General features: G+C 55.1%; 4 protein-coding genes and 1 non-coding gene across 11 annotated transcripts in view; 4 read left to right on the top strand and 1 right to left on the bottom strand.

Annotated features, from left to right (window-relative positions):
* XPO6 (exportin 6) overlaps positions 1-29,821 on the top strand; it is a 115,839-nt gene extending 86,018 nt beyond the window's left edge. For 3 of the 4 annotated variants that reach the window (XM_066383117.1, XM_066383118.1, XM_066383115.1), the window contains 12 exons: positions 3,515-3,674; positions 6,356-6,448; positions 11,339-11,483; positions 12,956-13,102; positions 14,250-14,439; positions 19,712-19,867; positions 21,067-21,181; positions 21,350-21,521; positions 23,179-23,340; positions 25,974-26,072; positions 26,244-26,474; positions 29,181-29,821. In XM_066383117.1, coding sequence (XP_066239214.1) covers positions 3,515-3,674; positions 6,356-6,448; positions 11,339-11,483; positions 12,956-13,102; positions 14,250-14,439; positions 19,712-19,867; positions 21,067-21,181; positions 21,350-21,521; positions 23,179-23,340; positions 25,974-26,072; positions 26,244-26,474; positions 29,181-29,282 — 1,772 coding nt within the window. In that variant the 3' untranslated portion in view covers positions 29,283-29,821. The remainder of the gene's footprint in view (positions 1-3,514; positions 3,675-6,355; positions 6,449-11,338; positions 11,484-12,955; positions 13,103-14,249; positions 14,440-19,711; positions 19,868-21,066; positions 21,182-21,349; positions 21,522-23,178; positions 23,341-25,973; positions 26,073-26,243; positions 26,475-29,180) is intronic. The other variant, XM_066383116.1, reaches the window with a different exon arrangement.
* A 28,864-nt stretch (positions 29,822-58,685) lies between these two features.
* Positions 58,686-277,920, top strand: GSG1L (GSG1 like). Of its 2 annotated transcripts, XM_066383178.1 has the most exons (7): positions 58,688-59,224; positions 132,116-132,163; positions 187,659-187,811; positions 231,899-232,010; positions 246,136-246,303; positions 263,947-264,017; positions 277,343-277,920. In XM_066383178.1, the coding sequence occupies exons 1-7, from the start codon at positions 58,885-58,887 to the stop codon at positions 277,438-277,440; spliced, it is 990 nt and encodes a 329-aa protein (XP_066239275.1). In that variant the 5' UTR covers positions 58,688-58,884; the 3' UTR covers positions 277,441-277,920. The 2 variants fall into 2 exon arrangements, with proteins under 2 accessions (XP_066239276.1, XP_066239275.1); XM_066383179.1 differs by lacking the exon at positions 246,136-246,303 and having other exon boundaries at positions 58,686-59,224.
* Positions 188,489-188,564, top strand: TRNAS-AGA (transfer RNA serine (anticodon AGA)). The gene has a single exon. It is a non-coding gene; the product is annotated as a tRNA-Ser (tRNA).
* A 9,024-nt stretch (positions 277,921-286,944) lies between the features above and the next one.
* KATNIP (katanin interacting protein) lies at positions 286,945-485,076 on the bottom strand. 3 transcript variants are annotated; one of them, XM_066383111.1, is made up of 29 exons: positions 485,029-485,076; positions 461,745-461,800; positions 422,352-422,428; positions 416,294-416,469; positions 415,029-415,126; positions 403,722-403,853; positions 399,938-400,066; positions 377,443-377,710; positions 371,239-371,370; positions 356,044-356,252; positions 354,972-355,034; positions 353,010-353,116; positions 351,436-351,538; positions 347,437-347,652; positions 334,436-334,573; positions 325,128-325,995; positions 315,484-316,209; positions 314,504-314,709; positions 311,773-311,851; positions 303,818-303,995; positions 299,753-299,918; positions 297,401-297,558; positions 295,805-295,869; positions 294,295-294,405; positions 293,289-293,428; positions 290,640-290,741; positions 289,927-290,081; positions 289,367-289,455; positions 286,945-288,875 (listed from the first exon to the last, which is right to left on the bottom strand). In XM_066383111.1, exons 1-29 carry the CDS (start codon positions 485,033-485,035, stop codon positions 288,820-288,822), a joined length of 5,010 nt encoding a protein of 1,669 aa, XP_066239208.1. In that variant the 5' UTR covers positions 485,036-485,076; the 3' UTR covers positions 286,945-288,819. The 3 variants fall into 3 exon arrangements, with proteins under 3 accessions (XP_066239208.1, XP_066239209.1, XP_066239210.1); XM_066383112.1 differs by having other exon boundaries at positions 289,367-289,452; XM_066383113.1 differs by having other exon boundaries at positions 356,050-356,252.
* Positions 485,077-485,189: 113 nt separating this feature from the next.
* On the top strand, positions 485,190-561,657 carry GTF3C1 (general transcription factor IIIC subunit 1). Its single transcript, XM_066383110.1, has 37 exons — positions 485,190-485,536; positions 489,269-489,478; positions 494,456-494,632; positions 495,501-495,644; positions 497,890-497,986; positions 504,530-504,653; positions 519,357-519,518; positions 521,036-521,151; positions 522,100-522,415; positions 522,949-523,163; positions 526,031-526,167; positions 527,208-527,361; positions 529,793-529,896; positions 530,610-530,794; positions 532,263-532,541; positions 532,793-532,938; positions 534,685-534,782; positions 535,236-535,332; positions 535,446-535,623; positions 539,112-539,250; positions 539,590-539,725; positions 540,410-540,488; positions 540,607-540,795; positions 542,337-542,494; positions 543,331-543,473; positions 545,464-545,545; positions 547,847-547,959; positions 550,090-550,152; positions 551,209-551,302; positions 552,048-552,220; positions 554,062-554,349; positions 554,911-555,170; positions 555,539-555,819; positions 556,771-557,320; positions 557,969-558,020; positions 558,963-559,155; positions 560,088-561,657. Exons 1-37 carry the CDS (start codon positions 485,316-485,318, stop codon positions 560,298-560,300), a joined length of 6,366 nt encoding a protein of 2,121 aa, XP_066239207.1. The 5' UTR covers positions 485,190-485,315; the 3' UTR covers positions 560,301-561,657.
* The last annotated feature ends 3,352 nt before the right edge of the window (positions 561,658-565,009 follow it).

The raw sequence follows: 565,009 nt of genomic DNA, 5'->3' as shown, positions 1-565,009 counted from the left end.
GGGCAGGGAGCTGGATGAGTGGCACTTAACTGCCTGTGTGTGTGTGTCTGCCTTGCAGACAGAACAGGAAACAATCAGCTGGTTTTGATCAGTATGCACCTTAGATGGCACATATGTTGAATTATGTAGAATTGCAATTTTGTTAGGTCAGAAATGGTCAGGTATCAGCTATTTCATATGGTTCACATTAATGGTTTAATAAAACACACACGGCAGTGTTACGAGCTGTTATTCTTTGTAGGTACTACTCTTAGTTCGACCAGTTAGGGCAGGTGTAGAGGGAATTGACCAGGATGGCAAGGATTCTCAGAGGAGGGTGACATGGATAATGGAAAGGATCCCCAGGGGTGTATTTCCCCCAAGATGAGATTTGCGAGAATGTTACCCCTGTCTTCACATCTCTGCAAGATTATTGTGGTGTCATGAGGTTAGGCTTGTTTTCTCTTCTGTCCTCAGGAGTGGGACTAGGGGTTATAGGGAGGAATTAATTGGGCTACAGATTTCTCCTCTGTTATTATCGAGCTGTTCAGAGATGGGAAGCTCCCACAAGAGGCGTTGGGTTCCTTGGCGACCAGTTGAGGTGTCCAGGCGGAGGCTGGAGGGCAGGCAGGGCGGGGCAGTGCTGGGGGGAGTCTGTGTGGGTGCAGGGAAGGAGGAGGCCTGGGTAGGGTCACTTCTATGCTACCTTAGGACTTTGTTACGATTGTACTCAAATGGCATCTGGACTTAGGGTGGTGTTTTGATTTGATTTTTAAGAGATAAAGAGGATGTTTCCTTTTATGCTTAAAATATTTAAGAACCTAGTTCTTAGGTATACCTAAGGGTACCTAGTTCTAGGTACACTATTAAGTACAAGTAAGCTGGAACACAGGGTAGAGCTTGGTGGAAGATGAAAGTGAGTGTGTACATACGGAGAGTGAGGGGCTGTAATTCAAAACCCGTCCACCCGGCTCTTTGAACATTGAGCTGGCCTGTCTCTTTTTGGGCCTGTTTCACTAACTACCACGTCCCGTTCCCCGGGTGTAGTTTTCAGAAGGCGTGTTTCCCACCGAGCCCTATGGCTCGTCTGGCCTGCTGCGGGGGATGGTCCCCCTCTTGCTCTGACTGTGGGAGCTGGCTTGCTCTTCTGGTCAACCCTCCCTGTGGCCTCGCAGGGCCGCCTGTGGGCTGACAGGCCTGTTTTCTGCTCCAAGGCTGTGATCTCTGTGTGGAGTGTAGGAGAGGTGGACAGCGAGTGAGAGCTAGTCAGAGCTGGCCTTGGTCACTGCTCTCTCCTTGTAAGGTCTTTCCTTGAGCTGTCCCTTCCTTTTGTTGTTCTGCTCCTTGGGATGTGACCCACTGTAACAGTGCCCTGGCCAAAGCGTCCCCTTCCCCAGGCTCTGTCCTCCCTTAGGGGCCGTCAGAGGCTCTGTTCCCAGCCTCATCACTGAAAAGTCAGTGTAGGATGTGAGGTATCAACTTGCTGCTTCACCTGCTGCTTTTCCCTGGGTGTCCAGCCTTGCCGGTGTCCTGTGCACGGCTGTCACTTACCCACAGTCACCTTTGAGTACTGAAGTGTCGCCCAGTGCATTGAGGAGGGAGCTCCTGAGACTCCTCTCCTGCTCTGTCTAGTTTGCCCTCTGTTCTGTTGTGTTGAACTCATTTATACATGTATGGTCACTTGTGCTGGATCAGGCATGTGTGACACTGATGTGGCCTCTGACCACAAAGGACTTGACAGTGAGCAGTGTGAATCATTGGTTGATCTCCGTCTGTGCACAGGGTACCCTGGAGGGACGCATGTTCTCGGTGTAGAGGGGAGGGGAGGCCTCCCAGTAGAGAGACCGGGTGTGTGGGTCTGGAGGGTGTGCGGGGGCATGCAGGCAGGGCTACGGCAGGCAGAGGACGGGCAGAGGACGGAGCGACAGTCCAGGCAGCGACACTGGGGCTGCGGGGGACGAGCAGTGGGTCCTGATGATAGAGGGAAGGGTAGGAGACGGCAGGGTTGCGGGAGACCTGGGGTCGGTGTTGGGTCCTCCTGTAGCTGGAGGGAGCCCCAGCAGGGTGTGCACCTTGCCTCAGGAACTGTGTGCTTTGATCGGCCTCCTGGGAAGTGTTTGTGGAGTGCCGTGGGCAGGGCTGGTGACAGTCACGGTAGAGGCTCTTGCCGCCTAACACTGAAAACCTGCAGTGGCAGCAGAGCGAGCAGGTTGAAAGTGTCCAGGGAGCTGTGTGAATGCAGGTGCCCCGATGGCTCCTCTGTCACTTGTCCTGGTGCAGGAGGAGGACTCTGTGAGACTTAGACCCCTCTCCTCGGCTTGCCAGTTCTTATTGTCTTCTGAGGACCTTTGTGGGTAGACGGGCCCAAGGGCAAGGACGTTGCTGAATTGAGGATGTTTTTGTCTTGCTTTTTTTTTTTAAAAATGGGAGGAGGGGAGATAATCTCCCACATGCATCCTGAGCCTGATCCACCTGACAACGCCCTTCAGGGGACGACACCCGGCCACCCGGGTCATCCTCAGCACTCAGGGTCATGCTCAAACCAGTTGAGCCACTGGCTGCGAGAGGGGAGGAGAGAGAGAGAAGGGGGAGAGGGAGGGGAAGAGAAGCAGATGGTCGCTTCTTGTGTGTGCCCTGACTGGGGATTGAACCTAGACATCTGCATGCTCGGCTGATGCTCTGTCCACTGAGCTGACTGGCCAGGGCCTAGTCCTTCATCTTTGCATCCTCCTTGCTTAGCTTGAAGAAATCATGTTGAAAGTAAGAGTTTTGGCCTTAGAAAATTACTAGCTTTTTGTTTTTTATAATTATTACAAATATTAAATAATGGTTTATCGTTTGCAGGGTTGTTTTTTTTATGCATTCTAAAACTTAGCCCTTATAATAGTCAATTAGTTAGTAGTATCTTTTTCCATTTTAAAAGATGAGGAGATGGAGACTTAGAAGGCACTGAGGCGTGGAGCCAGCCAGCGGCAGGGAGTCTGTGTCATCTGAATCCTAGGCCTGTGCTCTGTGTTTCATGTTGCATTGCTACAGCCATTCTGGGGTGCACTGCTGAGTGTGTCCTGTTCTTTGCCTCTCATCCTGTGGAGATGTCATTCCATGACAGGGTCATGGGTAGAAGCCAAATGGGTTTGAAGTTGCTTGGACTGAGCTTAGGATCCCCCTCTGCCCTGGAAGTATGACCCACCCTGGGCAACGTACTGGACCTCCGTGGGGTGTTCTCTTGTATGTAAAATTGGAGGCATCAGTCCCTTGCAGGGTCAAGAGGAATGAGAGAGGTGCTCGGTCAGAGTCAGCACCCCCCAGGCTGTTTGTCTCTCCCTGTGGCTGGGAGAGCACGTGGGGATGGTTGTAGGTGGAGACTGGGCCCAGTTTCCCTGCTCAGGGCCGGCAAGCAGCCTGGGGGTTGCTGTGTTTCAGGGATTGGTTTTGCCAAATGTAGATTGTCTGGATGAGCTGTTGTGAGCTGTTGTCTGCAGTGATAACGAAAGCATATTCTTACTGCAAAACCTGTGTGGGTGTTCTGTTGCAGGACACAGGTTGAACATCACAGCCGAGAACGACTGCCGGCGCCTGCACTGCTCCCTGCGGGACTTGAGCTCCCTGCTGCAGGCGGTGGGCCGCCTGGCCGAGTACTTCACTGGGGATGTGTTCGCCGCGCGGTTCAGCGACGCCCTCACGGTCGTGGAGAGGTAGGCTGGTCGCATCGTGGAGCCCTTCCCTCTTCGGAGCTCGCTCGTACATTCCTGTGCGAGGGGCAGCATGTTGCCAGTGGGCTTCTGCTCTGTCCCTGGTGTGCCCAGGTCTGCCCGCACTGCAGGTGCGAGGGGCAGCATGTTGCCAGTGGGCTTCTGCTCTGTCCCTGGTGTGCCCAGGTCTGCCCGCACTGCAGGGTGAAGGTGGGGTGATTCCCTGATGTCTCTGCACTTGAGGTCCCTCCTCTGTAAACTGGAATGGGCAGCGTCTGGGGTGATGGGGAGAACTGGGTGAGGCGAGGGGAGGCGAGGCACTCAGCCAGGGCCTGGCATGGAGCGGGCAGGAAATACGCTCTGTTGTTTATTGAAGATGGAGTGGATAAAGACACAGGATTAGCCTCAGAAGAAACCAGGTGAGGTCAGTCTTCATGTCTTTCCTCGCAGGATAAAGAGACAATAGGAAAGCCCTATTAATTAATTTCTGTCTGAAATCCATATTTAAAAAATTTATGTATATGTCATATTTCATAGTAAGTTGATTGATCATAGATTATGAATTGTTTTATAGGTTCTTACATATATATTTTTCTGCACTGATTAAGTTTGTAGGCTCAGTACTAAAGATACTTAGTTATTTTTGTCTTCAATTTGGAATAAGGTGTGAGAGAAGACTTTTTGTTATGGCTACACGATTTTAGTAGCCAGAGTGATTAGCAGTGTTTCAAATTATAGGTTACATTAAACAAACCTAATAATAACACTGCTCCACATAGAACTACTAAGACACACAGTTGGTTAGAGCATCTTCCGGATATGCCAAGGTTGTGGATTGGGTGGATCCTGGTCAGAGCACATACTAGAAGCACCAGCCATAAATAAATGGAACAACAAATTCCCACTCCTTCCTTCCCACTTCCTCTCTTTCTAAAATCAATCAATAAAAAGTAAAATACTATATGATCCCATTTACACGAAGTATTTAGAGTTGTAAAGTTTGTAGGGGCAGAAGAAAGAGTGATTGGTGTTTGCCAGGGGTGGGGGCAGAGGGTGTGGAGGGCTATTATTTAATGGGTGGGGTTTTTAGTTTGAGAAGGTGAGGGAAGTTCTGGGGAGGGACAGTGGTGGTGGCTGCCCTGTGTACAGAGTGTAGATGCCCGCAGGCCAGTGACTGCACACTGCACTGTGTGGGCGGAAAGAAGGGAGAACGGTGTGAAAAGCGACACACCAGCCCACACAGTGGGCTCTGCTTACCTAGAGTAAGTGTTTTGATTTCTAGTGATCGCCACCTCCACCTCCCTTCCTAGAACTTCAGATTGGGAGCCTGTGGCTCTTATGCCCTCACTTTTTTGACTGACTGGAAGTGCCCCTTTCTGTCTACTGCCCAGGCCTGAATAATTTGTGGCTCAAGCTTCTGGCTTCTTTAGGAAGTCCTCTTAGTTTTCCTTCACTCCAGAGAGGAGCATTTTTCAGAGTATGGTCCACATGTATCAGAGCCCTCGGCTGCTTTTTGGAGATGCCTGTTTCTAGAGCCTCCTCACAACTGCACAGTAGAGTGTGTGGCAGGACCAGGGGGTTTGCGTTTTAACAAGTTCCCCAGTTGACTCTTATGCCCAGGGGAGTTTGAGAAGCTCTGCACTACCAGGTTGAGGGAGAAAAGCACGTGCTGTCTCTGGCATCCATCTCAGTTTTCATATGGAGAAGACACAGAGGGAACTTGACCAGGTCTCCAGTGTTTTCCCTTTGACTCACAGAGGAATGTCTGTCTCCAATGAAAGAGGTTTTTTATTTCCCAGTGGAGCTGGTTATTGCTGTATTTAATGCTTGTTTGTGTACAGTGAGCCCTTGGACAGCAGTGGGTTCAGCAGTTTGCCCCGAAGTAATTCTTGGAATTAAAAATACCTCAATTTAATTCTAGAAACTCTTGCCTCCTCTCATTCTAATATTTTATCATGAATATTTTCAAATCTTCAGAGTTGAAAAATTATACAGGTAACACCTGTATCTCCATCATTTAAATTTAACAGTGCTGTATTTTCTTTATCATATATCTATCCACCTGAAACATTTTTTTGTAAAATACATGTAACAAAAATTCCCATTTTAATCATTTTTAATGTTTATAGTATATCATGTCATAGTTTAGTCTGTGGTGGACAGTTATATTATTTTCTCTCTCTTTTTTTCTTTTTTGTTTTCCTTATTGTTTAGGTGAGAGGAGGGAAGATAGGCAGACTCTCACATGCACCCTGACTGGGCTGATGCTCAAATACCAAGCTATTTTTAGTGCCTGAGGCCAAGGCTTGGACCAACCAAGCTATCCTCAGCGCTCGGGGCCACTCTTGAACAAATTGAGCCACTGGCTGTGGGAAGAGAAGAGGGAGAGAAGAGGGCGAGGGAGGGAAGAGAAGTAGATGGTCACTTCCCCTGTGTGCCCTGACTAGGGATCGAACCTGGGACATCCATATGCTGGGCTGACACTCTGTCCACTGAGCAGCCAGCCTGCCAGGGTCTATTTATGTTATTTTCAAAAGCTTTTGATACTGTCTTGATGCACATCTCATTATATCTTTGGGATAAGATTGAAGGTATGGTCTCTATGCTTGGGACCCTTGTCCGTACCTTGTCTGTCTTATTTCAGTCCCTAAGCTGAATGTTTTTCTTAACTGCTTTGCCAACAGGTTGGTCAAAGTCACTCTGTATGGATCTCAGATAAAACTGTACAACATTGAAACTGCTGTGCCATCAGTATTGAAACCTGATCTCATTGATGTGTAAGTATAGAGTTAGGTGTGTATTCGTAGGAAAGACCTTGTGCTGTAGCCCCAAGTCATTTTATAGATAAAGAGGAGCAGTAGTGGCTGCCATGAAGATGAGTAAAACCCCGCTCTCCAAACCCGGAACGAGAGACTGACTGTTTGATTGTAGACATGGGGGCGGGTGGGTGGAGTGGGTAGGATTCCTCATGCAGGTGAGAGCTGGGAGCAGAGGGTATGGAGTAGACGTCTCAGGAGGAAAGAACAGCCGAATCGAGACAGTGTTGCGGAGTCGCCCAGGCAGGGAGGGAGTGAGCAGTTTGTGTGGTAGAAGATGAGGCTGACAGGCACGTTGGGACTCAAGTGGAGACACCTTGAAAGCCGTGAGTTTTATTCTGTTGAACAATGACTGGAACAGTAGTGACAGAGGCACTATCTGGGCACACACTCCTTCAGAGAGTCTGATGGTAGAGGGTGGCTTAAGGCGCAGGGATTTGTTCAACAAGAACTTCAGGTGATTCTGAAGCAGAACATTCAGGGATGATACTTTGAGAAGCTTTATAGTCCGTGGGAAGCCATTGGGAAAGTGACATATAGAAGGGATAATTCTCACCTTTCTCATCTCATGGCACACATAAATTAATTACTGAAATTACTAAAATTTAGCCAGTCTGATAAAAATATAGGTATAATTTTTATTCATTCACACCAGACCACTATTGTGCTGGCTCTTGTCATTTTTAATTTTAATTTTTCTTTTCTTGTGTGTGCGTGAGAGACAGACAGGAAGGGAGAGAGATGAGAAACATCAACTCGTAGTTGCGGCACTTTAGTTGTTTATTGATTGCTTTCCTTTCATTTTTAAGTTTGACAGTGGGGAAAAGAGCTCAGTGCCCTTGACTAAAAATAGGTGTTGCATATTTAAAAAATTTTTGTGGCACATCGGTTGAAAATCACTGGGATGGAGGAGTGGAGACTAGAGACTGGGCCATGTCTCAAATCACACTGCCCGGAAGGCTTGCTCCAGATGAGAGCAGGGGCTGGCAAACAGTGGCCAGTGTGACGTCCGGCCCGCTGCCAGCTTCTGTAAAGAATGTTTTACTGGAACACAGCCATGCCCATTTATTTACATATTGTCTGTGGCTGCTTTACACTACAGTGGCTGAGTTGAATAGTTGTGACAAGGGTGCACAGCCTGCAAAGCCTAAAATATTTATGCTGGTTTTTACAGTCCTGGCTGGGTAGCTCAGTTGACTAGAGCGTTGTTCTCATATGCCACGGTTGTGGGTTCGACCCCTAGTTAGGACACAAAATAATCAGTGAATGTATAAATAAGTGGAAAAACAACACAGTGTTTTTCTCTTTCTCTCAAATCAATCAATAAACAAAATTTTTTTTTAAAAAGGAGAAAGTTTACTGACCCCTGTTTTAGAACAGTGATTTTCAACCTTTTTTGAGCCGCGGCACATTTTTTACATTTACAAAATCCTGGGGCACACCACCTACCAAAATGACACAAAATGACACTCTAACACAGTACATATTATACATATAGTTAGTAATATAGTTCCTAAATATATTTATACTCAGTGTGAAACCTGGGCCTGTTTCGATGAACACAAAAGGGATCTCCTGGCAGGAAAGGTAGAAAGACACACACGAAGCTCTTCCTCAACAGTTCTCAGTCTCTCTCTGTTTTTAGTTTTTAACGCAGTCAAGCTTGAGAAGCTCAGCTCACATAGATATGTGGTTGAAAACGGGAGCAATGTCAAAATAGCTTTGTTGGCCAGAATGGGGAACTCCTTGGCAACAGATAACCAAAAACTGTCCAAAGGAAGATCAGCAAACTTTAGCTTTAAAGTTAGATAACATTGTGATGCATTGTGATGCATTGTATATCACCCTCTGCGGGGCCTCTTTTAAAAAGAAAAAGGTCAAATATCTATATACACCATCAGGATAGACATAACCAGCTGAGGCTGAGGCTTCATCTAGTGGTGGCAACATTTACCTCCAGTCCTGTCCAGGATTAGAAATCGGGACCATGGGGAGGAGTAGCAGCTTCAACTACTCGCTGCAGCCACACAATGACAAGTGCGCGGTAACCCGAGCGGGACCTTCCTGGGTGTGGATGAGAGGCAGCCTACTATTGGTTCATCGCTAGTGGTCAGGATGAATCCTAGAAGGTGTAGCTGGAGGGATTGTGAGGGGAATGTTTATGTTCAGATGGAGGCAGCTGGCGGCGGGCCGAATAAATAGCCTCTCCTGCCGTAGTTTGGGGACCCATGTTTAATTTTCCACAGCACACTTGACCATGTCTCAAGGCACACTGGTTGCAAAACACTGTTCTAGAACATTCTTGAGTTGCAAATTAGATACATGATATAAAGAGAATCTTTTCTACTATGGTTGTTTACATTTTTAAAATATTGCTTTCCTTTTTGAAAGTTTAAAGAAAGCTGTGAAGCTTCTCCTGAGAATGCTGATTCGCTCATAAACAAAAGCTTGCACAGTTTCAGGAGTTTGGAGAGCCCTCCCTTCAGCCTTAAAGAGCACTAGAAATTTGATGGATTGAAATTCTTAGATTCTAAAGGCAGACTTAGATGTTCTTTCTCCTTAGTACTTACAACTAAAATACAGGAATCAGTGGGTTCTAAATATAAAATGCAAAATAACTGCCTGGTCACTATGCATTTTAAACTCCAAATACCTGTCTTTCTTAACTTTAAGGTATTTAGTACCTTTTGTTACCTAACTTTTTATTTTGAAAAAGTTCACACCTATAGTAAAGGGGAAAATACATAAAAATTTGAATCTGTCAGTTGTTTTTGTACTGTAGTGATAGATTGAGGCTAAGCATTCTTAGCAAGATTGCTACAGAGATGATGTGTGTCCTTCCTCTTGCATCAGGTGTGGAGGCAGCCGAGATGATTTGCCCTATAACTGTTGATGCTAATTGTGATTTTTTAAATTAAGTGAGAGGCGGGGAGGCAGAGAGACAGACTCCCACATGCACCCCGACTGGTATCCACCTGGCAAGCCCCCTACCTGGCCATGCTCTGCTCATCTGGGGCCATTTCTCCATTGCTTGGCAACTGAGCTGTTTTAGCTTCTGAGACAGAGGCCTTGGAGCCATCCTCAGTGCCCAGGGCCAACTCGCTCAAACGGAACCATAGCTGTGGAAGGAGGAGAGAGAGAAGGGGGAGGGATGGAGAAGCAGATGGTCGCTTCTCCTGTGTGCCCTAACTGGGAATCGAACCCAGGACTTCCACACATCAGGCTGATGCTCTACTGCTGAGCCAACCGGCCAGGGCCCTAAGTTTGATTTTAAAGTGGTGCCTGCCTATATCCTAGTGACTTCCTGTAGCAGTGCTACCCTTGGTACCCAGGCTCTTGGTTTCTTTTTTTTTTTTTTTTTCATTTTTCTGAAGCTGGAAACAGGGAGAGACAGTCAGACAGACTCCCGCATGCGCCCGACCGGGATCCACCTGGCACGCCCACCAGGGGCGACGCTCTGCCCACCAGGGGACGATGCTCTGCCCATCCTGGGCGTCGCCATGTTGCGACCAGAGCCACTCTAGCGCCTGGGGCAGAGGCCACAGAGCCATCCCCAGCGCCCGGGCCATCTTTGCTCCAATGGAGCCTCGGCTGCGGGAGGGGAAGAGAGAGACAGAGAGGGAAAGCGCGGCGGAGGGGTGGAGAAGCAAATGGGCGCTTCTTCTGTGTGCCCTGGCCGGGAATCGAACCCGGGTCCTCCGCACGCTAGGCCGACGCTCTACCGCTGAGCCAACCGGCCAGGGCCGCTCTTGGTTTCTAAAGTACATTCTCCACTAAAAGGGACCAGAGCTCCTTGGAGAAATGTTCCAAGTTTGGGGCAGGGTTATCCTGGAAAGTCCTAATTGAGTCAGTAATGAGGGATGTGCTCAGTGAATGTTAGGAACATATGAAAAGGACACAGGGACTAGCTTGAAAGGAATTTTCCTAGCCAGACTTGGTGATTTGATCGTAAAGAAAGAATACGGATGCTAATGGATTATAACATTGAATATAAGAATCCCTGCGTTCATAGTGATTTAAGTAATGAAGGGGCAGGGAAAGGTCTTTTTTTTTTTTTTTTTTTTTTTTTTTACAGAAGAATGACAGCTAATGAACAGCAGAGGAATTAGATAAAATTAGAAAAATCACCAATTTGCCAGTCACCAGTGTAATAATTTAAGCAGGGACCTACAATGGGTGACAGAACCATGGGGGTTTATTGGGGAGCAGTGTACTTACATAGTATCAAAGTATCACAGATTACTTGTTATAGGACAAGGAGAAATTACATTTAGGTTTATTAGGTGTGGAGTTTATATGCTCTAAGACAGCTGCCTCACTTTAAGACTTACCTTTGATGAATTTCTGACTGGTAGAAACCAAATAGTCTTTGCCACCTTTAAAATTGTCTCCTATCCAGGTATAGTGTATGGTATGATGGAACTTAAACTGGAGAGTCTTAACATCAAAGCTTGTTTAGAAAGCTATTATACCTGGTAGTTGTCTGTGCCCTGGTGTACAGCTATGGATGTTATGTTTTTATGGTTTCAAAGTCAACATGTTATCACTTAAGTTCTTTAGTTCTGTTTTTTTATGTATCGCTCTCTCAGTGATGCTTATGTGTGTCACAGAAAGACTGACTAAGAGCCGACGGGCATCCACTAGTGCCTGTGTATTCTGGGCGGTGGCGGCAATAGATGATGGGTTTCAGTGTTTAGGTCTGATACGAGCAAGTAAGTGATTTCCATGCTGTGGGATGGATCCTGAAACAGTAAATGCAGTGGATGGAATTTTTACCTCCCGTGGAAACACACTTATGCTAATGTACTTTGACCGTAACCTTTAAAACCGTATCTTGTCTCCTTTTTGCAGACATGCGCAGTCCCTGGCTGCCCTGCAGGCTTACTCCCACTGGTTGGCACAGTATTGCAGTGAGGCTCACCGCCAGAGCACGCAGCAGTTTGTCACGCTCATCTCCACCACCATGGACGCTGTCACACCTCTGATCAGCACTAAGGTCTGGAAACAGCGCAGGCTTGACCTTTCATCCAACTCTGTGTCTGTCCTGTGTCCGTATACTCACTTAATTCTTAAGTCAGAGGACTCCATAGCATTAGCCCCATAATCCTTACCTCCGGAATATAGCTACGTACATTTCATCTCTCCTTTTTAGGTGTTATCTACAGAAATGCAAGTACAGCTTTATATTTTTATTTCTCTGAGTCCCACACGAATACATGCTTATTATGAAAGTCAAATATGGTTCACATTTATAGACTGAAAAGTTATGGTTCTCTTTAATCCCTTCCTCCAAAACATTTTCCTTTCCACAGTAAGCACTGTCAACAGTTGGGTATGTGTTCTCCGGACAGGTTTCTTGTTTTACGTACAGAACTACAAGTTTATAGATAGCTGGAGATACCGCTTCTGCTTAACAACAGGCTCTGGAGACCTGTCCATGTGTAGAGCCGCATCTGTAGCTTTCAAACTGCCCAGTGTTATTCTGTAGTGGAGCTGTATTTTCATTTTCTTACTGAGGAGAATTAGATTGTTGTAGGATGCATTGCTGGAGGTGGAATCACTGGGTTGAAGGTTGTATCCATGTAAACTTTGATAGGTTCTATTAGATTGTTCTCCAAGAAGCCCAGCTTGTATCATTAGAGCATATAAATGCTTTTTTAAAAGTGGTTTTAATCATACATAGCATTCTCTGCCACTATTACCAAGGTAATGTATTATTTTCTATAAATTTCTGTTGTGTTTGTAATTTGTGTTTCATGATTTACTTAGCCATTCATTGCTGGGCTTATAGTACTGCCATTTGAAAAAAGTCATTACAAATACTTTTGAAAAGCATGTATTTACAAATGTAACTTGATCTTTTTAGGTAATTTCCTTGAAATAAGTGGGATTATAGAGTTAAAGGTTAGGGATATTTTTTGTGTTTGTAGGAAATTATAGTAGTATTTTTTTCCTAAATAATTCTGTATGCTTCTGACCCCTCCCTGTGCTGATTTCACCAGCCTTACCAGCAGTGGGTCCTGTCTGTGAAAAGCTTTCTGTTTTACTATTGAAAAGGATGTAATGGTACCTGAATCAAGTTTTTGGTGGGCATGTTGAGGTGAGCGAGATAGGAGAGTCTGGCGTGATGGATGGAGTGCAGAGGTGGGGCCGAGAGCGAGAGATGTAGGAGCTGATAGGGTCCAGCACAGATTCCTGAGTTGAAAAGTGACTGAGTTCAGAGATGCTGGTGATGATGAACAGGAGGAACTAGAGGTGGACCCTGGCCAGAGGACAGGAGGTGTGGACATGGCAGAGAGGGGGATGCCTTTTGATGGGCGTCACCATGGGAAACCTCCTTTAGGATTGAGCCTCCATGGTGCAGTTTGGCAGCCAAGAACCACACTTGGCTTATGGTTGCCTCATCAAAGTTCTTCTAAGAAAAGCCTCACAGGGGATGTAGAGAGCTGACATGTCCTCTTCCCTCAGGTCCAAGACAAGCTGCTGCTCTCTGCGTGCCACCTCCTGGTCTCACTGGCCACCACCGTGAGGCCCGTCTTTCTGATCAGCATCCCCTCAGTGCAGAAGGTATTCAACAGAATCACCGATGCCTCTGCCCAGCGACTTGTTGACAAGGTGAGGCCCCGGTTAACCCCTGTGCTCCAGTGTGTCTCAGCCTCAGGGAAGCTGAGGAAGAATAGTCTGGCTGTTCTTTCTGCATGCAGAGTGTGTGGGCCATGCTGAAGATGGCTCCCTCTCTCCTTCTCTCCTTCCCTCCCTCTCTCCCTCCCTCCCGCCCGCCCTCCCTCCCTCCCTCCCTCCCTTCTTCCCTCTCTCCCTTCTACCCTTCCTCCCTCCCTTCTTCCTCCTTCCTTCTCTCCCTCCCTCTGTCCCTTTTTTTTTTTTGAGAGGAGGAGGAAGGGGGTGAGACAGAGAAGTATCAACTCATTGTTCCACTATAGTTGTGCACGCATTGATTGCTTCTCACATGTGCCCTGACTGGGGCTTGAACTGGCAACCTCAGGGTCGAGCCAGTGACCTCGGCTCTCATAGGTGGCCTTCTTACACATGTGGCACTATCGCAGCCTTAGTTCTTCCTAATACACACAGAGAGCTGCCTCTTTTGTGCTGCCTCTTTTTTAAACTGAATTTATTTATTGTGATGAAGCTTGTGCTGCTTTGAGAGCTGGTGACTTGAGAGTCTTTGCATTTTTTTGGTAAAACAGTCTTTTTATTGTTGTTATTTGCTTGTTTTCTTAGAGTTAAGACACTTCAGATAAAGTGTATTCTCTTAAAGTCCTCCAGGAAGCTCATGTTAGAAGTTTAGAAATAAAACAGGGCCCTAGTCAGAGCAGTTACTTAAGGGCACCCCGATGTGTATTGATTGATGCATTGCTTCTGACCGGGGCCACGGGCACGTGGATTAGAGGAGTTCTCTTACCCGCGCTGCCTGAGCATCCTAGGAGGGTGGGAGGGGCCAGGGCAGAGCCGGGAGATCAGTGTCTGCAGTGTCTGAGCTCGCCCTCCAGCGCTTCTGGCCCGACCAGCGGGGGAGTGGTGGTGCCGGCAGTCCTCAGAGGCTGCCTAGGGGGTGCTAGACCCAGGCGTGGTGTTACTGCTGCAGTGGCTTCTTCCTCGCTGCCTTGCCTTCGAGTTGGACCAGAGCCCCAGGTCCAGGTTCTGAGACTGGAGCCCGGAGGCCTGAGCTCAGTGTGGGCGGTGGGTGCTCTGTTGTTGCTGCTCCTGAACTTCTCATGATGGATGCCTTTGGGGTCTCCTCCAGGCTCAGGTGTTGGTGTGCCGCGCCCTCTCTAACATCCTGCTCCTTCCGTGGCCAAACCTCCCCGAGACTGAGCAGCAGTGGCCCATGCGCTCCATCAACCACGCCAGCCTCATCTCCGCACTCTCCCGGGACTACCGCAACCTGAAACCCAGCGCTGTGCCCCCGCAGAGGAAGATGCCGCAGGATGATAGTAAGTGGCCCCGAGGTAGGGCACCCCGGAAGATAGGCAGGGCGGGCACGAGTCTTCTTTCATGGCAGGTGAGACACGCACCTGAGGCTCGTGAGGCGAACTGATCTGTCCATAGGCACGCAGCTGCTAATGGAAGAATCCGACGGGGTGGTGGGGATAGACCCGTTTACCTATGGAATTCAGTGAACACATCAGTTGGACCTGCTTCCTGAATGCCGGATGCCCCTGCTTTTATTTAAAGTGTAAAAAATAAGAAAAAACATTTATTGAAGTCACTATTGATGGTGTCTTCTGTGGATAAAAAAATCCTACGGTGATTATCAATCCATTTCAGATACTTGTGTAATCAAGCAAGCTGTGCACCTGTACACACTAGGGAAAAGAATTAAAGAATTATCTTTTGAAACCATATTTTTTTTTGTATTTTTCTGAAGTTGGAAATGGGGAGGCAGTCAGACAGACTCCCCCATGTGCCCGACCGGGATCCACCCGGCACCCCCACCAGGGGGCGATGCTCTGCCCATCTGGGGCATTGCTCTCTCATGACCAGAGCCATTCTAGTGCCTGAGGCAGAGGCCACAGAGCCATCCTCAGTGCTCAGGCTAACTTTGCTCCAATGGAGCCTTGGCTGCAGGAGGGGAAGAGAGAGACAGAGAGGAAGGAGAGGGGGAGGGGTGGAGAAGCAGATGGGTGCTTCTCCTGTGTGCCCTGGCCGGGAATCGCCGGGACTCCTGCACGCCAGGCCGACTCTCTACCACTGAGCCAACCAGCCAGGGCTGAAACCGTTTTTAACCTTTCTCCAAATAACAAATATTTCGGAGGCTTTCAAAGAGCTTGATATTTCACAATTGGCATGTTAAATTGATTGTTTATATTAAAGAAGAAGAAAAAATGAAGAGAAAATAGTTCAACTAGAAGGTATCAGGTTTGTTTAAAAATCCTCCCTGAAATAATTATATATGTATTTTTTAAAATACAACTTCTTTTTACATATTAATAAGAAAACAAAGGGACATTATTGACTGACATCATTTATAGAATGTTAACAAAAATGCTTTATGAAATGTTAGAAAAGGTAATAAATATTCAAGATTTAGAAAAACATTGCTTTTATATATAATTGGAACATTAACTTACGCTTATTGTACAGAAATATTGCAATGGTATAAAGAAGGGAAACAAATCTCACCAGTTTTGGTATTTTACAAAGTAAAATACCAAAGTAACCATTTTAATTATCTTGTCTTTTTCTATTTTTAAATACATTGAATTAGTTCTGTAGTCGAATGAGAATGGCTGACTCTCTGAGGGCACACTTGCCCTAGTGACCTGTCTGTCATCAGACCTGGCTCTGCCAGCGCCAGCTGTCAGCATCTGGTGTCTGATCCTGAGTGCTGTACATTCAGTACTTAGTAATTTATTTACTTCTCATATCAGCCTTATGAGTTAGGTCCTGTGAATTATCCTGATTTTATCCGTGAAGAAACTAAGGTATTGGAAAATTAAGTAATTTGCCCAGGGGTTACACACAGCTATTACAGAACCATGTTTTAGAAAGTTGAATGGTTTTCTCTTCTCATTTTGTCTTACATGTCCTGTATCAGTCAGCATTGGCTAGGTTATGCTCTATGTCACAGATCATACCCAAAGCTTAGTGGCTTAATGCAGGAAAAATTGATCTCTTATTAATACCACATGTCCAGCTCTGGTCAGGGTTTGGGGAGAATCTGCTCATTCTAGTCACTCACAGACCTGGCCTGTGAGGACCCGTTTTGATTTGTGCTCACACTGGGATAGGCTCTCATCTGGAAGTAACACTTAGCGACATTCCCACTCCTGCTTCGTTGTCCAGAGTGTATGGTTATACAGCCAGGGTTGAACCTCAGGGCGTGGCGGGTGTGACTCCACCACGGGCCGGACCTGTTAGCTGAACCGCATGAATGCTTTCCACAGTGGACATCATTAAAAACGTAGGTAATGTTTGTTGAGTGTTACTGTGTGCCAGGCACTGGACTGAGGACTTGATACATTATTTCATTTAGTCTTCTTCCCTATAGTTCTGTGAGGTGTGTCTTACTTGCCTTGTTCTCCAAGAGATCAGCTGAAGGGCTGGAAAGTTTTTCTTAGCCCAACTTCATCTTTGAAAATTTTTCACACCATCAGAATAGTTGAAGGAATAAGAAAATGAACATCTGTGTATCTTTCACCAGGACTCACCAATTGTTAATATTTTGCCACATTTGTGTCCTCCCCCACTCACACATGCTTTTTAGTGAAAGAAGAAAGATTTATGTGATCTGAAGAGAAACCAGAGTATATCACACATGCTTTTTAACTGAGGCATTTAAAGTAAGTTTCAGACATTGGCACTTTATTCTTGAATATTTAAACTTTACCTTTGAGAACAAGATATTCTCTTATATCACCAAAACATCATTAACACAACCAAGCTGTGTAATATTTTTATGATAATGTCATTTAACATATAGACCATGTCCAGATTTCCCCTGGTTGTTATCAAAATGTCCTGTTTTGCTTTCAGAAATCCAGGATCTGATCAAGGGCCATGTGTTATATTTGGTTGCTACATCTCTTCAGTCTCTTAGTACAGAAAAGCATCCTGGTTTTTCCTTTTCACTGCCTTGGTATTTTTGAAGAGTCCAGGCCTGGTTTTTTTGGTAGAATTTCCTGTAATCTTGTTCTGATTGCTTCTAGCAGGTTTTGGCAGGAACAGCACATATGTAGTGATAGGTATTTCCTATTGCATTGCTCCAGGTGGGGTCTGCCAGTCTTTATTGCAAAGGTGCCCCCTGCTTGACAGGTGTACGTTGCTTGGAGTCAAAGAGAAAGAGTTGGGGGCAGAAGTCAGACGTAGGACTGAATGGCTCCAGATCCTTGCTCTTTACCACATTGTCCCTATCTTTTTGAAAGCATTTTTAATTGCTTTATAATATCCTAGCCTATGGAAGTACCACAATTTATATACCTATTCTATTATTATATATTTAATGGTGCTTTTAGTTTTTCACTTGTACATTTTTGTGAATAAATCTTGGGTCTTGTTTCAATTTCTCTACACATACTACATACATATATAGACAATACAGATAGACATGGACAAATTTTTAAGAATATTAGCCATGAGTCAGGCATAAAACTCAAAGGAATAGTTGGCCCCAACTTGTGTTTCTGGCAGATGGACTAAGTTAAGACTACCTGCTCAGGTGGGTAAAGTTTTATATTAAAGATTTTTTTTTAAGTGAAAGGAGGGGAGATAGTGAGACAGACTCCCGCATGTGCCCCGACTGGGATTCATCTGGCAACCCCTGTCTGGGGTTGATGCTCGAATCAATCGAGCTTTGTTTAGCACCTGAGGCTGATGTGCTCAGTCCATCTGAGCTAATATCAGTGCTTGGGGCCAAACACTCGAACCAGTTAGCCACTGGCTGCAGGAGAGGAAGGGGGAGAGACAGGAAGAGGGAGGGGGAGAGAAGCAGGTGGTTGCTTCTCTTGTGTGCCCTAACCAGAAATTGAACCCAGGATGTTCATATGCCGTGCTGATGCTCTGTTCACTGAGCCAACCAGCTAGGGCCTACATTAAAGATTAAAAAGAAATTGCAGGCCTTGGCCGGTTCACTCAGTGGTAGAGCGTCGGCCTGGCACGCAGGAGTCCTGGGTTCAATTCCCGGCCAGGGCACACAGGAGAAGCGCCCATCTGCTTCTCCACTCCTCCCCCTCTCCTTCCTCTCTGTGTCTCTCTTCCCCTCCTGCAGCCAAGGCTCCATTGAAGCAAAGTTTGCCCGGGCACTGAGGATGGCTCTGTGACCTCTGCCTCAGGCGCTAGAATGGCTCTGATTGCGGCAGAGCAACGCCCCAGATGGGCAGAGCATCGCCCCCTGGTGGGCATGCCGGGTGGATCACGGTCGGGCGCATGCGGGAGTCTGTCTGACTGCCTCCCCGTTTCCAGCTTCAGAAAAATACCAAAAAAAAAAAAAAGAAAGAAAGAAATTGCATGCTGTGAGGATCCTTCTTAGAGCTGTTTTGGAGTTATTTTGTCCTGTAGAAGCTTCTGCTTACCAACCAATGGATGAATTCCATTGTCTCTGAGAGGTTTAGAATTCTCTCAAGGGTGCCCCTTAAGGTGGGCTAACTTAAAGGTTCCCCAGAGTGGCCATTGTAATTCCAAACAGAAAGAACACTCACCAGAAAGGCAATGCTTGATAAAAACAGAAAGGATAAGACCTTTAAATAGGTCCCAAATAAAATCAGAGGAGCTCAGCGGAAGGGAGGGAGTTTGGCATCTGACGGACTTAACCACAGGGAACAAGACAACTCACGCTCATGGAAGTGGAGAGCCTGGGTGGCCCGAGTGGGCGCCTCACACACTTCCAGGCTCGGTTAGTTCCTCAGAGGTTTGTCTCCTTTGATCCCACTTCTGACATCCTGTAATGTCACCTTGAAAATAAAATTGCCAGTATTTACCAGCAAAATGGATTTATCTGGGAATAACAGAAATGCAGTCTGGGATAAGCAAGATGTCGCGAGCTACAGGCAAGTTCGAAGAGACAGAGGGCAGGGCAGCTTCATTGTGGGCAGAACAAGAGTTTGAGGTTGTGGCCATTTCTCCTTCGCTGAAAATGACAGTGCATTGTTTCTGGGCAGGGAGGGATCTTTCTGTTTTTTCTTAAAAGCAGGAACTGAAAGAAATTCTTATATGAAAAATATGAAAAATGACCTCCCTTGTCAAAATAATCCTTACCTTCTTTCTGCTGGTTATGCAGGCTGCGGCTAGCGGTCCATGGGAGTTCCCCTTCAGGGCTTCCCGACACCGTTTTGAAGTGAGGCTCTCTGTGTGAGACCGGGGGCTAGAGTCATATTTGGAGTTGGAGAGTGTTTGATCTGTGTGTGTCCTTGCCTGTGGTAATTATCTGTGACACTTATTTTCTTACCAGTTTGTTCACCATTTTAAAGTCTTAAGTCTAAGGCACCCAATCTGAGGGTGCATTTGAACTCTGTGGACTTGTTACTGTGGATAGAAGCAGAATGGAGGGGGGAAAACTGAGCAGGCAGCTGGAGTTCTGGCAGTAAGAAGGGAAAAGAAAGAAAGGAAGAAAAGGAGACAGAGAGAATGAACTCAGGGAGAGACTGTTCCTTGAGCGAGATTCCTGTTACTGTCCTCTGGACATCTGCAGATTTCTTCTTCCCTATGTTCCCTCTTCCTCCTCTTGATCCTCAGACAAGTCATAACATGCAACTTAATCTTCATTTGCAGCCAAAGTGATTATCCACCAGACACTTAGTGTCTTAGAAGATATCGTGGAGAACATCTCCGGGGAGTCCACCAAGTCCCGGCAGATCTGCTACCATTCACTGCAGGAGTCCGTTCAGGTCTCCCTGGCCCTCTTCCCAGCTTTTATTCATCAGTCAGGTAGGAGCTGGCCCCCGGCCTCCCTGATGGGGGTGCCACCAAGGGCCAGAGTGGCTGCGCGGCTTTTAGAGCACGCGGGATCCGCAGTGCAGGCCTGGACACTGAGGGCCGAGGGCAGCGCGTTATGTGGGGAGTCCAGGGCCCAGGCCCCGTGGAACCTCGCTGTGGGCTCACGCCTGTGTCAGGTGGCACCGAGTTACTTGCCTCTTTTTCAGTTTGGAGGCTCTGCCTTCTCTCAGTGTGGGACATAAATGGCTGAGTACTGGGCACTGTGAACGGCAGAACTTTCTGCCATAGTGCTGTTGATTTATAGATGGCAAGGTGGGTGTTAAGATGGTGCCCCTCACCCTGCTCTGTCACTGTCACTGTCACCGGTAGAGGCTCTCTTTAGTTCTGTGGATGAATGTGAGAGCATTTACAGTAGGAGTCTTGTCAGTCTTACAGGAAAACTATTGGGGTTTTTTTTCCTCCATTGATTTGAGATGGGGGTAAGGAGGGAGAGAGAGAGAAGCATCAGTTGTTTCGCTTATCTGTTTCATTTAGTTGTGCACTCATTGATTGTTTCTCATAAGTGCCCTGACCCGGGGTCGGACCCCATGACCTCTAGCATGCTGGGTCACAGCTCTGTCCACTGAGCCGCCTGGCCAGGGCCTTGAGGGCTTTTTAGCAAAAATTCACTGATTGCATTTTGTAAGCAGGGTTCATATAAGGTGATTGTTTAGATCTGGAAGTGGAATCACATTAAAAATAACCAATATTTTCTGAAATGAATGCATTTAGTGGACTAGGGCCACGCAGCACCTTCATTATGTACTTTGAGGCACTTAACCCCTGACAGTTCCAGCTTCAGGGGTGATTGGTCAGAGAGAGAAATCGCTAAAGCACTTAAGTGTTGACTCAACTGAGTAATAGTTCCATCAGTGTGTGTGCAAAAATTCATCTGCGTGACACCTCTGCCCGTGGCCAGGCTGTGTTGGGAGGGAGGCCCGGTTCACCATAGCGGAGCAGTGTTGTCACCATGTCCTCATCATGTCCCACTCTCCGTCCCTGGGTCTGATGGTGTTGGGGACCTTCCTGCAGCAGCACGCCTTCGGGAGAGATGGCAGTGCAGGCTGCAGGAGGAAGGCCATCAAGTCCAGGGTTTCTACAGCTCCCGGTGCGTGCCGCTGATCGTCTGTCTGCTTTGTCCTTTTGTCCAGATGTGACTGATGAGATGCTGAGCTTTTTCCTCACTTTGTTTCGAGGCCTTAGAGTCCAGATGGGTGTGCCTTTCACCGAGCAGATCATACAGACTTTCCTCAACATGTTTACCAGGTAACCCGCACCTGCTGTCCACGGTTTTCAAACTTCGAGTGAGAAGTGGTAGCACCTGGCTCCGGGGTGTGGCAGTGTGTGCTCCTGCTCTTCACTTGTCACAGTGGCTGTTCCTGCTGGTCCCCGAGCAGCGTGCCGTGGCTACTGTGTGGTTTCTCTTGTCCGCAGAGAGCAGCTAGCCGAGAGTATCCTGCATGAGGGCAGCACTGGCTGCCGGGTGGTCGAGAAGTTCCTGAAGATCCTGCAGGTGGTGGTGCAGGAGCCCGGCCAGGTGTTCAAGCCCTTCCTCCCCAGCATCCTCTCCCTGTGCATGGAGCAGGTGTACCCCATCATTGCCGAGGTACGAGAGGCGGGCCGGGCCCTGCCTTCTGCCCACTGGGCAGGGAGTGAAATATCAAGGAAGAAACATTGTTTTAAAGCTGATTTGTTAGCTCTTTTACTTTCTTTGTAAAGTAGTATTTTCCAAGAAAGAATAGAATGCCTTCAGCTTGGTACAGTAGTATTCTTGTATCGGGGTTGGAGTTAATTAGAACTAGTCTAGTGTAATCAGGGTTGGCTGCTAAGGTCAGCCTCCCATGGTGAATGTGTAGTTTTCCCAGTAGACGTAACAAATGTGCTCCCTTTCCTGTCGAGAACACTCACGATCTCAAGAGTGGAGGCAAGTTCTCAGAGTGTGTCAAAGCTGACCTTGTTCTAGGAAAGGCGGCAGACGCCAGCACGACAAGCCCAGAACAAGTATAGGTTTAACCACGTGTCTGTAATAGTTACGGAGATAAGAGCTGACCGTTTTAACCGCCCAAGTCAGGGTTGAAAGGAGTCCGGCTGCTTTGCATCATTAATACACATGGGCCTGGGAGGATTCCCGCCATGGACGCTTGTGCATTCTGGTCTCAGTTTCATCTCAGTCAGCCTGAATTAAATATAGGTGGGCCTGTGACTTCGAATTCTACAGAGACATCTGGAGTAACACGACCTGTTATGCATTCTAGTGACTTGGAGATTTTTGGTCAAATTGGAAAACATTGCTGAGCCCGCGTTCCTTGCCCCTCTCCATTCCAGAATCCCAGCTGCGGGGGAAGAGGAGGCAGGCCCAGAGGGCATGAGCCCGCACCCCACCTCCACGGAGGGCCTGCCCCCCCGAGGGCCCCTCTTTCCGTGGCCCCTCGTGCCCCTTCACAGCCCCCTTTCTGCAGAGGACAGGTCTGCTCCAAAGGCTGCTTACTGTCTGTCTGCAGCGTCCGGAGTTGCGTAAGATCGGCAGGTTAGCTGGGCAGCTTGTTTATCTCAGGAAAGAAACAGCACGCTCACAACAGTAGGACAGATCAAATCAGCTGCTCTTTGAAGAGAAAATGCATGTTCCTAATTGTTCTTCCATTTAGAAGGCTGCGTCTGGCTTGAAAAGCTGAGCGCGTCTGTCAGGAGAAAGGCCTCTTGGCTCTAACCCAGGCATTCTGTCTGAGGTGTGGCCCGGTGTGTGCCGAAGAACCCTTTGGGGGTTTTTTTTGTTTGTTTTTTTGTGACAGAGACAGAGAGAGGGACAGATAGAGACAGACAGACAGGAAAGGAGAGAGATGAGAAGCATTAATTTTTTGTTGCGGCTCCTTAGTCTCCTTAGTTATTTGTTGATTGCTTTCTCATATGTGCCTTGACCGGGAAGAGGGGTGGTGGGCGGCAGCAGAGCAAGTGACCCCTTGCTCAGGCCAGCGACCGTGGGGTTGTCTATGACCCCATGCTCAAGCCAGTGACCTCGGGGTTTTGAACCTGGGTCCTCTGTGTCCCAGTCTGACGCTCTATCCACTGTGCCACTGTTTGGTCAGGCAAGAAGAACCCCTGTGAACTGCCGGCCCCAGGGTTGATAGGACAGGAGTGTGGATGGGCAGCTGATGCTCTGCTTGCCATTGCCAGGCATCCAGGCCCCTTCGCTGCTCTGGCCAGGCAGTGGGCGGCTCCCCGGGCTGCAGGAAGGGAGCTGTGAGAGTCTGTGTGTCTCTCCACAGCGCCCCTCCCCGGACGTGAAGGCTGAGCTGTTCGAGCTCCTTTTCCGGATTCTGCATCACAACTGGAGGTACTTCTTCAAGTCCACTGTCCTGGCCAGTGTCCAGAGGGGGGTCGCCGAGGAGCAGATGGAGAACGAGCCTCAGTTCAGCGCCGTCATGCAGGTAAGGGGGCAGCGTGGCTGAGGCTGCCCTGGGCCCCATCGGGAATACACAGGCCTCACTCGGGACACTGCCTGGGTCCTCCAGCCGTCTGCCCCGTCCGTGGTCTGCTGCTCTGTACTCAGTGCCACTTCCCTGATGGGGCCACTGCAGCAGGTGCTGTCGGTGCAGCCCTGGGGTGGTCTGAAGCTCCGCTCTGCCTCTTAGTACCTGTGAAGTTAGTTAACTTCTGGGAACCTCAGTCTCCATCTGTAAGTGGGGACAGTACTGCCTGTGTTCTGGGTTCGTTGTGCGGTCGAATGAGGCACACAGAGTTGCTGGTGCGCATGCAGGCCGGGCTGTCAGCCCCCTGCGCCTGCCGCAGTGAGCAGTGGTCTCGGTGCGAGGGGGCTGCCGCACCACCCTCACCGGGCTTGGGACTGGAAGCTCACCACGGAGAAGTCTCGGGAGGGAGGCCCCAGCGGTGCATGTTGTAGCCATGACGTGGCCAGTCCAGTATTGGGAGGAGCCCTGCCCGACACTCAGCGCTCCCTCTCAGGTCCGGTGTGGCCATCTGGGGGCCGAGCACAGCGCGCCGTGGGAGCTGGGCGCCCTCGCTGGGCTGGCCGGCTGGAGGGTGGCTGCGTTCAGGCGCTTTCTTGTTCTGCACTCATGGTATAGTTTTGTGTTCTCAGTCTGGGTCGAAGTAGGAGGTTTTCTTTGTGTTTTCTCAGGGCACGCTTTTCCTCCTGGGGAAGCAGAGGGGTTGGCCCTCCTCACCCTCAGGCTCCCCCCTCCCCCTCCCCCGCCCAGCACCCCTGAGTGCTGGTGCCTCTGGGGAAGCAGCTCCCTCCCCGGGTCCCTCAGTCACTTCGCTGACCCGTGTGGTCTGGGCTTTGGATACTGGTGTCCCCTCTGCCTGCCTCTTAGCCTCTGTCCTTGCTGTTAAGACTCTTCGGTAGACGGTACTGGTAAAAGCCACTTTGAAAAACTATCTCATAGTTTGGTGCGTCTTAAGAAGTTGAACATATGTTTACTGTGTTATCTAGCAATTCCACTTCGAGGTGTTTTGCTTAAGATAAATGAAAGCATATATTCACACTGCGTGCACATAGATGTTTATAGTTGCTTTTTCCAAAATTGCCAAAAGCTGGAAACATTTCAAATGTCTGTCAGCGGGTCAATGTATGAACGTGGTACCTGCATCTAAGGGCCTGCTACCCAGCAACAAAAGGGGACGTGTTTTTACACAAATGGCAACACAGGTGACTCCTACAGTAGGGGAGGCACAGAGCCAGCTGCAGAAGACTGTACTGTGGTTCTCTGCCGTGACCGTGGTGGGGAAGGCGTGCCTCGAGAGGCAGGAGCCCAGCGGAGGTTGCTGGGGCCTGGCGGACTGACTGCAAGGGGCCCGCGGGGAGTGTCTGAGGAGCGGGAGGAGTTCTGGGTCTCTCTCCTCTGTGATGGACAACGGGGTGTGTTGGCCAGGATTACATAATGGTGAGCCTCCAAAGGGTGAACTTCACTCTGTGTCAGACTTCAAGAAACCAGACTTTAAAAAATGAGTGAATGAGGCCCTGGCCGGTTGGCTCAGTGGTAGAGCGTCGGCCTGGCGTGCAGAAGTCCCGGGTTTGATTCCCGGCCAGGGCACACAGGAGAAGCGCCCATCTGCTTCTCCACCCCTCCCCCTCTCCTTCCTCTCTGTCTCTCTCTTCCCCTCCCGCAGCCGAGGCTTCATTGGAGCAAAGATGGCCCGGGCACTGGGGATGGCTCCTTGGCCTCTGCCTCAGGTGCTAGAGTGGCTCTGGTCACGACAGAGCGACGCCCTGGAGGGGCAGAGCATCGCCCCCTGGTGGGCGTGCCGGGTGGATCCTGGTCGGGCGCATGTGGGAGTCTGTCTGACTGTCTCTCCCCGTTTCCAGCTTCAGAAAAATACAAAAAAAAAAAAAAAATGAGTGAATGAAACCACTGGGCATCATGGAGACCCCGTCACTGTAGCAGGGGTCACAGAGCCTTTTCCTACCTCCGGAGCCCAGGGACAGTGTCACAAGGCGGTCACCGGCTTGTTCTAGGGAGGGGCCCTTGCACACCATTAGCAGCCCCACTCTTCTCAGCTGCTGCTGGAGCATGTTTCTGGTATTTTTGGGGGGTGAGAGGTTCTTTTTGCTCTTGAACTAGTTAGTAACCTTTACAACCCAGAAATTGCAAAGCAGTTTAAAAAGTTGCTATTGCTTAACCCCAAGGCAGAGGCGGTTGGCTGCGCAGGAGCCTCTGAGGATCTGTGGTCACAGGACCTGGACTCGGTGCGGGCGGCTTCTGCGGGCACTGCCTGGCTGAGAGGAGGCTGGGGCAGGTGACTTCATCGTTAGCATCTGCCTTCAGAGGGGTCTTAGGAAGAAGTCTAGAGGGTTACTATGGAAGGTCTAGGATGAGGCCAGCAGAAGTCAGGCTCACGGGGGGTCTCAGGAGCTGAGACTACGTGGGAACCTTCCTCAGATCTGACAGGCCGGGAGAGCTGGGATCGGAGAGCCCCTCGCCCTGCCGTCTGCACGAGGAGCCGCTTGGGGAATGCTGGTTCTCCTGGAGGGGCTGCGGCGGGGGTGTGGTCTGAGGTGTTGAGTGCTGCTTACAAGTGGTGGTCTCGTCTCCCTGGACAGGCTTTTGGACAGTCATTTCTCCAGCCTGACATCCACCTGTTCAAACAAAATCTCTTCTACTTGGAGACACTCAACACCAAGCAGAAACTGTACCACAAGGTAAGTGTCCGTCTCTCAGAAAGGTCCCTTCATCAGAGGCGTCAGGCCCTGCCCGAGTCCCACCCTTCTCAGGTCAATAGCAGATGCATAATGCGAAGTAGACTGGGACCTGAGGCCCCGGGGACCCTGGTCAGCCTCCTGGCCAGCGCTCACTGGGCACTCTGTCTGCAGAAGATCTTCCGGAGCACCATGCTGTTCCAGTTCGTTAACGTGCTGCTGCAGGTCCTCGTGCACAAGTCCCACGACCTTCTGCAGGAGGAGATCGGCATCGCCATTTACAACATGGCCTCTGTGGACTTTGATGGCTTCTTTGCCGCCTTCCTCCCCGAGTTCCTGACCAGCTGTGATGGCGTGGATGCCAACCAGAAGAATGTGCTGGGGCGGAACTTCAAGATGGATCGGGTGAGGAGAGAGGCCAGGCTGAGGGAGGGCAGGTGTGGGCTGTGACCCCGGGTGCCTGCTGGGGGCGGGGGGCAGGCTACCCTCACTTTGTGCCCCGTGCGCTTCCTGGGTGAGTCTGGCTGTGCCTGGGCTGAGGGAGGGCACGTGCTCTCCCCGTTTCAGCTGGCGCAGCGCTGTGTTCTCCGTCCCAGCAGCCACGGGCCCTGTTGGGCCTGGCAGTCCACTGCTTTGTGTCGGCCTCTGGGCTCGTGCTGCGCCCTGTCAGGCACGCTCTGAGCCCTGCTCTTTCCTCCCGGGCTGTGAGCTGCTGCAGCCCGGTGCAGACTCACAGATGGGCTGAGAAGACTGGTGTCTGGAGCTGCTTCTCTGGGCCCCAGGCTTAAGGAAGAGACCTGGCTCTGCAGGGCCTGACCGGCTGCCAGTCCTGAAGGCGCCCTCACGGTGTTCCCCCGTCTGCTGCGTGCCAGGGCAGGGTCTGGCGGGAGAGGGCGTGCTGATGGCCTGGGCACACATGAGGTGTCACTGCTGTGTCCTGGCCCCTGGTGCCCAGGCTTTCCTGCCCTGGGCCGCCTCCTTCCTGTGTGGGCTGCTCAGGCCCTGCCGCTTGCTGGACCGCTGTCCCGGAGCCTTCACTGCCGCCCCTCCTCACGTGGTCAGGGGACCTCTTCCGCACGCCCTCTCAGTGCCCCCTGGGTCCCGTGCCCGCCCCCGCCCACGTTCACTTGGTCTTCGACTGGCGCTGCTCTGGCTGGTGCAGACCGGCCTTCTCTCCTGGCTGTGCTGTCAGGAGTCGTCCTTGGACTCAGCTCCTGGTTTTTTTATTTTATTTCTATTTTAATTTGTGTTGACGTGGTCTCAGGTGCCCCACTCAGTATAACACTCTCTACCCCCCACGTCATGCCCCTTCCCCAGCTCCTATTTTCCTTTGTCTTGGAATCTTTCTTACCCCAGCATTGAGCTTGTTTGCTCTTGAGTTTAAAGTTTATGTCAGCCGCTTTTTTCCTTTTCTAGAGGCCAAATCCTAACCCATAATAATCACTGTTTACTGATACCATTACCAGCCAACTTTGCGATTTAAAGCAGTGGTTTCCAAACTTAGTCATGCATCAGAGCTCCTGGGTACTTTATTAAAAATACAGAAATGCCTGACCAGGCGGTGGCGCAGTGGATAGAGCGTCGGACTGGGATGCGGAAGACCCAGGTTCGAGACCTCGAGGTCGCCAGCTTGAGCGCGGGCTCATCTGGTTTGAGCAAAAGCTCACCAGCTTGAGCCCAAGGTCGCTGGCTCGAGCAAGGGGTTACTCAGTCTGCTGAAGGCCCGTGGTCAAGGCACATATGAGAAAGCAATCAATGAACAACTAAGGTGTTGCAACATGCAACGAGAAACTAATGATTGATGCTTCTCATCTCTCCGTTCCTGTCTTTCTCTTTCTATCCCTCTCTCTGATTCTCTCTCTGTCTCTGTAAAAACAAACAAAAAAAAACCCCCCAAAAAACAAAACAAATGTATTCATGTGTTTCACCAGGAAATTCAGATTTGACATTTGGGAGCCACTGGTTTAAGACACTGTTTGATGGGTGAAGTAAATGAATCGGCGCCTTCATTCATTCATTCACTGTTTGAAGGCGCTGCCTCAGGCCCTGGGTCGGGTGTTGGGCATCAGTCTCTGCCTTCAAAACATCTTGTTGGAAAGACTGGCAGCAGTGCCCACTGTGGACCACACGGGGCTTCCTGATGTGGAGATCCTGTGGGCCCATTTCCCAGGTGAACACAGGCTCAGAAAGACCAGCAGTCAGTTGGCAGTTATAGAACTTGGGAATGCCAGAGCCAGGAAGTGGGTGTCAGCCTGTCGCTCTGGTCATAGCCTGCGTGCTCTGTCCACAAGCAGGGTGAGCTGGGGCGCTGAGATCCTGCGCAGGCGCGGAGCTGCGGCCTGGGGCTGGAAGTCGGTGTCGGAGGGCCCCGTGGGCAGAGGAGGGCTTTGCGCAGTCAGAGAGTGGGGTGAGCCAGGTAAAGGGTTGGAGTGGAGGAGAGCTGAAAGTGCCGTGCACTGTTTCTGAGCCTTGCCCTGCCACTCGGGTTTCATCAGGGGACACTTAGCTGGCATCAGCCAGGCAGAGAGCTGACCCACTGTGACAGGGAACCGCTGCTGTTACTCTGTGGGTTGGCGCATAGCCTGGCATTCAGTGATTCCTATCTAAGGGTGAGCACGCGGACCTCAGGCATCGTAGTGCTGGCTGCAGTGTTTGGGTTTCAACTGCTAGGGGCCCAGCCGGTGGCGGTCAGCAGGGGAGGTGGTAGGGTGTCGGGGCTCCTGCCAGTGTCACTCTGGAGTGGCAGGGCCTGCCTGGGGGGCCCGTAGGAGGACTTTGTCCACGTGCGCAGCTGGCCGTGCTGAAGGGGAGCCGTGCCCTAGCAGCCATACTGCTGCCCCCTTCCCTTCTGTCTCGTCCCTACGGCAGGTTCCCTAGTCCCTCTGTGCTCACCGCCTTCGTCTGCGGGCGTGCGGTGGGGCAGGACCGGGAGTGCGCCTGCCCCTCTTCCCCCACAGTGCCCGTGTTCACCCGTGCTTCGGGCAGGAGGGGAAGGGCGAGTTGTGTGAAGCGTTCTCAGAGCTGGGAGCTCGCTCTGGGACGGGAGCGCTGGGGGGCGGGGGTGACGGGTGCTGGGTGCAGCCAGGCTGCAGCTGTGCCCCTGCCTTCCAGGACCTGCCCTCGTTCACCCAGAACGTGCACAGGCTGGTCAACGACCTGCGATACTACAGACTCTGCAACGACAGCCTGCCCCCAGGCACCGTGAAGCTCTAGGCGCGGCCTGCGCACGGCCCGAGGGACACGGGCTCTGCGGCTGCCCCTGCACCAGCTCCTCTGCCACGCTGTCTCCGGGAGGGGGCTCGGGGAGCCTCAGGGCCCTCACAGCCGGAGGGCGCCCCTGCCCTCCTCCACACTCCTCCCCTGCTGCCCCGGCGGAGCTGGCCTCGGTGCAGTGCCGGGCGTCGGGCCGCAGATGAATACGGGGCCAAGTACCAGGGAGGCGCCGGGAAATCCTGTGCGGAGCTCCGTGCAGATTGTGCGTGGATCAGTCATGACACAGAACTGCCAAGGACAGCTTGTGACAGTGCCACCTTCTCACCATTCCACCCCCCACCCTCTCGGGCCGAGGAGAGACATGCTGTCGGAACTGTCCCAGCACTTCTGTCAACCCCCTCACCCCACTTGCCTTGAAGTCTCTGCTCTGTTAGAGATTGGCGGACTCATGGGTTTTTTGTTCTTATTTTCTCATCATTCCATTGTGATACTAAGAAGCTTAATGAAAAAATAAAATGCTTATGTTGTTGTTATATAAACACTTGTTAGGGGGGTTCTTCACAGTCAGAGCCCCTCAGGGCCACATCCAGGTGTGGTGCGAGACAGGACCGGCCTGGGGGGGCGGGCAGGGAGGGGGCGGGGCGGGCACCAGGAGGGGGCGGGGCAGGCAGGGAGGGGGCGGGGCGGGCACCGGGAGGGCGAGCTGCGCAGGCCCCCTGGGGAGAGAGGAGGACCAGCTTGCCAGAGCCTGGCTGCACCCCACCCTCTTCTAGAGAACATCGTTCTTCAGCCGTGTGAAGACATGGGGTCCCCATTTCTCATTAAAAGGGGGTCCTTGGTGTCACAGTTAACCTAGAGGGGGTGGGGTGGAGTCCAAGGGGGGCCCCTGCTCCTCACGTGTGGCTCCGGGCACTCCACCTCCCAGAGGAAGGGGCCTCCCCAAGGTGCCCAGCCAGGCGCCGGCCCCCAGTGGGCTGAAGGGAAGTGCTCTCTCAGTGGGCTGAAGGGAAGTGCTCTCCCCAGCCAGGCTCCGGCCCCCAGTGGGCTGAAGGGAAGTGCTCTCCCCAGCCAGGCGCCGGCCCCCAGTGGGCTGAAGGGAAGTGCTCTCCCCAGCCAGGCCCCCAGTGGGCTGAAGGGAAGTGCTCTCTCCAGCCAGGCACCGGCCCCCAGTGGGCTGAGAGGAAGTGCTCTCCCCAGCCAGGCACCCAGTGGGCTGAAGGGAAGTGCTCTCTCAGTGGGCTGAAGGGAAGTGCTCTCCCCAGCCAGGCACCGGCCCCCAGTGGGCTGAAAGGAAGTGCTCTCCCCAGCCAGGCGCCGGCCCTCAGTGGGCTGAAAGGAAGTGCTCTCCCCAGCCAGGCACCGGCCCTCAGTGGGCTGAAGGGAAGTGCTCTCCCCAGCCAGGCACCGGCCCTCTGGGCTGAAGGGAAGTGCTCTCCCCAGCCAGGCACCGGCCCCCAGTGGGCTGAAAGGAAGTGCTCTCCCCAGCCAGGCACCGGCCCCCAGTGGGCTGAAGGGAAGTGCTCTCTTGACGAGTTGTCTGAAAATAGTGCGAGGGCGGGGGAGGGTGGGGAGTGGGCAGGGCTCAGGGCTTACTGGTGTGTCCGCCATTTGTGAGTGGAAATAGCACTTGTCCTCCGAATTTCTGGGCTGACCGGGCCGTAGCTCCTCCTGATTTAGTGTCAGTGAGTGGATAGCCGGGACTCAGGCAGGTTCTAACGTGGACCAGCACGCCTGGCTGGCAGGAAGTTAGTAAGGGGGTGTTTCCGGAAGGGGAAACGCTGCCCCTGGCTTGGTGGTGGGACTGGGGAGGAAGGGAGCTGGGGGCTGATGGCTTCTATTCTGAGGTCTGTATAAGAATCACTTTGGGGGTGGTGGGCTGTGGGTGGGGCCCTGGGCTGGGTCTGAGGGGGAGAGAGCGGTGCAGCCCCCCTGTGTCAATCACAGCCCCCTTGTGTCAGTCACAGCCTTCAGCTGCGCAAGCCCCACTTCCGAGTTCAGAGAGGAGTGATGGAAGCTCCAGCCGCTCTTCTGCAGGCGGAATTAACATGCAGTTCTTCTGGGGCTATAAATACCGCCTCACCTGTCTGTCGAAGATCGGGCGTGCTGAGGAAGATCGGGCGTGCTGAGGAAGATCGGGCGTGCTGAGGAAGATCGGGCGTGCTGAGGAAGATCGGGCGTGCTGAGGTGCCTGACGTTTAGAAAGGGCTTTTTGAATGGCTCGAGTTGGAGGGGGTGAGGGATAGGTTTTGTTGCCTGTGGGCCCCACCCTTGGACAGAACACAAGGCAGGACCTGGGATGGGAGAGGAAAGGCGTGGGCATCCTGAGCTGGGATGGAGGATTTTTTTTGAGAGGAGGGGAGATAGAGATACAGACGCCCGCATGCGCCTTGGTTGGGATGCATCTGGCAACCCCCACCTGGGGCCGATGCTTGAATCAACTGAACTATCCTCAGCACTTGAGGCCAAGACTCACACCAACTGAACTATCCTCAGCACCGGGTCGATGCTTGAACCACTGGCTGCAAGAGGGGGACAGGGAAGGGGAGAAGCAGATGCTCGCTACTCCTGTGTGCCCTGACCAGGGATTGAAGCCAGGACCTCTGCATGCCAGGCTGACGCTTTGTCCACTGAGCCAACCGGCCAGGGTCAGATGGAGGATTTTTCTGAAGCTGGAAACGGGGAGAGACAGTCAGACAGACTCCCGCATGCGCCCGACCGGGATCCACCCGGCACGCCCACCAGGGGCGACGCTCTGCCCACCAGGGGGCGATGCTCTGCCCCTCCTGGGCGACCAGAGCCACTCTAGCGCCTGGGGCAGAGGCCAAGGAGCCATCCCCAGCGCCCGGGCCATCTTTGCTCCAATGGAGCCTTGGCTGCGGGAGGGGAAGAGAGAGACAGAGAGGAAGGAGGGGGGGGTGGAGAAGCAGATGCTCGCTACTCCTGTGTGCCCTGACCAGGGATTGAAGCCAGGACCTCTGCATGCCAGGCTGACGCTTTGTCCACTGAGCCAACCGGCCAGGGCCAGATGGAGGATTTTTGATCCAAGACTTTTGCGTATGGCCCTGTGAGCTTCCAGTCCTTGGAGGCGTGCGAGCAGAGGCTGGGTGACCTGCAGAAGGGGTCTCCTCCTCGGGGAGGGAGGTCAGACCGGTCTCTGGTCTGCTGCGTCTTGTCTGTTGTCTCCCACGTAGGGTCTGGCACAGAGCGTCCCTGAAGGAGCTTGGGTGGAGTGGGTGCGTTCTCCGGCCCTTGATGGATCAGAAGTTGTCTTTGCGTTCCTAGTGAGGGGTAGGGACAGGCTCCTGGCCGGGGGGTTTCCACGAGGTGGGCTGCGTTCCCTGTGGCCTGTGAGCGCGAGGAGGTCGGCCTGCCTCCACTCCGGGGTCCACGCCCTGCTCCTCCACTCCGGGGTCCACGCCCTGCTCCTCCTCTCCGGGGTCCACGCCCTGCTCCTCCACTCCGGGGTCCACGCCCTGCTCCTCCACTCCGGGGTCCACGCCCTGCTCCTCCACTCCGGGGTCCACGCCCTGCCTCCACTCCGGGGTCCACGCCCTGCCTCCACTCCGGGGTCCACGCCCTGCTCCTCCACTCCGGGGTCCACGCCCTGCTCCTCCTCTCCGGGGTCCACGCCCTGCTCCTCCACTCCGGGGTCCACGCCCTGCTCCTCCACTCCGGGGTCCACGCCCTGCTCCTCCACTCCGGGGTCCACGCCCTGCTCCTCCACTCCGGGGTCCACGCCCTGCTTTTCCACTCCGGGGTCCACGCCCTGCTCCTCCACTCCGGGGTCCACGCCCTGCTTTTCCACTCCGGGGTCCACGCCCTGCTCCTCCACTCCGGGGTCCACGCCCTGCTTCTCCTCTGGTTTGTCAGTTCCCGCTGTGAAAGGAAAGGAGCTGATGAAACTTCTTCGCAGTTTCCAGCATTTTCCTCCACTGCCTACCATTGGCCTGTGTGGTTGAGGGTTGACTTTCCTGTTAACCGTTAGTTTTTTCTCCTGACTATAAAATATGGAATATGTGGAAAATGCAGAAAACTGAAAAGTCACCTAATCCTACTGCCTCTGGGAATATTTTGGGTAAATTTTCTTTCCACCTTTCCCTATATATGTGCTAATATGTATGATTTTGCCTTTTCTTCTTTTTTAAATAAAATTGAACTCTTGTTTTGTAGCCTCCTTTTTATTCACTTAACATGTTGTGGCTATTTCCTCATGTTACTAAATACTCTCTAAAGCCTGGTCTTTCATGGCAGGCTGTGTCCCATCGTGGGATGCACCAGGTTTTGTTAACTTGTCTTTATGACTTTTGCTGCTGCAGTGGACGTCCTTGTGCATAAACCTTGCTATTCTTCTGATGATTTCCATAGGTTCGGTTCCTAGCCGTGAAATTGTGGGCTCAGGGTTTTTTGAGTCTTGTGGTATACATAATGCCGGGGCCTGGTTTCAGATCTGAGGGAGGATTTAAGTGACAGACTTAAGAGTTGTAGAAGGTCTGAGCTGCAAGGCTCTGTGGAGACAGTTGATAAAATCAGCCCCTGGCTTTGTGGATCTTGGGGGCTTTGAGGCCCAGAGACCCTGGCGGGTTTTAGTGGTGACACGTAACCAGGCCTCCTTGCCCAGTTCTGAGCAACGTTATTGCCCCAGAGCGTGATGCCTCTGCAGGGCTGTGGGACCAGAGGGAGGAAGGGGCCGATGCTCGGGCTGACTCCTCGGGCCTTGGCAGGAACCACGGTTGGCGGTGGTTCACTGACTTAACGAACGTTATGTATCGGATAGATACCAGGGGAAGGACTTGGAGACGAATAAGACGCAGCCCGCGCCTGCAGGAGTTCACAGACCAGTGGGCGGGACAGACGGGCAGACAGGCTGTTGCCGCAGGGTGTGCTCAGGAACGTGGTGGCGGTCCGGAGTCCAGGAAATGGGGGAGGGTTGTAGGTGGGACTAGGGGAGGGGGGCAGGGGGGAGGACCGGGGCAGGTGCATTGCAGGCACGACCCTCTGAGACGGGGTGTGGGGGGGGAGGTGAAGACTCGGCTGACAGGGTCTTCAGGCTGGCAAGCAGGCCGGAGCCGCTGGGAGGCATCGGAAGGTTGCCGTGGAGCGTGGCTGCGGAAATGGATAGAGCAGGGGTCGGGAACCTATGGCTCGCAAGCCAGATGCGGCTCTTTTGATGGCTGCATCTGGCTCGCAGACAAATCTTTAATAAAAAATAATAACGTAAAAAAATAGAAAACATTCTCATGTATTACAATCCATTCATTTCCTGCTGCTCATGTTCATGGTTGCGGGTGGCTGGAGCCAATCACAGCTGTCCTCCGGGGGAACACCCAAATTTTTATTGGATAATGTGTAAGGTACACGGGTTGTTGTATGGCTCTCACGGAATTACATTTTAAAATATGTGGCGTTCATGGCTCTCTCAGCCAAAAAGATTCCCGACCCCTGGGGTAGAGGGACTAGATATTTTTGTCAACCGAGATGTGTTGAGTAAAAGGGAACATTATCAGCAGTAGTTCTGGGACAACAGGGATGCGCTGGGACCTCGGTCTCCGGGGCCTGGGAGAGAACAAACCTCGATGAAGCGTGTCATGTCACCCAAGGGGGAGAAGACCGCGTCCGGCCAGCGTGTCCCGTTCCCTTCGGACACAGCAGCCGGTCTCACCAGGAGGCGGTGGCTCTCAGCTGGTCCCTGGATGAACAAACAGATCATGAGCGACATTTTTTTCTGTGCGGCGAGCATTTTGGTGAGTGTGGTTTGACCCTTTTGGGTCCTCTCTGGGCAGGTGGGGAAGGCTAAGGTCTTCCTTGAGCCTCTCGGACTAAGGAGGTCCCTCCTCCAGCTCCTCTGCCTCAGCTCTCCCCCACTCCCCTGGACAGCGAAGTGCTTCCTGTGTCCCCTCTTGTTGTGGTGGCCTGTGGTGTCTCTGCCAAAATGAAACTTTAAAGGCAGGGAATTGGTCTGTGTCCCCAGGGCTCAGTGTAGGGCTTAACCCTGGGCAGGTCCCCAAAGATGGTGGGTGAGGACATGAGGACATTCCAGGTGGCTCTTCCTCCCAGGAGGAAGCCTGGAGCCACTCTGCCGTCCCTTCCGACTGATTTTTGACAACGAAGCCACGTCCTCTGTCTGCTCAGGCCCAGCCTCACAGGGCTCCCCAGGGGAAGCCCCCGAGTGGACGGCTCTTCCGCGAAGGATTTCTTAGCTCAGGGACTCCATTCTCCACTTCTCTCCGTCTGCATCATGGGGACACCTTTACAAAGCCTGTTAACTGGCTCGGGCCCTTGGAGGTGGCAGGGTGCATCGCCACCAGGGCTAAGCAGCCTCCGGGTCTAGGCGTGGTTCCGGGGAGAAGAGGGACTTGGGTAGAAGCTCTTGGGGTCGGGTCAGCCCCGGGGGTGGGGCTGGTAGAAAATGAATTATTTAGGTCAAACATCCAGAAGCTTCACAAGCCTGACGGGTGGACATTTGGTCAACAGGTACGTTTAAAAAAAAAAAAAAAAAGCTTTTTCTCGCTTCCTTATTATAGAAATAACATGTTCCTTGCAGATAAGACAAAAAGAAGAAAATAGAAATCCGGACTCATTGAAGAGGGTCTTAGTGGGCGGCCTTCCAGACCCTTTCATGCAGCCCACACCTCTCCGTGGGAATAGGTCGTGCTGCCTGTGTGGCGGCGTTCTGCCCGAGGCCTCTGTGACACACGTGCACACACACCACATGCACGCACACACCACATGCATGCACACACCACACGCGCACACGTGCACACACCACATGCATGCACACACCACACGCGTGCACGTGCACACACACCACATGCATGCACACACCACACGCGCACACATGCACACACACCACATGCACGCACACACCACATGCGCACACGCGCACACACCTTTCGATGGGTCACACGGCCCCTAGGGACCTCAGCTGACGATGGCTGTCCAGGCGAAGCTGAGAGGGCGGGTGAGGTAGAAGCAGGGAGCAGCGGGGACCTGGTCCCTCAGGCACATGTCGGGGTCTGGAGTTAGCCTGGGGGGCTGAGACTGGAGATGTGCATAGAGATGTGGCTCCTCCCCGAAAAGCCAGCTCCGTCAGTTACAGTTACCGTGGTCACTCTTGGAGCCCCCAGGAAGGCGTAACCCCCACTTTGCAGAAGCAGAGCCTGCTCACGCCCGCCTTTCCCCTGGGCCATGCAGGAGCGGACCCCGGAGCTCCTGAGGCTCCCGGGACCTTGCTGCCAGGCTCCGAGGGGCGCTGGAGTGGAAGGGAGTCAGACTCCGGAGAATATTTGCAGCATCTCCGTCTTCCCCTTGCCCCAGCCTGCCGAGGAAGGGCCCGGGGCTCTGCGGGAACACTGGGGGCTTTAGTACGTTATCGGTCTGTACGACGGTATTTTATAAAAGGGTTCCGCCCGCAGGCTGCAGGAGGAGACAGGCGTCACCGTGGCCCAGAGGCGGCCTGAGTTTGCCTGCCTCATGGCCGCTCACCTGCGTAGGATCCCTCTGCCTGCAGAGCAACTGCTCACAGATGAGGAGACTGAGGGTCAGAGAGTTGACCTGCCCAAGGCCGCACAGTGAGTCCCTGGCAAAGCCGGGGTCCAATTTTGGGTCTGCATGACTGCAGAGCCCACAGAATGTCCCTGCTGTGCCAGTGCTCACGGGCTGGCCTCCTCTTAGCCACTGGGGACCCTTGGCGTGCTGAGGGGCCTGGGCAGTCCCTTCTCTGCCCCTGCCATTCCTAAGCTCATATTCTGACAATCAAAAAGACAGGATATTTGTCACTGTTCCCCTTGAACCTGAAGGACAGTGAGGCCCAGGGGGGTTATGTGGCTTGCCCAAGGCCACAGAGCTGGAAAATGGCAGGGCGGGACTTCCAACCAGGTCCACAGGGTTCGCAGTTCCGCTGTGTTCCCTGCCGGAGCTGCTGGGGCCTCTGCGCTTTCTGCTTCTCAGCAGGCCTGCGTGGACACGCGTGGAGGCGGAGGACCTGGGGGAGGCTCAGCCGGAGCTGGCTGTCGGCAGCAGGGCGCTGAGAGCTTGAAGTCTGGGTCCCTGCGGGCCCCAGGTTTGCCGTGTCTGCCGGGTCCCATCCCTTTCTCTTTCCGGCCCCGCCCTCTCGGGGCGTGGCAGGGACTGAGCCAGGGCCTGTGAGGACCAGGCCCGCTCCCTGGCACGCAGAAGGGGTGAGCGTCGGACTGGGATGCAGAGGACCCGGGTTCGAGACCCCAAGGTCACCAGCTTGAACGTGGGCTCATCTGGTTTGAGCAAAAAGCTCACCAGCTTGGACCCAAAGTCGCTGGCTCGAGCAAGGATTTACTCGGTCTGCTGAAGGCCCGCGGTCAAGGCACATATGAGAAAGCAATCAATGAACAACTAAGGTCTCGCAAGGAAAAACTGATGATTGATGCTTCTCATCTCTCTCTCTCTCTCTCTCTCTGACTCTCTCTGTCCCTGTTTAAAAAAAAAAAAATTCTCATATGTGTCTTAACCAGGCAAGTTCGGGGTTTCTTTTTTTTTTTTTTTTTTTTCATTTTTCTGAAGCTGGAAACAGGGAGAGACAGTCAGACAGACTCCCGCGTGCGCCCGACAGGGATCCACCCGGCACACCCACCAGGGGCAACGCTCTGCCCACCAGGGGGTGATGCTCTGCCCACCAGGGGGCGATGCTCTGCCCATCCTGGGCGTCACCATGTTGCGACCAGAGCCACTCTAGCGCCTGGGGCAGAGGCCACAGAGCCATCCCCAGCGCCCGGGCCATCTTTGCTCCAATGGAGCCTTGGCTGCGGGAGGGGAAGAGAGAGACAGAGAGGGAAAGCGCGGCGGAGGGGTGGAGAAGCAAATGGGCGCTTCTCCTGTGTGCCCTGGCCGGGAATCGAACCCGGGTCCTCCGCACGCTAGGCCGATGCTCTACCGCTGAGCCAACCGGCCAGGGCAAGTTCGGGGTTTCGAACCGGTGACCTCAGCATTCCAGGTGGATGCTCCATCCGCTGTGCCACCGCAGGTCAGGCCAAAATGGTTTTATTTCTTAAAAAAAAAAATAAGGACACAGCATGGCTATAGACTTGGAATTCCGACTGCCTGGGGTCACATCCTGGCTCCTCGCCTCCTGCTGTGTGACCATGGTCAAGATTCTGACCCTCTCTGCCTCAGTTTCCTCACCATTAAAATGGAGGGAATATTCTAGTGTGACAAGGATGGTATTAGAGCTGTCAGAGATGGAAAGTTCCTGATTCTAAAGCACTGGACCCACAGCCGGCATGTAGGAAGCACTGTGTGGGTTAGCCGGTCTCATCATCACCATTCTTATCACTCACGTCCTAGCCCACAACGGCACGCCGTCCCTCAGTGCCAGATGGGTCCGAGTCCACGGCTCCCGGTCCCGTTCTGTTGCAACAATGGTCTCGTTTCCAAAGCAGGCTGGGGCCGCTTATTGTCAAACCTCAGTCTTTGATTCAGCTCAACCCTCTCCTGCGCCCCCTGCAGTGAGGTGGGGGGGGGCGTGCTGTGTCAGGCCCCTCCCCACTTTATCGTCCCTCTCCTGCCTACGGGCTCCTTCGGGTCGAAGGCATGGAGGTCCCTGCAGATTGGGGGTCTCGCACAGGCTCCGTCGGGATCCCTGTGGCGCCGAGCTGGCCCCACCGAGGCTCAGCCCTCAGTACCTTCTCCGGGCCAGGAGCCGGTACTGTCTCTCGGTGCTGCGGTCCCTGCAGTGGTCCTGTGGCCTCCTTCCTCCTCTCACCTCCACGGGGGACCAAGGGGGTCCTTACCCACCCTTCTGAGGGACGTAGAGAAGAGATTTCCCCGAGGTCTCTCTGGGTGCGTCACCTCCTTCCTATTGAGATCACCTGTGGGCCTGGGTCCCTGCAGTGGGGCCTCCCACCTTCAGTCCCCGGGGCCAGAAATGCCACCAGTCACCAGTGTCCTGGTTCTCAGGTGTATCCCAGCTCCAGGGGCCGAGCCCCATGTGGCACAGCAGTGTCCGCCCTGACCCCTCACCCGTCCCTGTGCTGGCCGTGGCTGGTGGCTTGTAGCTCCGCCCACTCACAAGGAGGAATTTGTTCCTACCCCTGACTTCGGGTTTGGTCATGTGACTTGCTATGGGGAGTAGGGAAGGTAAAAGTGACGATGGTGCCCATCGTTAACTATCATGGCCTAACTGATACACCTCTCCCCCATCTTCGACCTAATGATGGGGAGACAGACAGAAACAAAAACGCCCTCCTCACTTCCCGGGCCCTGAGAGAGCTCTCTGCCCAAGCTCCTCCCTCGCAGGGGCCTGGCGTGGGCCCCACGCACCAGCAAACAAGAGGCCAGTCCCCCTTCCTTGGAGGCCGGCCCAGTCTGTCCATACAATTCTCACAGAAGCACCCCTCTCTCTAGGTTGTGGGGTACTTCTCTGTCAAGTAGCTGATCTGCCAAGCAGGGACAAGACAGGAAAAAGATCCCACCGGGTGGCCTGTTACCTGAATATTGTCTTAATTTGTCTCCACTGCATCGGTGAGAGGCCCACTGAGGGCTCCCACTTCACAGATGCAGAGACTGAGGGTCACAACGCGATGATTCCAGGGTCCCAACACGGATGTGTCTGACATCAGCCACCACGTCCTGTCATGTGCCGGAGAAAGGCGTCTCCGCTGGGCGGGTGGACGGGCAGCCTCTCAGGCCAGCTCCCGGAGTCTGGGCTGAGAGGGGCCTGGGCTTCTGGAAGAAGCCCTTCAGGGCTCCTCTCCCACTTGCTTCCCAGGAGAGCAGCTGCTATATTTGCATCAGGTTCATGTGCCGGAGCGATGGAGATTCACCAAATGCTTGTCAAAGAAAGATGGGAAGGAGGGAGGGAAGGAAGGGAGGGATGAGAGGCATTCATCGCAGGCTTCGCTCCGGCACATGAACGCTGCAGTGAGTGACACAGTCCTGGTCCCGCCCTTGCTAAGCTGGCGTTCTAGCAGAGGACACAGAACAGACAGACAGTACAGGAACAACCGAAGGGCCACGCATGGCCATTTTGGACTGAGCCAACTGGAGACCGTGTTGGTGATGGGACACACGCCATCACAGGACTGGGCACCTTTGGATAGTCGGGGGGTCTCTGAGGAGGTGACCTGGAGCTGAGACTGGGTGAGACAATAGGAGAGCACTTCAAGCAGGAGGAATAGCAGTGCAAAGGCCCTGAGGCAGGACTCGACTGGGTGTGTTAGAGAATAGAAGGCAGACCACTGGGGATAGATTTCAGAGGAAGAGGGGAGAGTAGTATGAGATGTTGTTTGCTTACTTAAATATGTACGTGTGTCCCTGGCTGGTTGGCTCAGTGGTAGAGTATCGGCCTGGCGTGCAGAAGTCCCGGGTTCGATTCCTGGCCAGGGCACACAGGAGAAGCACCCATCTGCTTCTCCACCCCTCCCCCTCTCCTTCCTCTCTGTCTCTCTTTTCCCCTCCCGCAGCCGAGGCTCCAATGGAGCAAAGATGGCCCGGGCGCTGGGGATGGCTCCTTGGCCTCTGCCCCAGGCACTAGAGTGGCTCTGGTCGCAACAGAGCGACGCCCCGGAGGGACAGAGCATCGCCCCCTGGTGGGTGTGCTGGGTGGATCCCGGTCGGGCGCATGCGGGAGTCTGTCTGACTGTCTCTCCCCGTTTCCAGCTTCAGAAAAATACAAAAAATAAAAATAAAAATGTACGTGTGTTATTTTGATAGGAATTTTAAATACTAACTGAAAACGAACAGTGATACAAACCAGTACTTCCCCACTTCCAGCACCGCCCGGGTCAGGGCTGATGTCTGGCCCCAGCCCTTTGCTGCGCTTGCTGAGGCCTGTGTGTCACCGCCCCAGACTTAGGCAGCCTCAGAGCTCTCTCGTCTCAGCTGCTCTGGCTCCACGCAGGGAACAGAAAGAGCGGTGGCTCAGGGTGTCCGCCGGCACCGGCCGGCTGGGCCCAGGTGGCACGAGATGTGCCGATGACCCGCCGGAGCTTGAGTGTGCGGACTCTTCTCTGTGATAACGGACCTCCTTGAAAGTTGAAGCAAGACAAGCGAGAAACTCCTGCTGCTGTCCGGGCGAAGCCTAATTCTGTGACACCCCTCGTCCTCCCCTTTCTTTCTGTTTGAAGAAAGCCCCTGAGAAAGTGCTTTAGGTTTTAGGGGCTCAGAAATAGCTGGGCTGCAGCCCTCTGCCTCCTGGCTGAGTGACTTTGTAGGTCACCTCAGCTTACCTACCAGAGTAATGGGGGGAAGGAGGTTGATCACACCAACTCCGAGTTCGGGCTGCGTGGCACAGCAGAGAACCACAGCGGAACGAGTCCTTATTTTGTGACACGGGACCTGGAACGGAGACGCCCCTTAGCTGACGCTACTCGGGTTATAATCCTTCTCGACTCCTCATCTTGCTCACGCTTCCGCAGCCACGTGTGACCCCGGCTGCTCCTTACACGTGCTGCCGCTCCTCCCCTGTGGCCTCTGCATGCGTGTGTCCTGCCTGCGTCTGCATGGCTCGCTGCCCGCGTCCCCTGGTCCCTGCTCAGGGGTCCGTGAACAGCCTCCTCGCCCCTCTCCGTTCTCCTCACCCCACTCTGGTTTTCTTCGTAGCTCTTATCAACACCAAACCTGTTCTGTTTCTTTTTTAAATTTTTTGAGTGGTGTGGGTGAGTGGGCTGTCCTTAGTTCCCCTTCAGAAGAAGGGGACCCACCTGTGGTGGGTTGAACCGTGCCTCCCCATGCCAGCCCCCATCCTGGAGAGAAAAATCCACGTCCCACAGCCCAGAACCGGTGACCAGCACCTTCTGTGGGAAAAGAACCTTTGTAGATATAATTAAATGAAGGATCTTGAGATGAGGCTGCTCTGGATTATCTGGTGGGCCCCAAATCCAAGGACGGGTGAGACACGCAGAGGGGAAGGCGGGAGGCGGAGATCGGAGGGCTGCAGCCACAGCGGACGCCGAGGGCCACCAGCAGCTGGCGCGGCAGAAGGGGACTCCCCCCCCCCCCCCGGAGCCTTGGGAGGGTGCGTGGCCCTGCGACACTCTGACCTCAGACTCCTGCCTCCAGAGCCGTGAGAGAACAAACACATTTCTGTTTTCTGGAGCCAAGCTGTCCGGTTTGGGGCCGGTTGGTACCGCAGCCCTAGGAAGTTCAGATTCCTCCGTGTCACCGATACCCCGGTCGAGGCCTGGGTGGTGGCAGCTTGGGCAGCAGGGTGTCTCTGGAGGGGGCGGATGGCAAACGCGGGGGGCTCTGCAGCTGTGGGTCTCAGACCACCCAGCCCTGCCCCGGAGGGTGACGGCCCACACTGACCATTCCTAAACGAATGGGCGTGGCTGTGTCCCAATAAGTCTTTACTTATGGGCCTTGAAAACGGAATTTTATATCATTTCCATGTGTCACAAAGTATGACTCTTATTTTGATTTTTTTTTTCTTTCTCCCAACCACTACAAAATGTTCTTAGCTTGCGGTTGAGCACAAGCCAGAAGTGGGCCGGGTCGGACCGTGGGCTGCAGTTCGAGGACACTCCAGTCGAGGAGCCCAGAGACCGCCACGAGCCATTTGCAAACTTAACTCCCTGAGAATTAAAATACACGTGGATTCTGGGGCCCTAAGACTGCGTGAGGCAGGTGCCCCGCACCAGGGTCTGCGGCCACAGCGAGCAGCGAGGATAGAGGGCCGTGAGGTCACCCAGGTCCCTGCTGGGGGTGGGGGGGCTGTCCCCAGGCCCGCAGTGGTGGCTGAAGTGATGGAGGGGGCCGGAGGGGCTGCGACCGCTCACAGGAATGGAAGGCCAAGCAGCAGGTTTAGTGAGGGGGGTAACGGTCCCGGGGCCAAGACCTGGGGTGGAGCTCTGAAGACCAGGCGGCCAAAATGCTAACTCGGGCTTGGCAAACTCCAGTGCCTGCAGGATTAGGCCAGGAATATCAATGGGCAAAGTAGGCCTAATGTGACAATAGGGAGTGGTGCAGCCTGTGGCAAAGTGGGGAGACCATCTCCCGTCTACAGCAATCACTCAGCGTCAGCCAGTTCTGCATCCTGGGGAGGGTGCAGGCCCAGTGATGGCAGATACTGAGATCGCTCCTGAGGAAGAAGCTGGAGAATCCACTTGTTGATATGAAAGCTTCTGATTGAAAAGCCTTGGCTCACATTTAAAAAAAAAATCATGCTCAGCATACTCCACACCTTAAGTGGCTATTGCTATACCCGGCCTATGGTTCGGAGGGGCTAAGGTGCTTGGCCAATGGCACCCAGCTATAAAACGGCCAATCGGGATGTGGGGGACCTCAGCTATTCCGAGGGGGGGGCCCTGTGTGGCCCTGTTCACTGGGTGGAGGGGGAGGGGCTGGGCCCTTGTCACCTTTGGTCAGAGGAGCAAGAAGGTGGAGATCAAGTTCCTAGGGAACAATCCCCCTCCCCCGCCTCAGTGACCTGTCACCTTTGGTCAGAGGGGCAGGAAGGTGGAGGTCAAGTTCCTGGGGACAACCCCCCTCACCCCGCCCCAGTGACCTGTCCCTTCTTGGTTGACGGACAAGTGCTAGGCACACCCCCCGGTGTCTGCTGGAGCAGCGGTCACTCGCGTTGGTGAACCTCGGGTGGATGCTGGCGGGGGCGGCCGCGCCTGCGTTCTCGGGCCGGGAAGGCGCTGGGCGTGCACTTCTCAGACCAGACAGCCCCTCCTGCAGAGCCGTCCTGTTCCCCCTCTCGTCTCACAGTTCCGTCAGAACGGGCGACCGCACGAGGGAAGAAAGGTTTATTCTTGATGATCCTGTCCAGAAGTTCCTTGTTTTCTTGGCGTTGATAAACTATATCCCTTAATAAAAGTTTCATGACTCAATTTAGTGAGGGAGACGTGTAATCGAGCCCCTGCCGCCCGGATCTCAAAGGTTATCTCCGGGTGTTGGTCTCAAGAGCATTCCCGTGTTTGACACGGGGCTGTCTTTAGGGACAGTACCTGCCCCTGAAATCGCCAGGGCTCCTGTGGGCAGCAGGAAGCAGCTGCTCTCCGGGAAGGTCTCTGTCCCTGCCTTCCTCTGCCCTCTCGCGGTGCTCCGTGGTCAGCGTGGCTGTCCAGGATCTGTTCTCCTGGGTCTCACCCCGGGCCGAGGGTCTGCAGACCTGCCACTCCTTTGCAATGTGCTCTTCCCACCAAGAGGTGAGGTCCACTCCCCCCTCCTGAGATCTGGAAGTGACTCCATGTGAGCCCAGGACTCCTGGACCTGCTGTCTGTCCAGCTGACGGAAGGGGAGGCTCACGAGGAGGAGGACTGGGGCACCGCCCCCACTGCCCGGTGTGCCAGTGAGGTCAGCAGGGACCCTCTGCCCCGGGAAGGCCATCAGAAGGCTGCAGCCCATGAATGATGCCAGGAGAGAGGAGCAGAGCCGTCCACATCCCAGCCTCAGACTCACGAGATGTTGTCACTGTTGCCTTAAGCCATGGAGTTTTGCAAGTTCGTTATGCAGCAAGAGGTAACTGGTGGAGCCACCTCTCTGTCAGTCCCAGCCATGACATTTGGGTGGGGACTGACCCAAACACAGCTCCAGGGGTGGGTTCTGATTGGCTACAGCCAATCGAAGCATCCATTCTTCCTGTCCACAGTGCACCATTCACTGGGGCTTCCTAGAAAGAGAAATTTTCCCACTGTCTGAGACAGAGCTGGTGTGGTGTTAGAATGTGAGGTCAGGGTTCAGGGCAGCCACTTGCCGCCTGGGGAGGGCCTGGAGCTCTTGGGGGGTTTCCCTGTGCCACCCGATGGTGGAGGGCGGCGCCGATGCTGCAGAGGGCAAACCAGAGGCTGAAAAGGACCTGCATCCTTGACATCTCTGAGCTGCTGGGTCAAGCCACGCCTAAAGCAGAATCCTTTGGACTTTAAAAGGAATTTTAAAGATGTTATTTATTCATTTTGGAGCAAAGAGAGAGGAAGAAAGGAGGAAGAAGAGTAGGAAGCATCAACTCCCGTATGTTCCTTGACCAGGCAAGCCCAGGGTTTTGAACCGGTGACCTCAGCGTTCCTGGCCGACACTTTATCCCCTGCGCCACCACAGGTCAGGCTGGACTTTTCAATTATACAGGATAATGGGTGCCCTTTGAATGGGTAAAGCCAGCCCTAAGTGACATACTTCCCTTGGAAGTGTATCAGAGTACAGCTAGGGGATGTATTTATAGATTAAAAAAAAAAAAAAAAAGAGTCGAGGCCCGTGTAGACAGAGAAGTACCTTAAGGGACGCACATCAGAGTGTCCTTTCTATGTGAAACCAGAAGTGCCCTACTTGCAGAGGGACAGGTTATCATTTAAGGAAACTGTGGGACATCCATACAGTGAAACTCTCCGCAGCCATCATGGTGACACAGAGGCCACCAGATCGGAATTGACATCTGATGTGTTTCTGCCACTTACGTTATGCTAGGTAACTTTCTGAGCCCCAGTCTTCCTCTGTGAAACTGGTACAATCATAGTGCCTACCCGCAGAATTTTTACGGAAACCAGAGAAATATGTGAAGAACTCAATACAATGCTTGGAATATTCCTAAATATTTAGTTAATAGTTATATCATTATTCACATCTAATGACACTGAACAGTGATCATGATATGATTTTAAGTGTAAAAAGCTGGATATAAAACTGAGTGTGCAGCGTAATTAAAATTTTATAACGTACATAAAATTTTGCATGAAAACGCTAGATTATCCATCAAAACGAATACAAATAATTGTGAAATGATAGGTAACTTAAAAATCCTTTATCCTTTTTTGTAGTCTCTAAATTTTCTATAATATATTATCTTTATAATCAGAAGAAAAAGCTATTACGAAGGAAGGAAGGGAGGGGGGAAGAAAGAAGGAAGGAAGAAAGGGGAAGGGAAGGGAGGAAGGGAGGGAAGGAAGGAAGGAAGAAAGGAAGGAAGAGAGGGAGAGAGGAAGGAAGGAAGAAAGGAAGGAAGGAAGGAAGGAAGGAAGGAAGGAAGGAAGGAAGGAAGGAAGGGGAAGGGAAGGGAAGGAAAAGAAGGAAGGAGGGAGGGAAGGAGGGAGAGAAGGAAGGAAGGAAGGAAGGAAGGAAGGAAGGAAGGAAAGAAGAAAGGAAGGAAAGGAAGGAAGGAGGGAAGGAAGGAAGGGAGGGAAGGAGGGAAGGGAGGGAGGGAGGGAGGGAGGGAGGGAGGGAGGGAAGCTCTCAATGGTAAAACGGTTCCAGGAAGTAGGGAAGTAGGTTTCCATGACCTGGTGTTGGACTGTTGACCAGGTGGTAGGCAGCCTCTAATAGGCCCCCCCAAACCCCCCTGTTGTTCTGAATAACTCAAAGGAGTCCTCTCCCACCTTGAGTAGTACTGACTGTATAACCAGGGAATATCATGGAAATGGCTGTGCGTGGCGTCCAAGGTTAGACCATAAAAGACACTGCAGCTTCCACCTCGCTTCCCCTAAGAACGCTCACCGGAGGAAGTCAGCGGCCACGCCGGGAGGACACTCTCGCAGAGACGTCCACCTGGCAGGGGTCTGATGCTTTCCGCTGTCTAGGAAGGGGGTCCTTCAACCCCAGCTCAGCGTTCAGAGACTGTATGTACCCCTGGATGACACCCTGACGGCAACCTCATGAGAGACCCTGAGCTGCAACCCCAAATCCCTGACTCAGAGAAACGTGAGATCGTGAGAGTATCTTGCTGTCTCTGTGCGGCTCTGTTTGGGATAACTTGTTACACAACGGACGGCTAGGACCCCGGGAGAGAGGGGCCCATGTTTACCAAACACCAGCATCCTTCCAGGAACCCAAGACATCGTTCACGTCACCATCTCAGCAGGAACCTTTCCCAGACTCTCCTATCTAGCACTCACCTATGCGTGCTACGCACGCCACACAGCATATAGCACTTGCCGGGCATGGCTTGAAGCATTTCATATATTGCTCATTTAATTCCAACAGTAACTCTATGAAGCAGAAACGACTATTAACCCTCATTTTACAGATGAGTAAACAGACACAGGGGGATTGAATGGCCAACTGGAGAGAGAAGCATGGTTTGGGCTCTGATGGTTCGGCTCCGGGTCTACACTCTTGCTGTCACAGGCTTCCTGAGATGATCCGAGGCCCAGCAGTTAGAGCGGCCATGTGCCCCCCCCCCCCCCCCAATAGTTCCCCTTCTCTCTTCCCTCTTCCCCGCCGCAAAGAAACGCTTTTATAAAGACATTATTTAGGCCCTGGCCGGTTGGCTCAGTGGTAGAGCATCGGCCTGGCGTGTGGGAGTCTCAGGTTTGATTCCCGGCCAGGGCACACAGGAGAAGCGCCCATTTGCTTCTCCACCCCTCCCCCTCTCCTTCCTCTCTGTCTCTCTCTTCCCCTCCCGCAGCCAAGGCTCCACTGGAGCAAAGATGGCCCGGGCGCTGACGATGGCTCTGTGGCCTCTGCCCCAGGCGCTAGAGTGGCTCTAGTCGCAACAGAGCGACACCCTGGAGGGGCAGAGCATCGCCCCCTGGTGGGCGTGCCGGGTGGATCCCGGTCGGGCGCATGCAGGAGTCTGTCTGACTGTGTTTCCAGCTTCAGAAAAATACAAAAAAAAAAAAAAAGACATTATTTAACATCTCCGGGATGTAGACTGGCCATTTCTGCCCGATATTCTTTTTCAGTTCTGTCGATATCTATACTTTGTTTTCAAAGCAGCTTCGTGGGTTCCAATGGGGGGGGGGGTGCCTCCAGCCCCCCCACCCCCCACCCCCGGTCTCCTCCTCTGGCAGCTGGGCCTTGCTGGACCGCATGCCCGACCTCTCTAGTACTTCCCACTGGGCTCCTTTCTCTTCAGGGACGTGCCACGCGCCGTCCAGCGGGCAGAGGACTCGGAGCTGGAAATAGGAGAGAAATAACCAGAACTAGCCAGCGTCTGCTGTATCAGTTTGTTTTTCCAAGAATGCTACCTAACGCACGCCTCCCCAAGTCGGGGCCTTGAAGCAGCGCCCACTCATTTGCAGGGGCCCGCGGATTGGCTGGCGGACGGATCTAGGCTGGACTTGGTGAGGGAGCCCTGTGCGTCTTCGTGGGGAGCCGGCTGGGGACTGTCAGTCAAGGTCCGCCTTCTGGGGCCCGCTGCCGAACTCAGGTGTGTTCCCATGGCATTGACGGAAGTGCAGGCAGGAACACCGAGGCCTCCCGAGGCCGAGGGTGGGAACTGACCCGTCAACATTTCTACCTTGTGCTATTGGCCAAGCGCCACGGGGCCAAAGTCAAGGGGCAGGGAAGTCGCCCCTCCCCCCAAGTGGAAGGGTGCTGTAACGTCACGGCGAAGGGCACAGAGACAGGGAGGAATAAAAAGAACAGAGGCCACGGATGGCAAATGCCTCCGACCCTCATCTCAGTGATGGTCTCCTCCACTTTCTCTTCCCCACCCAGCCTGGGCAGCGCCTGACCCGGAGGGAGCACCTCAGGCAGAAAGGCCATAGGAGCTTCCAAACCCCACGGTGCTTCTCCAAGGCCACTGAGCGGTGGCTCTGCCTTCTCCCAGGGCTGGGCTCCGCCCACCCCACCTCCACGACGCCAGGTGGACAGGAGGGCCCTGCCCCCGCGTGGCCACTTCACAGGGAGATGCAGTGAACTAGTCGTCCTGGCGTCCCTGAGCTGAAGACTTCCTACGAGCCTTCGGCCTGCAGCCCCAATCCACCCCCTGTGTGCCCATCCTTGGTTCACTGTGCACACCCCAGCCACGCCTTTTCCCACTCAGCAGCCCTTGAGGATGATGGCCAGGCGGTAGGTTTTCTCTCCATAATGTCTGGAGCCCAGGGAGTGGGTGGGGCCCACACTGGGGAGGCAGAAATTGAAGGCACTTCGCTCTTCCTGTTTCTGTTTCTCCATGGTTCGCTGACTCTACCTGTTTAAATTAAATTGTTTATTTGTTTGTTTGTTTTGACAAAAACTCCCAACACAGAATAGGGTTGACCACAGACCCCTCCAGAGATGACGGCTGGCAGGCCAAGGTCCCTGAGCCACTGGAATTGCAGCCACACACCTGGGGGTGAGCCCTAGCTCTGCCACTGACCTTGGGCAGGGCATCTCTCTTTCAGCCTCAGTTTTCTCACCTATGAAATGGGGCTATAAGGGCACCTGTCTCATAGGGCTGTTGCAACAAGTAAACAGGGTCATGTGCGCAAAGCTCTGGTCATTGTATGGCACTTAGTAGATGTTCTTTCTCTTTGCTTTCCTCGGGAGACTAAACCAGTAAAAAGAGTGCCAGGTACCTGACCAGGTGGTGGCACAGTGGGTGGAGCGTCGGACTGGGATGCAGAGGACCCAGGTTCGAGACCCCAAGGTTGCCAGCTTGAGCGCGGGCTCATCTGGTTTGAGCAAAGCTCACCAGCTTGGACCCAAGGTCGCTGGCTCAAGCAAGGGGTTACTTGTACTGCTGAAGGCCCACGGTCAAGGCACATATGAGAAAGCAATCAATGAACAACTAAGGTGTTGCAACAAAAACTAATGATTGATGCTTCTCATCTCTCTCCATTCCTGTCTGTCTGTCTGTCTGCCCCTATCTATCCCTCTCTCTGACTCTCTCTGTGAAAAAAAAAAAAAGAGTGCCAGGTAGAGGTGTGCATGCGTGTGTTTGAACATCTACACTGGTTAACAGTGTCTTCATTACAGACCGGAGGAAGACAAGGCAGTGCTCAGCACGGGCGAGATTCACGCTTTGCCACCAACTCTGTGCCCCTCCCCTTCCATCAGTGTGGGACAGGGTACTGGTTGTGCCTGTGCCAAAGCCTTCTAGAAGCTTACAGTGTCTCCCGGGTGGTGGAGAAAGCTCTGGTTTCCAAGTTTGAGGGTCTCCATGTTTTCACTCTGAGAAGACCCCACTGCCCCACCAACAGTCTCCTCTTTGATAGTGTCACCTGTCACAGCCACTTCTGTGCCTCAGTTTCCCCACATGTCAAAAAGGATTAGAATTGTACCTGCTTCATAGAATTATCTGTAGATGTAGTGAGTTAATACATGTGAGCCTGTTTGCATAGTGCCTGATGCAGAACCAATATTTTCTATTATTACATTTATCCTTTATATTATTATTATTAAAAACATGACCAGGCTTACCCAGAGGTGGCGCAGTGGATAGAGCCTCGACCTGGGGTACTGAGGTCTCAGGTTTGAAACCCTGAGGTCTCTGGCTTGAGTGCGGGCTGACCAGCTTGAGTGTTAGGTCACTGGCTTGAACGTGGGCTCATAGATATGACCCATAGTCACTGGCTTGAGCCCAAAGGTCGTTGGCTTGAAATCCAAGGTTGCTGGCTTAAGCAAAGGGTCACTGGCTCAGTTTGAGCTCCCTGGTCAAGGCACATATGAGAAGCAATCAATGAACAACTACAGTGATGCAACTACAAGTTGATGCTTCTCATCTCTCTCCCTTCCTGTCTCTGTCTCTTTTGCTCTCTCACTTGAAAAAAAAGAAAAAAGAAACAAGACCAAGACCTTGACACAGAAGACTCTTAAATGTTATTTTGTTTGTTAGATGGGAGTGACCCTGAGTGTGGCTTAAAACAGCTGCTGTGCTTGAAGATGTCTCATGTTTTTCTTTTGTGAAAAAGGTACGTGCCACATTCGATGACCTCTTCTGGGGTAGCATGTGATTGTTAGCCATTTGTTCCCCCAAAACAAAGAACCCAATCTGTTCCTTTAGAAGGAAAGTGATTTTAAAAATAATGTGTGAGGATGTCGCTGCTTTTGGAGAAAGACTCACGTGTTGGAGAGAGCACTGTGTAAGCAGAGGTTTGGAAATGTTTCCATTATGAGAAGCTTTTAGCGCCAGAAAGCAATGGGAGTGTGTTTCCCCTCAACGCTTCAAGTCTGTGTACACTTTAAGAATTTGACAACAGAAAATTCCAGCTAGTCTCCATATCTTCCAAAAGAAAACTTATAAGGGGTTTTGAATCTGTTTGTTAAAAATATACACACGCCAGTCCCCTGATTTGTTTGCAAGACTGACTGACGGACATCAGGGAGGAGGCCGTGGACAGCTGACCCCTGAACAATGCGAGGGTTGGGGTGCCGAACCCCTGTGTGGCCACACATCCACGCGTAACCTCCGACCCCCTCAAACTTCAGTGGCAGCCCCTGAAGATGGGTTCCAAGACTCCCGTGGACCCTCAAGCCCCCTATATAACGAAATGTGGATCAATGCCTACGGTGGGCCCTGCCTGTCCGCGGACTCCCAACTCCCAAACAGTACGGGTCCATGTTGAAAAAGAATTCACGTATAAGTGGCCTGCACAGTTCAAACTCATGTTGTTTAAGGACTGACTAACCGTATTAACCAAATTTCACCCAAAACAGTCCCCTCTTTTGTGAATAGCACTAAAGTATCGCTATTTAGAAAGCACAGCCCGCGAGGCACTTCTTCCGTTTGGATTTATACATCTTTACCTAAATCCAAATTTCAGCCTTGTTTTCAGCTCCAACAGCCGCTCAGATCACGCCTGGAAGTGAGCGGACAGAGACGCAGGCTCCTCAGTGGACCCAGCACAGCGTGGTAACCCGTGCTTTTCAAACTAAAAAAAAAAGCTCGTGCCCTGGCATTGCTCGCGGTAAGAAGTATATATTTTATTAAGAATGCTTAAATGCAAGCTAAAAGGCCCTGTTATCCTGTCAGTAAATAAAATAAAAACATTTAAAAATAGTATTTATTGAATTTTTATGTGCTCCTTTAAAAATTTCTAGTTGTTATATACGCTTTATGTTTAGAATATATTTGTTCATCATTATGTAATTGATAAATATTTATAACTAGCTGGAGACCTGTGCTCTTAATCCCTTTAATGAGTCCCCCGCTGCCCTTCCTTCTTCCCCCTAGTCCCTTAGATTTCTCACCAGGCGTTTTTTAGCTTCTCTGGGTGGGAGGGTGAAGAGGGAGAGTGAGGAGGGGGCTTTCTCCCTGGTCCCGGGGAGAAAAGGCTGCTGCCCCACTCTCAGCCCCTAGGGGGCAGCATAGGGAAGCAAACAACAGCTTGAAACACCGACCAAGAAGAGCTGATGGAGGAGAGGCCGTAAAGCGCCTGGTTTCTCCCCGACCGACCTTTCCCATCTTCCCTCCTTAGGACTGAAGTAAACGGATCCAGCTTCAGACCCTGGGGACTGAGATCAACCCCGCTGAGTGTTGGGAACCAGGAGGGGAGTCAGTGATCGGCAGGCTCGTTCTGAGCTGCGGGCTTCCCACTTGATTCGTCGGAAGATGACAGCGAGCCCGGGCCGAGGACCCTGCCCCCTGCCCGCTGACTCCGCGAGCCTCGGTTTCCCCCACTGACCGAGTTAGAGTTCCAGAGGGTTCCGTCACATCCCTTTGGCCAAAGGGCCTGGCGTGCAGTCGGGTGGTGTCCAGGGAGGACCGACAGACCGACTTGCTCCATCCCACTGTGGTCCTCCCTGCCCTGTCACCCAGGGGACGTCCCAGCTGACGATGGGGACCCGTGTGAGGCCCGCGGGCCACGTGGAGCTCTCCTGTCCCCTGCCCTGGATGTCCCTCGCTGGTGCCCGTGTTGCTGTGCTTCCTGAGGACACTTCCGAGTGGGTGGATGGAGTGTCTGCCTGCCTGGGCCTTGTTCTCTGTGAACGCCGGGTGTATGTGGGGCCGTCCCATCACTCAGAGCAGGCTCCAGCGCGTGTGCCTCCTAACACAGCTCTGAGGCCCTTCCCCGCCCGGCCCCACCCCACCGCCGGCCCGCTGGCCCCTGGGGTGACCTTCCAGAAACAGCCTGGGACAGGACGGTCGTGCTCCTGTCCAAGGTCATCACTGGATCCCCATCGCTCAGGGAGGAAGGCCAGCGCTTCCGGGCCGGCATTCAGGGCCGCGGACCGGAGCTCTCCCCAAGCCCCCTGCACGCCGAGCCGCTTGCTCTCCACTTCCAGCAGGTGTGGTATTGACCTTCACGTCCACGACACCTCCCGGAGCAGCACCGGCTCCCCCATCGGCCCCCCATCGGCAGAACGGCGGCAGCTAACCCCTGCAGGACGGAGGGTGACCGGACGGCAGACACACCATGCGCAGAACTCCTGTGGTGAGAATGCTCGGCACAGGTGACGTCCCCCATCCACAGATGAGGAAACCGAGGCTGAGAGAGAGGTTCGGCCCAGAGGGGGCAGAGCCAGGATAGGAATTGAGACCGTCCACTCCCACCCTGGGACATCGCCCAGCTCTTGGCAGCTCAAACGCCCCTCCCTCCTCAGCGAGGTCCCCATCACTCCCTGGCATTCCTGTTTTCCTCCCTCCGCTGCCACCCCCCGCACTGACCTCCTAACCCATTAGCGATTGGGGGTGTCCTTTCCAGTATCATCTCCTCTAGAATGCAAGCCCCCTGAAGCCATGGTCTTGTTTGGTCGTGTCTAACTCAGTGCCTGAGTCAGAGCCGAGCGCCGGTCCAGTGAAAAATTGTCTTGAATCGTTGGAGGAGCGAAGACAGTTTCAGAAAACACGGAGGCAACGAAGCCGGTTCCTCTCTCCTCTGGAGAGCCCACCCCTGTGGATCGCTTTGGCTGCCCGAGCTCCAGGGTCCCTTGCTCCACAGGGGAAAACGGGCCCCGAGAGCCAGCAGCCCCGAAACGCCAGCCCCTGGAGGCTGGCTTCCGCCCAAACCCTGCAGTGGCATCCTAACCAAGGGAGGAGAGTGGGCATTAGGAGCTCATGTTTAAAGAAGTTTGCCAATAATTGGAAACTGGCTAATCCCTTGCTCTATCAGGGAGGGCCGAAGATGAGAATGCTTCCCCAAGCTCTGTGTTAAAGGTTTAGGGAACAGCAAGTGACTGAGGAGGCCTAGAAGCTAGCACGTGCTTCTGTAGCAGCGACTCCAAGTCAGAAGTGAAATGCATTTGAGTCACGTCCCTTCCAAGCGTCGTCATATTTCCTGAAAACTCTGAGTTTCATTATTAAAAGCAACACTTCTTCCGGTGGATTTTGTTGACTATAACAAGTGAGCAGGTACTGTGGGCGTGGCCCCAGAAACCCTCACCGGCCCCTCCCACCTTGGCCCCACCTCCTAAGTGTAACCATCATCCTGAATTTAACACAATTTAGCCCAGTGTTTTGGGCCTTGATTCCAGATTCTCAGATTCGAATGCCCCCAGGGGCCTGCCAGAATCTTTAACGATGGGAGGGCCCAGTGGGACTGTGGCCCCTACTGCCCCCAGTGCGGGAACATCTGCCAATGATTGCCACGCCAAACCACAGGCCCGTGTTGGCAGGTAATTTGATCTTGCAAGAGAAGCTAGAAGTCTACATTTTTATGTGAAATCTCATGATTATTGAACGTTGGCAGCTCATAAAAATTTAAAACATGGTGGAGACTGACTTCATCCAGGCCAAACGAAAATTGCTTATGGGCCAAACATGGCCTGCAGGCTGCCATGGGGTGGCCTGGGGGGGCCCCCAGGCGTGTCAGGGAGACAGGTGCGAACACAGGCATCACAGTTCAGAGGAGGGGTGGGCAGGAGGGTGTTTCTGCAGTGGAGTGTGTTGACATAGCACGTTGAGGGACCCAGGAGGTGGGCAGAACGTGGAATTCCCGGCAGAGGGAGGACAGCAGGCGGGAGCCTGGAGGTCCTGTCTGAACACGGCTGTCAGGAGTCACTTGCTGTGGTGGTGGCAGTGGGAGGGGCGGGCAAAGGGATGACGATGTGACCCAGCATTTAGACGTGGGCCGGGGCGGGCGATGGGAGGGCTCGGAGGAGGGTAAGCAGAGGCATGTTGGGTTGATCCCTCTGGCCCCAAGTGCCAAGAAGGACAGCGGGGCAGGGGACAGGCTGGCCAACAGCAAGACACAGGAGGCTTTGGCCTCTGACACTGGCTAAAGAGGAGACCAGTGTATGGGCTCACATTTCTGGCCTCCCAAACAAAGCCAACTCCACCAACCCCCAGCAAAGTCTCCTCTCTACCCAGCCTGTGGCAGGCCCCTCTGAGCCCTTGTCTCAACCGGGCCCGGCCCTGGGCCATGTCCCTGGTCTACCTGGTCCAGTTTTACCAAGAATCCTACTGGGTCAGTTTAGTGAGAATCCCTTACCCTTGAAACCCAATCAGATTCCTCGCCTCCCATTTTCAATGCCTGAGCTCCCCAGGCCGCTGTCGGCAAGAGTTCTGTCAAATCCGTTTAGCCAGAAGCCCCCTTACCCGTGATGTTCCCTCCTGGTCGTTTTCCAGCCACTGACACCACGACTTCTTGGCTGTACATCCCTTGTCCCCGTACTCAGAGTTGATCCCCACGGCAGAATTCCATGCAGAGGTACTTTGAATAAAGTCTACTTCCTGTCTTTAACAAGTCTCATGAATAATTTTTTTTAACACCTGTCTACACCCAAGATATTTCTAACTCTATGGCTCTTGTGTGTGTGTGTGTCTGTGTGTGTGTGTGTGTGTGTGTGTGTGTGACAGAGACAGAGAGAGGATCAGACTGGAAGGGAGAGAGATGAGAAGCATCAGTTCTTTGTTGTGGCTCCTTAGTTTCTCAGTGATTGCTTTCTCATATGTGCCTTGACTAGGAGGCTACAGCAGACTGAGTGACTCCTTGCTCAAACCAGTGACCTTGGGTCCAAGCTGGTGAGCCTTGCTCAAACCAGATGAGCCCACACTCAAACTGGCGACCTCGGGATCTCGAACCTGGGTCCTCAGTGTCCCACTCCCACGCGCTATACACTGCGCCACTGCCTGGTCAGGCTCTACGGCTCTTTGAGGATAAAAATACCCTATCTAATGCACTTGGATTCATTAGTCTGGATACATGAAGTGGCTCCCTCCAGCGGCATAACCTCCACCCTCGTCCTTGTCTTGGGCTTGAGGACAAGGCCCAGCACAAAATGTCAGAACTTGTGATCTCCCTACATCCCCAGAGCTGTTCCTCCAAGGCCTTCTGGCTTAGCGAGTGGCAGCTCTGACCTTGGATGAGCTCCTCAAGGTCATCTTTTACACCCCAGGTTTGATCCTTGAACAAATCTTGCTGGATCTGCCTTTAAAATCGACCCATTGTCCTACCTCTGGTCTGAGCCACTTGCATTATTCGCCCAATTCACTCACTAGCCCTCAGCTTGTCTCTATGTCTCCACCCTTCTACACCGAGTAGCTGAAGTGGTCCTGTTACACCCTGTCAGCCCATGTCTCCCTCTGCTCAGAACCTCTCAGGCTTCCACCCTGCCCACAGCAAATACCAGAATCCTTGGGAATGGTCACGATCTGCCCCCTCCCCATCACCTCTCTAATCTCATGCTTTGCGTGTTCTGCTACTCTCTCCCTGCCCGCTGCCTCCCCTACCTCAGAGCTTTCGCTCCCTTCCTTGAAGCTCCTTTCCTGGGAGATCCCTATGGCTTGCTCCCACCCTCCCTCAAGTCTTTGCTCCAATGTCACCTTCTCCGTGAGGTCTCCCTGAAACCCAATTTAAAATCACAACCTGATACCTTCATGTCTATCCACCCCCCTGCTTTATTCCGCCCCCTGGCTCGTTACACCTGCATACTCTACAACATTCTTATTAATGGTGTTTGTGTTCTCTTTTCTCCCCAGTGCCAAGCACCCAGTGGGTGGGCAAGCAGTAGAAAAGTATATTCGATGAAAATTTCAACCCCACTTTCTGTCTTCCTCTGGGTATTTTTTGGAAGGGTGTAGCCCTGGGACCTATTTTACTTGGGCTCTCCTGGCTTTGGACACATAGGACAGGGCTCCCAGATCGCGGGCTGTGCCCATGTGCTCGCCAACCACTGCCGCAAGCCCACGTCCGAGGGGCTGGTTTTCCAATGTGTACAGATGCTCCTTTGATAAATATTGCACACTTGTTTAAAAGCGTGAACTGAGTTCCTTGCAGTCGTTTGGCCATAATCCATACCATTAGCGCCACTGCTACTGCATGGAGCTCTTCCTTCTCAAAATAGCTGGGAAGGCCCTGCCTAGGGCCAGAAAAGGGATCCGGTAAACATATCTGGAGACCCCTGGTCACCTTTCATACTGTCCCCTGCCAGGCACATGGCCCACAATTACTCTTACCTACCCCTAGGCAGCGTAGCTGCAGCTGACAGGGGACGCAGGCTCCCTACCCAAGTAAGGCAATTCACAATCCCTTTTCCTTGAGTTCTACAATACAAGCCTGCCACTCTACACGCTGCGGCTTCTTGGAGCAGTTCTCAGCTGGGGCAGAATTCGAATGAGCTCTTGCTATCAACATGCAATTAACCGTTGCACACCCTGGGCATCCTGACACCAGGTGCTGTGAAATGTGAAGACAGTTCAGGGAACACGGTCTATCAGAGCAGAGGTGCTAATGTTAATGGGGGCGCGCACAGTTGGGCAATCTCAGTGTAGGTGAGCACTGAAAAGGCTTGTGCACGTTCGGTCAACTGCTCTTGGTGTGTGTATATTTATAAATAACGTTTATTGAGCGCCTACTATGTGCTAAATGCTTTTTTTTTTTTATAGGCATGATCTCATTTCAACAGCACGAGCTTCCTTTTTATAGATTTGACAGTCAAGGCTCAAGAAAGTTAAATGACTTTTTCAAAGCCTCCAGCTGGTCAAGTCCCAGATTTGCCTGATCCCAAAGTCAGTATTTTTGACCATTTTGTGCCCACTTCAAACTTGAAGATTCTGGGTTGGACACCTCTGTGGGACATCCCGTCTGGTAACTACCACTTTGTCTCTGGCATGAGACCTCTTTGGGTCACGTTGCTCAGGATTTCAGGCGTGGGGGGGGAAGCCCCATTCATCAGACCCAGCTCTTGGTATCCCCTGTAGGGCACATTTGCCACCCTTCCTGCTGTTCTGCACTATGATCGGACTGGGTTACCACAGCTTCGTCTTGTCAGAGGAGCCTTGGCCCTGGTTCACAAGCTCAAGCCCCGGGGGCAGCCCCCAGGGGAAGCCCCAAGCCCTTAGACTCGATGCCATTACATTCCCTGTGGGACGCGCCTCCTGACCGGTTTTGCAGCTGTGGGTTCAGGAGGAGGCATCCCTTCCACAGGCTGTGGGAAGGCCAGCAAGCTCGGACCCTTGGGTCTGCTTCCTGGAGGGGGTCCTGCTAGTCCTTATCGCTGGTGGGGGCCCCCAGCATGCTCTGCCATCGTCTTCCGCGGGCAGGGCCTTTCTGGGTCTTGTGTAGGGTGACCCTTCTCGGTTGGTTTTGTTGCCCCACGTCCCCCGTGGGCGGCAGCCTCTTTCTTCCAGAGCGCTTTGCCCGGTCTTCTCCTTGCTTTTCAGACCCTCCGCTGCGGTGAGGGTCGTTTTCGGGGGTGTCCGTTCTTGCCGGGTCCCCCGCCCGCGGCCGGCGTGGGGCGCTCCCTCTCTCCGTGAGGGAGGGCGCTGGAACAGTGTCGCCAGCAGCCTGCAGGTGTCTCCCCACGGAGTGGCGCGCGTCCCTGCGCCGTGGCCGCTGCCAGGCACCAGCGACTCCTAGCTGAGGTGCACTCGCGCTCCGGGCTCCGGGCGCGCCGGAGCCGCTCCGCTGCTGCCGCCGCCGCCGCCGCCCGACCCCCGCGTTCCCCGCGCCGCGCCCCCCCCACCGGGAGGGCCATGGGCCCGCGCCGTGTCCGCCGCTGCCGATCGCAGGCGCCCGAGCCCCGGGGCGCGGCTGGCAGCGGCCGCTGACGCGGGGCGCCGGCTGCCAACTTCGCGCGCGGAGCTCCCCGGCGGCGCGGTCCTGGCGGCGCGGGCGGCATGAAGACGAGCCGCCGCGGCCGAGCGCTCGTGGCCGTGGCCCTGAACCTGCTGGCGCTGCTCTTCGCCACCACCGCCTTCCTCACCACGCACTGGTGCCAGGGCACGCAGCGGGTGCCCAAGCCCGGCTGCGGCCAGGGCGGGCGCGCCAACTGCCCCAACTCGGGCGCCAACGCCACCGCCGCCGCCAACGGCACCGCCGCCCCCGCCGCCGCGGCCGCGGGGAACGGCCCCCCTGGCGGCGCGCTCTACAGCTGGGAGACGGGCGACGACCGCTTCCTCTTCAGGAATTTCCACACCGGCATCTGGTACTCGTGCGAGGAGGAGCTCGGCGGGCTCGGTGAGTGAGCGGCGGCGCCCGCGGGCTCGGCTCCCGGCCCCCGGCCCCCGGCCCCCGGCCCTCGGCCCCCGGCTCCCGGCGCCCGGGCTGCGCGGCCCCGCGGGCTCGAGTCCCCAGCCGCGCTCCCTGCTCCGGGCCGGCCAGGGACCCCGCACCGCCGCTGCCGGCGCTCCGCAGGCTCGGCCCCTCGTTCCGCGGCGGGGACGAGCGTCGGGCCGACCCAGGGGGTAGAATGTTAGGTGTTTGGGACGCTCCTCCGTCTCAGGCTTTGGGGCCGGGCCCCTGAGGCTTCCGAGCCCCGGGCGGCTTGGGGGACGTGGCCGCGCCCTGGAGAGGCGCGTCTCCCGGGCACCCACGCCAGCGGCGGGTCGCAGGGGCGCGCGGTCGTCTCCGCGCCAGAACTCCGCTCCGTGCCCGCCCCGCCCCCTCTTCCTCTCGCGGGGCGCCGGGTGCCTCCCCCGCACCCCGTCCCGCCCGGGAGGAGGGGGTTCAGGGGCCGCCGCGGGTCCGCAGAGCCGGGAGCCCGAGGAGTCACTCTTCTGCCCCCACTTCCAGCCTCCACTTCCAGCCCCCAGACGGGACTGGGAAAGCACCGGAGTGCGGAGAGGGAGTCCGCTGGGCTCCCGGCTGGGGGCCCTTCGCGTCCTGGCCCCCGCCCGGGAGAGGAGGCGGCGGGGAGGGAAAGGAGGCGGGTGAGAAAGCGGGACAGCTGGGTGGGAGCGGGTCCGACCAGGATTGGGGCGTGTATGACTTTTTACTCGGCGGATCGAACTGCTCCACTGGTCTCACACCCCCTCCTGTGCCGCCGAAGTGCAGCCGGGGCCAGAGTGAGTGCCCCCGGCAGGCAGCGAGCCTCCCGGGTGAGTTGCTGCCTTACAGCCCGCTTGTCAGATTCCGGGGGCTGGTCCACACCACCCCTTACCTTCCAGTCCCCGGTGTGGGGACGCTCTTGAGTGAATTAACCTCTTTCCCCAAGGTTAAAACTGCTCCTTGCATGCTGGTGTGTGTGTGTGTGTGTGTGCTCAAATGTAAATGGATCGGGGCCATGACCAATAGTTTGTCCTGCAGAAGCCGTTGGTTTAAAGGTCAGAGGGACGAAAGCGTAGCTGAGGCCCAGTACGCTGCTTCCCTGCCTGGAATGCCCTTCCCCACAGCTTCCCGGGCTGGGTCCTCCTCGGCTCCCGCAGGACAGGGGCAGGGTCTCCTGGAGAGAAGACCTCTGTGGATCTCCCTTCTGGGACAGGGACTCCCCATCTTTGTACTTTATTACCACCTTTATCTCCCTCATCACTCTTGGCACAACTTGAAATTGTGTGGGGCCCGCCTTCGGTCCTAGCGTCTTGTGACCTGTCCCCACAGGATGTCCCCTGGGTAGTTAGTGTCCAGTGCAGAGTAGGTCTTCACACCTATTTGCCGGATGAAGTTGGATGAGGTCACAGAATAACGAACGGGCGCTGCCTGCTCTGTCTGGCCACTGGTGGCACCCCGATGCTCCGCGCTGGCTGTTCGCCAGAGACACTGGGTGTTTGAATGGGGTCCTGCCCCTAACCAATTTCACCCATCACTCTCACTTCTGATGTGCACTCACATCTTGAATTTTTACTCTGGGATGTAATAAAAAAATAACTTCAAAAGGCATCTTAGCTAAAAATTCCCTGTTTTCCACTCGGCCCAGCCCTAACCTCTCCCTCAGGGGCCTCTAACACCTCGTCCTGGCCTGCGGACACCTGTGTAGCGGTTCCCACACAGCCTTCTCCGAGCTCAAGGTGATGTCTCCGAGGTTGGGGAGGCCTGCCCCCGGACACATCACCTGCACCTGCCTCCAGCTTTCTCCTTTGTGGAGAAATGCAGAGCCTTGCTCCTTCCTTTATAACAGTGTGTGTCTCCGGCAGCAGAGTTGCCCTGTCCCTGCCTCCGTGGGGTGTCCTGGCCTCGCAGGCCAGCGGAGCCTCTTGCTTGCTTGGGGTCTTTCCTGGCCTTTCCCTGGTGGTCACAGTCCGAACTCCTGCCGGCCTTTCCTTGCTGCTTGTCCACATAGCGCATCCCCAGCTCCATGGAGGATATTTAAGCCCCAGCATTTAAAAAAAATTACTAATGGGGGGAAACATTTAAAAACAATGTTAGCTTATATTTATGGAGCCCTTCATGTGCCCCAGGCATGGTGAGAACTACTCACCTGCCAGACCTTATGCCTGAACAGTCCCCTCGAGAGGCAGGCCCGTCTGCGGGCCGCGTTTCAGAGAGGAGTGTGAGGCTCAGAGAGGCTTCTGTCCGGGCCTCACAGCTGGCTGGGGGCAGACAGGAGTCCGGGGAAGTGGTGAGGGAAGAGAAGACGCAGTTGGGGCTGGAGAAGAGAAGGGGTGGGGGTAGCTTCAGTCTAAGACCCGACTGACTCCCGCTGCTCTGTTGGTAGAGACCTGGAGGGTGAGTTTGTTGGGTAAACAAAACAAACCTAGTTTTTCTCTTTTCTCCTGATCACTGTTAGCTAGAGAGCACCCCTCCCAGAAAATCACAATTTTCCTCCCTAAGAGCTTGGAAAATAGTTATCAGCCTGTCAGTGCTGGTGAGAAATGCGGACGGTCGGAGCCAGCTTGGACGGTTTCCCGGGCTGATCCCACAGTGCCCAAATCCGGCCCCTTCTGCCACTGTGGTCCTGAAAGGGTGTCAGGAAGTACCTGGCCCCAAACTTTTGTTGCTATGACAACCTTTCTTCTGGGTTCTGTGACCATTTTTTAATTTATTGTTTACTTGAAGAGGAAAATATGCCCCAACCCCCCCCCCCAATCCTACCCTCCCCTCCCTCCACCCCTGAGAGCATTGAGGGTCAACTTCCTCCCCTCCCGTGCGCACGTGAAACAAGGAGTGTTACCTTCACTGGAGTGAAAATCCTGACCATGAGATCCCAGCCTCTCCATGAGAAGCAGCTGCTAAGTGTTCCTTCCTCTCCACCGCCTGTTTGGTGATTTTTCTCCGTGCTCAGAGAAGAACCCTCCGCACTCCGGGTAGCCACAGGGAAATGGAATAAGCCCTCTTTCCCACACTCAACATCCACAGCATTCACAAAGAAAACTGCAGCTCGTCCTGAACCGACACAACCTCACCAGCCCGGCACAAAGGAACCTTTTCTCCTTCCTCAAAGGGAGCATCAGCCTCCTTCCACAGACAGAACGAGGAGTGTGGCCTCCACGCGGCTTCACCTCCGGCCTCCACGCGAACGGCCAGGCTTGCTCTCCGGCGTGGGTGCTCGGGAGGGAGGGTGGGTACAGACGCAGGCAGCCCGGGGGGGGGGGGCGCAGCAGAGGAAAGGCCTGGGGAGAAAGTGCTGGTGGGATGGCTGGGTGGTGGGTGGCGTGCTAGCTGGGGGCACAGGCGAGGCTGGACTTGACCCTGAGGAAAGGGTGGCTGGGGAAGGGATGGGGGCCGGGGTCAGGGATGGCAGGGGGGAGGTGGGATTGGGGCAGCCGGAGAGGGGAGCAGTCAGGGATGCAGCGGCAGGCTGCTGGGGGTTCTGAGCGACCAGACCCACTCTCTTTGCTGAAGTGGGGGCAGCCATGGCCGTTCTCTCCGGGGAAGGGTGGGATGTGCTCCAGTGTGCGGCCTCCGTTTCAGCAGTGTGGTTTGGGCAAGAGCCTCAGTGTGTTTCCTTGTCGGAAGGGGGTCGGAGCACTTCCCCCTGTTCCAGGGTGAGGGTCAGGGAAGTAGCCCAGGGGAGTGCCAAGAGTGTGCCTGGCCACTCCACGCTGCCCCTGCCTGGGCCACCTCTCCTGTGCCGCCCCTGCCTGGGCCACCTCTCCTGTGCCGCCCTGTCTGTGTCACCTCTCCTGTGGCGCCCCTGCTGGGCCACCTCTCCTGTGCCGCCCCTGCCTGGCCACTCCACGCTGCCCCTGACCGGGCCACCTCTCCTGTGCTGCCCCTGTCTGTGTCACCTCTCCTGTGCCGCCCCTGCCCGGGCCACCTCTCCTGTGCCGCCCCTGTCTGTGTCACCTCTCCTGTGCCGCCCCTGTCTGTGTCACCTCTCCTGTGCCGCCCCTGCCTGTGCCACCTCTCCTGTGCCGCCCCTGTCTGTGCCACTTCTCCTGTGCCGCCCCTGTCTGTGTCACCTCTCCTGTGCCGCCCCTGCTGGGCCACCTCTCCTGTGCCGCCCCTGCTGGGCCACCTCTCCTGTGCCGCCCCTGTCTGTGTCACCTCTCCTGTGCCGCCCCTGTTTGTGTCACCTCTCCTGTGCCGCCCCTATCTGTGTCACCTCTCCTGTGCTGCCCCTGCTGGGCCACCTCTCCTGTGCTGCCCCTGCCCGGGCCACCTCTCCTGTGCCGCCCCTGTCTGTGTCACCTCTCCTGTGCCGCCCCTGTCTGTGTCACCTCTCCTGTGCCGCCCCTGTCTGGGTCACCTCTCCTGTGCCGCCCCTGTCTGTGTCACCTCTCCTGTGCCGCCCCTGTCTGTGTCACCTCTCCTGTGCTGCCCCTGCTGGGCCACCTCTCCTGTGCACTCTGAGCAGCCAGGCTTCCCAGCTTTGACCACTGCTCCCCTCAGTCTCCTCCCCACCCAGCAGCAGAGACATCACCAGGTCCCGTTCCTCCTTTGTGCAGACAATAACCTCCAACGCCTTCTTTTCCTTAGAGTCAAAGCCGTGGCCTCCCCTTTGTGAAGGCGGCTCTCAGCCCCTCCCTTGGTACACAGCTCTTTGCTCTCCTCCTGTGGCCCCAACCCCCACCCTGTGGCCATCAACTTGTGCCACATGGGTCCCCAACACCACGTAGGCCCCCAACACCGGCATACTCGACCTCAGGGCCTTTGCACTGGCTCTTCCCTCTGCCTGGAATGCTTTTCCCCCACATGGCCACAAGATTATTTCTAGAAACTTCTCTAAGTCAGTGCTGAGCTCTCTCCAAAATCAAAACGATCTCTTCACACATCCTTGCTTGATTTGTGCTCTGCACTTGCCAGCGTGGACTTTTCCTTCACGTCCGTGTCTGTTTTTTGTCATCCATCAGCTCCGTGAAGGTGGAGTGGAGTCTGTGTGCACCGTTCCTGCTGGCTCCCTGTGCTCCTGCTGATGGACAGTGGGTGCTCAGTCAGTGTTTGTGGGAGGAATGTTGCTGTTGGGATGACAGTTTGTATCCAGTTCTTTCCCTGGCTCTAAGTGTCTTCTTAGGACACCGTGAGTCAGGGGGCTCTCTGAGGACTCCCCCTGCCCGCTGAGAGTCGGGCAGGGCCGTCCCACTCAGGAGGAGACGCCCCCAGCGCCTCCCACACTTCTCTTCCTTTCCTTCTTTCCTTTTCAAAAAACCACGGCTTTTCTGCCCACTCCCTTGAATTATACTGCTACATTTTCATAAATATGGGGGGACACGCGATGCCCCCACCCGGTGGCTTCTAGTGCTGTGGAGTGTTGGTGTGCATTCAGATGGGCTTCAGTGGGCTTTGTGTCAGGGGCCTCTGATGGGTGAAGACTCTGACTTTGAAAGGCGTGGCTCTGGATGGGAGGAGGCTCTGACTGCGACATGGGACTTTCCACTGAGCTCCAGGGTTGATCTGGCTGATCTGTCAGGCCAGGCGGGTGTCCCCTTCCTCCCTCACCGCTCCGTGCGTCCCCCCCCCCCCCCGAAGCTACGCGCTCGGTCAGTGGAAGAGGACGACCTTCCCCGACAGAGAGGACTGTTCTTCGGTCAAGGGTGTACGAGTAGCTGTGCTCCCCTGTGAGACCCCCCAGACAAGCGCCGAAGGTCCATTTGTAGTAAGTAGGGGATCAAGCTTCCTAGACCCAGACACATCCAACTGAGGCGCTGCATGTGGCAGTCTGCTTTTTTTTTTTAACAAAAGAGGCGTGGTGGCTCTAAGCCTTCCACAAGTGTTTCCTCCTTCCACCCCCATAACAGTTCTATGAGGGAGGTGTGGTTATGCCCATTTTCCAGATGAGGAAACCGAGGCACAGATCGGTGAAGGGACTCGCCCAAGGTCACACGGCTACAAGTGGCAGAGCTGGGATGCTCACCAGGCAGAAGGCCCCAGGGCTCTAGGGCCTGCTGTGCTGAGCTGCGCCCCACCTTCCCACCCCAATGCATTCAGGCTCCCCTGCTCCTCCAGCAGCCCTTGGGAAGAGCACTGTCCCAGGAGTCATGGGCCCCAGGTTCGAGTCCAGGCTCCAGTGTCCACATGCTGAGTGACTCCTTCTCTTCCTGGTCTTCTCTTTCCACCCGTGTAGGATGAGGGCTTGGTGGCCTTTTTGTTTGAAGGCAGCAGAACACCCCACGACCACAGGCATCGCAGGGATCAGACAGTCCAGGCGCCAGACCCCATGCGCTCACCTGCTGTGTGGTGTCTGGTAAGGGCTTGCCCTCTCTGGGCCTCAGTCGGTTGACTTGGCTGGGATGATAATATCTGCCTCAGGAGAGCATCACTGGGGCTAAAGCGGATAACGCCGTCACCCACTGGTGCACAGCAGGGCTGGATACATGGTCGCCGAGATCTGACCCTGTGTCATCGTCTGCAGACCAGTGGCCGCTGGTCAGATCTGAACTATCAATTTTATTTGGCCCTGTAGTGTTTACAGTGTCTTTGAAAAAGTTGCCAACATTGAATTTTTAAAAAAAGTTTATTGATTTTAGAAAGAAAGAGAGAGAAACATTGACTGGTTGTTCTACATTATTATTATTATTATTATTTTTGTGACAGACAGAGAGAGGGACAGATAGCGACAGGCAGGAAGGGAGAGAGATGAGAAGCATCACTTCTTTGTTGCGGCTCCTTACTCTTTTTAGTTGTTCACTGCTTTCTTTCTCATATGTGCCTTGGTGGGGGGGCTACAGCAGAGCGAGAGACCCCTTGCTCAAGCTAGCGACCTTGAGCTCAAGCCAGTGACCTTGGGCTTCAAGCCAGTGACCTTTGGGCTCAAGTCAGAGACCTTGGGCTCAAGCTAGAGACCATGGGTCATGTCTATGATCCCTTGTTCAAGCCAGTGACCCTGCACTCAAGCTGGTGAGCCTTGCTCAAGCCAGATCAGCCCGCATTCAAGCCGGTAACCTTGGGGTTTTGAACCTGGGTCCTCCGTGTCCCAGTCCGACGCTCTATCCACTGCGCCACCTCCTGGTCAGGCTTGTCCCACGTTATTTATGCATTCTTTGGTTGGTTCTTGTATGTGCCCCGACCAGGGAATTGAACCTACAACCTTGGTATATGAGGACGACATCCTAACCCACTGAGCGCCTAAGTTGCCAACATTTGAAAATTGACACACTGCACAGAAACATTTGGATTTATGGTTTTTCTCAAAAACGTGGCCGGTCTGTCAGCAATGGGCCCGGCTCTCTGTGGGAGCGGCGGCTGCCCCTGCCGCTGTCCGCAGTCTGTCCTCGCTCATCCCACCTCCTCGCTTTGACGTGACCTTCCACCTTCCAGGCGCTGAGGCTCCAAGCCTTGGAGTCAGATCACTGTGCTCCTCTGCTCAGGACGCCCCTGCGTGTCCCATCTCACTCAACCACAGCCAGCTGTCTTCCGGTGCCTGGAGGGGGGGTCCGCCTTCATTGCCTCTCTGACCTCCTCTCCGCGCCCCTCCCCCTCCAGTCGCTCTGCCCGAATCACGCCAGCCTCCTTGCTGATCCTTGAACAGGCCAACACCTTCTTCCCGCCCCCGCCTCAGTGCCTTTGCAAGAGCTGTTTTTACCGTGCAGGACCTTTTTCTCAGATACGTGCCTGTGAGGCTGCCTCCCTTCGCAGGCAGGTGTCCTCTCGTCAGTGAGGCCTTCCCAGGCTGCACTGTCGGAATCAGTGGGCTCTCCACCCCCCCCAGCACTCCCCCCTCTCACCTATTCCCCCCATCACTGTAATTGTTGTCTTACCCACTACCTATCACACTCATTTAGCCTCTTTATTATCGCTCTCCTCCGCTCGGATGCTGGCTCCACGGGGCAGCAGTTGGTCCATTTCACATAACGCCACATCCCAGAACCCAGATGAGCAGGCACTTAGCAAGGGTTCAGTGACCGTGTGTAGAATGCATTCGGGATTCCAAGAACGTCTCAGGCCTTCCGGGTGCGGTGGGGCCGGGACCTGCGCTGCGCCTGCTGTCCCGCGGACTTGCCGCCTCCGCCGCCCCCCCCCCCCTCCCCGCTCTCCTGTGCCGCCCGTGGGAAGAGCGTGCAGGGGGACGCCGTGAGGGGCCGGAGGGGTGCAGGGTGATCATCCCCCGTTCAAATTCCGAGGTACCGGACTCAGAACCATCTTGTGGGGAGCCGTGACCTCTGTGCTGTCTGCAGGACTGTGGTGCTGGTTGAACTCTCTTTTTGGTCTCCCAGGTGACAGAAGCAGACTTGAGCCCAAATAAGAAGAAAAGGGGGGTTATTGGAGGAGAGCTGTGCCCACCAAATCCTGGCAAAGGCGGAGCCACTTGTCTCGGAGTCAAGGGCCAGGGCCACACGGGTCCCTGGAGGCCAGGTCTAGAGCCACCAACTAAAATCCTACAGATGCCAGACAGGAAGCCTGAGAGAGCGCCACAAAGGGAGAGTGGGCGGGGACTACTGTCTCAGCCTGGGGGCCCGTGTATGGGGCCGAGTTCATTTTGTGGAAACTCCAGGTTTTTATATGAAATCTCTTGATAGTTAAAATTTGGCTGGTACAGCCATTATAGAAGACAGTATGGTGGTATCTCAAAAAGTTAAGAATAGAATTAGCATATGACCCAGTAATCCCTTTCCTGGGTATCTACCCCCCAAAACTCAAAAACATTGGTATGTAAAGACACCCTCCCCCATGTTCATCACAGCATTAATCACAGTGGCCAAGACATGGAAACAACCAAAGTGTCCCTCGATAGAGGACTGGATAAAGATGGGGTACATATATACAGTGGAATACTACTCAGCCATAAGAAATGATGACATATTGCCATTTACGACAACATGGACGGACCTTGAGAACGTTATACTAAGTGAAATTAATAAATCAAGAAAAGCTAAGAACTATATACGATTTCACCATAGGTGGGATATAAAACTGAGACTCTCATGGACGTAGATAAACGGAAGTGGTTACCGGAGGCGTGGGCAAAGGGAGGAACAAATATGTGGTGATGGAAAGTGAGTTGACTTTGGGTGATGGGCACACAATGCAATCAACAGTCCAGATGCCATGGAGATGTTCACTGTAAACCTATGTACTCTTATTGATCAATGTCCCCCTGATAAATGTAATTTCTAAAAAAGAAATCTGGCAACTAATTCAATGAAAAGTAAGAAGCCTGCTCTGCAGGCCAGAAGCAGTCACTGATGGGCACGAGCTGACCCTGGGCTGCCAGCTTGCAGCTTCCAGGTCAGAGCCTTGCTGGTAACAGGACTCGATTCCCAGCCCCCGTTTCTAGGTCTGTTGACTTGAGGGCTTGAGAGAGAATCTGATGGACGGTGGGGCGCCGCTGGCCATGGCGCCGATCTGCTCTGTTCCGGGAGTGGGGCTGTAGGATTATGTAACCCAGCCCTGTGGAGTGAGGGAGAGAGCTTCATTGAGCCAAAGGAATGGAATGGGACGTGGGCGGCAGACATCCAGGCAGGCCCTGTTAGCCAGAGCACTGGGACTCGTGCAGGCAAGGGAAGCTCACTTGCAGTGGGCTTAAAGAAGAAAGGGAACTGATGGCCTTTCGTATAACAAGTCTGATGAGAGCAGCCTGGTGGTGCGGCCGCTGGATCCGGCCGTGTTGTTGGGAGTTTGCATCCTTCCAGCACGTGGCTCCGCCTTCCTCCGGATTAGCTCGCGTGCTCAGTGTGCTCTCCCTGTGCTTGTCCCTGAGAGCTTTGTGTCCTTCCAGCAACTTCAGTAGAAAAGCAAGATCCTCTTCCCCAAGGTTCCAACAAAACCTCCAGGACCGTTTCTTATTGGTCCATTTTGGATTATGTCCCCGCCTTGAACCACTCAGTGTAGCCAATGGGGATGAATTGTGTTGATTGGCCAGACCTTGGTCCCATACCTGCGCCTGGGGCTGGAGAGGAGGGCCGCTCTGCCTACACCCACCGTGTGTCCCGAGAGTGGGAGAGGGCATGTCAGTTAGTGCTTGCCACTGCGGGCTGTGTAACAGCTCAAACCCTCAGTGGCATGCAGCTGCATATATGTCCCCAGCTCAAGAGTCTGGTCACCCGTAGAGGTTGCTCTGGGCCAGGCCACTCACATGTGTGATGTTTGCTGGCTGCTGGCTGCAGAGATGGAGACCACCGGGCCTTGTGCCTCTTATCCGTGCGACAGAAGTGGGGGCATGTTGTCATGTAGTGTCAGGGGTGTGTGACAGCCAGAGCAAGCCCCCCTGTTCAGGCCCTTTTCAAGCCTCTGCCTCCATCCCGTTGGCCAAAGCCCTGTCCGTGGGGGAGGTCCCTGCAGAGTCAAAACTGCCGAGGGCTTGGGTACGGGAAGGGAGAAGTGTTGGGCCCTTGTAGCAAACTCGGTGTCACAGGTGGTTCCTCATAGTCCGGGGCTGGTCCCAGGGAAAGGGACGGTGGATGCTGGCCAGGCAAGAGCAAGGATGCCCCCTATTTGCACAAGGACACATCTCGGGCCTGAAGGAGTTTGTGGCTGCATCCTCCAATTCCCTTTAGCCAAGACGCTGTGGCTGTGCTGGAGTTCGGAGGTTTTTAATTGTCTGGGGACCTGGGGCTCTGGGATGAGACCACGGGCCTCCTGCCCAGAGAAGCCCCCCGCCCCCCAATCACACAGTTGGGCCTACAATTTTCTGAGCCTCAGCTCTGAGGCCACACCAGGGTGAGACTCTCTGATCCATCTGGTGTCGTCTCAACTTTTCTACACCCCAGAATCATCTAGAGAACAGGGTCAAATACTGATTCCTGGGGCCTCGCCCTGGGACCTTGTGCTTGATGGGTACGGGTTTCCAATCAGCTCCCCAGGGGTTCCCAGAGCACAGCCAGGCTTGGCCACCAGCGGTCTGATTCAGCCCTGCCCCTCTGCACCTGTGGAGTGGAGCTCCGGGCGGAGCCCGCCCAGCGCGCCCAGACTGCCAGGCACAGCGGTCTCCCTCTGGCCTCCGCCTCTGCCTCCTGGGACCCGTCTCGCTCACCCCGCTCTGCCTTGTGGGCCTCCCTGCGGGCCAGCCGGCCAGCCACACCAAACTCATTCCCACCTCCTGGCGTTTGTACCCCTGCTGTTCCCTTGCCAAGAATTCCCTTCCTCTGTGCGTGAACTGAACTGGCCGGCTAGGCCTCTGCTCGGCCGTCTTGGGCCCTGCACACCCCAGCCCTCGCTGCTCCCGGGGTTTCTTCTCTTCACTGAGCTTTCTGCTCACCGAAATGACCTTGTTCATTTGTTCCGTGTGTGTTTACGGCTTGTGTGTCACCCTAGAGCGGGCCCCTCAGAGCAGATCAGAGACTGTGGACTCCTCACCTCAGTGCTCAGGGCCCGCACACGGGGCTCAGGAAGGGCCGAGTCCCTTTTGGGTCAGAGGAGAGCTGATTCCCAGGCTCTCACCGTCTTGGGCCGTCTGGTCTTCCACGGAATGTGCACACGACCTTGGGAATGCTCAAAAGAAAATGTGCCATTGGGGGCTGCCAGGGAGGCCAGGTTGTGTGTGTGGGGGTGGGGATGGGGGTAAGGGGGGTGGGGGGGTGAGGGGCAGGGTCAGACAGGACAGTGGAGCAGTCCCTCTGGCCCGCAGGAAGCGCCCCGGTCCCCAGGCCTGTCTGGAGGGGCAGCCCAGGGCTCCTGCCTCCCCAGGTCCAGGGCAGACGTGCACTGTGCATGGAGCCTGGCGGGCACCCAAGGGTCCTGAGCGAGATGGAGACGGTGGTCTAGAACAGAGCAAGTGGGAGGAGGGAATGTGCTTCTGTTTCCTCACCCGGAAAGTGGGAGTGACAGGCACCAGCTTTTGGAAGCGCGCCTTCCTGTGATCCCTGGTTGCTTTCCGTCACCTGAATTGGGAGGCTGGCACCTCTGTCCAGAAACTGTCCATTGGCTGCAAACATGAGTACGGCGGCGGAACCGCGCGCCGTCATTGCGTTCCAGCTGGGCGGTGACGTCCACGCGGTGAGAGGCGGCCCGGCCCTGCGCTGCCCGAGCCGAGCTGCTTCCGTGTCACCTTTGGAGGGAACTGGTGGGGACTGGAGGAGGGTGTTCGTGCTCCGGCTCCTGGCAGAGAGTGGCTGGGGGGCCTGGCCTGTTTGCCACCTCCCAGGGCGTGGGTCAGAGATGGCCGCTCGGCTGGGGAAAGGAGAAGACACAGAGACACGGTGGGGGGGGGTGAGAGACATGACAGAGGGGTACATCCAGAACCTGAGAGGGACCCAGAGAAAGGCTGAGGTCAGAGAGCGAAACCAGAAAGGGGGGAGGGACAGAGAAGGGGAGACACTTACAGAGTGGGGTGGGGAGACGTGGAGACAGACAGAGTGAGGGAGGGGCGGGTGGAGAGGGGCAGAGGTGGAGACACGCAGGGAGAAAGGCACACAGAGGGAGAGGCAGAGAGAGAGAAACGCACACACGTGCACACATGTGCACACATGCACATGTATGTATATCCATCCACACACACCGTGCACACACATGCACATGCGCACACGTATGTATACCCATCACACACCGTGTGCACACATGCACACATGCACATGCATGTATACCCATCACACACACCGTGCGCACACATGCACACACACATGTATGTATATCCATCCACACACACCGTGCACACACATGCACACGTATACTCACTCGTATGCTCACACACACGAGTATACTCATGTGCACACACGCATGCACTCACTCACAGAGAGCAGAGGCGAGTGCCGGTGCCGGAAATAGCCCAGGGGAGGCGGCAGGGAGCACAGATGGCGTCGCTGCTCTTTTCTGGGAGAGGCTGAGTCCTCCAGGGGGAGTGGCTCTGCCCCCAGGCCACTCCGGGGCCTCAGCCCCTGGGGGACAGCACGTGGGGACGGCAGGGTCCCTAGCCTCTCCCTCCCTGCCCCTCTCTCCATCCCCGTGGGTGGCAGTGGGGTGGGTTTGGTGTTAGGGGCTTCATCTCATCCCAGCTCACTGTCCCCTCTCCACACTGTCCCCAATTATTAATCATCCACAACCTAAGTGAGCTCAGTATGTGGGAGGCAGCTTCTCGAAAAGCCAGCTGGATCTGGGCCTCTGTAGCCGCGGGGACACACGTGTGGAGCCTCCACTCCCCTTCGTCCATGTCTGTTGTCCCCTGTACCTCCGGGCCTCTCTGCACCCCGCTTTCTCTAGTGAGGGGCCAGTCTGGAAGAGGGGCCGGCTCCTGCCTGCCCCCCCACCTTGCTCCGGCCACCTTGTCCCGTGCCGCCTCCTCTGCCTGAACCCCATCTCCTGTGAGAGACCTGCTGGGTGGTCCTGGAGAAGCACCCGGGGAAGGAGACCCTGTTGGTGGGGCGGACACAAGTGTTGGTCTCTGCACTGAGTTGATGCCTCCTCCACTTGGAGGTCTAATGACATCTCGGGATGAGCAAGTCCCAAACCACTCAGCTCCTCTTCCGCCCGAATAGCAGGGACAGGCTGGGTCTCGCTGGATAGCCGCAAGTCTGGAGGCTCCAACAACCGTGCTGTCGTCCTCAAGGACCCGGATAGAAGAGGCTCCTTCTCCGGGCTTCCACCGCGGCTGAGGCAGGACGGGGGATGAGTTTCTGCCTCGAAGTGATACACGCCATTTGGCTGCATTTCCCACCTGGGCTGGAGACCTGCATCCCTACTGTGAGCCCTCAAAGCAGAGAGCGGGGAAGACTGGTGGCAGCACAGAGGGCTGCCACACCCTCACCCGGCCCTTCCCAACCCCATGGCAACAGAGGACAAAGGACAGCCGCAGGGATCTTTCCAATTTCTCAGCAAAGACCTTGACGTCATCTCTCTCTCTCTCTCTCTCTCTCTCTCTCTCTCTCTCTTTCTCTCTCTCTCTCTCACACACACACACACACACACACACACACACATACACACACACACACGCACCATTTAACCCACAATCCACGAGTAAATTCTATTGGCTCCTTTAAAAGACATATCCAGAGACCAACCATTTCTCACCCTCTCCTCGGGCACCCTGGTCCGAGCCAGCACCGTCTCTTGCTTGGACAACTCCAGCACTGGTCTTCCTCCTAGCTGCTGCTCCCCCAACACAGTCTGCTGAGGGATCCTACTATGCATTGGATGGTTTCCATCTCAAAAATGGCTATAAGATCCAACATCACTTGTCCCTCTGCCTCACCTCTCACTACACTCTTACTTGCTTCCTCTGCTCCAGCCCCACTGTCCCCTGGGCTTTTGCACCCCCCCCATGCATGCTCCTGCCTCAGGGCCTTTGCACTTGCAGTTTTCTTGACCTGAACACTCTTTCCCCAGATTTCCACTCTTATGAATTTTCATGAACACCTACTATGTGCCAGGTTTTAGGTGCAGGGATTCTGGTAGGAAACAAGGAAGATGAAGTTTTAATCTCACGGAGGTACATTCTAGAGCCTGAAGACAAACAGCAAGAGGTTGTTTATTCTTTTGTGCATTTAACTTAGATATCCTGAGGCCATTGTGGGTTCAGTGGTAGACAAAACAGAGGCCTTACCTCCAGGCACGGGCAGTCCAGAGGGGATGGACAACGTGAGCAGGTTTACTGCTCACCACGGCTCACAGGGCCCTCGATTCAGGCCAGAATGACGGGCTCAGGGCCAGGGAAGCAGTTGAACACCCTGAGGGCTGGAGGCTAACAGGCCCCTTCTGCTTCCTGATTGCATCAGCCAGTTACAGCTCTGCGACTTTTTTTTTTTTTTGTATTTTTCTAAAGCTGAAAACGGGGAGGCAGTCAGACAGACTCCCGCATGCGCCTGACCAGGATCCACCCGGCACGCCCACCAGGGGGCGATGTTCTGCCCATCTGGGGTGGCGCTCTGTTGCAACCAGAGCCATTCTTGCGCTTGAGGCAGAGGCCATAAAGCCATCCTCAGCGCCTAGGCCAACTTTGCTCCAATGGAGCCTTGGCTGCGGGAGGGGAAGAGAGAGACAGAGAGGAAGGAGAGGGGGAGGGGTGGAGAAGCAGATGGGCGCTTCTCCTATGTGTCCTGGCCAGGAATCGAACCTGGGACTCCTGCACGCCAGGCCAACACTCTACCACTGAGCCAACCAGCCAGGGCCTCTGTGACTTTTTAAGCCTACTTTTTCATTTTCTCTTGAATGGTGATGGAGTGGAATTTTTTGAGATGATCATTTTTTTTCTTGTATGAATCCTCACCTGCTGGGTAGTTCTTCTGGACTTTCACATGTTTTCCAGGACAGTGTCTTCCATCTTGAAAGCTTTAACCTCCTTTGTCATAAGGAATTATTTGGAAGGGCGTTCTGCAAGCTCTCTTGTTTTCGTTGGTGTCATCATTAATTTAACACACTTATCGAGCACTTACTCTGCCAGGCACTTAGGAATACTTGGTGAACTTGATGGATAAGGTCCCTGTTCACCAAAAGCTCATGTTCCCATGCAGAGAGAAAAGAATAAATATGTTAAGGAGTAGTAGGTGAATCAATAATTTCATACAGACATACGTGCTGAGAAACAGGGTCATGAGGGAGCGATTGCGGGTGGAGTTTGACGGGATGCCAGGGAGACTTCTCTGAAGGGGTGACGGATGAACCAAGGCCCAAGTGATCACGAGGAGGAAGCACACGGCATTCTGGCAGAATAAGTTCTTTCTTGGTGATTGGTCACTTCATTTTCTACTTTGTGAGTCCATTTTTAGTAAGTTATATTTTCTTGGAGTTTTGATCTTATTTGCATAAAATTTAACATAGAATTATTTTTTTTTACTATTAAGAGAAAAGTGTCTCTTTGATTTATTTTCTTTTTGTACTTTAATCCTGTTTGTACTGTTTCTGTCTGTGTCTTGGTTTCTCTTGCTTAAGTTGGCTGAGGGTGAGGTGAACCCCTAGTGAAAATTGCTTTTCGGACCCTCTGGAAATTGCAGACTGGCTTGAAATCTTTCCATGGGTTTTGTCCTGAGATGCTACATCTTCAAGCTAGAGAATCTGGTGATTTGTTCTACTAGTTCCTGTTTTTCAGTCCAGATCTTGGCAACTTGTCTCTTTTATTGCTTCCCTCCTTTAAGGAATCAGTACTCTTGTATTAGTTTTGTTTAAGTTTTCTAATATATCCTTGTTGTATTTTGGCTTAGATTTTTGAGGTTTGTTTTGCTAGTGTGTTCAGATATTTGAGTTGAAAACTTTGTTTTCATTGTTAAAAAGGAAGAATGCATTTACTGCTATAAATTTGCCTCTGATTGCCACTTTGGCCATATCTTGTAACTTTTAAAACACAGCGCTCTCTTTGAAATGATTTTCTAAACATTTTGAAGTTTTAACTTTGTGTTTAACAGTTCTGAAATTTCACTTTTGTTTCTTCTTTGATCCAAGAAAAATTAAGTAGAGCATTAAGAAATTTCTCAGTGTTTTGTCTTATTTGCTTAAACTTCTGTCATTAATTTCTAGATTTATTGAATGATAGAGAAGGTGGCCTATGAAATTTCTGCTTCATAATTTTTTTTGGTAAACGTTTTATTTGAAAAAGCAGGTATATTCCCTGTGTGTAAGGTAAAGCAGCTTTATAGGGAGTATTTTTCAAAGACTATCTTGTTATTTATTTCTCTTTGCTTCTTTGATCTGCCAGAAGCTGAATAAGGTAGGTCAAAGTCTTTCCCTTCAATAGAATTCTTCCCATTTTTTACTGTGTTTTTGATCATTTTGTTTTCTATAAAACAACATTTTGTGTTATTTATCACAAAAATATTCATGAAAGTTTTATTTTCATTGTGGGATTGTGGGTTTCATTTTTGTCAATATAAAATGACTATTTCCCTCCAGTGAATACTTTTGGTTTTGAATTCTATTTTTTCATACTTTAAATATTTCTATGCCTGCTTTCTCTTGTCAGTGTTCCCTTGATGTAGCTTTCTAGCCTTTTAACTTTTCCATGACTTTTCTGTTAGGTGCATATCTGGTAAAAACAGAATAGTTGAATTCTGTCTTTTGATACAACCTGAGGGTCTTAACCAAATAAAATTTATTTCTATAATAAATACCTTTAATCTCATGTCTCTATTTTTGTTGAGTGCTTTCAAGTCTTTTTTTTTTTTTCTTTAAACACGTGCTTTGCTTTTCTCTTTGACTCTATGGATTAGATTTTGTTTCTTTTTTTTTCTTTACTGATGATTTAAAAAGTAGACATACTGTTGTTAATTCTGTTTCTAATGTTTGGGCTTCTATTTCTCTAATAAAGTTTGAAGGTCAATACCACAAACAATGCATCTTTCCCAGTAGGATGGGGAGTTCAGTTGCTCTTGAACTCTGTTTTTCACTCATATTTGTAACAATAATTGCCACTGAATCTTTTGCTTAACTGGTTTCAGTGCTAATTGCAAGTCCCTTTACTTCACTGTCCCCTTGATTTTCTTTATATTTCATTTGGCCCTGGATGCTAGATACAACGGTGTGTGTGCTGGTTACCAGCTGTGTGCCAGATCCCCGGCGAGATGCGGGGGGTGCAGTCGTAAAGAGGACGACGAGGTTGGTTTCTGCCCTCATGGGGCTTCCAGTTGTGTGTATGTGTGTGCATGTGTGTTCGTGTGTACTGGTGTGAATAATACACAAGGGAATAAATCATTCTCCTCTGAAGAGGGACATCTAAGTGAGACTTGCTGAGTGGGAGGAAGCAATCCCCGGGCGGTCAGAGGAGAGGCGCGTGCAAAGCCTTTGCACAGGGACAGAGCGTGGTGAGTGGGAAGAAAGGAGAGAAGGCAGATGTGGCGGGAATGCGGTGAGCTCCCTGGAGTGGCGTGAGCTGAGGTGGGAGAGGGAGCGGAGACGAGAGCAGGGCCTGGCAGGTGTGAAGGGCTGGACTGTATCCTCCAGGCCCACCATCTACGTCTCAGCTCTCATTCATCCGAGATTAGCTCTTCATTCTCTGGGCCTGTCGTTTTCTCTCTCATAATCTTAATGCTTTTCTCTCGTCACATTCTTTTGGTATTTGTCTTACATGGTGTTCTCTGAGCTCCCTGGATCTGTGGTTTGGCGTATGACATTAGTTTGGGAAATTCCGAGTCATTATTGCTTCCAATATTTCTTCTGTTCTTTTCTGTCTTCTCCTCTGGTCTTCCTATTACATGCATGCGACACCATTTGTCGCTGTCCTACAGACCTTGGGTTGTCTGTTCTGCTTTTTTTTTTTTTTCTTTCGTTTGGTCTTTTTTTTTTTCTCTTTGCTTTTCTGTTTTGGAGGTTTCTATTGAGTTCTCCTCAAGCTCAGGAAGTCTTTGCTCAGCCATGTCCAGTCTGCTAACGAGCCCTTCAAAGGCATTCTTCATGTCTGTTACAGTGCATTTGATCCTAGCATTTCTTTCTGGTTCCTTCCATAGATTTTTCTATTTCTCTGCTTACATTGTCCCTCTGTCCTTGCATGATGTCTCTTTTATCCATTAGCACTCTTAGCATATTAATCATAGTCTAAAAAAATTTTTTTCTTCAATTCCTGGTCTGATCATTCCAACATCCCTGCCGTTTCTGAGTCTGGCTTTGATTCTTGCTCGGTTTTTTTCAGACTGTGTGTTTTGCCTTTTAGTAAGCCTGGATTTTTTTTTTTTTTTCTTGATAGCCAGACATGATGTACTGGGTAAAGGGAGCTGCTGTAAATAGGCCTTTAGTAATGTGGTGGTGAGGTCAGGTGGGGGGAGGGCAAGCGTTCTGGAGCCCGATGAGTAGGTCTCAGTCTTTTTCTGAGCCTGCGCCTCTGGGCTGTGAACCTCACACTTCCTTCTCAGTTCCCTCAGAGGGGGCTGGAGGTGGGCATTTCCCTTCCCCGGGGGAAGAAAAAAAAACCTCTCTCTGCTTCTTGAGCGGGTGCCTCGTTATGTCCCCAGCACACATCAAACGTCTCCTCTTCGGCGGTGATCCACGCTTCTTGAGCTTAGTGTCTTAGCACTCTGCACCGTGGGTTCAGTTTTCTGTGGAACTGGGTCTGCTCTTGGGATTTGAGCCAGCCTTTCCTGGCCTTCCTCTCCATCCTCAGCCCCCACGTCCCTTCCTGGCAGCTCTCCTCGGCGAAATCTGGTATCTTTTCCTCCAACCTGCCAGGTCTTGGTTAGTTATAGAGTTTACGTTTTCTTAGGGACACAAACACATGCTTTTGTGAATTATCTTGTGCTTAAAAAAAAAGAGGCGTGCTTCTCTTTTTCACCTTAAGTAGATCATTCCTCTTTGTGGGTTGAACTGTCCCCAGTGCCCTATCTGTTACTATTTACTCCATCTTTGGGTCTGGAAGTGTCTTCCTAGTCCTAGTGCTTACTCATAAATAGGACGAGTGGATTCTCCTTGATCCTTCTCTGTTTCACCTGCGGCTGTTAGAGTCTTCCTCACACATCCTAAGTGGCACGGAGGGTTGCCAGTCATATCACTAAGTTGAGTGCTGGTTTTTCAGGACTTATCTACATTTTGTGACTCTGCATTAAATAGTGGATGCAGGACCTCTCTCTTGCCTCCTCCTGGTGGTGTGAGTATGGAAAAGAAGAGTTATCTCCATGAGATTGGAGACACTCTATATATTTTTTCTTAACATAAATGATTGATGTAAAACTAAAATTGCCAAGATGCACCATTGCTACATTTCCCCCCCCTCATTTTTGCCCTGTTTCACCTCAACTTAAGATACAATGCACCGCCTGACCAGTGGTGGCGCAGTGGATAGTGTTGACCTGTGATGCTGAGGTCCCAGGTTCGAAACCCCCAGGCCGTTGGCTTGAACGTGGGATCATCAACATGTCTCATGATCATTGGTTTGAGCCCAAGGTCACTGGCTTGAGCAAAGGGTCACTTGGCTTGGCTGGAGCCCCCCTGGTCAAGGCATGTATGAGAAAGCAATCAATGAACAATTAAAGTGCTGCATTTATGAATTGCTGCTTCTCATCTCTCTCCCCTCCTATCTGTCTATGTCTCTCCTGCTAAAAAAACAAAAACAAAAACAAAAAACCAGAAAGATGCAATGCGCTGTTGTTGTCCGTCCCCTTAGGCTCTCAGCCATGTGCCCCACCGAGGATCGCAGATGCCGAGTGGATGGCAAAGAGGGTGAGAGGGCGGAAAGGGTGGACAGTCCTGGTCTTTACAGGAAGTGGCTCATGTGCTGCTGTGGGTGTGGCTCCCTCTACCACACCGAGTGACGTCACTAACCTAGGGTGGTGGAACCTCTTCGGATTTCTTGGCTGCTAAGATGAGTTGATCGGTGGAAATTCCTTCTTGGTCTGGCAGAGTTCATCGACAATAAGCCTCGCTTCTAGTCCCCTTGTACCATCTCACTGCTTTGTGTGCCTTGACATTTTAATTAAAAGATGGATACAGGGGCCGATCACACATCCCTGGCCTGCCTCTAGTCTTAACCCTGAAACCCTGAAGCCCTTGGAGAGTGTGTGTTTTCATAAAGAAGAGCGGATGTGTGGAATTAGAGTAAGGAGACATCTGTTGGAATTGTGGCCCATTTATTCATTCATGTACTCATTGATCTATTGATTGCACGATCATTTATTAAGTTTGGATATGCTAATATGATATCAGGTGCTTTATTCCGAGAGGTACTGGAGATAAAAGATAGCACTGGGTTTTGTCCTGTGAGGAATTCTTTCAGTGCCTTGTGTGATCTTGAGTGAACCACTCAACCTAACGGGGCCTCATTTTACCCACAAATAAAACGGGAATAAAAATGCAAACCTCTGAAGGTTGCTATCAGATGGAGAGGAGGCAGCTAGCGGGCAATGTTTCTCCATAGCACTCGGCACAGCGGTGCGTGTGCACATGTGGTATTTCAAGTCCAAACAAATATGGTTCTTGGAATGCAGGGGACAGGGCTGGGCTGGGGAACTGGATGGGAAGAGCGATTCGGTTAGATCTTACTGGCTCCAAGAAACACCTGGGACCACCGATCAGGAGCTGCCTGCAGGTCTTCCATCTGCCTGCATGTCCCCAGGGCTGGAGCTCAGCAAAGAGGAGGCTCTCATGGTCTGGGGGCTGTGAGATAGCCTTCCTCTCCTGGGTTCCGCCCAGCTGCAAGGCGCTCTTCTTGAGGCTGCTGGCAAGGCATCTGTCCTTGAAATTTTATTCGTTCATTTATTAGAAAATGTTGTGAGTGCTTACTGTATGCCAAGCACCTTTCTTTCTCTTATATTTTTTTCTAATGTGGCTATAGTGGGGGGGGGGGAGGGGAAGGCAAGGTCTCTACTCTTAGGAACTTTTAATTCTTTTTTGGGGGAAGTGGCATGGCAACAAATAGACAAGATGGTTCAGAAAGTGAGAATGACAAGGGAGGAAAGGGGAACCCCACGTGACTGAGGAGCTCTGCTAGTTGGGGTGGGAAGGGGAGGGAGGCCTCCCCGGGGAGGCGATGGTGTTTTGAGACTTGAGTGACAACGGGGAGCCTCCCAGCCGGAGCAGGATGCTGAATGCAGTGGGTGTAGTGGGCGTGGCTGGGGTCAGCTTAGGAGGTCATTGTGGAGGTCCTCGAAAGGTGGTAGGTGGAACTGTGGGGTGGGGTAGGTTTGGGAATGGTTTTTGCAAGAAGGACTTGATGAGCAAAGGAAGGAGAGGAATTAGAGAGGACCCCAGGCTTCTGGCCTGAAAATCTGGCGCGTGGTACCCTTTGCCGAGTCGGAGAAAAACAAGGGGGAACAGATGTATCAGGAAAATCAGGAATTTTGTTTGGGGGCACAGAAAGGTATAGATGATGCTGGTGTTGACTTACGATCTTCTGAGAACCAACAACAGAAGTTCAACTTGGTGTGTGAATGTATGTGTGAGAGTAGAGTGTCCCGCCAAGGGTTTCTCAACCTTGGCATCGCTGACATCGTGGACTGGCTCAGTCTTTATTTGGAGGGCTGTCCTGTGAGTTGTAGGGTGCTTAGAAGCCTCCATGATCTCTACAACCAAATGCAAAACGTCTTCAGGCATTGCCAGATGCCGCCAGGGAGGAGCGCGGCAAAACCGCTCCTGGCGAAGAACCAACATGCAGTCCTTCCAGAACATGGACTGTCATCGCAGGAGGGAACGGAAACTGCACAGGACAGGTGCCAACATCACCTCCCCCTCAGCCATCCATGGTCAACACCCTTGGTCGGTCACATGACTTTTCCCCACAAATCTTCGATCCTGCCTCAGAATCCTTCTTGCCAGCTGCCTGGTAGCCGTTATCAATGATGGCGATTGGCACTAAGATGAGCTCCACTTATTCTCCCTCTTCTAGGATGAAAAAAAAAAAAAAAAATTCAAAGGACCCAGAATGCTTTCTGTGGCCCACACAGTGATTTACAGTGAAATCCTGGACAGCAGCCTGCACCCGTCTGGGCCTCAGTGTCCCTGCAGGTTAGAAGAAAGCAGCCCTAACTCATTCCTATGGATCCGACTGAGCCTTAAGTAGGAGGATCAATGAGATCATCTTGCTAACTCAATGTGAGTCTTTGGAGGCGGGCAGAATATTACTGAAATGCGCAACAGGCTCACTGTCTCACGGGGCTGTGAAGGTGAACCGGTAAATAATTGGAAAACACTTAGTTGTTACAAAGCGCCAGGTGCGATGATGGGAAGAGTGGAAGAAGAAGGCTCTCGGCGCCGGCGGGCAGGTTGCGGGGCCTGGCATCGGTGGTCTCAGGCGAATGCCCGGGGAGGACAGAGTGGGGACGCTCCAGGCTGCGGATCTGTGTATGATGTTTTGTTCGGTTCAGTGTAACCATGGAGACAGACTCTCCCCCCCTCCCCCTTCTTTCTGTGAAGCCGATCCCACACTCCTCCACGTATGTATACACTGCACACACATGTCCTCTCCTCTCACCACCTCGATTCCTGGCTCCGGCAGAGGAGGACAGCTCCCGGAACCTGGGTGCCGGGGCTGTGGTTGAAGTGCCGTGTCTGCCGCAATCCTGTTGTGTGTGATTGTGGCTAAGTCGCTCCGGCTCTGGGAGCTACCCGCTCCTAATCTGCAAAATGAAGAGGAAGTGCTTTCTCCCCTGCAGGGTTATGGGGGTTCAGACTCCGTCCCCAGTGGAGAACGGCTCTGTGAACTCTCAAGAACTCCAAAATGTGGCCTCACTTGCTATTCCATTAAAGTGGATCTCAGGAACCCAGAATTACGGTAATTGAAATCCTTGTATAATATTAAAACATAACAAAAACAAAACCTTTGGTTCATGATGTTCTCTCACTGAAACTCTATGCGTGGCCTCGCTGTAGTTTATGTGTGTATTTAGTAAGAGCCCCGGAGAACTAGACCACCCAGGAACTAGACCGTGACTCCAGCAGCCCGCCGCCCGGAGCAGGGCTCAGTGCCAGGCTGGGCAGCCTGCCTGGGCATGTGTCTCAGCTCTCGTCTAACTGGATGTGTAATCACAAGTTATTTCACTTTGCTGTGCCTCAGCTCCTGGTCTGTAAAGTGGGATAATAATAGTACCTCCTGCAGAGTTGGTAGGAAGAATAAATGGAGTATTGTTTGTAGGGCTTTTTTAGGACCATGTAGAGAACTTCATCAAGGCTGATGCTCGATACCATTTTGGGAGAGCTTGTTGCAAAGCTGTGGGCAGGATGGGGAGTGATGGACCTGGTGCAAGTGCAGGGTGGTCTGTGGGTTTAGGCCAGCATCCCACAGGCCCACAGGGGTCCCCAAACTTTTTACACAGGGGCCCAGTTCACTGTCCTTCAGACTGTTGGAGGGCCGCCCCATACAGTGCTCCTCTCACTGACCACCAATGAAAGAGGTGCCCCTTCCGGAAGTGCGGAAGTGCGGCGGGGGCCGGATAAATGGCCTCAGGGGGCCGCATGTGGGCCATGGGCTGTAGTTTGGGGACGCCTGCTTCAGGGTCTAGAGGAGGAGTAGAGGAACTGTCCTTGGTGTTGACTAGGACCATTTAATCATGACCTTCAGGAGGGATGGGAGGCGTTCTGGCTGCTGGGAGAGGGCTTGGGATCCCGGGAAATGGGGAGCGTGATGAGGTGGCTGTATTTCATCAGGGGAAATATTAGATGTAAAAATGTACCACGTGGCACCAAAGTCCAAAGAGCAAACAAACAAGATCTAATGGGTGAATCCGGCAACATGTGAGAGACTCAGCAGGTCAACCGTGATTTTGATACGTGGCCTGGAACATAATAAAGATATCTGTGAGGTTTTATATTATTATTGTTGCCTCTGCTGCTATTTTTATCACTTGTTTTTTTCGTGCCCACAGTGGAAAACAGTCTTCCCCAAACCAGAATGTGTCCTTGGTTCTATCAGTTGAAACATTATAGGTAGCATGAGGGAGGTGACGGTCCCTCTCTTCTCTGCCATGGTACAGGCATACCGGAAGCATTTGGGTTCAGTTCTGGGCGACCTCAATGGAGAGGAACGTGAGTGGACTGGCGTGGGTCTCCTGAAGAGGAAACGAGGAGGGCAGCTTATCCGCAGGAAATGGAGGCTGTGTCTTATTCATCCATCAGTTGCTTATGGTTCTAGGAATGAAGGAAGTTACAAAGAGAGAATCTTCCCTGGTGGGGTGCACCCTCTTCTAGGGATATGAACCAGGCACGTGACTCTCACACATGGTGGGGAATGTAGTTGACAACGTGGGGGATCCAGATGTGTGGAAAGGCATTTTGAGATGTGTAAGGGCTCCTGTGGGGAAACAGGGTTCTGACTTGCCCTGTGAGACCCGGCTCACCCTCAGAGGGCGACAGGTCCGGAGAGACCTCATAGAAGGGAGCTCAGTTCTAACCAGCCTGGGCTGCCCAGCTGCAGCCTTCGGGGGTCCCCCAGACGCCGACTGTGACACGAGGACCTGAGGATGGGACTGTGGGCAGTTTATCTGGGAGGGCATTCCGCCAAGTACTGGGAAAGGAGGGGGCTCCAGACAGGGTAAAAGAGTGGCTGATGCCATGTGTGCCCTTGAGCAGGTCACCTGTGTCTGGGACACGTCCCCTGAGACATGAGGGAGGTGGGCTTTGGGCCGAGGGTGTGGCCAGCTTCCGCCCTGTCCTGGGTGCTGGCTGGGCATGTGCCAGGGCTGGGAGAGTGCGTGGGAGTGGCGTGGGTCGGGCACACGGCGGTGAGTTTCCTGAACAGGTAGTTAGGTAAGAAGGGCCCGGGCTACTGCTGGCGGGAGCTGGGCAGGGTCTGTCCTGGACGCTGTGGCATCCTGAGAGCGTTTGAACATGCTACCTGCTTGCGAGATGCTGGAAGCTTAGACCTTCCTATCCTGCAGGGGACGGGGGAGTTTGGAGGTAGGCGGACATGGAGGAAGAAGAACTTCTCTTAAGTGTTTTTTTTTCCTCCCTAAAACCACCCACTCCAGCCTCACTCTCAGGCTAATTCCAAACCCGGGAGCCCACTCAGGTGCTTAGCTGTTGGCCCAACGTGCTTAGCTTGCTGACCCCAATGAATCCTTTTCCTGAGGGAGGCAAGGAGGGAGGCCCGGTGGCAGTGAGGTGGCCTGAGACCCGGGAGAACAGTCTCTCCTCCAGCTCCCGCCCACTTCGTGCGAGCTGGGGCTGCAGCCAGGCCACGCCCCCTGGGCGGGGCGAGCTCCGCTTCCCACCTGCAGGCTGCAGGCTGCAGCGGGAAGCTCTAATTCTGGGGCTGACATTTTTCAGTCTCTGGACAAGCAACTTATCATTTGAGTTGCCATTAAACGAACAGCAAGAACGCCGTGTGGGGGTCGGGGCTATTCTCACGGTGTGGCCGAGTGCTGCCCAGTGTCCTGTGAATTAGATGAGGCCGCGTTCAAGGCCCCTTGTGGGGGAGCACCCATGTGCGGTGAAACCACCGGGGAGTGTGAGCTGGCGTGCAGATGACAAATAATTACTGTCACCGGGACGGGACGTGCTGGTGAAAAGCTAGCGACTGAGGTTCCCAGGGGAGAAGGAGCTTCACCTATTTTATTGTAATTTAAAAGCCACCATAAAAAAATCCATTTAATATACATATTCTTGAAAAAGATAAAGCCGTAATTAGGGGAGAGACTTTCTCTACGTGCTGGGCACTTTCCCATTTTACTGGGGAAACTGGCAGTCTGGGAAATTTGTACTCTGCCTAGAATAGGGGTTCTCCACGGTGGCGGGGGGGTGGGCTGTTCTGTCCCCAGGGGACACTTGGCTATGTCTGGAAACAAGAGATATTTTTGTTTGTACTGACAGGGGTTGGTCTGTTACTGGCATCCAGGGGGAAGGGGCCAGAGATGCCACACAGCATCTCAGTGCCCAGAACAGCCCCAAGGCGAAGAATGCTCCAGCATAATTGGTAGATGGTGGCAGTGCGACAGAAGCTGAGAAGGCCTGGCCTGGTCTCACCCCGTCAAGACCTCCAGGAGTCCTGACCCTGGCCTCTCAGCTGCCTTTGTGGCCGGACCCCAGATCCTGCGAGGGCACGCTCTCAGCCCATCTCTGAACGTGAAGATGGGCCCGTGCTGAGACCCAGGTGTCCTCAATGTCGTTTGTGAGCGCGGATGCCCTTATAAGTGATGGGCCTTCTCTCGTTAACAGTTTTCTACTTTCTGCTGCACTATCCTCTCTTTTAATATACTTTTTTATAGTCTCTGCTTTTCCATTAATTATTGTCATAAACATTTCTCTACATTTTTTTACAGTCTTCATTACGATCACTACTGAGGACTTTATACTACTCCATCCTCCTCACACAGCACTGTTTCCTGAGTCATGCCTGTGTTTTTTTTGGTTCCTTATCGTTTAATACCACAATGATTATTTTTTGAATAGAACATTTCTGTTTGTGGCATCATTTCCTCAGCACAATTTCTCAAGAGTATTTCTTTCACTCTCTTTCTCCCCTCCTCCCTCTCTTCTCTCTCCCCCTCTCCCTCTTTTTCTTTCTCTTTATGTCTCCCATCCATCTTTCCCTTCCTTTGCTATTTTATTTGATTTCACTTTAACATTTTGGAATTATAATATATGCACATGATTTAAAATTCAAAGGCATAAAACAATGCACAGTAAAATGTCTCCCTGTTCCAGCCACCCACTTCCTCTCCCAGGGGCAACCACTGGTAGCAATTTTCAACTATCATGCACATCCATTTTTCTATACATGATGTCACACTGTGCCCGGGGGTGTCCATGGGAGCAGATCTCGTTTAGATGGGGGGAACGTGGATAAGGCCTCTCTGAGGAGATGACAGTTGAGTGGAAACCTGAAGGATGGTAAGAGTAGAACAGGAAGAAGAAACAGCATATGCAAAGGCCCTGGGGTAGGAATTGATTGGTAGATTTGAGGAACTCTAAGGAGGCCAGTAGGGTTGTTGGAGAGAGGGGGGGAGGTGTCAAATTGTTTGGGAGGGACTTAGTCATGCAGAGTCTTTTGGCTGTGGTATAGAACTTGGACTTTATTTTTTACTTACTTATTTTTAGTTTTTATTTTTTTAAGTGAGAGGAGGGAAGATAGAGAGACTCCTGCATGCGAGCCAGCTGGGATCTACCTGGCAACCCCCATCTGGGGCCGATGCTTGGACCAACTGAGCTATCCTCAGTGCCCAGGGCCACGGCTCAAACCAGTTGAACCACTGGCTGCAAGAGGGGAAGAAAAAGAGAAGGGGAGAGAGAGTGAGGGGAAGAGAAGCAGGTAGGTACTTCTCATAAGTGTCCTCACCAGAGAACAAACCCAGGACATCCGTACACCTGGTCAACACTATCCACTGAGCCAGCTGGCCAGGTCCCAGAACTTGGACTTTGTTCTAAATACCCTGGGATGCCTTTGTCCACTTTTAAGCAGGGAGGTGATATGATATGATTTGCATCGAACAAAACAGCATTCAGACTGATGAGTGGAGAATATTGGGTAGAGGCAGAAACAGGAGGGTTAAGAGGTGATGGCGGTGAGAGATGCTTGCGGCTTGGCCTTGGGGGAAATGGAGAGAACCGGATGAGCTCAGGATATAATTTGAAGGTAGAGCTAACGGGATCTGTTGGCAGGATGGAGATGGAGTCAGGGAAAGAGTCACTGGGAAAGAGACAACAGCTGGGTTTTTGTCCTGAACAAGTGACTCTATCCATGACGGAATTGGGGAAGATTGCCGGGGAAATGGGTTTTTGTTTATATAGTGGGAGAGGAGGGATCTTGAATTCAGACTTGTCTGGGATAAGTTTGTTGTGTCCGTGGGACAGCCCAGAGGCAATGTCAAGTAGATAGAGTGGGGGAGAGGGGAGGGCGACAGGAGGGGGCCGGGGGAGTGGGTGCTAGGGGGAGGGGGATGCCAAAGACACCCAAGGATTGGAGTGTGTCCAGGGCAGAGGCATGGAGTTAGACGCCACCAGCTCGCACCCGGGGGAGCACCCAATGTAGGAGTCGCTGTGAGGACCCATTGGCTTCACCCTGACTACACCAACTCTGTGCGTTACCATTTATTGTTGTTATTTACTTTGTAATTTTGTAATTTTCCAAAGCAAACATGGCCTGCAGTGAATTTGAAGACACTGTGTGGCTGCTTGTATTTGTATTCTAGGACTTTCCTTACTTGTTTTAGTTGCTTTACCTAATCTGGGGTGGGAATCAAAGTCTTGACAGAGACCCAAATTAAGAAGAAAAGCCTTTCTGGTTTTCCGGTCACATTCATGCATCTCCGGCCGGCCGTTTCCAGCCCGAGAGTCAGGGCTGCTCACTGGAGAGGAACCTTCCGCCTTCACCGAGCTGTCTCTCCCCTCCCTGCGCCTCCTGCACAGCCGGGAGACGCGGCTCCCCCCATCTCGCTGTAATGAATTTGAGTTGCTTTTTCATTATAAGTCCCAATTTTCTCTATTTTCTGATTATTTTTCTTTCCAGTGGGGTTATCATTCCTGCCAAAGCTCAGGAAGCCCCAGGACACTCTCCCCCCGCCCCCCTTGGATGTCAAGCTATGGACTTGGGAAAACGCACGTTCTGCTCGGAGCGGCTGCTCTTTGGAAACTGGCACGGAGTCCGCCTTCTGTCGGAAATGGCGCTCTGCACAGCCAGAGAGTGAATCTTGTTGTTTGTGTTAACATTTACATAAGGCGGCGCTGGCTAATTCATCGGGCAGCTATTTATGGAGCGCCAACGGCGTGTGCGTGCGGAGGTCAGAGCAGAGCTTCTCTCTCAGGCCCCATCAGCTCGCCCCAAAGAACCTGGGACCTAAACGTAGGCAGGAAATTAAGGTCAAGCCTCTCGTAAATGGACAAATGGACATGTCTATAACCTAGAGGGGCCCCCAGCTCTTGGACACCCGCCTTTGGCAAAGTGAACGGATGAACTCAAGTGATGTTCATAGTCTCAGCCTGGCAATGGTTCAGGTATCATAAAGGGCCCAGCTGATACCCATCGCGTCCCATCCAGTCCAGTCCGGTCCTGTTCTGTCCCACTCCTTCTCCACGTCCTGAGTTCCTGGTAAGGGCATTGGGTTACAAATACAGATAAAGCAACTTGCTTGGCAGCAAGGGACAGGAGCCAACTCAAACTGGCTTCAGCAAAAAGATAAACTTTTATCGGCCCCCGTGAGTGTAGAGGTGGCCTGGCCTTAGGCTTCGCGAGGTCCCGGTGCTCGGCGCTAGAATGACAGTAGGACAGCGGCAGTATTCTGTGTGTGTTTCTCTCTCCACCTCCCATTGTCATGCGACCTGTGTCTGGCTGCATTTTTTCCCTCCGTCCCAGAGTTCAGCTTCTTCTGTTGGTTTTGCTCCACAGAAGTCCTCATCATGCGGAAGCTGGTGTGTTCGTCCTCCCAGTTTAACACCAGTAAGCCTCGTGTGTGTGTGGGGGGGGTTCATTTACCAGGTCTGGGTCACCTCCATCCCTAAGTCTGCCACTGCGATGCTGGTGGCTCCAGCAGGCCAGGCCTGGATCATTCGTTCACCCAGGAGCTGGAGCTGGGGCTAGGGTCAGGCTCAACAGACCCTCACGGACTGAGGGTGGCGGTTCCCAGAGGAGAGTCAGAGGGCTGCTACCAGAGAGGGGGCCAGGGTGCTGGGCGGGCGGAACCAGGCCGAACTCCTCGCTCCGCCTTCCGTCAAAGAGCTTCGCCCTGCCCCTGTGTGCTGCCCGGCCGTTTCCCTCTGAGATGCCCCTACCTGGTCCTCCTGGGAAACTTTCTCTCCCTCTTTCTCTCAGGTGTGTAAGGCTATTTCCTCAGTGACCCGACCTGGTGTGCCTGCCACTCTCTGCTCTCTGTCTCCACAGCTCACAGCGAAGTGTGAAGTCACCTCTGTGTGCTCACTTTGTCCTAATTACCTGTTTGCCAGTGAACGCGCAGCATGCACGAGGGCGGGCGGACCCCGGGGCTGTGGGCTGCGCGCTCGGCAAGCCCCTTGGAGGCCTGCGGCGCCCTCCCGCCTGTCCCCCCAACCCTCCCTGGCGGCCCGAGGTAGCTAGCAAGGCCTCCCTGACCCCTCTTGGCGCTGGTTGACCGCCCCACCCCGGCGTTCCCATTAGTGAGGTGACAGGGAGGGGCTGCAGATCACCCTGCGTGAGCTTACACCTGTCTACGGAGGAATCACTGCCTGGCCCCATCTCCGAAGCCCCGAGTGACGGAGGGGGAGGCAGAAGAACTCCAAGACCAGCCCATCACGAGCAGGCTGCCTGGGGAGGGGGCCCTGCCAGGGGACTGAACATTCTGGTGACAGCTTTCGCCGCAACATTCTCATGTCCACCATGTGTGAAAATCCCTCTGCGCTCACCCCGGCCCTGGCTGCTGCGCTGCGCCGAGGGGCTCCGGGTGCCTCTGGGATCTGTCCCCTTGCCCGGCCTGCACCGATCAGTCCCTTCCTTGCACGGGTCTGGGAGCATGGCTGGTGTTGGGGGTCGGGGAGATGTTTTAAAAGTGCATTTTTATTTGAACTTTTCCCCCACAACCCACATTCTCTGCCAAAGTTTTCCTTAGGACAACACCACCAATCACACACACGCATACATGTGTGCGAACACGCGCGCACACACACGCACACACAGATACACGGTCCTGTGGGGTGAGAGTTGTGGGTAGTTGGGATCAGGTACCAGAGTAAGATTCTGACCCAGACAGGAATGGCATCTTCAATTGCATTTGGGGTCATTACCCATCCATCCTCCATCCAGTCATTATTATATTTCCACCACCCATCAATCCATCTCTCCCTCATCCATCATCTGTCCATTGATTTCTCTATCTTTCATCCACCCACTATACATCCATCATGCATCAATCCTTCATCTGTCACCCATCTACCCATCACCACCCATCCGTTCCATCTATCCACCCACCCACAATCCATCTATCCATCATCCATCCATCCATCCACCCATCCATCCATCCATCTATCCACCCATGTGCCCATCCATCCAGTATCCATTTATCCACTTATCCATCATCCATAATCCATCCATACAACAAATATTTGTCAAAGCCTGCGCTGCTCCAGGCTCTCCAGGTGGATAGAAGGTCCCCGCCCTGGAAGAGCAAGATACAGTGAGAGAGATACAAACCCGAAAATCCAGAGAGGGACAGGTGGTCCCATCTCACCCTCGGGGTGCCGTGCACTTTGCGCTGATGAGTCCCGCTTACATATAGGATACACTTCTACTCAAACGATGTAAGTGGCAGCTGTGCACGTCTGTTCTGCTCTTCACGTGCACAGTCTCATTTGCTTCTTAGGACCGTTCTCTGGGGGTAGGTCTTGTTATTTCTATGTCTCATATGAGGAAACCGAGGCCCCGAGAGGGCAGGGAACTGCCCAAGGCCCCTCACCTTGGGCACAGAAGAGAAGCAACTTAGATAGAGGCATTGGGTTCCTGATCACACTTGCCGTGAGGCAAGGCGCTTTCTGCAGCTCCGCTCACCGCGGATTGAGAACCTGTCCTCAGCCGATTCAGGCTGTGTGACATCTGGCGGGGTCACAGAGAGCTGCTGGTTCCCTAGCGCCCTGCCATCCACCACCCTCGGAAACTTACCTGGGCAGGAATGAGAGCGTGGCTGTCAGTCACCTCTGCAGGCTCTGAGAGCTCCCTGAAGCCCAGACCTGCCTTTTCTAACCACTGCCTTTCTGGCTACAGGGAGCCAGAGCATCTCTGGAGAGAGGGAACTCCTGCATCTGCCTGGAGCATGTAGCATAGAAGTTGACCATATGGCCTATTAAATCCCCTCTAGAAATTATGGTTTCGCTTAGCCTGAGGCTGGCTCTCTCCTTGTACAAGTGCTAGAGAGGAATTAAAGACAGACATATCTGCACCGAGCTGAGACTCCCCCCTCAGTGTTATAGAAGCACAGGGGAAGCATTAAAAAGGGAATCATTTTTCTTTCTCTGAGCATTAAAAGCTTGGGCTCTGAAGCAGACCTGCCCAGGATCTGAATTCTTGGGCATGCAGTGAGTGCCAACTCTTATTAATATTACTCTTATCGTGAGCACGGGCAGAGTTGAAAAGCTGCAAACAGAACAAGGGGCTGGTAAAGGCTTTACAGATCCTGGAATCATACTGGCCCATTCCAGTTCTGGCTTTGTCACCTGTTACCTTTGCCACTTGGTAAGTGACTTACACCCTGTGAGCCTCAATGTACTCACCTTCAGGATTAGGAAGAAAATTATAAAAAAGTTAACACGAGGAAGTGTTTGTGACACGCCTGGCACTCTTGCCGGCAGTCCACATGTAATAACCCATTTGGCCTTCACCACCTGTGAGGTACGGACTGCCATCATCCCCATCGCACAGACGAGGAAACTGAGACAGCCAGAGCGAGTACCTTCCCCACAGCGACACAGCGCGCAGTTGGTGACGGTGGGATTCGAGCCCAGGCCATCGGGCTCCCGAGTACCTCGTGGCTAGTTTGGAAAGATCAGTGAGATGACATCTGTACATCAGCAGAATGCTTGGCACTTAGTAGGACAAAAATAAATAGAGGTGATAAATGCTGCTGATGGCATTAGCTGTGACTATCTACCACTTCTAATGATGGAAATCTCACTAGGTTAAGCAAAACAAAGAAAATTGTACTTACTCTTATAAATGACAACGTCTAGGAGGCATCAAGTTTAACTGAAAAGAAGGGCCCAAAAAATGTCACAAAAGGCTTTCCTATCTTACATAGACTCTCTCTATCTTAATTGTATCCATCTGTTAGTCACTAGCCACATAGGGCTATAGATTGGAATGTAAATGAATGAAAATAAAATTTAAATTAAATGCACAATAAAATGTAGATTTCAGTTTCTCATTTGCTTCAACCACATTTTACAAGTTAATGGGCAACACAGAACATTTTCATCATTGCTACTGTACAGACTGTGCTGCTGTCTATGGAGATACGTGTGCTGCTGGTAAGCCCTGCACTCACACCCTGCCTGCCGGGCAACCTGACAGAGAAGAGCTTGTGTTTCCTGATAGTTCTGGCTGAAAAGTCTCAGAGCAGGCCCTCATTGGCTTGTTTCTATCACATGTCTATGCCTGAACCAATCACCATGGCCTGGGGGAGGGTGTGTGTGAATGGGGTACTCTGATTGGCTGGTCTAAATCATGTGCCTACCCAGCGGTAGGGATGGTTAGGCCTGCTCAGAGCACATGGAATATGTTTCTGGAATAGAGGCGAGAACAAGCCGAAGAGTGAAAAATAACATATGTGATAGATGGCACTCTTGGTTCACAGTTACTCATTTCCTCCCACCGTTGCCATGTGTCCCAGGAGACTATGTACTTCCCTACCCCCCTCGGGCATGTGACTTGGTCTGACCTTTGGAGTGTGAGCAGATGTGACATGCCACACCCAGCACCGCGAGCCTCTGCCTTCCTCTGGCTTCTGCCCGCTGTCGTGAGAACGCAGTGCCCCAGGGGGTGGATGTTTCTGGTGGCTCCCAGAGGGCCACGTGGAGCCCTGCGCAGCCAAGACCAGCTGAGCCCAGAGGAGGTGCAGCAAGAACAGAAAGTAAATGTTGAGTATTAAAAGCCGCTGAGATTTTAGGACTCGGTGCCAGTGCAGCCAGAGCCGCCTCCTACTGCCCTGATCCTCTTCCCCTGGTCCCGTCCCACTATCTGCCCTTCTCCATTTGGGCTCTGGCGGGGCCACACAGTGGTAGGTGGTGGGTCCGTGGCAAAACTGAACTCCAGGGAAGAGCAAACACCGGCCAGAGTCGCCGGGGCTCCTGTCCTGATTTCCCCGGCGACGTGCCAGACGGCGCGATCTTGTCGGACCCAGTCCCTGGGCTCGAGGTGGCCCAGCTGTGGGACAGAGAGGTCAGTGAGCAGGCGGCGAATGCGCAGCAGGACCAGTGCCCCGGCCGTCCGTCCTGGGCCCAGGATGACTGGGAGCCTGGCTTGGCTGAGCGTCAGGCTGGCCTTAGACCCAGAGCGCCGTGACTGTCTGATTTGTTTCTTTAAAAAAATGACCCTGGAAGAGAAGTGTGGCCCCACAGCGCAGGTCATCCGGCAGGACTGAAGGGCTGTAGAGATGCTTGTCTTGGTAGCAAGCTCGCATTCTTCCCCGAGCTCATTATCCTCCCCCTGTGCCTGCCATGGCATTTCTCTGCCTTGGCTGTGGGTCACATTTTACTCCTGTTGCGGTCCCTGGGGCCATCGGAATGACAGGCACTTCATGTCCAACTGTCAGCCCTCTCCTGTCCTAACCCACTGCTGCTGTCTGACTTCAGACCTTGCTGGTCCTAATTATAAAAGGACAGATGAGGGTAGGGGTTCCCACTCTTCCGTAGGGTCCTAGGCAAAGGCCTGGCTCTCTCCCTCATTCATTCATTAATTTATCAGACACACAGGAGGCCAATTATGTTCAGTTGCCGGGAGAGGGTTGGGGGGGTGGTTACAGAGATGATACCTGGGCTGGGGGTGGCGTGCGGGAACGGGGAAAACCAGGGAAGTTTTCTGGAGAAGGTGGCACTGAGAGGATGGGTGAGGCTGGCAGAAAAAGGGGGCATTTAAGGCAGAAGGAACAGCACGGGCTGTGCGTCAGGACGGCCCGCGTGGGGAGGGTCCAGCTGTCTCCCTGCCTGGCGCCCGAGCGCCCTGGCCGTTGCCTCCTCTCCTGCTGCTGTGGCTCGCTGGGCCCCGGGTACAAGGCAGCCCCTCGGCAGGCACAGAGCCGGGATGCTCCGGCTTTATTTTCTCTTACCAGAACCCCAGGCTTCCCCCACGCAGGCTCAGCCCTGCGAGGTTTGCTTTCAGGACTCCTGTGTGGGGCTTTCTCTTGGTTCTGGAGAGGAGCTCCTATCAGGGTCACAGCCAGAATGGCCCGAACCCCCCGAGTGGGACATCAGGCTGCCACGGCCGTCTGCGCCCATGTATCGAGCTCCTGCCCCGTGCCTGGCCCTTCCGGGGTCGCTGCAGCACAGGGGGTTCTGAGGACGGACTGGACTGCAGCCCCCTCGCAACGTCAGGTCCTTGTTTGTGTCCCTCCCGAGCAGCTGCGCCTGGCAGCCCCGGGCCCTGTCTGGTCGGTGTCTCATGTGGTCCTCATCGCAGCGCTCTGAGGTCGTAGGATCTGTTTCCACGCCTATTTCACAGTCAAGGAAACCGAGTCTTCGAGAGCCTCAGGAACGTGAGGTCACCCAGCCAGCAAGCGTGGGAGGGACTTCACAGCCAGGCTTCTGCTACTGCACGTCCTGCCCTGACTTTGCCACACGTCCCCATCCCCATGCCACCAGCCGCTCAGACCTCTCTTCTGATGGGCTCTTAGCTAATTTTCCAATAATTCTCCCCTGCGGTTGTGGGGCCTGTTATCATTCATTATTGCATTTTGTAGCTTCGTAGATCGTTTCATTTTTCACTCCCCGTGGTTCGTTGCTTGGGAGCAGCTGAGAACCTAGCTTGCCCTTGCTCTAAATGTATCGTGTCAGATGCAAGTGTATCTAATTTACATCGGAGTCGGTGCAGCAGCTCCTGGATTCTATTTGGATCTCATTTCCTCCCTGATGATTTCCCTGCAGCTGGTGGTCTACCTGAAGCCGTGGGCCAGGCTCAGCAGGCATCTCAGCTGCCTTCAGCCCCTCTGGGAAGGGGGTGTACCTATGGCTATCTCAACAGCGCTTGTTCTTGAAAGAGCAAACCCCCAATGTCTTGGCAAGGGCTGAGGGTTGGAGGCAAAATATCTGATTTCAAGTCGTCTTCTGTGCCATGTGGTCTCAGGCAGATTGCTTAAGATCTGTGAGCCTCTGTTTCTTTATCTGTGACAAGTAATGGGACAGTAATGAGGCCAAAAAAAAAAAAAAAGAGAAGGGACACTTTGACGGTATCACAAGTGAGTAAGGACGAGGGAACACCGGGATCTTTACGTGATGCTGGGGGTATTACCACAATGGACAACATCTGGCCTTGTTTTGTTGAACACTCTAAATGTTCATACCCTTTGCCACAGCAATTCCAGCCGCTGGGGGTGCACCTAGAGAAACGCACATGTGCGCGAAGGGTCTCCTTGCACTCTTGTCCACATTACAAACAACAAGTGCATCCAGGAGGGTCAGCGGAATAAATCGTGGGACATGCCCTCTGCAGACCACACACCGCAGCTGTTACAAAGAACGAAATATGTCTACAGGTGACAAGCGGATGGACTTATTGGCGAGTGAACAAAACCGTGTTTGGAAAGATAGAACAATAAACTGGCTATAACATAACACGATGTTTTCTTAAACAAAGCCTTTTGCAATTGTGAATGATAATTCACAGAAAGGCGCACAAAACGCCAATGGCCCACCTGACGATGAATCACAAAGTGGGCCTTGTGTAACCACCTCTGAAGTGAAAACAGAGCATTGTCACCGCCCCGGGAGCAACCCTCATGCCTCTGCAATGACCGCCACCTTTACCCTGAGTGGCACCCACTTTGCCACCTAAGCCTACAACCTGAAACACTGTGGTATGTAATTCTGCCCGTGTTTGGTATTTACACAAAAGGTATCATACAATGTATTTTGTTGAGACTGGCCTTTTGCTTAACGTTACTTTGTGAGACTTCATCCTATCATTGCTCTCCCCAGGACTTTTTTAAGGACATAAACATGAATGTAAATGACTAGAAAAAAAGATCTGAGGCCCTGGCCAGTTGGCTCAGTGGTAGAGTGTTGGCCTGGCGTGCGGGGGGACCCGGGTTCGATTCTCGGCCAGGGCACATAGGAGAAGCGCCCATTTGCTTCTCCACCCTCCCTCCTTCCTCTCTGTCTCTCTCTTCCCCTCCCGCAGCCAAGGCTCCATTGGAGCAAAGATGGCCCGGGCGCTGGGGATGGCTCCTTGGCCTCTGCCCCAGGCGCTAGAGTGGCTCTGGTCACGGCAGAGTGACTCCCCGGAGGGGCAGAGCATCGCCTCCTGGTGGGCAGAACGTCCGCCCCTGGTGGGCGTGCCGGGTGGATCCCGGTCGGGCGCATGCGGGAGTCTGTCTGACCGTCTCTCCCCGTTTCCAGCTTCAGAAAAATACAAAAATACAAAAAAAAAAAAAAAAAAGATCTGAAAAGGTACCCACCCTGCTGCAGTTTCGGAAAAGGACCTGGGTGGCATAGCAGTGGGAGTGTCCTAAGGAGATTTAGGGACCTTCTCTAGTATTTGATTTTTTTTTAAAGGAGAAATAAATTGATGCATTCCTTGGGTACCTGTATTTTATTAGAAGGAATTAAAGGGAGGAGATGGTACTGTTTGCCGGAGTTGTTGGGAGGGTGACGTGGGCTCATGCAGGTACAACCAGGAGCTGGAGGTGGCATCGGTGAGGGGGACGGGTGCAGGTGAGCAAACAGGCACGTGGGCCAGCGGCCAGAGGGGCCGTCCAGTGTAGTTTTTAGATGCGTGGACTCCAGAGCAGACCACCTGGGTTCAACTCCTGGCTCCGCTACTTGTTAGTGGGATGGCATTGGGCAAAGGATTAAGGTGACCAATCGTCCTCCTTTAGGGGGGACAGTCCTTCTTTTGTAAGTTCCGTCCTCCCTTGAAAAGTGTCCTCCTACACGTCCTCCTTTTTGATATTGGAAGACTAATCTGTAAATATCCGTATTCCATCGATGCTGAGTCGATCCATTACGTGCCATATGACGTATTTGTATCTAAATGAGTACTTTTTTCTTACAGTTATTATTAAAGATTAATAGGCATGTAAGCATAATAACAATATAAAATATTACAAATGTTTTTATTATGCATTTATCACATTACAGTGTATTATTGTTGCAGTGAATAAATGCTTCTTATATTTACGATATTGTCTTCTTCAATTTATTTTTGTCCCCCTTTTCATTGTAAAAAAAGTTGGTCACTTTAAAAGTATTTCACGTCTGTCTCTCTCCCTGAGTTTTGCCACCGGTGGCAAAAGTACCCTTGGCTGCTTCTCAGATTTGGGGTGGCTGACCAGCCTCGTACTGACAAATGACCTCCAAAGTTAATGGCTCGAAGCAATAGTCATTGTTGATCGTTCTTCTGGTTTCTGTGGGTTGAGAGTTTGGGAGCAGTTTGGTGGGCAGTTCTGGGCTGGGGTCTCCCCTGAGACTGCAGTAGAGGTGAGGCAGGGCTGCGGCATCTTCCCTGGGGCTGGTGTGTCAGCCTCCTAGGCAACGGGCTCACACGGCTGCCGAGTCAGGGCTGGCCGGTGGGTTCCTCTCCACACGCGCCTCGCCTCACCACGGGGCTGCTTGGGTGTCCTCTCAACATGGCGGCTGGCTCCCCCCCCCCCCCCCAGAGCAAGTGGTTCAAAGGCAGAGGCAGAAGTTGCAGGGCCTGTTGTGACCTGGCCTTGGAAGTCACACACACTGTCACGTCCACGGTCTTCTCTCGGTCCCACAGTTCATCCCGGATTCATGGGGCAGGGGGGCCTGCCCAAAGGCACGGGGAGCAGGAGGTGAGTTTCTCCAGGAGTCCCACGGGGGGGGCTGGCTACCACGTCCCCGTCGGAGTCGGGCTCGCAGTCCCTCCCCCTCAGGGCTTCCGTGGGAGTGAGTGAGTCAGTCTGTGTAAAACACTTGGAACAATGGCTGGCACACGGGGAGCTTCAGACGGGCACCAGTCATTATTATTTCAGAAATGCTGCCACCTGCGTCACCTTCCCGTGTTTCTCTGGGTCTCATTTCACTTCCTAATTTCGTCATTGGAAGTCAGTTCTCTGGGTTCCTGGAGCGGTACACCTGTCACAGCGGTCACGCACAGCGGGCGTTGGAGTGATCGCCGGAGCCGCCTTCGAGCCGCTGCACAGAGACGGCGCCCCCGTGTGCCCGTTTTGCATGTCGGCCTCGCCGCGTGGACCGGGTCGCCAGCGCCCGGCAAGGCGGAGGCGGCAGGACTGATTTTCATCTCTTTAGGGATGGGCACCGAGTTTTGACTTCAATCGCTCAGCACATCAATGGCCCACAGTGATGAAAGCTCTGATGTGAGAGGAGACTTGTTACTGTCACCATCGACCAGGGGACCAGATGTTCTCCAGTGTGTCAGTTTAGGATCCAAAACTCAAGGGCCTACGAGGCTGGCCAGGCACCCCAAATTTGAGAAGCAGCCAAGGGTAAGAACCACGTGAACGTGAACGATGACCCTTGTTCTCGGTGTTAGAGAGACAATGCGGAGCGGTGGGGAGTGTGGCAAACAGGACAGCGGATGCCCCGTCTCACTGTCTGGAAGACTGGGGGCCAGCGCTACTGGATTTCCGGGCCTCCTCTCAGGGCCTTGCTTCCATGGCCGCTGCCGCGAGGAACCTTTGGGCCTCCACGCTTGTTTTCCAGTGGATTTGTGACCAGTGTGTAAAGCAGCTAGGGGCTCCCACGGCCAGCTCCTTTCTTCACTATAGGCCCCCCAGCACGGGGGTCCCATTACACGTCAGAGTTCACGCTGGCCAGCTCATGACAGCAGGGAGGATTTGCTGACCTCTTTCATCTGATTAGCATTCATGGGTTGACAAAAGTGAGGCTTCGTCTGGTCAGGAGGCCCCGTCCAGGTCGTGAGCCAGGGGTTGGGGATCAAGGGGGGTTCAGAGCGCCCCTCAAGCATCTCCGGAGGAAACAGACACTACTCAACAGTTTGCTTTAGGGCTGTGTCGCGTGGACTCCGGTGTCCACGTGAGGTGGGACCTCAGTGACCTGACAGATCTCGGGACATTTGTAGTGGGACAGATGGGCTGTACTTGACTTGCCGAGAGGTGAGGGTTGGTTGGGATAGGCATTGTGGTTGTCTTGCCCAGGGGGCATTCGCTCTCTCTCCTTGTCCATCTGACAAGGAGGCCGACCAGGGCAGATGGTCGACAAGGGCAGAGAGCCTCCCTTCCCAGCAGTGGTTCAATGACCCGGTTCTGGCCAGTGAGAGATAAGTGGGATTCTGCTGGGGACGTTCTGGGAAATATTTTCCCTGTGATGAAAAGATGTGGGCGTGTGAGTGAAGTCTTATTATCCTGGATGCTTTCTTACTTCCTGCATTTGGAAGTGGATGGTTAGAGATGTCTGGAGCTGCAGCAGCCATGCTGTGCCCCTAGGAGAATTTCGGAGAACTGCCTCACTGAGACACTTAATTAACCTTTAGCCTTCTTGTTAGGAGAGATCATTGAATGCCTTTATTATTTAAGCCTCTGCTAGATGAGCTTTTTGTTTCAGCCAATAACTGCATAGTTCCTAATGCTATAAGGAGTATTTGAGCATGTTGTCTTATCCTGTTATCTGAGGGTGTGGAGAACTGGGTGACCCTTAAGTATCCATAGGGGCTTGAATTTGCTCTATTCTACCCTGTAGGCCTTTTTTTTTTTTTTTTTTTTTTTTTTTAGCTCTAAATCTAAAACATTAAGTTGTGAAATATGCCATCTCTGGGATATGGGGCAAACCAGAAGCCTTGAAAGGAGGCGAGAGGGCTTGTCTGGGCTCTAATTACCAACTTGGACAGGTCCCCTCACCTCTCTGAGCTTCACTGTCCCCGTCTATGAAAACGGGGGTGGTACTATAGGGTAGTTATGGGGGGAGAGGTGTATCAGTCGTAGCACAATGCCGGCAGGCAGTAAGAGCCTGGTAAGTGTCAGCGCCCCTCCTGGTAGAAGTTCTCCCGTGCAGGGTGGGGGGTGGGGTTTCCGGGTGTCACTGCTATCAGCTGTAAGCGCGCCCCTGGTGGAACCTCGTGATCTGTACAATTGCGCAGTGACAAGAACAGGACCCATGAAAAGACCAGCGTTGGGGTCGATGGCTCAAAATCTAGGGACGTTTGCAAGTAGAGTCCCAACAAGATCAATAATGAGTCTACCAAACCCTTGAGCACACGCAGACTTTCAGGGGCATTTATGCCCGGCCACGCAGGGAACTGCCCGGTTCACCCTTAAACACGGAGGTTCCGGTTGCCTCTGGAGGTGAAGGTCCCGGAGGGCACTGGCTTTTAATTGGGACCACTGTCATCAACACGAACACTGTGATCGAAAGTGTAGCCTTCATCACCGACCCATTATTTCAGGGGAGGTAGGAAAGCTTCTTCCTGTCAATTTGCCGTGTCCCCAAGATGCCTAGTCTGTGACAGCATTGGCGTCCTTAACACCAGTAACCCAGCTACCGCTGTAATAAGGGAAGGCATTCGTACAGACTTCTGGCTTTTTTTTCTTAAATTCTTCAAGTCCTGCTAAGGTTATTTCTTTAATTGTGCTTGTTCCTGATTCCAGCTCAGGATCCCTGACTTCCTGTGGTTCGATTTCGCATTTTTCGACTTTACTACGGTGCAGAAGGCAAAGGCACAATAGACTACACAAGCTACTCAACACCTTATTATAAAATAGCCTTTGTGTTGGTTGTTTTTTTTTTTTGCCCGACCGGATACTAATGTGAGTGTTCCTCAGGCAGGATAGTAAGAAGCTAGGGAAATTCCTGGACAAGTGGGATCAAGGAAACTGAGACAAAATAATTAAATGAAGCCAAACAATTTGAACAATGTATAGCCGGCTAGTGAACCAGAAGGTTTCATCTTCCCCAACTAAGGACACTTAGAAGCAAATGGTTCACACATTCCAGACCGTCCCGGGGCAGACGGTCCATGGTCCCATTAATAACATTCTTTACGGCCCTGGCCAGTTGGCTCAGCGGTAGAGCGTCGGCCTGGCGTGCAGGAGTCCCGGGTTCGATTCCCGGCCAGGGCACACAGGAGAGGCGTCCATTTGCTTCTCCACCCCTCCCCCTCTCCTTCCACTCTGTCTCTCTCTTCCCCTCCCCCAGAGAGGCTCCATTGGAGCAAAGATGGCCGGGCACTGGGGATGGCTCTGTGGCCTCTGCCTCAGGCGCTAGAATGGCTCTGGATGCAACAAGTGACTCCCCAGAGGGGCAGAACATCGCCCCCTGGTGGGCATGCTGGGTGGATCCTGGTTGGGCGCATGCGGGAGTCTGTCTGACTGCCTCCCCGCTTCCAGCTTCGTAAAAATGAAAAAAACAAACAAACAAAAAAACAAAAACAAACAAACAAACAAAATAACATTCTTTACTAAATAAAACTAACCAGAAAATAACCCTGGCACACCTATGCACACATTTTCATAAATCAACATATCGAAGGACACATCTGCAGAGCTAATGAATATTCTGATAAGACCCCCCCCCCAGGGTCCTCCCCTAGGATTCCTGGCAGCTGAAGGAAGATAAAACGCCTCAAGACAAAGAACCCCGGGGCCAGGCTCCCTCCAGAGCACGGCTATACTCTTCTCTTTTATTCTCAGGGTTCCCAGGAGACTCGCAACCAGGGCAGCGGTAGAAAGCAGCCGCCTGTCCTGGGCTAACCCCCCGAATCTGTCTCCAAGGCCTCCTTTTCCTCTTAACTTCCCAGAGAGCCAGGCGGCCCCATCTAGACACTCTCTTGTTGCGTCTTCTATCCTAAGCCCTCCCTTGTTGCACTGTCCCCAGCTGTAATAAACCTATTCTCAAAACCACCTGGACCAAGTGGTGTGAACCCTTTCCTACGTGCAGGCAGGAACCCACACGGTACCGGCTGGCCCAAGGCAGACCCAGTCCGGGCCCACTCCTCATTGGGTGACACTCTGAGCATGTGTCTGGTAGGCTGGGCCAAGCTGTGATGTTCGGTAGGGTAGGTGTATGCGATGCATTTTTATTTATTCATTATAGAGAGGGGAGAGAGAGAGAGAGAGAGAGAGAGAGAGACAGAGAGAGAAGGGGGAGGAGCAAGAAGCATCAACTCCCATATGTGCCTTGACCAGGCAAGCCCAGGGTTTCGAACCGGCGACCTCAGCGTTTCCAGGTTGACGCTCTATCCACTGCGCCACCACAGGTCAGGCTGAGATGCATTTTTAACTTATCGGGGTTTCCATTCACGACGGGTTTATCAGGACGTAACCGTGTTGTGGGTTGAGGAGCGCGTCTGTATTTAAAAATGCTGGCAGGTGAGAAATCATACCTGGGCACGATTTTCCTGTTACCTCGCCATCTTTCCCCTACTTCCCAGTCATAGATGAGGTAACCCTGTGTCACAGGAACCTTGTTATGGTGCCTTCTGAGCTCTGGTGTTCTAGAACCAGGAGCTGCTGACTACAGCCTGGGGCCAAATCCAGCGCACTGCCCATGTTTTAAAAAAATTATAAACGAAAATGATAATTTTTAACTGTGGTAAAAACATACAATTGACCCCCTCAGCCATTTTTTTTTTTTTTGTATTTTTCTGAAGCTGGAAACGGGGAGAGACAGTCAGACAGACTCCCGCATGCGCCCGACCAGGATCCACCCGGCACGCCCACCAGGGGCGATGCTCTGCCCACCAGGGGGTGATGCTCTGCCCCTCCTGGGCGTCGCTCTGCCACGACCAGAGCCACTCTAGCGCCTGGGGCAGAGGCCAAGGAGCCATCCTCAGAGCCCAGGCCATCTTTGCTTCAATGGAGCCTTGGCTGCGGGAGGGGAAGAGAGAGACAGAGAGGAAGGAGGGGGGGAGGGGTGGAGAAGCAAATGGGCGCTTCTCCTGTGTGCCCTGGCCGGGAATCGAACCCGGGTCCCCTGCACGCCAGGCCGACGCTCTACCGCTGAGCCAACCGGCCAGGGCTCAACCATTTTTAAGTGTACAGTGGAGCAGGCACAGTTCAGTCCAGCGCCTGTTTCTATGAAGTTCATTGGCACACAGCCACGCCTATTTGTTTACATCTTGTCATATTACCTACGGCTGCTGTATTTGGCTACAATGTCAGAGTTGGGTAATTGTGACAAGGGACCATATGGTCCTCAAAGCCCAAACTGTTTACTGGCTCTTGACAGGAGTTTTCTGACCCCTGTTCTAGAAGTATGAAAATGATCACTTTCCTGTGTCCTGTGTCCACTGTCCCCAGAGCCCAGTGTCAGTCATGACAAACCTCGGCCACCGTACCCAGCAGGCTCTGCAATGCCACGGGTAACGTTAGCCATTGCCAGGTGGGCTGCCTCAGTTTCTCCTTTGTAACCAAGGACAGACCAAATCAGAGGGGTCACCACTGAAGCAGCCAGGCTCTATCTGGCCACCTTTCTGCAGGTGAGCTTTGCTTTCCTGAGTCACCACCCATCCCCGGAGCCACAGGAGACAAGGGACCCACCCCTGGTTGGACAGGATGTCACGGAGGCCTTCCTCGGTCAGCCGTGCCCCGGCCTCTGAGGTCACATGTCCTGCTTCTTGGCCAGGCAGAAAGGGCAGACTCCAGGCCTCTGAGATTTTTATCTCTGGAAAAGCGCTGAGCTCAGACCTAACTGGAAAGTGATTCTTCCCCCTCCCCTCTCCCCCTCTGTAAGTCTGTTCTGTCCCAGCAGCACCCGAGTCCTGAACACTGAGGACCAGCAGTTACCCCGGGACCTCCTCCCAAAGCTGGGCGGGGCGGGTAGGTACCGAGAGCCGCTCCTTTCCTGAGAGGACGGGACAAGCACCTGGCTACTTTGCTTTAGAAATACGGGAGAGCCTGACCAGGCAGTGGCACAGAGGATAGAGCGTCGGACTGGGATGCCGAGGACCCAGGTTCAAGACCCCGAGCTCGTCAGCTTGAGCGCGGGCTCATCTGGTTTGAGCAAAAGCTCACCGGCTTGAACCCAAGGTCCCTGGCTCTAGCAAGGGGTTACTCGGTCTGCTGAAGGCCCGAGGTCAAGGCACATATGAGAGGGCAATTAATGAACAACTAAGGTGTCGCAATGCGCAACAAAAAGCTAATGATTGATGCTTCTCATCTCTCCGTTCCTGTCTGTCTGTTCTTGTCTATCCCTCTCTCTGACTCTCTCTCTGTCTCTGTTAAAAAAACAAAAAGAGATTAGAAATACGGGAGAGTTTTACTATACTATAATAGGCATTTGTTGTGAGAAGATAAAATAGCTCAGTAGGACAAAGTGGAATTCAAGAACATCCCTCCCCTTCCTCTGGGCTGATTTGAATCAGTACTTATCGTTTTTTCTGTCTGCATCCTCCCGTGAAGCTGGTGGCCGTGTGGGTGTGTGAGTCTGCATTTGCTTTCTTCTCCTGGCCCGGGGACTCGCGCGCCCCGTGTCTCATTCGAGTCTCGGTCTGCCTCATCCTCTCTAATGGCTGCTTTGTGATCGCCCAATAGATACACCACTGTTTATTCAGAGTATAGACTTCTTAAAAGCCTAGCCATCTTCCTCCAGGAAGTCTTTCTTGATTCCTGCAGTACAAAATGGCCACTCTCTGCTCCAAACTCTTAGATCCTTGTCCCTTTCTCAGGTCCTGTGTGAGTCAAGGTAAAGCTATACTGCTGTGACTAAGAGACCCTGTAATACAGAGCCCTAGAGAGTAGAAGTTATTTCTCTCTCAGGTCATAGTTCTGGTTGGTAGGGCAGCTCTGTCTCTGTCAGTTATTTTAGGACCTCAGTTCCTTCCAGGTCATTGCTCGGCCATCCCCTCGGGAACTGTGTTGTCTGCATGGTGGGACTGGGCCCCCCAGGGGCTGGGAGAGAGTGTGGGGGAGGCCTGCTTGATGTCTTTCGTCCTGACCTGGGGTGTCCTCTCACAAGTCACTGGCAGGAGCTTTGCGTGGCCGGGCCTGCTGCCCACAAGGCCTGGGCCGCTTCTGGACCATGGAAGAAGGGAAATAGGTTTTAGTGGACAGCAGCTAGTCTTTGCCACAAACCTGAATGCTTTAATCTCCCGTTTGGGGTGTACAGGGTCATCTTTCCTGGCGTTGGGAGTGGACAGGTTGAGCGAGCAGGATCCAGGGGCGGTCCATTTTTTCATCTTCCTTCAGCCCCGGGCAGCACCTGCAGTGTGTGTGGTCAGTGCTCGGCAAATGGCCGGCCAGTGTGTGGTAATGTAGTTAGGCACTGGATCGGAGTTGTTGGACTCTGAGCAGAATGGTCATTCGTTTGGAAGTTGTCTGTCGACGTTACGTGCCACACATTGATCTGGGCCCCAGAGACCCAATGACACAACAGTTCTGCCCTCAAACATTACTATCATTATTCCTTCAGATTCTGGGAAAAGACATATTCTTCCTGCCTCAGGGCCTTTGCATATGCTGCTCCTTCTTCCTGAAAAACCCCTTCCTGCTGCTCTCCTCCTCACGTATCTAGCCTGCCCCTACTTTGTCTCTTCATCAATGTCACCTCCTCAAGGAAGCTTTGTCTGACTGCCCCCCCCTTCCTAGACTAGGTTGGATCTCCCCATTATTCACGGATTGAACTTCTTCTTTGTCAGTTTCATCACAACTGCCTTGAAATAGTTGGTAAGCTTCACGATGACAAGTGCACTCCTGTATGCTCTGTGCCTCGCAGAACCTGGCCCAACAGACGTTCTGTCTGCGCTTGTTAAATGTGAACTCAGTATTATTGCCAGTTCACAGATGAGGAAATTGAGGTTCAGAGAGGTTGAGTAACTGGCCTGAGGTCACACAGCCAGCGAGTTTGGGCACTGAGATTTTCAGTCCGTCTGCCCCCAGAGCCCTTGTTGCCTCACAGCTTGATGCAGTCAGAACATCACATGATATGTGCTATCATAGGGTATTAATAGGGTATGTTTAAGGGGTGGTGGGAGGGCAGAGGAGGGCGGGACTGACTCAGCCTGGGGGGGGGAAGGATGGCTGTCTGGAGGAGGCAGTGACCTTGGAGACTTAGAAACCGTGGGTAGTTTGGGTAGCTATAGTGACTGCGTGGGAGTGTGGAGCCACCCAGGGGCTGGTTGCGAGGGCCCTGCTCTGGGGTGTCAGAGAGTTTAGACTTAACGGAAGCTGATGGAGACTCTCAGGGGCTCGTAAGCAGGGGAGTGACATGATCCAGCAGGTTCCTTAGACCGTTGCCTGAGGTCAGGGCTGCAGACTGGCCCTCGCTGGCTGGCAGGGGGGGGGGGCTGGGCTCCCTCAGCAGCCTGCAGTGGAGCTTGTGGTCAATTGTGTTAACATGTCAAGTCAGACCGCTGAGCCAAACACCCCGAAATAACAGTGGTTTAAATGCGGTGGGAACTGTTTTTTCTTCTCTCACACGAAAGGCTGAGCCAGTCAGGCATCTCAGCTCCGTGTTGGTGACCTAGGATTCTTTTAGATGGTTGCTCTGTGTCCCCCAAGACGCTGCCCTGGTCCACTTGGTCTAAGGTAGACCACGGCCACGGCCACACTCCAGCTGCCAGAGGAGGAAGGGGTGGATGCCGGAGCCAGATAGGAGCACCTGTCACTTCCGACGGGATAGAGCGGGAGGTTTTCCGTGAGAGTCAGGGTCAGGTTCCCGGACAGCAGGAGGGGTCTGGTGGGTCTGGGTCGCACGCGGCCGCAGCCGACCTGAGTTGCGTAGCAGCCGCCTTTTCAGAGGGGCCTGGGCTCCCCCCACAGCCGTTCTCATGGTCCCCCCCCCACCCCATCTCCTTTTGTCTCCCCGAGGCCACGGGCACTGTCACCGCACACCAGCCCCTGCTCTCATCCGCGCCACCCACCCGGCCCCTGCGATCACAGCAGCACAGCAGCACAGCGCTTGCCTTGGGCGGGAGGTCCTGCTTGCCTTGGGCGGGAGGTCCTGCTTGCCTTGGGCGGGAGGTCCTGCTTGCCTTGGGCGGGAGGTCCTGCCGGCCGGCCGGACGCTGAGCCAGGCAGCCCGTTTGGTTTGGGCGGGGCGGCGGGCGGCTAGCTCTGCAGACTCGCCCGGAGCCTGTGCTGAGAAACCCTTCCTTCCTCCGGCCTGGTCAGTGCGGCTGCAGCCGATCCCTCCGCCCTCGGAATCCTTGATTCTCCGGGGAAACCTATTGGAAACCCAGGGAGGGGGTGGGAGGGGGTGGGTGTTGTTGCTTTTTCTAAATGGCCCTTTTGGCCTGTGTGCAGAGCTGCCTTTCATTGTCCTGGGAGCCGCTGTCACCAGAGGCCACCACAGGGGCGAGCGTGGCCGGACTGGCAGGGCCCCCTCAGCCCTGGCCTCAGAGGCTCCGCATCTGTCGTGTCCTCCCGGCAGGGGCCGCGTGCTGGGGGAACTGGGCGCCATTGGAACTGGGGTGCGGTTCAGACTTGCTGTCGGAGGCGGCTCTGGGCACCGAGGCCGCAGGTGGGTTTTGCAGTCAAAGCCCCCGGGGCAGTGCCAGCTTCCCTTCTCCCTTGTCCTGCTGGGCACACCCGGCCGAGGAGGACTGAGTTCTCGCACAGGAATATTTGCTGCCATCCTTGTCCCTTATTCTTGGCCGATGCTCTGTCAGGGGGAGGGTGTGGATGGCGCTGCTCTCAGGGGCAAATGCTAATGAGTGCCCTGCAGCTGGAGGAAGCCACTTTCTCCCAGTGGGTGTGGGGCAGCGCCTCACGTTCAAGTTCAAACGGCCCCTCACGGGCGTGGGAAAGGCTCTTCTGGACAGCTGGTCTCATTTGTTCTTCCTGACCCCAGCTCTCTGCTGATCCTTTGAGATCCAATGTACCTTGAGAACTAGGTACATTGACACGATTCCCCACAGAGTGTGTGGTCGCTGGGGGGTCCGTACCACTTTCTTTTCTTTTCTTTTTCTTTCGGTGAGAGGAGGGGCGATAGTGAGGCAGACCCCCACATGCACCCCGACCTGGAGCCACTGGCAACCCCGTCTAGGGCTGATGCTTGAATCAACTGAACTATTTTTAGCACCTGAGGCTGACACGCTCCAACGGAGCCATCCTCAGTGCCCGGAGCCATGCTTGAACAAACTGAGCCACTGGCTATGGGAGAGGAAGAGAAAGAAAAGGGAGAGACGGGAGAGGAGAGAAGCAGATGGTCAGTTCTCTTGTGTGCCCTGACTGGGAATGGAACCCGGGATGTCCGTACACCGGGCTGATGCTCTATTCACTGAGCCACTGGCCAGGGCCCCCTCCATACCACTTTCAAGTTCCCCAGAGGCCCCTGTGCATTTGGGGTTGGGGTTTCTCCCAGCAGACTCTGTCCTGAATGGGGTTAGCTCCAAGATGAGATGTTGCCCCTTCTTTGGTTTCCATAGTGACAGAGCCCTCTGAGAGTGTTGGGTATTTAGCTGGCTCTACTGAAGACCTCTGGGAGGTGACATCGCACAGTGTGGAGCTTCTGGCACCTGGCTGGCCCTCCTGCTTCCATCTGGGTTTCCCAAGGACTGCCTGCGGCCTCTCCCTGGTCATTCAGAACCCCTGCCCTCTGCCCCGAGGCCTTTCCCGTGGGAGCCAGCACACTACCCGGTGTGCACACAGGCGACGGGGACTCAAGCGCTTGTCAAACATTTTTCTCAACAAAGTCATGTCTGTCCCCCAGGGGAATGTGGGCGCCAGCGGCGAGGGCGAGACAGTGTCTTCACCGGGTCATGCTGCTCCGGGCTGCGGAGCGGGCGGCTGACGCAAATCACCACACTCACCTTACGGGGGAAACCGAGACTCAGGTGCCATGCCCGGCTCAGGGCCGCCCAGCTGGGTGAGGTGTGCCCTGGGGTCCAGGCCTAGGCCAAACCCAGTGCCTTTTCTGCGGGCCGTCTGCCTTTTCACCGCCTCTTTGCTGAGCGTGGTGTTCAGTTTGCTTCTACTGTGAGCCCGGCTGGTCCGACCAGAGACTCTGGGAAATAGGAAAGCCTTTGTATACGCAATCAACAAATATATGTATATGATGAACTAACTCGTGCTCTGTGTGGGGGGCCCTGGGGCGGGGGACCGGTGGGGACTGTAACAGAGAGAGACCCCCTGCCCTGATGGGGCTGAGCACGTGCTCACGCACACACACGCACACACACACACACACACTCACACACACATCTGTCCCACAGTCTGGGGCAGTGCGGGAGGCTCAGGGGGCAGGGGTGCAGGGTGGGGGGCTCAGGGGGCGGGGGTGTAGGGTGGGGGGCTCTCTCCTAGTGTGGTGGGAAGACCTCTGGGGGAAGAAAGCCAGCAGGAGCGAAGGTCTGAGCCCAGACGGTGCTTGGGGACACGGGGCGCAGTGTGGGATCTGGAGTACCCGAGGGCAGGGGTGGGCGGGACACACCAGAGGGGCCCGCGTACTTGGCTGGGCTGCACACTGGAACCACTTGGGTGGTTGAAAGTGCTGATCCCTGGGCCCACCTCCTGGGCATGCAAGTTGAGAACCACTGGTTTAGGGCCCTGCAAGCCGCCGTGAGGATGTGGGTTTTACTCTAAGTGTGACAAGAAGTCTTTGGAGGGCAGACAGATGTGACACAATCCAGTTGACCTTGCCGGATCTCCCCGGTGGCGGGTTGGAACAGATGGAAAGGCAGGGAGGCCACGAGGAGCCTGCTGCAGGGGTCCAGGCAGGGACAGCGAAGGCTGGTGGTGAAATCAGTCTTGGCCAGGATCCTCAAATGACCCCAAGTTTGGAGGCTTAAAACAACATATATTTCTTCTCTTACAGTTCTGGAGGTCAGAGCCTAAATTTCAGTTGTCTTCCCCGGGCACTGATGTCATCCTGGTCTCCGATGGGAGGTCTGGGTCAAGCAGGTCACCCACTCCTATTTGGTGTTTTCAGAAATGTATTCGTTTCTTACTGCTGCTGTCACAAATCACCACAAATTTAGCGGCTGGATGACACTGGTTTATTATCTGCGGCTCCGAGGTCAGAAGTGCCCGGTCCGTCTCACGCGCCTTGAGCCCCGTCCGGCTGGCGGGCTGCGTGCCTCTCCGGAAGGGCCATGGCAGGGCCTCCTCTGCCGGTTCTCACCGTTGGCAGGACTCAGATCCTCGGAGGGGGGGTGGTGAGGGTGAGGTCCCCATTCTCTTGCTGGCTGTTAACTGATGGCGGTCCTCAGCTTCCCGAGGTCACCATGCTCCTTGGCGTGTGACTCCCTTCTTCCTTCTTCAAAGCCTGCGGCAGTGCATCTCTCTGACCCTCCCTTCTGCGGTTGCGTCTCTCTGTGACCACAGCTGGGAGAGGTTCTCATGATTACTTCGGATCTACTTGGAAAATCCCAGATAATCTCCGCATCTCAAGAACTGCAGCCTTATCACATCTGCAAAGTCCCTTTTCTTGTGGAAAGTAACGTGTTTACAGCTTCTGAGGATTAAGGGGTCGGACCTCTGTGGGTGCCATGTTTCTGCCTGTCACACCAGCCAGTGGTAATAGAGATTGTAATGTGACTCACACTTATTAAGCATTTACCACATGCCAGACTTTATGTTGAGTAACTCACCAAATTCTCAGAATGGCCTTCTGAGAAAGGTTCTGGTTTTGTTCGTTTGTTTGTTTGTATTTTTCTGAAGTGAGAAGCGGGGAGGCAGTCAGACAGACTCCTGCATGTGCCTGATGGGGATTCGCCTGGCGTGCCCACCAGGGGGCGATGCTGTGCCCATCTGGGGCGTTGCTTCGTTGCAACTGGAGCCATTCTAGCGCCTGAGGTGGAGGCCATGGGGCCGTCCTCAGCTCCAGGGCCAACTTTGCTCCAATGGAGCCTTGGCAGCAGGAGGGGAAGAGAGAGACAGAGAGGAAGGAGAGGGGGAAGAGTGGAGAAGCAAGCAGATGAGTGCTTTTCCTGTGTGCCCTGGCCGGGAATCGAACCCGGGACTTCCACACACTGGGCCGACACTGTACCGCTGAGCCAACTGGCCAGGGTTGGAAGGTTCTGTTGTTAGGTCTGCTTTATAGATGAGGAAACCGAGGCACAGAGAGGATAAGTAATGCTGTGGGTTAAATTGCATTCTCCACAGTTCATATGCTGAAGTCCTGACCCCCAGCACCTCAGAATGGAACCTTGATTGGGGATCAGGCCTGACAGAGGACACGCAGTTCAAATGGGGTCATTAAATGGATCCTAAGATTGGTGTCCTTACGAAACGGGGAATTTGGAGCTACATGTGCGTCCTGGGAGACGCATGCGACCGTGAAGACGGCCACCTACGAGCCAAGGAGAGAGCCTGGGAACAGGCTCCTCCCTCACGGCCCTGGCTTCAGCCCTGCCAGCACCTTGATCTTGGACTTCTAGCCTCCAGAACTGTGTGACAAGACATCTCTGTGTTTCAGCCACCTGCGTGCACTTGCAAACCAATACACGTAACTGTCGTCACTGTGGTGCCTGGATTCCAACCCAGACAGTTGTCCTTCTTGGGCCCTGACCGTTTCCCCCAGTGCTTCTGCCTCCGTGTCTCCCCTGTTCGGTTTCTTTGTCTCTGTCTTACGTCATCTTGATCTCTTCCTCTTTTCCTGTCCTTCTCTCCCTCACTCACTGTCCCCCCTCTCCCCGTCTCTCTCCGCCTCCCTCCCTCCCTCCCTCCTTGCCTCCCCCTGGCCCTGCACCCTGAGAGGGGACGTTGCCCCTGCCTCCACCTCCCAGCACCCTCTGTGACTGCACCACTGATGGTGAGGCCCAGACATGCCCAAGGCCCCGCATGCTGGCGCTGGGTCCGCTTGGGGCCTCGGCACAGCAGTGCTGAGCTGGCAGCTGAGCACGGAGGGGGTTGGGTACAGAGGCCTCCCTGTCTGAGAGCGGAGGTCCCCGAGATGCCAGAGGAGTCAGGCTGAGCCCCCACTCCCAGTGTGTCTCCCCCTTAACAGCTGTGGGCTCTCCTTTCCCCTCTCAGACCCTGCTGTGCACACAGGAGCCTCCAGCGAAGTGGCTGGCAGCCCGGGTGCCCCACCGGGCCTGGCTGACGCTGACACCAGCCATGGGCATCAGCAGCTGTTCTGCAACCACCGTGGCCTTGGCCGCACGGACTCTATTTGTCTGCTCCTGGTCCTGGCTTCAGGGTCTCCAGAGCAGCCCTCCTGCTTGCCAGCCCCCCGCCCCAATCTTTAGGATCTGACTTATTTCCTCTGTTGTCCATGATTCTGGGGTCCCCTGCTGCTCTGAGTGGGAAGCTCCCCACTTCCTAAGCTCCAGGGAGCTCTGGTGGCCTGGCAGCCCGTGGTCTCCTGCAGAGTTGGGGTTGGGGACTGAGGTGGAGACAGGCGTGGAGGAAGTTAAGGAAGGCTCCTGAGAGGCACGTCTGGAGAATGGTGAGCAGTGGGCATTTTGGGGGTGTCTGCCCAGCCAAGCCCTCCTCAGGGGGGAGCTTCCTGCCTACAGCTGTGGCCACTGTCTGCAGCCATGTTTTCCTGGGCGGTTTTGCCCTTCCCCGGACGTGGTGACTGGACGCTGGGGCTGGACGTCTGAGCTGAGGTGGGCCGACCAGCTTCTCTCTCCTAGGAGTTTGGAGGACTCTGAAGGACAGACAGGTCAGGCCCTGTGGGGCTGGATTCAGGGCAGGCCGGAGTACTTGAGTTAGGCCCCCATTCAGAGGAGCAGAGGGGGACCAGGAAGGGAGACCTTGGAGCCTGAGGCAGCGGGAGAGAGGCTGCCCGGCTCTGATGGTCCCCTTCTCCCTGCAGTCCCTGCCAATGGGCTCAGCGAGACACTCTTGTATGTTTCCACATGAACAAGCTTCTGTGCGTAAGCTTGTGAGTGGGTTCTGTCTTTGCAACCGCACACCCTCCAGGGACTTCCCAGAGGGCCCAGCATAGCTCCTCGTACCCACCCCGGCCTGAGGCTGCACAACCCCTGCCACTCCTCCAGCTTCCTGACCTGCTGTCTGCCCAGGACCCACTCAGCGCCAGCCCTCCAGCCTCTTCCTGCTTCTCCAGCACTCCAAACACATTCCTGCCCCAGGGCCTTTGCACTTGAGTGCATGTCACCATCTCTGGTTTATTTATTTGTTCACTTGTTTACAGTCTCTCTCCTCTGCTGAAACTTCATGTCATGTTCACCACTGACTGCTGAGTGCTTTGAACAGTGCATGACACATAGTAGGTGCTTAATAAAAATTTGCTGATAGAATGCAAAAAATAGTGAAAGTGCCCGAGTTAGATCACCTAGTGGCCCCATCTCATTCTCCCCACACAAGACCCTCTTCTCGCCTACCAGCTGCGCTGACCTGGTAGACAACAGTTCCAAAGATTCCCAAGTGGTGGGTGCAAACCAGGCTGGCTGCATGGAGGCAGTGAGTGCATTGGGAGGGGAGTGCTCGTCCTCTGGGCCTGACTTTGGACCCCGTCTGATCTGATGTGTACTCTGTCCACTGGGCCAGTGCCTAACCTTTCTCTTGTGGGTCTTGGGGATGATGCCCCCAGGAGGGGCTCCTATTTCTCTATAGTCCTTCAAGCAGGGACCATGGTTTAGATTCTTCAATATGGGAGCTTTTGGCCTCATATTAGAAAATAAACCCCTTCTCGGGTAAGCTGTCCAAGGGGACCATTTCACGTGCACGTGAGCTGTTTTCGTCTGTCTCTTTCTGCTTTTTTTTTTTTCTTTCTTAAATTCCTTGTGTTTATTAGCTATGCCATTACACACTATCCCTCGACATATTTCACGCTGTAAAGAGACAGGCTCTGCCGTGAAGCCGCACCGCGGCTGACAACCCCGGGCGCCTCGCAGGCACACGCGCACCCCGATCCCACAGGCACGCTCACTGTTGTCAAGTCTGCAGACGTCACGGGCTGGTTGGGAGCAGCCGTGGGGACGGAAGATCCAGCCTGGTGCTGGCTGTGGCCACCCGCTCCCTTCTGGAAAAGGAGCGTAGGCACCGAATTGCCGACGCAGACGTGGAAGAGGCAGCACAAGCAATGAGTCCGGGCTCCTTGTTGCCTCCCTGCCGCCAAGCAGAAGAGGCTGCCCAGCAACCCGTCTGGTGGATGGGAGCTCAGCAAACTTTCTTTTCCTTTCTTGCCCGCTGATAGAGGCGCCAGTGAGTGCCAACCCCCCCCAGAGAGGGGCAAGCGAGGGGCCCAAACGATGCAATAACCAGCCCCGAATACTTGAGAATTAATTGACCTGTAATTGCAGTGTCTCAGCCTAGAGATGCTGCCGTTGGAGGCTCTGGGGGGAGCACCCAGGATCTGGGGCTGATGCCGGCCCAGGCAGCTCGGGGTGTGGGGGGGTAGGGGTAAGTTTTTATTATGACTTTACACGACAAGGGCAGAGGGGCTGACCCCGAGGGGGTGGGTTGCAGGGAGGAGGCGAGGAGACACATCCAGGAAGGAGCAATATTTTCTTTCCGACAGTAAGCAACCGCCAAATAACCCCAGAAATGGGCATCTCGGAGAGCCGCTCGTCCTGAGAGTTATTGTTTTTTTTTTTTTTTTCAAGCTTCATCTGATGCTTGCTCAAAAAAAAAAAAAAAATAGGTTTTGTTTTCCCTCTTGCAGCAGTCTGGAGGGGAAAATCAAGCACATAGCATGTGCCTCGTGTCATCATTTAGATGCTCATGAATAAACTGACACAGGCAGGGCGAGCAGACGGATGCTGGAGCGCGACCAGCCAACTCCCAGTGATCTCTGTGTAGCTCATCCACTGGAGTGTGTCCCAAGGAAATGCCCCGTTCCCGGGGGGGTCCTTTCTGCCACTCAGCAATGTCCCAAGCCTTTGTCCTCTGTGATCGTCCAACTTTTGAACACACGGATGTGCAAACGTGAGCAAGCAGTGGTGTGGTTGGTGCGGGCAGACAGATGCCTGATTGAGTTTGCCTCCTACGCGCACCAGCTGCCAGATCTCGGGCGATGTCTCTGTTCTTCTGGGCCTCTGGTTCCTCAACTGCAAGAGGAAGGAGGTAACCACTGTGGCGGTGACTTCTAGGCTTATCGTTCTCCATGAGCTCCCCGCCCTTCCCGGCCTCGGGGCCAGGCCCGCTGCAAAGTGGTGTGAGTGGACGTGATGCATGTCTCTTCTGGGCTGAGAAGAGTACAGCACGTTCTCTCTGTATTTTCTCACCTGGAGCCTGGGTCCCCGAGTCACCACATGGATGGGAGTCATGCAGGAGAAATAAGCCTTTAAGATTTTGAAGTGCTTGTAACAGGAACTAGTATTAACTACCCCCCCCCAAGAATACTGTAGTCCCCCTTCGAGAGTTCTTGTGTAAAACTAAATAAGGGAGGGAGAGCTTTATAAAGAGCTGAGCAGAATGCTTGGCGTGGAGAAAATGCTCAATGACTGTTAGGTGTGCTTATTAATGTAGTCACTCAGCAAAGATTTGTTGAGCTCCTATCCTGTGCCAGGCATGTGAGTTAAAACAACAGTAACCACAGACACATAAAATCTAGTTTTTGGATTTCAGAAATTATAGTATACTCCACAGGAAAGTGGAAGAGATTGAGAATTTCATTCCTTCCGTGTTTGCTAATCCTGCTGAGTGCCAGGCGCCATGCTGAGCGGTTGCGGACGTGTGGTTGAATAAGTCATTTTCACTCTTAAGTTGCTTGCGGGCTGCAAGAGATGCACATATAGGCGAGTAGTTCACATGCTCAGTGACAGCTCTCATGGGTCACTAATTCTGCTTGAGGAAATCAGGAGGGGCTTCACAGAGGAGGGAGCTTTTGAGGTCAGCTTTGACCAGGGGTCCCCAAACTATTGCCGGCGGGCTGCATGCGGCCCCCTGAGGCCATTTATCCGCCCCCATTGCACTTCCGGAAGGGGCACCTCTTTCACTGGTGGTCAGTGAGAGGAGCACAGGATGCATCCGCAAAGCGCGGCGTTGCTCACGTACAGTACTACTTCCGGTGACGCGGGACGCACGCGTCACGCATGGCTCCGGAAGCACGTCATATCCCTTGTTATGGCTAGCAGTGACAAATATGGAACCTGACATTGACCATCTCATTAGCCAAAAGCAGGCCCATAGTTCCCATTGAAATACTGGTCAGTTTGTTGATTTAAATTTACTTGTTCTTTATTTTAAATATTGTATTTGTTTCGGTTTTGTTTTTTTACTTTAAGATATGTGCAGTGTGCATAGGGATTTGTTCATAGTTTTTTTTTATAGTCCGGCCCTCCAACGGTCTGAGGGACAGTGAACTGACCCCCTGTGTAAAAAGTTTGGGGACCCCTGGCTTTGACGGTCTGAGTTGAAATTGAGCCGGTGAGAAAGAGCCGTCCAGGCAGAGGGACAGGGACATCATCATAAGGTCTTGTGTGTGATGAGATGTGACGAGGGCTTCGGTGGACTCCGGTGGCCGGAGTCCGGAGTTTCTACGGTAGGCAGAACGACGCACCCTCCCTGGTAGGTCCACGTCATCATCCCTGTCACCCCGAGAGCGGGCTACTTGAAATGATGAGAGGGGGGACTTTGTTTCAGAGGTGATTCCGCGAAGGCTTTTGAGTTGGGGGATCATGTGGTTTTCCCGATGGGCACGGCCTAATCACACGAGTCCGTAAAAGGGGAGATTCTTTGCCAGTGTTCGGGGTGGGGGTGGGGCGGCTGTGTCAGAGGAAGAAGGGAGATTCCGCACGGTGGCCATTGCACAAGAAGGAAGGGACGCAAGTCCAGGAGTGAGCGTGGGCGGCCACAGGAGGCTAGAAAGGGCGAGGGGACAGAATTGACCCTGGAGCCTCCGCAGAGGAACGCGGCCCTGCCTGCACCTTGATTTTAGCCCGGTGGACACATGTTGGAATTCTGACCTGCAGAGTTTATAAGAAAAGATTTTTTTTTTTTTTTGTATTTTTCCGAAGCTGGAAACGGGGAGGCAGTCAGACAAGACTCCCGCATGTGCCCGACCGGGATCCACCCGGCACACCCACCAGGAGGCAATGCTCTGCCCCTCTGGGGCGTCACTCTGTGGCAACCAGAGCCTCTCTAGCGCCTGGGGCAGAGGCCAAGGAGCCATCCCCAGCGCCTGGGCCATCTTTTGCTCCAATGGAGCCTCGGCTGTGGGAGGGGAAGAGAGAGACAGAGAGGAAGGAAAAGGGGAGGGGTGGAGAAGCAGATGGGCGCTTCTCCTGTGTGCCCTGGCCGGGAATTGAACCCGGGACTCCTGCACGCCTGTCCGACGTTCTACCACTGAGCCAACCAGCCAGGGCCAAGAAAAGATTTTTGTATTGTCTCAGCCATTGACCTTGTGCCAGGTTGTTACAGTAGCAGCTGAGTGCTGTGTCTGATGGAGAACGTCAAGAGGCCACACGGGGTGGGGGTGGGGGGGCAGTGGAGTTGTTAGACTTATTCCCTAAGAGCATGGGTCTCAAGCTTCAGCGGGACACCCACTTTTTCACGTAACATTGATATTCTGCATTCTGCATGAATATTAATTCGTGTTAATATTCTGTGTTAATATTTTGAGAGATCCGCTTTGTTTGTTTCAATGGCTATGAGTTTTCCATAAACTGAATGTATATTTCCTACTGCATTAATGGACAGTTAGGTTATTTTTAGTGCTCTGCTATGAAAATAACGCCGCAGTGAGTGACCTTGACCTTGTGTTACTTTGCGCACGTGTGTGTCGATAAGACGCAGTCCGAGAAGTTAAACTGTTGGGTCACAGAGAATAGACATCGTTAGGAGTCTGCTTGTGAAATAAATGTCTGAAGGCAGAAGGATTCTGCGAGAACTGAAATTAAGTAGAACTTCCTGAACGGAATTCAGATCTGAGCTCTAGAAACACCCCTGTGTCTGACGGTGCGGGGAAGCAGGAAGGCTGGGGGGCGGGGGGGGAGGGGGCTGAGGCAGTGGACCTCCAGAGCGATGAGTGTGTGGGCGCGCGTGCATGTGAGGGTCTGTGACTGTGTGTGTGTGGTGGGGGGAGGGGTAGAGAGGTGTTTGGGAGTGGCATGGTATGGTGAGTGTAAGTTGATTTTTTTTTCTTTTATTTTAATTTTCTTTTACTTTATCAGCTTGGTAAATTCCTGAGGCATAGAGGCTCTTGCTCTGTGGCCTTGGGTCACGGAGCCATGTTGAGGCTGGGCTCCCTGAAGAAACGAGAAGCCCGTGTCCCCATGTCAGGCTTGAGTTCTAATCTCCCTTCTCTTCCGCACGGCCTTTCTGATTCGGAGTAGATCCTTACCCGTGCGGTTTCAGGGGAGGGGAATGTGTCATTGCAGACCTTAAACACACTATTTCCAGTGCTCGCTGCCCTGACAGCGCTGAGCACACGAGTGTGCAGCCTCCCTGTGACCTGTGCCTCCCCCTTTTGACGTCCCCATGATTTTTACAAAGTCAGCTGTTGCAACCACAACATCTCCAATATTTGAGTAGTTATTTATTTGTCTATATATATATATATATATATATATGTATATATTTTACATTTTGAGTATTTAGATGCTACAAAGGACTTGGTGCTTTTACTATGAATTCTCCATTCTTGAGTTTATTTCTACTCTTCTCCGGGTGAGCGGGATTAGTTTTTTCGGGAATGGCTCTGGGAGACGCTGTTTCCCCTGGTGCCTCCGTGTCTGCGAACGTCCGTCTTTCTGCCGCGTCCCGAGCAGGAGACACAGCTCGCCGGCCACGGCATCTTCCTGCAGTAACGCCCCCCCACCCCCCCAACCCAAGGACAAGCCGGGCTGTGCTTCTTCCGTCCTTCCTCCCGAGGCTGGGTGGGGTGCCAGCCTGGCTCGGGCAGCCTGGTGGCCCCTGGAGGACGGGGACACGGTAGGAGGGAGGATCAGAGATCACCATCATTTAGAGGGAGAGACTTCGGCTGCCAATTTCAGGGCAGCTGAACAGCGGCTCTCCCTCTCCGCTCCTGCGTTTGGGATATTTGTTACTCTAAAAATATCTGCGTCTGCCGTGTGCGGCCACACGGGCTGTGCACTGCACGACTCCGGGGAATGTCATTCGTATAAACCACGGCGGTGTGCAGGGTGGCGGCCACGTAACCTCGGCCGGGAGCGGCCCTGGGTCACTGGGTTCTCTCATCCCAGTGCGCCCCGGCCCGCGGCCATTCTCATATCACCTCTATGAGTTCGTTCTCGGCCACATATCCCTATTCTAAGACGTTTTTTTTTTTTCCCCTCTATATTGGCTCATATTTTCCTTACATAAATGAATTTAAAGGGAAGCTTTCTATTACAACTGGAAATGGAAGAAATATATATATATAGAGAGAGATGCGTACACGTGTGCCTTTGTGTGTATGTCTGTGCATAAAACAAAACAATGTCATCCAATGCTAGCTGGATACTTTTGCCATCTCTCTCTCTCTCTCTCTCTCTCTCTCTTTTAAAAATAGAAGATTAGCAAGTGTTAACAGGCTATCACAAAACTGAAATTTCTCCTGGGACTAAGCTGGCGGGTTGGGAAGGGAGACTCCTTCCACTCGTGACGTGGTTCGATGTACCTCACCGCCACAGCCCTGTCATGAACCGCTTGTCGGACGCAGGAGGAAACACTGGCCCCGTCTGATACCCTCCGGCTGCATGAGTCTTCACAACACCTCCGCACGCTAGTCCAAGCCTTTCTCACCCTCTTTCACTACTGGGAAGTTTAATGCCACCTCAGAGAGGCCTTTGCTATGGCTGGACCCTCCTTTGGTTGGAGCAGACAGGGTCGTGCTCCTGAGACCCACTGGGCTTACTTCTGTGCCTTGGAGTCAAACAGAATGAGTCAGATCCTTCCTATAGTCCCCCCCCCACCCAAACAGGACTAAAGGTGGGGGCTCTGGAGTTAGAGCGCCCTGGGTGGAGTCCTAGATCCACCACTTACTATCTCTGTGCTTTTGGGTAAAGTACTCACCCTCACTGGGACTCAGTTTCTTCATCTGGTGGGAACGACACAGTGCCTCTTTCATACGGCTGTGATGAGGATTAGACAGGTTAGAGCATAAGGAGATTTAGAACAGTGCCTGGCACATAGTAAGTGCTCAGTAAACATTAGCTATTATTATTTTTGATAGCCAGGGACTGTGAGGTCCTTGTTCTTCCACACCTTCTGGATAAGAAGGCAGAGGACTCAAGTTCCAGCTTCAGCTCAGTATCTGACTCATGACAGGAACTTAAGCAACTCATGAGCCCTACCCAGGCCTTGGTTTTCACCTCTGGCGACTGAGGATGGCGGGCTCAGTGGTCCCTAATCCTCCCTCCTGTTGCTAGTTGATAACCCTGTGCTGAAGGGGAAGAGAAGGGAAGCCAGGACACAGGTGCTGTGGCCACAATCTCCCTGTGTCAGCCACACTGTGCCGGAGAAAAACAGCCCATAGCTCTCTCCCCGGTTTCTCCTTCAGAACACGCTTCTGGGGAGTGAGCTAGGATAGCACATTAAAGGACCTGTGCTAGTGTACAAGAAGGTCAGACAGGAGGCTGAGGTGTTGGGAAAACCAGGTTTGCCTGGCCTTAACAACCCAACATATGGGTGACATGGAAAAGTTCACAATAGCCTTTATCAAGCTCCCTTGAAAGGCAATGATGACAATAATTGTGAACACTTAACTGAGCCCTTGTCATCCACCAGCTGTCTCCATGTTTGACTACATTTGATCGGCAACTATGTATAAGGTAACACCACTGCTGTAATAATAAATACTGAGGTATCAGTTGATCAACACAGTAACCATTTATTTCTCTCTCATGTAACACTTCAATACAGGTGACTCTGGGGGTGACAGTACTCCTCTACACAGTACCTGGGGACCAGACAACTTCCATATTGCGCCTCCACCATTCCTAGCACCTTGGAGTCCTCTGCATCTGGATGGCCCATCCACTGTGTGAAAACCCTTTCTAGGAAGTGGCACACATCACTCACATTTTATTTATTTTTTTGTTAAAATGTTTTCATTGGTGGTGGGGGAAGAGAGAGAGAGACGCATCAACCCATTGTTTCACCTTGTTTCATTTAGTTGTGCACTCATTGGCTGCTTCTCATATGTGTCCTGACTGGGGATGGACCCAACAACCGTGGGGTACCAGGATGACGCTCTATCCACTGTGCCACCAGGCCAAGGACCATCGCTCATTTTAGAGGCAAAGAGTCACATGACCCCACCAGGATGCAAAGGATGCTGGGAAATATTGTGCCTGTCTGGGCGGGCACTTCCAACCCATAACTCCACACTACCAGAAGGAATAGCGCACTCTTTGGTGGATAGCTAGCTGTTTCTGTCACGTCTGATGGGATGGAGATGACAATTATCCCCACTTTACAGAGGAGGAAACTTGAACCTAAAGAGTCCGGTCTGCAAGTCGTCAGAGAGCCTGGAAGTGGCGAAGCGGAGATCTGAACTCAAGATTTTGTGAGTTCAAAGCCCTTCTATTTAATAACCACTACGGTGTTAATTTTAATAGGCATTTCGAATCTTCCGGCTGTAAAGTTCTGCAGAACAAATTCTTCCCTTTGGCTTACCCGCCACGCCCCAAATGCCCGAGCACGGTCGGTCTGGAGGCCCCAGTGACCTGCCGTCGTGATGCCAGGCAGGATCCCGGTCTCTGCTGTTTCATCCACTCGGACAAACGATTATCCCCAGAAAGTGAACCCACGTTTTGGAAACCTGCCAGAAATCGAGGCATGGTACCATCTGTAAGAGATAAATAAATCAAAATATCATCAGCAGATAAGTGTGTGCCATCTGCTGCCCTGTCAGATGAACTGGCAGAGGTCCCCCGGAGAATTCCAAGGAGGCACTTGCCAGGGCCCTGCCACAGCCGGAAGAGCGAGAGGAGGAGCCTCACGCGAGATCGGCCGGCGTTCTTCTTTGCTCCCTGCTCCCGGGGCTCAGCTCCTTGAGTCCAGCCGGTGGAGGCTCGCCCTTGTCCAACAGTTAAAATCCTTTCTCATCGGCCACGTTTGCTGGGGGTCGGGACCGAGTTCTCCTCTGCCCTGCCGGCATGTTGGAAGCACCCACTACAGAGAAAACTCGCCGCGCGCCTACCGAGAAGTTGAACTCTGTGGAATCCGGGTCTCAGGACCAGAGTCACATTCGGAACCAGCCCTGTGGGTCCTGCTGGCTGGGCATCTCGAAGTGCAGCCGCTCTCTGATGGCTGATTTTTGCTGCGACGTGTGGAGCCTTCTTCGGAGGGCACTTGAGACTTGCTTTAGTAAGCGTGGATAGTTCTAGAACCTGCTTTTCTCTGCCAAGAGGCAGTACAGAGCAGTGGTCAGAATGCTGTCTCAACTTGAATCCTGTCTCCACCACCAGCGGCGTGTCTCAGACCAGTTACTCAGGCTCCCCGTGCCTCCGTTTCTTCATCTGTGCAATGGGGGTGGTCGTTTGTAAAGCGCCTTGGGGCTGGCACAGGGTACGTGTGACCGGCCTGTTAGCAGATACTGTTCGCTGGCCGGCTTCGTGAGACCAGCGCTTCTACCGTCCTCTGTTGCCCCTCTGTTCCCCGGCCCCTCACTGTGGGTCTCCCAATGTCCTCCCGTCACCCCGAACTCCGTGGCAACCTCAACAACACCGTCTGGTGTGTGCGTGTGTGTGCGTGTGTGCGCGCGTGTGTGTGAGGGGTGGAATTAAGTCATGCTGCTCAGACCCGGGATCTGGGGACCCAGCCAAGGCTGCTGTGCCCCCCCCAGTGCCCCTCCATCTTGCTGCCTGTCTTCCTGCTGCCATCCAGGCCTGGGCTCCTGCCGGTTATGCCAAGGTCAACATGGCTGACCCTCAGCGGGCCGCACGCCTTCTGCCAGGCTCGGGCGTCTGCTTCTGGCCACCTCCCTGCGCCTGCCCGTGGTCCTGCCACGTCCCCTCCACCTGCTCGGCCCGCGGTGGCCCGAGCGCAGCCTCCTGTCTCTGGCCTGGGAAGGCGTCCAGGCTCTCTCTTTGGGAGGAGTGCAATGTGTCTCCACCCAGGAGCCAGAGAACGGGTCAAAAATAGCTTATTTCTGGAGCCAAGCACGGGGCAGCCGTTGTCACACACTTTCTTCTGTTTCGTCCTTTTTTTTTTTTTCTTTCTTTTGCGAGCCTGGAAAGCCGGGTACTCGGTGACTTCAGTTGAGTTAGGGAGGAAAAGGCTCAGGGAGGTGACACTCCTCCCTGGGGTCGTGTGGCTAGGAGGAGGCAGCAGAGGGGTTTGGACTCAGGTCTCGTGGCTCCGGAGCCCAGACAGCCCCGTGGGCCCTCCGCCTGCCGAGGAGGGGGTCCGAGAGTCCTGGTGAACGACCGTGGACGTGCGGGGGTCAGCGCACCAAGCCGGACCCCTGCAGTGTCGCCTGAGTTAAGTCCTCACTGAAGAAGACATCTTGTTTGCTGCCGTCACCTCACTGAGCCCTCGGGCAGCTCCATGAGGCTAGAAGGATCATTCTCTACTGGCCAGAACCTCAACCAAACAAAAACCACTGTTTCCACACAGCCCCACAGCCGGCAGCGGCAGACTGGGGACTTGAACTCAGGTCCGCGAGTGGCCACATCCCAGGCTGTTCCCCCAGGAGCGTGCCCGGCCCAACCCCCGCTGGCCCGGCGGCACCTGCCTCCCCTCGCTGTCCGCACACCCAGGCCTCTCCCTCCGGCAGCCGGACCTGGAGAAGGGAGCGCGAATGCGATTCCTGGAATCAGGCGTGAGCAGTGAGCCGGAGCGGAGGCAGCTGTGACCCGGCCGCTTGTATCCCGGGTGGATTCCTGGAAGCCTCGTCTCTGCGAAGGCCCGTGCCAGGTGCTCTTCGTGGGGGCGAGATCCGTGTGCCTGCAGACAAGCTCAAGCTGGTGCCTGGAGAGGGATCTCTGAGCCACGCACCCCCGCCTGGGCTCAGCCAGCGGGCGCAGACAGTGAGCGGGCCAGGGGTCCGCAGTGAGGGCAGGGCAGGGCCTCCTGGGTTGTGTCTTTTATTTCTCAGCTGCAGAAAGCCAACAACACCCCAGGGCCACAGGGTCTAGGAATAAATGACCTCGCGTTTGTCTTTTCTGAGCAGGAAGCAAACCTTTCAGAAAGATATTTAGATACAACTTTTGGGATTGGTTTCAAAATAACCCCATGGTGGTGAGGGCAGGAGTGTAGACGAGACAAGGCTAGCCATGGGGTGACAGTGATGGAGCCTGGGACTGATCTCTCTGCTTTTGCAAAAAATGGAAATTTTCCGCAATAAAATATGTTCAAAAGATATTTCGGAGATGCTTTATTTGCCCGATTCCAAGCAAGCTGGTCTGGCTGTAAGTGCCCTGGGGCTCTCGCCCACTTCTGGACGGGTCAGTGCATTGAATGACGGGAAGAGCTTTGGAAAAACACAGACCCGTCCTGGCCCAGGAGTTCAGTTGTTAGAGCCTCATCCTGAGGCACCAAGGTTGTGGGTTTGGTCCCCGGTCAGGGCACATCCAAGAACCAACCAGTGAATATATAAATAAGTGGAGCGACAAATTGATCTCTCTTTCTCTCTCTTTCTATGATTAAAAAAAAAGGCAAACCAATAAATAAAACAAGAAAAGAAAAGAAAAATACAGACTTGGGTCCAGTCCTGATTTTACCTCTGGGCTGTGACCTTGAGTGGGTCACTTTGCCCGTGTGAGCCTCAGTTTCCTCATCTTTACAATGGGGATGGATACTGACCTTACGTAATGTGATGTGTGCCAAGTTCTCAGCACGGTGCCCGGCCTGGACCCTCCGTGGGTCACTGGACCCTAAGTCTCAGGCAACGTGACCCGCTCCAACTTCACCCGCTGGTGGAGAAACCTGTCATTTAAACCCCAGGAGGGCCAAGCCAGAGGCTGCAGGATGTGCCCAAGGTAGAAGGTGACAATATAATGAGATATACTGCAAAAAAAATTCACTGCAAATTCAGAGCAGGGACGCATTTTTTTTTTGGCACAGGGCAGGCGGCTGGTGAACAGAGCAGGCTTCGCGGTGGGGAGTGGGGTGGGCATTTGAGCAGAGTCTTGAAGGCTGAGATGGTTCAGACGCGGAGAAACAGGGGAGAAGACGTGAGGCTTAGAGGGGGGCAAGGCGGGGAAGTCTGTGTGAACCAGCCAGCGCAGAGCAACAGAGAAGGGGGCCCGGGGGTGGAGGGCGGCAGTCAGATGTCGTGTGTGTGTGTGTGTGTGTGTGTGTGTGGGGGGGGGGTGATGGCCAGCCCTCCCAGGTCTCTGCCGCATGGCGGGTGTGAGGCGGGCGATGGCTGCCCATGGCTGCCCTCGGGGCCACCTCTGCTTCCCTGGGTAGTGAAGATGCCCACTTTCTGTTCATCTCTTCCTCTAGATGGGCCGCGAGCCACTCCAGTGCCCACTTCCCCTTCTCGCCTTCGCCTGCCGGTGTGGGGGCCATACCTTCAGGAATCTGCACAGTCCCTACTGTGGTGTAATTCTCGATAAAGGCAATTTATGGAATGCTCTTCGTAAATAAATAAATGCTCTTCACAATTGTGTCCAGAACACCTGCTACTGTCCCTGGCTTTGAGGACACAGCAGGGCGTGAGACATACGTGGTCACAGAGCTTCTGTCTGTTGGTGAAAACATGGGGCCTCCAAGTGGCAGGGACACCGCCTGCCAGCTACTTAGAAGAGCCAGGGAACGCCCTCCTGTGGGGCTAGGGTTCCGAGCAGCTGGCACAGACACTCGAGTGACAGGACGGAGCTCCACAAGAGTGGGGACTTGTCTGTTGGTTGACTGCTGCACCCCAGAGCCTAGAACAGTGCCTGGCATGTAGCAGGTGCTCTATAAACGATGGTTGAATACAATTGCATTAATGCTAAACTGTGAAAGAGACCAGAAAGCCAGGTGGGGGGTGAGAGTGATGGGTGAGGAGGCGTACATGAGGGCGGCCTTGGGTAGGGTGGTGTGCAGGGCAGCGCCCCCTTCACCTCCGCTCCGCTGCACCATGGGAGACTGCTCTGCACAGACGGAACGGCCCGGACTCCTGGGCCCTCTGGTTTCTCCTTGGATCTGGCCAGTGGGAGGCACCGGCAGGACGTCAGAGGGCAGAAGGAGAGACAGGAGGGGGTAGTTCTCCCCTTCTCTCCCTCATTCTCTCTCTGTTGAGGTTTTGATGGCAACTGCACTTCTCTAAAAGTGTGGTCCCAAAACAGCAGCATCAGCAGCCCTGGGAACCTGCTTTTGTTTTGTTTTGTTTTGTTTTTAAAGTGAGAGGAGGGGAGATAGGCAGACTCCCGCATGCACCCCGACCGGGATCCAACCGGCAACCCCTGTCTTGGGCTGATGCTCGAATCAGCTGAGCTATATTTAGCACCTGAGGCTGACGCTTGGACCATGGAGCCATCCTTAACGTCCAGGGCCGACGCTCGAACCAATTGAGGCACTGGCTATGAGAGGGGAAGAGGAAGAGGAGGGGGAGAAGGGAGGGAGAGGGAAGCAGGTGGTTGCTTCTTCTGTGTGCCCTGAGTCGAACCCGGGACGTCCACACACCAGGCCAACGCTCTATGCACTGAGCCAACCAGCCAGGGCCAGGAACCTGTGAAAATGCAGATTCTCAGACTCCACCCTGGAAGTTTTGGTTCTGACTCTTGCTTCAGTGGACAAAGCTTCTTCAGGGCACCACCTCTCTCCCAGGCTCCTTGCCCCACCGCGTCCCTCCGGGTGGGGGAGGTGCGGCTCCTGTGTGGTTGGTCCCCCCCACCCCTCTGGGAGCAGTCTCTGCACTCGGTGGTCTTCAGTGAGGCCCTCCCAGGCGCCATTGGCTTTTTTTTCTGGGAGCCCGACGGGTGCAGATGGCCTACGTGTCAATCCGTATTCTATTAGACAGGGCACACCCTCCGCAGGCCACCCTGTCCCCAGAGGTGTGCCTCAGTCCTGGCTGGCCGCTGCGAGCTCCTGAGTTGGTCACTGCTGTGTCGGGGCTGGGTTCCACGTCCCATCTGCTGGCCACCAGCCTCAGAGCAAGGTCCACGGTGAGGACCCCGGTGCAGATGTTTCCCTTTGAAGCTCTGGTGGATGTATTGATAAATACAGCCTTTCGCTCCTGTAGGCACGGAGTGTCCCGTGACTTTATGTCGCTGGTCCCATGGGACTGACTTTCCGTTCTCCAGGGTGAGAAATCCACCACGTGCTTGAGGTTGCCTCCCAGTCCCCAGATCACGTGAGGTTTTCAGAACATGGGGCGAGCCCTCCGGTCCTCTCCTGCCCTCCTCTCCCCCTGGCTGATGTTTCCTAGCCTCGTGGGGGCTCTGGGACCCTCCCTGGCCTGCAGGACTTCTGCAGAGCCTGTGACCTCTGACCACAGCGTCCAGCTCTCCCAGGCCGTTTTCCTGAGAGTCACCGACATCTCAGGGGGCCAGGGAGGTCCTGCTGCTCACAGATCCTCAGAACACTTCTCCCCGGGGTCAGCTGACTCCATCCTCCTCCAGAACACTGACGTGGGGCCCTGCGTTGCCCTCCCGTGGGCCCCTGGGAACACAGCAGACCTTACGGAACCCTCCTTCCTGGGAAGCAGAGGCTAACCCTCATTCACCTTCTTGATCTTCGTAGCTCCCTGTGAGTCCGAGGGCGTCGGATGACGTGGGTTTGGAGCAGACAATGGAAGGTGCAGGGGCCACCCCCGGGCAAGGCCTGCAGGGGAGCCCAGTCATCCCCGGGGTTGCCACTTGGAGGTCTGAGCTCCCGTCCTCTGAGCTACTCTAGCTGCACCGCCTGGTGGTCGACACCAACCCCTACTGATCCACCCTGTGATAAGCACCATAGAAACACTAGCACTGGTGATTTTCACTTTTTATAGGTAGGGAAACTGAGGCACCACAAGGTTAACGTCGATGTCGCACATGTAGTAAGTGATGGAGTCAGGCTGAGCCACGGACAGGTGTGGTCCTGGCCCCATGATAGTGGTCTGGGCATCAGTCTCGTTCCGCCTCCATCAGTCTGCCGAGGACCGGGTCCTGGGTCCCCTCTGACCCATGTGTAGATGGTGATGACAAGGGCCACCGTCTCCTTCTCCAGGTGTCGTGTTTAAGCTCTTGCCCGCGTTGAGTCTTTACAGCTCCCCTGCAGGTGCTGTGCCCATTTCACAGTGAAGGAAATCAAGGCATAGAGGCTGGGGACTCGTGTGGCAGGAAGTGACAGAGCTAGGATTTGAACCCAGTTCCAGAGCTCAGGCCCGTGGTCATCTGCTCTCCTGTTCCACAGGCCACACTGTGGCTGAAAGGAGAGTCCAGGGCACTGGCGGGAGCTCTCACTAAAATGTCTTCCTGTTGTTTTTCTAATGCTGGAAACAGAGTTATTTACAAGTCAGATTGGAGTGTGACTCTCACCCTGGCTGCGTGTTGGAATCACCTGGGGAGATGAAAAAACCCACTGATGTGTGGCCTGACACTGACCAATTACACCGGGGTCTGTGTGGGCGGGGCCTGAGCTTCCCAGAGCTGAGGACCACTTAGTGACCTTTAGGATTCTTCCCAGCTTTCAAGTTCGTGGTTTGTGGAAGGCAACCAGCTTCATGCTGTAAGTCTTCAGTTTTATATCCAAATGAAACCCCTTAGTTAAACACAGAAATTTGATAATAATTGACAAAAATGTTAATGTTTTAAGGGCCACTTTTGAAAACAATAAGCCAAAATAGTATAGTTTGATATCTTTATTATTATTATTATTTTTAAATTTATTTATCGATTTTAGAGAGAGAGGAAGGGCGAGAGAGAGAGAGAGAGAGAGAGAGAGAGGGAGGGAGAGAGAGGGAGAGAAACATCAATCTGTTCCTCTATGTGCCCTGACCAGGGATCGAACCCACGACCTTTGTGTATCAGGATGACCCTTTAACCAACTGAGCTATCTCCCCAGGGCCAGTTTGATATCTTTTTCTCAAATGGGTCGCTGACCTTTATCATGGAGAGTGAGGGTTTGAAGACAAAAACCCCTTCTGTGTTTGGATTTCAGTTATTAGAGCTAACCGTTGAACTCTCGGGTCTTCCGTATGTCGTCACTAGGGTTTTCCCTTAAGCCTAAACGTTGTCCTGTCTAGGCCGTGTGGGCCAAGCTTAACCGTCTCTGCTCGAGCATCTCCAGTGCAGTTTCCCACGTAGCAGAAATAGACGCGAGAGAGCCGGTTAATTTGATGTGGGTGAGTCTCCCTTATCTGCAGGGAGCAGGTTTCCCTGATACACAGCAGCACTGCATTGTGGGGCCGGCCGGCAGCTGCGGGACATCCTGTCCTAGGCGATGGGAGCAGCTAGCTGGAAAAGCCTCAGGGCGTGGGCTGGGGAGTCTATGGACCAGAACGCTTGGAGGCTCAGTTTGCTTGTCTCTACAACGGGGATTCTCAGAGCCACATCGCAGGTTATGGGGATTAAAGAGAAGGCAAGCACATTTTGCAATAAAACCGCTCAACGAGCTAGGAAAAGAAAGGAATCTTCTCAGCCTGATAAAGAGTATCTGTGAAAAGCCTATGGTTAACGTCGTATTTAATGGGAAAAGAATGAATGCTTTTTCCCCTACGATCAGGACCAAAAAGAAGGACATCTGCTCTTGACACCTCTATTCAACATGATACTGCAGGTTTTAACCAGAACACTTAGGCAAGAAAAGGAAATAAAAGACATTGAGATTGGAAAAGAAGAAAAACTCTCCCTCTTTGTAGATGACATGCTGGGAGAAAATATAGTAAATCCTAAGACTTCCACTAAAAAACTGTTAGAATGAATAAACGAGTTCACGAGGATTGCAGGGTACACGGTCAATATGCAAAAATGAATCACATTTGTGTACACTAGCAATGAACCATCAGAAAATTAAATTAAGAAAAACAATTCCATTTATAATAGCATCAAAAAGAATAAAATACTCAGGGCAAAAAAAAAATCTAACAAAATAAGTGCAAAAGTTATATTCCACAAACTACAAAGCATTATTGAAAGAAATTAAAGAAGATCTACATAAATGAAAAGACATCCCATGTTCATGGATTAGAAGACTTAATGTTGTTAGGATGGCAATACTCCCAAAATTGACCTACAGATTTAGTGCAATCCCTACCAGAATTACAACTTTTTTTTTTTTTTTACAAAAATTAACAAGTTGATTCTAAAAATTCATATTTAGAATGCAAGGGACCCAGAATAGCCAAAATTGTTTAAAAAATGAAAAGCAAAGTTGGAGGACTCACACTCCCTAATTTCAAAACTTACTATAAAGTTACGATAATCAAAACTGTGTGGTACCTATATAAGAATAGACATATAGATCAATGGGATAGAATTGACAGTATAAAAAAAAAACCACCCTCACATGTACAGTCAATTAATTTTTGACAAGTGTACCAAGATGGCTCAATGGGGAAAGAACATCCTTTCAACAAATGGGACAAATGGATGTCAATATGCAAAAGAATGAAGCTGGGCTCCTTTCATGCACTGTACACACATATAAACTTCAGGTGGATAATAGACGGAAAGGGAAGAGTTAAAATGATAAAACTCTAAGAATAAGATTAAGTCTTTATGGTTTGGGGTTAAGCAAAGCTTTCTTAGATATGACAGAAGAAAAGCACAAGCAACAACAACAACAAAAAAAATAGATACTTTTTTTTTAGGTGAGAGGAAGGAAGAGAGTGAGGCAGATTCCTGCACGTGCCTCGACTGGGATCCACCTGGCAACTCCATCTAGGGCCGATGCTCGGGTACTGAGCTATTTTTTAGCAACTGAGGCTGATGCGCTTGGATCTCGGCACCCAGGGCCACCCTTGAACCAATCAAGCCACTGGCTGTGGGGGGAGAAGAGAGAAAGAAAGGGGAGAAGGAGTGGGGGGGGGGAGGAGAAGCAGATGGTTGCCTCTCCTGTGTGCCCTGACCAGGAATCAAACCTGGGATGTCCACTGAGCCACTGGCCAGGGCCAGATACATTTTTTTAAAATTAAAGAAATCTAAATTCATTAAAATTTAAAACTCTGACACTTCAAAGAATACCATAAAAAAAAAAAGTGGAAAGACTGTTCACAGAATGGGAGAAAAATATATGCATATAAGATTTTATGATAAGGTACTTGTATGCAAAATATATAAAGAATGCTGAAACTCATAGAAGGGTTCTGGACAGAGAAATGGGGTCATCTCAGGTGATCACAGGCTCCTTCTGATCCCCTTGTGGATAAGAGCAGAAACGGAGCAGTGCAGACGCTTCCACAGCGACCCAGGAGGGAGCTGACGGTGGCTGGGCCAGCGGAGGTGACGAGAGAGGGTCGGGTTCTAGACGCCCTGTGAAGCTGGAGCCACGGCTCCCAGGTGGAGGGGTGAGAGAGAGGGAGAGACTGAGGCTGTGGCCGGGGCACCTGCGAGGTGCAGCTGCCATTTTCTGAGCTGGGGATGCACTGAGGACGTGAGGCCTGTCCTTGTGGGGTTACAGCATGTGGGCCCTCCATCCAAGAATCCCACACAGAGCAAGAATGACAGGTGATGGGTGCCCTACAGGAGCAGGCCCGGGTGCTGTGAGAGCTTATACTGGGGGGGTGGGGGGGGTTAGTGTTCTCTGGCTGGGGGAACAGCATGGCTGAAGCCCTCGCGGTAGGAGGGAACTGGGGACACGGGAGCTGAGAGGAAGGAGGGAGGGGGTGTGGATGAGAGGCCACCGGAGGCCAGTCCTGGGTCCACGCGGACAGTATGGGCTTTATCTTTTGGGAGAAGATCAGAGGGTTTGGGGCAGGAGTGGGCATACCTGCGTGTGTCTGTGTGTGTTTGATGAGATCAGAGCTGCGTGTTTTGAAAACATCCCTCTGGCTTCAGTGTGGAGACCGGATTGGACGGAGGTCAGAGTGGATGGAGGCCAGGGGAGCGCAGCGAGGGGCTGGGGCCCTCATGGGGGGGGGGCGGGGGGGCGGGGAAAAGGACCAGGGGCTTTGAGGGGGTGGGGGTGGGGGTGACCGCGCTGGATCGGGTTGGGAGGTGAGAGAGGAGGCGGCATCACGGGGGGGGGGGGGGGGGGGGGCTGCCCGCGTCCTGCGGGGACGTTCTCTTTCCAGGAACAGGGTTAGGGACACTCGGGGTTGGGGGGTGCGCAGCCATAGGGCTCCCGGGCGGGAGGGACGAAAGCCTACGGTGTGCATTTTTCTTACGTTCTGAAAACCCTTCTTCTCTTTTCCAAGGTGAAAAATGCCGCAGTTTCATTGACCTGGCCCCGGCTTCGGAGAAAGGTAAGCGTGGCCCTGCTCGGGGCGCGGGTCTCCGCTCTCGGGGGACACTCGTCCGGGTGGCAGCCGCAGCCCGCAGCCCAGTGCGAGCGTCTCCCTCCGCAGACCTGGCCGTGGCGCCGGGGAGCCGGGACCCGCTGCGGAGCTGGAGTTTCTCAAACAGAGGGTGGTGGGGGGGGGGGGCGTGCTGATCATCGCTCTTCCTGACTTCCAGGGCACACTGGGACGAGGTAGGAGGTCGGGTGTGTGAGGGAGCTGGGGTCAGGCAAGACCTCGGGTTGGAGGGGGGCGGGGGGACTCAATGTCCCGTCTCTGTCATCGGCAGGTGGGGGGAGTTCCAGGCCGCCTGGGCGCTGCGGTGCAGAGAGGTCTCGCTGGTACACAGGGCCGGATGGCAGAGACTCGGAGCCCACGGCTGAGTGTGGAGGGTGCAGCAGGGAGGGTTAGATTTAGCTGCCAGTTAGAGTAGGGATCCGAAACACCAGGCTTCCGTGGAGGAGTTTACTTATCTCTCTTATAAAAGTTTGAAAGTTGGCAGTCAGGGAGGCTCAGCTCCACGGATCCAGGGCCCAGCCCCCCTGACCCTCTCCATCATCCCTGCGGCCTTTGTCTGCATGACCTTAGACAGTGGAGAGAGCTCCCCAGCCGGCACCTCCGCATTCTAGGTCGCAGGGTGGACCCAGGGCAAAGGAGACAGGCCGAACTTGCAGGTCTACTTGGAGGTTCCCAGAACCTGCTCATATCTCCTTGGCTAGAACTTGATCACGTGGCCACACTTAGCTGCAAGGGAGGCTGGAAAATGAGGTCTTTATCATGGGCAACTCTGTGTTCAGCTAAAGTTCAGGGGTTTTGTGATTATGGATACTGGATGATTCACTGCCACAGGACCATGGGGTGTGGCTGCCACCCCTCTGCCACCCGGGAGAACATCTGTCAGGACAGAGCAAGCATGCCGGTGTCTTCACACAACTTGGAGATGAGAGTAGGGCTCCGGTCCTGGGAGCTGGGGGACGGGGGGGGGACACTGAAGCGGAAGTCCAGTCATATAAACTGTCTCAACATGGGGGGCCTTGGCGTGCTTGGCCTCGAGGGGGATTCTTAAGTCCAGGACGTGTGGCCACTGCACCGCTGATGGTAGGACTGAACTCGTGGTCTCCCTGTGGTGTCAGGAGGTTCAGGGACCTGGAGGGCTGCATCTGACCCCTCCTAGTGGGTCACGGAGGCTGGTGACACTCCGGTCTCGCAGACACCGACTCCTTGGGGAGCTCCAGCCAGGTGGTATGTGGTGAGGCTGAGGGACACATGACAGGGAACCCACGGGGCCCTCAGGCTGCCCCGCTAAGCAGGCTTTGGGCAGTGGGGACCCTCCTCCGTGTCCTTGGGTTCCAATGGCTGGGTCTTCTTTCGTTGCTTCATGCAGCTGTCCCTGAAGACTCGGGCCCTGGCTTCCAAACCCAGGTCTCTGGGAAATGCTACGAATATGACTACTAATAAGTAGCTAGTACTTATCCAGTTAGGTGCCAGTCACTTTATCTAAACAATTGTTTTGAAAGAACAATCTTTATTATTATTATTATTATTATTATTGATTTGGAGGGAAACACGGATAGGCTGTCCCGCTTATTTACGGATTCATGCGCTGGTTCTTGTATGCCGGGACGGTTCTGCAATATCAGGACGACACTAACCGGCTGAGCTACCCGGCCAGGGCTGTGCCAGGTGCTTTACACCTTTTAACCGAGAAAGCAGCCCACAGCCTATGAAGAAGGGGCTGACGTTCCCACCCCACTTGACAGGTGAGGAAACTGAGGCTTAGAGACATTAAGCAATGTGAGTCTCACAGCTCGTACCCTCTGTTGTGCTGCGTCTTAGAAGCCGGGGCCCGGGGGCAGCCCTCGAGGGTGCTCACCCCACAGTCCCCGAGGCCTGGGGTTCCGGGGCCAACTCTGCTCCCAGTCTGGCGTCTAGGAAGCAGGGCCTGTGTGCCCACATACATGTGTGTGTCTCGTCGAGGGTGTGTATACGTTCATGAGCGGGTGCTCCTGTGAGGATATGTGTGCATGTCTCGTGTGCACACGTTCATGCTGGGAGGAGAGCATGTGTGTGCATGGAGGCGTGTACACCTGTGCACGTGTGCATCTGTGAGTGTGTGTGTTTGGGTACCCATGTGAGCATGCTGGTAGATGAGTGTGTCCAAATGTGAGCATGTACGATGTGTGTGCGCATGTGTGAGTGTGTGTGGATGTGTGTCCATGGGTATGTGTCCATGTACAGTGACAGATGGGTTGCTGTGCCCCCTTCTGAAAACAGCAAACATTTATTCCTGCTTCTTTTATGAGGACTAAGCAACCAGAGAGGTTGTGTCTTCACGTTTTACTGGCCTTGTGATTTGACTTTCAGGGCTTGGCGGTCACACCGAGGACTTTCTGGCCGGGTTTATAGAAACATTTACAAGGAGGTTGAGTGGGTTGGCTTTGCCGCCAAGTCGCAGAACGCTTTTCACGTACTCGCTGCCTCTCGAGCACTTTAGCCGTCCCTGGGGGCCAGGGGAGGGGTTGCTCATGGCAACCCTGGAGGCCTCCCCCCGACAGCCCAGCCTGGCCCTCCCAGGGGCACCTGCGGGAGGGGGGCCCACACTGCGTCCTCACTGCTGTCCATTTCACAGGTGAGGAACCCGAGTGGCAGAGATGAGTGACTAGTTCAGGGCCACGTGGGGAGTCTGGGGCCAGTGTTTGAGCCCAGGTGGACTTTCCCTCAAAGAATAGTCTTCTCGCAGATTCTCACTCCTTCTCCATGACTCCTCTCTTGGTCTGCAACGTGTGATAATAATCGTGACACAAACACTCGCTGACTCCATGCAGTGCTTACCATGTGCCAGGTACCGTTCTGAGGTTTCTGCACACCTTGGATCATTTCATCCCTATGTTACAGTCGAGGACACTGCGGCCGAGGGCATATGCTACCGCAGCTGGGCTGGACCACAGGCCCCAGGGATGGTCGGCAGCTGGTTGTGCTGGAACTGGCTCAGCGAGGCTTTTGGGCGTATGTGTGTTGGAGACTCACTAATGACCTATGTGGTTTCCTCTGCCTGAACTGCTTGTCAGGGTTGCCCCTGGTCATTGTCACCCAAAGTGACCTATTTATTTCTCCAAAAGTGACCAAAATATTTGGGTGAGGTAACATGCCTTCATCCCCTCGCCAGACCTCAGTTGAGCGCCTTCCGTGTGCCAGCCACTAATGCCGTCCTGAGGGCCCGCTGTGTGGTGGCCACTAATGCCGTCCTGAGCGCTTGCTGTGTGCCAGCCACTTCAGCCACCCTGAGCGCCCTCCGTGTGCCAGCCACTAATGCCGTCCTGAGCGCCCTCTGTGTGCCAGCCACTAATGCCGTCCTGAGCGCCCTCCGTGTGCCAGCCACTAATGCCGTCCTGAGCGCCCTCCGTGTGCCAGCCACTTCAGCCACCCTGAGCGCCCTCCGTGTGCCAGCCACTAATGCCGTCCTGAGCGCCCTCCGTGTGCCAGCCACTTCAGCCACCCTGAGCGCCCTCCGTGTGCCAGCCACTAATGCCGTCCTGAGCGCCCGCTGTGTGGCGGGCTCTGGGCTGGGACCGGGGAGCATGGTGGATGAGGTGAAAGGCCCACCCGATAGGAGCGGAGATGGCTGAGGACACAGGGTCCGGTGTGGCTGAAGGGCTCCTGCCACAGATAAAGATGCCCCCTTCGCTGGACAGGGCTCACCTCAGACGCCTCCTCAGAGTCCAGGAAGATGTTCGGGTCTCCTCCCCTTATTATATTAACCGGATTCCCCAACAAAGGTTTGTCCTAAGTCACATGTCCAGGTGTGAAGTTCCCAGTTCCTAAGCCCTAGGTGGGAGCTCACCCTCACAGGGAGATGGGCTCTCACTGTGAGTGAATGAGGAATGGATGGATGGATGGATGGATGGATGGATGAATACAGACTTGCTGTCAGGACTGCCCCATAACCTCCTTACTGCAGTCACGCAATGCCCATGAACACATGGCAGAGGCCGTACAGCGCTGAGAGTGAACCGTGCACAACCGCCCCCAGCAGCACGGACGGGGAGCAACAGAAGCCAGAGTCAAAAGAACGCATACCGCGTGACCCTGCTGGTATGACCCAGCAAAAGAGGCAAGACCAGTTTCCACTCCCAGAAGTCAGGACAGTGCTTGCCCTGGACGAGCGGGGGAGGGGTGACTGAGGGGGGCGTGCGGAGGGCGCTGGCAGCTGGTGACAATCCGTTCCTTAATCTGGGTGCTAGTTCCACGGCTGGGCTCAGCAAGCCCACCAGGCTGCACGCTGGCCATCCGCGCACTTTCCTGTGCATCTGGGAGGTATCAATAGAAAGTAAAACAAGCCTGCCCTGTGGTGGCGCAGGGGATCAAGTGTCGACCTGCAGCACTGAGGTCGCCGGTTCGAAACCCTGGCTTGCCCGGTCAAGGCACATATGGGAGTTGATGCTTCCTGCTCCTCCCCCTTCTCTCTCTCAAGCTCTCTCTCTTCTCTTTAAATGAATAAATAAAATCTAGAAAAAGAAAGAAGTAAAACAACAACGGTGATTACCAGAGGGAAAGGCGTGTGTGTGGGGGGGCAGAGGAGGGTCAAGGAGGATAAATGGTGACGGAAGGAGACTCGGTGGGGTGGTGAACACATGGTACATTATACAGATGAGATATCATAGAAATGTACACACGAACCTATAGAATTTTATTAACAAATGTCACCCCAACAAATTCAATTTAAAAAAAGTAAAATAAAACTTTCCCATACTGGATTCTTAATTATCTTTCTAAAATGAAAATCCAGCTACATCCGACCCGGGCTTCAAACCCATTCATGGCCCCCAAACTGACACAGGACATTTATTTTCACGTGGCGGCCGTGGCCCTCGGTGGTCTAGGCAGGGCTTGTCTGCCTTTTTCTCTCCACCGCCTGCAATCCGTGACATGGACCTTGTACGCCAGCCCTGCCTCCCTGCTTGGACACGTTTCCTCTACACGCTCCATCATCTCTCATGCCCCTGTGCCTTTGCACGTGCTGTTTCCTCTGCCTTGCAAACGTCTGTGTAGCCTTCAAAACCCGACTTGGACGCGACCTCTTCTGAACCCGGAGGTACCCACTGTGACTGGTCCTAGTCACACCCAGCACGCTGCATTGAGGTCATCCCCTCCAGCAGACCGGGTCCTCCCTGCAGACAGGCACCAGATCTTGTCCTTCCTGTGGTTCCCGTCTCTCCCAGATGTGATTGGTATGCAGCAAGCATTTAGTAAAAGCTTTGTCAAATGAATGAATGAAGGAGGAACAGGGGCCGTGTTATAGACAATGCGTAGCCGCCTGGGTTCAAAACCCTGATCGGATTCTGACCCTGAAGCCACGGTCTCCTACGACCTGCCTGGGCTGAGCTGGGATTTTGGCCGTCCCTGCTTCCTGCCCGTTTCCCAGCGAGCTGGGATTTCTGGCGGCCGCCAGCTGGCCGTTTTTGCAGAACAATCTCCAAAGCTGGTAGGTTTCATTTGTTTGCTATTTCGGAGCTGTGTAACGAGGTGGTAGCTCTGTGGCCACAAGCCCGAGTGTCGCCTTAGTCATTTCTCACTTCAGTTCCTATAATAGTCTCCTGTTGGTATTCCTCAACCTCTCCGTTCCCCGTCTGAGATCTATTTACAGTTCCGCTGCTCACTTAATTTATTTAGTGCATTTTATTGATTTATGTCATAGAACTGAGATGTGCATGGATCAGAGCGTTCCTAGCAGGGAAGGGAGACGGCACCCGGCTTCCACAGCTACCCGAACTCGGCCGTGGGGCCGGGCACGGGTCAGCTGCTGGCTGTGGCCCGAGCACGCGGCTGGCCAGTGCAGCCTTGTGCTTGCGTGTTAATCCTGGGTGACCTTTTCACCCCCGGCTGTCTGGGGAACTGTCTTCCCAACTTTCACAAGCCAACCCGAAGGTCCTGCCCCTCAAAGTCCTCCATCGTCACTTGCTCCCGCTCTGAGCTCCCGAGTCAGGGAGTACAGACCTGTGGTCCAGGGCCCGACAGAACAGGAGCTCTGATTCTTTCATCCCAATGAGACAGGCACTCCGGGGCACAAAGAGGCAGGAGACTGGCCAGTGGTTCACAGGTCATCTTGCCCTCCCCCCTGCCGTTCCCAGACGACCTCGAGGCAATTCTTGCAGCCCTCTGGCTGAGGGCTGGAATCGTCCATCGTCCGAATGGCCCTGTTCTGTCCGTGGAGGCAGCCGGGCTCTGGGACCCTCCCACACAAGGAGATCGCTTCCTGGCCGTTCTCGATAGACTCCTAACGCAGGCTGCCTCGCCCGGCGCCATGGAGCCCTGGAGGCAGGGCTGGACAGCACCTTGCTCTCAGGAGTGGGCCGCAGCGACCTCTGGCCACCGTGCCTCAGGCCAGTGGTCAGCATCCCCGTGCTGGGCTCTGTGCCAGGAGCTAGGACGTGAGGAGGGTCACCTACAGCTTCCGCTCTTGAGAAGCCTCCTGACAAGGGGACAGACAGGGAGGCAGAGAATCACCTCTGTGAACCAGGGGCCCAGCGGGGTGGACGGAGGGTGGAAGGAATGATGGCAGTCTGACGAGGCTGTGAGGAGGGCTGCCGTGGGGGGCAGGGCCCGCAGGAGTGGCATTCCTTCTCGGGCATGAGGGGCTCCAGGGGAGGTCGTTCCTGGAGGAGGAAGGGCACGTGCACAAGAGCGACACCCGGGGTCCTCAGGACCGGGCACCTGCCAGACATGCAATAGACATTTGCTGAATGACTGAAGAGAGGAAGGTAGAGCCCAGAGAGGTTAATAGCCTTGCTCCGAGTCACACAGCAAGTTTAGGTTAGAGCAGTAGTAGTCAACCTGGTCCCTACCACCCACTAGTGGGCGTTCCAGCTTTCATGGTGGGTGGTAGCGGAGCAACCAAAGTATAAATAAAAAGATAGATTTAACTACAGTAAGTTGTTTTATAAAGATTTATTCTGCCAAACTTAGTGAAAATCTGACATAAAGTACTTGGGGTAATTATTATTATATGCTTTAACTTGCTGTAACTCTGCTTTATAAATTTTATAAAGTAAAGTTATTTCCCTACTTTATAAATCACCATGACTGTGGAACCGGTGGGCGGTTAGAAAATGTTACTACTAACAGAGATACGAAAGTGGGTGGTAGGGATAAAAAGGTTGACTTACCCCTCAACTACCCCTGGGTTAGTCAGGCTCCAGGCTCCTGAGGTCTTTTAAGCAGCACCCACCCAGCCTGCCAAACCCACCGCCCCTTCTCACACACCCCCAGCCTCACACACAGCCCTCCCACCCCCTCGTTCCGAAGTGCTGGTCCCGCCACTTCTGTTCGGAATTCCTGGATTCCTCTAATTACGCGCTCTCGTTAAAGGTGATTAAGCCCCTGTGCCTGGTGGAGGGCCGCTCCTGGAGACCACAGCGTCTAATAATTGCTTTAGATGCTCTAATTCCAATTACGCGAGATTATCTTTCCCAGTAATTGGGTGTCTGGGTGGTCCCATCTGCGCATTCTCAGGGAGCGTCATCTCTACCCCAGACCGTGACCAGCCTTCGTGTGTCGTAACTGGAGACAGTTTCTGTGGTGAGAAGGCTGACAAATGTAAGAAGTGGTGATTTCCATTCTAAACGACTCAGCGGTCTCCTCGTATGTACTTCAGGGTGAGAAATGAGCTCAGACACTTGAAATCCAGTCCTTTGTCCGTCAGCAGTGTTGGGGGCGTAGGGCTCGCTGAGCTGTACTGGGTCTGAGGAATTGGCAGGAATTCCTTTTCCATGGGATGGTTCCCCCTGGATGTCTCCCTAGATTGGGATTTGCAACAAGACCCTTCCGTCTGGTCTAGGCCCAGCACTCACTGAACGCCCTCATGTTAGACACATGGTGATTCTTTAGTTAGACATCCGGCTACAGACCGGAGTCGCCCCGCACAGTGCTGCAGGTTACGGGCTCACGATTCAAGCCACGATCTGTGTTCACGGCACGGGGCTGGGCCGTGCGCATCCCGTACTGTGGTGTGTGGGGGCCGGGGAGACACAGCAGGGTCAAAGGGGACGCCGTCCATCACACGGCCCCCACCCGCACCTCATGCTGAGCCACACTGCCTGTGACGACCTGGGAGTTTGTCACCTGGTTTGTCATGTTTCCTTGTTTGGATCGACATAATTTTATTGGTATAAATTATAAACAGCAGAAAGCACTGGTTTTAAATGTACAGTTCAATGAGCTTCCAGAAATGCATATGTCCCTGTAACTCATACCTCTGTCAAGATGTAGAACCAGGGCCAGCTCCGTGGGCATTGACCTTATAGTCACACTGGGTGCCATGCATAGGATGGCCCTGCCTTTTAATGCTCTTTGTCACTATCTTGAAATTCTTAACATTTTTTTTTTTTTAAACAAGGGGCCCTGGATTTTGTGTGCTGTGTTCTCGATTTGGGCTGTGTGTTGCACACACACACATACACCACCCCCGTATTACTATTCACCTACTATTTCTCCTTACATTGACTCACTTAGTGTAATTATTTTAGCCTCATCCTGAGCAACAATATCTCTGTCAACTCTTGGCTCTAGCATGCCAGGTTATTTTTTCCGAAATGCTTGAAAGCGAATCAAACTAATATTTAACTTATTTTTGTTTTGCCAACATGCCAGACCCAGCTGGTCCCCCAGGTCACTGACGTTTGTGCTGTTGTCGGTGGGGAGACTGAGACCCAGAGAGGTTATGTCATCTTTCCCGAGACCCGCGTGTTGTGAGCGGCAGAGCTGGGCGGAACCTGGCAGGTGGGCCGCAGAGTCCTGATGCGTCCCCCGTCCACTTCCTGCCTCGAAAGTGAGCCGTGCCTAGTGAAGGGGGGGGAGAGGGGCTGGCCCTGCGGGGCTGGGAGGCGGAGAGGGCCACCGTACACGCCCGGCAGCACGTGTGAGTCCCCAAGGCCCTGGAGCCGCAGGCACCTTCCTCTGCTTCCTCCTTGTTCTGCTTCACGCACAGACTGTCAGGTTGGAAGGGCTCACAGAACTGGTCTCCTCTGCGCCATTTCGCGGCTAACAAAACTGAGGCCCCAAGAACACACTCTTTGTGGCCGCCATAGACCGAGCATAGCGAGGGTACTTACCGCATACCAGTCCCTAAGAAACGGGGCTCCCACTCTGGGGCAGCCTCCCCCAGTCCAACCCTGGTGATACAAGAAGCACTCATCGGGCACCTGCTGTATACCAGTCCCTTTCTGGCTGGTACACTAATTATCTCTCTTAGCCTCTCAACAGCCCACGAATTCGGTATTAGACACCGCTCACAACAATTAGGGGATGTTTTATAGCTTCATCTTCATTTGGAAAGAGCCCCTAATTTTTGTGAACAGGATGTGATCAGGTCAGGAAGCTGAGCCTCTGGCAGGAAGGAGACTCCCTCCAGGTCCAGCGGCGGCAGAACTGGGATCTCAGTGCAGCTCTGGAGCACGTTCCTGCACAGCATGGCTCCGCCCGACAGCCGCAGGCCCCCCAGTCGTGCTACTCACCCCTCCAAGGCTCGTTTTCATCATCTGTGAAAGGGGATAATAGCATCCGCTTCGTGGATTCTTCTGAATCCAATGAGATGGTCCGTGCGAGGGCTGGCCTGGGGTTGGCTCAGTCCGCGCCAGCCTGAAGTATGGTGTTGCATTTCCCATCTCCTTGTGTTGGCCAGCTGGCTAGAAAGTTACCTTGGAAAGTCACTCAATTGCGTTTATTTCTGCTCAACTAATATCCAACGAACCTTTGCTGAATAACACAGAGAATTCCATTCACTGCCAGACACCTCCACACCCCTTATTTCACTTAATCCTCTGAGTGAGGGTTCTGTTATCTCTGGTTTACACCCAAGGCAATAGACTCAGAGGAGTCCAGCTACTTGCCGGAGGTCACACAGCAAAGTCCTGTCCTATTTCCATTATACCTCACAGGTCTCGCCACCATGCCTGGTGCCTTCTGGCCCCTCTTCCACTTCTCGGGTGCGGGAAATTCTTTGGTCGGCTTTGCTGTGTGCTCTGATGAGCCAGGCAGCTCCAGAGGCTGACGGCCATCAGGCTGCAGGGACCGGGGGATGCAGCAGCTGAGGCTCCCCGCGGCTCCTCCTGCTCCGCGTACCCTCTGCTGGCGCCTGCAGCCTCTCCATTTGCAGCCATCTGCCAGGCTCCCTGGAGGCTCTGCGAAGTCTGGGGCATAACACAGAACCCCCAAACGCCACCAGCAGCCTGCATGAGGGGCAGAGAGGCTCAAACTTCTGACTGAGACTGAGACCCTACCCATGCCTGGAAGCCACCAGGAACTACAGACTTCAGAGGCTCTTTCTTTTTTTTTCTTCCTTTCTTTTTATTTATCTTTTTTATTAAGTCAGATGTAGAGAGGCAGAGAGGCAGAGAGACAGACTCCTGCACGCGCCCCAACAAGGATCCATTTGGCAAGCCCCTGCCAGGTAATACTCTGCTGGCTGGGCTGTAGCTCCGTTGTTCAGCAACTGAGCTATTTCAGTGCCTGAGTCAAGGCCATGAGGTCATCATCAGCACCCAGGGCCAACTTGCTCAATCCATTTGAACCATGGCTGCAGGAGGGGAAGAGAGAGAGAGAGAGAGAGAGAGAAGGGAGAAGGGGAGGGTTGAAAAAGTAGGTGGTTGCTTCTCCTGTATACCCTGACTGGGAATTGAACTTGAGATTTCCGCACACTGGGCCAATGCTCTACTGCTGAGCCAATCAGCCGGGGCCTGGAGGCCCTTTCAAAAACATGTGCCTAGAGGGCTGAAGCCCCCACCCCAGTCTGCTGTCCAGGAATGGGCTCCTGTGGGCCTGTGCTGGTTCCGGAGCCGGCCAAACTCCCGCAAGGCTTGGCTGTGCTTAGACTTTTGCCTGAACTTTCACGTTCAGAAGTTTAAAAAGCCCCGTGGCTCTTGGCGAGGATGTCCTGGCTCCTGCTTATTGTCAGGATCTCTGGCCTCTTGGGCTTCCGGTTTTCAGCCTGTATTTTGCCAAAAGTCCCGATGTGGAGGGGGGTGGGGGTGGTGCTCCCGGAGACGGGCCAAGGACACATCTCTCTCCAAAGCTGCGGCGTCTCTGCTTGGTCTCATCACTATCTGCTTCCCTGGTGAGTCGCTGGTGGCGAGGGCAGAGGCCACTGATTTTATTCATTAATTGTAATTTAAAAAAATGTTTTTGGTAACAGCTTGATAAAGATCTATATAATTCACTTGACATACAATTTGCCCACTTAAAGTGTACAGTTCAGGGTTGTTTTTTTTTTAGAAGAGAAACCCTCCTTTCCTTAGGGATCACCCCTCAAGCCTCCAGACCCCGCTGAGCCTCCAGACCTACGCAACCAGCAACCTTCTTTCTGTCTCTGCAGCATTTATCTGTACTTAATGTCTTTTTATTGCCAAATAATATTTCATCGTGTGGATATACCACATTTTGTTCATCTACACTTTACTTGACCTTTTAAAAAAAATTGGAGCCCTGGCCGGTTGGCTCAGTGGTAGAGCGTCGGCCTGGTGTGCAGAAGTCCCGGGTTCGATTCCCGGCCAGGGCACACAGGAGAGGCGCCCATCTGCTTTTCCACCCCTCCCCCTCTCCTTCCTCTCTGTCTCTCTCTTCCCCTCCCGCAGCCAAGGCTCCATTGGAGCAAAGTTGGCCCGGGCACTGGGGATGGCTCCTTGGCCTCTGCCCCAGGCACTAGAGTGGCTCTGGTCGTGACAGAGCGACGCCCGGATGGGCAGAGCATCGCCCCCTGGTGGGCGTGCCAGGTGGATCCCGGTCGGGCACATGCGGGAGTCTGTCTGACTGCCTCCCCGTTTCCAGCTTCAGAAAAATACAAAAAATAAATAAAAATTGGAAAATATACTACAGTTCAGAAAAGTAGATAAATATAAATATATTGCATAACAAATGATTATAAACCCAAAACTTTACCACCGTTGAGGTCAAGAAAGACGTCGCCGGCCCCCCATGTACCCCTTCCTGGGCACTACCAGCTCCTGCTCCCCGAGGAGAGTAGCCCCTGACTTGCTCACACGTCCAGCAGGGACCAGTGAAGCAAGCATGCCTCTCTTTCTGTAAATAAAGTTTAATTGGACCGCAGCCCCACCCCTGGTCTCAGGTGTGTCCCTGGCGGCTTTCACGTTGCAATGGCAGAGTTGAGCGGCTGTGACCGACAGCATCTAGCTCACAAAACGTAAGAGATTTCCTGCTTGGCTCTTTACGGGAAAGGCTGGCCAACCCTGCTTCGTAGTTGACCACCAGGGATGCGACCCTAAACACGATGCGTTTGCTAGTCTCTGAACTTGCTACGTAAATGTGATCATACAGTATCCTTTTTTTTTTTTCTCCTGTCTTCATTTGGGCTGCGGGAACAGGATGGGAGGGACTTACAAACGACGGAAATGTATTCCTCACTGTCCTGGAAACTGGAAGTCCGACAGCAAGGTACTAGCAGATTTGGTGTCTGGTTTCTGGACTGACTTGTCTTCTCACTGCTGTGTCCTGACCGGGCAGGAGGCAGGAGGGAGCTTCCTGGGGTGCTTGTCATAAAGCCACTAATCCCATTCATGAAGGCGCCACCTCCATGGTCTAATCACCTCTCAAACCTCTCACAACCAGTGCCGTCACATGGGAGGTAGAACTGGGGGGGGGGGGCATGTGCACGTGCAGTCTGTGCCTGTCATCTAGCCGTCCTTCGCTCATTTCCATAGCCGGCCGTTCGCCCGGAACCCCCAGCAAACATTTACTCACCTGCCCTGCTTGTGCCGGTGCCGGGGGGACTCGTTGCGTTACCCCTCGGGAATTTGGGTGATTCTCTCTGTTTAAAGATTTCCTAGTCTGTTCCTGTTTCCCCTGCAGGGCAGTGTGCGTGTGCGTGCATGCGTGCATACATGTGTGTGTGTGTGTGTTGGGAGAGCGTGCAGGGCCCACTTCAGCGATCTGCCCCAGCACCTGAGCTTTCTCCGTTCCTTGTCTCACTAACACTAGCTGCTGCAACAAAGCCCCCAAATCTCAGTGGCTTTCCATGATCAAAGTTGATTGGCAGCCCTCACGAAGTCCGGGGCAGGTGGTCCTGCGGCAGCCGCCCTTCCACGTGCTCAGCTGGAGACCCAGGCTCCTTTCCTTGCGGGGCTCCTGAGTCTTCCCTGTCCTGCCAGCGGCTGGGGCAAGAGGGAGAGTGGAGGGTGATGTGGGAGGTCCCTGGGGGGCCAGTTCTCTTCATTTCCACCCACATTCCTTTGGCCAGAGCTCAGTCACACGGATGCTCGGGGAACTGTAGCCTAACTGTGTGCCACCAGGAGAAGGACACGGGCTTTGGTGTCACCTGGAAGTCTCCGTCACATGCTCTGACTTCCCTTCTTCTGTCCCCCAGGGCAGGGGAGCTCTATTCGGTATGGATGTGGGGGAGAAGAGGGAGGAGAGGGGAGGTAGCCCAGACTTTCTTCTAAATACAGTATTTACAGTAAAAACGGTGGCTTTTGAACGTCTGCAACTCAGACGCCTGGTCTCTGAGGCCAGAGAGCCTTTCCTGGTCCCCTCTGCCCCGCCCTCCTCTGCAGCAACACCTGCCGGCGGGGAGGGGCGAGGGGTTCAGGAGCTGAACGAATGTCTGAAAATATTATCCCGCTGCAGTTAACTCAAGCATCTGGCTGCTGTCTGTTGCCCGTTAGCTCGCGGATATTAGTTTCTTGCTGTTTTAGAAATTGGAACACCATTATCAGCCCTCAGGTGCGCGGTCCCTCACTGTTCCCAGGATTCCCCACCGCGCACCCGCCGAGGGCGGCCCGTCTCACGCGCATGCGCGCGCGGTCCCGGTGCTCAGGGCTGTCTGTCCGCGCCCGAGGCTGGAACCTCGCCTCCCTTTGGACTTCAGTTCCCCCTTGCTAGTGCTCACTCTGTCCGGTTCACTTTAAATTATCCTTATTTTTGCCAGAGAAATGGGAAACAAGGCAGAATTGGGGGAGTTCTGCTGTCATGCTTGTGACAGCGTACCTTCGGGCATGAGCAGCCCTTTCACTCATCCTTGCCTTGTCATTCTTGCTCTGAGCAGAACCGAAGAGCCCTTTTCTGTTCCCGCCCGCAGTTTTTCCCAGCTCAGCCCCTGGTGGAGGGCATATATGCCCGTCCCAGTCTCCGTCCCGACAGGATGCTGCCGGCTTCTGCCGCTGACACCCGGCCTCACCGACAGCCCGCATGCCTTCCGCGTCTCCTTCTCCACTCGGCGGTCTGCTCTCTTCCCTGCTAGACTCCAGCCGGTGCGTCGAGACACCCGTGCCTTGTTGGTGACCTTTGGAAAGCACAGAATTTTGGGCTCTTGGAACTCAACTGGTCATCCTATGTGACCCTCTGCCCTTTTGCAAGACCATCTCTCTTTTGACAGGGGTCTGCACAAGGGCAATCATTCCAGGCTGAGTTCTTCTAGTGAACTAGGCAGACCGGTCAGTGACTCGGAGAGCGCTTCCTAAATCCTTGGTGCCTCGTTGGGCTGGGGACCGGTGCGGGTGTCTAGAGAAGAAAGATTGGCTGCAAGGGCCGGAAGCCCACTCAGAGTAGCTGACTACAACGGGAGCTGTGAGAGGATGACCTCACAGGGCCCAGGTGAGAATCGGGGCAGCAGAAGCTAGAGTACCAGGAGGGGACTGACCATGGAGTGCCGGGGGGGTCTCACCACTGTCCTCAGCACTTCTGCTTCTCTCTCTGCTTGTGGTGATCCCTACCCGACGTCCAGAGCCCGAGGCGGTCTGCCCACTTTCCAACAGTTAACTGCGTCTCTAAATCCTATTTTCAAAAGCCCGAGGAGAGAGAACTTGATTAGTCCAGCTTGGAGCTGGGAACAACTCGGCACCGATGAGCTGAGTCAGGGGCAGGATCACACAGCATAGCCCCAGGACTCTGGTCAGTTTCATTGAGAGGAGGGTGTGGTGAGGGACATAGGGATGGATAGGGCTGCTGTAGGTTGAGGGATGGGCAGTGAGCAATCATTTGGTTTTGGTAGAAAGAGGATTACTCTGAGCCAGAGGAAGCCAAGATCTGGGTTCAAATCCTGGCTCTGATGTGAGAGCCTGGTGACCTGGCCTGCTTTGAGCCTCAGTTCCCTTATTTGCAAAATGGGGAAGATCATCTCCCACTAAGCCTTCTGTGACTGTTACCACCTCCTTTTCTTCCCTTGCCTGGGCTGTGATTGGGGCAGGTATGGGAAATCCTTAGTGTCCTGGGCGGGCTGGGTGAAGGTCTGCCGGGGTGCTGCGGGGGTGGGCTTGATTCCCTGGGCCCTGGGACCGAGGGGTCTTAGATGACGGGGCAGTTGCTGTGTGGCTCCCAGAGCAGGTCTTCGCCATGCTCGGGGTGGGGATCAGGTGACCAGGCAGGGCTCACTGAGTGGTAGCATATCGATGCATCCTGCAGACTGAGTGGCCAAGGCAGGGAAAGGCATTATTATTAAGTGGAAGGGTCAGCTTCCAGTTTCACCTCTCTGTCCGTCTTCTCAGAGCAGCCTTCCCCTGCTGTCCTGTCCGAGATGGACCCTCCTCTCATTGCCACGCTTCCCCACTTCTCCAAACCTCTGCACTGATCTCGGGTGCATTTACTTCTTTGCTGGCTTATCCCGGGAGTTTCTTCACAAGAGCACTGCCTGGCCTGCCTCCTTCGGGGTGCAGTGTGGTGCTCGGCACCCTGCAGGTGCTCAGCAAACCTCTGCACTGATCTCGGGTGCATTTACTTCTTTGCTGGCTTATCCCGGGAGTTTCTTCACAAGAGCACTGCCTGGCTGCCTCCTTCGGGGCGCAGTGTGGTGCTCGGCACCCGGCCGGTGCTCAGCCAGCCTCTGCGCTCCGTCATGGGTCGGGTCTCGCTGTGAGCCCACCTCGCGGGATTCTCCCAGCAGCCCCAGGAGATCAGGGCTGTTCTGCACCCATCACTCACACGGGAAAACTGAGGCCCAGAGAGGCCGACCGCATTGCTCATTCTCGCACAGCTACGAAGTGATGGCATCAGGATTCAGCCCAGGTGGCCGGGCTCAGGAACCGGGCCTGGGGTGGATGGAGCCCGCGCCCTTTGCTCTGGGTGCCCTCCACACCTGCTCCTCCTCCGCGCCCTCGTTTCCAGTGGAAATGAAATTCATAGCTCACCTTTTAATGTACAGTTAAACGAGGGGGAGAGGATAGCATGAGAAGACCTTGGACCTGTTTCTGAACCCCTGAGACCAGTCAGGTCAAGGTGCCAAAGACCCCCCTCCAGACACTTGAATTCTGACAATAGAGTGTGACACTTCCATCCACAAGGAAGTTCTGGGGGTCAAAGGGTCGGAGGAGTCCTCAGAGTTTGAGCTAGTTATTGGTTCAGCAAGCGTTCCTTGAGCACCCGCTGTGCGCCTCCCGGGGGCGCTGGGGTGATGTCGGCCCTGCCACGTGGACTTGCCTTCAGTGCGGAGCGGACAGTGAGGTGACATGATACCGCCGCTCGGCTCCTGCGTCCTCCATGCTGGTCTCCAGCTGATTCATTGGTTTTTTATCCCCCCGCTCCCTCCTCTCACTCTGGCAACTCTCCATTCAGCTTAATATGTTGCTGCATGTTCTCACGAATGCGCCTCCTTGTGCCTCCTTCCGTTTGTATAGACACTACGTGCACCAGTCTGTCTGCCACAAGACTGCACCGCGCCCCGCCCCCCTTCGCAGTTTCACTTTCTGCGGCTTTAGTTCCCTGTGCTCAGTTATCATCTAAAACACTGGTTCTCAACCTTCCTGATGCCGTGACCCCGCAATACAGTTCCTCATGTTGCGGTGACCCCAAACCAAAAAATAATTTTGGTGGCTACTTCATAACTGTAATTTTGCTACAGTTATGATTCGGAATGTAAATACCTGATATGCATTATGTATTTTCTGATGGTTTTAGGCGACCCCGCTGGGGTCGCGACCCACAGGTTGAGAACCGCTGATCTAAAACTATGAAATGGAGAATTCCAGAAATAAGCAATTTGTAAGTTTTATTTTTATTTTTTTATTTTTATATTTTATTTATTCATTTTTTTTTGGGGGGGGGGACGGGGGAGGAGCAGGAAGCATCAACTCTCATATGTGCCTTGACCAGGCAAGCCCAGGGTTTGAAACCAGCGACCTCAGCAATCCAGGTTGATGCTTTTATCCATTGCGCCACCACAGGTCAGACAATTCATAAGTCTTAAATGCACGGCTGTCCTGCATGGCGTGATGGAATCCCGCGCGGTCCCGCTCCGTTTGGCCGGGGATGTGAATCACCCTTTGTCCAGCATATCCACACTGTAGACGCTCCCCGCCCTAGTCGCTATCCTGGTAATCAGGTCAAGCGTTGAGGAGCCTCGGAACTTGGGTTCAAGTCACCCTCATTACAGGTAGTAATGGCCCCGAAGCGCAGGGGCGGCGATGCTGGCAGTTCAGACACGCCACAGAAAAGCTGTGAACTCTTTCCTTTAAGTGGGAAGGCGGGCATGTGTAGGGAAAATCATAGAATCTATACGGTCTGGTGCTGTCTGTGGGTCCAGGTACCCACTGGGAGTTTTGCATATTCCCTGCAGATAAGGGGGAGACTACTGTATAACGAATCACCCCAAAACGCAATGGCTGATAAAAGCATTTTTGTTGTTGTTGTTCGTGGGTCGTGGGTTGGGTGGGGTGATGCCTGTGGGCTGCCCGGGCTTGGTTCCGGGCTGCGGGTTGGGTTCAGGTCTGCCCTGTGCTTGTCCCTTCACTCTGCGGCCAGCATCTACCCAGAGAACACGCTCATGGCAACGGCAGAATGCAGGGGGCTGGGTGGTAGAAATCTGGGGTGCCTCCTAAGCCTTGGCTGGGCAGTGGTGCGCAGCCACTTCTGTCCGTATTTTGGTGGTCGAAGTAAGTCACATAGCCAAGCCCAGTGTTAGCAGGGTGGGGAAGTGTATCCTGCCCCCAGAGAAGGGTGTGAATGTTTGCTGAACAGTAATCTGGTCGACCGCAGTGTGTTACTGCTCTCTCTCTCTCTCTCTCTCTCCCTCTCTGTTTCTTAAGTTTTGTTACGTGTTCCACTTCCCATCACCACAAATGACGCCGCAGGGAACATCCTCGGGCCTGTCCTCCTAAGGACCCGCGCAAGAACGTCCTTGGTGCCTGCCCAGGAGCAGAACTGTGGGGTCAGGACTTACATACTTAATGAGCAAAATGAGCATCAGCACCCCCACATCAGGATTGGGCATTATCCTGCTTTCTAATGTTGGCCCGTCTAATCAGCAGAAAGCACAAGGTGATGTCTCGTTGCCTTGATTTGCATTTCTCTGATTAGCACTGCGTCTGAGTGCCTCTTCATACGCTTCTCCGGGCTGGGTTTCCGCTCCTGGAAACTGCCTCTTCCGTCCTTCCCACTGTGTGTTTTCCGCCAGGAGGAAGGCGGGGAGCGGGCCGGGGCCAGGCTGGGGCAGCAGCGTGCGGACCGTCTTGTGAGGATATGTGCATCTGAGGTCAGAGTAGGGCGTCCACACGGCTGAGTCCTCAGTGGGCCCAGGCAGGAGAGGGCAGCCAGGGAGCTGCCCAGGCTCCCTGATGTCTTGGCATTTATAATGTAACCTCCATTAGCAGCTCTGAGATGGGACACTTGGCCCTTGATCAGTACCACAAAGAACCTGAATGAAGAAGCGGATGTCAAATTATTTACTCTATTATGAGTGACCTCGGAGATGGGTCTTCTGTCTTAGGTTGCTCTGGACTCAAGGAAGGAGCATTTCCGAGCCATGTTAGCTGAGGACCTACTATGCACTGGGGGCCTCCTGCATGTTGAATTTTCAAGGATAACAATAGCGCGTCAGGGCTGATAACAGGATCCACCTCAAGGGGTGTTTGTGGGGGCTGAATCTAACCTATGCATTCAGTCAACACACATTGATTGAGCACCTACTATGTGCCGGGCATATGTTAGGCCCTAGGATATGGCAGTGAATAAAAGAAAAGCGCTCCTACCTTCTTGGAGCTCCCATTCCAATGAGGGGGAGAGGGTCTCAGACAAGAAATGAATATGTAATGGAGGACTTAGACCAGGGATCCCCAAACTACGGCCCGTGGGCCACATGCGGCCCCTTGAGGCCATTTACCTGGCCCCCCGCTGCACTTCCGGAAGGGGCACCTCTTTCATTGGTGGTCAGTGAGAGGAGCATAGTTCCCATTGAAATACTGGTCAGTTTGTTGATTTAAATTTACTTGTTCTTTATTTTAAATATTGTATTTGTTCTCTTTTTGTTTTTTTACTTTAAAATAAGATATGTGCAGTGTGCATAGGAATTTGTTCATATTTTTTTTTATAGTCTGGCCCTCCAATGGTCTGAGGGACAGTGAACTGGCCCCCTGTCTAAAAAGTTTGGGGACCCCTGACTTAGACGGTGTGAAGCGCTAAGGGAGCACTCAGAGCAGGGAGGTTGCAATGTCAGTAGGCAGTAGAGGAAGGCTTCCCTGGGAGGATATCTTTTGAGCAAAGACCCAACGAAGGGGAGGGGCCAGCCATGGTGGGCCCAGCGAGGCATCACAGGAGAAGCAATCAGAGCAGCCCCTGACCCCTCCAGGCACTCTGCAACACCACTGGCATTTCCCCATGAGCAAGTGGAGGCTCAGAGGGGTCGTGGGACCTGCTCACCGCCGCAGGAGCAGGCTGGGACCGATGTTTAAGGCCACCCTCACTGTCAGAGCCATGCGAGGCTGAGCCCTGGCTAAGAGGTGGGGCTGGGGCACAAAGCCAGGTCCCCGACTCTGCGCACAGCGTGAGGCGCCCAGCAGGGGTGGCACACACAGGGTGGCCCCGACGCGCTGGCGTGGCTGTGCTTCCTTGTACGGGCTGTTTTCTGGGGAGTAACCTGGGCTGTACGACACAGGAAGGAAAGGGGGTGTGGTGGTGAGGGGGCAGAGAGCTGGGACCCTGCCCCGCCATTCTTCACCCTCTCACTCCGGGGCGTGTGGGATGGAATCGGGCCCGGAGCCTCACCTCGTCGGGCTCACCAGGGAGCAGACATCCCAAGAACAGTCCAGGCTGTTTAAAACCACACAGCTGACGGGCAGCAAGGAAAGAGGGAACTTGGGGGTTCCAGTAACTGAAAATCCACAAGCTTCAGGTACGGCTGGATCCAGGCTCCAGCTCCATCAGTGGAGTCTGTCTCTGGCTGTTGGCTCTTCATTTCCTCTGTGATGGCTTCATTCCCAGGCCTGCTCTTTCCAAGAGGTGGCAGGATGACTGCTGGAGGGTCCCTCTGGCAATCCCACAGGGAAGAGAGCTTTTCTTCCTCAGCAGTCGTCACAGAAAGTCACCGGGCCAATTCCCCCTGGGATGACTTGGGCTCCCATTCCCTTCCTAAATGAATCACTGTCATTAAGGAGATGCAAAGCTCTGATTGGTCAGACCTGTGTCATGTGACCATCCCTGGGGCTCAGAGTGAGACTCCCAGACCACCGGACTGAGGGTGGACGAGGGGTGGCTCCCTAAGGGAAACCAGGCAGGGTTATGGGGTGGGGGAAGGAGGGAGTGGGTGAGTCCACCCTGCGTACTATGACTTCACCATTCGTCACCTCCAAGGGGCCAGTGCAGCGGTCTCACGACAGCCCCTGGGGGGGGGGGATGAAAAGAAAGACAAGTACCCAGCCCCCACCGCATTCGGATGCAGTAGGCCTGAGAGGACCCCTAGCGCCATCCGTTTTTAAAGAGCCCCCTCGGACAGTCCAGGCTGGGAAGCACTGCTCTCCTGGACCCCATCCATTAACGCACTCCGAGTGTCACCATTCTGGGACCAGGAAAGGTTTTTCTGTCCCCTGGTTCATTGGGAGAGAAAGCTAAGAGGGCCAGAAACCCTAAGCAGACGCTCAACCCGTCAGCCAGCCCCCGGCTTGTATCAGACGGAGCTCCTGGCCGGCCGATGTCCGCCTCTCCTGGGAGGGAGGTGAGGGCCGGGACGGCCGCTGGAGGACCCCGGAGACGGCCCTTCCCCGCGCCTCCCGCCGCCAGCCCCGGGGGGGCTCAGTCTTAGTACTGGGCTCGGGGGCCAAGGGCCAGGGAAGGACCACATCGGACCCTCAGCGGAAATCCTCCGCAGTGGCAGCGGGCTCACAGACGCCACCTGTTACTACATCGTGAGGAGACGGGCAGAGTTGGGCGGGGACGGGGGTGGAGAGGAAGTTCTGGGGTCAGATAGCTGAGGGCTGGAGCCCGCACTCCGGGGCTTGCTCCTCTCTGCGACCCCATCCTGGCCCGAGTGTCTGCATCTGCCTGATGGGGCTATTCGCGATTCCCGCCTGGCAGGGGTTCTGTGGGACTGAAACGGGGCTTGCTCCTCTCTGTGACTCCATCCTGGCCCGAGTTCTGCATCTGCCCGATGGGGCTATTCGCGATTCCCGCCTGGCAGGGGTTCCGTGGGACTGAAACGAGAGAGTGCGCCGGAGTCCGCGGGCCGGGCACGGGCGGGCTGTGCTGGCCACTCTCGTCCCCGGAGGAGGTGTCTGCTGAGGGCCGGCTTTCTCAGGGGCACGGGCGGGCTGTGCTGGCCACTCTCGTCCTCTGAGGAGGTGTCTGCTGAGGGCCGGCTTTCTCAGGGGCACGGGCGGGCTGCGCTGGCCACTCTCGTCCTCTGAGGAGGTGTCCACTGAGGGCCGGCTTTCTCAGGGGCACGGGCGGGCTGCGCTGGCCACTCTCGTCCTCTGAGGAGGTGTCCGCTGAGGGCCGGCTTTCTCAGGGGCACGGGCGGGCTGCGCTGGCCACTCTCGTCCTCTGAGCAGGTGTCCACTGAGGGCCGGCTTTCTCAGGAGCACGGGCGGGCTGTGCTGGCCACTCTCGTCCTCTGAGGAGGTGTCCACTGAGGGCCGGCTTTCTCAGGAGCACGGGCGGGCTGTGCTGGCCACTCTCGTCCTCTGAGGAGGTGTCTGCTGAGGGCCGGCTTTCTCAGGGGCACGGGCGGGCTGTGCTGGCCACTCTCGTCCTCTGAGGAGGTGTCTGCTGAGGGCCGGCTTTCTCAGGGGCACGGGCGGGCTGCGCTGGCCACTCTCGTCCTCTGAGGAGGTGTCCACTGAGGGCCGGCTTTCTCAGGGGCACGGGCGGGCTGCGCTGGCCACTCTCGTCCTCTGAGGAGGTGTCTGCTGAGGGCCGGCTTTCTCAGGGGCACGGGCGGGCTGTGCTGGCCACTCTCGTCCTCTGAGGTGTCTGCTGAGGGCCGGCTTTCTCGGGGGCACGGGCGGGCTGTGCTGGCCACTCTCGTCCTCTGAGGTGTCTGCTGAGGGCCGGCTTTCTCAGGGGCACGGGCGGGCTGTGCTGGCCACTCTCGTCCTCTGAGGTGTCCACTGAGGGCCGGCTTTCTCAGGGGCCCGGGCGGGCTGCGCTGGCCACTCTCATCCGCTGAGCAGGTGTCCACTGAGGGCCGGCTTTCTCAGGGGCCCGGGCGGGCTGCGCTGGCCACTCTCATCCACTGAGCAGGTGTCCACTGAGGGCCGCCTTTCTCAGGGGCACGGGCGGGCTGTGCTGGCCACTCTCATCCGCTGAGCAGGTGTCCACTGAGGGCCGGCTTTCTCAGGGGCCCGGGCGGGCTGCGCTGACCACTCTCATCCGCTGAGCAGGTGTCCACTGAGGGCCGCCTTTCTCAGGGGCACGGGCGGGCTGTGCTGGCCACTCTTGTCCGCTGAGCAGGTGTCCACTGAGGGCCGGCTTTCTCAGGGGCACGGGCGGGCTGTGCTGGCCACTCTCGTCCGCTGAGCAGGTGTCCACTGAGGGCCGGCTTTCTCAGGAGCGGTGAGGTCCCGGAGGACGATGTCTTCAAGGAGTCCAGCGGGCGAGACAAACATCTGTGGAAGACTGACTCTCCGCTGTGGCTGCACCGGGGAGAGTTTCAGAAATGTGGGTGCCCTTCTCCCACCCCACTCAAGACCTGGGTTGGGGTCTGGGCATCAGTGTTTTTTAAACCCTCCCTCAGTGATCCCAGGGTGTGGCCAGAGGTGAGAATCATGGGTCTAACGAAAGGGTGGTTTCTGTGTACAGCAAAGGACATTTGCCTAGACTGGGGAGTCACAGAGGGTGTCCTGAAGGAGGTGACAGTTGAACTGAGAACTGAGGGATAGGAGTGAGCTAACTAAGGTAGGCACTTGGGGGAAAAGTGTGGAAGAGAATTTCAGGCAGGGAACAGCATGTGTAAAGGGCCTGTGCTATGAAGGGGGGGGCATTGGGAAGGAGGTTTAAGGTATGTGGAGACAGGGGAGGGATTAGAACCACACGGGGCCTGGAAGTCCATGGTGAATGGTTTTTCTTCCATCTAGACAGCTAAGGAAGTCATCGAAAGATTGTGGTAGGAGGTGACAGGTCAGATTTGCCTTTTCAAAAGATCTCTCTGAGTGTGGAGGGGCAGATTGAAGGGCGATCCGCGTGGGCCAGGGACACACTGCAGCCCTCTGGGCGGACAGGGACAGAGAGGGAGGTCCAGTGCAGAGGTCAAGGGCCGGGGACACACTGCAGTCCTCTGGGCGGACAGGGACAGAGAGGGAGGCCCAGTGCAGAGGTCAAGGGCCAGGGACACACTGCAGTCCTCTGGGCGGACAGGGACAGAGAGGGAGGCCCAGTGCAGAGGTCAAGGGCCAGGGACACACTGCAGTCCTCTGGGCGGACAGGGACAGAGAGGGAGGCCCAGTGCAGAGGTCAAGTGGGCCAGGGACACACTGCAGTCCTCTGGGCGGACAGGGACAGAGAGGGAGGCCCAGTGCAGAGGTCAAGGGCCAGGGACACACTGCAGTCCTCTGGGCGGACAGGGACAGAGGGGGAGGCCCAGTGCGGAGGTCAAGGGGGCCAGGGACACACTGCAGCCCTCTGGGCGGACAGGGACAGAGAGGGAGGCCCAGTGCAGAGGTCGAGGGCTTGGGATTGGCATCAGTCTCTGAACATGCCCTTCACCCTTCTAAGCCTTGGTGTCCTCATCTGAATTCAAAGCGAGGGTCGCAGTGACAGCACCTCACAGTGTCGCGGTGGTGCTGAGATGGGCGGCCCTCGCAGGCACCTCACTGATGACAGCCTGTGCTGCTTCTCCTCGGGTGACTCCTCCTTACTCCTCAGTCCTCGAACCCAGACGGCACGTCTTCCAGCTCATTGCTTCCCCCCTGGGATGCCTTGTCAAAGCATCTTGTCACCCGCGCTGTCCTTGTCTGCGCCTCCGGCTAGACTGGCCATGAGCTCTGTGAGGCAGGGGGGCTGGAACTGCTTCGCTTGTGGCCCTGTGCCTAGCCCAGTGCCTGGAACAAAGCAGGTATTTAATAAAAGTTTGCGGGTAAATGAATGAATACACGAAGGAACAAATAAACAGATGACTCTGCCCACGTGTCACGGAGCCAGGACCGAGCCCAGACAGGCTTGTGATCAGGCGGTTCTGGATGCTTCAGCGACGGTGTCCTCCACGGCAATCTAATGGCCAGTGCCTTTCCTGGGAGAAGATGGGACAAGAATGACGGATGAGGCCTCCTCACTGCTTTTCTTTGTCCCGTATTCACGAAGCCTGTTGAATTGAAATCCAGTTCGAGGCCCCACTTCCATTAATGTACAGACACCTTCATGGAGCATGCTTCCTAAACTTGAACAACGCTCACCGTTCCATTCAGCTCATCTCCCCCTTCTCCGCTGCTGGTGGCACAAATGTGTTTTTGTTTGGGCCGCCTGGGCTGCTTTTAGCTGTCACCATCCGAGGTGCTGGCACCTTGCCTGGAAACCCAGGGCCGTCTGCACACTGCAGGCGGGGCCATATTCTTGGTGGATTCTTTGTCTTTGTTTCTCTGCTGGCTTGGGTAATGATGTCATCATTTATTTCGTCACCCACTGCTCCTGGGTCCCTGTCCTACTATGAATGCACAGCTGGCCTTGGAGTCCACCCTCCTGCGTGAGCAGGCTCTCTCACCTCCTTCTCCTGAGCACTGCCACAGGGTGAGCCTGTGACACCACCCTTGGACGATGGTGGCCTGTTCCTGACTGGCATCTGTTCACTCACCTTGCCTCTGCTGTCTCTTCTGGAGCCACACCCAGGTTTTATTTTTCAAAGCTTAACTTTTTTTAAAAAAAAATCAAATGAGAGATAGGGAGGCAGAGAGACAGACTCCCGCATGCGCCTCAACTGGAATTCACCAGCAAGCCCCTTGTAGGGTGTTGGTCTGCCCATCTGGGGCGTTGTTTCATTGCTTGGCAACTGAGCTATTTTTAGTACCTGAGATGGAAGCCACAGAGCCATCCACAGCACCCGGGGTCATCTTGCTTGAATCAATTGAGCCATGGCTGCAGGAGAAGGGGAGAGAGAGAGAGAGAGAGAGAGAGAGAGAGAGAGAGAAGGGGGAGGGGTGGAGAAGCAGATGGTCACTTCTCCTGTGTGCCCTGACCAGGGATCAAACCCAGGATGTCCATATGCCAGGCCTACATGCTACCATTGAGCCAACTGGCCAGGGCCAAAGCTTGATTCTTTTGTGTCTCTTTTCTTCACTGAAAGGTTCAGTGGCTTCCCATGATCCCAACTTCTGAGTCCAGCCTTCTTCAGTCAGCATTTAAACACTTCCCCCACTCTGGCCTCAATCTGGCTTTACATTCCACCCCTCCTCACTCTCAGCACCCAGCACCCCGGTTTCCCAGAAGCACTGTGTTCCTAGAAAATGCTCCACCATTAGCTACCCCTCTGACTCTGCTCACGCTGGAACTTCAGGCTGACATGCCGGCTCCTCTCACTGTTGATTGGCGTTTACACATCCTTCAAAGTCCAGCTCAGATGCCACCCCTTTAGAATTTCAATCCCGCCCCGAGCAGGTGGCTCAGGGGACAGAGTGGCGTCCCGGTGTGCCGAGGTTGTGGGATCTACCTTTGGTCTGAACATGTATGAGAAGCAATCAATGAATGCACAACTGAGTGGAACAATTAAATGGAACAATGAGTTGATGCTTCTCTCTCTCTCCTTTCCCCCTTCCCCCTTCCCTTCCTCTTGCTCTCTCTCAAATCAATGGGAAAAAAAAAATTAATCCCTTTACTCAGACTTCCTTGTTCCTCTAAGTTAGATGTAAGTAAATATCCAAATAAGGAGCAAAACAGATACTGTTAGCTGTCTCCCTATATCTGTCCACCTTAATCTCCTCCTTCTGAAATGAATTTGTTCTTATTCAGTTACCCACCTGTGTCCACTCTTGGGGAATGTGACCTTCTATCCCAGCCTAGGAATGAATCCTGATTGGTTTTAATCAACAAGGTTATCCCAGAGCCTTGGCGGTGATTGGCTTAGAAGTAGGCGTGTGACCCAGTTCTGCTGGGAGACCGTGGGAAGCTTTTCTTACTCTTAAGAAGAGATACAAGAGTCAGCCTGTCTTCCACTTCAGCCTGGATTACTGCAGTCAGATGACTACGAGGGCCACAATCACGACACTCCGTCATCCATCACTCTCAGGATGGCAGAGCACAAGTGTGGGAAGGACTTTGAGATAACGTTGTTGAGCTGCTAACTTAATCAAGCCCAAGGATGCTTTGTCTCCAAGGTCCCTGTTATGTGTGATAAGAAAATTCTTTATTGTTTGTGTTGAACTGGGACCTCTTGTTCCTTGCAGCAACTAGCAGATGCGATCGCCGGGTCCATTCAGGGTTGTTTACTCCCTGGAATATTATACAACCATCAAAAAGGAACTCTAAGGCTGTGTAGCCACACCAAGTAACATTTACGCAAAACACTGAAGACGCAAAGTTGTAGGTCCTACATGATGTGAAAATGTATGCAAATGAAAACAAAACATCAGAAGAGAGTAATTTTTAAGATGACAGCTGTGTTAGGGTAGTAAATTTGCTAATTTTACCAAACGTCTGGCAACTCTTAGTAATGTGTTTATATACACACATACACGTGCAGACATATACTTTTACTAAATATAATTTATACAATATAATATACAGAGTACTGTAGTGATATACAATATTTACTATGTAGTTCAATAAGTATATATAGTATTTACTAAATATAACATATATAGCGATACATTATGTATATCTGTATGTACATTTATGTATATCTATATATACATTTATGTATATTTGTATATATGCAATTTTACTCATACTGATTTAAGTACTTTATAAATATTACATTTATACATTTTAAATATTAAGCACTTTATGCATATTAAGTTGAATCCTCACAAACCCCCTGAGGAAGGTGCTATTATTTTTCCCACTTGCAGAGACTGAGTCTCAGAGAGGTTAAGTATCTTGCACAAGGTCACAGAGCCAGTACATGGGGGATCCAGTATTTGAACACAGGCAGCTGGGCTCCAGAGATTGTGTTCCTCGTCACCATGGTATGTGCCCTCTGAGTGTTCCTAAGAAATGGCTCCTATAATACTATTTGCAGTTGGTCCATGTGATTTTCTGTGGCACATTATGTCCCATGGATAGCTGGTGGAGCCTCCCCCTTTGCAAAAGGGCATGGCATTGACAGAGTGTGTCAGGGATTTGGAGCGAGAAGGTCCTCATCCTGTGCACGTGTGTGTGTGGGGGTGCGTGGGTGGGGTGTGTGTCTGGAACCCCTTGAGTTAGAGGGACAGAGGCGTCTGCTCAGCAACAGTTGCTCAGATGGCTGTGGGGTGCTGAGTGCCACACCGGGGCTGGCCCCTGGCCAGAGACAACAGAGAAAAGCCTGGGGCTCCCATTCAGCCCATCTCCCAACACCAGGCTTTACCCAGCCAGTATAATACCGGTTTGATTTGTCAAATCTGTATATTCATGATTAAGTGATGACATGTTGAAGCAACTGTGGAGGATGAGGGGGTTCATGAGCATCAGCATGGGATGCCTCTAACTGTCCGTGCTTGGGGAGAAGGCTGGTGTGCAGCGTGGAGTACCGTCCACCATTGGACTCGGACTCAGTGGCGAGCGGTGCTGGGAGCTGTCCAGCGGGCAGTGCTGAAAGCTGGGGTCAGAGACAGCAACGTGCCCAGTGAACAAAGGGGAAGGAGCCGGGGAGGGAGTCACAGGGCCTTGGGAAGCCAGGTCAGCATCTGATCAGAGAACTCCGTCTTCCTCCGGAGGGGATTGGTAATGTCAGTTAGGGCCAATCTATTGTAATTAAACCTAGAAACTTGTTGGGTTGAGTGATAAGTATATAAGATGTATTTAGTCATAGGTATATGAAGGAAAAAGTTTAATTAGAAGGCCATATGTGTGGGGAATATTGTTCAGTTAAGCTTCGTTGAGAGAAATATACTGTATGTAGTGGGTCAGTGGAATTAGACAAATATCTTGCACAGCAAGGTCCTTGGAGACACCGGCGTGATATAGAGGTGGCGATTGCAGTTTTGACGTTCCCGTGCCCACAAGAGGGATGAAGGGACTGGGGTAGTGCAGAGGAGAGAGGAATGCATCATCTTCTGGGCGGGAGGGATGGCGGCTGGATAAAGGAGATGTGTGTGGGCGTGGTTACAACAAGGGCAAATAAATGCTGAGGAATTTGCTTATCACTTCTGTTCATTAGGACAGTTGATTAGAGGACAGGTGGACTAGGGGGAGGCAGGAGACACTCTTTCCTGGTGGTCTTTGGGGGTTGGTTTGAGTTATTAGACTTTGGGACAGCCTGATGCTGTCTCTCACTCCCGTCACACGTGGCGGGTGTCAGGTGAGGTCAGGGCGGGTACTCATCTGAGGAGGGGGCTACGGTCTAAGAGGCATCATCAAAACAGGAACTTGGAAAAGACACCGAGACAAAGATGTTGTTATAACCAGAGCCCTCAAGCTACTTCTCTGAGTGGGCGGGAAGCCCGGTTATCTGAACAGGGGCACCACTGAAAAGGCTTTGGACAGACGGGTAGGAGACGTGGAGGGAAGAGGGAGGAGAGGGAAGTACAGGCAGGGAGACTGCGCCTGGGATTCGGGTAGCTGGGGTCTCCGGAGGCTGTGTGGCGGGCGGGATATGAGGGCTGAAAAAGCCATTGGGGGGAGAGGTAGAGAGGCTATGCCAGATGAAAGGCTGGACTTTAAAGAGTGGGAAGAATGACATTCAAACTCTTTCACAGCCTGCCGGCAGCAACTGTAAGAACAGAGCCCGGCCTTGGTGCTGTAGCAAGTCTCAGGAGGGAAGGCTAAGGTCGCGGAGAGAGGTGGGGGCAGTGTGGGAGGGACATCTGGGCAGGGGTGGGGGAGGTCGTGCTCAAGATAGCAACCGCTTCCCGGTGGGAACTGATATGAACTGATATGAAAGTATTTCAACATAGGGGCGGGAAAAGTCGGTCTACAGTTGTGGTTTCTTCTTGCATTATTATTTATTAAGTGTTTTATTTTCCGTACCAACAGCCGTAAACCGACTTGTGCCCAGCCCCGTATTTGAATAGCCAGAATGGCCGTGTCCAGACACATCAGCTGACCGTCAGGCCTGAGCTCAGAGTGAGGGAGTGACAACTGGATTTATGCTTTGGGACGTGGCTGTGGTCACAGCAGATGTTTTCTCGCCGGGTAGATTGATGGGTAATAGAATTTCAGAATGGGTAGAGACCTGAGTGGATTTCTTTCCATTTGACAGAACGTAAAGGCTTCCAGTCTTTCTCAGCCTGGGCATGGCCAGAAATCACTGCTTCCATCTGACCCCCATTCCCTGTGACTGAATGTGTCCCCGGCTCCCCGTGTTGTCTGCTCCTGGCCACCGCCTCCCCCCCCCCCCACCACCCCACCCGGCTCCCCGTGTTGTCTGCTCCTGGCCACCGCCTCCCCCCCCCACCACCACCCCACCCGGCTCCCCGTGTTGTCTGCTCCTGGCCACCGCCTCCCCCACCACCACCCCACCCGGCTCCCTGCGTCCCTGGCTGCTTGTCTCTGCTCGGCCCTGTCTGGACATTCCTGCTGTGCCATGCTCTCTTCTCCCCTCACGAGCAGGAGAACTGGCAGTCTTCTGGGATTTAATTACAGGTTCCCTGAGGGCCTTTCAGCCTATCACAGGGCTCCTGCCGGCTGCCGCCGGGGAGGGTGACAGGAGCACGTGGCGATGAACAGCGGCTCCCCGGCATGGCGGCTGTACCCAGTGGCCAGCCCACGCTCCCTGGCGCGGCTCTGCGCCTCCCTGAGCAAAACACGTCTCGTTCCCATTTTGCAAGATCAGATAGCAAACAGGGGGGAGTGGGGGGTGGGAAACACTTGCAGCAGAAGAAATGATAAAAGGGAGAGGGTTGTGCAGCCCGGGCGGAGGACGGGAAGCAGAGCAGTTCTCCCGGAGGCGGTGCCAGCTCCTGAAGGCGCCTGGAAGCGCTTGGCATCCGTGAAATAATGACTTAGTAATTCTGCTCGCTTTAATTAAGTCAACCCGGTGTGCTGAGCGCTCAGGTCCAGGTGGGAATCTTCTTGGCTTTCGGCAGCCGTTCTAGAGTCCAAGTCCGTAGACGGGGGGTCAGCAAATACAGCAGACATGCCGCCGTTCCCACTCCTCTGCCCACAGCAGACATTGCTAATCGATCATGACGCCACGGAGCCTGAAGGTCACAGGAGCCTGGCTCTGAGTGCTGCCTATTCAGGGCGTGAGGGTAGCTGAAAATCTGACAAATAGAGATGTTTGTGTGTGTGTGTCCTTTTCAAGGCAACGGTCATGTGGGGCCTCAAGTAGGCCTCAAAGGGGGACATTTGATCGCATCATAAGAAGTGACTCCTGGGCCCTGGCCGGTTGGCTCAGCGGTAGAGCGTCGGCCTAGCGTGCGGAGGACCCGGGTTCGATTCCCGGCCAGGGCACAAAGGAGAAGCGCCCATTTGCTTCTCCACCCCTCCGCCGCGCCTTCCTCTCTGTCTCTCTCTTCCCCTCCCGCAGCCAAGGCTCCATTGGAGCAAAGATGGCCCGGGCGCTGGGCATGGCTCTGTGGCCTCTGCCTCAGGCGCTAGAGTGGCTCTGGTCGCAACATGGCGACGCCCAGGATGGGCAGAGCATCGCCCCCTGGTGGGCAGAGTGTCGCCCCATGGTGGGCGTGCCGGGTGGATCCCGGTCGGGCGCATGCGGGAGTCTGTTGGACTGTCTCTCTCTGTTTCCAGCTTCAGAGAAATGCAAAAAAAAAAAAAAAAAAAAAAAAAAAAAAAAAAGTGACTCCTCCCCCCTGCCCCCAGTCAAGATTCCTTTGTATTTCCCCATTTCAGCCCTCTCTGGACATGCCATTTGTCATGGGGCAGGACAGACCCTCCTCGGGAGAGACGGGCCTCTCCGTCAGAGTCGGCCGCATGGTCAGCAGGAGGCTGGCTGTGCTCCGCACAGGTCGGCACAGGATCCAGGCCTGGCTCGTCCGAGTTTCCCATCTTGCCGGCTGCATGATGTGTCCTGGGTTCTATAGGCTCGCGAGCCTCAGGCCTGGAGGCTCTGCTGCACTTTCTGGGAGAGTGGAGCTCTCTCTTCCGCTGGGCCGGCCCTGCGACTAAGCTGGCGGGGTGTCAGCAGCCTGGCGTTGCTGGCGGATGTCGTTGGTGCCCCTCGGGGAGATCCTGCAGAAACGGTGATGGGAGTTGAGCCCGGCATGTTGTTTTGAGGACCAGAAGGGCAGATTGGCTGGGGTGTGGAGGAGGAGGGGAGGCTGGTAGGAGAGAGGAGGGCCGGGGACAGATTACAGAAAGCCCAGAGGGCCCCGTAGGGAATGGAGAGTATATTCAAACCGCCGTGGGAAGCCGTCACCGCTTTGGACATCCGTTCCCACACCCTTGAACCTGCTCTGCTCCTGACTCAGCCCTCCCTGAGTCATCTGGGATGCTACCAGGTTTAATTAAGAGTTGGAAGCTCTGCTCATCCTTCGTTCCGTGCGATGGGCCAGTTGTGCTTTGCTCCGGGCCAGTTTCTGCTGTGGCTCCTGACGGGATTGGACTAGTTCAAGAATATCGAGAAGATTTCATCTTTCATCCCTTCTCCGATCGCTTGGTAGCGCCTGTCTGGACACGGGGGCGTGGAGAAGGATTACGAGCATCGCCCAGGCTCTGTGGGAGAGTGCCGTGATCGATTAGCAATGTCTGCCGTGGGTAAAGAAAAGGGAGTTGTGAAGCATTCGTCTCATGGCCGCGAGCTCCCCGAGGTGTCTCCTATAGTATTTTATGGGACTTGAAGTCAGATGTATCAGCAGCTTGGAGCACCAGACCGAGAATAAAAATGTCCAGCAAGTTAGGGAACGTACACACTGGGCTTCTCACTTTACAGAGCGTTTTCCTGGCCATTTTCTCATTCGAGTCTCACCATCTGCTCCCTTGGCCTCCCCCCACCCCCCCAGCATCCTTTTTTCTGGTAACTATGTCCAGGTTTTTTTTTTGGGGGGGGAGAAGAGGGGCAGGGATCACCAATTCCTTTCTAAGCTTATTACCATGTGCTTTGGGGCTGAGGGCAGAACATGAGGCCCAGGCCTCTGCCATCATAGTCCCCCGGCCACGGCGATGGGTCAAGAGATGGACCTATGACCGCACAGAGATTGAGACGGAGTGAAATGTTTGCTGCAGCCCTCGCAAAGGGGATCGTGCCCACGGACTTAGAGGAGGGAGGATAGAGGCCTCCGTGTGCTGGGCTGTTCTCTGTGGCCCCAGGAGCTGATTTTGCATGCCATCTCAACTTGATGTTCAGTGACGTCACACTGATAGCTCCAAATCAGCCACCATGGAAGTATTTTCCAGAAATCAGGGATCTTTCTCCTGTGACAGCCAGCTTGTCAGCGCTCCATCGGCTGGGGGGCTGCCGGCAGCCTTCTCGTGGAGCCTGAGACACACACACACACACACACACACACACACACACACACACCCAGCTGCAAGGCGGAAGGTGGAAATCTAAGCTGGAGGCCCAGGTCCTGGCCCCAGCTGCTCCTGCAGCTAGACCGGCTGTTCCACTTTTCAGCTAATAAAAATTAGTCTTCTGTTTCAGCCTATTTGGGTTGCCTTTTTTAATCCCTTAAAACCAAAAGATGGCTGATATAAATTTTATGTTCAACGTGCAGCAAACAGATGGTGTAAAACTCATCTCTTCAAAACTTGGTGAACACCGCCTTGGGAGAAGTGTTTAAATTCTCACCTGGCCTCCCAAGCGTTCTTACAATCTGTCTTGACTCTCTCTCTCCGGCCTCAGAGTAAGGCATCCTGTGCTCTAGGTTAATTGGACTTTTAAATTGCTCTCAAACGTTGCGTCCTTCCCCACCTCTGTGCCTTTGCTCATCCTGTTCCCTCTATTGGGAACCCCTCTCTTTCTCCACATCTACCTGTCTGTCGTTCTCTGAGGTCTGGCGCTCCGTCTCCAACTCCCCAGTGTTCGGTTGCCCACCCGTGTCGGCCCCTCTGTGTACTTTCCAGGCTGTAGAGTTGATGCCAAGCTCACTGCCTCTTCTGGATTTGAGCCCCTGGAGGTCAGGCTCATCTTCAAATCCTTCACAGTACTCTACTTGTTGCACTACCTTACACAAAACAGGCTACCAGAAAATACTTGTTACGCCAATAAATGCACTGTCAACCCACCAGCCAGAATGACCTGCAAATGAAAACAAATGAGTCTATACCTCTACTTAAGGGCTCTGAGCTTCCAGCCACACTGGCCTTTTTGTTGCAAGAACAAAACACAAAGCAAGATTATTTTCACCACAGGGCCTTTGCACTTGCATGGATTTCTCTTCAGCTCTTCCCTGGCTGACTCCTTTCCTTCTCTCAGAATTTAGCTCAAGTGTGACCTCCTCATAGATACCTTCTCTGAGCACTTTTAACTAATGTAGCTCCTTAGACACTATTTTTTGCATTAATCAATTTTTTTAAGTGAAAGGAAGGGAGATAGTGAGACAGGCTGCCAAATGTGCCTTGACCGAGATTCATGCAGCAACCCCCAGTCTTGGGCCAATGTTCAAATCAATAGAGCTATGTTTAGTACCTATGGTTGATGTGCTTGGACCAGTGAGCTATCCTCAGCACCTGGGGCCGATGCTGGAACCAATCGAGCCACTGGCTGTGGGAGGGAAAGAAGGAGAGAAGGGAGAGGGAGAGGACGAGAAGCAGATGGTCACTTCTCTTGTGTGCCCTGACTGGGAATTGAACACAGGACATCCCTATACTGGTCCAACGCTCTATCCACTGAGCCAATCAGCCAGGGCCTTAACAATTTTTATTAATAATTATGAATGCTTAGGTAGCACTTATAATGTGCTGGTCTAAGCATATATAGAAATATATTAATTTTTGTGGTAGTCATATCACAATATATATACGATATTTATATATATGTCTATCAAATCATCAGGTCGTACACCTTAAACTCACACAATGTTACATGTCAATTATAGCTCAATAAAGCTGGGGGAAACAAAATATATTGACTTATTTCATCTTTAACAACAATCCCATGAGCAAAGTGATATTATTGTCCTCATTTCACCAACGAAGAATGAATGTCTTAGCTGCGTCCCCAAGGTGGGGTTCTGGTGACCATGACTTTTGGGTGATGCTCTCAGGAGAAGGAGAGTGAAGGCAGCCAGATGGGGCAGGGACGGTCCCAGCAAGGACGTTTCCCTGAGAGACTGGCTTTGGGCTGACGCTGGGGCGGGGGTGGCGCTGGAGAGGGACACCCGGGCAGAGCTGGTCCCACCCTCAGCCGGAGGGGCGGGGCCTTTTCTCCGCAGGCTGCCTGGGGGTGAGAGGCATGGACATCACCTTTCAGGTGGAGGTGGCTCCAATTTGGCCAAGGGCTGTTTTCATTTTCTGCAGACTTGGCTGTGTAAACCAGGGGGTGCTGGTCTCACCGCAAGGGGGACCTGGGCGGGCCACCAGCAGCCATCGCTCCAAAGAGGTTAAATGGCTTGCCCAGGAGCCCACGTCGGAAGGGTCGGAGTCAGGATCTGAACCCACACCCCCCGGCTCCCCTCTGCTCTGCCGTCTCTCTCTGGAAGCATCTCACTTGCTGCTTGGCTTGTTTATTGTCGCTCTCTGCAAGGGAGCAGACTCATTGTTCCATCCACAGCAGTGTCCCCAAAACCTCGCAGTGTCCGGCAACGGTGCCCAGTCAGCGTTTCCGGAGTGGAGGAGGACGGCGTGGGCTCAGGCTGCCGGAAGCCAGGCTGACTCCCCGCGGTGGTTTGTCTGCTCCCGGCCCTGCCCTGAGCTCCCCGTCTTTACGGATGGTCCCACAAGGCCTTCCGCTGGTCACGGATTTCTTTGCTTTTCATATTTCCTTTATATCTGAAACAGAAGTCTGGCAAACTCCCCCTAGATCACCAGCCTTCCTTGGCAGGGTGCCACGTGTTTGGACCCCACCCTGCCCCTCTTTTTCAACTTTTTGTCTGTGAAACCAATTTCGAATGCGTGTATGTGTGCACACACACGCGCATGTACACACACACCTGCACGCACACAAACACGCCCTCTGGGAAGAGGTGCTTCTCCAGCCCACTACCATTGCCCCCAGCACTCAGCTTGGGTCTGCCTCAGCCCCGATCAATACCCGCGCGGTAGCGGTTTAATTATGTCTGCAATCAGGAGTCATTTGCTCCTTTGTTGGTTGCAGGTAGCTTCTCATCAGAGCCCATTTGAGTCCCGGCCCTCCAGTGATCCTGTGTAAACGATATGGGAACAGCAATCACAAGGCTGCGAAGCTGGGCGGGAGGAGTGCCGCCCGCCTGTCACTTTGCTGGGGCCCCTCCAGACACTTGATACATTTCCTTCGGTGTGGGAGCAGCCAGGGACCGCCTTCAAAGTATTTAACAGCTGGTAGGATGCAGGACTGACCTATCAGCCTGGTTGAATCCACCCCTCCTCCACCCACCCACCCCCATTTATATATTATGCCTTTAAATAGAGCTCTAACATAGAGGATACAACCTACAGCCGGGCACATTTGTGCTAGAGTCTTTAAGAGCATCATTGGCTTTAATCCTCGTAATTCACCTCTGCAAGGTATTGTTCCCATTTTGCAGATAAGGAAACAAGGCTTGGGAAGACAACCATTTTTTCATTCTTTATGATCATCACACTTAAGTGCTACAGAATATTGCTCCCAGTGATGAACCAAGTTCATACACTGCCAGGCCCGTTTCCAGCCAGCCGTTTTGTTGGTATAAAGAATGCAGCCGCTGCCCTGGCCGGTTGGCTCAGGGGTAGAGCGTCGGCCTAGTATGCGGAGGACCCGGGTTCGATTCCTGGCCAGGGCACACAGGAGAAGTGCCCATTTGCTTCTCCACCCCTCCGCCGCCGCACCTTCCTCTCTGTCTCTCCCCCTCCCGCAGCCAAGGCTCCATTGGAGCAAAGATGGCCCGGGCGCTGGGGATGGCTCCTTGGCCTCTGCCCCAGGTGCTAGAGTGGCTCTGGTCGCAACATGGCGACGCCCAGGATGGGCAGAGCATCGGCCCCTGGTGGGCAGAGTGTCGCCCCCTGGTGGGCGTGCCGGGTGGATCCCGGTCGGGCGCATGCGGGAGTCTGTCTGACTGTCTCTCCCTGTTTCCAGCTTCAGAAAAATGAAAAAAAAAAAAAAAAAGAATGCAGCCGCAACAGTCTCTGTAGCATTACAGTTCCTTGAAGAGTGCATTGTGGATGACTATATAATGTACCGCTCACAAAATTTAGGGGATATTGCAAAATGAATCTGAAGCAATAAAATAGCCCCTGATTTTTGTGAGCAGAATTAGGGGATATATCAAAATGAATGTGAAGCAATAAGCTATTCCCTAATTTTTGTTTCATGTTGTCAACAAAAACGTGTGTACAAGGGTACTAATCGTATCGGTACTTATAATAGCAAAAAGTGTAATTAAGCCACACTCAAAATAAATGCTCCTGAGATGATATTAAATGAGAGCAGCAGGGATAAAATTGCATAATCAGTGTGCTCCTGGTTATGGGGGGGACACTTAAGACATGCATTAAAAAAAAGGGGAAAAAAACCCCCCAATTTTACCAATGGTTATTGCTGGCTGGTGGCCTTATATAAAAATTGTTATTTTATTATTATGATTATGATGATGATGATGATGATGATGATGATTATGGGTGTTTCTATGAGGGTATTTTTGGATAAGATTGACATTTTATTTTTTACTTTTTAAAAAGATTTTATTTACTGATTTTACGGGAGGGGGGAATGAGAAGTAGTTGCTTCACTCTGACTGTTCATTGATTGCTTGTCATGTGTGTCTTGACCGGGCAAGCCCAGGGTTTCAAACAGGCGGCCTCAGTGTTCCAGGTCAATGCTCTATCCCAGGGGTCGGGAACCTATGGCTCGCAAGCCAGATGTGGCTCTTTTGATGGCTGCATCTGGCTCGCAGACAAATCTTTAATAAAAAAAAATAATAATAATGTAAAAAATATAAAACATTCTCATGTATTACAAACCATTCATTTCCTACCGCTCATGTTCATGGTTGCGGGTGGCTGGAGCCAATCACAGCTGTCCTCTGGAACACCCAAATTTTTATTGGATAATGCGTAAAGTACACGGGTCATTGTATGGCTCTCACGGAATTACATTTTAAAATATGTGGTGTTCTTGGCTCTCTCAGCCAAAAAGGTTCCCGACCCCTGCTCTATCCACTGCATCACCACAGGCCAGGCGAAATTGTTATTATTATTTTTTTTATGTTTCTGTATTTTCTAAATTCTTCACAATAAGCATGTAATAATTTTAAATTTAAAAAAATTTAAAAAATTAACATGGTTGCATTCAATCTGTGAGTTTGGCTCATTGCTCTAGCCTAGAGTTTGGCAAACTTTTTATAGAAAGCGCCAGATAGCAAATATCTGGATAGTAAATATTGGCTCTGTGGGCCATATGGTCCCTGTTACAATGACTTTGCTCTGCCATTGTAGTATGAAAGCAGTCATACTACAGACAATACATAAACAAATGGATGTACGGGGCAGTGTTCCAATAAAACTTTATTTAAAAAAACCAAGAGGTGGGCCAGAGTCGGCCCATGAGCCAGAGTGTGCCAACCCCTTCTCTAGTCTACCAAAATGATTGTTTTTCTTTAAAACTTTTTTTCGACTAGAGGAGGTTCTGAGGCAGTCAGGCTGAGACCAGAACAGGGTATGAGCCGCAAGCTAAAGTGGTTCTGGGATGCCGCCTCCACCCCCTGGATCCCGTCCTCCACAAGAGCCCTCCAGCCTCAGGGCCTAGACAGCTCCACAGCACCAGGAAGCCTGTGCAAATCCTGGCTCTCACATTTACTAGCTGGGTGACCTCCAGTGGGACAGTGAACATTTGTGCCTTAGTTTCCTTGAGTGTAAAATGAGAGTGGTCACAGCACATGCCTCCTGGAGGTTTTTATGAAGATTGAATCAGTTGAAATAGGTCAGTCGATTAGAAAAGCATCAATAATAGAGTACATTTTTCTAATATTAGCCACTATTCTTATTATGACTATTTCTGCTGAAGAGGACCATTCACTTGTTTCAGGTATAGTAACATTTCTCTTTGACCCAAATATGGGCCAGACAGTATATGGAAGGGCGTGTATCACTCAGTTGCCCTGTGATCATGGGCAAGTCTTAGCAATAAAACGGGACTGTTGACGCCCTCTTTAGAGAATGGACACAGCCAGCTCACTCCCAGCTGGGGGCGTGCAGGGTCACGATAGGTGTTAAGGTCAGTGCCTTTACCTTCCCTGTCGTTCCACCTGAGTTGCCCCTCGGGGCCAGGCCGCGGGCGGGCAGTGGTGAGGAGGGTGTGGGGCCTGACCTCTAGGGCCCAAGGTCGCCTGAGGGAGGCAGACAGTCGCACTGTGGTGGGTAAGCGCCAGAGTGACAAGGGTGACAGCTGGATGTCCCTGCACTTACTGCTTGCCGGACCAGTGCTCAGCCCCTCCCACCCCGGGGTCATCTGTGAGCCGGTGCTGTTGGCATTGCACTCACTTTCAGGTGAGGGAACCGAGGTTCAGGAAGGAGAAATGATGGGCCCAAAGCTCACTGAGCTCGTGAACGATGGCACCAGGACTGGACCCGCGCTGTCCGGCTCCAGCCTGCGGTGGCGTGGCGGGGTGGAGCAGGGCCACAGAGAATGAGCCCTCGCCCAATGCGGTGGAGCTGGAGGAGGCCGTGACCGAAGGCCGGCACTGGACGGGATGCTTGAGTGGACAGAGTACTGACAGGCGGGTGTGTAGGAGCTGGCCGGCAGACGGAGAGGGGACAGGGAGTGCCACCGGGCAGATGGGGGGGCCCTTGCAAAGGCTCGAGGGCTTTGGGGGGGCTGGAAGATGCATCAGTTATCTGTTTTTTTTTTTGTTTTTTTTTTTTTTTTTTCATTTTTCTGAAGCTGGAAACAGGGAGAGACAGTCAGACAGACTCCCGCATGCGCCCGACCGGGATCCACCCGGCACGCCCACCATGGGGCGGCGCTCTGCCCACCAGGGGGCGATGCTCTGCCCATCCTGGGCGTCGCCATATTGCGACCAGAGCCACTCTAGCGCCTGGGGCAGAGGCCGAGGAGCCATCCCCAGCGCCCGGGCCATCTTTGCTCCAATGGAGCCTTGGCTGCGGGAGGGGAAGAGAGAGACAGAGAGGAAAGCGCGGCGGAGGGGTGGAGAAGCAAATGGGCGCTTCTCCTGTGTGCCCTGGCCGGGAATCGAACCCGGGTCCTCCGCACGCTAGGCCGACGCTCTACCGCTGAGCCAACCGGCCAGGGCGCATCAGTTATCTGTTGCCACAGTAACACTGCGTCCGAAGCACAGCCCTCGGAGGTGTGCAGGGGCTGGTGTGGACAGCTCAAGCTCCCGGGGAGGGTGGCGGGGTGTCCTGCTGATCCTGGCTGGCTTCCTCCCGGCTCTGGGTGGAGTCTGAGTGTCGCCGACCCAGGCTCGCCTCAGTTGGAATGATCAGGACTCGGCCCTGCTCTGTGGGTCCCCACGTTCTTCAGCAGGCTTGCCTGGGCATGACCCTCTGGCAGTACCAGAGGTGCAACTGAGAGGGCACCCCAGTTGTGCAGTGTGCTGTGTCCTAGCCACTCACACCCCACTGGCCACAGCAAGGCACGTGGCTGAGCCCCAAGTCGGAGCAGGGGGCGACTGCAGCGGGCACAGACACAAAGAGGGGTGCAAATTTGGGGCCACGCCTACAATCTACTGCAGAAAGAGTTTAGGGGTACTGAAGGACAGGGGTGGGCAAGCAGCAGCTGAGGTAGCAGAGGTCGCAGGGGACGGGTTTGGGAACAATGAGCTGGAGGGCCACCGGGCAGTGAGGAGACACTGAAGGGACACTGGCCAGACCGAGGCTGCTGCAGCGGGGTGGAGGGATTGATCGTGCCACATTTGTCCTGTAAAAACCGAGGCGTCGGGCTGAGGCACTCGGGCTGTTACACAGATGTCACAGATGGCCCCAGGATATAATTGGCCTTGGCCTCTGCAGAAAGGTTAATTGCTCCGATCACACAGTCTGAAGTGTCTAGGACTGACAGAACAGCTCCCCAGTGAGGGACCCAGAGCTGCTGTCCCCCCTGGTCACTCAGCTGGGGCAGTGGAGGGCGGTGGTGGTGGGGGGACAGAGAGGCCAGAGTCCCTGCCAGCGCCGTGGGGAGCCCATCGTCCAGGAGGGACACAAACCAATACGCAAACATTATGGGGGCTGTGACAGACAGCCTCACAGGACAGTAGAGGCCAAAGGCTGTTTTGGCTGCAAGAGACAGAAAACGCGTTTCCACGGGCTCAAGGCAGAGGAGACTGTAGGCTCAGGTAGTGTGGGGTGGGTCTTGGTCGCGGGGGCGGGGTCCACCGGGCTCTCTGGGGCAGCCCCTCTCTCAGCTTGGTGTTCCTGCGCTGGCTTTGTGCTCAGCGGGGCTGTGGAGTGGCAGATATGTCCCTGACAGCTGTGTAGGCTTTCATTATCTCCAGGTTAGCCACCCCCAGTGGGGTCCACAGACTTCACAGAGTCCCAGGGCTGGCTCTGAGTGACCCTGCTGGAGCCACGTTTCCATCCCTCACCCAAGCACTGTGGCCTGGGCCCCAGTGCAGCTGGAATGGGTGTGTGTGTGTGTGTGTGTGTGTGTGTGTGCGCGCGCGCGCGCCCCACTACACCATGCCGCAGCACAGAGCTGAGAGTGGGCGGCTGCTGTGCGCCCTGGAAGGAAAAGAAGGTTCCATTCCCAAAAAGAATGCCAGGCTGGGCCAGGGCACAGGAGTGGGAGTGGCAGTGGAGACAGGGTGCTCGTACTTACCGGGCTCCGGGGAGTCATGTTGGAGAGGAAGGACCCTTAGGAAGTTTTGAGTCCAACTGCCCATTTCACAGATGAGGAGACTGAGCCGAGAATATGATCATTTCAAAATCGGAAAGCGTCTAGGAAGACAATTAAGCAAGATATCAAAGTGGGGAGGTTCTGGGAAGAGAAAGGTTGGGTGAGCGGACAGATTGGAACCTTTCTGGATCCTCTCTGAGAAGTTGGCATTTCAGCTGAGGTCTGAATGGAGAAAAAGAGCCAGTCATAGGCGGGTAAGAGGAGAGAACATTCCAGAAGGAACAGTTAGGTGCAAAGGGCCCGAGGCTGAAGATAACTTGGTCTCTTAGGGACCCAGGCTGGTGGACACGCCAATATCTCAACATGTACCCCCCCCCCCCCAGACTCCCCATAGCAGGGGTGAGAGCTGGAGAGGTCACACACCATTTTTTCTCGGCATGTACTTGATGCAGAGAAAGTGATGCACTGGCCCTGGCCGGATGGCTCAGTGGATAGAGCGTCGGCCCAGCCTGCGGTTGTCCTGGGTTTGATCCTCAGTCAGGGCACACAGGAGAAGCAACCATCTATCTGTTCCTCTTCCCTTCTCACAGCCAGTGGCTCAACTGGTTTGAATGTGGCCCGGGGCGCTGAGGACAGCTCCATTGATTTGAGGGAGAATCGAGCATCGGCCCCAGGCGAGGCTTGCCGGGTGGATCCCGGTGGGGGCTGAGGGGGGGGGGGGGGCAGGCAGGGCAGGCGTCTGTCTCTCGTCTGTCTCTCTATCTGCCCTCCTCTCCAAAGGTTCCTGTGGGGAATCCACATTCCCTTCACTATCTTCTACCAGAGACTCTGATTTAAAAACAAACAAACAAAACACCTTTGCCTGATACCCCAGCTAGAAGTGCTATCTCATGGATGTTTTAATTTAAATTTTATGACTAGTGAGTTGGAATCTGTTCTTCCGTATGACTTTACCTACATTCATTTCTTGTTTTGTGAGTTATCTGGAAACCTAACCTTTTGGGCCTCCTTAAAAACATTTTTTTTTTTTTTTTAAAACCTCACACATGAGGCATTTGGAAGCTATGATCTCAAAGGCCCCACCCAGCTTGCATATTCTCTTGGATCCTCTGATCTTTAAAAATACCAAAGGAAATGCCATTTATATTGGCAAAGGCTTTGTGGGTGCCTCCCAGATGAGAGGGATAAACCCCCTGAAGCTGGTGAGTCTTGATATTTTTAGAACCTTCTGCTAGAGTGATAAAACCAGGATCCTTGTGGCCGAGGAACGGTGTGTGTATGTGTGTGTGTGTGGGGGGGGGCGGTTGGTGGAAAGTAAAAAAGATGCTGTCTGTCCAGGGTCCCAAAATAGAGATTCAAGTGCAGGAGAGACGCAGGCAGGGCCAGGCATTCCCTGGCCCCACCCCCGGGAGGAAGGTCCTACTCAGAGGAAGTCCAACCTTTGTGCTAGAATAAAGCCCTGCACACACTCTTACAGATAAGCCCTAAATGGTTGCTCCCCACAAACAGTTCCCCCTTCTCCTGTGCCTGCCTTAAAGATGCCGATGTGAACGTGCATTTGCCCCCTGGTGCGGTCTAGCCCGGTGCAGTGCGAGGAAGAGTTAAAGAAATGTCTGCTGTTGAGAATCTGGAGCCCAGGGCGGCGCCGGAAGCTGTGGGTCTCCCTGTCCAGGTCTTGTTCCGTCTCCAGGGTGGATTTTTATCATCTGAAGAACGAAGCGGCGTGGACACAGGGGTGAGTGTCTGTGAAGGGCGGAACACTGGTGTCCTGCGGTCCCTCCGCAGCTTAGCCGTGTCGAACTGACTCACGTGGGGTTTGAGAACATGCGAGTCCGCTGCTGCTGATGTTTCAAAATGCGAAGCCTTCACATAAACATCAGGGTCCCTGGCTTCTTTTGAAAAGTGTGAAGATCTGGCAATTCTGCTGACATGCTCCCGGCAGTTGGTTGGAACCGAGCTGCCGTGGGTCTCCTTACCCGGGATCTGGGCACACCAGGTGGCTGCCGTTGTCACCTCGTCCTTGTCTGCCTGGGCCGGCCCAGGAGTATGCATTTAAACAAGCACTTACAAGTGGGCGAACCACAGTTTCAGACAGGTACTCTTAACATGGAAATTCCTAAGAGGTCAGTGGCAAAATATCACACCTTTACGCTCGCTCGCTGCTAGCCGCTAATCGGCTGTTAATATGTATTTCCCTCCATGATGCACTGAGCCCTAGCCTCACCTGGGACTTTGTCGCCGGTGGGAATCACAGGGTTTTCATGTCATGTTATAGAGTTTGCAGAAATCTCGAAATAGCACTTCCTTCCTCCCTACTTTCCAAGTTGTGGGAGCTCTTAGACTTGCACCGGATCTTATCATTTCGTGCTTTAGTAAAGAAGCACAGAGGTCAGTGTTATAATCTGATTTTTAAAAATGTCTGGATGACTCCATTTCAGTATGCTTGGTCTTCTTTGCGATCTGCTGTGTGTTTATGTTGCCCACTTAAACCATTATTCAGAGAAAGCACTCAGGCGCCATCAGCCGCCCAGAGGGGCGCAGAACCCCAGCGCAGGCGCGGAGAGCAGGCGGGGCCCAGGCTGAGCCAGTGCCACTCTCGAGACCCCTTGCCCGACGCTGAGGGGTCTCAGGCACCTCCCTGTCCTCCACTGAGCCTGGGAGCCTTCCCCTGTGAGGTGGAGCCTGCAGGCATCACCAGCTGGGCCACCCAGGAAGCACCGAGGCCCTGACACCATCACGGCTAGCCGTGCGGCGGGTGCTGGCCCGGCCCGGCTTTGAAACCCGGTGTGCCGCTTAGTAGCTGGGATCTTGGGCTGCGTACTTACCCTCTTTGTGCCTCAGTTTCCTCTCCTCTACACCTTAGAGATAGGGATAGCCCCCGAGTCATAGGGTTGCCGCGGAGGTGGAAGGCGTTTCCGTTTGTTTGCAAGGGCCCAGCACGGTGCGTGGCACCGCGTGGGGGTGTGGTCATCACTGCTGAGTGTGTGTCTCAGCCCTCAGGACACCCCTGGGGCTCCTGGGGGCTGCTCCCCTGTGAAGCCCCCCCCCCCTCCAGTGGCTGACAGAGAGTCTGGCTTTGGGATACTGGTTTGGTGCAATGACTGCTATTTTTCGGGTTCAAGGGAGGAGGGACAGTTTCTTTAGAGGTCAGGATCGAGGAAAGCAGGTCACAATGCCATCGGGACCTCGGGGGACCCTGGACTCAGCAAGGGGACCAGGGAGGCAAAGGACGGTGGGCAAGTGCATACCTGGTGGCGGGGTCCTAGGCAAATACTGAGTCCGTGCCACCCAGCTGGAGGGCGTCGCCGCAGCGCGCACCCAGCCTGGCTCGTCCCTCCGCTAAGCGGAGACGGCGCGCGTGGGTGTTGAGGCCCATCCTGAGCTCAGCCCGGGCGACACCTCTTCACATAACTCAGTTCCAGCAACCACCCCCTGAAGCGGATGAGGAAACCAAGGCTCGGAGAGGTGCAGTGACTTGCCGAAGGCCCCACAGCCAGCACGGCTGGGGCCTGCCTGCAGGTGCTCTGCCTGCCTGCCTGGGCCGTGCCTCACGGCTGGGCCCTGCCTGCAGGTGCTCTGCCTGCCTGCCTGGGCCGTGCCTCACGGCTGGACCCTGCCTGCAGGTGCTCTGCCTGCCTGCCTGGGCCGTGCCTCAGCTGCTGTGCGCACCACCGCCTCGCAGCAGCCCGGTGTGCCCGGCTACCCGGCTCCCTTCTACGGTCACCCGTGTGGTTTGGGGGGGGGGGACTGCCCCTCCTGCCTGGCGGCTGGAGGAGGAACGGGGGAGGTGTCTGGGAGGCCCTTCCCATGCAGTGCCTTTCCTGGCGTCCCGTGGGGCCCGTCCCCGAGCCACGAGCCACGAGCCACGAGCCACGTTCATCTCTGTCTCCCGACTGCATGCGCGCGACTTTCCCCCTCACTTCTCTCTTCCTGTGGGCGGGCGGCTGTGGGGAAGGACCCCCTGTGCTCTGGGGTGGGTCCCTGGGCGGTGGCCCTCAGCCCAGGAAGCTGCAGGGAAGGTGGGAGGGAAGGTGGGGACTGTGGGAGGGGGCTCCACACCTGCCGCCTGCAGGTGGCCGCTGCCACTCAGCCCTTTGTCTTCACGCAGGAATTGCAGCCAGATTTGCAAAAGAACTCTTAGATTTTCCTGTTTTTAAATGTAGGCATCTGATGCAAATTTTTTTTTTTTAAAAAACCCACCTATACCAAGAGGGAAAGAGAGAAACTGGAGAGGGAGGCAGAGGGGCACACGGAAGAGGCGGGGACAGAGAAAGAAAGCAAACAAAACAAAGACCAGGAAATAGAACAAGAAAATCTCACAGCTGGGTTTTGCCACTTCTGAACTAGGCTGCCCTGTTTCCTCTGCTGCCCAGCAGCCCTGTTTTGGAGATGGGGGAGGGGGAGGCCCAGAGAGCGGGGAGGACTTCCCCGAGATGCCTGACGGAGGGTGGGAGGGGCCTGGGCTGAGCTGGGGAGGTCTGTGTTCTTCCCACCGCCCCCCCCCCCAGCCTCCTCCCAGGCCCCAGCCTGTGGAGCCAGAACTCATTTTCGAGGCCGGCTCTGGATCCTAAAGAGAAAGATCACTGTAGCGTGATGCGAAAGGCCAAGGTCACGATGACACATCTCCGAAGCTCGGTGACTGTCCCGGATTCCACGGAGACGTCTCTAAAGGGCATGCCTGCCAGAGCCGGTTCTAAATTGACAGGGACCGGAGCCTCGCGGAGCTCTGGGGGCAATAAGCCATTGTCAGAGCCGTTCCGATGATAAACTAGTCTGTCCCCTTGTGAGGACGAAGAAGGACTTGTTTTTCTGGGCCCAGTATGCCAACCGGCTACACCAGGGGACCTACAAGTATCCAGGACTAGATTGAGGTGGGGGTGAGGGATTGCCACCATGATCTCGTTTAACTTGCCCAGAAAATGTGTGAGATTGGCGGTGTTGACTTCACTTTACAGCCATTTTAAGAGTCTGAGGGTCCAAGAGATTAGAGAAGGGCCCAAAGTGAAATTCAGACCTGCTTGACTCCAAGTGCAAGCTCTCCCCAGTTCCGGGAGGCCTCCCCTTTGGAAGCGTCCGTCTGTCTAGGGGCCACGGCGGGAGCTGGGCTGGTGGGGGGAGGCTTCTTGGAGGGGGTGATGTTGAATGAAGAGAGGTGTATTTGTTTCTCATTGCTGCTGCGACAAATTAGCACAAATTTAAGGAGTTAAAAAAAACCCACATGCATTGATCATCTTATAGTTCCAGGGATCAGAATCCTGACATGAGACTTATGGAGCTAAAATCAAAGTGTCAGCAGGAGTGCCTTCCCTTCCAGAGGCTCCGGAGGAGTACCTGCGTCCTTGGCTTTTGTGGCCACGAGAGGCCACCTGCATTCCTCGGCTCGCAGCCCCATGTCACTCCAACCTCCGCTTCTGTTGTCACATCTCCTAGTCCTGACTCTGACCCTCTGGCCTCCCTCTTACAGGGACCCTTGTGGTCACATTGAGCCCATCAAATAATAATCCAGGATCGTGTTCCTGTCTCAAGACCACACCTGCAAGGTCCCTTCTGCCATGTAAGAGGCCTTTGGACATGGACATTCGGGAAGTTAGGACTTGGGTACCATTGCAGGCCATTATTTGGGTGCCCTAGAAGGGGACAACACTCCCAGGCCTGGGGCCCTGCTGGAGGCAGCAGAGGGCTTGGAATGTTCCACAAGCAGCAGGTGCGGGCGGACAAGGCTACTTGGAACCCACCTGTCAAGGGCACTGGAAGCCGCACAAAGGCGTTTGAACTATTGATACATCCTCTAGAGCACTGCCCCCAACACTGTGCATCCGAATCGACTGGGGACCTGGTTAAAATGCAGATCTTGAGCCAGCTGGTTCGGGCGGGGCCGAGATTCTGCATTTCCCACAGGCTCCCGGGGGGGCCGCTGCTGCCGCTGGTCTGTGGGCCCCGCTGTCAGGAGCTGGGCTCTAGAAAGATGGTGACATAGGAAACAGTCCCACCAGGCCCTGTGTTTCCAGAGCATCACACCGATTGGCATTTGAATGGCCTTTCAGTCACAATATTTTCGCATGTCCCACGAGTGTGGTCGCTGAGGGTCTCCACATGACCTCTGATCAAAGGAAGGTGCCAGGGACCTTGGGCTCCTCGCGGGCCCTCTCAGGCCTTCGTGGAAAGGAGGCCGGGCTGGGAAGGCCGAGACGACTTGGGAATAGATCTCCCATCCCTGCTCTTGGCTCAGTTAAATCCATCTGGCACAGTTTTAGAGCTCAACAACGCCTTTCCTGTTAATCTAACTCTTTGAATACCGGCGCCCTCATGCGTGGGGTGACAGGGTGTTTGCTGGCACCCCTGCTCCTGAACAGCTGGGTAACTGGGAGTTCGCTGCATATTTCACTCCGACATGCAGATGTCAGGAGCACCCTGCAGGGTCTTAAAATGTTGCGACGCTACACAGTGTCAGAGACAGATAGGACTCTAGACATCATCCTAGGAGAACTGTAAAGCAGACGCTCTGAGAGCCAGGCAGGAGCCGTGCAGGGGTGACGGAGCCAGGCGGGAGCCGTGCGGGGGTGACGGGGCCAGGCGGGAGCCGTGCGGGGGTGACGGGGCCAGGCGGGAGCCGTGCGGGGTGACGGGGCCAGGCGGGAGCCGTGCGGGGTGACGGGGCCAGGCGGGAGCCGTGCGGGGGTGACGGGGCCAGGCGGGAGGCGTGCGGGGTGACGGACACCGGGTGGGTCTCTGCTCACTCAGAGCGCACGCCCTGCTTGAGGGGACAACCCCAGCTCAGCCCCACACTCGTCATGATGTGTGTGGAACTGGGTCCAGCTATTTTTGCAAACAAAGCCAGAAATCTGTATTTTTATGTGAAGTCTCCTATTTTTAAATGTTGATCATGAATTTAGATATATTTTTTAAAAAATTGCTGTGTGGGCCAAACAAGACATCTTTGAGGGCTGGCTTCGGCCTCTTGGCAGCTTGTTAGAGAATCCATTTGTTTTACCGGGAGGGAAACTGAGGCACGGGGGGGCCTTCCCGGGGTCCCGCAGCGACAGAGCTGGACCTCAGGGCTGCTGGCGTGCAGTGCGGCTCCTGTTTGAGGCCGACCTTGTCCCACTGTGAGCCTCAGTCCCCGTGCCTCTGATGGAGGCACCCCAGCCCCCCGTCATTCTACACCAAGCGGCCTGCGAGGTGGAGGACCCGCCCCCTGCCCTGATCGCTCCCCACCTGCTGTGTGACACCGCGGGTCCCAGCTCCTCTCTGGGCTCAACGTCTCAGCTGAAGATGGAGGGCTGGGGGCTCAGTGACCCTCAGAGCCCCTCCCGCCTGTTCTCCGAGGCCTCTGACCATCTCCTCCCAGCCCCCCTGGATCCCTGCCTCTGAGCTTCCAGTGTTGACATTTCACAAACAGCACCTGTCACGGAGCCCCTTCCAGCCTCAGAGGTCTTCAGGGGGCGTGCAATTTGCCATGACTTATTGATTTGACCTGTTAAACCGATGTGTTTGGTGGTGGTGGTGGGGGGGAATGTTATCTCTTGAAATGCCATTGGGTGTTGAGATTTCCTATGATTTTTGTGACAGTCCCCTCCACTCCCAGTAAGGGTTTTATTTGTCCGGTGGCTGGGACGTCTGTTTCAGACCGGCCACTCCTCCGCCACATCCCACGGGAATGACGACGACAGTGAAAGGACCGGCTAACGCTTCTGTCGCATCGGCTGTGTGCCAGGCTCTGTCCTTAGCACTTGACTCCTCAGTGAACCCAGTTCCTCCTCACCACAGGCCACGAAGTGGTTAATACAGCCCCAGCTCACAGCGAGGGAACAGGTGCAGCGGGAACGTATGTACCGCTTGCCCAGGCTCCCGGCTCGTGACTGGCAGAGCGGGCATCAACCTGGGTGGCCCGGTGCAGGTCTGTCCTCCTCACTCCTGCGCCCCCACGGCCTCTTCTCATTATTATCGTTGCTAATAATGATACTTATTAGAAAGTGATGCTCATATATACACTTAGCTTTCTGGAATATTTTCCAAGTGTCAGGCTTGGATGATTTAGAGATACCGTCTCATGGAATGCTCATGACAAGTCTATGATGCTCATTTTTCAAATGAGGAGACCGAGACAGAGAGGGTCAGGCCCTCAGCCAAGGTCACACAGCCCAGGCGTGCCCATCGTCCTTGGTGTTGCCGCCGGCCAAGGAGCCGGCTCTGGGAGCCGCCGTGACAGGGGAGGGCTCGGGCGAGAGGGAGACGGTTTCTTGCGAGCCCATCAATTCCATCAATAGAGGGTCAGAGTTGGTGTCACAAAGCTGTTTTTTAAAAAGGCAAAAAGTGCAGCTAACAGGATTAGCTGTCACCCCACAGACCCCACACCTGATGAGAAATCATTTCATTTCTTCTGCTGTTGGAGGTCACCCATCCTCAGCTGCACATCCAGCTGTTGGTGGCAAGTTCCAGAGACTCGAGACAATCATCTTCGTGATTAGCGAGCCTTTCTGGTGTCACCAAGGCCAGGCCTCCCTGCCCCCCGGGAGCCCCCACCCCCACCCCCGGAGGCTGCCAGCCTCGCCCTCCCGACTCCCTTTGGTCGCCTGGCGCGGCCGGGAGAGTGAGCTCCAGGATGCTCGTCGCCGGGCGCCGCGCAGTGCTCACCGTCCCGCTCCACCCGCTCTCTGTCTGCCGGGCACCGACCCCTGCCATGTGCGTGCGCGTCAGCATCACCCAGGGTGGGGGTGGGGGTGGGAGTGGGGGTGGGGGGGGCGTTAAGCCACAGGGCGGCCCCCTCTCAGAGCTGCTGAGTCAGTAAGTCTGGGTGAGGCCCAGGAATTTGCCTCCCAAGTTCCCAAGTGCTGCTGCTGCTGCTGCTGCTGCGGCCGGTTGCTGGTCAGGCAGCCACGCTGAGACCCGTGGCTTCCATCCCTACTCTAATGAGGTCCTCGGCCACAAACACGACGTGTCAGGGAGGGTCTCTGCGGGGAACAGAACCCCCCAGACGGCTCATCTGAAGGCATTACATATAACGAATGTGTCGGAAGGGCTGAGAGACGGAGGATCCCAAAGGCTGGCGACAAGGGAGCTGTTTGCAGCCTCCTCGGGCAGGAAGGAGAAAAGGGCGGGAACGGTGTTCCCGAGCCCGTAAGAGCTGCCGCTGTGACCGTGAACCTCGGAGCTGTTGTCATGGGCAAGAGGATGAAGCCACCGCCCAAGAAGGGGCTCAAGACAGCGAGGGGGCAATGGTGGGGGAGGGGGGAGGGGGGAGGGGAGAGGGGGGCGGGTGGCAGAGGACGGGAATCACCAGCACAGAAAGTAACTGTCAGAATGTTCCTCAAGTCTTCGGGGAAACTGCTGGAGATTCTGAGCCCTCTCATTGTTTGAAACAATTAACAAGTGTTGGAAAGTTGTTAAGGACACATTACCACCAAATAGAGACTCTTGATTGAGGTATTAATAATTTAAAATTAATGGAAAAGTGAATAGCTTCTTTTGCTCTTGGATTCAGGCAATTTAAGTTGTGGTTTAACTCACTTATCACCGTGGAGGTAGCACCTCCCTCCCCGCGTGGCCACCTGGGGTCACTTACTCGCCAGCTCCCGTGGGCACCGGTTGAAGGCTGCTGCTGGGGCCGCTGGGCGGGGAGGCGCCACCCCCCACCCCCCTGCTGCGAAGGTGGGGGTGGGGCCCAGAGGCCAGGGCAAGCCTTGGCAGAGGGTGCGGGTGGGTGGCCATGTGCAGGAATGCCGTGGGCAGGGAGGGTGGGACTCCCGTGATGCCACTACCTTCTCACAGCCACCCCCTGGATTAGTGATGGTCCTGGATCCCACCTGCCACTCTTTCTGCTCTTGCTCTGCATGCTTTTCAAAGGCATCTTAGCCACTCCCAGACCTCCAACTGCCCTCGATCGGGCAATCACAGCAGGTGTTTCGTGAGCACCTTGTCCTGCGGATGCCCCCACATCTCTGTCCGAGCCTTAGCCGCCTCCCTCCCGGGATCCTGCAGCTGATGCGGCCTCTGCGTGTCCAGCAGGGCCCCCTCCCCTTTGGGCCTCACCATCTCCTCATGCTCGGTGAAGCACCTGACCGTCCACGCGGTTGCCCAAGCTAGAAACACGGCACCTCACTGCACTCCTCCCTGCCCTTCGCCACCACATTCACGGGTCAGCAGCCCACTGAGCCCGCCCTTCCGGGGCTTGTCAAGTTCCCAGCTTGTCCTCGCTCATGCCTTTGCCACGACCCGACCCGACCCACCACCGTCATCCTTCGCGTGGAGTGCAGCGGAAGCCTCTAGCGGGGTCCCGGACCCGCACACCCCTCCAGAAAGGGGCCCAGCACAGGTGTCCCTTGCTGAGACCTTCAGGACGGCACCTGTCTGTTAGCACGGGACCAGCCCACCTCCCTGCTCCGGCTTCCAGTGTCCCCGAGACCTGCCTGCTCTTCCCTGTGGCCCCCTTCCCCACCACACCGGGTGGCCAGCTGGGCTCGGGGTTACTGAGAACCGAAGCCCCCTACCCCCTTCCCCACTCAGTGGCCATCCTCTTGCAGGGCTCCTGGCTCAGGAGTTGTCTGGGATGCCGGAGAACATACGATGAGAGCCGTGGCTGGGGAGCCCCACGCCCCACACCCAGACGGGCCCCTGAGAAGTGGCCACTCCATCCTGCCAGCTCACCTCTCTACCCGTGATGGTTCCTAGAGTCAGAGAGGCCTGGGTTTGAATCCAGCCTGTACCACGATCCAGCTGTGTAGACCGGTTGCTTAATCCCTCTGACCCTAAGTTTGCTCATCTGTGAAATGGGTGCTGCCTCGCTCCCTTGCAGGGCTGTTAGGGGGGCTGGGGAGAGAATGCCCGTGAGCGGTAGTGTCTGAGGTCTGACTCCCAGGAAGTAGACCCTGAGGCGAGGAATCGGGCAGGTCTTGAATTGAGGAGATCCCCCCAGGGAGAGTAGGAAGCTCCTGGGAAAGGGAGGAAGGCAAGTAAGGGGTCAGTATCAGGCCAGGACCCTGGGAGACAGTGCTACTCTTGACCCTGGGGGTGGGTGGGGTCTCTAGTGTGGGTCACATCCCAGGGTTGTCACAGCCAGAGCCCTGGGGCGGGGCCACTTGGCCTGCTGCTGGTGGACTACAGCATAGAGGGAAGTGTCAGTTTGCAGGCACTTTCTGAACGAAGATGGCAAAACAGACTCCAGTTGCCCAAGGACAGTCTTCCAGGGAGGGAAACACGAAAAAGACACGCAAGCGGACCGGGCGGAGCAGCCGTCTGGTCGGTCGGATAGATCGGGGCATGGTGACCGCTTAGTTAGTAATGCTGGCTCTTTTTGCGACTATGACCGCTGCTATTAGCATAACAACAGCCACTCTTACTGTTATTAATGTTCTTGGCTTGGGTGGGCGAAGCTTTCGGACAGAGAAGCTCTGAGCCCAGTGAACAGACAAGGAAGTGAATCTGGCGGGAATGAGAAACATCACCCCAGCCAGGCAGGCGTCTGAGAACCCGGTGCCTGCTTCTCCGGGGCTCGCTTACTTCCTGAGCACCCCGAGCCCCACGACCACCATGTCCTACCCCGTCTGCAAGAGCAGAGCCGGGCTGTGCTGTGAGGGAGGGGTGGAGGCCTGTGCCCAGGGCCTGCCTGGGCACAGGCGGGCGCCTCCCGAGGGTGCGGGGTGGCGCGGGAGAGGCCGCCGGGAGGGAGGCTGGCCCGGCGCGCCCTACGTGCTGCCTGGTGGGCCCTGGGCCAGCGAAGGGCCCGGGAGGCTGCAAGTGTGTGCCCTGCCAGGGGGTGCTTTAGTAACATGCAGGCTGCCAAGTGCACATTATTCTCTTACGGAAATCCGGAGGATTGCCCGGGAGATGTGATATTTTTGTAGCAAAAAAAAAAAAAAGAAAAGAAAAGAAAAGAAAAAATTCTCCAAAGCTTTACATGCCTTATTGTGCTCGGGGTGATAGTTGCTGTCTGGGAACCCGTATTCTTCCTCGGCTAGCAGATAAGGACTGTGGTATCGCTGTGTGCTTGCTTCATTCATGAAAGAGTCTGTGTGGAATGCCCCTAGGCCGTCCAGGCGGAAGGAACTGCTTGTGCAAAGGCAGAGAGGGAGGAGGGAACACCTTTGACAGTTTGGGAAAACAGAAAAGCTAAAAGATCGGGACTCTTGGTTGTAAGAGGTAAGAAATTCTACCTCTAACCGGCTTCGACAAAGACAAGGTATTTATTGATTGGTTCATGTGATGGAAAGAACAAATGACTGGCAGCTTCAGGCATGGCTGGCTCTAGAGGCTCAAACTATATTATAGGACACACTCTCCCTCCATCTCTTGGCTCTGCCTTTTCTGCCATGCAGTGACCCGGTCAGTTCTATTCTTATATCTCCCAGCCTCAAAACCAGTGGAAAGAAAGGGGTTTTCCTTCCCAGTTGTTCCAGCAGAAGTCCTGTGGCCGACTTTTGTTGAACGCACTTGGGTCAGGCGTCACATCTCTGGCTGGGCAAGCCTGATCCATGGTTCTTTCTCTGTAGTATGGACCTGGCTCAAATCATACGGTTAAAGTGGCTTGAAAGGTAAGCCACAGGGACTCATTCCACCTTCTGCTTTCTGCCCTTTTCCTCTGAAATCGTATCTGCTCCCGCAATGTTGGCTCTTCCGCTTGACTCTGTCTGTAGCCTTGACCTCTCTCTCGAGAGCCCCTGGGCTCTATTTCCAGTCCCCACTCCGTCCCTCCCGCACACCTGTTGTAGCACACAGGAACGAGCTCTCACTGTGGGCTAAGCAGGCGCTCTCCACCTTGCTGTGCAATCGAGTCTCACTGCACCACGATACTCTGAGGGGGTATTATTATCCTCACTTTACAGAGAGGTTCATGCCTGAACGAATGAGGAGAGACCAGGCAGCACATGGAGCTCTGACTGGTTAGATATGAGTCATGGCGCCCCAACATGGAGCCAGGATGTGGGGTCAGCTGCATAGACCGAGAGAAAGAAGAGACTCTTCAAATAAAAAACATGTGGAAGAAAGAAGGGAATAACATGGGATGGGAGAGACAGAAAATGCCCCCTAAACCAGGGGTCCCCAAACTTTTTACACAGGGGGCCAGTTCACTGTCCCTCAGACCGTTGGAGGGCCGGACTATAAAAAAAACTATGAACAAATCCCTATGCACACTGCACATATCTTATTTTAAAGTAAAAAAACAAAACAGAAACAAATACAATATTTAAAATAAAGAACAAGTAAATTTAAATCAACAAACTGATCAGTATTTTAATGGGAACTATGCTCCTCTCACTGACCACCAATGAAAGAGGTGCCCCTTCCAGAAGTGCGGCAGGGGCTGGATAAATGACCTCAGGGGGCTGCATGTGGCCCGCGGGCCGTAGTTTGGGGACCCCTGCCCTAAACTAAGTAGCAAATGATAGTAACCCAATTTGGACCAAGTAAGAGGGAAACAGAGCTGTGCTATCTTAGGGAATATGAAATCATATTTGAACAGCCACCACTGGAAGGACGGGGTGCAGCTGGCCTCCGGGAACTGCTGGAACCAGGCACCCACCCTGTCAGAGTGCTTGGCCTCGCATCTGAGCCTCTTTCCCTGTCTACTCCCATCTTTCCAAGCATTTATTCTCAGGGAAGGGCTTTGATTGGCTAATTCTAGGTCATGTGATCATATCAGATCGATCAGCTATGTCCAGGAGAGTGGGACCACAGCAGACCATGGCAGCTCCCGGGAGAGCAACGAGGTTGAAGCTGTGGGAGTGGCCGTGTTGCTTTATAGAAAGAAGTGGAGCAGGATTCCGGGCAGATAAAAATATAGGTGCCCCTTGAGGGTAAGCACGATGTGGGTATGAGTTGGGGTGCTTATAGCTGCAGGTAACAGGACATCACACGGACCATCTTACCCCAGACACAGTCCTCAGGGCTGGTGATCACTGGTCCAGTGAGGTCCCCTTTCTATCGGTCTGCTCGGTAGTGACAGTGTCAGTTTCATCCTAAGGCTGGTGCCCTCCTCACCACAGGTGGCTCCCGGTGGCAGTCACCTAACAGATGAGAAGAGGAAGAGAAGCTCTTGCGTAGTTACAGGGTACAAGTCCTCCCCTCCCATCTCACTGGGCTCACATACTGGTCACACGCCAGCCTGGACAAGTAACCATCACCCCACAGCGCCACGGCCCATTGACGTAGGCTTGGATTCCTGAGCTGGCCCCCTGAGGGGGGATGCGTGGCCAAGGGGGTCTTACCCTAATCAGGTCCCAGCCTGCAGCTGAGGTCTGTTCTAAGACCCCTTGGTTCCCCGACCAAAGGGCGTGGGTGGGCTGCACCTGGGAGCACCTACCCCGAGCGTCCCCTCCCCTCACCGCCTCCGCTCCTGTCGTGCAGGGGTCCTGTGGCTGTCGGTGGTCTCCGAGGTGCTCTACATCCTCCTGCTGGTGGTCGGCTTCAGCCTCATGTGTCTCGAGCTCTTCCACTCCAGCAATGTCATCGACGGGCTCAAGCTCAATGCCTTTGCGGCCGTCTTCACGGTGCTCTCAGGTAAGGCAGGGGCCCCGGGCGGGAGCAAGACACGCCACCAATAACCCTGCAGTGGCCAAGGGGGCACTGGAGCCGCCCTTGGGCTGAGGCCTGGCTGTTCCATCCGGATGACCCTGGGCCAATCACTGCTCTTCTCTGAGCCTCAGTGTTACACTTGATAAAATGGGACACTTACTTACTCGGCACGTGCTTATCGAGGACCTGTCAGGTACCAGGCAGTGTGCTAAGGATGAATACTGGGTTGTAGTAATGAGCAGAAGCAGACAGTTTCGTGGAGCTTAACCTGCGTTGGCAGAGAGAGGTGGGTTCGCTGGCGATTTGTTGAGGAGACGGCCGTCCCAGGGCTTGGTGACAGACGGGAATCTGTGGCACGAGGGACAGGGAGGTGGCCGTGAGAATGGGCGGGCGGTGGTGACTTTCACAAGGGTATAAAAGGGGAGCCTGTTTGGGGGGCTTTTAGTGCTTTGGCCTTTGAGACATCCACCTGGAGATGCCCGGCAGGAAGCTGGATACGCAAACTCATCCAGAAGCTCGGGGGCGAGTGTGAGGTGGGCAGAGATTGTGGGGTGCCACAGAGCCACGGACTCTGAGGGTGTGAGGGAGAACGGGGTGGCCAGTGGCATCGTATCAGTCAGGGAGGAGGAGGTAGAGGGTTCCGGGGAAAAGCCGCTGGATTCGCCCTGGCCGGTTGGCTCAGCGGTAGAGCGTCGGCCTAGAGTGCGGAGGACCCGGGTTCGATTCCCGGCCAGGGCACAAAGGAGAAGCGCCCATTTGCTTCTCCACCCCTCCACCGCGCTTTCCTCTCTGTCTCTCTCTTCCCCTCCCGCAGCCGAGGCTCCATTGGAGCAAGGATGGCCCGGGCACTGGGGATGGCTCTGTGGCCTCTGCCTCAGGCGCTAGAGTGGCTCTGGTCGCAACATGGCGACGCCCAGGATGGGTAGAGCGTCGCCCCCTGGTGGGTGTGCCGGGTGGATCCCGGTCGGGCGCATGCGGGAGTCTGTCTGACTGTCTCTCCCTGTTTCCAGCTTCAGAAAAATGAAAATAAATAAATAAATAAATAAATAAAAAGCCGCTGGATTCGGCAGCCAGGTGCCAAGGGGCTCTAACAGATCCGGGTCACGTGGGGTGACGCGGGACCGGACCGTGCCGGAGAGGAATAGGGGACTATAAATGCAGCCTCACGCGGCCTGACAGATAGAGCGGTGGCTTGGCCGTGTACGACAGCTGTTCCTAAAAAGCCCGATGGAAATTGAATTTCTATAAATCTAATCCTGTTCTTCATGCGCTGGAAGAATTCTCTATTTAATGAAACCGAAACGCTGAGCCCTTGGTAAGGGAGATAATCGCCCCCTAATTGAGGTGACGATACAACAGAGGGGACCCTCAAAGCAAAGAGAGCTGAATTCAAGAAATTACAGCACGTTCCATAGATCAAAACATGCGTGACCTGTCATTCCCAGGGTGTGGGAAATCTAACCATAATAGTAAAGGGGAAAAAGAGAGAGAAAGAGAGAAAAGAAGAGAAAGATACAGTGACCCTCCGAAACAGTGGCGAGTTTGGCTCCCGTTCACCTCACTCCCAGCTGTTCCGGACAGAAGAACTGTTTCTTCTTCTTTTTTTTCCCATCTTTTATTTTTTTTACTCAACTGACATTCACTGAAGGCCTGCCGGACAGCAGGCACCACAGCAGGATTGGGGGCGTCAACGGGAAGGCAGACGGCTGAGTCCTTGCCCTCCTGACGTGTGCAGTCTGGTAGAGAGAGAGACTCGTCGGATGACCATCACAGAGTGAGCTGACCTCCGTGTGCCGGCGTGCAGAGTCCTGCTGGAGCGGCCCCCGTGTTTGCCCCGGGGGTGGGAACGGGTGGGGCAGGGCCCGGGAAAGGCACCGCGGGAGCTGAGACTTGGAAACCATGTGTTTGCCTGATGGACAACTTGGGGAGGCCGTTCCAGGTGGAGGGAAGAGCGTGGGCGAAGGCCTAGGGCGGCGGCGGTCTATCCTGGAACGCTCAAGTAGCCCAGAGCGCCCGGAAGGCAGAGAGTGGGGAGAGTGGGAGAGCCGGGATGGGAGACTGGAGAGCTGGGGTGGGGGTGGGGGGCTCCATGCTCTGCAGTGGTCTTGTCGGGGGCTTCGCCTCTCCTGTTCTTCCCCTCCACTAAACACCAAGAGCCGCCTTCATTACGCCAAGCATCCAGCGCCCCTCACCGCCCCACCCCCACCCAACCAGCTCACTCATCACAAAACTGAAGCCGGTGGTCGCCAGAGGCAGCCATCTTCAGTTCCTCCAGCATGCCTCTCCTGGGGTGGGGCTGGGGCCTCTTTCCCCTACCCTCAAAGGGCTCATCAAAGTTCTCCCCTGGTTACAACTACTGAAATTGAAGCAGTAAGCAAAAACTCCCAATAAACTCAAGTCCTGGGCCAGATGGCTTCACAGGTGAGCCATCATTCATTCCATTATCATTGCCAAACATCCAAAGGAGAACTAACACCCATCCATCTCAAGCTATTCCAAAAAATTCAAGAGGAGGGAAGACTCTCAAGCTTATTTTACAAGGCATGCCTTATCCTAATTCCAAAACGAGAAAAAGGCACTATAGGCCCTGGCCAGTTGTCTCAGTGGTAGAGTGTCAGCCCAGCATGTGGGTGTCCTGCGTTTGATTCCCGGTCAAGGTACACAGAAGCAACCATCTACTTCTCCATCCATCCCCCTCCCTCCCTCTCTCTTCCTCTCCCAAAGCCATGGCTCAGTTGGTTTGAGTGCTTTGGCCCTGGGAGCTGAGAATGGCTCTGTGGAGCCTCTGCCTCAGGTCCTAAAAATAGCTTGGTTTTGAGCATGGCTCCAGATCAGCAGAGCATCGGCCCCAGACAAGGGTCACTGGGTGGATCCCAGTCAGGGAATATGCAGGAGTCTGTCTCTCTATCTCCTTTCCTCTCACTTAGAAAAGAAGAAGAAGAAAAAAAAAAGAGACACTACAAAGAAAGAAAATTAAAGGCCAATATCCCTGATGAGCATAGATACTAAAATCTTTAACAAATAATTAGCAAGCCAGATCCAGAAATACATTGAAAAGATCATACAGCCTGACCAGGTGGTGGCGCAGTGAATAGAGCATCAGACTGGGATGTGGAGGATCCAGGTTCGAGACCCCAAGGTCACCAGCTTGAGTGCGGGCTCATCTGGTTTGAGCAAAGCTCACCTGCTTGGACCCAAGGTCACTGGCTTGAGCAAGGGGTTACTCGGTCTGCTGTAGCCCCATGGTCAAGGCACATATGAGAAAGCAATCAATGAACAACTAAGGTGTCTCAACAAAAAACTGATGATTGATGCTTCTCATCTCTCTCCATTCCTGTCTGTCTGTCCCTATCTATCCCTCTAACTCTCTCTCTCTGTTTCAGTAAAAAATAAAAAAAAACCCAAAAAACAAACAAATAAAAAGATCATACACTGTGATCAAATGGGACTTATTCCAGGGGATGCAAAATTGCTACAATATCCACAAATCAATAAACACGATACACCACATAAACAATAAAGGGTAAGATCAATAATCAAATCAGTAGATGCAGAAAAAACATTTAATAAAATCCAGCATCCATTTATGATAAAAACTCTCAGCAAAGTGGGAATGAAGGGAACGTACCTCAACATAATAAAGGCTATCTGTGACAAACCCACAACCAACATTATATTCAATGCATTAAAACTAAAAGCATTTCCCTTCAGATTGGAAACAACACAGGGATGTCTGCTATCAGCACCCATATTCAACATAGTACTGGAGTCTCAGCCACAGCAATCAGACAAGAAGAAGAACTAAAAGGCATCCGAATTGGAAAGGAAGATGTAAACTGTCATTATTTACAGAAGACGTGATACTGTATATAGAGAACCCTAACGATTCTACCAAAAACCTACTAGAACTGATAAATGAATTCATGAAAGTAGCAGGAGACAAATTAAATATCCAGAAATTAGTTGCATTTTATACACCAATACTGAACTCTCAGAAAGGGAAACAGAGAAAACAATCTTATTTACAATTGCGTAAAGAAAACCTAGGAATAAATTTAATCAAGAAAAATTTTAAGACACTGAAGAAGATACAAATAAGTGGAAGCATATACAGTATTCATGGATAAAAAGAATTAACATCATTAAAATGTCTATACTACCCCCAAAAAATCTATGGATTTCAATGCAATTTCTAACAAGATAGTTACGGCATATTTCACAGAACTAAAAAAATATTTCAAAAATTTATATGGAAACACAGAAGATCCCAAGTAGCCACAATCTTAAGAAAGAAGAACAAAGTTGGAAGAATTATTCTACCTGATATCAAACTATAATACAAGGCCATAGTAATCACTGGCATAAAAATGAACATATACACAGCTGATCAGGTGGTGGCGCAGTGGATGGAGCATCGGACTGGGATGCAAAGAACCCGGATTCGAAACCCTGAAGTCGCTGGCTTGAGCGCAGGCTCATCTGGTTTGAGCAAGGGGTCACTCGGTCTGCTGTAGCCCCCGGGTCAAGGCACATATGGGAAAGGAATCAATGAACAACTAAGGAGCCACAACAAAGAATTGATGCTTCACATCTCTTTCCCTTCTGTCTGTCTTTCCCTATCTGTGTCTCTCTCTCTGTCTCTGTCACAAAAAAAGAAAAAGAAAAAGAAAGACGAACATAGCCTGACCAGGCAGTGGTACAGTGGATAGAGCGTTGGACTAGGATGCGGAAGGACCCAGGTTCGAGACCCTGAGGTCGCCAGCTTGAGCGTGGGCTCATCTGGCTTGAGCAAAAAGCTCACCAGCTTGGACCCAAGGTCACTGGCTCGAGCAAGGGGTTACTTGGTCTGCTGAAGGCCCACGGTTAAGGCACACATGAGAAAGCAATAAATGAACAACTAAGGTGTCACAATGAAAAACTGATGATTGATGCTTCTCATCTCTCTCCGTTCCTGTCTGTCTGTCCCTGTCTATCCCTCTCTCTGACTCTCTCTCTGTCCCCGTAAAAAAAAAAAAAAAGAAAGAAAGAAAGAAAGACGAACATATACATCAATGGAACATAACAGAGAGCCCAGAAATAAACCCATGCCTTTGTGGTCAATTGATATTTGACAAAGGAGGCAAAAACATACAATGGGGTAAAGACAGTTTATTCAATAAATGGTGTTGGGAAAATTACACAGATATGTGCAAAAAAAAAAAAAAATGAAACTAGACCACCTTGGTACACCATACACAAGAATAAACTCAAAATGGTTTAAAGACTTAAATGTTAGACTTGAAACCATAAAAACATCATAGAAGGGCCCTGGCCAGATAGCTTGGTTGGCTGGAACATCGTTACAAAGTGCAGAGATTGTTGGTTCAACCCCTGGTCAGGGCACATACAGGAACAGACTGATGTTCCTCTCTCTCTCTTTCTGCCTTCTTCTCTCTCTAAAACATTAATAAATAAAAAATTAAAAAAACCATAGAAGGAAAAAACCCCCAAAAATTCTAGAAAAAACACAGGCAATAAAATCTTGGACATTTCTCATAGCAATATTATTTCTGATATAACTTTTAAGGCAAGGGAAACAAAGGAATAAAACAAATATAACTATATCAAACTAAAAAGATTTTTTTACAGCAAAGAAAACCAACAAAACAAAAGGGCAAACTACTGACAGAAGAAGATACTCACCAATAATACATCTGATAAATGGTTTATATCCAAAATTTATAAAGAACTCGTATAACTCAAACGCCAAAAATACACACAATCCAATTTTAAAATGGGCAAGGGACCTGAATAGACACTTCTCCGAAGAGGACACACAAATGGCCGATAGTCATATGAAAAGATGCTCAGCATCACTAATCATCAGAGGAATGCAAATTAAAACCATAATGAGACATCACCTCACACCTGTCAGAATGGCGCTCATCAATAAATCAACAAACAACAGGTGTTGGCCAGGATGTGGAGAAAAGGGAATCCTCCTGCACTGTTGGTGGGAATGCAGATTGGTGCAGCCACTGTGGAAAGCGGTGTGGAGTTTCCTCAAAAAATTAAAAATGGAACTTGCCTTATGACCCACCAATTCTTCTTCTGGGAATATATCCAAAGAAACCCGAATCACTAATTAGAAAGACTACATACATCCCTATCTATGTTCATTGCAGTGTTATTGACAGCAGCCAAGATTTGGAAGCAGCCCAAGTGCCCATCAGTAGCTGAGTGGATAAAAAAAGTAGGATCCCACAATGGAATACTACTCTGCCATAGGAAAGAAGGAGAGCTTACGTTTTGCGGCAGCGTGGATGGACCGGGAGGGTGTTATGCTAAGTGAAATAAGCCAGTCAGAGAAAGACAAGTACTATATGATTTCACTCCTATGTATAACGAACAAAATAAAGTAACATAACAGAAATAGACTCATAGATACAGAGAGCAGACTGACATCGGTCAGCAGGGAGGGTTGGGGAACTGGATCAAAAAAAAAAAGTGAAGGGATTAAGCAAAGAAAATAAAAAGAACCAAAAAGTTTTCATCTCTCCAAAAGCAAAAAAAAACAAAAAACAAAAAACAAAACAAAAAAAACCTCCCAGTTTTCTTCTATCGGGAAGTCCCACTGCTAAAGAAAATAAGAGTGTCTCTGTAATTTCAGGCGGATATAGGATGCAGGGCTCGGGAGGTTAATTGGCTTGCGCGAGGTTACGCAGCTGGTCAATTGTGGAGCTGGGATTAGACCCGAGTCCTGCCGCCTTCAGAGCCTGTGCTCTTTTCAGAGGCTGGAGCTGCAGGAGTGACCAGGCAGGAGGGAGAAGACTTTCAAGTCCTCAGAAAACAGTAACGGGGAAGTATGTAGCAGCCGGATGATGAAACAAGACCGAAGTAGCAGGTGGTGGAGAGAAATAACTTTGTACTCACGCCTGGGAGAAGATAAGCCGGGGAGAAACACGGAACCCAGACAGAGCCCAGCCGAGCCGCGACCTTCCTGACACGGAGGAAGCGGGAAGCTGGCCCTCTGGGAGCCCCCTGAGAACAGGGCAGGGCTGGGAGGAGGTGGGGTGGGCTTCTGGTTTGTCCCTACCGCAGGGGAAGGAGTGGGCGAGTGGGGCTGGGGAGAGCCTTTTGTTTGAGTCCTTGTGGGGACTAGCTTTTCAGTTCAAGGTCAATGCCTTTTAGGGTAGGGGAGAAAACACAGGAGGGGGCAGGCCCTACTCGAATCAGTTAGTAAAACTAGTTATTAGAATAACCCCAGCCTGACCAGGCGGTGGCGCAGTGGATAGAGCATCGGAATGGGATGCGGAGGATCCGGGTTCTAGACCCGAGGTTGCCAACTTGTATGCAGGCTCATCTGGTTAGAGCAAAAACTCACCACCTTGGACCCAAGGTCGCTGGCTCGTGCAAGAGGCTACTCAGTCTGCTGTAGCCCCACGGTCAAGGCACATATGAGAAAGCAATCAATGAACAACTAAAGTGTCTCAATGCGCAACGAAAAACTAATGATTGATGCTTCTCATCTCTCCGTTCCTGTCTGTCTGTCCTGTCTATCCCTCTCACTGACTTTCTCTCTGTCTCTGTAAATAAATAAATAAATCATCTTAATAAATAAATAAATAAATAAATAAATAAATAAATAAATAAATAAAATAGAATGACCCCACTGGTTACGTTTAATCATAACAGCCAACAATGACTTGATGTACGCCGTGCGCTGGCACAGGGCTAAGCCCGCCACGCGTGTTAATACCCTGGTGAGGGACAGACTGGCGTAGCCATTCTGCAGCTGGGGAAACCGACTCCTTCAGTCACATTAGCTAGTGACTTGTTGACCCCCCCCAGAGCCTGCCACAAGGAGGGCTTTGGACAGGGATCAGCACGGGTCTTCAGGCTGTCATAAGCATTATTCTTCTTCCTAGCTGTCCTTGAACAAACTGAGGGCAGGTCATGGCCCCGGGGACCAGTCCCTTCCCAGTGAGCCTAGGGCCCAGAGGTTCGGACTTCTCAGCCACCGAGGCGGGGGTGGCAGGTCTGTCTCCCTACCACCTGTCCCTGGTGGAAAGGTGGCTGGACAGAGTGGGCTGTCCCCAGGGGCCCGTGGTGGCGCTGCAGCTGTTGGGCTACAGGTCTAGAGCCCAGAGCTCACAGTATTTCTAGGAACCCACAGAATACTTACATTTTGACTGCTTTTAAAATTAGAAGGAAAAATGAACATAATAATAATAATGAGGACATAAGAATGAGTCTAGGCCCTGGCCGGTTGGCTCAGCGGTAGAGCGTCAGCCTGGCGTGCGGGGGACCCGGGTTTGATTCCCGGCCAGGGCACATAGGAGAAGCGTCCATTTGCTTCTCCACCCCACCCCTCCTTCCTCTCTGTCTCTCTCCTCCCCTCCCACAGCCAAGGCTCCATTGGAGCAAAGATGGCCCGGGCGCTGGGGATGGCTCCTTGGCCTCTGCCCCAGGCGCTAGAGTGGCTCTGGTCGCGGCAGAGTGACGCCTCGGAGGGGCAGAGCATCGCCCCCTGGTGGGCAGAGCATCGCCCCTGGTGGGCGTGCCGGGTGGATCCCGGTCGGGCGCATGCGGGAGTCTGTCTGACTGTCTCTCCTCGTTTCCAGCTTCAGAAAAATACAAAAAAAAAAAAAAAAAAGAATGAGTCTAGACTGGATTATATGTATTTGCATTTATACCACTGCAGTCACAAAATATAATTGTTACTGTTTCCTTTGTGAAAGATCATAGCAAAAGGGCCAGGGGACTGTGAACGTCATCATGTGGCCATTCACGGAGCCACGGCTTTCTCTGAGGACCGAGCAAGACAAATTCCAGCCCAGCGCCACCCTAGCTCGTCCTGTGACTTCCGCAGAGAGGCACGGTCCCTTCCCCTGCAGACCATGGTCTTATATATCCCAGGAGGATGGTGAGGGCAGGCTGGAAGAGGTCTGTTTTTCCCAGTTACTCCAAAAAAATGAGGCTGATCTACTTGGGAAGAAAAGAAAGTCATTTGGAGAATTCCGTGGGCATTTCCGGGAATTCATCAGACCTGTGGAGGAGTCAGCAAGAGTCTCATTGTGTTAAGTAGCAAGAAAAGGAAATTTTGCGATAAGACCAAAAATGACCAGATAGCTCTTTGGAATCCCGGAAGCTAGAACCTTGTCTTTTATGTGATCTGGGCTGATTTGGCTACATAATAAAACCTATTTAACTGCACAGCGCACCACTATTAATCTTGAAATTCATTTCTTAACTTTCAACCATGTTTTACATATTACTTGGTTATATATGTCATTTGAACATTTCTGTTATAATTTCCCTTTTAAAAATGCAGAACATTCTAAACTTAAGAGGTAGTTGAATATAGTGGGATGGAAATGGGAATGTTTCGCTGCTTTCGTGACCGAGACAGGGCTGGGGGATGTTTCCAGTGGGAATTGACGTCAGACTGGTAGATACCTTTCTCTGAAGGAGTTCTAACCTTCTGACATTACAGCGACTTCAGAGAATTTTGATTGAGAAGCTTTAGGGTCTTACCCATTAGAAACACGCTTCATAAAAAGTTGTGGGAGTCGTTTGCGGAGTGAAGTGTGAGTTGAAGGGCAAACCCGCGAGGCGGACGCCACCGGCATGTTTTTTTTTTTTGTATTTTTCTGAAGCTGGAATCGGGGAGAGACAGTCAGACAGACTCCCGCATGCGCCCGACTGGGATCCGCCTGGCACGCCCACCAGGGGGCGACGCTCTGCCCACCAGGGGGCGATGCTCTGCCCCTCCGGGGCGTCACTCTGCTGTGACCAGAGCCACTCTAGCGCCTGGGGCAGAGGCCAAGGAGCCATCCCCAGCGCCCGGGCCATCTTTGCTCCAGTGGAGCCTCGGCTGCGGGAGGGGAAGAGAGAGACAGAGAGGAAGGAGAGGGGGAAGGGTGGAGAAGCAGATGGGCGCTTCTCCTGTGTGCCCTGGCCAGGAATCGAACCTGGGACTTCTGCACGCCAGGCCGACGCTCTACCACTGAGCCAAATGGCCAGGGCCCACCAGCGTGTTTTGGACAGAGGTCTGGGGGCCTCTGGGCGTGGTGCCCGCACGTGTCCGGCAGATAAAGCGCTCCCCCTGGCCAGTCTCCAGCCCCAGCAGCCGTGATGCCCGTGAGTTTCCAGAGGGCATGCTTGCGGGGCCGGAGGCGTCCGCCCCATCGCCTGGTCTGAGGCTGCCTCCGGTGGGTGCGTGTGAGCGAAGTGCCGTCCGCTGTGCCTTTGCACTGGCTGCCAAGAGGCTGGCATCTGTTTTGTGTTCAGTTGTGGCAGCTTCCCCCAATCACAGTTCACTGTGGTCTGAAATCCTGCCCCGCCCCCCTTCCTGTCCACCTTCGCTTAACTGCTCGCCTTTTTTTTTGTGGCATTTAGTCTTGCTGTGGTGATTTGTAACTTTCCCTGTAAACTGCCGCCATAATATTACAGGATGAGTTTCCTGAGACCCTAATTCCACTAGCCACCTGAAAGGACCCCTGCCCAGAGCCCCCTCTGCTCAGTTCCCTTGCTCTGGCCAGACTGGTTCTCTTGCCCATCTCTTAGTGAGCAAATAACTTTCATGTATTTTCGTGTCTAAAAGTGCAGAAGGTCTAAGTCAGAGAACTAGTATTTCCATATTATTAAAGATTCTTTTGATTACATGGGACAAGAACCCAATCAAATCAGCTGAAGGGAAAAGGGGTGATGGTGATAACAATCTATTGGTCCATATAGTTGAAAAGTACAGGGTTATCGGCTTCAGGCATGGCTGCATCCAGGCGATCAGGAATCTGTCCGAACCTCCAAACTCGGCCTTCTTCCGTGTCAGCCCCGTTCCATGTGGAGAGAGGGTGGGCACACGCAGCCTCCCTTCAGGCTTACACGAGATTCCAGAGGTAGAAAGAGCTCCTACAGAGCCCCAACCAGGACTGGGATCGTGCCAGCGAGGTTCATAGGCTCGTTTCTGAACCGGTCGCCATTCCGCAGGATAAAAGGCTCTGATTAGCCAAGCCTGGGTCTCTAGGCACAGCAGTGGCGTGGGCTTAGCCATGGGCCAAGCAGGATTGTTGTGCAATGGTGGGCAGGTGGTTGCCCAAAGGAACTGGCTGACGATGGGTCCCGGTGGCTTGTCACCTTAGGATGTTTTCTGGAGGTCACCCCGGAAGTGGCAGAAGTCTTCACTTGGGCTCCTCCAAAGCAAACCCTAAGACGCAGATTTTGTGGGTGCAAATAGTTTATTTGGGGAGGGATCCCAGGAAGAATGGGGGGAGGGCGGGGGAGGGAGACAGGATGGAGGAAAGCCAGTAAAGGGAGTGCTGATGAGCAGGTGACCACTGAGGGCCCCTGGGGTCCCATCCTGCTGGGGACCCTCTGTGAGGCTGTGCAGAACACCCTCAGAACTGTCCACCCAAGGGGACCAAGGGGACTGGCCACCTGCTCCTGTCCACCACTAGTTTAAGGTCTTGAGAGAGTAACCCCCAGAATTTCTGGCCTTCTCTACCTAAGAAAGCAAGTGTTTGAGAAAGGAAGCCACCACATGCGCAGGAAAGGCCACAGGTGCGCAGCTCTGGCACCACGGGCCAAGGGCGTCCAGGTGGGATTGACAGCGTCCGCCACAGAAAGTCAAACCGAGGCTAAGACGGGTGTTCTGACGCCGACTGGTGCACAGCAGGGCAGTTCCGGTGCTGCCCGCTCAGAGCTCTCAGCAGATGCACGGTCTCAGCGAGAGAGCCCCACGGCCCGTGCCAGCTGTAAGTTCAGGGGGTCTCCGGGCCATCCTCACTCCCGGCCAGCGGGCTACAAAGCCAGGCTTCCCACAACCTACGAAGCTTGGCTCCTTCGCTGGAAGCAGTCACAGATCTCAGGAAGGTGCTGTCTGTAGGGCTGCAGTACTGCCATAGAGGATACACGTGGAGGCCAGCCAAAGGAAGAGCCCCCCCGAGGGGCTGGGAGGGTCTCAGGAGCAGAGTCTCCATGTCCCCCCACGCCCTTCCCGTGGAATCAGGGAGCAAGCATCACGCTCTCGCTACAGCAACGCATTCAACGACCAGGCAGCTCATTTGAGCCTGGGGTCCAGAGTGTTTATGGGGGGCTCATTATGTAATTGTGATTGATTGAATCATTGACTCTGTTTGAACTCCAGCCCCCTCCTCCTCCCATCCTGGAGGCCAGGCTGGCTCAAAGCCCTAACCCCCTAATTACATGGTAGCTCTTTCTGCTGCCCAGCCCCCATCCTGAGTCATCTCATGTATCAGCAGAAACGCAGGTGTGATCTGAGGGGCTCAACAACAAAGACACTCCTATTGCTCATGAAATTCCACGGATTTTCGAGTCTCCCTCCTAGGAAGCAGGGGGAAGGTGGGCGAAATTCTCGATTATACCAACTAGGGGTCCGGACGGGCAGACAGGGGCTCGCCTGCCTGTAGCTTGTGTTTCGTTCGGCAGACTGGAGCCCAACATGTGAGGGAGGGAGGAGCCTGAACGTCCTCTCTGGTTTGGGACAAATGCCCGAAGCACTTGCAAGAAGGCTGGGTCTGCCTGGCCCTGGGTGGGAGTCCTGGCAGGCTACGCCCCCCCCCAGGTTTGCCCCTCTCTCTGGCTGCCTGTCCCACCCACCCCCGCTGCCCTGTACAGCTAACCTGGCCAGCGCCCTTCTCATCCCTGAGCCCGGGTGTGTGTGCGAGGAGCACGCGGCCCCTTCATTTCGGGAGAGGAGCTTAATTTTAATGTCGTGCTTTTATTCTTCTGACCCAGCGGCAGACTTACCTTCAGCATCTCGGGGCCTTTGCCTGGGGCTGTGCCACAGCTGTCGCCCGTTATGTCAGAGGAAGGGGTGGGGGTGGGGTGGCTAGTCTTTTCATCATCTTTATCATACGAGTCACAGTCCCTGACCTGCAACCCTTGGGGTTAGAGGTGCTCCAGAATCCAGGACTTCTCAGATTTGGGGGGGGTAACGTAATACATAGACCAGGGGTCCCCAAACTACGGCCCGCGGGCCGCATGCGGCCCCCTGAGGCCATTTATCCGGCCCCCGCTGCACTTCCGGAAGGGGCACCTCTTTCATTGGTGGTCAGTGAGAGGAGCATAGTTCCCATTGAAATACTGGTCAGTTTGTTGATTTAAATTTACTTGTTCTTTATTTTAAATATTGTATTTGTTCCCGTTTTGTTTTTTTACTTTAAAATAAAATATGTGCAGTGTGCATAGGGATTTGTTCATAGTTTTTTTTATAGACCGGCCCTCCAACAGTCTGAGGGACAGTGAACTGGCCCCCTGTGTAAAAAGTTTGGGGACCCCTGACATAGACCATCCATTACATAACACCCCAGCAGGTGCTGGGATGGCACACTGTCAGCAAGCACGTCCATATTTCTTGCAGTAGAATTCATGAATATTCATGCAGGGGAGATACATATAAAATAGGCAGTTGCCTTATCACCTTACACCCAGCCAGGTCAGGCTTTATTGCTAAACGAGTGCAGACCAAGTCAGGTTTGGTGGCCAAAGTGAGTTATGAAGCAGCTTCCAGATTCCAGAACTTTTGGGGACTTGAAATGGCAGACAAGAAATTAGGGGCTCAGTATCTCCCGTTCATTGAACAACTACTATGCTCTAGGCACCATTCTAAACACATCACCTCTGTCCAACCCTGTGATGGCAGGTGCTTGCTATATTATCCCCATTTCACAGTTGAGAAAACCGAGGCATGGAGCTGGTAAGTGGCAGTCCCGGCTTCAAACCCCATGTGATTGATTATGAAGGGACCGTGTGCGTTGCTGCTGAGCCCTGTCCTCACGGTCCCCAGAGCACTTCGCTGATAGGGCCAGCACCTGTGGTCTTATCACTCCAAATCAGAGGGCTCACGTCCAGTGCCCACAGGGACCATGTAGGTGACATAGAAGAGTAAAGCCAGCCAGATGTCACAGCGAATGTGAGGACGGTGGCAAACAGGGAATGCATCCTTGCAATGGGGAACTATGCACGGCTTTCGAAGAGAGCACAGTGGGACCACATTCTGTCTCCCACTCCTCAGTGGATGGACGTGTGTTGTTTCCACATTTTGGCTAGTACGAGCAATGCTGCTATGAGCATCCCAGCGTTCATGTACAGCATTTGTTTGGGCATGTGTTTCCTTAGGCGAGGAATTGTTGGGTCACGTGGTCACCCTACGTTTAACTTTTTTTTTTTTTTTTATAGTGACTTTTTCTCTTCTTTTTTTTTAAGACTTTATTTATTCATTTTAGAGAGGAGAGAAGGAGAGAGAGAGAGAGAGAGAGAGAGAGAGAGAGAGGAGGGGAGGAGCAGGAAGCATCAACTCCCATATGTGCCTTGACCAGGTAATCCCAGGGTTTTGAACCGGCGACCTCAGCATTCCAGGTCGACGCTTTATCCACTGTGCCACCACAGGTCAGGCTACATTTAACTTTTTATTCAAAATGTGTGTGTGTGTTTTTTTTTTAATTCAGTGAAAAGAGGGGAGGTCGAGAGACAGACGCCCTGACTGGGATCCACATAGCAAGCCCACTCGGGGGCGATGCTCTGCCCATCTGGGATGTTGCTCCATTGCTCAGCAACTGAGCTCTTCTTAGTGCCTGAGGCAGAGATGCCACGGTGCCATCCTCAGCACCTGGGACCAACTCGCTCCAATCGAGCCATGGCTGCAGGAAGGGAAGAGAGAGAGAGAGAGAGAGAGAGAGAGAGAAACAAGAGGGAGAGGGGTGGAGAAGCAGATGCGTGCTTCTCCTGTGTGCCCTGAATGGGAATTGAACCCGGGATGTCCACACACTGGGCCAACGCTCTACCACTGAGCCAACCAACCAGGGCCTCAAAATGTTTTAAACCACTATACCAGCCAACAAAACATCACTGCAGACCCTCAGCTCCCTTCCTGCCCCAGCCTAAATAAATAAACAAATCCACCCTCTCTGTTCTGAGAGCTTGAAGGCAGCCCTGTTTCTCTGTCCACTCCCTGGGGCCTCCGACCGGCTCCTTGCGGCTTTCGAAAGTGAAAACCAGAGGGTTTTGCTTCCCCCTTCCGTGCAGAACCTCTGGGACAAGGACGTCCAGAACCTTTTACCTACTGATCAAAGGGCAAGTACAGGGAGAAAAACATGAATTAACATCTTAAAATATCATTCAGTCACCCCAGCAGCCTATTGATCAATTTGCATACTCACGGATCGGCCTGGTGGGAGAAGAAAAAAAAGCTAATTTTTCTATTTTACCTTTCTAAGTTCTTCTGGCCAGACTAATAATCAAATTAACACGAGACAGACTAACGGGAGGAAGTGACCACACGGATTATGCGCGGGCACCTGGAGGTTCCGTGAGAGCGGCCAGTTGAGGCTCATATGCCATCTTGCTGGGAGGAGAGGGGGCTAAGGGGGCCGCTTGGGACTTCAAAGGGCAGGAAGGCCACTCCCATGGAGATGGAAAGCAAATATTTGGTAAATACATGTTTGCTGGGCCCTCTCTAACAGTGGCACAGAGACTTGGATCAAAGGGTCCTGCTTCCTCCCTGCCCATCACAACTAGTCCCCAGGACACCAGAGGCATCCTGGCTTTCTCCTTCTGGTAGACATTGCGTGTGGGCATGGCTGGTCCTGTCACCTGCCGGGGCCACCTTGACTTCTTCCGCAGAACTGTCTCCCTTCTCGGGGGCCGGCCAAAGGGTACGAGGGTGGAGCGGTAGTCCTTCCGCCGCCCGGTGGCCTGCAGGGACGCGCTGGACTTGTTCCACCTCCTCTGGTCACCGAGATCCCAGCGGCCATCACAGCGGAGGGGAATGACTTCAAGGCGTTTGCCGGTCTGCGCGTGGCCGCGCCGATGCCCGACTCTTTGGCATCCGGGCAAAAGGAACCAAGGAAGCTGCAGAACAGGATGCTGAAAAGAAAAAATCAAGACTGTTGGCAGCTGGTGATATACAATAGTTCTCTCTGGTGATAGCGCCCTTCCTGGAACGGGTCTTCAAGTAAATTCTTTTAGGCAGTTGGGGGAAGGTCAAAGGCTTTTCCTGAGTCTTTCATTTCTTAAAATCAACCAACTTAAAAAAATATCTTTTTAAAAATCGTATTTTGAGGTGTCAGTCTCTGCTTCCCCTCAACTTAGAGTCGATAGCCATCAAGTGTGCGTCACGTGTGATCAAGTACTAACCCCTTTCGACATTTAAAAATACATGGAAATCTTTTCTCACTTAGCCTAATTTGACCATTTTATGGATTTTTTTTTCTAATGGTCTCTTTTTGTCATTTCTGGTTGGTATTTATCAAATGTTACGTTTGTAGAATAAAAGTCCCAACTCTTTGCCATGACGACAGGACATGGCCTTCGCCTGGCTCTCTGACTTCATCGCCTACGACTCAGCCTGTCCTTGCTGGTACCAGCTCTCTCTCGGAGCCTGATCCCACCCAGGCCCAGACCCAGGCCCCGGCAGGCCCGGGCACCGTCTGTGTGACTGCCTCCCCACCTCCCCTCCTGGCTCGGGCCTCATTCATCCCGGTCACTGCTCCCATGCCGTCCCCTCAGAGGGCTTCTCTTCCCCGGCCACCTTCCTCTCCCTCCTGCTATATGCACAGTGCCAGACGTGTGGGGGGCATGCGGCACACACGGGGGGCGGGGGGGGGCGGGGCAGAGGCCGGTTTGCAAGTGGTTCCTATGGAAAATAATTATAGTGAATAAACAGTTATACAGGAACACACTGTTTCATGCACTCGCAGCTGTGAACCGACTCTCGCCCCTCCCTGTATTTGCTAAGTGGGCGGAGGCACTTACACACTGATCTGTTGAGTTGTCTGCCGCCCCTGCTCTCCCGGCACGAGGACCAGCCCTGGCGCAGCGTTTCGGGCCAGATCACCCTTTGTTGTGGGAAGAGAGGCTGGCCTGGGCTCTGTGGGATGTTTACCCTCAGCCTCTACCCGCCTGTAGCATCCCTGTCTCAAGTCCTGACGACCCGAGCTGTCTCCAGGCACGGCCACATGTCCCTTGGGAGACAAAAGCATTCCTGACTGAGAGCCACGCCCTAGAAAGTTGGCTCCACAAGGGCGGGGACCTGCTCTGGCCGCACAGTTGCATCACCGGCCTGGCACAGGCCTGGCACAGGCCCGGCCCTCGGTGGATGCTTGTCAAACGCAGGAGTGCCTTGCAGGGGGACGCATGGGGTGGACACCAACGCGTGGGCTGTTTGGTGTTTGAGCTTGCAAGTGGCCGTAGTAGAAGAAGCGTGGAATTTGGAACCGGACAGACAGGATCAGACCCCAACTGGGCCACATTTAAACTGTGGCCTGGCGAGTAACTTACATTCTCGGTGTCCCCTGTGTTCCCTGGAAGAGCAGCACGAAGATGGGTTTGAGCAATGACACAAAATCGGCCACGTGAGGAGCCCGTGGAGCAAGCAGACGTGCAGTTCTCGCTTGTTAGTCAGGGTCGGGCTCTGGGGAAACAGGAGCAGTGTGCTGGGAGCGGGTGCAGGGCTCTGCACTTAAAGGTAAGTGACTGGCCTCCCGGTCTGTGCAAGGCAGTCCCAGCATTCTTATCGACACCGCCCCTTTCAGTCTCAGCAGCGTGCTGGGTCAGATGGCAAGCTCTCTGTTCGTGGCACTTTGCACATGAGCTATTCCATGAATCCAGCCTTTGTTTTTCCTTAAGAGTCTCTGTCTTCCCCCTCATCTTGCTTACGGTAGGAATCGGGGGCCCCAGCACCCGCCCCTCTGCCGCCGGTTCTCAGATGGCCCTTTCCCCCGGGTGTGGCGCACACTTCATCCCCCTCAGCTTCTCTTCACTTGCTGGAGACAAGAGCATGTTTTTAAAAAATACCTTGTGGGCTTTGCATTGGTGATTTCACCTGGGCTCTGTTGTTCTTGTGGTTGTCTGGGTGGGTGCAGGGAGGGTAGGCCAGGCTGGGGTCGGGCATCGGGAGTGGGGGGGCAGTTGCTCATTTCACCTTGGGGCTGACAAAGACTTGGCATCAAATTAAGCCTAAAAGGATGGGTGAGAGGTGAAACAGCCCCACCACGGAGGGAGCAGGGTGACAAATGCAGAGGTTGGGAACATGCAATGTGCCTTCTTCACTCACTTCTCCCTCCTTCCCTCCCCCCTTCCTCCCTCCCTCCTCCCTCCCTCCCACCCTCCCTCCCTCCCTCCCTCCCCCCTCCCTCCCTCCCTCCCTCCCCCTCCCTCCCTCCCTCCCTCCCTCCCTCCCCCCCTCCCTCCCTCCCTCCCCACCTCCCTCCCTCCCTCCCTCCCTCCCTTCTCCCCCCCCTCCCTCCTTCTCTGGTCCTTGTGGGTCTGTTCATCTGCTTCCTCCATGGGAGCACAGCAATAGCAACGACCCCAACACTTACGGAGCCCACAGCCATGTAGTTGACTCATAATTGGAGCCAGCCCCGTGATTCACCCCCTCCCCGACTCCTAGACCCTCGGGGGTCCCACTGTGGGATGAAATCTGGAATACTGCCCTGTGTGTGTGTTCTTGACAAATGACCACGGTAGAGTTCTGAGCACAGCAACACCCACCATGGGTTCATTCACTCGGCAACCCATTTATTGAGCTCTCGCGAACAGGACGTCGTTTTCGCGCAGGAGTCAGCAGTCTTTCTCTGTTAAAGGGCCAGAGAGTAACTATTTTAGGCTTTACTGGTGGCCCTGAGGTCTCTGTCACAATGACTCAGCTCTTCTGTTGACAGCAACCATAGACACCGTGAAAATGATGGGCACGGTCATGTTCCAATCAAACTTTAGGTGTGGTGGCTTCTCAAAAAATTAAAAATGAAACTACCATGTAATCCAGCAATTCTACTTCTGCGTATCTACCTGAAAGAAATAAAATCACCATCTTGAAGAGATAGCTACACCCGCATGTTCATTGCAGAATGGTTTACAACAGCAAAACAGGGAGACAGCATGAGCATCCGACAGATGAATGGGTGCAGAAAATATGGCCTAGGCATCCAATGGAATACGATTCAGCCATAAAATAGAAGATTTTGCCATTTGCAACTATATGAATGAATCTGGAAGGTCCATTATACTAAATGAAAAGGCAAGTACTTTATGATCTCAGTTATATGTGGAATCTAAAAATCCCAACCGAAGTTCTAGATACAGAGGACAGAGTGCGGGTAGCCAGAGGTGAGGTGGATGGGGGGTTGGGTGTGATGGTTGCAGCGGTCAACAGACACAAACTTCCTGTTATAGAATAAATAAGTCCCGGGGATGTCATGTACAGTACAGTGATCATAGTTACTAATTCTGCATTGCATATTTCAAAGTTGCTATGAGGGTAGATCTTAAAGGTTCTCATCTTGAGAAAAAAAAAATGTAACTATGAGGCAGTGGATGTTAACTAGACTTATAATAGTGATTACTTTGCAGCAGATACAAATCACCTAAAACTAAATCAACATTATATGTTAATAATAGCTCAATGAAACTGGGTGGGGGAGGGGCTTTTCTGACAAAAAAAAAAAAAACCCAGGCTACTGGTCACATTTGGCCATGGACCATGGTTTGTCAACTCCTGTTCTAGATCTGGGAGACAAAAATGGTGATCAGAACATACAATATTCCTGTTCTCGCAAAGTGTATGATCTAGTGGGAGGAGATGGACAGATAATTGAATAAACAAAGATATATGATGAGCTAATGTTAGTGGTGATAAATGCTTTGACAAAAAAAAATAAAGTAAGGGGCTAATAGAAGGAGAGACGATTTCAGAGAAGGTGGTCAGGGAAGACTTCTCGGCAGAATGACATTTCAGTAGAGACTTGGAGGAAGTAAGGGAGACATGGGAGTATCTGGGGAAGAGCTTTCTAGAGAGAGGGAACCGTAAGTGCAAAGGCCCTGGGGTAGGAGTGTGTCTGTGTTTCCTGAGGATGGCAGCCATGTGCCTCTGGTGGGATGAGTAAGATGAAAAGTGGTAGAAGTTCAAGAGGGACCAGGAGGAGGGAGTTGTGCAGGTTCTGTTGGCCGTGATGAGGACGCTGGCTTTGACCCCAGGGGGTGGAGAGCCACCAGAGGACTCTGGTCAGAAAAGCATGATCTGACCTAGTCTTAAGGGATCACGGTGGCTGCCACTTTGAGAAGGGCGGAATCTAGGAGGCCAGTGAGGAGGCTGCTACAACAGTCCAGTGAGTGATGTGGACGGCTTAGAACAGGGCAGCAGCGGTGGAGGTGTGAGAGATAATTGTTATTTCTGGATATGTTTGAAACGCAGAACTACCAGGTGTGCTGGTGGATCAGATGTAGGAGAGATGGAGAGGGAGAGAGACCGAGGGAGAGAGGAGGCTCAGTCGATTCTTGGTTTTGTGGCCTGAGCCGGTGGCAGGGATGGAGTCCCCTTACTCACGTGGGCACCCTGGGTGGGTGGAGTGTGTTAGGAGATCAGGAGGTCAGATCTGAAGCGTGCTAACTTGAGGGGCTTGTTAGAGGCTGCAGGTCAGTAAGCTGCAGCCCCATCTCCAGAGAGCTCAGAGTCTAATTGGAGAAACGATCTAGGATGCAGCTGAGAGCCCAGACGATACGTTGAAGGCTGCCACCGAGCCTGGGCGGCACCGCAAGCTCTGGCAGCCCCCGGCCAGGTCGACGGGGCCTTCACACAGGCGACACGTTGACTGTTCTCTGAACAAAGATCTGGTTTTTAAAAACAAAAATGGAAGAGGCCCTGGCCGGTTGGCTCAGCAGTAGAGCGTTGGCCTGGCGTGCGGGGAACCCAGGTTCGATTCCGGCCAGGGCACATAGGAGAAGAGCCCATTTGCTTCTCCACCCCTCCCCTCCTTCCTCTCTGTCTCTCTCTTCCCCTCCCGCAGCCGAGGCTCCATTGGAGCAAAAATGGCCCGGGCGCTGGGGATGGCTCTGTGGCCTCTGCCCCAGGCGCTAGAGTGGCTCTGGTCGTGGCAGAGCGACGCCCCGGAGGGGCAGAGCATCGCCCCCTGGTGGGCGTGCCGGGTGGATCCCGGTCAGGCGCATGTGGGAGTCTGTCTGACTGTCTCTCCTCGTTTCCAGCTTCAGAAAAATACAAAAAAAAAATAATAATAAAATAAAATTAAAAATGGAAGAAAGGCATTTCAGGCTGAAGGAACAGCGGGTGCAAAGGCAGGGAGGCAGACGGGGTCTGGAGAGTGCGAGTGACGTGAGCCGTGGGCGTGAGGGTTTTGGGAGAGCCGTGGCTGGAGAGGTGCTCGTGCTGGGCAGGTCGGACTTCCCCTGGAGGCAGTAGGGAGCCAGTGATGGTGCTCGACTGGAGCAGGAGATGCTCAGAGAGCGTTTTTGGAAGGTCCTGCTCTGCCCCTCTCCCAGTCGGGCAGCCTCCTCCCTCGGACTCTCGGGTGGAAGGCCAAGACGTGCTGCCAGGATACTTTTTCAACCTCTTTTTAATTATGGCTTCATTTTTTTTGAACTTTTTTTTTCCTTCTAATTGCCCATAACCTCGTGAGATTATATATGACTCCGTGGACATATTCTGTATCTGCATATCCACATTATATACAGCTGTCTTTTCTACCTCAAGGGTTGGGATTTTATCTGTTTATGTTTTCGCATGCGCTGGGTGGGTAACGAGTTGGCCTTTCAGGTTGAGCATTTTCTCGCAGAGCCTGCCCTGAGGTGAGGTGAGGTGAGGTGAGCCGAGCCATGGCCTGGGAACTGGGCGGCTGGAATCTGCCCTCCTCACCAGCTGACTTGCTTAGTTGCTCTGTGCAGATGAACTGCCGTCACGGAGCAGCGCACACACGCACCGTGCCGGGGCCGCGCCCGGGCCGCAGATCTGAGCGCACGGGCTTGTGGGTGCTTGTGTAACCGCTGAAATCCAAATCAGCTCTGTGGGTTTTCCCAAGGTCATTTTCTTGGCCTCTGACATTATTACCCTAGGACCACATGCCTGCACTCTGTGAGTGTCAGTCAGCATCGGGGAAGGGTGCGTAAGACTTCCTCGTACGTTCTTTGCCACCTCCAGTGAGCCTGTAGTTCTTTCAGGAAAGGTTTTTTTTTTTTCAATTCTAGTTAGAGTTAGAGGGTCCTTTTTATGTCCCCTCCACCTCATGGCCTGCACTCACCTGTAGCCTTGTTCTCGCCTGGCCGTGGCACGTCCCGGGAGGTCAGCAGCAGACTGGGGCAGTCCCGGGCAGGAGCCCCGTCAGAGCGGCAGTCCGCCCCCTCCCTGCCTTTGCCGGGTGTTCACAGTGCCACGTCCCTTCGTCCGCCCCGCCCCCACCTCCCCTGGTCTCCCAGGCCCAGCTCGGAGCTCAGTCCTCTGCTGGGCCTTTCCTCAAGCCCAGGTGAAGCTGACCTCTTCTCTCCCGTGGGTCCCTTTCGGGGGCGGGCAGGGAAGTGTCCTCGGTGGCCTGGAAAGACATGTGAGTGAGTGAGTGAGTTTAGAACCGTCAGAGAGGCCGCGGACACTGACAGACAGACAGGGGACGTGGGCGCTGTGGCCTGGGAGGCGAGGCTTCAACCTGCCCCCTGCTGGGGGTCGCCCAAGGGACGTGTGGACCCCTGTTGCCAGAGTTTCTGATTTTCACAAGAGAAGCCAAGACTCGCATATTTCACTGGAAATCCTTCAGCTTTTCAAATATTGTCTCCCCCCCCCCCCCATCATCATTTTGTTAAGCTCTGGCCGACATCTCAACCTCTGTCTGCAGGTTGGGTTCAGCCCAGGGGCTGCCACTCCCGGCCACGGCCACGTGAACTCGAGCTCACGGTTTGTAAGCACTGTCTCTGGCTCACAGTTTGTGGGCCTCGGGGGACTGGCCAGGCAGCACACCCCAGTGGTATCCCCAGTGGCCGGTCCAGTGCTTTGCATAGAGAAGATGTTTAGTAAATGTTAACTGAATGAATGAGTTGGAGTGTTAGAAGTCAGGGGCCTGCAGAGGGGTCTGAAGATTCTAGAAGGGAAGCGGGACCTGGCGGCTGGGGGCAGCTAGGGCCCCCTAGGGAGGCGGAGCTGGTGGGTGGCTGTGTCCGGTCCTCAGGCAGCGTCCCTGCGGCTGCTGATTGGAATTCTGCCAGGTCCTTCGCATGCTCTCCGAAGCTAGGATTGGGGGATGTGCAGGCCATTGGGCCGCTCATACAAATAAGCCTGGCCCCAGGCACAAGGCCAGGCAGAATCTGGACGTTGGGAGAGTAGGAGGAGGCAAGAATTTTAATAAGTTTTTATAAAAATTGGAAGTAAAACCCATGGTCCTGTAACTGCTTGATTCTAATGGGTTGAACCGACTCATTGGAGTGGGTATAGCAAGGGATGCCAGAGACTCAGGGCTCTGGTCTCCGGGGAGACGGGAGGAGGCCCAGGCACTTTCCGATGGAAGGCTGACCTCTGAGGGGCGTGGCCAGGAAGTGTCAGGGCCGGAGGGCCTGGCTGCAGGCAGAAACCAAGTGGTCTGGCAGCTGGAGACAGGGCCTCAGGGGGAGCACGTGGCCCTCCTCCAGCTGGAGACAGGGCCTCAGGGGGAGCACGTGGCCCTCCCCTCTTCCAGGTGGCCAGGACTCCAGCCGGCTGGGGGCTGTGCAGGCACAGGGTCCAGCCCAGGGGAGGGCTTTGGTAGGGAGCTGGCAGGGACACTGGGGCCGCAGGTCTATTGTAGGGGAGCAGGCTGCAGTCTGGAGTCTTCTCTTCCACACAGTGGGCAAGGCCTCTGAGAGCGACTGCTGTTCTCCGCTCACTGGAAGGGAGAAGACCGCGGGACCCCGGGGCGGCTCCTGGCCTGGGGCCCCCCGATCCGCACTGCCTGTGACTGATGTGGGTGACAGCCAGGCTCACCCTCTCTCTGCTCCCAGCTGTTCCTACCTTGTCACCGGTGTGCAGGTGCTCGCCTGCTTAGGGACGTATTGGGTCTGTCTTGTGGTCTCTGTGTCCCTCGTTGGTCTCTGTAAGTGCTTGTTGACAAGGAATGTCCCAGCAACCCGCCTCAGAGCGACTCAGGAAGTGTCCGGGTGACGGGGGGTGCTTGGGGGAGACATTGAATTTTCTTGGCTCCTCTGACAGTAAGCTGTCTGCTTGCCCCTGGGCCGGGTGGGCACTAATGGGGGGTGGAGTAGGGCGGGGCATGAACTGCCCTCATCAGTCTGAGCTCTTTCTTGAGGTGGAGGCTGGCGACTCCCTGACAAACGCCCCCTTGTAGATGAAGGAAAGGGAAGGTGAGAAGCCACCCGGGTGGGGGAGGGAGGCAGACCAGACGGCCTAGGCTGTGTGCCTACGGGCAAGTCCTTATCTTCCCCCAAATAGGATCATCCTCATCCCTACCACACAGGGTTGCAAGCATTTAAGAAATGAGCATGAATAGAGTGCTTAGCCCGGTGCTTGGTATGCGGGATGATGACCGTAGCAGAATTGGTCCTACAAGTATCAGGGCAGCTCGGGGAATTTTTCTCGGCAGCAGTGATTTGGTATTACGGGGCACAGACCTGACCAGACCGAGAGGGAAGGATGTGCATGTGTGTGAGACAGAGAATTGTGGACATACTTCAAGACAGAGTCAGAGAGGAAGCGAGAGAGGCAGGGAGAGACATACAGAGAGAAGCAGAGGTCAGGAATAGAGAGACAGAGAGAGAGAGACTAGGAAAGTGCATTTTGCACTTACTGCCTGTGGTTAGAGCACTAGCAGAGACAGAGCTGGAGCTGGAGCTGGAGCTGGAGCTGGTGCCATCAGCTAGTTAACCCATTAGCCCCCGCGGTGAACTTTTCCAGTGTTTCAGTCCTCTGAGGCCACGAGTATCCTTGTCCACAAGTGCAAACATGTCTGAGAGTAAATTTCTGGGGGTGCAATTGCTGGGTCAAAAAGAAGGTGCATTTTTCATTTTCAGTTTTGAGAGCTATTGCCGGATTCCCCTCCAAGGAGCTGCCCCCCCCCCCTGGCCCCCTCTGCGGGACCCCCATGCTCTTAACTTCCAGTCCCTGCCTGGGTCTGCAGTCCATCCTGGTGTTGCACACTAAGGGGTCGTGCTGTCTCTCAGCTCCTGTCTTTCCCCGGCCGGGCCCCCCCCCCCTCCAGGCAGCTGGTCTGCTGCCAGATGGCCGGGGAGTCTAAGAGCCCCTGGGGGACGCTTCCCTGTGAGGGCAGTTCTCCCTGCTTGGAAGACTTTTCTCACAAACCGTCTCTTCCCTGCGCTTTTCCCAGGACTTAGGAATTCCCTGGTGGCTATTTTGAGACAATGAGTTGCGTTACCGCTTGCCCACCATTTGTCCCTGGGAAGATGGCCGGCTGGCACAGTCTGCTAAGGGACAGAGCACAGAGGACACGTGGCCTGGAAGGAGAGGCTGCTGCCCCGGTAAAGCTGAACCGCATGCTGCCCACTGGGCATTGCGGGGCCTGGACAGGCCGGGACTCTGAGGCCCACCGGGTGGAGACCCCGTGAGAGTCACACACACTTTCCAAACACTGTGTCTCTGTGCATCATCTGACCATCTATAATATGACTTATAAGTGGGGAAGTGTCACTCCCCTCTCCTTAAGAGCTTCCGGCGGCTTCCTGCTATGTTCCGAATAAAACCCCATGCCCTGCCCCGGCTGGTGCTCTCCCCCCCCCCCCGCCCTGCACCTCAGCCTGCGCCCCTTGGCCCCTCAGCCCCCAGGTCCAGCCACACTGACCCTTCTCCCTGCCTCAGGGCCTTGAAAACTGCTGTTCCCTCTGCCTAGGACTCTTCTTAGACCTTTTCATGACAAACTGGCCCCTCCTGTCTTCTGGGTTTCAGCTGGAAGTCCCAGGGCCGTCCCTGATGATCTCACGGGAAGTGACTTCCCCCAGTCACTCTGTCTCCTCACTCCGTTTCTTCCTTGGAATTACATGTCGATTGTCTGTGTCCTCCACATGACTGTCAGCTCCATGAGGGTAGGGACTCTGTCTGACTCTCCACTGTGTCCCCAAGACAGGAGAAAACCTGGCACACAATAGGAGTTCCAGGCATACTGGTTGCGTAAGTGGATGTGGCTAGGTATTTACTTTCCCTACTCTTCAGATGAGGAGACAGGAGCTCAGAGAGAGTAAGTGACTTGTTCATGGACACACAGCTGGGCGGTTGCAAAATTGATATTCAGACCTTATACCTGACTCCTGCCCAGCGGGCTCTGACTGGCTGGCTGGCCGTACAGATCCTGCTGGCTCTACCGAGAAGGTGGACAGGGGTCCACATCCCACCGTGAGGGTATGTCATTCCAGGATATGTCAGCATCTGAGGACGTCGGACCCGGCAGGCGGAGCACGGTGACAGGGGTCTTAGAGTCAGAGGGGGTCCCCACGGGGATAGCGGCCAGCACAGCCCCACACTTGTAGAACAGTGACTGTGCTCTAGGCGCTGTTCTGTGTAAGGTTCGTTTTCATAACTAGATGGGGTGCCGAGGCGCACAGAGCACCTCACAGAGTTGCCCAGGCCTGTGAGCGTCAGAGGCCAGATGTGGACGCAGAGCACCTCACAGAACTGCCCAGGCCTGTGAGCGTCAGAGGCCAGATGTGGACGCAGAGCACCTCACAGAGTTGCCCAGGCCTGTGAGCGTCAGAGGCCAGATGTGGACGCAGAGCACCTCACAGAGTTGCCCAGGCCTGTGAGCGTCAGAGGCCAGATGTGGACGCAGAGCACCTCACAGAGTTGCCCAGGCCTGTGAGCGTCAGAGGCCAGATGTGGACGCAGAGCACCTCACAGAGTTGCCCAGGCCTGTGAGCGTCAGAGGCCAGATGTGGACGCAGAGCACCTCACAGAGTTGCCCAGGCCTGTGAGCGTCAGAGGCCAGATGTGGACGCAGAGCACCTCACAGAGTTGCCCAGGCCTGTGAGCGTCAGAGGCCAGATGTGGACGCAGAGCACCTCACAGAACTGCCCAGGCCTGTGAGCGTCAGAGGCCAGATGTGGACGCAGAGCACCTCACAGAGTTGCCCAGGCCTGTGAGCGTCAGAGGCCAGATGTGGACGCAGAGCACCTCACAGAGTTGCCCAGGCCTGTGAGCGTCAGAGGCCAGATGTGGACGCAGAGCACCTCACAGAGTTGCCCAGGCCTGTGAGCGTCAGAGGCCAGATGTGGACGCAGAGCACCTCACAGAACTGCCCAGGCCTGTGAGCGTCAGAGGCCAGATGTGGACGCAGAGCACCTCACAGAACTGCCCAGGCCTGTGAGCGTCAGAGGCCAGATGTGGACTCAGAGCACCTCACAGAGTTGCCCAGGCCTGTGAGCGTTAGAGGCCAGATGTGGACGCAGAGCACCTCACAGAGTTGCCCAGGCCTGTGAGCGTCAGAGGCCAGATGTGGACGCAGAGCACCTCACAGAACTGCCCAGGCCTGTGAGCGTTAGAGGCCAGATGTGGACGCAGGCGGCAGGACTCCTGAGTTCCCACTTTTCCGCTGTCTCCCGCGCTGGCGTCCGTCCGAGAGGTCTGCTGGTTGGGGAGGAGGCCCCGCCAGCACACCGGGCCGGGAGGGACAGTCTAGTCCGGGATGGAGAGGTGGGTGAGGGGCCCTTGGGGACTGTCAGCAGCTGGGAGGGGAACTTGGCAGTTTGGTCAGGCGAAGCCTCTGTCGGCTTGCAGGATGGGGCGGGGTGTAGAGGGCACTAGGGGGTGGGCCTAGGAAGGGGGTCTCACGCTGACTGCACCCAGGAAGGCCCGGGAAGGGAGCAGGGCTGCCAAGCCCGTGGCCTTGGACCTGTGGCTCCGTGGTGGAGCCCTGCTGGGGCAGGCAAGGCCGACTGGGAGCTCTCCACCGGCAGTCCGCCCCCTGGGGCCTACCTAGGGTCACCCCTCCCTCCCTAGACTCTGCTCCTCCACGTCCCTCACACAGGATTTCAGGTGTCAACTTAGATGTCACCTTCCCAGAAGGACCCGCCCCAACTGCCTTGACCAAACTAACTACCCAATCGCTCTTTTCCTCAACCCCATCATTTCCTTCTTAGCGTTTACTGAACTTGGAACTCTAAATTCGTGCGTTTATCTTCTATCTTTCATCATGAGAATGGCGGTTCTGTGAGAGCAGGGAGTTTGTCTCATGGGCTCCTTTATTCTCTGAACCACGAAGGGAGCCCGGCATATAGTAAGAGCTTATTAAATGTTTGTTGAATGAATGAGTGAGTGAATGGAAGAGGCCGTGATGGAATAGTAAGACAGGTGGACTTGGAGTTGGGCAGACCCGGACTTACAGACACTCCTTTTTTCCATGCTGTGTTCCCTTGGGTGGGTTGCTTTCCGTCTCTGAGCTTCCCTTGCTCGTGTGTAACCAAACCTAGCCTCCCTGGGAGAAGGCAGTGATCACGTGAGACGTGGGACAGTCAGTGCTTCACAGACTGTGAGGCGCCCAGGGAGAGGGAGAGGTTGCTCTCTGGAGGTTTTGCGGCAGGGCGTCCGCCCTCTGGGCCGCTCCTCTGTTTCCTGGCTGTGCAGGCAGCTTTTTGGGCAGTGAAACTAATCGAACAGTATCACAGAATTGCTTCAGGGAGGTGCGGGAGCTCAGAGCACTTAAAACCTAAATGGCCAGAAGAGTAGGATTAGCATTTCAGCTAATGCGAGGGGAGGGGTGGAAGGGGAGCTCGGGGAGGAATGTTCTCCGGGCTGCTTAAGAAGGGCCCGGCTCTGTGCTGGGGCAGAAGCCAGCTGGCCCGGGCGAGCGGGGGCTTGGGCTTCAGCCCCCCCCCCCCCCAGCCCACCAGCTTTCTCAGGGAACCAGTGGGAGGTGAGAGGGAGGCCCACTGTTTGAGACCTGAACACAGCGAATACTCCTGCCCAGAACTCGGGCACACTGAACTCGATATTCCCGGGAGAATGAGAGAGCGCGAGTGTGCAAGCCAGGGGGAGAAAACTGGCCAGGGAGTGTCAGAGGCAGAGGCAGAGAGAGAAGGAAGTGAAGAGAAGGTGAGATACAGAAACAGAGGCAGAAAGAGAGAATAAAGCCCCAGAGAGGGGTCTGGCAGTGACCCCTGCGAGCACCTGTCAGAAGGACAGCGTGATGACGGCGTTGTCCACAAACGGCCCCGCCCCACCCGTTGCCGACGGCCAGCCCCCTGCCTCCCAGAATGCACTTCTGCCGGCACCCCTCGGGGGCGCTGTGCGCTCCGCTCCCGAACGCGCAGGAAGTTGAATGTCACAATAAGCAGAGTCACACGGATTATTTTTTAGTTCCCCGGTGCAGATAAAAGTTATGTTTATGCTTTACTATTAAGTGTGCAGTAGCATTATGTTCAAAAACAATGTACATACCTTAATTTTAAAACGCTTTATTAAAAAGAACTTTATTGATGAAAAAAAAAATGCTAACCACCATCTGAACCTGTTGGAAAAACGGTGCCAAAATGCTTGAAACCTTCGATTTATAAAAACTAAACGAAACAAACAAACAAGCCCCCCCCCCCCCCCCCGTAGTATCTGGGAAGCATACTAAGGCAAAGCATAATAAAGCAAGGTATACTGTGGTGTTTAAAGATCCTTCTCTTTCCTGCCATGTGGGCCCCAAAAGTTTAGGGGAGTCCTTCCTCTGATGCCCAACCCAGGGGAGGCAACACATGGCCAGGCAGGAAAAAGTGGGCTTGAACTTCAGCAGGACATGGTGCTCTCTCTCTCCAAGAGGGTGCTCTGTGAGGGATCCCCGAACATGTCACACACGTCACAGGGCACTTTTAGAGGCTAACCCCGTGTGCCCTGGGAAATGCCATAGCCTTCAGTGCCCTTGGGCACCTCACACCCTGCCCTTCCCTGAGTCAGCATTTCTGATACTTCGGTCACCTGCGTTCTTCCTCCAGGATTGTGGCCACCTCTGCGCGCTGTTATTTATTCAGCATTTTCCTCTAAATCACTCACTTGCTTTTTGAAACTTAAATGTATTCAGAGCGAAAGCGTCAGATCACTCTCGGAAATGAAAAGCCAGTCCCGCTTGCGATACACAGAAGGGAGCCGTAGAAACAAAAACATTACCACTGTCAAGCGTTCAGGGGCATCTAAACGTGGTCTCAATGGGGGACGGTTCAGCCCTCTCCGCTCCCCACCCCACCCCAGGGCCCCCTGGCACCGTCTGGAGACACTTGGTTGTCATGACTTGGGGAGGGGAGGTGAATGTTTTTGGCATCCAATGAGTGGAGAACAGGGATGCTAAACACCTTACAGTGCACGGGCGGTCCCCCAGCAAGGGTTGTCTGGCCCCCGACGTCAAGAGAGCCAAGGTGTTATTCCTGATCTAAAAGAAGCCCGAGCCCAGAGGGGTGTGCCCCGTACGGGGGCAGCTCTGACCTGGTCAACGACTCCTCGTCCTCCCTGTTCAGCTGATACAGCCCTCCCCAGGGACTGATCCTGAGGGACTGACCCAGGTAGGTCCCCGTGGCCCCTGCACCTCCTATCTCTCAGCTCTCTGACCCTTGCGGGCCTTTTCTGCTTGTTCTGTCCCCCCACGGGAGCACAGGGTTCCAGCAGGCAGGGCCGCGTGGGCCCGTCTGTCTGTTTCTCCAGCCCTGAGCTCAGTGCCGGGCTTGCAGCACATGCTCAGAGGTCCCACGTCGAATGAACGAGGGAAAGCTGGGCAAAGGAGCGAGGTGGATGCTGCGCTGGATTCATCCGCCAGGGGCTGCCGGGCACCGGACCTCCCTCAGCACGCTCTTCTCACCTGCGAAGTGGGCGCACTAACGGGACTGCTGTGCGCCTCAAGTAGACAGCAGGTGTCACTGTCCCTGGCCGAGCATGGGAGGGGAGTCCCGGAGAGACCGGGCAATAATGATAGGGTTCCCTCCGTCTCGAGCCAGTGTGTTGAATGGGGCAGGCGGAGAGCTGAGCGGGCAATTAAGCCTTGTCCTAGCTATTCGCACTGGGGTCCCCTCCACCCTGCCGGTGCTCCTGGACCCTGCTGGGGGTGGGGCTAGCTGGGAGCTGCAGAGAAGGTGTCACAGGGTGGATGGGACCTGGGCATGCCCAGGGTCGGGGACGTTCCCCACAGAGGAAGACCGAGTCCAAGGCTAGGACAGAATGTCGAGACACCAGGCTATGCTGTGTGCATTTCCAGGGTGGAGATATGGGAGGAGGCGGGGAGAGAGGGGCGGGGCGGGGGCTTGGGGGGCGCAAACATGCCAGGGCGCTCCCCCCTCTGTCTTCTTGGGTCTCTGTGTGAGGTTACCAGCTCGCTTTATTTATTCCCATCCCAGCACAGGCCAGGGGGCTCTCTCCTCTTTTTTTCTCACCATCCTCCCCTAAGTGAGAGGGCCCGCCCTCCACCCTGGGGCTGTGAGCACCCAAGGCTATCAGAGGGGGATGGGGGTGTCAGTCCTGTGAAGAGTCCTATGGGAGTTCAGGACCGGCACCCAGGTGGACATCACTCTTTCCGAACAGAGGACATACTGGCTGTGTCTATGAGCAGGTGGTCCAGCTCCCAGGAGGTCCACTTTCTACCCAGACTGGACAAGGAAACTTGGAGGGGTTGACTTTTCTCCCCAGTGCTCCTGGGGACAGAGAAGAAGGAGGCCGCCCTGCTCCTGTCGCCGGAGCTGGATTCATTCTTTCCTGGGACCCCCCAACCCCCGCCCCATCCTCTCCTCCCCTTCCCTGACACTGGGCAGATAGCTTCACCTGGTTTCCGGGTTGAGAGGGAGGGAGATCAGCTCTGCTTGATCACTTGTCCTTCCAGACCCTTTTCATCGAACACCTGCATGCAGGCTTTGAAATCCCCAGGGACTGTGACTCCGGTTTCTCAGTCTTCTGTGTCAGCTGTGCCCTGAGGCCATGAAGGTTTATATCTAGTTACCCGAAGGAAGGAGGGTCACAAGGTAACAGGAAATGCTGGGGAGGGGAGCATACTTATTAATATCAAAACTTATTCTACTGTCGATTTCCCTGCGCTGCCCCAAGGGTCCCCAGGAACTGGGTCCTGGCCTCCTGATGCATTCAACTCCCTCTGGGGGGTGGGGGGTGGGGAGAGGACCCGAGTCCATTCATTGACTGGGGGCTGGATGGAGGTGACTGGGGTAGACAAGGCTGGGAGTGGGGGGGCGAGGGGGTAGTTAACCTATTACCTGAAATGAGAAGGTCTCCTGTTAAATCCCACCTCCAGTTTGGGCTACTTCCCCTTAAAAGGCAAATACAGAAACGGGCAGAATCCAAACAAGAGTGAGGCTAATGACTCAAGTGGTCTAAAATGAGAGCTTTGGAGAAAGGGGAGTAATTGGGAAGATCTGGTTGCCAAGAAGATGAGGTTGAGGGGCGACTGGGTAATTGCCGAGCTCCCGGAAGGTTCCTTTGGAGAAGATGCCAACTGCTCAGCCCCTGGTCCTCAGAGGGCAGAGAAAGAAATTAGCTTAAATTGGAGCTGGAAAGATTTAGGTTATGTGTAAGGAGGGACTTTTTAAACCCTGAAATATGCTACCCGGAGAGGCTGCGATCTCGGGAGAGTGTCTAAAAATAGCCTGTTCTTTAAAAATAGATCTGGGCAGCGTTAGAGCCGGCAGCAGCTCAGCTTCCTGGGGACGGTTTTCAGGGCGGGCGCACCTGGCCACGCGGGGCCCTCCCTAGGCCGGAGGGCTCGAGGGACAGTCAGCGTGTGGTCTCTGCTGGCACAGACGTCTGGGGATTTTAGATATGCACAGATAAAAGGATTTATTTTTCCGCCTGCCCCAGCTGGTTGACATGCCAGCCTTTGGGATCTCAAGAGTTTTTTTTTTTTCTGGGGGAGGAGATTTCAGGGCCAAAATTAATTGGGTCAGTCCCACCAGTTCCCCCCAGTCCCTCCTTACTCCTGAGTCAGTGCTTTCCCGTGCCGACGGGTTTGCAGGGAACCCATCCTGCCCAGCCCGCTCGTCTCAGCACCCTTGGCCTGGCCAGGTCCTCGGCCCCACTCCCACCGCGTCCTTCTCCACGGAGCAGCCAGCCAGGTCTCCAGCCCTCCCACGTACAATTATGCAGTTCCTGCCCAGTGCCCTGAGGATAAAGTGCAAACTCCCTGAGACGGCTTCAGAACTCCCTGCGCAGTGTCTTGTTTACCCCTCCAGCTGCCTCGCTCACCACCTACGCGGCCCACTAATGGCCCATTACAGCCCCACCGCCTGCAGCCTCCGCGGGAGCTGGCTCCGCGGCCAGGGCCGCCTTCCTGCTCCCTCTGACCCTTCAGCTCCCGGCTCGGCGCGGTCGCTGCCTCCTCTAGGGGCCTTCCCTGACCTCCCACCTAAGCCTGCCCAGCGGCCCGGCCCCTGCACTTCCCTGGGGGGGCGCCCTGCCCTGCCCTGCCACAGGCCAGTGCCCAGTTTGTCCTTCTCGCCCATTCCGCACCCCTGCCCCCGACCCAGGACTAGGCCAGGCCACTGTTCCCAGTTGCACCCCCCACCGCGAGAAGGAGGCCTGGCGCACCACCCGTGTTGGGTACATTCTAGCGACTGGCGGAATGTCAGGCCACCAGCAAGAGTTTGTGTCCCTTTGCTACCATCTAGCCCGGTTGCACCTGGCTTCAGCCTCCACCAGGCCCTGACTGGGCCCTTCGTGTCTCGGACATGAGCTGGGTGGGATGTTGGCATGTTCAAATCATGCCACGTCCACAAGAATATTTGTTCAGACATGAGTGCTCTCTGAGCGTTCTGAGTAATCGCTTAGACAGCATGTTTAAAAATAAAGTTTATTATAAATTAATCAATCAGCCACCTCCCTGATATCTCAATTAAACAGAGCATGCCATTAGCATAATATGTTCGTGCCCTGCAAAAGAAAGGCAGGCCAGATGCAAAAGAAGTCCTGAATTCAGTGGGGCATCTTTGCTCGCTGTCCTGCCCGGGTGGCATCTTCCTTAGAAGTCCCTCCCCCAGGAAGGCGTCAGGGGTTGGCCTTCCTGAGTATCCCCCAGATGCCAGAGGTGCTCTGCATCCGCAGGCTGCCTCCTCTGCGTCACCAGAATCCCACCGCCATGCCGCCCAGGGTCCCTTTCCACCGTGTGCACAGTGCTCCCGCACACAGCACCGTCCCAGGGCCACATGCGCTTCTGCATGCTGTCTGTGCGTTCCCGCTCTGCAGAGACGATTTCACACCTTCTCCTGCCCCTCAGACCTCGCCCCACAACACCCACAGCTGCTATCCCCATCTCAGCTGGTGGCCTGGCCTCCTGGGGCGGGGTGGGGGGCAGCGTAGGGGGGGCAGAGAAAGAAGCAAAGCTGCCCAGGTGCTGGGTTCTGCACGCACAGACCCTCCTCCCCTGTCCCTTGGGCGGGTTGTCCCTGCCCCCTCGTCAGCCCCTTCCACTTCTAGAGCCTCCCCACCCTTCGGGCCCTCTTGCTTCCTTGCTCCTGCGGTGGCTCTCCAGCGCCTGCGCACCTGCGGTCTGTCCCATCTGCTCCGTCGCTCTGGGTCCTGCCCACTGCTCTGGGTCCCGCCGGCTCCGTCGCTCTGGGTCCCGCCTGCTCCATCGCTCTGGGTCCCGCCGGCTCCGTCGCTCTGGGTCCCGTCCGCTCCGTCGCTCTGGGTCCCGCCGGCTCCATCGCTCTGGGTCCCGCCGGCTCCATCGCTCTGGGTCCCGTCCGCTCCATCGCTCTGGGTCCCGCCGGCTCCATCGCTCTGGGTCCCGCCGGCTCCGTCGCTCTGGGTCCCGCCGGCTCCGTCGCTCTGGGTCCCGCCGGCTCCGTCTCTCTGGGTCCCGCGGGCTCCGTCGCTCTGGGTCCTGCCCACTGCATCGCTCTGGGTACCACAGAACGGTCTCCGTCTCCCCTCCTCCCTGAAGCCCAGGCCCCCGCCGGCTCTCACCCGTTTCTGCTTCTCCACCAACAACACACTTTGTGGTCTTCTCTTGAATCTTGGCTGTTTGATCTCCACTACTCAGCCTGTTCCAGGCAGGATCTGTCCCAGTGGCCTCCACCTTGTCAAACCCAACAGTCATTTCTCTGCCTTCATCTCTGACCCAATGGGCCGCTCTCTCCCCTGACATGTGTCCTAGGTGGCTCAGGCGTTCCTGCTGCCGCCCGGACTTGTCCTCCTCCGCTCCCCTGGCTTCCATCAGGACCCCCCTCCCCTCCCTCTCCCCAACCCCTCTCCAGGTGGTCTCTGCCAGGCCCGCCTCCACATGCCAGGGACTCACACGGTTAAATCTCCAGCTCTGACTGCTCCCTGAACCTCAAACTTACACACCCAGCTGCTTGCTTGATACCTCAGTTTGGATTTAGAAGAGGCATCCCACGCAAACACAGCCCAAACGGGCTTCCACCCGCCCAAATGTCTTCCTCATCCGAGTAAATGGCACCGTCCTCCGCCCAGCGGCTCAAACCACCACCTCTGAAGTCAGCCGAGGCCCCCGGCGGCCCCGTGCCCCTGCCCAGCCATCCGCAAGGCTTGTGTCCCACCTTCAGAACCTGCCCAGGGGCCGCCAGCGACGCCTGTCTGAGCAACAGCAGCTCAGGGGGAACTTCCTTTGCTGAGCACCCCCCCCCCATCGTCTGTCTCACACAGTAACGGGAGTCATCTTAAATTGGGCCCCTGCTTAAACTCTCTTGGCTTCCTGTCCCGCTGGAATGGAAGCCAGACTCCTCCCTGTGGCCCACGAGGTCCTGATGACCGGGCCCACCCGCCGGCCCACCTGTCTCCACCCTCCCCTCTCTCACTCTGGGGGTGCCCGGCCCACCTGTCTCCACCCTCCCCGCTCTCACTCTGGGGGTGTCTCTCCCGGCCCACCTGTCTCCACCCTCCCCGCTCTCACTCTGGGGGTGTCTCTCCCGGCCCACCTGTCTCCACCCTCCCCTCTCTCACTCTGGGGGTTCCCGGCCCACCTGTCTCCACCCTCCCCTCTCTCACTCTGGGGGTGTCTCTCCCGGCCCACCTGTCTCCACCCTCCCCTCTCTCACTCTGGGGGTTCCCGGCCCACCTGTCTCCACCCTCCCCGCTCTCACTCTGGGGGTTCCCGGCCCACCTGTCTCCACCCTCCCCGCTCTCACTCTGGGGGTGTCTCTCCCGGCCCACCTGTCTCCACCCTCCCCGCTCTCACTCTGGGGGTGTCTCTCCCGGCCCACCTGTCTCCACCCTCCCCGCTCTCACTCTGGGGGTTCCCGGCCCACCTGTCTCCACCCTCCCCGCTCTCACTCTGGGGGTGCCCGGCCCACCTGTCTCCGCCCTCCCCGCTCTCACTCTGGGGGTGTCTCTCCCGGCCCACCTGTCTCCATCCTCCCCTCTCTCACTCTGGGGGTGTCTCTCCCAGCCCACCTGTCTCCACCCTCCCCTCTCTCACTCTGGGGGTGCCCGGTCCACCTGTCTCCACCCTCCCCGCTCTCACTCTGGGGGTGCCCGGCCCACCTGTCTCCACCCTCCCCTCTCTCACTCTGGGGGTGTCTCTCCCGGCCCACCTGTCTCCACCGTCCCCTCTCTCACTCTGGGGGTGCCCGGCCCACCTGTCTCCACCCTCCCCGCTCTCACTCTGGGGGTGTCTCTCCCGGCCCACCTGTCTCCACCCTCCCCGCTCTCACTCTGGGGGTGTCTCTCCCGGCCCACCTGTCTCCACCCTCCCCTCTCTCACTCTGGGGGTGCCTCTCCCGGCCCACCTGTCTCCACCCTCCCCTCTCTCACTCTGGGGGTGCCCGGCCCACCTGTCTCCACCCTCCTCGCTCTCACTCTGGGGGTGCCCGGCCCACCTGTCTCCACCCTCCCCTCTCTCACTCTGGGGGGTCTCTCCCGGCCCACCTGTCTCCACCCTCCCCTCTCTCACTCTGGGGGTGTCTCTCCCGTCCCACCTGTCTCCACCGTCCCCTCTCTCACTCTGGGGGTGCCCGGCCCACCTGTCTCCACCCTCCCCGCTCTCACTCTGGGGGTGTCTCTCCCGGCCCACCTGTCTCCACCCTCCCCTCTCTCACTCTGGGGGTGCCTCTCCTGGCCCACCTGTCTCCACCCTCCCCTCTCTCACTCTGGGGGTGCCTCTCCTGGCCCACCTGTCTCCACCCTCCCCTCTCTCACTCTGGGGGTGTCTCTCCCGGCCCACCTGTCTCCACCCTCCTCGCTCTCACTCTGGGGGTGCCCGGCCCACCTGTCTCCACCCTCCCCTCTCTCACTCTGGGGGTGCCTCTCCCGGCCCACCTGTCTCCACCCTCCCCGCTCTCACTCTGGGGGTGCCCGGCCCACCTGTCTCCACCCTCCCCGCTCTCACTCTGGGGGTGTCTCTCCCGGCCCACCTGTCTCCACCCTCCCCGCTCTCACTCTGGGGGTGTCTCTCCCGGCCCACCTGTCTCCACCCTCCCCTCTCTCACTCTGGGGGTGCCCGGCCCACCTGTCTCCACCCTCCCCGCTCTCACTCTGGGGGTGTCTCTCCCAGCCCACCTGTCTCCACCCTCCCCGCTCTCACTCTGGGGGTGTCTCTCCCGGCCCACCTGTCTCCACCATCCCCTCTCTCACTCTGGGGGTGTCTCTCCCGGCCCACCTGTCTCCGCCCTCCCCTCTCTCACTCTGGGGGTGTCTCTCCCGTCCCACCTGTCTCCACCCTCCCCTCTCTCACTCTGGGGGTGCCCGGCCCACCTGTCTCCACCCTCCCCTCTCTCACTCTGGGGGTGTCTCTCCCGGCCCACCTGTCTCCACCCTCCCCTCTCTCACTCTGGGGGTGTCTCTCCCGGCCCACCTGTCTCCACCCTCCCCTCTCTCACTCTGGGGGTGCCCGGCCCACCTGTCTCCACCCTCCCCTCTCTCACTCTGGAGGTGTCTCTCCCGGCCCACCTGTCTCCGCCCTCCCCTCTCTCACTCTGGGGGTGTCTCTCCCGGCCCACCTGTCTCCACCCTCCCCTCTCTCACCCTGGGGGTGTCTCTCCCGGCCCACCTGTCTCCGCCCTCCCCTCTCTCACTCTGGGGGTGTCTCTCCCGTCCCCCAGCGGTCAGGCCGTGTCCCGCTCACCAGGCTTCCCGCAGGCCCCGCCCTCTGTCTGCCGTGCTGTTCCCTGACCTCCTAGCCTCCGTGTGACTGCCCACGGCTCCCCATCCCAGCCTCTGCTTCAATGTCACCCGCTCAGAAAGGCCCCCCGGCCACCCCGTCTGAGTGGACCCTGGAGCCCTCCGGGACTTCACCCTACTGTATCTTGATCACAACACTTTCGCTACCTGACGTCTCCTTGTGAGATCACGTGCTCGTCTGCATCTCTGCACTAGAACCTGTGACCCTCGAGAGCAGGGCGTCTGTCTGTGGAGCCGTCTCCCCCGACGCCCCGGCCCCCCGGAACAGTGCCTGGAATGTGGGTGACAGCAAATAACGGATAGCTGGCCGTCGCTCACGCCCACACCTTGCTCTCGACAGTTTTCAGGCCCGGCTCTGTCCTAAGTCAGACTCGCACCCTGGACGCCGAACCTCTAACACAGCCAGCCTGACCGCCAGGCTGCTCTAGTCAGCAGCCACCCACTCATCCAACACGCACCACGCGCTCATGGCCGCCAGACCCTGGGCGAGGTGCTGAGCGCGACAGACCTGGTCTAGCAGGCCTAGAGAGAGCCTCGGGCGCTCGTCCATTCAGTCCGTCACTCGTTCATTCCACAAACACTTCTGTGGGTTTCTTATGTGTCAAGCACTGTTCTAAGTGCTTTCCCGGTATGAGCCACTCCACCCTCATACTGATCTATGAGGTGGGTGCCCTAATGAAGCCCGTATTAGGGTTGGGGACACGGAGGTACAGAACGGTGAGGTCCCATAGCCAGTGAGCGACAGAGCTGGAAACTAGACCCTCTCTCTCACTTGGCCTCGCCTCCGCCTTACTCCGGGCTCACTTTCTGACCCTCCTGATGTTGTCTTAATTCTAGCCCCACACCAGGCTCCCTGGACCACGCGACAGAATTCAGCTTCCTCCGTCTGGTCAGTGCGGGCAGGGCTGGGAGTTTTTCCTGCTCTGGGTTCTGGGTGGCACTGCGCCCGGCCCAGCTCTGGGGCCTGGCCAAGACCCTCCACCCCCAGTGCTCTCCAGGGTCCTCCGGGGCAGGGAGGGGCCACGCCTGCCTGGCCCCAAACGCTGGGAATTCCATTTAGGATGTCGGGTGGGGAGATTCCGGAAACCAGGAGGAGAGATTTACAATTGCGACTCTCCTGCGAGTCCACACCAGGGACTCTCGGCAGCGGGCGAGCCTCGTTCATTTGGCTGCCCTTAATTTAGGAGGTCCAGTAACTCACCCAAAAGTCATTTTTTAATTTAGACGAGTTGAAAACAATTCCTCCTGCTAAGGAATTTTTATGACAGTTGCTGCTGGTCAATGGACCTCGCTGGACGGAATGAACACGCTTCCAGAAAACGGGGACATTTCTTTTCAAAGCAGAATCTTTAAAATGCAATTCGAGACTCTCACCAATTGCAATTTTCATTTATTGGATTTTCTTAAAGCATGGCCTTTCAGATTTGGGAATAAATGGGATTCAATTGAGAAATCGATGCTTTTCTAGACCAACAATTCAGAAAATTAATTAATTTTGCCAACAGGCTGGGTCCGGCTTCTGGGTCTGGCTGAGAGTTCTGGTATTCAAATACTGTTCTGTCCCCGTGGTCCTGCTGCAAGGAGTGGCCATTCTCATGAGTGTTTTCCTTCTCTAGTGGGTGCTCATCGACATGGTCAAGGTCTGCTCCTACCCCCATTTTATAGATGAGAAAATGAAGGCCCTGAGAGGCCAGATAACTCAGAGAGCATCTGGACTGGCAGAGTGAGGAAAAGCCAAGAAGCTGCAACAACTGGGGTTTGGAGAGCAAGGTCCCTCCCTCGGGAGGGGACTGTCGGGGTCCCGCCGAGGGGCAGAGCTCCTGGGTAGGGAAGCAGTCCCCGAGGGCGTGAGCGCCACGGTGAGGAGAGGAGTGTCCTTCCAGGTAACAGACTCTCCCATGAGTTGTTCTAATTAAATCAGCGTGACCTTGACTCAGGAACAGACAGAGGTGCATGGAACCGAATGGTGAGCCAGGAAACAGGCTCCCGTAGGTGTGTGTGGGCTTCGAACACGGTGCAACAGTGTCATTTAAAATCAGCCCAGAAAGATTGGCTCTTTCTGCAAGGGTTCAAAGCAATTCGCTATTCATTTAAGAAAAGTTAAGTTAGATCCTTACCTCACAGCAGTCGCTAAGGTAAATCCCAGAGGGATTAAACACATCTGTAAGTGTGTTAGAAAAACGTAAGAGAATCTGTGGATGGTGTTGGCTTTCTTACATGAAAGAAAACAAAAAAGAACAGGACTGACAGAGTTGACTGTATCAAATATCAAAACGTATGCCAAAGCAGCTGTATTCATCATTAGAAGAAAGGGAGATGTCTTTCAGGAGGTGAGCGGATACGCCGTGGTCCCTGCAGACAATGGAATATTATTCAGCAATAAAAAGAAATTAGCTCTCAAGCCATGAAAAGACGTGGACGTTAAGTGCACATTCCCAAGTGAAAGAAGCCGGTCTGAAGAGGCTACGTGCTGTATGATTCCAACTAAATGACATTCTAGAAAAGACACAAGTATGGGGACAGTGAAGAGATCGGTGGTTGCCGGGGGCTCCGTGTGGGCAGGGGGAGAGGGGTGAATTAGGGGAGCACAGGGGTTTTGGGGACCCTGAAACTATTCAGCACAGTACGTGGGAATATATGTCACTATACATTTGTCAAAATCCATAGAATGTGCAACACAAAGAGTGAACCTTAGTGTACACGTTAGAGTTAGTTAACACTAATGTGCTGGTATTGGTTCATCAATTGTAACAAATGTACTGCACTAACTGGGGACGAGAGAGCGGGTGTATGGGAACTCTCTGCACTTTCTGCTCAAAATTTCTATAAACCTGAAACTGCTCTAAAAAATAAAGTCTAGCCTGACCTGTGGTGGCACAATGGAGAGAGCGTCAACCTGGGATGCCGGGGACGCGGGTTCGAAACCCCAAGGTCACCAGCTTGAGTGCGGGCTCACCAGCTTGAGCACAGGATTACTGGCTTGAGCGTGGATTGTAGACATGACCCCATGGTCGCTGGCTTGAGCCCAAGGCCGCTGGCTTGAGCAAGGGGTCACTGGCTCGGCTGGAGCCCCCCAGGCAAGGGGCATATGAGAAGCAATCAGTGCACAACTAATTAAAGTACCGCAACTACGAGTTGCTTCTCATCTCTTTCCTTTCCTGTCTGTCTGTCTCTCTCTCTGCATATCTCTTTCTCTTGCTAGAAAAAAAATGAAAAATAAAAAGTCTATTATTTTCTTAAAAGAATTGTTCTGTACAGGGGAAATGACAAGAGTTAACTATTTGGTTTTGTTGTTGTTGTTGTTTTTTAAGAGTTAACTATTTGTATCCATACAACAGACAGGGTTAATATCCAAGGTATATTAAAAATTCTTTCCAATTGACAATGGAAAAGACTTAAAAAGAGAAAGAAAATTAACAAAGGGTAGAGACAGACAGGCATATTCATAGAAAAAGAAACAGAAATGTTTAACAAACAGGAAAAATGCCCAAGCTCACTCATGAGGGACACGTGAAACTTACAACAATGAGGAGGTCTCGTGTTTCGCCATGCGATGGGCAGAATTGTTAGTGTTTTATAATGTCAAGTATTGGTGGGGATTTGTGTGAGGCCTGTAGAAGGGTGTTCATTGCAGCATTGCTTATAGAGCAAAGAACGGGAAGTAACTTCAATACCATTAAGTGATGGAATAAATAAAACATGGTTCATCACCGTCAGGGAATACCATGCATCAGCTCCAAAGAACAAGGTATATTTGTTGGCAAGTTCACCGAAAATTGCGTCAAGTAAATAAAAAGCTATCCATATGGCTTCACCCCTTCATCTCTTCCTTCCAACAGGGCCAGGGCAGAGGGACCAGAGAGGCTTCCAGCACACCAGCTGGGGCGTGGCTGGGGCGGGGTCTCAGCTGTCCTCCAGCCTGGCAGACAGAGCTTGGGGAACGCCGAGCCTTCAGGGGGCTCCTGAGAGGGGCTCAGCCCCTGCTGTGGTCACCCCCGCCCTGGATTTCCTGACTCAAGTGCCCCCCAGCAGCCCTAGAGAGTAGCCCTCATCTGAGGTGAGAGAGCAGTGGGAAGTGTCCCCGAGAGGCTGGCCCCAGCCCCCAGGCACAGACAGCTACCTCTCCATCACTTCTCAGTCCTCTGTCACCTTCTGGCCCGGGGTCAGGTGGCTGGAGGGAGACAGTGTGCGGGAGCCACTGAGCTAAGTTCGATCGAAGATCAGGACCCCACACTTTAAAGCGTTATACAGATTTAAAAATGGAGGTAAAAGTCCGACAGCTTGGCACACAGTAGGTCCGTAAGCATTATTGCTCTCCTTTCTTCCTCCTGTCATCGACCCCTTCCCTCCTCGTCAATGTCGCATCACTCCACCTTAAAGTCAAGTCCATGCCGTCAGCCACGTCGGTGGTACCCACGAGGGCCGCAGACGCACAGTCCACACAGAGAAGTGGCCTAGGTTTATAGGAACCCGGGAGACTGCTGTGATCGCATATCCAGCAGGCACCAGACGCTGAGGCTGCCTCATTGCATCCAGTCTGCACTGTAGCTGTCATAGTCCTCATCCAGGGTTGAAAGGGTTGAGGCTCAGAGGAGAGCAGTGTCTTGCCCAGGGCTACATGCAAACAGGTGGTAGAAGAAGATTCTCACTCAGATCCCTTGGAATCAAAGCTCTCAGCCAGTGAGCACAAAGATTTTTTTTTAAGTGGGGGTGGGGGGAGGTAGAAAGACAGACTCCCACATGCACCCCGACAGGGATCCAGCCAGCAACTCCTGTCTGAGGCTGATGCTTGAATCAACCACACTATTTTTAGAGCCCGAGGCTGGCACACTCGGACCAACTAAGCTATCCTCAGCACCCAGGGCCTATTTTCAAACCAGTCAAGCCACTGGCTGTGAGAGGGAAGAGGGAGAGAAGGGGAAGAGAGGAGAGAAGCAGATGGTTGCGTCTCATGTGTGCCCTGACAGGGAGTCAAACCCAGGATGTCCATACACTGGGCTGATGCTTTATCCACTAAGCCACTGGCCAGGGCCTCAAAGATTTTTGACCATAAGCTGCAGAAAAACACTTCATATTATAGTCACACACACACACAACATGTACATACAAACAATATTTACTCCTGCTACATTTGATGGTAGTAGATATTTCTATTCCACTCCATTCATTTTGTAATGCTGTTCACAATGCATGAAATTGATTTCCTGACCCAGTAGTCTAGTGAGTTAAGACCTGAAGTTTGAAAAGCAGTCTCCAGGCTCCTTTTCCCAAATGACCTTCTAACACAGGTGTCAGCAGACTGTAGCCCAGGGACTGAATCCAGCCGTATACATTGTCCACGGCTCCTCTGCGCTACAACAGCAGAGTTGAAGAGTTGCCACAGGACCAAGTGTCCCACAGAACATAAAACATGAACTAATCTTTATCTGGTTATTAACAAAAAATGTTTGCCCAGCCATACACAGGTCTGACTCAGTCTCCCTTGTTTAAATTTCTCCAGGGCTGCCCTTTGCCTCTGGCTCATACTCAAGTTCTTTGACTGGCTTAGAAAAGTCATATTGCCCAGATGGCTCTGTTGGCTCGGTCCTTGTCAGTCTGATCCCAGATCAGAGCACACACAGGAACAGATTGTTGTTTCTCTCTCTCTCTCTCTCCCCCCCCCCCCTCTCTCTCTCTCCCTTCTTCTCTCACTAAATCAAGAGGGGGAAAAAAGCCCTGGCTAGTTGGCTCAGTGGGAGAGGGTTGACCTAGTGTGTGGATGTCCTGGGTTCAATTCCCAGTCAAGGCACACAGAAGAAGCGACCATCTGCTTCTCCATCTCTCCCTGTCTCCCATCTCTCTCTCTCTCTGTCTCCCTCTCCCTCTTCCCTTCCCATAGCCATGGCTCGGTTGGAGTAAGTTGGCCCCAGGTGCTGAGGATGGCTCCATGGCCCCGCCGCAAGTGCTAAAATAGCTCAGTTGCTGACCAATAGAGCAGCGGCCCCAGATGGGCAGAGCATCACTCCATGGGGGGCATGCCAGGTGGATCCCAGTCGGGGCCCATGAGGGAGTCTGTCTCTCTGCCTGCCCACTTCTCACTAAAGAAAGAGAAAAATAAAATAAAATAAAAGAAAGAAAAACAGCCACTTTCTGGCCTCCTGTGCTCTGCATGCCAACCATCCTTCCGAGGGGGGTTCCATGCTCCCCCCCAGCACTAACAGGCCTATGGGGGTGCAGAAAGCTGTGCCTCGTTTCCTGATTCCTTGCTCTGCTCCCCCCACAGGCCTCCTGGGAATGGTAGCCCACATGATGTACACGCAGGTGTTCCAGGTCACCGTGAGCCTTGGCCCGGAAGACTGGAGGCCTCACTCCTGGGACTACGGGTGGTCCTTCTGGTAAGCGGCTTTTGACCTTCAGACACAAAAGCCCCAAGGCATGCTGGGGCTTCAGCAGCTTAGCCCAGTTGGGGGGCAGAGGAAGGCGGGGATAGCCTAGAGTCCGGAGCTAATACAAGACCCTCCAGCCAGCGTGAGCAAACTATGCCGTGTGGACCGAAATCCGGCCCATCGCCTGTTTTAATCAGCCCTCAAGCTAAGAATGGTTTTTACAATTTAAAATTATTGAAAATAAATCCGAAGAAGAGTAATATTTTGTGAAATGTGGAAATTATGTGAAATTCAAAGTTCGTGTCCATAAATGAAGTTTTACTGGGACAGCCACCCTCATCATTTATGTGCGGCCTGAGCTACTTCCGGCTACAGGGGCAGCTGGGACAGAGGCCGAATGGCCCACACGGCTGAAATATTTCCTGTCCGGCCCTTTACCGAGCCAGTTTGCCAACCCCTGTCTTAGAGGCTGCTGTGCAGGTGGAGGTGGAAGCTGGGGACACCCGAGGGCAGATGGGCCACGGAGGGTTCTGGGTGGTCTAAGTGGTTAGGAGGATCCCAAGGAGGGGCCCTGGCCACGGGGAGCAGGAGTCAGCACCTCAGAGCATGGCGTGCAGAACTTAGAAGCAGTCAGGATTGTTTTGCTTGGGTGTGATAGAATCCCGATTCGGGTCAACGACGATTTGTATCAGTTCATGCGACTGAAAAGCCCGGACGGATCAGCTGGGGGAGCGTGGGTTGTAGCAGAAAAATAATCTGCCCACACTAGTCTCAGCAACATGGAAATACACGGGAAAAACCCAGGAAATACACGGGTTCCTGAAAATGGAAGGTGCAGCTGTGGTATGGACGTTCGATCCAGAGTCGCTGACGTCACCAGGGCTGGGCTCTCTTCCTCTGTGATCCCCTGAGCACTGCCGCCCCACGTGGTAACTCTGTCCCTGGCCAGGCTCCCCTCCTGGAGGCGACAGAGCTCCTCCCAGGACGCTGGTTCTTCTTCCACATACAGGGACCAATAGGGCTTCTCTTTCCTCACTGTTTACTAAAATCCCTCTGATGAGCCCGACTTAGGTCATTGCCTCTCTCTGGAACGATCACCCATGCTGGGGGGGTGGGGGTGTCCTGAGTTTATTGGCTGGGTTTGACCAGGCCCGTCCCTGGAGCTTGGAAAGTCAAAGACTCTCAGATGGTGAGTGGGTAGAATGGGTGCCGGGTGAGCTACCAACATGTCCGCTTCAGGCTTCGCTGAATCCAGGTTATCAGGCGATTCGTAGGGAACACAGTCACTCTCTCCCCCTTTTCTGTCTCCATTCCCTTCGTGTTGGTTTCATTCACAAACGTCTTTTCCCCAAGTGATAGCAAAACGGTCGCCATCCTCAGCTCTAGCGTCATATCTTACAAAGGTAGCAATACCAGCAGAGCAACGGGATTTCTTCCCAATATTTCCAGCCCAAATCCTGGTTATGGCTTTCACTGGCTTAGCTGAAGTCATGTGACCATCCTTCAACCAATCACTTAGACCCTGAGGAGACTGGATTGCTCTCATTGGCCTGGCCTGAGTCACATGGTATTGGCCCACCCAAACCCTCAGACAGACAGAGGAGGAGGGGGAGGCCCCCCATGGGAAATTGGGGATGGGCTGGGGGTCCAGTGGGCTGTGATCAGAAGAAGGAATGTGTGCTGGAAAGACAATGACCAGAGTTGTTCACTGCACAGGACGTACACGTCTGGGTCTGGTGGCTGAGGACCATGTATCCACTCAGTCATTTAATGCATGTTTGCGCACTTACTTGGGGCCAGCCACCCTCCTAGGTGTGGGGCTGGGAGGGTTACAGCAGTGTCAAGACAGAGCCATCACGGGATTGAGGGAAGGAGACAAATAACCATGCTCTGTGCCAGGGGTCGGGAACCTATGGCTCGCGAGCCAGATGTGGCTCTTCTGATGGCTGCATCTGGCTCGCAGACAAATCTTTAGTAAAAAAAAAAAAAAAAAAAAACATTAAAAATATAAAACATTCTCATGTATTACAATCCATTCATTTCCTACTGCTCATGTTCATGGTGGCGGGTGGCTGGAGCCAATCACAGCTGTCCTCCGGGACCACACCACATTTTTATTGGATAATGCGTAAAGTACACGGGTCATTGTATGGCTCTCACGGAATTACATTTTAAAATATGTGGCATTCATGGCTCTCTCAGCCAAAAAGTTTCCCGACCCCTGCTCTGTGCTATGATGTATGTGGGGGTCACCACACACCCCTGCAGGAACACAGACACAGCATCTGGCAGGGAGGGTCCCCAGGGAAGAGTGTGGTCAGGAAACCGGCAGAGGAGGGAACAGGACAGTGTGCTGGGATGGGAGCAGCAGGCGTCAAAACCTGGAGCAAGAGAGCCTCTTTGAGGAAAGGTGGTCAGAGTGGGTCAGGAAGAGCTGGGACTAAGAAAGACCCCAACACAGACCAGAGGGGACTCCTGCTGCATTTCCGACCCTCCCCCTCTCTGCATGGCCCCGACCCCTTAAAGGCAGGTGCCTTAGAAAGGGACCCTGACCCATCAACACCACCCCCGATTCCCTTTAAGTAGAACCAGCATTGCAGGGAAACCAGCTAAGGGCTCTGACTCCCTTTTGCCCACCCCTCCCACCAGCAGCTCCCCACGAGCTTGACCTTGGAAGGTAGTCACCCCGAGCTAGAGAAGGAAACAAAGGAAAGGAATGAATTTTTGAGTGTTGACCGTGTGTGTACTACTTTCTCACATGCACTGAGCACGGGTGTGTCACGATCACAGCTGTGCAGTTAGGCGGGCACGCCCTGGAGGACGAGTGAGGCACAGAGAGCTGGAGTGATGTGTCCCAGGCAGGTCCGCCTGTGAGGGTGTGAGGGGCGGGGCTGGGAGTCAAATCCAGGCAGCCTGGCCCCAGAGCCCAGGCTTTCAGCTCCTGCGTTCTGCTCGTGTGTGCTTAGCACGCTGTTTGACACACCCAAGTGCTCAGTCCACACCAGCTCTTCCAATAGCACCGTTATTGACATGCAGTGTGACATGACTATAACCCCGTGTTGCATATGTGGAAAGCGTAGGCCACTGGCCCAGGATTCTGAACTCCCTCCTTTCTCAGGCTTCTCTCCCGCAGCCCCTGGCTCTGTACCGGGGCACGCAGGGCCTAGAACCGGGCCCGCTGGTGCCAGCCACGGGAGCCTTTTCTCCCTAGAAGCCGAGTCTCCTGCCCTGTTCCTCTGCTCCCTCTGGGGGGGCCGCCCCAGGGCCAGCAAGTCCCATTTGACTCACTTAAGCCTGGGGCCCAGCGTGTAGCCCCTCCCAGGACCGATCCATTTCTTCTTGTCACCGAGGCCCACGAGATTGATCAGCCGCGTTTTCCATCCCTCGCACTGGGGCCCCGCCAGGGTTGTGCATGGTCTCCTCTCTTGTTTAGTATGTGTGAGGTCATTTGTCATCATTCTGGCCCCAGCGGCCCAGGCACCCGGAGAGGAGCACCAGCCGCAGTCTCCCTCCCCCGGCCCAGCAGGGCAGAGCTGGCTGCGGGGGCTCCAGAGGTGGGGGCGCCAGCGCCGGGAGGGCACCAGCTCAGGAAGGTGAAGGCCCCCATGGGCGCGGCTGGGCCAAGGTGGGCCGTGGGGGCTGGCTGCAGGGTGGCCCCCGTAGCCGATCCGGCCTCTCCCGTCCGCCAGCTGTGGGCCTCCGCCAGCTGTGGGCCTCCGCCAAGCCGCTTCCCCTCCCCCGTGCCCAGTGTCCTCAGCGGTACCACAGGGGCAGCCCGGGTGCCCACCCCATGGGCCTTCTCCTGAGTGGTGCTCCAGTTCTGTATTGACATGTGACACAGCGCCCCAAAATTTGGTGGCGTGAAATAAAGATTTATGATTATCTCTTATGGGTCAGGGGGTTGAGGGCGCTCCGCTGGCTGGCCGGGGCTTGGGGCCTTCCATGAGGCCTCGGTCGGGTGTCGGCCCCGGGCTGGGCCTCCGCGATGGCCCTGGTGGCGCTGGCAGGTGGCGCAGGCTCTGGGGCTCAGCTGGGGCTGTCAGCAGGAGCGGGTTCTCCAGCGCCATGCAACAACTGGGTCCCTGCGGGGAGCAAGCGTTCCCAGAGATCCAAGGGCAAGCTACAAGTTTATTTTACGACCTTGCGTCAGAAGTCACACAGTGTTGCTTCGGCCGTTTTCTCTCGCTCAAGAGCAAGTGATGGGGCCACATTCCGGGAGAAGGCCTGCACGCCACAGGCACCCGGCAGCGGTGGTGCACGGGGCTTTCTCTGGGGACAAGCTACCCCGAGGACAAGGACACAAGGACGACGTGACAAGACGCTGCGAGCACAGCACAGAGCCTGCGCGGGGAGTGCTGCTGTCGAAGGCCCGCAGCCGGCCTCTCTGAGCCTCGGTCCAGTCCGTGGCCTCTAGAGCAGGGGCTGTTGTGAGGACAGCCTGGGACCAAGCTCCTAAGGTGCTTGAGCACAGGAAGCGCTCGATGAGGGACAGCGGTTACACACGGTGATCATGACACTGGGCCTTTGGTAATGCCACTCTTGCTTGGTGAGAGGCACGTGGCCCAAATGTCCAAGGGGATGACATCCAGTGGGGCGTGCAGGCGGCCCCTCCTCTCTGTTCTTCCGTCTCCATACCCCGCCTCGCCCTGGACTTGCTGCTGGCTTTCGTCCCCAGGACTTGAGTGTTTTGTTAGGATCCAGCGGGGCCTCCGTCTCCCGCCCCTTCCCTTGGCCCCGCCTAAGCTTTGGAACCCCATCCTGGCCCTGGGCCCTGGGCCCCAGCCCTCCTCCTGCTTCTTTCTCAGCTGTGTCTCAGCTCTCGCCAGGCCTGCCTGTGACAATGCCAAGGTAAGCCCCCTGGGGGCGGGATAACACTAAGGTGGGTGCCCCCTACTTTGTGCCAGGCACCGTGGGAGATGCTCTACAAGCTCTGAGCTGTATAGTCCTCCCATTGACCCCCGCAGAGGAGTTACCATGCCCACCGAGGACGAGGACACAGCCTCAGGCAGGGCGAAGGCCCAAGTCACACAATCTGCCTCAGACGCGGCAAACTGCAAGCAGCCCGGGGGGAACCCAGTCCGCGACGTGTTGTTTGACCTGCCGTAGTGTTATCTGAAAGTTCACATTTGTTTTTCACATCTGAAAAGGTAAACATTTTATGTAAATATTCAGGTCTCTGGCTTCTCTTGACCCTTAGAAGATATGTCCTCCCTGACTCACGTGGCCACCTGGGAGCAGGGGCAGCTCTGCTGTTCGGAGGGCGCACGTGCCCTCCAGTTTACCCCAGTCCCCACCGCTCCCTACTGCTTTATGCTTGCTCATGCTTTTCCTCACCCTGCAGGAGTTTGAGGCTGTGACCCTTACTTGGATGTCAGTGTGTCAGTTTTCCTGGTGGGGGCGGGAGAGCGGGGAACTAGTCGCTTTGTGCTTCTGTTTTGCATTTTATCAAAATGGAGATCGATGGAAATGCCCCTCTTACCGCGGTGCACACAGTGAAACCCTGAGCGTTCACTCTGCAGACTGAGGGCAGTGGAATATTATAAAGTTAAGGCATAAAAGAGCTAGAAGACCAGAGAGGTGAAGCAATTTATCCCAGGCCACACAGCATTAGACAAGACTAGCAAGTTGGGCCAGGTCCCGGGAGGGTGGTGCCTCTCTGTTTGCTTTTGAAGCCCCACCTATGTGGACCGCAGTGGTGTCACTGCACCCCTTTCTCTCCCCTGCTCCCGCTTTCCAGTCTCGATGGCCCCGTGAAAACCGCCGGCTGGCCCCTTCCCTCCCCGGGGACTCCAGGCTGCCCTGCCCTCCCTGCAGGGCTTAGCTGGCATTTCAACATATTGATCCCTCGGAGGGAGTGGACGGTAGGAGAGTGTTTGCTGCTGTGACCTTAGAAGATCCTTGTCCCCAAAGAGCCACTGGAGAGGGTGTGCTCATGTCACCATTAAGCGGCCGTGTGGTCAGCAGGCCGCGGTGGCTCCTTCTCATGTCTCCTGAGGCAGGTGGTTCTGGTCTCCTTTTCTCTAAGACTGGGCGAGGGGGAGAGAGGTGGCTGCCCCAGGGGGCCCTGCTGGCCCTGGGTCTTTTCTCTAAGACTGGGCGAGGGGGAGAGAGGTGGCTGCCCCAGGGGGCCCTGCTGGCCCTGGGTGGGCCGGGCATTGTTCTGCCCGTGACTCTGTGCCCGTCTGTTCAGCAGGTGAACGAGGCCCGGCACCCTCGGTGGTCAGTTCATCTTCCCACTGAGCAGGGCCTGGGGAGGGGGGTTCCAGGTGATACCCATGGGTCTCTGAAGCTGCTCCCCCAGTGTCCCCTGCTCTGCCCTGCAGCGCCAGAGCACAGAGTAGTTGACAGCCACTCCCTCCACCCTCGTCACCCTCCCCGCTCCTCCCCGCAGTGTCCACTCTGCTCTTGGCTCCAGAAACCAGGCCAACCACCCACGCACCTCAGCACACCAGCTCAGAAGTGCAAGCTGCAACCACCAGCAGGTGTTCTGGTCCCAAAGGTTTCCAAGCTGTGCCCTGTGTGGGTGCCGCTCTCCTCCCTGCTTAGATGTTGTCAGAGGAGTAGCAGAGCCAGGATTTTCACCACTGCCCGGTGGTAACGAGGCCGTCTCCTGCCCCGTGGTGTCAGTGGAGCAACTGGGAGAGCAGCAAGGGGGCTCCCCTGCCCCCCAGCCGGGGAGGCACCGGCGGAGGCCTGCGTGGGCCAGAGCCCCCGCCCCCACCCAGCAGGAATCAAAACATTTACACCTGGGTCAGTGGAAGTGCCCGGAGGACCTCTGGGACTGAAGCAAAAGGTCGTACAGTGGAGTTCGGGAAGGAGGAGAAAGGGAAGAGGAGGAGCTCAATGGAACAATGGCTAAAAACTTCCCAAATTTTAAAAAGGACATACTGCTACACCGAGTTAAGAAGTGGAGTGAATCTCCAAACAGGATAAACCCCAAGAAACCCATACCAGGACACATCATAGTCGAATGTTTGAAGACTAAAGTGAAAGGAAAAGATCAGCAAGAGAGAGAGAGAGACAATACCTTAACTATAGGGGAAACCAATTTAATCGGCAGTGGGTTTTACGTCAGAGACCACGGAAACTAGAAGAAGGTGGAACAGCATGTTTCAAGTGCTGCACAGAAAGAATCGTCAATTTAGTATTCTATTTCTAGCAAAAATATCCCTCGGGATAGGAGAGGGGAGGTCAAGAATCCAATGAAAGAAAACCAAAAAAGAAAAAATTGAGGTGCTGCCTGATTTATCCTAAAAGAAGGGCAACAGGAAGTTCTCTAAACAGAAAAAAAAAAATCTTTTTTTAAAGAAACAATCTTGGAACAGCAGGAAAGAAAAAAGAAAATTTTACTTTTCCTCTTGTGTTTTCTAAATCACGCCTGATGACGGAAGAAAAACTTACGCAGGTGTAAATGAATGCAGAGGAAACATTCAAGGCAGTCATAGTATTAATGGGGGAAGATACAGGGACAAAAAGGGAAAATTACAGGATCATGTCAATCAATGCTGACAAAAAAATGTTTGCCAAAATTCAACATCCATTCATGATTAAATAAAAACTCTCAAAAAATTAAAAATAGAGGGAACTTTTAAAATTTGATCAAGAGCATCTACCCACAGCTAACGTTAGGCTTAATGGTGATAACACTGGGGAACAAATTTGTTTTTTCCTTTTCTGTTGCATGAGACTTTATAACTGTTTCTATATATTTCTGCATCGCTGATTCCAAATCTGAAATCCATTTTTTGGTGCATGCTCTAGTTTTTTTTATGCAATTTTAATTCCTTTTTTGTTACAGTTAATGGCATGCATTGGTTTTTAAATTGGAGTTAAAGGGCAAGAACTCTTGGATTGGACATAACCACAGGCAATTAATGTTTTACAAACATCACTTTTACATAATTGTAGTTGTTTTTAAATGTAAAAAATTATTATCTGATAAAAACACCTTCTTATTTTGTTTTAAGATTGAATCATGGCTTCTTCGAGTAGGCATAAATGTAAGAATAGTCCTGACACCTTCTGTTATATATGTGGCTGTTACACACTTCAACATCAAAGGCGCAATATTTCATCATTTGTGACACATGCATATATTGCCTATTTTCAAGTTCCCTTTGGTAATCAAGACAAGAATTGGTCTCCTCATATTGTGTGTCATAATTGTGAGGAAATGCTTCGTGACTGGACAAGAGGAAAACGCAAAGGAATGCCTTTTGGTATTCCCATGGTTTGGCGTGAACCTAAGGACCACAGCAGTGACTGTTATTTCTGTCTGATCCATACAAAAGGTATCAGCAAGAAAAAAAGGCATATGGTCACATATCCTAATATTCCTTCAGCAATACGACCTATCCCACACTCTGAGACACTCCCGGTTCCAGTTTTCAATGGTTTTATTTCTTCTAAGGACAAAGAAAGTGAACATGGTGATCAAGAGTATTTTGATAAGATGCATGAGGAAATGATTGTAGAATCTGAAGGGTCTTTTTCTGATGCCAAGCAGTCATTAACCCCTCAGCAGTTTAGCCAATCCGAATTGAATGACTTAGTAAGAATGACATAAAAATTGTCCTCAACTTTCTGAAGTATGAGGAGCATAACTGGATCATTTGTGTGGATCTTAAAATGGTAAATTTCCTGCTAGGACAACAGAGAGGTTTCACGAAGTATCCTTGCTTTCTGTGTTTGTGGGACAGCCGAGCTCGGGAGAAACACCGGGCACAGAAGGAGTGGATGAAACATGAAGCTCTGGAAGTAGGGATGCAAAATATTGGGAATGAATCTGTAGTTAACTGAGACAGGATCATTTTCCCCCCACTTCACATCAAACTTGGCTTAATGAAGCAGTTTTTTCAGGCTTTGAATGGAGAAAGTGAATGCTTTCAACATATTATTTCTTTTTCTGCCTGTCTTTCAAGAAGATAAAAGCAGGTATATTCAATGGACCTCAAATTCGAACCCTCATATGTGATGAAGAATTTGCCAGGAAGATGAATAAGGAGGAGAAAGCAGCATGGCAGTCTTTTGTGGCAGTTACAAAGAACTTCCTTGGCAACAAAAAAGCAGAAAACTATGAACTTTGGTTCAAAGGATGCTGTTGGCTTTCCGGGACATTGGATGTAACATGAGCGTTAAGATTCACTTCCTGAACAGTCACCTTGATAAGTTTCCTGAAAATCTTGGAGCTGTTAGTGATGAGCAGGGAGAACGCTTTCATCAAGATCTGAAAACGATGGATGAGTGTTATCAGGGGCGATGGGACAGAAATATGATGGCAGACTACTGCTGGAGCATCAAACGAGACTGTCCTCAACAAGTGCACAAACACAAGAGCTACAAACACAAATTTTTGCCTGAATAGAATTTAAATATGTTTTGCACAAATTTTATGATTAAAATAAGTGTTTTAATATGTTCTATTTCTAAATTGTAGACAAATTCTGATGCAATCATATCTTTTAGTGTATTCGTGTATTTATTGCATTATATAAATTATTATATTTTCACAAAGATCATGCCCAAGAAGACATTCTACTTCATTATGTTATACTAAATGTTGAAAATTTTACAATAAGATGAAAACCTAAAATCTTGAATTGCAAAAAAAAAACTGTAGTGTACAGAGAAAAACTAATATCAGATTTGAGATCAGCACACTCGAATTAGGTAAGAACACAAGTGTTTTTGTGGATGCAACAAAAATTTTGTTCCCCACTGAATTAAATGTTTTCTCTCTAAGATTGGAAACATCAGTCTTACTCCACATAGTGCTGGGGGTTCTTGCCAGTGCAATAAGGCATGAAAAATAAATAAAAGGCATACAGAATGGAAAGGAAGAAGTAAACTATACCTGTTTGCAGATCACATGGTTGTCTGTGCAGAAAAATTTTAAAAACTGACACATTAAAAAAAATACTTAGACCCGGCCCTGGCCGGTTGGCTCAGTGGTAGAGCGTCGGCCTGGTGTGCAGAAGTCCTGGGTTCAATTCCCGGCCAGGGCACACAGGAGGGGCGCCCGTCTGCCTCTCCACCCCTCCCCCTCTCCTTCCTCTCTGTCTCTCTCTTCCCCTCCCGCAGCCGAGGCTCCACTGGAGCAAAGATGGCCCGGGCGCTGGGGATGGCTCCTCGGCCTCTGCCCCAGGCGCTGGAGTGGCTCTGGTCGCAATGGAGCGACGCCCCGGATGGGCAGAGCATCGCCCCCTGGTGGGCAGAGCGTCGCCCCCTGGTGGGCGTGCCGGGTGGATCCTGATCGGGCGCATGCAGGAGTCTGTCTGACTGTCTCTCCCCGTTTCCAGCTTCAGAAAATAAAAAAATAAAAAAAAGAAAGAAAGAAAAATACTTAGACCCAATAAATGAATTCAGTACTGGCTCAGGTTATAAGATAAAACTATGAATATCAGTTATATTTCTATAAACTTGTAATGAACAGTTGGACAAAGCTAAAAATACAGTACCATTTACACTGAAAAAAAGTGAAATATATAGTCATAAATCTAACCAAACATCTTCAGGATTTACATGCTGGAAACCACAAAATACTAACAAAAACGATCAATGGTAAAGACGTCAATTATCCCCAGGTTGGTACACAGGGTTAACGTAACTCCTATTAGAATGTCAGTCTAATTTCATCTAGATATAGACAAGGTTGTCATAAAACTTGATAGGAATGGCAAAGGAACTAAAATAGTTAAAACATTTTGAAAACAAGAGCAAAGTGGAAGGGATCAATATACTCAATTTCAAGACTTACTGTACAGCTACAGTAATTAGACTGTGTGGTGTTGCTGGCGGTATAGACACCCACATCATGGAATAGAATAAAGAACTCAGAAACAGGCCCATACAAAATTCCCCACTGGGTTTTGACAAAGATGCAAACCCACTCAGTGGAGGTGGAAATAGCCTTTTCAATAAATGGTGCTGGAGATATTAGACATGCATAGGCCAAAAAAAAAAAAATCAATCTTGATATAAACTTTATACCCTATGTAAAATTTAACTCAAGATGGATCCCGGGCCTGACCTGTGGTGGCGCAGTGGATAAAGCATCGCCCTGGAATGCTGAGGTCACCAGTTTGAAACCCTGGGCTTGCCTGGTCAAGGCACATATGGGAGTTGATGCTTCCTGCTCCCCCCTTCTCTCTCTCTCTTTCTCCTTTCTAAAATGCATAAATAAAATCTTTAAAAAAAAAGATGAATCATGGACCTAAATACAAAATGTAAAGCTATAAAATATTTTTTTTAAAAAATAGGAAAAAATCTTTGGGATCTAGACCTAGAGTTCTTAGACTTGATATCAAAAGTATAAAGATAATTGATAAATTGGGTTCTATCAAAACTAAATACTTTTGCTCTGTGGAAGACCTTGTTAAGAGGTTGAAATGACAAGCTACCGACTGCAAGAAAATATTTGTAAAGCACATATCTAACAAAGGATAGTATCTAGGATATATAAAAACACTCAAGACTCAACAGTAGTTGACTTTGGGTGAGGGGTATACAGCATAATCAAATATCAAAATAATCTGTAGATATTTTCTCTCAACATATGTACCCTGATTTATCAATGTCACCGCATTAAAATTAATTTTAAAAAAAGATTAATTAAAAAAAAAGACTCAACAGTAAACCACAGCAGCAGCCAAGTGGTCAAAAGACATGATCAGACATCATGCCAAAGACATTACCCAGATGGCAAATAAGCCAACAAAAAGATGCTCAGCACCATTAGCCACGGAGGGTGTGTGATAAGAGCCACAGTGAGATATCACTACATGTGTCTCAGAATAACTAAGATGGAAAATAATGACAATGCCAAATGCTGGTGAGGGTGTGGAGAAACTCATACATTGCTAGCGGGAACCCTACTCAGCAATATAAAGGAATGCCCTATCAATACACACAACTTGGAAGACTCTTCAGAGAAGTGAAAAAGCCAATCCCAATCCTACGTACTGTATGATTCCATTTCTCTCTATAGAGAGAAAGTGAGGCAGACATCCGCATGCACCTCAACCGGGATCCACCTGGTAACCCTGTCTGCGGCCAATGCTTGAATCAATAGAGCTATTTATAGCACCTGAAGCTGACGTGCTTGCACCGGGGCTAATCAAACCAATCGAGCCCCTGGATGGAAAAGGGGAAGGAGGAGAAAAGGAGGAGGGAAGGGGAGGGGTGGGGGAGGGAAGCAAATAGTCACTTCTCCTGTGTGCCCTGACCAGGAATCGAACCTGGGACATCCATATGCCGGGCCAACACTCTATCCACTGAGCCAGCCTGCCAGGGCCTATAATATTTTTGAAATGACAAAATTATAGAAATGAAGAACTGATTAGTGGTCGCCAAAGGTTAGGCGGAAAGTGGGTGTGGCTCTAGAATGGCACTGGAAGGGTCATCGTGGTGCTGGGTGATGATGATCTGTGTCTTGGTGGTGCCAGTGTCAGAGTCCTGGTTGTGTGTTCTATTTGTAAGATGTTGCTGTTGGGGGAAACGAGGTGAAGGATACCCAGATCTCTCTGTGTTATTTCTTACAACATGTGAATCCATAATTATCTTGAAATAAAAAGTTTAATTTAAAAACAAAGAACAATAAATATTAGGGGGAAAGCCACGATAGAATCACAGGGTGTGGGGAGGGCTGTGGTGTGACAGGGAGTGACGCGCCTAGGAGGGGTTGGCTCATTGGAGTTGGGAGTTGGACCTGGTCATAGATATAAGATCCCTGCTCATAAGAAGTTCACTTTAAAACTCCCTTATGCGAAAAAAAAAAAAAAAAAAAAAAAAAGGAAATGTATAAATAGTAATGGTTTAAGAACTTTGGTTGCCAGTGACAGAAACTCAGTTCAAACCGGCTTACAGAAAACAAAAATCCAAAAAAGAAATTTAGGTTCCCACAAAAGCAAAGCCCGGGGACAGTGGCTTCCTCTCGGGGATCTGGCTTCTTTCCGTGTCTCTCCATTCTTCTAAGTCAGCTTCGTTCTCGGGTCGCCTGGGGGTGAGACAGTCCCCAGAGCTCCTGGCACAAATCCCACTCTGGACGAAAGGTGAGCCCTACTTCCTGACAGCCTCAGCAAAAGTCCTGGGTTGAAGTCTCAGCCTGACTGTGATGTCACATGCCCATCCCGAACCAATTACCTGAGGCCAACGGGAAGTGACACTCTCATTGGCCAGGCCTGTGTCATGGGCTCCTAAAGACTGGGGTTGAGGCCAGCCTCATGCAAACCCAGGGTCTGAGAGGCGGGGAGGAGTGGTCCCTTAACAGAGTAGATGCGGGTCAGGCAGAACCAGCATGCGTATGCTCGTGGGGTTCCCAGAGAACAGTCTGCTTCTTCACTCTCTGTTCTCGGGTTCCGGATTTTCCATCACTGTAGTTCAAACAGACATCCGCGATTGAACTGGAATCTTGAACTGCATTGCTCAGAAGAAGGATTGTCTGATTAAAGTAGCTTTGGTCGGACAACCAGCCCTTATCTAATCATCTGTAAACAGGGGGTTGAGTCACCCACTGGACCCCTCGGTGGACAGAGCTGTTCTTAGAGGGGCCAGGCTGACACCCTACAACTATTATAGATAGTCAGAACTTCTGGAAGATATAAATTAGCTCCTTATCATGAAAGACCAGGGAGATCCTTTACTGGGTTTGGCCATAAGGGGTAGGTGAGGGCTGGGGATCCCTGCGAGAAAGGCCGGGTCCTCAGATGTCCCCACGCTTTCCTTGCGCACTCATCAGGGAGCACAGTCCAGAGTGCGAGTCCGCAGCTGGGCGCGGCGGAAGTGAGGAGTCACAAAGGTGACTCCCTTCCCCGGCAGACCCTCCCTCGTTCTCCGAGCCCCGCTGCCGGCCTCGTGGGAGCCCTTCCTGTTGCCAGCCCCCTTTCCATGGGATGACTCGCCGTCTTGTCTCCTAACAACGAGCCCCGCCCCGTCTGCAGCACAGTGTACAGATAACGCCGCCGTCCGCCCCCACCTGACCGGGAGTGGGGCGGGGCCAGGGCTTGTTCTTCTCTAAGGGGCGCCCGCTCAGGTCTGGCCCGGACCGGCAGCCGCGCAGGCTGAACGGGTGTCTGGCGTGTGGGGGCCCCCATCCCCTGCCACCCTCACCGGCACCTCTCTCCTCGTCTCTCGGCAGCCTGGCCTGGGGCTCCTTCACCTGCTGCATGGCAGCCTCTGTCACCACGCTCAACTCCTACACCAAGACGGTCATTGAGTTCCGGCACAAGCGCAAGGTCTTTGAGCAGGGCTACCGGGAGGAGCCGACCTTCATAGACCCCGAGGCCATCAAGTACTTCCGGGAGAGGTCAGTGCTCGTGTGGGGTCACCTCTGGCCGATGCTGGAACTCGGAAGCCCAGGGGCTGGCCGGAGTGGTCACAGGGCTCCAGTCAGTAACTGGACTAGCGGCCGAGAGAAGTGTCCGGAGGGGCCGGGGGTGGGGAGCGGAAGAGGCAGAGTTTGGATTCCACTATGCTGGAATATCAGGGACACTTGAACCGGGTGGGTAATTGCCTTGCGCCCAGGTAATAGGAGCCTAAAAACCAGGAAGGGTCCAGTTGGAGTGCTTGCCATTTGGCCCCAGGCTTCCTAGAACCAAAATAGAAACACAGGAAGGCTGAAGCAAGGTTTCCCTCTGGGGCTCTGTTACAGCGCTGAGTGCAAAGGGGACCCAGCAGTGGGATTGGTGATGGCTGTTGGAGGTCAGGGCCCAAACCTGATCACCCGAGTCTTCAGTGTCCTGCGGGGAATAGGGGGGTGACCATAAATGGGGGATGGATGGTTGAATGGTTGGGTGGATTGATAAAAGGATGCATGTATGTATGGGCAGATGGTGGGTATATGAGTGCATGCATGGATGGGTGGTGGATGTGTGGTGCATGCGTGGGTGAATGGTGGATGTGTGGTGCATGCGTGGGTGAATGGTGGATGTGTGAGTTTGTGCATGGATGGATGGTGGATGTGTGGGTACATGGATGAGTGGATGGTGGGTATGTGGGTGCATCTGTGGATGGATGGTGGGTATGTGGGTGCATCTGTGGGTGGATGGTGGGTATGTGGGTGCATCTGTGGATGGATGGTGGGTATGTGGGTGCATGCGTAGATGGATGGTGGATGTGTGGGTACATGGATGAGTGGATGGTGGGTATGTGGGTGCATGTGTGGATGGATGGTGGGTATGTGGGTGCATGTGTGGATGGATGGTGGGTATATGGGTGCATCTGTGGATGGATGGTGGATATGTGGGTGCATGTGTGGATGGATGGTGGGTATGTGGGTGCATCTGTGGATGGATGGTGGATGTGTGGTGCATGTGTGGGTGAATGGTGGATGTGTGAGTTTGTACATGGATGGATGGTGGATGTGTGGGTGCATCTGTGGATGGATGGTGGGTATGTGGGTACGTGGATGGGTGGATGGTGGGTATGTGGGTACGTGGATGGGTGGATGGTGGGTATGTGGGTGCATGTGTGGGTGGATGGTGGATGTGTGGGTGCATCTGTGGATGGATGGTGGGTATGTGGGTACGTGGATGGGTGGATGGTGGGTATGTGGATGCATGGATGGGTGGATGGTGGATGTGTGGGTGCATGCGTGGATGGATGGTGGGTATGTGAGTGCGTGGATGGGTGGATGGTGGGTATGTGGGTGCATGTGTGGGTGGATAGTGGATGTGTGGGTGCATGCGTGGGTGGATGGTGGATGTGTGGGTGCATGCGTGGGTGGATGGTGGATGTGTGGATGTGTGTGTGGATGGATAGTGGATGTTTGGGTGTGTGGATGGATGGATGGATAGTGGATGTTTGGGTGTGTGGATGGATGGATGGATAGTGGATGTATGGGTGCATGCGTGGGTGGATGGTGGATGTGTGAGTGTGTGGATAGATAGATGATGGATGGGTGGAAGGACAGACAGGAAGATGGTCAGCACATTCCCTGGGACCACATCCTAAATAAACTACCTCAGCCAGATTCTGACCACAGAGTCGGCTTCCAGGGAAGGGCCTGGACACACCTTAAACCCTTCCTGCTCAGGGGAGGGAAGGTCCTCAGGACTGAGTCTGAGGAGGGAAAGGGGGAAGGAGGCTGCAGGGTTGGGCAGAGTGGGGAGGTGGGCTCCCTGTGGGCATGTGGAAGGGTTTCAGTCCAAGGAGTCACGTGGTGGGACATGGTGGGGACCACACAGGGACCTCTCTCTGACTCACAGATGCCGTTGTTTCTCCTCTGCCACAGGGCCTCCTTTCTGTGCCTTGAACACTCAAGCTCAGCCCCTCAGGGCCTTTGCTCCTGCCGGGCCCCTGCCTGGAACACTCACCCGGCTGGCTCACGCAGGTCCCTGCTCAGTGAGGTCTTCCTTAATCAGCTGGTCTCAACTCGCACACCCTCAAGCACCCTCTCCTAGTCACTCTTTAACCTAGTGCTGTTTTTTCATAGCACTCACACAATCCAACATTCTTCTATTCATCTGGGGATTTGACAGTTTGTAAACTGTGAGCCCCCTGATGGAAGGGCTTTGCTGTCCCGTCAGTGTATTCTGAGCACCGGGAACGGGGCCAGGTGCCTAGTAGGTGCTCATGAAATCTTGTGTGCGTGTGCTTGACGGAATGCTTCTCTCTGGGGACCTCAGCCCTGACTGCCTCCCGCCCTTTCGGTTCGAGCTCCACCATCGTCGGGCAGATTCAGCATTCCAGCACCCCCCCCCCCCCGCCAAAGCCCCGGGTCAGGTTCCGACCCAGACCTGTCAGGTGCGGCCAGGCAGGTCAGGCTAACACAGCTGTGGTGGGAACACGTTCACTGGGCAGGGGGCAATGACCGGTGTGGCCTGGGCCTCATGGTAGGCACTCAGGACATGTTTATAGAAGTCATATAAACAGCCTGATGTCTAAAACGGTCCCATCAACACTGCATCACTTGTCGCCTCGGCTGTGGGAGAGCCTGGGACATCCGTGGGCAACCGTGTGGTGCTGAGGCAGAAAGCAGGACCACTTGACACCAGGAAGCCGCCGTTTGCTGGTGCCCCAGTTTGAACGGTCCCAAGGACGCGGGAGAGGAATGCTCCTCGGCGTATGTGCAGAATTTCACTTTACACACTCGTAACTCGGACATCATGCAGACGTTCATTGAATTTTATTTCCCTTCTCTGAGGAGAGCATTGCAGCTTAGCTGGGCTGTCCTCATTTTCTTTCTGAGTTGTTGTTTTTTTTTTTTTTTTTGGAGCCTTCCCTACAAAGAGGTCAGAGCACAGGGACAGCTGTCCACGCAGATTTGCAGGTAGCCCCGAGCAGGGCAGGCAGCCCGCAGTGGCCAGCATCCCCCAAACCGCAGCCGGGGACACAGGGAAGAGACCCACGGTCTCACCTGCTCACGCTTCCTACTCCCTGGGGGACGAGGTGCCGTAGAAAGAGCGGGGTTCGGAGCCCCCGGCCCCAGTGAGTTTTCCAGATCTGTCACTTTGCTATTGTGTGACTTGGGGCAAGGCACCAACCCCTCCGGGCCGGTTTCCTCTGACCACGGCGGGAGGGCCAGAGCCCTCGGCATCCTGGGAAGGCTCAGGTTTGATAAGCCAAGTAACGTGCTGGCGCAGGGCCAGGCACATGGAGAAAGTTCTGTGTGCGCAAGTCCCCGTCCCCTGTGCCGATGCAGAGCCGAGTGCGGGGGTGGCTAGCTCAGGAGGAGATGGCGACGGCGGTTTAGATATTAGGACTTCGGTAATCTGATGAATAGCCACAGGAGCGAGCCCACTGCAGGTCTGAGGAGCGGCGGGGCAGGTCCCGAAAAGTTTCCGGGAGCTTTGGAACGTGGTGGTGTGTGTGGAAGAAAGGGGGGTGCGTGCACGTGCGTGTGCCTTTGGGCTGGGAGGGAGCCTGTGCCCCCTGACTGAGCGGCCTCTTGCTAGAAGAAACTTCTGGAATTAAACTCTCCCAGTGTCCCCCTGAGTGTGGTCCCCAAGGAGGACATGTCAGTGGGGCCTCCCGAGGGGAGGGTTGAAGAGGCTGAATGGGGAGGGGAGTGTTTGCAGAGCCGAGATTCTGTGAAGGCTTAAAGCTCAGATCAGGTTTAACAATGAGTCCGAGACAGTGAGACCCGGGGGATCGGACTCTGGGGGACTTCAGGCACAGTGAGCACACAGCCGCCCCCCATGGGGGCCACGGGGACTGGAAGAGGAGACGGGGTGGCTGCCGCCCTCTGCTCAGTCACCCTGCCTGCAGCACGTACCTCTGAACTGACTTGTTAATCACTGACTATCTGTTCTGTTAGCCCGGGGTCGGGAACCTATGGCTCGTGAGCCAGATGTGGCTCTTTTGATGGCTGCATCTGGCTCACAGACAAATCTTTAATAAAAAAAATATAACGTTAAAAATATAAAACGTTCTCATGTATTACAATCCATTCATTTCCTACCCTCATGTTCATGGTTGCGGGTGGCTGGAGCCAATCACAGCTGTCCTCTGGGACAACACCAAATTTTTATTGGATAATGCATAACATACACGGGTCGTTGTATGGCTCTCACGGAATTACATTTTAAAATATGTGGCGTTCATGGCTCTCTCAGCAAAAAAGGTTCCCGACCCCTGGGTTAGCCTCCTCCTGCGTGCAGACCTGGAGGGCTCAACCTTGGTTCCCACTCGAGCCCCAGTACCTGGACCCATGGGGGCTCAATAAGTTATTTATGATATGTAATAATGATAATACTGATTATACTACGCGCGAAGTTGTACAGTGCCTTCTGTTGCCGGCACTGTTTGGGCGTCTTACCTGTGCGCACTTGATCCCAGCGGGAGACAGGAAGGCCTAGATCAGGGTTGGAACTAAGTGCGGCTTACTGGTTGTGAGTTGCCAAGGTGAGTCACTTCCCCTTTCTGGGCCTCAGTTTTCCTGCCTAGAAAATGAGCTGGTGTTTTTCTCAGAGCTTTGTTGCGAGGATTGCATGAGACGATGCAATTAAGTTTCTGGCACAGAGCCAGTGTCCCCCTCCCCCTCCGCCTCCCTGACCCCCACCAGAAACCTCCCTCTGTCTGGGGAAGATGCTCCCTGCTGCTGCAGAAGAGGGGACACAGTGCATCTTGCATACGGAGGCCCCGGGAGAATCCTGCCGGAAGATGTGCTTTGTTCGGACCCCATGCTGATTTTAAAATTCTTAAATTTTGTCTGAGTTTTCAAAATCAGGAGATTTCCTGTTTAAAAAAAAAATCAAGGTTTAGGGCTTGTTGTGAGAAAGCAGAGGGTCTGGCCACGCTGGGCCCCAGTTCCTGTTCCTCCATGGCAACAAGGGAGGGGGAGCACCTGGTCAGAGACAGGAAGGGGGGCAGGGGGAGGGGTGGGGGAGGGGCGCTGGCAAGTGCAGCAAAGTGCCGTGTGTGCGCCCACATGCGTGTGTCCACGTGTGCGTGTGCAGCCTGACGGGACTCCAGGTGAAGGGTAGCAAAGCCGTCACAGACGAGACCCTCGAGCCCCGTCTTTAATGACACACACAGCGCTCACCAGCCAGATGGGCAGTGGGTGCGAGGAGGCGTTCTCAGACACAGGCGGCAGCGGGAGCCAAGCCTGGGGGTGTGTGTGGGGGGGCGAACAGTGTGTGTGTGATCTGGGGGGCGGGAGCAGGGCCTGGTCCCCTCATGGCTCCTCCTCCTCCCACAGGCTTGGGGCTGGTGGCAGCTGGGGTAGAGGTGGGTAGGACCCTGCCCCACCCCTCACGGGGTCAGCCCTCCCCGGGCTGAGGCTGGTGCAGACATGGGTGCAGGCCCCCCCACCACCACCCACTGTGCTCTCCTGTCTGTGGTCAGGAATCTCTCAGCACAACTTCGTGCTATCTGCTCTCCGCTCCGCCCCAGAGAGCCCCAGCCCCCCCATACCCCACTCTACCGTCCTCTGAGGGCCTCTCCCACCACCTGCCCCCCAGAGAGCCCCAGCCCCCCGATATCCCACTCTACCGTCCTCTGAGGGCCTCTCCCACCACCTGCCCCCCCAGAGAGCCCCAGCCGCCCGATACCCCACTCTACCGTCCTCTGAGGGCCTCTCCCACCACCTGCCCCCCAAGAGAGCCCCAGCCCCCCGATATCCCACTCTATCTTCCTCTGAGGGCCTCTCCCACCACCTGCCCCCCCAGAGAGCCCCAGCCCCCCCCATATCCCACTCTACCGCCCTCTGAGGGCCTCTCCCACCACCTGCCCCCCCAGAGAGCCCCAGCCCCCCCATACCCCACTCTACCGCCCTCTGAGGGCCTCTCCCACCACCTGCCCCCCCAGAGAGCCCCAGCCCCCCCATACCCCACTCTACCGCCCTCTGAGGGCCTCTCCCACCACCTGCCCCCCCAGAGAGCCCCAGCCCCCCCATACCCCACTCTACCGTCCTCTGAGGGCCTCTCCCACCACCTGCCCCCCCAGAGAGCCCCAGCCCCCCCATATCCCACTCTACCGCCCTCTGAGGGCCTCTCCCACCAGCTGCCCCCCCAGAGAGCCCCAGCCCCCCATATCCCACTCTACCGTCCTCTGAGGGCCTCTCCCACCAGCTGCCCCCCCAGAGAGCCCCAGCCCCCCCATATCCCACTCTATCTTCCTCTGAGGGCCTCTCCCACCAGCCGCCCCCCAGAGAGCCCCAGCCCCCCATATCCCACTCTACCATCCTCTGAGGGCCTCTCCCACCACCTGCCCCCCAGAGAGCCCCAGCCCCCCCATATCCCACTCTATCTTCCTCTGAGGGCCTCTCCCACCACCTGCCCCCCAGAGAGCCCCAGCCCCCCCATATCCCACTCTATCTTCCTCTGAGGGCCTCTCCTACCACCTGCCCCCCCAGAGAGCCCCAGCCCCCCCATATCCCACTCTACCGCCCTCTGAGGGCCTCTCCCACCACCTGCCCCCCCAGAGAGCCCCAGCCCCCCCATATCCCACTCTATCTTCCTCTGAGGGCCTCTCCCACCACCTGCCCCCCCAGAGAGCCCCAGCCCCCCCATATCCCACTCTATCTTCCTCTGCGGGCCTCTCCTACCACCTGCCCCCCCAGAGAGCCCCAGCCCCCCATATCCCACTCTATCTTCCTCTGCGGGACTCTCCCACCACCTGCCCCCCCCCTGTTCATCACAGGGCCACACTCCCAGGGTCAGCCTGGACTCTCTTCTCTCCTCATTTGACATTAGCCCTGGTGGCCACACCTGTGTCCGGATGCCCACATTCTCAGTCCACTCCGGACGCTCGACTCCATGTCCAGCGACCTCTTGAGTGTTGCCACTTTAGATTCTCAAAGGCACCAAAAAATCAACATGCCAGGACCCACTCATGACGGTGTCCCCAAACAGTCCTGTTTCTGTGTTTGTCTCCATGGTGGTCCTGCTTGCCCAGCCAGACATCTGCGGTCCTCACACACACCCCCACGTCCAGTTCCTCAGAAGTCCAGTGCGTTTCCCTGTGGTGAGTTCCCTTCTCTCGTCTCCACTCCCTTCCTCCGGCATGGGGACCGATGTAACTATATGGTCAGGCGCCCGCACCCCTGTCTTTCTGCTCAAAACAACGCAGTGACTTTCCACAGCTCCAGGACAGCGGTCCCGCTCCTCGACATCACTTTCGAGGCGCTGCCACTGTCCAGCCACACCGTGGACGCCCCAGTTCCCCAGACCGGTCATTCTCCCGCCTCCACGTTGCATCTGGACTGCCCCCCTCTCTGCCCGGAGCGCCCCTGTTCCTTGCCTCGATGGCGGTACCTCAAATATTGATTCCAAGCCCCGCCCGACACTCACCTGTCCTCCCACAACCCCCTGAGGCCTCCACCACTGCCCTCGTCACCCCGCCAAGCCCCTCAGACCCCCCTGCAGCCTCCTGGGGGGCAGGCCACAGGCCGACACCCTTCTTTACTCAGGAATATGAGGATGGATGGAGAGAGGGACTGAGCCGAGAGGAGGGCCTCTCGGAAGGAGTCACTGGCTAGTCTGTCAGACCGAGGTGACCTCGGCCCTCTGGGAGCTGCCAGGGGTCTGGCTGGCGCTGCCTCCTCCCCAGCCAACGTGAGCATCGCCAACCCTCAGGTGTGCCCATGTCTGTGGCTCTGCTCGCCGTTCGCCCTCCTCGCAGCCAAGGCTGGGCTGTGAAAGGGGCTTGGGAAGTAAACCAGGTCTGGAGGCTTTCCCATGTCCCGGGGCCCTTGGAGCCCCCTTGACGGCTGTGGGGGGTGAGGGTGAGGGTGAGGATGGGGCTGGGTGGGGCTCCACTCACACTAGTGTGAGTGTTTCTCTAAGTGATACTCTCTGACCATGCAGTTCTGAACGAACAGAATCTCAAGGCGATACTATCTCTAGACATTTCGTTTTAAAACCCAATACGGGAGAAACAGGAGACAAAACTGTCACCTACACACAAAAATCGGGGGGGGGGGGTGCCGCTGACCCTGCGGACAGCTCTATCCTCTCTGACCTTCCCCAGTGTTCTGCAGTATGACGCTATTACTCATAAAACAGGAAAAGGAAAAGAAAAGAATCTTCTTAAAAACCCGCTTGTTTTCCCCCATCTTGGAACGGCACGTGTGATGTGTGGAATCTTAATTTCCGAGCTGTGGCCATTGATTGGCCCACATTCCTTGTACTTCCACCCTTTGTTCTGTGGTGAACGGACCGCGGAAGAATCGTGTGCGTTGTCCCGGCGACTGCGTCGGAGACCCTTAACCTGACGGTCGGATCACCGCCCCTCACGCCCATTTGTTTGCACTTTTCCTGCGGGAATATTACTTCTCAGCGACGCCTGGCACCTCGTCCTTCTTTATGGGGCTCATTGAAAGCGCCGCCCCCCCCCCCAGGAGGAGCGTGGGGTCCAGACACGAGAGCTGGTGCGTAGACGTGCAGTGTCCTCGCCCGGCTCCCACAGTAGATCAGCTACGTGGCTGAACGAGACCACGAGAGGAGGCCAGACCGCAGACAGTCCTTGAGGCGGAAACCGACCAAAGGGAACTGGGAAGCAGGTGTGGAAGGACAGCCGGCTGAGGGGACACGGGGCGGGAGGGCGTGGCTGCGGGGGCTGCGGGTGACCTCGTGCGTGACCGGCACCCCTGCCGGTTCCTTGGGGGTGTCCATTTGTAGCCAGGACTGTGGGCAGCGCACTGGAGGCCCGGGTCCGCCCGGACAGCAGCCTAGAGCCTGGTGGAAACCCCCACACGCCCAAGGCCGGGGTCCAGTGCCCGGCTCCTCAGATGTGATCGGGCCGACAACCAGGGCCTCACCTCGGAACCTGTTAGAAACGCGGACTCTCAGGCCCCTCCCCAGACCGGCCCAATCAGAACCTACGTTTCTTTTTAAAGATTTTATTTATTTATTTTAGACAGAGGAGAAAGAGAGAGAGAGAGAGAGAGAGAGAGAAAGAGAAGGGAGACAGAAGGGGGGGAGGAGCAGGAGGCATCAACTCCTATATGTGCCTTGACCAAGGAAGCCCAGGGTTTCGAACGGGCGACCTCAGCGTTCCAGGTCGATGCTTTATCCACTGCAGGCCAGAACCTGCATTTTAACAAGCTCCTCCGAGGGCCTGTGGGCACCCTCAGGATGGAAATTACTGGGCCGGTTGGGATACGGCAGATGCGGCCCTGCTCAGGCCTCAGGAGGTGGACGTGGCTAGCAGAGGCTGGGGCACAAAGCAGGGTGCTGCAGACAGGGGCTACTCAGAGCGTGTCCCCCGCACCGGTGCCCGTTTGCGAACGTCCATAGTAACATAAGGACAGAGACTGGGATGAGAGGGGGGAAACTCTTCTAGCCAGTTCATATCGGTGGCACACTCCAGCTTGCCCTTCGTACATGGTTTTTTGTTTGTTTTTTCATTTTCTAGTGATTCATTTTTATTGTATTTCATTTAAAAATTGGTCCAAGGTAGAAAGAGAAATAAGGAGGGAAACCTAGCCCTTTGTCACACAGCTGGAGAAGCCGGTCATGTAGACTGTCAGTTCATCCCAGGAAGTGGCCGGGGCTGGGCAGCAGCAGCCAGCCTGGGGTCATTGTGACCGGGATGGGCTTTGGGGATGACAGACAGGTCCCCCCGGGGGGAGAACATGCAGGGGGAGGCTGTGCTGGGGAGCCCTGGGGCTTCTGTCACAGCGGAGATAAGGCCTGGTGGGGCCCCTGTCAGTGCCCTTGGCTGCAGTGACCACACTTGGCCCTAGAATCACGTGTGCAGGTTCTGGGGGGTGCTTCCAAAGAGACATCGGTTCTGGTCGCCCTCAGACCCACAGAACCCCTCTGCTTCTGTCACTTGCCTGTATCCTCGTCTCCTCTCAGAAAGAGCAAACACCTGCCTCCATTCCACTGTTGTGGGTCCCTGGGGCAATGGCGGGTGACAGGGCTGTCATAGCCCACACAGCTCTGCTGGCAGCTGTGGGAGCCAGAGTGGGTGGTCCCTGGCCCCAGTCTCCACAAGGACCTCACCGTGCAGACGTCCCCAGGGTGGGTCTGATCGAGAGAGTCCCCTGCCAGCTGGCATCTGCGGGACACAGCGGAAACACGCTCAGACCCCAGGGACTGAGAAACCTGAGTTCAAGTCCCAGCCCCTCCACTAGCCAGCGACCCACCCGCCGTGCTGGGAGCGTCACCCCGCGGCAGCCCGCAGACGCTGCAGACAGCTCGCTCTTTCCACGAGAAAGCCAGCGACCACTCTGCCAGAGCACCACGGCCTGCGCAACGTTGACCTCAGCGTCAGTTTCACAGCTGTGACATGGGATGACGGTGACGGTGGCGATGGGGGACCCTGTGGTGGGGAGAGAGGCTGAGTGGGTGTGAACAGACCCACCACAGTGAGGACTGAAACACGGAACAGCTTGTCTCTCGCTGGGAAGTGTGAGCAGGCAGCTCTGTTGCTGTCGCCCTTCCCGGGGCCCCGTCACCTCCCCTGGTGGCAGCCTCATCTCACTCTGAGCTTCTGCTCTGACTCTTTTGATCCCCAGAGCGGGGACACCCTGCCTCTTCTAGGGCAGAAGGCTGCGCTGTGACCCTCGAATCCGAGGCTATTTGATACATTCAAGCCTTTTCTGTTTCTTGCAAAGCATCCTTTTCCTTCAGGCAGCAGGTGGGTCAGGCCTCAATGAAGGAAGGGAGGAAGGGGTGTGCGGGGTTTTTTTTTTTGGGGGGGGGAAGCAGTGGCTTCTATGTTAAAATAATCCCCTCCCTCGTCAAGAGTGACAGAGCATAGAGTCTCCAGAGACAAGGATGATTACAGTGACGGTCGTAATAGCAACGAAGGGCGTGGCGGGGACCTAGCGGGCTCTAAGAGCCTCAGACACAGGAGCTGAAGCATGTCTTAGCTGACTTGGTCCCGCAACCACCTTGAGAGACAGGTGCGTTATCGTGCCCATTTCTCAGGTGAGAAAATCAAGGCTCAAGATGATAGGGACGTGTCCAGACTCAAATAGCTCACAGAGGGGCACTCGGGACCTGGCCAGGAAACGACACAGCGTGTGCACAGGGGGCCTGAGGCGCCTGGGCTCCGCCTGCTGCCCCTTCTGAACACGGTTCACCCCAGCCACCCCATTAACCCTTCACGGCACCTGTTTAAACGTGCAGGTAATTTCCCACACATATTGTAGGGGGAAAAAAAAAAGTCTATCTTCAGAAAGCACCTAACATTTTCTGCAGGAAATTACAGTCCAAATCAAAGGAAACTGACACTTCGTGACATTTGCAGTTGTGCCTTTTCTTTCTATCCGAAGCTCAGCACCCGGGGGGGACCCCCCTCCCCGGCTGTCTCCCCAGTGGCCGGCCCTCAGCCTCATCTCCTCGCCTCCTCACCTCCGTCCTCCTCCCTGTCTCCTTCCTTCCTTTCTGACGTTCCTGGGGCTTCTTTGTGTCACGCACGGAGCAGCCTCGAGAGGAGGAGATAAATGCCGTCCTTTCTCTCCCTGAGGTCGAAGCGTCTGGGGCAGACCGGCGATTCATCGAGCCCGGGCGGGGCCCTCATAACGTGGGCTCAGCCACAGCAGGCAGCAGAGTGGCGGTGGTGACCCGACTGTCACTCCTGCCACCGCTAAATGGCCGTAACCCGGTAACCCGGCGGGCGGCGGAGCACTCGGAATCACAGAGATGCAGAGCAGGCGAGCCGCTCAAGGTCACGCCGCCTGTGAACGGCAGAGCCGCGCTCGGCGCTCAGCTGTGATCCCTCCTCACCCACCGCCGGGCCCAAGGTCTCGGTTGTGCCGAAGCAGCCTCTTGTCCTCCACGTTCTGGGCCAGGAAGAACTTGGGGGCGGGCTGGGGAGTGGGTGGTGGGCAGGGTCCTCAACCCTTGCCATAACCGCTGTCAAACACGAGCCGCTCGTTAGCTGGCTGTCGAGATCCCGCCCACGGTTCTTCACCCTGGCGGACGTGGTGGTGAGGGCTGCGTTTGGGCCAGGAATCCGGTGTTCCCCAGAATGGCAAGGCAGTGCAGCGGAAAGACAGACAGACGGGCTGACTGACAGACAGGCCCACGCAGCGAGCACGCCACCTGGACTTCTGTGCCGCTCGCCGCCTCCACGGAGCCTGGCCGGTCCCGACACGAGCGGGTTCTCAGCCGTGGCTGCAACCCTCCGGCCACCGGGGAATGTAAAGCCCCCCGGGGGACCTCCGTGGGTGTCCGGGCTGAGAACCACTGGCTGGACCGGAGGCGGACACCCTGTCTCCGGCCAGCCAAGCCCGGCCACCGCCTGCTGTGAACGGGGAGGGCAGCTGCGTGGTCCTGACGGAGACCAGACGGTCCACAGAGGCTCAGGTGTTTCCCATCTCGACCTTGACAGAGAGAGTTTGCTAACTCCTGGGCTAGACAGTCCACCCTCTCCACCCTTCAGTGTCCTCCTGATCGACCCTCCGCACGTTCGGCTGTGACTGTCTGTGCGTACAACATGCCTGCTTCCCCGGGGCAGAGACCTCTCCCAGCGCCGTCCCTGCTTCCCCGGGGCAGAGACCTCTCCCAGGCGCCGTCCCTGCTTCCCCGGGGCAGAGACCTCTCCCAGGCGCCGTCCCTGCTTCCCCAGGGCAGAGACCTCTCCCAGGCGCTGTCCCTGCTTCCCCGGTGCAGAGACCTCTCCCAGCGCCGTCCCTGCTTCCCCAGGGCAGAGACCCCTCCCAGGCGCCTTCCCTGCTTCCCCAGGGCAGAGACCTCTCCCAGCGCCGTCCCTGCTTCCCCAGGGCAGAGACCTCTCCCAGGCGCCGTCCCTGCTTCCCCAGGGCAGAGACCTCTCCCAGGCGCCGTCCCTGCGGCCCCCAAGGGCAGCACCAGGCCCGGCCCACAGTGGATGCTCTCTCCCCGGCTGGGATGCTTTGATGGGTTAGCTATTGAAATGTGGGTGTCTTAGCGCAAGGTTTGGATGACCAGCGGGAGGAGGGGCCCGTGGCTGATTCTGGCTTTAAACATCAATGCCTTTGCTCTCCTGCCCACCCCCAGCCCGGGGCTCTCTGCAGAGCCCCCCCGGAGGGCCCAGCATGAGGCCTGGGGGAAGAAGACCTCAGGATAGGAAGCCATGAGACCAGGGAGCCCAGAAGGACCAAGGAATGGGTTTAAGGTTAAGGCTGTAAAGCACAGGCCAACATATCAGGACTGGAGGCCGCTGACTCACAGGCACTGGACCTGAGGTGCTGGTGCTCTGGGGTGACCATGGGCTCAGTTACCCATCCAGCTGTTCAAATCCAGCTGCAGCTTCCTGACTGGGGACACTCCAGCCTTGAGCACCTCTGTGGGTGGGGAACTCAACACCCTGTTAGATACACATGTGACATGACTTGGGTGTTTTTCTAAGTAATACTCTCAGTGAAAAAAAAAACAAAAAACAGAACAACAGAAAAACACCTACACGTTTATCAATAGGGTATTATATATTAATTATTTTCTTAAAAACAACTGTCAGGAAAAAAGACGAGTGAGATTCACGGGTACTGATGTAGAACGATGTTGGAAATTTATGGGTAAGTTTAAAAATCAGGTTACGAAAAAGTATGTTTAATTTGAGGCTATTAATATAAGCATTAATTCTGAAAAGATAAACACGAAACTACTAATAGTGGTACTGCTACACGGAGGTGTAATTGAGGGGAACTTTTGTTTACTTTATGGGGCTGGGTTTTTTTTAACAAAACTGTGCTATCAGGGAAATAACAAAAATGTTCCTACTAAAAAGCAAAAAAGCGACCATCTTCCCTTATGTTGAGCCTTCCGATAGCATCAACACTCAGGCCTTTGTCATCTGTGGCCACCCGTGCCACTGAAGATATTTTTATTTAAAATTTATTTTTATTTATTTATTTTAGAAAGGGGAAGGAGAGAGATTGGTTTGTTGTTCCACTTATTTATGCATTCATTGGTGGATTCTTGTATGAGCCCTGACCGGGGATCGAACCCACAACCTTGGCATTTCGGGATAGTGCTCTACTAACCCACTGAGCTGCCCGGCCAGGGCTGTGCTCAGTTTTCTCCCTGTGAAGCACAGACCTGGTCCCTTATCCGGGCAGCAAGGGCAATCCTCAGTGGCCTTTGGTCAATGCCTATCATTCCCTAACTCAAGTGCAAGCTTGTCTTTCTCCTAGAAGGACAGCTCTCTGAGGACAGGGGCCGTGACCTGAGCGTGTCTGTCCTCCGCTCAGAGGAGCAGCCCGGGGAATGAATGCCTGTGGAGCGAATGCAGGAGCGCTGGCTCGCAGGGGCCGCCGTGACCTGTGCAGGAGTGCTTCTGCCCCTCTCCCAAAGCCATTGCTGCTCAGCTCACCACCTTCCCGCCTCTCCTCTGGCCTCCGGACAGGGCTGTGCCACAGAAAGGAGGCGGTGGGGAGACTCAGAAAGCAGCGGTGGGCACTTGTTTGGAAAGGACTGAGACTCGCTTGCACACGAGCAGAGAGGGTAGCAGGTGACCAAGCAGACAGGGTAGCAGGTGACGGGAGGGAAAGACCTTGCTGAGGGCACTGGGGGGAGTTTGGGGGACGCACTGGGAGTGAGACCTGAGGGGAGGGGTCTCGGGACAGCTGTGAGCCCAGGGAAAGGCAAAGAGGAAGGGGGGGAAGACAGCAGGGTGTCGGCCACAGGAGTGGGGCTGGGAGGGCTCCCGGTGCTCTTAGGGGGCACAGGAACTGCCGGTGCTCTTAGGGGGCACAGGGACTGCCGGTGCTCTTAGGGGGTACAGGGACTGCTGGTGCTCTTAGGGGGTACAGGGACTGCCGGTGCTCTTAGGGGGTACAGGGACTGCCGGTGCTCTTAGGGGGTACAGGGACTGCCGGTGCTCTTAGGGGGGACTGCCGGTGCTCTTAGGGGGCACAGGGACTGCCGGTGCTCTTAGGGGGCGCAGGGACTGCCGGTGCTCTTAGGGGGCGCAGGGACTGCCGGTGCTCTTAGGGGGGACTGCCGGTGCTCTTAGGGGGTGCAGGGACTGCCGGTGCTCTTAGGGGGCGCAGGGACTGCCGGTGCTCTTAGGGGGCGCAGGGACTGCCGGTGCTCTTAGGGGGTACAGGGACTGCCGGGCTTTCTCCTCAGGGGACCAGGTTATCTCGGAGGCTGATGCACACTCGGACCGGGCCGTGTGGAGCGCTGCGATTTAGTGGGGTTACGAATGGATGAGGGCAGTGTGGGCACACGGCTCTGCCCACTCTCTGGCCCAGGCTTCGGCTGAGTGCGGCCGGGGGTCTGGGTTGGGGTGGGGGGCCCAGCAGAGAGCCTGCCGCCGCCCCACCCGGCCCCATCAGGCCCGTTCGCCCCTGCCACACCAGTGCAGGCCGCCCCTCTGGAACCGTGGTGACTCTGAGGTGACACCGGAGGAGAAAGTCAGGCATGGGAAAGTCCCCCAGTGGCGGGGAACAAGCACTGTGCAGGAGGCAGAAGCCCAGAGCTCTGTTCACATGTAGAAACGGCATGAGGATGTGTTTAAATGCAGTTGAGCAAAGTGATACAGCGAATAAATGTCCGTTGCTCCAAATCAATAAATAGACCGAAGCTGAAAAAGAAGGCTCCAGATGGAACCCTACCCCCACCCCGTCGTCTCACTACCGAGGGCGAATCCCCGTTAGGCCCTCAGCATTCACTCACCCAAATAATTCTTTGTGCGTGTGAGTGTATAAATTTTTTTTCCAAATAAAATGATGTGACTTTTTTTTTCCATCACCCCAAGGTCAAACCATTTTCCGTCACCGCGTGTTTGTCCCTCTTGACTCCCCTCCCTGACCTCTCCCTGCCCCGGTCACCACTTCACTTTTCTCTGTGTCCGTGGGCCTCCCAGTTTCACACCCCACGTATGTGTGAGATCCTACAGTGCTTCGCTTCTTCTGATTTACTTATTTCGCTTAGCACAACGTTTTCAAGGCCCAGAAAGTGTGTCTTTTTTTTTTTAAACAAATCAAACGGCGCGCCTTCTTTGCAATCTGCCGTCTGCGCGTGACAAAGGCGTCCTCTGCGAGCGAACACGCGGGCTTGCACCCCGGTTCCGTCTCTCGTTCATTAGCTGTGTCAGCACCTCACCGGTGGGTCACGCGGCCATACAGTGCCTCGGTGTCTCCATCCCGACGTGGACAGGGTGCCGCCCGCCTCACAGGGTGGCGGCGGTAAGGGGCTCACGGGGCGGGGGTGCCAGGCTGCTTTGCCAACGGTCCTCCCAAGGGAGGGACCACGCGTCCTCCGGTCCCGGGTCTCTGCGGGTCCCGGGTCTCTGCCGGCCCCGGGTCTCTGCCGGCCCCGGGTCTCTGCCGGCCCCGGGTCTCTGTGGGCCCCGGGTCTCTGCCGGCCCTGGGTCTCTGCAGGTCCTGGGTCTCTGCAGGTCCTGGGTCTCTGCAGGTCCTGGGTCTCTGCCGGCCCTGGGTCTCTGCGGGTCCTGGGTCTCTGCCGGCCCTGGGTCTCTGCCGGCCCTGGGTCTCTGCCGGCCCTGGGTCTCTGAGGGTCCTGGGTCTCTGCGGGTCCTGGGTCTCTGCCGGCCCTGGGTCTCTGCCGGCCCTGGGTCTCTGCCGGCCCTGGGTCTCTGAGGGTCCCGGGTCTCTGCGGGTCCCGGATCTCTGCGGGTCCCGGATCTCTGCCGGTCCCGGGTCTCTGCGGGCCCTGGGTCTCTGCGGGTCCTGGGTCTCTGCGGGTCCCGAATCTCTGCGGGTCCCGGGTCTCTGCGGGTCCCGGGTCTCTGCCGGTCCCGGGTCTCTGCGGGTCCCGGGTCTCTGCGGGTCCCGGGTCTCTGCCGGTCCCGGGTCTCTGCCGGTCCCGGGTCTCTGCGGGTCCCGGGTCTCTGCGGGTCCCGGGTCTCTGAGGGTCCTGGGTCTCTGCCGGCCCTGGGTCTCTGCCGGCCCCGGGTCTCTGCCGGCCCCGGGTCTCTGCCGGTCCTGGGTCTCTGCGGGTCCCGGGTCTCTGCGGGTCCCGGGTCTCTGAGGGTCCTGGGTCTCTGCCGGCCCTGGGTCTCTGCCGGCCCTGGGTCTCTGCCGGTCCTGGGTCTCTGCCGGTCCCGGGTCTCTGCGGGTCCCGGGTCTCTGCCGGTCCTGGGTCTCTGCGGGTCCTGGGTCTCTGCCGGTCCTGGGTCTCTGCGGGTCCCGGGTCTCTGCGGGTCCCGGGTCTCTGCCGGCCCTGGGTCTCTGCGGGTCCTGGGCCTCTGCGGGTCTCTGCGGGTCCTGGGTCTCTGCGGGTCTCTGCGGGTCCCGGGTCTCTGCCTGTCCTGGGTCTCTGAGAGTCCCGGGTCTCTGCTGGCCCTGGGTCTCTGCGGGTCCTGGGCCTCTGCGGGTCTCTGCGGGTCCTGGGTCTCTGCGGGTCCCGGGTCTCTGCTGGCCCTGGGTCTCTGCGGGTCCTGGGTCTCTGCCGGCCCTGGGTCTCTGCCGGTCTCTGCGGGTCCTGGGTCTCTGAGGGTCCTGGGTCTCTGCGGGTCCCGGGTCTCTGCCTGTCCTGGGTCTCTGAGGGCCCTGGGTCTCTGCCTGTCCTGGGTCTCTGAGGGTCCCGGGTCTCTGCGGGTCCCGGGTCTCTGCCGGCTCAGCCTGCTCCTCCTCACACCAGCCTCCGGGATCTTTCCTTTGCAGGATCGAGAAGGGGGATGGGAGCGAGGAGGAAGACCTGCGTTTGGATTGCCGCCATGAGAGATACCCAGCCCGTAAGTGGCCTCATCCGCAGGAGCCTGGAGACAGGTTCTGGGCCATCTGACGAGAAAGAAAGAACCCAGAGATGCGCCGGGCGAACCTCTCCCCGAACCCCCGAACCCCTGCTTCTCCCACAGACGCACTCTCTGGTGGCGGCGAGGCCCAGTCTGGCGTCTCAGTGTATGTAGCGGGTGCTCCGAGGCGGCGGCCGCGGCTCTGGCTCTCACCGTGGGCGCCGGGGAGGCTGAGGGAGCGCGAGGTAGACCCCGGTGCTTGGAGACAGGCAGGTGCGCGCAGCCTCAGGCCGGCCCGGGCCATCCACGGGCCTGAAGGGAGAGCCGCGACCCTGCGGGGCCACAGCCAGGCCAGGGAGGTGACCGCGGGCAAGGCTGGGTCCAGCGGCGGCCGGGCGCCCCTGGCAGCGTAGAACGCGTTGACTTCGTATGCGTCACGGTGGGGGACACCCGCGGACAGAATCTGGGGCACTTATTAGGAAAACAGAGGTCTGGTCCAGAAAGCAAAAGGGGTCGAGGGTGGGGTAAAAAGAGAGGAGGGCCTTGCTTGACGGAAAAGGCAAGAGCAAAGCGAGCTTGAAGTGCAAGTGGCAGAGTGTCAGCCGTGCCTGCTGCCGCCGCCCACCGCGCCTCCCTGCCCAGCACCCCCCCCATACGAAGGGCTTTCATGCCTGACCTCTTATTCTTGCTGACCTCCCACCCCTACAGAAATCACAAGCCACATTTTGTTGATGAGGAAATTAAGGTTCAGACGGGGGGAGTAACTGGCCTAAGGTCACACAGCTGAGCGAGGCAGCTGTCAGCGCCCTGCCCACCTCGCAGCTCCTTCGGGGGAAACTGATGTCTTCCAAGGGCCATTATCCATCCCCGTCTCTGTGCCTGGGGGAGGGAGCTCCCTCGCCCCCAGGGTGGGCTCAGGCTCAGGCAAAGTGGATTTCGCACAGTCCCCTGTAGGATTAGCTTAGATGTCCCCAGGGCTAGCGGCTCGCCCGGGGTGGCCGCCTTCTCCCCTGTGCAGCTGCCTGCCGGTTCCTGCTCCTCCTTCAGAGCTCCCCTGCTCTTGAATTCATACCTCAGGGTCTGCTTCTGGGGAGACACAAACTGTCTATCCAACTCCAAACCCTGTGATCCTAGCAACCGAGTGAGAAGCGGCTCTGCCTGGAGGAAGAGGATGAGGCAGGTGAGGGCGTGGGCAGGGGCCCTGCTGGGGAAGAGCAGAGGGGCCGGGCATCTCTCTGAGGACAGAGGCTCCTGTCGGAGGCGCCAGCCCAGGAAGACGACCTGCCCAAAGAACAAGAGGTGGCACTTAAGTGGACACTGGACTCACATGCTATGGTTTTATGACAGGTGTCTGTGCTAGCGTGGAGGGCTTCCTGGAGGAAGGGGTCAAGAACCAGAGCATGAAGGCGGCTGGGGAACCCCCACCTCAGGGATAATGTAGGGGAAGAGAAATCCCGCAGAGGGGCCCAGGAAGCATAAAAGAGGAACGAAAGCTGAGAGCCCCGGCACAATGCAGAGTGCCCCCGGCTCCCTGCACAGAGCACCCTGGGTGGAAAGGGCCTGGGGCAGCTGGAGAGCTGGGAGGAGGAAAGGCCAGCTCCGTGACGCCTGAGGATGGAAGAAGGGGAGCCAGTCTGGCCCTAACAGGGAGCCTGGCATTAAGGATGGGGAGACCCGGGGTCAGGGAGCGGCAGAAGCCCCCACCGCAGCAGCTCCCGCAGCCCCGGCCCCGCCTGGTACCCACTGCCTCAGATGTATTTGCTGGGTCCACAGCCAGCACAGAAGGCAGAGGCCACCTTGCCTTTCCTTTGACAAACATTCTGCCCTGTGCGTGGACACTCCTCCACGAGCAAGGGCAGACGCAGGGACCTGGTGGGGCTGCCGTCTGCGGGGGAGAGAAGCAGATAAGAAGTGAGCTCAGAAGCAAACAAGACCGTCTCCGGTGCTAAGGGGGGAAGGTGGGATGATGGAGGACCCGGGGAGGCTCCTGCAGGGCCACCCCCTGAGGAGCTGGGGCCTAAAGGGTGAGAAGGCGCCAGCCCCACGCAGCGCCTTCGGGCAGAGGGGCTGCAGGCGCACCGTCCCGGAGCAGGAACAGCCAGCCGGGACCGAGGCCAGAGGGTCGGAGAGCAGTGAGGGTGGCGGGAGGCGGGCAGGGCTGCGGGGGCAGAGGTGGCTGTGCGGCGGGGGTCCCGGTGCGGCGGGGGTCCCGGTGAGGCAGGGGTCCCGGTGCGGCGGGGGTCCCGGTGAGGCAGGGGTCCCGGTGCGGTGCGGCGGGGTCCCGGTGAGGCGGGGGTCCCGGTGAGGCAGAGGTGGCTGTGCGGCGGGGGTCCCGGTGAGGCGGGGGTCCCGGTGAGGCGGGGGTCCCGGTGAGGCGGGGGTCCCGGTGCGGCGGGGGTCCCGGTGAGGCGGGGGTCCCGGTGCGGCGGGGGTCCCGGTGAGGCGGGGGTCCCGGTGCGGCGGGGGTCCCGGTGCGGCGGGGGTCCCGGTGAGGCAGAGGTGGCTGTGCGGCAGGGGTCCCGGTGCGGCGGGGGTCCCGGTGAGGCGGGGGTCCCGGTGAGGCGGGGGTCCCGGTGCGGCGGGGGTCCCAGTGAGGCAGAGGTGGCTGTGCGGCAGGGGTCCCGGTGCGGCGGGGTTTCCGGTGAGGCGGGGGTCCCGGTGAGGCGGGGGTCCTGGTGAGGCAGAGGTGGCTGTGCGGCGGGGGTTCCGGTGAGGCGGGGGTCCCAGTGAGGCGGGGGTCCCGATGAGGCAAGGGTCCCGGTGCAGCGGGGGTCCCGGTGAGGCAAGGGTCCCGGTGCAGCGGGGGTCCCAGTGAGGCAAGGGTCCCGGTGAGGCAGGGGGGTCCTGGTGAGGCAAGGGTCCTGGTGCAGCAGGGGTCCCGGTGCAGCGGGGGTCCCGGGGCATCTGGGCAGGGAAGAGACTCTCCAGATTGTTTATCTGTATCCATAGCTACAGCTCCTCTCTATACCTACATCTGTACAGGGGTGGGCAGAAGTAGGTTTACAGTTGTGAGTCCAACGTACAGACTTGACTTCCGAGTATTCTTTATTAAGTATCGGATGGTTTTCCAGCCTCAGACCTACTTTGGCCCCCCGCCCGTATCTTTGTCGATGTATTTATCCAACGTCCATAGCCATGTCCGCCCCTCCATCCGCGGTGTGGGGAAAGGGTCAGAGGGGAGCGAGGCAGGAGGGCCAGCAGACCCACTCGGACGGACGGAGTGGCCGTCGTTCCCGGGGGAGACGACAGTGGCCGGAGACAAAATGGAGATGATACCCCTAGTGCTGGAAGTCGTCAGCGTGGCCGTGAGCGCTCCCGCAGAAGCGGGGCCTGAGAAAAGGCTTTGACAGCAGGTTGCTTATTTGGGAGCCCCCAGAAAACCCCGTAGGAGCAGGTGAGGGGGGCTAAGCAGGGACAAGCACACCATCCAGCCGGTCCCCACTGGTCCCTACGGGGGACAGGGCAGCCAGGGCAGAGCTCCCACGTCTGAGTCGTCACCCTGCCCCCCACACCCACAGGAGAGTAACCGTCCTGGGTCATTGCTGGATGGCTGCTGGGTGGGCGAGTGGGGAAACCCTGGGGCAGCAGTGAGCCACTTGGGGGTGCCGTGGGGCGGACACATCTGGGGGGCACAGTGGTGTTTTGTCTGCGTCCAGGCTGAGGGGCGGGTAAGGTTGGGAATGGAGAGAGTTGAAACCACAGGAAGGCCGAGCGCCTGCAGGGGAAGCATTGAGGTCCTGTCTCCCTGCGGCTCAAGGAGAAGCCCAGGAGGGCGGTGTTGACTGTGGAAGGCTGTCAGCGGCCCCCAGAGGCTCCCCAGTCCCAGCTCCTCAGGGAAGAAGTGACCCTCAGACCCCACCTCACCTCAGCCAGCTGGGCCTTGTACCAGGTGGCCGAGCAGCAGGGACGGCTGTCCTCCCCAGGGGACCAGGGAGGCACTCGGGACTCAAGAGAACAAGGAAGAAAGAGACCCCGTCTGCTGTCAGAGCTGCGGGAGGAGCCGGCGAGACCGGGCTGGGATGCCAGCTCGAGGGCTCCGGCCGCTTAAATGATCCTGTGGTGGGCTGCTTGCTGCTTCCGTGGCCCCATGAAAGCCACTCACTCACAGATTCAACAAATCTCTCCTGAAGATGCTTCCCCAGGCAGAGCCCCGTGCTGGACCGTGGAGGGAAATGAGGCCTGATTCTGGGCCGGGCAGCTCCCAGGACACTGCTGCCTCCGGTGTGGCCAACGCTGGTGGCTCATGGCCTCGTTGAGCTCGGGGTGAGGGTGGGGTGAGGAGAGGGGCAGGGTGCTTAGCCAGGGGTGATCCAGCCTGGTAGAATTCCACAGCTCTGACAATGACTCCTGGCCTTGACGATGGTAATAACCAACAAGAATTCAGTCCTACCAGGTCTGATGATGGCCTTGTGCATGAGGACCTCACATTTATCCACTCGCTTAACCCTAAGCACAGCCCCATTTTACAGACAGGGAAAGTGAGGCCCAGGGAAGTTGTAGCTGTGCCAGAAAGTGGCAGGGTTGGGATTGGCACCAGCCCGGTGTGCTGGGCCTGGCAGCACATGAGGATGCAGGGTCCAGCCACCGTGGACTCGGTCTTCACAGAGCTCATCGGCTGGAAAGGTCAGGCCATGTGGGGAAACAAAGCCATCTCCAGAATGCAGCCTGTTTGGCTGCTGGCGGGCTTTCTGGCCGAGAAAATATTTTGGAAACGCCTGGGCAAGTTTTTCAATATTTCTGCACCAAGCAGCTGCTCAGATTTTGTGGTGGGCTGACTTTTGGGCACAAGGGACCGGGGAGGAGGAATGCCAGGAAGCCCATGTAATTAACCACTCACAGTGTACAGGTCCCGGCGAAGCACTCCACAGCTGTGTGGTGCGTCAGCCCAGCACCCCCGGGAAGGAAGGACCGCCGTGCCTGTGCCTGCGGAGAGACTAAAGAGCAGAAAGGCAAACTGACTTGGCTGAGACCTTCGGCCCGCCGGGCGTGTAGATCTGTCCCCTTGCCTGGGGACTGAGGCTGAGCCTGCTCCAGCCCCCTAACCCTCGGCCCCACCTCCTCTCCTTCTCCCCTCCCTCACTCTGCTCCGGCCACCCTGGCCTTTCTTCCTTGGACACACAGAGCACGACCTTCCCAGGGCCTCTGCACTTGCTGTTTACTCTGCCTGGGATGCTCTCCCTCTAACGCTCTGCATGGCTGGCTTTGTCTCATCTCTTTCTTAAGTCTCGGCCGCTGCCTCCGGGAAGCCCCCCCAGCTGCACTCACACACTGCCTTGTTTTTGTGTTCCTCACAGCTGCCAGCCCCCTCAGAGATGATCTTTTGTATTTCCAGACCTGACTTCTGTTCTGCTGCCTTGCTCCCCTCGGTCCCGTGAGAACAGGCACCCTGTCCTGTGGCGCTCACGTCCGTATCCTGACGGCCGGCTGAGAGCAGCGCGTGGCGCACAGTAGGCGCTCACTCGCCGGCTCTGTGCCTCCCATTTTCTCCCTCTCTTGTCCCGCCCAAGCAGACACTTTCACCTACACAGTGACATGAACTTTTGGTTATCTTAACTGCTCCAAATTTGCTATTTTTTCTTGGGCTACTGTGATACGGATTCTGCCACAATTTCGTTTTTTTTTTTTTTTGTTTTTTTTTCTTTTTTCCTGAGGAAAGAGTTTGCTTTTGAAACCTGCCTTTGGGGCTTTGCAGTGCCACCAGCTAGCTCAGAAGCACATCAGATGTGACATTTGATGGAGAGGATGCTGCCTTATGGCCCAGATGTCTGCCTCTTCCTTTCCTTCAGGGGCAACTGGGGTTTGCAGCTGATTGCAACTGTCAAGTTCAATGCCCAAGACAAGTTGGTGGCTTTGCCAGGTGTGTCTGTGAGGCTGAGCTGGGTGAGCGGCTGTCACTCGCCGGGTACAGAGGTGGCTTCTGGGAGCTCCGTCTAGACGGGTCTCTGCCGCGGCTGCCCTCAGAACAGCAGAGGGAATTGCAGGGAAGACTTTTTCTGGACCCAGAGCAACTTGGCATTTTTATTAGATCAAAATCAAATCCAATATAGTCCTGCTCAAGTCTGCTCCTTTATTAAAATGGAAACAGACACTATTTCTGAAATAAGTAGCGATGCCAACTTGTTGGGCACACAGGCTTGCAGCGTGGAGGCCCCTGGCCCTCGGGTTGAGAGAGAGGTTGAGAGATTCAAGCCACTGTCACCATCAGAATCACTTTGGGGGGGGGGGTGCTCCTTAAAATGCAGATTGCCGGGCCCGGCCCTGAATTTTTTACTCAGGAGCGATGGGCAGGTCCTGGCATTCTGCATTTCTGACAAGTCCGTAGACACGCTGCGTTTGCTGCTCCACAGACCAGATTCTGAGCAGCGCCTGGCCCTGGGCAGTCCCTGTCCCTCTGAGACTGCAGCCAGGAGTCTCTGCCTTTTGTCCCTTGCTTGGGCTCTTCAGCAGCTTCCGGGTGGAAATAGCTGCTCTTCGGGCCAATTCCCCACCAATCCAGTCTCCTAGGACACAAACTTGCCGGCGTCTTCCACACCCCTTCCAGCCCCCCGCCCCGTGGCGGCACCCCTGCTGGGCGCTGGACCACCCCTCCCGCCAGTCCCTCCCACAGAGACCTCCCCTCACCAGCCCACCCGGCGGCGGCTTCCGTCCAGCCCCTCGGCCCTCTCAGTCCTCTGCTGACTCTCGCGCCACTGGCATGGAAATGGCACGAAGACAGGGACCTTGCTGCTCCACTCATCGGCGGCCCCAGTGCCCAGCGCTTAGTCTGTCACCAGTACCGTTCCCGGGACTGACTCAGCTTGCGTAGTCCTCACACAGTATTTGCTCTGAGGACCATTTCCCTTTCACAGGGGATGGGCCTTGGGTCCCCAGAAACAAAGCCATTCATCCCGGGTCACCGTAAGGGGGGCTCCAAACGGAGGCTGTGCCAGGCTTCCCGTGCCCACTGCCGCCTGAGGCAGAGCCACCCGTCACTCCTGACCCGTCAGTCCTGACCCCAAGGAACAAGGGGCCAGTTGTGACAATCCAGATTTCTTCGGAGATTTCAGTGCTTTGGTTTGGGGGGGGAGCAGGAACAGGCGTCACGTAAACCTGGTGGAAAGGCGGGGTCCCCGGGGCCAGGAGGAACCCTATACTATACCCTGAGGAACCCTGCACAGTCCTGTACCCCTGTGTCCCCCTGCCCCCCCAGGCCCGTGCGCCCTGCTTTCTGACCTTGCTTCCTCGCCCCCACCCCGCCGCCCACACTGCCAGGTTTTTCATACCTCCTGAAAACCTCATTTACCTGCCAAGAACCTATTCCACACTTTGCTCCTTCTGCCTGAAGTGACCTACTCCCTTCCTCCATCTGGCGAAAAACAAACCCTCCCAGTGGAATCATGAACTTCACAAGTGCTTTCAAAGTCTAGCTCAAGTGTGTGGAAGTGGCAGCCGGCCCTCCCCCACGCCACCTGTACTCCCCCACGCCGCCCGTCCTCCCCCACGCCACCTGTACTCCCCCACGCCACCTGTACTCCCCCACACTGCCCGTCCTCCCCACGTGACCCGTCCTCCCCACACCGCCCGTCCTCCCCACACCGCCCGTCCTCCCCACGCGACCCACCCGTCCTCCCCACGCGACCCGTCCTCCCCCACGCCACCCATCCTCCCCCACGCGACCCGCCCGTCCTCCCCCAGGCCGCCCATCCTCCCCACGTGACCCGTCCTCCCCACACCGCCCGTCCTCCCCCACGCCGCCCGTCCTCCCCCATGCCGCCCGTCCTCCCCCACGCCGCCCATCCTCCCCCACGCCGCCCGTCCTCCCCCACGCCGCCCGTCCTCCCCCACACGACCCACCCTCCCCACGCCACCGGTCCTCCCCCACGCGGCCGGCCCTCCCCACCCTGGCAGAGGTGGTCACGCCCATCTCCGCCTCTCCCTGTCCAGGCACCCAACATCCCTGAAGCAGAATTTTATGGCTCAGTTTTTAGGAGTGAAGCTGCCTGGGTTCAGATCTCAGGAGTGAGACCTTTGACAAATGACGTAACCTATGTGGGCCTCAGTTTTCTCATCCATAAAGTGGACACAGTAATGACACCTAACTGAGCCAGTGATGCACAGTGCCTGCCCCTGGGTCACAGGAAGAACTGAGGGGACATTTGCTCCTCTCATCTCTCCATGTGCGTGTCTGTGAACCCCCAGATATGATGGGGTCTCTGAGACCCCTCAGCGTGCCGATTACAGAGCAGGGTCAACTCAGAGAGCCAGTCAGGGGAGCCCCTTGTCAAGGTGGTGACCTTTTAGGCGAAGGAAGAGGCATGATGCTGTCACTAGCCGAGGGGTTTCCCAAGCCAGACATCTCAGTGCTCACCCTCATTCATTTTCCCAGCCCTGCCCACATTCCATTTCTCTTTTAGAGGCCAGTGTTCAGGGTTCGGCAGCCAAACCGGAGGATCTGGATGGGCCATGAGCCCGGAGAGGCCTTCAGCACCTCGGACAGCGGGAGGTCTGCAGAGGGCACTTCCTCCAGGGATCTGGCTCCTCTGAGCCAGGCTGGGCTGCTATAGGGTCAGTAGCCCCAGTACCTGCCACCGGCCCACCCCCAAAGCCTGTCCACCCTCACTAGTTTCTCGGCCAGCTTCAGAGCTCCTTGGCCAACTGACCTCCCCTCTAAGGGCTCCTGCTCCGCATCTGCACAGTGCGACGGCATTGACGTTCCCGGTCTGGACTGAATCCATTTTAGATGTTATTTCATTCCATTCAGCAGAGCTAAGAGCCGATGCCTCGAATCTTGATGCCTTGGAGAGAGTTCAAGACCGGGACTTCCCACTGAAGGACTGGGAAGTCACGGCTGGGACAGACTGATGTGAGATACGTTCATGTTTTAATAGTTGGATTATAAAGGGAGAAAGAATCACATCTAAGAACCTGCGTGCTGAAATACTCTGCTAAGCCTGGGAGCTTTCAAGGGAACTTAAAACACAATACTTGCTACCAACCCTCAGAGTGGGACCTTGGACAGATTTCTTCCCACCTGTGGGCCTCGGTTTCCTCATCCGTGCAGAGAGGCAGGTGAAGCCACCACGTCCTAGTCCTGGCATTTGATTTTCACATTTATCTGAAATTAGATAATGAAGGGTTTCTATATGGGGAGCCTAGTGACTCCCTTAATCCAAACCCGTTTGCAGTCTCAGAGAGGTGGAGTTACTTGTCAAAAGTCACACAGCTTGTAAGTGTTAGAGCCTGGATTTGAACCTTTGCCTTTCAGACTCCAAGCACAGTTGATTTTTTCCCCCCAAGGAGGAGAGCAGAAAGCCCCTCACAGTGTGCAGAACCTCAGGCTAGAAGGGCCCGTGAGGCCGTGCTTCCAACCAGCTCAGGAACCACTCCGCCCTCCTGCCTGGTTTCCTCATCGGTTGTGAAGTCAGCTCAGGACTTGCTCCGTGTCCAGCTGGTGCTGCGGGCGGAGGGGTCCCTGGCCCCCCGGGGTTAGTTGGGGACACACTCACAACACTAAGTGACAAGCACAAGGAGAGAAGGATGTGCCGCATATTGAGGGACCCAGGAGAGGGAACATTTCAAACAGGAGTGGGGGACTCCACAGCCAGAGGCCAGCAGGGAAGGTCGCCCTCGGGGAAACCAGAATGTACAAAGCCGGGGAACGGACTTGCGGACAAAGCCACAGGCCGGGAAACATCAGAGGTCAGAACTGGTCTCCCACGGGCTGAGTCCAGCCCGAGACAGTCTACTTCACCCACAGATGATTTAAAACTTTTTTTTAAAACCTTAGTTATATAAAAGCCAGGAGATTTTATTTCAAAATTCCCATTCAATTTCTCTGAAAGTTTTGGAAGAGCGAAGCCCAGTTCCCAGTAGCCACAGTTGTCAGAGCTGAGGAATGGCTGCTTCTGGCCACTGCCCACTGACGGCTTCGCCTGGACTTGCTGGACACTGTGAGCTAAGGTTCCCCACTGCCCGCTGGCGGCTTCGCCTGGGCTCGCTGGACACTGTGAGCTAAGGTTCCCCACTGCCCGCTGACGGCTTCGCCTGGGCTCGCTGGACACTGTGAGCTAAGGTTCCCCACTGCCCGCTGGTGGCTTCGCCTGGGCTCGCTGGACACTGTGAGCTAAGGTTCCCCACTGCCTGCTGACGGCTTCGCCTGGCCTCGCTGGACACTGTGAGCCACTGCCCGCTGACGGCTTCGCCTGGGCTCGCTGGACACTGTGAGCCACTGCCCGCTGACAGCTTCGCCTGGGCTCGCTGGACACTGTGAGCTAAGGTTCCCCACTGCCCGCTGGCGGCTTCGCCTGGGCTCGCTGGACACTGTGAGCCACTGCCCGCTGACGGCTTCACCTGGGCTCGTTGGACACTGTGAGCTAAGGTTCCTCACTGCAGTTTTCTGTTCTTGGCTGGTGACTGGTCCCAAAGCAGAGGGACCAGGAGGAGGGCAGTGAGTGGTGGCTGGTGGGGTGCTTCTCAGGCCTGGTGAGGCCAGATCGCCCAACTCACGGTGATTGGTTCTGGGCCGCAAGCCCTTCCTGGGACGCTGGAGAGAGGAGGGGGCCCCACTCTTTAGAGACTTAGCTTCTGGATCCAGGGGACAAGGAGCCTTATTTTAACTGGAAGAAAGATAGGTATCATGACCTTTCTTTCTTTTCTTTACTTTTTGTTGTTTTTGTTGTTGTGACAAAGACAGAGGGAGAGGACCAGATAGAAACAGACAGGAAGGAAGAGAGATGAGAAGTATCAGTTCTCCGATGCAGCACCTTAGTTGTTCATTGATTGCTTTCTCACATGTGCCTTGACCGCAGGCCTTCAGCAGACGGAGTAACCCCTTGCTCAAGCCAGCGACCTTGGGTCCAAGCTGGTGAGCTTTGCTCAAACCAGATGAGCCCTTGACCTTGGGGTTTCGAACCCGAGTCCTCCGCGTCTCAGTCCGACACTATATCCACTGTGCCACCGCCTGGTCAGGGGTCACAGCCTTTCTTGTTCCTTAAAAATACATGGCTGCTTTTTCCCTGTTCCGATGACCTCTTCAAGGTCCTGCCTGTTAGCGACAGTACGAACAACTACAATCACTTTTAAATACTCATTTAGAAACATACCCAAACGTTCCTTTGCACCAAATGTTTGCTTCTAGATTTTTATTTTTTTTTTAAATCTCAAACTCCTATACGTTGGCAGCAAACACTTCCTAAGAATGCAACTGTTTCTGTGACTGGGGCCAAAACAAATGTTTTTCCTGAGGCCAAACGCTTCCAGAATGTGTGCCAAATGTTTCCTCCCCCTTTAGAAAATATAGTAAAATTAGCAAAGCTCCAGCCACCATTAAAGAATATTAGAAACAGAAGAAGAGCCGGAGGGGAGGGAAACGCACGCTCATTGCTGGCACGACCACCTCCGTTTTCGCCTGTTGCCTTCCAGCCGTCGTTTTCAAGAGAAATCTTCCAACACTCAGAGGGGCTGTAGGGGGTGGGGGAGGAGCAATGAGTGGTCTGTCCTTGGAGGTGTGCAAGCAGGCGCTGGGCTTCAGCGGGAATTTCCACCTCCCCGGGCTTGCTGTAAGAAGCCTGCCCTGACCCTAACGGGTGACAGAATTGTCTGAGCATCCTTGAGAGCTCAGGGATGGAAAAGCAACATGGAACAAATTTTCTTTTAACATGAAAGTTTGGAGTTGGGAAGAAATCGATTTGACCCAGTTCCACTATAGCTGAGAATCCTAAGGTGGACGCTTGCTTCCCTTGGCGGCATCCCAGGCCCCTCATTTGTGGAAGGGCGGTGGCTGCCTCCCAGGCTTGAGGCTAACATCAAGCTGGGTGATTGACTGTGGGCTCCGTCGCTGTCAGCCAATCCCGTGCCCTCCCTCCGGCTGTCCCTCCCTTTGCTTCCTTGCTCTGGCTCCTCCTCCGTCGATACCCCAATGGAGCATCCTCCCTGGGTTGAGTCCTAGGTCTCCTGGGTTCCCCATCTAATGGATGAAGCCGGGAAAGTCACTCAGGGCGGGTGTTTCAAGGTGAAGGAGACCCTGCCGGCTGGGAAGGGGGTGCTGTAGGCTTCTTGTAGGAGGGGGACTTGAGCTGGGCATTGAGGGTTTGCGTCACAGCTGGTACAAGGACATTTGAGGACTTTGGGTCACAGTGTGGAGACGGAAATGGTTCTGGCACGTTAGACACCAAGGAGGCACTTGCGTGAGGGCCAGGAGCAAGCTTCTGAAAACGAAGGAGAACAGGAGGGAGCATGTTGGGTGGGGACGAGCCTCCCGGGCCCCCTGCTTGCCCGGCCATTGAGAGCAGTGGGGGGGGGGGGGGCGCTGGTGGAGTCTCAGCCGGCTACCCGATACCTGGGCCCAGAGAGCGGCTCAGGGTCAGCTTGGGGCACCCCCTCACTCGCACTCACTGTTCCTGGGACCAAGAAAGGACCGGGGCCCAGGACTCATCTGTACCTGTCCAGACCCTCGTGGAGGCACACAGTAGAGCTCAGAGAAGAAGCCTGATGGGGTGGGTGGGTAGGTGGGTGGGCAGGTGGGTGGGCAGGGGAGGGACTGGAGGCTAACTGAGGGTGTGGTAGGTGTCGGGAAAGGGGAGATGGGAAGTGGGGGGCGGGAGGGCCTGGCCTGGTGTGGGGTGGGTGACTGTGAGGTCAGGCAGGTGGGCAGGGCTGGTGGGCCACAGTGCTGGGCTGTGGGATGTGGACGTGGGTGAGTCGGGAGCAGGAGAATGGAGGGTGCGTGGATAGGTGTGCTCACGGGGGCGGGGGGCTTGGCGAGTTAGTGGGTATGTCAGCAGGTGGAGCAGACGAGGAAGCAGGGGAGTCGGAGGGCGGGTGGGTGAGTGGACGTGGTGGTTCTGGGCTGTAGGTAGATGTGTGTGGGGGGTGGGGCGGGCGGGCGTGTTAGTGGGGTGGTTGGAGGGTGGGGGTGCAGCGGGGGGGACGCTGGGGTGTTGGCAGGTGGGAGTTGCACGGTGGTGTTAGGGTTACGGGTGGATGTGGGTGGGAAGAGTGTGTGAGCGGAGTGGTGGATATATTGGCGGGTTGGGAAGTGGATGGCTGTGGCTATTGGCAGATGTATGTCTAGGTATTGGTGGACTGGTGGCCAGCTGGGTGGGTACAGGGGGCATGGGATGGCATGGAAAGCTGAGGACACAGGTGGGTGAAGGGTCAGTTGGTGAGGGGACAGTGGTTAAGTTGGATGTGGGTTGGCAGCTGGGCAGGCATGAGTGTTGGAGGGTCGGTGGAAGGCCTGTCACGTGGGGGTGGGTAACAGGTGTGTGGGGGTGCAGGCGGTGGTAAGCCGGTGGGGGGTGGCTGGAGGAAGGCCCTGTCACACTGACCGCCCTGTCTCCCGGCAGGACACCAGCCGCACCTGGGGGACTCCTGGCCCCGGAGCTCTGCCCAGGAGGCCCCAGAGCTGAACCGCCAGTGCTGGGTCCTGGGGCACTGGGTGTGACTGGGACCCAGCCCGGCCCGCGGACCTCAGGCCGTCAGCAGCACCAGCCCCCTGCCACGAGACCGCTGAGCTGGCGTCCACCAGAACCTGGCCTGTGTGCCCTGACTTCAGGCAGCCTGCATGGGAGACGCCCGGCCTGCCCCGCCCACGTGGCCGGGTCTCGGGGCCCTGGCAGTGGGGCCCGCGTGGCCTGCAGGGACACACGGGGCTGCCCAGAGAACTTCGGGACAGCAACTTCTGACTCTCGCCACACGCAGAGCCCTGCTGGGAACAGCTGGGATGCCAGGAGAAACACGAACATCGGCCATTGGAAGCCTGGGGTCCCCCAAGCCAGCTAGAAGGTTCAGGAGAGGCCCGGGCACCACACCTTATGGGGGGGGCAGGGCCTGGGGGGGCCCGGAGGAGGAGCAATGGCTCTGGCACCTCAGCGGTCACCCAGCAGGCACACAGCAGGGGCTCAATAAATGCTTGTTGAACCTGTTTTCTTGCTGTGTGTGGAGGCCAGTGGCTCTCTGGGCTGTGGCTGCCCCTTCCTGGCTCCATCCTGTCGGGTCCTCAAGGAGCTTGAAGGTGAGACAACCCTGAGTGTGCTGCGGCCAGCCGGGTCAGACACTGAGGTGTGGGGGCGGGGGGGGGGGAAGCCCAGAGCCAAGCTGGGTCTGCAGGCGGGGTCAGGCTGGCAGGCTGTCCTGGGCTCCAGAAGGTGGGCGAGGTGGGGCACTATGCAGATGAAATGTGGGGTGGGCAAGAGAGAGGCCCTCTGACCCCCAAGGGAACACTTTACTCTGTGTCTAGAGCCAACTTGCCATCAAGTCCTAGGGCTTAGAAACCTGGGGAAACAGTCTTGCTATAAAGACGAAAGAATTTAGGATCACAGAGATGAAGACACTTGCTCCCAAGATTACAAAGCTAGCAAATGTCAGAATTGAGATTTGAACCAGAATTCCTGACTCCAAGAGGCCTCATCCCTTCCCAGAGGGTTTCTAGAGCTTTCCCCCAAGCAGAAGATAGTTTTCTTCATTCTTTCATAAACCCATTATCTATTTATTTATTCATCCATCACCCATCCATCAGCCATCCATCAGCCATCCTTCATCCATCTACCAACCATCCATCACACCATCCATCCATTTATATATCATTCCATCACCCAACCATCATCTCTCTAGCATCCATCATCCTTCTATTATCCATCCACCCATCTATTCATCATTATCATTCATTCACCCATTATCCACCCATCCATCCATCATCCATCCATCATCCATCTATTCATCATCTGTCCATCCATTCATCATCCACCATTTACACATTTATCCATCACCCATCCATCATCCATTCATCTCCATCTATCCATTCATCCATCCATCCATCCATCCATCCATCATCCATCATCTGCCAGTCATCCATCTATTTATTCATCATCCATCCATTCATCCATTTACTCATCCATCCTTCACTATCCATCATCCATTCATCCATCCATCCCCACCCATCCATCATCCATCATCCACCAATTATCCATCCACTTATCCATCATCCATTTATCCATTTATCCATCCATTTATCTATCCACCTATCACCATCATTCATCACCATCCATCACCCATCATCTATTATCTATCTACCCATCTATCCATCATTTATTTATCATTCATCCATCCATCCATCTATTCATCCATTCATCACCCATTATTCACCAATTATCCATCCATTCATCCATTTATCCACCCATCCATCACCATCCATCATCCATCCACCACCATTCATCACCCATCATCTGTTATCCATTCATCATCCACTCATCAGTTGCCATTGTTCCCTGTATCAGACATCCATCCATCATTTTTTCATGCATCACCCATCCTCATTAGTCAATCATCCATCTATATATTCATCTATCCAGTGATATAATCCATTGTGCCCCTACTATGGGCCAAGCACTGTGGTAGGCACTTGGGACAGGATACTGAACTGTCCAGAGAGGAAGTCTGTCTTTGCAGAGCTCACAGACGGACAGGACAGATAACTAGACAGATGACTGTAGTTCAGTGTGTGAAGGGCTCTGGTGCCCAGCTCCGGGCCTGGCAGCTTGGGTCCAGCTTCCAGCTCCTTCACCTGAGACCTTGGGCAACTTGCCTGACCTCCCTTGTGCCTCATCCCATGGGCATGTGAGGATGGTCGTTTTAACTACCTCTTAAAGCTGTCCTGAGGGTTAAAAGAGTTGATGTATGTGAAGCAATTAGAACAGAGCCTACCACCAACCGAGTGCTTTGTCGGTGTTGGCGGTCCTGCGTGGAGGGAGCCCAGGGCAGAGGTGGGCTGAGGAGCAGTGGTGAGAGGATGCTCCTTTGGGAAATGGCACTGAAGCCAAAGCATAAAGGTTGTTGAGATGTCAGGCAGGCAAGAGTGTGGAGGGAGCGCTGCGGGCACTTGAGTCCGGATGGCAGGTGTGGAGAGAAGGGAGGGCAGCCAGGTGGTGACAGAGCCAGCTGTGGAGCCAGGACAGAGGGGCCCGAAGCCCCCTTAGGAAGCTTAGACTTCATCCTGGCCAGCAGCAGCTGGGGATGCTTTTGACAGAGCAGAAAGTGCCCACCTGTGCACCCAGGGGGGTCACGGGGTCCCTGAAGCTGGGGGCAGAGAACAGATGTGGAGGCAGGCTTCCCTCCTCATCCTGACCCGGAGGGAGAGAGGAGGGTGTGGCCTCGGGGACCAGACAGTGAGGGCAGATCCAGGAGCAGTCAGCAGGGAAAGTCAACAAGCTTGAGACGGACTGATGAGGGAGGAAGGGGAAGTCGGGGAGGTCGCGAGTCTCAGGTGCCCGGGGGGCTTCCAGGTGGAGGTGTCTGATCATTTATTTATTCATTCATGCATTGATTAACCAAGTGAGTGCTTCATGAATCCATTTTTATTTGTTCAGTATCTTGGGCCTACTGTGTGGGGGCAGGAGATGGGTCTGGGAGAGAGATTGGGGCCCAGTTACAAAGGCATTGGCTATCAGGAATAGGAATGCGGGCTTTGGCCTCTGGGCAAGAAGAAGCAATGCAGAGACAGGCGGGGCAGGGACCGACACAGCCTGGCCCGGGGCCCCAGGCAGCTCGGAGCTCTTTATTCTCACTCAAGGTCCTTCTGACATTGGCAAGCAGAGCCCAGAGGTCCAGACGTGATTTCCGTTGGCACAAGGGCAAAATTTTAATCTATTTTAATAGTTGTGTTTATGTATTATGTGTATTAGGAAAATAATGTGTTAACGGGCGCACCAGCACCGTGAGTCCACAGATATCGTTGCTGAGGGCGAAACCGAAATAGGCATTTAAGTGCAAAGAAAGAGCTGGCTTCCAGAAAAATATTATTAAATAAATAATTGTGCAAGTGGTACGTGACTATGACATGCAAACCGCGCAGGCGAGGGCCGCTCTGGCCGCCTGCACGGGCCACAGAGGGCAGGGGCGGCGGGGAGGGCCACAGAGCCTCTCCGGCCTCCTGTCCTTTCGTCCCCGGCTGGGCACCCACCGAGCAGGGTGTGGGAACTGGCTGTCCTGCAGTCTGACAGAGCCTGCAGCAAGAAGGCTGCTGCTTAGATAAACAAGGCACTTCCAGGCGGGCGGGGTGAACTATCCCGGTGGGTCTCTACTGAGGGTTACTGGGGGGCTGCTTCAGGCAGGGGACAGATGCCACCGTCTGTGCACATCTGGGAGAAGGGCAAACACCTGGTTTGAAGGCAGGGGTGGCTGCGATGGGAAGGAAACGGCCCCCTTCCTCCTGCCCCCTGCAAACAGCGTTCCTGGCCCCAGTCACTGTGAGGAGCAGACATGTCTGACCACTAAATGGCTGCTGGCTTTGTGTGTGTGCCTCTCAACTTGACCCCCATATGCTGGCCTGATCCACAGCCCAGAGTAGCTCTCATGTCTGGACACCTGCACCATGTCCCTGTAGTCACGTGTCCTGAGCTTGACTGCACCCACCAACCCGGACATTGTAGCAGCTCGAGACAGCGTTTTATACGTACACCCGAGCTAACGTGTCTCCTCGGCACTCGGCACGCCCGTGTGCTCCCGCTGGACCCACACACACTCATGTGCACGCGGGCTGGCCCCGTACCCACGGCACGCTCGCACAGTGCCCTAAAATGAGACTCTGCCCTCTCGCTTGCCCACGTCACCCCTTCTCTTTCCATTTGCAGAGTGCCTTTGGGGCCACGATCCCTGCCCAGGCTGAGGGCTGATAGGCAGGCTCGGGCCTCAGGCAGTCGCTGGGCTGATGCCGCTCCTTGGCCGGTGGCTGTGATGAACAGTCATCCCACCGCCCCCTCCAAAGCCAGCCCATTCCGGCCTCCGGTAATGGAAACGTCAACTTGATTCATGGGCATTCGTCCACGGCAGCCAGGCCTGAGGACAGGGATGCTGGGAGGCTCATCCCCTGGGAAGGGCTGCTGCCGCCAGCGTGCTGACCCCTCGCTTAGGAGGAAGTGAGGATGGAGGGAAGCATCTGGAGCTGCCAAGTTAATTCTAACAACAGGAATGTCACTTCAGAATGTGAGAAGTGCTACGTTCGTGAACCAAGAAAAGACTTGATTTACCCTGGAGGGTGAGGGCAGGCCTCTCGGAGGAAGGGCCATTGCAGCGGGGAAGGAGGAGGGAGGCGATAGCAGGGTGTGGGCGGAAGTCACAGCATGTGCAAAGGCCCTGGGGTTGATAGAAATGCTGTGTGGCATTCTGACAGGACAGATTGGTTGGAGCTTGGGGCACAAGGTCTGCTGCTGAGTGGTCATCTGAAGTCAGAGCGTGTGGGACCTTATGGATTATAACGGGGTTGACCCATACCTGCAAGCACGGGGAGCCATTGACAGGAGGGCTGTTCTTTCTTCTTTTTCTTTCCTTCTTTTATTCTTTTTGTAGTCACAATATTGTATTTTGAACAAAAAGAATACTGAAGATAATTTGAAATATATTTACAGAATCTCAAAGAAAAGTGAATGACCACTCAATATACACTCAGCACAGGGATTATAATAGCAGCGGTGAGAGGAGGGTGTTAGGAGGTGGACGCGATCGGCTCTGCACATTGGGAAGTTGTCCTCTTGCTGGGAAGGCCTGGCAGACGGGGTGTGGGGCAGAGGCCGGCGACCAGCGAGGAAGCTGCCCCCTGGCGGGGGCGGGGGCACAGGGGATGGAGAGAGGCAGCACCCACATGGCTTGGAGACCACAGAGAGGGAGGGAGAGGGGTGAGGGGTGCCTGGGCTGGGCTTGTCTGAGGCCCCTGTCTGGGCTTGGACACGGTTCAGCAACGACACCGTGGGCCACACGGAGCCTCGGGGGAGGTCAGAAAAAGGTGCTCCTGGGTGGTGGAAGAATCAAGAAAGTTCCTATCCCCAAACCATAGGAGATGTGGCCCAAAGCTCACAGCTTGGCGTCGGGCAGAGACAAGTCGCACCACTGCACCGGTGGGTGGCCCACTGTGGCACTGAGGACAGACAGCCCAGCCGGGGGCCGTCAGTCACGAGGACAAGCCAGTCTCCTCCACGTGGGTGTTCACCGCATGGACAGACAGGAGGTCGCGGCGTGGGACCCGCCCTTCCCCAGCATGGCTCAGCCCCAGTTACCCTGGTAATGGCTTCTCCGGGCCACATTTCATCCTGAACTGATACTGTCTGAGCCTCTGCCTTCGAGGAGGCTGTGGCTGGGCTGATGACCAGAGGCCTGGCAGGAGCCGGGGGAGGGACGGGGGCCTGGGCCCCAGAGAGAACGGAAGAGGGGCTCTGCCATGCAGACGGCTCATGGCATGAGGCCAGGGTGGCGAGTCTGTGCCCCAGCTCCCTTCCTTAGAGAGCCCGGCCTCCCTGGGAACTTCCAGAGTGAGTGTGAGGGGTGGGGCGGGTGCTGGGACAGGCGGGTCAGGGAGAGGCGGCCAGGGGTGGAATGGAGCCACGGAGCCGGGTGAGCGTGCGGGAGGGTGAGCAGCACCTCTGCCCGAGGGCCAGTGCCCTTCCCAGACCAGGCCACTGAGGCAGGACAGGCGTCCCGACGTTGAGGAGGGCTGGGCAGGAGGCCATGCCATGTTGCTCTGGCAGGGAGCCCGGGGCGGGAGCCGGGCAGCCTGGAGTGGCCGCTCAGCTCCCAGGCCAGTTACTGGGAGAGCCTCTGCCAGGTCCCTGCCGGGCAGGGGGGCACGGGAGGCACGGGATGTAAAGTCCTGTCCCAGGTGTGCACCGCTAGGAGGAGGTGCAGGCGGGACCGGAACCGGGCCAGCCGCCCCCAGGCCACGGCTCCTCCTCACCAGCAGGCTGGAGGAAAAGGTAACCGCCAAACTAGGTCTCGGTGACCAGCACTGGGGACACACCGGCAGGGACGAAACCCACAGAGCACCCAATGCTGGGGAGGGCTCAGTATTTGATGGCTGTTACTATTTTTGTTGTTATTATCACAAAATATGGCTGCCAAAGGCTGGGAAGCTTGAAAGTGGCATCATGAATGCCACACGTCACACAGAGGCTCAGGGACATGTCTGCACAGACATGCAGACAGGCCCATGGCTCAGTGGGACACATGACCCATTGGACAGGGGCCCCACCTGCCTCCTTCAAACCCCAGCCTGGGCCTGTGGCCTGACTGGATGTCATAGGTTGGATTCCAGGCCCCGGGAGAGCTGTCTGCAGGCCCAGGTGGCTGGGGCCTGACTCCCAGGGGTACGGTCCTACCTCCTCTGGGCCCCACAGCAGTGTTGCCCCATCCCCTCCTGCTCTCCCCCAGTCCTCACCTGCCTCTGTCTCGGGGTGCAGACTCGGATGTACGTGGGGCTGCGAGGGCAGTACAAGTGCGAGAAGCAGGCCAGTGAGAGGCAATTGGGGTGGGTGAGGACTGCGGTGGTTGGGGCTCAGGGGCCATCTGGTAATGTGAGACCAGAGATCTCCAGGGAAGTAGGTTTGCTCAGACCAGCACAGCTGCCCCACCTGAGTGCCCTGAGCCACCACAGAGGGACCTGCAGTTGACTCAAAAGGCTGGGGTAAGGGGGCGCTCAGAAAGGGACCGTCCTGGCCCCGGGTCGGGTGGAAGGTGCTGCATGTCGGGCAGTGGCCACCTGTCCGGCTGCAGAAATGGCCTTGGCAGGCTCGGTCCTTCTGAGCTTGTGGGGCCACTGTTGGCATTGTCGGGGGCCAGACAGGTGAAAGCAGGCCCTTCCCACTGCTGGACAGAGGTCTGAGGGGACTCCTCTGGGTGCCCAAACTGGCTCTTCCTTCCCCTCTTGTCCACTGCAGCTAAGATGACCTCCGGTGACCCACACCGGAGCTGATTGCACCAGGGGCCCCTCGCAGCTGCAGCTTGGGGCTCATTTACACCCTGTGCTTCTGGGGCGGGGTGGGGTGCAGGATGTGGAGGGAAAAGAACCCTCTGTTCTCCCACCGGGGCTGAGTGTGGGGACTGTCACCTCTAGCAGCAAAGGTCACTGGACTGACCTCGGCCTTTCTGTCCATGGGGGCTGGAGAGTGGGCAAGGCGGAACAGGCAGGGGGGGAGCTGGGGGGGGGCTGCTACAGGATGTGAAACTGGTTTTGTTATATGTACTCAAGTGCTTGTTTAAGTTGAGCCAACATATTTTTTTTTTGTATTTTTCTGAAGTGAGAAGCGGGGAGGCAGAGAGACAGACTCCTGCATGTGCCTGACTGGGATCCACCCCGCATGTCCACCAGGGGGCGATGCTCTGCCCATCTGGAGTGTTGCTCTGTTGCAACTGGAGCCATTCTAGTGCCTGAGGCAGAGGCCATGGAGCCGTCCTCAGTGCACAGGCCAACTTTGCTCCAGTGGAGCCTTGGCTATGGGAGGGGAAGAGAGAGAGAGAAAGGAAAAGGGGAAGGGTGGAGAAGCAGATGGGTGCTTCTCCTGTGTGCCCTGGCCGGGAATCGAACCAGGGACTTCCACACTCCGGGCCGATGCTCTACCGCTGAATCAACTGGCCAGGGCAGTTGAGCCAACATTTAAAAGTTAGGTTTTCGCCTGACCTGTGGTGGTGCAGTGGATAAAGCGTCACCTGGAATGCTAAGGTCGCCTGGTCCTTCCCCCTTTTCTAAAATGAATAAAAATCTTTAAAAAAAAGTTTCTTTACATTAAAAATAACTAAAACATATTAAAAGTGACCAAAACGCCTTAATTTCTGACTTCTCTTAAAAACCTCAAAGACCTGGTGTTGCCAGACCATTGGCACTGTGCCGCCCCGCTGACCAGCTCTCCCAGGCCAGTTTGTTCTCTAAGTGACAGGGACCCAGGCCCAGGGCGTGCGCTGGCTGGGGGCTGAGAGATCGCTCACGGTCTGGAAGTGGGGAGTCTCACTTGGCCTCTGCCCCCCAGCTAGAATGCTGGGTGGCCTGCCTGTCCTTGAGTCTCCAGGGCTGGTCCAGACATACGACCACAGAGGGTGGTGAGGGAGGCAACGCCAGGGAGTTAGGGCACAGCCAGCCCCCTCTGGCTTCCTAGGAACTTAGAGGGAAGCAGGGGGCCGAAGTGCCCTGCCACCTTCCTCCCGTGGGGGCGGGGGATGGATAGAGGGACTCGCCCTTCACCCCAGTACAGTGACGGAGGTGGGCTACCCATCGCCAAGGCAATCGCTGGCATGCACGCTGCAGTCCAGATGCCCTACACCCTTCAACCGAACCATCTTCCCACTCGAGGGGATATTTGCTTTATCCAAATGCCAGGCGCTGCCAGAGGAAGCAGGGGAGTGGGAACCCAGTTGGGAAGCCAAGAATCAGACATCTGGGTGTGGGCTTCCAGGACCCACACATGCTGAAGGGAACTCCCAGAGCCAAAGGCCCGGGGGATTTCTCTACCGCCTCAGCTCTCCCGAGCTTATCTCAGGATGAGTGACTAATAGCTTCCAAAGCTGTGCGTCTTGGGTAAGTTACTCAACCTGTCTGTGCTTTGGTTCCTTGTCTATTAAAAGAGGATCACTGCCTGACCAGGCGGTGGCGCAGTAGATAAGAGTGTCGGATTAGGATGTGGATGGACCCAGGTTTGAGACCCCGAGGTCACCAGCTTGAGCGCGGGCTCATCTGGTTTGAGCAAAAGCTCACCAGCTTGGACCCAAGGTCGCTGGCTCGAGCAAGGGGTTTACTCGGTCTGCTGAAGGCCCGCGGTCAAGGCACATATGAGAAAGCAATCAATGAATAACTAAGGTGTCGCAACGAAAAACTGATGATTGATGCTTCTCATCTCTCTTCATTCCTGCCTGCCTGTCCCTATCTATCCCTCTCTCTATCTCTCTCTGTCAAAAAATAAATAAAATAAAAAAGGAGGGTCACTGTAGTGTCAGTGCCAGGCGGTGTATACGGATGGGCTTGCGTCCTCTGCTGCTCCCACAGTGCCAGGATTATGGCCTCATCTGCGGGCGGGCGGGGGAAGCGAAGCTCAGAGGACCCCCCCCCCCCCATGTCACTCGGCTAGCCTTCCGTTACTCGACTCAGTCCTGGAGGCAGCATGGGCTGCCTCTGGCCCCAAATCCATGTGCCAAAGTATATTCTTAATAACATCTTTTATTGATTTTGCAAAAGAAAAAATATATAAATTTGTTTCAGAGTTAATGCCTCTACAGCCTTTCTTTCCTCCGAAATTGCGTGGTGCACAGTTATTATAAACAGCAGCTGAGGTTCCAGGCGCGAGTGTGCACAGTGTTTGCAATGTTCCTGACAAACCTGACCCATGCCTGGGCCTCGGGGTGGGGCGGGCGGGCTGGGCACTGGTTTGGGTCACTAAGAGCTGGTGTGATCAGCTCCCGACTCGACTCCCCGACCACCATCACCCCCCACCCCCGGGCATCAGCTCTCCTGGGAGCCCAGAGGCCCCAGAGGCACCACATCTGGGAGGTGAGCGGAGAAGCCAAGCCGGGGGCTTGGAAGCTACGGAAATGATGGATCTTCTCGGAGAGAACCGACCCCTTATCTTCACAGGGACCCCCTGCTCCAGATGAAAAGCGCATCTGCAGAGCCGCCCGGGAAGCTGCCGAGCTCGTGAAGAATTCTCGGGGCTCGCGTTGCATAGGAACGCACTTCGTACTGCGAGTACAGTATCGCGGTGGCCGGGCCGGGCGCCAGCAAAACAACGGATTAATATCGGGAACGAGAAATTAGCCACCACTGGGAAACCAATTAGGTCCCTGATCCGAGCTCGTTACGTAGATGGAAATAGATGCGAGCTGGGCTTCGCTTGGCTAGGGGTGCAAGGCACGTGTCCAGCTTGCTGGGAAGCTGCTGGGAGAGGGAGAATAGTGGGGCCCGGGCAGCCAGAGCCTCGGTGCCCGCCTCTAAGGGCACGGGCATGGTGGAAAAGGAAGAAGGCAAGCCTGCCGTCAGACCCTGGGGACGGCTGCCTCCCTGCAAGTTCAGCGGAGGGCAGCCTCTGAGGCCTGAGGGGAGAATGCAGGCACCTGCACCCCGCCTTTCAGCCAGGGGGCATCGGACGGGCCCTGCCGGCTCCCTGGGGTCCGAAGCTGCCTGCCTGCGGGTCCTATCTGGGCCTGGCAGCCCTGCAGAGATGAGTGCCTGGCACGCTAGGGTGGGCCTGGCTCGGGACAGGGGACGGAGGCCACAGCTCCTTCCTTTCCTCAGCAGGACACAGGCCCTTGGCCAATCCCTTCTCTGGCTTGACAGGGGGACAGAGACCCTGCAGAACCAGTTCCTCTGAAGGGATCTGTCCTTCCCACGGGCCCTGGGAGCGGCCCGGGATGCACCAGGGGCTGCCGCTGTCCTGACTGGACATTCGGGGTCAGCGCACGACCCGAGATGCACCAGGGGCTGCCGCTGTCCTGACTGGACATTCGGGGTCAGCGCACGGCCCGGGATGCACCAGGGGCTGCCGCTGTCCTGACTGGACATTCGGGGTCAGGGCACAAGTCCCACCTGCTCAGGCAGCCCCAGCTCCGCCAGCCTGAGGCGAGACGGGGGTGTGGACAGGGGAGAGGGCATGTGGAGGAGCCTCCGGGCAAACTCTTCCCATGTGGGTGCTGGAGGCCACCCCGTGCCCTGCTCAGGCTGCTCTGGGCTGGACACGAGGGTCCCTAGGCCATTCCCTGGTCTGGCCCAAGTCAGCCTGCGGGTGGCGGCTGGCTCGCTGCTCTCAGAGGAGGGGCCCCAGCTGGGCGCCGGCTCCGGGCAAGTGGGCAGAGTGAAGGCACAGCCCTGGCCGCAGCACTGCCTCCTCCCACCAGGAACGCCGGCCTCTCCAGGCGGTCCAGCTCTGAGTCCCGCTCCCCAGCGGCTCCCCTGAGGTCCGCAGCCCTCTTCCAGCCTATGGGGTCCGGGCTGGCCGACACTGAGGACAGAGGGGGGCACGGCGCTGCCCGGGGCCGGGGTGGGGCCCACACTGGCTGAGGACAGCTCTCCGTCCTTCGGCAGTTAGCTCCGCCACCGTCTGGCCGTCTCCTCGCTTATGCAGGTTTTGGGGCGCAAGGCTGTCAAGGGAGAGCAGAGGGATGAGCACCACGGAGCCCAACCCGGAGGGCTGCCTCCGCTGACACCTGGACTGCCAACTTCCCTCGAGGCCCGAGGGGCCTGGCCCACCTGCAGCCGCTGCCCCATGCCCTGCGCCTGGCCTCCGCCACCCCGCCTGGCCTCCGCCACTGTCCCTCTGCCTGGCCACCTCCTTTAGGCTGCAGCTCCAACACTGCCTCCTCGGGGGAGCCCTCGCCCCGGGTGGACACGCCCGCCAACAAGGTGCTGCTGCCCTGAGCAGCCCTCCCCTGTGCCCACCAGGCCTGGCTCCCCCGGGGGGGCCTGCGGGAGAAGGTGGCATGCTCTCCCAGGCTCTGCCCCTCAGCTCTTCCTCAGCCCCCAGCGGGCTCCCGGGTGGAGAGGGCTCCCAGGGCAGGTGGGGGTGACAGGCTGTGCGCTGCTGCCACCCCGACTGTGGAGGGGGCGCTCTAAGCAGAGAAGCTAAGCTGACCTGGGTCTGCTGCACTCTGCTTCCTCCTCGAGTTGGCTATGATTTGGTTTTCATTCATCATCTGGACATCCTGGTCCTCCACCTGACTGCTGCAGAGACGGACAAGGCAAGAGATGCCAACAGGCGCCAGGCCGTGTGTCCCCGCCATCTGCTTGCGTTAGGGCAGGTGGGGGGCCAGGCATGGGGTCCGGCAGGGGCAGAGGGTAGGCATGGGGCCAGCGGGAGCAGGCTGGGCGGGGAGCAGGTGTGGGCAGGGGGGCGACTGGGCATGGGGTCCAGCAGGGGCAGAGGGTAGGCGTGGGCCAGCGGGAGCAGGCTGGGCGGGGAGCAGGTGTGGGGCAGGTGGGGAGCCGGGCAGAGGGCAGGCCTGCGGCCAGCGGGAGCAGGCTGGGCGGGGAGCAGGTGTGGGCAGGGGGCGGCCGGGTGGGGAGCAGGTGTGGGGGCAGGCGTGCGGCCAGTGGGAGCAGGCTGGGCGGGGAGCAGGTGTGGGCAGGGGGGCGACTGGGCGGGGAGCAGGTGTGGGGGCAGGCATGGGCCAGCGGGGGCGGGCTGGGCCGCACCTGAGGGCCGCGTGTTTCTCCTGGTGGTAGATGTCCTCGGTGAAGAGGATGGTGTGGTAGGGCACTGTGGGCTCACACGTGGGCAGGATGCCCCCAACCAGGTGGCCCACCATGGCCAGGATCCCATTGTACACGAGCAAGTCGTCCACCAGGAGCTGAACAGACAGAGGGGGCTCTGCGGCTGGGCTGACGGGTCCCCTCCTCCGCCCCACATGTGACCCTGGGCAAAGCACATGGCTGCACAGCACCTCGCCTGCTCTGAGCCCGGCCTGCGTTAGGACTTCAGATGTTCACGACCACCGTGGAGGCACAGGCCACGAGCCCCGTGCGGCAGAGGAGGCAGCTGAGGTCAAGGGGCTCAAATACCTTTAGCCCACGTGGCAGAGCTGGGATGCCCCTGGGGGCCCCACTATCCCCAACCCAGAGCCCCCCCCCCGCACAAGGAACTCCTTAAATCAGTACGATCTGAAAAGAAACGATAAAAGAAAAACCACTTTCTGGTTACTATTTTTTTCAGGGTGATGATTCAAATCACTTTGAGGAGGTTTTGAATTCAGGGCTGGGTGGTAAATTTCCCTGCAAGGAGGACCAGGCATTTGCGTCTAAGGTTGCAACAGAGAGAAGTCAGTCAAACTGCCACAGATGATAATTGCCGGTGGCCTAATTACCAATGAGCATAATTATCTCAAAAATCCAGGCTAACAAGTACTTACGCCAAACTCCTTCACCCCTCGATGGGGTGTTTTTGCATAATTCCACAGTTTGATCATTGACACGGTGGTAGGCAGATCAAAAATCACATAGACCCGGTTCACCTGTCAGGGAGAATTCATTAAAACAGCCATGTCTGTAAACAGAGGCTCTGGGCTGGGTGGGGGTGTCAGGTGTGGGTCAGGGACCAGCCCGGGGAGGCTGGAGGCAGCGCCTGCCCACGTGGGCGGGTCTGGGCTGGGTGGGGGTGTCAGGTGTGGGCGGGGACCAGCCCGGGGAGGCTGGAGGCAGCGCCCGCCCACGTGGGCGGGGCTGGGCTGGGTGGGGGTGTCAGGTGTGGGCGGGGACCAGCCCGGGGAGGCTGGAGGCAGCGCCTGCCCACGTGGGCGGGGCTGGGCTGGGTGGGGGTGTCAGGTGTGGGCGGGGACCAGCCCGGGGAGGCTGGAGGCAGCGCCTGCCCACGTGGGCGGGGCTGGGCTGGGTGGGGGTGTCAGGTATGGGCGGGGACCAGCCCGGGGAGGCTGGAGGCAGCGCCTGCCCACGTGGGCGGGGCTGGGTGGGGGTGTCAGGTATGGGCGGGGACCAGCCCAGGGAGGCTGGAGGCAGCGCCTGCCCACGTGGGCGGGGCTGGGCTGGGTGGGGGTGTCAGGTGTGGGCGGGGACCAGCCCGGGGAGGCTGGAGGCAGCGCCTGCCCACGTGGGTGGGTCTGGGCTGCTCAGGGCTGAGGTGCAGGGGGTGTCAGGTGTGGGCAGGGACCAGCCCCAGAGGCTGGAGGCAGTGCCCGCCCACATGGGCGGGTCTGGGCTGGGTGGGGGTGTCAGGTGTGGGCGGGGACCAGCCCGGGGAGGCTGGAGGCAGCACCCGCCCACGTGGGCGGGTCTGGGCTGCTCAGGGCTGAGGTGCAGGGGGTGTCAGGTGTGGGCAGGGACCAGCCCCAGAGGCTGGAGGCAGTGCCCGCCCACATGGGCGGGTCTGGGCTGGGTGGGGGTGTCAGGTGTGGGCGGGGACCAGCCCGGGGAGGCTGGAGGCAGCACCCGCCCACGTGGGCGGGTCTGGGCTGCTCAGGGCTGCGGTGCAGGGGGGTTCCCGCCGCTTCTCTTCTGCTCGAGGCCCATCCTGAGTCAGGTCACGTGTGGCTGCGTTAGCAACAAACCGCTGAGCTGGCTCTTGGAGGGCCTGCTTTCTTGGGCCTGGCATGGCCCCCATTTAAATACCCGCAGAGACCTGGGCAGAGCGTTCTCTTTCCCAGGTCAGGCCAGAAACACAGTGTGGGGCCGCATGGGCCAAGGGGACAGGCCTCGGTCCTGAGTCTAGGAGCCCAGGGCCAGCCTCAACACCCGTCTGTCCTTTCCCCCAGTCATAAACAAGCAGCCGGGCGGATGGGCCAGGAGGTGCCGCTAGGCGATCTCTGTCCCGGTGCCGGTGCCGACTCTGCTGGCGGAGTGTGTGTGTGTGTGGGGGGGGGGGGAGGGGGTCCAGACCTCTGGCAGAATCAGCTAGTAAAGCAGAACCCCGACAACCTCCCATCCTCCCTCCCCAGCAAAGACTCTCAAATGGTAGGGGGCTCCTTGCAAGACAGAGTAAAGCAACAGGCATTCGAGCTGGCCACGGGCTGCCCTGCCCCCGTCTTGTCCTGGTTCTCAGCCTGTGCCATCCGCAGCGTGCCGCAGGTGACAGGTGATGGCAAATGCAGCTGGCTACGCTCACAGAGGCCGCAGGCTGGACTTGGCTTGGGGGCCGCAGCGCTGTGGCCCTGGATCTAAGAGCTGATAGAACACGTACTCTTCCCTTTGCAATGGTGGGCTGGCCTCCACTCAAGGGAAGTGGGTGGACCCTTGACGGTGGGGGAAGGCAATTGGGGGGAGGGGCTTTGGAAAACCTCCCTCACAGACTGCTGATGCTGCCCCTTCCCATGAGCCCTTTGACAGGAAAATGTACCCCCTCATCCTGCCACCCCACCCCACGGAGTAGAAGAGAGGATGCCCCAGCGGTCACAGGGATGCCTCAGACTCGGCGACACATCACCACCCAGGCCTCCAGCCCTGTGGCCGAGGGGCTGGTGGGGTGCTGGACCCACCTGTCCCATCTCCTGGCTTCCCTCCTCCCTCCCCACCACCAGAAACCAGGTCCCGGAGGGCGAGGGCCTCTCCCTCGGGTGCTGGGGAGAAAAGGATAAGCAGGACCAACTGCAGGGTCTGAGACTGGGGAACCTGAGGCAGCTGGGTGGAAGAGATGACCAGGCAGATTTGGTGACAGAGAGGGGGCATGACTGGGGCCAGGTGCCCGGTGCCACCGGAGGGAGAGGATGGAGCTGGGAGGAGGGCGGGCGGGTGACAGAGAGAAGCAGGGTGTGCCCGCAGGGACCGGGGAATGCCCAAGTCCCTGGGCCTGCAGCACTGGGCTCCTGGCTTCAGCCCTGGGCGGACCTTTATCGCCCTAGTGTCTGTCATAGGAACCCTGTCCCCCGCAGCAGAGATAAAGAACTGCTGGCCCAGAGGCGCTGGCCCCCTGGGGGTTAGCAGCACCTAAGCCCTCCTGATGGCCCCGTGTACTTGTTCCAGATGAACCCGGCCTGGAGGAAAGTGGTGTCACTGAGACCGGACGGAAAGGCTCCCGTCCACCCCAGGGCCGAGAGCCTCCGGACACCCACCAGGCCGGGCAGGATGGGAGCCAGCCACATGTGCCTGCCGTCACTGGTGTCGTTCACTTGGTCGATGAGCTTGTCAGGGGTCCGGACATCCCCGCACACGCCGTCCAGGGAGTTCACGCTGTCGGGGAAGGCGGCGATATCTGAGGAGGCGCTAAGCTGCTGTAACTCACAGCGGGGCCCTTGGCACCATGGGCCACTCTCGCGGCCGCCAGGCTCCATCACAGTGACCGTGGGGCTCGGGGGACGTGGGGCTGGCGGGCGAGCAGCCAAGCTGGACGTGCTCTGGGGAGAATGGAGTGCATGGAAACTGAGGGGAGGGGGCTGGGTGTGCGCAGGGGAGGCCGCGCTGAGGAAAGGGGAGGACACCCTGCAGAGAGAGGGGAGGAAGAGTTTCCAGGAGCTGCCAGAGGTGGGGACACAGTATGTTGCTGCCACTTTGGAGGGCGAAGTGCGAACCCTGCGAAGGGTTTCTTTCGTAAAGGAACGGGTCTGGCTGGGTTCCGCCTTGGCCCGTGAGGACCATGCCAAGCCTGGAAGGACAGCAGGGGCCTGACCCAGGCACAGCTGCTCCGCTGATGGGCACTGGCGCGGCTAGGGAGCCTGATTCCAGCTCTGGCTCTGCCATCCGACCCGAGAGCCTGGCCGTGTACCAGGTTGCTTCCTGCAGGCCTTGTCAGAGCCTTTAGCACTCCCAGGTGCAGGTGGTTCTCCCAGGGTGGGGAGGGTCGCTGCAGGTGGTAGCCTCTCCCGGCCCCTAGACCACAGGCCTCTGTTTTGTGGAACCCGTCTGGCTCCCTTGTTCGGTGTGGCTGGGAGCTGCGGCTGGCCGCTTTGCCCCCCACCCCAGGTCAGCATCTGGCCGTGAGCAGAGCCCACGGACATTCTTAATCCCAATCTGGTTCCTACAGGGACATTTCCCGCTCGCTACAGTGAAGGCTTCGCCCCTTCCCCTGAGCCTGCGTGCTCCCTGCGGCCTGCGGGGAGCCCCTTTGCCCAGAAAGGATACTGTTTTCCGACAGGGGGATTTTCTCTCCCTGCTCGTCGTAAAGCTCCAGGCCGGTCAGACCGATGTAATAGGGGTCACCCCAGCTGGTCAGCAGCTGAAACTGAAAAATGACTGGGAAATGTTATTAAGGAAAAACAGGCTTAATTTTCTTCTGAGGACAAAGTAGAACAATGACAAAGATCACACGGGGGTATAATTTTTTGGATTATATGGATGAATAAGAGCAAAAAGAAAGGATTTTTTCTTCTACCAAGGCCGACTCCTATCAAAACACAAGTGGCATTACATACATGAGTGTGTGTATGCTTTTAAAATTCAAACCCTTGGGGTGATGGACACACGATATAATTAACAGTTCGAATGCTATAAAAATGTTCACCTGAAACCTATGCCCTCTTATTGATCAATGTTACCCCTTTAATTTTAACTTTCTAAAAAAAAGGAATTCAAAACCTTTCTCCAGGCCCCAGGAGACAGGACAGGACAGGAGGGGACAGTGCTCCCCAGGGAGCTGGAAGGATGGGGACACAACTGTGTCACACACTCATTGTATGGTGCTGGACAAACTGACCAGGACTCAAACTGTCTCGTGCCTCAGTTTCCCTGATTGTTCATCGACAGGAACAGAGACCTGTTCCATCCTCGTGCACTGCAAGTATGCAGGCTGTGGCGGGGGGTGGGGACACGGGGTTTGAGCATCAAGAGGGCTGGGTGGTGCAGGTCCCGTTGCCACACGGCACCGCCAGCCACCAGGACCCCTCACACTGTGCCCTCTGCGCTCCCCGCATTCCCGTTGAGAAGAGGCCCAGTGGCTCCCAGGTGGTATTACGGCCGGACGTGGTCCTTCCAGGAGAAAAGGCTGGTGAGAGAGCCAGGCTACCTGTGTCCACTCCCCCGGCCCTGCCCCTTCCCAGCTCTGTGGCCCTGGGTGGCTTACTTAGCCTCTCTGTGCCTCAGTTTCCCCAGCTGTGAAATGGGGATGCTGGCTAACACAGTGAGTCAGGGCCAGCAGCCCACTGTGACCAGGGACCCCAGAGAGGTGCAAGGGGCCTGACCTGCTCTGGCAGGTCCCGAACTGTGGTGTGTCCAGATCACAGACCAAGAGCCCAGAGGGGTCAGGCCAGTCACACCAAAGGGAGGACTGGCAGCTCAGAGACAGGGCTGGGCACAGCAGGTCCAGTACGTTTGAGCTAGCATTCCTCCCATCGTTAGCTGCCCCCTGCCTGGTCCCAAAGTGGCCCCCAGTCTGGTCCCTGGGGTCGGTCCCAGCCTCTCCGGCCCCTCCCAGCCAGAGTCCTCAGTGCTGCCCCCTGTAGCCCCTGCCCACCAGGGCGCAGGATCTGGAGCTCCTGGGCTGTCCCAGGCCCAGCAGCGCCTGTGCCTGCACCCTGGGCAGCAGAGGCCCAGACCCTGCCTCAGGCCCGCCAGGCGGCTACAGGGCCCTTTCCCGGGGTTCCGGGCCCAGCCCCCAGGGCCCAGATGTGCATGCACCAGGGCAGGAGGAGGATACAGCCACAGGGCATCAGCGGTGCCTCGTAGTCCATGCTCGCCTGCTCCCGGCCCTTCGTGTCAAGCCTGAAAAGACACAAAACGGCAGCAGTGAGCAGAACACGGCTGCATGGCGCTGGTCAGCGGCCCCCGGGCACCGGACCCCGAAGACACGGGCGGTGCGGTGCGGCACTCCCAGGAGGCAGTCGGGGGAGACAGCTGACCTCCTGCTGCCTGGAGCTCCCACCCGCGCCAGAGGCTCCGTCATGGCTGACTCAGGCACAGGCTTGGCTGCTATGGACCCTTCTACACCTCAAAGCTACCCATGTAGGTGGTGTTCCTATATCCCTGGGGGGGGCGGGCTGGTGCACAGAGAGGGAGATCACTGGCTGAAGGTCACACAGTAGGAGGAGCAGAACTGAGATGTGGTCGAGGTTGTCCAGTTCCAGAGCTTTCCTATCCACCCAACTCCGCTGCCCCTTCATAGACAGAGGAAGTCCCTGCGCTCTGAGAGCTGAGCAAGACGCAGGGCGGGGCAGCGGGGCAGCGCGCTGGGCATGGGGCACGGGGTGGGCAGGCGATGTCTGAGCTAAAGAGGAAGAGGCCACGGAAGGAGTCAGAGCCATGCCTTCCAAGCACAGGAGCAACAACGAGGCCCTTGGGTGGAAAGGGACTGGGAGGTGGGTGGGTGTGGGTGGGGTTGTGGCTTGCCATAGAAAGCAGCCAGAGGGGTTAGAGGGTGGGCTGGAGTGGGAGGAGGACAGGGGAAGGAGGGTGGAAGGCGGGGCACCCCGAAGGCTTTGGCTTCCTGACCTTGAGCAAGCGTCTTCACTGTCTGGGGCCTCAGTTCCCACGTCTGCAAAATGGGCATAACAATCCCTACTTGAACGAATATAGAGCACCTGGCACAGAGCAGGCGCTTAGCAGGGAGAGCTCTCTCTTCCTCCACATTCCTCCCCACAGGGCTCCTCTCCCTGGTCTGCAGCCAGTACCACCTTCCAGCCCTGGCCTGGTTTCCTTCTGTTTCAAGGGCAATGTTATAATTAAGTGACTGTTCCCAGTGACTGGCCTAAGAAGCGATCCCAGTGACAGTGGAGGAAAACTCATTTTGTTCTGAGAACCCGGCCTCTGGCGTTTGGACAACAGGGGGTTTAAATGAGTGACCTTAATGTGGCATTTACAAATTGTTGTGAGCTGCCTGCAGCTGAGAATGGGGCCAAGAAACCCCAGTGAATCCATGAAATGCTGGGTCCTATTTTTCTTTTTGAATCTTTCCAAATCAGGAACACAGAAACAGGAGAAGGAAGGCCCTTCCCTGAGCCAGCCAGCGGGCATCTCTGGAACCAGGCAGCCGGGATCCTCTTTTCCCAGCGGGAAGCCTAACGAGGCATTTAAAACCTCAAGCACTCCAGACAGCGAGAAACCCAAACACTCAGACGAGGCGGTGCACCCCACAGGCTCCGGAGAGGCTTGGCTGAGCTTTAGAAACGGCCAAGGTGAAAAGCTCCACGTTTGATCACCATTTCAAGGTGCTTTAGGTGGACACTTCAGAGCGCGGCGTGGAGCCAGCGCCCACGGACGTGGCGGGGCTGGTGGGGCTGGCGCGCGGCTCCCTCACCTCTGGGCGGGCTGGGGCAGGAGGCGTGCTTGTAGGTAGTCCACAAAGAGGATTTCCTGTGCAAAATCAAAGTGGCAGTTGCCGGGCCCCTTCCGGATGAGAAAGCCCTCTGGAGGGGAGACGCACAGGCTGTCCAGGGAGACGTGGGCGACTCTGGCCTAGAAACAAACGGAAACACGGGCCTGGAGGAAGCAGCCAGCACGGAGGACGGCCAGTGGTGTGTGGAAACACGGGCCTGGAGGAAGCAGCCAGCACGGAGGACGGCCAGTGGTGCGTGGCGACGTACCACTTGACAGAGAGCTTCCGAGAGCCCAGCCTGAGAAACAGCCTGGTCTGGCCTTCCTCCCAGACCAGAACCACTGCCCAGGTCCACTTTCCTGTGTCACCCTTACTCTGTGCCAGGCGCTCTGCTGGGTGCTGGGCAGACAGTGGGGACAAGGCCGGTGAGGCCCCTGCCCCAGGGGACAAGTACAGACATTCTGCAGTCCACCTAGATGCAGTGGCCTGAGGTGGTACATGGTCATGTTCAGACATCCACTATTAGTATTTGTGCAAGTTGCATAAACTTCCCATGCCTCTATGTCCGTATCTGTTAAATGGGCTCAATAATGAATGTCAAGTATCCAGGACAGAACAGCACCTGGCACAAAATATGCATGGTACCAGCCCTTCCTCAAACCCCGGCTCACACACGTCACCGGCGCTGGTACTGCCATCGCCCCTCCTGAGGGCCCTGAGCTCGTCTGTTTCGGGCATGTGCTCCCCTAGAGTGTCCTTGGTGGTGGCGGGTCTCCTCTAGAGACCCCCGCCAGACCATCTCCAATCTGCCTCGGGGCCTGGCACACGACAGGTGCTTACTAAAAGCTTACTGAGGGAATCAGATTCGGGCCAACGGGTCTCCCTGACCTGGGCCAGGTTTCACCAGCCACGTGGCCAGGATCTCACAGGAAGTCGCAGAGCCTAAATGGCAGGGTGTAAGGTGGCTCAGCTCTGGGTGAGCAGAGGGGAGGAATCAGCCAACACCCTCCCTCCAGCCCAGCGGCCAGAATCAAGGCTCCTGGGCACCTGACCCCACCTTCCTGGGGAGCAGCGTAGGCCCCTGGGCACCTGACCCCACCTTCCTGGGGAGCAGCTTGGGCCCCTGGGCACCTGACCCCACCTTCCTGGGGAGAGTGTGGGCCCCTGGGCACCTGACCCCACCTTCCTGGGGAGCAGCATGGGCTCCTGGGCACCTGACCCCACCTTCCTGGGGAGCAGCATGGGCCCCTGGGCACCTGACCCCACCTTCCTGGGGAGCAGCGTGGGCCCCTGGGCACCTGACCCCACCTTCCTGGGGAGCAGCGTGGGCCCCTGGGCACCTGACCCCACCTTCCTGGGGAGCAGCGTGGGCCCCTGGGCACCTGACCCCACCTTCCTGGGGAGCAGCGTGGGCTCCTGGGCACCTGACCCCACCTTCCTGGGGAGAGTGTGGGCCCCTGGGCACCTGACCCCACCTTCCTGGGGAGCAGCGTGGGCCCCCGCTGGCTGAACAGGAGGAATCCCGCCTCCGGGAGACGCCCAGGGAAAGGGGCCCAGCCCGGGCCGCCTGGGGACGTCCGGTGCTCCCGGAGACCTTCATCCTCAGCATCGGGGAGCCCCCACAGGTCGGCCGCTCAGTCACAGGGCACACAACCCTCCCGCGCCCTCACTGCTGTGTTTCGGCGACCTTACCATCAGCCCTTCTGTGCAGTGGGAGGAGATCGATGCTCCACGGCTCAGAGTCACACAGGTCAGAAAAGCCAGGAAAAGGGCTGCTTCTGCCCACCCTTCCCCACATTTCAACAGAGGCTCCGGCTCCTTCACGGCCGGCAAGAGAGCGCAGAGCAGGGCTGGAGCTCCGGGCCCGGCAGGCGTGGACTGGGCGCCAGCTCCGTGGCCCCGGCCGAGTGACTAGACCTTTCTGAACCTCACTTTCTGATGCCCGGAAAGACGAGGGTAATGATAGCTGTCTCCCAGAGGTTGGGGCGACGGTCCAGTGAAATGATGACTTCCTGAGAAGCCCTCAGCCCAGGGCCCGGCCCCCAGAGGGGCTCAGTGAACAGCAGGGCCACCACTGACCACCACACGGTGAGGGCTGGGCCCGCGGACCCCAGCCGCCCCGGAGGAGATGGGGTGCGGCCACCATCCGCCATCCTCCTGGCTCTTCAGCCTGCGCGGGCTGCGTGTGCAGGACATGGAAACAGCAGCACACGCTCTCCCCGGCTGTGACCCCATGGCCGTTTGGAAAGTTCTGGAGGATTTATGCTCCTCCCTGGCAGCCACACCAGCCATTCGTCAAGGCATGGTTTCCCTGTGCCTCTGCCCCCCACTTACCCCCCGATAGGTGTCCTCGGGAGATTTATTGTAGTTCCAGAAGCGCAGGCCGGTGATGCTCTGGGCTTGGTCGAAGCGGACCGTGACCACGTGGTCCAGCCCCGGCGAGAAGGGGACCAGCCACATGTGCTCGTCCTCCATGGTGATGTTGGTGCCATCAATTAGCCTGCGTGCAGCGGGAAGGGGCGGTCAGGCGGGGGTGGCGGTGTGCCCCGCAGAAAGCCCAGCGTGGGGTCCACGCCCGCTCCTCGCCCACCGGCCCCCGCCTGGCAGGAGCGGGCTGGATGGGGAGAATTAAGGGAGGTGAGAATAATCACAGCGACAATGAGGGGCCACCTCTCGTCTGTGAAACGAGACAAAATAAAGGCAGGAAGAAAGAAATCAGTCTATGCTGTTTAAGGTGCAGTGAAGCAATCATCCAAGTGTTTTAAAAAGGGGGTAGATGTGTTTTTTTTCAGGACCCTTTAACCCAGGGATCCTGTTTCTAGAATCCCCCCCCCCCCCAAGCCAGTCCAGTCAACATGCTGAAAAGGCCGTCTGCACCACAGTGTTCACAGCAGGCTTTTTACACGAGGACAAAGAGAACCCACGGGGTCTCAAAGCAGGGGGAAGGTTGAGGAAGTCTGTCCAGTGTCACCGTGACCATCACAAGGATGGGGCCATGACGCGGGAAAGGGAGGGGCACGGGTTGTAACGCTGCAGAATGAGGACAGGCAGGGACCAGGAGAGGTGATGATGCAAATGTGCAAAACAGAGTTGTGTCCGAGGGGATGGGGGGTGAAGGTCTTCTCTGTTTTCCAGACTTCCCGTAAAATGCTGTGTGGACTATGGTGCGTTTTGAAGGAATTCCATCCCCTCCCTGCTGTGTGGGCGCACGGGGGGGGGGGGGGGGGCACTGAGCAGCAGAGTGACCCTGGCAGCTGCTGGGACGGGGCTAGGACACGGGGCGGGGTCTCTGGGGACCTGCAGCAGCACAGCCAGCCGGGCATCTCGGGGCACTTCCTCCCGGGAGGAGGGAGCCCCGGCCCCCACGCACACGGGCCTCTAGCCGCTGCGCTGCACCTGGCCTCTCGCTCACGCCGCACTTCCGTCCTGGCCAGTTTCTGGTTCTCCTGCTCAGGACACCCTGCCCATCCTCCTCAATTCTTCCCGTGTTTGTCCCCCAGACTGGACTGCCCGGCACAGCTCAGCGCTAACCCCAACCCTGGTCCTGGCGGCCCTGGCCCGTGTGCCCGGCACTGCCGCTGGGAGGCCTGGCGACAGAGGCCTCCCTCCCAGCCGCGGACGCGGCCCCGCCCTGTCCCTCCCGTTCTCCCAGCGACTCTGAAGCTGCTGCACTGGGAGGAGCTCAGCCTGCTGCCCGGCTTCCTGTATTTAAAATAAACTGGTTTTTCCTTTTACATTTAAAATTTTTAGATTTAGAAAAATCGTATAATCTAACTGTTCATCCAAGGAGGTAATATGTTTCTTCTTATTCCCCCCCCCCCCAAAAGACTGTTATTAAATTGATGGATGTGTCTTACAATTACCGGCATCTTCAAACTGAAGCTGAATTCAGCAGTTTAACACTGGGGTGTTTGTGGAATTGAGCTGACGGAGGACGACCACTAGAGAACCTTCCGCCCTAGAACTGTGACTGCCTCCAGAGCAACGGAGAGGAGGGGGGTCGGCCAGGCGCTCACAGCTGACGGGGGAGGGGGCCCCACAGATGCCCTCAGGAGTGCCCAAGGGACACTTCCCAACACTGTTCACAGAAAAGCCCCGCGGCCACGGGCATCCCTGCAAGCTATGCCGCCCTCTAAACATCACTTCCCACCTGAAGGAGCCGGCGCTTCGTGGAGAAACGGCCGAGTCCACGTCTGGGACAAGACACAGACAGGATGGGCACACCTGAAACTTACATAATACAAGAATTTTTTTTTTTAAAGAAGTCTATAAAATGAGCCTGGAACATCTTGTCACATCAGAAAGCAGGGAAGCTGCCAGTGACTATTAGTTTAAACAAGGGTTCAGGGGCTCCCAGTGTCCGAGAACATCGACTCAAGCGTCAACGGTATACAGACTACAACAGATTAGAACTCTTCAAACACAGTATATTAAAGTCCGTGATTTATGATAGTCAAAAATAGCCAAATGTGTTCAAGGACAGCAGAGAAACAATCTGTTGTTTTGAAAACTGAAGAATAAAAGGAGGATTCCAGCATTTAGGCCGCCTTGGCTACCTGACTCGTACCTTGGAGTAATCAAATGATTGAGAAACTCTTTCTCCTTGTTCATGAAAAAAGAATGATTAGGGGTTGTCGGTTTGCAACCCCTAATAAATTAATGGGCCTAGCCACTGAGCTCTGGCCAACATCACGACAAGCCTGACAGCCCCCGAAGGGAGTAACAATGACATCCATGCCCCAACGGTCAAGTCTCGCCCCAACAATCAAACCTCAACTCGATTAGGCCTCTAGATCTAAGGAACAACTAATAAGAAATACTGGGGCCTGAGGAACAAGTTAAACAATACCATGGAGATGCAACCGATAAAATCCAGATGCTTACAGGGAAAAAAGACCTAGTTTCTTCAAAAGGCAATTTATTATAAAACCTGAAAAAAGACGGAAGGAAAGCAAAAGATTGTAAGAGGTTTAAGAGACCTCTCCAGCGAGCACAATGTGCAGGCTGTATCTCGCTCTCAAATCAACCAATCACAGTGTTTGGACCTTATCAATGCAAGAAACAAAGTATTAAAAATCACTGTCAGGAAAACAGGAACAAGCTGGATATCTAGTAATAGAAGGAAGGTCTGGTATTTGGACTCCTATCCGGCCTGGGGTCTGCTGCCGTACAAGGTGGGCCGAGGGCAGTTAGCGGGCGGGGGCGGCGAACAAGCCCCCCAAGTGTGCGGCTGGAGCTGGGTCTGCCTGCTGGCTCCAGTCTACGTGTGCAGGAGTGCGTGCTGCCAACATGCAGAGCACAGAGCAGGCAACACCGCAGGACGTGAGGGCCATGGTTAAGGGGTACCTTACAGGAGCAGGGGGCCCGCCACCGACTCCACGCGTGCTCAGGGCCAGGCAGGGGTGCAGCCGTGATGTGGCCATCCCCCTCCCTCCCTCCAGCCACGGGACGGAATGTCCCCATTCCACTGATACGGAAACCAAGGCTGGGGCCCAGAGGTTCAGTGTGTGGGCACCGTTCTCCCGTGACCTGCATTCTCATCAGGACTCTGCTACTCGGTCTGAGTGACCTTTCGCCAGTTGTTACCCTTCCCACCTCAGTTTACATGGGCCCCTATCAATCATATTATTAAATGGACAGATGTCTGTAACCTGCTTAGCGTAGCCCAGCATCTGGCATTTAACAACTGCCTAAAAACATGGCAACTAGGATTTCCGCTGTTATTATTATCATCATCATTGCTATTATTACTGAAGAGTAAGAGACTAGTAGCTGGCAAGGGGGAGCCAGGATGTGAACTCTCGCCTCTCTGGCTCCCCTAGACCCCTCTCGCTCTCACGCCCAGGAAGGACAGCTGGGCTGCGGGCTCTCGTGACTCTGTAGGTTATGGGGCCCCGTGGAGCGAGGCTGCGCTTCAGGCTGGTCCTTTCACTGACCTGACCCGAGCCGGGCTCAGGAAATCTGACAAGCGCAGAGGACAGTGCCGACTTTCTCGGCAATCACCTTCAGTCTCAAGGAGGGGAAGGTGTTCTGTCCGTTCGAGGCGAGCTCGCTCACGTTTAAACGCGGAGCCATCCCTGCAGAAGCCCACGGAGCAGTCTCTGCGCCCCCGGCCTGACGCTAAGCACGGCGGAGGAAACACACAAAGCACAGAGAAGCGGAGACCCTGGCTTTGGGCCCTGCCTGCCACTCCGCTGTGTGGTCCTGGGAGGGTCACCTCCCTCTCTGAGCCTTGGTGTCCTGGACTATAAAATGGGATGACCACAGACCGCATGGGGTGGCTGAGGAAGGTGCAACCGAGTTGCTAGGTGACGGTGGAATCTGAAGTCTAAGGTGCAGAACAGGCACAGTCCCCGAGCCCCTGCTGTCATGCGAGTTAAGCTTCTTACAGACACCTACTTGTCCAGGGTCCGGGAGTCATCTGTGTACTCGGGGAGGTCATTCAAGTCTCTGGGGGAGGCGGAGAGCTGGTGCAGGCTGATGGGCAGTGCCTGGCCATCCTTGCCCACCACCTCCAGGCCGGTGAGTCCCAGGTAGTGCAGGTCCCCCCAGGTGGCGGTGAAATTCAGCTGAAGGCCTGCAACAAAAGGAAAAGTGGCCCGTGGACACCTGAGGTCTGGAGGAGGTACCCAGGTGGAGATGGGAAGAGGAATGACCTTCAGTGTCAGACTTTGGCCATGTTGGAAACCCAGACACAAATGAGAGTGCCTTCAGGCTGGGCTCTGCGCCTTTCCCCTGGTGGCCCTCGGGCCGGGAACACCGCTGATGTTCAGGAAGTGTCGGCAGGATGAATGGACCAGTGTTGGTTAAACCTGCACACAACCCTGGATCCCTTCTTTGACGTTAACACCCTCGTGTGGCTTCCCATAAAGTTTGGACAACAGGCCTTGCCCATCTGGCTTCTATCTATTTCTCCAACCTATTTCAGGGGTTCCTGGCTCCACTAAGACAATCATTCAGTCACTCATTTATATCCTTCTCTCCTGCCACAGGGCCTTTGCTCATGCTGTCCTCTGTATGGAGCTCACATGGCCTGGTTAACTTGCGTTCATCCTTCAAAGCCCAGCTCACTTCCTCAGGGAAGCCTTCCCAACTTCTTTGACTACATCAAACCTTCGTTCATCACCTGCTGTGTCACCCTGGTCACCACTGTGATCCTGTGATCATTTGGTTAAATACGCCTGATAGTTAACTCCTCAAGGACAGAAACCCCATGTGTTTTGCTTTGTCCCCAGAGCCTGCCACAGTGCCTGGCACAGAGCAGGAGTTTAGCCTAGACAGAATGAATAAACAAGTAACTAAAGGAGGCAGCTACATCAGGAAGCCACAACACTGGAAATGAATAGTTTATGTAATTGGCTACTACCAGGAGGATTCATGCGGATTGAGGGTAAAAGAAGTGACCTGTGATGACGCTTCCACCCTCTGGCCTCCTGCTCTGTCAGAGACCATTCAGAAGTGGTCTTCTGTTGGCCCGGGGCAGACGGGCCCAGGTGACCCATATACTTGCCTGCAAAGCTCAAACCAAAGGAAGCTCTTGGAGGGGCCCTGTCAGATATCTGGCTGGAGCTTCCCTTCCTGAAAAGTCCCCCATTAGAGCGGGACCAAGCCCACTGAGCTCCCCACCCCCGGGGAACATGGAGCCCATCTCAGCTCCCTCTCGGGCGGCCGTGTTCAGGAGTCATGCTCTTCACAGCTTTCACAGAACGCCCGCACCGTGGTGCAGCAAGGGAAGACCAGGCTATGGCGCGGCCCCCCTACCAACCCCAACCCCGTCTCAGCTCCGGTGAGGAGGGGGCTCAGGGAGATCTCCGGGGGAGGGGGCTCAGGGAGATCTCCGGACAGCTCTGTGAGGCCCAGTGAGGCCAGACCCCACCATCTCCGTGTGGTAGGCAGTTCGACAGACATGAGCAGAGCAAGGACGATGGGCCAGGTACAGAAGGTCACCAGGGTGGAAAGCCCCGGGTGCCTAGCAACGGGCAAAGTTGGGAAAACAAGGGTCTCACCCCCAAGTGACCTTTCCTCCCCTAGCATATCACTGGCCGTGCGTTTAGACCCCTGACCTTTCACATCCCCAGTCAAGCGGATCAGATTCCCCCCTGACCTTTCCTCCCCTGGCCCGCTGCGGGTCATGTGGTAGCCCCTTGAGGAGGGCCGAACAAGGCGGCCCAGAGAATAGCCCTTAGGCATTAACCCCCAGGATGAGGCTCTGACCGCACCAGAGACATCTAGGCCTCAGTGTGTTTCAGCTCCAGACCCGGACAAGCAGCACCCACACGCTGGCTGCCCCAGGACCAGTGCGTTGACTAAAGACCCTGGCCTGGTGCTGGCCAATCAGGGGAGACCATGACCCAGAAAGGACACACCTGGAAAGTGGACGATCCTCCCCGGGGCCTCCCCTAACGCCCCTGCCCTTAAAGCCATCAGGAGGAAAGACAGCCTGCTCTCCCTCCTGGGAGCATGCCAGCCCCCCGGATCTTTACCTTTCTCCCCCCTAAGCTCCAAGGACCCCTTTTCTGCCTCTGTAACTTGTGTCCTGAGCCCATTCCTTCTATCTCTGTGACTTTCTAAATAAACTTTCTCTTACAGTTTGAGTCTTGGCTCTGAAGTCTTTCCCGGCCAAAGCTCGAGTCCTGAGGCTGCTGAGCCGAGGTCGTCTGACCCAAGGTCCGGTCTGATCCACCTCGGACCCCTGGTACCACTGTGATTCTCCCCCCGCTGACCTGGAGCTCAGCTCCCTCTCCCGCGCCCTTTCACCTCAACAGACATGTTTAACAGCCTCGGATCCCTTTGTCCGTCACGAGACTAAGGTAACTCCGGGCACTGGACACCGTGGGGCTGAGGGAGCTCCGGGCACCGCGGGGGCAGATGAAGAAGTGTGACCAGTGTGGTACATGGTAGCTTCTCACAGCACTGGGAGCACGCACACGGGCCACACAGCCCTCCACAGGTCCCTGCCTCCCTGCAGTGTGCCTGTCCGCGTCTCCTATCCCGACTGAGGCCTCTCCCCACTGCCTGAGTCCAAGAGGCCACCAAGCGCATGTGCACTGCGCTTGTCCCCCCCCCCACCACCACCACCACATGAAGGAGACAGGTGAGCCCTGTCGCCCGTCACTCTGGCCACCAGCCTCCCAACTGCGGGCCACGAAGGCATCCTAGGTCAGTCAGCTGCCAGCCCCCTACCCCTGACAGACACACGAGCAGGCCCAGTAGATGCCAGCCTGGCCCCTGAACTACGAGCCCGCTGTGAATGGTGGCTGTGTGGCTTGTTCAGCAAAGCTAGCTGATACACTGGCTCTCCTCATGTCTGTGCTCAGATGCCACCTCCGGGAGGCCCTCCCTGACCACCTGAGCTAAGCAGCACCACACCCAGCTCTCCAAGGGCAGGGCCTCTGCTGACTTTGATCGCTGTGGGGTCCCCAGGGCCTTGAACAGTATCTAAAAAATAGATGGTCAGTACTGTTTTTTACTTTTGAAATAAGTGATTGAGAGTAGGCTTCAGTGGATACCAGCAGGGAAATAAATCAGAGTAAAATCACTGAGTTTCAGCAAATTCACCGTTAATAGTAAACAAGGATTTGCTGATCATCTCTGCCCAAACCCTGCTTGTGGCACAGGAGACACAGGGCGGGCACACAGCCAAGCGGCCCAGGAGCTCCCACTGCAGCGAGACGCACAGGGAACGCCCAACGAGCAAAATGTGGCCGTCCCGCTGAGGAACTCCGCGGAAAAATAAAAGAGGCGGCCAGGGAGTGACTGCGTAGGGGTGGGTGGTCAGGGAGGGCTTCTCTGAGGGGATGACATTGAGCCGCCAGTGGTCAGCACTTCTGGAAGACACTCGCAGCTGAGAGGACAGCGAGGGCAAAGGCCCTGGGGTGGGGCCTAATCTCGCCCAGGGCGGGAACCACGTGACCGGAGGAAAATGAGACCACGTGGTTAGACCGGGGCTCGGCACATGCCGCCGTGAAGTCTGGCCGTCCCCTTGGTGATGGGGGTCACGCGAGGGCAGGTGCCGGAAGCAGGGGGTGATATGATTCAGTCTGCAACTCAGAAAGCGCACTGGCTGGGCTGTCTAGGGAGACCAGGGAGCAGGCTGTGGTAACACTGAGGGCCCTGACGAGGGTGACAGGGGAGACGGGGACAGATGCGGGATCTGCTGTGGAGACATCACGGCCAGGATTCTCAGGACACCTGTGCGGGAGGGCTGGAACTGTTCTGACCCAGTAGCCGGGTGGCTGAGGTCGTGGCTCTGGAGATGGAGAAGCCTGGAGGCCGAAGAGGGGGCAGGACGGGGGAGGGGCCAGTGTCAGGGAGAAATGCCAGCTCCCTTTGTGGATATGGCAACGGCGACCCCGTCCCAAGCCTGCAGCCCCGTGTCTGCCGGCAGGAAGAGCCGTGAGGCCACCCAACTCAGGGCGACTCCGGAGGCGACTTCTCTCCTGTTTGTGCTAAATCACGGTCCGCATTCCTCTGCTGAATCAATTAATGTTTATACACACGGAAATTGTATTTCTCGTCCATGTTTCCACTCTCTCAGCTCCTTTCCTGTTCATCACTGCTGATATTTGCAAACCATCCAGAATGAGTGTCATCTGCAGATTAGCAAGCCACATATCCCCTGTCCAAACGTCAACAGGGTTGGCCGGGTCTATCAAGCCTGACACAGGCCCCGTGCCACTTCGCCCAAGCTCTCCCCATGGGTACAGGCCGGTCACGGGGCTTTAGGATTTTGGACAGAGTGAGGATGAAGCCAAGGGCTCGGAGAGACTTGGAAATCACAGCCTTCCGACGTGCAGCGGGTCCCTGTCCGAGAGGTCCTTCCCCTCCACACCAGGAGGGAGCAGAGAAACGACACTTTCCTTGCAGCATAAAGGTCTCTGAGCTCCGTGCCAAGGCAGAGCTCCCAAAGGCACTGAAATCACATTTCTGGGAAAGGTCAGAGCCGGCGCAGTGGGAAAGACATTTCGAGGCAGCATCTTTAGGGAAATCACCAGAGGAAGGGTCAGTGGCCACCGCCGGCCTGCCTCCATCTCACTCCCGCTCTGTGACCTCCTGCAGAGCACTGTTCCGGTGGCTGACCCTCACCGCTGGCTCCAGGGCTGGGCCCCTGATCCAGGCCTGGCCAATGCATGTTTCCCATGTCACACCGCCTTCCCGCTCCTGGTCCTGCTGGGCCACAGTGACCGGTGTAGGGACGTTTGGGCACGCGAGCCAAGCCAGGCTGAGGAGCTGGAATTCCGGGACGAGTGTTGAATTTACCAGGACACAGTAGTTCTCTCTGAGTGGCAGCTGCCGGGCAGAAGGTGACCGTGAGCAGAGTCTGAGTGAGAAGAGCAAGAGAGAGCAAGGCGGGGCAGAGAGGTGGAGGGAGGTGACACGGCCTCGTGACGTCACCTGCACACTGGTTCCAGAGGTATGGGGAACGAGCGTCCTGGATCCTTGGAGTTGCACCAACCTATGGATCCCTTTTTTGTTTAACTTGTTTGAATGCAATTTCTATTGTCCAATGTGAAGAAAGAGGAGAATGAGGAGGAGGAGGAGGAGGAGGACCGAAGGGGAGACCAGGCCACAGGACGCGACTGCTGTCTCAGGGACTCACGGCTCGGTGGGGAGGCTGCCTTCTCAGAGGACATGGGCTTTCGGTTTAGATACTTGCTTCCGCTCTTGGCCTCAGTACCCGCCGTGGACCCTAGGAAGCTGCCTCAGTCTCTCTGAGCCTCGGTTCCTAACCTAGTCTAGAAAATGCCGAGAACAAGAGCTGTGGACGTGCCAGGCGGTAAGGGCAGGAGGTCGCGTGGGGAAAGGGGGCGGAGCCAAGCCTCAGACCAGGACCCTGCCGGCATTAGCTGGGCTTTTTAATGACTGTTGTGCTGAAGTAACTGAGAGGGTGTCCTGGAACGTCAGGGCTGCGAGGACCCACAGCAGGCCCCCTTCCTCCTCTCTAGGAGGCAATCGGGTCATTGTGGGGTGAGTGTGGGCCAGAGGCGCGCTCACTGGGCACAGTGGGGAAGCCCTCGTGCAGAGACGGGCTGCAGCCAGGCCTGGCCCTATGAAGGACCCTGTGCGGCACTGCATAGCTCCCCCAGCCCCCACGGGACTGAAGGACTTGCTCCTCCGGCGCCTGGGGGTGCTGACCACCGACCGTTCACAGTGGAGCCCCCCTACTCACGGCGGCCCTTGGCCTTGCCCCTCCCCAGGGCAGCCCATATCCAGTGACATGCTGACACAGGCGTGTAAAGGCCTGTCCCCTCACTCAACTCGGACAACTGCACGGGGCCGTCACAGCTCCGGAGCTCCCCGTGGAGCTGCAGAGGCCTGGCTGCGAGGGCGCTGTGGCCCAGCTGCTCCCACCGCACTCCCTGGCCCGTCTGCCCCAAGAACATGCTAACAAACTCCCTCTGAGCCCACTCCCTGAGCCTGATGGACAGGCCGGGACGGGGCGGGGCAGGAGGGCTCAGCTGCCGGTGGGCTCAGAGGGGGGGGCGCAGAGGGCTGGTGAGCGGAGATGTTCCAGCTCCGTTCTGGGGGGAGGGGAACGGAGTGTGACAAGGGCCCAGCATGCCTCTCGCCATCAGGACCTCCCGCTGTGAGAACCCCCCCCTGTCGGGACCTCTCCCTGTCGGGACCTCCCGCTGTGAGAACCTCCCCCTGTCGGGACCTCCCGCTGTGAGAACCTCCCCCTGTCGGGACCCCCCCCCACCCCCGTCGGGACCTCCCGCTGTGAGAACCTCCCCCTGTCGGGACCCCCCCCCCCCCCCCCCCCCCCGTCGGGACCTCCCGCTGTGAGAACCTCCCCCTGTCGGGACCTCCCACTGTGAGAACCTCCCCCTGTCGGGACCCCCCCCCCCCCCCCCCCGTCGGGACCTCCCGCTGTGAGAACCTCCCCCTGTCGGGACCCCCCCCCCCCCCCCCCCCGTCGGGACCTCCCACTGTGAGAACCTCCCCGTCGGGACCTCCCGCTGTGAGAACCTCCCCCTGTCGGGACCTCCCACTGTGAGAACCTCCCCCTGTCGGGACCTCCCGCTGTGAGAACCTCCCCGTCGGGACCTCCCGCTGTGAGAACTCTCCCCGTCGGGACCTCCCGCTGTCGGGACCTCCCACTGTGAGAACCTCCTCCTGTCGGGACCCCTCCCCGTCGGGACCTCCCGCTGTGAGAACCTCCTCCTGTCGGGACCCCTCCCCGTCGGGACCTCCCTCTGTCGGGACCTCCCCCTGTCCGGACCTCCCGCTGTGAGAACCTCCCCCTGTCGGGACCTCCCCCTGTCGGGACCTCCCCCTGTCGGGACCTCTCGCTGTGAGAACCTCCCCCTGTCGGGACCCCTCCCCGTCGGGACCTCCCGCTGTGAGAACCTCCTCCTGTCGGGACCCCTCCCCGTCGGGACCTCCCGCTGTGAGAACCTCCTCCTGTCGGGACCCCTCCCCGTCGGGACCTCCCTCTGTCGGGACCTCCCCCTGTCGGGACCTCCCCCTGTCGGGACCTCTCGCTGTGAGAACCTCCCCCTGTCGGGACCCCTCCCCGTCGGGACCTCCCACTGTGAGAACCTCCTCCTGTCGGGACCCCTCCCCGTCGGGACCTCCCGCTGTGAGAACCTCCTCCTGTCGGGACCCCTCCCCGTCGGGACCTCCCGCTGTGAGAACCTCCTCCTGTCGGGACCCCTCCCCGTCGGGACCTCCCTCTGTCGGGACCTCCCCCTGTCCGGACCTCCCGCTGTGAGAACCTCCCCCTGTCGGGACCTCCCGCTGTCGGAAGGTGACTGGGGGGAGTGACAGGCTCCGGGCTGGAACCAGCAGGAGGTGGGCTGTGAGGAGCAGCTGAGCACACAGCCCTGTCAACAGGGAGCTGGAGGGGCAGGTCACAGGCAGCCGCCACCTCTGGCCTGCAGAGTCCCAGACACAGGCCAAGGGGTGGCCCACGTGTGCGTGGACGAGGGTGGGGGCTGCAAGGTCAAATGGGGAAGAAGAGAGACGGCCAGACACGGAGAAACCTAGATGGCGTCCATGCAGGGGCCCATCTGCTGGCAGCCAGCTGGCCAAACGCACATGTGCTTTGTTCAGTTCATGAGGTGTTTTGAGAAGTTTACGAAATTAGTCACTAACTTTTAAAAAGCTAAAGGTTCCACAAAAAATTCCAAAGTTCTGACTTTTCAGGAGACCTGGCACCTGCCCTGCATGGGGCAAGAGGTCGGTTTTCTGAGCTCCTGGTTTCAGGCCCCTCTCGCCCCGTGGCCCCCACCTCTGTGTCAAGTACAACCTGTCCACTGTCCAAGGACACCCTGTCTCCTGTGACCAGAACTCCCTCCAGTCCCTGAAGGTCCACCTTCCACCTGACACACTGCCCAGGAGAGGGTACTCACAGATGCCGTAGTAGACGCCCGGTTCTGGAGTGGTGACGTCAGGGACAGGGGGACCAGCTGGCAGCTCTGGTCCCGGGACCTGCGGACCAGTCAGGGGAGAAGCAGAGGGAAGAGTGTGATGTTAGTGACACCCACAGAGCCGGCTAGCGATTTCCCCAGCTCCTGCTGCCCACCTCACGCCCCAGGTAAGTCACTGCATCCTTTCTTGTTTCTCTTTGAGGGAGCTCCGTGACTGGTAACACAAAAAGGCCCAGAAACCCTCACATGTCTGAGTCCTTGACAGAACCTCGGACTGGAAGGAGAGGAGATTGACACTGCCGGCTACAGTGATTAGATTTTCTAGAATAGGCAAGGTCCCCAGAAATGTTTATCTAGTCAGCTAGAGAGAGGAAGGGAAGAGGGAGGGAGGGAGGGAAGGAAGGGGGAACAAGGAAGGGAGGGAGGGAGAAGGGGAGGGAGGGAGGGAAGGAAAGGAAGAACTTAAACTGTGGAGAGGGGGCTCAGCCCTGAGGCCCAAAGCTCCCAGGCTGCTCCCAGGGGAACCAGGACAGGGACTCCTGGTCTGTAGACAGCCCAGTGGGCTGCCTCCCTCCGGCTTGGGTCTCAGGTGTGAGCTGCTCGTTAGGTCTCCACGGTAAGTCAGAGCAGGAGCCTTCACTACTTTTCAGACAGGAGAGCTGAGATGTGAAAAGGAGTGGAGTCCGGATCTCAGTTTTGGTGAGGACAGTGTTTCAGTCCAGCGACAACCTGATGGATGCCGTGCCAGCCCCTGGGGGTGGCCTCTCCGGCCCTGTCCAGCTGTGGGGGGGGGGGTGAGGAAAGGGGCCTGCCAGTGACAACGTGATGGATGCCGTGCCAGCCCCTGGGGGTGGCCTCTCCGGCCCTGTCCAGCTATGGGGGGGGGGTGAGGAAAGGGGCCTGCCAGAGGCACGCTGACACTGGGCAGCCTCCGGCCACCAGGGAGTGTCACTGCCCTGGTGCCCATGTGTCCTCTCTTGGCCTCCCTGAGCCTCCGACCCTCCTAGGACGACCCCTGCTGCATGCACTGGCCTGAACACCCGAAGGATGGGTGCAGCCCACTCTTCAGGGGTGTGACCCCGATGTTGACACTGCCCCCCCAGCCCAGGTCCCTCCCTGTCTCTCACAGGGCTGGATCTATCTAAGTCATTTAAAAGGGTCTTCACCACTTGGAAAACACTGGCCCCCTTCTGACTGGAGACCTGGAAACCAAACCCAGACAGCACGTGCGCTTTGTGGCCCACAAGAGCCTTGAAAATATTTTGAGTTAGTTGCTAACATGTTTTAACTCGGGAGATTTTCACATAAAAATCCAGATTATCTGGCTTCATTTGAAAAAATCAGAACACTTGTCAACACGAGCTAGTAACTCTTATGTGGGCAGAAGGGCAGCTGCTTCCTCAGCAGTGAGAGGGCCTCCCCCGCCAACGCCGCGGGCTCCACGGCCGTCCCGAGCCTTCAGGGGGCCGGACCTCTGTCTGCTGGCTGCCAGGTGCCCCCTCCCCACCCCCCGCCACCCTCTTTGTCTTATGGCCTCAGGGACAATCTGGACCCCTGGGGTCTCATCACCTCCATTCCTGTTCTTTGACTTGGACTGACCCTTGACCTGAAGGTCATGTTTCATCGATGAAAAGCACAGACTTGGAGTCCTGCGTGGGAGCTCTCCAGCCTTGTTCCTCTCCCACACGGGCAAGTCACTTAGCCTGTGCGAACCGTGGTTTCTAACTAGGGATCTAACCGTCTCCATCCCAGGGGCTGTCAGGAGGGGTACTGGGGCTGGCTCACAGCTCACAAGCAAGAAATGACCCCCAGATTGTCATTATTTTCGTTCTAAGTCTGCCCGTGAAAAGCATTTCTAAGCCCCCATCACAAACAACAGGGCCAGATCGAGTCGCAACCCCCAGCAAGCGTTTCCCAAAGACCGCCATCTCTAAATTACGGAGACACGCAGACTGGGTTTCTCCCGGCTTTGATTAAAATTTGAATACTTTCTTCACTTTGGTGAGAAAAAAATAATAAATTATATAAAATCATTAGAGGGTGAGATATGACACACAGGACCAAAAATGAAGTAGAAAATGGGAAGTGTCAGAACAGCAGCACCAGCAGCTTAAAGGAGATCTGTCTCCATCCCTGTGCCACTCTGAGCTAGAACTCCTGCGTGGACCTCCCCTCCCCCTACCCCCTCCCCTCCCTCCCCTCCCCCCTCTCCTCCTCCCCTCCCCCCTCTCCTCCTCCCCTCCCCCTCTCCTCCCTCCCCTCCCCTCCCCCTCCCCCCTCCCCTCCCCCTCTCCTCCCTCCCTTCCCCTCCTCCCCCTCTCCTCCCTCCCTTCCCCTCCTCCCCTCCCTTCCCCTCCCCCTTCCCCTCTCCTCCTCCCCTCCCTCCCCCTCCTCCCTTCCTTCTCCTCCTCCCCTCCCTCCCCCTCCTCCCCTCCCTTCCCCCTCTCCTCCCCCCTCCCCCTCTCCCCCAGCCCCTCCCCTCCCCCCTCCCCCTCCCCTCCCCCCTCCCCCTCTCCTCCTCCCCTCCCGCCCCCCCCCCTCCCCCCCCCCACCCTCCCCCTCCCCTCCCCTCCCCTCCCCCTCTCCTCCCCCCTCCCCCTCTCCCCCATCCCCTCCCCTCCCCCTGCCCCCCTCCCCCTCCCCTCCCCCCTCCCCCTCTCCCCCTCCCCTACCCTCCCCCTCCCCCCTCCCCTCCGTACCCACCCAGCCCTACCGGGTCCCCGGCCCACAGGCCGGCCTGGGTGTAGGGCCGCTCCTCCCCTCCGCTGTCGGCCGTGCTGGGTCTCTGCGGGGCCTCCTCGCACTGCAGGCCGCAGAGGCTCTCCACGTCAGCGTCAAACGTCTCATCCGAATGGTATATGGCCTCAAGAATGTCATCGTCGGTCGTGAATAAGATCGTGTCTCCAAAGTGCTCTGGGGCTGAACAGGTGACCAGGAAGACATGGGTCAACTCGTCCCCAAATCCCAATGATTTGTAGATCAGGAACCCAAACCCACCAACTTCGTGCTATTAAACCCCAGACCTCTCACAGTTCTCCGCTCGTGGAGAGGGGACACATCGGCACGTGGGACGCGCCCGCGGGAGGAACCACACAGATCTGTTGAAGGAACTGACCTAACCTGACGGAGACCGTGTGATGGGTCCCAAAGTAAATGGGGGCGAGGGCCTGGAGCAGGGGCTGCTGGCGCCCCACACAGAGACCCCCGATCCTGGAGGGGGGAGCCTTCCTGGAAGGACAGGGGAGTATGTCCCCCACCCAGGGAGGGGGTCTGCAGGGTTCCAAACCCCTGCCACTTGGCCTTAGGCGGGACAGACCCTGTGATTTACACTCCAGAGCTCCCCTGGGTCCAGCAGAGGCTGGGCTTCCCCTGACAGTACATCCTTGCTCAGCTGCCGTCCTCCCATACCCTCGCCCCACCCTGCCAGGCAGACGGCAGCTCCCGAGAGCACTCCTTCCCCTCCGTCAGTGCCTCGCAGGAGAACCTCCTGGTCTGGCTCAGGCTGGTCCCCAGCCGAGCAGTTTAACTGAGGTCAGTTCCCACACACCCATGCTGCCCAAGGCGCCGAGTGGCCAGGCCCCAGAAAGAGGAGAGCCCTGTCTGTCGCTGCTTAGCCGGTGGGTTCCTCTTTCCCCCAGAGCCTCGGGGAGCAGCGGGGAAGGGCCTGAGAACATTCTCCCCGACATACTGTACCTCCCGTCAGGGTCCCAGAAGCCTTGGCGATCTCGCCTTTAAAGATGCACCGCGCGTCCAGCAGCATCTCCATGTCCCGCACGCCGCGGAAGGAGTGGATCCGCGACTTGTTGTAGTTCCAAACCCTGATCAGGGCGACGTGGCAAGGCTGGACGAAGTCGATGGAAACGGAATGGGACTTGCCCGGCGTGAAGGGGGCCAGCCAGACGTGCATGTCGTCCTGGGTCCTGTTGACCCCGTCGATGAGGTTGGCGACCACCCGGGGGTCCTTCCCATACGCTGGTAAGATATTGATGTCAGGGGGGTCCGCTTGGATGTGCGCGATGTGCACGGGCTCCCCCTTGGAACTGAATATTTCTATCCCGTTCAGGCCCACATAATGCCGGTCCCCCCAAGTAGACTTGATGTTGATGACCAGGTGCTGGCCGTGAGGCAAGACCGGGATTTCAAAGTCGCTGCCGTCATCTGTGTCCAGGGAGCCGTCGTCCTGCGCTTTCCCGGGCTCCGGCTTTTCCTCCCGCCAGGGGGCCGGCTGGCCTCTGAGCCGGCTGATCTGCTGCTGCTGCAGGAACTCGTCCAGGACGTCGCCCTGGACGTCCCCGTGGGAGATGCGTCCCCGGTGGGAGCGGTCAAAGGCACTGAGGGAGTCCCAGGACTCATGCAGGGTGTGTTCCTGCTCACTGCGCCACCGGGACCGTGGCGGAGTCCTCGTGGACCAGGCCTCTTCTGGAAGAAAGGACACAGGAGCGGTGAAGCCCCGTTAGTGACCCGTGTGGAAGCGGGGACCCCGAGGGAGTGTCTCACGAGGCCCCGTTAGTGACCTGTGTGGAAGCGGGGACCCCGAGGGAGTGTCTCATGAGGCCCCGTTAGTGACCTGTGTGGAAGCGGGGACCCCGAGGGAGTGTCTCATGAGGCCCCGTTAGTGACCTGTGTGGAAGCGGGGACCCCGAGGGAGTGTCTCACGAGGCCCCGTTAGTGACCTGTGTGGAAGCGGGGACCCCGAGGGAGTGTCTCATGAGGCCCCGTTAGTGACCTGTGTGGAAGCGGGGACCCCGAGGGAGTGTCTCATGAGGCCCCGTTAGTGACCTGTGTGGAAGCGGGGACCCCGAGGGAGTGTCTCATGAGGCCCCGTTAGTGACCTGTGTGGAAGCGGGGACCCTGAGGGAGTGTCTCATGAGGCCCCGTTAGTGACCCGTGTGGAAGCGGGGACCCCGAGGGAGTGTCTCATGAGGCCCCGTTAGTGACCCGTGTGGAAGCGGGGACCCCGAGGGAGTGTCTCATGAGGCCCCGTTAGTGACCCGTGTGGACGGGGACCCTGAGGGAGTGTCTCATGAGGCCCCATTAGTGACCCGTGTGGACGGGGACCCCGAGGGAGTGTCTCATGAGGCCCCGTTAGTGACCTGTGTGGAAGCGGGGACCCTGAGGGAGTGTCTCAGCTGGCTGGAGTGGCCCTCCAGGGACGTTGTGAAACCAGTGAGGCTGCTCGTGGCTGTCTCACCGCCCAATGAGCCCACTGGCCCTGGACGAGTTGGGCCAGGGGCATTCACATCCTGCACCGCGTGGGACAGTCTGGGCACAGGGCATTGTCTCCCATCTCACACAACATTCAGGCTGGTAAAAAAACTTGTTTCCAGTCACCCAAGTCAGGAACCTAGTTGTTTTACAAAAAGAAAAGTATTTTTCAAAGTACACGGAATTGTCTAAGAATGCAACCACATGCAAATCAAGGGAGGCTGTTTGGCTGTTAGAAGCTCGTTCGGAAGTCCGTCTCCCCCTAGAGACTCCCAGGGCCAGAGCACGTGGCTGCCTGTGGCCTCCAAGTCCGTGCATCCCAAGGGTCTGCACCCAAGGGTGTCACGGTCACGTGACTGGAGCGGAGTCCTCAGAGATTGCCCAGTGACAGGGGAAAGGCTCTGAAAGAAGGTAACATGGAAGGAAGCCAGCTAAGCCGCTTTAGGTGGAGCCAGTTCTGGTATGGGCAGCACGCACCATGTTCCTAAGACCTTTCTGAGTGGTGAGTGGGAAAGACTGTTGTTTTTTTTGTCACCCTATCGTCTACGTTCCCTACATATACTGTTTGGGTTTTTTTTTTACAGAGACAAAGAGAGAGTCAGAGAGAGGGATAGAGACAGACAAACAGGAACAGAGAAGGATGAGAAGCATCAAACATCAGCATTTTTCATTGTGACACCTTAGTTGTTCATTGATTGCTTTCTCATATGTGCCTTGACCGTGGGCCTTCAGCAGACCGAGTAATCCCTTGCTCAAGCCAGCGACCTTGGGTCCTGGTTTGCTTGGCTCAAACCAGATGAGCCTGCGCTCAAGCTGGCGACCTTGGGGTCTCGAACCTGGGTCCTCCACATCCCAGTCCGACGCTCTAGCCACTGAGCCACCGCCTGGTCATATATACTGTTTTTATAATCAGAAAAAAATGCTCTTAAAAGCCCAAACCACTCAGGTGTGTTACAAGGTCAGAAATTGACTTCTGCACGTGGCTACACTGGCTCCAAGAGCCAAGGCTGAGCTCCCAGCATGGGCAGTGGGGCGCAAGGGTCCGGGCCCCTGAAGGATGGCTTCCGAAGCCCAGTGCCCGCCCTGCGCGTCCAGTGGGCCTGTCCTCGCAGCCACGCCGTGGCTGACTGCCATCTGAGGGTGTCAGATGGGAAAACAGCCGCTGATGACATGGCGGGTCTGGTTCTCCTCCTCACATCGTGCTGCGCCCTGCACTCCATTTTCTGCCTGTCTCCTAGGGGGCCCGGCTCCATCAATTATCTGTCCTCTCCAGAATCTTCAATCACTCCTTCCCACTGGCACCGGCCCCTCTCCCTGCCTGCAGACATGCATAAATCTCTCCCACCTGAAAGGGAAGCGAAGCCCGCCTGATCTCGGGGCTCCCTCCACTCACCGCTCACGCAGTGGCTCTGCACCCTCACTCCACCACCCTCTCAACCCCTGCCCCCTGCAGCCTGCTCCCTCCCGTCCAGTTACTGGTTTGCCCACTCAAACTCCATGTTCCCTTCTTCTAGGAGCACTGGGATTGTCCCTTAGGGATCCCTGCACCGTCAGGCCATTCAGATTAGGAATGTTGGCAGCATCCTTCCAAGCTGGGCCCGAGAAGGAATCTAAGGGAGAGAGGGGCTCTCTCAAAGCTGGAGCTGCTGAGCTGGTGGGAGGGAGACGGGGCACTGCCTGCGGCCACTCTGCCACAGTGTGGAGGGGCGGGGGCTGCCTGAGGAGGAAGCCAACATGGAGACCGGGAGCCGGGAGACAGAGAGACCCCCGATGACACCATTCGAGCCCCTGGACCAAGCTGTGCCGGAAGTCACATGCCTGGTGGCTTTCTGTCCCTCCATCTGTGAATTCTACAATTTCCACAGCCCTCCACCCAAACGACTTTTTGCAAGTTCATAGTACTAGACTCCAAGTATACAACCTTTCCTCAGTCCTCACCCCGCACTTGACATCCTAGGCAGAGCGTCGCCTCCGCTCGGTTCTCCACTTCCACTTCCGCTTCCGCCCGAAGGCCCGCCCCTTGCGCCACCTGCCCCGCCCCTCCCACCCTAAGTCTGGGCCTCGCCAAGGCCTCCACCCGTCCTCCGTCCCCTGACGCCGCCGCCCTGCCCCGCCCCCACCCGGGTCCGGCTCCCACGCAGGAAATGCTCGGTGTTCTACGCCAAGTTCTGCCTTCTCTCCCCCAGGCGCCTGCCACCTTCCCATCCCAGCAAGTCCCTGAGAGGTCCAGATGTGTGCGCACTGTCACTTCAAACTCCATGCGCCTAAAACGCAGTTTGTCATCATCCCTTCTAAGTGCTATCTGAGCTACTCCGCCAAGAACAAGGAAAAGCAAAGAAAATCGAGCTCCTCACCATGCCCCCATGCGCCCACGCCCTGCTAACGGTCCAGCCTCACCCCACCCCCTTCTCCCCGGGCATCCTGCTCCGGCCACACAGGCTTTCTGTCCTGCAGACATGTCCGGTCTCTCTTCTTGTCACAGAGCCTTTGTCCTTGCTGTGCCCTCTGCCAGGACTGCTCTTCCCTCAGACCCCCAGGTAGCTGGCTCTTCTTGTCACCCTCCTCCTCGGAGAGGCCTGCTCTGCCCTGTTCCCTGCTGTGTCCCAGCACCTGGCACAGAACCTGGCGCAAGGAAGCGCTCAGGAAGTGTCTGCCAGTAAAGGGAGGGACAGCTGGCATCACCGTTGCACCTGCTGTGTTCAGCCCGGAGGCTGAGGGACTCCCTCTCCACCTGTCCGTTCTCCTGCACCTGTCCTCACCCCTGCTCCTCACCTGCCACTAAAGAAGGCCCCAGGGTGCCTTCCAGCCTCTCCTCCAGGTGTGAGGCCACACATCTGGCAGACGGGACTTCCCATGTGGATCCTCCACACTCTGGTTCACTCTGCTTTGATTTCCACGGACTGAAAGGCAGGCCTGGGTCCATGTGCAAGTGCACTGAGGAGACAGCACCAGCGTCATGCGACTGTGACGCGGCCGTGTCTCTGCCTGGGCGTACAGAAAGGCAGGACCCCGCACTCACTCCACATCAGACAGCACCAGCGTCACGCGACCGTGACGCGGCCGTGTCTCTGCCTGGGCGTACAGAAAGGCAGGACCCCGCACTCACTCCACATCAGACAGCACCAGCGTCACGCGACCGTGACGCGGCCATGTCTCTGCCTGGACATACAGAAAGGCAGGACCCCGCACTCACTCCACATCAGACAGCACCAGCGTCACGCGACCGTGACGCAGCCGTGTCTCTGCCTGGGCGTTCAGAAAGGCAGGACCCCGCACTCACTCCACATCAGACAGCACCAGCGTCACGCGACCGTGACGCAGCCGTGTCTCTGCCTGGGCGTACAGAAAGGCAGGACCCCGCACTCACTCCACATCAGACAGCACCAGCGTCACGCGACCGTGACGCGGCTGTGTCTCTGCCTGGGCGTACAGAAAGGCAGGACCCCGCACTCACTCCACATCAGACAGCACCAGCGTCACGCGACCGTGACGCGGCCATGTCTCTGCCTGGGCGTTCAGAAAGGCAGGACCCCGCACTCACTCCACATCAGACAGCACCAGCGTCACGCGACCGTGACGCAGCCATGTCTCTGCCTGGGCGTTCAGAAAGGCAGGACCCCACACTCACTCCACATCAGACAGCACCAGCATCACGCGACCGTGACGCAGCCGTGTCTCTGCCTGGGCGTTCAGAAAGGCAGGACCCCACACTCACTCCACATCAGACAGCACCAGCGTCATGCGACCGTGACGCAGCCGTGTCTCTGCCTGGACGTACAGAAAGGCAGGAGCCCGCATTCACTCCACATCAGACAGCACCAGCGTCATGCGACCGTGACGCAGCCGTGTCTCTGCCTGGACGTACAGAAAGGCAGGACCCCGCATTCACTCCACATCAGCTTTCTGACCTCTCTCCCCAAGACAGACACTGTGGGTTTTAAAAGCAGAGACCTGCAGACTCTTTCGTAGGCCTCACAGATGTGACGGCAGGCGGGGGGCCCACACTGCCCTCTGCCTGGGGAAGAACACAGCACTCGCTAGTCTCTGGGAGTCGGGGAGCTGTCGGGGTCAGTGCTCGGTCCTTGGTCAGCCTTCCTCCCCAGAATCTGAACGGGCAACAGAAAGCCGCTGATTCAGCCTGCAGTCAACACAGCCCGGGAGGGACCCTGACATGAGACGATGGGACGAAGAGTCAGAACTGTTCCTCGGTTGAGACTAATACAGACTACAGAGTTCTGCTCTTGAGTTGATAAAAATCAGTGACACCACCATGAAGTGTACGCTAGATGCTACTGGAACAGGAAGTGAAAAAGTATGTGGTGAGATAGGACAGACCCATGTTTATTCTGGGGGAACGGCCTTCCAGTCACAGCTGATTGAACAAGGAGTGGACACCTGACCTGAGTTGGCCAATCAGCTTCTCCCCTGAGACTTTGGAATGGCTGCTGGTGACAGAGCCAGAAAATTATGTCACTCTAGGGCTGCAAGGCCATTTTCTGCCGTGTGCACAAAGGCAGAGAGCGCTGACCCCATGAGGCAGGGGGAGAGGGAGCGGGCCTGTGGAGCAGAGGTGGGCGCCGAGCCCTGGGGAGGCCGGGAGAAGCCTCCTTGGTCCCTGGCAGCTTTCTGGTTCCTCCCTCCAATCCCACGCGACGGGCAGCTACCTCTCCTGCCTTTGGGGGTGCAGGAGCTCCTCAAGCATTCTCCAGACAACACCCCTTTTACTGCTCAAGCTGGCTGATGGGATTTCATTCACCTGTAACCGACTGCCCCCTGATGAAGCCACTTCCAAAATGCGGACGTCGTTACAATGAGATGCTCTGCTGGACAAAAGATTTCCAGGCTCTGTCTTATGATGACAAGACAATTCCAGTCCTGGGGAGGAATCTGGCTGTCGTTCCTTCCACCCACGTGGACGGAGGGCCTGCGCTTTCCTGAGGGACACGGCCAAGGGCTTTGGCTCTATACCTACTGCGTAATTGAAAAATTTGAAGCAACTTTCCCTTTTAGCACGACTGGCTTAACAAGCATTAAATCTTAAGGGCTCAGTTCTTAATGTGTTATTGAGCCAAGCAGTGGAATGCCTGGAAAGAAATTAAAGTCGAGACGATCTGAACTTGGCCAGGTTAGAATAATGCCCATCAGCTCAGAGCTCCCAGAGGCCCGGTAGGCCTGTTTACCAGGAAGGCTCAGGATTGCCTGGCGCCCCCGGGGCAGGTGGCTGGCGGTGACTGCCAGACGCAGGGCACCGCAGGGGACAGATTCGAAGTGCGGATTCTGCAGCAGGACCTCCTGGGTTCAAATTCTGCTCTAACCCTTACTGACTGGGTGACCTAACGAAAGTTATCTATAAGCTCACGTTTTCTTTATCGGTGAAAGGGACTGGCATGAGGATTCAACGGGCTCGCCTGAGCAATGTGCCCAAGGAGCGCCTGGCTCCCTGCAGCAGGCCCCGCAGCGAGCCCACCGTGCCACGCCCCGCCATCCCTCCCACCCTCAGAGGCCCTGCCACCAGGCAGGCACCCGGGCCTGGGCATCCGATCACACGTAAGACACAGTCCCTGCTCTCACTGAGCTTCTCGGTTCTTCTCTGCCACTCGGCCGACCTCCCTGGCACCAGCTGCAGAGGTGAGCCTTGGCAGGGCGGGCGAGGCTGGCACCAGCTGCAGAGGTGAGCCTTGGCAGGGGCGGGCGAGGCTGGCACCAGCTGCAGAGGTGAGCCTTGGCAGGGGCGGGTGAGGCTGGCACCAGCTGCAGAGGTGAGCCTTGGCAGGGGCGGGCGAGGCTGGCACCAGCTGCAGAGGTGAGCCTTGGCAGGGCGGGCGAGGCTGGCACCAGCTGCAGAGGTGAGCCTTGGCAGGGGCGGGCGAGGCTGGCACCAGCTGCAGAGGTGAGCCTTGGCAAGGCGGGCGAGGCTGGCACCAGCTGCAGAGGTGAGCCTTGGCAGGGGCGGGCGAGGCTGGCACCAGCTGCAGAGGTGAGCCTTGGCAGGGCGGGCGAGGCTGGCACCAGCTGCAGAGGTGAGCCTTGGCAGGGCGGGCGAGGCTGGCACCAGCTGCAGAGGTGAGCCTTGGCAGGGGTGGGCGAGGCTGGGGAGCCAACGGGGCGCTCTGCCCGGGGATGCCTGCTGCTCACGCAGGAAGACACGCATGTCTTACAGACGTGCTCTGGTGTCCCCAGGGGCACACCAGGGTTCTGAAAGAGGCCTCACACTGTTCACATTTCTAAGTGTAGACTGGGCTGAATGCAGACCTTCGGGATCTGCCTACTAAACAACAAGAGTCAACGCCGACGTGACTCACAATATACACAGCTGAGCCCTGAACAACGCTGGTCGGACTGCACGGGTCCATTCACAAGAGATTTTTTTTTTTTTTCAGTAAATACGTACGGAAGTGTAAATGTATTTTCTCTCCCTTAGGACTTTCTTAATAACATTTTTTCTCTAGCTTACTTTAAGAATTCCTATATAATACATAGAACGAAAAAATACATGTTCATTGACTGTTATTGGTCAGGTTTACAGCCATCGTGGGCTCTTAGTAGTTAAGAGTTGGGAGGAGTCAAAAGTTCTTTGTGGATTTCTGACAGCACACGGGGTCGGGGCCCCTAGTCCCCGAGTTGTTCAAGGGCCCACTGTACCTTGGTTCCACCTGCAGATACACCAAGAGGCAGAGGCGCAGAGTGGGGGCGGGGGCGAAGACGATGATGACAAGTGGCGGCAGCTGGCATCCGTGGGCGCTCTGTGTGCCAGCCCTGTGCCCAGCCCTGCACACGTCACGTGTGACCTCACCTGGTCCACCCGCACCCATGAGATGGGCACTCCGAGCGTCACTTTACAGACGAGGAGACGGAGGCTCAGAGGGTTTCAGGCTCACGCATGGCGGTGAGAGAGAGCAGGGGGCTGGTGGTGAGAGCGTCACTTTACAGACGAGGAGACGGAGGCTCAGAGGGTTTCAGGCTCACGCATGGCGGTGAGAGAAAGCAGGGGGCTGGTGGCGAGAAAGCAGGATCTGCGCCAGGTGGTCTGAAAGCACGGCGCGTGCTCCTGCGTGATGTGTGGGGGGATTTAAATCAGCGGATCTGGGGTGAGCCCTGCCTTGGTGGGTCTGAGTGCTTTGTGAATGATCAAGGACAAACAAGGCAACAGTGAAAAAAAAAAAAAACGGCCACCGCAGGTGGAGCACCTGCCACGGGCCAGGCTCGGGCTCCCGTCTGAGCCGTCAGCTCATTCATCCCTCACAACACTGAGAAGGCGGCAGCAGGACACAGAGGCTGAGGCTCAGAAAGGGGAAGCGCCCGGCTCGTGCGTTCCCAATCTACAAGTAGCAGAGTTGGGATACAAATGTTTTGATTCCTAGTTGCTATGCTACACTCCCTCCCAGTCGCCGGATCTGAGTGGAAACATTCAGAAGCCCAGCCATTGGGACCCTCCTTTCGGGTCCCTTAGAGATGACCTACTGCCACGTTCACAAAGCAGAAAAGTCTTGCCAGCATATGTGTACTCTCTTTTCTGACACACACTCTGGTTTTTAAATAATCTTGATAAATCACCAATGTTGAAAAGAAGAGCATTGCACATTTCTGATTCCTCTTAATAAAAGGGAGGTCTGGCACATTGGCCTTCCGTTCCTGAATGCCAAGTAGCAGCCTGAGTGAAGGGGCTGCTGCCCCCGTTAGTTGGGCTTGTGCTCTCCAGTTAGCCACAGTCCTCACCGCTCCCTATAGCCCTTCTGAAACCCAGGCAAGACTGACTCACTTGCTATTTATCATCACACTGTGTTATTTTTCTAACAGTCCAGTTAAGAATAAAGCGAAGTAATTAGAGACCAGTGTCTCTACCAGAGGTGGAACAACCAAGTCCAGATCAGAAAGGCCACGTATTCGAAGAAAAAAATGAGCAAAGGGCCATATCTTGGTGGCAACGACAGATACGAGTTTCACATGCAAAGCATGTCTTGCCCATTTCACTCAGTGCTGTCACCTATGTGGCTCCTGGGACAGTGACTTTGTGACCTCTGTTTGAAAAGAAGCCCCTCGCTCTGCCGAGGAGGAGACGGAGGTCCCAGGAGCACAGTGGCTCGGTGCCCCCAGGGATGAGGAAACCCAGTGTGACCGCTTCCCGAGCTTACCTCTGCCGGCTGGCCGGTCCCCACTGTGACCGCTGCCGCAGGCGTCCGTCTTCGGGCCCCTCCTCCCACCAGCGGGGCACTCCCTGTCGGAGGGCTGGTTAAAGATGTCTAAGTCCTCACTGCGGAAGTCGGGGTTCGCCCTCTGGGCTCTCTCCCCTGAGACGACATTCCGGCTGCTGGCCCGCCCTTGCTCACACCTGGCGCCTCTCCCCCAGGCCTCTCCTGGACCTGCGCCCAGGATGTCCTCGGACAGAAGCCTGTCTTTCCAGTCCAGCGGCTTCTCGGGACTCAGCCAGAGGGGTTTGGGCTTTTTGCCCCCCTGCTTCCCGCCTTTCCCCGCGGGGGAGGGCTGCAGCCAGGCCGGGGTTTTCCCTGGCGGCTCCGAGACTTTTCTGCTGGGGAGGCTTCCCAGCTGCAGGGTCAGCGAGAGCTCCTGGTCCAGGGGAGGGCGTTTCCCAGGGGGCTCGGGGGCAGGGGCACTGGGCTCGCCCCCCATGGAGCCTGGAGCTGCTAACGGGCTGAAGCCATCCTCTAATGTGGACAGACCGTCTTTCATGCGATCGGGAGAATTCATCCTTTCGCCAGATACATTTCCTGGTAAAGAAGGCTTCACGTCCCCTGCGGCTCCAGCTGGCCGCGAGTGAAGGAGGCTGAGCCCCCTTTCCGCATCTGTGCCGGCCACCCTGCGGGCGCCTTCCTCCGCACAGGCACTCCAGCTGTTTTCCATCCGCTCGGCCTTCTCATCTTCCAGGCCAGCCGGGATGCTCCGGTCAGCGGGGGCCTCCCCGTCTCCTCTGTCTAACTGGCCATCAAAGATGAGGCTTTTGTTGACATAAACCTTCACATCCTTGGCACCAACGTCAAGATCCTGAAAACACAAGATTTAACAAAACGAAGATGCACGTGTCAGACAGAGGTACCAGATTCTGCAACGTAGAAGATAAATAAAAAAAAGGAGAGAGAAATGTGGAAGGCTAGGAACGTGTGCTTTGTGAGGCCGCAGCTCCGGGGATGCGAACTGAGGCTCCAGCATCCCCACGGTAAATCAAAGGACTTCCACGTAGAGGTGGCCTCAAGGTCTCTGTCATCGTCACCTCCTGCTGGGACACTTGTAAGCGCCTGCTCACTGGTCTCCCTGCTTCCTGTCTCTCCCTGCATCAGACTCAACCTCACCTTGCCGCCGCGGGGCGGAGGCCGCGGGTCGTTCTCTGCCCGGGCAGATCTGGCCCTGTCACTGCCCCTTGTGAGACCCTCAGGATTCTCCCGACCCGTGGCAGCTTTCCTCAGTGTGGCTCTGGGCCCTCCGCACTGGAAAAGCTTGACGTGCACGTCAAACGCAGACTCCCTGGTTCAATGGGCGTCACATTTTGGGTGTCCCGATAGCTTCTTTGAGAGTGGGGAGAGTAGACAGGGCAGGAAAAAAAAAAAACCTCAAGAGTTTTTGAGCTGGTCACTAGGCATCGGGACTCCGTCCCACTGGGCCGCCCGCGGAACCCACAGAACGGGCCTCAGTGCCCCTCCAAAGGCGGAGGCCGGGTGCTTGTTTACCAGCTCCCTTCCCTGCTGTTGAAGGTTGTCCTGGGGGCACTGTGGCTTTGGGACACCCTCCCCCAAGCCCCTCAGAAAGGCAGAGAGCCTGGGAGCGCTGGAGGCGGAGCCCCAGCTCAGCTGCACAATGATCCGGGGGAGCCCTGGGGTGCGGTGTGGGCACTGCACTTGTAACAGGTTCTCCCACGAGAACAGAGTGTGGGGAACCCCAGGCCAGTGGGAGGGACCTGAACCGGCCATTATGACGGGACAGAGGGTTTCCTGGCTGCCTCCCTGTCTCCCCCTCCCCCTCCCCCCTGCCGTGTAGGTATTGTATTTAAACACTTCTTCGTTCCTGCTGGAGATGAAACCACACCTCCTCCTGCTACTGCCTGCTGTCTGTCCGTCCCTCTTTACATAAAAACATTTAAAAAAAAAACACCCAGCTTTATCAAGGGATATAATAGATACCTCACAGAGAAAACGGCATTTTTAAAGCGTACCTGGTAAGTTTTAACACATGTATCTATTCACGAAATCATCTCTCCAGTCAAGGTAATGAACACATCACCCCCAGTTTCCTTACACCCCTGGCTTCTCCCTGCCTCCCCTCTAAGCCCCACCCCATCCCCGGCAACCACCCACCAGCTCCCTGTCGCTGCGGACTACTTTGCAGTCCCGAGATTCTTCAAGTAAAAAGAATCATGCACCAGGCACCCGTCTGACCTCCCTCTTCCGTTCAGCTGAATGACTTGAAGAAGATCCATCCATGTTGTATGAACAGGTTGGTCCCTTCTCCTTGGTGAGGAGTGCTTCAGTGTCGGGGCGCCCCGCACTTGTGTGTCTGCCTTTACAGCAGACTCTCTGGGAGTCCCTGTCCTGGCCGCCCCTCCCTTTCCTGGAGCCCCCTCCCCGGGCCGTGAGGCCGGGCTCTGCCTCCTCTGGACGGAACCCACCTTGCCGAGGGCTCCAATAACCGGGGCGGAGGAGCCCCTGGTTTGTCTGGGACAATCCTGATTTACACTTGTTGTCCATGTGTAGTCATTCACAGAACCCTCTTTTCACTCCCCAAAGTGTCCCAGTTTGGACAGTCAATTTTGGGGTCCAGCAGGTGGCCAGATCCACTGGGAAATTCTCAGTCCTCGGACAGAGCAGCAGCCAGCAGTATCCAGGCAGCGGGCTACTCCTGCTCAGCATAGCTGCTTCCCCGGCTCCAGGCTCTGCACGCGACCGACCGCCTGCCTCCTGCCTCAGCTGCCCGCCAGGCTCCTTTGCTGTTCCTCCTTCTCCTTCTCCACCCCGGACCTCCCAGTTTCCTGCAGTCTCACTGGGCGGTCCCATCCATCCCCAAGGCCCTAATGACCATCTTTGTGTGGTTGACTCCTGGTTGTTTTAATCGCCATCCCTGACCTCTCAACGAAGCCCCTCGTGACCACGTGACCACGTGGCCTCGCTTCTTGGCTATCAGGTGCCTCCACCTTAACGCGCCCCAAACAGAATTCTTCACTCGCTTTCCCCAAGACTAGTCTTCACCTGTCTTCAGAATGGTTTTGCATTCAATCGGTCGCCCCAAACCCGGGAGCCCCCCGGCTCCTCGCGCTTTCTCACACACACAGGTGGGCTGCCAGAAGTCCCGTGGCTCTGGCCTCTAGACCCGTGGTGGTCAACCTGGTCCCTACCGCCCACTAGTGGGCACTCCAGCTTTCATGGTGGGCGGTAGCGGAGCAACCAAAGTATAAGTAAAAAGATAGATTTAACTAGAGTAAGTTGTTTTATAAAGATTTATTCTGCCAAACTTAGCGAAAATCCGACATCAAGTACTTGGTAAGTAATTATTATTATTATATGCGTTAACTTGCTGTCACTCTGCTTTATAAATTTTATAAAGTAAAGTTACTTCCCTACTTTATAAATCACCGTGACTGTGGAACCAGTGGGCGGTTAGAAAATGTTACTACTAACAGAGATACAGAAGTGGGCGGTAGGTATAAAAAGGCTGACGACCCCTGCTCTAGACCAAACCCCTTCGGGCTCTGGCCTCCTCTCCCTGAGTGCGGGGCTGCCTCCTCACGCTGGCCAGTCACCTCGCCGCGAGACACCGCCGTCACCTCCTCGCCGGTCGCTCTCCTCCCACTCTGCAGTCACAGCATCCCCGCCCCAACGCACACGCCTCATCTCCTACGTGGTGGCCGCTCTCTTGCTCTCTTCTCTTCATTTAGAAATTAAATTCAGTGGGGTGACATTGCTCAACAAGAGAGCACGGGTCTCAGGGGAACATCTCCTCGGCATCTGAACTGTTGATTGTGTCGTGTGTCCCTCACCTAAAGTCAAATCATTTCCCTTTCCCGTGTACTTGTCCCTCTGTGGTCCACATCCCTCTCCCGCAGCCACCTCACTGTTATCTGTGTCCGTTAGTCTCAGATTGATATCCCACCTGTGCGTGAAATCATACAGCTCTTCGCTTTTTCTGACTTATTTCACTCAGTATAATGTTCTCAAGGTCCGTCCACGCTGTCGTAAATGGAGACATGTCACCATTTCTTATGGCTGCCAGTCTTTCTCTTCAAAACAACCAACCAGGTCATGGTAGCCCCTTGCTTAAAACCCTCCAATGATTTTGTACTACACATAAATTCCACCTCTCTTGGGAACTGATGGCAAGTAAGACCTGCCCACCGGGCCCCTGCTGACCTCTCTGAGCCCGGCCCCATCACGCTCTTCCTCCTCCCCACACGCTGGGCTGGCTGACAGTCGTTCCCTGGTCCTGACAACTCACTCCCGCCTCGTGACCTGGAATGCTCCTCCCGGGTCCCTGCGGGGCTGGCTCTCCTTCCTGTCGTCACGGAGACCCTCTGGACCCTCTCTCTACAGCAGCCCCTCCCCACCCGGTCCCCTCTCTAGTCCACCATCCTGTTTGCTTCCTTTCTTGCCCCTGAACTGGTCTTATCAGTTATTTAATTACTCACTGTCCCCTCCCTCCACTCAAAGTTAAGCTTCAAGACACATTTTTCTCCCATTTTTACTGCTCTCTGATAATGACAACGTTCTGACAACAACTTGGTCAGAAACACGATCACCTGTTGGTGTCACCCCTCCCCCCCCAGGTCATTTTCTGTCTCGCTTTGGCTTCTGATCTGCTCTTGGGAAACGGGGTCTGAGACCCGAGAGGCGCCCATCTCTGCTCTTCACCCCTTAACCTTCCTGCAAGTGAGGTGAGTAAGCTCTCAACTCCCCGTGCCCGGGTCGCCGCTGCGGAGGCTCCCGTGGCCACTCAGGGCGTGAGCACCCGGCCGGCGCTCCGCCACGGGACTCGGCCTCAGCCAGCCACCCCCTCGCGGGCCGCAGGCTACTATTCGGCGACGGTCAGCAGAGGCGATTCTCAAAGCGCTCTTTTATATGTTTGTAGGGATGTGTTGTTCTCTGTTAGCAGAGGCCCAGAGCCGGTGCGTGACGTGAATTAATCAGGAAACCGCTGTTGGAGAAGGACAGAAGGGGCAGCTTTCAATGACTAGTGCCGCAACGTCACTGCCATGGAAACATCTGGCAAGACAGAAGCGGTCTCGTTACAGAGGCGGCAGGGTGGGAGGGAGGCGGGCGTCCTGCCTTTCACAACGGGAAGTCTGGCTTCCAGAGGGGGCTCGTCTACCTTTCATGAACGGTCTGGAGCACCCCCTGACCTCCGGCCGTCTGCTGCTCTGCTCTCTCCAGGGAGGCAGGCTGAGGAGGGACAGAGGGAGGGACGCAGGCTAGGGCAGGGCTGCACCCTCCAACGCCCAGAGGGGCCAGGGAGACAGGAGAGACCACAGGGAGAGGTGGGGGTTGTGGGGAGCTGGGGGGCTCCGGTCCAGGCCGATGGCGGTCATCCTCGCAAAGTTTCCAACGTTCTGCCGGTCAACCGAGCTGTGTCTGTGGGCGATCGGGCCCGAGGATCACCGGAGCGGGAGCCCGGGGAGGGGACAAGGAGTTGTCGCGTCTCTGCGGACACCCAGTGTGAAAAACGCAAGGCTGCGCGGTCCCACACAGCCGTCAGAACAGCTCCACACGGTGGGCATGTCCTTTAAAGTAAACCCTCCATCTGTGAGGGCCTGGCCTTATTCATGAGCGTGGCTCCGCCTGGTCCACGCGCAGGGGCTCGGCCTGGTCCGCGTGCGGAACCTCGGCCTCGTCTGCACGCATGGGCTGGGCCTCATTCCTGCCATTAAACTTCGTACTGAGCATGTCCCGAGTCAGGAGCGTCCGGCTGGCCTCCCTCACCGCCGTGGCTGGGCTGGAGGTGGCATCCGGATGGTGGTGTTGTGGGTGAAGACGGTGATGGGGTGCCCGTCTTACTGAGGGTGGGACCCTGGAGCAGGTAACTAATATGTTGCTACACAGGAAAAGGGATGGATGGTGGGGAGCTGGGCTATTTATTACACACTACACAGGGAGACTTGGCTCTGCAGGGGAGGCAGTGCTGGGAAAACCGAAGAAAAGCCAACAGCCCTCAGATCCTTCCCGAGCTCCTCCACTCACAGCTCACTAGCTGGGCAAGTCATTTAATCTGGGGAATAGCACAGACTGCAGCAGACCTATTGTCACGTCCTCCTCCCGAGCCCAAGGCAGACATCACGACTGAATCGTGCATCTTCTTCTTGATCACCAGAAGGAAGGTTCCAGATCTTTCTTAAGACAGGCAGCCATTTCCAAGCAGAGTGGGCAGAAGAGACGGTCTCTCTGTCCCGTGGGGTCTCATGATGTGAGTCCCAGCTCTGTCATCTATGGACGGGGACGGCCACCACCCGCCCGGCAGATCTGCTGGGGGTTCACGGAGATGAGGCATCGGTTCAGCCGCTTGTCCTCACGTCAGACAGTCACCGAGGGCCTCACGCCCGCTGGCACCGCAGCGCCGGGGGGACAGGCGGCCGGGACAGCACGGCAGCTGTCGGCTGTCTCCCACGTGCTGGCCTCCGGCCTCCAGGCCCTTCCTTCCCCCACGGGTCCCTCTCCCCTGGGCCAGCGCACCCCCACCGAGTCACCTCCCCGGGGGAAAGGTGCCCAGAGAGCTCGCCTGGGGATGTACGGCAGCACACTGTCCAGCACCTCTCACAGTCCCGACAAGCCGCGGCTGGATTAGCCCTCCGCTTCTGACTCTCCGTCCTTGGATTCCCGTACACAAAGCACTGCGTGAACAGGCCGTGTCTCTCAGGCTGAGCGACACTTCCTATAAACTGTCATTTGATCTCCGCTAAAATACGCAGTCGTAGCATTCTCCGGGGAATATTAAATCAAACCAACCTGCAGTGGCATTCGTTTGTGCTTTCTGCCCCTGGGGAATCCTGGCCAAGGCCTGACACGTGCACGCCCCGGACGGCGCCCCCCACGCGGGACTGCAGTCCTCTGCGCTCCAGCCTGCGTCGGCCTGGGGCGCAAACCCCTGCAGCTCGCCGCAGACCCCCGCCGCCCCGGCCTCTGTCTCGGTCTCAGCACGCAGGGACTGCTGAGCACAGGTTACGGAAGAGGCAGCCTCGGCCGAGAGGAATGAGACTGATCTCCTTGGTAATCCGGCCCAAATAATCCGCTTTTCTTGGCCGAGATACACACTCAGCGGCAGGGCCGAGTGACAGGGCACCGGCCTGGGCAGCTGCACCGTCCCGTTCCCGGAAGATGCCGGTGACCAGCTGCCAGGAAGCCCCCGGCGGACTCGGGCACGAGAGGGCACGGCCCGAGACGCTGGGCGGGCGCTGTGGCCATGCAGGGCTGGGGCTGCGTTCGGGGTCTGGGGACAGCCCCTGAGCACACAGGGGGCCAGGGCCGGCCCGTGGGGAAGGGCAGGCCGACACCCTCACAGACACTGCCTCACTTATTCCAGTGCTCTGAACTCATCCTTAAAATTTAACTTTAGGTATTTATTTTTTTAAAAACTCAAAAAATAAAAATCAGAGAAAGCTTTCTGCCACTTCTCTGAGCAGCGCCGTGGGTGAACACTGCCCACCAGGACAGCGCCTGACCCCTTGGCGTCCAGAGCCCCAGAGCAGGGGACACTTGTCTCTCAGGCAGCCGGCAGAGTGGGAGACCGGGCGGGGGGCTGGGGGAGGGGAGGAGAGGAAGGGGGGAGAAGCAGACTCTCCTGGCTGATCCCCACATCTACCCGTAACCTGCGCATGACTGCGAAGTGCCCGCACGCTCCTGCTCTCAGTCTCTCGTCTGGGAACCAGAAACCCAAGACCACAGCCTCCCCTTTCCCGGGGAAAGGACGCGTCATTCCCTCGACGACCGCGCACTTCTTCGAACAGAGAGGTGGGTGCTGGAGGCGACACAGGCCCTGCTCCCAAGAGGCCCACGGTACTGTGGGGATGTGCAGGGTGATGGGACCTACTCATGAGTTCCCGGAGCAGTGCAAAGGTCAGGCTGGCCTCCTAGAGAAAGTGACCACCTAGGTCCTCTGGAATCGGAGCAGGCACTTTGAGTTGAGCCAGACGGAAGATGCCAGAGACTTCAGGCGGAACGACCGTGGAGGTGAGTGAAGAGCTCAGGCATGTGCTCCTTCAGGTACCTCCCCTGAGGCAGGCCCCCTCCAACATGCCCCAGGGGTTACTATGGGGGGGGGGCAGGCCAGCTCCAGCCCGTAGATGAGTTTAGTTTGAACAGTACGGTGGTTTCAAAAGACTTTAAGTTAGCTACTGACATTCACAAAGCAGAAAGGCGCATAGCAGAGTCCAGCTTTCCAGCTCCCTGGGGATGCCTGGAAGACCCAGCAGCGTGGCCGGCGTTCCTGCGTGGCAGCCATCAGGGGACGCTCAAAAGCAGCCTGTGCTTGCCCGTGTGCCACACTCCCCACCATGCCCTACTGTCCCTCTAATAATACTGAGGTTGAGCTCAGATTGGGGTCCCAGGTATCCTCTCTCCTGTCCTATCGCTTCTCTTACAGCAGATTGGAAAGGGAAGTAGAACAATTTTCACCCCCATGTCTGCCATCAGAGGGCACAGAACACGGGCGGAGGGCTCCCGTCCTGCCCCACCGCTGAGCTCCCGCCGGGCCCCAGGGGGCTTCTGTTTGAAACCCTTGGTACCCTGGCCCAGCTTTCTCAAGGACTTCACCACACTGCGCTCTACTTCCGCGTTTACTCGTCTGCCAGCGTTTAGACCAGGGGTCTCAAACTCGCGGCCCGCCGAACAATTTTGTGCGGCCCGCAGACTAATCCACGAAGTTGAAAATATTTTGGATAAAATTAAGTAAGCCTGAAGGACAGGATGAGGGTCCAGCTGCAGGTAGTGGGGGGGGGGGGAGAGGACAGGTTCTGAAGCCAGAGGGGCTGCACGGCACAGAGCAGGGCCCACGCACGAAGGAGCTGGCCCACCTGGGCGCTGCCCTCGACCTGCTGAGTCGGACCCTGCGGTTCAACACGGTCCCGACCCACCTCAGTCATTGTGGGCTACGGTCTGAGAACTGCTGTCTCAGCGAATGGGCCTGGAGTCTGACTGCAGGGGTTCCGATCCTCACTGGCTGTGTGACCTGGGACACGTTACAGAACCTTTCTGTGGGTCCGCTTCCTTATCTGTTACCAAGCTCCCGTTAGTCTTTTTCCAGCTCCCCCAAAGGGTGGCCCGATTGTGCGCCCCAGACCTCCGAGCGGGGATGTCCCCGACCGGCTCCGTGCAATCCCCCCCCCCCCCGCAGGCGTTTACTGGCCCAGCAGGGCCTCCTTGTGCCCATTTCACCATTTCAGTGCTGAGGCTCTCAGGCAGCACTAAGTGCTCCCATCAGTCAGACGCCCGGGGAGGAATCGGAGCCTGGTACTTACGCCATCAGCTGTCCAGTAATTCCAAACCCTGATCGTGGCCAGACGGAAGGTGGGCAGCAGCCGGGCGTTGCGGACGACGAAGAAGAGCTGGAGCGGCCGGCGGAAGGGGCACATCCACGGGGAGCAGTCCTGGTTGCCCTGGGACACGGGGGGGTGGGTCATGACCCGGCTGCTTCTCCCCACAGCACGCCAGCCGGGACTCTCCCCAACCCAAACCCAGAGAGGGCCCAGGGCAGGCGGCTGGCGGAAGGGGCACATCCACGGGGAGCAGTCCTGGTTGCCCTGGGACACGGGGGGGGGGGGGTCAGGACCCGGCTGCTTCTCCCCACAGCACGCCAGCCGGGACTCTCCCCAACCCAAACCCAGAGAGGGCCGAGGGCAGGCGGCTGGCAGAAGGGGCACATCCACGGGGAGCAGTCCTGGTTGCCCTGGGACACGGGGGGGAAGGGGGGTCAGGACCCGGCTGCTTCTCCCCACAGCACGCCAGCTGGGACTCTCCCCAATCCAAACCCAGAGAGGGCCCAGGGCAGGCGGCTGGCAGAAGGGGCACATCCACGGGGAGCAGTCCTGGTTGCCCTGGGACACGGGGGGGAAGGGGGGTCAGGACCCGGCTGCTTCTCCCCACAGCACGCCAGCTGGGACTCTCCCCAATCCAAACCCAGAGAGGGCCGAGGGCAGGCGGCTGGCAGAAGGGGCACATCCACGGGGAGCAGTCCTGGTTGCCCTGGGACACGGGGGGGAAGGGGGGTCAGGACCCGGCTGCTTCTCCCCACAGCACGCCAGCTGGGACTCTCCCCAATCCAAACCCAGAGAGGGCCCAGGGCAGGCGGCCGGCGGAAGGGGCACATCCACGGGGAGCAGTCCTGGTTGCCCTGGGAGGGGGGAGGGGGTCAGGACCCGGCTGCTTCTCCCCACAGCACGCCAGCAGGGACTCTCCCCAACCCAAACCCAGAGAGGGCCCAGGGCAGGCGGCTGGCGCCCTTCCCCACGTAACCTGGGGTGGGGAGAAGGTCTTCAGTCTCACCACGTCGGGACTGACCCTCGTCCCTGGTTTAAAGCTGCCGCTCGGGCCCTTTACCTCCGCCACCCAGACTGAATTTGAAATGCGGCGGGCTTTATTTTAATTGGCTTTGAGGAAGGCTCTGGGGGCCGCGGGGCCCCACAGGGAAGGACGGGAGGAGAGCCCCTGCTCGCCCTAGCTGATGAACTGTTCCCACTCCTCCTGTCCTTCTCCCCCTGGAAACTCAGTGCTGTCACCCCCACTGCTCGCCCTACCTGATAAACCTGGAAAACAGTTTCCTATGTCCTTCTGTAAAACCTCGTCAAATTTTAAGACATGAAATAGAAAAGAAAGAAACCGGCTCAGGCATTTGTTGGGACGGGGCCACCGCACTGAGCCGCGGGAGTCATTCTGTCCCTCTCCGGACCCCAGGGGACAGCTTCCGCCAGCTCGCCGGCCAGGGTGGCCTTGGCAGGGGGCAGGGGGCAGGAAAGCCTCACTGTCATTCACACCAACAAAATTCTGTCACGAGTGTTTTTGGATAGAGATAGAAAGACAAATCAGGGGAGTAGCCGCAGCTCATGGCCTCCGCCCGGTCTCTTCGGATGCCTCTCCCGCCCTCTGTCCAGACCCAGCTCCTGGCGGCTGGCAAACGTCTCCACACCGGCCGGCCTCTGTGCCTCTGCACAGGCTGGGCTCTCGGGGCCCCACGCCTCCTGCCCTTCTCCCCCTGGAAGTTCAGTGCTGTCACCCCCACTGTCACCCTTCCCTCACACAACCCCTCTCTCCTTGCAATGCCCGGTTAGCGTTTCCCTCGGTGTTCCGCAGTGACCTGTGCTCAGGGCCAGGTCTCTACCCCCACGCTCAGCTGGGAGCTCCCGGAGGGAAGCGGCCGTGTCACGTTCATTCTAGAACCCTCAGCATTCAGCACAATTCCTCGGCACATGATAAATGTCAGACACGCTTTGTTGAATGAATAAATGGATAAGTGCAATTTATCTCCTAATAGCTGTCCTCTTACTGAGACTTTAAAAAGACTGTAAACTGAATCTGCCCTGCACAGCTATTTTGTTTGGCTCATGAATGTTCTTTAAAAAAAAAGAAAGAAAGAAAGAAAAAATGCCAAATTCACTGCCAACACTTCAAGATGGGGAGAATTCCCCTCCTCCCAGCTGGATTCCTGGCTCTTCTGCAGATTTGGAAGCACGGGGTCCCTGACATCCACAAGGGGGTGCTCTCTGGTGCCCCAGTCCCCACCACTCCCTACCGCCCTACTCCCGGCTCCCTTCCCTCGTTACGCCTCTGCCTGGCCCCTGCGGACATGTGAGCTCAGGGTCTCTGCTTAGGGACTGAACAGTTGCAAGTCCCATGCGCCCATAAGCAACCACCGCATCTCTGGCACTGACTGAGGTTGTCCCTCTTATTAAATAGGATCATCACCCCGTATTTGAGAATGTCTCAACAGACTCGTCACCAGGACCGTGCCTGCTAAATGGCAGTGTCAGGGAGGGAGGAGACTGGCCGACTCTGGGGTCCTGCCAGCCCCCAGGGGACGGAGGCCCAGGCTCCAGCTGCAGGAAGAACAAAGGCGGCTTGTTCCAGTGACAACAGTGCTTTTCAGGGGGAGGAGGCTGCCTTTGTTACGGGGGAGGGACGAGTTCAAGGGGTTCTGCTTATTCTGGCGTGTTTCTCAGGCTCTGCCGAGCTTCTGGAGCTCTGGGCATCTGCGAGGGGGCACACTGTCACCTCTCAGAACCCGCAGGGGAGGCTCAGGCCGTCACCGACGTGGGGCCTCAAATGGGTCACTGTGGCTGCCTGGAAAAGGCAGAGACTGGAGGCTGCCCCTGGACGCTGGGGAGAGGGCTGTAATGATTTCCCTTCTCAGTTCTGTCAGCAGAAGGAACAACAGGAGGCCTAAGTGGGAATCACAGTGTTCAAAGTCCAGGAACAAAATCTATAGAGAACTCAGGGTGGCGTTAGCAACCGAGAGCCTTCTGATGTCTCCTTTCCACGGACGAGCCCCCGAGAGCAAGGCTGACGGGCAGCTGCTGCGGGCTGACCCACGCCCGGGTGCCGCGGGCGGCCCCGGCACCGCGGCTGGCTGCGCACCCGCCCATCGCCGGTGGTAGGAAAGACGGTGGCACAGAACGGGGTCCCCGCGCGCTGCCCCTGCTGTCACAGCCCTGGCAGGCGAGCCAGCCCTGACACCTGGTCACGGAAGGAAGACCGGAGCGCAGCAGGGCGTGCAGGCTGCCCACGCGGTGCAGTGAGGGTTACACCCAGGTTTAACTCATCGATTCTCTCTCTCTACGGAAGCATTCTAGTGGAAGGAGCCCACTCAGACAGCGAAGGAAATGCAGCAGCGTGGGGGAGACAGAGGGGCAGGGCAGCCCACCAGCCACCCCTGTGGGCACCACCAGCCACCCCTGGGGGAATCCGGGAGCCGGCGTGGGGAAGAGAGAGGGGCAGGGCAGCCCACCAGCCACCCCCGTGGGAATCCGGGAGCCGGCGTGGAGGACGCCGCCTTAGAGAGACTCCGCCCACAGGGCAAGGCCCGGTGCTCTTCCTCAAACGGGCTCTTCCCGGTGAGTCTGCACCTGCTGCGTGGGAGGCAGAGTGGGCCCTGCAGCCCAGAAACATTCCTTTGCTGGAGAAACGTCAGGCCTGGTGGTTTGAAGGGCAGGTTGCGTGCACCGAAGGGGGAAGAGCAAGGGGCTGAGGGCGGCACGGGCAGGCCTACCGCGCATGCGGCCAGCAGACCCGGGTCCGCCGAGCACGCGGCCAGCAGACCTGGGTCCGCCGCGCACGCGGCCAGCAGACCTGGGTCCGCCGCGCACTCAGCCAGCAGACCCGGGTCCACCGCGCACTCAGCCAGCAGACCCGGGTCCACCATGTGCAGCAGGCACTGAGGTAGACGTGGGGGAGACTAACGAGTGTGAACACCAAGGAAAAAACAAATCAAGCAGGGATGCATTTGATGATGAAAACAAGCAAGAATTACTCATGCCCAACAGAAGGGTTATTTTTAAATGGATGGTCGAGGAAGGCCTCCCTGAGGAGGTCATTTTCTAACTCCTCAACAAAGGTGCTTTTTCTCTTCCAGCATTGACCTAACACAGATCCACCCACCCTCAGGGAGATGCTGGTCTGCCCTCAGAAGGAGGCCCAGTCTTATAAATCATTACAATAAAACAGGAAGAAACTACTGATACACACAACAATTTGGACAGATGTCAAGGGCATTATGCTGAGTGAAAAAGTCAGTCTCAGAATGGTTACAATACAGTATGATTCCATTTCTATAGCATTCTCAAAATAACAAAGACGTAGAGGGCAGATCAGTGGTCACCAGTGTCAGGGACGGGTGAGGGGAGGTGTGACGATGGAGGGTTGCAGGGGGAATTCCTTTGTGGTGACAGGACTGAGCTGCATCTCAGTGTGGTGGTGGTGGTGGTGCTACAAATCTACACGCAGCAGAACTGCACAGAACGTGCACATACACATGCACATGCACACAAATGAGTAGGTGAAGGTCTGCACGCTATCCCAGTGTCAGTTTCCGGGTTGATGATGCACTATGCTTACAGAGGATGCTACCCCTGGGGAAGTTAGCCAAGGGCACGTGGGACCTTTCTATGCTTTTCTAAAACTTGAGACATGATTCACATATATAAAGTCACCATGTCAAAGTATGTATACAATTCAGTAGTCTTGGGGGGTTTTTGTATATTCACAAGGTTGTGCAACCCTCACCACCATCTCCTTCCAGCATGTTTTATCACCCCAAAAGACAGCCTGCCGCTTGAGCAGCCGCGCCCCATTCCTGCCTCCCCTCAGCCATGGCGACCACTAATCTACTTTCTGTCTCTCTGGCCTTCCCTATGCCGGACATTTCCTGTGAATGGAATCGTACAATCTGTGGCCTTCTGCGATCGGCTTCTTTCATCTGCATGATGTTTTCCAGGCTCATCCACGTTGTAGCACGTGGCAAAACTTCATTCCTCTTTATGGTTGAATAATATTCCATTGTAGGCACACACCAGATTTTCTTTATCCATTCACCAGTTGATGGATATTTGGGTTGTTTCTACCTTTTGGCTATTGTGAATAATGCTGCTGTGAACGTCTGTGTACAGGACTTTGTGTGAAGGTGTTCTCAATGCTCTTAGGTACAGAGATCTGGGAGTGTTGCTAGGTCACATGGGAACACTACATTAACCCTCTGAGGAACTGCCCAACCATCTTCCCCGGCGGCTGTCCCTTCCTTTTACCTTCTCACCAACAAGGTATGAAGGTTCCAATTTTTTCTACATGCTCACCAATACTTGTTTTCCTTTCGCTTTTCTTTTAAAAAAAAAAAATTATAGCCATCCTAGTGTGTGTGAAGTGGTGTATCTTTGTGGTTTTGATTTGCATTTCCCTAAGGACTAATTAGTGATGTGGAGCATCTTCTCATGTACTTGTTGGCTATTTGCGTATTTTCTCTAGTTAAATGCCTATTCAAAGTACTTTGGCCATATTTTAATTGGGCTGTCATCTTTTCATTGTTGAGTTTACGAGTTTCTTTTTTTTTTCTTTTTTACATATCCTGGATACTAGACTGTTACCAGATATATGATTTGAAAATACTTTCCCTCATTTGGTAGACTGTCTTTCCACTTTCTTGAAAGTATCTTTTGAAGCAAAAATGTTTTTAATTTTGATGACGTCTGATTTATCTATTTTTTTTTTCTTTTGTTGCTTGTTCTTGGGGTGGCGTATCTAAGACTCCACTGACAAATCCAAAGCTATGAAGATTTACACCTATGTTTTCCTCTAAGAGTTTTATGGTTTTAGTCTTATATTTAAGGTCTTTGGTCCACTGAATTAGCTTTTGCACATGGTGTGAGGTAGGGGCCCAACCTCATTCTTTTTTACATATGGAAATCTAGTTGTCCCATCACCACCTGTTGAAAAAACCATTCCTAACTCATTGAATGGTCCTGGCATCCTGTTGAAAAACCAGCCCTGGACAACTGGCTCAATGGTAGAGCGTCAGCCTGGTGTGTGGATGTCCTGGGTTCGATTCCCAGTCAGGGCACACAGGAGAAACACCAATCTGCTTCTCTATCCCTCCTCCTCTCACTTCTCTCTATCACTCTCTCTCTCTTCCCCTCCTGTAGCCATGGTTTGATTGGAACGAGTTGGCCCCAGGCACTGAGGATGGCTCCATGGCCTCCACCTCAAGCATTAAGAAGAGCTCAGTTGCTGAGCAACGGAGCAATGCCCAGATGGGCAGAGCACGGTCCCCCAGTGGGCTTGCCAGGTGGATCCTTGTTGGGGTGCATGAAGGAGTCTGCCTCCCCTCGTCTCACTGAATAAAAAAGAAGAAGAAAAATCAACTGACTATAGACGTGTACATTTATTTCTGGACTCTCAATTCTGTTTCACTGGCTCATATCCATCCTTACACCAGTACCACACAATCTTGATCACTGTAACTTGGTAGTTTTGAAATTGGAAAGTGTAAGCCCTTCAACTGTTCTTTTCCAGTGTTGTTTTGGCTATTCTGGATCCTCTGAATACATTTTAGGATCAGCTGGTTAATCTCCACAAAAAAGGCAGGCAGAATTTTGATAGGGTTGCACTGACTCTGTAGATAATTTGGGAAGCATTGCCATTTTAACACTGTTAATTTTTCCAATCTATGAACCCAGATGTCTTTTCATTTATTTAGGTCTTTAATTTCCCTCAATAATATTTTGTACTTTTCAGTGTAGAAGTCTTGCACTTTGTTGGTGAAATTTATCCTTAAATATTTTATGCTTTTTTGATAATATAACAAACACAATTGTTTTTCTTAAAATCCTTTTTAGACTCTTCATTGCTAGTGTACAGGTATACAATTGATTTCTGTATATTGATCTTTTATCCTGTAAACTTGCTGAACTTAATTTTAGCTTGACCAACAATATTTGTGGATTCTTGAGGATTTTCCATTGTTCCTGCTCTGGGCGTTGGCGGGGGGAGCTTTCAGTCTTTCACCATTACCCATGCTGTTGGCTGTGGGTGTTCCTAGATGCCGTCTGTTAGGTTGAGGTTATGTCTGTCCTTGGCTTGCTCTTTTTATCATGAAAGGGTATTGAGTTTGGTCAAAGGCTTTTTCTGTGTCTATTAAGATGTAATGTGGTTATGTTCTCCTTTATTCTATTAATATATTGATTACGTTTTTTATGTTGAAAAACCTTGCATTCCTGAAATAAACCCCACCAGGTCTTGAGGTATAAGTATGTTTTACACTGCCAGACTCAGTTTGCTAGTGTTTTGTTGAGGGTATTAGATTTTTCTGCACAGGGGATGTTGGTCTATAGTTTTCCTGTGATATCTTTGTCTGCTCTTGGTATCAGGGAAATACTGGCCTCATTGAATAAGCTGGGAAGTAGTCCCTCCTCTTCTGTATTTTAGAAGAATATGTGAAGAATTGGTGTTAATTCTTTAAATAGTTAGTAGGATTCACCAGTAAAGTCCATCTGGTCCTGGGTTTTCCTTTGTAGAAAGCTTTTTGATAACTAATTCAATCGCTTTACTTGCTATAAGTCTATTCAGATTTTCTATTTCTTCCTGAGTCAGTTTTGGAATCTGTGTCTTTCTAGGAATTTGTCTATTTCATCTACAAGAATCTGTTTTGTTAGCATAGAATTATTCATAATATTCCCTTTAATCATTTTTATTTCTGGAATGTCTGTAGTAATAGCCCCTCTTTCATTCCTGAATTTAGTGATTTGAATCTTTCTCCTTTTTTTTCTTGCTCAGTTGAGCTAAAGGGTTGTTGTTTTGACCCTTTCAAAAAACAACCTTTGATTTCACCAAGTTTTCTCTATTGTTCTTCTACTTTCTGCACTACTTTTTTTTTTTTTTTTACAATTTTCTGTGAGTCTATAATTATTTCCAAATAAAAAGTTCAAAAACTGTATAGTGCGCCTGACCAGGTGGTGGCACAGTGGATAGAACATCGGACTGGGATGACGAGGACCCAGGTTCGAGACCCCGAGGTCGCCAGCTTGAGCGTGGGCTCATCTGGTTTGAGCAAAAGCTCACCAGCTTGGACCCAAGGTCATTGGCCCGAGCAAGGGGTTACTAGGTCTGCTGAAGGCCCGCGGTCAAGGCACATATGAAAAAGCAATCAATGAACTAAAGTGTCGCAATGTACAACAAAAAACTAATGATTGATGCTTCTCATCTCTCCATTCCTGTCTGTTTGTCCCTGTCTATCTCTCTCTCTGACTCTCTCTGTCTCTGTAAAAAACAAACAAACAAACAAACAAAAAACAAAGAAAGAAAACTGTATAGTGCACTTTCATGTACATGGGACAGTGTGGAGAGGACAGGCAAGAACATACAGATTTGTGAGCAAGACAGGTAACGGACAGGTGAGCAAGGTCATTTCTTGCAGTGAGAAGTGCTCTGAAGAAAATAAGAAAGGGAGACGTGATGGAGACTGGGGCGAGGGGCGGACAGGACTCCTCCTGTTTGGGGGGTCAGGGAGGTCTTGCTGACACAGCAATATCTGGGCTGAAGTCTGACTGAGGATTGCTGGGTGCCAGAGGAGGGGGGACAGCCCAGGAAGGCTCTCAGAGGAGGCTCGGGCAGCTGTGCACCGTGTGGGGGTGCTGGAGGAAGAAGTGATGGGGTGCAGGCCAGGGAGCCAAAACTTGGGTTACAGACCTCCGAAGTCTGATTTACTCAAGAAGAGGCGTCAAGCAGAAAGTTACCCTTTCAGTCAGGGACTCCGAGGAGCAGACAGGTCTGGGTGTACAAATCTGGAGGCTTCTTGGGCCTGGGTAGGCCATAGGAGATGATGCGGGGAGGAAGCGAGCAGGCTTCAGCCCGACGTGGTGTCCACATCTTCCGGCACACCCCCGACGTGGTGCCCACATCTTCCGGCACGCCCCCGACGTGGTGCTCACATCTTCCGGCACGCCCCCGACGTGGTGCTCACATCTTCCGGCACGCCCCCGACGTGGTGCTCACATCTTCCGGCACGCCCCCGACGTGGTGCCCACATCTTCCGGCACGCCCCTGGCACGCCCCGAAGTGGTGCCCACATCTTCCGGCACGCCGCCGGCACACCCCCGAAGTGGTGCCCACATCTTCCAGCACGCCCCCGAAGTGGTGCCCACATCTTCCGGCACGCCCCCGAAGTGGTGCCCACATCTTCCGGCACGCCCCCGACGTGGTGCTCACATCTTCCAGCACGCCCCTGGCACGCCCTGAAGTGGTGTGCCCACATCTTCCGGCACGCCGCCGGCACGCCCCCGAAGTGGTGCCCACATCTTCCGGCACGCCCCCGAAGTGGTGCCCACATCTTCCGGCACGCCCCCGACGTGGTGCCCACATCTTCCGGCACGCCCCCAGCACGCCCCCGAAGTGGTGCCCACATCTTCCGGCACACCGCCGGCATGCCCCCGAAGTGGTGCCCACATCTTCCGGCACGCCCCCGACGTGGTGCCCACATCTTCCGGCACGCCCCCAGCACGCCCCCGACGCGTTCCATTCAAGCGGCCTCTCTCCTGAGCTCAGACTCGCGTCCAGTTCCCTTATGTCCGGCTTTCAGCCGGCTCCACCACTCCATCGCAGTGTGGCCTGGGGCACGTCACTTGTCTTCCCTGAGACTCGGTTTTCTCGTGTATCAAATGTGGAGAATAACCCCCGGTCCACGGAAGGATTAAAGGAGGGAAGTCTGAGGCCCTGGCTGGCGCACTGCGAGGCGTTAGGAAACCCCAGGGAAACTGGATGGTTCAAGAGGCGGTGTGTTCTGGTGGCCCTGGGCCTGGCACACAGGACGATATCGGGGAGATCACAGGTCAGGGCAGCAGGGAGAATCCAGCCCACCCATAGCTAACCCAGAGATCCAACAGCCCAGGGTGAGACGGCTGGGCCAGAACTCAGGGCCAGAACTAAACAAACCCCAAATCCATAAAAACCATGGGCCAAAGTTCTCACTGTGATCACATGGCAAAGCTCATCAGCCTCTGCTAAACAGAGAGGAAGGGAGAGTAATCATCAGAATTGGTCCCCATCAAATCCAGTGATGCTTTTTATAGGCCCTGGGATGCTCTGTTCTGTACAGCAAGCTCCCAAAACGGCACTGCTTTGTGCAGGGCGGGGGCGGGGGCAGTGGAAAGAGGGATGGCAGGGCGGGCGCGGCCCGAACCCCAGCAGCAGACACGGGAGCCTGCGGACGCGGAGCAGGAAGCAGAGCTTGGGCTGTGAGGCCAGAGCCCCCACGTGGCGGTGACCTGCCGGGCCGTCCTTTCCAGGTTGAGCACCGCAGAGCTGCTGCAGTCCAGCCCTGTGGGCACTTGTCGGCCTCTGTTCCACTTTTCTTTCAGTAACAACCCTGGATTCTTCAGGGAGAATTTCCTCCCCACCTGGGGGCTTCTTGGTTGCATTGGCACCAAGGTGGCGAGCCTCCTAGCCAGCTTCCTCAATCTCCTTCCCTCCAGCAGAGTGACCGGATGGCAAACCAACTCATCAGCCAAGAACACACTGCCCCTCTCTCCCAAAAGGAGACCGCAGCACCCTCTGCGCACACACATCCCAGAATGCTGCCTAGGCCCCACCGTGACCGTGGGCCTGTCCTCATCCATTCCGGTGACAGCGACTATTACAAGCTACTCAAAACACATGCAATAAGTTTTTCTTTAAAATATTTTCTAAAGTGAGCCAGACTCCGTTTCTGTTACTGGAAATTAGGAATCAAAATGGAATGCCCACATCCCGCCCTCCCATCCCACGGGGACAGAAAGCCTGGCTCAGATGAGGCAGGTAAGTCGCCCAAGACCAGAACCTGGGCCTCTAGAATTGGGGATTACAAAACCCCCTTTCTTGTTTCCTTTTCTTTAAAATGGGAATCGTAATGTCTGCTTTGTAGTGGTCTTAATACTATTAATGATAATAACAATAAAAACAATAACGGCTGGTTGCTGGAGCCTCAGGAAGAGCCAGCCACACATTTGATCCTCACAGCATTGCACCAGGTAAGTATTATTATTATCCCCTATTATCCCCACTTTATGGATGAGGAAACTAGAGGTGCAGTGAGCTGTCCATGGTCAAGAAGCCGAAGGTGGTGAGCTCTGAACCCAGGCCTTCCTGCTCCTCGAGCCTGTGCCCTGTTGGGACAAGTTGGGTTACACGCCCGTGCCTGGCACCGGCAAGGACTACACAACACTTCTTCACATGCTCGTGGAAGGACATTTAAAAGGTACACAAGAGCACTCTGGGAAAGCCTTCCTCCTTCCTCTGGCCCCTGTCCCTGCCCAGCCGGCCCCCAGTCTCGCTGGCCACTCCGAGAGGAGGGTGCTGGGCAGCACAGGAACGGGCGCCACTGGGCATTCTGCCTCAGGTCAGCTCACGGGCTCTGGCGTCCCACTTGCAGTGTCAGGAAGAGACCGTGCCAGTGTCTTTTTGTTTGTTTGCTTTAAATCCTGCTAGATCTATAAAGAAAAGGAACATCCACGCCTGTTGGGCACGCACTCTGTGCCTTAGGGAAGCAGGACCCTGAGGGGCGGGGGGCAGGCATGGGCCCTGGGCCAGGCTGCAGGGTGTGCACTCTGTGCCTTAGGGCAGCAGGACCCTGAGGGGGCGGGGGCGGGGGCGGGGGGCAGGCATGGGCCCTGGGCCAGGCTGCAGGGTGTGCACTCTGTGCCTTAGGGAAGCAGGACCCTGAGGGGGGCAGGCATGGGCCCTGGGCCAGGCTGCAGGGTGTGCACTCTGTGCCTTAGGGAAGCAGGACCCTGAGGGGGGCAGGCATGGGCCCTGGGCCAGGCTGCAGGGTGTGCACTCTGTGCCTTAGGGAAGCAGGACCCTGAGGGGGCGGGGGGCAGGCATGGGCCCTGGGCCAGGCTGCAGGGTGTGCACTCTGTGCCTTAGGGAAACAGGACCCTGTGGGGGGCAGGGGGGGGGCAGGCATGGCCCTGGGCCAGGCTGCAGGGTGTGCACTCTGTGCCTTAGGGCAGCAGGACCCTGAGGGGCGGGGGCAGGCATGGGCCCTGGGCCAGGCTGCAGGGTGTGCACTCTGTGCCTTAGGGAAGCAGGACCCTGAGGGGGCGGGGGGCAGGCATGGGCCCTGGGCCAGGCTGCAGGGTGTGCACTCTGTGCCTTAGGGAAGCAGGACCCTGAGGGGGTGGGGGGGGGGCAGGCATGGGCCCTGGGCCAGGCTGCAGGGTGTGCACTCTGTGCCTTAGGGCAGCAGGACCCTGAGGGGGGCAGGCATGGGCCCTGGGCCAGGCTGCAGGGTGTGCACTCTGTGCCTTAGGGAAGCAGGACCCTGAGGGGGGCAGGCATGGGCCCTGGGCCAGGCTGCAGGGTGTGCACTCTGTGCCTTAGGGAAGCAGGACCCTGAGGGGCGGGGGGCAGGCATGGGCCCTGGGCCAGGCTGCAGGGTGTGCACTCTGTGCCTTAGGGAAGCAGGACCCGAGGGGGCGGGGCGGGGGCAGGCATGGGCCCTGGGCCAGGCTGCAGGGTGTGCACTCTGTGCCTTAGGGAAGCAGGACCCTGAGGGGCGGGGGGCAGGCATGGGCCCTGGGCCAGGCTGCAGGGTGTGCATGGGCCCCACCACCGTCCTGCTGTGTGACACGGGCTAAGCCAAAGCCCACTTGAAGCCTTAGTTTCTTCACTGACAAAACAAAAGTGTCGACCTCAATGACCCCGGGGTCTCATGTTTGGTGGTAAACTGGGATAAACTGCAAGATGGAGGAAAAGGGGTGAACTGGCTCCTTCTTGTCTCCCGCTCCCGAGAAAAACCCGCAGAGCGGGGGCTGGGAGAGGGCTCGGGGGATGGTCTGAGAGCCTCTCCCTGCACCTTTCCCAGCCCCCCTCCCGTGGCCCACATGGATGACGGAAGACTGCATTCTCCTCCCCCTCCTCACACCCACACCCTTACCAGGGACTTATCCTGGGCAGAGAGAACGCACCAGAACACAAGGCTACGACTCACTCCAGCGCCGCCGCCACTTACAGCTAAGTTCCTGTTGACCAGGCGGCCCAGGTCCCCGGGCGTGTCCGTGTTACGGATATCCACGTCATGAGGTGACACGTAAAGCTTGGTGTTGTTCAGGTCAAAGAACTCGACTTCTGTGAGACCCACCCACGACGGGTCGCCCCAGTTGGACAGGATTTCCATGGTCACGTAGACGGCTTCCTTCACGCCCTCTGCCTCCATCCTCGGTTTGTCCTTACAGGAGAGAAACAGAATGCCAAGAGGTTAAAATGAGGGGACAGGTTCAGCTCCGTCACTGAACAAGCTACTTCACCTCGGTGCCTTGCTTCCCCGTGTACACAGTGTACACAGTGAGAACGAGAAGAGCGCCTGATGCATGTGGTTATTATGCAGATTAAATGAGCTCCTACTTGTAACGACGGGAGGAAACACAGCGTCTGTGTACTCTGGTACACAGTGTTTCCTGCGAGAGTTTGCAAATAACAAAAAATGTTTAAAAGGCATCGGGTTCTGTCTGAATGCCGTGCGTGCACGCCTCCTCCCCGCGCCACGTGTTCATGTCCTGCAGGCATGTCACAGCTTCTGATGGACTGGGCAGGTGGTATGGGCTGAATTATGTCCCCCTCCCCACACACCCAAGATTCATGCCGAAGCCCTAACCCCAGGACCTCAAAATGTAACTGTATTTGGAGATAGGGTCTTTAAAAAGGGCAATTAAGTTAAAATGTGGCCGTTAGAGTGAGCCCTAATCCATTCTGACCGGTGTTCTCACAGGAGGAAATCTGGACACGTGGAGAGACACCAGGGATGCACACACGTGGAGAAAAGGCCGTGTGAGGACAGAGGGAAGGCGGCCAGCCATCTGCAAGCCGCGGCGAGAGGCTTCAGGAGAAAGCAGAGCTGCCGACCCCTTCACCCTGGACTCCCAGCCTCCAGAAGTGTGAGGAAACGAATCTCTTGTTTAGGCCGCCGGACTGTGGGATTTTGTTCTGGCTGCCCCAAAGAATAACACAGGCCCCTGGACAAGTCACTTGCCCTCTCGCAGTCCAGCTGAGGAACACGAGATGACACCATCCATCCATCCGGTCACGGAGCGGGCCCTGTCTCGAGCCCTAAGTGCCCGTTCCCTCCCGTTTCTCTCCTTCGTTGGTTTTAAAGTCTGCCTCCTTCCTGGGCAGGCGGTTGGGTCCGAGAGGCTGCGTGAATGCCATCACTAAGTGGTCACCCTGGGCCCCGGCTGCAGTGCTGGAAGCCACGGATCAGTCGCTCGTAAAATGGCGCGCTCCCTTGCCCTCCGTTAATTAGCGCTGGTAATCTGCAATGGTTCTGTGAGCAGGGGGCTGAGCAAATGAATAGTAAATGTTCCCTGCTTATTTTTTTAATTAATAGCCAGCAACACGTGCTCTGGCTCTCAGCATGTGTTTGGAGGAGCCTTGATTGCCACGCAATAGGGACGGGGACGGGAAGGGACGCCCACAGCGCCCAGAAGGAATACAGAGTGTTTTTACTAGCTTGGCCCACAGACACACCCCACGGGCTTCTCAGGCCCTGGCTAAGCCCTCCGCTGCCCTGGGCTTGAGTCCAGGCTTGGCGGACGGTGTTAACCTGAACCGGCCTGGCTGAAGCGGCGGGAGGGGGGGGGGGGGGACAGGACCAAGAGGTTAACAAGCTCCCAATCCTGAGGGGCGTTCCGCCGCCAGGTGCGCGGAGCAGGAGCCGTGCAGGAGCGGCACCGCGCACCCCGGCTGTCTGTCGGCCGCAGGCAGGCAGGCCGGATGGGGTAGTGCGCGGAGCAGGAGCCGTGCAGGAGCCGCACCGCGCACCCCGGCTGTCTGTCGGCCGCAGGCAGGCGGGCCGGATGGGGCGGTGCGCAGAGCAGGAGCCGTGCAGGAGCCGCACTGCGCACCCCGGCTGTTGGCCACAGGCGGGCGGGCCGGATGGGGCGGTTCGCGGAGCAGGAGCCGTGCAGGAGCCGCACTGCGCACCCGGCTGTCGGCCACAGGCGGGCGGGCCGGGTGGGAGGAGCTGCCTTGCGAGGAGGCCGCTGGACCTCACACCCAGTGCAATCTAAAGCCTGCAAGTTCCCGCAGCGCAGTTCCGAAATGAGAACGCTGGAGGGTCTGTTCACTGGGGAAGTGTCACAACTTGTCAGTGTTGCAGCTCCATGGCTACTCCTGCTTCTGAATTACTGGGCATAGGTCCCTCGAGGGGATGGATCCGGGCAAACACCTGTCGGGAGGCTGGCTCCTGTCCCTGGCGTCCACTGCTGCTCCCTCCACAGGAACCAGACCTTCCTGGGGGAAGTTACCCCTTCTCTTTCCTCAGCCATGAGATACAGGATGGACCCCTTCTCACCCTCAGGAGGAGCCTGACTGGTCCAAGGAATCGGTGTGTCCTGTCCCCTGGACCACTGGATGGAGTGGCTCATTGATGGGTAAGCGACCCAACCCTGGATCTTATTTTATTTTATTTTTTGTATTTTTCTGAAGCTGGAAACGGGGAGAGACAGTCAGACAGACTCCCGCATGTGCCCGACCGGGATTCACCTGGCACGCCCACCAGGGGATGATGCTCTGCCCCTCCGGGGCATCGCTCTGTTGCGACCAGAGCCACTCTAGTGCCTGGGGCAGAGGCCAAGGAGCCATCCCCAGTGCCCGGGCCATCTTTGCTCCAATGGAGCTTTGGCTGCGGGAGGCGAAGAGAGAGACAGAGAGGAAGGAGAGGGGGAGGGGTGGAGAAGCAGATGGGCGCTTCTCCTGTGTGACCTGGCCGGGAATCGAACCTGGGACTTCTGCACGCCAGGCCGACGCTCTACCACTGAGCCAACCGGCCAGGGCCCAACCCTGGATCTTGGCGGGGGGAGGGGTGCTCTTCTCTCCTGACTGTGGGGTCTGAGGGTGAGGGCCAGAGCAGGGAGGCACTCCAGCGGTCAGGGGGTCACAGGGCCAGAGCAGAGCTGGGACCGTGCGTGGGAGCGGGGGACACAGTATGAGCCGCTGCATCAACCCTGCCTGGTCCCACCTGTGGCATTTATCACAGACTGTCATTTTTCTTCTTTGTTGTGTAAATCCTGTCTCCTATAATATAAGGAGACTCGGTCACCCCAGTCTATTTTTAATGTGACTCAAGTCCCACCACACTTAGAAAGGCGTGGGCAGAGGAAGGGGTGGGAAGGACGTGCAGGGACACACACCCGGTGACACGGAAGAAAGAACCGCCCCCCGAGGCGCCTGCCTGTCGCAGCACGTGCCTGGGCTCCGTCGGGCACATTGGCACCGTCTCTCTGCAATCGTGTTGGGCTAGATGATGGTTAACGTCGCCTCTTGCTGTTACCCTGTAGCCTTAACATATTCTATCTGCATGAGCTCCCAACGATGATTTCCGTCCTTTTATACGATTGTTAACATGCTGACATATCATACTTTCCTGATTAGCTCCATTAGCATGAGATGTTGATGTTATTATTCCTGGGTCTTTCCTTCATTTTTCTCTACTTCCAATATAATTCGGCAGCGGACACCTTTGTGCCCGTGGCTTCTTATCCCTGTTAAGTGATTTCCTTAGGGTAAGGACGGGGGATTACCGGGCTGGAAGACAGAAGCATTCTAAGCTCCTCCTAAGTCCAGGCTTTCTGCTTTCCAAGAGCGCCCGGCCCCATTTACATCGCCGCCGGTGTCGCCGTCACCTTGCCTGCACTAGAGGTCACCGTCAAAATAATTTACGAACTCGGGTATGCAACGGGACATGCGGGTCGCTCTCATTTGCATTTCTTGATTGCCGGCGAGCGATGTCGGACATTTCCCGTTGGGCTCACATGCTATTTATATTTCCTCCGGTGTGGACGGCCTTCCCTCTGCTGGACCCCTTGCTCCACCGCAAGCAAGAGTGTGTGCCGGGGAGGAGGGGAGGGGGCCGCGTTCACCACCGTCAGAGCCGCCCCCACCGAACAGTCAGCTCTCGGGCGGGCGAGACGCGGGAGGCCTCGGGCGGAACACCCCCGTGAGCCGAGGGACTCACCTCCGGGTCCGGCACTCGCTCCTCAGTCGGTGAAGCAACCCGGCTGACGTGGGCAGAGTCGCTCTCAATGGCCTGGAGGACTTTCAGAAGCTTCTGCTGCTGTCTGAAACGGGACTGGTTTCAGCAAACAAGTGGTACACAACAGAGGCCGTTCCCACCCAATGCCCCACACGGAGGCTTCTACCCCAGAGCGCCATCTCCACGGGAGGAGGTAGAGCTGACCCCTGAACAGCACAGGGGCTGGGCACTGACCCCCGCCCCACGCAGCTGAAAATCTGCATGTAATTTTTGACTCCCCCAAAGCTTAACTACAGTCCCTCGGTATGCGTGTGGGATTGATTCCAGCATCCTGTGCGGATATCAAACTCCACGGCTGCTCAGGCCCCTGGTGTGAAAGGGTGTACAGGACAGTGCATACGGCCGGCCCTCTGCATCTGTGGGTTCTCGGCCCTGGGTCAAAAATACTGCTTTCCATCTGCGGTCTGTTCAGTCCACAGATGCCAGACCCGGGGATACGGAGGGCCCCCTGTATACTTAGTGAAAAAATCCGTGTATAAGTGAACCCGCACAATTTGAGCCCATGTTGTTCAAGGGTCAACGACACTCACCCCGCACCCAGTTCAAAGGCGCACACACCACGTTTTCCTCCCTCTATAAGTCCCCGTGAACTCTGAGATGAAATCAGGGCTAAGCAAGACAAACCCCTTGGGGCAAGATGGCCAGCATGAGCTTCCTGGTAAGGGTCCAGCCTGCAGGTCGGATGCGCCTGTGGCCTGTTTCTGTGTGTCGTCAACACACACACACACACACACACACACACATACACAGTGGAAAGCCTGCAGGGTTAGCTGTCTGGACCTTTACTGGAAGAGTCTGCCCCAGCCCAGCCCAGCCCACTCTGCCCGTCCTGTTTCTGAGGCGTGGGCATTCCAAACCCCGCAGAGTCACTTGCAAACACACCCCACAGGTGCCGTGTGCGGCCGGGTGCCCCGTGTGCCCCTCACGGGGCACGGGCAGTCGGCACATCCACACACCGTCCCTGCGCAGCGCGGCTCGGCAGGGCGCCCGCCCGGGAGGGGCTGCTAAGGACAGGCTGACCTGGCTCAGGTTTCTGAAGCTCAGTTTTGCCTGAAGACTAGAGGAAAGCCTTTATTTTGATCATGAAACCTGACACTTCCCATCACTGATGCTGCGTGTTAATGGCACAGAACGCTGCCTTTGAACAAGGTGTAATGGAGAGAAGAAGGTTAAAGGGCGCTGCTCGGGACCGCCAGGCCCCGCCCCACCCGGGGCCATCTGGGAGCGAGGGCACCAGCGTCGGCTGGGTGGGACACTTCAGCGGGAACCTCTGAGGAGACTGGGCTGAACTGAACAAGCAAAGAGATATATATGTGCCTGAGGAAAAACCAAGTCAATCTGCGTTTTAGGGCCGGAGTGGGGGTGAGGGAGGATGCAGTCTAAAGGAGCAGTTTTAAAGGGTCCGAGGTAACACAGGAAAAGCCAAGAAAACCTCAGGTCCTCACAGCCGCGTTGCTACGTCTTTGTTTTTGTTTTGAAGTCCCCTCGGTAAGTACCTGCTGCCCAGAAGCCCGATTCTGTCAATGGCCTCGCTGACGGCTCTGGCTCCCCCTGCTGCCCTGGCTGGCTCCTGCACGCTGGTCACCACGGAGATGGGAAGAGGCTGAGGATGGAAGAGCTTATGAAACAGAGATGTCCGAGGTAACACTCCTGGCCCAAGGCACAGCAGAGCCATGGTCAAAGGGACATACAGTATGTCGTAGCAGGCCACCAGTCACGCTGCAGGAAGCAGGGGACAGGGATGAGAGTGACAGCATCTGCCTGCAGCTGATGAAATCTAGAATCCCCTCTCATGGGGCTTTGCAAAAAGACAGGGGGTCTCAGTTTCTTATGATCTGGGCAGTGCCAGAAAACAAGCTGCTTCACTGAGCTATCGAGAACTTTCTCTCGTGCGCGCTCTCTCTCTCTCTCTCTCCTAAGCAACAAAAGCCCTTAAAAATAAAAAATTAAAATTTTCTCCCATCACCGCTTTTCCCCATCTCAGTTCAACCCGTTAAGTTTGCTACAAAGTAATGGGATCCCATGGAGAATTCCAGTAACGTCATTAGGCCCTCTTGCCTTTTCCCCCTTCTTTATCAGACATCGTCTAAACTGGAAATGTGCTCTGCTCTCTAACTGCAAATGACTTTAGGCACTGGAAGCCTGGTGGGTCAGGGGTCAGGTCATCCAGAAATCCGGGGCCACAGGGTGGGCAGTGCTTCAGACCTGTTGGAAGTACCAGCCAGGCAGTTTAAAATGACCCTGAAATAAAAGCACGAGTAAGAGGGATGCAAAAAGAAAACCTCTACCGTGTTCTCAGGGGCTGCCTGCCTATCATTCTATCCCAGCTGGGCACGCTCTCCTCTCCTTCCCCCTCTCCCTGCCCCACGATGGATCAGACTTCTTCCTGCTCCTGGATCAAGCCATCTTATTCTTACTTCAGAGATTTCCCTGGGCCCTGGCTGGCTGGCTCAGTGGTTGAGTGTCAGCCCAGCATGTGGAAGTCCTGGGTTCGATTCCCAGCTAGGGCACACAGGAGAAGTGCCCATCTGCTTCTCTCCTTCCTCTCTGTCTCTCTCTTCCCCTCCTGCAGCCAAGGCTCCATTGGAGCAAAGTTGGCCCAGGCGCTGAGGATGGCTCTATGGCCTCTGCCTCGGGCGCTAGAATGGCTCTGGTTGCAACAGAGCAACGGCCCCTGGTGGGCGTGCCGGGTAGATCCCGGTCGGGTACATGCGGGAGTCTGTCTGACTGCCTCCCTGCTTCTCATTTCAGAAAAAAAATAAAAAATAAAAAGATTTCCCTGTTACTTCCACCTGAAATGCCGCTTCCTGTTGCTGGCCAGCTCCTTCTTAACAGACGCGGCCCAGCTCAGATGGGACGTCCTCCAAGAGGTCTCCTTGGACCATCCTGTCAGAGGCAGCCACCACCCCATTCCCGGTCAGCTTTTACTGTCATCTCTCTGCGTAGTCACCTGTTTATTTACGGCTTTATTTGCTGTTGTCTACAAGCTTCACAAAGCCATTCTGTCTAAACTATCCCGCAGGGCCGGCGCCTTCTCTGATGTGTGTACTGAGCACAGAGCACTGACGGTGCACAGTCTAACCAGGCCATTCCTGGGCATTTTATTCATTCATGCCTGTATTTGCTGGGGCTGTCTTTGCTGAGATAAGCCTAACTGACCTAGGTAGATATAGCTATACTTTATTTATTCAGAACACTAAAATCTGTTTTCGGTGTTGTCTAATCAGGAAACAGAAATGTAACAAGACGCTGGCGTCAGCAGGCCTGGCTGAGCTCTGGCTGGCCTGGGTAGCCCAGGGTAAGCCGCCCCAGCCAGGTCTTCCCGTCTGTGAAATGGGCGGAATGACACGGTGCTCAGGGAGCGCGTGCGGACCCCGGGGATGGCATGGGGAAAGCCCCCTGGGGACCGTCGGGGACTGTGGGCAGGGCTTTGCTGCTCCTCTCAGGCCCGTACTGACCTCGGGGCTCTCCTCCTCCTGAAGCAGACTGGCCCACGAAGCTGCTGGTGGTCCCTCCGTGTCCTGAAATGATGCAATCACATGATCTGGGGTCAAAACAAAGCCGGCCACTGTGCGCGCTTCACTGACAGATGAGGGCCAACAGGCGCAGGGGCTCAGTCTCGTGACCGCACAGGCACAGACGTCGGGGCAAAGGACTAAGCTCCAGGAGAGCAGACAACAGGCACTGCCCCATGAGTGTCCCAAGGAGCAGGCCGGCACAGAGACTGGGGGTGTGGACCGGGCCTCCGGTGTGCGGGCGGGCAGACCCAGGCCACTTGGAAAGATGCGACCCGAGTAAGCCACCTCACTTCTCTGGGTGCTGTCGGCGCCTCTCAGCTGGGGTGATGACAGCCCTGCCTGTTTTGGGGTCACTGTGAGAACCAGGTGGGACAAGTCAGATAAAAAGGCTTCAGCAGCCGAGCGGGGAACACGCTGCTGAGAAAGGACGCGTGTAGCCAGGCCCGGCCCCGGCCCCCAGCTCCCCAGGGGCCCTGCTCCACCCCACCGTTTCTCCTGTTTCCTGCTCAAAACCCCAGGTAGCGGGCACACACTCAGTCGCCCCGTGGGGGCCGGGCGGTGTTCTGACCGGGGCAAGCAGCCGGGGCGGGGCTGCGGGAGTTAGAGAGCACGCGTGCTCCGTGCTCCGGGGAGTGAGATCTTCCCAGAGAAGCCAGACCTCGTCCTTGACTCCCTGCGTCCTCTTACTCACAGCCTGCAGCCCTAGTCTAAGGTACGGGGGTTTGCAGGGAAGTCAGCAAGGGCTGGAGGCAGACTAGCGTCCAACTTAGGCTTTCTGCAGTAAACAAAACATGAGAAGAAAGCGGAGGAGATGGAGACTTTAGCAGGTCAGTGGGCAGCGGTGCATTAAGCAATGGACGTGCAGCTCAGTGTAAGGTCAGGGATGCCTACAACGTCCCTGTCTCCGCACCATGTGCTCTGTGAAAGCACTGCTCAGACACCACCTGGCCCCTTCCTCCTCCATCCCTTCCCTTCCCTTTCCTTCCCTTCCCTTCACCGGCGGGGAACGCACCTGCACCGGCAGTGGCAGCGGCAGTGGCAGTGGCACCGGCAGCGGGCTGGTGGGCGGCTCCGCCCTCCTGCTCAGGATCGCCCCTTGCAGGGCTTCGTTCTCCACCTGGATGGCTCGAAGCACAGCCGACGCGTCCTCCTGCCGGTCCTCAGCCTGGAGCATAGGTTTTCGGGTTGCTGAGAGGGGCCTCTCTCGACGACTTCCAGGTCCTGGGAACGGAGAACAGGGGGCGAGGGTCTCCCTTTAGACTGCATTCTTGGAGTGCAGCTCAAAAACTACTAGAACCAAGTCGAGGGACAATCTACGGAATGGCTGGCCTGTACTCTCCCAAAATGTCACAGTCATGAAAAACAAAGAAAGCCCGGACAGCATTCCGGATTAAAGGAGACCAGCAGACACGGAGACCGAGGGCAGGGGCGGTGCTGGGACGGAAAGCGGGTGTGGAGATTAGCCGTAAAGAACATTACGTAGCAAGGGGAGATCTCCACAGTCTGCGGCTTAGAGAATAGCACTGTATTAGTGCTAACTATCCCAAATTCCAGAACTTCCGTGCACTGGGGTAATATAAAAAGAATGCCCTTGCCCTGGCCGGTTGGCTCAGTGGTAGAGCGTCGGCCTGGCGTGCGGGGGACCTGGGTTCGATTCCCGGCCAGGGCACACAGGAAAGGCGCCCATCTGCTTCTCCACCCTCCCCCTCTCCTTCCTCTCTGTCTCTCTCTTCCCCTCCCGCAGCCAAGGCTCCATTGGAGCAAAAGATGGCCCGGGCGCTGGGGATGGCCCCATGGCCTCTGCCTCAGGCGCTAGAGTGGCTCTGGTAGCAACAGAGCGACGCCCCAGATGGGCAGAGCATCGCCTCCTGGTGGGCGTGCCGGGTGGATCCCGGTCGGGCGCATGCGGGAGTCTGTCTGACTGCCTCCCCGTTTCCAGCTTCAGAAAAATACAAAAAATAATAATAATAATAATAATAATGCCCTTGTTCTCAGGAGATGCAGTCAGCCCTCCACGTCCACAGACTCCACATCCACAGCTCCCCACCCACAGACTCCCCACCCACAGCTCCCCACCCACAGACTCCCCACCCACAGACTCCGCGAGTACTGTGTGGTTAGGCCTTGTGATAGTTCCATCTGTACTGAATGTGCAGACTCCTTTTTTCTTGTCATTATTCCCTAAACAATACAATGTAACAACTCTTTAGGGAGCATCTACATTGTATTAGGCATTCCAGGTAATCTACAGAGATGAGTTAGTCTACAGGAGGATGCGGGTAGGTCATATGTAACTATTAGGCCATTTTATATACAGGACTTGAGTATCCACCGGGTCTGGTATCCCCTGTGTGGGGGGGGGGGAGTCCTAGAACCAATCCCCGTGGAATCAGAGGGGCAACTACACAGACTGCAGTGTTCAGGGGTGAAGAGGAATGATGTTGTTGTGTTTTTTTAATCTTAAAAAAAAAACCCACATACACGGTCATTGTAAAGCAGTTGGGACAAAATGCTAACAATTGGTGACCCCGAGTGAAGGGTTCATGGGACTGTCATTTGCAACCATCCTTGCAACTGTCCTTGAAGTGTGAAATTATATCAAAATAAAAAGTTATTAAAAATTAACCCTCTAGCCCTGGCCAGATAGGTTGGTTGGTTAGACCATTGTCCCAAAGCATGGAGGTTACCAGTTCAATCCCCAGTCAGGGCACATTCAGGAACAGATTGATGTTCCTGTCTCTTTCTCTCTCTCTGCCTCAAATCAGTAAAATAAACATTTAAAAAAATTGATCCTCTAACAAAGTACCTATAAGGAATAATGTATAATATCATGGAGAAGGAAGGATATTTTGGCCTGACCGGGCGGTGGCTCAGTGGATAGAGTGTCGGACTGGGATGCGGAAGGACCCAGGTTCAAGACCCCGAGGACACCAACTTGAGCGCGGGCTCATCTGGCTTGAGCAAAAAAAAGCTCACCAGCTTGGACCCAAGGTCGCTGGCTCGAGCAAGGCGTTACTCGGTCTGCTGAAGGCCCGCGGTCAAAGCATATATGAGAAAGCAATCAGTGAACACCTAAGGTGTCGCAACGAAAAACTGATGATTGATGCTTCTCATCTCTCTCTGTTCCTGTTTGTCTGTCCCTATCTATCCCTCTCTCTGACTCTCTCTCTGTTCCTGTAAAAAAAACAGAATATTTTGAAGTATTTTTGCCTTATTTATTTATTTATTTATTTTAGGGATAATAAAAATTATAAAAGAAATTGCTCCTCCATTTAAGAAAATAAAGTATGGCAAAGGTACAGGTGAGTTTGGAAGTTCCAATAGTGGAAAACTGGTTTCATAAAGCACAATGGTATGCAGAAAGCACCCAGTAAGGCTGGCTGGCTGAAACAAACGAGGGCGCGCCCGCCCAGGGCTGCACCGTTGTAGCGTCAGGAGAAAAGCACACTAGAACAGCGACGGGAACACGACACGGTGACTGCAGTCTGCCTCGCACTCGCCGGGGGCAGGGGACTGAAACCGTCGGGGTGGCGGACACAGGGGGCCACCATCACAGCCTCGCAATTTCTTATATGTGGGTTCTTTCTATGTTGAAAAAAAATATATGTCCACTTCAAAACAGAACTGCTCAACGTGTTTCTGCGGGGATCTCGGAAGAGGCTTTTACCTCCTGAATTTCATCCCCTCAGCAAGTATTTCTTGATGCCACTCTGCCAGGCTCTATCCTGGCACTGGGACACAGCAGTGAGCAGACAGATCAAGACTCCCACCCCCCTCGGGGGCAGAGACAATGGCCAGAGGAGGAATAAACAGCACAGGGTCCGAGCAGACAAGGGCACGGGGAAGCAGGCGGAACAGAGCAGGGTGAAGGGGAGGGCAGCAGGGTGGGCACCACGGGGCCCCAGGGAGGCAGGGCCCGGGCATCAAGGCAGTGAGAGGCCGTGGGGCGTCCGTGGGGCAGCCGGGTAGGCACCACGGGGCCCCTGGGAGGCAAGGCCCGGGCATCAGAGCAGTGAGAGGCCGTGGGGCGTCCGCAGGGCAGCAGGGTGGGCACCACGGGGCCCCAGGGAGGCAGGGCCCGGGCATCAGGGCAGTGAGAGGCCGTGGTGCATCCGCGGGGCAGCCGGGTGGGAGGCAGGGCCCGGGCATCAGAGCAGTGAGAGGCCGTGGGGTGTCCGCGGGGCAGCCGGGTGGGAGGCAGGGCCCGGGCATCAGGGCAGTGAGAGGCCGTGGGGCGTCCGCAGGGCAGCAGGGTGGGCACCACGGGGCCCCAGGGAGGCAGGGCCCAGGCATCAGGGCAGTGAGAGGCCGTGGTGCGTCCGCGGGGCAGCAAGGCACCCTGGGCCAGAGCAGGGGGAGTGGGGGACATGCTGTGTGGAGGCCTGGGGGTGGGGGTGGGGAGGCCAGGCCAAGCAGGGCCGTGGGGACACCATAAGGTCATTATTCCGAGAACAGTGGGAGCTACTGAGGGATTCAGAGCAGCGGACAGTCTGACCTGACTTGGTTGGAGAGCAAACTGAAGGGTGGCGAGGGGGACCCGGGAGACCGGCAGGTGGAGACTGAGGGGGACCCGGGAGACTGAGGGGGGCCGGGGAGACTGAGGGGGGCCGGGGAGACTGAGGGGGACCCGGGAGACCGGCAGGTGGAGACTGAGGGGGACCCGGGAGACCGGCAGGTGGAGACTGAGGGGGGCCGGGGAGACTGAGAGGGACCCGGGAGACCGGCAGGTGGAGACTGAGGGGGACCCGGCAGACCGGCAGGTGGAGACTGAGGGGGGCCGGGGAGACTGAGGGGGACCCGGGAGACCGGCAGGTGGAGACTGAGGGGGGCCGGGGAGACTGAGGGGGACCCGGGAGACCGGCAGGTGGAGACTGAGGGGGGCCGGGGAGACTGAGGGGGGCCCGGGAGACCGGCAGGTGGAGACTGAGGGGGGCCAGGGAGACTGAGGGGGGCCGGGGAGACTGAGGGGGGCCCGGGAGACCGGCAGGTGGAGACTGAGGGGGCCAGGGAGACCGGCAGGGGGACTGGGGTGACCTGCGCTGTGCGCTGAGGCACGGAGCAGCAGGGCGGGGTCAGGCTCCCTGGACAGAGGGGATGTGCTGGGGTGACAGAGGGGAGCTGGGGCCTGTGGACAGGGACAATGGACTTGCTCTCCACTGAGCTGGGGAGGGCCGTGGGGGGAGCGGGTGCAGAAGCAAGGAGCAGGGGCTCAGGTTTGGACGGGTTGGATCCGAGATATGTCGGCATCAGAGTGGAGCTGCTGGCTGACGTCTGGCCTTTCGGAGGACGGTCTGGGCTGGAGACGTGAATCCAACACAGGCGACTGGATCGCACTGTTTACAACAGTGTCGGACACTGACATCCACCCTGACCTCTGACAAACCCACTGGGAATTTACAGGTGCGGCCTCTTGGGGGTCGTATTCCTGGCCTTGTGTAAGGCCTGTCCCAACGCAGCATCCTCCATCCTCATGACCTCAGGAAGCCACCACGGAGGAGTGGAGCTTCCTATGGGAGCACCTGACCCTCCCGTGTTCTGCTCAAACGCTGTGTCTGAATGCGAGCTCGAGGAGCCACATCCCGAGTGGCACCAGCTGGACAGGGAAGGACACACAGCAGCAGCACTGGGCTGGCTTCCGATACAGCCAGGTGCTGGGTGTCTGTGGGCTTTTACGGAAAAGCTAAGCTAAAGGGAGGGCCTACCGATTTCTGCCGGGCATCCGGGACAGGCGCTGAGCGTGCCAATGCCCGGGGACCAGAGGCGGGCACTCCAAGTGAGTCAGACCGGATGTGAGGAAGGAGCCGGTGCCCAGCCCCAGCGAAACCTGCCCTACGGGACTGTGCTCCTCGTCCTGCCCTTTTATATTTCCAGGAAAAGCAACAGATATGAAATGTATGTGAAAATGTGAAATTCCCGCAGTTTTATTTGTTCACAATATACTTGAGTTTCTAAGAAACATGACTAACAGAGCCCAAAGGACGGTCTAGAACAGCCCGAGCTGCTGCCCCAGGAGGGTCAAGGGCACCAAGGGACCCTCGCGGGCCCATGGCGGCTGGCCCGGGCGACTACCAGCCACGGGCCGTGTTCTGACTTTGATGGACTCTTGCCATTACCCCAGCTCTGCTCCTGGGGACAGAAAGGTGACGGGCTGCTTGCAGAGTGACCGGGGATCCACGCGCCCCAGTCGTGGCTGCGCTGACTCCCCCCGTTTGTCCTTCTCATCAGCTGCTCGGCTGCCCTGTGCGGAGGGGCAAGGGGGTAGAGCAAACACGGGCAGAGGAGCTCGGGGCAACGAGCTGGTGGAGCGGGGTCCTCACTGTGACAGAAACGCCGCGGGTAAAGACCGGGTCCCCGAGGAGCCAGGAGGACAGGAAAAAGGACAGAGAGGAAGCTAACGGATGTAGCCTTGAGCTACAGTGGAGCTGGAACTAAAAATCCTGAACTACAAACACACACTCGCCCCAGGGGAGACGCTGCCCTCCCCTGGGGGGGAGGGGCAAAGGCCTGGCGGACACAGGCTCCCCACGCTGACCCTCACCACGCTGACCCTCACCACGCTGGGCAGGGACTCACTGCTCTGCGCTCAGGGGTGCAGAGGTGGCTACAGCAGGCACAGCCCTGTCCGCACACCCCTCACAGTCACGGGGCAGAGACTGGGCGGACCAGGCAGGTAGGTGCACACGGCGTACACCAGCAGGTGGTGACGACTGCCAGGACGAAACACAAAGCAGGGCCCGGCCTCAAGATGCCCGGAGGGGAAGGACACTTACTACTTGAGACACTCGGTCGGGGAAGGTGACATCTGAGCACAGACCTTAAGGCAGTGAGCCTGGAGAACACCCACCTGGGAGCCTGGCGCACTGAGGACCCGCAGAGGAGCTAGAAGGAGGGAGCGAGGGGAAGCGTGGTGGGCAGGGACGGAGGGGAGGTTTGGGGCTCACTTCTCCTGAGACCACGGGTCTCATATTCCCCCAGGAGGCCACGCCCATCTTGTTTACCCGCACCTGGCATTATGGTTCTTGTCAAATGAATGGATGGAAAATGATTTTAACCCCAAACTTTCTCAAATCTTGGTATTTGCGCATATCCCTAAAGCATATTGTTTCCTCCATCACACCTGACCCCTTCAGATCCTATAGATTGATGATTTTCAACTGCTGAGCTTCAAGAATGTTTAAAACAGGCAGTACCTGACTATGGAGTCGGGAGCACTGACCTCTTTTCCCTTAGATTTTCAAATTAAAAAATAACAGCCAACACAACAATAGCCGTCTGGTGTGAATAAATCAAAATACACCCTTTTTGTCAGATCGGCAAAAATATATATTTTGGTGTGCTGCAGATATTTAGGAATTAGTTTATGTGGCCCATGAGATAAGAGCGTTAGAAATCGCTGCTACAGATGGTTCTGTGAGTAAGGGACTAGGATCGTGTGTCCAGCTACACACACGTGTGCGTGCCGCGGCGCCCCAGCCCTGGGGGGGCAGTGGCTCTTTCATTTCCAGTAAAGAGCACTTACAGCAGGGGTCCCCAAACTACGGCCCGCGGACGCATGTGGCCCCCTGAGGCCATTTATCTGGCCCCCGCCGCACTTCCGGAAGGGGCACCTCTTTCACTGGTGGTCAGTGAGAGGAGCACAGGATGCATCCGCAAAGCGCGGCGTTGCTCACGTACAGTACTACTTCCGGTGACGCGGGACGCACGCGTCAGGGCTCCGTAAGTGCGTCATATCACTTGTTACGGCAGGCAGTGACAAATATGGAACCGGACATTACCATCTCATTAGCCAAAAGCAGGCCCATAGTTCCCACTGAAATACTGGTCAGTTTGTTGATTTAAATTTACTTGTTCTTTATTTTAAATATTGTATTTGTTCCGGTTTTGTTTTTTTACTTTAAAATAAGATATGTGCAGTGTGCATAGGGATTTGTTCATAGGTTTTTTTTTATAGTCCAGCCCTCCACCGGTCTGAGGGACAGTGAACTGGTCCCCTGTGTAAAAAGTTTGGGGACCTCTGACTTATAGGGTCAGCCTAAAAGGAGCTGCGTGGGGACCCTGGCCTCTTTACGGCCACCCCGTGCCCCAGTGGTCTGGGGCTGGGGTGGAACGGCGGCCTTGAGGTCGCTGCCTGTCCTTGGCCACCACAGCCCTGTGCTAGCTTCCGCTCGGGCAAGGACACTGAGGGACGCCTTTTCCTCCAGTGGGCCCCGTTCTGTCTGCCTGGAACGCCTCTCATCGGGGTGGGAGAGCGCCTCCGGAAACATGGCCGTCGGGCGCTGCCTGTGCCCTCAGAGTCATATTATGCTAAGAGGATGTTCTTAAAAATTAGATCACCCTTTCTCCAAGTGAAGGTCAGCTCCGCTCCTCCACTTCCAGAGCTCCAGAGACATCTGTACACAGCGCCCGCGTCGCCCTGAATCACATTATCGTTGACCGCTCTTGTGTTTACTGTGCGGTCCTGGCCACGCAGAAGGTGACAACCTTTTAATTCTCTTTGAAGGTCTCATCACTCACTTGGTGGCACCATCTCTGCACCGGCCTGAACGCACGCGGGGGTGGATTTACTCTCGTCCTAGATCTACAGAGTGTGGATTTATTCCCGCAATAAATTGTGCCAACCGCAAAAGCCAAACTGCACACTTTAATTTATCCCAAACGGCTCTTTTCTGGTTGAAAACCATCCCTCTTTTATTAATGTCACTTTCCCTTCGTGTCCCCGGGACTCGGCTTTCTCTTGCTTGCAGAGAAACAGAGGGCGTATCACTCAGGAGATCTACCATGAATACGACACATGTTACCACATGTCACCAAGAAGACCCGAGGATGCAGGGCTGGGGGCCCGCTCACCAGCCAGGTGACTCGTTCCCAGACACCAGCTGTGACTCGAGAAGCTCAAATTCAGAGTCTCAGCCAAATTACCCTGACCACATGCCTTTGAGGCCGCCCGGGAAGCCGCTGAAATGGCAAGTATATATTAAATCCAAGAACAAGGGTCTGGCATAGAAGTCGTACGCCAGCAGCCCACACGCCAAACCAGCCTGCAGATAGATGTGTGTTGTGTAACTTACATTTTTGTTTTGTTTTTAACTGGAAAAAGATGCCAAGCTGTGTTTTAAAAAAGAGAAAGATTGGTTTTCCTGGCATCTCTTGAACAGTCATCTGACAACTCTTGATTAGCATTCGCATGTGACAATCATAGGCTGGCGCTGGGTAGTGGTGCCCCCTTTCGATGGGGCATAAACCCTCAGTTTCCACAGTGCACCCCCAATCCCTGTTGTCACATGCCTGTCAGCCCGGAAACTGTATGTGTGGCAAAAGGTCCAGGGCAGGAGTCCCCAAACTTTTTACACAGGGGGCCAGTTCCCTGTCCCTCAGACTGTTGGAGGGCCGCCACATACAGTGTTCCTCTCACTGACCACCAATGAAAGAGGTGCCCCTTCCGGAAGTGCAGTGGGGGGCCGGATAAATGGCCTCGGGGCTGCATGTGGCCCGCGGGCCATAGTTTGGGGACACCCGGTCCAGGGCAACAGCTGACTTAGCCCTGTTTTGTCTTGACATGCCCACGTGCTCCTCTAAAATTGAACCGGGAGGCGGGGGACGCTGCCCCCTGGACAGTGGTCTACCACTGACCCGAGTCCGGAGTGCCTGGCCTGAGACAGCTGAAGCCTCCATGTGGTTCAAGGTGGCTCAGCCTCGTCGCACAACGTGCTGCCCACGGTGTGAGGGACTGGGACAAACGGCCACACATCCTCCACCTCCGGACGGGAGCCACGTGCACTGTGATGGGGCAGCGTCTCCGCCAGGAGGTGAGTCCAGTTCTCTGGCTGTGATTGGTCTGATAACTTCCTTTGGCCAACAGGTTGCTCTGCTGGCAAACAGGACCAAACAGAATCTTTAAAAAGCACTTTCCTGGCCCTGGCCGGTTGGCTCAGTGGTAGAGCGTCGGCCTGGCGTGCAGGAGTCCTGGGTTAGATTCCCGGCCAGGGCACACAGGAGAAGCACCCATCTGCTTCTCCACCCCTCCCCCTCTCCTTCCTCTCTGTCTCTCTCTTCCCCTCCCGCAGCCAAGGCTCCATTGGAGCAAAGATGGCCCGGGCGCTGGGGATGGCTCTGTGGCCTCTGCCTCAGGCGCTAGAATGGCTCTGGTTGCAACAGAGCGACACCCCAGATGGGCAGAGCATCACCCCCTGGTAGGCATGCCGGGTGGATCCCGGTTGGGCGCATGCGGGAGTCTGTCTGACTGCCTCCCCGTTTCCAACTTCAGAAAAATACAAAAAAATAAAAAAATAAAAAATAAAAAGCACTTTTCCACTGAGGCGCGCCCTCTCTGGCCGCCCCGAGACCACCACATTCTGGACAATGAGACTGTATGAAGCAGAGACAAGTCACCCCAGATGAGGTCCGGGGCCAGCTGGGCTGCCAGGCCTGAGTGGGCCATCGGAGACCTTCCGGCCCAGCCGCCCACTAGCTCACGTCAGAACCAGCCAGCCCACCTGCGGACTACTGAGGAACAATGAGGGTTTTTGTCTTTAAGCTGCTACATTGTGGGACAGATTGTTAGTCAGCAGTAAACAGTTGATGCACACAGGTTGTTAAGGCCTGTGTTCTCATTTCTAAGGCTTCTTCTGGGGCCTCTCCATGGGCAGGTGCTGTCTGTGACTCGAACACCCACCCTCTGCTGCCGTCTTCTCCAGCCCGGGAATGAACATGATTTCCAAGCAAGGAAATCAGGGCTCCCTCGGCTCCTGACTAAAGGTCTCGCTCTCTCCTCCGGGATCCCCTGTCCTCTGCTCCATACCCTGCCTCTGAAGAATCTGTAGCAAAATGTGCGCGGTTAGTTTCTATATGAAATGAACAGCGGTTGTTTCTGTCCTTCCAGCGACAGTGACCTTCGCAGCAGCCAGGTTTTCCTCTGGGGAACCACGCCTTCCCCACTCTTCTTGGCCTGCGTGGTGTGAACAGATCTGACCCCACTCCTGGCCAGCCCGGCCAGTGAGAGAACTTCCTCTGCCTGACCACGGAGACTGGAGACCAGCTCAGGAGAGAGCTGGCTCTTGGACTCGCTGGAGCTATGAGGGGCCCCTGGGGGCCCTCTCTGGGCCACACCTGAGCGGAGAGATGTGGTTCTCAAAGTGTGGTCCCTGGACCAGTGAGATCAGTATCACCTGGGAACTTGCTAGGAATTAAAATATTTAGGATTGGCCCTGGTTGGTTGGCTCAGTGGTAGAGCATCAGCCTGGTGTGCAGGAGTCCCAGGTTCGATTCTCGGCCAGGGCACACAGGAGAAGCACCCATCTGCTTCTCCACCCCTCCCCCTCTCCTTCCTCTCTGCCTCTCTGTCTCTCTCTTCCCCTCCCGCAGCCAAGGCTCCACTGGAGCAAAGTTGGCCCGGGCGCTGGGGATGGCTCTGTGGCCTCTGCGTCAGGTGCTAGAATGGCTCTGGATGCAACAGAGCGACGCCCCGGATGGGCAGAGCATCGCCCCCTGGTGGGCATGCCGGGTGGATCCCGGTTGGGCGCATGCGGGAGTCTGTCTGACTGCCTCCCCGTTTCCAACTTCAGAAAACACACACACACACACACACACACACAAATAATATTTAGGATCCACCCTAGATGCACTGAATTAGAAACTAGGGCTGGAACCAAACAACCTGTGTTTTAATTTGCTTTGCAAAAAAAGAATTCAAACGCATGTTTAAGTTTGAGACCCACTGGACTAGAGCAAAATAGCACTAAGTGATAAAGAGACAGATTCTTGGTGATAATCATCTGAGCACCTGGATCCCACCACGCCTGAGGTCAGCTCAACAGTTCCAGACTTTCCAGGCCAGTGAGCAACATACTTTCCTTTGTTGCTCCAGCCAGTTTGGGTTTCTAACACTTGTTATTAATAAAGAACACCGATAAATACGTTATAAGACTCTGGACTTCGGCAGAATAGTCTTCCTGCTGCAGGTCTGCCAGGCAGAAGTGCTAACTGCAGGCCTGTCAGGGTCTTCACGCTCACTCGCACTGAGGGGTCTCACTTTATTCTATGGTTGGCAGCTTGTCTGGGGAAAGTGGTTCAGATCTATCGCTTCTCTAGAGCACTCTGACAGCTTGGACAGTCAACGTTCTACATGAAAGACTAATGTTCTTTCTCTCTCAAGAAGACATCAGGAAGACTTCGGTAGAAGTTTCTTGGAAGGTTTATGGCTAGAGGCCAGAGCAATACAGCACAGAAGGCCCTTTCATTAGAACCAGGGACAATCACCATGCTGGACAAGGAATTAAGCTCTCATGCGGTTGCGTCAAGAGCACATTTACTTGGCACAACTCAATTTTTAGGACCTTGGCCAAAGATAAAGGGCCAAGGAGAGAAACAACTCTTCAGAGAGTGTAGGCAATTGGTTACACTCCTAACGGCAGACCAACTCAGCTTGCCCAGCCCTTCCCCAGGGCACGGCTGGTAAGCCTGGGCCAAATCTTATAAAAATCTGTTTGAAAAAAAAGAAAATGCTTGAGGGCGTGGAAAGCACACAGGGCCAGGCCCAGGCCCAGGGCCCCCGCAGTCTGGAGAAGGGAGCCCGCAGAGGCGAGCCCCGCATCCGGAAGGGGTCCCCCCTCCAGGTGCAGCTGACTGCCGCGAGGCTGGGAGGCTGCGAAGACCTGGGGACAAACTCAGGCTTCAGCCGGAGAGTCAGGGTGACCCGGAAAGAGCCAGGGGTGAGGGGCACGGAAAGGTTAGTGAGGTGTACGGATCCAAAGCACTACTGACTGTGTGAAGCAACGATGATGACGACGTCCTCATCTAGTGAGGCTTCAAATCTAGAGAGAATTAAAATGCATGACAATGACAGCACTTAAGTTGAGAAGAGAGCAAATGGAGTCTCGGGGCTGTAAGGTCCTTTCGTTGAATGAGAAGTGGTAAACTTGCTAATTGAAAGTAGACTCTAATAGGTCAAGAATGCATGTTGCAATCTCCGGTAATGGCTGAAAGAATAATAAAAGAACGTGTAACTAATGAGCTAATAGAAAGGAAAAAGAAGAAGAATATAAAACAATCAGTTCGAAAGAGGGCAAGAAAAGAAAGAAAAGGAACATAAAACAGGCAGAATAAAAAAGCAAACAATAATATAGTGGATTTAAACTCAAATATAGGAGCAATTACATTAAATGTAAATGGACTAAATGTGCCCATTAAAATGCATAGATTGTTAGAGGGTAAAAATAAAAAGAAAACCCATTAGACGCTGCTTACAAGAGAAAGTCTGAAAGAAGATACAGCAAGAAACACCAAAGAAAGAGGTAGACTTGCAGCAAAAAGCACAGCTAGAGAGAAACAGAGACCACCTGGTGATGAATGCTTGAATTCACCAGGAAAATATAAAAGAGGTGTTTTTTGTGGCCACCCAGAAGACAGCCCCCACAAATAGGAGGTAAGGTGTGCGAGCAGGCCAGCCTGTGCCGGGAGAGGCCGAGCTGGTCTGATCCTGCCGTCCTCTCAGGAAGCCTCGGGTTCCTCATGCCTCTCGCGATGTCCACATCCCAGTGCCCTCAGCATAACGCCAGTGTTTGAGAACACCCGTTTCCCCTGCACCCCAGACCCTAAACAAAGCCGGCCGCTTCACCTGGGTGACGTGCTTGGTGATGAAGCCAGTTTTGGCTCCTTCCTCTCCTGTCCCCTACCAGGAACCACCTCCCAAATAAACACCTTGTTCTTACATCCCACTCGCCCCCCCCCCCCCCATCTTAAGAGTCTGCTCCACAGCCTGACCTGTGGTGGCGCAGTGGATAAAGCGTCGACCTGGAAATGCTGAGGTTGCCGGTTCAAAACCCTGGGCTTGCCTGGTCAAGGCACATATGGGAATTGATGCTTCCAGCTCCTCCCCCCCCTTCTCTCTCTCTCTCTCTCTCTGTCTCACTTCTCTCTCTGTCCCTCTGCCTCTCCCTTTCCTATCTAAAAAAAAAAAAAAAAAAAGAGTCTGCTCCAGGGACTCCAAACCAGGACAATATTTACACCGCATGGCAATTGAAATTGTTATTTCTTCCTCCTCCTTCCCTCCGCTCCAGCTGCCAGGAAAGGAGCCCCACGCCCAGGCCTCAGGCTCAGAGAGCACTGGTCCCAATCTCTGGGCTGTGACTGTGGGGGAGGGGCTGGTTCCCACCACCAGGTCCCTTCGCCTGCCTGTCCCTGCCCGAAACAGCCCCTCCAGCTCCCTGGGAAACAAGGAAGAAATGCCACGGCCACAGAGGGCAGGGCCCCCGGCTCAGCCTAACAAGGCCGGCTGGCTGGGGCTGGATTTTGCCCAGGGCCTCAAGGGTTCCAAATTCTTGGTACAGCCTGATGCCTTGAGCTCTCTGTGATCCTTTGGGTCACAGAAACCTGAAGCAATCGCCCCGCTCACAACCGGAGCCAACCCGGAGCCACTCCAGCCTCCGGTTTCGAACCAGGGCATCCGGCTGCGATGACGGGTCCAAGGCCTCCAGTGTTCACAGTCTGCTGGTTAGGGACACCACAGTGAAGTCGCTCCACCGGGGATGGAGGCCTCCACCTGCCACTGTCCAGCTGTGTGAATCACCTGCTCTGTGCCTCGGTTCCCCGTCTGTAAAATGGGGACAATCGCTGGACCTATCTCAAAGGCCAATTATAGGATTGTAATCACGATTGTAATCACGTATGTGATTTACTTATATAAATTACATATGGAATTTACATGTGATATAACTGGGAGCCGACATGGTGGCTGGCCCAGAGTTAGGACTCACTCAGTGCAACCTCACATTTCGTTGGAAGAGCGGCAGACTGACTCTTCACCATAAACCCGTTTGTAACTTCAGAATTCAGTGCCGTTTGCATGCATTATTATCCACATAAAGTAAACAAATTAACTGAAAAGTAAACACAAAAATAACTTTTCAATTATAACCACATCCTGGTGGTAGAACAAGAAAGTACGTGTGATGGTTATGTGTCCACTGGGAGCCCAGATATTTGCTCAAACGTTACTCCAGGTGCTTCTGAGGGGATGTTTTCAGACGAGACTAACATTTTAATTCGTAGAATAAAGCAGATTGCCCTCCATAATGTGAGTGGGCCTCTCCTAATCAGTTGAAGGCCTGACTAGACCGAAAAGACTGACCCTGCCCTGAGTGAGAGAGAACTCTCCGGCAGGCAGCCTCTGGGCTTCATCTGTGACACTGCTCCTCCCCTGTCTCCAGCCCTCCCTCCTCATCTGTAACACTGCTCCTCCCCTGTCTCCACCCACCCTCCATCCTGCAGACGGGGCCGGCAGCCCTCAGAACTAACTCCAGCCCCCCCTCCGTCCTGCAGACGGGGCCGGCAGCCCTCAGAACTAACTCCAGCCCCCCCTCCGTCCTGCAGACGGGGCCGGCAGCCCTCAGAACTAACTCCAGCCCCCCCTCCGTCCTGCAGACGGGGCCGGCAGCCCTCAGAACTAAGTCCAGCCCCCCCTCCGTCCTGCAGACGGGGCCGGCAGCCCTCAGAACTAACTCCAGCCCCCCCTCCATCCTGCAGACGGGGCCGGCCAGCCCTCAGAACTAACTCCAGCCCCCCCTCCGTCCTGCAGACGGGGCCGGCAGCCCTCAGAACTAACTCCAGCCCACCCTCCGTCCTGCAGACGGGGCCGGCAGCCCTCAGAACTAACTCCAGCCCACCCTCCGTCCTGCAGACGGGGCTGGCAGCCCTCAGAACTAACTCCAGCCCACCCTCCGTCCTGCAGACGGGGCCGGCAGCCCTCAGAACTAACTCCAGCCCACCCTCCGTCCTGCAGACGGGGCCGGCAGCCCTCAGAACTAACTCCAGCCCCCCCTCCGTCCTGCAGACGGGGCCGGCAGCCCTCAGAACTAACTCCAGCCCACCCTCCATCCTGCAGACGGGGCCGGCAGCCCTCAGAACTAACTCCAGCCCACCCTCCATCCTGCAGACGGGGCCGGCAGCCCTCAGAACTAACTCCAGCCCACCCTCCATCCTGCAGACGGGGCCGGCAGCCCTCAGAACTAACTGCATGAGACAATTCCTTACCGTCTCTCTTCCTCTCTCTCCCCATTGGTTCGGTCTCCCTGGAGACTTGACTAATAACACACGCGCACAGGGTCAGCTCAGACCTTGGCAGAGACAGTAATGAAGCAGAGACACATCCCTCGCGGCCCCCCGTGGAGAGTGGCCCGGGCCCAGCCCTGCTCTGGGCCCCCGGAACTCTTACTTGAACATGGCCTCTCCTGGTCCGGGAACACAGCGGAGGGCTGAGGCGTCAGGTCCGGCTCCGGTTTGCTGGGAACAAAGACCTCAGCATTGTCCTTCCGCTTAGCAGACAAGTTCCTTTCCTTTTTATGACCTGTAGGAAAACAATTGTTTATCTGTCAACCGCTGAGTGCAGTCAGAGTTGTAGCATTCTTCTCAGGCGTCTGTTTATTTGCTTGTTCACTTATTCATTCAACAAATAACTTACTGAACTCCGGCCCCATGCCCGGCACCGCGCTAGCTCGGGGTCAGAGAGGTGAGTAATGCAGACAATGAAACAGGTTCGCTCAGAGCCATCGTGTGTCAAGCACCGTGTCTAGGCAAATGATATGGAGTATGCTAGGACACACACAGATGTTCAGACTTGAACATTTATGAGCAGGGACCAAGCTTACAGTCGGGACGGTGCTGGGTTTACCCGGCAGCGTGGTACATGAAGTCACGGTGCAGCCGAGGACAGTGGACTGGACAGAACACAGCAGAGCACAGTGTAGCGCCTGCGCAGAAGACGGCTGAGTGGGTCAGAGCGCCAGGCCGGGACAGAGGGGTCCAGCAGCCCGGTCACAGAAGAGCTTGCGGCCTGGAGGACGGGATGGCAGGTGCACAGCGGACAATGAAGGGCCCTTACAGATGACAGGGACACATCCAGGGGCACGGGCTGAGGACAGGGAACAGCATGTGCGAAGGCTTCACAGTTGGAAGGTAAGTGGCAGGTGGTGGGTGGAGCCAGACAGGGAGGGGCCCTAGGGCCATGCTTTAGTCACTGTTTCCCAAAGTGGGGCACCTGGACCACTGGTGGAACAGGAGGTGAGTGCAGGTGCCAAGGTGGACAAGTAATTTTTAAAGCAATTGTATGCCTGAATGTGTATGGAAGAAAAATGTAACCAGCATATTAACCCTTGATTTCATGAATATCATTGCTTGAACAATCCAAGAATTATGAAGAAAAGACAGATAAAAGAAGGAAGGAAGGGAGGGAGGTGAAGAGATAGGATAGGGAAGGAGAAAAGAAAGGTTTGGTTTAAATCACAGCTAAAAATTAGTACAGGTAATTAATTTGTGGAGATGACAAAAACTGAAGAAGGTTTGCAAACAGCTCGAGTGTAGGGAAAACAGCCCCAGGGCCTCAGAGCCAGCAAAGATTTAAGAGCAGCAGGAGGGAGAGGGTGCTCAGGACCAGCGGGAGAAAGGCAGCCCTGTGGGCGGAGGCAGGTGGCCACAGAACAAAGCAAACAGGCAGGGAGAAGCCTTAGGTCCGAGCTGGGAGCTCAGGGCGGGCTGGGAAGGCAGGAAATCTGGAAAGTGCCTGCTGCGGGTGGGTCAGGACAGCCCCCTCCCCACCCTCCCCAGCCCCCCACCCCCACCCCCCACCAGGGCGGTGCTGCTGTTGTTCCCTGCGCCTGGGATGCCATTCCCATGGCTGCTTCCTCCTCATTCCTGTCCCAGCTGAAACGTCACCTCTTCTGCGAGTCACCTTCTCTGATTACTCCAGCTACCAGAATCCTTCTCTGACCCCATCCCCCAACCAGTGTCCTGTTTCATAATCTTCACACCTTTCCAGATTCTGAATTCTTTCGAAGTGCTGAATTCCGAAGCTAGCCCAGCCCTCCCTTTTCCGGTCAATGGAGGACTGACTTGCGCCCTGGTCTGGGCTGCTCACCTGCCGCCTGTCGCTCACAGGAGGCTGAATGGGAAGGGAGAGAGCAGGGGCAGGAGGCCACCCAGGCGCCCCCAAGCCACCCCACCTCTCTCGGGCAAGCAGCCCTCTTCCCCGGTGCTGAGGCTGTTAGCGGTCCAGCTCTGCCAACATCTAGGCCTGGGGTCTGTCTACCTCAGGGGGCGGTCCTGAAGGGCCACCGATCCAGCTGCTACCGGCTGGAAAGGTAATCATCTGCCCTCCTCCTATCCGAGTCCCATGCCTCTCTCTCGCTGGCCTCACAGCACAGGAGGAAAACCAGAGGGGGTGACGTGCTGGTGACGTGCTAACTGGCCCTCAGCACCCAACTGTTTCTTTGTAATGATCTGGTTTATTTACGCAGCCCATTGATGAGGAGCTCTGGCTGTGGGCTCAGACAGCTGCAGACCGGATCCCACTCTGCCCTCCTTAGCTGTGACCTTGGGCAAGTTATTTGACCTCGCTGTGCTTCAGTTTCCCAATCTGTAAAACAAGCCCTTTCCCTGGGGCTGTGGTGAGGATGAAATGAAGGACACTATGTACAGCCCTTGGAATAGTACTGGGTTCATGTTAGTAGGAACTGAAGAAATGTTGGCGATTGTTGTTATTTACGCGTTTATACACTTATTGTTTTTCCTGCTAGCATGAAGAGCTGTAGGAAAAGGGTCAGGCCCTGCGATCCCAGGACACTGTCCACACTGCCTGCGGCATGATATGTGCCCCGAGAGTGAGTGAGTGAGTGAGAGAATGAATGAACAGCCCAGAACCAAGCACATGTCCCCAGGCTCCTGCTGACTGGTCTTGAATAAATGCCCAGGATCAGTTCAGAGCTCCAGTCCCAGGCTGAGGTCCGGAGAGATCCGACAACAGGCCCCAGGCCTGCCCCCTGCTCCTCCTGGTGGGCATCTGTCTCCTGCTGGAGCTAAAGAAGCCCGCCAGGGGGGCTGAGGAAGAAGGGGGCGGGGGGGGGGGGCAGCACGCCACCCCTCTGTGCGCTCACAGACCAGGCAGCGCGTGGTCAGCGCGGGGCCTGCCAAGCAATCTATTTGTTCAAAAATGTTAAGCGTCAAGATAGTCAAGTTCTCTCCTTGGGTTCCAGTGGCACTCTCAAACTGAGCCTGGGGTCCAATTGGTCTCCTCTGTGGCCTGGTCCTTCACATCCAGAGGTGACTTTCACGCCCAGTTTCCAGGGCAGGGGCTTGATCAACATCCCGACAGTCCTCCTCCTGGAGAAAACCCACTCTACGGCCCATAGCAGTGCACGCCCGCACCTCCATTTGTCTGACAAAGATTTCCTGAGCAGCCGAATGTGCCCGGGGAGTGCTGCACACAGGGGGTGCCGGGGGGGGAGCGCGGGCCTGCGTCCTGGCGGAGCTCCCAGCCCCCCCCCCCCTCAGAGAAGAAAGACACGGGGTCGGCGAGACCAGCGCCATGATGCTCTGGGAGCAGCAGCACCAAGAGGAGGTCGTTCTGGGAGCACCCAGAGGCTCCTGGAAGGAAGAGGCCTGCCAGTGCAGTCTGGAGGGGAAGCAGGAGGCGGGTGTCAGCGTTCAGAGTGGAGGAAGTGTGATCTACGGGAGGGAACAGGGTCTGGAGGGGAAGCAGGAGGCGGGTGTCAGCGTTCAGAGGGGAGGAAGTGTGATCTACGGGAGGGAACAGGGTCTGGAGGGGAAGCAGGAGGCGGGTGTCAGCGTTCAGAGGGGAGGAAGTGTGATCTACGGGAGGGAACAGGGTCTGGAGGGGAAGCAGGAGGCGGGTGTCAGCGTTCAGAGGGGAGGAAGTGTGATCTACGGGAGGGAACAGGGTCTGCAGGGGAAGCAGGAGGCGGGTGTCAGCGTTCAGAGTGGAGGCAGTGTGATCTACGGGAGGGAACAGGGTCTGGAGGGGAAGCAGGAGGCGGGTGTCAGCGTTCAGAGTGGAGGAAGTGTGATCTACGGGAGGGAACAGGGTCTGCAGAGGAAGCAGGTGGCGGGTGTCAGCGTTCAGAGTGGAGGAAGTGTGATCTACGGGAGGGAACAGGGTCTGCAGGGGAAGCAGGAGGCGGGTGTCAGCGTTCAGAGGGGAGGAAGTGTGATCTACGGGAGGGAACAGGGTCTGCAGGGGAAGCAGGAGGCGGGTGTCAGCGTTCAGAGGAGAGGAAGTGTGATCTACGGGAGGGAACAGGGTCTGGAGGGGAAGCAGGAGGCGGGTGTCAGCGTTCAGAGGGGAGGAAGTGTGATCTACGGGAGGGAACAGGGTCTGCAGGGGAAGCAGGAGGCGGGTGTCAGCGTTCAGAGTGGAGGCAGTGTGATCTACGGGAGGGAACAGGGTCTGCAGGGGAAGCAGGAGGCGGGTGTCAGCGTTCAGAGGGGAGGAAGTGTGATCTACGGGAGGGAACAGGGTCTGGAGGGGAAGCAGGAGGCGGGTGTCAGCGTTCAGAGGGGAGGAAGTGTGATCTACGGGAGGGAACAGGGTCTGCAGGGGAAGCAGGAGGCGGGTGTCAGCGTTCAGAGGGGAGGAAGTGTGACCTACGGGAGGGAACAGGGTCTGGAGGGGAAGCAGGAGGCGGGTGTCAGCGTTCAGAGGGGAGGAAGTGTGATCTACGGGAGGGAACAGGGTCTGCAGGGGAAGCAGGAGGCGGGTGTCAGCGTTCACAGGGGAGGAAGTGTGATCTACGGGAGGGAACAGCCTGAGCAGGGTCTGGAGGGGAAGCAGGAGGCGGGTGTCAGTGTTCAGAGTGGAGGAAGTGTGATCTACGGGAGGGAACAGGGTCTGCAGGGGAAGCAGGAGGCGGGTGTCAGTGTTCAGAGTGGAGGAAGTGTGATCTACGGGAGGGAACAGGGTCTGGAGGGGAAGCAGGAGGCGGGTGTCAGCGTTCAGAGGAGAGGAAGTGTGATCTACGGGAGGGAACAGGGTCTGCAGGGGAAGCAGGAGGCGGGTGTCAGCGTTCAGAGGAGAGGAAGTGTGATCTACGGGAGGGAACAGGGTCTGGAGGGGAAGCAGGAGGCGGGTGTCAGCGTTCAGAGGGGAGGAAGTGTGATCTACGGGAGGGAACAGCCCGAGCAGGGTCTGGAGGGGAAGCAGGCGGTGGGTTTCAGCGTTCAGAGTGGAGAAGAAGTGTGATCTACGGGAGGGAACAGGGTCTGCAGGGAGAGACCACGTCTGAGACGTGAAGCACACTGAGGGACATATGTCTCTCTGGCAACTGCAACCGTCGTGTGTGGCTGCCGGTTATGTCCCCCCAGACTCGTATGTTCAAGTCCTAACACCCAGTGCCTCAGAGAGCAACTGCGTTTGGAGACAGGGTCCCTAAGGAGTCCGTTATGGCGGCAGTGACGCAGCTGCACTGCTGTCCTTACAGGCAAAGGGAACGGAGACGCCCAGACACACGCAGAGGGAGAACCCCGTGAGGGCGTGGCAGGACAACGGGCAGGTGCAAGCCCAGCAGAGAGGCCTCCGAGGGCACCAGCCCTGCCAGCGCCCTGGCCGCGGACTTCCTCCTCCAGAGCCGAGACAAGGAGATCCTGTGTGTTCTGAGCCCCCCAGTCCGTGGCCCTTTGTCACGGCGGCCCGAGCAGACCAACACCAGTGCCTGGTTTCAGACATCCCCTCGCTTCTCTGTCCTTAGCTTCACTCGTGCTGCCCAGCGGCTGGTCTTGATGCCTGGTCCAAACCACAGGGCGACGCCAAGCTTGGTTGGGAGAGTGAGAAGTGCTGCGGGAGCCCCCCAACCCCCTGCCCCACCCACTGTTTGTCTTACTCTACTTCCCAGGGTTTTTTCCGACAACCCTCCCCCAGTGGATGGCGGCGTCTGCCCACCCAGCTTGCTCTCCGCCCTCCTCAGACTTGCCTTGACTTTACTTTGGAAGCTGCTATAGGTTCCCATGGTTTGGGCGGGGGGGTGGGGGGACACCCACAGCTGGACCTTGGCCGGCCAGAGCCACGGCGACTAGTTCAGAGATGTGACCCAGTGTGGCTTTGAAAGCCGGGGCTAGGACCTATGCTGGAGCTTGTAGGAAGGAAAATCCACTTTCTGATGAAGTTGCAAAGCCAATGTCTCAATTCTTCCTGCAGGCAGAGATGGGGTCGGGGGGGAAGGAGAAGAAAAGGGGATGAACAGGAAGGGGAAAGGCAAGAGAGAGGGAGAAGAGGGGAGGAAGGGGAAGAGGAGAGAAGAGAAACGAGTCCTGCTAAGCCCTGGGCTCCCCAGTATTTCAAGCCAATACACGGCCCCCTTTGCTGAGGGCAGCCGGCATGCAGATGCTGGTAAACATCCCACAACGCACAGGATCGGCCCACAGCTGGCGGACCCGCACTTCCCGGAACTCCGGGGTCACTGGGAGGCCTCTGCCTCTTGCAACCAATCAGCAGAGACCTGGCTGGTACAACTCCCTGGCCTAGAAGACGGGACGGTCCACCCGAAGCTGAATTCCAACCACAGCTGGACACTGCAGTCCTACTGCCAGATCCAGGACGCCAGAGGCGAGAGATGCCTCGCAAGGCGGAGCTTACTTTTGGAAGCCGGGTTGAACTCCAGCAGCACGAGGGTGTCTGAGCCCCGTGGAGGGTGTCCTTCTGCCTCCTGGTCCTCAGAAACGTCCTTCTGCACCGAGTCCCCCCCGGAAAGAGGAGGGTCAGGTCTGGGACTGCCCGCCAGTGCCTGGTCCTCGGGCTCAGGCTCGGAGAGCACGTCCTCTTCAATGGAGTCATACTCGTCACTGGAACCATCCTTCTGTTTTCTCTGTAGATTTACACTAAGTTCCAGGCTTTTTCTTAGCTCCTGCCAGAAGTCGAGAACAGTGAGAAATGTTACTTTGATAAACACTCATTTGAAAGAGAGCATCAGAACCAAAGAACTACTCCCACCGAACTAACATTGACCAAAACCGTCGCCACCGGGTGCTGCCATCACTTCGAAGGGCGGGGACATGCGAGCGACTCTCCAGACAGAACGTTTGTATGTGTTAACTGTGCTGCTGACGCGCCCGGGATGCGCTGAGAGTGCGTGTGCATGCGTGCGTGCCCGTGTGCGTGCGCATGTGCGTATGAGTGAGACATTCCGTTTTGGGGGCTGTTAAAACAAGATTGCGGGGTCCCACCCGCAGTTTGGGACTCAGTGGGTTCCGAGCGAGGCCCGAGAATTTGCATTTCTCACAAGGTGACGTGGATGCTGCTGGTCTAGGGGCCACACTTTGAATATGAAATCCCAAAAGGCCTCCAAATGGCCCTGACGATCCAGGTGGTGGTACCTGCCCGGCAGAGAGCTGTGGGGGCTGTCCTGTGTGCCGAAGGATGTTTAGAAGCCCCTAGATGTCAGAACGTTTAAGCACTTAAAACTAGACCACCCCGGTAGCCCTCACAGTATCTTACATCGCTAGGAGATAAGAAGCATCGGTAAAGATTTGGTGGTTGACCAATAAACTTAGAGGAGTTGCTGCGGTAGGCTGAAGAATGACTCCCCAAGGGGTCCAGGTCCTAGCCCCTGGGTCCGATGACTCAGGGAGGGCTCAGAGAGACGTAGGAAGCACCGTATAGAAAACTACGATCATCTTAAAGAAACAATCCTGAACAGACCAATGACAAATACAAGCATGAAAGGCGCAGCTGGTGAGGAAACAAGGAACCTGGAATTGGAAACCAGAGGAGGGGGACTTCTGTTGTACGTGGCAAAGTTTTGGCTGACCTGTGTTCTACAGTTGGGAAACTTTATAAACGATGGAGTTGGGGATTTAGCAAGAGATGTCCAAGTAAAAGTGTGGAAGCTATAGTCTGGTTTCTTCTAGCTGCTTAGAATAAAATGTGAAAGGAAAGAGACAGACGGAGGGAAAAAACTGTTAAGTAAAAAGGAACTAGGATTTGGTGAGGATTTGGTGATCTGGGAAGTTCTCAATCTATCCAGGTTGCAAGTGACATTAACATTAGGAGACAGATGCCTCGTCAGGAAAGCATGCTCTGGGGAGAAAAGTGAGGCTATGACTGAGCAACCTCTGGCTGCTGTTGCAGAGGGTCCAAACTTTAGAGCAGGGCTCGTCCGTCAGCCCTTTCATACCTACCGCCCACTTCTGTATCTCTGTTAGTAGTAAAACTTTCTAACTGCCCACCGGTTCCACAGTCATGGTGATTTATAACGTAGGGAAGTAACTTTACTTTATAAAATTTATAAAGCAGAGTTACAGCAAGTTAAAGCATATAGTAATAATTACTTACCAAGTACTTTATGTCGGATTTTCGCTAAGTTTGGCAGCATAAATCTTTATAAAACAACTTACTATAGTTAAATCTATCTTTTAATTTATACTTTGGTTGCTCCGCTACTGCCCACCATGAAAGCCAGAACGCCCACTAGTGGGCGGTAGGGACCAGGTTGACTACCACTGGTTTAGAGCATTCAACCACACAGAGGACTATCTGAAGAGATTACACATGCGACTCATGGATCTCCTTAGACATCTCAGCAGAAGCCAGAAATAGAGATGGGATTATGCAGGAAAGATCTGTGGAGAAACCTCTTGTCTAATGGAATAAATTCTAGTGACATGCATAAGAGACCCACATGGTTTTTGAGAGTGTCATACCAGCAGAAACGCTGCCAGCTTGAACTGAATGGGAGAGAGAAAAGACAAAATAAAAGAAGGGTCTCAAAATTCTACAGACAGGAAACAGGTTGGTAAGACTACTTAGCTGCAAGCACACGGTACCCTTCATGAAAGAAGGACGACGACTCCAAGAGTAGAGCCCTGGGCCCAGAGGGTGGGGCCCTGAGCTCCAGAGAATTATTCTTGGGCCTTGAAACCTAATGGAATTGGCCCAGTGGACTTCAAAATTGCTTGGGTTTGGTGACATCTTTTTTCCTTTCATTTTCTCCCCATTGTAGTGAGAATTTCTGTAACTGCCATCCTGCGCCTGGCCCACTATTGCATTTAGGAGCAGATGACTGGCTTTCTAGTTCCACAAGTAGGCAGGTGGGGAGGAATTTTGCCCTAATGCGAGTTATACCCAGAGTCTCACCTATACCTAATTTAGATGATAAATGATGAAATTTGGGAATGCTGAGCAGATGAGACTTAGACAATAGCTTGGACTTGCGTTGATACTGTAATGGGTTAGACTAGGGGTCCCCAAACTTTTTACACAGGGGGCCAGTTCACTGTCCCTCAGACCAGTGGAGGGCCGGACTATAAAAAAAACTAAACAAATCCCTATGCACACCGCACATATCTTATTTTAAAGTAAAAAAACAAAATGGGAACAAATATAATATTTAAAATAAAGAACAAGTAAATTTAAATCAACAAACTGACCAGTATTTCAATGGGAACTATGGGCCTGCTTTTGGCTAATGAGATGGTCAATGTCCGGTTCCATATTTGTCACTGCTAGCCGTAACAAGGGATATGACGCACTTCTGGAGCCGTGACGCGTGCGTCCCGCGTCACCGAAGTAGTACTGTACGTGAGCGACGCTGCGCTTTGCGGCACCACCACATACAGTGCTCCTCTCACTGACCACCAATGAAAGAGGCGCCCCTTCCGGAAGTGCGGCAGGGGCGGATAAATGGCCTCAGGTGGCTGCATGTGGCCCGCGGGCCGTAGTTTGGGGACCCCTGGGTTAGACCTCTGGGAAATTTGAAATGGCACCAACGTATTTTGCATGTAGAATGGAAATAAATCTTGGAGGCCAGAGGGCGGACTGTTGGAGGCTGAACAGACGGCCCCAAAGATGCCCATGTTCTGATCCCCGGGACCTGTGACTGTCACTTTACATGGCGAAGGGGCTTTGCAGATGTAATTAAATTAAGCATCCTGAGACGGGGGAGATTATCCTGGATTATCCAGATGGGCCTAATGTAATCACAGGGGTCTTGGTCAAAGGGAGGCAAGAAGATCCGAGTCGGAAAGAGAAGGGGTAAGGACGGAGACCGAGGCCAGGGAGAGGGTGGGACGGGACACCGCTGGCTCTGAAGAAGGAGAGGAGGGGTCCTCCTCTAGAGCTTCCAGAAAGAATGCAGGTCTGTTGACATCTTGAATTTAGACCGGTGAAACTGAGTTTGCATCTGACCCCCAGAACTGTAGAATAAGCCGCCAAGTTCCTGTAAGTTGTTACAGGAGCAACAGGAAACTCACAGAGCTGTCTGCCATTGACACTCCCTCCCTGTCACCCTGCCCGATACCATGCAGCTGTGATATTTAGTGAGCAAACAGAACGCTGCCCGGCGTACAGTAGGTGCCTGACAAATGTTTTCTAAGTGACTGTTTTACATCAGTGATGGGTAGTGGCAGAGGGCACCCACAGGCCTCGGAGGTGGCATTCGTGACGTGACCCTTCTCAGCTTACTTACCTCCATCTGCGTTCTGACACCCATACAGATGTGCTAACAAACCCCTGCCTCACAGAACCTTTCCACTAAAGTAATGGTCTGCACTGGGGGTGAGTTGGAACCCCACATTTTAAGTGACTACATTTTTGGAGTTCCCCAAAACTGGAGAACGGAGGCCGAGAGCCTTTGAGCTGGTGCAACTTGTTTTCGTGGTTAAATGGCAGAGTTGTCACTTGTGCCCCCCTGCCACTGCTCCCTGTTCCTTCTAGATTATCCACGTATAAAATGGCGTCTCTTGCATTCGGCCGTGGTCCAGTCAAAGGGCAGGGCGACGTGGCGACCGCCATTGTCACCGCCTTCATGCACGCAGCCAGCGCGCTCAGGGTGCTGCGCTGGGGCGGACACAGGGTGGGAAATCAGGCGGCAAAGCCTCGGGCAGCGGCTGCACGGAGACAGACATGGGCGCTGCAGGTGCGACCAGGACCGTGAAGGGGACGGCCTGCCTGGACGGCCGGTCAGAGTCGGGCCCGGGGGGAGCCCGATGGAGGCCGGGGCATGAAGAGCTAGCTGCCCAGTGAGTGTCCTCCGGGACACAGCGTGGCATGTCCGGCAGGAGGGACGGCAGAGGCCAAGGTCAGCGGTGGCACTGGCTGGAGGGCAGGGCACACAGATGGGGGGGGAGAGGGCAGGGAACGGGGAGGGGTCACCCAGGTCAGGGCTGTGTAGGCCTCGGGGCAGAGTCTAGACTTTGTTTAGTGGACAATGAGAGGACACTGAAGGGCACTAAGCAGAAATAGAACATTATCTGATTTCTGTCTTTAAAGATCAGTACGGTGCTTGGATACTAAGTAGATTTTTTTTTTTTTTTTTTGTATTTTTCTGAAGCTGGAAACGGGGAGAGACAGTCAGACAGACTCCCGCATGCGCCTGACCGGGATCCACCGGCACGCCCACCAGGGGGCGACGCTCTGCCCACCAGGGGCGACGCTCTGCCCACCAGGGGGCGATGCTCTGCCCCTCCGGAGCATCGCTCTGCCGCGACCAGAGCCACTCTAGCGCCTGGGGCAGAGGCTGAGGAGCCATCCCCAGCGCCCGGGCCATCTTTGCTCCAGTGGAGCCTCGGCTGCGGGAGGGGAAGAGAGAGACAGAGAGGAAGGAGAGGGGGAGGGGTGGAGAAGCAGATGGGCGCTTCTCCTGTGTGCCCTGGCCGGGAATCGAACCCGGGACTTCTGCACGCCAGGCTGACGCTCTACCACTGAGCCAACCGGCCAGGGCCGGCTAAGTGGATTTTGAGTCGGGCCGGGATGGAAAGGGGCTAGCAGCAGCTGCGGTAGCCGGGGAAGGTAAAGCATGGGGCGGCGGCAGAGGCGGGGCCGGGATGGGGACAGGATGGGACAGGGCGAGCGGCGGTGGTGGCTGCTGTGGTGACCAGGTTACATGGGGCATGCGGCAGCAGAGGCGGGGACTGGAGAGGCACTCTGAGATGTGTTCTGGAGGCAGAGATGACAGACTAGAAATTAACTGCATATATACACAAACACCTTTAGACCAAGTCCCTCCAGATGCTTATCTCTCACTCTTAAGTATACAAAGACTCTTGGGGCATCGTTACAACAGAGAACGACCCCCATGTTCACCTGTAGGAGGGGCTATCATCTGGGAGTTTTTTTCTAAGGGCTCATGGATGTTTTATTCCCTGAGTTTCCTCTTGATGTTTTTAAGTCTGGACCACTTGACCGGGTGCAGTACGTTAGACATATGCTGCTCTGCCGTCTGCCGGGGTTGAGTGCTGCGGCTCGCCGCTTTCTGAGTCACGCCTTTGGGGACAAGAATGTGTTTCGGGGCTGGGGGCCCAGGTCCTTTTCTGGACCAGCTCGGACGGAGCCTGGGCAGCCCTTGCAGAGAGCGAGCTAGACTGTGTTCACTGTCTCAACACAAAAGCAAGATACACACTTGAGTAAAAAGAAGCCTGTCAGGAGCGGTATAAAGAGAGGGACAAATACAAGGTGACGGAGGATGATTTGACTTTGGGTGATGGGTAGACAACATAATCGGCTGTCCAAATGATGTGGAGATGTTCGCCCCAAATCCATGTACACTCTTGTTGACCAGTGTCACCCTGTTAGATTTAATTTTCTAAATTAAAAAAAAGAAAAAGAAAAAGAAGCATGTCAAAAAATGAGCATGTATTATAAACCCAATTTTAAAAATAATTATCAGTTTCTGTGCATACAAATGCTCTGGAAAATTAGTCATTAAACTATGTATTAACCACAGTCTCTCTGAGGGTGACATTATAGGCATGTTCCTCTTCATTTTACTGACTTTCTTCTTAAAAGCCTATTCCTAATTTTGTAACTAGAAAGTGATATATTTACATGTATGTTTCAATCCTGCCCCTCAGTCCTTCAAATAAATAAATCCCCCACAGTAACGGGAGGAGCAGTGGTGGAAAGGACCTGGACCCCAGCCCTGAAACACATCTTGTCCCCAACGGCGTGACTCAGAAAGAGGGGAGCAGCGGCACTCGACCCCAGCAGACGGCAGAGCAGCGTCTGTCTAATGCAGGGGTCCCCAGACTTTTTACACAGGGGGCCAGTTCACTGTCCCTCAGACCGGTGGAGGGCCGGACTATAAAAAAAAACTATGAACAAATCCCTATGCACACTGCACATATCTTATTTTAAAGTAAAAAAAACAAAACAGGAACAAATACAATATTTAAAATAAAGAACAAGTAAATTTAAATCAACAAACTGACCAGTATTTCAATGGGAACTATGGGCCTGCTTTTGGCTAATGAGATGGTCAATGTGCTCCTCTCACTGACCACCAATGAAAGAGGTGTCCCTTCTGGAAGTGCGGCGGGGGCCGGATAAATGGCCTCAGGGGGCCGCATGCGGCCCACGGGCCATAGTTTGGGGAGCCCTGGTCTAATGTACTGCACCCACTCAAGTGGTCCAGACTTAAAAACATCAAGAAGAAACACCCAGGAACCCTTAGAAAAAACTCCCAGATGACAAAATCCAGAGGCTGGAGAGTGAAGTCACAATAAAGAGCACAGACCGGGAGGAGCGGTGGCAGCAGATCTGGTGAGCGCTGCAGCCACTCAGAGACTGAGCGCAGACCAGGGAACGGAGCACTTCCGGGTTGCACAGCAGAAGGCGATGTTTGCGCCCCACGCCCTCAGCCCGGCTGACAAACCCAGACGAGGGCAGGCAGCCTGGCGCTCGGCCTCATTTCCCAAACCAGCGAGCCAATCCAAATCCACCTTCAACGGAAACGTCAAGTTTAAAAAGAGGGTCACTCTGACCCCTTAATTCTTCTTTCCTAATTTGTTAAACTGATGAGATTTTTTTTTTTAATTTTAAGAAAAATCTCTTGTAATAAGAAAATTGAAATTTTTTTAATAATTCCTCTTTTTCCAATTTAGTTTTGCTTCTGTTAAATTAATACAAATTTAAATGCCGTAATTGTATTACACAAAATATAGTAAAAAGAAGCCTGAACTCTGCATGCTGGTATCTCCTCACAAAAGAAGAATACCTTTGCTCGTGCTGGATGAGCCACGCCCCGTAATCTCTGCCCTTTTCAGGCCCCTGTGATCTGAAACCATCCGTTCCAAGGGCGAAAGGGGGATGAACTAAGTAGCAACACTCCCTGGAGAAAGCCGTTCAAAACCTTTCCGTCTGGAAAGATGAGGACCGGGACCTGCGCGCGGGGGGGGGGGGGGGGGGGGGGACGGGACGGGACCGCCTTGAAAGCCAACCTGCTGGCCGATACTTTTAGAGCAGTCACTCTGGGGCCCCTCCCGGCTGCTTCTGAAGCTGTCATCCAGCAATTTCTCTGCAAAAACTAACTTTATATCTTTGCTTTACAGCCTTGTTATATGCAATTTTCAATGTTCAGTATTTAAAATGTTAAGTTAGGCCCTGGCCGGTTGGCTCAGTGGTAGAGCGTCGGCCTGGTGTGCAGGAGTCCCGGGTTCGATTCCCGGCCAGGGCACACAGGAGAAGCGCCCATCTGCTTCTCCACCCCTCCCCCTCTCCTTCCTCTCTGTCTCTCTCTTCCCCTCCCGCAGCCAAGGCTCCATTGGAGCAAAGTTGGCCCGGGCGCTGGGGATGGCTCCATGGCCTCTGCCCCAGGCGCTAGAATGGCTCCGGTTGCAACAGAGCATCGCCCCCTGGTGGGCAGAGCATCGCCCCCTGGTGGGCATGCCGGGTGGATCCCGGTTGGGCACATGCGGGAGTCTGTCTGACTGCCTCCCCATTTCCAACTTCAGAAACACACACACACACACACACACACACACACACACACACACACAAATAAAAATAAATAAAATAAAATAAAATAAAATGTTAAGTTCAAGTCCTTTCCACAGAAAGCCCTCTGTGCGGAGCCCAGTCGAAACCCTGGCTGGTGGAGACAGAGACTGGACTGCATGCAAATCGGCCTCCTCGCCGCAGGGCCGGGCCGGGAGGGGGCCCAGGAGGGAGGGATGCACACCGGACCGCTGACTACAGTGCAGCAGGGCTTGCTGGTCAGTGGATTAGAGCCTTACAGGCCTGATCTGCCTCCTTCTGCTGGGCTAGGAAAAGAGCGAACCGGGACAACCACAAAACCGTGTTTGCGACAGTACAATAGCAATAATAACTATAACATCAACAGCAGCAGCTGCCAGTAACCAACCAGCCTCTCTACTCACCCTATCCCCCTGCAGCCTCTCACCGCCCCCTACGTGGGTGTCCTGATCTCACAGGCCCAGGGCACCTGAGGACCAGCTTCAGGCCACAGTGCTAGCAACAGCAGAGCCAGTGTGGATGGATGAATGACTATCTGACTCCGAAGTCCGGGCTCTTTGCCTTGGGCCAACGCTGGAAGCAAGTGGTCCCCAGAGCAGGAAGGAAGGAGTCAGGGGCTCAGTGACTGTCCATGGGCTTGCATGGCACCGAGGAGACCTGCCTGCAAGAGCTCTGGACACCAAGCCGCCTTGAGGCCATCAACCAGGCTGAGGTGTGTGTTAAGTATTAGTAGATGAAGCGTTGAATCGCTGACTACCCTTAGACAGGGGAACAGCTCGGTATAAGTTCTGGGCCCCGGTTTTGGGCCCACTCTGGCTGTTCTCTGTCCCCAAACAAGTTACGAAGCCCAAGCCCCACCCCCACTGTGGGAAAATGTGCTCTGACAAGCTGACAAGGTTGTTGAAGGGATACAATGAGATAATTGCTATGAATTAGTGTTTCCTGATTGCTTTTACAGAGGTCTTGTTTCTACAGCAAATTTGAAAGCGAGATGACAGCATGTCTTCTTTATTTCTCAGATCCTCCTGATCTTGCCTACAGGGAGCTCAGATGTTCAGCCCCTGAGGCCGCCATGGAGGCTTTGAGACAGTTCTCAAGAGGAAGCCACGGCGTCTAGGGCAGAGGTCACTGGCCTGCAGCCAACACCCCTCTTCCCTGCCAAGCCCCGGGGACGTCTCCAATCTGGCTGGCAGTTTTATAAAACTGGGGTTGGAACGCCGTCCGCCCGGCGCGCACTGTCGGCTGCAGTGGTTCCCACCAGCTCCCACGGCCGTCCATGAGCCGTTTCACACGTTTGCATGAACCTGCCCGGCCCAGACGGGGCTTCTTCCCCGCACTGAGGGGTTCTCGACTAACTTCTCCTTTTCCTTCACTCATTAGTCAACAACTACTTGTTGCTGAATGTATTTGTCCCCATTAGCAGGTCTGACTGCTACGTGTCAGGACAGGGTAATGAACCAGAAAGACGGAGTCCTTGTTCTCGTGGAATTTGTAATCTCACCATACAGACGGCCGTTCTAGAGGTGGTTACAAGTGTAACAAGCATCGAGAACCCAAACCTAGGGCGTGCCGGCCTCCGCATCGAGCCTGGTGGCCCCGGGACCACAGACTTCCCAGAAGAGAGGAACTTGAGCCCTGACTTTAAGATCCACACTGTGTACTTTAAAAATCACATTCCCCTACACCGATTCTGATGGAACTACAGTTAGGAAAATTTGAGTTCTACACGTGCTTCAAATACCTGCGTAATGTTTTTTAGTTTTCTGATTTTTTTCTTTCTGGTCCCATTCAACCTTGGATTTTCTTTTTTTTACTAATTTTCATTTAAAGTTAAATGTATTGCCCTGGCCAAGTAGGTAGCTCGGTGGTTCGAGTGTCACCCGATATGCCAAGGCTGCAGGTGCCACCCCCGGTCAGGCACATAAATAAGTGGAACAACAAGTTGATGTTTCGCTCTCTGTGTCTTTCTCTCCCTCTTTCTCTTCCCTCCCTCTCTCTAAAATCAATTTTTTAAATTTTTTGTTTATTTTATTATTTTTTTAAGTGAGAGGAGAGGGGACAGACAGATTACTGTGTGAGCCCCGACCAGGATTCACCCAGCAATGCCAGTCTGGAGCCGATGCTCGAATCAACCGAGCTATCCTCAGCACCCAGGGCCCACACTAGAACCAATCGAGCCACTGGCTGCGAGAGAGGAAGAGAGAGAGAAGGGGGAGAGGGAGGGGGAGGGAAGCAGATGGTCACTTCTCCTGTGTGCCCTGACCGGGGATCGAACCCAGGACGTCCACACGCCAGGCCAATGCTCAATCCACTGAGCCAACCAGCCAGGGCCCAAATCCATTTTTTTATTCTTTTTCTTTTTATTTATTTATTTTTTTTACAGAGACAGAGAGAAAGTCAGAGAGAGGGATAGATAGGGACAGACAGGAACAGAGAGAGATGAGACGCATCAATCATCAGTTTTTCACTGCAACACCTTAGTTGTTCATTGATTGCTCTCTCATATGTGCCTTGACCGCGGGCCTTCAGCAGACCGAGTAGCCCCTTGCTTGAGCCAGCGACCTTAGGTCCAAGCTGGTAAGCTTTGCTCAAACCAGATGAGCCTGAGCTCAAGCTGGCAACCTTGGGGTCTCAAACCTGGGTCCTCCGCATCCCAGTCCAACGCTCTATACACTGCGTCACCGCCTGGTCAGGCTCAAATCCATTTTTTTAAAAAGCTAAATTTGTTTATGAAGTCCCCGGAGCAACCGCTAACAGCCGTCACTATGAAGGAGAACACCCCTGTCTTGGGGAGGGAGTGGTGTGAGAGCAGGGGGGGAGGGAGTGGTGTGAGAGCAGGGGGGGAGGGAGTGGTGTGAGAGCAGGGGCAGGGGCAGGAAGCAGAGGCTCGGTGGGGGCGGGGCGGGGGGGGGGGCTGCCGGCCCAGTGCCCCACTGTGTGGCCCCAGGGTGCCTCGCCTCAGTCTGCCCAGAGCAGGGGCCACCAGCCCAGTGCCCCACTGTGTGGCCCCAGCCCCGGGGTGCCTCGCCTGAGCCCGCCCAGAGCAGGGGCCACCAGCCCAGTGCCCCGCTGTGTGGCCCCGGGGTGCCTCGCCTCAGTCTGCCCAGAGCAGGGGCCGCCAGCCCAGTGCCCCGCTGTGTGGCCACACAGGGCCTCGCCTGAGCCCACCCAGAGCAGGGGCCACCAGCCCAGTGCCCGGCTGTGTGGCCCCGGCCCCGGGGTGCCTCGCCTGAGCCCGCCCAGAGCAGGGGCCACCAGCCCAGTGCCCCGCTGTGTGGCCCCGGGGTGCCTCGCCTAGGCCCACCCAGAGCAGGGGCCACCAGCCCAGTGCCCCGCTGTGTGGCCCCGGGGTGCCTCGCCTAGGCCCACCCAGAGCAGGGGCCACCAGCCCAGTGCCCTGCTGTGTAGCCCCGGGGTGCCTCTCCTGAGCCCACCCAGAGCAGGGGCCACCAGCCCAGCGCCCCGCTGTGTGGCCCCGGGGAGCCTCTCCTGAGCCCGCCCAGAGCAGGGGCCACCAGCCCAGTGCCCCACTGTGTGGCCCCAGGGTGCCTCGCCTGGGCCCACCCAGAGCAGGGGCTGGCTGCAGGAAATGGAACAGGGACTGCAGGATAGAGGCCAAGGGATAAAGAATGCTGCAGGCAGAGTCGACATTCTGAGGAATTCTGAAAGACAGAGAGCAGAGATCATCTCTTTGAAGAACGAAAAGCAGAGGAAACCACAGACCTAAATGTGAGGATTAAAACTGTCCATAGAAGGAGTGGTGTGTGTGTGTGTGTGTGTGTGTGTGTCCAGGAGTCAAGGTGGAGTGAGAAAAAGCCCTGAGGCACTCATTGGGCTACTTTTTTAAAAAGTTATTGATTTTTAGAGAGAAAGAGGAAGCAGGAAAGAGAAAGAAAGAAACAGCAATTTGTTGTTCTATCTATTTATGCATTTATTGGTTGATTCACGGATGTGCCCCGACCAGGGATTGAACTCACAGCACTGGAGCATGGGGATGATGCTCTAACCACCTGAGCTACCCCACCATGATCCTCCTTGGGGCTACTTTTAAAGCTGCCGGCCTCACCTGACCAGGCAGCGGCACAGTGGACAGAACATTGGACTGGGACATGGAGGACCCAGGTTTGAAACCCCGAGGTCGCCAGCTTGAGCGCGGGCTCATCTGGCTTGAGTGGGGACTCACCAGCTTGAGCACGGGGTTGCCGGCTTGAGCGCAGGCTCATCCAGCTTGGGGGGGGGGGGTCACTGACTTGAACCCAAGGTCACTGGCTTGAGCAAGGGGTCACTTGCTCTGCTGTAGCCCTCAGGTCAAAGCACATATGAGAAAGCAATCAGTGAACAACTAAGGAGACTAAGGAGCCACAACAAAGAATTCATGCTTTTCTCATCTCTCTCCCTTCTTGCCTGTCTGTCCCTAACTCCCCTTCTCTCTGTCTCCATCTGTGTCTCACACACACACACACACACACACACACACACACACACACACACACAGAATCCGCTCCTCAGCGGCATTAAGTCCAGAGGTGCTCACCCACAGGCTGAAGCCGGGAACATGGGTACTGAGCCAGAAAGTGGGATAATGCCTCTTCCAGGAGGCCCCTGCCCCTGAGGCAGGCTCAGAGCCCCACACCTGGAAGGAAAGATAAGGTGCACGGCTTCGGGGAGCACGCTGTGCCCCACGCCACAATCACCGGGGCTGGGCTACGTCAAACAGAAGGAGCATACATTTGGGAAAAATCAACACCCTGAATGACAGCCACCAAATTTAATTAATAAAAGAACTAATACCCAAGGAAAGAGAGTTTAATAAACAGAGGAAGGCTTTAGAACACAGAAAATTAATATCCCTGGGGAAATTGAAGAGCATATTTTATCCAGGAAAAAGAAACAATTAGAGATCTTAAAAATTTTAATTTCTGCTAACATTTTTTTAAAAAAGACTAACGAAATAGCAGAAAGATATAAAAGGTGATTAAATGTGCTAGAAAATCAAAACAAATAATTTTATAAGAACACAGTACAAAAAGACAAAAAGAAGGTTTGGAAGAAAAATTAAGAGGCTTGAAAAGATCGATCTCGGCCAACATTTGTCCCACAGATGCCCCAGAGGACAGAACAGACACAACAGAAGACAATTATAATAAAACAACAACAACAATAATAAAAATTTCCAGTGTTAATTGATAAGACCCACCTAGTGCGTTAAATGGGACAATGATACTGCTATATTCATATGGATAAAAGGTACTATCTATTAGAAAACATTTGATTCTATGTGCACCAATAACAGATTTGAAATATATAAGCAAAAACAGAGAAATATAAGGGAAAATTGACAAGGTAATAGAAGTCAACTGAATTAAATAGACAAAAGTTAAGTAGGCTCTCTTGCAGTGGTTTGCTAATGAGCATAAGAATTTCCTGGAAGTCTCTATTAGAAATGCAGATTCCATTGACACTCTGTGGTCTGTGTCATTGTGTTTTATGCAAAACCCGTATGATTTGGCAGACCGTGTCATCCAAATAAATTAAAAATAAAGAAATTAATATTTAAAAAAAAGAAAGACATGCAGATCTTGAGCATTCTGTCCAATTCTGTATCTTTCAGACGGGTATGAGAATTCACATTTTTAATAAGCAGCTCGGTGATTCTGATATTGGTAGTCTGGGACCATGCTTTAAGATTTGCCAGGTTAAATAATTCAATGAGTAGTTTGATTTAATAGAAAAACTGAGAACTTAGTGGCAAAAAGAGAATTATTATTCTTTTGAAATACCATGGAACATTCATAAAAATGATCTGGTAGACCACACACAGAACCTCATAAATGTCTGCCTGGCCAGATGGTGGCACAGTGGAGAGAGCATCAACATGGAACGCTGAGGGCCAGGTTCAAAACCCTGACATCGCCAGCTTGAGCGCGGCTTCACCAGCTTGAGTGTGGAGTCTCTGGCTTGAGCGCGCAGTTGCTGGCTTGAGCATGGGGTCACAGACATGACCCCATGGTGGCTGGCTTGAGCCCAAAGGTCACTGGCTTGAAGCCCAAGGTCACCGGTTTGAACCGAAAGGTTGCTGGCTTGAACCCAAAGGTCACTGGCTTGAAGCCCAAGGTCACCGGTTTGAACCGAAAGGTTGCTGGCTTGAACCCAAAGGTCACTGGCTTGAAGCCCAAGGTCACCGGTTTGAACCGAAAGGTTGCTGGCTTGAACCCAAAGGTCGCTGGCTTGAAGCCCAAGGTTGCTGGCTTGAACCCAAAGGTTGCTGGCTGGAACAAGGGGTCACTGGCTCAGCTGGAGCCCCCCCCCTCCCATCAAGGCACATATGAGAAACAATCAATGAACAACTAAGGTACCGCAAAAACAAAAGTTGATGCTTCTCATCTCTCCTTTCCTGTCTGTCTGTCCTTGTCACTCTCTCTTGCTAGAAAGAAAAGAAATGTCCAAGAAACAGAAACCAAACAAACCATTCACTGATCAAATGTAGGAAAATTAGAAATGAACAGAAAGGGATAGCAAAAAAAAACAAAAATAGACCCCTCCCCCAGAACACTTATAAAAAACAAAACAAAACAAAAAACTCTTCTAAATAAACACAGAGGGGGAAAAACTAAAGTCACAAACTAATTAGAATAAATTACAATGAAAACACCACATACATGGTGGGATAAGGACAAAGCAGTGTTCAGAGGAAAATTTTCAGTCTTAACATTGGTATATCAGAAAACAAGACTGAATATAAATGAATTAAACATTTAACTTAAAGCCCTGACGGGGAAGCGAGCCTGGTTAGAGCACTGTCCCCTGGTTAGAGCACTGTCCCGGTGTGCAAAGGTTGAGGCTTTGATCTCCTGCCAGGGCTCAGACAAGGATCAACCGGTGAACGCACGGGTAAGCGAACAAATCAGTATTTCACTCTTTCTCTCTCTCTCTCTCTCCCCTCCCTCTCCATCTCTCTCTAAAACCAATCAATAAAAAAAAATTTAACATTTAACTAAAGAAGCCAGAATACGTGGTGGGGGTGGGGTAGAATCAAAAGCAATAAATTAAAACAAAAAGTTTACAGAAGGAATCGAGACAAAAGTAAAAATTAACTGAAATAAAAAATAATAAAGGAATGAATGAATGACAAAATAAATAAAGTCCACGTGCTCAAAGAAACTCGAAGCCGAGCAGTCAGGCTGGGCACGTGGAGAGAGGTGTTTGCATTCTGCTCAGTTTACCTCCGAACTGTCTGAATCTTCTCTAAGGCGAAAGCTCTCTCGTATTAGATGTTATATAAGATGATTTTAAAAAATGTAAAACTACTTAAGACATTCTATGAAGAAATGCAAGAAAAAAAGACATTATTCCAATATTGATTCGGAGGTCATTCTTTATTTTTATTAGGATTGAAAAAGATACCGTAGGGCCCTGGCCGGCTGGCTCAGTGGATAGAGCGTTGGGTGCGGACGTTTGGGTTTGATCCCAGCCCAGGCCACACAGGAGAAGCGACCATCAGTTTCTCTTCCCCTCCCTCTCCCCCTTCTCTCTCTCTTCCTCTCTCACAGCCCGTGGCTCAATTGATTCGAGCATCGGCCCTGGACGGGGTTGCCAGGTGAATCCCGCTTGGGGCGCATGCAGGAGTCTGTCTCACTATCTCCTCTCCTCTCACTTAAAGAGAGGAAAGACGACGACGCTGTAGGAAGTCAGATACCACCCGGTGTCCTCACCCACAGAAACGCTCTGTTGGGGGAAAGGCCACTGCGTCTCTCCCTCTGGACCTGCCGTCCCCCGGGCGTCCGGCGCGTGCTCAGCACTGGTCCACATGAATCATTCATGCGCATCACTGAATGAGTCCTGCTCAGCTGGTCCTGTGCCGTCCGACTCACTTGCCCGAGGTCCCCCGGACGCCATCAGCCAGGCTGTCCTTTAATCCGAGCTGTCCAACGGGGCATCTCTGGGTGCATTCCGGGCGCCACACCCTCGGGGGTTCCTGGGCACGGAGGGGCTAACACTGGTGCCACTGGGAAGGAGGGAGGCATCCTCCTCCTCTCTCGTCAGGAGCTGACAAACCTTCATTTGTCTGAACCAGAAGTTTCAAGCTGTTGGGCTGAAAGCCAAATCTGGCCATTTTCTATGTTTGGTTCATAGAAAATTGTAAATTAGTTACCAACATAAAAAAAGGGGGGAGAAATTAAACACAAAGAAACCCAGATACCTGGCTTCTGTTAAACCTGGAAAGCCTGGAGCCACTTTGCCCTGTACCCCCCCCCCGCGACAGCCGAGCTGTGCCAAGCCTCCCCCACATCCCCATCACCCCCCATGCCAAGGGCTGTGCTTTTATCCCGCCTGCCTTGCTCATGAAAATAGCCATTTTAATTGGAACCATGTGCCAGCAACCCCAATATTCCAGGGTCCTAACTCCATCTCTCAAACTGATTCTTCTATGCCGAGCAGCCAAAAAATTCTCTGTCAGATTATGTTTCCTGATTCACAGTTTGGAAAATACTGTCACTGTAATTATAGCTCAGTGACATGATGACTGAACTCAGCTGTGTGGGCTGCCCGGGGTGCCAAGTCCACATCGATACCGCGCCCGCGCCCATCGATTCACTCAATCAATTATTCAATTCACTGCTTAATAGAGATTTATTTGCAAACTAACTCTACGCCAGGCACTTTTTTAAGGACCGGAGACACAGCAGCCGAGAAGACAGCACGCACCTCGCCAATATGAAGCTCAGATCTAGGGTGGAGAAGAGGTATGTCCAGCCCTAACTATGGAACTTGCAAACGACCGACGAGTCATTAGGTGAGTGGGGGCTCCATGGACTATTATGTATCTTCTATTCCTACCGAATTTTGTAATCAGAAAGAGGGTTTTCCTGTACACTCAACCTACGATTTACAACTTCAGGGCTGACAAGCACAGGAAATAGCTAATCTACCCCTTCTTATCAAAGGGGAGGATGTGGGGATGCCAAAAGTGTGACTTAGCCATGGCCCCAGCAGTGTATGGAAAAGCCCAGACTACCTGCTCCGAGCTTGCTGAGTCTCAGTCACTTGTTCTTCTTACTCCCTGAGACAGGAGTCACAAGCTCCAATGCCTTCAGAAGATGTGATATAGTGTAAAACGGCAACATGACCTTCAGAGCCACCAACAGAGAAAGGTGGGGACCAGGACACGCGGGGGAGGGGCGGAGAGCAGGTTCCAATGAAGTTTTTTGATGCAAAATAAAACAGGAACAATCATGACCACAGCACAACACCAGCCCAAACAACGAAACGTGTGAGCTGAAGCCGGTCCTCGCAGTCGTGGGCCGGGGCCTCCCCTCTGGGCCACGGTCTCTTCCGTTCATCACTATGTTTCTACCCTTATCTTGAATTGGAGCATCATTGTTTCAAGTCATACCTAGTAAGACTCCTCTCCTACATGTCTCTATTTTCTTGGGATTGTTTATTTCTCAGTTGAAATATATTTTTGCCCTGGCCAGATAGGTCGGTTGGGTAGAGCATCGTCCCAAAGTACAGAGGTTGCCGGTTCAGTCCCCGGTCAGGGCACATACAGGAGCAGATTGATGTTCCTGTGTTTATCTCTCTCTCTCCCTTCCTCTCTCTCTAAAATCAATAAATTAAATTTTTTTTTTTAAAAAAAAAAGGAAAATAAATGTATTTTTAATGTTACCAAAGTAAAGAAAAGGTTCATATTTAATTCCTTGATTTAATAATGTCTTAATATAACACAAAATTAATTTTCTATTTATCTAAAATTCACATCTTTAGTAAAAAGACCTAAATAAAATAACGTTCTATGAAAATCTTTCTAAGATATATTAAGATTTCCTTGTCTTCTCAAAAAGAGTATGTTGAATATAGTTTAGTCTTTTCTTGACGCTAGCAGCCAATATCTGGAAGCACTGAGTTGTAATACAGGCGATGCCGTCTACAGCGATTATGCTTTTGCATCTTTCATTTACTGTTTTTTTCAAGTGGCATTTCCCACTCGAGTTCCCAGAAGCACAAGATACGATTTTAAAGACAAGGGCAGAAGTCCCTCCCATCCCTTTCTAGTTTTTGTGAACCTCTGTGGATTTATGTGATTTTGTTTTTTACTTTACAGTTACCTTGAATTGTAACGATAAATTGGCACGGATGAGATGTTAACCTTGAATCTTTAAATATCTTTTATAGTCCTCAAATCCAGGACACAAAGTCCAAAATATCTCCAGAACTTTCCTTCCGTTTGGAGTGGGCTCCACTCTTCAGGCCTTCTCGTTCAGAATCTCCAGGAATTCTTCTGTTAAAAAGTGTGCTACCTCCTGTGTACCAATTCTGGTAGCTTAAGAATTAGACTGAAAATATGCATTTTAAACAAATACCCGGCCCTGGTTGGTTGGCTCAGCGGTAGAGCGTAAGCCTGGCATGTGGATGTCCCGGGTTCGAGTCCCAGTCAGGGCCCACAGTAGAAGCGACCGTTGGCTTCTCCAACCCTCCCCCTCCTCTCCTTCTCTCTCTCTCTCTCTCTTTTCCTCCCACAGTCATGGCTCAAATGGCTCGAGCAAGTTGGTCCCGGGTGCTGAGGATGGCTCCATGGCCTTGCCTCAGGTAGCTCGGTTGCTGAGCAATGGAGCAATGCCCTAGATGGGCAGAGCATCACTGGGTAGGGGTCTTGCTAGGTGGATCCCAGCTGAGGCATATTCAGGAGTCTGTCTCTCTGCCTCCCCACTTCTCACTTAGTAATAATAATAATAATAATAATAATAATAATAATAATAATAAATTATTCTGAAAAAATTTAAAAACCACAGAAAAGTTATCAGAATACTATAACACCCCAAATGCCTTCACCCACGATCACCAACTGTCAGCACTTTGCCCCATTTCTGCCTCTTCTTTCCCTCCCCCCCCCCAGTATGTCCGGCACCTAGCCTTTACTCTGGCTCATGTGTCCATCGGTGTGGACATCACGACCCCTCGTGCCTGGGTCTCCTGAGAACAAGAACCTCCCTTTACAGAAGCACAGGATCACTACCAAATTTGGGGGATTTAACATCAATACAAATAGTATTACCCAATATAATAGTTCATTTTCCATTTTTCTGGATTTTCAAAAACTATCTTTAAATTTATTACTACTCCCCCCCCCAGGATCTCACACGGCACAACGGGGACACCCTCTCCCCTCCTTCAGTCCGGAGCTGCCCTCCTGTCCCTCACACCTCATACACCTCATGCTTATGGGCCCCAGGCCAGCTGTTTCGTAGACTGTCCCTCAATTTGAGTCTGTCTGGTTGTTTCCTCACTGAGTTTCATTTCCAAAAAAAAATGTTTCATCAATATGTCGGAGACAAGGTCACAGGAGAGAGCGTGGCCGGACAGGGCTTCTTGATCACTGTGCAGAACGGGTAAGCGTACCTGACGGATGGTCACCTCCAAACGCCTTGCTCCCTGGCAGCAGATCAATCATGTTCACCACAGACCGTGCCCCTGTGGAGAGGTGGGCACTTTCGGAAGCAAAACTAGGTCAGTGCCACCGCCAGCTTGTTAACCCCCAGGAACGGGCGTCACGGGGTCTGGGTTTCCAGTCTGGGCTTTTCTTGAGACCTGGGCAAGCAACATCATTTCTCTACAACTCAGTCTCCTCAAGCTATAAAACGGACTGAAAATACCTCGCGCTTGCCCTGGCTGGCTGGTTCAGAGGATAAAGTGTCATCCCAGCGTGCCAGAGGTCACAGGTCCAACACCCTGGTCAGGGCACATGAGAAGCAATCAGTGAGTGCACAAGTCAATGGAACAGCTGAGGAAAACAACGGGTCCATGCTTCTCTCTCTCTCTCTCTCTCTCTCTCTCTCTCTCTCCGTTCCCCCATCTCCCCTTCTCTTTTGTTTTCTTTTGTTTTGTTTTGTCTTTTTGACAGAGACAGAGAGAGACAAAGAGAGGGACAGATAGGGACAGATAGGAAGGGAGAGAGATGAGAAGCATCAATTCTTCATTGCAGCACCTTAGCTGTTCATTGATAGCTTTCTCATATGTGCCTTGACCAGGGTGGGGGGCTACAGCAGAATGAGTGACCCCTTGCTCAAGCCAGCAACCCTGGGCTTCAAGCCAGGTGATCTCTGGGCTCAAGCCAGTGACCATGGGGTCAAGTCTATGATCCCACGCTCAAGCCAGAGACCCTGTGCTCAAGTCGAATGAACCCACGCTCAAGCTGGCAACCTCGGGGTTTCAAACCTAGGACCTCTGCATCCCAGTCCGACACTCTATGGACTGCCCCACTGCCTGGTCAGGCTCTCTTTCCTCTCTCTCTCTCTCAAATCAATGGAAACAATTTAATTCATAGATAAATAAAATAAAATACCTAGCACTTAACTCACAGGGTTAATGAGTGATGGATGTTATACACTCAATATAGTGCTCGGCACTTAGTAAGTGCCCATTTAATGTGAGTCTTTACTATTATTTTTAAAATATTTTTAATTGATAGATTTTAGAGAGGAGAGAGATAAACATCAACCTGTTGCTCCACCCATTTATGCACTCATTGGCTGATGGTCATATGGGGATAAAATCCACAACCGTGGCGTATAGGATTGATGCTCTAACCCAGTGGTCCCCAACCTTTTTTGGGCCACGGACCGGTTTAATGTCAGAAAATATTTTCACGGACCGGCCTTTAGGGTAGGACGGATAAATGTATCACGTGACTGAGACAAGCGTCAAGAGTGAGTCTTAGACGAATTTAACAGAGGGAATCTGGTCATTTTTTTAAAATAAAACATCGTTCAGACTTAAATATAAATAAAACAGAAATAATGTAAGTTATTTATCCTTTCTCTGTGGACCGGTACCAAATGGCCCATGGACCGGTACCAGTCCGCGGCCCAAGGGTTGGGGACCACTGCTCTAACCAACTGAGCTACCTACCCAGGGCTACTACTATTATTTTTTAAAATAATGTCATTATTTCTCTTAGCAATATTTTTATTACTCTGTCTCCTTGGGCAAGGGAAACAAAAATAAACAAATGAAACTATATAAAACTAAAAAGATTTTGTACAGCAAAGAAAAAAAACCATCAATAAAACAGACGACCGACTGAACAGAGGAAGGTGTTTGCCAATACATCTCATAAGTGGTTAATATCCAAAACTTATAAAGAACTCATATAACTGAACACCTAAAAACTAAACAATCCAATTTAAAAAATGGGCAGAAGACCTGAATAGACACTTCTCCAAAGGAGACAAACAAATCGCCAACAGACATATGAAAAGATGTTCAACGTCACTCCTCATCAGATGCAAAAATCACAATGAGATATCACCTCACACCTGTCAGAATGGTTTTCATCAACCCATAAACCAGCACCTGCGAGGGTGTGGAGAAAAGGGAACCCTCCTGCACTGCTGGTGGGAATGCAGACTGGCGCAGCCACCGTGGACAGCAGTATGGAGATTCCTCACAAAATTAAAAAAGGAATTGTCTTATAATCCTGCAGTTTCACTCCTGGGAATATATCCAAAAAACCCCAAAACACTAATTTAAAAGAATATATGCAATGCAGCGTTATTTATAATAGACAAGATACGGAAGCAACGCAAGTGCCAACAGACAAGCGGATAAAAGAGTTGTGGTACATCTATACAATGGAATGTTACTCAGCCAAAAAGAAAAGAATGAAATCTTATCGTTTGCAAACAGTATGGATGGACCTAGGAGGTATCAGGCTAAGAGAGAGAAGTCAGTCAAAGACAAATACCACAGATTCCATTTCTGTGTGGACTCTAAAGAACAATGTAAATGAACAAACACCCAGTTGAAACAGACTCATAGATACAGAGAACACTTGGCTGGTGGTTGACAGAGGGGAAGGAGCGTTGGGGGGCTGGGTGGAAAAGGGGAGGGGATGAGGAAGTACAAATAGGTAGCAACAGAAGAGTCACGGGGATGTAAAGTTCAGCCTGGGGACCGAGGGACGATAGTCAATAATACTGGAACCACTGTGTACGGAGCCGGGTGGGTACTGGAAACATCAGGGGAACACTTTGTAAAGTATATGATTGTGTAACCACCGTGCTGTACACCGGAAATGAACACAAAATAATAGTGTATGAATAATAAAAAAAACTGTAATTGAAAAATAAATTTTTTAAAAAGAAATCTATGTTTTATATCAAAAACAAAATAAATACAAATAATGTCATTAAACCAACTCTCTTGTGTGTTATTTTAAAGATCCTGGTGGGTTGGTCTAGGCTTTTTGTTAAAGCCGGATCCTGTTGTTATCTGAAGTTTCCCCGAGGATAAACCCAGACTCTCTCGTGGGGCCCCTCCCAGGGCCCAGCTGCTTGGCCATGGGAAGGACCCTGGCCCCTCCTGGCTGTGGTGCAGAAATGGGTCTTACCGTTACATCCTGAATAGTTAGGAGGATCTTTGCTTTGTCCATACTGCTTGGTGGGTCGGGATGTCCATGAGCGCTCTGAAGGGAGGAGTTAAAATCACGGGGTGTGGTGCTGGCGGGAGACTTGGAATCCTAGGGACAAGAAGAGAGAAGAGAAAAGCAACTTGTGTCCCCAGAGACGCGCTGGGCCCTCATTCCATTGTCTCCACGCCCCCATCCCTCTCCCCACTGAGCTGTTCCCTGCTCTTGCTCCCACGGCTGATGTGACCACACTCCTCCTGCTTTATCAGCGCCACTGCAGGGACACACTAACTGGGCCACCAGAGCCCAAAACAGAGCCCTGAGCTAACGGGAGGGGCAGTGCTGAGAGATGGCCACACACGTTGAGTAAAAAAAGTGGGATTACCAAACAGTATGAATGGTATAATCCCACTTATGTGAAAATAACAATAAAAAGTAAAGAGAGGCCCTGGCCAGTTGGCTCAGTGGCCCAGCGTGTGGATGTCCTGGGTTTGATTCCCAGCCAGGGCACACAGGAGAAGTGCCCATCTGCTTCTCCCCCTCTCCTTCCTCTCTGTCTCTCTCTTCCCCTCCTGCAGCCAAGGCTCCATTGGAGCAAACTTGGCCCGGGCACTGAGGATGGCTCCATGGCCTCCACCTCAGGTGCTAGAATGGCTCCAGTTGCAACAGAGCAAAGTCCCAGATGGGCAGAGCATTGCCCCCTGGTGGGCATGCCGGGTGGATCTTGGTCCAGCACAAGCGGGGGGGGGGGGGGGGTCTATTCCTCTGCCTCCTCGCTTCTCATTTAAGAAAAATACAAAAAACAAAAAGAAAAGAAAAGAGAAAAAGGCACTCACTCAAAAGTTATTTATCTGATAATCTGAAGCATAAGCACTAAGCAATGGAACTGCCCTGCCCTAAAAATGATCCTGTTTTTTCAAGTCTTACCCTTGAAATTAATGACTACTGAAGGGACCTGCCAAGGAGCCCCACTGGGGACAAAGTGGGGGGCTGCTTCACTGGGGGTCCTCAACCAACAATGGCACAACGGCCTAAACCCACTGACTATCAACAGGTGAGTGAGCCATCATGGGCCACAACACTCCATATGTAGCAGACCTGCTGGTGACACAGGGGTTATCACAGGTATCTAAGTTGTTTATATCTATCAGTAAGTAACAAAAACTTTAAAACACTAAATTGCAATTGTGGACAGATATCCAATTCACCCCACTCCAGGACCCACACAGTGGGAAAACTCGGAGAAGGCACTCCAGATGCCGGAGTGGTCAGGTCTCCCTGTCACCTGTCATGCTGCGAGGGGCCGATAAAATAGCTGACCCTGGGAAATACCACCCATTGGGAATGGGACCCGAGCATTTCAGACAACCACCTCCTCTTGGACACAATGGCATGTGCGATTTTTTTTGTCGGTGGGCTGCTCTGCTCACGTGCTGATTCACAGTAATGCTCTCTGGGGCAGTGAGGTTATGAGAGGACTTTTATTTGCTTTGTATCATTTGAATTTTTTTATATTGATCATGCATTATCAGGGGGAAAAGGTATCTCAATAATAGGAAAAAATATACATTGTTTCATTTCCTGACACTTAAACAAAGCCAGTATCATTCAAACGGAGCCTTACTGTCCCCTGCAACACACAGCACAAGGAAAACCACCGTGACTGAGACTTGGCCCTCGGCGGGACTCTCTGGAAATAGGTGCCTTCCTTTCACCGCAGTTGCTAAACTGCAAAATAAGAGTCCAGACTAAGGCTTTCCGTCTGACTCAGAGCAGAATCCTTCATCCCTACCCCAGCCCTCAAAGCCCTGTGTGGTCTGAGCCACGGCTACTTCTCCAGCCTCACCTCCCCCTCCGCCCTCAACACCCAGCTCCTGCCACCCTGACCTTCTGCCTCAGGGCCCCCACACCTGCTTGCCGTGTGCCTGGAATGCCCTTCTCCAGATGGCTCTTTCCCCAGCATCCTTGAGGCCTCTGCTCACACACGACCTCCCCCATCAAGTGGCCGTCCCAGCCCAGCTTTCTCCTGCCCCTTCCTGCACGCTGCTTCTCTGATAAACCCTATCACCCCCTGACATAGGATGTACTTGTTTATTGTCTGTTTTATCTTCAGAGTGAAAAACGGTGCCTGGACCTGTGGTGAGGAGGCAGCACCTGGGAGCACTCCTTGTTGCACCGTTGTTGTCGTGTAAGAATGTGGTTCCCAAATCTCCCCGTTTTCCAAGAGAAGCCCTAACTTCAGACACTGACACGGAATTTCCAGATTCTTAAATGTCCCTTAGTAATTCATCTCTTTTAATTAATTAATTAATTAATTAAAAAAATTTTTTGTATTTTTCCGAAGCCAGAAATGGGGAGGCAGTCAGACAGACTCCCGCATGCGCCCGACCGGATCCACCCAGCATGCCCACCAGGGGGCGATGCTCTGCCCATCTGGGGCGTCACTCTGTTGTGACCAGAGCCACTCTAGCGCCTGAGGCAGAGGCCATGGAGCCATCCTCAGCGCCCGGGCCAACTTTGCTCCAGTGGAGCCCCGGCTGCGGGAGGGGAAGAGAGAGACAGAGAGGAAGGAGAGGGGGAGGGGTGGAGAAGCAGATGGGCGCTTCTCCTGTGTGCCCTGGCCGGGAATCGAACCCGGGACTCCTGCACGCCAGGCCGACGCTCTACCACTGAGCCAACCGGCCAGGGCCGTAATTCATCTCTTTTGAAAGCGCCGTGCAAGTCAACAGGGTGGCGGCCAACAGAGCATGTCTGCAGCATGCCGGGGTGTGAACTCGGGCGCCGCCGGGAAATTGAAGTTCACTGAGGACGTGATGGAAGGCGAGAGGCTGGCGTTTCAGCAGTGCAGGTCAGGTGGAAATACACACGCAGACACGCACTTCCTCTCTGCCCCTCTCTGCCCCGCTCCGTCCGCGCCTGCAAACGCTGAGAACGCTGAGGTGGCCGAGCGCACTCAGCCACGCGCTCTCCTCTCTCCCGGTTCAGACTGCAGCTCTCCTGCTTCTGCCTGTGCTGAACCCTGGCGCTGCCATTTTCCCCTCCCGTAGCAGAAAAATAACTCCCTGGGGAAACAAGCTGTGAAGGCTTATGGGGTTCCCTCCACCAAGAAGAGAGAGGGAAAAAAGAAAGAAAGACAGGCAATCGCAGTGGAGAAGATTCAGCGCCCGCAGAGGAGGCACCGGGGACGAGGAGCACGGAGCACGCGCACACGGGAATGCTAACGGGGCTTCAGCCTGTGCGGGACCGGCTGCCCGGTTCAGGGAGCTCGGGGGACTTGTGAAGAAAGGAATGCCTCGGGGCCCCCACAGGGAGCCTTCATGTAACAGGAGGCACCAAATGGTCAGAGGAGAAGAGGGAATGACCGTGCCTCTTGCCTGAAGGGCAGGTGTGCATCCTGTGGCACAGGCTGGGCTGGGGCTCTAACAGACTGAACCTGGCTACCAACCAGCCTCAGGCGAAGAGGAGCTGAAGGCTGTTTGCACAGACTGATCCTGAGCATGGGGTTGTTTGGTTGATTCAAAAGCGAGTGAGTGAGTGTGTGTGTGTGTGCACGGGCGCACGCGTGCGTGAGCGTGTGCAGGCTGTGTGGAAGGTAGTCCTAAAGCAATTAAGTCTTACTGTAAAATCCCACTTCTACGGATAGGGTAGGGAAACAAGGTCACTGGGCCATTCCATAGAAAAGGACTTTTTTTTTCCAGGAAGGAAGGAAGAAGTAACAGAAAGTGTGCTGACAGCTGCAGCAGCACGGAGCCCCGGCCACTCCTACCTGTGGGTGACTCCCAGGCTCGTCATCCGCATGGACAGTCACGTCCCCACATGGCTCAAAGTCTTCAGAATAGTCCAGAGGAGGCTCGATGTGGAGCCGCGGGCCAGCTTCCGTCCTGATCTGCACAGATTTCTATACACAGAAGTGCAGACCCTTTCAGTTGTGGCAGAACAAACACCTTGATCCCTTTGGGGACGAGCACATTAGGCACAGACGACAAGGTGCCTATGATTGCTATTCATTGCCCTCTCCATCCTGACTAACAAAACCCTGATTCTGCTGAGGCAGCCACAGGGCCCTTTAAGGTGACCACACTGGAGTCCCTTGCAGCTACGGATGGCTGGATGGCTGTGTGAGCGGGTGGAGTCTGCATGCAGATGAAGCTGCTGACAGAGCCACAGTTTTCCTGCCCACCAGGACTCACTCAGCAACGTAGGCTGCATCCTTTACTCTTCCACCCTTCCGCCTGACAGACCGCGGGTGTGATGTTCGGGTGCAGAGCTGCCGTCTCAAGAGAAGAAGGGACAAAGCCACCTACTACAGATGACCCCGTGGAAAAAAAAGGGTCTTGAATCCCTGGCTGCCTCCAAACTCCTTGCTCACTTGAGAGAAATGCAACAGTCTTTAAGCCTCAGTATCCAGTATCCGTTAAGGACAGCTGAGCTGAGTCCTAGCTCCCAACACTCCTTCAGGTACTTGTCATTGTCTGTGCGGCTATATTAGTGTTGCTCACAGGTGGCGAAGGACCAGGCTTCTAAACTCAGGCCTCCTGGACTGAGTCCAGAACTCTGATGCTTATTCTCCGGGCAACCGTGGGCCAAGTCGTGTTAACCCCCCGAACACCCCGTTCCACGACTATTAAAGTATGGCACTTCCCGCAGCCAAGGCTCCATTGGAGCAAAGATGGCCCGGGCGCTGGGGATGGCTCTGTGGCCTCTGCCTCAGGCGCTAGAATGGCTCTGGTCGCAACATGGCGACGCCCAGGATGGGCAGAGCATCGCCCCCTGGTGGGCAGAGCGTCGCCCCTGGTGGGCGTGCCGGGTGGATCCCGGTCGGGCGCATGCGGGAGTCTGTCTGACTGTCTCTCCCTGTTTCCAGCTTCAGAAAAATGAAAAAAAATTAAAAAAAAAAAAAAAAAAAGTATGGCACTAATGACACCTTTGTCACAGAACTCCCATGAGGATGACTCGCTCCTCCCCCCAAGAGCATGCTTTATTCCCTGGGGACTCTAGAAACAAGCCACCGGTTCCAGTGCTGGAGTCAGAGTGGGCTGAGCCGATGGGTGGCAGGGCCGGTGCCCGTGAGACGCCCAGGGAGCAGCGGGCACGAGGTGCCCCCTCCCGGGTGCCCTGCACGTGCACACACCCCAGAGGGAGGGTCTCTTTCAATGGCCTGCCCTGGGCCTCGCCCTACTGCGGCACCAGTACTGAGAGAAGGAGATCCACCGGGCCACAGGTCCGGACTCCGTCCCCCGCGGGGGAGAGTGATTCAGACCACACACTTCCCCTCCCCCCAGCACATCAGAGCCTTTCACGCGGGAGGACCGGCTTCCCCACCAGCTCAGTGAATTCAGCCATCAGCTTGATGAAGCGGGACAGGAGGCCCAGGCGTGGCGTCCTGCAGGACACTCCGCAGCTGGGCCAGGACTCCCCCCTCATCCACGTCCATGCCGCCCCTCACCCCACTCCGTGCTCTCACAAGAGGTGCCATTTCCCTCAATGCAAACCGGTCACTGCGCCAAGTGCTTTGGGCGCATTTATCTGCTTATTTAGTCCTCACAGTCACCCTAGGGGGAAACCGAGTCACAAGTCTATAAACCACTTGTCTAAGGTCACACAGCCAGGGGACCACGCAGCCTGGATTTGAACCCCAGCAGTATGGCTCCAGGGACCAATGTTGAGCCAGTGTTTCTTTTAAAAAGTAGATATTTTGGGTTTTGCCAGCCATCTGGTCTCTGTCACAATAGTCAACTGTCCTGTGGTAGCTTGAAAGCGGCAACACATCGTGCCTGTACACATGGGCACGGCTGTGTCTCAGAAACACTTGATTTACAAAAACAGGCTGTGGCCAGATTTGGCTCAAGAGCTGGTATTCACTGACCGAGCCCAGTTCTAAAGCACCATACTCTGCAGCCGTCCTTCCTCATCCACAGGGCATACGTTCCAAGACCCAGTGGATGCCTGGAGTGGCGGAGAGCACTGAACCTATACAGACTGCGCATCTTTCCGTGCACACATACTTATGATAAAGTGTCATTTATAAGTTGGGCACAGCAGGAACGGAACATCACACCGGCGAGTCAGAGAGCTGGGGTCCGGGCGCTCAGCCCGTCTGATCTGAATTATAAATAAGAGAGAGCTCACGTGCCCCTCTTCCCTGCAGCTTCCCCATCCGTCCTCCCCCAAGTGCCCCTCTCCCTTCCCGGTGCTCGGCACAACGGCTCGCCTGGCCGGTAGGCATTACGGCACTTAATCAGCAAGACTTTACCGAGTACCGACTGCATACGTGTCAAAATATTAAAAATTTTAAAAACCAATGCCCCGGCCCATCCGGGAGCTCACACAGCACACAGAACAGCAGAAGGTGTTTATGGAGCAACATGTGACAAAACTAATTGGATCCAGGAAGTTTCCACATGCTGAGTGGGTACCAGCGAGGGGAACACAGCGTCCCTTCCTCCATCCGGCGGGCTCTCCCCTCAGCCCCAGGGCGGCGCATCTGCCACCACTGGGAGAGCATGGAGCGCCGCCTGCCCACACGACGGTGCCCACCTCCTCGTGGGGAGCGCAAGGCTGGCAGCTTCCAACCCGGCCCCCAGACATGCCACGCCTGCCTCCTTCCTTCTTGCCCTCGCAGGGATGATGCCCGAGCTCCTGGCTGGCTCCCCGCCTGGCACGCTGCTTTACCTCAAGCGGGCGTTTCTAAGCAGCTGCTCTCCTCTGCCCGCTTGCAGCGCCCAGACTTGTGTAGTCCTTTGCCGCATCCACCATAGACCAGGACAGAACCTAAAATAAGTCCAGCACCCAAACACCATGTTCCATTTGCCAGCCCAAGGCCACCGTGTTATACCCGGCCACACTCGGGTCAGTGTCCTGTTCATTTATCTGTGTGTGTCTGCTGCCCCTCTCAGCAGAGTGGTCTGAGAGGTGTGCATTCAAGCTTACTGCCAATCAGGAAAAAGATCAAGGCAGGGAGGGGGAGATGGGGGATGTGGGGGGGGGGGGGGTGTAGGTCGTGCAGCATGTAAACGGCTCCCTCTAGAGGCAGGAGAGCTCTGAAGATATTGACACTGGCAGGTGCAGGGTGAGGAGTAAATCTACCCCCTGTGATAGGTTCTTCCTGGATTTGTCTGATCTCTTACAGATAATAGCACTCGACACTGTGTCACGCAAGGTCACCATAAAGGCCGGTGCTTTATAGGTTGCTTCATTTATTGTCCTCACTGCGGGGGTTTTCAGAACTCAGGAGGAAAACAAAGGAAAGGGCGCCCCGTGCTCCCCAGTCTCACCTCCGCCTCTCCCAGGGGTGCCTACGCTGCCCGGCCCACAGGAGGACACCAGACACAGCACGGCGCCAGAGCAGAGCCTCTGCTGCCATCATTGCAACGAGCTTGCTTCTCGGGCCTTTAAAGAAAGCCCACCCCACAGCAAGTGGCTGGAAGGCCGATCCCTTCACTACCAATTTAATTCTAAGAGCTGATGGCTTTCATCAAATCTGACAGCATTTTGGTAAACGACAGCTCTGTTGATTAGGCCGCTGTCCACTCACGTATTACAAGGCCGAGGAAGCCATAAATCTTCATCCACGGATAGCAGCAGAAAGATCTAAGGCCAAGAAGTGGTGCAGGGAGAAGGACGGGACCAGCCAGGGCCCATTCATCACCACCGGCCATTCCACAGTGCAGGTGGCGGCTCCGGAGCCCAACCAAGCGGCACCGTGCACCCCCGCCCTCCCCCTCACCCCCCCAGAATCGGAGAGTCCATGCAGGGTCTCACGGGTGGAGCTGGTCAGCCCCTCGGCCAGCGTCTAGCTGACTCCATGACTCTGTGGCCCGGGAACCCTCAGGTCGGGGAGCTTGGCGCAGCCCCTCATCAAGGGGGCAGCTCTACCCATCAGAGCTTCCCAGCTGCTGGGAAAGACCCTGAGAAGGGAAGCTGTTCTGCTGGAAGAAGGCGAAGGCTCTGGGCTTGATCAGTGCAAAGGTGATGTGTGAGTCGAGAGTTTAGGGGAGACACTGAGAAAATCTGCCACAAAAACAGGTGAGCGAGCCTGACCAGGCGGTGGCGCAGTGGATAGAGCGTCGGACTGGGATGCGGAGGACCCGGGCTTGAGACCCCGAGGTCGCCAGCTTGAGTGCGGGCTCATCTGGTTTGAGGAAAAAGCCCACCAGCTTGAACCCAAGGTCACTGGCTCCAGCAAGGGGTTACTCGGTCTGCTGAAGGCCCGCGGTCAAGGCACATATGAGAAAGCAATCAATGAACAACTAAGGTGTTGCAACGCGCAATGAAAAACTAATGATTGATGCTTCTCATCTCTTTCCGTTCCTGTCTGTCTGTCCCTGTCTATCCCTCTCTCTGACTCACTCTCTGTCTCTGTAAAAAAAAAAACACACAAAAAAAAACAGGTGAGTGAGTGCAGGGATGCCGTGGGGGAGGACACGGTGCCTGCGGGCAGCAGACTGACCGCAGGGCCCGCCCTGCAGGTGACCGCTGTGCCCCGCTGACCTGGCCAGTGCAAACACACCAGACAATCGCGGCCCCGCCTGTCCCTCCTGCTGGGTACAGGAGTAACCAGAGGCCTGGGGCAGGGCTGCGGTTCCTCTCCTGCGGGCGGCTTCTGAGACTTGGCCACCACCGGCCATTGGAGACTCTGCTACCTGACAACTCTGCCTCCCCCTGGCTGCCTCCCAGGACAGCGGAGCCCATTCAAAGGGGCAGAGAGACTGTCCTCATCTCTTCTCCTTTGCACCCCAAATCTGCCCCCAAGTACTTTCTACCGTGGAGAAACTTGCTTCTTAACTCCACAACGTGGGGCCAAAGGAAACCAACCCAGCCTCCCTTCCTCCAGACAGTAGCAGGGCTGCTGGCACACGGAGTCCTCCACTGCCGGGCCGACAGCCGCCCCGGTGGGAGCGAGGGGACCCAGCCTCCCCTCCTCCAGACAGTAACAGGGCTGCTGGCACACAGAGTCCTCCACTGCCGTGCCGACAGCCTCCCCGGTGGGAGCGAGGGGACCCAGCCTCCCCTCCTCCAAACAGTAACAGGGCTGCTGGCACACAGAGTCCTCCACTGCCGTGCCGACAGCCGCCCCGGTGGGAGCGAGGGGACCCAGCCTCCCCTCCTCCAGACAGTAATAGTGCTGCTGGCACACAGAGTCCTCCACTGCCGTGCCGACAGCCGCCCCGGTGGGAGCGAGGGGACCCAGTCTCTCCTCCTCCAGACAGTAATAGTGCTGCTGGCACACGGAGTCCTCCACTGCCGTGCCGACAGCCGCCCCGGTGGGAGCGAGGGGACCCAGCCTCCCCTCCTCCAGACAGTAGCAGTGCTGCTGGCACACGGAGTCCTCCACTGCCGTGCCGACAGCCTCCCCGGTGGGAGCGAGGGGACCCAGCCTCCCCTCCTCCAGACAGTAATAGTGCTGCTGGCACACGGAGTCCTCCACTGCCGGGCCGACAGCCGCCCCGGTGGAAGCGAGAGGACCCAGTCTGCACGCAGCAGACAGCTCTGGGCAGGCAGGCTTTGAACCGTCAGACCTGGGCCACCCGTCCAGTCACAAGGAGGGGGCACTTTGTCCAGGCTGAGGCTGAGACACAGTCCAGGCCACGACCCAAGTAACAAAGATGGGCTGAGAGAGTCAGATGGTCTCCCCCTCGGGAAATAACAACAGACAAACTCCGAGGGGGTGAAAGACTGAGGTGGGGAAGGCCTGAGGGTCGGGGAGGCTGGAGCGGGTGTGAAAGCTGGGGGGAACAGGTGCAGGGGGTGCGGGCTGGGAAGGCTGGTGGAGAGAAAGGCTGGGTTAGGCTCAAGAGGAGCCCTGCTTCAAATCCTCTCACCCGGTCCTCCGCGCCACAGGGCCCTATCGGTGGCCTTTCTGCACACAGCAGCTGCGGATCTTCCCAAAACATGAGCTCAAACACCCACTCTACTATGAAAACCCTCCAGGGAATTCCTCATATTTAAAATAAAATCCTAACTCCTTCCAGGGATCTTCCAGGCACAAGGTGATCCAGCCCCTCGACCTGGGACACCCAGCTCTGACACCGCCCTCTCCATCTCTGTGCGCGGGTCACCCTGGCCCCGTGTCTGTGCGTGGGTCACCCCGGCCCCGTGTCTGTGCGCAGGTCACCCCGGCCTCTGTCTCCCTGCGCGGGTCACCCCGGCCCCGTCTCCGTGCGCGGGTCACCTCGGCCTCCGTTTCCGTGCGCGGGTCACCCCGGCCCCGTCTCCCTGCGTGGGTCACCTCGGCCTCCGTTTCCGTGCGCAGGTCACCTCGGCCTCCGTCTCCGTGCGCGGGTCACCCCGGCCCCGTCTCCCTGCGTGGGTCACCTCGGCCTCCGTTTCCGTGCGCAGGTCACCCCGGCCCCGTCTCCCTGCGCGGGTCACCCCGGCCCCGTCTCCGTGCGCGGGTCACCTCGGCCTCCGTTTCCGTGCGCAGGTCACCTCGGCCTCCGTCTCCGTGCGCGGGTCACCCCGGCCCCGTCTCCCTGCGTGGGTCACCTCGGCCTCCGTTTCCGTGCGCGGGTCACCCCGGCCTCCGTCTCCCTGCGCGGGTCACCCCGGCCCCGTCTCCGTGCGCGGGTCACCTCGGCCTCCGTTTCCGTGCGCGGGTCACCTCGGCCTCCGTCTCCGTGCGCAGGTCACCCCGGCCTCCGTCTCCCTGCGTGGGTCACCCCGGGCCCCCGTCTCCCTGCGTGGGTCACCCCGGGCCCCCGTCTCCTTGCGTGGGTCACCCCGGCCCCGTCTCCGTGCGCGGGTCACCCCGGCCTCCGTCTCCGTGCGCAGGTCACCCCGGGCCCCGTCTCCCTGCGCGGGTCACCCCGGGCCCCCATCTCCGTGCGCAGGTCACCCCGGCCTCCGTCTCCCTGCGCGGGTCACCCCGGGCCCCCATCTCCGTGCGCGGGTCACCCCGGGCCCCCATCTCCGTGCGCAGGTCACCCCGGCCTCCGTCTCCGTGCGCGAGTCACCCCGGGCCCGTCTCCCTGCGCGGGTCACCCCGGCCTCCGTCTCCGTGCGCGGGTCACCCCGGCCTCCGTCTCCCTGCGCGGGTCACCCCGGGCCCCCATCTCCGTGCGCAGGTCACCCCGGCCTCCGTCTCCCTGCGCGGGTCACCCCGGGCCCCCATCTCCGTGTGCAGGTCACCCCGGCCTCCGTCTCCATGCACCGGCCACCCCGGCCCAATCTCCGTGCGCAGGTCACCCCGGCCATCTCCGTGCACCAGCCACCCAGGCCTCCGTCTCCCTGCGTGGGTCACCGGGCCCCCGTCTCCGTGCGCGGGCTGCCCCAGCCTCCGTCCAGCCTGATCCCACTTCACTGTCCTCGCTGTGCCAATCTCTGGGAGACTCTCCCTTCAGAGTGCCCGGGAGCCGCTCTACCTCACCTTCAGGCGTCAGCTGGGAGGTGGCCCTGGGGAAGCCCTCACAGCCCACCCGAGCACCTCTGCCCCGACACCGGCCTCTCATTCCACTTTCCTGTCCGGCGGGGCGTTTGTTTACTTGCTCACTGGTGGCGCTTGGTCCTTGGCCCTCCACCCACGCCCTGTACCTGTCAGCTCCAGGACGGCGGGCCTGGCCTGCCTCACTGGTGTGAGCACAGCACCTACAAGTCCCCAAAACGCAGCAGGTGCTCTGCAAGTGGTCACGGTCTGGAGGAAGGACGGGGTGACCAGAGAGCAAAGAGCCCGGAGTCTGTAGGCAGAGAGCCCTCAGCACCTGCCTCGCACGCACTGACGACAACAGTCAGACATTTACTGAGGCTTCCTCGGGGCCAGGCGCTGGTTGAAATGCTCGCCAAACATTGGCTCGTGGAGTCCTTACTACCTCCCCTGTGAGACGGGTGCCTTAGCAACCCTACCTCCACGTGAGCAGACAGGCACCGAGAGGCTTAGCAGCTCAACCAGGACCACACAGCCAGGAAGTGGTGCAGCCAAGGCTTTGGACTCGGGCGTCTGGGTGCCGGAGTCTGTGCTCCTAACCACTTCTCTGGACTCGTCTGTTGCCTGCCACCAGGGTCTCCTGCCTGAAGCACAAGCAGACAGCCCCCAACCTAGGGCACACTGTGAGCACACCCTTCCCGGAAGCCCTGGGAGGCGTTACTGACGATGAGCCCAAAGCTCGAGAGGTCACACTGCCAGACCCAGGGCTCACAGCTGTAAGGAGTTTGACTCCTCAGCCCTTTCCCTTCCACTCCCCGGGGTCACAGGTTCAAATGTCCCAGAGAGGCAGGTGGGAAATGGGAAGGTGAACGAGAAGCAGTAGCAGGGCAGATAACAAACAGCACTACCACTGGTCCTCAGCACAGGGACAATACAGGGAGTGGTGGAGACTGCGGCAAACAGGTGGGCTTGGGCCCTGTCTAACCGGGAGACTGCTCCTCAGCTCCCCCTAGTGGCTGCGAGGGTGGCCCAGCCTGGGGGCCGGATAATAACGTTCTTCTAGAGAAGCAGGAACAGAGTTTCTTAAAAATTATATAAAATCTCTTGAATTTAAATGTTAGCAAGTGACTAAGTCTTTTTGAACTGTGAATTCAAAAAACATTATCTGGGGGCAAGCTTGGCCCAAAGACTTGGAAGTTGGTGACTTTGGAGCCCACCGGGCTGGTCCTCTGGGTGCCAGAAAACAGCAGTCACATCTCCCTCCAGGTCAGCAGTCCCCAAGTCCTCACCGCAGGCTCTCCCAGGGCAGGAATGGAGCCTTGTGTGGCCTTTTGGTTTTTCACCCCCAGAGCCTTGCCCAGCACCTGGCCCATGGTAAAAATGTTTGCTAAATTAAAGGGTGATTTCTTTCATGACACTTCTTCTAGTGCACTCCCCACTGCTGAGTGCTCCCTGCTTTGTCCGTGTCTCTGAGGGGTGCTCCCAGAGGGCTGTGTGGGGTGCAGCCCAGTGGATCTGGTTGGTCACCCCCTCCTCTCTCCTCCTAAGATGACTTCCTGTTCAGTACAGGCTGGAAAACCAGACGCTGCGATTCCCCAGATTCCCTCTCAGCTGGGGTCCCGGGTGCGGCTCTGGTGAGCCCCTCGGAGGGCTTCAGACCCGGCAAGGGAGCGGGAGCACGGCGGAGGCCTCTCCGCGCCCCACTGGGCACACCGGCAGAGGCAGGGGGTTTCCAACAATGCCTCACCTTGGCTGGACGGGGTCTCTCCTTACAGCGTTACTCTAGCAAGCACAGCCTCACTCTGAAGCCAACGGTGGTGACGGTCGGTGGCTTCTTCATTCCCGGATCACAGCCAAGGTGGCACATTCCTGACGCTGACCCCCGCCTTCCCTCCTGCAGTCCTAGGCAGCAGCCTCTCTGGCGGACCCCTGCTAAGATGCTGCGGGCAGTTCCTGGAGGCCCAGCACGGAGCTCATCCTCCGCCAGCCCCAGGGTTCTGTAAGCACCTCCTTCCCTGCGGTACATTCAGTTGTGATTCAAGCCGCCTGAGCGGTCTCTGTCGTTAGGCATCGGCTGACCCCTGACAGAAGAGGTGCAGCAGGACAATGACAGCGTTCACGGCCTCCGGAAGCCCGGAGATTAGCCATGAGTAGGCCCTATGAAGTGTGGGACCAGGGAGAGGCTGGGGAGGGGTGCTAATTAATCTCAGGCCAATTCTGTTAAATCGCAGGGATTCTGGGGCAGCCGTGACATCACAGCCTAAGATGCAAATACGGCTCCTGATAACAGAAGGCGCTCAGAACAGCTAGAAGGATGGTCTGAAGCGAGAAGCGGAGAAAGGCCTCAGTAATGGGAAATGAACGATCATTGCCAGGGAGGAAGGAGGCCTTCGGGCCCTCAGCCCGAGGGGCCTCGCTCACTGCACTAGAGCTAGTCGGCAGGAACACCCGCCCCCAAATGTCTCTGCAGAGAAGGGGAGGCCCAGTGCCGGAGCCACACGTCCGGGTTGTTGAAACCTCAGCTTGCCCTTCTCCCTTAGCAGGGAGAGCAAGTCACCTTGCCTCTCTGGGCCTCCATTTCTTCAGTGACACAATGAGGGTACTTACAGACCTACAAGGTCATTGCAAAGATGGCCCGATAAAGCATCTGTATGTACTTACAGACCCATACATACGATACAGTGTGAAAAGTTTTAAACGGTACTTCCCAATCTTGGTGAGCACAGGAGTAAAACATCTATAGCTACCATTACTTAAGCCTCATCTCAGACTAAAGGAGTCCAGAATCTTGGGAGGGTGGGGCCTGAGCATCGGTATTTTAGAAACTCCCAGGCGGTTTGAATGTGCAATGTGGGTTGTGACGCACAGGTCCCTGGTAAGAGGTGAGTCGCTGCAAGCTAACGTGTAAGGACCATACAGGCACGGACACAGCTTGGGGCCGAAGACCTGGGTTTGGGTCACGATTCTGCCACTTCCTGGGGTTGACCTTGGAAAGCTCACTGAACTCTCCTGAGCATCCGTTTCAGCTCCTTTGGAAGAGGAAGGACATTGGAACGTGCCCTCCAGGAAAGGGCAGAGGGAAGCGGCCCCGCCGGAGCGGAGCCCACGCTTGGTGCCCGGGAGGGGCTGGCGGCGGCAGCCTCGGCAGCAACCAAAGCGGCATCTCCAGCTGGTGCGCCAGGTGCTTTCACCCGCCGCAGCCCTGGCATCTAAGACCATGCCTGGCACAGAGCTGGTGCTCTGTACAGAGCAGCCACATGGGTGAGTCAACGTGACAGCACTGTGAGTCCGACCTGCGACCCTCCAGAAGGGAAGATCGTGCCGAGAGCGGCCGGAGGACCCCACAGGCTCCTCCCTCCTCCAGATGCCGGTGCCTCGCAGAGAGAGGGCACCACGGCCGTGCCCAGCCAGCCCACCCACTGCCCACGGAGACTCCGAATGCCCTGATCAGGTGTCTGTTCCCGTCATCACCCCGTTCCCTATTCTAAAGTGTGAGCGTGAGCTGGGGCCACGGTCGGGACCCCGCCCAGAGTCTCCGGGCCTGGTGCCTCGCAGAGAGAGGGCACCACGGCCGTGCCCAGCCAGCCCACCCACTGCCCACGGAGACTCCGAATGCCCTGATCATGTGTCTGTTCCCGTCATCACCCCGTTCCCTATTCTAAAGTGTGAGCGTGAGCTGGGGCCACGGTGGGACCCCGCCCAGAGTCTCCGGACCTGGTGCCATCCGCGGCGCTGCACTCTGCTGGGGGCTGTCCGCGAGTTCCGTCTCAGAGCCTCTTCAGCTTCTCGAAACAGGATCCTCTGCCCGAAATCTGCACCAGAGAGGACGGAGGAGACTTGGTGAGGCACTGATGACAAGCTCACGCTGATGGCAGTTGCATAACTTACATTTAAGTACACGTCAATGTGCCCACAACCCTGCGTGTGAAGTCACGCACTGGAGCACCATTTATAGCAGTGAAGCATTACAAAACTAGCCAAATGCCTAGCAAAAATGGAATAACAGTAATAGGTATAACAAAGTACAGCCAAGTGGAGCAAGTCTATACACATGCAGAGCAATCTCCAGGGCATAGAAGCGGGTACAGGACAGTGTGCGCAACAGGCCGGCGCTGGTGTGAAAGAGGGGAGAGATGTGTACTGAACAAGCGACTCTCCTGCTGGTGGCCCAGGTACAGAGTCCTGTCATCTGCCCCTCCCGGGCACCTCGCTCAGAAAGGCCTCTTCTCCTAAGTCGCAGCAGACTGCTGTATTCCTCCGCCAGGAAATCTGGAAGAGTCATCCTGGTTTCCTCTCTGCCCTGGGAGCCAGGAAGCTCAGCCTAAACTCCAAATTGAATTGCAGTCACTTTCCTAGGGAAGGTTTTGGGACATCACTTTCCCCTTTTATCACCTGTTGTTGTTTGGACTCTGTCTATTAATGGCTTGGGATTCTACCATACCTGTGGTAAGAACACAAATTAAGATTATTGTGTGCCGGAAACTTCAGATTTCTTATGCCATTTAATCTTCCTGGCAAGCTTGCAAAGTGAGCAGAATGATTCCCATTTGACAGAAGAGGACCCCGAGGGTCAGAGAGGACCCAATTGCCAGAGGTCTCAGAGATAGAAAGTGGCAGAACAGGGTTCAAACCTGGCTCTGCGCCATTCCAACTCCTTTTCTTATAAGTCGGCCCCGGCCCCGCAGGCAGAGCAGCCTGCTTTGGAAGGCACCCCAGCACCCTGAGGACAGGCACCCTTGTCAGTCCCACTTTAAAGATGTAAAGATGACGAAGCAAAGACAGACAAGACGGCTTCCCCAACGTGATATGGCCAACTGGGACCTGCCGCCACGTGCTCCACCACCTCACTCACTCAGCCACCACATCATTGTAGAGGTTAGCTGGTTATTTACTGGTGAATTTATACACACAGGACCTGGCTCCTCTGTTCCTAATCAGTCAACAGAACCGCTGCTCGGCCGGGCAGGGCCCGCACTCACCGCGCGTCCTCTCGGCATGCGAGGCACTTCTGGAGAAGTCGGAGTGGACGGCTTTCCGTGGTGACGCAGACGTCTTCAGCTCAGAATTGGCCCCATTGACGTAGACGGAGAAGCCCTGCTCCAGGTGCTCCAGCCTCAGCTGCACAGGGTCCTTGGTCTTTAAATGCTTCAATATCCTGGAAGGGAAATGATCGCTTGATCCTCGTTGCATGAGCCTGGGCCACCCCCCCGCCCCCCACGTGAGGACAGAACTGCGGCTCTGATCATCAGAGGCTGGGCGGCGGGTCCCCAGCTGTTTGTCTATAAACAGCCTCTAAGAAGCCCATGACACACAGAGGGGAGCAGCGAGGGGAAGACGGCTTCGGGCTCTGCGGGAGTGTTGCTGATTTTATTCCGAGGCTCCAACGCACATTAGCGAGCACGAGGCCACAGAGCCTTGCCCCGCTGCCGCGGTGAGAGAGAGAGCAGGCACCTGTGCGCCGCCACCCCACAGCCCGCACTTCCAGGGCCAGCCCCAGTGCCACGCACTTCTCCTTGGTGTGACAGCGGCACCTGGCTCAGTGTGCAGCCACACGCGGTGCGGGGCCTGAGCTTTCGGAGAGGGGTTTCCCATGGCGCACCGACAGAGCAGAAGCCCTGCAGCTGGCCGGGCAGACTGGTTTTTGGCTTCAGCAAATAAACGGTGCTCTCAGCTCTCACCCAGGTATCTCAACTGCCATCCTTTTATACTCGGATGCAGTTAAAAATATACCAATGCAGGCTTCTGTTCAAGATCAGTGATGTGATTATCACACCCTCAGGCTAACAGGGGCTTGGCCTGAGCTTGGCCGGGTCTCCAGTTCAGCTTCTGGTTCAGCTTTCGGTAAAGCGCAGCCTCCCGCCGTGGGCCGGGTCCTCTCTCCACTCACACGTCGCCATAGATGGTGTGCAGTGTCCTCTCCGGTCCCAACAGAGCCGCTCCCATCTGACGCCAAACCCTGGTCAGGTCAGTATCCCCACAAACACCTTGACACACTCTACATCAACTAGATTTATCTCCACACAGGACAGATACAGACAAACCAACCGACACGGCAGCAGGGTGCAATCTCGTTCCTCAGTGATTAAATATGTGCCTACCAAATAAAATGTAAATTTCAGAAAATAACAGTAGTCACACAGAGTGTGTACCATACGCCTAACTCTCATTACTCGTGGGAGTTACCTCCTGCACAGTTGCTACACACACTGCATCAGTGAGCAGAAGCACGGCTCCTAGGGGAAAATACAGGCTTTGGTTCCTGTGAGCCTCTGGCCACGTTCTCACCTGACCAATGCATGACCTTGCTTTCCGTGTGTTTCCGGAGAAAGGCGCCTTACTTAACATGGAGTTGGTTCATTAACGTTGAACTCACAGCCCGCAGCACGCCAGCTCGTGCCTGGCTAAAGCTTATCTGGCACAAGTATTTTCTCTGGAAGAAACACCACAGCCTTCTTAGACTTAGCAGCGCCGAGGGGCACTTCAGCGCCATGCCCGAGGCCCGTTTAAACACGGGATCACCAGCGAAAAGCACAAGAATGTGGAAAACACGGCCCTAAGTGCACGGTGAGAAGGACCTCGTTTCAGTGTGACAGCTGACACAACAAGGTCCACACCTCAGCTGGGAACAGACCCGGGTCAGGTAACTGTAATTTTTTGCCGCTCTGCAAGTGTCTCTGAACGACTGTGAAAGCACAGCAGGTACTGATTTTGGAGTTACAAATAAGTTTTAGTGAGCAGACGCACTTGCACACGTGGAGTGCTGTGAATACTGAGGACAGCCATTAATCATCGCCACCACCTCTGGGGTAAGGGCATTTATTGTCCCCATTTAATAGAGAAGGAAACCGAGGCACAGAGAGGTTCAGTAACTGGACCCACTGTCACACAGCCAGGATGGCGGCGGGGCCAGGATGCAGAACTTAAGTAGTCGGGCTCCAGAATCTTCACCTCGGCGAAGACAGCGTCTACAGTGAGACGATGTTGAAACTGGTGAACTGAGACGTTGCTGAGAACCTTCTCAGAAGTAACATAAAGCTATAGCGAAGGCCACATGCTTGGTCTTGGCCCAGGATGCACACTCTGGCAAATTGTCCCTGATCAAACTAAACCCTGAAAACAACCCGAATAGCCAACAGCGGGAAAGCCGCCCCCGGCTCTGCGCAGCCGTTACCATTTCGCGCTCTGTTGAAACACGGGGTGCTGTTGGGTTCTGTTCAGCGGAGGTAAAAGTGGCAGAATGCAGCCGGTGCCTGGGTGGTCAGTGCAACGTTGGAAGAGAGTGTCTGTGGGCCCAGAATGGAAGGTGATACATGTAAAAATTAAACCAGTTGTTAAGGTACGGTGGTGGCACTGTGGGTGATTTCTTTGTCTGTTTTTAAATGTTTCTCGAGCTGCGGCACATCCATCTCTCCAGCCATCGTGGCAGGGACATTTATTTCAGACTGCTTATCTCTTGCCAGCCTCGGAAGCCTGGGAGATGCCTGATTGTGCGGCAACAGCATCAAACAGAAGGAAACACAGTGACTAAGAGACGACTTCCAAACACAGCGACAGCGCGCACACGAGCTGCGGCGAACAGCGACCTCCGTCCGGGGAGAGGGCCGCGGGGAGCCCGAGCCCCGGGGGTCCACAGCACGGGAGTGGGGGCCAGAACCTGACCCCCTGGCTGAGAGCGCCTGCCTCCACGTCCCTCTGGAGACGGCCCCGTCTCCCGAGGCCACCTCAGCGGTGACGGCGGCATCCTGTCCCCAGGCCCGGGGGCTGCCGCTCCACAGGGGCCTTGCTCTAAGCAGGATGATTTACGAAAATGTGGGTTTATAAGGCTGATAAATGAGGAGATAATTATTCAAACTGTGAAAGGAATCGCTAAAGGAACCCCTCTGCTGCAGCTGAGCACATCAGTAATATTCACGTGGCATCATAGAAAAGGGCTGTTTCTTAAAATAAATTGATAGCCTACTTGGCCTGAAAAGCTGCCCTGGGTGGAGGGGACTCAGAAGATCCAGGCTGAGTCCTGCCCTGTGGAAGGCAGAGCTGGCCCGGCTCCCCGTCACACTCCGGTCTCTCCGAGGCAGCTCTTCACAGGACAGCATGGGGTCTAGGAGACCCTGTCTCCCCTGCCCACCTGTCGGAATCTGAGCCCCGGAATGGAGGGCCATGCTGAGCACGAGGATCCGAGAGGAGCGCTCTGGAGACGGACTTCTGGAACCAGCGGCCCCAGGGGCCCCAGGTCCAGCAAGGACAGAAGGCCGGTGCGTCCTCACAGCCGCCGCGCAGCTAGCGGGCAGCACGGGCGCCACTTCCTCTGCATCGGCAGTGACCTCTGGGTCACTGGTGCAGAGAGCTCTTTTGTACAGAAGAGGTGGAGATGTCGGGAGTTAGAGCAGACGGGGCCTGAGGATGTGACGGGCACGGGACCCGCTTGACGGCTGGGTGGCCGGGGCACACGCAGGGACCCAGCTGGGGAGAGGACTCAGCCGGCCAAGCTCAGAGAGCGGGCAGGCACTTCTCGTGCACGCACTGTGACCGGGTTCGGGACCAGACTCTCCAGTCCCTAAGTGCCGAGGCTGCTGCATGACTGTGGACCAGCCATGTGGCTTCTCCGGACCTCAGTCACCCGAAGGGTCAGCTGGTCAACGGACGGGGGCTCCCTAAGCACCAGGCGTTCAAGGAGTGTCTGGATGAGAGCTCAGGGGGAAGGCGCGTTTGCCATTAAAGCGAGGACGGTGGCAAAGCCGGGCGCCGAGGAGGCTCTCGTGAGCTCCCCCTGAATGAGTGTCACCCAGCAGCACGCGGGCAGCTGTGTCCGGGCAGGTTTCTCCCGAGCACTCGCCCCCATGATTGCACGCCCTTCTCAGGCCACAGGGCGACCAGACGGCGGCTGGGCTGTCACCTCCCTCTAGGCTCAGGGCAGCGCTCAGAGGCTGCTTTCCTACCGGGTCAGGGAGCTGGCTCTCCACACAAACTGCAGCTGATCCCTGCGGACCCCTCCGGAATGAACGGAGAGCCCCTGGCTATCCAGGCGGGTCTCTCTCCTCTCGATTATCGATGACGATGTCGAACAGAACATCGCTGAGGAAGTGCAGCCCAGCGCCACCGCTCCGGGCTGCACGCTGCTCTGGGCCTCTCCTTCCCTGTGAAACGGGCACAGCAACCGTCTCTGCCGCAGGGCGCAGGAAGTGCGTGGGTACAACAGAACGATGCTGGGGCGAGGCCCCGGGCACACGGCGGGCGCTCCACGAAAGGCGCCTTTAAAGCGGCACCTGCTGACGGTTCCAGCGCACGCCCCTTCCACCTGTGTCTCCACTTGGAGGTGTTTCTTTTTAGCCCAACCTTCTGATTTCCTGTCATCAAGGCAGCTCCCTCTTGGTGGCAACGGATCCCCCAAATTTTATGGGCACCCAGCTTTGATACAGTTTTTAATTGCCCTTGTGCTGCGACCTTGTCGTTGGGCATTCTCCTCTGTGCCACATCGGCCGGCGTCTCCTTGACCGCGCGCTCCCTGACCCTCCGGTTAATCAGAAGCAACTTGCTCACGTGACACTGTCTTCCCAGAGAAGTCGCATGTGTTTGATGAAATGATCCGCCAGGTGTTCGGGGGTCTCCGTCCACTCTGCCAGGGACGGAATGAAAATCAATCTGCTCTGTGGCATCCGTGATGGTGAAATAAAAGGAAGAGCCCTCGCGTGGGGCCCACCAGCACCAGCCTTCCCCCATCCCGGCTGGAGGCCGCCCCTGGGTGGAGGGTGGCGCCCTCCGGCAGAGGCGGCGTTTCCGGCTGGTCCCGAGAGTCAGCTACCGGAGGTTCTCTGCTGGGGGGGGGGGCACCTGGAAATGCAGGCGGGTGCTGTTGTCCTCGATGCTGGGGAGGTCTTAGTTTAAGTCAGTCAAGGGGCCAGTGGGCAGGCACACTGAACTCCTACAGCACGCGGGGCTGTCTTGCACATAAAAACGTGTCCCGGGCAACAGGCCACCAGGGCCCCAGGGCACAAGCAGGCAGAGGAGGGCTGAATCCATGTTCAGGACGGCAACCCCTGGATATCTGGCCTGGGAGACCCCCCGCTCATTCCGTAATACAAAAGGCCCAGATCAGCACCCACGCCCTCCCCTCCCGCAGGTCCGTTTTAGGGGCCTGCAGTGTTCTCCCGTTTGTTTTACTCTTTCATGTGAATCCACTACAAAGTTTTAGGACACAGGAGGCTTCATAGCACAAACCCAGATTGCCAGCTGCTCTGGCAACCGTGGAGGACATGGACCCCTGGGCCTGTGTTCCCACAAACCACCACCCAGCGACTTGCAAGTGAAAATTCCAGTGCCCCTCCTCCCCACTGAGCCGGCTGCGCTTACTGCCTGGCCCCTCCTAGCAGCTGAGCTTGCAAACCTGGCTTACTGCAAGGTCCCGGGACCAGAGACAGAGCACCGGGAACGGAAGGGGAGTTTCTGCAGCCCCGCCGTCTCTCAGCACCGAGGACAGGAGAGGCTGCTTTCAAACCAGACCACACTGTTTTGACAGCAGTCACTGAACACGACATTCATCTCCTCCTGGCTTTTTCAAGAACCAGCACTCCAGAGTCCAAATCCACAGTAACTTAACTTTAAAATGGCATAGGGACCAACTTCAAACACGAATGTAAAATGACTCCACCTTTACATAACGAGGTTTGATTACAGGCTCAGATTTCAGAGGAGCGGCACGGCCTGGAAAAGCACAGCCCGGGCTAGTCGGGGGACTGATGCACAGGCCCCGCCAAAGTCTAGCTTTTCAGGACAAGCCCACCTTCTCCCAGAGCAGAAACGGGGAGGTGAGAGGCGGTACGTGCACCTCGAACACTTTGCTACAGCTCAATCAAAAGATGCAATTAAAACAGCGAATAAAGAGGAGCTGGCTCTGCAGATAATATTCCCAGCCCTCTGCGCATGGAGGGGACTGCATCCCGTCCCTGTGTGAACCGAAACCTGCGTGCTGTTAACAAATCCAAACAGGGTTTTTATTTGGCTAACGTGAAGGGCTGCCGGCGAGCGGTAAGACGAACTTACCGGTTCCTCTGCTGAAGCAATATTAAATACTCATCATGTTTCTCATCAAAGTCTGTCACCATGTCCTTAGTGTAACCCTGAAATGAAGAAACAGAGCTGTGTGATATCGGAAAGCAGGGAAGCGTTTGCTAAGGCCTGAGCGAGGGACACACAGCATGGAGGTGGGGGCCGAGGCTGACGGTGACGCAGGCTGGGCTCCCCGGGCGTGTCACCCTGGAGCTCAGGGCCCAGGAGACGGCCCCATGCCCCAGTGTGTCATGAACACACACAGCTAACGATCCACAATGAGGGGAGGATCAATTCCCAGCTCCACTGTCCATCCCGCCCACGTTCTATAAAATCAAGGGCTAGGACAAGATTTGGGCTTCACTCTCTTCTCCTATTCATTATTATTTTCCTCAGTTGTTATAACCAGGTGCAAACCAAATCAGCTGTCCAAGAGCAGATCTCATTTTTCTCTTGCCCCTGCAAGAGGAACGCATGCTTACTACATATAAACAACTCAGTCATTACACGACCCAGAGAGCGAAGTCCCCTTTAGAGCAGGCATTCGGGTTTTGTACCTGCGTTTTGGGCAACAGAGCTCTGGATTTCCTTTGAAGAACCACTCAAGCCCCTCTTTCAGTTCACTGGCTTCCACAGATGCCCTAGAAAGTTCTTTTGTTCTACTCTTTGGTCACATGACCTTGGCGTTGGCCTAACCAATCAACATGGTGCTTCCCTCAGCCACAATGATTCACTGGTCTAGGGTTAAGCCATGACCCAAGCTGGGCCCGTAAAAGTCAGCCGGGAGCTTTGCTGATGCCCTTGGGGGAAAGCTCTTCTCTGCCCACTGTGGTGCTAAGCTGAGGCGCACTGGAACTGCCTGCGAATGAAGTCAGTCGAGAAGACAGCAGAGCCCAGTGATGGAGAGATTCCTAATGACATCATTTGAGCTCCTGAACCCATCCACGCCTGCAGAAGTATCCAGACAATTCAGGTATTGCTTTACAGGTTTCAGCTGAGTTTCTGTCATTGGCAGCCCAAAGAATTATGTTAAAAATCATAATATGACCATATAATTTTTACAGGTATAATTAATGAAACTACACATGTTTAAAGTGATATATGTATATATTATACTAGTAAAACCCCCATTATAATTTGATATACATTCTTCTAGCTGCTTTTTCTTTGTTTATAATATACATATATATACATATTTATAAATATACACACAAACACACATCCTTTTAAACAAAAACAGGAACACAATATAAACAATGCTTAGCTATTTTCCATGTTCCTTAAATAACTTTTTGCTGAGGAATGGATTAAATAGACAATATCCATTTGGTTCTAGTCACAAATTACAGGGATTAAGTTTTAAATGGCAAGTAAGGCATTCAGGATTAAAGCTCAATTTGTGTGAAAATCCAAACAGTTAACATGAGGAGAAGAGGGAGGGGAAAAAAAGAACCTTCATTGTTCTTTTCTTGACTTGCCAAAATCTGTCAACCCCATTATTCTTACCAAGAACCCTACCCAAGGATGATCCAAAGCTCCTTAACCAGTAGAGTGGTCTTCCCTTCCTCGTCACCTCCCGTTCGGGAAGTGCTGACTGCCCATCTGGCCCGTCCAGCCCCCTTCGCCTGCAGGGTCTGCAGTTCCGAAGGAGCCCCCCTCCTTCCAAGCTCTCTGCCGGGGTCTCTCCGGCCACCCCACCTCCTTTGGCCCCAGGTGCTGACTGTGGTGTCTCGGTCCCTCTCACTTCCTGGGTCTCCCTCCCTCTGTCTTCCCTCCTCTTTCTAGTCACCAGGAAATGGGTCCCCAGGCTGGGGAACCCAGAGTGTCACTCCCAGTCCAGGGCTGAAGCCCAAGGAGAGCTCCTCGCAGGACACTGGGTCTGGGGAGGAGGCCCGGTTCCTTCCAGAAAAACAGCGTGTGTACGAGGCAGGCGGTTCGTGCGGCATGTCCATAGACATGATTCTCCTTTGATCCTCACAGCAGCCCTCGAAGTGGTTGTCATCACTCCATTTAAGATACAAGGAAACCCAGCTCCTGCATCTTCCAGGAACTTGGATCCTCCCCTCCAAGGCCATTCACAAAAATATTTAAATGTCCACTGAAGTATTACTGTATGGAATGGAACATTCTGCGGCATTTTTAGATGAAACGTGAGACTTCAAAGAGATCCCGGCGTGTGGTGGGCCGTCCTGGGCCCTCATCTCCCACTCTCCAGGGCTGCGTTTATCCACCTTCGAGGGAGGAGACGTCACCAGGAAGACTTGAGGGGCATAAGCACATACCCAGCCAAACTTTCTACCAGCCTGTGCCTCTCAAACGCTAATGCCCGTACAGATCACCTGGAAATGACGCTGAGATGCAGGCTCCGGTTCAGTAGGTCTGGGGTGGGGGGTGGGGGGTGGGGGGTGGGGGAGGTTTCTCTAACAAATTCTCAGGTCATGCCCGTGGGCCACACTTCGAGTAGCAGGGCCCTAGGTTAGTCCTTCTTATTCCCCACCATCACAATACACCCGCCTCTAACAGATGCCTTTGCACCTGAGCTGGGAAGAACACGTCTTTGGAGTCCAGCCTGGCTCCGAGGCGCAACACTGGCCTTAGCTTCCTGGTCTGGGAAACAGAGGGGACGGCAGGACCCGTCCAGTCTGGGCGGGTTTCCCGGGGAGGGTGAAGGGCCGCTCGGGTGAAGGCGGCAGCACCCCGTGTCAGTGGGAAGGCGTCAGCACAGTACCTGGTGCCTTGAAAGCTCTCAGTGAACATTAGTTACATGCACATTTCCAGAGTTCTATTATTTAAATAGCACTACCCTCACCCCCTCCCCCGCCCATACTACCCCGATGCCTTAACTATTCCGTTCCTTTTCCCAGAAATCCACTCCAACCCACTCCAGCCTCCACCCAAATCCCCTCCAAGGCCCAGCTCAGTTCCCAAACTCTCCATGAAGCCCCCCAAACCCCCACCCCAACATCCTCAATCTCATTCACTTCTGCTCTCTCGGAAACCCTGCAATTATATTAAATTACATACAACACAGTGAGGAATAGTGTATGATTAAGTGCTAAATTGCTACATTTAACTATATAGATTGCTCACTTATTATCTGGGGATTTGGAGGCTTGGGGGTCACTCCTGATCTCTGCGTCTAACCTCCTCTGAGCCTCGGTTTTCTCATCAAAAGGAAATATTAATAAGGGCTACTACACAGGGCTGCTGCGAGGATTAACCGGGAGAAACGGAAAGTATTTAGGAAACTCTCTTTCTTGTTCTTTATAAGCCCAGCAGGATTACAGTCCTGGGGGGGGAACCGTGGGAAAGGGGGGGGGGGACACGCATGTGGAGCGCGGCCCTCGGCCCAGTCTTCGCTTCAGCACACGGAGGAACTCAGCGATGACGACTGCCGAGGGTGACTTAGTACCACTCAGCCAGCCCTGGGCAGACACCAGACACCGGACACGGCCTCCAGCCCCGAGAGCTCGCCCGCACCCTGACTTCACTCTCTGGCTAGAAAATGGAGGCATTAACACTTAAGGCACCCATAAAGGTGTGAGAACCTTGCAAAGTGTCAAACTGATCATCAGCCTTTTGCAGCAAACATTTACGAAACGTTCAGCTCCAGGCTGTGACACAACAGAAGCTCTGACCCCGAGTACATTCAGATACCAACTTGCCAGCAGGTCTGACTCAGCCACCAGGAGCTGCTCTGCAGGATGCAGACCCCTTCCAGTCCCAAGCAGCCTGTGACTGGCACCCCCTGCTGTGTGCATCCAGCCGGGCACACACCCAGGCCTCCTTCCCTGACATCAGTGGTGGCCTGCTGGGAGTTCCGGGGACACCTGTTTGATTGAATAATGCACAAAGGCATTTTTCTGGGAAGAGAGTCTATCACGTTCATCAGATTCAAGACCAAACACCGCAAACAGATGATTATAATAAAATGCACAAAATGTGATGTCAAGGACCTGAATGAGGGAACTGGCGCGGCCCCCTGGGAGGCACGGCTGCCCCCCCCCCCACCCCACCCCCACCCCTGTCATCTGGGAAGCCTTGATCACCCTCCCACTCCACATTCAATCCAGCAGCTTCATGAGAACACGATGGTATATCCCACAGCTGCCCGCTTCTCCCCACCTGCCCCGCCCACCCGTGCTCAGGCCCCCTCCCTGGCTTCCAGCTCCTGCCCTCACCTCTGCAGTCTGCTCTCTGCCACAGCCTGGGGGTCTTTGTGGAAGGCACGTCTCATCATGCTCTTCCACAGGAGCTGCAGCCACCAGGCCCTCCCCCCGCCACGCCACGCCACATCACGCCACACCAGACCAACACCCTCAAAACCCAGCAAGCCTCAAGTCACAGTCCTTCTGACTGGAGCACCATCCTTCCAGCTGTACACCCAGATGTGTCACCTCTTTTAAGGCTGCAGCTCTTCCCTCCTCAGGGAGGTCCACCCTGGCCGCCCCATTTAAAATTCAGGCTGTGTATGTGCACACACACACCCCTCCCAATGTGCCTCCCCACCACCACCACCACCATCAGCTTAACACCTACTGTACCTTATTTAGAATGCCTTTCCTTACTTGGGCTGTCCCCAGCACTAGAATGACAATTCCATGAAGGCAGGAACTGTCTGGAATTTGATCGCTTGTATATTCCAAGCCCCTAGGACAGTCCCTGGCTCACAGTGGGCTCACTAACTACCCATTGAGTGAATTATTTGCTTAAATAAGGAGACATTTGAACTGGGATTTTAGAGTTGGAATGTTTTCTGAGGGACAAGAAAAGGGACAGGCATTCCAGGCAGAAGGATCGATGCAGCCAAAGGTTTGGGGGCCTGAAGTTCATGGCCAGAAGTTGGGTTTGAGTAGAGTGACGTGTTCCAAGGAGGTGCTAGTTAAGGACAGCAAAGGGTCTGAGGGGTCTGGAGGTGACACAGAAGCCAGGCCTCACTGCCATTATTGCTATTCTCATCATCTCTGTCCCCAGTGCTGACCTGAGAGGGTGCAGAGTTTTACCAATGGCCGTACCAGTAATGCTCTCTGGGGGGAATAATGGAATTGGAAAGAACACCAAGAATCAGTTATGTTTAAAGGAGCCCGACAGAGTCTGTGTTTCAGGAAGCGCGTATTCCTGAGGCCAATACTGGAACTCCGCTCCACAGGGCTGACTCAGTGAGTGCCCGAGTCGAGCCGGGCACAGAGGAGCAGCTGGGAGGAGTGCTGGCTTCCAGGGTGCGCGTGTCTCACATCTCCGTGTCACCTCTCGGGGTCTCGACCTAACCTTGCGGGTGTCGGGTCCCAGCAGAGAACAGTCGTTTCAAAAGGCTTTACCAGCGAGCCGTGGAAACACCGTGTCTGGGGGCACTTCTGAGTTCAGAGCCCTTCCGCACACCTGAGTGACTCTGCCTCCCCACCCCGCCCGCACAGTGTCACATCTTAACTGAGGGACAATTTATGGGTAATAAATGAACAACACGGCCCTGGCCGGTTGCCTCAGAGGTAGAGCGTCGGCCTGGCGTGCAGGAGTCCCGGGTTCGATTCCCGGCCAGGGCACACAGGAGAAGCGCCCATCTGCCTCTCCACCCCTCCCCCTCTCCTTCCTCTCTGTCTCTCTCTTCCCCTCCCGCAGCCGAGGCTCCACTGGAGCAAAGATGGCCCGGGCGCTGAGGATGGCTCTGTGGCCTCTGCCTCAGGCGCTAGAATGGCTCTGGATGCAACAGAGCAACGCCCCAGAGGGGCAGAGCATCGCCCCCTGGTGGGCATGCCGGGTGGATCCCGGTCGGGCGCATGCGGGAATCTGTCTGACTGCCTCCCCGTTTCCAGCTTCGGAAAAATGAAAGAAAAAAAAAATGAACAACACTCCAGATTCCTGGGGCCTGCTCTTCAGGCTGCCTCAACTGACATTTATCGTGCTCTGTGGGTCTCATTGTGAGTGTCACAAAGAAAAAAACAAAAAACGCTATGCTCTCTAGGATCATTGGCCCCATTGTAGAGAGGAAAACCGAGGCTTTGGAAGCTGAACAAGCTGCATGCCGCCACAAGGCACCCAGTGGATAGTCGATGTGTGTTGTTTTTGTCAGCTCGGCATCATCCATTTTCTCCTGGTGACATCACCTCAATTTTCCTTTGGGAAACCACCTCTCCTCCACTCTCAATCCATGTATGTGTGTGTGTGTGGGGGGGGAGATAATACTGCCTGCACATGACCTCTCCTGGCCAATCAGGGCTTTCTGTCTCCCTGGCCACGTGACTGGTTCAGGGCTAGGCACGGGCCCCAAGCCAGGCCAGCAGACTCAGCTCAGGGATTGGCTGACTCTTCTGGACACCTTCCCATCCTTCTTCCCCAGAATGATTAGCTGACATGAGCTGAGAGCCACTAGGAGCCTAGCGATGGAATCCGAGAGCCGCCACAAAGGAAGCCATTTTTATCAACTGATCAGGGTCCCCATTGTGAACTTCCTTCTATGTCCCACGGAGAGATCTGCCCAAGAGCGACATCAACACAGAGGAGAGATCCGCCCAAGAGCGACATCAACACAGAGGAGAGATCCGCCCAAGAGCGACATCAACACAGAGGAGAGATCCGCCCAAGAGCGACATCAACACAGAGGAGAGATCCGCCCAAGAGCGACATCAACACAGAGGAGAGATCCGCCCAAGAGCGACATCAACACAGAGGAGAGATCCGCCCAAGAGCGACATCAACACAGAGGAGAGATCCGCCCAAGAGCAACATCAACACAGAGGAGAGATCCGCCCAAGAGCGACATCAACACAGAGGAGAGATCCGCCCAAGAGCGACATCAACACAGAGGAGAGATCCGCCCAAGAGCGACATCAACACAGAGGAGAGATCCGCCCAAGAGCGACATCAACACAGAGGAGAGATCCGCCCAAGAGCAACATCAACACAGAGGCAGCAGAACTCAGGACAGAGGGAGGCAGACCAGACAGAAGCTGCAGCCTCTTAACTACATCGTGTCTAACCACCTAAAGTCAGACCTATCTTTGCCTTTTTAATCACAAGAGTTAATACATTTGTTTTTTTCTTCAAACCAGTTTGAATTGTGTGTGTGTGTGTGTGTGTGTGTGTGTGTGTGTGTGTGTGTAGGAGTGTGTGTGAGAGAGAGAGAGAGGAAGAGGGAGAGAGAGGGAGAGAGATTTACCCCTGAGTGAGTTCTCAGTGGTCCAGGGATAGAGCTAATACTCAAGACTGTCTGAATCCACAGTCTATGCCACCAGCTCGGGCTCAGAGAAGCACTTCGTAGAGAACTAAAATGATACCTTAATGAATACTCTCCATGACGGCTCTACACCCACAGTAAGAGCTGATCCAAATGTATCCTATAGTAAAAAACTCCTATTCTTCCTTCAAAACCCTCCCCCAGTGTCGACCCCTCTGCTCTCCCAGTGGGTCTGTTCCCTGTGTCCCAGTGCTGTGTCATGTCTTCAATGCATAGTAACTAGCTGAATGAAAGAGTATAGTTCTGAGCTGGCTCTTTACTGCTTTTGCTGACATATCAGATGTACTCCTATCCCCAAAACAGGAGCAGCCAATAATCTGCAGCCGGTATGCCTAGATAGCAAACAGAAGCCAAGCAATCGAGGACCTAGAGTGACGGCTGGTCCTACCCCTGAGCGGGGGAATGAAACAACACAGAACCCTGCAGCAAAGACCTGAGCTCCTCACAACCTGGGCATGTGGTAACGAGACCATCCGCCCTGCACACCCAGGTGGGTAAGCCAAGGAAGAGCTCCGTTAACTTCTCAAACACCTTAGACTTACACTTGTTACTAACCTACTCTGCTGGTACCATACCATCCTCTCCTGGTACCGATACAGACTGTGCGATGTTATACTGTTTAGTGTCAGGGTCTGTAGGGTAGGGGTGCAGATCCCGATTGAGGGTTCCCTCCTGAACTCGCCTACGCAGTCGGCTGCATCTTTAGAAAATGTTTTTCTTACACAGCTGTCTGAAAAACCATTCTCCACACGTGCCTTAAAAATAATTAACACGGCTTTGGATTCTCAGAAAAGTTTTCTTGTGCAATGTGTATCATAAACTGACTTTTAGGCTGCCAAATATAGATCTTTCTCTTTTTAAAATCTTAAATGAGTTTACTTTAACAGGAAAATGTATACTAATGCCATAAATGGAAAATCATTATCACTTGACAGAACTAGAAGGCAGCCGTAAATTCGGGCCGACTGAAACAGCACACGTTTACTGCCTGGGACAGGACAGGGCTGGGGAGGCACGCAGCCCACACTCCAGGAAATCAGTGCCAGCACTCCCGCGTCCGCGTCCACGCAGCCCACACTCCGGGAATCGGCCCAGCACTCCTGTGTCCGCGTCCACGCAGCCCACACTCCGGGAATCGGCCCAGCACTCCTGTGTCCACGTCCACGCAGCCCACACTCCGGGAATCGGCCCAGCACTCCCGCGTCCACGCAGCCCACACTCCGGGAATCGGCCCAGCACTCCCGCGTCCACGTCCACGCAGCCCGCACTCCGGGAATCGGCCCAGCACTCCCGCGTCCACGTCCACGCAGCCCACACTCCGGGAATCGGCCCAGCACTCCCGCGTCCACGTCCACGCAGCCCACACTCCGGGAATCGGCCCAGCACTCCCACGTCCACATCCACGCAGCCCTGCCAGGGGCAGCGCTGGCCGCATTTTACAAATCTGTCCGTCCTCTCAGTAGTTACTGAACACCTATTCTGGAGACACACGTGTACTCATTACAGTCTCTGCTATCATGGCGCTCACCTCCCAATGAAAGGAGACAGGCGATAAAAAACAACAAGTAATTAGCAGTATTTCAGCCAGCGCTATGTGCCACGGAGACTAGAAGAGGAAGTGTGGGGAGGACAAGGTGCTGTTGTAGCCCGGGTCAGAGAAGGCAAGAAAATGGGCTGAAGGAAGTGAAGGAAAGAACCCCGTGGGAATCTGGACAAAGGTGGCAGGAAGGCGGGGGACAGGGGGCATGGGGTGGGACACAGGGTGGTGGCCATGGTGGAGACTCTGTAAGGAAGCTAGGAAGCTGTTGGAGGGGTCTGAGCAGACCGGACATCATCTCACCAGGTTTTAAGTGAGTCAGGGTGGGCCGAGGCCGACCACGTCCACACCTCTCGGCCCTGCTCCCTGGGAGCCCGGGGCGGCCTCAGGCCCGCGAGGGCCTAGAAGCACGTCTGCAGCACGAACAGCCCCCGACGCCTAAGGATGGTGCTAATGTGATTTAGGGCTGCCGTCACCTGTCTGGGCCTTGGCCCCGCAGAGCCAGACACTGGGCCTGCTGGGAGGGGAGAGGCACCTGGGTGGAATTTTATCTCCTCCACTCTCTGCCTCCAGCCCCTGCCTTCACCAGAGAACATTTCCCCCTAAGGGAGAGAACCGCCCACAGAGCGCATCCATCACCAGGACAAGCTGGGTGGCCTGGCCCCCACCCCTCAGGGGCAGGCACCCAGGGGTCCCTTGCTCTTCATTCCACAAACATGTCCTGAGCTTCTCCTATAGGTTGGGCGCTGAGCTAAGGGCCAGAGACAGACTGAGAAAAATGTAATCTGGCTCCACCACCCTCCGACCTCTTTACACACACACACACACACAGGCCCCCTGGCCCAACAGCCCTTCTGGCTGGTTCTCAGAGAAGCCAAGTCCCTTCCTCCTCAGGGCTGGGCACCTGCTCTCTCCCCTGCCCAGAAAGTTTCCTCCTGGCTGGTGGGCCTGTGTGGCCCTTCCTGGGGCCTCTCCCGACGGCCCAGGCCTCCTTGGCCTCCTCCAAGAGGCAGCACTTCTCGCTCTTGGAAAGTGTTTGTGGGTCCCCACCTGGATGCCAGGCCCATGAGGGCTGGGCAGGCGCTAACTCCCACCGCTGGGTGTCCCAGCCGGCTAGCGCCTGGCACACACAGGAAGCTGACAAAGTATTTGTGGAAAGGAACAAGCAAGGAGGAAAGGAAGGAAAGGAAGGCAGGAGAACAAGATCCCTGTTCTCAGGGAACTTAGCAAGGAGGCCACTGAAAGACGATTGTTCCAGTGCCATGGGGCAGGTGCCACCAAGAGGAAGTGGCTGTGCTGGGGGTGGTGACACAGTGCACGGGTTTCTGGCATCAGTCGGGGATTGGAGGCTCTGCGGAGAAGAGGACTTGGTGCTGAGCTGTAAAGGCGCACACTGGGTGGGTGGGGGAGGGCAGGGGAGGGGCTGGAAGGGCATCCAGGCCCGGAACAGTCTGTACGAAAAGTACAACGCAAGAGGACCCTGGGGAGCCTGTCTGGGGGCTGGGATGGAGAGTGGTCAGGGCATGCTGGCTGCTCCCAGAGGATAGCCAGAGGGAACTAACTGGCTTCTGACATGCCAGCCCGCTTTAAGCCAGACGAGGTCTGAGCCCCTTTGCGCCAATGACAGGTGCTGAGTGGCAGGGAAACCCGAGGTAGGGAGTGAAATCTCGTGCACAAGCCCAGGGCAATTCTGTGGGGTTCAGGGGCCCCACATTCAATGTTCTCTCACACACTCTAGTCAAATTCTTGCTGTGTGAGGTCACACAGATCCAGGCACAGGAAGGAGATGGTTCACGGTGGTTCTCTCGCACCCTGACCCTCAGTGACACTGACCATGTGGGACTGCGACCCCTTCCTCTCCTCGCTCCTCCATTTCCCTCTCCTTTCCTTCTTACCTTCTTTCGGGTTTGCAGAGCACCTCCTATCGAACAAGTTCATCTGGGGACACGGGGGGGGGGAGTGTGTGAGCAGAGAGTAGGAGGGAAAAGGAGGGACAGAGGGGAGCAGAGGGAGCGGCGGGTGACCCGGGGCTGAGCGGGCCAGACCACCAAGGCCACAAGGACCGCAGCAGGGAGTCTACCCTTACCGCAGCCCAGTAGGAAGCCCCTTTGGGTTACGGGGGAGAGGGTGGATGCTGGGATAGAGGCTGGAGGTGGCCCAGAGCGGGTGCTGGGGTGCAGGCGGCCACCACAGAGTTCAGACAAGAGGTGTCAGCAACATGGAGGAGGCAGGGAGAGGATCGGCTGAAGGCGCAGGCACAGGACTAGGTAAGAGGAGGTGAAGGAGGAGAGGTACTGAGGGTGACTCTGTAGCTTCCGGACAGTCGGCGGTGCCATTCTCGGAGGGGTGGCGGCTGCGGCGGAAGCAGAGCTGAGTCTGGTTTGCGGCAGTTGTGTTGAGACTTTGAGGCCCCTCAGGGAGCAGCTCATGGCTGACAGCTGGATGTACAGGTTTGGGGTTCAAGGCTTCATGACATTGTTAAGAGGCCCCTCCTTTCCGGCTCGCCCCGCCCCACACTGGGTGGCACCTCCCTCCCTGAGCACTGTCACAGACCACGCTCTGGAGGGGCGTCTATCAGAGCCGCACGGACACGGGCCTGGCGAGTGTCGTGGATGCTGACTGTGCCCCGGTCACTCATTCACACCCCAGCTGCCAGTGCGGTAGTGGCTGGCAGCACAGAGCTGTGCCCCTACTGGGAAGCCTGTTTTGCCCAGGTCATGCCTGCTTTCTGATACTGGTTGATGCCAAAGACCCAGGCTTCTTGCCTCAGCTGGAAACACAGAGCCCCCTGTGGGATCAGCACAGCCTGAATGGCAGTTCGGCTCCTCCCACCTGAATGGCAGTTCGGCTCCTCCCTCCTGAATGGCAGTTCGGCTCCTCCCTCCTGAATGGCCAGTTCAGCTCCTCCGTCCTGAATGGCAGTTCGGCTCCTCCCTCCTGAATGGCCAGTTCAGCTCCTCTGTCCTGAATGGCAGTTCGGCTCCTCCCACCTGAATGGCAGTTCGGCTCCTCCCTCCTGAATGGCAGTTCGGCTCCTCCCTCCTGAATGGCCAGTTCAGCTCCTCCGTCCTGAATGGCAGTTCGGCTCCTCCCTCCTGAATGGCAGTTCGGCTCCTCCCTCCTGAATGGCCAGTTCAGCTCCTCCGTCCTGAATGGCAGTTCGGCTCCTCCCTCCTGAATGGCCAGTTCAGCTCCTCCGTCCTGAATGGCAGTTCGGCTCCTCCCTCCTGAATGGCCAGTTCAGCTCCTCCGTCCTGAATGGCAGTCCGGCTCCTCCCACCTGAATGGCAGTTCGGCTCCTCCCTCCTGAATGGCAGTTCAGCTCCTCCGTCCTGAATGGCAGTTCGGCTCCTCCCTCCTGAATGGCAGTTCGGCTCCTCCCTCCTGAATGGCAGTTCAGCTCCTCCTTCCTGAATGGCAATTCAGCTCCTCTCTCCGCCCAGTCTTGCCTCCCCACCCCTCACAGATGCTGTTCCTCTGAGCCCTCCCCCATTAACCTGCTGCACAGATGTGTCCGGCCCAGAGCCTGCTTCCTGGGGACCCAGGGCCACACACCTTTCATCCCCGACCATGAGCTCCTAGGGCAGGTTGAGTCTTGCTACATCAAAGGCCATTGATACACGCACTTTGAACTGAATGGACAATCCTGACTCGGCGGGCACTATGCACAGTGGTCCTGAATCCAAACTGGACAGACCCAAGTCCCGAAAGTACAATGGATTCCTCAGACCATAGACCCTAATTTTAAATTCGGAAATCTGGTTGCCATGGATGTATGTGACACAGGCCCTCAATTCCTGGGTCTTCATTCAACAGCTGAGGGAGATGGGCAGGGTTCAGCTACAGAGCCAGGGGCCTGGGCAAAAATCCTGTCTCGCTGAGTGAGTGGAAGATGATACCCGTGCCCAAGTTCCCTCAGCTGTCCAACTAGTGTGAAGTCCAGCTGTATTCTAATAGCCAGCATTCCTAATAGTCAAAAAGTGGAAGCAAGCCAACCGTCCACGGATGGACGAACGGCTAGCCAGGGAGTGGTGTGTCCATACAACAGAACAGTCTTTGGTCATAAAAGGGAACAAAGGCCTGACACCTGCTGTGCTCTGGATGGCCCGTGGCAGCATCTTCCTAAGTGAAAGAGACCAGAGACAAAAGGCTTCTCACTTGGCTTAAATACTGCTTGATTATACACTTAAATTTTTTTTAATCTTATTTTTAGAGGAGGGGAGGAGGAGCGGGAAGCATCAACTCATAATAGATGCTTCCTGTATGTGCCTTGACCAGGCAAGCCCAGGGTTTCAAACCCGAGACCTCAGCGTTCCAGGTCCACGCTTTATCCACTGCGCCACCACAGGTCAAGCTGATGATACACTTTAAAATGGTAAGTTTTATGTTGTGTAAATTTTATATCAATTTAAAAAATGCAAAAAGGTGGAATGATGATTAAAAGCCTCCACCTTATAAACATAAAATGCTCACTAGACCGCTGTCTGGTTCATAACACGTCTCAGTAAGAGTGAGCAACTACGATGGTGCTGATGAGAAATCTTCATGACGATGGCACAAAATCTGAACTCACAGTTCCCTAGTCCCAACTCCCCCAGCTAATCCCGAGGCACTTCATGCGACAAAGCTAATACCCACCTGAAGTTCATGCAAAGAAAAGTGACATAACGTTTTTAAGGATGCAACTTTCCTTTTCCCACGCAGGAAGTGGCTGAGCTAACCTGTGTCTCGGGAGCGCAGCTGGGTCTGTCTCTGGGGAGGGGCTGCTGTCACACCCTCCGAACAGGCACCGGCTGGTGACAATCGCATCCTGGCCCGGGCACCAGCTCTTGAGCATGTCATCACAGGTGGCAGGCAGAGAATGCCAGGAGGCTGGCAGCAGAGTAAGAGGCCCGTGAGAGAAAAGTCGGTCTGCACTAATACAAATGGCGTTTCCATGTCTCCGCTGGTGTGTTTGTCAAAACGGGATGACTTCAAGCTGGTGAAGTCTCGGAATAGAAACTGGCTGACAGGGAAGAAGCCAGGCATGCAGGCTGCAGGAGAGACGGCACTTCATTTGTGCAGAGGAGGAAAGGAAGAGGGTGGGAGTCTCTTCCAGCCCCGAAAGGAGCCTGGGTCCTCTCTGAATGTGGGTTAAGATCAGAACAGCAGCCACAAACCATCATCTCTCAGCCTCCTGCTGGCTCCTCTGCCCCACAGCCCGCCACTGGGCTTTACTCTAAAACACAGACCTCCATGGCTTCCCTTATTAAAACCCTGCAGCAGGCCCTGGCCGGTTGGCTCAGTGGTAGAGCATCGGCCTGGCGTGCAGGAGTCTCGGGTTCGATTCCCGGCCAGGGCACACAGGAGAAGCGCCCATCTGCTTCTCCACCCCTCCCTCTCTCCATCCTCTCTGTCTCTCTCTTCCCCTCCCGCAGCCAAGGCTCCATTGGAGCAAAGTTGGCCTGGGCACTGAGGATGGCTCCATGGCCTCTGCCTCAGGTGCTAGAATGGCTCTGGTTGCAGCAGAGCAACACCCCAGATGGGCAGAGCATCGCCCCCTGGTGGGCATGCTGGGTGGATCCCAGTTGTGCGCATGCAGGAATCTGTCTAGACTGCCTCCCCGTTTCCAACTTCAGAAAAATACAAGAACAAAAAACAAAAAAAACCCCTGCAGCAGCTGCGAGTAAGGTGGCGGGCACTCTGGGGAGTAGTGTGGCAGTACTCACTAAAACAAGACGAGCTCTTCCGCGCCCAGCCCCAGCCTACTGCCCCGGCCAGGACGCCCCTTGGAGTGTACTGGAAAGATGCACACAGGCACGTGAGGAACGTACACAGTGCTGCTGCCCTCCAGCCGGGAAAGGCCTGCAACCCAGGCTATCTGCCCACACTGTGTGCGACAGCCTGCAAGAGCCCGGTTGGTCCGAACTCCCTGGACGCATCTCCTACCTTTCAGGGAGGCAGGGCAAGGCGCAAGTTATAAAATCACCTTACAGAACAACACATTCATTGTGACCCCATTTTGTTAAAATACACACGCTGAAAATATACCACTTATATTTTATGGGTAAGTTGGGTTCACAGATGCACACAGAAAGGTCTGGAAGGACGTGTCCAGCTCATGACAAGTTACTCCAGGAGGGAAAGACTGGGATCAGGGAAACGTAGCAATTGGCAAAAGGGACTTCAGCCTTATCTAGGAGGTTAAGCATAATTTCCTGAAGGAAGCTGTTTCCGTGTATTACTACATAACTAATGACTTCCACCCACCCACCTCCCTTATCAAAAAAGAAAAGATTAACATCGCTGGTCCCCCATCCCAAGCAGACTCAGCCTGCCGGGGCTCTGCCAGTTACAGGTCCCGCGTCCGGCTGTCCGCTCCGGGTCTTGACAGGTTTCTTTGTTGTTGTTGTTGTTGTTTACAGGGACAGAGAGAGAGGTAGTCAGGGACAGACAGGAACAGAGAGAGATGAGAAGCATCAATCATCAGTTTTTCGTTTTGACACCTTAGTTGTTCATTGATTGCTTTCTCATATGTGCCTTGACCGCGGGCCTTCAGCAGACCGAGTAACCCCTTGCTTGAGCCAGCAACCTTGGGTCCAAGCTGGCGAGCTTTTTGCTTAAGCCAGATGAGCCCATGCTCAAGCTGGCGACCTCGGGGTCTCGAACCTGGGTCCTCCACATCCCAGTCTGACACTCTATCCACTGCGCCACCGCCTGGTCAGGCTCTTGACAGGTTTTCAGCTGAAGCCCCGATCTCCCTCCTACAGCCCACTTCCCTCTCTTTCCCACCTCTGGCTGCTCAGACCAAACTCTCACGTCCTTCTCGAGTCCTTTTTTTCTCCCACCCACATCCAATCTAACACCAAGTCCAACTGGCTCTGCCTCCGCAATGCCCAGGGCCCGGCGCCTCCTCCACACCCTCGTGGCTCCCCTGCCCCGCGATGCTTGGGGCCCGGCGCCTCCTCCACACCCTCGCGGCTCCCCTGCCCCGCGATGCTTGGGGCCCGGCGCCTCCTCCACACCCTCGCGGCTCCCCTGCCCCGAGATGCTTGGGGCCCGGCGCCTCCTCCACACCCTAGCGGCTCCCCTGCCCCGCGATGCTTGGGGCCCGGCGCCTCCTCCACACCCTCGCGGCTCCCCTGCCCCGCGATGCTTGGGGCCTGGGGCCCGGCGCCTCCTCCACACCCTCGTGGCTCCCCTGCCCCGCGATGCTTGGGGCCGGCGCCTTCTCTGCCCCTCATACTAGCCCCGTGCTGCCTCCACCATCTCCGTGGGGACCCTGCAACTGCTGGCTGTCTCCTGCTTCTGCCCTTGCATGTGGCCGGAGGAGGGGGACGCGTCCTGCTCAGATCTATTCTGTCCCGGCCCTCCCCCACTCTAATGACCCCGTGGCTCCCACCTCACACAGACAAAAGCCTAAGTCCTTACAAACAGCCACAGTGCCTTGTCGGACCTGGCTTCACCCCCCTGGCCTCACCCCCACTACCTTGGCCTTCATTCCCCTAATTCAGACACATGGGCTATGCCCTCTCGACTCTAGCCCTGGCTGTCCCCTCTGCCCTCTCACTTCCAACAGTCTCCGTGAGGCCTCCCGGAGGAACCCGAGTAACACAGTAGTGCTCCCGCACTCCCAACCCCCCTTCTCTGCTGTATTACTTTCTCTCTGACACCTTTATACTTTACTGATTTGCTTAGTGTCTGCCTTTGGCCCCTAGGATACAAGCTCCATGAACGCGTGGGTCTGTCTGTTGTGCTCACTGCAGAATCTATGGGACCCAGGACAGTGCCTGGCACACAGCAGGTAACCGATAAATACCTGCTAGGTGAATAGCTGAATGTGCCAAGTTTGCTCTTTGCCACCCGTTTGCTCACACACACTCTCTGCTTCCATCACAGTGAACTGCCTGCTGGTCCCTCAAACCTCGGTGTGCTCCTGTGTCCACACCTGCCCCTACCTTCCTGGTGGTTCTCCCCAGACTCCTGGACTTCCCATTGTTTCAGAATTCATCAACCCTTACAGTTTACAGAATCAACTACTTGATGGTGGCCACATGGGTGGGCACGCTTCACCTCACTGAACCATGACAATCGCTTATAAAGTATATACCATCATCTCCATTTTACAGCCATGGAAACTGAGGCACAGAGAGACACCAGTGAAAAAGCACCGAGCTGAACTTGAACCTAGCTTCACTGGACTCCAGAGTCTGGGCTTATCCTCTTAAGTACCACCAGGTCCCCCACAAAGCTGTGAGTTCTGTGATGGCCAGGCCTGAAGCATCTGCCCAATCACCAAAGAAATAAGCAAACTGACCACCGTCAAGCTCAGAGCCCTGGCCCGGGACTGCGCCATGATGAAGGCACACAGTGGGTCCTTGAGCTCCCGGGCCTGAGGCACTGTCTCGCCCTCACGGACACCACCAGAGGGGCCTCCCTGGGTCTACGCAGCCCAGCACAGCAGCAGAGCGTTGATACTACGCGCCTCAGCATCAGGCAGAACCGGGATGAAGTCCTGGTTCCTTCACTTACTAGCTGTGCGACTTCAAGCCTCCCGGCCATTTGTAAAACGTGCAGCTGGACTCTGGACAGCGCCCTGCCCCACGGCCACAGGTCACAGCCCTGAGACTCCTGGAGGCCATGTCCAGACCGTCTGACCCCACCACTGCCCACAGGTGGCTGGACCAAGAGCAGGCACCTGACCCACACAGGGCCAATAATCCTGGGGAATTTGGACTAAAAGGTTCAGGGAAGATCTGACTGCTTTTGTGGAAGGAGGGAATTGGACTCGGGAGTTGCTGGTGGAGTGATTTTCCGCCAGGAGAACTGAGAAACAGAGAAAGCTGGCTTGTGCCAAGTGAGGGTGGCACGGATGCTGGCAGACGTGAAGGGAGGAGCCACGGAGAGAGGCCTGGGGCCCCGCAGACCCCAGGCGCTGGTTCACGGTTCTTGAAACCCTTCTTGACATCTCGACCCCCACAGGCCCTGCCCCCCGGGCTTCTGTGCAGCACCCGCTCCTTAGAGCCTTATGATGGAGTAATGTCATCCTCCTGCAACTGGGGCTGCACTGGGGTTGTTTTTTGGTTTGTTTTGTTTAAACTGCCCTAAGTAATACAAATACTCTGCAGACTTGTTATAGAAAATAAAACTAATACATGAAGAAACGCTGACCTCGGCCTGGCCCGTGGTAAATAACACCCGATAGTTGGTTGCTAATATTATCATTACAATCAATCCGCAAGGACACGCTGTTACAGGAACTGGACCAATTAATCATCGCGCCCAGTCATCTAAATCACTCTTCCCCTGAAGGGTGATGTGCCATGCCTCTGTCCTTGGTCCTATCCCAGGCCATAATTTCATCAATGGCTGGATCTGCCTGGTGAAGGCTGTTTATTAAGTCCGCGGATGACATTCAGATGGGACTCGCACAGGATGAACTGAATGACAAGATCGGGGTTCAGATCGCTCTCTACAAGCGAGAAATGGGTCAAAGACAGCTTGAGAAAATGCATCATGGCCAAGGTAACAGTCCTGTGCAAGGAGAAGCACTGGGGGGAAAGTCTGGCTCGAGGAAAGTCCATGAGACAGAGACAGGGTTTTTAGCTAATGTGTCTCCGTCTGAGCTGACAGTGTGGTGTGGCTGTCAACCCCGCCCCCCCAGCACACACAGAGTGGGTATATAAGACATTTTGTTAGAACAAGAGGAAAGACACCTACTACTGTTCGCCAGGCCCCACATTACACACATGACACGCTATTTCAGTTGATACTCTCATTAATCTATGAGACGGGCATTATGACCATTAGTCCCATTTCACAGATGAGAAAGCTGAGGCTTAAATAAGTGCAGAAACTTGACCCAGGTAGCAGAGAGCAGAGTTAGTATTTGAACCCAGCTCTTATTAGACAGTTACTCCTCATCCCTATAGTCTACACTGATCAACTCATAGCTGGAATATTCAGTTTGGTCCTGACACAGTGTATTTTTAGAGAGAAATAAACGTATCCAGATTAAGGTGACCATAAAGGTGAAAACTCTCACAAGAAGTCACCCTGAGACTGAATCAAGTTGGGAACACCAAGAGCAAGTACATACATCAGCCTCTCCTACCCAGGTCCACAGAAATGACACCATTTAAAATCCATAGATGGCCTTGGCCAGTTAGCGCAGTCAGTTAAGAGTGTTATCATGAAATGACAAGGTTGTGGGTTCAATCACCGGTCAGGGCACACACAGGAAGCAACCAAAGAATGCATGACTGAGTGGAACAACAAATGATTGCTTCCCTTCCCCCTCCCCTCTCTCCCTTCCTCTCTCTGTCTCTCTAAAAAATCCATAAAATTAAGCCCTGGCCGCATAGCTCGGCTGGTTGGAGTGTCCTTCTGGAGTGAGAAGATTGCCAGTTCAATTCCCCAGTCAGGGTGCACACAGGAGCAGCTTGATGTTCCTGTCTCTCTCTCTCTCTCTCTCTTCCTGCCTCTCTCAATAAATAAATAAAATATAAAATCCATAGAACATGGAAAAATAAGGGGGGAGGGGATTGGCAGATTACACATCTTAAGAAATCCCTGAGACATGGCTGGCAGCCAGGCCAAAGCAGAAGTTCGGAAGGACTGCTGTGAAAGGGGAAGGTGGTCTTGGGCTGCTCGAAACCTACAGTCAACACATTTTCCAGGGAGGAGAGGGCCTGCAGTCAAATGTCAGATTGATGACGCCTATGGGGACACCAGGAAGTGGCCCTTCGATCCACCAGCCTATAGGACACGTGACTGGGCCAGACGGGAAGGCAAAGCTATCCAGAAGGAAATGGAAGATCCTGTGCTCAGGAGACAAACTACTAGCCCCGCCCTTCCTGCAGCAAGCTCCGCCCCTCTGCCCCCAGTCCCTGGAGGTGACCTTGAGGAGAGACAGCCCCACAGGGAAGAAACAGGGGATCACAGCACGTGGAAGAGCACATATTCACACATTACCAAACATCCCAGGAGAGCTCACACCGTGAAAGAGAGGGGCCAGCTCAACAAACAGAAGAACTAACAACCAAAGAAAGGGAAATACAATGCAAGCTGAGACATTCCAAATCTGTTTGGTATTCTCAGAGGAGTAAGAGAGGAGACTGACACCCTCAGACAAGAACAGCCTAGTATGGGAGAGGATTAATTAGAAATCATAAATAAAAGATTTAATCCTCAGGATAGAAAAATCAAAAGTCACTGAAGAGGGGAGCGGATACAGAGAAAACTGATGAGCTAGATCAGGCAGAGGCATTTGCCCAAAATGCGGGAATAAGAACAAAGAGTACGGGCAAAAATATAAAGGCGTGTTACTGCCCCAGCTTCAGCAAGTCAGACATTCTCAAATATTTTTGGTAGGAGTGTAAATTGTTAGGCTTTTCTTACGAAGCTATTCCAGATTTCTTACCCCACGAGCCAAGCAAATCCCTGCTGTTAAGCCCAAGGTTAGCAAATTACAGCCCACTCCCTACTTTTGTAAATAAAGTTATACTGGAATACAGCCACAATCCTTCATTTAACTACTGCCTTTGGCTGCTTTCATGCTACAACAACAGAGTTGAGCAGTCATGACAGAGGTAGTACTGCGCACAGAGCCTAAAATACGCACTATCTATCCCTCTATGGAAAAAGCTGCTGCTCCCGGGGTTAGTTGGGTTTTCCGTTATTTGGAGCCAAATGCACTGCCAATTGAAACAATGGTAGGAAAAAAAGTCAAGGACGATTAACATCCAATTGATAACCGGTTATTTCTAGGGAGGACAAAAAGATTGGGGTGATTTGAGGGAGAATTTTTATTTAACATACAAACCAGAAACGTTTTAAATAATGACAATGAACTCAAACTATTACATAATTTAACTTTTCTAATATAAGAACAGCTGAAGGTCAATATCACTGTGATAAATTAATAATACACTTAAAAATATGGATGAATTCCGCCTGACCAGGCGGTGGCACATGGATAGAGCGTCGGACTGGGATGCAGAGGACCCAGGTTCAAGACCGCGAGGTCGCCAGCTTGAGCGCGGGCTCATCTGGTTTGAGCAAAAGCTCACCAGCTTGGACCCAAGGTCACTGGCTCAAGCAAGGGGTTACTTGGTCTGCTGAAGGCCCGCAGTCAAGGCACATATGAGAAAGCAATCAATGAACAACTAAGGTGTCACAATGAAAAACTAATGATTGATGCTTCTTATCTCTCTCCATTCCTGTCTGTCTGTCCCTATCTGTCCCTCTGTCCGACTCTATCTCTGAAAAAAGAAAAAAAAGGATATGTTTAACAAAAAGACGAAAAACAAGATTTACTCTATGCATCCTAATACTGAAATATTATGTAGTGGCATTTAAAAAAGCTAGAAGAAATATCAAAACAAGTGATGGTGAGCCCTGGCCTCTTGGCTCAGTGGTGGAGCGTCGGCTCTGTTCAAATCCTGGGTTCGATTCCCAGTCAGGGCACACAAGAGAAGTGCCCATCTGCTTCTCCACCCTTCCCCCTCTCCTTCCTCTCTGTCTCTCTCTCTTACCCTCCCGCACCCAAGACTCCACTAGAGCAAAGCTGGCCCAGGCACTGAGGATGGCTCCATGGCCTCCGCCTCAGGCACTAGAATGGTTCTGGTTGCAACGGGGCAACACCCCAGATGGGCAGAGCATCGCTCCCTGGTGGGCATGCCTGGTGGATCCCGGTCGGGCACATGCAGGAGTCTATCTCTCTGCCTCCCCGCTTCTCACTTCAGAAAAATACAAAAAACAACACGTGATGGTGATTATTTAGATGGCAGGATAATGACTAATTTTTGCACCTTCTTGTACTTTGATTTCTCTACAATCAGCACACATTAGTTCTGGAGTAAGAAAGAGGCGTGCACCTCCAGGTGGGAACTACGCCTGCACTGCCTCCCCCAGCTCCGTGGCTGAGGGACTGCGGAGTGGGCGGGCCCAGGGGCGGGGCCTGATGAATAGTAATGACATATGTTTAAACAGCACCTACAGGCATGCTTCTAATACTCTTCATAGGGATTCTTCTGTAGTCATCTCAACAACCCCAGGAAGAGGTACTACATTTTCAGCTCCATTCTGCGGACAAGGAAACTGAGGCACAGGGAGGTCACGTAATGTGCTAAAGACCACACCGCTACGTAAGTGGTAGAGCCAGGATGCAACCCAGACAGTCCGGCCTAGAAGCCTACCCGCCGGTGACCGCTCTTGCCATTCCATCTCCCAAGTGTGAAGCCTTCTCCCAGGGTATCAAACAAAGCGCAGCAGGCCCAAAGAATGTTTTTGAAAGAGTTTAGTTTTCTTTAAAAAATAAAAAAGGCATCACAGTAGTTATCCTAGGGAAGAAGACTTATTAAACCTCCTTACACTTACTTCACAGTTTCTTTTCACCCATAATCTCTTCAGAAGCTTCCAAACAGAAATGCATTTAGCAGAGGAAGTATCACACTGACTCGGCTTCTCGGTGAGGAAACTGAGGCTGCCATTGTCCCCGCCTCCTACCCGCCTGCCCAACCCTGTGGTCCCCGGAGTACACTCCCCCCCTCCACTCCCACTGAGCTCTGAACCAGCAGAGGAGGGAAAGCAACCTTCATGAGAACCCATCACATATTTGTCTCCCCCAATCTCACCGAGTCCTCAGACACCTGAGGAGGAAGGACCAATGGCACCCGCCTTACAGATATAGAAACTGAGCCTGGGCACGGTCAAGTATGTGCCTAAGGTCCCCCGGCTGCCTCCCAAAGCGACCCACCCTCTCATCGCTTTGCACCAATGCACAGAACACAGAGTTTCGGTGGCCCCGCATTTGCCGTGTTAACTGGGGCAGGTGGCCCACTGCTGAGCCGAGGGTGCCTCGCTTGCAAGATGAGGATACTATTGCTTTCCTCACAGGGTCTTGTAAGGATGGACAGGAAAGCATTTTTTTTTAAGAGGAGGGGAGATAAAGAGACAGACTCCCGCTTGTGCCCCACCTGGGATTCACCTGGCAACCCCTGTCTAGGGCCCAATTCTCACACCAACTAGGTTCTCCTCAGTGCCTGGGTCCACACTCAAACCCACAGACCCATGGCTGTGAGAGGGGAAAAGAGCGAGAAGGAAACAGAGAGAGGAAGAGAAGGAAGTGGTTTCTTCTCATGTGTGTCCTGATTGGGGATCAAACCCAAGATGCTGCATGCCAGGCCAACACCCTATCCACTGACTCAACGGGCCAGGGTCCAGGAAAGCATTTTTTTTTTTTTTTTTATGAAGCTGGAAACGAGGAGGCAGTCAGACAGACTCTCGCATGCGCCCAACCGGGATCCACCCGGCACACCTACCAGGGGGCGATGCTCTGCCCATCCGGGGCGTCGCTCTGTCGCAACCAGAGCCATTCTAGCACCTGAGGCAGAGGCCAAGGAGCCATCCCCAGCACCCAGGCCATCTTTTTGCTCCAATGGAGCCTCAGCTGCGGGAGGGGAAGAGAGAGACAAAGAGGAAGGAGAGGGGGAGGGGTGGAGAAGCAGATGGGTGCTTCTCCTGTGTGCCCTGGCCAGGAATCGAACCCGGGACTTCCGCACGCCAGGCCGACGCTCTACTGCTGAGCCAACCGGCCAGGGCCCACGAAAGCATTTTTTAACAACTGGACTGCTTGTTAGTTTTTTTCTTTGTTTGTTTTTGTTTTTGTATTTTTCCAAAGTTAGAAGCAGGGAGGCAGTCAGACAGACTCCCGCATGTGCCCTACCAGGATCCACCTGGCATGCCCACCAGGAGGTGATGCTCTGCCCATCTAGGACTTTGCTTTGCTGCAGCCAGAGCCATTCTAGTGCCTGAGGTGGAGGTCATGGAACCGTCCTCAGCGCACAAGCCAACTTTGCTCCAATGGAGCCTTGGCTGCAAGAGGGGAAGAGAGAGACCGAGAGGAAGGAGAGGGGGAAGGATGGAGAAGCAGATGGATACTTCTCCTGTGTGCCCTGACCGGGAATCGAACCTGGGACTACTGCACGCCAGGCCGATGCTCTACCACTGAGCCAACCGGCCAGGGCCAGGCTGCTTGTCAGTTCTTTTTTTTGTTTTGTTTTGTTTTGTTGTTGTTGTTGTTGTTTTTGTATTTTTTCTGAAGCTGGAAACGGGGAGAGACAGTCAGACAGACTCCCGCATGCGCCCGACCGGGATCCACCCGGCACGCCCACCAGGGGTGACGCTCTACCCACCAGGGGGCGATGCTCTGCCCCTCCGGGGCGTCGCTCTGCCGCAACCAGAGCCACTCTAGCACCTGGGGCAGAGGCCAAGGAGCCATCCCCAGCGCCCGGTCCATCTTTGCTCCAATGGAGCCTTGGCTGCGGGAGGGGAAGAGAGAGACAGAGAGGAAGGAGGGGGTGGGGGTGGAGAAGCAAATGGGCGCTTCTCCTATGTGCCCTGGCCGGGAATCGAACCCGGGTCCCCCGCATGCCAGGCCGACGCTCTACCGCTGAGCCAACCGGCCAGGGCCCTGCTTGTCAGTTTTAACGCCCCCGCTACAATGTGGCAGGGTGGTGGACAGCTGCTATTTTTGTCTCCCCACCATTCTTCCCCCTTTCTTCTGGGAACAGGATCCTGGTGATCCTTTGGGAGAAAACTTCTTCCTTACCATGTATGGACTCGGGGTTGACCCCACCCAGCCTTGTCTCCAGGGTCGGTGCACAACCCTGAACTGACCGTGAGTCTCGGTCTGGACACTCGGCTGGCCCTGTGGTAGGGGAGCTGCTCGAGTCTGCTGGTGTTGCCGAGAGAATCAGAGTGACAGAAAGAGGACAAAGAAGCAGCAACTAACACCCTTTCAAGACTCACGACACGTCCGGCTCTGCTCAGAGCACCCCTGACAGCCCGATGAGGTCGGTGCCACTATTATCCCCATTCTACAGAGGCAGAAACTGAGGTGCAGAGGCAGTCAAGCACCTGAGTAACTGATCAACCCGAGGCCGTCTGGTCACTGCCCGGCCTCTGCGCGAGCCGGGAGCTGCCGGTGGCCGGCACGCACTGAGCACCCCGCCCGCTGGAGAGGGGCCCCGTCACGGAGGAAGGCCGAGAGGAGAGTCAGAGCACCTGGGTGGTCTGCCCTGAACTTTTCAACGAGCTGAGGCAACAAATTCCTGTTTCTGCTGCAGCTGGTCTGAGGAGGGCTTTTGTCGCCTGGACAGTCTGGGTGACATGGCTTGTGGACCCTAATGAAGTTGAAGTCGCAGAACCGCTGGCTCTCGTCACACACGGGGACCGCTGAATCGCTGGAGGCCCACGAGGGGCGCACCATGTACCCACGGTCCATAGTGGTAACTTAGGGCGGGAACTCAATGGCCTGACACTCCCACGGCCCCGGCCCGTCTCCGGAAGAGCTGTCCCCAGACACCCTTCCTCACGCAGGAGACACATCTTTCCTGAGTAATTCGCAGCAGCCTCCTTTTCTCAGATAGTATCACTCTCTTTCCAATGGTCTGCCGTATTCTGTAAAGTGATTTGGGGGGTAGGGAAGTTAAAGGAAGACTCTTTCAGGGCAATTTTATGCCGGAGATTCGAGGACCCAGGTGACTTTGATGATGCTCTGTTGAAGGACACACTGCTGAGCAGAAACAGACTCGGGGAGGAAAGGCTGTCAGAATGATCTCTTTCTGGTCCCAAATTGCAACTCTCTGATGGTTTTTTCCTGGAGTTTAATCTTGTGCCGGAAGCTAAGTTGATACAGGAAGGTTTTAGACATGTCAATCTCCTTCCTGGCGTTTTATCAGAAATTGATTCTCTTTGCTTTTCATGACTGGAGCCTCAGCACTGCTATTATTCAGCTCAGGTTATGGGCACCATGTCTGCATACATATTTCCTGACAGTCCTAAATTATAGTATTTAACATTTATTGAGCGCCTAGTATGTGCCATCACTATACTAAGCCCTTTGTGCATATTAACCTGCTGAGCCCTTGCCACAAGGCTGCGATGCGGGTTCTATATAACCCTTCGCTGTACAAGAGGAAGTTGAGTCACAGACAGAATGGGAAATTCTCCTGAGCGATGACACCAGCCTAGGAACCCAGGCTGTTTGTCTCCAGGGGTCACAGCCTCAGCTGCTTTGCCACGCCGCTTCTAACCCTGGCTTGTGACTTATTCACCCTACAGAAAACAGGTGTCGGTGCTACCACGGCCCCGGCGCACCAGGTTCTCAAAGCTACAGGGACCAAGACCTCAAGAAGCAGAAAGACTGACAACAGTAACTTTACAACTGGGAATGCATTTGGCAGTTAGATGTAAAATGGATGTAGTTCTTCTCTGCCCAGAAACGTGAACTAAAAGGCTTCCTTCCTTCCAGGAAAAGCACCGGTGTGGAACGCCAGCTGTCATATCAGGCAGGTAGCTGCATTCTCTCTCTCCCTCTCTCTCTTCTTTTTATTTTTATTCATTTTTATTTTTAATTTTTAAACAAAAGCAGTTGAGATCTTTATATATGGAAGGAGCAGCTCCTGATTCCCCAGCAGGCTGAAGTTACAAGAACGCTGAGAATGGAAATAAGGAAAGAGAAGGGCTTGCTGTTTGCATGCTAGGGGACTCGGACACTTACAGCAAGTCACCAGTCCCCCCTGGCCCGCTGCAATTAGCCTCGTGCTCAGAGTTAAGGGCCTACGAGAGATGGCTTTCAGAAACCTAAGTGCTGGACACGCCCCCAAGTTCTTCACAGGACAGTGCCCTGCACCCACTCCCTGCTCGGAAAAGTGGACTAGGGAACGACAGGGTGTCCAGCAAGGTCTCGGCTGTGTGTCCCTCAGCCGAGGGCAGCTGCACTGGGATCTGGCCCGCATTCTACATGCATTAGGGGACAACGTTGCAACATCAATATTAAAAAAGCACATGCCCTTTGATCCATTAATTCCACTTTAAAGAATTTAATCATTGACTCTTCCTGTACGTGTGCACAGAGATGTCTGCTCTTTGATAGTCTTTATTTAAAGTGCTCTTATAGTAGCCAAAGACCATTAGGAACCTAGACGGTCATCAACCGGGAACTAGCAATATATTTATGGGCAATCCTTTATATGCAATTATTTAGCAACAAAACTGGATCAAAACTGACATAAAATTTATAGTCTTTATTTATCCCGCTTAGTATGAATATTCATATTTTCCTACAGATATATTATTTGATTATAGAATGCTATCCCTGGCCATACTTGAATGGTATTACTTTATAACTTCTCTTATTTTTTAATTTATTTATTTTGAGAGAGAGAGAGAAGCGGGGGAGGAGCAGGAAGCATCAACTCCCATGTGTGCCTTGACTGGGCAAGCCCAGGGTTTCGAACAGGTGACCTCAGCGTTGCAGGTCGACGCTTTATCCACTGCGCCACCATTTGGCCCTGAAGGTTGCAAATGAAGAACTGTGTCCTGGAGCATTCACAGCAGAGCATCCATATAAAACAAGAATGAATGAGGTCTGTGCACGTGTCCTGCTGTGGAACGTACTCCATGACATGTTGTTAAGTGAAAACAAACCCAGGAACAAAACAATGTGTATTTCAGGCTATCAGTGTGTTAAAAGAAGGGAGGTGAGCAGGGCAGAGACGCACAGATATGCTCTGCGCAGAATATTTCTGGAAGGACACACAAGAAATTGATTACAGCAGTTGCCTATTGGGAGGGAAACTGGGGGCCTGGGGTCAGGAGCCCTCTAAATGCCCCTTTGTGGCCCTGGCTGGTTGGCTCAGTGGTAGAGCGTCGGCCTGGTGTGCAGGAGTCCAGGGTTCGATTCCCGGCCAGGGCACACAGGAGAAGCGCCCATCTGCTTCTCCACCCCTCCCCCTCTCCTTCCTCTCTGTCTCTCTCTTCCCCTCCCGCAGCCAACACTCCACTGGAGCAAAGTTTGCCCGGGCACTGAGGATGGCTCTGTGGCCTTTGCCTCAGGCGCTAGAATGGCTCTGATTGCGGCAGAGCGAGGCCCCAGATGGGCAAAGCACCGCCCCCTGGTGGGCGTGCCGGGTGGATCTCGGTCAGGCGCATGCGGGAATCTGTCTGACTGCATCCCCGTTTCCAACTTCAGAAAAGTACAAAAAAATTTAAAAATTAAAAAAAAAAAAAATAAATAAATAAAATAAATGCCCCTTCGTATTGATCAGCCAGATTGATCAGACTCTCTCTGCGGCCTCTGAACTTGAAGAGGGAACAGCCAGCAGAGGCACAGCAAGACAACAACAGGGCACGGAGGCCAGAGGGGAGCGGAGGCGTGCCCCTGCCGGCACAGGGACGAGTCGTCCACACACACCCCCGTCCCCGGAGGGGCCGAGCCTGGACTCCCTCCTTTGCTGCGTTGCCCTGAGATCCCGACCTCCTACCTGGCTTGGCAAAGGTGAAAAGGAGTCTCTGCTTAATGGCAGGACGCGCTGATGTGCGTGCATGCACGCGTGTCTGCGCCCGTGCGCGTGCGTGCAGGTGGAAAGCCTCATCCCTCCGAGGTGGTTGAGTTACATGCCCATGGCAGTCCTTTACATACAAAGTGAGCCCGGGACAGGAGTGTGCTGTCAAGAGCATTTTCCCGCATCTCCAATCAGCTACAAAAGAAAGCAGCCCGTTATCAGAGGAGGCTCGGGAGGGGCCTACAGTGGGAACCCGGAGCCAGCCTGCCTGGGGCCCACTTGCCTGGGAGCTTCCACTTGCCTGGAAGGCTGGAATCTGCCCAAAGTCCAGCTGGGCCCAGGGAGGCCGCCTCAGCGAGCAACACAGCGGTGCCGCCTTCTCCGTCCAAAGACAGGGCTCTCTCTCTGTGTTAAATACTAGGCACGCTAAGGAATGATTCAACTCGTAACAACCAACATGCTTCCTATGTCAGGCCCCACGCTGGGGGTTTTAGTACACTGCTGCCTTTGCTCCATAAACCAAGCCGCCAACGTGGGTATTAGCAGGTGAGGTGAGGGGGTCAAGAGACTCTTCCAAGGTCCCATGACTGGGATGTGCTGCAGGAACACATCGTCGGTGCTAATTCACGGTCGCCGGGACCTCCGCGCCTCTTGCAGAAGGAAGACGTGTTCCCAGTGCCGTACCCGCGGGCCCCACAGTGCCGCTGGGCACCAGAGTGCACACCGGGCAGGGGGGTGATGGATGAAGACTTCTTCCTCCTCTGTTGTTTCCTCTTTTTTAAAAAAACACTGTATAATAAATTTACTTCCTAACGATTTTTGAGTAAACCACAATGACCACAATTTCAAAATCATTAATAATTCATGTCTAAGGGCCATAAACATGATATAATTTCCACAGGCAGGAACCATGAATACTTGTTAGCGATGAGGCTGAGAATATTTCTACCAGCTACATGGAAAGTATCTACCGATTTGAAGCCAACCATCAAAGATACATTTTCCAGAAATGATTATAACCCTTCCAAAGCCTCAGTTCAAGATGCCTCTTCCGGGAAGTCTTCTCTTCCTCCTCCGGCACCCCTGAGACTTTACGTCTGTCTTCTCTAGGCTGTCTGTCACTCTTTCTTTGATACGTGCCTGTCTGTGTCTGTGAGCAGGCGTGGAAGGCTGGAGAACAGGGAGGGCTCCCTTCGGGCAGGCACGCAGCGTGCAGGGAAGCGCCCGGCCGGCACCCGGCGCTCGGGGAAGCACCAGGCAGGCACGCGGCGCCCGGGGAAGCACCGGGCCGAGGGCGGCGGGTTGGTGACCACCCGTAAACCACTGCTTCTCAGCCGTGGCTGCACCTTGAAACCACTAGGAGAATTTAAAAAGTCTGATGCTGGGTAACAGCGATTCCGATTTAACTGGTTTGGAAAGAAGCCTGAACATCAGGGTGTTTAAAAGCTCCCGGGTGATTCTAACATTCAGCGATGTTTGTGAACCACTGTCACAAAGCACTTGGCACAGGGCCTGGCACAAGGCAGTCGCTGACACCTGTCTGCTGTCGAGCAGGGATGGGGGCAGGCATGGCAGACTGGAGGGCTTCTGAGACAGGGGGCACGGCCTCAACAGCAGCCATCGCCCGCTGTTGCCTTAAAGAACAAATGACCTGCTGTCATTCTCCATGTTTCTAAAGAAGCCAGAAGTCTGCATTTTTATGTGAGATCTCCAATTTTTAAATGTGGACGTCTAATTCTAAAGCATTGTAGTAGAGTACAAGCCCCATAAAACACACCGCTGGGCTGAATTGGGACTGGCACGCTCATGAGAACAGCTGCCCATCCTCTGCTGTGTTGGCGCACGACCACTCAGAGACGTACCCACTCCCCACCCATGATGGGAACCGCATGGTCACTGGCCAACATGGGAGCTGGCCCGTGTAACCTCATGGCCCAAGGAACACAGTGGGGACACGTGTGTCCCCATCTGCTTGTTCTAAGCAGTATGTCTTCTTCTTGCCATTCGTGGGGACACGGCCTGATCTCTACCTGGCGTCTGGGTGAGGCACAGAGCGTCCGGGAGGGTAGATTTCCCCGGGCGGTGGGGAGGGATGCAGAAAGAAGTGGATGGAAAAGGCATGCTACAACATGGCAGGATGAACACCCTGGCAGCTTATCCATTTTTTTCTCTTGTATTTCTAACCGAGCAAAAGCCCAGTTAAGAGAGTTGGCACCCTCTTTCTTAGAGAGCCTGAAACCATCTCAAATATCTCTCAGGGTTGAAGCTGGATATTGTGATAAACAACCTCATTTTCTGCTTTCTCTCACTTCAAGCCACTTTTCAGAAGAGGAGTGTGGTCTGAAATACTCTTGGGCATTTCACTGACACGATGGGGTGAGTCCTGTGGTCAAGGAGGGGGTGAGGGAGGGAAAGGGGATTTCCACTAGTTGCCTCGTTGCCTGCCACCCTGCTTCCTGGTTTCCCAGCTAACTTCTCAATGTGGACACGTGGGTTGCTGTTATTCCGTAACCTAAGATCTTGGTTAGGTTTAAAAGATTCATTCCTGGCTTAGGCGGGCTGGTCCCCACCCCTGTTCCCGTCGCAGAGAGAGAGCAGCTGCCTGCAGCCTGGGATCACTCCCGTTCTGGCCCCCTCCCCTCACCCCTGTTCCCCTCGCAGAGAGAGGGCAGCTGCCTGCAGCCTGGGATACCTCCCGTTCTGGCCCCCTCCCCTCACCCCTGTTCCCGTCCCAGAGAGAGAGCAGCTGCCTGCAGCCTGGGATCACTCCCGTTCTGGCCCCCTCCCCTCACCCCTGTTCCCCTCGCAGAGAGAGAGCAGCTGCCTGCAGCCTGGGATCACTCCCGTTCTGGCCCCCTCCCCTCACCCCTGTTCCCGTCACAGAGAGGGAGCAGCTGCCTGCAGCCTGGGATCCCTCCCGTTCTGGCCACCTCCCCTTACCCCTGTTCCCCTCGCAGAGAGAGAGCAGCTGCCTGCAGCCTGGGATCCCTCCCGTCTGGCCCCCTCCCCTCACCCGTGTTCCCCTCGCAGAGAGAGAGCAGCTGCCTGCAGCCTGGGATCACTCCCGTTCTGGCCCCCTCCCCTCACCCCTGTTCCCCTCGCAGAGAGAGAGCAGCGGCCTGCAGCCTGGGATCACTCCCGTTCTGGCCCTCTCCCCTCACCCCTGTTCCCCTCGCAGAGAGAGAGCAGCGGCCTGCAGCCTGGGATCACTCCCGTTCTGGCCCCCTCCCCGCGCCCCTGTTCCCGTGACAGAGAGAGAGCAGCGGCCTGCACCTGGGATCACTCCCGTTCTGGCCCCCTCCCCTCACCCGTGTTCCCCTCGCAGAGAGAGAGCAGCTGCCTGCAGCCTGGGATCACTCCTGTTCTGGCCCCCTCCCCTCACCCGTGTTCCCCTCGCAGAGAGAGAGCAGCTGCCTGCAGCCTGGGATCACTCCTGTTCTGGCCCCCTCCCCTCACCCGTGTTCCCCTCGCAGAGAGAGAGCAGCGGCCTGCAGCCTGGGATCACTCCCGTTCTGGCTCCCTCCCCGCGCCCCTGTTCCCATCCCAGAGAGAGAGCAGCTGCCTGCAGCCTGGGATCACTCCCGTTCTGGCCCCCTCCCCTCACCCCTGTTCCCGTCACAGAGAGAGAGCAGCTGCCTGCAGCCTGGGATCACTCCCGTTCTGGCCCCCTCCCCTCACCCCTGTTCCCGTCCCAGAGAGAGAGCAGCTGCCTGCAGCCTGGGATCATCCCGTTCTGGCCCCCTCCACGCGCCCCTGTTCCCCTCGCAGAGAGAGAGCAGCTGCCTGCAGCCTGGGATCACTCCCGTTCTGGCCCCCTCCCCTCACCCGTGTTCCCCTCACAGAGAGAGAGCAGCTGCCTGCAGCCTGGGATCACTCCCGTTCTGGCCCCCTCCCCTCACCCGTGTTCCCCTCGCAGAGAGAGAGCAGCTGCCTGCAGCCTGGGATCACTCCCGTTCTGGCCTCCTCCCCTCACCCCTGTTCCCCTCGCAGAGAGAGAGCAGCGGCCTGCAGCCTGGGATCACTCCTGTTCTGGCCCCCTCCGCTCACCCGTGTTCCCCTCGCAGAGAGAGAGCAGCGGCCTGCAGCCTGGGATCACTCCCGTTCTGGCTCCCTCCCCGCGCCCCTATTCCCGTCCCAGAGAGAGAGCAGCTGCCTGCAGCCTGGGATCACTCCCGTTCTGGCCCCCTCCCCTCACCCCTGTTCCCCTCGCAGAGAGAGCAGCTGCCTGCAGCCTGGGATCACTCCCATTCTGGCCCCCTCCCCTCACCCCTGTTCCCCTCGCAGAGAGAGAGCAGCTGTCTGCAGCCTGGGATCACTCCCGTTCTGGCCCCCTCCCCTCACCCCTGTTCCCCTCGCAGAGAGAGAGCACCGGCCTGCAGCCTGGGATCACTCCCGTTCTGGCCCCCTCCCCTCACCCGTGTTCCCCTCGCAGAGAGAGAGCAGCTGCCTGAAGCCTGGGATCACTCCTGTTCTGGCCCCCTCCCCTCACCCGTGTTCCCCTCGCAGAGAGAGAGCAGCGGCCTGCAGCCTGGGATCACTCCCATTCTGGCCCCCTCCCCTCACCCCTGTTCCCCTCGCAGAGAGAGAGCAGCTGTCTGCAGCCTGGGATCACTCCCGTTCTGGCCCCCTCCCCTCACCCCTGTTCCCCTCGCAAAGAGAGAGCACCGGCCTGCAGCCTGGGATCACTCCCGTTCTGGCCCCCTCCCCTCACCCGTGTTCCCCTCGCAGAGAGAGAGCAGCTGCCTGAAGCCTGGGATCACTCCTGTTCTGGCCCCCTCCCCTCACCCGTGTTCCCCTCGCAGAGAGAGAGCAGCGGCCTGCAGCCTGGGATCACGCCCGTTCTGGCTCCCTCCCCGCGCCCCTGTTCCCGTCCCAGAGAGAGAGCAGCTGCCTGCAGCCTGGGATCACTCCCGTTCTGGCCCCCTCCCCTCACCCCTGTTCCCGTCCCAGAGAGAGAGCAGCTGCCTGCAGCCTGGGATCACTCCCGTTCTGGCCCCCTCCCCTCACCCCTGTTCCCCTCGCAGAGAGAGAGCAGCTGTCTGCAGCCTGGGATCACTCCCGTTCTGGCCCCCTCCCCGCGCCCCTGTTCCCCTCGCAGAGAGAGGGCAGCGGCCTGCAGCCTGGGATCACTCCCGTTCTGGCCCCCTCCCCGCGCCCCTGTTCCCCTCGCAGAGAGAGGGCAGCTGCCTGCAGCCTGGGATCACTCCCGTTCTGGCCCCCTCCCCTCACCCGTGTTCCCCTCGCAGAGAGAGAGCAGCTGCCTGCAGCCTGGGATCACTCCCGTTCTGGCCCCTCCCCTCACCCCTGTTCCCCTCGCAGAGAGAGAGCAGCTGCCTGCAGCCTGGGATCACTCCCGTTCTGGCCCCCTCCCCTCACCCCTGTTCCCCTCGCAGAGAGAGAGCAGCTGCCTGCAGCCTGGGATCACTCCCGTTCTGGCCCCCTCCCCTCACCCCTGTTCCCGTCCCAGAGAGAGAGCAGCTGCCTGCAGCCTGGGATCACTCCCGTTCTAGCCCCCTCCCCTCACCCCTGTTCCCCTTGCAGAGAGAGAGCAGCTGCCTGCAGCCTGGGATCACTCCCGTTCTGGCCCCCTCCCCTCACCCCTGTTCCCCTCGCAGAGAGAGAGCAGCTGCCTGCAGCCTGGGATCACTCCCGTTCTGGCCCCCTCCCCTCACCCCTGTTCCCCTCGCAGAGAGAGAGCAGCTGTCTGCAGCCTGGGATCACTCCCGTTCTGGCCCCCTCCCCTCACCCCTGTTCCCCTCGCAGAGAGAGAGCAGCTGTCTGCAGCCTGGGATCACTCCCGTTCTGGCCCCCTCCCCTCACCCCTGTTCCCCTCGCAGATAGAGAGCAGCTGCCTGCAGCCTGGGATCACTCCCGTTCTGGCCCCCTCCCCTCACCCCTGTTCCCCTCGCAGAGAGAGAGCAGCGGCCTGCAGCCTGGGATCACTCCCGTTCTGGCCCCCTCCCCTCACCCCTGTTCCCATGACAGAGAGAGAGCAGCTGCCTGCAGCCTGGGATCCCTCCCGTTCTGGCCCCCTCCCCTCACCCCTGTTCCCCTCGCAGAGAGAGGGCAGCGGCCTGCAGCCTGGGATCACTCCCATTCTGGCCCCCTCCCCTCACCCCTGTTCCCCTCGCAGAGAGAGAGCAGCTGCCTGCAGCCTGGGATCACTCCCGTTCTGGCCCCCTCCCCTCACCCCTGTTCCCCTCGCAGAGAGAGGGCAGCTGCCTGCAGCCTGGGATCACTCCCGTTCTGGCCCCCTCCCCTCACCCCTGTTCCCGTCCCAGAGAGAGAGCAGCTGCCTGCAGCCTGGGATCACTCCCGTTCTGGCCCCCTCCCCTCACCCCTGTTCCCCTCGCAGAGAGAGAGCAGCTGTCTGCAGCCTGGGATCACTCCCGTTCTGGCCCCCTCCCCGCGCCCCTGTTCCCCTCGCAGAGAGAGGGCAGCGGCCTGCAGCCTGGGATCACTCCCGTTCTGGCCCCCTCCCCGCGCCCCTGTTCCCCTCGCAGAGAGAGGGCAGCGGCCTGCAGCCTGGGATCACTCCCGTTCTGGCCCCCTCCCCTCACCCCTGTTCCCCTCGCAGAGAGAGAGCAGCTGCCTGCAGCCTGGGATCACTCCCGTTCTGGCCCCCTCCCCGCGCCCCTGTTCCCCTCGCAGAGAGAGAGCAGCTGCCTGCAGCCTGGGATCACTCCCGTTCTGGCCCCCTCCCCGCGCCCCTGTTCCCGTCCCAGAGAGAGAGCAGCTGCCTGCAGCCTGGGATCACTCCCGTTCTGGCCCCCTCCCCCTCACCCCTGTTCCCCTCGCAGAGAGAGAGCAGCTGCCTGCAGCCTGGGATCACTCCCGTTCTGGCCCCCTCCCCGCGCCCCTGTTCCCCTCGCAGAGAGAAGGCAGCTGCCTGCAGCCTGGGATCACTCCCGTTCTGGACCCCTCCCCTCACCCGTGTTCCCCTCGCAGAGAGAGCAGCTGCCTGCAGCCTGGGATCACTCACGTTCTGGCTCCCTCCCCGCGCCCCTGTTCCCATCCCAGAGAGAGAGCAGCTGCCTGCAGCCTGGGATCACTCCCGTTCTGGCCCCCTCCCCGCGCCCCTGTTCCCCTCGCAGAGAGAGAGCAGCTGCCTGCAGCCTGGGATCACTCCCGTTCTGGCCCCCTCCCCGCGCCCCTGTTCCCCTCGCAGAGAGAGGGCAGCTGCCTGCAGCCTGGGATCACTCCTGTTCTGGCCCCCTCCCCGCGCCCCTGTTCCCCTCGCAGAGAGAGGGCAGCTGTCTGCAGCCTGGGATCACTCCCGTTCTGGCCCCCTCCCCTCACCCGTGTTCCCCTCACAGAGAGAGAGCAGCTGCCTGCAGCCTGGGATCACTCCCGTTCTGGCCCCCTCCCCTCACCCCTGTTCCCGTCACAGAGAGGGAGCAGCTGCCTGCAGCCTGGGATCACTCCCGTTCTGGCCCCCTCCCCTCACCCCTGTTCCCCTCGCAGAGAGAGAGCAGCTGCCTGCAGCCTGGGATCACTCCCGTTCTGGCCCCCTCCCCTCACCCCTGTTCCCGTCGCAGAGAGAGAGCAGCGGCCTGCAGCCTGGGATCACTCCCGTTCTGGCCCCCTCCCCTCACCCCTGTTCCCGTCGCAGAGAGAGAGCAGCTGCCTGCAGCCTGGGATCACTCCCGTTCTGGCCCCCTCCCCGCACCCCTGTTCCCCTCGCAGAGAGAGGGCAGCTGCCTGCAGCCTGGGATCACTCCCGTTCTGGCCCCCTCCCCTCACCCCTGTTCCCGTCGCAGAGAGAGAGCAGCGGCCTGCAGCCTGGGATCACTCCCGTTCTGGCCCCCTCCCCTCACCCCTGTTCCCGTCGCAGAGAGAGAGCAGCGGCCTGCAGCCTGGGATCACTCCCGTTCTGGCCCCCTCCCCTCACCCCTGTTCCCGTCGCAGAGAGAGAGCAGCTGCCTGCAGCCTGGGATCACTCCCGTTCTGGCCCCCTCCCCGCACCCCTGTTCCCGTCGCAGAGAGAGAGCAGCTGCCTGCAGCCTGGGATCACTCCCGTTCTGGCCCCCTCCCCGCACCCCTGTTCCCCTCGCAGAGAGAGAGCAGCGGCCTGCAGCCTGGGATCACTCCCGTTCTGGCCCCCTCCCCGCACCCCTGTTCCCCTCGCAGAGAGAGAGCAGCGGCCTGCAGCCTGGGATCACTCCCGTTCTGGCCCCCTCCCCGCACCCCTGTTCCCCTCGCAGAGAGAGAGCAGCTGCCTGCAGCCTGGGATAACTCCCGTTCTGGCCCCCTCCCCGCGCCCCTGTTCCCCTCGCAGAGAGAGGGCAGCTGCCTGCAGCCTGGGATCACTCCCGTTCTGGCCCCCTCCCCTCACCCCTGTTCCCATCGCAGAGAGAGGGCAGCGGCCTGCAGCCTGGGATCACTCCCGTTCTGGCCCCCTCCCCGCGCCCCTGTTCCCATCGCAGAGAGAGGGCAGCGGCCTGCAGCCTGGGATCACTCCCGTTCTGGCCCCCTCCCCTCACCCCTGTTCCCCTCGCAGAGAGAGAGCAGCTGCCTGCAGCCTGGGATCACTCCCGTTCTGGCCCCCTCCCCTCACCCCTGTTCCCCTCGCAGAGAGAGGGCAGCGGCCTGCAGCCTGGGATCACTCCCGTTCTGGCCCCCTCCCCTCACCCCTGTTCCCCTCGCAGAGAGAGGGCAGCGGCCTGCAGCCTGGGATCACTCCCGTTCTGGCCCCCTCCCCGCACCCCTGTTCCCCTCGCAGAGAGAGAGCAGCGGCCTGCAGCCTGGGATCACTCCCGTTCTGGCCCCCTCCCCGCACCCCTGTTCCCCTCGCAGAGAGAGAGCAGCGGCCTGCAGCCTGGGATCACTCCCGTTCTGGCCCCCTCCCCGCACCCCTGTTCCCCTCGCAGAGAGAGAGCAGCTGCCTGCAGCCTGGGATCACTCCCGTTCTGGCCCCCTCCCCGCGCCCCTGTTCCCCTCGCAGAGAGAGGGCAGCTGCCTGCAGCCTGGGATCACTCCCGTTCTGGCCCCCTCCCCTCACCCCTGTTCCCATCGCAGAGAGAGGGCAGCGGCCTGCAGCCTGGGATCACTCCCGTTCTGGCCCCCTCCCCGCGCCCCTGTTCCCATCGCAGAGAGAGGGCAGCGGCCTGCAGCCTGGGATCACTCCCGTTCTGGCCCCCTCCCCTCACCCCTGTTCCCCTCGCAGAGAGAGAGCAGCTGCCTGCAGCCTGGGATCACTCCCGTTCTGGCCCCCTCCCCTCACCCCTGTTCCCCTCGCAGAGAGAGGGCAGCGGCCTGCAGCCTGGGATCACTCCCGTTCTGGCCCCCTCCCCTCACCCCTGTTCCCCTCGCAGAGAGAGGGCAGCGGCCTACAGCCTGGGATCACTCCCGTTCTGGCCCCCTCCCCTCACCCCTGTTCCCGTCCCAGAGAGAGCAGCTGTCTGCAGCCTGGGATCACTCCCGTTCTGGCCCCCTTTCCCGGGCCCAGGGCTCTAGGACTCTGCAGGAGACGGCACACCTGCGCCTGCTTCCAGAACCATCTCCCTACCAGGAAGGAGCAGGAGAGCACCCTTGCTCAGCCCCCAGACTGCCCACTGGGGCTGACATGTAGACCCCTGCGGCAGCAGCAAGCGCCCCAGCTACTTCCCAGCCACGTGCCAGGCAGGTTAACTGAGTAAGAAAACCCACACTGGCTGTTCTGGCTGCAGTTGAGGAAAGAGACAGAGAGAGGATGAAAGTCACAGCAGAGTAACCGGGGGCTCTTCGCAGTCCAAACCCTGCAGGCCTCCTCGGAGCTCGCTGCGCGGGAGACCGCCACAGAGGAAGCAGAGCCCAGACAGAGACGAGCCTGGTGGTCATTCCTGGGGCCCTGGCCTCGGCAGAGCTGCAGAAACCCCCTTTCCTCACTCTACAGACAGGAGTGTTAGGATACAAGCACCGGTGAATTTTAGGACTGCTCGATATTTATGATGAGCTGTACGCCTTCATGGCCCTGCGCCCTCTGACACTAAATAAGACTCAAATGTAAACTCCCACGAGCTCCAGGCCTCCCTGCGGCAACCTGGGGGCCCCCGCGCCACTCCCCATCTCAGGCTCCACGGTCTCCTGTCTCTGTGACTCTGCCCGTGCCCTCTACTTGACCTGGAAAACTCCTACCCCTTTAGGAGACAGCCTACACACCAGCTGTCCTCTCACTAAATCAGCACTTTCTCACCCTGTGTGGTCATGATCTGTTACACTTCCCTTCCAACTCTACTGTGTCCTCCCTAAGATCAAGAACTGTCTCGCCTAACCGGTGGTGGCCAGGTTCGAAACCCCGAGGTTGCCGGCTTGAGAGAAGGCTCATCCGGGATCACCAGCTTGAGCACGGAATCATCAGACATAATTCCATAATCAAAGGTTGCTGGTTTGAAGCCCAAGATTGCCGGCTTGAGCCCAAGGTCATTGGCTTGAAGCCCAAGGTCGCTGACTTGAGCAAAGGGTCACTGGCTTGGCTGGAGCCCCCAGGTCAAGGCATGTATGAGACGCAATCAATGAACAATTGAAGTGCTGCAACTATGAGTTGATGCTTCTCATCTCTCTCCTTTCCTCCCTTTCTCTTTCTCTCTCTCTCTTTCATGCAAAGAAATAAAATAAAAGAACTATTTCACCCATGCCTTTGTCCCAGCCCTGCCTGGCACAGAGCAGGTGGTTTCAAGCATGGCCACAATATTTTGTAGATTTCCCATCAAGAAGTGAGACCTATTTCCCAACCCCTCGAATCTGGGCTCACCTGTTCCTTACTTTGAAAAATAGAAAGTGGCAAAAGTCACACTATGCCAGTCCTGACCCTAGGACTCAGAGGTCCTGTGGTTTCTACTTTTAGACTTTTGAAGCCTTGGACCTCCTTATGACTGACTTGCTGGAGGAAGAGAGAACATTGGAGAAGTAAAGCACCCTGATAGTCAGTCCCTGGGTGACAGCTGTTAGTTACAAATGCATAAGTGAGCCCAGCTGAGGTCAGCAGAGGCTGGCCCGTCAGTAGAACTGCCCAGGTAAGCCTAGCCCAAATTGCAGACCCACAGAACTGTGAACTAAATGCATAGTTGTTTTAAGTCAGTAAAACGTGGGGTGATTTGTTACACAGACAAAGCTAACTGATACAGCAAGAGATTATTGCTGCAAGTGACACTGGTTGATAACTCCGGTTGCCAACTATCATTTAATCAGGATTCAAGTGTGGGACTCAGAGAGAAGGCGATCCAGGAATGCTCAATCCCCAGCCTGCCCCCCACCCTGGTCCCTTCGAATAGCCGCCTCCCACCAGCCCTCGCCAGCGACACATTTACCTCCTTTTTCTCCCGTGAGCAGGACCGGCTTCTCTCAGCCCTTCGCAGAGTCTGACCTGCAGCAGTTCAAAAGCAGAACCAGAAATGAAGGCTGTTTTAGAACAGCTAGTTTATCACCACCAAAGCTTTTTATTTGCAAACTGGATCAACGGGACCAATCATAATCAAGTGATTTTAAGAAAACGCAGCCTATTATTATAATGGGAAAATGGTATACTCTTGCAATAAAACAACAGCAAGGAAATGGTAATTCATACACTCACAATATTTGACTATAATGATCAAAGCCACAGCTCTTTAATCTAGAACATTACCTGCACTCTACAAGAGCCAATGGACTCTAGTTTTCCCAGTCGAATTGCATTTTTATTAAATTGTTTGGATTATATAAAATGACTTCACTGTGTGCATACACATAACCTCTGATGATTGCACCCCAAAGTGCTGCACCAGACCCCCAAACTCACACACATAGGTGACAGTACAAATGTGAATTAGTGGGAATCACCCGCCTTTCACATAATGGGCCATTTCAGAGAAAAGTGTTATTTTGCTCAGAAAACTAGAAGACTAACATTTGAAGGCATGCATAAATTCAACAGATCGCCACTAGAACGTTTATATATGCTGTTCTAAATGCACTTTTCAGAACTTTCATGGAAGCGCCCATTATAAAAAGATTCCTTGACGGAAAATTAATGGATTGCCTCGGTTCTAAAATAGAAAATGATAGTGACTGCTCATTGTCAAGGTGTCTCCCAAATTGTCCAACTTCACTCTCAAGTGGCTATTTATGAGAATGCCACAACCTCACGTCCCATGAGCCAAGAGCACTCAGAAGGCAGGGACAAGCAGGCTGAGTGATGGCTGATGGAGAGGCAAGAGGTGGGGACCGAGTCTCAGAGGAAGACATCTCTCTGTCTTTCGGCATGGTCACTTCCAGGGGGTCCACACGTGACAGGGGCACCGCGGGCGTAGGGCTCACAGCTGGCAGGAAAGCAGAGGTCAAGGGATTTTGCTCTTTCTAAGAAGATGGAAGGGAATAAGGGAAGAGAAAATGCCCAAAGATGAACCTTTGGCCCAACTTTGGGGCCAATATATACAAGGATTTAGAAAAGAGACACTTAGAGGCTTCGGAGGAGACCAAAGATTATACAGTATCATGGGATGGTAGCACCTCTCGCGTTATCTGCGCAGCCCTGACGACACCCTGAGCGGCCCCCGTCTCTCTTCCTCTCCTCCCCAGCCCCAGGGTGGGACCCCGGACCCGGCTGCAGCCGGTCAGAATCCTCGCTGCAGGAATCTGGAATTGGTTCTGAGAGACAGAGAGGTTAAGAGGCCCAGAGCAGGATTATCTGCGTGAATGAGCTTTGATGCTGTGACCAGCCAGCCACCTGCCGGGGGACAGACTAACAGAGAATGCCAGGACAGAATGGACTTGTCTGAAACTGACCACAGGCCTGCCATTGTGTTCCACAGACCCACTCGGACTATTCTGTACATGTGTGTGTTCTTTCTTCCTTCCTTTTTCGTTCTCTCTCTCTCTCTCTCTCTCTCCTCCCTTACTCTTTTTTTTTTGGCCTTAAGACAAAAACCCAGGATTCAGGGATGAGAAATAGCCCCAGAAAATGTACCACTGCAGTGCAGGATGTCGGTAGTTGGAGAGGGTGTATGCATGTGGGGACAGGGGCTATATGAGAACTACTGTACCTTTATTTTTTAGGAAACAGCCCAGGATAAAGGGATCATGTGATCTGAGTCACTGGGCCAATTTCAGCCTGACCTCCTACCCCTGAGGCTCAGGTGCAGGAGCCAGGGAAGGGTGGCCAGCTCCCACAAACCCTTGTCCACCCTTGCTCAGGCTGTCAGTGGGGGGACACACCAGGTAGCACAGGCCACGTGACACAGAGCCGGGAGCTAGCAGATGGGCCCGGAGCTGGAACAAGACAGAGTGGGCTGGAGGCCAGGGGACAGACAGGATGTTTTTAGCAGCGGAAGTAGTTCTGAGGCGAGTACGATGTCAGGAGGGCCGAGAGGGGCCCAGAGAAAGGGCAGGAAGCAGGAGGGAAGCAGAGTTAGGCTCGGTGAGCACTAGCTGAGGCCCTTCCTGTGCTGGCTGGACACGCCGGGAATCTGGCCCAGTGGACAGCTAACCGGTTAGGGCACCCTGGGTAAGTCACCGGCTCCACCAGGACCTCTCGGAGCCATATTTTCTTCTTTAAAAAAAAAAGTTTGGCTGAATTACCTCCAGGTTTGCTTTTCATCTATAAAATTCTGTTATACCAATAAGAAACAGTAAAAAACAAAAAACAAACAAAAAAATAACACTAAGGTGGGCCATAAAAACAAAATATTAATACAAAAACACAGAGCTTAACCACTGAAATATGAAAGCAAATCTCTCCACTGGAGTTAATTAGAAGCTTCTTTATTCATTAAGTTGGAAAATAATTTGCTTATTTTCCAATGAAGACAATTCGCTATAATTACATGCATTTGTTATCTAATGCCCCTGTCCTCACACCACTGAGCCTTTCTCTCCTCCAGGTCACCGGATGTGGAAACGGCTTCTTCTCAACAAGGATGGAAGGCACCACGCCTTGTCTGCCGCCCTCAGCTTCTCTGAGTATCTTCCTGCCTGTGTGCCGTTCTATCCTCACAACAATTTGGGAGGTGGGGGGGTGGAAGTAACATTAACATGTATACTACTTGCAAAATTAAGGGGATGTTCCTCTGCATTTTGCAAGGTGACCCACCAGATTCAGCTATGAAACAGTAAATAAGGCCAAATGTACATGATACCTGTGTACCTCACTTTATAAAGCAGATGTGTGCCTAGGGAAAAGATAAAAAGGAGTGAATACCCTGAATTTTGTTAACGATAATATCATCCTCCCACTTACGATTTGAGATTTTATCCACACTTAGGATTTATGCTCAGTGGTAGGAAAACTCTGACATGCAGTTCTACTTTGCTCTGGAGGCAAATAATAATATTCATCACTACCATTTAGAGGGGAGTCAGAGCTTCCTTGGATGGTAGCTTCTGAAGTCATCAGGCAAGGAAAAATCAGCCTCCGAATTACCCCTGAGCAGGAGGAGTGAACCACCAGTCTCCAGGACACAGGCTTCCATAGCTGTAGACGACCACGCACGTGTAATATTTGATGCATATGGAAATGTATGATACATGATAAAATGCATATGCACAGTATCACTTTATGGCATTTCTAATTAAACTAGTCATACTGTAATTACTCTCTCTCCCTTTCCTCTGGGGGTTGGAGGCGAGTGGCGGGCCGGGGACAAGAGCAGGGCATGGAGTTCGCGCAAGCTCAACGCTGCGGCCGCAGCTCCGCCGACCTGGACACCTGCTACGCACCAGCTCCACACACGGGCTGCATTCCCTACCCTCACCACCACTCCGCTAGAGCCTGGGTCAATAACCTTTTTCCATAAAGAGCCAGATAGTAAATATTTTTTACTACTCAGCTCCGCCACTGCAGTGTGAAAGCAGCCATCGACACTATGCAAACCAATGGGTGTGGCTGTGTGTTCCAATAAATCTTTATTCACAGAAACAGACAGCAGGCTAGATTTGGCCCACAGGCTGCAGTTCTCTGACTCTCGTGTTAGATGGACACTATTGTTCCCACTGCTCCAAACCAATGAGGGGATGAAAACACTGGGGGTGAGTGATCGAGCCGCCTGCTCAGTGTCGCCGGAATGCCGCCTGTTACCGGCAGGGCCCTGCATGCTCCTGATCACCATTGTCACTATCACATCCTCAGCATGAGCGCCAGCATCCTCACTGTCATCACCAAGACCACCAGATCACCGTCACCACGACCGTGTGAGCTCACCTTAATAATCAGGGTTTGCTGTGTGCCCTGCACTGAGCTCCAGGCTAAGGACATAAATCAACACATTCACTTTTCTTTTTTTTTTTTGACAGAGACAAAGAGAGAGTCAGAGAGAGGGATAGATAGGAACAGACAGACAGGAAGGGAGAGAAATGAGAGGCATCAATTCTTCGTAGTGGCACCTTAGTTGTTCATTGATTGCTTTCTCATATGTGCCTTGACCGCGGGGCTACCGCAGACCGAGTGACCCCTTGCTCAAGCCAGCGACCTTGGGCTCAAGCTGGTGAGCTTTGCCCAAACTAGATGAACCCGTGCTCAAGCTGATGACCTCGAGGTCTCGAACCTGGGTCCTCCGCATCCCAGTCCTACGCTCTATTCACTGCGCCACCGCCTGGTCAGGCTCAACTCATTCACTCTTGACAGCTACCCTATGAAGTAGGTGCTACCATTATCCCTCTTACCAGAGGGGGGCACTGAGCCCCAGAGAGGCTCAGACACTTGCCGGTACCACGGCGCTGGTGAGTAAAGGAGCCTTGATTTGAATCTGGGCAGTCTGGCTCCAGGGCCCGCACGCCTAGCCTATCCGCTAAGCACCCTGCCCCTCAGTCCTCAGCTCTTTAAAGACGAGTACAAGAAGGTCAGAATGTGCTGGGGAGGGAGTCTGACGTAAGGAATTGTTTCTGTCACACAGCCTTTTAATGTACTTTGGTCTCCCAAAGCAATTAATAAGGGGATTAGAAGAAAATGATTCCTCAAGGGTAAAGGAAGCTGGAGCTCCTGGTAGCCAGAGAAATGCCATAAAATGCCAACCGTGGAAAGGCAAACAAGGCAGTCAAAGCTCACCCCCCACCTACAAAGGTGAAATGCTCGGTGGGTTGGCAGGTTTGGGCTTTGGAGAAAAAAGGTGAGTCAGTGGAAACCCTACAGGCACAGACGTCCCTGCAGGGACCTCCCCATTACAGAGGGGTTTCGAACAAAGAATTTGTTTCTCCCCACTGGGCTGATGGTGCTTCTATTAGATCATTTCTTCTGTTGTCCAAATATGAGGGCTCACATTGCCCTCACTTCATATATCTATGTCATTTACTTTAAATGACAGATGCTCCACTGAGATGCCGCTTTCTCTCACCTATCTGATTGGCAAAAATTCAGAGGTTTAACACTGTTCTGTTGGCAAGAGCAGAAAAGCAGGCGGGCGCATTTGAGCATTGCTGGGAGGAGTAGAAAATGGCACAGCCCTTTTGGAGGGTGTTTTGGCAATTTCCTTAAAAATGCAAATGCTCCCTGACCAGGCGGTGGTGCAGTGGATAGAGCGTTGGACTGGGATGCCGAGGACCCAGGTTCAAGACCCTGAGGCTGCCAGCTTGAGCACGGGCTCATCTGGCTTGAGCAAAATAAAAAATGCTCACTAGCCTGACCAGGTGGTGGCACAGTGGATAGAGCGTCGAACTGGGATGCAGAGGACCCAGGTTTGAGACCCCAAGGTCGCCAGCTTGAGCACGGGCTCATCTGGCTTGAGCAAAATAAAAAATGCTCACTAGCCTGACCAGGCGGTGGCACAGTGGATAGAGCGTCGGACTGGGATGCAGAGGACCCAGGTTCAAGACCCCAAGGTCGCCAGCTTGAGCACGGGCTCATCTGGCTTGAGCAAAATAAAAAATGCTCACTAGCCTGACCAGGCGGTGGCACAGTGGATAGAGCGTCGGACTGGGATGCAGAGGACCCAGGTTCAAGACCCCAAGGTCGCTAGCTTGAGCGCGGGCTCATCTGGTTGAGCAAAAGCCCACCAGCTTGAACCCAAGGTCACTGGCTCCAGCAAGGGGCTACTCAGTCTGCTGAAGGCTCGCGGTCAAGGCACATATGAGAAAGCAATCAATGAACAACTAAGCTGTTGCACCGCGCAATGAAAAACTAATGATTGATGCTTCTCATCTCTCTCCGTTCCTGTCTGTCTGTCCTTGTCTATCCCTCTCTCTGACTCACTCTGTCTCTGTAAAAAAAAAAAAAAAAAAGCTCACTAGCTTAGACCCAAGGTTGCTGGCTCGAGCAAGGGGCTACTCGGTCTGCTGAAGGCCCACGGTCAAGGCACATATGAGAAAGCAATCAATGAACAACTAAGGTGTCACAACGAAAAACTGATGATTGATGCTTCTCATCTCTCCGTTCCTGTCTGTCTGTCCCTATCTATCCCTCTCTCTGACTCTCTCTCTCTGTCACTGTAAAGAAAAAAAAAAAGAAAATGCTTTTCCCTTTGAGCTAGCAATATCACTTCTAGGAATCTCCCCTCCCCAAACAGGAAACAAATACACATACAAGGTAGTCACGTGTTCACTGTATCATAATTTACAGTAGCAAATATTATAAATAACCCATAAATCTGAGAGTACAGACTGGCTCAGTAAGTATGGTGAATCCACACAATGGAATGGAATACTATGAAGTTAGCAGAAAGAATAGGCAAGCTCATTATTATCTTACAGATGGCCATATACTAAGTGAAAAAAAATCAAGGGCTAGAAAGTATATGTAGCAATTTTTCTCTAAGAAAGAGGGGAAATAAAAATGGGTATTAACATCGGCTTTTCTGATTCCCTGAACCCCCTGCAAACACCTGCACAAATGTGACTTCTCAATGTATCATCTTTGTATCATTTTTATTTTTGAATAGTTTGTTTAGATCTATATTCTATTCAAGAAACTAAAATAAACTTTCACTATTAAATGTCCAAAAGGCTAATTCAAGTTTCTAAAAGGTATGATACAATGCGAAATGCTGTGGACCTTCCCCTCTGGGGTCTGAGGGGGTGGTCTGCGCAGGTGAAGGGGCCGCCATGAACCCGGGCACCCGGAGCTTGCGGAAAAGAGAACACAGTATTTTCAGAGCACGAAGAAGGCATTCTTGTAAGAGATCCATCCGTAATGCACGGGAGCTAAGAATGAAATGACAAAATGGTTTCTGGAAACAACAATTTCTTAGCTAAGCCAACAAGCTATTGGTGACCTGCTCGCGTATTTGAGGGTAAAGTTTTTATGAAATGGCTAGATGGGATGAGACATGAAAAAGAAAAAGGAAAGGCAAATTGAGACCTGTGGTCATGGCTGTCTGAAATCACGCTTTCCCAGCGCTCCCTGAGCACTGCCCACCAGGAGCTCCGCCCCAGCAAAAGGCTCTGGCTCTGGCCCTCTGAGCACGTGCAACAGCAAAGCCACCTGGCTCAGAGAAGCAAAGTAACCCGTCCGAGAGGACAGAGCAAGGAGGAAGAACGTGGGTTAGCAATGAGTCGGTCCACCTGCTAAGCAGGCGTTGCCTCCGCCCTGCTGCCCGCCTGGCTGCCCGCACGGCCTCCCTCAGTCCCAGGGATGGGAGCGCCCAGCTCCGCTCCATTGCTACCCCACCCCGCACGCCTGCAGCCCCAACCCAGCTTCCTGAACCTTGATCCTGACTCCAGCCTTCAGCCTTTGCAAAGACAAGTGCGGCGGAGTGCGCGGGGACAGGGCGTGGATGGGGCAGCCTGGAGAGCAGCTGCCCAGCCTGACAGAGAGTCACCCTGTGCCTTCAGCTGCAGGTGTCCCTGCAGGAATGTGGGCTCGGTTTTGTGGGATTATACTTTCCAGAAGTCCAGTTTTATGAGAAAGTTTCTCATTTTTATTTTTTATTTTTATTTATTTATTTTTTTTCATTTTTCTGAAGCTGGAAACGGGGAGAGACAGTCAGACAGACTCCCGCATGCGCCCGACCGGGATCCACCCGGCACGCCCACCAGGGGCGACGCTCTGCCCACCAGGGGGCGATGCTCTGCCCCTCCTGGGCGTCGCCATGTTGCGACCAGAGCCACTCTAGCGCCTGAGGCAGAGGCCACAGAGCCATCCCCAGCGCTCGGGCCATCTTTGCTCCAATGGAGCCTTGGCTGCGGGAGGGGAAGAGAGAGACAGAGAGGAAAGCACGGCGGAGGAGTGGAGAAGCAAATGGGCGCTTCTCCTGTGTGCCCTGGCCGGGAATCGAACCTGGGTCCTCCGTACGCTAGGCCGACGCTCTTCTACCGCTGAGCCAACCGGCCAGGGCTATTTTTTTATTTTTATTTTTATTTTCCTCTTCTGTATTTTTCTGAAGCTGGAATCAGGGAGAGACAGCCAGACAGACTCCCACATGCGCCTGACCGGGATCCACCCAGCACGCCCACCAGGGGGCGATGCTTTGCCCCTCCGGGGCGTCGCTCTGTCGGGACCAGAGCCACTCTAGTGCCTGGGGCAGAGGCCAAGGAGCCATCCTTGCTCCAATGGAGCCTCGCTGTGGGAGGGGAAGAGAGAGACAGAGAGGAAGGAGAGGGGGAGGGGTGAAGAAGCAGATGAGCGCTTCTCCTGTGTGCCCTGGCCGGGAATCGAACCCGGGACTTCTGCACGCCAGGCCGACGCTCTACCACTAAGCCAACCGGCCAGGGCCAGTTTCTCATTTTTAAATGCTGACAAGTAATTTAAAAATTTTTTAAGCTCTGTACAGCCCCAACCAAACAGGCCTCTACTTTCTAACCTAAGAGGTTACTGGGCAGAAGACCGAAAAATCACAGCGCCTCCCATCTGTCTGGATGCCATGAACGCTTCTATTGGCACAGGGATCTCTTTAAGGGAATCTCATCATAATAACAGAAATCTATTAGACAAAGAGCGCGGCTGTGGTAAAGCCGGGTAAACACTGGCTGTGAGACCCGTTCTGCTCTTCATTCCCCCGGCTGCCCCCAGGCCAGCTCTGGGCCTTTACTTACACCCTGTCTTCTGAAAGCCTGAAACAATAACGCTGTCACTCTTCCTTTGCATTTTCTGTGCTAACTCCAATTCCCAGGCCCGCTGTGCTGCCAAATTACCTGAGATAAACAAGTCAGGCTAAGATCCTCTTGTCCTTTCCAAACCTGAACAACAGCTGGCAGCTGGCAATGGTTCTTTATGACCGGCACACTGATAATCTGTGCGTTTGCTTGGTTGAGAACTGCTTGGCCATGCATTCTCTGGCTGGCCTCGTAGGTGGGGGCCTGGGGGCCTGGGGGCGACGCTGTGCAGTGGAAAGAGGGTGGGCTGTGGGGTCAGCTTGTCTGGTTCAGCCCCTCGTGACCTGTTTGGGAATCCTAACTGTCCTCATCCCATTACAGTCCACTGTTTTGGTTAAGAATGTTCATGTGAAACACTTAGAATAGCGCCCTGTGCGTAGTAGGCACTTAGCACTCAGTAGTTCCGTCCCCCAGAAACAGCTGGCTCTCTGGATCTCAGCAAGTCCCGCTGCAGCCTGGCACCCACACCTGTCCACCCCTCTCCCTTGACCCTCGGAGAGCCCCCGTATCTGCTGCACTAGCCACCTGTAGTCCCTTGCTTCCGCTATGGCTGGACTGATCCCACAGAAACCATCTAAAAATAAGCCTGCATCGCCTGTCTGCTTGGTGCTGCAGTGTCTCCCTCTCTCCCTCCTTCAGTGCGCTCACACCCCAGCGGCCCTGCCGCTCCCCCTCCCAGATCCTCCTGCTCCTTGGACACAGGATTCCTTCCTGCCCGAGGCCTCCGCCCTCAGCCTCTGGGTCTTCGCATCAATCAGATCTCAGCCGGAAGGGACTGACCACAGAGTGGCCTGCTGCCCCGTCCTCCCTACCTTAATCTTCTCTGCACAGCTCTGATCTGATCTGTTTCTTGGTGATATATCTGTGGTCTGTCTCCTCCACTACGTTTCAGCGTTGTGAAATCGGGAGGCCAGCGTCTGGCTTGTTTGTCACTGAACGTCCCACACCTGGAACAGTGTCCAGAATGGAGCAGACATCAGGCCTTTCTGGAATCGATAACTGAGTGAATGACCGACTTTCTGAAGGGACAAGGTCGGAATGGACAGGAGGCACGCCGACTTCAGGGACTCCTAGAAAGACTTCACCTTCTCCCACTGCTCCTTTCGGGATGGTGACGTGAAATACGACAAAGTGAGGTTAATACTCCATTGGAGATCATTGAAAAACATTGATTTTTTTTTTTTTATGTGAAATTAAGTAAATGCCACACTCCTGTCATCTAATCAGTGCTCTATGTGACAACGTGCTTCTAGGCATAAATGGACTCTGGTCTACTTCTGTGTCTACCATACAAGGTCCCAAACCCATTCCCAGCCCTCCACAGAATGCAAATGAGGACATTGCATTTGTGAAAACACAGGGTGTGGCCAAAGCGGGCTTACAGTTTTGAGTACACAAAACACAGTTTATTCTTGTATCATCGTTCATTAACTATTGTATTATTTTCCACACAAACAACTGTAAACCTACTTCTGCCCCACTACGTACGGGTGTATGTGTGTATCCAAATTCAAGTGTCTTCTGAGTATTTGTATTCCGCACCCCGCACACACACAAAAAATGATCTGCCAAGCGTCGGAAAACAAAAGAAATGGTGCGTGAGATTCCCCTGGAGTCCAGAGGGAAGAGGTGTGTGTTTTCTCGTGAGAGCTATTTTTTTCCTGAGAGCCCAGCAAGTGCCAGGCACCATTTTAGGTTCTTGAGAGGGATGGATTTACTTGATTCTTAGCCCTGTGGGAAGGTCCTACTATTCATCTGTGTTTTATAATTTAGAAGTCTAGCCTCTGAGAGATGAAGTGACTAACTCCCCGGAAGCCAGACGGGGTAAGAGGAGTCCTCAGAATCCAAACGCCCGCAGTTTCATTCAACCAGCTCTGTGTGTCCCGCTGCTCTCCAGAATGTGGCCCCGAGGGACAGTGAGCACAGAGAGAGACGGAGAATAAATGAATCCGATCCTCTGTCCTGGTTAGTCATGGTTCTAGTCGGCAGCTCACAGTGAAATCTCCATCTCGACGGAAGCAAGTTGCAGAGCTTCCCGAGGAGTGGGCTCATTAGGAGGAAGGCCCTGGGGGTGGGGGAGCCCACCGGACTGAATGACCCTGGGCCTCCCCTCCCGCTCCTGGGCCACCCTCAGGGGCACGTCATTCCCCATGGCTGGGCCTCGGTATCCGACCAACAACAGCGACCAGATTAGATCTACAGGCTGAGCCCAGCCCACAGACATTTGTCTGGTCTCCATAACGTTAAAGCAATTTTTATTTTTCGGCCAACATTTAAATCTTGGGAGAGTTCACATTTAAAAATCCTGAGTTCTAGAATCTGTTAAAAAAAAAAATTAAAAGATCTGGCAACACAAGGCCTACATTCCTGCCTGGCAACAGTTGTCAGGAGCGGAGGACAAGGACCTGCCAGGTGGCACCGTGCCCTCTGGCTCCACCCCACAGGTTGTCACCCTGCCACTCAGGTCAAGTCCAAGTTGCCATTTACCAGCAGGTCTGAGAGGGTTTTCTTCCCCTAAAATGTAGGTGAAAGTGACGGCTCGTGTCCACGTTTCCAGCAAAGCGGGTACCGACACCCACACTGACATCATCCTCCCGCAGCTAACACGGACACGTGCTCCGCCCCCGCGTGCCCAACCTTCCCGCCGATTCCAACAACCCCGGGAGCTGAACATAGTTATCATCTCTGTTTCATAGATGACAGAGAGCTGAAGAAAGACACATTTCGAGAAATGAGTAGAGGACACATTTCTTTACAAAAATGAAGACTATTCCCAGGTATGCAAAGTGCACTTAGGTGTTGAAAGAATGCGGCAAAAGGCTGCACGATGAAGTCAAGCCCAGTTGCCGCCGTCATTTCTATGACCTGCCCGTTCCCTGCTGGCCTCTCAACTGTGACCCCTGCATGTGTCCCCAAGGTTCTGAAATAAATACATCCGTCACCAAAATGGGATCCTGGACTAGATGTCAAGTCCCTTCCAGCTCCAACCTTCTGTGATCTCAGGTGGGTTCATAAATGTACCTAATTAGCGTGGGACTCCTTAGAGAGGACACACACACACACACACCCCGAAATGCACGGTCACTTACACTTCAGAGAAGTGTGGTGGTGCCCGCGGGGCACCAGACATCTGTGCTTCTCCAGCTTCCTGCTAGGTGTTACATTCACCCAGAACTTTGCTGTCCTCAGAGGACATGTCAGTCAGGGGCTGTCTCAAGAGAATCCACCAGCTCAGGATGGTCAAGGTAGCATTGAGTTGCGAAGTGAGAGGGACAGGGACTTCCCTGCGACAGGAAGTAGGGGCAGAACAGGACTGTAACTGACTAGAGCAGGGGTCTCAAACTCGCGGCCCGAACAATTTTGTGCGGCCTGCAGACTAATCCACGAAGTTCAAAATATTTTGGATAAAATTAAGTAAGCCTAGGGGCCTACTTGTATTTTTCATTTCTCTAGCATCCTAGATAGATATTAGCTTAGTTAACAGCAGTTGTGATGCGAACTACAGTTTCTGGTCGTTTTGTGACACTGAGTAAACTGCATGTACGATTGTGCTTGTTGTACTGATTTTTTTGTTGTTGTTGTTTTCAACTGCAGTGAGAAAAGTGTTGCGTAACAGTTGCCTTTTGTAGACCTAGTGCGGCCCGCCGAACGGCTGTGATCTTGCTCTGCAGCCCACATGCTGAGTTGAGTTTGAGACTCTTGGACTAGAGGGAGAAGAGAACACAGAGGCTGTGGGATGCAGGAGAGGCAGCTAGGGCAGGGCGTGTTGAGGACCAGACTGCACTGCTCCAAAGGTCACTGCCTGAGGGAGCCGTACTTGTCCACCAACGCAGCTCCAGGTGTCTGGAACTTTGGCCGGGAGGCTTGGCTGCAAGGGCCTCTTCTCTGTCTGCTTTATGGACTCCTGGCAACAATTCACTCAGGGACAAATTGGTTTGTCTCCTTCCTGGTTACAGGGTCGACCCAGCAAGCACTCACTGACATCTCCCTGGGCCGCTCACTGGGCCAAGTGTTGGGCATACAAAAGATCAAGAATGGGTCTCTGCCATCAGTGAAGAAGAAAGGCATGGAGCCCACCACCCGCGATAGCACGACACCTGAGCAGCTAGGCGTCCCTGCCACGTGGGAGGAGTTAGTGCTGTCTGTGATCTACAGCGGGATCACTGTAATCTACAGCGTGGAGGTGACTCGAAAGAAGGGCACAGGTGGCAGGGAACACAGCACGGGCAAGGCAGGGAGGTGGGAAAGAGAATGGTGCGCTCAGGAGATGGCCATCTTTCCAAGGTGCCTTGGGCGGGGGTTAAAATTTCAGATGCAGGCAGGGTCAGGCCAATATTCTCAATGCAAAAAGCGAACGCATATTGACTGGCCCCACAAGTCAGAAGAGATCACACGGTCATTACATGTCAACTTTCAAGGAAATGCCCAGTGCTGAGAACCAGGACTGTGACAGAAGACAGGCCCAGTGGAGCCAAAGCACCCTTTCATCCGGAGACTGAAAAGTCCAGGTTTTTATGGGAAAATCTTCATTTTTAAATATGGGGAAACACAGCTATGGACCCAGTTCAGCCCAGTACAAAAACTCTGGGCTTGATAGTGGGTGGGTCACTATTTAAAGAATGAAGCTGGAGACCAGCAGACCAACCAAGGGACAGGGGCAAGGGAGAGAAACAATCCCCAGGAAAATCATCCAATTAAATGTGCTATGTCTGGCCCTAGCCGGTTGGCTCAGCGGTAGAGCGTCGGCCTGGCGTGCGGGGGACCCGGGTTCGATTCCCAGCCAGGGCACACAGGAGAAGCGCCCATTTGCTTTTCCACCCCCACCCCCCTCCTTCCTCTCTGTCTCTCTCTTCCCCTCCTGCAGCCAAGGCTCCATTGGAGCAAAGATGGCCCGGGCGCTGGGGATGGCTCCTTGGCCTCTGCCCCAGGCGCTGGAGTGGCTCTGGTCGCGCAGAGCGACGCCCCAGAGGGGCAGAGCATTGCCCCCTGGTGGGCAGAGCATCGCCCCTGGTGGGCGTGCCGGGTGGATCCCGGTCGGGCGCATGCGGGAGTCTGTCTGACTGTCTCTCCCCGTTTCCAGCTTCAGAAAAATAAATAAATAAATAAATAAATAAATAAAAATAAATAAATAAATGTGCTATGTCCACAGGGCAACTGTTAAGACTACAGGGTCAGGCTTTCCAAAACCCATGGGACATCAGTAGTCAGCCTGGTGGCCTTAAAGACAACTTATACTTTCTTATTCTTACATAAAGTGCTCTGTAAACAATTCCAAGCTCCTCCTTCTAACTAACCAATCATATTGCTCCTTGCATCCCTTTCCTATTTGGAAATAACAGTGTAGCTAGGGTCAGATCCTAAGTCCTCTTTAAACTGTGTTTACACTTCTACCAGCCCAAAGGGCAGGCCTCGCCTGCAGACTCACTCCCCAGATGTGAGAACCTAGCCACACACTGGCAGGGACAGGACTGAGACAGCTCTTTGATGATGAATGCTTGAGTTTAGACTTTATCCAGCTGAGTCCTGGGTCTGCTTACTAGCTGTGTGGTGTAAAATGGGTACAATTACAGTGAGTATCGTACCACATCAAGAATCAGATTGGATCCTCTATCGCAGGAGTCAGCACTTTTCCTGCGAGGGGCCAGACAGCAAATATTTTTGGCTTTGTGGGCTGTATGATCTTTACTAATCAATTCTGTTACTAAAGCTTGAAAACAGCCATAGACTGTTTATGTGCATTTGTAGGCAAATGGGCAAAGCTGTGTTTCAATAAAACTTTATTTACAAAAAGCAGGCAGCGGGCCAGAGTGCCTTGGGACGGGCTAAGCCCTTTACAAATGTCATCTTCTAGGAACTTCCATATTACATTGTAATTATCTGTTTATGTCTGGCTCTCTCATCAGACTATGAAGTTCTTAAGGGCAGAGAACACTGTATATCCCCTAATTGTCCAGGTTAATACTGGGGCAGGATTGTGACTTCAAATGCTGTGGGGCCCAGGCAGCTACCAGATGCAGCGAGGGAAGCCAGTCCGGTGGGTGCTGGGGTGAACTGGAAAGTGGCCCTCCTTCCCCACTCCACTCCCCCTGGGAGGAAACTGTGCCCGCTTGGAATTCTAATTTGGTGTTAACAGACTATGAATATTTTAAAGAAAATACCATAACCAGATATTTATGAGAAGTCTCCCAATTTTTCAATGTTAAGAACTAATTCAAAGTTTTAAAGAACAAACATGATGGGGTAAGCATGCCTGGGGGCTATTTTGGCCAGAGACTCCCCATTTGTAACTGCTGGCATAAAGAATTCATTTTCAAATTTGCTACATTTCTACTTTTTTTTTTTGTATTTTTCTGAAGCTGGAAACGGGGAGAGACAGTCAGACAGGATCCACCCGGCACGCCCACCAGGGGGCGACGCTCTGCCCACCAGGGGGCGATGCTCTGCCCCTTCGGGGCGTTGCTCTGTCACGACCAGAGCCACTCCAGCACCTGGGGCAGAGGCCAAGGAGCCATCCCCAGCGTCAGGGCCATCTTTGCTCCAATGGAGCCTCGGCTGCAGGAGAGGAAGAGACAGACAGAGAGGAAGGAGGGGGGGGGGGTGGAGAAGCAGATGGGCGCTTCTCCTGTGTGCCCTGGCTGGGAATCGAACCCAGGACCTCTGCACGCCAGGCCGACGCTCTACCACTGAGCCAAACGGCCAGGGACATTTCTACTTCTTGAGGATAAAAGAATTTTAACTTATAAAAATAAGAAATTAACTCCACTGAAAAGTCTGAGACGAGTACAGTGAACTCCCGTTTCCCCTTGGCCTGGCTTCCACCTTACTCGTCTCGAAATCTCTGGATTCCGGTGCAGGGAAGGTTGTGAAATATTGTGGAGTCACTGAATGAATGCCCTTGAGGAAAATAAGCAAAATGTTGTGTGCCGAGTCCGTAAGCTAAAATGGAGGAAAGAATGCCAAAGATATCAAGAGAAAAGAACGGAGTCCGATTCAGGGATGGGAGCCAGCGCAGGAAAAGGAGAATGGACGGAGACAACATGGACCACACATTCATTTGCCTGCTGAATGCTTGCTTTCTTTTATTTTGTTGTTATTTTTTTTCTTTTTTGCTTGGCTTATTTTAAGTAGTAAGAGAAACGGACAGATCACCACTCGTCCCGGTAAAAACAATAGAAGAACAGGCCTGACCTGTGGTGGCGCAGTGGATAAAGCATCGACCTGGAAATGCTGAAGTCGCCAGTTTGAAACCCTGGGCTTGCCTGGTCAAGGCACATATGAGAGTTGATGCTTCCAGCTCTTCCCCACCTTCTCTCTCTGTCTCTCTCTCCTCTCTCCCTCTCTGTCTCTCTCTCTCTCCCTTTCTCTCTCTTCTCTAAAATGAATTTAAAAAAAATAGAAGAACAGAAAAGACCGGCCACGCTGACTCCACACCTTCTACAAAACCAGACTGAGTCAACCCTTGCCCATTTTGCAGTTTGGGATTATTTAGACAAGCTAGGCTGAAGTTCATCTTAGCATTATTAATTCTTTGAGAGAGTTTGCTAAGCAAATGAACAGTGTAAACAGGGAAATGTCACATATTTGCTCTGGGGGGCGCAAAAGCAAGTGAGCAGCTTTAAAACCCTTTCTAATTATACTGATGTGCTGAACTTTTGTCTAATTATTATGTTCCTTGAAAACTGAGTAGAAAAAATAATTTTTTTTCTAAGCCAGCTCATATTTTGAAAGCACTGGAGGAAATCTGACTTTTACAGAAAGGTGACCATTTTCACGGGCAGAAGACTCACACACTGCCAAGTCACCTTGATGGAAACAAACAAACAAACAAAAGTTAAACATTGGTTATTTTTTAAACAAAGAATGAGCTAATTACAAAGATTATTTTTTGCTGGAGGACTTCCTAAGATTTCCTCCTCCCTCTTCTGTGGGCAGCGTGGAGGAAGCGCCCAGTGGCAGAGTGACAGTGTTAGCTACCCAGTCAGAGCCCGTTTTCCACGCCACACCGGTGGTCCATACATTCATGCACAGTCTCATTGAATCCACACGACAGATTCACCAATTGGTTACCAAACAAAACAAGGTAAGCGCCATCATCATCTCCATCTTACTGACAGCAAAAACAAGGCTTAGAGACACCTGGGTACTCAAATGAGATTCAGACCCAGGGCGGCCAGAAGCACCCCACCCCCACCCCCACCCCCACCCCCAGAACCACCAGCATTACCTCACATTGCATCACAGAGCCCAAAGCTAAAACCAACAAGCCAGGAAAAATGTTGTTAAAAAGCGATGCGATCTCCCCTCCCTGGACACTGTCTGGGGCAGGGGAAGAAGGTATTTTCGAGACAAAGCACAGGCACCACAAATAAAAGTCATGAAGTTGCATAAAAATTAAAAAAAAAAAAAAAAAAAGGCAATGCGATCTGGACATGCAAAATAAACCCAACTACAATCCATCCAGTCTAGGGATATTTGGTAGACATTTAAGCTTGTGATTTTCGGAAGTAAACACCTTTCTAAAAAAGCCTGGCTTGGCTTACCTAGTTGGCTAGAACCACAATTCATCAAGGCGCGTATTGCTTTATCCAACAGGTATGTGCCTATAAAACGGCACATAAGACAAAGTTTTAAAAACTGAAATAGAAAAAAGGGCTCCTTTGAATGTTTAATCTCAGGGCAAATACTTTCTTAAAGACAACAAAGGTCTCCCTTTTGTAACCAATCTAAAAATGATCAGGTTCTTCAATTGGGCCAGGACAATGTTCTAGAACAGCTGAGACGCGATCAATTAGACGTGACTCAGCGGTAGAGCGTTGGCCTAGCGTGCGGAGGACCTGGGTTCGATTCCCGGCCAGGGCACACAGGAGAAGCGCCCATTTGCTTCTCCACCCCTCTGCCGCGCCTTCCTCTCTGTCTCTCTCTTCTTCTCCCGCAGCCAAGGCTCCATTGGAGCAAAGATGGCCAGGGCGCTGGGGATGGCTCCTTGGCCTCTGCCTCAGGCGCTAGAGTGGCTCTGGTCGCAACATGGCGACGCCCAGGATGGGCAGAGCGCCGCCCCCTGGTGGGCGTGCCGGGTGGATCCCGGTTGGGCGCATGCGGGAGTCTGTCTGACTGTCTTTCCCTGTTTCCAGCTTCAGAAAAATGCAAAAAAAAAAAAAAAAAAAAAAAAAAAAAAAAAAAATATATATATATATATATATATATATATATATATATATATATATATATAAATAAAATTAGACGTGACTGAGCAGACTTCTTGAAAATAGTCGACAGCCATGTTTCTCAAAGTGTGTTCCACTGATCCTGCGAGGAAAAGAGGTTCCCAAAGACAAACCTGATTTTGTCACAATCCTAAAACATCTTCGCTGTGTTAGTCATTGGTACTGAAGATGCAAAAGCAACAGTAGGTAAAACTGCCTGTCGCCTGAGTATCTACAGGCAGTGGCACTAAACGGTACTGAGTCAGTATTTTCTTTACTGCCATGAATTCACAAAAGAAACAAACAAAACATTTTCACTTAAGATTTTCCTGATGAAACAGTAAAAATTCATTTTGTTAGATCTCAACCCATAAATACATGTTTTTGATCACTCTGTGTGGAAAAAATGGGAAGTATACATAAAGCACTTCTGCTACAAACCCAAGTACAATGGTTGATCCCAGAAAAAAACTCAAATTGCCAGCTGAACTACCCATATACTGTATATTGTATAAAATGTCACTTTTAGATCAAAGATGGTGGCAGAGTGGGTAGAAGCTACACTCAGAGCTCCTGCAAGGACCAAACTGGAATTACAACTATATTATATGGGAGTAAGCGTCGTAAACTTGAAACGCCATTATGTTGAGACTGTCGTATCCCGAGGGCCCCTTTACTGTGTTCATGGTAAGGAAGAATTAATATCATTAAAATGTTCATACTACCCAAAGCAATCTATATATTCAACACAACTCCTATCAAGATACCAATGGTGTATTTGACAGAACTAGAACAAATACTTCAAAAACTTATATGGAACCACAAAAGACCATAAATAGTCACAGCAATCTTGAGGAAAAAAACAAAAAGTTGGAAGAATCATGCTACCTGATATCAAACTATACTATGAGGACGTAACAATCAAAACAGCTTGGTACTGGATTAAAAACAGAGATCAACAAAACAGAATAGAAAACCCAGAAATAAACCCATGCCTTTATGGTCAATTATTATTTAACAAAGGAGGCAAAAACATACAATAGGGTAAAAGTCTATTCAGTAAATGGCGTTGGGAAGATTGGACAGATAAAAATATGCAAAAAAATGAAACTAGATTACCTTCTTATACCATACACAAGTATAAACTCAAAATAGATTTTGGCTCAGCGGTAGAGCGTCGGCCTAGCGTGCGGAGGACCCGGGTTCGATTCCCGGCCAGGGCACACAGGAGAAGTGCCCATTTGCTTCTCCACCCCTCCGCCGCGCTTTCCTCTCTGTCTCTCTCTTCCCCTCCCGCAGCCAAGGCTCCATTGGAGCAAAGATGGCCCGGGCGCTGGGGATGGCTCTGTGGCCTCTGCCTCAGGCGCTAGAGTGGCTCTGGTCGCAACATGGCGACGCCCAGGATGGGCAGAGCATCGCCCCCTGGTGGGCAGAGCGATGCCCCTGGTGGGCGTGCCGGGTGGATCCGGTCGGGCGCATGCGGGAGTCTGTCTGACTGTCTCTCCCTGTTTCCAGCTTCAGAAAAATGAAAAGAAAAAAAAAAAAAAATAAATTAAATGTTAGACTCAAAACCATAAGAATCCTAGAAGAAAATATAGGCAGTAAAATCTTGGACATTTCTCGTGGTAATATTTCTTCCGATATATCGCTTCAGGAAAGGGAAACAAAAGAAGAAAAAGAACAAATGGGAAGACATCAAACTAAAAACTTTTTGCACAACAAAGGAAACCATTAACAAAATGAAAAGACAGCCACTGAATGGGAGAATATATGTGCTGATACATCTGATAAGGGGTTATAAAACTTAACACCAAAGAAACAAACAATCCAAAAATGGACAAAGGTCCTGAATAGATATTTCTCCAAAGAGGACATACAGATGGCCAATAGACATATGAAAAGATGCTCAGTGTCACTAATTATCAGATAAATGCAAATTAAAGCCACAGTGAGATATGACCTCACACCTGTCAGAATGGTTATCATCAATAAATCAACAAACAACAAGTGTTGGCAAGGATGTGGAGAAAAGGGAACATTCATGCACTGTTGGTGGGAATGCAGATTGGTGTAGCCACTGTGGAAAGCAGTATGAAGCTACCTCAATTTTTTAAAAATAGAGCTGCCTTATGACCCAGTTATTCCACTTCTGGGAATTTATCTGAAAGAAATCTGACACAGAACTTTGAAAAAACATATGCACCCGTATGTTCACTGCAGCATTATTTACAATAGCCATCTAGAAATAGCCCATCAATAGATAAGTGAATAAAAAAGCTGTGGTACATTTACACAATGGAATACTACTTGACCACAAAAATAACAAAACCTTACCCCTTGCAACAGTGTGGATGGACCTGGAGAGCATTATGCCAAGTGAAATAAGACAGTCAGAGAAAGACAAATATGGTTTGACCTGTGGTGGCGCAGTGGATAAAGCATCGACCTGGAAATGCTGAGGTCACCGGTTCGAAACCCTGGGCTTGCCTGGTCAAGGCACATATGGGAGTTGATGCTTCCAGCTCCTCCCCCCTTCTCTCTCTCTGTGTTTCTCTCTCTCCCTCTCTAAAAATGTATAAATAAAATTTAAAAAAAAGAAAGACAAATACCATATGATTTCTGTCATATGTGGATCTAATGAGCAAAATGAAGTAAGTAAAATAGAGACAGACTCAGAGCTCGAAAGCAGGCTGCCAGCTGCCGAAGAGTGGGAGTTGGGGTAACAGAGGCGGGAGGGGAAGAGGGATTGAGAACAAACAGAGAGAATGAAGGAACTCGTTGGCAGTGCTAAGGTGAGGGGGTGAGGGAGGGGGGATTCGGTATAGGGGATAAACGGTGATGGAAGGAGACTGGGCCTGGGTGAGGAACACACAGCCCACTATAGCTTATGTGTTGTTGAAATGTGCACTCCAAATCCATGTAATTTTGTTACCCTGTGTCACCCAATAAATCCAATGAAAAAGAAGAAATATGAATGTCATTTTTACTTGAAGGAACAAACTATAGTTATTCAGACTTGGGTGGTTTGGCAGATACTTTTTCAATTATGAAAGTAACACTTTCCCTTCAAGAGAACAACTGACAGTATTTGTTGCCAATTGTAAAATTCAAGCTTTCAAGTGAAAATAAGTAGAAAACTTGTTTCCACTACCTTGAGTTCAACAGCTTCCCAAAACACTCTAACTCTTTTTTTAAAAATGAGACAGGCGGTAATATTAATGTATGTGATTTTTTAAATATATGTATATATATCGTGTAATAATATGCCATTTGATACTGTGTAATGAAATTTCCAAAGTCAAAATTTAGAAGATTTGAATAACTCAGTGAAGTGACATTTTCCAAATGACCAATGCCTAACTTATAAAATCATACATGGGTAAAATATCCAACAGATGGACGTTAATTTAACAGAGGACAAACATTCACCAATATGGTTTCAGATGCCACACTGTGAGTAGTCTTTTTTTTTTTTGTATTTTTCTGAAGTTGGAAGCAGGGAGGCAGTCAGACAGGCTCCCGCATGCGCCCGCCCGGGATCCACCCGGCACGCCCACCAGGGGGCGATGCTCTGCCCATCTGGGGCATCGCTCTGTTGCAACCAGAGCCATTCTAGTGCCTGAGGCAGAGGACACAGAGCCAGCCTCAGCGCCCGGGCCAACTTTGCTCCAATGGAGCCTCGGCTGCGGCTGCGGGAGGGGAAGAGAGAGACAGAGAGGAAGGAGAGGGGGAGGGGTGGAGAAGCAGATGGACACTTCTGTGTGCCCTGGCCGGGAATCGAACCCGGGACTCCCGTACGCCAGGCTGACACTCTACCACTGAGCCAACCGGCCAGGGTCTGTGAGTAGTCTTTGAGCAATTACAATTTGCTAAGTTTTGGTACAGTATCCAAGAAGAATATATACAGTTATCATAAAAGGCAATTAACATATTCCCTGTTACAAATGTAGATCTGTAGCTGATTTTCTCAGACACATCAGCCAAAATAGCAGCACAATAATCTGGTTGCTGAAGCCAAAATGAGAGTCTAGCTATTTTCTATCAAACCAGACATTGAAGAAACTTGAGAAAAATGTGAAGTAATGCCACTATTCCCACTAATTGTGTATGTGGGGGGGAGGGGTGTAGCTGTTTTTAATTAAAAGCATTATGTTCAGAAATAATGGATTGTTGTTTTTAAATGAATTAATAAATAACCGTTTTAAGATTTTTCTCAGCTTTAATTGCCAATGTGGTAAATATCATAGATGTAATATACATAAAGAAAGCTCTTTTGAGGTAAGAGTATAAAGGCACCTGAGACCAAAAGATTTGAAAATTGTTGTTCTATGGCAAGTATTAGGTTGACCTTTCCACAGGGCAATCTGGAAAATGACATTTATAGCACCTCTGAAGTACAAAGGGCAAAGATGTCTTTTAAAAACTTAACAGACTGTTAATTAAAAAAATTTTTTTTCCACATTGCATTTAGTAGATATCACAAAGGAACAAATTCCTCATCAGGGACCCCCAACTGGATTTCAGACTGATCAGCCTTCATGGTATTTTGAGAAGCACCCAAGAAAACAAATGGTTGGAGCTGAGTGAGAAGCTTCCCTTTCAGAAGGACTGATTTTCAGCCACAGCCCAATCCAGCCCACTAGACTTGCCCCTGCGGATATCTGCATTTGTAACCTCTGGAATGAAGGGCCTTTCTAAAGCCCCTTCAAAATCTCAGACTCCAAATTCAGCTCCAGAGAGAGAGTGTCTAGGTTCTTTTCTCACTCTGCCCCTTGCTAGCTGGCTGATTTTGGGACAAGTTATTCAACTTCTCTGAGCTTCAGTTTCCTCGTTTGTAAGATGGATTAATAACACTCCACTCAACGGGCTACTATGAAGCTTCGCGAGGTTTTTCTTGACAGCACTAACAGAGTTCCTGGCACTGAACAGTACTAGTTATTAACATCGAAGCACAGAAGAGAGTATTCCCTAGTCTCGTCCCACCCCCTTACCAAGTCCGATCTCTGGAAGTTTATGCCTGCACTCCCACGATGAAGCTTACCCCCCATACCAACTCCTATATCCCACAGTCCACATCCTAGGACACACAAGCCCCTCCGCAGACATCTACTTCTCCTTTCCCAACCTAAAGCCCTTCACTGAGCCCCCGGCCAGTACTGGGTTCCTACAGGACCACAGCTCGACAGAGACCAAATACTGACCACTCCTCCCAGCCTCTTCTCCCCATTCGGACCACTCTAAGGCTTCCCTTCCCTCAGATCGGAGATCACCCTGGGTCAGGCAGTACTGGTCCAGGGGTTTGTGGCTTAGGATTCTGTCCGGGAAGGTGTGGGGGGAAGCCTCAGACGAGATGGGAGAGTAACTGCCCGACCTCCCGGAGGAGCCCACTAACACTCACCATACATCCCTAGAGGCGGTGGTTCCGGTGCTCAAACCGGAAGCGGCCTCTGCTCTGTTTGCAGTTCCCCTGGTTACTGCGGGATTCCGGACCAATGGCGGTGGAGTTTCACTGACTAAGCCCGCCCCCAAAGAGAGGGACGTCACGTAGATGCTCTGGTACTCCTCCTCCGACGGCTGGGTCCGACCCGCCTCCAAGGTTGCCGATGGTTGTGCGCAGGCGTGCTATGCTGGGGACTTTGGTGGCGTGGTGCGCAGGCGCCCTGAGCGCTACCAACCGGAGTAGCAATGGACGCGCTGGAGTCGTTGTTGGACGAGGTGGCCCTGGAGGGGCTTGATGGCCTGTGTCTGCCCGCGCTATGGTGCCGTCTGGAGACGCGAGTGCCGCCCTTCCCGCTGCTCTTGGAGCCCTACACTCAGGAGTTTCTGTGGAGGGCCCTCGCCACGCACCCGGGCATCAGCTTCTATGAGGAGCCTCGGGAGCGACCCGACCTCCAGCTCCAGGACCGGTCAGCGGCGTGGCCTTGCGGGCGGGCGGGCAGGCGGGCGGGCAGGCTCAGAGACCAGGGTTTGCTGGAGCTGGGCGGGGACCAGGTTCTGAGGGCAGGAGGGCGGGGGAAAGGAGTTGGAGCCGTGGGAGAACCGGGAGTCTAATGGGGGCGCTGTATACAGCTGACTCGGGGTCCGTCGTGCCTGGAAGGCCCAGGCGTCTGATGGAGTTTGGGGTCATGGTCTGATGCGTTTGGGAGTCGTCTGGTGATGGCCCATTATGTCCGTGTATCAGTTTGGGGTGATGGTGAACAGGACTGGAGGGATATTATTCAAGCTTCAAAGAGTATTTCCTCTAAAGTGGAGGGTACGATGGGAGAGGGAAGGTAGTTCAGATCAAGACTAGAGAGGCCCAGGCCGGTAACTCGGTTAGAGTGTCGTCCTGATCGTCCAAGGTGGCGGGCTCCATCCGAGGGCAGTGCACACGCAAGAAGCAATCGATGAGTGCACAACCAAGTGGAACAGCGGGTTCATGCTTCTCTCTCTCTCAATGAAAAAATAATTTAAAAAAAAATCAACCAATGAATGCATAAATAAGTAGAGCAACAAATCGATGTATCTCTCTCTCCTCCCTTCCTTCCTCTCTTTCTAAAATCAATCAATCAATAAAGAGACTGGGGGAAGGAGTGAGATCTGCACAACCACAAGCTTAGCAATTATAATAATAGATAGAACTTATCAAGCGCTTATTATTGGACTGGTACTAATCTAAGATCTTGTTCTGGGGTCTTCAGAAGATGAAACTCACTTCATCCTCACAGTGACTCTATGAGATGTATTTTTCTCATTTTGCAGAAGAGGAAACTGAGTCATAGGTAGTAAGTAATTTATCTAGAGTTATAGAGATTATTAGTAACTATGTGTTGATTTGAACCCAGGCCATCTGTCTTCACAGTCTTTGCTCGTAAGCCATATTGTGAGGGAGAAAAGAGGTTCCCAGAGGTCATACTGTCCAAAACAAGACTTGGATTTAGGTGGTCAGTTGACAGAGTATTCTGAACAGAGAACAGCAAATGTAAAAGCCTGAAGGAAGAGAAATGAAGTAAGTTTGGTTGAATTGTAGACTGCAGGTAGGGAATGAGGAATAGTCGTTGACACACATGTATGCTTATGAGCTGGGATTATTCTAAGATCCTGACATATAGCAAGTTATTTAATTTTTACAACAATCTTAGAAGGTAGGTATTATTATCCCCATTTTCTTGAAGAGAAAATTGAGGCACCAAAGTGGTTAAGTGACTTATTCAAGGTCATCAACTAATGAAGGCTTAAGTCAGAATTTGAATCCAGGAAGTCTGGTTACAGAATATACTCTCTCTTTAACTAAATTGGACTGGAGAGGTCCTCACTGGTCTTTTCATCCACTTAAAGAGTTTCTCCTTTATCAAAAGGACAGTTGGAAGCCTCTGATGGGAGGGTTAGATTAAGGGCAAAGAGTGAAGCGGAGATATTTGTAATAATCCAGTCACGAACGGCCAGTTACGGTTTAGCTTACCTTAGTGGAGGTGAGAAGGAAGAGATGAGGCGGATGGAGTCAAGACAGGAAGCAGAAGAAGCAAGAGGCTCTGAAGACTGAGTGGATGTGGAGTACAGTATAAGGAGAAATGGGAATCAAGGGTGGTGCCCTCTGGGTCCCGGTGTTTGAGCACCTGAGTGAATACTGCACACCGATGCCCTCCGCTGTGGGAGGAGCACAGAGGAGCGGCCCAGTGGTTGAGTTGGGGGGATGTGGGAAAGGTGCTCTGACACACATTGTGTTTGAGGTTCCTTTGGGTTACGCACGTGGAGATTCTGCTTATTTAGTAAACGTCTGGTTTCACTGGAGTGAAAGCAGGTCGGAGGGAGAGACTAAGCTAGATAGGTGGAGTCATCCCATATGGCCGGTAATTAAAGCTGTCCGCTAGTCTCGTTCACGAGAGAGAGCAGAGTGGGATTAGAAGCCTTAACTAAGACACGGCCCCGAGGTGCACCTACAAGTCATGGTGCACTTTTGACCAGTCATAGGAAAGCAACAAAAGACGATAGAAATGTGAAATCTGCACCAAATAAAAGGAAAACCCTCCCAGTTTCTGTAGGATGATGTGGCAGCATGTGCGCATGCGCAGATGATGACATAACACCGTGTATACAGCGGAGCAGCCCACAGCCATATCAGTCGAGATGTGAGCGGTACAGAGGAAAGTTCAGTGTGTTCGCTAAATTCGAATCCGTGACCAAAGTGCAACATGAATATCGGCGCGTTTATAAGGAAGCACCACCACATAGGAATAACATTACTCGGTGGGATAAGCAGTTGAAGGAAACCGGCAGTTTGGTGGAGAAACCCGTTCTGGTAGGCCATCAGTCAGTGACGAGTCTGTAGAGGCTATACGGGATAGCTACCTGAGGAGCCCTAAAAAATCTGTGCATGAGCCCACATTGAACTGCACTGAATAGGTATGAAACTGGGAGAGTTTTCCTTTTATTTGGTGCAGATTTCACATTTCTATTGTCTTTTGTTGCTTTCCTGTGACTGGTCAAAAGTGCACCATGACTTTACGGACACCCTGTACATTTAAAGGGTGGATGGAGGACTAGGAACCTTCAGAAGACTGAAAAGATATGGGTAGAGAGAGAGAGGGCCGCAGCCGGGAGTGGTGTCCTGGAAGCTGGGGAAGATGTGATTTGAGAAGGAGGAGGTAAATAGTGCAGAGGTCACAGAGGACAAGGCAGAAAGGGTTGAGAAGTATGTATGAGATGTAGCTTCAACTAGTGCAGCTTGTGAGCAAGATTTCTAAGGAGAACTTGACAAACTTGGCTAACTGGATAAAAAAAGAAACCCAACCTGACCTGCAGTGGTGCAGTGGATAAAGCGTTGACCTGGAACGCTGAGGTCACTTGTTTGAAACCCTGGCTTGCCCGGTCAAGGCACAAATGGGATTTGATGCTTTCTGCTCCTCCCCCCTTCTCTCTCTCTCTCTCCTCTCTTCTCTTCTCTTCTCTTCTCTTCTCTTCTCTTCTCTCTAAAATGAATAAATAAAATGTTTAAAACAGAAAAAAAGAAGAAGAAAACCTAAGTCAAACATATGTCTGTTGGTAAAAGGCAGCTGGGCTACTGTGGTGCCGGTGCCGATGCCGGTGCCGGGGAGGGCAGGAGGAACTTGCGGGAGGTGGGGGGAGGCAGTCGTAACTTCGGTTTTGATTTCATCGAGTTTAAGGTGTGTAGTAACAATTGAAAACAAGATGTTCGGAGGGTGGGAGGGAACAATAAGTACTGAGAATTCAATGGTGAAAATTGTTAACATGCAAGTAATAATTGAAACCATAAAGACAGATGGAGGTACTAGAGGGATAACTAAAAATAAGTGGAAAGATGACATCTTTAAAGGAGGGACACGTTGAATCATTAAGTCCACACCTGGTGGTTTGGAAACTAGGCACCAGATTGGGAGGGAAACGAAAAGGCCATGACTTGGGACAGTATGGTGACTCCGGCTCCAGCATTCGGCTTTGGAGTAGACTTGGTGGCTCCTGGAAAGGTCTCTTTTCTGGGGCGGAGTACACTGCTTGTCAAGATGATCTGCATTTGCAAGGCAGGAGACTGAATCATCTCACTGCCTCTCTGATCTCTCTGACAGAGGTTCTTAGAACATGCCGAGTGTTACTGTTTCTGCAGCCGACCTGTGGCTTGATGTTTGTGCTTTCCTCCTTAGGTATGAAGAAATCGATTTGGAAACTGGAATTTTGGAGTCCAAAAGAGACCCGGTGCCTTTGGAGGATGTCTACCCCATTCATATGATCTTAGAGAATAAGGACGGCATCCAGGGCTCATGCCGGTACTTTAAGGAGAGGAAAAACATTACCAATGACATCAGAACTAAGTCTTTACAGCCCCATTGTACAATGGTGGAAGCCTTTGGAAGGTAACTGATTTTCACTCTTAGATATTCATGGGATTTGGCCCTGGCTGGCTGCCCAGTAGATAGAGTGTCGGCCCAGCGTATGGACATCCTAGGTTCGATTCCTGCTCAGGGCACGCAGGAGAAGTGACCATCTGCTTCTCCCCTCCGTCCTTCTCTCCCTCTCCCCCTCCCAAAGCCAGTGGCTTGATTGATTTGGGCATGGCCCAGAGCACTGGAGATAGCTTGGTTGGTCTGAGCCTGGCAGCCTCAGGTGCTAAAAATAGCTCGGTACTCAAGCATCGGCCCCAGATGGTGGATCTCAGTCCAGGTGCATGTGGGAGTGTGCCTCACTATCTCCCCTCTTCTCATCTAAAAAAAAGAAAGAAAGGAAAAAATTCATGGCACTCTTCCTGCTTTGAAGTCAAAGGTGTAGTCGGAGTACCATGATTGGTCTGCAGTCTCAGTGTCTGTCGGAAGGCTCATACCCACACTGAACCAGTCCTCCACCTTCTTCACTCTGCTCCTGTTGGTCTGACTTTGCCCAGCCCGGCCGGCACTCCTCATGCTTGTACTCTTTCCTGCCTCCGCTGCTTAGCTTCTCTTGCTCCTCTGTTTTTAGTGTCTACTTATCTGCAGGTGCTGTCTTCTCAGCATGTTAATGGGACTTGTCCCTCTTACAGCAGGACCTTCTCTTGACCTCAGATCCCCTGTAACCTCAGCGGTCTCTCTCTGAGGCCACAGCCATGTTTTCTCAATACACACTTCTCTGCTTCTCCCTCTTCACCACCCTGCCCCTCCTCTGCCCGTTGTGGTCCTGATTTCTGCCTCTATCCTCACCAAATCTTGCCCTCCAAGATCCCTGTTAACAGGCTGAGGACAGTGTTAGACCCGTCATCTCCGTGACCCCTCTCCACCACTGGGGACTTTTAAAGGTTCTTCTCCTGTTGCTTCCTAATCTGTTTTGTGTTCCTATTCTCCTAGCTGACCCTCACCAGCTCCTTTAGAGTCCCAACCTCCTTTTAACCCTGAAATGTAGGCTGCTCCCAGCAGCTCTTTCTGGTCCCCTGACCTCCTTCCAGGTGCCACACGTAATGTTTCAGTGTCCTGTCCCCTACCCAGTGTGCCCAGAAGTTAGAGCCACTCACAGCTCTGTACCCCAAACCTGCCTTCTCTCCCTTTTCTTTCCTCTTTGGTCTCTTTATTCCGGCCGGGGTGACCCCATGCTCCTGGATGTAAGGCGCAAACACGGGACTCTTTGTGGACCCTTCTCTCCGTGACGTCGACGTTCAGTGGGCCACCAAGTCCTGTGGCGTCCACCTTCTAACTTTCCTCAACCCCCCTCTGGCCTCAGATGAATGCAGAAGTCTGCTGACTGTCTCCCTTCTTGCTTTCTCTCCTCTTTTTAACCCGCTGTGCTGCACGGATGATGTTTTTAAGATGGAATAGGGATGTATAGCGCCCTGGCCCTCGGGCAGAGGCTCCACACTGGCCCAGTCTGCCCACAGACACGCCTTATTTATCCGGCATGGTGTTTTGTTTGTTTTCAGTTTAATTTCATTGCTAATATTGAATATTCTGAATTTCTAGCCTCTCTTGAAGTATCACAAGGTTCAGCCGCACTGGGACTGAATTTTCACTTGGCAGTGTAGGTCAGAGCCTGAGCCATGTCCCTCCCAGCTCCCCGGGCCCAGCGGCCGCCTGTCCTGCTGACTGTGGCCCGGTGTGCTCCTGAGGACCCAGCTGCCTGACCTCAGTCCCCTCAGCTTGCCCCATTTTCACGGTGCTTCAGCCTGAACACGCGGGCTTCCTCTGTCTTGTCTCGGGGCGATGGCATTGCTGTTCCTTTCGCCTGTCTCATCGCCACTCCGTCTGCTCTCGGCCTTCAGCGCCGCGTCTCAGAAAGTGCCCCCGGTGCCCAGGCACCATCGCTTTGCCCCTTTCAGTACCAAACATGTAAGTTTTTTATGGTCCTCTTTCTTCACCAGGCTGTAGACACTTGAGAGCAGAACTGTGTCCACCTTGTTCCTAGGAGGCTGTATCTCCAGGACCGGGAATATGCCCAGCACAAAGTTCCCTCCTAAAAGTGCGTGTTGACTGATTGATTGCCTGTTGCGTTTGAGGTTGTGACCCCCGACCTGTGCCGTCGAGTCTAAACTCCCAGCCTGGCAGTGAGAGGCTGTCGGGGAATGGGCTCCCACCGACCACTCGAGCACTCCTCCCCCTGCTCTCGAGCCTGCCACTGCACCGCACTCCCCAGCCTGGCAGTGAGAGGCCGTCTGGGAATGGGCTCCCGCTGACCGCTCGAGCGCTCCTCCCCCTGCTCTCGAGCCTGCCACTGCACTGCACCTAGACCTCCGACTGTGCGCACCACGTGCCCCCGAGCAAGCAAGCTCCTCTGTGGCTCTGGACCTTGCAGACTCACCTCCTTGCCCTGCACCCACCCCGCCCACTGCTAACTCAGGAATCGCCTCCTTGGAGAGTTTCCCTAATTACTATGCACACGCCCTCGTCACACTGGGGCCCACATACATGTCATTTAATAGCCTTGACCACCAGAGCTGCTCTTGGTCAGAGCAGTTATCACATTAATCACCGAGTCATTGTCTTGACTTGATCTCTCAGTAGACTGGGAGCTTCTTGAATGGAGATACCATTTTTATTTATCTTGGTATCTCTAGTTCTTAGCATAGTGCTTAATTGGTATTTGATAACCCATGTGATGACCACAGTCTGCAAATTGAGCTAAGCAGGAGTCATTGCATCAGCTAATTACAATTGGTAGATTTGGTAATACAGGGCAGTAAACTAATTTGAGTATATTTTTAAGACAGAAAATTCGTTCCCCAGTTTTCAAACTTTCTCTTCCAAACTGGTTTCCTCCGATTGAACTTACCGAGCCTGCTCTGAGATGAGAGAGCACAGGTTCTAAGTTTGTGACGCGCACACTCTCACGTGTTCCCAACCACCTCTGTTTGGAGCCGGACCACACAGATCTCCACAGCTCTGCAGAATACTAATTATAGGTGACAAACAACGTGAAAGATGCTACCTTTAAGCCAGAATGAAGGCAGCCTCTTTTTCTTTGTGCCTGGTTGCTGGTAGAAGCGAAGGCACCTGAGTCGGGGAGGAAGGAGGACAAGCAGACCGGGTGACGGGACTGAGGGCGGGCCCCGTGGGCGGGCTCAGTCAGCAGCAGGCTGTGAGGAGTGGGTGGGGGCTCGAGCCCGTGGGCCCTGCCTGTGGACCTGGGTCAGTCATCCTGCAGAAGGAGCCCCTCCGAGTGGGCTGTCTAGATGCCAAGGAGTCAGTGAGTGAGTGAGTGTGTTCTCTGCCTGCACACCTGCGTGGGACCTCTGCGGCCGGGCTTGGACCCCTAAGTGCGCGCGAGTGGAGTGGCCAGTCTGCCCCAGACGGTGCTGTTGCAGAGCCTGTTGGACCCAGCAGAGAAATCGGTATCCTCAGCTGGGGTACCTCAGGGCCTTGGTAGGGAGTGTTTTGGGCCTCTTTTACAGGCACATTTTACTCACCGAGTTAGTGGGAGAAACTAATGATTTGTCCAAGGTCTGGTCTTAAGCAGATTACGTATGGGTCCACTGGTTATGCAGTTCAGTGTTTTTGACTTACTTGCTTTATCTGTCTAGTTCAGCAGGCTAGTTCATTCGCTTAACAAATAGTCACAGAGCTCCTACTGTGCACCAAAGTCATTCTCCACTCTGAGGATGCTGGTAGACAAACAACAATGTGCCCCCTCCTACAGAACTTCTGTTTGGAGAGGGGGAGACAGACAGGACCGTCTAAATATAAACATATGTCTCCATTTCCAAGAGTGCTGGGTGCTGTGAAGAATACGGAAGTAATGATCAGAGGTGGGGAATAGACTCTGGCTACCGAGTTTGGGAAGGCCTGAGGAGTTGAGATCTGAGCAGTGACCTAAATCAGTGGTCCCCAACCCCTGGGCTGTGGACCAGTACCGGTCCGTGGGCCGTTTGGTACCAGTCCGCAGAGAAAAAATAAATAACTTACATTATTTCCGTTTTATTTATATTTAAGTCTGAACGATGCTTTCGTTTTAAAAAATGACTAGTTTCCCTCTGTTACATCTGTCTAAGACTCACTCTTGACGCTTGTCTCGTAAGTTCGACAATTATATTTAAAAATACCACAATTTTTACGCCGGTTGCATAATTTTATTTTGTGCATTTATCTGTCCCACCCTAAAGGTTGGTCCGTGAAAATATTTTCTGACATTAAACCAGTCTGTGGCCCAAAAAGGTTGGGGACCACTGACCTAAATGATAAGAAGGAATCAGTCACGTTAGTTGCTTGAAGACCCTGGGGGCCTGATCAGATCAAGTGGTGGTGCAGTAGATAGAGCATTGGACTGGGATGCGGAGGACCCAGGTTCGAAACCCCAAGGTCACTAGCTTGAGTGCGGGCTTATCTGGTTTGAGCAAGGCTCACCAGCTTGAGCCCAAGGTCGCTGGCTTGAGCAAGGGATCACTCAGTCTGCTGTAGACCCACGGTCAAGGCATATATGAGAAAGCAATCAGTGAACAATTAAGGAGCCCCAATGAAGAATTAATGCTTCTCATCTCTCTCCCTTCCTGTCTGTCCTTATCTGTCCCTCTCTCTGTCACACACACACACACACACACACAGAGACCCTGGGGAAGAGCAGCCTGGAAGAGGAACCAGCTGTGTCAGAACCAGCAGGGAAGGTGTGGAGGACATTCCAGACCCTGGTGGAGAGTTGGGGTTCTGCTCTGAGCGCCTCGCCAGGCCAGGGAGGGCTTTACACAAGGCAGTGACAACATTGGCTCTGCTCACCCTGAACATTATGCAACAGTACACAGACCAGCATTGGCGTACTTGGGGGATTAATTGTAAACCTCTAAGATGAAGCAGAAAATGATGATTCTCCATGGTTATGCTTTTTTATATTTCAATTTTTTAAAAATCAAAATGTTATTTTTTCATGTGGTTGCTTCTGATTTGCAGGTGGGGGAAGAAGCTGATCATCGTTGCCTCCCAGGACCTGCGGTACAGGGCCTTGATAGGCTTGGAGGGCGACCCTGACCTGAAACTCCCCGACTTCTCCTACTGCATTCTGGAGCGACTGGGCCGGTCCCGGTGGCAGGGGGAGCTCCAGCGGGACCTCCACAGCACCGCGTTCAAGTACGGCCACAGTTTTCAACCAGCGGGCTACAGTTATTTTTAAAACGTGCAATACCTGACGAGTTAGGGGCATTTATTTCTTTTCCCTTAGATTGTCAAAGAAAAAATGACAAACAGCCAGTACAACAGTAGCCGACTGGTGTGAATGAATCAAAATTATACCTTTTATTTTTTTCTCAGATAGGCAAGAAATGTATTTTTGGTGTGCCACAAAATTTTAGTAGTTTATGTGCCATGAGGTGAAAAGGGTTGAAAATCACTGAGTAAAAGGATGGTTTGCCTCTCTGCTTTAAATGATGGGGATCACTGGTCGTTATGCCCTGGGTCTAAGCAGGAGTCTGCTGACGTGTCTTCCCTGTTCCTCTCAGCAGTCGCCAGTCCATGGGGCTGGGAGCACAGTGCTTGCTTTTTGAAGAGACTTAGAGTGGCTGTATGACTTACTGTCCAAATCGGACACTGACAGTGGAAGGTAGAGCTGCCCAGGGGGAGCACCACGGAAGTGGGCATAAATTGGGGCCATCTGGTAAACCAGGATGTATGGTCACCCTAGTGTTGGCCATCACAGGAGTAGAGATCCATGTTTGATGATCTCGTATTTGATCAGTCTCCTGATTGTCTTCTACCCCGGCCACCACTTCCTGCTCTGTCCTGGCTTCTGCTCCCGTCCCCCCACCCTGCCTGCCTGGAGTTCTGGGTCCCGCTCCTGGGCTCGGGCATGGCTGTTCTTTCCAAGGCCATTGTCTCATAATGACTGTTCTCTCAGGATAGGACAGGTGTATCTCTGGTGTCTGTGTCCAGGTGAGAGGCTCTCGACATGGGTGGGCGAAAGCAACCGACAAAGCAAAGTGACAGTCATCCTCTCCTCCAGGGTGGATGCCGGGAAGCTCCACTATCACAGGAAAATTCTGAACAAAAATGGGCTCATCACAATGCAGTCGCACGTGATCCGCTTGCCCAACGGAGCCCAGCAGCACTCCATCCTGCTGCTCCTGAACCGGTTCCACGTGGACAGGTAAGTGTGTGAGACCACAGCACTGCTACTTCCGTATTGCAGCCCTGTGTATTATGTCTTTAAAGAGCAGAGGCCAAACCAAGTCAGCTTCTAAAAAAATATAATCTATTCTGATTATGAAAAATAAGTCATGCTCCTTTAAACAACCTGGAAATTATACAGCAAAGAAGGTAAAAAATGCCTATACCTTCAGAGCCCAGCATTAGGGACTATTCATATTTTGGCAAAGTTTTTGGGGAATGTAAAAATAAAAATAAATCAAATTTGATTTGTTATGGTGACAGAGTTGAGGTTGAATTATCTCAACTTAAAATGGCATGGTTTTGGGACCTGCAACCATCATGATCAGCCTGTAGATGGTAAGGTTCTACTAAGAGATTAGTGTGTTGCTACTTAGCTGTGTGTCATAGGCAGGCAATACATCAAGCTGATAGAACATTCCCTTCTGAGAACCAGGGGCCTGTGGGAGTGAGTCTCTGGCTCTAACCCTCCCTGTTGGGGTGACTGACTACCTGACGTAGGAATGGGGGAAAGAAGTGTCCCTCCACCCTGCAGAGAGATCTCTGCCGTTGTGGGATGGGCAGGGACCGGGGGGTGGGGTGGGGGGGGGTTCAGGTGGTGCAGGGCCTAGGATGAGTGCCTTTGGGTCAGTTGTGAGCCCCAGGGCCTGGCTACCAGTCCTCCGTGGTGGGGGTGGGCGCTGTCCGGGAGAGTTGGGAGGCGGTGAGCAGACCCTTTCCCTGGACCACAGGAACCGACTGATTCTCTGCAAATGACAGAGGCCTGGCCTCTACCCACAGCCGAGCACTCCCTCTGCCCATGGCACTAACTGAGGATTTCAGGAGTGAAATCTCAGGCTGAATTTGTTTCACATCTGTGTTTTAGAAATAATACATGGGGGAGAATTATACTCTGATAATTACATTTTAATTATTTAGTCATACTGTCCACTGGTAAAGTATCTATCACCAAACTCACAACTGGCGTGTAGCCTGTGGCCCACCAAGAGCACAGGGCAGCTGTGGCTAGAAGAGAGCACAGCGGATGATGTCAGAATCTGTAGTTAAATCTATCCCGACGCAGGCAGAGTCACCGCGCCTCCCTGAACAACACTTCGCTCTTCAGTATAGCGGCTGTGACACGGTGCTTGGTACTAGTTCCTATACAGTAAATATCCGTGTCCTCATTTGTTCTTTCCTTCCTCGAGAGGCATCAGAAACGGAGAAGTGGCCCTGGCTGGTTGGCTCAGTGGTAGAGCGTCGGCCTGGCATGCAGAAGTCCCGGGTTCGATTCCCAGCCAGGGCACACAGGAGGGGCGCCCATCTGCTTCTCCACCCCTCCCCCCCTCCTTCCTCTCTGTCTCTCTCTTCCCCTCCTGCAGCCAAGGCTCCATTGGAGCAAAAGATGGCCGGGGCGCTGGGGATGGCTCCTTGGCCTCTGCCCCAGGCGCTGGAGTGGCTCTGGTCGTGACCCGGAGGGGCAGAGCATCGCCCCTGGTGGGCATGCCAGGTGGATCCCCGGTCGGGCGCATGCGGTAGTCTGTTTGACTGTCTCTCCCCGTTTCTAGCTTCAGAAAAATACAAAAAAAAAAAAAATAGAAACGGAGAAGTGTGTGCAGTCCCTGGACCCCACCCAGAAGCCCTCCCTGCCCCTGGGCCTGGAGGCAGGTCAGGCCAAGGCCTCCTTCCCCAGCTGTGCTGGCAACGAGGCTCCTTTCTGCACACACACCCCTCTGGGGTCCCCCAGGCACACACGGGAGGAGCGCTTCTCTTGAATAGTAGCTTCCTTTGGTGGCCTTTAGCGTGGAAGCATTTTTTGTGACATTGACTTCACAATGAAAATGCAGCGTAAGGAGGGACCCATCACTCAGCCCAGGGCTTCAGAGTCAGTGGTGTCCTGATCCAGTGCTGAGAGCCCTGGACTTGCGGGGGCGGCCTCGGTTCACGTCATGGGCCCGGCAGCCTTAGGGCAGCTTCTTCATTCACTGACATTCTTCATGAGATAGCCCGGCCTTCCTCACCAAGTGAGAGATAAGGACTATCAGCCTCAACTTTGAGGTATTACCAAAGTGTGCATTTTAGAGGGTCATTTCATAGAGTCTAGTCTGTACACTGCCCCTGATCAAGTGACCGAACCACTCTCTCCAGCCGTAAAGTTCAGGAGTCGGGCTTGAATTCTTGCCTGGAAAAATAAGCAGCCTTTAGCAATAGGTTTGAATAAATGAACCGATTCATGTTTGTCACAGGAGGAGCAAATACAACATCCTCATGGAGAAGCTTTCGATGGTGCTGAGCACGCGGAATAACCAGATTGAGACCCTGGGGAAGCTGCGGGAAGAGCTGGTGAGCTGCTGGGACCTGTGGGTGGGCGGGCGCCCCGGGCGGTTCCCCTGGGCTGGCCACCCCGCCCCCGCCCCGGGCAGGCCTCGCTGCCCTGCCCCACAGCCCGCAGTGCCTGGTCCAGTGCTGTTCCTGTGAATTGTAGGGCGATCTTGCCTCTCCCTGCATGAAACAAGTGAGATTTTCACAAAAAATTCCCAGGCCTTAACCCTCACCCTCCTTGCTCCTGACTGACTTCCTTTCCCCCGGGGATTTGTTCTAAGACCTGCTGTAAAACCCCTATGGAGGCCTAGCTGTGGTGGCGCAGTGGCTAAAGCATCGACTTGGAATGCTGAGGTCACTGGTTCAAATCCCCGGGCTTACACAGGCAAGGCACATATGAGAAGCAACTACTACTACAAATTGGTGCTTCTGGCTCCTCTCCTCCCACCTTTCTCTCTCTCTCCTCTCTCTAAAAATCAATAAATAAAGTTTAAAAAAGAAAGTCCCTATGGAGTGGTAAGTCTGGACATGGACATTTACTTTCGTAATTAAGCTTGTAATTGTAAAAAATATTTGGTTTTTAGAGAGACAGAGAGAGAGAAACAGACTTGTTGCCGCACTTATCTGTGCACTCATTGGTTGATTCTTGTCTGTGCCCTGACTGGGGATTGAACCTACAACCTCAGCATGTTGAGATGATGCTGTCACCAATTGAGCTACCCTGCCAGGGCCCAGCTTGTAATCTTGTTCCCAGGGGTTTTATATTGACGTATCAGTGACTTTACTAAGAAGGGGGTGAGATGACACGGAGAGAGAGCAGTTACTGGCCTGTATCATCTTGGGGCCGAGAGCAGAGGCAGCGGCGAGTGAGAACGAGCGGAGGAAGGCGTGGGGGGTGCTGCTTCCAGTCTGGCGTGAGCAGTCTTCAGTGGCAGTGTAGGAAAAGCCAGCATTAGAAATGGGAGAAAAACCAGTTGCCCTCTAGGTTAAGTAGAACTTGAAGCTTAAGATTTTTGGGTAACAGAAATTAGTCCCCAAAGGAACATGGTTGAGAGTCCGCTCCCAGACGTCAGGACGGTCCCTCTGCTCACCGTGTGCCCCGTCAGGAAGCTCTTGGCGCGGCTGTTACTGTTCAGGGGAGGGTCTGCTCCCCACGCTAGGTTCACTGCACCCCAGTGGCCGCAAAGCAGACGCTACAAACCGAGGCATGTGGGTCACTCTTGGCCTGTACATTGTTCAAAATACATTTGACCTAGCATTTTTTAAAGTTTGAGATTTCTCCTGAAACATCTAAGTTTCTAGCTTCCCTTGAAATATTAGAAGCTCTGGCAGGCCTGGGCCTTCATTCTCTCGGGCCAGCTGTGCGCTGGCCAGCGCCCCAGACCGCTGCTCTGTCACCTCAGACACTGGGGCACAGAGTCGGCGCAATTTGTCTGTATGTGTGCACTGCTGATTGTGGTAGGAGAGAAATGTTTCTCTGTCTGAGTCTTATCAAAACTAGAAAAATGAAAGGTAGAGACTGTTCAGGCCTCTTAAGAGACCCTAACGTAAATGAAGAAGATTCCTACGTGCCCAATGAAAGACTATCTGCCTGTTCGCTCTTCATGTTTCCTGGGCGGCCCAGGCAGACACAGACTGAAGCCCTCTCCTTACTGGGCCACGCGGGCAAGAGGGCCTCGTCTGGTCTCAGATCAGCCCTGCGGACTAGAAGCAACGAGATACAACTGTTACAGGACATTTCATTGATTCATTCGACAGAAACTTTAGTGAGTGGGTACTGTGAGTCAGAACCACATCCCACACCAAGATGGCAAAAACTAACGAGGGGGGGGGGCTTGCGCTGCCGTGGAGCAGTCAGTGGACCTGGAGAGGCAGGGGGCACCCACTGGAGGGGCAGAGGGGCACCCGCTCGAGGGGCGGAGGGGCACCCGCTGGAGAGCTGCTCGGGAGGCGGGGCGGAGCTCCGGGAGGCGGGGGTGCCTCCTTCGGAGAGCTGGGGCGCCCTGGCGCGAGTGTCAGAGCTGGCCTTTGGAAGTCGGGTGCTCCCGGAGCAGACAAAGGAGGGGCGGCATTCCTGGTGAGGGAGAGCGGCCTGAGCAAAGGGGAGGCTGGGGGAGGCTGCGGAACTTTTTCGGGGTCGGTGGGAAGGGGAAGCTGGGGCCACCTAGGCAGGGTCTTGAGTGCCAGGTGGAGGACTGGGGACTTCAGCCTGGTAGAGTGCTGGTGGCAGTTTAGAAGTGGGTGAGTTACCAGGAGAGAAGCGTGTTCAGGAAATGAACTGGTGAACCGGGGAGAGATTGGAAGTGGGCAGCGAGATAGGTGCTCTTGCCGCAGGCGGGGTGGGAAACTCACTGGAAGTTTTTAGGGGACATTTGGGAGGAGCTACTAGCAGGACCTGGGGAGTGACCGCAGCCAGGATGTCGAGCTGAACGAGGAGTCTGGTCCTGCGTGGGTTAGTGCTGCTCGCAGACATCAACTGGAACTGGAGGGCCAGCTCGTGAGGCCAGGGACCATGTCTTCACTGTTGAACCCCACCATGAGGAGAGTGCCTGGCCCACAGTAAAGGCTCAGTTGTATTTGTGAATGGATGTATGAATAAAGTCAAGTACAGAAAGAGGAACAAGTTTGGGTGGACGACATTTCACTTTAGGATTTAGTGAGTATGAGGCAGCGGGAGTCGAGGTCAGGGCGGCCTGGGCAGGAGTCAGTGAGTACCTAGCCGTAGGCGAGGGAGACGACAGGAATGTGGGTGCTGACTTTGGGGGACAGGGCAACGGAGGCTCCTGTTGCTTCTTTCTCTTTTGTGAGCCCCTGATGGTAGCCCTCAGAGGCAGGACTACATCATCCTCCCTCCCGCAGAATGGACCAGGGCTGAGGACCATGTGTTGGGGCTGGGGTTTGATGGATGAGTTTCTGAAGGTTCTTTCCACGATACTGGGGGCATGGCCAGGTCAACTATAGATTTCCAAGCCAGTGGGTTTGAATGAGCCATATGGGGGTCACCTGTATTTCTTTGATAGCTGTATGTTCTGCCCCCAGCAGCCAGAGTGCTGGCTAGTCGGAGTTGATCACACACGTGGTCCGGTAGCCCACAGACATTTGCTCCCTCTCTGTCCCCAGAGTGTAAGAGGAAAACCTGTGAGACTCACCTAACAGCTCTCAGTCACGCGTGCTCCTGTGGCTAGTCGTGACTTGCAGCAGTGGTCACCGGCCTCCCCGGTCAGGGGTTGCAGAGTCAAGCCCAGCAGTGGCCGGGCTGGGGATACAAATGAGTCCACAGGTCCGGCAGAACTGGAGAAGTTCAGCTTGATATCAGCATGGATTCAAGAGATACTTCATTTTCTCTTAACTGTCGTAAGAGAAGAGTAGCACAAAAGTGGCACTCAGAGGAAACTGCCAGCCTCTCTGCAGGGCCTCCGGGAGCGCCTGCACCATGGAGACTGCGCAGTCTGGGCGGGGCAGCTGTCCTCGGCTCCGCCCGCTGCACGGAGCACAGCCTGGGGTTTGTTGCCAGCTCTTGTTTTTCAGGAGAAGCAGCATGTGGCTTTTTATATGAAATCTCTCACTTTTCAGTGTTGGCAAGTTAAGGACTTTTACGTGAAAAAACACGGCGGTAGTGGAGGCGGGTGGTTGAAACCCTGTAGCTGGGATGCGCTCACAGTCGTTTAGGCTGTATCGTCCAGCCGAAGTGTGAGTGAGGGCGAGTCGTGACTGCACAGATAGACTCCGGCGGAGTGTGAGTGAGGGCGAGTCGTGACTGCACAGATAGACTGTGGCGGAGTGTGAGTGAGGGCGAGTCGTGACTGCACAGATAGACTGTGGCCGAAGTGTGAGTGAGGGCGAGTCGTGACTGCACAGATAGACTCCGGCTGGAGTGTGAGTGAGGGCGAGTCGTGACTGCACAGATAGACTGTGGCCGGAGTGTGAGTGAGGGCGAGTCGTGACTGCACAGATAGACTGTGGCTGGAGTGTGAGTGAGGGCGAGTCGTGAGCTGCACAGATAGACTCCGGCCGGAGTGTGAGTGAGGGCGAGTCGTGACTGCACAGATAGACTCCGGCCGGAGTGTGAGTGAGGGCGAGTCGTGACTGCACAGATAGACTGTGGCGGAGTGTGAGTGAGGGTGAGTCGTGACTGCACAGATAGACTGTGGCGGAGTGTGAGTGAGGGTGAGTCGTGACTGCACAGATAGACTGTGGCGGAGTGTGAGTGAGGGCGAGTCGTGACTGCACAGATAGACTGTGGCCGGAGTGTGAGTGAGGGCGAGTCGTGAGCTGTACAGATAGACTGTGGCCGGAGTGTGAGTGAGGGCGAGTCGTGACTGCACAGATAGACTGTGGCGGAGTGTGAGTGAGGGCGAGTCGTGACTGCACAGATAGACTGTGGCCGGAGTGTGAGTGAGGGCGAGTCGTGACTGCACAGATAGACTGTGGCGGAGTGTGAGTGAGGGCGAGTCGTGACTGCACAGATAGACTGTGGCCGGGGTGTGAGTGAGGGCGAGTCGTGACTGCACAGATAGACTCCGGCCGGAGTGTGAGTGAGGGCGAGTCGTGACTGCACAGATAGACTGTGGCCGGGGTGTGAGTGAGGGCGAGTCGTGACTGCACAGATAGACTGTGGCCGGGGTGTGAGTGAGGGCGAGTCGTGACTGCACAGATAGACTCCGGCTGGAGTGTGAGTGAGGGCGAGTCGTGACTGCACAGATAGACTGTGGCCGGAGTGTGAGTGAGGGCGAGTCGTGAGCTGTACAGATAGACTGTGGCCGGGGTGTGAGTGAGGGCGAGTCGTGACTGCACAGATAGACTGTGGCCGGGGTGTGAGTGAGGGTAAGTCGTGACTGCACAGATAGACTGTGGCGGAGTGTGAGTGAGGGCGAGTCGTGACTGCACAGATAGACTGTGGCCGGAGTGTGAGTGAGGGCGAGTCGTGAGCTGTACAGATAGACTGTGGCCGGAGTGTGAGTGAGGGCGAGTCGTGACTGCACAGATAGACTGTGGCGGAGTGTGAGTGAGGGCGAGTCGTGACTGCACAGATAGACTGTGGCCGGAGTGTGAGTGAGGGCGAGTCGTGACTGCACAGATAGACTGTGGCGGAGTGTGAGTGAGGGCGAGTCGTGACTGCACAGATAGACTGTGGCCGGGGTGTGAGTGAGGGCGAGTCGTGACTGCACAGATAGACTCCGGCCGGAGTGTGAGTGAGGGCGAGTCGTGACTGCACAGATAGACTGTGGCCGGGGTGTGAGTGAGGGCGAGTCGTGACTGCACAGATAGACTGTGGCCGGGGTGTGAGTGAGGGCGAGTCGTGACTGCACAGATAGACTCCGGCTGGAGTGTGAGTGAGGGCGAGTCGTGACTGCACAGATAGACTGTGGCCGGAGTGTGAGTGAGGGCGAGTCGTGAGCTGTACAGATAGACTGTGGCCGGAGTGTGAGTGAGGGCGAGTCGTGACTGCACAGATAGACTGTGGCCGGAGTGTGAGTGAGGGCGAGTCGTGACTGCACAGATAGACTGTGGCCGGAGTGTGAGTGAGGGCGAGTCGTGACTGCACAGATAGACTGTGGCGGAGTGTGAGTGAGGGCGAGTCGTGACTGCACAGATAGACTGTGGCCGGAGTGTGAGTGAGGGCGAGTCGTGACTGCACAGATAGACTCCGGCCGGAGTGTGAGTGAGGGCGAGTCGTGACTGCACAGATAGACTGTGGCCGGGGTGTGAGTGAGGGCGAGTCGTGACTGCACAGATAGACTGTGGCCGGGGTGTGAGTGAGGGCGAGTCGTGACTGCACAGATAGACTGTGGCCGGGGTGTGAGTGAGGGCGAGTCGTGACTGCACAGATAGACTGTGGCCGGGGTGTGAGTGAAGGCGAGTCGTGAGCTGTACAGATAGACTGTGGCCGGGGTGTGAGTGAGGGCGAGTCGTGACTGCACAGATAGACTGTGGCCGGGGTGTGAGTGAGGGCGAGTCGTGACTGCACAGATAGACTGTGGCCGGGGTGTGAGTGAGGGCGAGTCGTGACTGCACAGATAGACTGTGGCCGGGGTGTGAGTGAGGGCGAGTCGTGACTGCACAGATAGACTACAATTTTAAAAATGTTTTTAACTTTTTTTCTCTCTGTTCCACTGCCTGTGGGAGGCGTGTATGTATTAATAATTAATACACTTAGTTGGTAAAAATTAAAACAGTATGAAAAGGTATACAATGAGAAGTCTCCTCTTCCCTCCCTCGACCTCGTTCTCAGCCCGGTAGATCCTTCGGGGTCTCTCTGGGAAAAGTGTCGTGTGTGGTCATTGTTGTCGTCATCGTGGTGTGTGTGTGTGTGTGTGTGTGTGTGTGTGTGTGTGTGTGTGTGTCCCGTCATTGGAAGGTCCAGCTGTTCCTGCGTTGCTCTGCGCCTGTTTTGTTCCCTTGACAATGCCACTTGGCAGCCTTTCCTCATTGATACCGCCAGTGTGTTCCCACTCAGGATGATCAATTAACTCGGGTCTCGAACTTGTGTTCGTTCACGTGTTTCTTTAGTAGTCTCAGCCACCTGCTTGTGCCTAATGGTCGCTTTCCCTGTTGTCTTGGCAGGGGCTGTGCGAGAGGACGTTCAAGCGCCTGTACCAGTACATGCTGAATGCAGGTCTGACGAAGGTGATCTCTCTTCCCTTGCACGAGATTCACCCTGAGCGCGGGCCCTGCAAGACAAAGAAAGGTAAAGGCGGTCTCGGCCTCGCTTCCCTGGGCCGCGCGGACGGCTTCCGCTCCTCCCTCCCTCTCGGCTCCGGCCGCCTCTCGTCGTGTCTGCCCGCTGTGGGGGCCTTCACATCCCCTCAGCTCTTCCCCGGTGCCCGGCTGGGGTCTTCTCTATAAAGGTGCTCCGGAAGTGTCTGCTGAGTGACAGTGACTCTGACTGCTGGCAAACGTCTCTGTGTGGCTGTCCCTCTAACTTTTCAAATCCCCAGTGTACAAAGGACAGGTTCTCCTGGTCCTTTGTACACGAAGCCACTGAAGCACACTGTGTTGCCAGGTCCCATTATTTAGGTAGTATCACCATTTTACTTGTAAGACAGAGTGCTGCCTAACTTACATAAGATTGCACACTCTGAGCAGCAGCAGCAGAGGTAAGATTTAAATCTCAAAAAGTTCAACTAAGGACAATGGTCTATAAAACGTTGAAAACCTCCCTTACTCCTTTATTTTTTTTCTATTCTTGATTTTTTTGTGCCGTGCTGTTTACCTCCCCTGATTAACCAAAGTCATTAAAAAAGCTGAGGGTCAGAGCTTTCAGTAAAAGATGGTCGTCTCCCGAATTCAGCTCTAGGGATGATGATAGATACGAAAGTAAACCCACTGGTACAGAAAGGGCGGGATGTGATGGCAGAGAGAGCCGTCAACAGCATGTCGGTGCTCAGAGGTAGATGGGCGATGGGAACCGACTGCGCAGACTGGGGCAGCAGAGTGCCTGCCAAGGGCAGTGGCCAAGACCTGACGCCTCAGGACCTGAAGTCGGCTGAAACTGGAGATTCCGGGTACCTTTGAAAGCGCCGCGTGGACGGATCTGGAGCTGGAGAGCTGGTCAGTGGTCGTGTGAAAAGCCATCTGTACCCCCGGCCCCTCCCTGCTGCACACGGCCAAGCGAGGGCCCTTGCCCACAGAGACCCAGTCTGGTTTACCCCAAGAGAAGACTCACCGGAGGGATTCTAGACTCACAGGCACGAGGCCCAGATAGGGACAGGGTGCTATACTGAAAATGGGGGCTAGGTGACAAGTGACAATGCCCGTACACTGGAAGGTAAGTCTCCTCACTGCCATTCCCAGTGTGGCTCCTGGAATAGCCAGACCTCCACCCGCCCAGACCAGAGGCCAGAGACTTCCTCTCTGCAGAAGCCGACCAGTCCAGGAGAAAAGACAGCTGATGAAATCTGCAGGCTTCTCATCATAATAACTGGTCCTGCCTGCTCGCCCTTCACGGAAACCCGCACGTGACAGCCCCCCCCCCCCCGCCTCCAAAACACCTAAAACTCGGGGCTTCGGGGCAGCATTTCAGTGTTTCCCCCAACATGAGAGGAAGACTAGTATGAATGTAAGAGAAACGGACGAGCTTAGAAACGAAGTGAAGAGCCGAAGAAAACGTTTTTAAAAAAGAGAATCCTCAGAGAGAGAAGAGATTATATGCATGAAACCATAGCAAGAGTCTATAAAGAAGAGACGTGCAGAAAATAAAAAAGAGCTCTTGGAATTAAAAGAAATATGACTTGCAATAAAAGATGTAGTAGAAGGGAAGAAGATAGTAAGATAAAGTTGAGAAAATCTTCCAGGAAGAATAGAAACTCAAAAGAAATGGGTAACAGGAGAGCTAAGTGGAAAGTAAGAGGCCGAGAGAAAAATCCACACAGCGCGGGCCCCAGAGACAGAGGGAGGGCGTGTGCAGGGCGCTGCGTGGGGGAGTGGGGGAGTGGGGGAGTGAGGGAGAAGCGACACGACCTTTACCAGACCTCAGGGAGAGGTTTCCAGATCCCGCGGGTCCCGGAGACGGAGGGAGGGCGTGTGCAGGGCGCTGCGTGGGGGAGTGGGGGAGAAGCGACACGACTGTGTTCCAGACCTCAGGGAGAGGTTTCCAGACCCAAAGACCTGTCTGGTGCCTTAGCACAGTGAACAGAAGGAATCCCACACTAAATCCGATATCTCGAGACTTCAGAAATCCGGGGGTCAAGAGCCTTCAGGGAGGGGACCCCAGACTGCCCAGTGGTAACTGACACTGGAAGACCTTGGAGCGAGGCCAACAGCATTCTGAAGGAAACGGACTTGCGGTCTACAGTTTTTTACTCAGGTGTGAGAATAAGGACATTTGCAGGACGCAGAGCTGCACAGCTGCCTCTCCCATCTCCTGTGTTCTCTTAGGGACCCACGGGAGGATGCACACCGTCAGGTGGCAGACTAAGCCAAGGGGCAGGAAAGCGTGGGTGCAGGGAGTGGGGGGCGTGACACGCCCTGGGGAGATGGCAGAGGGAACCGCGGAGCCGGCTCTGGGAGCAGCCTGTGCATACGATTCCGGACCAGTGGAAGTCTGCAAAGGCCATGCCCAGTGCCTGTGAGTGAGTCTAGTGCACCTTGTACTTTGTCACAGTCTGAGCATGAATTTGACAGTAGGTACACGGAAAACCAAGCAAGTGGGAACAAAGTTATCAACTCCAAGGAAACCCAACATGCTTACGCCTGTGTGCTGGACTTTGTCAGCATAGAATGTGTCCTGTGGAGACGGCTTCGTAAACCCAACATGCTTACGCCTGTGTGCTGGACTTTGTCAGCATAGAGCGTGTCCTGTGGAGACGGCTTCGTAAACCCAACGTGCTCACGCCTGTGTGCTGGACTTTGTCAGCATAGAGCAGGGGTCCCCAAACTTTTTACACAGGGGGCCAGTTCACTGTCCCTCAAACCATTGGAGGGCCGGACTATAAAAAACACTAGGAATAAATCCCTATGCATACTGCACATATCTTATTTTAAAGTAAATAAAATGGGAACAAATACAATATTTAAAATAAAGTACAAGTAAATTTAAATCAACAAACTGACCAGTATTTCAATGGGAACTATGGGTCTGCTTTTGGCTAATGAGATGGTCAATGTCCGGTTCCATATTTGTCACTGCTAGCCGTAACAAGTGATATGACGCGCTTCTGGAGCCGTGACACGTGTGTCCTGTGTCACCGGAAGTAGTACTGTACGTGAGCGACGCCGTGCTTTGCGTCGCTCTCTCACTGACCACCAATGAAAGAGGTGCCCCTTCTGAAAGTGCGGCGGGGGCCGGATAAATGGCCTCAGGGGGCCGCATGCGGCCCGCGGGCAGTAGTTTGGGGACCCCTGGCATAGAGCATGTCCTGTGGGGACGGCTTCGTAAACCCAACATGCTCACGCCTGTATGCTGGACTTTGTCAGCATAGAGCGTGTCCTGTGGAGACGGCTTCGTAAATCCAACATGCTCATGCCTGTGTGCTGGACTTTGTCAGCATAGAGCGTGTCCTGTGGAGACGGCTTCGTAAACCCAATGTGCTCACGCCTGTGTGCTGGACTTTGTCAGCATAGAGCATGTCCTGTGGAGACGGCTTCGTAAATCCAACATGCTCACGCCTGTGTGCTGGACTTTGTCAGCATAGAGCGTGTCCTGTGGAGACGGCTTCGTAAACCCAACATGCTCACGCCTGTGTGCTGGACTTTGTCAGCATAGAGCGTGTCCTGTGGAGACGGCTTCGTAAACCCAATGTGCTCACGCCTGTGTGCTGGACTTTGTCAGCATAGAACGTGTCCTGTGGAGACGGCTTCGTAACCACAGCTCGGGAGGCCGTGCTCGATGAGGACAGACCCAGCACTCAGCTCTGCTGTAAGAAGTGGCTTTCGAATTTGTTGAGTGACTAAGAAGTACCACTCTGAGGGTATGTCTCGTCCTTTATTGCCTTGCTTAGTTGGACTCCCTGCCCACCCTGTCGGCCTTCCCTGTGTCTGAGAAGTCTTGTGGAGAAGCTGATAACACAGATATTACCACACAACAGGTGCAGAGCAAAGGACAGCACACCTGGGGTGGTAAGGAAGTGCTCTAGGGCAGACCTCCTCTTTGAGTCCCTTCAGTGCTGTGACTAGAATTCCTCAGGGAAGAGTGGGTGGCATCAGCCTTCAAGTAGATAGGAAACCGGGAAGTACTGCTGTGTCCTGGAGCAGGGAGGAAAGGGGCCAGGAACCAAAAGGTGTACTAGGGACGTAACTGTTGGAGGACCCCCAGCGTTGGACTAGAAGTAAGACTGTCTGCATGCTTAAAATTGTCATGACCTGTGGATCTGTTCATCATTTTTACTTTCTTGCCTGTTGCAAGAAAGGCATTAAAAATAAACAGGCAAGCCTGACCAGGTGGTAGCACAGTGGATAAAGCGTTGGCCTGGGATGCTGAGGACCCAGGTTCAAAACCCTGATGCCGCTGGCTTGAGCGCAGGCTCACCAGCTTGAGTGTGGATCACAGACATGACCCCATGGTCACTGGCTTGAGCCCAAGATCACTTGGCCAGAGCCCCCGGTCAAGACACTTTCGAGAAGCAATGAACAACTAAGGTGCCGCAACTATGAGCTAATGCTTCTCATCTTTCTCCCTTCTTGTCAGTAGTCTGTCCCTGTCCCTGTCCCTCTCCCTCTCCCTCTCCCTCTCTCTCTCAAAAAAGAAAGAAAGAAAGAAATTTTATTTTTAAAACATGGAGAAACAAAGATGAAAATACCATTAAAGACCTTTTCTTGCTGGGCGGCAGCCATGGAGCAAAGCTTCTTCCAGGCTTGAGGTCCCTGGAAAGTAAACTAGCCACTTGAAAGTAAAGACGCCTGGACGGACTTTGAAGTAAGACAGCCCCGGGCTGGAATTCCTGTTCTGTCATTTCCCGTTGGGATGATGACCTCTCTACACCTCATTTTTCTCATCAGGATTTTCTGGGGATAATACTACTACTTTCCGGAATGCTGTGGGTCTTACAAGAGTCACTACACAGATCAGGGGCCACAAGCCGGTGGCCTGTCGGCCATATGCATTTAATGTGGCTCTCGGTGTTTGTTTTAATTGAGTTTGTTTCTGGCATTTAAAAATCAGAAAGTTTACCTAAAAAGTCAGCCTTTCAGCTTCTCTGTACAAATAAAATTAGGCAACACTGAACTGCATTCTTCAGTAGCAACTGGCAAGGCGGAGGAGTGCTGCCCCTTTCTGTGGGCCCATCTTCCCTGCCGGTCAAGGGCACTTTCTGCTATGGGACCCACAACTGGCTTCGCTCTGAAGTGTCATCCATCTGACCCTGAAGGCATGTCCATGCTCAGAGGTCTGTCACACAGTGAGTGGTCCCAGGTTATCTCGAAGTCTAAAGCTGGGAAGATGAGGCCTCCGAGCAGGAGGGTCAGCGTGACCCAGATCACAGTACTGAGGAGAGTGGTGGCTTCAGCTCCGTCTGTGGGGTTAAGAGGGCAGGCGCCCTATTGTCACACACACCACAGCGCGTCCATTCGGACTGTTGAGGAGGCCATCGTGCCCGTGGTAATCTTGTCCCCACCTTCTGCTGCTCGGCCTCCTAACAGCAGTCCCCTCACGTCCCGGTCACGCCGTGTTTCAGTCACTGTGAGCTCCGTGGGGGTGGCGGCCTCTCCTCACGCACCGCCTGTCCTTGATGCTGTGCAGCGTGTGCTTGGAGCAGAGCAGGCACTAAGCAAATGTTTAGCAAGTTCAAATTAATTAGCTGCCACTTCGGTTACCTTCCTTGTGCAGGAGACAGGGACAAATGCAGTGCTAGTCTTTTTTGCCTAGAGCTTTGTCATCTCAGTTGGCAAAATTAACATAAAACTTTCCCTGTAAGGCATTATGGCATAGACAGGACTTAAATAATAAATAAAGGTGATGTGTTACTTCATGTAAATTTACAGGTGTGCCCGGATATGTCGGTTTCTAAAAGCCCATAAACAAAGAGCTTGAATTTAGGCATATTTCAAATGCATTACAGAAAGCTACAGTGATCTGTTTTGCAAAAAGCAAGAACATCCTTGGTAATGAAAACAGTCAACCTGAACTGATCTGTTTTGCAAATTTGGTTTATTTTCTTCAAGTGTTTACCAGTCACTCTGTGCTTATTAAATAGGGCTGAGAAAAGGAGGGAAGAGAGATGGGAGTGAACTTCGCAGTCCCTCAGAAAGGATCCCAGTCAGAAGCAGCTGACGGGAGCTGGGCTTCCTGTGGCTGAGGCCCAAGGTGGCCATCTGAGCAGGTCCTCCGGGTTCGGTGACAGGGCAGAGAGCTTTGCAGCGGATGGCTGTGGGTCTGTTTATGATGTGGACCCTTGCCACAGCTGTTAGCCCATGATTCTTACAAAGCAAAAATCAAGTTCAACAAGATTTGCAGGAAACAAGATGAATATATATACAAAAATTAGTGTATTTTTATACACTTGTAAATGAACAACCCAGAAATGAAATTAAGAAAACAATAGCATCAAAAAGAATAAAATACTTAAGAATAACAAAAGAAGCACAAAACATATTTTGAAAGCTGTTACACATGTTGACAAAAGTTTAAGATCTAGGGAGTGGGGGGAACGTCCGTGTTCGTGGATTAGAAGACTTAGCACTGACATAACAGTGCTCCTCAGACTGAGCGTCAGATTCCACTCAACGCCTGTCAGACGCCCAGCTGACGTCTTTGTAGAAATTGACAAGCTAGTTCTAAAATTCATGCGGAATTGCGAGGGGCCCAGAAAGCTAACACAATTCTGAGAAACAAGAAGTGGGAGAACCCACGATTCCCCATTTCAGCATTTATACAAAGCAACAGTAATCAAGTCGGCACAGTACTGACACAAGGACAGATACAAAGATCAATGGGATGGAACTGTGAATCTAGAAATAAGGGCACACATCTGTGGTCCAACTCATTTTCAACAAGAGTGCCAAGACCATTCAATGGGGAAAGGCCAATCACAACAGGCCATTACTGTGTGATTCCATTTACGGGAAAGTTCAGTATAGGGCGTTGAGAAGTAGATTAGTAAGTACTTAGCTAAATGGTTTGAGGCGATGATCTAGAATTGACTGTTGACAGGTGCACACACCTGTGAACATACTAAATAACCACTGACTTGTACACTCTCAATGGGTGAATTGCATGGTATGTGAATTTGATCTCAATAAAGCTGTTCATTAAAAACAAAAACAAACGTAACAGCACAGCAAATTAAATTAAGATCATTACCATGACAAAAGGGGACCTTTAAAATATTATAGTTAGATTAAAGTATACAAGTTAAGAAAAAGGAGAAATGAGCCGTATTGAGAAGGATTAAAATGCAGTAAAATAAATAAAAATGTTTAAAAGAGCTCAAAAACCGGAAAACTGGAATGAAAAAGAGAGGATTAGAAACAAGGATGAAGAGTGAGCACACAGAAAGGGGAGAGAAAGGTCGTCAGGGAAGTTCAAAACCTAGACTAGCGATGGTGCTGGGAAAACAGTTATAAACAGCGTGAAATCTTTAAGTGGAAAGTGACAAAGTTGATTAAAGGACACTGGCTTAACAAATGATGAGCCATCACTATCAGTCAGGAAGATAAATAGTATAACAATAAAATAAGACAGAAAACGCCACTTCCCCAATGGCCCTGTCGCTCCCACCTCTGTGCCTTTGCTGGTGTCCTCTCTGCTGCCTGGAATGCCGGTCCTCTTCTGCCCGGAGAGTTCCTGTGTACCCTTTACCATCCTGCCCAAGCGTCAGCTCCGTCTGCCCCCCTGCCAGCCCCGTCCTGCTGTGCCCTCACCCACCGAGTCCGGCTGGCAGGAGAGCCCCAGCCCCACAGCTTGCGTGCTCAGCACTTCCGCTGCTCACAGCCAGCCCTGACCCCGCTCACAGGGCTGCCATTATCCCCGCCTCAGGAGAGGGACCTGAGCCAGAGACGTTAGCAGCTTACCCGGCGTAGAGCTCAACTCACCTGGGCTGTGGGAGGCCCAAACACATGTCCCCGGCGCACCCCAGCCGCTCAGGAGCCGCCCTCTGCAGGGTGGGGACCCTGTCACCCTTGTCCCTCTGTGTTCTGGGCCCAACACGGAACAGACGCTATGGAGCTGGAGTGAAGACCCGTCTCCTGGCATTTTCAGCCTGGGTGACTAGAGACGACTCTTGATCCTAAAAGCTGTTTCCCAGGGTTGTCGTGGGTATAGTAGCAACGGTAAAGGCTGTAGGCACTGCTGTTGAGTGTTACTTGTATGCCAGGCACTGTCCCGAGTACTCTGAGAAAGGTACTGTTCTTGTCTCCGTTTTATAGCTGAGTACCTGAGCCCCAGAAGTCATTCCACTTACCCACCGTTACACAGCGAGTAAATGGCAGAGGCAGGTGCCCACCAGACAGACCGACTCCAGAGCCCATTCTTTTAACCCGTGCCGTCACCCTGAGCGGGGACTGCAGCAGCTCCTGCGTCATTCTGGGTGCTGCGCTGAACTCCGCGCTTCCAGCCCCGGGTCGGGCCTCTGCAGGTGCTCGTGGAAGTCGCGGCCTCAGACTTTCCCGCGGGCCAGCTTATCATCCAGACTCGAAATGACTCGAGCACTGACCAGCCCGGCCCGGGTCAGGAATGTGCGTGTGTGTGTGTGTGTGTGTGTGCGCGCGCGCACACGCGTGTGTGTGTGTGTTGGTGGGGGGAGGAGAGTAACACTGAATCTCCTAGCATCTGCCCGGTGTGTGTGTGTGTGCGTGTGTGTGTGTGTGTGTGTGTGTTGGTGGGGGGAGGAGAGTAACACTGAATCTCAGCATCTGCCCGGTGTGTGTGTGTGTGCGTGTGTGTGTGTGTGTGTTGGTGGGGGGAGGAGAGTAACACTGAATCTCAGCATCTGCCCGGTGTGTGTGCGCGTGTGTGCGTGTGTGTGTGTGTGTGTGTGTGTGTTGGAGGTGGGAGGAGAGTAACACTGGATCTCCTAGCATCTGCCTGGCTGTGTGTGTGTGTGTGTGTGTGTGTGTGTGTGTGTGTTGGTGGGGGGAGGAGAGTAACACTGGATCTCCTAGCATCTGCCCGGTGTGTGTGTGTGTGCATGTGTGTGTGTGTGTTGGTGGGGGGAGGAGAGTAACACTGGATCTCCTAGCATCTGCCCGGCTGTGTGTGTGTGTGTGTGTGTGTGTGTGTGTGTGTGTGTGTGTGTTGGAGTTGGGAGGAGAGTAACACTGGATCTCCTAGCATCTGCCCGGCTGTGTGTGTGTGTGTGTGTGTGTGTGTGTGTGTGTGTGTTGGAGGTGGGAGGAGAGTAACACTGGATCTCCTAGCATCTGCCCGGGTGTGTGTGTGTGTGCGTGTGTGTGTGTGTGTGTGTTGGAGGTGGAAGGAGAGTAACACTGGATCTCCTAGCATCTGCCCGGCTGTGTGTGTGTGTGTGTTGGTGGGGGGAGGAGAGTAACACTGAATCTCCTAGCATCTGCCCGGCTGTGTGTGTGTGTGTTGTGTGTGTGTGTGTGTGTTGGTGGGGGGAGGAGAGTAACACTGGATCTCCTAGCATCTGCCCGGCTGTGTGTGTGTGTGTGTGTGTGCGTGTGCGTGTGTGTGTTGGTGGGGGGAGGAGAGTAACACTGAATCTCCTAGCATCTGCCCGGCTGTGTGTGTGTGTGTGTGTGTGTGTGTGTGTGTGTGTGTTGGAGGTGGGAGGAGAGTAACACTGGATCTCCTAGCATCTGCCCGGCTGTGTGTGTGTGTGTGTGTGTGTGTGTGTGTGTGTTGGAGGTGGGAGGAGAGTAACACTGGATCTCCTAGCATCTGCCCGGGTGTGTGTGTGTGTGCGTGTGTGTGTGTGTGTGTGTGTTGGAGGTGGAAGGAGAGTAACACTGGATCTCCTAGCATCTGCCCGGCTGTGTGTGTGTGTGTGTGTGTGTGTGTGTGTGTGTTGGTGGGGGGAGGAGAGTAACACTGAATCTCCTAGCATCTGCCCGGTGTGTGTGTGTGTGTGTGTGTGTGTGTGTGTGTGTGTGTGTGTGTTGGAGGTGGGAGGAGAGTAACACTGGATCTCCTAGCATCTGCCCGGCTCGCCAGCAGGACTTCCCTGTGGCTTGTGGCTCTTCAGGAGGAAGTCGGTGTCGGTGCTCCTCGTTCCCATCTTGCTTCTGTTCTTCCTCGGGGGGCTCACATTGTGAGTGCCATTCTGCTGGGGGCCAGAAGAGAGCTTTTCCTGGGAATGGGAGAAGCAAGTTGTGGACTCCACCTCCCAGCCGCCCCGGGTTTTCCCTGACCCCAAACAGTGCTGTCTGGGAGAAATGCAAAATTCTAGCCCAGCCAGGTGACCTAGTGTGGAAGAAGGGCCACTTGCTGTGTCCAGCACATCGGGTAGATCACTTGACCCTTCTGAGCTTCAGTTTCCTTTCTCATAATGGCGATAAGAACACAGAATCCACGGGATGATTAAGTGACTAGCTCCTGAAAACACCGGAGGACACACGGTGGCGCTCAGTGAGGAGTCTCCCCTCCCTTCTGCTTTCCTGGGTCTTCAGAGTGTTAAAGTTAAGCCGTTCTTTCTTCATGCTAAGGCGAGCTAGTCCTGGGTCTTGGACACAAAAAAACTGCATGGTTCCTTTGTGCCGAGCGGCTGAGCTGCTGGCATTAGCGCAACGCGTTTTTAAATGCCAAGAATCCCATGTGCTCAGAGCTCATGCAGGGAGCGATGTGGTTGTAGCTCTGCTGCCTCTCGTTCCCGGAGAGAAAGCCCAGCACCCAGGTGTCAGGTTGCCGTTGGCAGGCCAGCCTCCTGCCCGGGCACTGCTGGCTGCGGAGTGGCAGCGCAGAGGGAGGGGCGGGCTGCGCTCGCCCTGCCTGAGGGCGCTGACTGGGCCTCGCTCTCGCCCTTTTGCCTTGGTTGTAGCGGACTTGTGGTCTGGAACAGGCTCCTTAAAAAGGCAAGTATGAGCTGTTTACTATTCAGTGTTAATAATAAACATCGAAACTCTGAGGCTGAGAAGACTCTAGAACTCTGAGGAAGATATAAAGGGCCAGTGAAACTATTCCACGTTGCCTGGCGTCCTTTACCAGCTGTGTCTGACTTCTCCCACACGTCGTGGGGCAGGACGTGGTCGTCGGCCCTAGGTGACAGGCAGGACAGCTGAGGCTGAGGCCGGTGGCCAGCTTGCCCAGGGTTACATGCCAGCTCCAGCAGGCGAGTCCAGACCCTTCACCATGTGCGTGCTGCCCCTGTAACGCGTGATGTGGCCTGGGGAGAGGGGAGTGTCCCCGAGGGCGGCATGTTGAGAGAGACAGGCGGGCACAGCGTGGGTAAGTGGCCCAGGCTTCCGGGACGCTGTGCAGAGCAGGACCTTCGGTGGCCGAGAGGGTTTTCCCTTTGTTGGCCTTTGAGTCCACGAGTGTATAGTGACATTTCTCCTCTCCCACTTGTGTTTGGAGGGTTGTTCTGTGTGTCTTCCTGGCTAGTGAGCCCCTTAAGGAAGTCACAAAGGAGTGGAAGGGAAAGCGCTGGGCTATCGCTGAAGGTGTCCCCTGCTCACGCAGAAGCGTGTTCCCTGGCCCCAGGTCACCGCTGTTCTCTGTCCCATGGACTTCTGTCAGCTAGGAGCTCTGTGTCATCAAAGGCTCTGACAGACTGCCTGGTAAAAGCCAGCTTCTCACTTGCTCCTGGGTGGGGGTTTGGGCAAATTCCTTAGGGCTCATGTTCTCTGAGTGTGAACGGGGTGGTAGCACCTACCCCTAAGGCTGTGGTGCAGACTAGCTCGTGTGGCACATGTGGAGAGCTGAGATCATTGTCCAGAACGCGGCTCATATTCAAGAAATGGCAGGAGTTCTGATACTAGGAACAGCAGATTGCTCAGTGAGTACCATCTTAGGAGCGAGGTGAGGGGCGGGGGCTGGGAGGGGCTCTAGTAGAGGACAGAGGAAGACTGTGGGGAATGGCCTGGTGGACATCCGCCCTGTGTGTCGGCCAGCCGGTGCCTCCGTTCCAAGGGAGGACCCAGCCCCGGTCGGGTTAGCCTTGATACAGTTCTCACCCCTCCCGATGGGCTCAGGAGTCCCCGTGTCCACGTTCTTCCTCCTGGGTGCTTACGGCCCCCATGGAGCAGAGAGAAGTAGAGGGAGAAGGCGGGGACCTGGAGCCAAGGGGAGTCCCGGAAAGCAAGGGGCCTGGGAGGGCCTGGACGGAGGGAGCGGAGGCCTCGAGGAGCCTGTGCTGCCTGTGGCTTCGTGTTTCCACTCTGAAACAGTCATGACCTGGGGGATTTTCTGTCCCCGAAGAGTCAGCCCCAGGCCAGTGCCTGAAGACTGCCACGGCTGCCCACACTCCTGCTGTTCGCCCGACCTGGCCCTCCTGGAAAGTTCTGGGGGTCTTCCTTGGCGGACCTTACTCTGAGGGTATATAACTTGAGGAGTTCAGGGCCTTGAGGTGCTTTCTGGTTTATGAATGTCTCTAAGCCACGAGGCTCCCCTGCCCTACGGAGTGGTTGGACCTGACCTTGCTCGGACATCAGTTGGCCGGGCTCTGGTGCGGGCCTTTCGCACCCCAGGAAGGCCCGTGGGGCCACGCTCCTGCACAGGTGGCGCTGGGCTGAGGTCAGGCTGTCCGCAGGGCCGGGCTGCTTCTGGAGGCTCCGGAAGAACCCGCCCCCTGGCACTGTCCCATTTCTAGACGTCACCTGAAGTCCTTGGCCCAGGGTCCCTTCTTCCGTCTTCAGATCCAGGAGTATGGCACTTTCTGTCTCCCCCTCTTACCTCCTGCCTGCCTCTTACAGGGACACTGATGTGACACTGGGCTCGTTGGATAATAATCCTCCACCACCACAAAAGCCCAGTCACGCCTGCAAGTCCTTTGCCACAGGAGATAGCATTCATAGGTTCCAGGAATCAGGGTGTGGGTGTCCTTAAGGGACATTGTTCTGCCTCCACACTGCCATGTATCACAGGACAGCTCAGTGCAGAACCATCCCTCCCATGTTGGAGAGCGGTCCTGCCCGAGGAACTTTGCCCCTGTCGCTTGCAAGCTGTCGGATGCTCAGGTAAGTTAGTGGACCCCACTGGACCTCGGTTTTCTCATCGGTGAAGTGCCGCCCAGGGTTGTCAGGATCCAGCGAGTTCGCATGTGTAACTTCTCCTGCACCTTCGCCTCGCTCCAGCGTAGGCACACACTGCTTTCCCTGTGCGGGGCTGCGGGCGGAATGTCAGAGCAGTGTGACGGTTCGAGGCGGCGCCAGCCCGGTGTGTGGCGGCTTCTCTGGGTGCCACCACTGACTCCCCGCCATTGCTTTATTCATAAAAGCTAGTGCTACACAGAGTGCTGGGTGGGCCTGTTATGGTGGCAGCTTTCGCCTCTTTTTGTTTATTTTCTTGAACTGAATTCCCGCACTTGGAGTCACTGGGTTAAAGGCCTCCTGAAATGGCCAGAAGGCTGTAGAACTCACACTGCTGCTGCACTCGGCTGGCAGAGGGTGTCAGCTTCCTCGGGAAAAGGTGGTTTTCATTCTTCAGCAGTACTGCTTGCGTGCCTACCGTGTGCCTGCGCTGTTCCATGCTGGGGAGGTGGGGACAAGCGTGCCTACCGTGTGCCGGCGCTGTTCCGGGCTGGGGAGGCGGGGACAAGCGTGCCTACCGTGTGCCGGCGCTGTTCCGGGCTGGGGAGGTGGGGACAAGCGTGCCTACCGTGTGCCGGCCCTGTTCCGGGCTGGGGAGGTGGGGACAAGCGTGCCTACCGTGTGCCTGCGCTGTTCCATGCTGGGGAGGTGGGGACAAGCGTGCCTACCGTGTGCCGGCGCTGTTCCGGGCTGGGGAGGCGGGGACAAGCGTGCCTACCGTGTGCCGGCGCTGTTCCATGCTGGCGAGGTGGGGACAAGCGTGCCTACCGTGTGCCGGCGCTGTTACGGACTGGGGAGGTGGGGACAAGCGTGCCTACCGTGTGCCGGCGCTGTTCCGGACTGGGGAGGTGGGGACAAGCGTGCCTACCGTGTGCCGGCGCTGTTCCGGGCTGGGGAGGCGGGGACAAGCGTGCCTACCGTGTGCCGGCGCTGTTCCATGCTGGGGAGGCGGGGACACGCGTGCCTACTGTGTGCCGGCGCTGCTCAGGGCTGGGGAGGCGGGGACAAGCGTGCCTACCGTGTGCCGGCGCTGCTCAGGGCTGGGGAGGCGGGGACAAGCGTGCCTACCGTGTGCCGGCGCTGTTCCGGGCTGGGGAGGCGGGGACAAGCGTGCCTACCGTGTGCCGGCGCTGCTCAGGGCTGGGGAGGCGGGGACAAGCGTGCCTACCGTGTGCCTGCGCTGTTCCATGCTGGGGAGGCGGGGACACGCGTGCCTACCGTGTACCGGCGCTGTTCCGGGCTGGGGAGGCGGAGACAAGCGTGCCTACCGTGTGCCGGCGCTGTTCCGGACTGGGGAGGCGGAGACAAGCGTGCCTGCCGTGTGCCGGCGCTGTTCCGGGCTGGGGAGGCGGGGACAAGCGTGCCTACCGTGTGCCGGCGCTGTTCCATGCTGGGGAGGCGGGGACAAGCGTGCCTACCGTGTGCCGGCGCTGTTCCATGCTGGGGAGGCGGGGACACGCGTGCCTACCGTGTGCCTGCGCTGTTCCATGCTGGGGAGGCGGGGACAAGCGTGCCTGCCGTGTGCCGGCCCTGTTCCGGGCTGGGGAGGCGGGGACAAGCGTGCCTGCCGTGTGCCGGCGCTGTTCCATGCTGGGGAGGTGGGGACAAGCCTGGGGCTCGTCTCCACAGAAGACTGCTGTTTTTATAACAGGACTATTGATTTATGTTAAAAAGCAAAACCGTTTATGGAATAAGTTTTCAGTCTTGTAGTCAGAGAGGTTTCAGGCTCAATACTGTGTGTGCCCTCTCTCTGGGTCTGCCCCCCCCGTACCCTGCTGCTCTCGTTGCTGGCAGACACGTGCCTGTGTTGCAGGGACCGACATCATGGTGCGCTGCCTCAAGCTGTTGAAGGAATTCAAGCGGAAGGTCGAAGACGACCAGGACGACGACGACGATGAGGAGTTCATCTCCAAGGGGCTGCCTACAGTGGACATTGTGTATGAGCGGGACATGCTCACGCAGACCTACGAACTCAGTAAGTCCTGTTCTCACACCTGCTGCGGACGGTTCCGACCATCTGAGCTAAGAAATGTTTTGCCCGTGTGTCAAAGGCGGGAAGCAGGAAGCACCGTGGTTCCTTGGAGGACGTACGTAGCCTTAGGGTCAGATTTGAGTTTGACTCCTTGCTGGGCCACTTGTTAGCCCTGTGACTAGCAAGGTCCTCCACACCTCAATTCCCTCATCTGCAAAGTGGGATAGTGACCACCCACGCACGTGATGAGGACTGAATGAGGAATGAGGACGTTTGGGGCAGTACCTGGTGCATACAAAGCACTGAAAATATTAGCAATTAGTATCATTTCCCAGAGACTGAAGAGCCACCTCCCCTCTAAAACTGATCTGGAGTCACTGCAGGCTGAGAATCCCAGTGGTAAAGGGAAAAAGCTGTCTCCCCTCGTCCCTCAGCCTGTCCCTATGTCCCCTCAGGTCTGTGTAAGACAGCAGTGCCCTCCTGGCGGGGCGGGAACAGCACAAGGCCGGGCGGCTCAGGAGAGCTGGGTTAGCCGCAGGTTCAAGGACACCCTGGCAAATAAATCAGCACACCTCTTTTGGGGGGCCGTTAGGCAGTTTTTGTTAACTGTTAACATCTCTCAGACTGGGTTCCCAGAACAAAGTTTGGGAGAAGCTGCCCTGAGCGCTCTCACCCCACCATCAGCATGTTACTGGTTCAGTGTGGGGGCCTGTTCTGATCACCTTTCATGCTGATGTTTATTTTTCAACATGTGCCATACAGCAAACCCATCTCCTTTTTCCAGATGGGTTTACTTGGCCGCCTCAAGTGTACGATGGATCAGGACATAAAGGGGAAATGTTTCTGAGCAGTCAGTGAGCTTTGCCAGATAGTCTGCCCTACAGTTCATGTCTTTTACGGGGGGACTTCCTGCCACGTACCCCAGCTCCTTCCTGGAGCTCCCGGTCTCCAGTGGTCCAGTACACTTAGAACTTCCTGGGCAGAGATGCAGGAACAGCACCGGCTGTGACCGTGCAGCAGGGCGGGCGCCGGCAGGCCAGCTGGAGCAGGTGTGGAAGCACGGTCGTCCGCTGCCCACGTAGACGGGCCAGGCAGCATGCCCTCTGCCCTTGCTGGCTGGCAGCGTGGCTGGGCAGCACTGATGGTGTCTGTGATGTCTGAGTCTACCGGCAAAGACAGGGATACCTTTAAAGTTCTTAATTAAAAACTATTTTGATGCTTTTTAAAGGGGTTCATGTCATTTATCTGAAAAAATCCATTCATGTGAAAGAGCTAGCTTCCTGCTGCTGAAACTTAGTAGGTCAGCAGTTGATCTCTTGATGTTTGGGTGGTGAGCACTTAAAAACTGGCTGTCAGCGGCAGTGCTCAGAGAGCGTTGGGAGGGGCGAGGGCAGGCGTTTGTTTCACTCTGTTTGTTGGTTTCATGGACTGGAATGTCTGCTTTGAAAGGTGGGTGGGAGCTGACGGACCGCGGCGGCTCCTTTGCTGGGCTGGGGGCTCAAGGATCTCGTTTCACACAGTCGAGCGCAGAGGCACGAAGGGAATTTCCCAGGCTGAAATCCGAGTGGCCATGAATGTGGGGAAGCTGGAAGCAAGAATGCTGTGTCGTCTTCTTCAAAGGTTCAAAGTTGTCAAGGTAACACCCCGAGTCCCCTGCGCATCTTGCTGTCTGGATGCCCCTGCAGTGTGACTGTGAAGGGGTGTCTCAGCGGGTCAGAAAGTGCGACCGGCCTGCTGTCTCTCTCAGGGAGGCAGATGGCTGCCGGGGGCCAAGTTCAGGGCGCAGGCCTGTCCCGTCTCCCCAGCACTGCGCTCTTTGTTGGTTTCCACCTTCTGGCTCCCGGACGCTGAGCTGGCAGCCCCGTGTGGCGTGTTCCCCTGTCCACGTTCCGACCCGACCCGCCCCCTCAGCCTGTGTGCTGCTCTCTGCCGGGAGCTTCCGGCCCTCCTCCTGGAAGGCAGTGTTAGAGTTAGGGCAATGATGCAGGGCACTTGGCGCTGTCCTGGGCGTGTGCTTGGCATGTAAACATGTTACTCTTTCTGACGTAAGGCCCCGGGAGAGCCCCTCTTCCCTGTCCTAGAAGGTGGAGGGAGTCTGGTTTCGCGATGGCCTCGTCCTCAGTCCTCGTGGTGGTGGCTGGAGCTGGTGACCTCCCGGCCCTGGCTCAGCAGTCTGATAACAGTTCTAAACCATCCGATTTTGTATAGCAAACACTCGGTGCTTACTAACCGGTTCTCTGGGGCTTAGTCCTGAGCCAGGCACTGGGGACACGTGGAAGAGCACGTTAGGGCCCTGCCTGCAGGGAGCTCAGTCTCACAGAGCAGACACACAGTCAGGATTGCAAATGAGAAACCCATCTCCGACAGGCGTGCAGGACCTGGGGGCCCACGAGGCAGGAAGCCCTGAGGGACCCTCGGCGGGGCGGGGCGGGGCCCGGCCAGGACCCGGGGTGTGAGGTGGAGCAGACGCAGCTCAAGGCAGGGATGCTGAGGAAACCCACACTGAAGTCCCACAGCGCCCCTGAGCACCTGTGTGCGACAGCGCCCCCTGCTGAGCGACCGAGCACGTCTCTCGTCTCCCCAGGGGTTCATGGAGGACGAAGGGCGGCAGCGGACCACCAAGTACATCTCCTGCATGTTCGCGGAGGAGAGCGACCTCAGCCGGCAGTACGAGAGGGAGAAAGCCCGCGGCGAGCTGCTGACCACCGTCAGCTTGGCCTCCGTGCCCGAGGAGTCCTGCCCAGCGGAGGGGGAGGACACGTTCCTCTCTGAGTCGGACAGTGAGGAGGAGGGCAGCAGCAGCAGCAGCAGCAGAAAGAGAGGCAGGGCGTCCCAGGGGGACACAAAGTCCTCGAGCAGCGGCCTCGGGACCCAGCCTCATCACTCCACCCCCACCAAGGGTATGGGCTCCCTGGGCCCGCGGGCGGCGGGAGAGGGGGCAGGGTGGGCGCCCTCAGTCGGAGCTGCAGCCGGTCCCCCCCCCCCCCCCCCCCGGTTTCTTCAGACAGTCGCTTGTTCAGCTCGGCGGGCACACGCGTGCCCTCAGGCCGCCCTCGTGCGGGACCGGCTGTGCCACACATCAGAAGCTTGGAGGAGAGGGTCGTGTGTCTGGCTCCTTGGCAGATGTTTTGTTTGTTTTGTTGTGTTTTTACTATTAAAGGGATGGAATTCCATAAGCTTTTTCTATTCCTTCCCCCCAACAACCTAAGAATCGGCAGGTTTTTAGTTTAGTTATGGAAGCCTGTGTAGTGGGCGGAGGGTGGTGCTGATGACAGGTGTGCGCACCGCGCACTCGGGCCACTGCCCTTGTCTGTCCCTTGTCTGTCACGAGCGCATGGGGCTATGGCCTGTGCGGGTCTGGTCTGGTGGGAGCCCGGTGCCCCTCTCGCCCTCCCCTTGACGTGGCCCCAGTTCACTCTTCCCTCCACCGCAGGTGGCTGGAAAGTCAGCCTGCCCTCGCTGAAGAAGCAGCCGTCCGCCTCCCTGGCAGCCGCAGAGGAGAAAGCCGGCCGGAGCTCTGTCACCGGGGACAGCTTGCTGGACAGCAGCGGCCTCTCGGACCCCAGCATGTCCCTCGACTCCCAGTGTGTGGAGAATAACAGCGGCAACATAGCTGTGATCGAAGAGGTCAGGCTTGAGAACCCGAAGGTGAGCGAGTGCCTGCAGTGCGGCACCTCTTCTCTGGGAAGCAGCCTGGGGCAGGCGGACATCGGCCTTGCCAGTTCCATGCCTAAGAATCACAAAACAGAATCAAAAAGCGGCAGGGGGCCCTGGCCAGTTGGCTCAGTGGTAGAGCATCAGCCTGGCATGGGGAAGTCCCGGGTTCGATTCCCGGCCAGGGCACACAGGAGAAGCACCCATCTGCTTCTCCACCCCTCCCCCTCTCCTTCCTCTCTGTCTCTCTCTTCCCCTCCCGCAGCCAAGGCTCCACTGGAGCAAAGTTGGCCTGGGCACTGGGGATGGCTCTATGGCCTCTGCCTCAGGCGCTGGAATGGCTCTGGTTGCAACGGAGCAATGCCCCAGATGGGCAGAGTATCGCCCCCTGGTGGGCATGCTGGGTGCATCCCGGTCAGGCACATGCGGGAGTCTGTCTCTGCTTCCCTGCTTCTCACTTCAGGAAAATACAAAAAAAAAAAAAGAGGCGGCAGGTGCTGAGTGCCCGGCCCGTGCTGGGCAGCAGTCAGGCACTCATTCATGGGCCACCTGCCCGCAGCCTCGCCCGCTGCCCTCCACCTGCTCTGTTAGCTAGATGTTTAAAACTGCCAGCAACTCACTCTTTTTACTTAAATTTCTTTGGGGGGACATTTTACATGGCCAATTTAGATCATTGGTTCTCACAGTGACTCAATTTCCCCTCTGTGGGGCATTTAGCAATGTCTGGAGATATTTTTAATTGTCACAAGTGGGTGGAGAGGGTGGTGCTGGCATGCAGCAGGGAGAGGCCAGGGATGCTGTTACATGGCCCAGAATGTGCAGGACAATGCCCGGCAGAGAGTTGGCCAGCCCAGGATGGCAGCAGTGCCAGCACTGAGAAACCAAGTTAGACGAAAGGCCAATATCATCACCATAAAACGAGGGAAACCCTAATACAGATGTGATGAAATAAAACTGTATCGGTACATTGGGGCCAGATACTGTTGTATGTCAGAGGGTTAGAGACACAGAAGCATCAAACCAATGCCTTTTCATCATGTAATTAAACAGATTAAAAGTTGATTGGTGAAATGAGCATTGTAGACAAATTTAACACTGAAGAACCCTGTGGGGGAGGGGCAAGTTGATTGACATGGGGGCCCCTTTCTCATTATATGATTGGTTCACTGTCCTTTGTCACCTGACTGTGCCCAGGTATTGGTGGTGCCCCTGCACTGTAGAAACACGGAGTCAGAGGAGGAGCACAGAGTGACGGGGCACCTCTGGAGGCTGCCCTGCTGTTCTGTCGGGCCCCAGCACAGCCCTGGGGACAAGCGCCAGCTCTGGTCCGGTCCGGGGCAGGGTGGGGAGTCGGGCTCTTGGGATTGAGCGAGGTGCCTACTCAGTCACGACACCACGAGGGCTAGACCTGTGTGTGGACTTCCCCGCCCCTTTCTCCCTTCTGCTTGGAGGCTCCTGCTGCTCTTCTCCCTGCAGCAGAAGGGGTGGGGTGGAAAAGGTTTGCTGTGCGCTTTTCTAAAAACTTGGCCCTTTCCTGTCCGTGTGATGCCATAACGCCTCCCTATCCAGTCATGGTCAGTATTTCTCTACCTGCAGAGCCTGGGCTTGCTGCAGGTGCATCCCAGCAGGGCCCGGGGGCCCGCGTGCCCTTCCCCCACCTCCTGGCCTGGTCCACGCTCCAGGTCCTAGAACTCCCGTGCTCACTGCCCAGCTCAGCACTTCCTCTTCCTCGTGAAAGTTGTTCCCAGAGCAGTGGCGGGATCTCGTCCTCTTTATGCTCGCAGAGGACAGGGCGTGCACTGTGCCACCTGCTGCTCCCTGTGCTCTCCTGCGGCCCCCAGAAGTGGCCGCATGGACTCATGTGCCTCTTCAATGTCTGCTCTGAGGTGCAAGAGGACGAAGGTCTTCCAGCCACCCGAGCCCCTTCTTGAGTCTTTGTCTCTGTCACTCCTGGAGCCCTCCTGCCTGAAGCTCCAGCAGAAGGCAGGGACGTGGACTGTTGTGACACCACCACTGAGTAGCCTCTGGGTGACTTCATTCTCCTGAAAGTGCCACTCCACTGAGGAGGGACCAGCAAAACAGGCCCTGGGCCCACATGGTTTGCAAGGGACACATTAGAGTGGTGTTTCCGTTCGCATTGGTGCCCGTTTTGCTGTGCTCTGACCCGGGAGCTGCTGGGGCAGGTTTGCTCAGGCCCCTGGGAGGGGAGCCGTGGACAGAGGTGAGCGCCGGGCGGGGACCAGGGAGAGCACTGGCCGCTCCCTTCATCCCTCCCCCGCCACACGTCCTGATCTGCCTAGGGTGGCCGCGCTGCCCTCGGAGCCCGGCTCTGGCCTGTCTTCTGTCCCCAGGGAGGTCGCCGGGATTTCCGGATTTGGAGTCAGGCGCCCGGGAGGCAGGACGTGTCCTGGCGCACATCCATGCTTGTGAACCTGGACAGTTCCTTCGCCTTGCTGAGCCCTGGTTTCCACGTCCATAAAATGGGAAGCGTACAATAAGGTGGTTGGAAGTTTTTGATGAAAACAAGCTGACTAGGGTGACTGGCGTGGAGCTCTGCTCGCTGTGTGGGTTTCTTGGGGAAGACCCGAGAGGAGACGGAGTGAGTGCTTCAGAAGTGCTGCAGTGCTCGCTCTGAGTCCTGTTCTGCAACCAGCGGCCTCCACAGAGATCCCAGATCGCCTGCCGGCAGATGTCCCCATCGTTTCAAAGCACTGAAATAGTGCGGCGGGCGAGGCTCGGGGCAGCAGCCCTCTGGGCTTTCCTCTGGAGACGTGGGCGTAGAAACTCCATGAGGAGGAGTGGTGTCTGGCCCCACGCTGTGCTGAGCCCCTGTGTTCTTGTGCTTTTGGTCCTTGTTCTAGGAGAGTAGCAGTTCCCAGAAGGCTGGGAAGCACGGCCCAGGCCAGGACAAACCCCACGAAACTTACCGCCTGCTGAAACGCAGGAACCTGATCATAGAAGCTGTCACCAACCTCCGCTTAATCGAGAGCTTATTCACGTAAGGAGTCGTCTGTCTTGCACTAATGCTAATCTCATGCCAATTAGTCAAGTACAGAAATGACCAGGAACCGTTTGAATCTCCCTTCCCCGTTCAGATTCTCATAGTATCCCTCTGTAGTAAGAGGATTTAGAGTTTGTTCTTGTGCTTTGACAAGTGTAGACATTGAGGAATAACAATACCGTGGACAGGGAGAGGTGACTGAGCAAGAACTAGAATCCCTGGGGGAAGTGCACGTGACTCTGTCCTTCCTTGGAGACGTTGCGGCAGCGAAGGGGGCAGTAGCGGTGGCTAGAATCTTATAGGAAAGCAGAACAAAAGACAGAACTCCTGTGGGAGGGGCCTCTGTTCGCGTGGAGGCTCCGCGCTCCGATCTGGTCCTCAGCCTGTTTCCACCACCCTCTGGGCAGCGTCTTCCCGGCTTCTGAGGCTCCCAGCGTGAAAGCCACTGAGTCAAGGACGTGACTCTTCTAACCAGGCGAGGGGGGGAGGGCATCTGCAGATACTGCCGCTGAGCTCCCCTCTTCCGTGCAGTGATGGGTTTGGCCAGATGTTCTAAATGTCCCTGCTGTCCCTGCCATTCCCATCGGTGCCCTTGAAACATCCCCGCAGTGACTCTGAGGTCTAGAGAAGAAGGTGTTTGAGGAGAGGAATCAGGGAACTTCAGGCCTGAAGGTGTTGACAGTGTGAACTGGAATATTCCGCACTGGATGTCGACTCGGCATCGGGGCTTCGTAAGGACAGGCGGCCGGCCTGGCTACTCGCTTCCCCTGGCATCGCCACAGGCCATGTGATCTCGAGTTCGGGGTGGGGGGGGAAGCTCAGAGCGTGAAGCCTCTGCGAGGGGTGGGCTGTCTTTACTCACTGTTGGTCCCAGAGAGGAATGGTCTTACTGCCTCAGGAAGTCAGCCTTCTAGGGGTGATGCTCGCTTTAGTCCCTCGTTTCCTCTGGACCCCAGGAGGCATCCAGTGGCCTGGGTTGAGAAGGGCCTTCCCTGTTGAGATTGGAAGTGTTAAGTGCTTATTTTGTGATGCCCCAGGATTCAGAAAATGGTCATGGACCAGGAGAAGCAAGAAGGCGTGCCCACCAAGTGCTGTAAGAAGTCCATTATCCGCCTGGTGCGGAACCTGTCTGAGGAAGGCCTCTTGAGGCTGTTCCGGACCACGGTGATTCAAGATGGCATCAAGAAGAAGGTAACCACGGGCTCCTGACGCCGACAGAGGCAGCCAGGCGCTGCGGGAGTTTCCTTGTCTAGCTTCTCATGTCCTTGTTCTGTCTCGGTCATTCCTTTGTTGTCAGTAACTTGGAAGTTCCCATCATGCCCCCTAAATTTGGGGGCCAGGGTCACCCACCTCTCTGTGGAAGCTGGAAACAGAGCAGAGGAGCGAGGTGCTGGGCCCGGAGCGGCCCATGCTGCCCCAGGCAGTGCCCAGCCCTGCAGCCGCCCAGAGAGAGGAGGGCAGGCGGGCTCCCTGACTGGCGCGCAGCAGGGCAGCACGGGCGGAAATTAGGCAACATTCAGGAGGTGGAACGTTTAGACTAAGCAGCAGCACGTTTTCCACAGAGATCTGAGGCAGCGTCTCCCGGAGGAAATGATGGCTGCGGCTAATTAGGATGCACTGCTGGGGTTACCGATGGGGAACAACACATCTCTTCTGTCTCAATTTATCTGTTTTTGTGCAAAGTTTGGGGCCATTCCCATAGCAACTGTAGCTCAGTGGCTTTGCACATATTCTAAGGCCTAAGTTTTTTTGGGTCAGAATAATTTGAGAGCCCAGCTGGGCACTGGGACCAGAGGGAACAGTGCTGCAGGGACAGTCACTTGTAATTTCCCAATATCTTTTTCTGACTATACTTAAGTCTCTGCCTTGAGAGAGCTCTGCTTTGATGTTTTGTTTTCTTAATAAGCTGGCAAAGGCACTTCTGGGTTTTTTTACTTTATCTTATTTATTGAGACATTTGATATTTGAAAAACATAGAGCAATACAAAACAATGACTTAAGAAACACATTTTCTACCATTCCCAGTTGGCAGCGCTCATGAGTGTCTGTATCTGCTATGAGTCCCCTTGACCCTGTTCTGCTCCTGTCCCCAGCCCGCCAGCCGCTCGGCCCCTTGCGCAGGGGCGGGAGGCCCCGTGCTGACGTCTGTCCCTAGAGGACAGAGCCCCGCCCCCCGGCTGGAGCACCTCTGATTCCTGTTCGTCTGCACAGAGCAGGTCTCAGACGGCCCGCCCTCTCAGGGCAGAAACCGAGGGCAAGAAAACCTCCCCTCGTTTAAGAGTGGCGAGGGGCCGTCTGGCAAGGGTGTCCACTGTGTCTCTGGCTCCTCCTTGGCCCCGTGTCCACCAGGCAGTGCCGGGAGGGCTGCGCCAGGAGTGGGGAGGGTCGCAGGTGCCGTGGGTGCACCCCGAGGATCGGGAAACCTCAGGGATGAAGGGGCCCAGTCCTGGGGGCCTCTCGCCGCAGCAGCCTGTTGTGGTGCCACTTAACGGCACCCACTCTTCCCGCCGGAAGGGCTTGCGGTTTAGTTCAGCTGCCTCCAGAAGAAGCGTACGTGTCTCGGCAGCACTTTGGCCCCCAGAGCATGGCGCCTTGGGCAGCCTCCTGGTCTTCGGCGCTGTGTTGGCCACCGTGGCCGTGCCCAGCCCTCGCCTCGGCCCCTGCACCTGGCCGCCTGCCGTGCCTTTGGGAAGTTGGCTGTGCCATTTGGCTTTGCAAAGTGAGGAAATGGGAATGTTTTGTGTTTCACCGTGCTTTTACATTCTCGGTGTTGGCTAACTGGGTCTCGTTTGAGCCTCACAAAACCACAGAAAGGTTGGCAGGGCCTAAGGGAAGGGTCCTCATTTTATAAACGAGGAGCAGGAGACACTGAGCCAAGGCTGCCTTTGAAAGCCCCCATCTGGGCGTTGCTGCCTGTTCCCTGTGACTGGCCCTCTTTCAGGCCATTTTTGGCACGAAGCCTGCTGGCCAGTAAGCCATTCAGAAAACCTTACCTTGTTCTCGCCTGCCAATAACAAACAAAAGGAAGCCTTGCTGTCCAGGTGCCCAGGCCATTGTGCCTCCATCTCCTGCACAGCTGTCACTCATGCCCTTCTAAGTTCCTCTCGTGTCACCTGGTTGTCCCACAGGCAGTGGTGACCGCTCTGCTCAGCTCCGGTGCTGTGGGAAAGGTAGAGCGACAGAGCAGCTCTGAGCCTCTGCCGGTTTATTGAGCAGCGCGCCTGGCAGGAGTCCCACCGTGGCACTCAGTGTGGGGTTAGGGAAGGCCAGGCGCCTTTTCCAGATGGAAGCCCTCAGGACTCAAAAGCAGCTATGGGAAATACTCAGATAGCAGGAGCAGGCGTCGGCTGTGGCCAGCCGGGTCGAGGCGAGGCTGGTAGGCCGGGACCACCAGCGAGGGACCCCCCAGAAGGCCACTCTGCTTCTAGACCAGAAGTCCTCCCCTGAGCAAAGTAGCCCATTACGGATGGCGAACTCTCTCGCCCGATCGCCCGAGGGAGTCTGACGATGGCAGGCTCTTTAGCCGTGTGCTCTGCTTCCGTCTCCTGCCTTTTGGAAAAGTTAGAGCCGAGCATGGTGCCCAGTCTCCCCCGCCCTCTGCGACACTCGGCCCTGTCTGCAGGTGGACCTGGTGGTGCACCCGTCCTTGGACCAGAACGACCCTCTGGTGAGAAGTGCCATCGAGCAGGTTCGTTTCCGGATCTCCAACTCCAACACCGGAAACAGGCAAGTGGCTTTGTCTTCACTCCTGAAGCTGTTTGCACAAAAGCCCTTTGTTCTTGTGTGAAACCCGTGAACTCACTGGGTTGGGTTTATGGCTCACGGTTCACGACTCCTAGTCTGACAAGGGTCAGTTTCTGGAATCTTGAAGCAAAAAGAAAATCCTCACATTCTTAATTCTGTTCTAATGGTGAACAGAGCACTCCCAGTGAGGCCCTGTGACATGGAAAGGCGCTCAGTCTCATAATGGCCCCAAACGACTCTGTGGTCCCTCCGCGCTCTTCTCTAATCTTGCCCATAAACCGTCGATGGGACCGAGAGGCTGCTTAGCTGGGCTCAAACCAGGTGCGCGTGGGTGAGCGGGGCCTGGCTCTCGCTCGCAGGCGCTGCTTTGTGCGGCTTGATGAGCCAGGTTTCTGATTTCTGGCATTCCTGAGCGTGTCGGAGGACCTAGTGTGTCGGGCTCCGGTCCTCACAGGTGGCAGCTGCCCTGCAGGCGGGGGTGCACACACGCTCCAGGGCACCACAGGCCTCTCCTTTCCCCGGTGTCTGGTGACCTTGACACGTTTCATCCATTTACGTCTGCCTGGCCTCTACGGGCAGTTGAGTTTGAAACCTCAGGATTGAATGGCTTTGTGTGATTCATGAGGACTGACCCTGTCATTTCTCTTGGCCCTGGGTTTTCTCAGCATAACATCAGTCTTGTTCTTTGATTGCAGGGCTAAAGGGCCCCAGCCTCCGGCGCCCCAAGGGGATACCGAAGAAGAAAGTCAAGGAAAAGAGGACCCAAGTGGGTCAGGAGACTCTCAGCTGAGTGCTTCCTCTAAACCAGAAAGTGGACGGGTGAAGAAAACTGACGAGAAGATGGGTATAACCCAGCTTAAAAACTACAACCCTGTTATAGGTAAAAAGCAGCTTCTAGTTGATGTCTGATCGTGTTTCATTTGTTGTTTGCATGGTGCCAGTTAAGTCTCTCAGGGTTTTACATCTAAGCACTGGGCTGCGGTCAGAGAATAAGGCTCAGTGACTGGTGGGCCGTGTGGGCTGGTCACATGATTTCACCGGCCTCAGTTTCCCTACCTGCAAGATGGGAATGATTCTTGCCCAACATACCTCACAAGGCTATGGTGAGACTCAGGTGAAATTAGGCTAGATCCCAACATGAGGAATTATTCACAAAGATAACTCCTTCTTCTAATGATCCTTGGGCTGGAATATTCTATAAAGCACAGAAAATCTCCACCTCTCCTGACCCCAGAAGCCTTCTGGTAGTTACAGCCATTGGCGAGTTTGAGCGTTCGTGTCGTTTTCCCAAGTCAGGTCTCTAACAGAGCTGTCTCCTCCGTCACCCCCCCAAGCTGCTCTAATGCGAATGTGGGAGGGGGCAGGGACAGGGCTTCCTGACGGGTGCTTCCCTCCTCCCTGGTCATCGGTGTCTGAGTTGGTGGGGAGGGCATGGACGACTTCTCAGGGCACAGACCTGTGCCAGGCAGAGAAATGTCCTGGTATGGGACATAGCAAACTCGGGGTTTCCAGGCAGATGAGCCATTTGTGTGACTCATCTTCCCGAAGGCTACTGTCACACGAGCGTGACCTTTACTGTCAGTTTCACTGGTGGAAGCTCAGACTAAGGGAGAAACGTGAGCACGCGTGTGTGCAGCTGACGAGCACGTGCACTTGAGTGACAGAAGGCAGCGAGTGTGCTTCTCCAATGGACCAGGATGGTGGGGAGGAGGGACCTCTGGCCACATGTCCTCACCGCCCTGTTTCCGTGTGCCCCGTGACCCTCGCCTGTTCCCTCTCACCGGGAAAGGCTTTATTCCAACAAAGAAACAAGGTGCTTTAAAAGATCGTAGATTTTGGAATATTTTGCACAACCCCATCAAGCCAGTTCTAGACAGAGGTCTGTCAGGCCCTCCGTGGTGGCTCCCTTCTCCATCCCACTCCGGGTCGTCGCCTGCACTCTCTTTCTCTGCTCCACCCTGTCACTCCAGCCTCCCGGCCCTTCCTCGAGTGTATCGGGCACTCAGCCGGGTTGCGCAGCCCCAGGTCTGCATGGCCGCCAGTCACGGACCTGAGGACTTCGCGAAGGCCTCTCCCCGTGAGGCCTGTCCTGGCCTCGGTGTAGAATCACACCCCTCCCCCCGTCCTTCCTTGCTTATTTACTGCACCAGCTGTTTCCATATGATGTATTGTTTTAGATGTTTTGGTATTGTCTGCTCTTTCCCACCAGAAAGTAACTTCCAAAAGAGTGGGAACATTTGCTGTCCCGCTGGCGCCTGAGCCATAGTGGCAATAATAGTGGTTTGAGTGACTTGAGCTGACTTGATCTGGGACTTTTCAAGCACTACCCTCTCCCTTTCTTGCCTCAGTTCCTGGACTTGGGCGTTCTCTCGGATTTCTGCCCAAAATGTCTCGCCTGCGGATGGTCCACACATTTCTGTGGTACTTGGTCTACGGGCACCCTGTCAGCAACACGGTCGAGACGCTGGGCCTCAGCAGTGAAAGGAGGCTGGGCGCACAGGAGCCGGGCCGGCCTGGAGCCATGCCCGCCTCCAGAAAGTACCCGGAGGCCCCCTCTGATGCCCTGCCGAAGGACGCCCAGGAGGGAGCGGTCTGGGAGACTGAAGTGGAGCTCGGCACAGAGACGGGTGAGATGCGCAGGCCAGGTGGGCGGCAGCAGGGTCCAAAGGGGAGTCGTCATGGTTCCGTGTTCTTATCATCTGAACTGGCAAGCCCCACACTACCCTGATCAAAATAGACGCATAATCTAAACTTCCTGAACCTCTGGGCTTCCTGCCCGACGAGTAGAGTTTTGTCAGTCTGTGGTAAGAGAGAGCCAAGACCTACCAGGAGGTGAGAGCCCCATCATGACCTGGCCCCGTCTCTGGTTCCTTCCTAGTGTATGTGGATGAGATCTCATGGATGCGCTACGTCCCTCCTATCCCAATCCACAGGGACTTTGGCTCCGGCTGGGCTCTTGTCAGCGACATTCTCCTCTGCCTGCCCCTCTCCATCTTCCTCCAGATCGTGCAAGTCAGCTACAAGGTACTGGCAACTTCCAACCTGTCACACAGGCTTGTCCCTCAGCTCCAGGCCAGAGGGTCTACACTCACCTGGTCAAGCAAAAATACTGCAAGACTTACAGTTAGACAGATGTGTCCTTGGTACAGCTGCTGTGTCTCCCGGCTTGGTGGAATGGCCTTATCCAGTAGGTGTCCCATAGGGCCCAGTGGCACAGCCTCCTTCCCATTCTCCTGAGCTGGGCACCTCGCATGCGTCCCCCATGTGGGCTGCGTGCACCCTCCTGTTGAAGTTGAACCTTGACTGCTGTTGGCACCCCAGTAGGAGGGAACTACCTAGCCCGGGCCAGTGCCTGTGAGCACTGGCTGCAGCCACTGTGGAGAAGCATCTGTACAGGAGCTGACCCCACGAAGAAGAACCTTCTTCCGCTGGGCGCTGGCGCCTGCTGAGTCTGCTCCTTCAGTGTGTTGCTTGTGGAGGTGGTGGTTGGTGGTGCTTTTGACGTGGTCTGAAGCTGTTCATCGGCTCTACTGGCTCTGGGGCCCCTGGGAGGTACCGGCCAAGGTCAGCTGCCCCCTGTGCCCTGCCTGGAGACACCCAGCATGAGTCACAGAGTTGTCTGCAGATGGCTTCTATTTCTGCTGGGCTTGTAGGTGCCCAGGAGAGGCCAGGCTGCAAACCAAGGCCAGCTGCTGCGAGTGCCAGGCCTGGGGCCGCTTAACAAGAGGCATGGGTGTACACAGAGGCCAAATGCTGCTGTTTAAGAGATTTTAGGGAAGTCTGAAGCATGAACCAAGACAGGCCAGTTGTGTGGAAAAGCCGCTGGAAACAGGCTGGGGGGGCCCGCAGTTTGGGTGGGGCAGGGCCTCAGGAATCACGAGAGCAGGGCAAACAGGGTGAGCCAGGTTGATGGGGACTCAGATACGCTGCCTGTCTGCTGGTTCCGTGATGGAGAGAGCTCAGCAAAGACACTGTGGCCTCTGCCAGTGCTTTGGCCTGGAAAGAAGCTTTCCCTCCATTCTCACCTTGACACCAGACAGTCCAGCCCCTCCCCATACGTCCTGGTGCCGTTCCTACTGCTGCCCCCGCACTAGAGCTCAGAGCGAGTGCGTCCATGCACGGATGGGCCCTTTAAGAGGAACCACCTGGGACTCGGCAGCTCTCGGTCTCACTCAGCCACATACCCGCTCGCTTTTACAGTCAGAAGTAACGGGGACTCTCCTCCTGGCACTGGAACCCTGGGCCGGGGGGCCTTGTCTGGAACTCAGCTGGGGAGTCTCCACAGCTGAGATGTCCCTCCCGGTTTTTATCCACCACGCATGGGTGTGGGACCAGCCCGTTCCTGTCTCCATGTGGCTTCTTTAAACCCCTAGCTGTAGGATTGTGTGCAGGTGGACTTCAGGCGGTTCTGAATGATGGTGGTTTTGTAGTTAGCTGTAACTGTGATGTGGTTGCGGGAGGTCTGAGTACCACTTTTATCTACGCTACCATTTTCGTATTTTTTATATGACTAGATTCCCGTATCATCCCCTGGGAATGTTTCGGCGGTGTGTGCGGGCAGTGTTGCCCCGCAGTGTGGCAGATGGGCCGGAAAGGAGGGACGAGACTGAAGCACAGATGTGGGAGGCTGGGGGGTCGGGAAGGACGGGGCACTGTCACCTTGGGGCTGATGGGCAGGTTCCGAGTGGCTGCGGTCCGGAAGATAGTGGTGAGTGGTTTTTCACAATCTCCGGTCTTGAGGGTGAGCTGACCCTTAAAATGGCCTCGTAGGTGGACGACCTTGAGGAGTTTCTGAACGACCCCTTGAAGAAGCACACGCTGATCCGCTCCCTCCCCAGGCCCATCCGGCAGCAGCTTCTGTACAAGAGGTGAGGCCCCGCAAGCCCCTCGAGGTCAGGGTTCTGATCACCGTTACGCAGGAGGAGGCAAGGTTTCTGCCCAGCTGGTCGTGAAGACTCGAGGTTTCCGTTCACTCAGCGCCCTGCACGCCCAGGGCAAGGGAAGGGCGGCTGGTAAATGTTAGTCCTCGGTTTCACAGTTCTTTTCAAGTCAGATCTGCTGGTAATGATCGCAGGTACTGGCGTGGTTCTGTCCTTTTGTTACTCTCACTTTCTAAACGGACTCCCAGCGTAGCACTGGTGATGCTGCCCTTACTGGGTGTGGGAAGGAGGTTCTGGACCTCAGTACAGTGCCGGCCCGAGGCCAGCGCACCAGGTCCCACAGGACAGAAGGGGGAGAGAAGGGAGGCACGTGTCTCCCTGCACCTCCCGGACGCGGCTGAGAGCGCAGTGTGGTTGAGCCCTGCCCCCTCTGCTCTGCAGACGGTACATTTTCTCGGTGGTGGAGAACCTTCAGAGGCTGTGCTACATGGGGCTACTGCAGTTTGGTCCCACGGAGAAGTTTCAGGACAAAGATCAGGTAATAACGTTCACGCCTGAATGAAGGTGGTCCTGACTGCTGAGCACGGGGGCGACAGCCACCCGAGGCGGAGCCTGAGGCTCTCTCCTTGCCCCGTCCCTGTCCCTCTGTAGGTCTTCATCTACTTGAAGAAGAACGCGTCCATCGTTGACACCACCATCTGTGACCCACACTACCACCTCGCCCACAGCAACCGGCCCTTCGAAAGGCGTCTCTACGTCCTGAATTCAATGCAGGACGTGGAAAACTACTGGTTTGATCTGCAGTGCGTCTGCCTCAACACCCCCTTAGGTACCGTCTGCTTCGCTGCACCTCCTTTCTGTGGGACCCTAGAATTAGAACTCGACAGGGTGGGGTGCTCCTCGCAGTGTTCAGGCTGCTCTCCAGAGGCCTATGGTGTCCGTGGGGCTCCCTTCGGGAAGGGAAGGGAAGGGAGGGCGTGTGGGGCTCCCTTAGGGAGGGGAGGGGAGGGGAGGGCGTGTGGGGCTCCCTTAGGGAGGGGAGGGGAGGGGAGAGCGTGCGGCCCTCCGTGGGGCTCCCTTAGGGAAGGAAGGGGAGGGGAGGGCGTGTGGGGCTCCCTTAGGGAGGGGAGGGGAGGGGAGAGCGTGCAGCCCTCCTTGGGGCTCCCTTAGGTAGGGGAGGGGAGGGGTGGGGAGAGCGTGCGGCCCTCCGTGGGGCTCCCTTAGGGAAGGGAGGGGAGGGGAGGGCGTGTGGGGCTCCCTTAGGGAAGGGAGGGGAGGGGAGGGCGTGTGGGGCTCCCTTAGGGAAGGGAGGGGAGGGGTGGGAAGGGGAGGGGAGGGGAGAGCGTGCGGCCCTCCGTGGGGCTCTCTTCGGGAAGGGAGGGGAGGGGAGGGCATGTGGGGCTCCCTTAGGGAGGGGAAGGGAGGGCGTGCGGCCCTCCGTGGGGCTCTCTTCGGGAAGGGAGGGGAGGGGAGGGCATGTGGGGCTCCCTTAGGGAGGGGAAGGGAGGGCGTGGGGCCCTCCATGGGGCTCCCTTAGGGAAGGGAGGGCTGGGCCTCGTTGTGGAGGGTGTGCGGCCCTAGCTGTTCGGACCACGCGGCCCCACTTGGTCTTTATTTAGGTGTTCGTTCAGGAGGTATTGACTGAACACCTCGGCGTGTCATGGCCCATGCCTGACCATGAGCAGTAACACAGCCATCTCGCTTTCATGAGACTCCGCTCCTGTGGCGGAGACACTCACACAGCTGCAGCATGTGCTGAGTGCTGTGCAGGGAGTGGCCGGGGTGACAGCACTCGGGGTGACGAGTAGAAGCGTTTAAATGGGTGGTCATGAGCAGCCTTTCTGAAGAGGAGACATTTGAACTAAGTTCTAAGGGTGAGCGTGCCCAGAACTGGGGGACATTCCAGGCAGGGGGAATGGCAAGTGCCCCACGTGTGTTTGGAGAAACCGAAAAGGCCACCGTGGGTGGGAAGGAGAGTGGCAGCCAGGACTGGGAGGTGGGCGGAGCCAGACTGGGGCCTTGCGGGACACGGTAGAGTTTGGGTTTGTTCTGAGAGCAGCAAGAGGACATCGGGTGGTTGTAAGCAAGGAGCAGCGAGAGCACTTTTTACAGAGCTCGCCCTGGAGAACAGAGGGCACAGGAGTAGAAGCAGGAAGGCCAGTTAGGGGGCTGTGACCCAATTCCAGGAGAGACGTTTGCTGGGGACATGAAAGGGGCCGGCTTGGAAGAACTGAGAGTTGCTGATACATGGGCCAGGCCTTGCCCCCACTGTTTTCCTGTCCCCAGAACACCCCCCGACCCATGCTCCCCTCGCAGGCGGCCACTCCTGCAAGTGTCAACTCCTCGAGAAAGCCTCTCCAGCATCTTCCCTCCATCTTAGCTCACGCTGAATTCCTAGATCACAGGAAATGTGGCTTCCCAGAGCGCTCGGTGCACAGCGCCCCCCAGTGTTGATGGCGTGCCTGCAGGGTTTGTGGAGGCTGTGGAGCCTCCGGTCCAATGCGCTGCTCTCCTCGAAACCAGGTTTCATCTGGTCTTTTCTTTCCACTCCGACCAGGAGAAAAGGGCTGGCAGTCGATTTGCACCTGGGGAAGAAGCCAGGTCCTCTTCCTCCTCACAAAGCCGCGTGATCAGCGTTGCACATTGACTTTTGCACAGCAAGGGTCACGTGATTTGCCTGGTTGAGTTGTTCCGTGCCAGCAGGGCAACGAGGACTTGTATTTGGAGCCTTGGATGAGCCCAGACAAACTTGAGGACGGTATTCCAGACTCCTCTGGCGTTCGTTAGTAAGCTAGGCTTTTACCATTCTGGATTTTAAAAGTTCTCTAATTCCCCTGCATTTTATCCCTAGATAAAAATCTGTGAGCCAGGATGTTATTTGCACCCAAGGTTTTCAGGCTGGACAGTTGGTGAATTTCCATCTCTCCCTCTTAGTGTTCATGAGCAGAAATGTGGAAGTTTATTGAATCTGTTAATCAGGCCTTGATTGTCCCTTCATTTCGCAAACATTTGAGGGGTTCTGCCCCAGGGCCCAAGAAAAGCAGCGTGTAAGAAGACGTGCGCGTGCTTTAGACGTGCGCAGGGGCTCTGGAACACGCGTGCCCGCGAGCAATGCCTGGGAGCCTGCGGGATGCAGATTCCTGGGCCGTGCGGAGCTGTGGGTTCAGGAGTTCTGGGGCTGGCCGAAATCCGTGTTTCTAACGCAGTGATTTTCAACCTTTCTTTTTCATGGCACAAACACACACTAATTACTAAGGTCAGTGTCCCTGACTAAATACAACCATTTTCATCTCATGGCACAAAGAAATTAGTTACTAAAGAAGAAGAGGTCAGGGCCCCTTTTTCTTTAGTAATTAGTTTATGAGTGCGTGAGAAACAAAGGTTGAAAATCACTGTTAACGAGCAGCCTGTGGTGCACATGAGAAGCACTGCTTCAGTCCTCTAGGTCCAGCTGTCCGGTCAGTGCCTGACCTTGCACAAGCTCTTTGTCAGCTCCTGACTCGAGAACAGCGTGTTTCACAGTGTCCTCATTTCTGCTGGGAACACCACCACCGCTACCTTACAGGCTGAAGGGCAGCTCGACCCAGATGTCTCTGCGAAGGTGGCTGAAAGCTGGGGGCCATGGCCTCTCTCCATGGCCCTCCCCCCACCGGGCCAACTTCTCCAGATGTGCATGTTATGAGAAGATCTTTGATAGTGTGCAAATTATCATAATCTTTCTTTGCCTTACTCAAGCAGTAGTTTTAGTAGTAGCTTTTTTTTCCCCCGAGAAATGCAATTTTCTTTATTGTGGAGTAACTGAACGTAACTGCTCCACTGAGTGAACACACCTTGTGGGCACTCAGGAAACATCTGGCTGCTCGTGGCTGCCCACAGGGAGACAGATCCCCGCCAAGCCCGACCCTGCAGCCACAGCCCAGTGCGGCCATCCTCGCCTGCTGCTTTCTCTGCTGGCCCACAGCGTGGCCACTGGGACCCCCCCCTCCCCCGGGGAGGAGGGCATGGCTGCCTCTGTTCGCCGCTCCCTGAGCCTGCTGGGTCCTTCGGTTGCCTGCTTGCCCGCCCACCTCAGTGGCGTTCAGCCTGTGTACCGCCCTTTTCTCAGCTCACCCATCAGCCTTTTACTCCTGCTGCTCCCTCGGGCGCCTGTCATACGGCATTTTGTGCGGAGAGGTTCTTCCCGTTTCAGACCCTGTCCTCTGGTTGGGGGCCCGGTCAGAGAAAGGGAGTCTGCTTTCCCCTGGCCACTCAGCAGCACAGGGTGGCCGCCAGCACTGCGCAGGAAGGCGTCATCAGAGGGCTTGTTTGGTTTTCCAGGTGTGGTGCGCTACCCACGCGTCAGGAAGAACAGCCCCGACGAGGGTGGGGATGACGAGGGCAGTCTGCCCAAGGAGCAGGAGAACGCCATCAACAAGCACAACCTGGAGCGCAAGTGCGCCATGTTGGAGTACAGCACGTGCGTCCCTCCCTGACGCGCCGTCCCCACGCGCGGGCTCACGGAAATACTCCCCCAGGGGCCCCAGCTCGCCTGTGTGGGGCTTCGGGTGTCTGAACAGAAGTTCCTGAGTCATGCCCTGGTCCCAGCCATGCCTCAAACTGCACGTTTTCAAAAAATGACTCAGTACCAAAACACAAAAATTGGGAATTTTACATTAAAAATCTGAGGCTTTGGCAAGTTCTTCACTTTTGTCAGGTGTTCTTCTGGGAAGGTAAAAGTTGTGAGAAATGCTCATCCCGGCTTCATGGGCGCTGCCTTCGGTTCTAGAGGGCTCTTGTTTCTGCTTTCCCCTCCCAGGGGCAGCCGGGAGGTCGTGGATGACGGCTCGATCCCCGGGGACGGGCTGGGAGCTGCCGGGCTCGACTCCAGCTTCTACGGACACCTGAAGCGCAACTGGATCTGGACCAGCTACATCATCAGCCGCGCCAGGAAGGTGGGCTTCTGAGGTGTGGGCGCCCCCACCCGGCTGCCACCCCGTGGGGTGCCCGCACTGCCCAGCCACCACGGGGCCCCTTCCCGCCTCACGACTTCCTGTGTTGGTAAAACCAAAAGTGACCAGGGAGCCATTTACTTCCATTAGTATTAAAGGTACATCGGACCCCTTAGATACCTGCCTACCTGCCTGGCCTGGTTTCTTTTCTTAGCTGATTCTCTTGTATTCTGTGATGTGGGCAGGTATTCCTTTTTTTTTTTTTTTTTTTTTTTTAGATCTTATTTATTCATTTTAGAGAGAGGGGACAGAAAGAGAAGTGGGGGCGAGCAGGAAGCATCAACTCCCATATGTGCCTTGACCAGGCAAGCCCAGGGTTACGAACCAGCGACCTCAGCGTTCCAGGTCGACGTTTTTACTCACTGCACCACCGCAGGTCAGGGCGGTGTTCCTTTTAAAAAAAGAACCGGGAGTCTGTGAGACAGGTCAGACAAGAGGGCGTGCAAGGCAGTAAGAACGTGGCCGGGCAGGAGGCTCCGCCCCGAAGCCGCCCCGCCAGCTTCGTGGTCACTGCGCGGCGTCCTCAGCTGCTCCGTCAGACCCTTGCTCCCCTCCGCGCATGCACAGCTCTGGGCTCCCGGGATCCGGGGCCGCGTGCTTCATTCCTACGCGGCGCTTGTCTTTCAGAGCGCCACGTCCGAGAACGGGCTCACCGTGAGACTCCAGTCTCTGCTGTCCAAGCGCCCACTGCCCCTCGGGGCTGGAGGTTCGTGTGCGGGGAGCGTCCCTGGAGACGAGGAGCAGCTCAGGGCTGCCCGTCTCGTCTGGACCCTGGCTTTCGCGGAGCTCCTGGTGAAATGCGTGTCTCCCGCGGTTATTTCCAGGCGGGGGCAGGCTGACTATCTGGGGAGAAGCCCGGGCAGGAGCCGAGCTCTGTGTGGACAGGGACGAGCAGTTCGAGGTGGACCGAGAGCCCCTGCTGGACCGGAACCGGCGAGTGAGGGGTGGGAAGAGCCAGAAGCGTAAACGGCTGAAGAAGGACACCGGAAAAAAGATCAAAAAGAAGAAAAAAGGTTACACGATGACCCTTGCCTTTGCCAGACCTTGTCTTGTCCATTCGGGCTCGGAGACTGTGGCACTCTCGCCGCCGCTGTCCCTCGCTGGGTGGGAGTGCTGCCCCCGCGTGGTTGCCGTGCGTTCCGCATCCAGGTGGCACGGGGCTTCACTCCGCAGTCTGCCCCTGCTCTCTATGTTAGAGACCTTTGCTCAGTAACTGCAAAAAAGCTTAGCAAAACCTCCTCCTGAGCAGCCAGAATCCTGTGATTCTTTTGGTTTACCTTTTAATATCTGTACTTATGCTAATCAGGCCAGAGTTTAAGGTTTGTTGTATATTAAGTTAGAGGAAAGGCAGGAGTCTTGTAAGCATGCGGGATCTCTCCAGATCTCATGAAGCCCACAGGTGGGGACCTTAGATACCGTCGGTCTCCATCGGGGCAGTGTGTATGGTGAAGGAGGCAGCGAGGAGACTGGTGTCTGTTTTTTTCAGACAACTTTTTATATCCCCTAAGTGGTCTGTGTGTTTTAACAGTGATCTGATAGCTTATTTCAGATGAAAACAGACCTGGCAGGTGTTGGTGAAATGGCCCCTCTGTTTAGTCTATTCAGTATGTGTCCGGGCAGTTTGGTTCACAAAGACCTGAATTTATTACCAGGCAAAATACAGGGGTGGTACTGCTTTGAATCAAAATCTTCCAGCCCTGCCTCTCTTCTACCTTAATTTGGAAGAAAATCACTAAACAGTCTTTTGGAATTGGTAATAGCACATGGTGTCTACCTCATGAAACTGCCATGCCTCGCTCCCCCAAGGGGAGATCTTGGAAAAACCAAGTGGTTACCAGCTCAAGTTCAAACCCTTGCTCTGCTACTTTGTGTGACTTTGGGCAAGTTGCTGTATCCTGCTGTGACAGATTCTGCAGCTACAGAAAAGGGTATATATAATAGCTACATGTTTCTCGTAGGGTTGGTGCAAAGTTTTATTTTAATTATAAGTTATTATATGTAAAAGGTGTAAACCAGTGTTGGGCACACAGTAAATATTCCATAATGTTAGCGACTGTTCTTTATTTAGTAGCTACATTGCAGCGGGCACAGTAGTAGGCTTTTCAGTCTCATCCAGTCCACCAGGCAGCCCTGTAGGGCAGGCCTTGTCCCTGTGGTGCCCAGAGTCCGCACGGCATCTCGGAGGTCAGAGCAGCAGGATGGTAGGGGCCCGCTCACCCGGCCAGCGTGCCCTGAGCGTGCCCACGTGCGTCTGTGAGGGCGCCTTCAGAGGGCTCGGCCTCGCAGTAGGAAGGACTGGAGATGGGCAGATAACTACCCGGAGGCTGCGTTCGGGCTGTCCAGCCTGTCACCGTGCACGTCCATCAAAGAGAAATAATGGAAGGGGGTGAAAAGCCCGTCAGGAAGGGCTGAGTCTTTCGTGGTTAGTTGTATGGCTTCCAGACTCAGTGTGATTCTGATAACCAGTCCTCTCAGTCTGGTCTTACTAGCTGGGCAGAGACCGTCCCCTCTCCACAGAGACAGCTCCAAACCCTTCTCCTCTTGGTGTTCTTAGAAGAGCCCCAGGAAGAAAAAAGCAAAAAACTGCGTTACCATGACGAGGCCGACCAGAGCGCCCTGCAGAGGATGACCCGGCTGCGCGTCACCTGGTCCGTGCAGGAGGACGGGCTGCTCGTGCTCTGCCGGATCGCCAGCAACATCCTCAACACCAAGGTACTGGGGCGGCCCTGCCCGTCCCGCCCCGGCTGCGGCCCTCTCCCAAGGAGCTCCTTCCTGTCCAGCCCACACAGGAGGCTGTGGCCGTGAGGCCGCCCGTCTCACCTGCCCTGAGTGGCCCCTGGGAAAAGCATTCCTAGAATCCTGCAAGTTAACACCACGCCCATTTGTGCACATTTCTTTAGGCTAATACATACGAATCCTTGCCTGGCTGCAGGCAGAGCAGACTGGAGCTGTTCTCTCCACCAGGACTCAAACCTTTTCCTGTCTCCCTCTCCCTCCCCCCTCCCTCTCCCTCCCCCTTCCCTCTCCCTCTACCCCCCACCCCCTCCCCCTTGTGCCTGGGAGAGTTCTGATCTCACTTTCAGTCACTGCTCAGTATCTCTGCAAAGGCAGAGCCTGTCAGAGGGAAGAACACTGTGTCTCACTCTGTCCCCTGGACGTAAACATCATGCTGCTCTCTTGCCTCAGGCACTTCTTGTCCCGCTGGAGTGGCTGCTTTTCAAGACAGAGACTTATTTGTTTTCATCATGGTGACCCCAGCATGGCACCTGCCACACAGTGACCACGCAGTCAGCATTCACTGAGTCAGTGTGGAGTGGTGCAGGGCCGCAGCCTGACTTCAAACTCCTCACGGTCCACCCCTCACTCTGTGCTGGGCATGTCATCGGTGCCAGGTTAACATGACTGAGTAACACGTGAGGTGGCAGTTTGGAGTGTCCACTGATAAAGGGGGCTCCACAAAGCGTATCTTCCCCGCTCCTCTGTGTCAGTGATCCAGGCATGGGCTCCGAGGATACTGATGTCCCGCCTTGGCTTTGTGTTTCATCCAGGTGAAGGGCCCGTTCGTCCCCTGGCAGGTTGTACGGGACATTCTGCACGCCACCTTTGAAGAGTCTTTGGATAAGACGTCTCATTCGGTTGGACGAAGAGCTCGCTACATAATCAAAAACCCCCAGGCCTATCTGAACTATAAGTAAGCCTTATCTGAACTTCCTTGGCTCCAGGACAAGGTCATTCCCGTGCTTCCCCTTTGTTCTTGACTCTTCCCTCACCCCATTTACTCAGGGCCCGGGGTGAAGTCCTGCAGCACGCCCACTTGTCCAGTGCCCGCCAGCAGCCTGTGCCAGTGCTGGTGTTCGCTAGCGGGGTTGTCCCCGATTTCCTGAGGGCTGGGCCAGACTGGGCACTTTCCCACGCAAAGTATTTAGACACTGGGAAAGCCTTGTGGAGTAGGTGCTGTTATCCTTTGTCACAGGTGGAAAGACAGAGGCCAGACAGCCGGTGACTTACTGCAGGTCACACACAGCACTGGGGACTCTCACTGCCCTTAGCCCTCCGGGGAAGCTCCTGGCACCTCTGTATTAGTGGCTCGTCCCATTTCCCACGCCAGGAATGAGCTGGACAGCACTGGGTGAGGGACCGAGGGTTCTCTCCGCCTCGTCCTCGGCAGAGCCGGGGGTTCCCTGAGGGCGTCCCAGCCGTGGCCGGGCGTGCGGTGGTGGTAGTGGCTGGGTCGCAAAGCATTGTCCTTGTCGTTTGTCTCTTGCCAGAGAAGCTGCCCCTGCCCCTGTCTCCTGACAGCCCAGGCAGCAAGCCACTGCCAGCCTCTCCACAAGCATGGGCTTGGGTGGGGGCACCAGCTGGCATCTGGGTGTTGGGGAGGTGCCCAAGCATAGCAGCCAGCACTAGAGGGGGCCAGGAGGGAACGGAAGGCTGGGAAGCACCGCCTCCAAGTGCTCGTTCCCGCCTGGGCCCGTAGGAGGCGTGGCTCTGGCTTCTTTCTGAGCCATGGCTGCCTGCAGGCAGCCAGACAGAGAGAGATGGGCCCAGCCTGAATTGTGGAGGAAACTCAGCCCCAGCCAGAGTTTCTCCACCTCCGCACCGGGGACCCCGGGGCCAGGTGACCGCTGTGGGGCTGTCCTGTGCCCTGTAGGATGCTGAGCATCCCTGCCTCTACCCACTGGATGCCAGGAGCCTCCCACCCCCGTGTGACACCAGAGTGTCTCCCGGTGTCCCCTGGGGGTCAAATCGCACAGTTGAGAACCATTAGGTTCCACATAACCATGGGGCTTTGCCATGTGAAGCCACTGTCCTGTGCATAGAGTCTTGAACTTTCCTATTTGAAAGGGTTCTGACCACCTGGTCCAAACTCTTCGTTTTTCAGAGTAGAAACAGGCCCGGAGAGAGGATGGGAGTGGTCCCTGGTGCCCGGGAGTTGGCAGTGGAGTGCGATCTGGAACTTGGCTCTTGTCCCACAGCAGCGGGCAGCGGGCACAGGGGCTGCAGGGACAGCGGCCTGGGTCTCCGTCCTCACTGCAGCCCAGAGCTGTGTGGTCCCAGCCAGTGCCCATCTGCCCAAAGGCTGCTTCCTCACCTGCAGCAGGACAGTCATACCCATAGTGACCGCTCCGCCCTGGCCCTGGGCACGTGTGCGACCTCAGGGCTCCCTCCCCTCCCCGAGCTACACAGCGGAGTGAAGGTGTCCACCTTCAAGCTCTCTGTGACGGTTAACGTGCTCGGCTCGTAGGAGGCCAGCACACACGCTCTCATTGTCTCCCTCCGTTTCCCTTTGGGCCAGCCAGGCCCTCTGCTCCCTGGAGATGGGAGGACGTCTGGAGGGGACAGTAGTGCTTTGGAGGAAGTTAGAGCTCTTGTCAATAATGAGCACCAGCGCCTGTGTGATGTTTCTACATTTACAATATACTTCACACAAGTTGTCTCGTTTGGTTTTGGCCAAGTCCCTGTGGGCCATTGGGAATTCCTGGTCTCAGCTGAGACGTGGAGGACAGAGCTCAGAGACGCCAAGGTGTGGAGTGCGAGCAATAACAGGCCTGGTTTGAGTCGGGTTTAGCTAAGCCCAAATCCTTCATTTTTAAAAGCTTAGTCAGAGATGCTAGACCAGAGGTCCTCCGGGGGTTGTGAGAGGGACGCCATTCCCACTCCCGCCTCGCCGCTCTCCGCAGGGTGTGCCTGGCCGAGGTGTACCAAGACAAGGCCCTCGTTGGAGAGTTCATGAGTCGAAAAGGCGACTATGAAGACCCAAAGGTAGGCCGGGGCGGTGGTGGGTCTCAGCCTGCCTGGAAGGCAGGGGTTTCTGGGTTCTGGGCCAGTCCTCTGGGCCTCCAGTGCCTCCGCCAGCCTTACAGACGGGAGGTTTCTCCTGCTCGCCTGGGAAACTGACTTGTCAGTTCTCTGGCTTTGGACTTCACTTAATCCGGCTCCAGCAGTGGAGTTTAAAGGTGATTAGACTTTGATGTGAGCTTTGCAGGGCTGCCGTGCCGTGGGCCTGTTTGGTTAAGAAAACAGGACCGCCCCTCCGAAGTTATAAGCAGGTAGACGTCCCTGGAAGTTCGCAGATAGGGTGGGAGATTCATTCCGACTGTTCTTGCAGGTGGGGCTGGGACAGCGACTGCCAAGGAGGGAGGCTTCCTGCAGAGCCCACTCCGCCCTCACCCGCCGGGCTGGCGCTGGCTCCGCTCTGTGTGTGTGCCGGGCCTTGTGCCGGCGCTGGCTCCGCTCTGTGTGTGTGCCGGGCCTTGTGCCGGCGCTGGCTCCGCTCTGTGTGTGTGCCAGGCCTTGTGCCGGCGCTGGCTCCGCTCTGTGTGTGTGCCGGGCCTTGTGCCGGCGCTGGCTCCGCTCTGTGTGTGTGCCGGGCCTTGTGCCGGCGCTGGCTCCGCTCTGTGTGTGTGTCTCTGTGTGTGTGTCTCTGTGTGTGTGTCTCTGTGTGTTTGTCTCTGTGTGTGTGTCGCCCGGGCTGGCGCTGGCTCCGCTCTGTGTGTGTGCCGGGCCTTGTGCTGGCGCTGGCTCCGCTCTGTGTGTGCCGGGCCTTGTGCTGGCGCTGGCTCCGCTCTGTGTGTGTGCCGGGCCTTGTGCTGGCGCTGGCTCCGCTCTGTGTGTGTGCCGGGCCTTGTGCTGGCGCTGGCTCCGCTCTGTGTGTGTGCCGGGCCTTGTGCTGGCGCTGGCTCCGCTCTGTGTGTGCCGGGCCTTGTGCCGGCGCTGACTCCGCTCTGTGTGTGTGCCGGGCCTTGTGCCGGCGCTGGCTCCGCTCTGTGTGTGTGCCGGGCCTTGTGCCGGCGCTGGCTCCGCTCTGTGTGTGTGCCGGGCCTTGTGCTGGCGCTGGCTCCACTCTGTGTGTGTGCCGGGCCTTGTGCCGGGGAGCCAGCCATAGTGGAGCCAAGGCGCGGGGGGAGGGACAGGCAGGGCGACCAGCTGCACAGACAGCACACTCACCCTGAGGGAGGGGAGCGCGGCTGGCAGGAGTGCTTCTGAGGCAGGTGACAGAGGGACAGGCTCACGGGGCGTGAGGCTCCATGTTCCCAGTGCCCAGTGGGCTGGAGCTGGGCGCACGGGCATGTGCAGTGAAGCAGAGATGTCATCCAGTATCCAGCTCGCTGTCACTGACTTCTGTTCCCTGGCGGTCAGCTGGCCCTCCGCCTGCCCGTCGGTCACCTCACAGCTGCTGACTGACACTGGAGCCCAGGTCCTCACACGGAACCTGAGGGCCGGAAGCAGCAGGGAGGGGTTGCACTGGGCCCACTGGGCCCTTGTGTCCTGGAGAGGACAGCCTTTCCCAGGGGCCCCTGCAGGGCCATCGCTGGCCTAGCCCTGTCCTGACTCATCCGGGCGGGCCGAGCGTGTGCCCTGCCCAGCCAGGTCAGCTGGCTCCACACCTGGGAGAGGTCGGGATGGAGAACATGGGCCACCAGCAGCGTCTGTGCCACTGAACCAGGCTCCTAAGCTGAGTGGCCGGCTGAGGCCAAGGCCGGGGGGGGGGGGAGCGGGGGGGGGGCTGGGGTGTGGTGTGGGGAGGGGTCGCAGCAGGAGGCAGCGGGGAAGGAGGTGTGTCTGTCTGGGGTCGGACATGCCGGGAGGGTAGCCTGGAGGTGTGAGCCCGGAGGGAGCAGGGCAGCGAGGAGGCTACGCTGTCATTCGGTGCCCGTGTGCAGGAGGGGACACATTGGGCTCCACGGTTGAGTGGCAGGGGTTGGGGTGAAGGAGAGGAAGGAGGTGCTTACAGAGTGGACCGGGAAGGGGCAGACCTGGGACGGGGAAGGGACAGAGCGCAGGCCTGATGGGGGGCGGGCACAGTGAGGACTGCGCAGGCTAGTCTGGGTCTTCCTGTGGCTGGGAGGGAGCTGACGGCGGCGGCGTGAGGGCCGTCCGCGTGCTGGCTGGCGCCAGGTGAGCCCCAGGTGGCTCCGTGGGCCGGGAGGCCGCGCTCCTCAGTCATGTTTCCGGGAGGTTGCTGCCATGGGAGTTTGTTAGGAGATTCCCTTTGGCATGTCTTACCAAAACCTCCCTTCAGGGACAGAAAGGGCTTAACATCTCACTCTCCTGTGTTAACAGGTATGTGCCAGTGAGTTTAAAGAATTTGTGGAGAAGCTTAAAGAGAAGTTTAGTTCATCCCTAAAGAACCCTAACTTTGAAATCCCAGACACACTCCAGGAGCTGTTTGCCAGGTAAGGTTCTTCCAAGAAGGTTCTGTGTGACCCTGATAGGGCGAGAGAAAATGTCACCAGCTGTGACTGTCCCCGGCCAGCAGTCCCACTCAGCCTTGCAGCTGACCCTGCTGTCTCTCCTGACTCTGGACCACCTCACCTCTTCTCACAGTGACTGGAAACAGGGCGGCCACTGTCATCCGGAGCCCCAGCGGGCACCCCCATTCACTCTCCCATTCCGGCCCCGCTGCTGACCTCGGGTGCTGGCTGTGCTTTGGCCAAGAGTGTTCACTTTACATTCAAGGAAACTGAGGTGTAACTCACCCAAGGTCACAGTGCTTGTGAGCAGCAGGGCCAAGCGGGCCTGTCCTCAGAGCCCCGGCAATTTCCAACTCACCCACTCGGCATCTGGAGAAAAACCTACTTGGGCTTGAGCACAGGACCCTGGGAGACTGTAAATTCATGTGTCCTGTGAACCAGGCCTGTTTCCTCTGCTTCATCCCAGTGTGAGCCCCTCTCCTCCCCGTCCTCCTGGGACAGTCTCGCCAGCCTCTGTATTTCGGAATGTCTTCCTGTAAGGAGATGGCGTTCATCAGTCTCTGTGAGCTGTGATGCCTTTGCAGGTAGCCCTCCACGTTTCTCTTGGAGATCTCATCCTTTCATTTGTTCAATAAATGATTTCGGTAGCGCCTGCGTAGCGCCTGCTGTAGGCCAGGCCCAAGGAGGGGTTCTCGCCATTTCAGAGGTGACGCCCTTAAGCTGTGTTGGGGACGCTGGCTTTGCCGATGGCAGTGAGCTGTCCCCAGGCTCCCCCGCTACACGGTTTATATTCCGGTGTGACAGTGTTTCACAGGTCCTGTTCACCTGTCTGTAACTTGTATCCCCAGATATTTTCAGTAAAGTTATCACTCAACCTTATGTTTTAAAAGAAGATAGTTAAAATAAAGGTGTTTTTTTTTTTTATAATTTTATTTTTAATGGGGCGACAATAAATTAGGATACATATATTCAAAGGTAACAACTCCAGGTTATCTTGTCGTTCACTTTATGTTGCATACCCATCACCCAAAGTCAGATTGTCCTGTCACCTTCTATCTAGTTTTCTTTGTGCCCTTCCCCCTCCCCCTTTCCCTCTCCCTCTCCCCCTCCCCCCGTAAAATAAAGATTTTTAAAGGAGTGAACCATTTAGAGGAAAGAAAACATTTCAGTTGTAACAGTTTTTAACTCTAAATTTAATCATGAGTATTCTGGCAGGCAAGGCAAACAAGAAATGGTTCCAAATATTTCCTTGTTTGACTAAAAATAATTCATTTTTCTGAAAAGGTGCTTTTTCTTGCTACTAAGTTTTAGGAAAAATTTACTAGGGCAAAGATGAGTTTTGACTTTAGTTTTGTAGAAACTAAAGAAATGTCTTACAAATAAACGGCCATGTTTTCTGAAAAGTCAATTCTACGATTTACTCCTGTATTTGGTATGAACACAATAAAATAACTTTACATGAATCTTTAAAAAAATGGAGAACTAATCTGTAATTCTAACACCTAATACAGCCCCCCAAAATACCTTTTGGGGTGTTTTCTTCCAGCCTTCTTCCTTGTGCTTGTGTCTGAGCCCACAGTGTACCCCCCAACAGTTAGCAGTAGCTCCCTGCCTCTAACACTCTCGCAGGTTACGTCGTGCTTGTGTCTGAGCCCACAGTGTATATCCCCCTAACAGTTAGCAGTAGCTCCCTGCCTCGAACACTCTCGCAGGTTACGTCGTGCTTGTGTCTGAGCCCACAGTGTATCCCCCCTAACAGTTAGCAGTAGCTCCCTGCCTCTAACACTCTCGCAGGTTACGTCGTGCTTGTGTCTGAGCCCACAGTGTATATCCCCCCCAACAGTTAGCAGTAGCTCCCTGCCTCTAACACTCTCGCAGGTTACGTCGTGATTGTCAGTAAATGAGCATTCCTCGTTTTCTCAACCCTCGTTTTTTAAACACGCTCATTTGATGGACAGAACATACTATTTTCTCATTTTAATTTACGTGTACATGTTTGAATTTTAGTGAGTCTCACATGTTTTTGTTAACACTCCAGCCAGTGAATGGCCAGCGAGAGCCAGCGGCCGCGCGGTTAGTGAAGGCCGTGCCCTTCCCTTGTTTCCTATACAGATACCGGGTTTTAGCGATTGGAGACAGAAAAGATCAAGTCAGGAAGGAGGATGAACTTAACAGGCAAGTACTGGCGTGCCAAGTGCCTCTCCTTCAGCTGCTTCCCTGGGGGCCTAGGGCCCGCTCCAGCCTGCTCCCCGTTTTTGTGAATAAAGTTTTATTGGAACGCAGGCACACCCACTCTGTTTTGTCTGCGTTGCTTTCATCAGCACGCCAGAGCTGAGTGGTAGCAACCAGATCAGATAGCCCCCAAGGACGTTGTTATTTGTCTGGCCCTTTTCCGGAAGGAGAGGTTTGCTGATTCCCCAGCCCTCCCGTGTCACTGGCCTACGCTCACAGCCGGCTGGGGAAAGGGTCCGGACTCTGAGCCCGTGAGCTTTCTGAGAGTAAGAGGGAGAAAGCTCAGCTGTTTTGTCCTCATCTGGGATGACATCCAGTTTGATTTTTAACTCTGTACATTCTCTTTGGAGAAAAGCTTGTTTAAAATTGGATGAAAATTGTTAATTGTTGTGAAAACCTGTTTCTAGGCTATATCACCACCCCCCCACCCCCTGCTGAAACTTTTTCCTGCAAAAATTGACAAGTTATTAAGGCTTAAAAACCATCATGTATTGCCTGACTGGCGGTGGCTCAGTGGACAGAATATCAACCTGGTAGGCTGAGGTCCCAGGTTCAAGACCCTGAAGTTGCCAGCCTGAGTACAGGATCGTCAGCATGACCCCAAGGTCGCTGGCTTGAGCCCAAGGTCGCTGGCTTGAAGCCCAAAGTCGCTGGCTTGAAGCCCAAGGTCGCTGGCTTGAAGCCCAAAGTCGCTGGCTTGAAGCCCAAGGTCGCTGGCTTGAAGCTCAAGGTCGCTGGCTTGAGCAAGGGGTCACTGGCTTGGCTGAAGCCCCCAGGTCAAGGCATGGATGAGAGGCAGTCAATGAACACTTAAGGAGCCACAACTGAGTTGATGCTTCTCTCTCCCTTCTCTCTCTAAAAAAAAAAAAAAAAAAATTAAGTTATGTTTTTGGTTTAAAATGAGTTTGGGTACTCGGGTCGCTTCTCTGACACTGAAAACTTGGCTTAGTGAGACCTGAGTCGGCCCGGGCCTCATGTTGCTGCTGCCCCCTCTTTCAGCGTGGATGACATCCACTACCTGGTGCTCCAGAACCTGATCCAGAGCACGCTGGCCCTCTCGGACAGCCAGATGAAGTCCTGCCAGTCCTTCCAGGTGGGCCCGCAGGCCGGCCAGGCGAGGCCCTGCTCCTTGTCTTCTCAGCCGAGGGGCCCGGGGCCTGGCTTCTCCGAGACTCTGGCCTTCACTCCTTTCATCTTTGAAGTGTGGGCACAGGACCCAGGGACTTCCCAGATCCCCGTGCTTTGATGAGAGGTGGACTTGTAGGGGGAAGCTGCAGTGGGCGAGGCCCCGCTCCCAGGGGCTCGTGTCCAGCCTGGGGGGCGCTCGGCGAGCAAGGCAGGCCGTCCGGGTTCGTGGTAGGGAAGGAACTTCTGTCTGACAAGGCATCGGAGGGCTACTTTGCTGTGGAGCCTGGTCAGGGATTGGGGGCGGCTGCACTGGGGAGCGTGGCGGCGTGGGCCGGGCGGTGGCGGCGTGGACGGCACGGCCCAGGTGCACCTGGGAACCTGTTTTGGGGGGAGAGCCAGCCAGACGTGTGTTGGCGAGGAGTCAGAGAAAGAGTGGTATCCCGGGTGATCTTGCCTTGACGCCTGGTGTCTTTGCAGCCAAAGACATGGGCGTGGGGCGCAGAGCCTCCTTTGCTCCAGTCACCTGCCCTCTGGTCTCGGTGTGGCGTGATGATGGGGGTGGAGGGTGAGGGTCAGGGTGCTGGCTCCCCCACCCCCGTCCCCACGTCAGGTGCTTCCTCCGCAGACAGTCGGCTCTGGCTCCTGAGCGCCCGCCCGTGCCGGCAGTCCCAGGTCCCGGCACCGCTCACCCACGCCGCGCTGTGTTGCAGACGTTCCGCCTGTACCAGGAGTATAAGGACCACATCCTGGCGAAGGCCTTCATGGAGTGCCAGAAGAGGAGCCTGGTCAACCGGCGCCGCGTCAACCACACGCTGGGCCCCAAGAAGAACCGGGCACTGCCCTTCGTGCCCATGTCCTTCCAGCTGTCCCAGAGCTACTACAGGTGAGCGCCCCCGGGCCCTCGGCCTGGCGGGGAGGGGCCGGCTCTATGGTCCCAGAGCTACTACAGGTGAGCGCCCCCGGGCCCTCGGCCTGGCGGGGAGGGGCCGGCTCTATGGTCCCAGAGCTACTACAGGTGAGCGCCCCCCCCCCCCCCCCCCCCCGGGCCCTCGGCCTGGCGGGGAGGGGCCGGCTCTATGGTCCCAGAGCTACTACAGGTGAGCGCCCCCGGGCCCTTGGCCTGGAGGGGAGGGGCCGGCTCTATGGTCCCAGAGCTACTACAGGTGAGCGCCCCCCCCCCCCCCCCGGGCCCTCGGCCTGGCGGGGAGGGGCCGGCTCTATGGTCCCAGAGCTACTACAGGTGAGCGCCCCCCCCCCCCCCCCCCCGGGCCCTCGGCCTGGCGGGGAGGGGCCGGCTCTATGGTCCCAGAGCTACTACAGGTGAGCGCCCCCGGGCCCTTGGCCTGGAGGGGAGGGGCCGGCTCTATGGTCCCAGAGCTACTACAGGTGAGCGCCCCCCCCCCCCCCCCCCCCCCGCCCTCGGCCTGGCGGGGAGGGGCCGGCTCTATGGCAGAGGCTGGGCGTAGGGGCACCCAGGAGCGGGGGCGACAGGGCATCCGTCTCCGTCAGAGAGCGCGGCAGCCGGGGCCTCGGTGGCCTTGTGTGAGAAGCAGTCCCTGGGACCGCATTTTCTCGTCCCCACCTGTGCTTTCTGTGTGAGCACCAGGCTGACGTTCGTGGTGTTTTGTGTTGGGTGTTCACCACTTCTGCGGGTGGTTTGTTTCCCTCTCTCTCGTCAGATGGGGTAAGATGGGTGTCTAACCTAATACTCGGCCCAGTTGATCCCTATGCCCCGCGGCCGCACCACCGCCGGCCGGCTCGCCACGTCCTTCCGTGGCCATGGGCATCGCCCAGACTGGCTGGCAGCCCAGCCGCAGTCTGGCTGCTGGTGTGGACGCGGGAGCACCCTCCCCACTCCCCGCCGGCCTCCCACCGGCCGCAGGCCCGGCTGCTCTGCTGTACACCCGGCGTTCTGCACCCCAGCCTGCTCACCCCCACGGAGGGAGCCCGTTAGAATGGCCCCGGGAGCTCTCTTGGCAGCTCTGCCCTGGGCGGGCTCCGCTTCCCATGCTGGTCTCCTGACCAGACCTCTGCACAGCGGCAGCCTTCAGAAACAGAGCAGCAGGTGGGGTGTTCTGTCACCTTTGTCCGTCCCTCTGCCTCTCCAGACACTTGCTCCTTTCCTAACCACCCATCCCGAGCAGCCCTGTGGCGTTTTCCTTTCTGGGGGGCGGCCAGGTGTGCTAAAAAGAGATGAGGTCCAGGAAGCAGAAAGCGTGTATCCAAGTCCAACCAGCCGTGTGGCCTTGAGCCGCTTCTTGGGCTGCAGCGTCCTCGTCTGTGAGTGGAGAAGTGGTGGTCGGCAGGTCAGGGACCCTGTGGGTCCTTCTGTCTCTGCTGTTACAGTGTCTGGGGAAGTTACACTCGGCACAGAGGCAAGGACTTGACACTGAGGCAGCCTTTTGGAGGCAATGAGATTGAGCTCATGCGCGCTCTCATCTCTTTGGGCTCCGGGCTTGCCTGTGTAAAGGTGACCATTACAGAAAATACATTCTTTCCCAATTTGGCATCTGCTTGTAGCGAGCGCCTGCGAGGCATAGAGTTAGGTAGAACGTGACCTGCCTGGAAGGGACGCGGGCAGGTGGGCAGACCCACCGGCCGGGGGAAGCAGGCGCTGTCTCTGAGGCTGAGGGAGCTGGTGTGCCCCCTCCGCCCACAGGGGCCTGCCCGTGGTGGCCGCCCGGGTGAGGCCTCAGGACGCCCTCCTTCCTCCCCACTGTGCAGGATCTTCACCTGGCGGTTTCCCAGCACCATCTGCACGGAATCCTTCCAGTTCTTCGACAGACTTCGGGCTGCTGGCAAGTTGGACCAGCCTGATAACTTTTCCTTCAGAGACCAGGAGAGCAACGACCACTCCGGTGACATGGTGTCGTTCTCCCTGGACGGCCCTGGGGGACACTGTGCGACCATCCTGACCCTCTTCTCTCTGGGCCTCATCTCCGTGGACGTCCGCATCCCCGAGCAGATTGTCGTGGTGGACAGCTCCATGGTGGAGAACGAGGTCATTAAGAGGTAAGGGCCGGGCCTCAGCCGGCGCCCCTGTGGTGCGCACACTGCTGGGAGTGTGGGTGGTGCCCTCGGGGAGCCCCGGCGCCCCAGCCTCTCAGACCTGTGAACTGGGACCCCGACACCTCAGCCAGCGCCGGGCCTCCTGCTGGTACCTCTGGCTGCACCAGAGATAAGGGCACGGTCCAGTGTGGCGAGGAGGGCAGAGCGGAAAAGGAGCGATTGACCAGGCTCCTGTGGCACAGCAGTGAACTGGGCTTTAATGGGAAGGAGCGTTGGGGGGGCAGAGACTGGGATAGGCATTCAGGCAGAAGGAGCAGCCCTTGCGAAGACAGGTGTGTGAACTGGGCTTTAATGGGAAGGAGCGTTGGGGGACAGAGACTGGGAAGGGCGTTCAGGCAGAAGGAGCAGCCCTTGCGAAGACAGGTGTGTGAACAGGGGCCCCCGTGCGGGGAAGTGCAGGGAGGTGGGGGGCAGGATGGCAGTCCGTGCTGACCTGCGCAGCCAAGGCAGGGGCGGACAGCAGGGCCCCAGAGCGCTGGGCCTGAGCGCGGTCCCCCTCCCCAGCCTGGCGAAGGACGGAGCCCTGGAAGAGGACGAGGATGAAGAGGAAGACTTGGATGAAGACCTGGCGGGCAAGCGCCGGAGCATCGAGGTGAAAGCCCCGCAGGCCTCCCACACCAACTACCTGCTGATGCGGGGCTACTGCGCCCCAGGCATCGTCAGCACGCGCAACCTCAACCCCAACGACAGCATCGTGGTGAACTCCTGCCACGTCAAGTTCCAGCTCCGCCGCAGCCCCATGCCCACCCAGCTCGGGCCCACCGGTGAGCCGCCCCGGGCCAGCCTGCGGCCCAGACCCTGGTGCCCACCTCCCAGCCCTGAAGGCCAAGGGCCGAGCCGGGCCCACCGGGCCTCACGGCTAGAAGAGCACCGCCCACCTGGCAGCCAGCCCGGGACCGCGCGTCCCAGGCGTCCTCCGTGGGGCGTCCGGCTGCGCTCACGTGCCTCAGAGCTCCCGTGGTCTCTCCTTCTCTCCGTCAGTCACCCACGCAGGTGTTCCCGGCGCGTCTCGGGAACCTGACAGCCCCGGGCCTACCATGTCCACCCAGGAGGGAGGCCTGCCGCGTGTCACTGGGCCCCGGCCTGGGGCGGGACTTCCGTCCTGCTGATCCTGACCCTCCTGTCTTTGCAGCCACTTCTCTGGAAGAGCTGACGGTGGGGACCTCCTGCCTCCCCGACACGTTCACCAGGCTGATAAACCCCCGAGAGGACACCTGCAGCTTGGAGGACTTTGTCCACCAGGCGGAGCTGTCTGGGTACAAACCCGGAGACGTGATTGCCGCCCTGGAGGTCCAGGGGGCCGTTGAGGCCGCAGGTTGCTTTGGGGTGGACAAGACGGAGCTGAGCAGACGGTTCTCCGCCTGTGCGAGGGCGGACAGTGAGCGCACCAGGACCTTCACGGACTACGTCCAGGTAGGTGTGCCCTCGGGCCCGGGGACAGAAGCACGAAAGCATGAGTGGACCTTTCAGGCCGAGTGCCTGGAACCTGGCGGCCTTCCTGAGTGTGGCCCTGGTTGGAAGCGTGGGCTGCTTACCCCGTTTGTGATGCCGTGGAGACAGACCCTGCCTTGCAGTGTCGTGGGGGAGGGGAGGGGACGGGGCCAGTGCTTGTTGTTATCACACGGGTTCTTGCGGGTGCAGGAAGTAAGAGGTGATGCTGTTCGCGGGGGTGTGATTATTCATAAGTCTCAGGGTGCCCGGAGCCTGGGAGGCGAGGGTGGCCTGTCCCAGGCTGCGGTGTGCCAGCAGGCGCAGGGCCCAGTGACTGTCGAGAGCTAACGGGTCAGGCGGCTCCCTTAGTTCCTGGTGCCTGGGGGCCCAGCGGGCGTAGTGGGCAAACTTCCCCGCCCCACCCGGCCTGGGGTTTTTAATAGAAAAATCAAAAGACAGTTGATGGTGACGCCATGGCCACTTAGAGCTGGCACAGCTCTGAGATGAGAACAAGGACTGGGATGCAGGGCACGAGGTGAATGAGAGTCACCGCCGTGCGTGGGGGAACAATGGTGGCTTCTGCACGAGAGCGTGGCGGCCCAGGGCGGTGAGTCCTGTGGGCGACGCTGGCCGGGCAGAGGAAACTTGGGAAGTCACATCAGCTTCGAGGGCACAGCTGCGGTCACAGGAGGTGCACACATCTGACTCAGGTTACAAACAGGCGCACTGAGCCTAGAGAGGGAAAGGACTGCTCCAGGGCCACGCGGCCGGCTTGGTGGCCAACCTGGGGTGGGTGGCCCAGCCTCGTCCTCGAGGTGTCAGCCCTGATGGGCCCGGGGCCCTGGCTCAGGACGCTGAACCGCATCGGGCCGGGAGCAGCCCTGATGGGCCTGGGGTTCCGCGCAGACCCGGTGTGTCGCCTGCTTTTCCTAGGACCTCTTGGAGCGACAACAGGTTCTGGAAGTTGGCGGCAACTCCGTTCGCCTGGTGACCGTGGCCTCCGCCCAGCCCTGGCTCCTGCACTCAGTGTGGCCGAAAGGGAGAGTGGAGGACGCTGACACTCAGAGGGAAGAGCCCCAGGCTAGACCCCTGGAGGGGCCTTCCGGCGAGGACGACCCCCCCGCGAGGCCGGCAGCGCCTGCTCAGGGCTCCCAGGGCAGCAAGAGGCGTGCCAGCGGGGCCGGCGCCGACCTGGCCGGGCAGAGTGGGGACACCGACCCCCACAGTGCCCAGAAGCCCCCAGCAAAGAGGCCCACCCTCCAGGACGTGCGCTTGGACCCCGGCCCGAGAGCGGAGGAGGGGGCGGGAGGCCCGGCACCTGTTCTTTCCGTCGTTCTTGGAGACACAGGTGCAGGGGAGCCTCTCCCAGGGGCGTCGGAAGCCGGACAGGAGGACCGAGAGGGTGTCGGGCTGCCCGGCTGCCCGGGCCAAGAGCAGCTGAGCTGTCGGGCCCAGTTTCCCGAGGGCTCGGAGGACCCCAGAGGTATAGAACCTTGTTCCCCACCCTGTCCCCCACTCGCCATTCTCCGTCCCTGGGCCTGACGTCCTACTAGACTGGGAACCTGCCGCTGTTGGCAGAAGGGGCCTCGCCCTGGAGGGGAGAGCTCCGCCTTGTTGACGCTTGGTGTTCCCAGCAGAAGGCAGGAGGCGCCTGCGACTCTGAGTGGGTCCGGGCCTGGGTTCTCTGAGACTGGCTGGGAGCAGCAGCGCCAGGTGGCTCTGGAAGCAGTGTTTCTGGCCATGGTGGAAGGGGGATGGGGGGACAGAGGGCTCCCTTCCTGCAGGGCCATCCTGGGTGTGAATCCTTTTGTCTCATCTCGACAGTGGCTTCTCCATGTGGTTTCTGAGGTGTTTTGTTTATACACACAGCTCTGTGGCCAGGGCTCGTGATAGATGAGGTTTTCCCTCGCCTCCCTGGTGTGGGGTCCTCAGGGCCCTGGGGATGACCCCCCACATGTGCACACGCGGTCCGTCCCGGTTCTGTTCTGGGGGTGCTGCCTTTGGCCTCCAAGGCCGGAGGCTCCGTGAGGAACAGGGTTGCGGTCCTTTTATCGTGGCCTCATGCCCACAGCCCAGGAGAGGAAGAGGGGCCCCCTTCTGAAGTCCCTCACGTCCTCTTCCCTTCCGTCAGGTGGGGCAGAGAGTTCCGTCCCCGGCAGCCTCTCCCAAGCAGCGCGGGAAGGGTGAGTGACTCGGATCACGAGGCCGGGCGGGGGCAGCGTGCAGAGCCTGTCCTCAGAGTCCCAGACAGGGCCAGACAGGCAGAGGTGGTGACGTGACGACCTTCCGCGGGGCGCAGTACTGGCCAGTTGGCCTGCACAGTGGTCCTCGTCTGGGGGCCCGTGGAAGAGTGTGGGACTCGCGGGGGCAGGCTGGGTGCTCCTCGCATGTGGCGGACGGGGCTGGAAGCCCTGGGCCCGGGCCAGGGCTGGTTTGTCCCAGCGGCGGGTGTCACAGAAGCCCTTCTGGTGAGGGCGCCGTCCTGTGTGTACAGTGCCCTCAGCTCAGTGGGACCCACGTGCTCCTGCTCCCAGGAGCTCAGAGTCTGTCCACCCAGGGCCCAGTCACGGTGGTCAAAGCCATTGTCCAACTAGTCCACGCCTGTCCCACACCCAGGTCCCGTGTGGTAGACCAGTCACTGGTTTAGTGCGTAGCAGAAACCTTTGTTCCAAGGACAGGTGTCTGGAGCCCTCTGACCATGACCCCGGGGTAGAGCTGCATTATAGCCTCTGTGAGCTTGACGTGAAGGTGGAGGCAGCCGCTGGCTGGCCTGGGGTCCCCCAGAGCTGGGAGGTCTGGGAGGCAGTGCTTCTCCCCCCAGCCCCGCCAGTGCAGGGGCCAGGGGCCTTGGCTCTTCACAGTCCTGGTCACGGCTGAGCCTGAGCAGACCCCCCACGTTGCTTCTGGCCTCAGCCGGTACCCGTGGGCCCTGGGGTTGGGACCCCTCTGTCCAGGTGGGAGGGGAGCTGGTGGGGGAAGAGCAGGAGCTACCATCCTCATCCCTGTGATCTGGGCCAGAACTCAGACCTCCCTGAGCCAGTGCCCCATCGGTGGAGTGGGGGCTGCGTGTGAGTGAGCTAGCTGTCCCTGTCCCTCCAAGCCTGACCTGGTTTGACCGCCCACAGGGACCATGACAGCGTCTGCTTCATCAGCCGCCCGTGGCGCATCGTGGACGGCCACCTAAACACGCCGGTGTGCAAGGGCATGCTGGAGGCTGTGCTGTACCACATCATGACCAAGCCCGGCATCCCCGAGAGCTGCCTGCTGCAGCACTACCAGGGCGTGCTGCAGCCCATCGCCGTGCTCGAGCTGCTGCAGGTACGCGGGCGGCCGGCGCGGTGGCGGGGGGCGCGGGGGCCGGGGCCGGGCTGTACCACATCATGACCAAGCCCGGCATCCCCGAGAGCTGCCTGCTGCAGCACTACCAGGGCACGCTGCAGCCCATTGCCGTGCTCCAGCTGCTGCAGGTGTGCGGGCGGCCGGGCTGCGGTGTCGGGGGGCGGGGGGTGGGGGCGGCCAGTCGCAGTGTCAGGGGGCGGGGCGGGGGCGGGGCCGGGCTGTACCACATCATGACCAAGCCCGGCATCCCCGAGAGCTGCCTGCTGCAGCACTACCAGGGCACGCTGCAGCCCATCGCCGTGCGCGGGCGGCCAGCCGCGGTGTCGGGGGGTGGGGGTAGGGGGCCGGGCTGGACGGTGCCAGGGCTCGGCCGCCACCTACAGGCCCAGAGAGCCAGGCTCCTCCGAGGAGCCTCGGTATTAAGCGCTCCTCCTCCGTTCTCGGCTCAGCTCTCTTCCCGCAGCCCCTGCCACCCCCTCCGGCCCAGGCTGCTGCTCAGGCTGGGACGGCCGCGTTCCGGGGCCTTCTCTCTAACACTTGCTCTAGAGCAAGGGTCACGAGCTCACAGGCCCACGATGTTAATGAGTGATAAGTCCTCATGGGTGGCAGTGATGGGGGAGGCGAGCCCCCAGCCTGAGGGCAGATGCGTCCCAGTGGGACCAGCTCCTCAACACAAGCTGGAAACTAAAACTTCCAGCACCTTAAAGCACCGATAGTCCAAGCAAACCCCATCTGGAAGCAGCTTGGGCCCGTGGGAGTGCTGGTCATGCTGTCGTCTCTCCTTCCCTGGGCTTTTGCCTAACCGTGCTGGCAGATGCCTGCCTCCCCCGCGAGGCCAGGTTCAGGTGTCCCTGTCCCGGGAAGCAGTGCGCGTGGCCCCCACGCCCACCCGCCTGTGCCTCTGCCTCCAGGGCCTGGAGTTCCTTGGCTGCATTACGAAGCGCTCGCTGAGGAAGCCCGCCGCCGTCTCCCTCTTCTCCAAACCCGTGACCGAAGTGGAAGACGGGCCTTCAAGCCCGAGTGAGGGTTCCATGGTGTTCTACGAGCCCACACTGGACTGCACCCTCCGGCTGGGCCGCGTCTTCCCCCACGAGGTCAACTGGAACAAGTGGGTCCACTTATGAGGGACGTGTGGCCATCAAGACCCTGCCTTCCACACTGTTGGCTCCTGAGCGGGAGCACGCTTTCCTGCCTGTCCGTGTTGTATGTGCTGTCCACGTCGGGGCCCAGAGGGCCCCGCACCCCCCCCTGTACCCAGTGTCCATGTTGGGGCGCAGAGGGCCCCACACCCCCCCTCCCCCGTGCCCAGTGTCCATGTTGGGGCGCAGAGGGCCCCACACCCCCCCTCCCCCGTGCCCAGTGTCCATGTTGGGGCGCAGAGGGCCCTGCACCCCCTCCCCCATGCCCAGTGTCTATGTTGGGGCGCAGAGAGCCCCGCACCCCCCCTGTACCCAGTGTCCATGTTGGGGCGCAGAGGGCCTGACACCCCCCCTCCCCCGTGCCCAGTGTCCACGTTGGGGCGCAGAGGGCCCTGCACCCCCTCCCCCGTGCCCAGTGTCCACGTTGGGGCGCAGAGGGCCTGACACCCCCCCTCCCCCGTGCCCAGTGTCCATGTTGGGGTGCAGAGGGCCCCGCACCCCCCCCCCGTGCCCAGTGTCCACATCGGGGCACAGAGAGCCCTGCACCCCCCCGTGCCCAGTGTCCACGTTGGGGCGCAGAGGGCCCTGCACCCTACCGGTGCCCAGGGATGAGTCTGTGCTGAGCCCCTGTCCCAGCTCCCCGCCCCACGCCCGCTTCTCTGCCCGGACGGGCCTGGCAACTCTGGAGCCGTAGGGAGCGGCTGCCAGGGGCCTGGTCCCCACCTGCACCCCCCTCTCGGCCAGGGCCTCGGCCAGAGCCGCAGGCCAGTTTCTGCCCCAGAGAGCTGGCTGCCGCTGTCTGGAGCCGGTCTTGTGAGTGGGAGAGGCCGAGGAGCTCTTCCCCTCGGGCTTCTGAGGTGTGGCTGCCATCTGGGGACAGCGCCCCTGTCCCGGCCGAGCCTCCCACGGGGCCTGAGCTGTCAGCTGTGGGCCGGGGTCGGCGGCTCTGGGTGGAGGGGTTTGCCTGTCCATGGGCACCCACTGTTCCAGGTCCCAGCACCGCAGCAGACTCCCTGGCTCCCCAGAAAGGCCAGGTGCCCCGAGCAGCAGGGCTCTGTCACAGAACAGGCTGTGCCCGGCCACCAGGGGCCCCAGCAGAGACGTGCCCCTGTGCGGACAGGACTTCTGAGCCGGGGCGGGACGGCACTGCCCGGAGAGGTGCTGCAGGCCCCCATTCAGCCTGCACGGCCCCTGGCACGGCCCCTGGCAGGCCTCCAGCTCGTAGGCACACCCTCACCGCAGTCCCTGTAGGTTTAGGATTTTTGTTTTTCAACTTCTTTCATTTAAAAAAAAAAGTCCCCTGGCATGTATTTATTTTTCAATTAAAGTGACGTAAAATGCATATAGTTTTGTGTGATTCCTAAAGTCTGGTCCCCAGGGATTTCTTGTCTTCAGCTGCTTAACCGTGGGAATGGGTGTTCCCATAGAACCCGGGGCCAAGGGGGGGCGGAGCTCGGCCTCTGTGTGGCCTCTGCCCTCCCCCTCCTCGGCAGCCCAGCTGGGCCAGGCGGCAGAGCCACAGGCCTCTGGCATGGATTTGGTCCATGGAAGTCCTTTTATTTTTATTTTAGTTACCAGCATTTTAAAAAATTGGTCTCACAGTTTTGAAAGATCCAGTAACGCAATATTTAGGTCAGAAGTTGGGACACACACCCCCCACCCTCACCCCGGGTTGGGTCTCACAGCCCCCGAAGCGCCTGTTCCTGACGTGGTTGGGTCTCACAGCCCCTGAAGCGCCTGTTCCTGACGTGGTTGGGTCTCACAGCCCCTGAAGCGCCTGTTCCTGACGTGGTTGGGTCTCACAGCCCCTGAAGCGCCTGTTCCTGACGTGGTTGGGTCTCACAGCCCCTGAAGCGCCTGTTCCTGACGTGGTTGGGTCTCTCAGCCCCCGAAGCGCCTGTTCCTGACGTGGTTGGGTCTCTCAGCCCCCGAAGCACCTGTTCCTGATGTGGTTGGGTCTCACAGCCCCTGAAGCGCCTGTTCCTGACGTGGTTGGGTCTCTCAGCCCCCGAAGCGCCTGTTCCTGACGTGGTTGGGTCTCTCAGCCCCCGAAGCACCTGTTCCTGATGTGGTTGGGTCTCACAGCCCCTGCAGCGCCTGTTCCTGACGTGGTTGGGTCTCTCAGCCCCCGAAGCGCCTGTTCCTGACGTGTTTGGGTCTCTCAGCCCCCGAAGCGCCTGTTCCTGACGTGGTTGGGTCTCACAGCCCCTGAAGCGCCTGTTCCTGACGTGGTTGGGTCTCTCAGCCCCCGAAGCGCCTGTTCCTGACGTGTTTGGGTCTCTCAGCCCCCGAAGCGCCTGTTCCTGACGTGGTTGGGTCTCACAGCCCCCGAAGCGCCTGTTCCTGACGTGGTTGGGTCTCACAGCCCCTGCAGCGCCTGTTCCTGACGTAAGCAGCCCGTCTGGGCATGTCTGCCCTGCAGCCTCTGACCTGGCCCATCCTCCCTCCACCAGGGACCTCGCCATTGGTCACTCTGGGCCTGACTTCAAGACGAGGGACAGGGACAGGGGTCTAGAGTCTCGGCGGTGAACTCTAGCACAGCCAAGACCTGGCCAAGTTTTAAAAATTCCTTTTTCATTTTTGCTCAAGTGTAAGAAGATAGTGTTTTGGATTGGTATTTCTTGTTTTTGGCTGTTTGGTTTTTTAGATCAAGTAGGATAATATAAGTGATCTGTTTTATAAACAGAAAGTACTTGACAAATGCTGATTCTTTGGGACCACTGCCACGTGACAGAAGGAAAGGAGGTTTGGGCATCGAGACTGTTCACATCCCAGAACCTGCGTTTTCTCGCAGAATATCTCCCTCGCAGGAGGGCCCGACGGGCTGAAGACCACCGAGTCCGAGCACGTGGGAGGGCTCAGCCGTTCCCTGCCTGTCCCCTGTCCCCTGCCCCTAGATGAGGGACACTGTGGGCACACGCTGGAGATCTGGGGCTTCCCTGTGGCCACAGCCTCCTGTGCAGGGGTGGTGGCCTGGTTTACCTTCCCTCCCTCCCTCCCTCACTCCCTCCCTCCACCCATCCATTTGTCCACCCTCCCACCCCATCTATCCATCCGCCTGCCCCTCGGTCTACTCACCCCACCCACCCAGCCCCGCACAACGTGCTCCAGTAACCACTGTGCAGACACAGCTGTGAGCTCAGATGCCTTCAGGGTCCAGGAAGGTAACCCAAACGAGAAAGGAGACCTTGGGTTAAATACTAGGGACCTGTTAAAACAAAAATGTGCATGCTTGGAGCATGAAGAAATTCACAGAAAAAATAAAGTAGAGGCCTGACCTGTGGTGGCGCAGTGGATAAAGCGTCGACCTGGAAATGCTGAGGTCACCAGTTCGAAACCCTAGGCTTGCCTGGTCAAGGCACATATGGGAGTTGATGCTTCCAGCTCCTACCCCTTCTCTCTCTCTGTCTCTCTCTCCTTTCTAAAAATGAATAAATAAATAAAAGAAAAAATAAAGTAATGCAGACTATCAAATAAAAGGGAGAGCAGAGGGGGGCACTGAGCCCAGAGGGGGTGCACCCTGCTCACCCTGGCTGGCCCCTGGGGCTCTGTCCTCCTGGGGTCCCTGCTCTGCCACCCTTCACTCTTCCTCTCACCTCGGCGGTAAGTTCCCCCATTCTCTCTTAAACACAGGACAAATATAACTCACACCTCCACACACCTGTCTCCTTCACACCTCTCATTTACGTCCATGGTATGCACCCCCAGAAAACAGGGGCCTGTGAGGCCATTCTTTAAAATGGCCATAAAATGTGCCATCTACACAGCTTGAGCCCTTCCCCCAGGGAGACCCCGCGGGACCCCAGCACATCCACTTCTGCTCCTGCAGAGCTCTCCCCTCAATGGCAGGGGGCCTGGCCTGAGGGCTGGAGTCCCTTCCCTCCTCGCTCCCTCCCTCCCTCCCCTGACGGTGAGCACTGAAACCGCTCCTGCTAATCCCCGAGCGCCCTGCGCTGCCTTCTTGGACCGGGCGGCCCTTGCTTTTGCGTGCTCAGCAGGTCTTGTTCATTCTGCTGCTGGCCTCCTCCTGAGCCCCCTCCGCCCTTCCAGCCGCCCGCACCCCTGGGCTGACAGGGAGCCGTCTGTGCCCTGACTTCCCCTGACCACCATCCTTCCCTTGGGCCCTTGACCCATTCTGCCAGGGGTTTGCCAAACGTGCGTGTGCGTGTTCCCTGTGTGTGTGTGTGCGCGTGCACGCATGTGCTTTGCCTCTCCCTTAGATCTCATCACCTACCTGCACTGCCCAGTGCCCGACGCAGGTCTACCCACCCTAGGACAGAGGTCGGGAACCTTTTTGGCTGAGAGAGCCATGAACGCCACATATTTTAAAGTGTAATTCTGTGAGAGCCATACAATGACCCGTGTACTTTACGCATTATCCAATAAAAATTTTGTTGTCCCGGAGGACAGCTGTGATTGGCTCCAGCCATCCGCAACCATGAACATGAGCGGTAGGAAATGAATGGATTGTAATACATGAGAATGTTTTATATTTTTAACATTTTTTTAATTAAAGATTTGTCTGAGAGCCAGATGCAGCCATCAAAAGAGCCACATCTGGCTTGCGAGCCATAGGTTCCCAACCCCTGCTCTAGGAGAAGTCAGCACTCACTGAATTCAAAAAAGAGACTGCCGGTTCACCTTGGGTCCTCATCACCATGTTCCCATCTCAGAGGGCCGCGGTGGTGATTGCA

This window comes from Saccopteryx leptura, chromosome 4, assembly GCF_036850995.1.
Source record: "Saccopteryx leptura isolate mSacLep1 chromosome 4, mSacLep1_pri_phased_curated, whole genome shotgun sequence".
NCBI lineage: Eukaryota > Metazoa > Chordata > Mammalia > Chiroptera > Emballonuridae > Saccopteryx > Saccopteryx leptura.
The sequence above is the reverse complement of the archived record's forward strand: the minus strand, read 5'-3'. Positions and strand labels throughout refer to the sequence as shown.

Excerpts from the sequence above, each read along its gene's own strand:
- KATNIP (XM_066383111.1), bottom strand. Across the intron at positions 294,406-295,804 it reads ACCGCTGATGCCCTGTGGCT|TCATTTTTCAGTTTCAGCTG; the intron begins GTATCCTCCTCC and ends AACATTTCCCAG. Across the intron at positions 290,742-293,288 it reads CTCCCATCCTGCCCGGCCTG|GTGAACCGGGTCTATGTGAT; the intron begins GTGGGTGTCCGG and ends TCTCCCTGACAG.
- GTF3C1 (XM_066383110.1), top strand. The coding sequence starts at position 485,316 with ATGGACGCGCTGGAGTCGTTGTTGGACGAGGTGGCCCTGGAGGGGCTT. Across the intron at positions 526,168-527,207 it reads TTAATCGAGAGCTTATTCAC|GATTCAGAAAATGGTCATGG; the intron begins GTAAGGAGTCGT and ends GTGATGCCCCAG. Across the intron at positions 558,021-558,962 it reads TCCCAAGCAGCGCGGGAAGG|GGACCATGACAGCGTCTGCT; the intron begins GTGAGTGACTCG and ends GACCGCCCACAG.
- GSG1L (XM_066383178.1), top strand. The coding sequence starts at position 58,885 with ATGAAGACGAGCCGCCGCGGCCGAGCGCTCGTGGCCGTGGCCCTGAAC. Across the intron at positions 132,164-187,658 it reads GGCCCCGGCTTCGGAGAAAG|GGGTCCTGTGGCTGTCGGTG; the intron begins GTAAGCGTGGCC and ends CCTGTCGTGCAG. Across the intron at positions 187,812-231,898 it reads CGTCTTCACGGTGCTCTCAG|GCCTCCTGGGAATGGTAGCC; the intron begins GTAAGGCAGGGG and ends CTCCCCCCACAG.